General features: G+C 40.5%; 1 protein-coding gene across 2 annotated transcripts; it reads right to left on the reverse strand.

Moving 5' to 3' along the window:
- Positions 1 to 24,328: 24,328 nt before the first annotated feature.
- Positions 24,329 to 326,297, reverse strand: LOC136866616 (esterase FE4). Of its 2 annotated transcripts, none has more exons than XM_068226597.1 (11): positions 326,201 to 326,297; positions 294,155 to 294,347; positions 287,188 to 287,325; positions 284,144 to 284,297; positions 258,554 to 258,739; positions 225,653 to 225,852; positions 216,610 to 216,781; positions 194,432 to 194,625; positions 181,095 to 181,245; positions 29,832 to 29,949; positions 24,329 to 25,174 (listed from the first exon to the last, which is right to left on the reverse strand). In XM_068226597.1, the coding sequence occupies exons 1-11, from the start codon at positions 326,206 to 326,208 to the stop codon at positions 25,006 to 25,008; spliced, it is 1,683 nt and encodes a 560-aa protein (XP_068082698.1). In that variant the 5' UTR covers positions 326,209 to 326,297; the 3' UTR covers positions 24,329 to 25,005. The 2 variants fall into 2 exon arrangements, with proteins under 2 accessions (XP_068082698.1, XP_068082696.1); XM_068226595.1 differs by lacking the exons at positions 24,329 to 25,174; positions 29,832 to 29,949 and adding exons at positions 170,882 to 171,169; positions 175,489 to 175,606.
- Between the last annotated feature and the right edge of the window lie 155,309 nt (positions 326,298 to 481,606).

A 481,606-nucleotide genomic window follows, 5' to 3' on the forward strand; every position in this document is an offset into this window, starting at 1 on the left:
AACAGAAAGACGCTTCATTCCATGTTGAGCGAATAAAAACTGCTTAAGATGACTGTCATGCAAACGAAAGCAGAAATCCAACTACCGTGGTCAATAACCTTCTCCTTTTCTAAGTTTCTTGTGTGACAGAAAAATACACCAGCAGCATTTTTCTTCTGTAGGAAGCTTTGAGGTACAGAGTTACATACTTTAACGTTTTCCGTGGTTTCCCATTTTCACACCAGGCAAATGCTGGGGTTACCTTAATTAAGGCCACGGCCGCTTCCTTCTCAGTCCTAGCCCTGTCCTATCCCATCGTCGCCATAAGACCTATCTGTGTCGGTGCGACGTAAAGCCAATAACAAAAAAAGCATACTTTAACGCTCACAACAAGAAAGGAAGTCGAAGATTCCGGTTTTTCCGAGTAGCGTATTGTGAGCGACAATCAGCGTGATGAAAAGAACTGTCTTCTTTAAAAGACGTTGAACCGAAGATCTGTCATCCCGTTGATAATGAAAGGCCTCTTTTTCTTGCTTTCCACCAATGGCACATACTGAAAAACGTAAGGAATTCTTTACTCGAAAAATCTACGTTTGATAGCTCCCAATACATAAGTGGTAATTTTATCAAGAAACTGTATCAAATGTAGTCAAAATAAAGTATGAAACTGGTTCCTTTCTATACACGCAAACACATCTATGAAAAGATTAAGATATTTTCGCGACTGAAGTAATAACAGCCCTAGAATATTTAAAAGGTCATTCATGCCATAAAGATGCGCAGGAGTTCTTTTACGTGCTAGTAAATATATCGGCACGAGGCTGGCGTATTTGAGCACCTTCAAATACCACCGGACTGGGCCGGATCGAACCTGACACGTTGGGGTCAGAAGTCCAGCGCCTCTACCGCGTGAGCCACTCAACCTGGCACAGTTACTTTCGTCTCGCTTGAATTGAAAATTTGCCGTCCTGTTTTTCATTGAAGCAAGGTGGTAATATTGTGGGTGGTCTGGTATGGCTTGGGAAAGAAATCAGCCAGCAAGTTGGCCACGCAGTTACGGTCGCGTAGCTGTGAGCTTGAATTCTGGGGATAGTGGGTTCAAACACCACTGTCGGAAGCCCTGAAGATGGTTTTCCGCTGTTTCCATGTTCACACCAGGCTGTGCCTTAATTAAAGCCAGGGTCGCTTCCTTCCAACTCCTAGCCCCTTCCTATCCCATCGTCGCCGTAAAAGCTATCTGCGTCGGTGCAACGTAAAGCAAAAACTATAAATTAAAAAAAAAAATGGAAATGAAATTACCTTTGGGAGAGGAGAGAAAGTAGAAATGAAGTAATCTCCACAGAGTGGCGCAAGCTAACGGGGACATTTGGAACTGTTTCTCGATAGGGGACTTGCTAGTCTCGTGCAGCTCCCTGAGACCGATACTGCCTGATGCTACCTGATGAAATGAAATGGCGTATGGCTTTTAGTGCCGGGTGTGACCGAGGACAATGTTCGGCTCGCCAGGTGCAGGTCTTTCGATTTGACTCCCGTAGGCGACCTGCGCGTCATGATGAGGATGAAATGATGATGAAGACGACACATACACCCAGTTCCCGTGCCAGAGAAATTAACCAATGATGGTTAAAATTCCTGACTCTGCCGGGAATCAAACCCGGGACTCCTGTGACCAAAGGCCAGCACGCTAACCATTTAGCCACGGAGCCGGACATGCTAACTGATGCTATACAGGCTTAGGCTCGTCCCTGCTGAAGTAGGCCTCCATTGCGCCACGTTGTCCGCGAGGGAGTTGCTGTAGGAAAGCAAACCCCCTGAGTTTGATTCGAAACCAGCAGCGTTTATTGGTCCGTTACGAAGCATTAGCACAGCGAAAGACCAAAGATGGTTGGTTTTATCATGTTTTCGAATATATGTTAGGTTTATCAAACTAAAACATTAGAAGAAAAGACGACAAATGAAGTGCAAAATTATTGGGAGTTGTGCAACACTGCAACAATATCACGCACCGCCCCTGATACATGCTTAAAAATAGCCACCTGTTTTAGACCAATCTATGGTCAAATTTGTTTCTATTCAAGTCTCTTACAACATGATTCACACGTATTTTCAAGCACTCTGATGAAATTACGCTAATAAGGCGATAAACGTGCGTGTCCTTTGGGTTCAGATATAACGTATGTGAGCTTAAAAAGTTTCGTACAACTGAACTGAGACTTCATTAGGCATGTTCCCTTTCACGACTCAGCTTAAACCATTACATTTATTCTCTCTGAAATACATATCAGTAAGTTTGCACACATGAACATCTTTCGTTGGAACACCCAGATTACCGTACCTCTATTACTGAAAGAAATGAATGGTTAAGGATTTTCTTTTGTGTACAACTACTTTCTTACAAGTGTCACCTTGTAGAGAATTGACTAACATCTTCACCACAAATCCTGTCCGACTCGTTGCCTGAATGGTCAGCGTACTGGCCTTCGGTCCAGAGGGTCCCGGGTTCGACTCCCGCCCGGGTTGGGGATTTTAACCTTCTTTGGTTAATTCCAGTGGTTCGGTGTTTGTGCTTTCCCCAACATCCCTGTAACGCACATAATACTAACCTCCACCACAATAACACGCAGTTACCTACACATGGCATATGCCACCCACCATCATCGGAGGGTCTGCCTTACCAGGGCTCCACCCAGCTACAAATAGCCACACGAAATTATTATACCACAATTCCCTGAGATATATTTAATAACATTCTGTGGTAATCCTTCCACTCTAATTTTAACAGTAAGTTTGACATCCTTTCAATATTCTTTCTTACTCTGCTTACCCTGCAGGGTTGGTTTTTCCCTCGGGCTCAGCGAGGGATCCCACCTCTACCGCCTCAAGGGTAGTGTCCTGGAGCGTGAGACACTGTGTCGGGGGATACAACTGAGGAGAATGACCAGTATCTCGCCCAGGCGGCCTCACCTGCTATGCTGAACAGGGGCCTTCCTGGAGAATGGAAAGATTCGAAAGGATAGACAAGGAAGAGGGAACGAAGCGGCTGTGGCTTTAAGTTAGGTACCAACCCGGCCTTTGCCTGGAGGAGAAGTGGGAAACCACGGAAAACCACTTCCAGGATGGCTGAGGTGGGAATCGAATCCACCTCTACTCAGTTGACCTCCCGAGGCTGAGTGGACCCCGTTCCATCCCTCGTACCACTTTTTTCAAATTTCGTGGCAGAGCCGGGAATCGAACCCGGACCTCCGGGGATGGCAGCTAATCTCACTAACCACTACACCACGTAGGCGGATATCCTTTCAATATATCTTTAAAAATTAGAAGAGACCGAGGCCACTATTGTTCAATTGTTATTATTATTATTATTATTATTATTATTATTATTATTATTATTATTATTATTATTATTATTATTATTATTATTATTATTATTATCTTATTTCTTAATCTGTTTACCCTCCAGGGTTGACTTTTCTCCCGGACTCAGTGAGGTATCCCACCTGTACCACCTCAAAGGCAGTGTCCTGGAGCGTGAAACTTTGGATCGGGAGATACAACAGGGAAGGAGAACCAGTACCTCGCCCAGGCAGCCTCACCCACTATGCTAAACAGGGGCCAATGTTGGGGATGGGAAGATTGGAAGGATGGTCAAGGAAGCGGCTGTGGCCTTAACTTAGGTACAATCTCGGCATTTGCGTGGAGGAGAAGTGCGAAAACACGGAAAACCACTTCAAGGGTGGCTGAGGTGGGAATCGAATCCCCCTCTATTCAATTGACCTCTCGAGGCTGAGTGGACCCCATTCCAAACCTCGTACCACTTTTCAAATTTCTCAGAGCCGGGAATTGAATCCGGGCCTCCGGGTGTGGCAGCTAATCACACTAACCACTACACCACGGAGACGGACATTATTATTATTATTATTATTATTATTATTATTATTATTATTATTATTATTATTATTATTCCCTATGCCACACTCCATTCAAGGTCCGACTCGTTGGCTGAATGGTCAGCGTAGTGGCCTTCAGTTCAGAGGGTCCCGGGTTCGATTCCCGGCCGGGTCGGGGATTTTAACCTTAATTGGTTAATTCCAATGGCCCGGGGGCTGGGTGTTTGTGCTGTCCCCAACATCCCTGCAACTCACACACCACACATAACACTATCCTCCACTACAATAACACGCAGTTACCTGCACATGGCAGATGCCGCCCACCCTCATCGGAGGGTGCCTTACAAGGGCTGCACTCGGCTAGAAATAGCCACAGGAAATTTAAATTTACTCCATTCAAGGATGATAACGCCAACAAATATATATCGAAAGGAAGTGATCTCTGCCTCCTACATAATTCGGCATCTTTAATAGTGAATGTAATTGCATTAATAAGTAGACAAGAAGTGTACATGAGCACATGTAAGCGACTTACCAGTGTATTGAAAGTCTTATTCCTTCCTTCTTCTTTCATCGTGAATCGGAAAAACTACACCCAAACACTATACGGGTATTCACCATTCTGCCACATAGTAGTTAATGGAAAAATTAATGTGAAATGTAGCCTACATAAAAACAACATAAACCAAAACTGCACGTAGCACAGTAATATGTACAGGACTAGCAGAAGTACCCGTTCTTCGTACGGGTTATCAGAAACTGTCTTTAGTTACTCACACTATCGGTGTGACTGACTTCATTAGATATTTATATCACTGGTGTGTTTATTTAAGTACGTAGAAATTATTTGACATGTTTGGAATTATACCTTATACCTTCTTCTTCATTTTTTCTTCATGGAGGCCTCTAAATATTAGTTCCTAATTAGCGTCGACCTCTAAGATCTTTTACTACCATGTTTTTCCTTCATTCCCACCTAGATATACCTGCTCCCTTCACAAAGCTGCAGGTTTAGTGTAAGTATACTTCCGCTAGATAGTACCACAAATATAAACATTATTGAATGTATTTGTTTGATCCGACATTTCGTAACTATTTCAAATGATCAAGGATATATGCGATGCATAAAATAAACTACTATAATTATCGAGAATTATAATTCTCAGGGCTTGTCACTCATGTCGCACATCATATAATGAATCTGAGTATAAATTTTGAGAAGTTTTTTTCAGGTCATGGGCGCACCATCTTAATAATTGTATACAGTATATAGGTTGTTTTCATGGTTACAGTGATCGTAAAAGTGGACCAAAATATCGGCACTAATAACATCAGTGATCCTACTACTCCATGATTTGATAGAAAATAGTTTAAACTATAGGTAACAGACTCAACAAAATACTAAAACCTAAGCCAGTATGTAAAAACGGAGGCCCGTCGGCAACCGCTGGTCGCTGTACTACGGAGATCTCCGGGGCTATTATTTTTATACTTCACTCCTTTCCCATCCCCCTCCCCCCCAAAGGAGTGCTATGAGCGTCTTACACAACAGTTTATTTTTTCCAGATAGTAAGTCATATGTATATCAGTTTTGGTTGGCAGCTATGCCCAAACGTACATGCATAATATAGCTGCTGTAGAATCCTGGAACTGACGTTGCCACGGTTACGACCGTTCATTTCTTTATCCGATTCCTAGAGCAGGGGTAGTGTGGTTCCAATATCTCCATAATGGTTAGTTTAGGGCCTTAAAACATAGTTTTCGGGCCCGAAGGGTTTACCGAGTTTTGATCTTTGTGTCAAGGGGCTTAAAATGAGCTTTGTCTCGTCCTCGTACGATAAATTCGATTTCGCCTATATTAGCCTATTATTTTAATATTTTTATATCTCCCCCGCCCCGTTGCCCCCCTCGAATTGTTTTGAAAATAAAATACAGCCCATGTTACTCACTGGCAATGTAGCTTTCTATAGATGAAGTAATTTTTAAAATCGGTTCAGTAGTTTTTGGGTCTATCCGTTACAAACAAATATACAAATTTTTCCTCTTCACAATATTAGTATAGAAGTATAGATTACATCCCTACGCATGCGGTTGCCGCCAGGAAGGGCATCCAGCCGTAAAACGGTCAAATCCACATGTGCGACACAGTTCGCACCCGCAACCCCACAGGCGTGGGTAAAGCGATAGAAGAAGAAACTCATTTTAAAAATTCACCCGCTTTTTTATTCTTTTCACCCCCTTAAGTGGATTTTCCGAAAAGGGTGTGTTCATTTTTAAAGGAGATTTTAAGTACCAATTTTAAAGTCTGTAACATCTTCATTTTTTGAGATATATGTATCCTCGTGTAAATAATTCAACTGCTTCCTCACTTCTTCCACCCCCCCCCCCCCCCTTTCTGCGAGTTTTCTGAAAACGAATATCTGTGTTCTTTTATTTTTAAAGGGGATTCCAAATATCAATTTGTCTGTAACATGTTAAGTTTTTGTGATTTATTGTAGATAATTTCGCTGCTGTAGAATCCTGGAGCTGGCGTTGCCATGGTTACGGCAGTTCATTACTTTATCCGATTCCTAGAGCAGGGGTAGTGTGGTGCCAATATCTCCGTAACGGTTGGTTTTAGGACCTTAAAACATGGTTTTCGGGCCCGTAGGGCTTACCGAGTTTTGTTCTTTTCGTCAAGAGGATTAAATTGAGCTTTGTCTCGTCCTTATACGACAAATTCGATATTTTGCCTAAATTAGCCTATTATTTTTATATCTCCCCCCCCCGTGCCCCCCAACTCAAATTGTTTTGAAAATAAGATACAGCCCATGTTACTCACTTGCAATGTAGATTTCTATAGGTGAAGTAATTTTTAAAATCGGTTCATTAGATTTTTATTCTATGTATTCGTTACAAACAAACAAATTTTTCCTCTTTATAATATTAGTATAGATGAACCGAAATTAGCGCACTCGGGCGTCTCAGCGACTCCTCGCATGCCAGCAATAGAAAAATGTATCTCACAAAAGTACGTCCTGCGAGTATATCCGGCAGAAAAAGGACGTTGAAGAATGGCAATGTGACAACACTGTAACCACATGTAGGGTAAATACCTCTGTCAGCACATAGTAGCCGTGCTGTACAGTTGGTGCAGTGGATAGCGTTTTGGATTAGCATGCAGGAGGTCGAGGGGTCGATCATGGGTTGTAGTCCAGGTGGTAAGCTATGTTAATTGGTTATAGAGTCTGCTTCCTCTCTATGTAGCGGTTTGTTTCAAGGGCCCCGATAACCCGCCCTATATTTATACTTTAATTACTTTATAGCATAACCATATTCATGCAAGTCGCACTGAAAGACGCTATTTCCTGTTTTTAACGACTAATGGATATTTATTGCACAAAAGGCAGTTTTTAAATAGCATTAACTACCTCGTAATGGGTTCGAACCAGGCGAGTTGGCCGTGAGGTTAGGGGTGCGCAGCTGTGAGCTTGCATCCGGGAGATAGTGAGTTCAAACCCCACTGTCGGCAGCGCTGAAATACGGTTTACAGTTATTTCCCATTTTCACATCAGGCAAATGCTGGGGCTGTATCTTAATTAAGGCCACGGTCGTTTCCTTCCCACTCCTAGGCCTTTCCTATCCCATCGGCACCATAAGACCTACTCCAGTTGGTGCGACGTAAAACAAACTGGGAAAAAATCCCCATAAAATGAATGGAAGTTGGAGATTGCCTTACCCGATGCATGTTCATGCAATATTCGAAAGTTACTAATTAACTCTTTTACACTCACATATTCTTATTGCATCGATCAGTGTTATCAAAATCAGAAGAAGAGAAGCCCATTAATATGTGTAGGGCATTTCAACATTAGCAAATTTTAAGATAAATCAGGGGAAGGTAAAAAAAAAAGTGTTTGTGTGCATCATAATGTACATCGGATTTGTACACTAGTCTGAAATAGTAAATAAAGAGGGAAAAAGTCAATATTTTGGTAGGAATGATGTAGTCAAGGAAACTAGAAAGCATAAAGAGAAACCATATGGAAAACATGCGAAATTGTGTTTACCCTATTCCCTCTTGAAACTACGAAGCCTGGACTGAGAAGAAATATTTCTGATACAGTACTTTTATGGCTTCGATGTAATGTGTGTAATTCTCTCACAACAGGAGTTGAAATATTAACGAAAACAAAAATGAAGAGAGATGTCAAAAGTTATATGAATTTTTCCCTATTCCAATATTTTCGCCCCTTAGGGTATCAGTATTGAAAATACGATTATTAGTTCAGTCTTATTTTTAATAATCTCCTTAGCAGTAAATGTGTATTATTTTGCATAAAGACGTCATCCGATAAGAGGTGGCTATCATTTCACGTCCTACAGGCAATGGCTATTTGACGAACTTATCTTCTTTTGAACACGGAAATGTATGTACAATTGAGTACGATATATTATGTAAATACACACACAATCGTTCAAATATCATAACATTTGCATTGTTTTTATACGTTTGCTCTACACCTGTCCGTTACAAATATCACCTTTTGCCGTGGCCAATTATACTGGAGTGTCTTCCGCAATGCTCAGCCAGCCAGATTTGCCGACAACGTACTGTAGTTCCCTACCTCACGGTGGCTCCGAGCATAGAACTTGATCCAAATACAGTGGCGTATGCTGGTATCAAGACGTGGACTACCACTAGACTTAGGCTACCCCTTTTCGATAGCTGGTTTAGGGAACATCAAGCATTAAGCATTCCAAGCTGCAGCCAACAACCAACGGAGCTGCCTGCTGTGTTGGCAAGGCTGCTTCACAAGCTACTGCCCTGGCCTCTGCCACCGTCAATACTTAACACCTGATCGATCGAGTTGGTAGCCTAAGGTTTAGCAAACTGCCAGTTTTGAGGCTAAATGGATAGAATGCTTGCCTTTGGCCCGACGGCCCTGGTTCAATTTTCAGAATCAACCCCCCTCATATTGTTAATTATTCCCCTGGCTTGGGAACTGGGTGTTTATGACGTCGCCATTCATTTTATCCTTATTAGGTCACCACCAAGCCTATGTAGATGCCATGCACCATTAGTATTATTATTATTATTATTATTATTTTGCTAGGGGCTTTACGTCGCGCCGACACAGATAGGTCTTATGGCGACGATGCGATAGGAAAGGCCTAGGAGTTGGAAGGAAGCGGCCGTGGCCTTAATTAAGGTACAGCCCCAGCATTTGCCTGGTGTGAAAATGGGAAACCACGGAAAACCATTTTCAGGGCTGCCGATAGTGGGATTCGAACCTACTGTTCCGAGGTATCTGTGGAACAGCAGAGATGAAAGAAGGTGCGGGGGTGAACAGGTCTCAGGCTACGAAATTAAAGTTAATTTAAAATTTAACCAGGTTATATTTTCTTTGCAAAATCAAGAAATAACAAGCATGGCAGGTACAGAGTAGCAAGACAACAACGGTACAATCACAGTATTTACAGGATTTGGGCTTCGAGCCCCGAACTCACAATTCTTGAGCAATTAGCCCAGATTTACCCCAACACAAGTTTCAACAGAGGGGCAGAAAACCCCATTCATACCCAGGAGCACTTGCTCCAAATTTCACAGTAAAGCCTCCTTGAGGTGCACAGAAAACAAAATTTTCAAGAAAGAGCAACTCGCTCTCAAAATTCCGGCCTATAAAAGACCACACCAAATTCCACCTTCAAGTTGTCCTCCACGGACACGAAAACAGGGGTAAAATACCCAACCTACTGAGGCCTATTAAGAGAGAAAAGGTTAATTACATGGCCTCTAAAATACCAATTTGAGAGGAGGCGATCTGCACTCCTAATACATTTTGTTTAAAACCTAATCTGGCTCTAGGCCGCTAATGCAGGGGCTAATCCCATACTAAAGAGGTGACTTTAGAAAGAAACAATTTACATTACATTAAGGAAGAATCGGTTGAGAAACAATATGAGTGGGAGCTCGAGAGGGTTAAGCACTCTCTACCCCAATATGTAGCTTAAAAGAGAATAGATACTAAGAGTCTTTACATTTTAGGAAAAGTTACATGGTGGAAAAGCTTCGGACCCGCCCCGAGAGTTAAACTGCTGAGCTAGCAAGAAAAGAAGTTATTAAACGGCCATTACCTTGTGGTTGTACTGCTGCCCGAAGAAAGAGGCGCTTCCCGCCCCCTGCTATGTACTTTACACACTGAAAGATGGTACTGAAGTGGCCCGGAGACCCTAAAATCAGCAGTTTATATACTCTCGCGGAAAGTTCGAGGCGTTTGAGGAATGAGAACACCCTCCCACAAAAACTTTATTGGCTAGGGTTAAGCAACATATCCCCTTTGGGGAAGATACACCTGATTGGTTATAAATTAATTAAAGAAATTCGGGATTGGCTAAATTCAAAACAAGGGGAAAGAAAGGGTTATACAGCCAACTTAAACAATAACAGAAAGAAATTTAACAAGAAACAAACTTTTGAAATAAAAATTTCTCCAAAAAACAGTTCTTTCACTTCGCACTAGGGTGCACCATTGTAGTTTTTCAGTAGTGTCCTCTAGAAGAGAAAGTTCACACTTCTTACTACAGGTAAAACAAAAATACATCGAAAACGACCCAGTTCAGAAACTTCAAAATTTCCAAGTAGTGACATCTTCTGGGTAACTTGAAAATTAACACATAAGATAAAGTTCAGACTTCCTCCAGTAGGGGAGTTTCAACTGGCGCAAGGTTTGAATTAGCGGCGTGGAGGTGTACCACCCGGTACACCTACTATCTCCCGGATGCAAGCTCACAGCCGCGCGCCTCTACGCGCACGGCCAACTCGCCCGGTATTATTATTATTATTATTATTATTATTATTATTATTATTATTATTATTATTATTATTATTAACATCATAATCGTTAAATAACAATGTTGACTTTTACAGCAGTCGTACCCATCGTTCAATGGTTAATTATCTTCCTCGGAAGATCAGTGGTGGTGTCAGACCCATGATCACGGGTTCGATTCCAACCAACAAAAGAGAACATTAAGCCTGAAAGATTGCGTTTTATTTTACCAGATCTACCAATACAAAGAAAACTATATTACTCCTATAACAGCAGCCCTGCAGTGTCTTCCTACAAGGATGTAGAAGTAAACGGGAGTGAAATACCAGCACTTCGTCATCTATCTTATTTAAGGCAGAATGATGAGGTGAGGAAGTATATACGATGAGTAACGCATGGTGATAGCAGTGGCGATCTGACGGACCGAAGCCTAGCACAGCTATCCTCCGCCGGTCCCCGCACCTGTAGCCAGACAGGAGCAAGCCGCGTGAGGCGAGTCGATGGGAAGGGACGAGATGGTAACGCATGGTGATAGCAGTGGCGATCTGACGGACCGAAGCCTAGCACAGCTATCCTCCGCCGGTCCCCGCACCTGTAGCCAGACAGGAGCAAGCCGCGTGAGGCGAGTCGATGGGAAGGGACGAGAGTCTGGGCTGCAATATCAATCTCCGTAGCCTTGTTCTCAGAAATACGTGCGACGTGTTTTCTCATTCCTTTCAAGGTTTGCAAATGGAACAATGTGTCAGATGCTTACAATATAATGTGCTTTAGATTTCCATCGCTCGCATTTGAGGTTACTTCTACTATGGTGTCCACAAACATTTCTACCGCTCCGTCCGAAACGTTCATAATCTGAAATTGAACTACTTGAGATTCGATGGTCTTGGTTTAGGACAGAACAGAATGCGAGAACATATTCTTGAATAGGGAAGGGGCTAGAGAAAAGCTTGACACATCATTCAGTCTATTGCAGACCGTAACAGCGTTCATACCACTTACGAGCAATGTGCTAGCTGTAACCTTTTAGGATCAGTAGGAGAGAATTGGCAATGATGCTTCACACTGCTGCAAACCTTCCCTGCCAGATGTGTGTAAAACCATGGCCGACTGGATCCCTCGCTGCGGCTAGCTAGAGTGACGCATCAAGTAGGCCGTGGTCAAACATTTCGAGCAAGCTCAACCAAATACTGTATTTGGCTCAACCCCACCCGTTGCTAGGGATGGGTTGCCAACGGAGTCGCGAATAATCGAGACTGCTGCCTCTGGAAACATGTCTGGAACCGACACTCTCGACTCCAGTTTCAACTCCACAGATGCACTAACGCCATCTAACAACTATTTTAGGACCTGCTTGTAATCATAGTTCCACGTTCCTCCCTTGATAACTTGTGATGCGATTAATACAAGATTATTACTAGCCAGCAAACATTACATATTGTTTCGGGTTATTATCATCGTTAATGTTAAGGTTGTAGGTCTGTTTTGGCGACGACGATGATGATGACGATAATGATAGTGGTAATAATAATCTGACAGTATACTTTTAAATAATCGCCAATATTAACGTAAATGAAATGAAATGGCGTATAGCTTTTAGGGATCCTTCGCCGTTCGACTGTTTGCAACACCGAAAGCAGCCACGGAGGTCAATTGCTTCTTAAAAATTGTGGACTAGGCAGGTGGACGAACGCAAACCAGTGAGGTCTCACCTCAGGACGTGCCCATCGGTAGCACTGCACAATAGGAGAATCGTCAACAGCTTAGCCCTGATCTGTGTCTACCAAGGCTTGCTTATTTACGCCTCTCTGGGGTCTGAAGCAAATCACAACCCTGTACCCCTACAATACTGGTGGGCAAAACTCTCGTTCAAGATACTCGAGACTGACGTTACCACTCTCGATGTATCTTCGAGGTCTACGTAGGGATGGGCATAACTCTCGTATGAGATACTAGCTGATGTACCCGTGCTTCGCTACGGGATTCTCAGAAAGACTGACTTGGTGGTTTTCCTAACTGAATTAAACATAGGTCATTACAAAAACGTCAGTAGGAATGTAGCGATTGAAAGCAATGTTATCATATAAAATACTCGATCAAATGAAAAACCGCACTCTTTCTCACTTTCAACGAACAGTACAACGGTGCCGATCTAAGAGCCCAAAGTTCCAGAGCTGGAATAACCAGGTCGCAGACTGCCATGAACACTCCTCTGTGATTATTCTGTTAAATATGCACACTACTCATTCCAATCAGTGCCTCAGAGTAGGGATTGAATAGCGCGAATACTATGATGAACCAGTGTGTTACGTACCAGATATATCAGAAAATGTATGAACCAGAGGAATGGCATGCTAACGAAGAAAGTTATCTTACTCCCCAGCTACTTCCCGCCAATATACAGGCAGGCTGTTACAGTCGGTACGACCAGGCGAGTAGCCCGTGTGATTAGGGATGCGCAGCTGTGAGCTTGCATCCGGGAGATAGTGGATTCGAACCTCACTGCCGGCAACCCTGAAGATGGTATTCCGTGGTTTCCCATTTTCACACCAGTCACACCAGGCTGTACCTTAAAGCCAAGGCCGCTTCCTTCACACTACTATTGATTTCCTATCCCATCGTCGCCATAAGACCTACCTGAGTCGGTGCGACGTCAAGCAAATTTAAAAAAACCTCGGTACGCTGTAGTAATCCTATCTATCTGGGATGAGAGGAAATAGAAGACAAAAAGCACATCACAACAAACAATGGTCAATGTAATGTTATTGTTGATAAAGTTTATGAGCTTTCTATTTTGCAGGCCTTCACATTAGTTTTCTTTCGACTCTCTGATATTAGGGTGTCTTACAAAATTATTTATATCGTAGACTGTAGTTCCTTATTCTCAGACTTTACATACCTATTTTCACTAAATTCTGTTTACCCATTTTCCCGTGACACGGCGCTGATATGGACTTAGTAACAAAAATCCAAATTCATGAATATCTCTGATTATATGCGGCGCGGTAACAATGTATAAGACATAAGTGATCGGAAATTTAATAACTTCTTACATAACTACTACTACTAACTTACGACATAACTAAAGTTATGTTAGTTATGTTAATTACATTTCAGGCCTTCCCCTAAACTACCATTTCACTCAACGTGAATAAAATAATTTGTAGCCTAGATTGCGGTGGTTTATCACCCGACATTACATACCGATTTTCATTAAATTCTCTTCAGCCCTTTTCTATTGATGCGTGTACAGACAGACAGACAGACAGACAGACAGACAGACAGACAGACAGACATACAGACAGACAGACAGACAGACAGACAGACAGACAGACAGACAGACAGACAGACAGACAGACAGACAGACAGACAGACAGAAATTACGGAAAAGTAAAAATTGCATTTCCTTGTTACTGTGGACATGACAGATACAGAAATATCATTCATTTCTAATTCTGAGCAATGCACAGGCAAAACACTTATTTTATATATGGATTACATTTCAGGCCTTCCCATAAACTACCATTTCACTCAGTGTGAATATTATTATTGATAGCCTAGATTATAGCGACCTATTCGCCGACTTTGCATACCAATTTTCTTGAAGAAACGACCACTAATAAAATAAATATTTGAAAATTAAATTTTAGGCCTTCCCCTAAACTACCATTTTTCTCAGCGTCTATAGCCTATATTGTAGCGACTTATTTCCCATCTTTGTCTAGCGATTTTCATTAAGACACGACCACTAATAACATAAATATTTGGGAATTAAATTTCAGGCCTTCCCCTAAACTACCATTTCACTCAGCGTGATTAAAATAATTTATAGCCTAGATTGTAGCGGTTCATCACCCGACTTTACATTCCGATTTTCATAAAATTCTCTTCAGCCGTCTTCTCGTGATGCGTGTACAGACAGACAGACAGACAGACAGACAGACAGACATTACGGAAAAGTAAAAAATGCATTTTCTTGTTACTGTGGACATGACCGATACAGAAATACCATTCTTTTCAAATTCTGAGCAATGTACAGACAAAACTCTTATTTTATATATATAGATAGATTCGAGCCTGACGTCATTATCTCGATGCATCTCGAGGCACGCTCCAATTGGACCTCAGCCAAGACGAATATGGTAGAAACAGAAATGATTAGCAAACATTGACCTGGAGCTATTAGTATGGCTCAGTTGGCTAAATAGCATCGGTAGGTATTATACCCCGCTACGTTTTGTGGTGGTTCGAATCTTCTCTTCAAAGATTTTGGTTTTTTAAATATTTTGCAAACGGAGTTTCGGCTACCAAACACACGCCTGTTCGTGCAGAAACAACCAAATCGCTAATAGAAGTAATTGTAACGTCACGGTACTGAACATACAAAATAACCAATCTATATATATAAAATAAGAGTTTTGTCTGTACATTGCTCAGAATTTGAAAAGAATGGTATTTCTGTATCGGTCATGTCCACAGTAACAAGAAAATGCATTTTTTACTTTTCCGTAATTTCTGTCTGTCTGTCTGTCTGTCTGTCTGTCTGTCTGTCTGTCTGTCTGTCTGTCTGTCTGTCTGTATGTACACGCATCACGAGAAGACGGCTGAAGAGAATTTTATGAAAATCGGAATGTAAAGTCGGGTGATGAACCGCTACAATCTAGGCTATAAATTATTTTAATCACGCTGAGTGAAATGGTAGTTTAGGGGAAGGCCTGAAATTTAATTCCCAAATATTTATGTTATTAGTGGTCGTGTCTTAATGAAAATCGCTAGACAAAGATGGGAAATAAGTCGCTACAATATAGGCTATAGACGCTGAGAAAAATGGTAGTTTAGGGGAAGGCCTAAAATTTAATTTTCAAATATTTATTTTATTAGTGGTCGTTTCTTCAAGAAAATTGGTATGCAAAGTCGGCGAATAGGTCGCTATAATCTAGGCTATCAATAATAATATTCACACTGAGTGAAATGGTAGTTTATGGGAAGGCCTGAAATGTAATCCATATATAAAATAAGTGTTTTGCCTGTGCATTGCTCAGAATTAGAAATGAATGATATTTCTGTATCTGTCATGTCCACAGTAACAAGGAAATGCAATTTTTACTTTTCCGTAATGTCTGTCTGTCTGTCTGTCTGTCTGTCTGTCTGTCTGTCTGTCTGTCTGTCTGTCTGTCTGTCTGTCTGTCTGTCTGTCTGTCTGTCTGTCTGTCTGTCTGTCTGTCTGTCTGTCTGTCTGTCTGTCTGTCTGTCTGTCTGTCTGTCTGTCTGTCTGTCTGTCTGTCTGTCTGTACACGCATCAATAGAAAAGGGCTGAAGAGAATTTAATGAAAATCGGTATGTAATGTCGGGTGATGAACCACCGCAATCTAGGCTACAAATTATTTTATTCACGTTGAGTGAAATGGTAGTTTAGGGGAAGGCCTGAAATGTAATTAACATAACTAACATAACTTTAGTTATGTCGTAAGTTAGTAGTAGTAGTTATGTAAGAAGTTATTAAATTTCCGATCACTTATGTCTTATACATTGTTACCGCGCCGCATATAATCAGAGATATTCATGAATTTGGATTTTTGTTACTAAGTCCATATCAGCGCCGTGTCACGGGAAAATGGGTAAACAGAATTTAGTGAAAATAGGTATGTAAAGTCTGAGAATAAGGAACTACAGTCTACGATATAAATAATTTTGTAAGACACCCTAATATCAGAGAGTCGAAAGAAAACTAATGTGAAGGCCTGCAAAATAGAAAGCTCATAAACTTTATCAACAATAACATTACATTGACCATTGTTTGTTGTGATGTGCTTTTTGTCTTCTATTTCCTCTCATCCCAGATAGATAGGATTACTACAGCGTACCGAGGTTTTTTTAAATTTGCTTGACGTCGCACCGACTCAGGTAGGTCTTATGGCGACGATGGGATAGGAAATCAATAGTAGTGTGAAGGAAGCGGCCTTGGCTTTAAGGTACAGCCTGGTGTGACTGGTGTGAAAATGGGAAACCACGGAATACCATCTTCAGGGTTGCCGGCAGTGAGGTTCGAATCCACTATCTCCCGGATGCAAGCTCACAGCTGCGCATCCCTAATCACACGGGCTACTCGCCTGGTCGTACCGACTGTAACAGCCTGCCTGTATATTGGCGGGAAGTAGCTGGGGAGTAAGATAACTTTCTTCGTTAGCATGCCATTCCTCTGGTTCATACATTTTCTGATATATCTGGTACGTAACACACTGGTTCATCATAGTATTCGCGCTATTCAATCCCTACTCTGAGGCACTGATTGGAATGAGTAGTGTGCATATTTAACGGAATAATCACAGAGGAGTGTTCATGGCAGTCTGCGACCTGGTTATTCCAGCTCTGGAACTTTGGGCTCTTAGATCGGCACCGTTGTACTGTTCGTTGAAAGTGAGAAAGTGTGCGGTTTTTCATTTGATCGAGTATTTTATATGATAACATTGCTTTCAATCGCTACATTCCTACTGACGTTTTTGTAATGACCTATGTTTAATTCAGTTAGGAAAACCACCAAGTCAGTCTTTCTGAGAATCCCGTAGCGAAGCGCGGGTACATCAGCTAGTATATAATAAAATCTCTTCCACTTGAACACATGCAATATACACCAATCATAATGTAAACAAACCTGATTACCTCGTGGCCATGTCATCAGATCAGTTAGCTTTGTATCTGTATTGCACTGAAAATAGTACTCATAATAATGTTATTTGTTTTACGTCCGTCCTAAATGCTAGTTCTTGACAGATGCCGGTGTGTGGGAATTATGTCCCGCAGGAGTTCTTTAACGTGCTGGTAGCCAACGACATGGAATTGTTACCTTTAAAACAGTACACTGACAGAAAATATTGAACACACTGTGATAAAAGTGTACGTGTTTCTACAGAGGGTTATCCCATTACTGTGTTTTGTGTTGTGCGTTTTGGTTATTACATATTACAGGCTTTGTTACTCTAGGTTTTGTGTTGTACGTTTTGGTTATTGAATATTGCAGGCCTTTTCTCTGTTGTGAAGATATTTCCACAGAAATAAGGTTGTTTGCGGTAATAAAACCGAATAAATCATAATTTAATTACCGGTTCTACTCTATAACGAGCCACCGGAGACCACGGGTACCTTCTACCAATATACACAGAAGGTTTCCCTCAACAGTTTCCGAAAGTTTGTCGACGGAGTTCGGCTTCATCCTGTGTATGTGCCTTCAGGTTGGATAATATTGTGGCTGGTCTTGAATGATCCTTTTCATGGAAACGATCAATTTGTTAGCATACTTATATAAAAGTATCGATAATCCAAAATGAGACTTAACCCGAGAACGAGTCCCTTTTCAGATATATGCACACATACACCAGTATCTTTATGCCATTACCGGTATATTTTCCTTTCTGTTAAAATTATTACACAACTCGATGCGTCGTAAAAGAAATGGTTTCAATAAAATGTTAAAAATATGTCACACTCTTCATTACTATTTATTTCACATACCCAGTCCCCGAACCATAGGAACTAATCAATGAAGAATAAAATGTTTTACCTAGCCGAAAATTGAACCAGGAAGTACTTGGACCAAACGCCGGCACGCTAACCACTTCGCCGTGGAAGCGGACAGTGCATAAGTAAAATGCAGGAAGTACAGGTAGTAAGTTGACTGCGAGTAGATAAAAAAGAAGTGGGCGTATCGTCATTAATTGTTATAATGATGTTATTTGCTTTACGTCCCACTAACTACTTATTAAGATTTTCGGAGACGTCATTAGTTGATCAGCAGGCGTAGTATAGCGAGGAATAACATGCGTACGATGTCCCGATTCAAACTTCGAGATAGGATTACCGGTACGAGTCATGGACTGCATCACTTGCTCGAAATGCATCGAGAGCTCTCGATACGTTTCCCAGCACTGGCTCGAGACAAAGGACTCATGGGCCTGACGTCACTATACGGCATCGAGACAGCATCATGAGGCACGTACTGCATCGCTTGATCAGAATGCATCGGGAGCTTTGCATCACGCGACCCATCACTACCCTACAAGCCATATTCTCCTGCTACTACCACAGCTGCCACTTGCACCATCACTTCCACCTCCAGCTTCCGACAATTCGCCGTAGACACCGCTGCCGTAGCCTTCCACACGACTCTCCTGTCCAGCTATGCAACTCCAAATTACGACGCACGCTTTCTGCCAGCAAATCCAGCTACGCATCCGGACAACCCGCAAACTCAGTACCAGAGTATGACGCATCAACCGGCCCCCGAGGGAGCACGTGCTCAGCATTACCTGGCAGTGGACTCGGCACCTGCACCGCGGACGCCTACAGCAGCCGCTACAGCAGCCGCTACATCTCTTCCAATGGACACCACCATACAGCATATATCCCCATTCCCCATCTACTACCACCACTACACCCACCTCCCCTCTACTCGAATATTCTTCCACGTCTGGCACTAGACGACCCATCAACCATCTCCGATTTCTCCAGCAAACCCCTTCCGGCACACATGCATTTCTCCTCCTTAATCCTTCTCCAGAATTTCGGACACCGCAAGCCATCTTCTGCACGCTTCTTCGCTACAACATGCGCCGAGAGGACATCGCTGATATCAGGAAGACTTCAAAAGGAATCATCATTCAAATCAACGGGGAAATAGCAGCACACCAACTCGCCACCACGATAGGATCAACTCCGTTCGGATCAACTATCCCTCTTCAACCCCTCTCACCACCTCCCACTCCACCACCACCTTCACCATCACGTTATAATCTCCTAAGTTGCGTCATCCGTGGTGTGGATCCTTCCCTTTCAGAAGAGATGATTCTCGCCGAGCTCCGTGCGGAGGGAGTGCCTGCTCGGAAGGCCTTCCGCATCCGGAATGCGGAGGGTCCAACATTCCTGGTGTGGATTCTTCTGCCAACACCAGCCGATGTGGACAGATTGCTTGCCAGTGGTGTATCGATACATCGCTACCATCACAAAGTCGAACCTTCTCGTGCTCCACCTCCACAGTCAATCAGATGTGAAAGATGCCTCCTCTATAACAATCACACAACGGCCCAGTGCAAAGCAAATCATCCAATCTGAGGTCATTGCACTCAGCATCATGTCACCACCAAGTGCCCCAACACCCTACAACCCGCCCGCTGTAACACTTGCGGGGGCAGCCATCCAGTCTATTCTCGCCGCTGTCGAGGACGTCCGACACCTCGCTCAAATCACCCAGAATTCATAGCCCCAATTCGCACTATTGACCCACCAACCACGCCCACCCGTTCACTTTTTCCCCACCCTACAATTGAAGATCTTGTCAGATTTATTACAATCTCCTTGCTAAATATCCATCCATACAATAGACACCTGGTTCTCACACACCTTCAGGCTGCAGCTAATCAGACCCTCAATCTCCATTTTCTCACTACCCATTCAGGCTTAAATACTCATTTTAATTTCACACCCTTAGAAACTCTCGTATAAATTCCCTCAACCTCCTCTCAGCATCAAGAAATGGACAATAGCATCACACCTTAATGACGCATTGTAATGCACAAGATCCAGAATCACTTCAGAACGGCATGGTATTGGAACCACCGAATTCTTGTATTGCAAACGTCCTTATTCTTAGATGTATTTATAGCACAATATTTTGTATAGCATCAGGCGTAGGATGAAAAAGGAAAAAAAATATAAAATATAAAAATATAAAAAATAATAAAAAATTAAAAACACCCCTTATACTCTTTAAAATTATCTAATAATGAAAATACTGTTTATGTTTATAAATTCTTCTCTGTAACTTTTGGAAATGCACATTCAATAAAACTCAGTAAAGAGGCCCAACCCCCTACCATCTCCTCTATTTCTCACATCCTCCTACCCACCTCCCTCATCCATCAAACCTCCACAACCCGCCCGCAACTCTTGGGCAGAGCGAGGGCGTCACCCTCTAGGTGGCCCGCCCCACCCCTTCAGGGTGGGGAATGAAAACGAGTAAAGTAATAAGTAGCTTTTAGGGTCGGTAGATGCAGAGTGGGTTGTTGTCCCATATGCTCTGTACTCTGACCGGCCAACCGAGCAGAGGAAAGTTGGCCACGGCTCTACCGTGTCTCTACGCCTCTGCATTCGGGAGAGGGGTCTGGGGCACAGTGCCGGACTTCACGCCTGGCCCCACCCGTCGGCTGTCCTGAGAATGGTTTTCCGTGGTTTTCCATTCTCTTGCACTAAGGCGAATGCCGGGACAGTTCGTAGTATAGGCCACGGCCGCCCAACCCCTCACCTTCTCCGCACATCTCCTTCACCGTAACAAATCTCCCAGCCTGAGAGACGGCGTCACCGTCTAGGAGGCCCGCCTCCCCCTTCAGGGGAGGAATGAAAACGTTTAGTAGTAGTAGTAGTAGTAGTAGAAGGCTTTAGTGCCGGGATGTGTCCGAAGACTTCGGCTCGCCAGGTGCAGGTCTTTTGATTTGACTCCCGTAGGCGACCTGCGCTTCGTGATGAGGATGAATGATGATGAAGAAGACACATACACCCAGTCCCCGTGCCAGGGGAATTAACCAATTATGGTTAAAATTCCCGACCTGCCGGGAATCGAACCCGGGACGCCTGTGACCAAAGGCCAGGACGCTAACCATTTTGCCATGGAGCCGGACAATATTAACATAAGCGACGTGAAACGGAAAAATAAAGGCGAGTGCGTAGAGTATGTTTTTACAACAAATATTTTACCCATTATTGTGCATCATAATAGCCGCCTCCGCAGTCTAGGGAGGCCTCAGGGCCCTGTTTCATAAAACTAACTAATAATATTAGCCAATAATATTAGGACTCATAAAAAATATATTAGTTAACCAAATTCTGTTTCATAAAGGTTTACACATGACTAATAAAATATCTTCACTAATAATATTAGTTCATTAGTCAGCTGATGCAAATGGAGGTTAGAATCGGTCTGTTGCATATGTTCTTTGTTTGGATTTGTTCCTAGCAGTAAACTAATGTTTGACTACAACCGACTATTAATCCACGTGTTCAAAGGCTCACTTGAGATTTTCGTTGTTGTGACTTCAATACATATGAAAACGGATAAAAGAAGTGAAAATAATGTGAGAGAAGAAAATTTGTTTGCGGAAAGTGATTGAGATAAAGTGTCAACTATTCGCAGCCTTTTGCACACTATCTCTCTCCTTGTTCCTTTTACTTTTTATTTCATGTGCTCTTAAAAATCTCTGTTCAGATGGACTGGCAAAATCTTTGTTTACTACCCCTGTTGGTGGGGGCAGTAGAATAACAGCCACGGTATCCCCTGCTTGTCGTAAGAGGCGACTAAAATGGGTCCCAGGGCTCTCAACTTGGGAGTGTGTGTTGGTGAACATGGGGCACTGAGATGAGTCCTGTCATTGCTTCAACTTACTTCTGCCAGGCTCATTTTCATCTACCCTTCTGACCTCCCTTGTTCAACTCTTGTTCTTTTCCGACCCTGACAGTATTAGGTTGCGAGGCCGAGAGAGTCTTTCATTATCACGCCCTTCATGGCCCTTCTCTTTCTTTAGCCGATACCTTCATTTTCAAAATGTCGGATTCTTTCCATTTTTCTATCTGATTAGTGTTATTATAGATGATGGTTGCCTAGTTGTAGCCTACTTCCTCTTAAAACAATAATAATCACCAGCATCATCTTGGTTTACTGGTGATATAAGCCAAGATTTTAAAATATACTTGGAATGTCCTTCATTCCTTGCAGTGGAACGTTCTATTACCTACCAATCCTATCAAGCAAATATACAAAAGTTATGTAATGTAACCTAAATCTCCCATTGTATCGGTATTCATATGTTTGTTACATGTCAGTACAAGCTGTTTTTGACGTAACATTTATTGAACGGTGAATACCTACACTCGTTCCTTATCACTATTTGAATCAGAGTCGACCATTTCAGTGATCTTCATAATTTTATGCCAAAATATTAAAATACCGCTCACTTTGGTTTCACTAATATTATGAGTCAAAATACACTCATGGAAATAATCCTAATAATATGATAATATGAGTAACTTTTATTAGTCATGTTGTCTATGAAACAATTTACTAATATTATTAGGAACATCTACTAATAATTTTGACTCATAAACTAATAACTAATATTATTAACTAATGATTTTATGAAACATAATACAGTACTAATATTATTAGTTAATATTATTGGTTTCTTACTAATAATATTAGTGAAATATATTTTATGAAACAGGGCCCAGGATCGATTCCAGGCGTGTCAGGGATTTTTACCTTATCTCAGCTTTCGTGATGACGGTGCGGTAGAGGCTCTGGTCTAGAAAGCCAGGAATAACGGTCGAGTGGATTCGTCATTCTGACCACACGTCACCTCGTAATCTACTGGCCTTCGAGCTGGACAGAGGTCAATTGGTAGGCCAAGGCCCACCAGGGCTGTCGCGAAAAGGGTCTTTCGTAAATAATAATAATAATAATAATAATAATAATAATAATAATAATAATAATAATAATAATAATAATATATTCTGACAGAATAATCTTCAGTAATCTCCAACGTGGACTTGAACTACATAATATAAACAACTTTCATTTAATAATGGAATATTACAACACATTTTTCACCAATAATTGTTTATAACATTAATAATATATTTTAACAGAATCTTAAGTTATCGCCAATATGAACTTCAATTACATAATAACAAAACACCGGCGAGCGTATAATATAACAAGTTCTTATCAGTTATTGTTTCTAATAATAATAATAATAATAATAATAATAATAAATTATGAGAAAATACGCTTAAAAATCACGAATAGGAACTGTGGTTACATAAAAACAAAAAACTTGAGTGCAAAGAGTAGGCTATAATATCAGCTTTCGCGATGACGGTGAAATATGCGCGAATTATAACATGGGCATCATTGGTATAGTTCACTCGTGAAATGTCTTTTGTGAAAAGAATATTATTCAATGTTCATTGTCGCACTGTATAGCCATGAACGTGTACAGGCGACAGCATTAGCAGGTTTGGTTACGGTTTTATTCTCAGTGTTTATTGTTAATAGTTTCATCTATGTTCGAATTATGTTAGTGGCTTTACCCATATTACATTTTTCATCTTTCATGTGCAATTCATAATTATTTACCATCGATATATGTTTATCAATTTCCTGATCACGACAAATGAAGGCGAAATTAAATGCCCGCCTTCTACTCTGCCGATACTTTCTCACTTGACACGTCTTATTTTATTTCAACTACACATAACGTTCATCGTCTTCGTTAATGATGCCTTACTTCATTCTACAATACTCTTAATAATCCCAATGGGAAAATGAGCATAAACATGCATAATATTTCATGTTATTTTCCGCGCTTCGACATGCTAGCGGCCCCGCAACCAGAGTCAGGTTAGCTTGCAGTCGCGAGGCTTCATGCGAAGCGACCGTGCGGCCCCGTAATGCGCATCACGTTAAATTGGAGTCGCGAGGCTTCATGCGAAGCGACTGTGCGGCCCCGTAATGCGCATCACGTTAAATTGGAGTCGCGAGGCTTCATGCGAAGCGACCGTGCGGCCCCGTAATGCGCATCACGTTAAATTGGAGTCGCGAGGCTTCATGCGAAGCGAGCCCGGTGTTCGGAGTCGATGGAGTCGACACTCTCGATTCCATTCTTCAGTCGCGCCCATCCCTACCCGTTGCTTCAAGGACAAGTTGACAGTACACTTGCCAACATGAGAACGAAATATTACAACTAAGACTTTCTTAACTGAGGATGTCTGTGAAGTTTGCCTGTTGGTGGGAGAGTACGGTTTTCGGTTTCTGCGCGAAGCACAGTTATTTATATCAAGTTCTACAGTCAGAGCAGTTTTTGTGTACATTCCTGTTGTTTGATACAATAAATGACATGCAGCAGCAATTATGTCAATACTTCAACTGATCGGAGTGTCCAACATGAAATTCAAAAGATTAGAAGTTCAAATCCTTGTCTAAATGTTCTCATTTGTCTCTGTGCCCTCCTCGTTCGCCGTCATCGCAACATTTACATTCAATAGGTTTACATGTATTCTCTATAGGTAAGATACATATTCCTAGAATCCAATCCTTTTCCAGCATCTAAAGGTTGTTTTAAAAGTCACCTATTAGAAATAATGAACTGTCTGAAAATTCATATCGAAATGTTTAGTAAATTTAAGTGTATATTTTACTCTGTATTATATTTCTGCATACATGAATTTTATTTTGTGGATTAATATTCCTTTTTAATTACAGTACAAGGATCACGTATTTTCATCCAACGCTATTTGGACGGAGGGTTGTGGTAGAGCTGTTCCCAAAATTTCATATACTTCTCTCGATAATGTTGCTTGACCGACAATGTCTTGTCTATCTTCATGTAGTAGGCAGTGTCAGTCTTGTACTCCGGCCACTCGGGAAACTCAGAGCTGCTTAGACCTAACGTCGGATGCCTGCAACACACACGTACAGTCGCTCAAACAAAATGATCGCATCGTATTTCTCGTATTTTATGTTTTATCAGACTTCATTTTAATTATCAAAATATAATTTACCTCTCATGTAGATACATGCCTGTGAATATCAACTACAAACATTATATATAGGTCATATTTTACTTATTTATTTATTTATTTATTTATTTATTTATTTATTTATTTATTTATTTATTATTTATTTATTTATTTATTTATTTATTTATTTATTTATTTATTTATTTATTTATTTATTTATTTATTTATTTATTTATCGTATGGCTTTTGGTGCCGGGAGTGTCCGAGCACATATTCGGCTCGCCAGGTGCTGGTCTTTCTATTACACGTACATTTGATACCTTCACGTCTTGGTGTAAGATGATGATGATGATGATGATGATGTCGAGAGAGGGTGAAACCTGGTGCCGGCACATAGCCTACTCTTGTCGAATAACACCAAGGGATCTGCACAAAGCTTGACGTTCCCATCTGACGGACGAATCGCCATCAACAGCGCCATATGCCTCGCTGCATATGAACGCTATGGAGAGGTTTGGAATTGAATCCAGTATTTTGGGACGCGATATAGTGATTATAAATTATATGTCACCACCTCTCCTACCCAGCCAGCGAACGTCCCGATGTCGAAACTTTTTCCACCAACAGGACTCGAACCGGCTAGCCACAGTGTCAGACCATAATGCTCGAAGCGTTAAATATAATGGCCACCAAGCGATCTAATAGGTTCAATTGTTTATGATAAAAGTGTACCTATAAGCTATAAATTTCATCTTTGTTCCGTATTGAAGTGCAATTGTAAGAAATAAATTGATAATTTTTATCTACGTTTACGTTTAATAATAAACAAGTCTACCAAATTACAAATATATTTAAAAAGCATGACGTCAAAATAGCCTACACAACTTGTAACAGAAACACAGAAATTTTACACAATATCAATTTTATTATTCACAGCAGTAAGTTCACCAAGGCAAGTGTTTGTAGACTCAATTGTAATAATTGTAACACATCTTATGTCAGTCAGACAGGTAGGAGCTTCCATACAAAATACTTAGAGCATGTTAACGCCCTGAAATATAACAGATTTTCATCCATGGGACAGCACATGGGTGATACTAACCAAAAGTTCACTAATATCAACCAAGACATGAAAATTCTCAAAGTTATACAAAAAGGCCCCCTGCTCGATCTTACGGAAAATTGTTTTATCCATCTGGAACAGTTTTCCAATCCTAACTTCAATCTAAATGAAATTTCAGAGAAATCAAACATTTTATTTGACCTTTTTAATTCCCATCTTTGGTAATCATGTCTCAGATAAAAATAATTATTTCTTTTATAATCTCCTTAAATTCCCTTCTCAGCAGCAGTTTTTCTTTCCGCATCCTTCAGACCCACCTTAGACACCCCTTCTCTCCTTCACCTCTCCCTCCTCCCATCCTCCCCCTCCCCCTTAGCTATCCCCTCCCCTCAATACCCTATCTACTCATTTGTTTAGACTGCTTGCTTCCTACAAGAAGTCAGTGCTTGTTCCCTATCCACTCCTTTCTTTACATGCCCTGCCTGCTTCCTCCAGCTAGTCAGTGCTTGTTCTACATCAGCCATTAAGGGGCCCATAGATGTGCAATATTATTGCGCAATATCGGGGTTTGTGCAATAAAATTGATAGTGTGTATTTAATATTGAAGGGTTATGCAATATATTGTACGAAATCAAGAAAGTTTGAAAAATATTGCGCAAATCGCAAAATACTGTGCTGTGTGTTGGCAATATTGTGCAATATCCCGTCCTCCCGCCAGTTGGTATCAACAAGCGTTGGAGAAGGTATCATGATGGCAGGCAAAAAGGAGGAGTAAAAGTTTATTTTGGAGTTTATCGAAGTGTACCATGGCCTTCCGGCTCTGTGGGACGTTAAGAGCAAAGCGAGGAGTTCCTCATACAATTCACTATTCATGCGCAGAAAGTTTCGAAAATCATTTGGTTCCCATTTTCTCAGTTCATTGAGTAAATTTTCATGAGTGTACTTTTCTCTGTCTAGAAACCACTGTTTGGCCCTTGTGCTTCTTTTCCGTTTCTGCTTCCTTTTGGCACTTACACCCACGGCGATCAAAACGCAGCAAAGATCAGTGTCACTCAATGTAATCACCAAATAAAATACCGGCATGGACTGACTATATATTGCAACGCATATTGTACGTCTATGACCGCTTTGCACAATATATTGCACAACTATCAATATTATCTCCACACGATTCTACTTATTGCCCAAACTCTATTTTTGTGCAATAAGATTGTACGTCTATAGGCAGCTAAGAATATATTGTACAATCCATTTTGCGCAATAATATTGCACGTCTATGGGCCCCTTTAGAAGCGAGTCTCATAAATATTTGTTCTCCTTTTTAATTTCTTTTCTGTATGTTTATTCATTCCTAATTTGGGTTGACATTTCCAGATTTACTTCTTTGCCTGAGGTCCAAAGTAAAGTCAACTTAAAGACATCATATTATCACAAGAAGATCATAACCATAATTTTTGTCATTATTTGTATTTTAATGTTATAATTATTCCTGCAACATTGTCTTTGTCTGGTATACATAATATGTTTTAGTTATCACATAATATGTTTAATTTTTATTTGGCTGAAGAAGGCCAAAAAGTGGCTGAAACTAGTCCCAACACTGATGTAATATCACTTACTTCCTTATTTCTTATACAAATGTATCTGCGAGAAAATCTCACAATGCCAATCGCTCATACCTTTTTTGAGCGACTGTACATCGTTGGCCTTGATTATTACATGAAAATCAACTTAAATATCAAGTAAGTAATGCGTAGTCTCATGAAGTATATCACGTGTCGTGATGGGCTCATAATATGTGTGATAGGCCGTCTGCACATAAATCACTACTGCTAGCGGTAAACGGGACGACGTATCTAGGTTCTAAAAAGGGGATAATTACCGGGCCGAGAGTGGCACTATTTCTGAAAGAGCGCAGTTCGAGAACTGTTCGCGTGCTGATGTGAATAAAGTGTGTCATGAGTGGATAGCGGCATCATTGCAAATAACCGACGTGGAAACTGCAGGGCACCTGGTTCGTGCTATTGGTATAAGAGGGAAATTTCGGCTTACGACGCACGCTACAGTGGGTCAGCTCATCGTTAAAACAAACCAAGGGTTAACAGGTGTGTGCAAAATGACAGTTCACCAAATCCTGCCACGTATAATGCTCCATAGGAAATGGATGGTTATTGTACCCTTGCTAATGAAGGTGCTTCGGCGGAAAAGGCTTCAAAATTCACAGCAGTATCGGCATCTTTATTGTTTGGCGAAGGTTTGCTTCCAGCTATGAGTCCCGTTATTAGCTTAATCGAACTGATGCCGGGCTGATTGGCTCAGACGGTTCAGGCGCTGGCCTTCTGGCTCCAACTTGGCAGGTTCGATCCTGGCTCAGTATGGTGGTACTTGAAGGTGTTCAAATACGTCAGTCTCGTTCGGTAGAACTCCTATGGGAATAAATTCCGGAACCTACGCGTCCCCAAACGCCATAAAACTGGGACGAATCCACACAATCTTTCCGATCTCAAGAAATTAGGAAAGAGACCTGGATGAAGAAAGTAGTTATTTCGTACTTCACCATTGACGCGTCTTATACATACTTGTCAAGAATAAAGATTTTTTCTTTGAGCACTAAAACCGAATATGCATGGATGTCATCGCATAATGGTAATAAAATGATTACATTATCTTAAAATGTGAGCGTAATATTTCTTCAAGTACTGACTCGGCGAGTATTCATCAATATAAAGTATTTTCTAATAATGCTTGATGATTATGATGCTTGTTGTTTAAAGGGGCCTAACATCTAGGTCATCGGCGCTTTTTCTAACAATAGGTTGCTGAGAATCTGAGTGTAGAGGATGATTAGATGTTGAAACAGCGGTCTGTACATCCTATCCAATTAAACTGAAAATTACCATCTGGAGGACTTCTTCATGTTTATATAACAATACAACACTTCTGTGTGGAACGTGCCATTGTATGGAAGTGAAATAGTTAGTAGAGTAGGAAAAAAATGAATGAATGAAAGAAAAAAGAAACAAAGAAAGAAAGGAAGAAAGAAAGAAAGAAAGAAAGAAAGAAAGAAAGAAAGAAAGAAAGAAAAAGGAGAAGCCTGCATATAAATGCCGATGGTGAGATGAATAGATCAGGTCAAAAATGAAGAGACCATGAATCGAGTTGGTGAGAGGATAAGATTTTCCTAAATTTAACCGGAAGAAGGGATACATTGATAGCACACATTTTGAGACATCCAGGACTTGTTATCTTTTGAAGGGAGTATAAGGGAAATAAGGACAGGGTTAGACCAAGGCATGAATATGACACAGTAGAGTACATGTAGGATTCAGTAGCTCCATAGAAATGAAAAAACTGGAACCAAACTGATGGAGAGCAGCATCAAACTAATCTATGAGCTTATGACTCGACGGCGAGGACAACCACAATACAGCTGGTTTCTTTGATTACTGAAATACTGAGGATTAATTGGCTCGGCATCATACATTCAATCTGTATTAATTGTGTTAACAGAATTCCTTCACCAAACCTACTTACCCAGTCCTGGCAAAATTTGTCCACATCTTGACCATTTCGTAAACCACCATAGCAGACGTCGGATCAACTGGTACACCAAAATCAAAGAAATAGCCTAATTCATCAGCATGTCCCACTCCTGTGTGAACAGAAGAGAAGCACTGTGAAATACTTACTTTCTACAGAAATGAAACATTCGAATTATAGAATCTATGCATACATGCATACATACATACTGCACCCGTCCACCTCCCGAGTCCCAGACTAGCATTTATCTCAGGGGTGTCGGTTCATTATTTACGTCATCAAATATAAATATAGAGGCATCAGTGAACACGGGAATGAACAGAGCAATTAAAATTAAAATGGGGGAAGCTCAACTGCAAACATGAATTTAAGGACTCCGTGACAGGACTAGGAAGTGACATTTAAATTGAAAAAGGGCATAGCATCTAACTACAATAAAAAGATTATGAAAATGGTTTCCTTTGAAATAATTGCCAGAAGGAGCAGTTTATTGCGCCATCCAGCGCACGGAATTTTGGTACATTTGGCAACAACAATTAATTTTCTCATACGTTACATAAAACAAATCACTTGCTATACCGCAAGTGGTAACAATATGCTGCTGGGTTTATCTTGAAAGAAAATTACAATTTGGGGTATAATTTACGGATCGATTACGTTTGAATCGAACCGTCTTTCCAGGAAGAGCCTTCCTTATATCGAGAGCCCGAGCATAATTATGTTTATGGTCGGCTTCTTGATTTAACCTAGATGTAGTACCCCGGCTATCTACATTTTTCCGAGGCCGATACTCGGACTGAGTAATGTCCTCGTGATCATAAGGAAAGGTATTACACGGACAGGTCCTATCTTTCGATATCCAGCCGATACGATGCCACTGAATTAACATTTATATTTTATTTACACATGATCTGAAATATTTCAAAGTGGCCTCAGTAGACTACTGGCACAAATGAGATCACGAGGTGCGGTGGGAAATACCGTGCCAATGATCTCTCCTCGCATCGCAAGCGAAGTAAACAAACACACCAAGTATTACAGTAACTTGTCTCGTGCGGAAGCCGTACGATAACGAAGTAACCAAAATGACTATGATTATTATTATTATTATTATTATTATTATTATTCAAACTACACGATCAGAGGGATGTTGTCATCAATTATTTAATTCACTATCGTCAGCATATTCCTGCCTCCATGAAATTATCGTTATTATTATTATTATTATTATTATTATTATTATTATTATTATTATTATTATTATTATTATTATTATTATTATTATTATTATTATTATGCTTGACGATTCCTGGCACTGTCACGTTTGATTATTATCGTCATTATTACGCGGGACGCAAATACATAGGTTATTACTGTTATTATTATGGTTATCTCCCTCTTGTGATTATTATTATTTTGACGTCACTCAAGAGTATTATTATTAAATAATTGGTCACTTAATATTTTATTATTATTATTAATGTCACTCAAGATGTTATTATTATTATGACGTCACTCAAGATATTATTATTATTATTAATGAACCGGTCACTTCCGCCAAAAATGCATTAAGATATCGGTCGCGATTACAATTATTCAATGATCAACAAAAAGACGTCATTACTATTATTATTATGATAATTATTATTAATCTGATCGTGATGATTTATCATCGTCCTAACGTTGATGTTATTATCGGTTGCATATTATCAGTTAGATTCCTTTTTACCGGGCGAGTTGGCCGTGCGCGTAGAGGCGCGCGGCTGTGAGCTTGCATCCGGGAGATAGTATCGGCAGCCCTGAAAATGGTTTTCCGTGGTTTCCCATTTTCACACCAGGCAAATGCTGGGGCTGTACCTTAATTAAGGCCACGGCCGCTTCCTTCCAACTCCTAGGCCTTTCCTATCGCATCGTCGCCATAAGACCTATCTGTGTCGGCGCGGCGTAAAGCCCCTAGCAAACAAAAAAAGATTCCTTTTTAACATCTTTATCATCGCCTATTTAATTAACACGGTCCAACCTTTTATCTGCAATATTTATTATTATCATCACGGCATCATGATTGTCATCACTCGTCATTACAATGATTACAACATACGATCATTTATGTGGACTATGAACTCTCATTATCCTTGGATCCGTAGTATCTCGACGAATAGCTGCGCAGTCTATTTATTTCATACATGCTGTCACGGGTTCGAATTCTACCCGCTACGTAATTCAGTATTTCTCTGTGACACTGCCCGTATATTTTACACTCATTTCAATATGCTAAGTGTTTCTCATACGGAATTTATATCCCTTTCTATCTCAATATTCCTTTATTCATTTATTTCTCACAGAATTATCAACTGACTTATATATTCCACTTCTGACATCGTATGACATTTTATTATCTGACTGCAGGTTCTTTATCACCTTTCTATTCACATTCGATTTACGTCTTAGTTCATTCTCCACAAATAATCGTAACAGTCTGAAATTATATTTACCAAAATTTGACAATCATGGTTTCGTAATATTAGTCATATGTGTTCCGGCTAATGAACTGCAAATTTAAGACACGACATTTATTCGTAAAATTATTGGACCGTAATTTAAACAACACGTTTATTAGCATGTACGGATATTAGCACCGATATTATTATTCAATATTATTAATTGATCCAATTAAATTATCACACACTTTAATTCCGAATTAAAACGACATCCCGTCATTAAATGATTCTCGATAATCTCAACACATTATATCACTCAAATTTTATTATTGACCACTGTTCACGTAAAATTCCGATATCTCATGAATTATTATTATTAATCTCACTTCTCACAACTTGTACCACCTCATTTTGAGAATATGAATACACTGATAAAAACAACAACACAGCTGGCAGGACAAAGCTGAATTTTCCTTTAACATTATTATATAACTCGTCAACTGACTGACAGAAAAGCACACTTCGGGTCGATCTGAATATTACAACAAAATCAAATGTCAAACATAAACTCTTGACAACAAAGAAATATGAATGCATGCATAATTTAACTCACTACCCTATATCTACAAAATTTATATCTACAACAAACTGAAATATATAATCAGACCCGATATTTACTTTATCATTACCTAATCCTGTCCGTGCTACAATTTAGAATGGTGTCGTGAAAGATTACAGCCTTGTCTAACCCCTGTAAGTACCCTAAACCAATAACTCATTCTACCATCAATTCTCGCTGAAGCCCAATTGTCAACATAAATGCCTTTGATTGATTTTAATAATCTGCCTTTAATTCCATAGTCCCCCAGTATGGCGAACATCTTTTCCCTCGGTACCCTGTCGTATGCTTTCTCTAGATCTACGAAACATAAACACAACTGCCTATTCCTCTCGTAGCATTTTCAAATTACCTGGTGCATACTGAAAATCTGATCCTGACAGCCTCTCTGTGATCTGAAACCACACTGATTTTCATCCAACTTCCTCTCAACGACTGATCGCACCCTCCCTTCCAAGATGCCAGTGAATACTTTGCCTGGTATACTAATCAATGAGATACCTCGATAGTTGTTGCAATCCTTCCTGTTCCCTTGCTTATAGATAGGTGCAATTACTGCTTTTGTCCAATCTGAAGGTACCTTACCAACACTCCAAGCTAATTTTACTACTCTATGAAGCCATTTCATCCCGGCCTTCCCACTATACTTCAACATTTCAGATCTAATTTCATCTATTCCTGCTGCCTTATGACAATGTAGTTTACTTACTATCCTTTCCACTTCCTCAAGCATAATTTCATCAACATCATTTTCCTCCTCCCCATGAGCTTGGCTGTTTGCAACACCACCATGATGATTTCCTTTTACATTGAGAAGATGTTCAAAATATTCCCTCCACCTCTCCAGTGATTTCCTGGGATCTATTCTGAGTTCACCTGAATTACTCAAAACACTGTTCATTTCCTTTTTCCCTCCCTTCCTAAGATTCTTTATTACTGTCCAGAAAGGTTTCCCTGCTGCTTGACCTAGCCTTTCCAGGTTGTTACCAAATTCTTCCGATGACTTCTTTTTGGATTCAACAACTATTTGTTTCACACTGTTTCTTTCATCTACGTACAAATCCCTGTCTGCCTCAGCCCTTGTTTGGAGCCATCTCTGATAAGCCTTCTTTTTACATTTACAAGCTGCTCTCACTTCATCATTTCGCCAAGATGTTCGCCATTTTCCCATCTTTACACACAGTTGTTCCTAGGCATTCCCTTGCTGTTTCTACTACAGCATCCCTGTATGCCACCCATTTACTTTCTATATCCTGAACCTGCTTACTGTCTACTGTTTGAAACTTCTCACTAATCATATCCATGTACTTCTGTCTAATTTCCTCATCCTGGAGATTTTCTACGCTTATTCGTTTGCAGACAGATTTCACCTTCTCTAACCTAGGCCTACAGATACTAAGTTCACTACAGATCATATAGTGGTCTGTATCAACGAAAAATCCGCGGAAAACTCGTACATTCCTAACAGATTTCCTGAATTCGAAGTCTGTTAAGATATAGTCTATTATTGGTCTGGTGCCCCTAGCCCCCCATGTGTAGCGGTGAATAGCCTTATGTATTCGTAACAGCTAAAACCATACTAGCACAGAAGTCCAGCAAACGCTTCCCATTCCCATTAGCTTTCATATCATCGCCACATTTACCAATCACCCTTTCGCATCCTTCAGTTCTATTCCCACCTCTCGCATTGAAATCGCCCATTAGCACTATTCTATCCTTGCTGTTGACCCTGACCACGATGTCACTCAAAGCTTCATAAAATTTGTCAACTTCATCCTCATCTGCACCCTCACATGGTGAATGCACGGACACAATTCTTGTCCTAATTCCTCCAACTGCCAAATCTACCCGTATCATTCGCTCATTTACGTGCCTAACAGAAACTATATTGCGTGCAATGGTATTCCTGAAAAAAAAAAACCATCCCAGACTATGCCCTTCCCTTTCTAACACCCGGCAAGTACACTTTATAATCTCCTATCTCTTCCTCGTTATCTCCCCTTACCCGAATAACAGTTACTCCTAGCGCACATCCAGATGCATCCTCTTTGCTGACTCAGCCAGTTCTACCTTCTTTCTTCCATAAGCCCCATTAATATTGATAGCTCCCCATCGAATTCCATTTCGTTCGCCAAGTTGTTTCCAAGGAGTCCCTCGCCTGTCAAATGGGAGTGGGACTCCGTTACTCCCATAGGTCCGAGGCTTGCTTAAAATGTTCTGAGCTCGGTAAATTCATGAAGCAGGATGCTACCCTACTTACACAGAGTCGAAGTGAGGATCTCTCCTCTAACGGGTTATGGACCACCGGTGAATTGTATAGTCCTAGCCGCCTGAGCACAAGGAGGGCCATGACTCAGAATATGTCCGAGATGCCCACTCCCATTCCATAGCAACTGGTATCCCGACTCTCAGGACCACTTACTAGGCCACTCAGCCGTTGCCCATGGTTCATAGTGCTTTAAAACTCAGAGTGAAATACAGACGGAGGAAATGCAAAAACGCAGATGGTGTTCCGTGTAACGGACACGCCATAACTTAAGACACTCAATAGTCAATTACCGATATGCAAAGATTTAGATTACTATTGTATAAAAGCTTTGCCTTTAGTTTTGAGTCTGCAAGCTTCTGTGAATCAGCTAAGCACCTTCATAATTATATATTTGCTACCAGAACTGCAACTTCTTCTGCTGATACGTCCATTACCTGTAAATCAATAAACAATGAGGGTATCAATCGTCTCCTAAGTCACTATCAGTGTCATTACTCTCCGTGATCGTGTCTATGATCCTTCTAACTAATCAACTCTTTTCCAGTCGTCTCACATGACTCAAAGTCGAGCGATAACCAGTGATTCAGAAAATTTGGTCTCTATATGTTCATCACGAGAATCTTCTCGCCATTTTATACTTACTTGTAGTGATGGGCAGTCTGAGACGATCGAGATTTCTTGAGATTACTCGAGACTAGCGTAGGCACTATTTCTCGCGAGAAATGTCGAGAGATCTCGAGAGCGGTGCCCCGCATTGTGTGGCGTACTTGAAAAGATGGGATAAATACACTGAAGGGTGAAAGAATATTGAAAGGAGCGAGGGGGAAGTTTGGTTAAGGCTGTGCTCATACCCCACAAATCAGAAATTGCACTAATTGTTTTCTCCTTAGCAATTATCATTGAACAGAAAGAATAATAGTAAACATACGGTATTATTCTCGATGTTATTAACATAAATCACGCCAGGTTTACTTAAATGTACATGTGTTAATGAATAATCCTCTTACGATATCTGAAAATGTTAGAGGTGCAGTGCCCCAGCTGGAAGAGCTCCCGGGCTAACACGATCCGTGCTACATAACATACAGCGGTGAGCAAGACAGTCCATGTCGAGGCATTCTGTGTATCGTGCGTTATTTGGCTTCTCATTGAGAAATTAAAGCTTGTATTGTGGATTGTATATGTATAGGTTTTTATTTCACAATAGTGTTGTGTAGCGTAGGGGAGTGCAGTGCAGTGTGACCTTGTTTCATTTACAGTATACATTTTTTTTTTGCTAGTTGCTTGACGTCTTATGACGACGATGGGACAAGGAAGGGCTAGGGGTGGGAAGGAAGCGGCCTTGGCCTTAATTAAAGGACAGCCCCAGCATTTATCTGATGTGAAAATGGGAAACCACGGAAAACCATCTTCATGCTGCCGACAGTGGGGTTCGAACCTACTATCTCCCGCATACTGGATACTGGCAGATACATATTTAGCGCAATTATAAATCTGTAATAATTTTTATACAATGGCTGAGCCTGGGCCTTCTATAATTCAGCACAGGAAGGGAAAACCACTGACCAATGGTGAAAAGAAATGCGCTTTGAATATATTTACTAAGTTTGGCGAAGACTACCCAGAGCGTACTCTTGATGAAGTAACAGTTTTAGCTGCAAGTGATTCAGGTATTTCTAAGGCCAGCATCTATCGTGCAAGGAGTGAGGTAAATACAAGTGGAAAGGTGGTGACACCACAAAAAACTCGAAAAGTGAAACAACTTGACTGAAAAGTACGACAATTTCACAAAGGATGGCATTCGTAAAAGAATTCACGAGTTATTTTTTAATATGAAATTCCCACACTGAACAAATTTTTTTCAGTGAATAAGGACGATGATTTGCCTAATTTCTCTCGCACAACTCTGCATGGGCTTCTAAAAATAATTAAGTTCGTTGTACGAAATCGCCAGTGGACATTAATTGAGAAGGGCGAAATAGTGTTGTGGAGGCGCAAGTATTTACGGCAAATAAGGAAGTTTCGCGAGGATTCTAGGCCTATTTACTATATTGACGAGACGAGGGTAAATGCAGGTCACACTACGTCAAAAGTGTGGAAGGACCTTAATGTAAAGTCCGGTAAGCAGGTGTTTCTCGAGGGATTGTCGGGTGGTTTAAGAAATCCCTCCGGAAAGGGAAAGAGACTCATCGTTCTTCACTTTGGGAATGAAAATTGGTTCTTTGACGGAGGACTGCTCCTATTCGGATCAAAATCAACAAAGGATTACCAGGAGGAGATGGACGGTACTGTAATGGGTTCGAAAAGTTGTTTAAAAATGTTCTGCCTAAACTTGAAAATAATACCTTGATTGTATTAGATAATACACCTTATCACCCCGTTACAGTTGAGAGATTGCCTAATAAATCTTGAATTAAGGCAAACATACAAACGTGGCTAGAAACTAAAGGCATTCGGTATGAATTAAACAGCGTAAAATTAGAGCTTTTGTCTTTAATTCCGCCCCACATTCGCGCTGCTTGTAATGAGATAGAGCTGCTATAGAATCGGGAAGACAAGTTCTGAGATTGCCACTCTATCATAGCTCTTTAAATACTATAGAACTTTAACGTAGCCACACAGACGCACACGAGATGCCGTCAGTTGGTACAATACTTTTATTTACATATTCACAAATTAATGCGCACATAACCTTAATCACAGTATCACAAAACAAAACACTTCGCTTGTAGAATATCAACAAAGCCGCCATCTTTAAACAGTTGACAACTGACACCGAATACCACCGAGGTTACACTTGGAAACAAAGTTGAAAACAGATGACTACCGATCAATTTAACATGGAGACTGCCTTAACTCGGCATGTCAGCCACTCTCTTCCAATAACTTCCAAATCACAACTTCAATAACTCAACAGTAACTGACTTCACCGTCAAGATCGTCTTTTTATATAAATATCTGGCCAGATTTCCAGAAAGATACGTTACAAAAGAAACTATCTTCTTGAATATTCGAGAGTGTTCAATACATAGAAATAGTGTACAGAATATTCTCAATTGTTCTGGTGTCTATACCATTCTGGAAGTTACAGTGTGTTTCACAATTACGGATTACAATTTATATATACAGGTAAGAATAAATTGCATAATATTAATTTACAGGTATTTACATTAACGGAACTGATATCACTGTCTATGTACTACCCGCTCAAAGCCCGAGTCCAACCAGCATTTATCTCAGGGAGTGTTACGGTCCGAATCTATCGCAACTAATAAACAAACAAAAAATATATATTTTGAGATATAAGATCTCAAACTAAATGTAAGGGCGCCATCCAATCAGTACTACCGGGTTGAACGGGACACTCTAATCTTTAACTTTAAGGCTCATCATAAAACACACAAATTATATAGATATATATTCAGATCAAAGGAAACTTATGAAGGCTCCGTCCTAGGAATGGGGACGGATATTTAAACGGTCACCAAGGGTTTACTATTCTACAAGAACAAGAACCTGGAACTGTTTCCTTGCAAATGCTAAAGGAGCATTTTATTTAAGTAAACAAAATAATTTTTACACACAATCAAAATCTGTTGACCCTTGATTTGCCGATAATTCGGCAAATTATTCCTGAAAAATGATTACATAATATTTATCACTTTTGACCACCCTTCCATTTGGGTGGTGGAACCGTTGATATCTGAAGGTATCAGATTTACCTTTGTTAACACCATGACCATATTTGGTCGTGGACCAATTACCTGTTGGCTAAGTGGGCGCGATCACATGGACTATGTTATCGCCTCCACTTTGATTGAGATGAGACCAACGCGGGAAACTACAAACTCTCCCCGGGTTCCTAACCAAGATATGCTAATCGTTAGTTGAAGAAAACGACAAAGGGACTCTAACCTAATGGTCCAGATGTAGGGATTTGCCTTCATTTTACAACTATTAACTTAACTTATTATTCACAACAACTTGACATTATTACGTTAATTCGCCAGCTGACTTCCCTAGTATCATTCATCATCAGCATCCGAAATAATAAATTAAAATAAAAAATTAAAAAATATTATTATTATTATTATTATTATTATTATTATTATTATTATTATTATTATTATTACTAGTGGAGATCGTGATTATCGTAACCCGCAATCATCCTCGCTATAATACTTCAACTTCTCGCTTTTATTATTCTCATTAAAAAAAAGTAGCTTCCTTTTTATTCTTCTCCACCTTCTTCAATATTCTCATCATTATTATTATTATTAGTTAAAAATCTCAAATTTTTCATTTCAACTCCCAACATCATTGTTATGTCCAAAATATAAAAAAGTAAATTCTTCTTCTCTTTCAAATATTTATTATTATTATTATTAGTTAATAATTTCAAATTTTTCATTTCAACTCCCAACATCATTATTGTGTTCATAAATAAAAATAAAAAAGTTCTTCTTCTGGTTCTTCAAATATTATTATTATTATTATTATTATTATTATAAAAAAAATAATTTCGCTTGTTACACGGTAGTCCACTCTCAATAGGTTTAACGCATAACCCCTTTTACAATTCCGATTTATTTTGGCACTAATCAATCCAGATATGATTTACTTGGAATATTATTATTATTAATAGTATTATTATTCTTTCGAGAATCTTTATTTTTATTCCCCATCTTTATAATTTAGTCACATACGTTCTCTCCCAAACAGAAATCACCAAGATCCGAATTCACATCGGTCGGGACATAATAGTGTTCGAACCCGCAACCTTATTTTCGTACTGTCGTTAATTCATGGAGACCATATGCTTCTAAGACAATTCTCAAATCCCATAACACCTCGCAGTTGGGCAAATACCTCCAATCTCTGCAAGTGTTAAATTATTCCTTCCTTTTCCATTTTGAAGTCCATTTATCCATTGGAACTCTTCAAAACATTTTCACTAATTAACCCTCGGTGTGTGGACTCTATTCTGCCACTCAATACACTGGTATATAAATACAACCTCTATGTGGGCCTTAAGATCCATCTATTTCTTCATCAACATCAGTACAATTCACTTTCATTTCGGGCCGGATTTCTGTCCCACAAAACTCCAAATCTCAACTTTTGGCTCAAATCCCTCTGGATCTCAAACATAGCGTGACCATATTATAAAAGTGCCTATCTCGTTTCTACCAAAATTATTTATGATTATTATGGAACCCAAAAACGTTAAATCAACAATTAGTGTTAAAACCGGATTCACTGCACAAATTATATTTATTCACGGCACATGTGATCTCCACATTTAAATTACTTTAATTTGCAATCATTCTATCCAACTAGGCCCGTGCCTTTATTCTCAAAGATTATTATTAAACACGCCTTTACACATTACCAAATTTTAATGTACTACTTCGACACTTGTACAGATTATTATTATTTTGTCCACTGGCGAACTTCGCGATATTTACAAACAAATCAATGGACTTCATTCCGTCCCACAACAATTTATATCACTTGGCAAACCTACCTCTGGATTATCTTAACAACATGCCTTAATATCTATAAAAGTTCCGATACTGGAAAAACACTTTGGAAGCACTTCTCAATGAATATTAACATTATCTTTACGTGAAACGTGCTCCATATCATATCAAACAACTCAAGCACTTGAATGAACACCTCAACCCTACTATACTCTATTTAATAATCAAAATTATGATGAGTGCTTGATCTAATCATGTACATATTAATTTGTCCCTTTGTCTATCTATCTTTGAATTTATACGAGCCGGAAACGGCTAGTTTCACAATCAAGTTACCATGATAAAATAATATGATTTCCTCCCCCTAACGATAGCAATCTACAAATATTTGAAAAGGTTACTCATCTTTTTTTTGTAGTCTGCTAAGCCGGACGAAGAGCACAGGCCCCGTCCAGTCTTAGCCCTGCATCCTACTGGTTTATCTTGCCAGCTTGAAGAAGTAATCCAATGCACTTTTCAGATTTACACATATTAATTTTCAAGATTTAAATTTTGAACATTTTAACAAATTTACACACACTAATATTGAACTGAAACTTTACACTTCTGGCCTTTATCTGACCCGCCTAATTCATACACATATTCTTCATTCCTTCCCCGGCACTTAAGGAACTGGTGACACCTCGATATCACATTCAAACGGCCCGGCGCGCACTCGATTTTCCCGTCTCTTAATTGTGTAGCTGACCAGGTAACAGTTTATAATCGACTATTACTAGGTGAAATACCTCGAACACTCGTGACCGTTCTCACGTAACGTACTTCCTAATCTGTTGGTAGAATCTCACACTCCGTAAGTTATGCTTTACTGAGTTCTATAACTATTTGAAACACTTCAAACTAGTATACTGCTCAAGACTGTAGTATGAGCTACATCACGTCATGAATCACTGTACTATGTAACAATATAATACTTCGAACCCTACTCCACGAGTAAGTACACACACGCACCCCTGGCGTAATCACGGCTCGAACAAAATATCAGAAGTTGTCACGCACCCCAGGCGTGGTATCAGCCCGATCGCTTTGTCAAAAGTAGTTGTCAGTCCTTGTCCACGACCTCATATTTATACCTGTATCCCTTCTCTTCCGAGTTCACCGGAGTTCATCTTGGGACGCGCAGTCCCGATATCTTCATACGACAATTTGCGGTTCGGCCCGTGGCTTAAATATGATATCCAATGATGTAATTATGTTCTCAAAGGCTCTATACCAATTCTCAACTATTATTGTTCGCTGGTAATGGATATATTTGCGAATTTAGCTGCCGTATCCCGGTCTGGGATTTCGCACTCTATTGTGGCGTCCTTTGCCTCCAGCCAATCATCGGATAGCATTCATGAATTCTCAGAATTACACCATGCAATCTCCCGCAATTATTAACCTTTTATAAGTTTTACAATATAGTAAGGCTCCTAAATTCCACCTTATTCTAAATTGACATCTCACTTCCTTCTATCAATTTAATCCGCGGAGTTAGCCTCGCTAGTGCTTCTTACAATACGAAGTTGGCGTACCTGCCACTGGTCGATGAAATTTTCTATTGGTCCACATAAACCACGGGACCGGGAAGGCTCATATTTTTTCTTCCAGTGCCAACCTCGCGGTCAACTCCCGCTAGTACATGGAGATACCCTACCATCATTTCTCAGAAATCTGCACCCAGCTCTTTGCGCTGTTGCCACTACCTATTCTGCCCGGGGCTATGAAAACTTTCCGCAACTTGTTAACAACTCGTGCCTTTCTCTTTCCCCCTTCGTCACAATTTCTGAGAATTCTAATTCTGCCGTTCATTGTGTTTGTTAATCTCAGTGGAGACAATAGTCTGTGCATGTTTCACCATACCATCTCGGCCTGGCCTGCTCTTACTGTATGTACAGTAAGATATTCTTTATTCTGAAAATGAAATATATATTCCTCAATAATTCATCATAATTGCATGATGCTTATCACACCTCCACCAGGGCGCAGTACAACATATATTTCATAACCTCATACACAATACGATCACTCGACTACGTAAATAATAGTAATACTAACATTAAATGCATGTAACGCTTCACAGCTATACACTAAATACAAGAAATAATAATAATAATCACGATCGTAACATAATAATACTGATGATAATAACATAATAATAATAATAATAATAATAATAATAATAATAATAATAATAATAATAATAATAATAGAGCTCGATATCTGCATTAGTTACCCATGGGTAAGAGAAGATTGTTTTCAAGTTATACCTGTTATCGCACTTGCGTCAATTGTGTGAAGCCAGGTTAAAGGACAGGCGGCACAGAACAACGTAAAGTTTACGATTGGTGAAGTGAGAGCGCTGCTGATAGAAGGGCTGCAAAATATCATGGCAGATCGGTGGAAGTCGTGTGTCCAACATGCCATCGATGTTGAGAAAGCCAACATGTGGAAACTCGATGACCTTGCACAGGATGTCATGGAACGCTTTGTCGTCAAACCTGGGTGACGACACCGACAACAGGGCGAATGAAGTATAAAGACAGTGCTGGAACTCGTGTAGTACAGCGGTACCGCCGCAAGGCAGTGCTAGTATCAATTAGTCTTCAACGCGACTTCATAGCGTAATATGACACATTTGCACCTGGAGCTTGTCGGCGCTGTACTGCTAGACTTCCGTACATAAATTAAATACAGATTAATGCGCCTGTTATTGGGTGTTCTATATCAGCACTGCAGTACTTTTTGCAGAAAGGAATGGTAAAAAATATGCGATGCCGAATATACGCAGTTATTGAAAATAATCACCTACAGTTGGAAATAAAAATGCTTTTCTTCCCGCTTTAGAAGATGAGCTGGACTTCGCCTCTCTAGGTATTTCCTTCACCCGAGAATTAAATCTCGGATTAATGTAATGAAATAACATTTTGGGTAAATATAATACCAGATGATAGGGGCTGCCTGGCCGAGGCGGTAAAGGCGTGCTCGGTTCGCCCGGAAGGACATGGGTTCGAATCCCCGTCAGGAAGTCGTAAAATTTAAGAAACGAGATTTCCACTCCCGGAGGTGCATATGGCCCTGAGGTTCACTCAGCCTACACCAAAAATGAGTACCAGGTTAATTCCTGGGGGCAAAGGCGGCCGGGCGTAGAGCTAACCACTCTACCCCATCACGTGGCGAGGTTAACAATGGTGAAAGCCTTTACCTTCCACTCCTCCAAGGGCCTTCATGGCCTGTACGGAGGTGACTTTGCTATAATACCAGATGATCCTCTGAAGAGAAAAAATTTCGAAACACTTGAAGTTGATACGTCATATCCACACAGTCTGAAAATATATCGGGCCTTCCCCTTTTTAGCTTTTCTCCCATTATAACGTCTACACGTCATAGAAGACATTGAAACATTTAGAGTCACTGCCGCCAAAAACCCGTAATTTGGAAAGCCTACATCACTAAGGAGACAATGAGTATCAGAATCATATTCTAACGATTTCACACACACTCATCGCTCGGTATAATTTTATTTGTTGTTCTGTACATCAAGCAGCCACACAAATACACTTGATTATCGCCTGCTCTATCTGAACTGTTATCATTTACTGACAGATTCATGGGACCGAGCCTGGTTTGATATCTGTCAGTGAAATAGTGTCCTTTATCCGTTCATGAATATTTCTCTTTACCTCACTCCTTCACCGTCTTTCATCCCGTGCCATTGATCTTATCTTTTGCGTGAAGACATCCTGTGGTGAATAACAGCGAATGAGCGAATTCCTTCCATAGTACAGCCTTGAATACGGCCCATATAGGCCGAACATAAGGAGTGGCGTGCACCATCTTAGAGTAAATTACTCCGGAAGTAGCGTCTACTAAAGAAGTCCATACTACAGAAGTAAACTACTACGGTAGTTATTTACTCCGGAAGTAACGTCGGAGAGCTGAAGTACAATTTACTCTTTTAGTTACTACTACAGAAGTAGCGCTCGTTACTCGCGGAGTAGTGTTGCGTTCTTTAAAGAAATCAAAATGGATAAGGTTATGTGCGATAGGAAACGGGGGAAAAACGTAAGCGAAAAAGATAAATGCTTGTTAGTAGAGATAATGAGGATGTATGCGAAGGATGTAGAGTGTAAGAAACACGATGTAAAGATGCTGAATAAAAAAAGAAATGCATGGAAAGCCGTGACAGAAGAATTCATTGCTTCGAGTGACGGTAAACGCACTGAAGAACAAATTAAAATTCTGTGGAAGGACCTAAAAGCGAAGGCTAAGAAGCAGAAAGCCACGGAGACTCGGAAAAAAATTAAAACTGGTGGTGGTCCACAAACAACGCACGTTGATGATATATCAAAAATAATTATTGAAATAATGCCACAGGTTTTCGGTGGTATTAATTCAGTTCATGATGATGATGATGCGATAGCAGGTAATAACATGGAAGACGACAACAATAATAATAATAACAAGCCTATACACGGAGCTGATGACACGTACGCTGATAATATGTATAATGATAAAGAAGTGGGCCCAAGTCTAGACATTCCGGTGGATCATGACGTTGAAATTTCTATCACTGATACTGCTGGAAGTCCGAAAGTTGGTAAGTGTAAAATTAACTATTATTCGATAAGAAAATATTGTTGAAATTGTTCATAAACCTCTTAAGTGTACGTGCTGACTTTCTTATGGCTATGCTGTGGTAAAGACAAATACCATATTTTGTTGTATTGCAGATCTTGGAAGTACTGAGAGAATAAGAAGACGCCCTAGCAGACAGGACCACGGTTACTAGACTAGACGGTAGGGGTCACGCGCAGGCTTGCTTTGGCTGGTGACGTCATCTGATCCCCACTGCCGGTCTTGGAGTGAACACGACCCATTGTAATTGTGCGTTTCTATTAATGATTTGCTTGTTTTTATTTAACCACTTGCTAAATATTTTTCAGTTTTGTCAAATATAATTACCAGTTGTTATGTGTAGGTAATTATGTTGTAATTTATTTCAGTATTTTTCAGAATATTACAAGTAATATAATAACACTGTGCTTAACACGAATTATTCCAGTAGCTTTCTCACTAATAAATTATCTTTCGCCTCGCAAATAAAGTATTTACGGTTCGGTTTTCGTATTTTCTATCCATCCAGTGATTTTAGAACGATTTTATACGTAGTTTTATTTCTAAAACTAGTTACAAAAATTAAAGAAACATGACCAATCGCGCGGGATGCTTTTTACCGTTGTTGTGGTGGATTGTTGGTGTTAAGTAGTATTAAAAACATCTAATATTATATTTATGTATAAGTTACTATTTATAAATGTGTATTGGCCGGTGGAATGTTGGTAAAAATCCCCTGAAGAAACGTCAACCTCTTTCGCTATATTAGGGGTCACAATTTTTTGGTGGGGAAAGAGGTTTCCACAGGCTTAGGCCATACAGAAATGTGGTGCGGAGAAAACTCTCAGTCAGAATGCGATCAAATATTCAATATTTAAAAACACCTAATGAATATTCCTAATTATTATTATGGTAGTAAAACTGTATACATATTTACATTATATAGGTTCCACACAAAATATTTACACCAGATTTTTTCCTGGTTGTTCTATATTACTTCAAAATCAGTCTATCAAACAACTCTTAATTTTTTCACACTTCTTCTTTTTTCATTAGGAGTTCGTTTACACCACTTGCAAGAATTCATGTGCCTATGTTTGTTTATGTTTTTCATCCTTATGAACGTTCTGGTTCTAACGAAACACAAAACAACGAAATCTTCAAGGTCAGGATGTTTTTCTTTTTTATTTTTCCTTTAAAAACCTAAAATCTCCTGGACATTTCTTAATGTAGTTTCCATGGAAGGCACTATTTTTTTTTTCATTTCCTTCTTCTTAATCTGTTTACCCTCCAGGGTTGGTTTTTCCCTCGGACTCAGCAAGGGATCCCACTTCTACCAGCTGAACGGCAGTGTCCTGGAACGTGATAAATTGGGTCGGGGGATAAAATTGGGGAGAATGACCAGTACCTCGCCCAGGCGGCCTCACCTGCTATGCTGAACAGGGACCTTGTGGGGGGATGGGAAGATTGGTAGGGATAGACAAGGAAGAGGTAAGGAGGCGGCCGTGGCCTAAGTTAGATACCATCCCGGCATTTGCCTGGAGGAGAAGAGGGAAACCACGGAAAACCACTTTCAGGATGGCTGAGGTAGGAATCGGACCCACCTGTACTCAGTTGACCTCCAGAGGCTGAGTGGACCCCGTTCCAGCCCTCATACCACTTTTCAAATTTCGTGGCAGAGCTGGGAATCGAACCCGGGCCTCCGGGGGTGGCAGGTATTCACACTAACCACTACACCACAGAGGCGGACTGATGTTTACTTTTGTTATCTAATTCCTTCCTCAAGATTGCATTATTAACATTTTCTGCTTCAATTGGCGCCTGTGATTGTAAAACTTGTCATATCTCCTTACGATGATTTCGCGTTTGTGCCCCTATTTCACGATCTTTACAGAACTGACTCGCTAAATCATTACTACTCAGTGGCAAAATTAAATGTCAGGCCGTATATCACGTCAAATTTTAAAGTTTCACTGTTCTTTGGGAAACGATGCAATTTAATATTTAAGTCCTTCTGATGTCTATCGTGGTTAGAGCAACCAGCGGCAGCACAACACACCATGGCACAGCACAGCACAGCACAGAAAAATTAAACTCTTACACCGTTGAGAAGGTAAACACCATCACTAGACTAATGGTGTTCTGCTTCGTTTAGCGAACATGGGGAACGCGTGACGTCAGGAGGCGTGGCTTGCTATTGCGCACCCAACTGATGACCCCTACCGTCTAGTCTAGTAACCGTGGACAGGACAGTGAGATACATAAGCGGCATGAAGAGCTACATAAGATGCGTCTGGACTTCCTTCGCATAGAACACGAAGAGAAGATGTCAATAATGAAGAGAGAGAGAGAGAGAAATGCAAGTGGAAGTACACAAAATGAAAATAGACGTTTTAGAAGTATTAAAGAACAAAATATGCTCAATGCCCGCAGAAAACTCAGTCAACTTCGTGACTTACTTAGATCACGCGAGTGAAGTATGTGAAGTTGTATCTGAAACGGCGGATTGAAATTTCGAACAATGTGTAAATATTTTCACCCTATATTGTTTACCAGTTTTGTCAGTAATTTCATATAAAGTATGTTTATTTACAGTTTAAATATTATTATATTATTTAGTTCACATTTTATTTAGTTTAATTTAGAGCAAAATGTTCTCATAATACTGTCTTTATTTACAAGGGAACATGGAAAAATGCACTAGGCCTAACTGGTTTTCACATTCATGAAAAGTAATCATTTATAATAGCTCGCCGAATGGCATTTCCTGCTATATTTTCTTCGTGATTCACAAATTGAATGTTTTCGTTGTTATTGAACAAGTCTCTTTCTTCATACATATCGCCTACATCCAGAGCGAAATTGTGGAGGACTGCCGTAGCTACTATTGCGTTGCCGCATGCTGTAGGCGTGAAGCGCATTTCCTTTTCAAGGATTTGGAATCTTTTTTTCCACACTCCAAAAGTGCGTTCCACAACATTGCGGGTTTTTGCATGAGCAGTGTTGTACCGGTGTTCAGCGGGTGTATTTGGTTGTAGGAGTGGTGTCATGAGGAATTTCGTACAGGCATAACCCTTATCTCCCACTAACATTCCATTATATAAACCATTCTCAAAGTTCGCTGCAACAGCACTATTGTCCCATATTCGTGCATCGTGCGTAGAACCAGGCCATCGGCAAACAATATTCATGATCTTCATACTTGCATCACAAGTAACTTGTGTGTTCATAGAAAAATACCCCTTCCGATTTCTGAAAAGTTCGCCGTTGTCACCGGGAGGGCACAAAATGGGAACATGAGTACAATCAATTGCACCCACGATGTGTGGGAAACCTGCCAACGTGAAGAATTTCCTTTTATTTTCAGAACATTCATCGTCATTTGCAGGCATATGTATGTACCTCCCTCTTAACCTGACTATTGCTCTAACCACGCGATGAAAGATACGGCCAGCAGTCGTGCGGTGAACGTTTATTAGATCACCGGCAACTAACTGAAATGTTCCAGTACGAAACACTCGTAGGGCACACAACAACTGTTGGGAGATACAGCTGAATTTCTGTCTGAATTTTATTGAAAATTATCTACAAGTAGATTTAGAAGGAAGGTAAAGGATTCCTTCCTAAGGCCAAAACGTTCTTTAAACTCTCTCTCCGTGTACATATCATACGGATCTTGCCTTTCACGCACTGTACGCACTATTATATTCCCGTCGTTTTCTTCGTTGAGATCGTCAATATAATCCAAGTAATCCATAACCAAGTTTGAAACGTCTTCCTCTCGTATACGATACGGTATTCAATTAGTCAACAAGTCTGATCCTAGCTTACTCCACGCACGACGTGAGAGTAAATTCTAACCTATATTCGTACTTCTTTTGTAATATACTACAAGATGGTGCTCTTCAACATTTTCAACATTTTACTCTTGTAGTAATTTATTCCAGGAGTATCTGAAAAGACTAAAATACTTCGGAAGTAATTTACTCTCGTATGGTACCGGGCGAGTTGTAGAGGCGCGCGGCTGTGAGCTTGCATCCGGGAGATAGTAGGTTCGAATCACACTATCGGCAGCCCTGAAAATGGTTTTCCGTGGTTTCCCATTTTCACACCAGGCAAATGCTGGGGCTGTACCTTAATTAAGGCCACGGCCGCTTCCTTCCAACTCCTAGGCCTGTCCTATCCCATCGTCGCCATAAGACCTATCTGTGTCGGTGCGACGTAAAGCCCCTAGCAAAAAAAAAAAAAAAACTCTCGTATGGAAGTCGCCGAATGCTGACTTCAGGAGTACTTTACTACAGAAGTAGAACTTACTCTTGGTTGGTGCACGCCACCCAAGGAGATGAGAGAAACAAATAGCATCAGGTGTAAACATTTCAAGTACTTCTCTGTTTTTGAAGCCATGCACACTAAGTGCTCTTAATATGCCAGACCTATCGCAATTGGCCTCCTAAAAAGCTGCACCGCCGACTTGGTATTCACTTTTAGAAAAACCTTAGGATCGAAGTACTTGGGCGCCTGTAGGATCTTTTCCAGGGGTGGGGGCAAATTAACAATTTTCTTGAATATATAAACGTCAGCAACATTAAATTGTTTACAGAAATTTCCGGTTATGACAGATGCTAGATGACTGTCAGTAAGTTCAGTTTATGAAATAATATGGTATGATATTAAGCGACCGAACATCAACTTTTCAGAATTCCAGGGAGCAAGCGCCCCCCTTGCCTCCCCTTGCCGCAACTTGCCCACCCCTTGCGGGCGCCCATGTCGAAGTACCTTAAGATTTACATTCTGACAGAAAACAGCCTGGCATGGTGCTGACTACATTTAATAAGAATACTCAATTCTCACGCAAACAATATTATACAGTGCGCCGTGCCTAAACAATATTGCTTTCAACTGCTAATCGTTCAGACTAAACGATCTGTGCGGCGCGTGGTGTTGAAACATGGTACTAGTTTCTCTGGACTACGGAGCCTTATAGAAGTTCCAACACTTGATTATCTACTCGAGTAGTATAATTGGATGGTTCTGCGGCCTCCTCCTCCTCGCGCGGCGCGGGAAATTTGGATTTTGGCGGGAAATTTGAATTTTGGCGGGAGATTTGAATTTGTAAACAAAGCCACGTGCTTTTTGACAGCTGTCATCGACAACAACGCATCGCTAACCTCACTGCTGCCATCTTGACGGGCCTAAACCTCAGTAGTGCCAACTTAACCTAACTAGCGCGAGATAAACAAATCCACGTGCTTTTTGACAGCCACGTGCTTTTTGACAGACAACAACGCATCGCTAACCTCAGTACTGCCATCTTGACGGGCCTAAACCTCAGTAGTGCCAACTTAACCTAACTAGTGCGAGGTAAACAAAGCCACGTGTTTTTTTGACAGCCACGTGCTTTTTTTGACAGCTGTCATCCGCCATCTTTAAACCACAAAGCACTGTGCTGCCCTCTTTAGATGCAAAATTCGTCACCTGTCATCCGCAGTGCTGCCATCTTGACGGGTCTAAACCTTAGTGCTACCAACTTACCCTAACTAGCGCGAGGTAAACAAAGCCACGTGCAGCTGTCATCCGCCATCTTTAATCACAGTGCTGCCCTCTTTAGCTACTTACCTTTGAAATGTGGTGGCGGATAATTTGAAAAATGCTTTTTGACAGCAGCCATTTTTGTGCACCATGCTGCCCTCTTTAGCTAGATACCTGTGGTGGCAGGCAATTCCACATGACAGCAGCCATCTTTAATCAAGAGAGCACTGTGCTGCCATCTTTAGCTAGATACCTTTGAAATGTGGTGGCGGCAAATTGAAAAATTTCACGTGCTCTTGTTTGGAAACAAACTGACGTGCTTTTTTGACAGCTACCATCCGCCATCTTTAATCAACAGAGCATAGTGCTGCCCTCTTTAGTTTGAAATGTGGTGGCGGCAAATTCCACATGCTCTTGTTTGGAAACAAAGCCATGTTCTTTTTTGACAGCTGTCATCCGCCATATTTAATCAACAGAGCACCGTGCTGCGGGCAATTTCGTCAGCTGTCATCCGCCATCTTTAAACACCGTGCTGCCCTCTTTATGGCTACCACCTTAAGCACGTAGTAGCGGGCAATTTGAAAAGTTCTGTTAGCTATCATCCGCCATCTTTAATCAAGAGAGCACCGTGCTGCCATCTTTAGCTAGATACCTTTGAAATGTGGTGGCGGCAAATTGAAAAATTTCACGTGCTCTTGTTTGGAAACAAACTCACGTGCTTTTTGACAGCTACCATCCGCCATCTTTAATCAACAGAGCATAGTGCTGCCCTCTTTAGTTTGAAATGTGGTGGCGGCAAATTCCACGTGCTCTCGTTTGGAAACAAAGCCATGTGCTTTTTTGACAGCTGTCATCCGCCATCTTTAATCCAGAGAGCACCGTGCTGCCCTCTTTATCGTAGTAGATGTAAATTCGTCACCTGTCATCCGCAGTGCTGCCATCTTTAGCTAGATACCTTTGAAATGTGGAGGTGGATAATTTAAAAATAGAAATTCTACAGCAGCCCTCTCTCGACGCTAATTGCATAAGATGGCGGCTATACATGACTCCTTAAGGGTGCTTACGCAAAATGGCTGCTATACACAGGTTCTTATGAGACGCCCTTGGGATGCTTGCGCAAGATGGCAGTTATACATGGCTCCTTATGAGATGCCCTAGGGATGCTTGCTCAAGATAGCGACTGCTCTTATGGGACGGCTTAAGTGTCCTTGCACAAGATGGCTTGAGACGCCCTAAGGATGCTTGCGCAAGATGGCGGACACAAGATGGCGGCTATACACAACTCCTTATGAGACGCTTTAAGGGTGCTTGCGCAAGATGGTTGCTACTCTTAGCTTAGAGGCTAACGTGTCGTGCTAGTTCGATTCATTAAATTTAGGGCTTAAATGCAAAATGTTAAATATATCGAAAACGGTGCACCGCAGAGCAAAACGGACACAATTTTTCTGCCTAATACCTAGGTTCGCAGTATGAGGAACAAGAAAACTATAGTCTAATGATGGGATCAACGGTTCGGTTCCTACTTAGGCCCTTTGACATTTGCTCTGTTTTAGCTTGTATTGAAGCGAGTCTTCGTAACATGATCAGGTCTAGCTATGGTAGAGAGTATAACGTACCGTGCTGGTTCGATTCATTAAATTTGGAGGCTTAAATGCAAAATGTTAAATATCTCGAAAACGGTGCATCGTAGAGCAAAACGGACAAAATGTTTCCGCCTAATACGTAGGTTCGTAGTATCAGGAACAAGAAGAAACATAGTCTAATGATGAGATCAACGGTTCGATTCTTACTTAAGCCCTTTGGCATTGGCAGCTATCTATTTCTACAAGATGGTGGCTGCTCTTATGAGACACAAGATGGCTTGAGACGTCCTAGGGATGCTTACGCAAGATGGTGGACACAAAATGGTGACTATACATAGCTCCTTATGAGACAGCCTAGGGGTGCTCGCACAAGATGGCAGCTACTCTTATGAAGAAAGCTAGCTTAGAGGCTACTGCGCAAGATAACAGCTGCTGTTATGCGTGTGGTGGAGGGCAATTTGAAATTCTATGTGCTTAATCAACAGAGCACCCTGCTACCCTCTTTAGCTGAAATGTGGTGGTGGATAATTTGAAAAATTCTTTTGACAGCTATCATCTTTAAACAATGGCGACTATACATAGGCTGTTAAGGCCTTATCATTCTCCTCCTCCTCCTCCTCCTCCTCCTCCTCCTTCTCTACCTCCTCCTCCGCCTCTTATGTCAAGGTATAGCTTTATATCGAACAAGTTTAAACCTGCATCGCGAAGGCAAGCGTGTGCAGCGATAACATTATTATGCATGTTTAGACTTTCGAAACATAAGAAGAGTAGAATCAAACGCTGTACTCGATACATGTGATCAGAACATTGATTGATGCGTTCAGAAAACATAATAAGTGATCAAGACTAGAATCGAACACTGTACTCAATACATCATGTGTTTAGAATATGTCAGGGGATACCCTTGTTCTAAGAAGATAAGATTGAAACATAACAAGACTAGAATAGAACACTGTAATCGATGTTGCTAACTTCAACATGTGATCAGAACATTGTTTGATGTGTTCAGAACACAAAATAAGTGATCATGACTAGAATCGAACACTGTACTCGATACAACATGTGATCAGAACATTGATCGATGTGTTCAGAACACAAAATAAGTGATCAAGACTAGAATCGAACACTGTACTCAATACAAGATGTGTTTAGAACATGTTAGGGGGTACCCTTGTTCTAAGAAGATCAGAATGAAACATAACAAGACTAGAATCGAACACTGTAATCGATGTTGTTAACCTCAACATATGATCAGAACATTGTTTGATGTGTTCAGAGCAAAAGTACAATTTTGATGATTTGCTTAGTGTAAAATCAAAAACTATGGAAACACACTGTGCACATATCGCATAGCTAACTCGCTCAGTAAGCAATATTGCAAAACTACAACTTCAATGATTTGCCTAGTGTAAAAATAAAAAAAACACTGTACCCATACTGCGCAGGTAACTCGCTCGGTAAACGATATAGCCAAAGTATAACTTCAAATTATTTACCTTCCATCATTCGTCTTGTGTGAAAATCAGTCGAACAAGTTATCGCATAAACATGTAACATGAAATATCAGTCAATCTGTTGGCATGGGTTACAAGCATGTAGCTTATGCGGGAAGTAAAATTAAACAGAACGCTAGTGCTATAAGAAATACTCTGCTTACATTTAAGTCCCTAGCTGTTGAACAAGTTATTACATAAATATGTAACATGAAATATCGGTTCGGAAACATATTGTTTCAAGGATGAAAGGACTCTTCCTCCTCCTTACCGCACATTCCTTGTAGGGGTAAGAGGCTAATGGGCTAAAGGGCTAATGAGCAAAAGGGCTAAAAGGCTAATGGGCTAAAGGGCTAAAGGGCTGAAGGAGCAACAACCTCATCGATCGCTATCAGCAAGAACGCTTGTACTTTGTTAAGTGTAGAAAATTAATCTTTATTTGTAAATGGTTTCATGTTCAGAACAAGGAATGGAACCTAGGGGTTACGTCTTACCTAATAAAATCCCCGAGGTGCGATGAGTTACGTTTTTCGAACTAGTGTTTGGAACACTGAACTTTTCAAGATGATAGCAGAGAGTTTAGCAATGTTCTGTTGTTGGATTATAAATTCCGCGCTACAACATGCATAAGGTGGCAGCCTTGAGGTTTACTGCCGTAAAGATGACAAGAGTGAGGTTAACAATGTTCCGTTGTTGGATTTAAAATTCCGCGCTATAACATGCATAAGGTGGCAGCCTTGAGGTTTACCGCCGTAAAGATGGCAGCAGTGAGGTTAGCGACGCTCTATTGTCCTTCAAAGTGAGGTTAGGGTTCGTCAAGAAGACAGCTGTCAAAAAAGCACGTGGCTATGTTTACCAAACAAGAGCACGTGGTCGTGACGTCACGGTCACGTAATCAATCCTTAGCTCGACGTCGTTAAGAGCAGCATTAGGATTAGCTATGCTCAAAAGTCTTGGGGACAGAGCAGCAGTATGAATTGCCATGTTTCAAAGTGTGTACACATCACCTATCGATTTTACATGCATCGACCATCGAACTAAACTTCATCCGCTAGATCGTGCTGCTATCTTAGCATAACCTATACACATAAAATTAAAGTACAATGAATAGCCATGTTTCAAAGCGTGTACACATTACCTATCGATTTTGCACGCATCGACTCTCGTACTAAACTTCTTCCGCTAGATTGTGCTGCTACCTTAGCATAACCTATACGCGTGACCTTAAAGTACAATGAATAGCCATGTTTCAAAGCGTGTACACATTACCTATCGACTTTGCATGCAACAAATATCGTACTAAACTTCTTCCGCTGGGTTGTGCTGCTATCTTAGCATAACTTATACACATGAACTTAAAGTACAAAGAATAGCCATGTTTCAAAGCGTGTACACATTACTTATTGATTTTGCATGCATCGAATCTCGTACTGAACTTCTTCCGCTAGATTGTGCTGCTATCTTAGCATAACCTATACCCATGAACTTAAAGTACAATGAATAGTCATGTTTCAAAGCGTGTACACATCCACTATCGAATTTGCATGTATCAACTCTCGTACTAAACTTCTGCAGGTAGATTGTGCTGCTATCTTAGCATAACTAAGACGCATGAACTTAAAGTACAAAGAATAGCTATGTCTCAAAGCGTGTACACGTTACCTATCGATTTTGCAAGCATCGACCCTCGTACTAAACTTCTTCCGCTAGATTGTGCTGCTATCTTAGCATGTCCTTAAGGTACAAAGAATAGCCATGTTTCAAAGCGTGTACACATTACCTATCGATTTTGCATGCATCAAATATCGTACTAAATTTCTTCCGCTAGATTGTGCTGCTATCTTAGCATAACCTATACCCATGAACTTAAAGTACAATGAATAGTCATGTTTCAAAGCATGTACGCATCAACTATCGATTTTGCATATATCGACTCTCGTACAAAACTTCTTCAGGTAGATTGTGCTGCTATCTTAGCATAACTAAGACGCATGAACTTAAAGTACAAAGAATAGCTATGTTTCAAAGCGTGTACACATCACCTATCGATTTTGCATTCATCGACTCTCATACTAAACTTCTTACGCTAGACTGTGCTGCTATCTTAGCCTAACCTATACGCATGAACTTAAAGTACGAAGAATAACCATGTTTTAAAGCGTGTACACATTACTTATTGATTTTGCATGCATCAAATATCGTACTAAACTTCTTCCGCTAGGTTGTGCTGCTATCTTAGCATAACCTGTACGCATGAACTTAAAGTACAAAGAATAGCCTTGTTTCAAAGCGTGTACACATTACCTAATGATTTTGCACGAAACGACTATCATACTAAACTTTTTCCACTAGACTGTGCTAAAATCGTGTAAGTGTGCTGCTACCTTAGCAAAACCTATCGATTTTACATGCATCGACTATCGTACTAGACTTCCTCCGCTAGTATTGTAGCAATCGCTTTTGTGTATCCCTAACCCATGTGCACGAACTTAAAGCACAAAGAAGAGCTATGTTCTAAAGCGTGTACACATCACCCACCGATAATGAATCGAATATCGTACTAAACTTCTCCTGCCAGAGCGTACGACAATCGCTTGTGTGTGCACGAACTTAAAGCATAAAGAATAGCAATGTATAAAAATCTTGTAAACAAAGCAGCAGCATTAAGTATAGCCATGTTTAAATGCGTGCACACATCATGTATCTCTTGATGCACGCAGTACTAAACATATTCCATTAGAATGTACAAAGTTCGCATGTGTTTGTGCTGCTATCTTAGCATAGCCTATGTGCATGAACATAAAGCATAAAGAATAGTTATGTGTAAAAAATCTTGTGAACACAGCAGAATGTTTACTACGTAGGTGTAGACATTGAACTTTGCATGCTGAGGCAGCATACTACGTGACCGTGACGTCACGACCACGTGTTCTTGTTTGGTAAACATAGCCACGTGCTTTTTTGACAGCTGTCTTCTTGACGAACCCTAACCTCACTTTGAAGGACAATAGAGCGTCGCTAACCTCACTGCTGCCATCTTTACGGCGGTAAACCTCAAGGCTGCCACCTTATGCATGTTATAGCGCGGAATTTTAAATCCAACAACGGAACATTGTTAACCTCACTCTTGTCATCTTTACGGCAGTAAACCTCAAGGCTGCCACCTTATGCATGTTGTAGCGCGGAATTTATAATCCAACAACAGAACATTGCTAAACTCTCTGCTATCATCTTGAAAAGTTCAGTGTTCCAAACACTAGTTCGAAAAACGTAACTCATCGCACCTCGGGGATTTTATTAGGTAAGACGTAACCCCTAGGTTCCATTCCTTGTTCTGAACATGAAACCATTTACAAATAAAGATTAATTTTCTACACTTAACAAAGTACAAGCGTTCTTGCTGATAGCGATCGATGAGGTTGTTGCTCCTTCAGCCCTTTAGCCTTTAGCCCATTAGCCCTTTAGCCCTTTTGCTCATTAGCCCTTTAGCCCATTAGCCTCTTAGCCCTACAAGGAATGTGCGGTAAGGAGGAGGAAGAGTCCTTTCATCCTTGAAACAATATGATTCCGAACCGATATTTCATGTTACATATTTATGTAATAACTTGTTCAACAGCTAGGGACTTAAATGTAAGCAGAGTATTTCTTATAGCACTAGCGTTCTGTTTAATTTTACTTCCCGCATAAGCTACATGCTTGTAACCCATGCCAACAGATTGACTGATATTTCATGTTACATGTTTATGCGATAACTTGTTCGACTGATTTTCACACAAGACGAATGATGGAAGGTAAATAATTTGAAGTTATACTTTGGCTATATCGTTTACCGAGCGAGTTAGCTGCGCAGTATGGGTACAGTGTTTTTTTTTATTTTTACACTAGGCAAATCATTGAAGTTGTAGTTTTGCAATATTGCTTACTGAGCGAGTTGGCTATGCGATATGTGCACAGTGTGTTTCCATAGTTTTTGATTTTACACTAAGCAAATCATCAAAATTGTACTTTTGCTCTGAACACATCAAACAATGTTCTGATCATATATTGAGGTTAACAACATCGATTACAGTGTTCGATTCTAGTCTTGTTATGTTTCATTCTGATCTTCTTAGAACAAGGGTACCCCCTAACATGTTCTAAACACATCTTGTATTGAGTACAGTGTTCGATTCTAGTCTTGATCACTTATTTTGTGTTCTGAACACATCGATCAATGTTCTGATCACATGTTGTATCGAGTACAGTGTTCGATTCTAGTCATGATCACTTATTTTGTGTTCTGAACACATCAAACAATGTTCTGATCACATATTGAAGTTAGCAACATCGATTACAGTGTTCTATTCTAGTCTTGTTATGTTTCAATCTTATCTTCTTAGAACAAGGGTATCCCCTGACATATTCTAAACACATGATGTATTGAGTACAGTGTTCGAGTCTAGTCTTGATCACTTATTTTGTTTTCTGAACGCATCAATCAATGTTCTGATTACATGTCGTATCGAGTACAGCGTTAGATTCTACTCTTCTTATGTTTCGAAAGTCTAAACATGCATAATAATGTTATCGCTGCACACGCTTGCCTTCGCGATGCAGGTTTAAACTTGTTCGATATAAAGCTATACCTTGACATAAGAGGCGGAGGAAGAGGTAGAGAAGGAGGAGGAGGAGGAGGAGGAGGAGGAGGAGAATGATAAGGCCTTAACAGCCTATGTATAGTCGCCATTGTTTAAAGATGATAGCTGTCAAAAGAATTTTTCAAATTATCCACCACCACATTTCAGCTAAAGAGGGTAGCAGGGTGCTCTGTTGATTAAGCACATAGAATTTCAAATTGCCCTCCACCACACGCATAACAGCAGCTGTTATCTTGCGCAGTAGCCTCTAAGCTAGCTTTCTTCATAAGAGTAGCTGCCATCTTGTGCGAGCACCCCTAGGCTGTCTCATAAGGAGCTATGTATAGTCACCATTTTGTGTCCACCATCTTGCGTAAGCATCCCTAGGACGTCTCAAGCCATCTTGTGTCTCATAAGAGCAGCCACCATCTTGTAGAAATAGATAGCTGCCAATGCCAAAGGGCTTAAGTAAGAATCGAACCGTTGATCTCATCATTAGACTATGTTTCTTCTTGTTCCTGATACTACGAACCTACGTATTAGGCGGAAACATTTTGTCCGTTTTGCTCTACGATGCACCGTTTTCGAGATATTTAACATTTTGCATTTAAGCCTCCAAATTTAATGAATCGAACCAGCACGGTACGTTATACTCTCTACCATAGCTAGACCTGATCATGTTACGAAGACTCGCTTCAATACAAGCTAAAACAGAGCAAATGTCAAAGGGCCTAAGTAGGAACCGAACCGTTGATCCCATCATTAGACTATAGTTTTCTTGTTCCTCATACTGCGAACCTAGGTATTAGGCAGAAAAATTGTGTCCGTTTTGCTCTGCGGTGCACCGTTTTCGATATATTTAACATTTTGCATTTAAGCCCTAAATTTAATGAATCGAACTAGCACGACACGTTAGCCTCTAAGCTAAGAGTAGCAACCATCTTGCGCAAGCACCCTTAAAGCGTCTCATAAGGAGTTGTGTATAGCCGCCATCTTGTGTCCGCCATCTTGCGCAAGCATCCTTAGGGCGTCTCAAGCCACCTTGTGCAAGGACACTTAAGCCGTCCCATAAGAGCAGTCGCTATCTTGAGCAAGCATCCCTAGGGCATCTCATAAGGAGCCATGTATAACTGCCATCTTGCGCAAGCATCCCAAGGGCGTCTCATAAGAACCTGTGTATAGCAGCCATCTTGCGTAAGCACCCTTAAGGAGTCATGTATAGCCGCCATATTATGCAATTAGCGTCGAGAGAGGGCTGCTGTAGAATTTCTTTTTAAATTATCCACCACCACATTTCAAAGGTATCTAGCTAAAGATGGCAGCACTGCGGATGACAGGTGACGAATTTACATCTACTACGATAAAGAGGGCAGCACGGTGCTCTCTGGATTAAAGATGGCGGATGACAGCTGTCAAAAAAGCACATGGCTTTGTTTCCAAACGAGAGCACGTGGAATTTGCCGCCACCACATTTCAAACTAAAGAGGGCAGCACTATGCTCTGTTGATTAAAGATGGCGGATGGTAGCTGTCAAAAAGCACGTGAGTTTGTTTCCAAACAAGAGCACGTGAAATTTTTCAATTTGCCGCCACCACATTTCAAAGGTATCTAGCTAAAGATGGCAGCACGGTGCTCTCTTGATTAAAGATGGCGGATGATAGCTAACAGAACTTTTCAAATTGCCCGCTACTACGTGCTTAAGGTGGTAGCCATAAAGAGGGCAGCACGGTGTTTAAAGATGGCGGATGACAGCTGACGAAATTGCCCGCAGCACGGTGCTCTGTTGATTAAATATGGCGGATGACAGCTGTCAAAAAAGAACATGGCTTTGTTTCCAAACAAGAGCATGTGGAATTTGCCGCCACCACATTTCAAACTAAAGAGGGCAGCACTATGCTCTGTTGATTAAAGATGGCGGATGGTAGCTGTCAAAAAAGCACGTCAGTTTGTTTCCAAACAAGAGCACATGAAATTTTTCAATTTGCCGCCACCACATTTCAAAGGTATCTAGCTAAAGATGGCAGCACAGTGCTCTCTTGATTAAAGATGGCTGCTGTCATGTGGAATTGCCTGCCACCACAGGTATCTAGCTAAAGAGGGCAGCATGGTGCACGAAGATGGCTGCTGTCAAAAAGCATTTTTCAAATTATCCGCCACCACATTTCAAAGGTAAGTAGCTAAAGAGGGCAGCACTGTGATTAAAGATGGCGGATGACAGCTGCACGTGGCTTTGTTTACCTCGCGCTAGTTAGGTTAAGTTGGTAGCACCAAGGTTTAGACCCGTCAAGATGGCAGCACTGCGGATGACAGGTGACGAATTTTGCATCTAAAGAGGGCAGCACAGTGCTTTGTGGTTTAAAGATGGCGGATGACAGCTGTCAAAAAAAGCACGTGGCTGTCAAAAAAACACGTGGCTTTGTTTACCTCGCACTAGTTAGGTTAAGTTGGCACTACTGAGGTTTAGGCCCGTCAAGATGGCAGTACTGAGGTTAGCGATGCGTTGTTGTCTGTCAAAAAGCACGTGGCTGTCAAAAAGCACGTGGATTTGTTTATCTCGCGCTAGTTAGGTTAAGTTGGCACTACTGAGGTTTAGGCCCGTCAAGATGGCAGTACTGAGGTTAGCGATGCGTTGTTGTCTGTCAAAAAGCACGTGGCTGTCAAAAAACACGTGGCTTTGTTTACCTCACGCTAGTTAGGTTAAGTTGGCACTAGTGAGGTTTAGGCCCGTCAAGATGGCAGCAGTGAGGTTAGCGATGCGTTTTTGTCGATGACAGCTGTCAAAAAGCACGTGGCTTTGTTTACAAATTCAAATCTCCCGCCAAAATTCAAATTTCCCGCCAAAATTCAAATTTCCCGCCAGAATTCAAATTTCTCGCGCCGCGCGAGGAGGAGGAGGCCGCAGAACCATCCAATTATACTACTTACTCGCCCTGATAAAACGGATGACAAGGTCTCGTGATGGTACTCAGAAGTTTTGGACTGCGGCGCAGATCGGCCTGGTCCACGCACTCCGAAAAGTTGTGTATTACGGTCATAGAAATTAACTTACTGTATATGGCATGTTTTGTACGGCCAAATGCCCTTCCTAACGCCAACCTCAGTTGAGGAGCTGATGTATGTGATATGAATGACGGTGAATGAAATTGGCTGTGGCCTGTGAATAGAAACTGACCGACATTTCTCTGGAAGTAAAAATGGAAAACTGGTAAAAGACATTCTCTGGACAGTTGACGGTGCGGTTCGAACCCACTCATCTCCAGAATGCGGAGCTTGGCTCCATAGCCACTCCGCTCTCTGCTATGTGGATGGATGTATTCACCATTACATTTTTCAGTGATGGCTGGTTTTGTGTGTGTGTGTGTGTGTGTGTGTGTGAGAGAGAGAGAGAGAGAGAGAGAGAATTACGGGACAAACAAAACACCCAGTCTCTGAGTCAGGAAAATTAACCAGGCGCGATTAAAATCTTGAAACCTGTTGGGAACCGAACCAAAGGCTCTCTGAACAGATAACCACGATGCTGGCCAATCAGCCATGGAGCGAGAGAATCCTGACAGCTCCCCCTGTTGGTGAGGGCGGTAGAATAACACCCACGGTATCCCCTGCCTGACGTAAGGGGCGACTAAAAGGGGCTCCAGAGGCTCTGTACTTTGGAGCATGGGTTGGCGACTACGGTGCTCTTAGCTGAGTCCTCGCGTTGCTTCCACTTACTTGTGCCAGGCTCCTCACTTTCATCTATCCTATCCGACCTCCCTTGGTCAACTCTTCTTCCTTTCCGACCCCGACGGTAATACGGATGGAGGCCTAGGGAGTCTTTCATTTTCACGCCCTGCGTGGCCCTTGTCTTTTTTTGGCCAATACCTTCATTTTTCAAAGTGTCGGATCTCTTCCCTTTTTCTCTCAGATTAGCGTTATATAGAAGATAGTTACCTAGTTGTTCTTCCTCTTAAAGCAATAATCACCACCACCACCACCACCAATCCTGACAGCCCATCTGTGGGCTGAAATCGCATTGGTTGTCGTCCAGCTTATTGATGACACTCACTTTTGTAAGAAGCCTGTGAACACTTAATCATAGAATTACCTCGATAGCTGTTGCACACTTTTCTATTCTTTACTGCTTTCGTCCAATCAGAAGGCACCTTAGGCAAATTCCTTGCTAATCCTGTTACTCTCAGAAGCTATTTCATCCCTGCTTCCCCGCGCGGTCTATTCCTTCTGGTTTATGACAATGTATTTTATTTCCCATCCTTTCCATTTCCACGATTATAATTTCACTGGCATAATTGTTATCCTACCCCCACTCCGCCTGGCTTCTTGTCCAAATGGTTAGCATTGAGATTTTCGATTAAGAGATTCCCAGGTTCGATTTCCTACCAGGTTGAGGATTTTAATTGCGTTTGGATATTTTTTGTCTCGGATAGTGGGTGTTTGTGCTTGTATTAAAACAATATTCATTCGCAGGCATGTCCCACTGCCATCACAGAAATATGCAACAGTGAATACATTCCTCTATTAAAAGCCGGCGCGAGGAAGAGTGTAATCTGTGCTAGGTTCACATGTGCGATGCAGACAACACCCGCGACACACCCAAGAACTGGGAAAAGCAGAAGAAACAGAAGGGGGAAATATTATTTTCCTCCCACTGAACTCGGTGGTTCGGGATTTCAATACACGTATTTTGTTTTTTACGTTAAAAATATTTTTAAAACATTTTTTTCATCTTTCTAGCGATTCCTGAGGATCTACAGCAGAGTTGCTCAGCTGGACGCTCGTTGAGGATGGCCCAATGCGCCCGGCCTCGCATGTCTGAAATGCGGGCAGCCTACGTACCAGTCAAGCGAGAGAGCCAACACACTCGGTGCGGTACAGGAACAGTGAAGTTCGATGACATGGTTTTATTTTCCTGTATTTACACATTCAAGGAAAACTGTCACGTTTCAAGTTTTGTATTGAAATGTACAAATATTCGGGGTTGAAGCGTGCAAGCTACGATTTACAATTTCTTGGATGGGAGTGACAAAATGTATACTAAGAAAAGTAGAATTTCTATTATCCATTCAGTAAAAATATATTTACAAACTTCAATAAGTTTAAAGCTTAATTGGGCACAGTTTTGTCACGCTATGTGACTTTCATTGAGTTGAAACTAGTATTTAAAACTAATCAGACGTCCATTCATAATAGCTAACCTCTAAATAGTGAGCTAATTTCACCACTAGTGAAGATACGTGTATTATTACTATACAGGCACAAAAAGACTGTAAATACAATAACAAGTAGATACACTGACTGACAGAGCAAATGCAACACCAAGAAGGAGTGGTTCGAAAGGGATGAAAGTTGGGGAAAAAACAGAGACGGCACGGACGAATAATTGATGTTTATTTCAAACCGATATGCAGGTTACACAATGCGCACGGCATCGACTCAGTAGGATGTAGGACCACCGCGAGCGGCGATGCACGCAGAAACACGTCGAGGTACAGAGTCAATAAGAGTGCGGATGGTGTCCTGAGGGATGGTTCTCCATTCTCTGTCAACCATTTGCCACAGTTGGTCGTCCGTACGAGGCTGGGGCAGAGTTTGCAAACGGCGTCCAATGAGATCCCACTCGTGTTCGATTGGTGAGAGATCCGGAGAGTACGCTGGCCACGGAAGCATCTGTACACCTCGTAGAGCCTGTTGGGAGATGCGAGCAGTGTGTGGGCGGGCATTATCCTGCTGAAACAGAGCATTGGGCAGCCCCTGAAGGTACGGGAGTGCCACCGGCCGCAGCACATGCTGCACGTAGCGGTGGGCATTTAACGTGCCTTGAATACGCACTAGAGGTGACGTGGAATCATACGCAATAGCGCCCCAAACCATGATGCCGCGTTGTCTAGCGGTAGGGCGCTCCACAGTTACTGCCGGATTTGACCTTTCTCCACGCCGACGCCACACTCGTCTGCGGTGACTATCACTGACAAAACAGAAGCGTGACTCATCGGAGAACACGACGTTCCGCCATTCCCTCATCCAAGTCGCTCTAGCCCGGCACCATGCCAGGCGTGCACGTCTATGCTGTGGAGTCAATGGTAGTCTTCTGAGCGGACGCCGGGAGTGCAGGCCTCCTTCAACCAATCGACGGGAAATTGTTCTGGTCGATATTGGAACAGCCAGGGTGTCTTGCACATGTTGAAGAATGGCGGTTGACGTGGCGTGCGGGGCTGCCACCGCTTGGCGGCGGATGCGCCGCGCCGATCCTCGCGTGCTGACGTCACTCGGGCTGCGCCTGGACCCCTCGCACGTGCCACATGTCCCTGCGCCAACCATCTTCGCCACAGGCGCTGCACCGTGGACACATCCCTATGGGTATCGGCTGCGATTTGACGAAGCGACCAACCTGCCCTTCTCAGCCCGATCACCATACCCCTCGTAAAGTCGTCTGTCTGCTGGAAATGCCTCCGTTGACGGCGGCCTGGCATTCTTAGCTATACACGTGTCCTGTGGCACACGACAATACGTTCTACAATGACTGTCGGCTGAGAAATCACGGTACGAAGTGGGCCATTCGCCAACGCCGTGTCCCATTTATCGTTCGCTACGTGCGCAGCGTGTTTCTGTGGCCGTTGGTAGTGTATTACGTTCTCTGAATATGAAGAGGAAAGTGTTGATACAAACACAAACACCAAGTCCCCGAATCAGAAGAATTATTCAGATTCGATTAAAATCCCCGATCCAGCCGAGAATTGTACCTGGGACCCTCTGACCCGAAAGCCTGAACGCTGACCATTCAGCCAATGAGTCGCACAAAAAGTAGATATGCAATACTTATGTCTTGTAATATATAATTTAAGTAATGTGCATTATGCAGCAAGCCTATAATGGCAATAATTAAGACACGAGTAAATTTATAATTTCCATACGAGTGTCTTCATTACCATTATAGGCGAGTTGCGTACGACTGTTTATGCTGGAAAATAATTATAACTCTATTTTTTAAATATTCATAAATTTCTACCGAGATGTCGCTTGACAGTTGAGTTTACTGAACAGAGCGCAGAGCGCATGCGCTGGGTTATTGATTTTCCGTGAGAGAACCAGAGACCTTGACAATGTCATATGTTTTCAAAGCTTTGATAGCAGGTTAACATAACCTAGCTTTATTTCAAACACAAATTGTTTATTGTACAGTTGGTGAAGTGAATTTTAGGGAATGTGCCGTGTGGTTGTTGAATGTTAGAAGTAGAAGGTGCATTGATGTTAATATGTGTTTTTACAATTTGTTTTATGTCGCACCGACACAGATAGTCTTATGGCGACGATGGGATAGGAAAGGCCTAGGAGTGGGAAGGAAGTGACCATGGCCTTAATTAAGGGACAGCCCCAGCATTTGCCTGGTAATAAAATGGGAAACCACGGAAAACCATATTCAGGGTTACCGACAGTGGGACTCGAACCCACTATCTCCCGGATGCAAGTTCACAGCTGCGAGCCCCTAGCCGTACGACCAACTCGCCCGGTAGAAGAAGACTAGAGCAAGCAGATTTCCTTTGTATAGGGTTGTGGATTGTGTGTATTTTTGGAAGTAATCTAATCTAATCTATAACGAGGCAGCTCTGTAAGATTATGGGTAATAAATTCAAATTCAATTATTACTCTCAAAATATTTTTCGACGTATAGAATCTACTGAAAATCTAGTCCTAACAGCCCCTATTCTTCTTCTACCACTTTTCTAACTCCTTGGAGAGGTCGCGGGTGCGAACTATGTCGCCCATGAGGATTTGGCCCAGTTTTTGGATGTCCTTTCTGACGCCCGCCGTATGTGGGGGGATGTAGCTCTAATCCTTCGTTCCGGGATCGGGATGAGGTGAGATGAAAGATAAAGATGATGATGATTATTATCATTAATGCTTAAAGGGGCCTAGCATCTAAGTCTTCGGCCCCTATAGTCACCACGTAAGGGTGAAAAATAAAACGAAATGAAATAATAATTTAAAAACTAGCATACAAAAATTGAAATGAATCCAATATATAAGGCGTGATCAAAACGTTTTCGTCTGAGGGCGCAGCTGAAGCGGACATACAACGTAGCACGACTCCGATGCGGGTATGCAAGCATGGACATGTAGACAAAGGGACTCATGTGGCAGTCGTGTCGCGCCGAGGTGAACGCGTTAAATGTGGCCACGTGAATTATGGCAACGTTATTACCAAATGCGTCCAAACAGGACCAACGTGCTGTTAAAATGTTCTTGGCTGTCGAAAGACAGACACCGGTGGACATCCATCGGAGAATGAAGACTGTGTATGAGGCAGCATGTCTGTCGAAAATCACCGTTGTGGAATGGTGCACCAGTTCCGTGTGAGTCACGTTTCGACACAAGACGCCGGTCGATCTGGGAGGCCAGCCTCATCCATTACGCCAACTCAAGTGTGAGACACTCGAGCACCCGCCCTATAGTCCTGATCTCTGCCCATGCGATTGTCACGCCTTCGGTCCCCTCAAAAAGGCTTTGAAGAGTCGACGTTTACTGTCGGACAAGAATGTGCAGCGGGCGGTTACGGACTTCTTCACGCAGCAGGACGCAGTGTTTTACCACAAGGGGATCTTCAACCTGGTACGCCGGTGGGATGAGTGCCTAAATACTCGCGGCAATTTTACCTGATTGGAATAGCGATTCAGGACTGTACAGCCGTCGAAGGAAACATTTTGATCGCCCCTTATAGATTATTATTTGTCCAGTGCTTTATAAGAACCAAGCATCAGGTTAAGTTTCAAAAAGTACAGACAATAGGTCTAGTTTAGTTTCAGTTAATTACAAATGCTAGGGGCGTATAACTGGGTAACATCGTCTTAGGTACGTATCTCAGCAGGCAACCAGCAGTCAATTCTAAACAATATGTGTTGGATTTTCTTGAACCGAACCGTCACATCCCTGCTCTTTACATTCCGCTTGAAAGTACAAACACCGTATCAACGAAAACATAAGCTATAAATACAGGATAGCTTAAATAAAAATGTTAATGCATTGGGATGGAAATAGTTTTAGTTTCCACGGAAACAGTTCTTATTCCTTGAATAATATTGTTATTGATATCGTGTTTATTGTTCGACTATGAAGATTCTGAACAAATTAAATTTGCTTAGCCCTTCGTGGGACTTAATAATGTAGAATTTTATGACAAATATAATATGAGAAATAGTAACATAAAAAAAGGTACTTAACAGTAAAATGCAAATAAATGCCGATTAGATTTACATTCAGTTTCAATGAAAATCCACCATGTTCTGTATTTATTTATAGTATTTACTGCATAGTGGCATATAATTGTTCAGAAATAAAAACATGTCTCACACACAAAATGAAGGAACCCCTGAAAGACTTTCTTCTCGGGAACTAAACGTATTACTGCCGTGCGGTGTTGTTCACTGTACTGTCCGCACCTTGGCTATATGAGGAGTACGATCTTCAACAATGCATGCCAATAATGTCATATGAAATATTATACCTACATTAAGTGCTTTAGGGCCTTCTCCATATCGGAAGTTACACTGATGTTAGGAGAAGAGCCATGTCAGCGAGGTAGTTTCATTTCTATAACCGAACTTCTTCGGTAGCAGGAATGCTGTATGCATCCAACGTCTTCCCAAGTTGTTACCAAGATGGACGTGAAGTTGATTGACGATGGACATCACCAGAAGATTTTGAAGTCGCCGCCTGGCCATCAGGAGATTTTGGAGCCACCAGCTTATCAATAAGAAGATTTTGGAGTCGCTAGCTGACCATCAGAAGATTTTGAAGTTGCTAGCTTATCATCAGAAAGTATTGCAGTCACCAACCGATCATCAGTTGATTTTGGAGTCCCCAGCCGGCCATCAGAAGATTTTGGAGTCACTACCCGAACATCAGAAGATTTTGGAGTCGCCAGCCGAACATCAGAAGATTCTTCCGTTCATGCAAACATTTCCTGGGAACAGTCAGCTAACACGGTGTTAACTCTCACAAGAGTCACGATTAGTGAGAATGTATAAGGCAGTGGCAGAACCATACAGTTTGTGAGCGCGCTTCGATGTGCTTTTGTTTGAATACAGCTGTAAACCAAGGCGCGTAAAGTCAATATTTATTTGAAATTTTTGTCTTGACCTTGAATTTTTTGTTGCTCTATAGCACAGCATGAAAGAAAAGCAGAGAAGAGAATGTGTGGTTCAAATTTCTCCTAGAACCTTTTTAATAGGCGCACCGCCCTACCATTTTTACAGACCGCCCGTCTAGCATAACCTAGATATGTGTTAGTTCCATAGCATTAATACGTATTTGAGTCAAATTAAAACGTAAATACTGCAAAACTGTTTATTTAAGTGATAAATCTTCATTATTATCAGCACGATTGCATCAATTACATCCCGAGTTTAAATGTTCAACTTGACTAACACGTAGTATCGTGCGCGATCAGTGTCCGGATTAGCATGCGAGCACTAGATTCCGCCTGGCACTCCACAGCAACCGAGCGGTAAGGCCCGGTCTTACATGATGATGAACGAGCAGCAGAACACGAGAAGTTCAGAATACCGCACTCTTATGTCTTGTCCGTGATAACATTAAAACAGTTCAATTTTGCCGTTAATGTTTACCTGTCTGATATAATTGTTAATGGGCAGTTAAGTTACCTGAGAGTTTACCGGAATGTTAGTCTTAACCAATGTTGATTAAATGTAAATTTGCTTAAGTTCACTGTTACATTTTTTAAACAGGCAGTTAAATATTAACTGAGGTTGATTATCTACTCTCTTTGCGACACTATGCAAGGGAATGAAGCCATCGTAGACAGTGACTAACCGGTGAGCCAGTTTATGTTATGTTCAGTTTGATTGTCTTTCCTTATCGTTATTTTATTTCTTATTAACAAAGTTCATTTATTTATTCTATTATTCATTATTTTATAACTTAATATTTTTACTTGTTTGCGGATGTGTTTATTTCATAACAGAGCTTGCCTGAGCGAGCCATCGTATGTTTTCACGAATGTTACTAACGTTCCCAACACGTGTTTGCGGCAGTAGAGCGAGACAGCTGCTCATGTTTACTCCATCTCACAAGTACGCTGGGGCAAAGTATAGTACCAGGTAAGTGTACATCCTATTTGCAGTTATTCACAAATTATACAGGGTAATTCAGTTAAGATGTCCACCTCAAATAAGTTGTGAAGAGTTTAATATACTGACATTCTGTTTTCACTTTCATTAATGGTATTAAAGGGTTCATAGTTGAAAATGCAGTACTTTTCCAGGCTTTTGACGAAATTTATCGGCTCACACGTTTCCATATGAGAACGTTATTTCGCAATAACTGCTTATAATATACTATCAAGCTTACACTGTTAGTTCGTGTGACGTCGCACAGATCACAGCACGGGAGAATCGGTCTCGAGATTCTCGCGAGAGTGTCAAGATCTGTGACGTCAGGCTCGAGAGTCTCGAGCGAGAGCGTTGCCCATCACTACTTACTTGTTTGAGGTAGCAATAATTTGCGCTACCCCCAGCTTATACATAAGATTTTCAATGTGAACTCCAGTTCCACTTTACTATTATTATTATTATTATTATTATTATTATTATTATTATTATTATTATTATTATTATTATTATTATTATTATTGTACCGGTTGGTACACCTCTACGCCGCACATTTGAATTTTCCGCCTTAAAGTACTCCTCTACAGCTGAAACTCTGAACTTTGGAACTGAATTAATTCAACCGTTTATCAGAAAATGTCACAGTGTTAATTTCGAATTGTTTTTGTTTACTATTATCAAGAAGTGTGGACATTCTCTCACAGATGTCTCTACCAAAAACTATGATCATGCACCCTGGTGCGAAGTGAAAGAACTTTTCTTGAAGATATTTTGTATTCATAAATTTGTTCTTTACTAAATGTTCTTTCATTTGTGGGTTGGCAATATTAATCTTTCTTTCCGCCAGTTTTGAAATTAGCCAATCGTAAACTTCTGTCATTAATTTTCAGCCGATGGCGCCTTTCTTCCCCAATGTTGATGTGTAACTGTAAGCTACCCAATAAACGACTGTGGGTGTGTCTTAATCACTCATGAAAGGTCTCGAATCTTCCCCGAGAGTATAAAAACTGCTGATTTTCCTGGCTCTCCGCCACTCGTACAACATCTAGCTTAGTGTATGGAAGTATAGCAGGAGGCGGGAAGCGCCTCTTTCATCCGCCAGCAGCTCTTCTACGAGGTAATGGCCTTTCAACATCTTTGTTTCTTGCTAGCTCAGCAGTTTAGCCCTCGGGGAAGGTCCGAATCCTTTTCAATGTAACCTACCTTTCTAAAAATGTAACTTAATGCCGGCTTATCTAAAAGTTTCTTATTACTTTAACTATAAATCGGGGATAGAGAGTGCTTTACCCTCTCGAGCTCCCCTTCATTTTGAGTTGAGGTGACTACGTTATCATAACCGATTTTCTACTCTTAGGCCCGGTTTCACAGTATACGCTTAAGCCTTGGATCGGGCTTAAGCGGGAGCTTAAACTCTGGACGAGTTTCACAGTGGGGAGTGCAAGTGGTAAGCTGAGCTTATCTGTGACTGGCTTAAGCTGTATGAAACTGAGGTTTAAGCTAAGGATTCAGTTCAGATGGTAGAGCGCTGGCCTTCTTATAGCCCAACTTGGCAGGTTCGATCCTGTCTCAGTCCTGTGGTGAAGGTGCTCAAATTCATAGTTAGTGGGACGTAAAACCAATAACATTAGATTAAATAACTTATATTTCTGAATATATTTCGAGGCTCGTGAAATAATACAGTTTCCGTGTTCCGATATACAGTAAAAAGAGACAAAAATGTCGGTCGGTCACTTGCTTTCTTGGCTTACGCTGCGTGAACCATCAACGATAGACCCCAAGTGTAAGTGTACGAATTGTAGAGCACAGAAACCTCTACAAAAAAGTCCGTGATGGTATATACCTATTTCCAACCGTTCCCCCTCTAGAAGCGATTTTATGCTATACTCAGCGGTAAAAAATATAACTCCTTAACATTAAATAAATATTTCGATATTATCCTCGAATTCCTCATCGAAATAAATTGTTTGACCTCCTCCAGTATTTTATAAGGATTACAATAACCTTGTCAGGACATTATTTGCATGAATGGTTCAGAAGTTATGGTCATTTTAGACTGTAGTGGTAGTACGTGTCAGCAGGACGGGCGAGTGACCTTTTTTAAACTTTATTTTTGTTACTATTATTGGAATCACATTTTCTGTTCATTCTTCTAAATTATCTTGGCTGATAAACGATGTATAACCTACAAGTCAATCAATCATAGGCTACGGATGTCAAGGAACTTAGAATACTCTAGTACGGATGTAAACAAAGATGAGAACTGAATCATTGCGCATGCGCAAGCATTACCAACTTCGGAGATGTTCAGCTTAGTAAAGCTGCACATGGTCCCCCTACTGTGAAACTCGTAGTGTTTAAGCCAAAGAGTAAGCCTTGCTTAAGCGGCGTGCGTGGCTTACTAAAGCTTCGGCTTAAACTCAAACTGTGAAACCGGGCCTTAGTGTATTAAAGTTTTCTCATACGAGTCACCTCTCTAGTTTGGGAATAGCCCCTGTGTCATCGGTCTAGTGCCCCTTAGGTTTTTTAAGGTTTCATGTAGGAGTGCAAGCAACGCCTCCATTCATATTGGTATTTTGGGCCATTTAATTAACCTATTATTTTTTCTTTTAAGGCCCTGTAGGCTGGGTACAAGATACCCCTGTTTAATTCTTGTAAGTTGTGCCTCGATGGCAAGTGATTGTAAAGCATTGTATTGCCTTTAATGGGCTTGAAAGATTGAGAGCGGGTCAGCTCTTTATGGTGTTTTGAAAGGTGCCTCTAGGAGGCTTGACATTACTAGGTGGGAGCAAGTGCTCCATGTAATTAGGGGTTTTCTGCCCTTTGGTAAATTGTGGTTGTGAGCTGAGAGCTCAGGAATTATTGAACTTGGGGCTCGAAGCCCAAAATTTGTAAAGATCCCTTAACTTGTGCTTTCGTTTGTAAAGTTATAATTGTACCTGATTTTTCATTGTTATTTCACCTAGCGAAAATTTGTTAAATCTTGTCTGTTGAAAATATAACTTTTATTGAAATTTTAATTCATTTTTCGGACTTGTAGTTAGACCCATTTCAGCCCGCACCTTCTTTCACCTCTGCATTCCACGGATAACTCCGTAACAATTATTATTATTATTATTATTATTATTATTATTATTATTATTATTATTATTATTATTATTATTATTATTATTTACAAATGCATAGCAATCGGAGGATATCCCGGTGAAAATGTCTGCTTATAGGAGCATGACAACGAAATTAAAACATAAATCGTACACAACAATAACAAAATATAACCAAAAAAATACTGTATTACATGATAGCAGAATATTACAAGGAACTATATTAACATAAAAACTTCCATGATAATGTTAGCATGCTCGGGCATAAGAGTACAAGTCAAATATTTCCTAAGGGAGATCAGTCAAGATTATATGAGGCAGTTATCAGATCATCACACAGCTATGGTAAAAATGATATAAGACTAAGAACGTAACATTTTGAAACACTTATATCCTTTGAAGTACGAGTAGTACCTGAATAAAGAAAACATGGTTCCGAAAAGTTATATATTTTTTAAAAATTATACTCTTTTGTACCAGTATATAAGAATGGATAAAAGAAAAAGTTCTTTAGAACAAGAAACAAGAAATACATGACAGTTAAAAATGACTTATGAGTTGCTATTAAAAGAAATCACATAGAAATTCATAGGAAATGTACAGTAAATAACTTACATTTAACTTGTCATGCAGTCACTCAGAAATTCATTCAAAATTGTCAAAATGTTCCATTACAAGCAATGTAGCATAATAATTGCAATGCAATTGCGTAAACATTCACAAATAGCTTAAATATTCCTAATATCTAATCACTACGATTTATTGTAGATTGAGTGGTGCTATTACGTTCGTAGTTGCTGGAATCTTTGGCCGTGTCGAAAAGTAACCAACTGGTGACGAACATGCCTCATATTGTGGTACCAGGCCGTCTGTTCACTAGCAACACACCGTACAATACCTTCCGAACTGAGAGTAGCCTCACTGACACAAGCATGTAGACCGCAGATGGCAGATGGCAGCGAGCGCACGGTGCAGTAGACCACGAGGAGCGCGCTTGCTTTGTTTATACTTAGTTCAGTGACGCCAAGTCTGCTGATTGTAGTTCCACGGATGTACTGTGCTGTTTTATTGCAATCCCCCACACATTTACAAAAGAATTAAGATGAAATACGTCAGTGAAAAATCACTAGTTTAGATATTTCACTCACTGAATTGAAACCACATGTTACTTCTGCATGTTAGTAAAATATAAACAAACAAGGGAGCCATGCTTGTACTACTACGATTAACACAAATACGAATTCTTAAATGTAAATAATACAAATATATAATATATTTAAACTATCAAAGTATACATGTGTGGCTGCGGGTTTTACCCGGGGGGGGTCTCCGATTTATGCCTTGTCTTTGGCGCCTACATACCACGCGACGGCCCTGCCTGTATTCGTGACCCTTCTGGTATGTAACTACAAGTATTTGAAGTTGTGAGTCTGATTCCCCGCTGGCGTATGTAACTGTGTTTTGGAAGCTCTAGCTTCTTTCTTTCACATTTAAAAACATGTTTAAGGTTCGATTACCCCTCTGTAGGATAACTTTGGCTAGCAGAGGTTCTAGCCTCACTTCTCCTAACATACCAAAGATGTACAAAACTAAAAAGTCTTGCTTTGTAAAATGGGAGCTGCTTCTTTTTAATTTTCATTATTAAGCTCTAAAGCTTGTGTTGTTATATCATCTTATTAACATGTATTGTTCTCTATTGTTAATCACTACTAAAGTTTGTTAAATTCTTCTTATTGTTGTTGTCGTTGTGGCTTTTCAAAAGAGAAAAGAATCAACATTCTAAATTTATTTATTTATTTTCGGGTCTGGTTTTGGTCCAGATCCGTAGGCCCTGCCGTTTCTTCCCCTCTACTCCACGGTAGCCGCAGAACGACTATTATTATTATTATTATTATTATTATTATTATTATTATTATTATTATTATTATTATTATTTATGATTATTATTATTATTCGTTCACTCATACAAAATAATATAGATCTTTGTCATATACTGTTAGGCCTTTCGGCGTTCAATCTACAAGCCTCCGTGAATAAACTCTTCTCATCCACAATTCTCTATTTGTAAATTCCTCTGTGGCCTTCTTTAGTTCCATACCTCTAATCTTTAAATAATTAGAAACAGACTCTATCGTCGCCTTCGTCTCCATCTGCTTCTCTTACCATGCATGACCAAGTCATTATTCTTTTAGGTAATCTAACCTCCTCCATTCGCCTCACATGACCAATCACTGAAGCCGGTTCATACACACAACTTCATCTATCGAGTTAATTTCTAGCTTTTATCTCCTCATTCTGAGTACCCTCCGACCATTGTTATCACCTATTTGTACAAGCAATCAGTCTAACTGCTCCCAACTTAGAATAAGATATACTGAGTCTACTCAGTTTTCTTCCCGATTATATTATTATTATTATTATTATTATTATTATTATTATTATTATTATTATTATTATTATTATTATTTCCAACTAAATTTGTAGGTTTACCTCAAATCTTAGATTGGCGAGCGGGGGCTTGGCGTAGGGGATACCAAGGAAGCTATAGAATGTCTTCCCTGATTTTAGTGTCTCTTTCCTTCCTCTGAGAAGACCTTGCTGAGTAGAAACGATGGGATTCTCTTTTTCACATAGATGTCTTTGTGCAAACGACAGGAGAAACAGGAGAAGCAGCAAGAGTTTCCTACAAATAAAAATCAACAGAATTAAGTTGTGCACTTTGGCCATTCTAATCCGATATTCGTAAGAAAGAACATGACAGATTCTGGAGGGATGAATACAATGGCCGTTCGCTTGGTTCATATATACTTTATTACTATTCAAAAATTCGCACAAATGTACAAAGAATAAGTGTGACTTAAATATGATTTCTATTAACTTTTAGTTTTGGGCATTCACTTATGGTTCTCATTCAAAAGCGCTTTGTACAAAGTTAAATGTGATAACGTTCACGTGGCTTCTCAAATAGCTAGTACATGCACGTATTAATTGGATTGTGGTATGCCTTGTTTTTACAGAGATGATGGTAGGAGCCGTGCACATATAGTCTCATATCGAAGTTTGCTGACGTCCAGAGTCCGTCAAACCAGGCGAGTTGGCCGTGCTGTCAGGGCACGCAGCTGTGAGCTTGCATTCGGGAGATAGTGGGTTCGAATCCCACTGTCGGCAGCCCTGGCGACGGTTTTCCGTGGTTTCCCATTTTCACATCAGGCAAATGCTGGGGCTGTACCTTAATTAAGTTTCTTATGTTACCTAGTAGTAGTTCTACTGCCATTAGTGTCAAACTATTTTCTCTGACTTTATGTGTTCTCCAGTGCAATGCCTCTACAGTATACTGTAATTGTTGGGGGTCTTCTGGGTCTCCTTTACCGTAGAATATAATTTTGATTATGGAGTTTGTCCCAGTCTCTATGAATTTGTTGAACAACTTGATCCATATAGGTAGATATGATTTGATAGAGGTTTTTAAATGCTCACTGTAGATGTTGTCTGTTTCTGCAGTTTTATTGTTTTAATTGTTATCTTTCGGACTTCTTCCATTGTAAACGGTGCCCAGACATAGGTTTTGTTTTACTTTCTTCTTCCGTTCCATGGTCAGGAATGTCTTGTTTCCTCAGTATGCCATTGAAGTGATTTTCCCATACCACGGCCGACTTGATGCGTCGCTCTAGCTAGCTCCGACTTGATGCGTCGCTCTAGCTAGCTCCTTACCGGCCTTGACAATCGGGTCCACGTACTGTAATCGGAGTAGTTACAAAACTCGACACGTGGCGCTGGCGGCCGACCTATTTGCGGTAGAAATGCATACTTCTTTATGGAAAATATATTGACTTTGGTTGCCGATTTATCGTAATTTAGAGCTATGGAGAATATTACATGGGTTAATACTGTTAAAATGATTAATCTTAAAGGTTACTTTCGTTGATATTTGCCAAAATGATGTCGTGAAATGAAACTGCGGGGAGATGACTTAGTCCAGCTGACGTTCTGATATTGACTCTGATTGCCGATGTATCTTAATTTAGGGAATAAAATAGTATGTTACATTGACTAATATTGTTAAAATGATTAATCCTAAAGGCTACTTTCATTGATATGTGCCGAAACAACGTCGTGAAATGAAACTGCGGAGGATGGAGTAGTCCAACTTACGTTCCTTAATTGTGAGGAATAATAGTAATCGTTTTTATTATCATGGCATTTAGATACATAGCAGAACTTACCACAATGCTTTTGTCTTCTGATGTTAATATCGAGATTAAGAGTCATTGTTCAATTAGAGTTTTAAAATTCTTCAAGCGCTGCTCTCAGGAAGGGGGCTGGACATAACATAAGAGTCTTACTTTTTCCATATTCGTTGTATGCAGAACATAAATATTTTGACTCAAACGTGTTTAAATGTTAATTTCAACATATATAGTTTCAGATTATATTTCATTCATACCTTTCACTAGAATATTAAATACCGGGCAAGCTGGCCATGCTAAATTCAGAAAATAAATTTTACTTGAAATGCAGTAGGGTGGAACAAGTTGGCCACGCGGCGTGGAGCTGTGAGCTTGCATCCGGGAGATAGTGGGTTCGAACCCCACAGTCGGCAGTTCTGGAGACGGTTTTCCGTGGTTTCCCATTTTCACATCAGGCTGTACCTCAATTAAGGCCACGGCCGATTCCTTCCCACTGCTAGCTCTTTCCTATTCCACCGGTGTCATAAGACCTATCTGTGTCGGTGCGACGTAAAACAAATAGCGAAAGAAGAAGAATTTTAAATAAAAATTCAGTGAGAGAAAAGTATTTTGAGTAAATAAAATGTAAACTGTTCTCTGCTCGATGATGATGATGATGATGATGATGATGCTTGTTGTCTAAAGGGGCCTAACATCTAGGTCATCGGCCCCATTGCTCAGGTAACAACACTTCATACGCTGGCCTTACCGTCATAGCAGTAGTGATTCTTACTTGTCAATGTTTAAATGTTAAAGTTCAGATTATCTTGAACAAAAATGTGTTGTGTTGCTGTCATATGGCAAATACGACACCGCCTAAAGGATTATTCTATGAAAGAACATTCATGGGTAAAAATGATTAGCGGCCACTCACGGAGGCCCGGGTTCGATTCCTGGCCCTGCCACGAAATTTCAAAAGTGGTACGAAGGCTGGAACGGGGTCCATTCAGCCTTGGGAGGTCAACTGTGTAGAGGGTGGTATCCATTCCCACCTCAGACATCCTCGAAGTGGTTTCCCATAGTTTCCCAATTCTCCTCAAGGCAAATGCCGGGATGGTAACTAACTTAAGGCCACGGCTGATGGCTTTCCTCTTCCTTGGATATGCCTTCCAATCTTCCCATCCCCGACACAAGGCCCCTGTTCAGCATAGAAGTTGCGGCCGCCTGGGCGAGGTACTGGTCATCCTTCCCAGTTGTATCCCCCGACCCGCAGTCTCACGCTCCACGATACTACCCTTGAGGTGGTAGAGGTGGGATCCCTCACTGAGTCCGAGAGAAAAGCCAACGCTGGAGGGGTAAACAGAGTAAGAAAAGTGAAAGAAAGAACGAAGGTAAATACCCGACATAGAAACGGAAAACTAAGACGTTGTTTTGTCCTGGTCTACAGAGAATTCGTAAAATGATAGTGTCCCTTTGCTTTTATTTCCTGTTCGGAATACAAAAAAGGCACACAGCAATATATATTCGAATATTTCCTAACACAGTTAAAGAAAAGCAAATCAACACACCATTAAAAAACGAATTAGCACATAAATTAAAATCCTTGTTCAGGACGAAGTTACAGCGAGAAATCACTCTGTTCTTGTTTCCATAAAATTTCTGCTCGAAGTACGAAAAGGTGCACAAGAATGTCTCAAATTTCAAGATTTGTAAACATAATTTTAAAAAAATATATAATCACCACACTACACAATAAAAAATAAACTCACTAGTGCATAACTATCAGATTTCATTATCAAGCCAACAAGCACCTCATTGCGAACACATTGCTAACATTTACGACAGCAAAACCAAAAAAATAAAACTGGAAATGCGGCAATTTGCGGTATACAGCATCCTGTCAATGGGTAGTAGGCCAGCGCTCCAGCGGCATTATGGTGAAACTTTCCAATTACAGCTTTATGCTGGGCTTCACAAGCGATTGTCAAGGCCGGTATAAGGAGCGCAGCGAGGTATCCAGTCGGCCGTGCCCATACTCACATGTTTATGTATTTCACCGCTGGACGTAGTCTTGGACGGAGTGGATTGTATGGATCATTTCTTGCTTCATCAACCAGTTGATGCGCTTTCTCTTCACTGTAAGCTTTTTTTCTTTTCCTTCATCAACATTTTATCGTCTTCTTTTAATAGTATATATTTCTACCAGGGCAGTGTCTTGTTGAGCTTCACTTGGTGTAGTTTGGCTAACACGTTCTTTTTTTTTTTTCCTTTTGATGTAACATTCTTTCATAGGATATAAACTTCATGGTTTTGATACGTATTGAATTGTGATCACAATAATAACTAAACTTATGTCGTAATGGTCCACCTTTTCAATACTATATTATGCATTTTTACATTACATTTTCAATCTAGGAACTAGTTTCGGCCTTGGCTATCATCAGTCATAATACAAAACTGTACAAACACATCCAATGACTAAAACAAAAGTATAAACATACACAAATGACGTTAAAAGGTATTAAAAGCATCTGGGATGAATTATGTGCACAACAAATAAAATATATGATGAAATTAAAATAAAGCTCTAAAATCCTCAGATGCGTTGCATCGTGTTAAAATGTTTCATCAGTGCTTCCTGGTAAAACATCTTGAAAAACGCTGGAAAGTTCCTCCGTTGGACCAAAGATGGCACACGAAGATATGGTTAAATAGCTAGCACATTTTAAACTGCAGCTGGCAGAGGTTCGCAATTCATGGACACTGCATTAAATTCTTGTGTATGTTTATACATATCCTAGACACCGCATTGAAGTGCGAATCTCTACCAGCTGCAATCTAAGAAGGTGCCAGCTATTTAACCATATCTTCGTGTGCCATTTTTGATCCAACGGACAAACTTTTCAGCGTTTTTCTAGATATTTTAACAAGAAGCACATTTGTTTTAGTCATTAGATGTGTTTTTGCAGTTTTGTATTATGACTGATGATAGCCAAGGCCGAAACTAGTTCCTAGATTTAAAATGTGATGTAAACATTGCATAATATACTCGTAGTATTGAAAAGATGGACCATTACGACATATGTGTAGTAATTATTGTAACATTATTAGTCAAACCACTCTTTCTCCTCTCTAGTATTCATGTTGATTGGTTTTGTAGAGCTTAATATTAGATCTTCTATTCGATTTGCGGCTTCTGTCAGATCGTCATTCGCTATTAGTATTCCTATATTTTTGATTTTGCTAGATTTTTCTTTCAATATCTCTGCGTTTAGTATTCTAGATATCTTCGGTGTGTGTTATTTTGATTTTTGGTTCATGCTGGCTGTTATGTGACAGAGTTGCCAGTACCACACATGGTCACTGTAGGTAATTACGTACTGTCTAGGAGGAAAACTTGTTAAATTGTTTCATTTAAAGGCTGATGCTAAGTGGCACCGAAGGCTGGAGGTATCTAGAAAGATTTTCTGGGCACCGACCGCCAAAAATTTCTGACCTACACTGATGAACATTTTTATGGTACTAATAATATAGTCTAGATCAGGGCCTCTCAGGGTGCATGCGCTTGTTGCATGCACTGTGCACGGTGCAAAAGACGACTTCACTTGGTTGACCAGAGTGCGGACCCCGCACTCCTCGATTTGGAGCAATAGCGCTGTCTCTCTCTTTCCCCACGCCTGTCTCGCTCGCTTTCCCTGTCTCCCTCTTCCTCACTTGCTGCGTAGCGCTCCAAATCCGAGCCGAATTGAGCCGAGTTGAGCCGAGCTTAGCCGAGTAGCCCAGGGACGAAGCGTTGGTCCGAGCCGTGCCGAGCGGGAGCGATGCACAGTGCACGGAGCTCTTGCGCCTCGATTTGCACGCGTGAGATTTTGGGCGTTTGAGAGGCCCTGGTCTAGAAGGAAAGGCTAAATATATCTGGAGAACACTTTTTATTCAAGATATACTCACAGTACTAAATTACTTGGTCTGACATGAAACACACTCCCCTGAAAAGTATCTATACTATGTACCCATGACGAGTTAGCACACCAACAAGTACGGTCGTCGAAGTTACTTCGTTACAACTGAAGAATAATACCACGTCTGCGATGCTCGCCGTTGTTAGACATAGTGACAAAAATGATAGCTCGTGATGTGAAAATATATCGGATATAAATGACTGCGAATCAATTTTCTATCATCCTCGTGTACTCTTTTTAATAGAATTAATTTTTCGGGAGATAATTGTAATTTGGTGAAAATATATAATAAGCGTGATGTATCCGGTGTCATTCCTCGTGCATTTATCATGTGCCGTTTTTCGATATAGCGAGTATTTAGCATTTCCTGTTTTGGCCCCCTTGATATTGCTACACTGCTGTACACTAATCAAGCAATAAACGGCCCGGTACATAACCTGGCTCTCCCTGAACTTAAATTCCGATTTTCGAAGAATTCTGTTAAGTCTTTTCGCGTGATATCGTGACAAATAAACAAAGAAATAATTGGAATGACGGACGGACGGACAGACACACAGCACACAGCAGATGTTGAGGAAAGTAGAAGAGAGGGAGGAGGGGAAGGAGAAGGTGGTAGTGTTTCACGTTGGTACCAACAACGTAAGGCAAGCTGATGTAAGTACCAACATAGTTGGAGATGTGTGGGATCTGGTAAATGCAGCACGGGTGAAGTTTAAGAAAGCGGAGATTGTTATTAGTGGAATACTGTGTAGGAGGGATACTGACTGGAGGGTGATTGGGGATTTAAATGAGACTATGGAGTGGGTATGTGGGAAACTGGGAGTGAAATTTCTAGATCCTAATGGGTGGGTAGGAGAAAGGGATCTGCGCTCGGATGGCCTTCATTTAAACCGCAGTGGTACGTATAAGTTAGGAAATTTGTTTGGAAGGGTAATAGGGAGGTACATTCAGGGAAACGGGATGGCCTAGGGAGCGGTGATAAGGGAGCAGAAAACTGGAAATCAAGTAGGGATGACATAAAATTGTTAGTGTTGAACTGTAGAAGTATTGTAAAGAAAGGAATAGAATTAAGTAATTTAATAGATATATATTTACCAGATATTGTAATAGGAGTTGAATCATGGCTGAGAAATGATATAATGGATGCAGAAATTTTCTCACGGCACTGGAGTGTGTATCGTAGAGATAGGATAGGAAAGGTGGGAGGGGGAGTTTTCATTCTGGTGAAAGAAGAATTTGTAAGCTACGAAAAAATTAAAGATGAGACACATGAAATTCTAGGTGTAAGGCTCATTTCTAAAGATAATAGGCAACTTGATATATTTGGAGTGTACAGATCGGGAAAGGGTAGCACTGATGCGGATTCGGAATTATTTGATAGGATAGTCAGCTATGTGGGAAACGACATGGAAAGAAATGTGATTGTAGCGGGAGATCTGAATTTGCCAGATGTCAATTGGGAAGGAAATGCGAACGACAGGAAGCATGACCAACAAATGGCAAATAAGTTAATATGGGAAGGACAGCTGATTCAGAAAGTGATGGAACCAACCAGAGGGAAAAATATTTTGGATGTGGTGCTGATAAAACCAGATGAGCTCTATAGGGAAACTGAAGTAATAGATGGTATTAGTGATCATGAAGCTGTTTTTGTGGTAGTTAAAAATAAATGTGACAGAAAGCAAGGTCTTAAAAGTAGGACTGTTAGGCAGTACCATATGGCTGATAAAGCAGGTATGAGGCAGTTTCTAAAAAGTAACTATGATCGGTGGAAAACGGTAAATGAAAATGTAAACAGACTCTGGGATGGGTTTAAAGAAATTGTTGAGGAATGCGAAAACAGGTTTGTACCTTTAAGGGTGGTAAGGAATGGTAAAGACCCACCTTATTATAATAGAGAAATAAAGAGACTAAGAAGGAGGTGCAGACTGGAAAGAAATAGAGTTAGAAATGGCTGTGGAAGTAAGGAGAAATTGAAGGAACTTACTAGAAAATTGAATCTAGCAAAGAAGGCAGCTAAGGATAACATGATGGCAAGCATAATTGGCAGTCATACAAATTTTAGTGAAAAATGGAAGGGTATGTATAGGTATTTTAAGGCAGAAACAGGTTCCAAGAAGGACATTCCAGGAATAATTAATGAACAAGGGGAGTGTGTATGTGAGGATCTTCAAAAGGCAGAAGTATTCAGTCAGCAGTATGTAAAGATTGTTGGTTACAAGGATAATGTCAAGATAGAGGAAGAGACTAAGGCCAAAGAAGTAATAAAATTTACGTATGATAACAATGACATTTACAATAAGATACAAAAGTTGAAAACTAGAAAAGCGGCTGGAATTGATCAGATTTCTGGGGATATACTAAAGACAATGGGTTGGGATATAGTACCATATCTGAAGTACTTATTTGATTATTGTTTGGCCGAAGGAGCTATACCAGATGAATGGAGAGTTGCTATAGTAGCCCCTGTGTATAAAGGAAAGGGTGATAGACATAAAGCTGAAAATTACAGGCCAGTAAGTTTGACATGCATTGTATGTAAGCTTTGGGAAGGCATTCTTTCTGATTATATTAGACATGTTTGTGAAATTAATAACTGGTTTGATAGAAGGCAATTCGGTTTTAGGAAAGGTTATTCCACTGAAGCTCAACTTGTAGGATTCCAGCAAGATATAGCAGATATCTTGGATTCTGGAGGTCAAATGGACTGTATCGCGATTGACATGTCTAAAGCATTTGATAGGGTGGATCATGGGAGACTACTGGCAAAAATGAGTGCAATTGGACTAGACAAAAGAGTGACTGAATGGGTTGCTATATTTCTAGAAAATAGATCTCAGAGAGTTAGAGTAGGTGAAGCTTTGTCTGACCCTGTAATAGTTGAGAGGGGAGTTCCTCAGGGCAGTGTTATCGGACCTTTATGTTTTCTTATATATATAAATGATATGAGTAAAGGAGTGGAATCGGAGGTAAGGCTTTTTGCGGATGATGTTATTCTCTATAGAGTGATAAATAAGTTACAAGATTGTGAGCAACTGCAACGTGACCTCGAAAATATTGTGAGATGGACAGCAGGCAATGGTATGGTGTTAAACGGGGCTAAAAGTCAGGTTGTGAGTTTTACAAATAGGAAAAGTCCTCTCAGTTTTAATTACTGCGTTGATGGGGTGAAAGTTCCTTTTGGGGATCATTGTAAGTATCTAGGTGTTAATATAAGGAAAGATCTTCACTGGGGTAATCACATAAATGGGATTGTAAATAAAGGGTACCGATCTCTGCACATGGTTATGAGGGTGTTTAGGGGTTGTAGTAAGGATGTAAAGGAGAGTGCATATAAGTCTCTGGTAAGACCCCAACTAGAGTATGGTTCCAGTGTATGGGACCCTCACCAGGATTACCTGATTCAAGAACTGGAAAAAATCCAAAGAAAAGCAGCTCGATTTGTTCTGGGTGATTTCCGACAAAAGAGTAGCGTTACAAAAATGTTGCAATGTTTGGGTTGGGAAGAATTGAGAGAAAGAAGAAGAGCTGCTCGACTAAGTGGTATGTTCCGAGCTGTCAGTGGAGAGATGGCGTGGAATGACATTAGTAGACGAATAGGTTTGAATGGCGTCTATAAAAGTAGGAAAGATCACAATATGAAGATAAAGTTGGAATTCAAGAGAACAAACTGGGGCAAATATTCATTTATAGGAAGGGGAGTTAGGGACTGGAATAACTTACCAAGGGAGATGTTCAATAAATTTCCAATTTCTTTGAAATCATTTCGGAAAAGGCTAGGAAAGCAACAGATAGGGAATCTGCCACCTGGGCGACTGCCCTAAATGCAGATCAGTATTGATTGATATTGATTGATTGATATGACCTGTTATGCTGAACGGGGGCCTTGTTCACGGTTGGGAACATCGGAAGAGAGAGACAAAGAAGAGGAAATGAAGCGGCCGTGGCCTTAAGTTATGTACCATCCCGGTATTTGCCTGGAGGAGAAGTGTGAAACCACGGAAAACTACTTCGAGGATGATTGAGGTGGGAATCGAAACCCCCTCTACTCAGTTGACATCCCGAGCCTGAGTGGAGCCCGTTCCAGCCCTCGTATACATTTTCAAATTTCTTGGCAGAGCCGGGAATCGAACTCGGGGCTCTGGGGGTGGCAGTTAGAGGCTATGGCTGTATCAGCCGAAGGAGTTAGATATGCGGACACATTACGTGTTGCGAAGGAGCCCCCTCCATCTTCAAGTAATTTTCGGCCTCCACCTCGCCGAACCTTTACTGCGCGCAAATGCTATGCTTGTGGGTCGACCACTGATCTCTATACCTGGATGGCTGGTAGCTTGGGTAGCAGTAAGCCGAATAGAAGATGACTGGCGTAGTAAGATGGCAGCGAGCGCATGGTGCAACAGACCACGAGGAGCGCGCTTGCTTTGTTTATGCTTAGTTCAGTGACGCGAGGCCTCTTGATTGTAGTTCCACGGGTGTTCTGTGCTGTGTTATTGCAAAGTAAATAGTAGTGTATTTTACGAATTTAGGTTCGTTGCCTTGTAGTATACTTGTGGATTACAAGATTCAATTTAAATATGTATGTGTTTATCTGAAATATGAATGAAGAAACATTCTACGGGGTATTAACATACCGCAGTGTTCAGCTTATGGATGTACAAACAGAATCGATCAGCAGAAGGAGAAATCATTTCATCGGGGAGTTTTATACTGTACATAAGAATCTTCCTAGGGTAGTGTTTTGAGTTTTAGGTTTATTGTATCTTTCTTCGCATATTCCGGGAGCAAAATGGCAATTAATTTTTGCAGGTTTCCTTTCTCGAGACCCGAACTTCTAAGATCATGGATTATCAGGCGGGAGAATTGGGAGCCTTCTAAAACAGCTGTTCTCTGCTAGGATCACTTAGAGGAAGACTGTTTTGAGAGAAATGGACAAACTGTACACCTTAGAAGTGATGTACAGCCGACTGTTTTCAATTTTACTGAACATTAACTGCAAGTAAAGATTTTTTTATTTTTTTTATTTCTCATAATTAAACTAACGGTTTCGATGAAATAATTGACGTGACCTTATAACAATCTTAGAAAATGAAGTCTGGAGGAATTCTAGACCTTATTTACATCAGTAATAATTATGGGTTTCAGACACTGGAGTGGTGGGAGAAGGGAAAGTGTGGTGGGTGTTTGGGGCTATCCCATTATACTATTCGTGGTATTTGGGACTCTTAACTGGTGTTACATATTTCTGATGATGGCTATCAATTTCGCTTTGCTAGCTGAATTTAATTAAAGAGGTCTGTAATAGTAAATTAAGCTGCAGGTAATGTGATATATTGACAAGTTTTGAATATTTGCTGGTTTTATAAATGTGTACATTTGCTCCAATGATATTTTAATTTGATAATATGCAATTTATTTCATGGAAACAGGAAACAGAAATTCATTATCAAGCACCGATTACGATATGTCGAAACTAGGCCTGTATAGTGAGCTACGTTTATAGGTACATCATTTTAAGAATGCATAATTTCGTGGCATACATGTATACAATTTACAGCAATGTTTCCAGAAACTGGTTTTCACTCGTATTGTGTTACCGATCGCTAATTGCATGTATTCAGCACCTAAGTTAATATATGTAGGCCGTTATTATACACTCATGTTTGTTGCTATCCCGGAGATTTACTGACCTCGGAATGACGTGTCAGTGATCCCAATGTCCTTATGCTTTGAGTGAACATGTCTCTATATTTTTAATTACTCCAATGCGCCATTTATTGCGACTTAAAATTGACTATATTATCTTTGCTTCCCCATAAGGAGAGCTCTAGGTTGGGTACGCCAACATGGCGAACCGCGCGCTCAACTTGGCGTACTTTCTCCTGCAGCGGAGACCTGCCATCAGCGATCCATGTATAGAGATCAGTGGGGTCGACGGATCATCTCCGGAACAAGTGCCCGTTGATCAAACCCAATGGAACAAGGAATGGGGCAGGGTCATCCCAAGGCTGTTTTAAATGCGGCTCGTTTTCCCATATTGCCAAACATAGCCCGACTACTAATAGCACCCCCTCCTGCTCAACTTCTGGCGCAACTTCCACCAACGCCAATAAGCAAAAGTGACTAGTGGCATCGGCTGAGTCGGCATGCCCACCTTCTTCAGGCTCAGCCCCTGTTAAATCCGACCAGATCTCAGGGAAAAGTCAGTCTTCTCATTTGTCATTTGAAGGTCTCAAAGAATGTCTTAGGATTGCGGCGAATTACCCCGCACCTGTACCATTTCTCAAAATTGAATTGAATAATGAACCTGTTACAGCTCTATTAGATTCCGGGAGTGTGTGTTCTATTATTTCGGCTGAGTGGTAATCCAAATTAAAGTCTGCCTGTAAATTTTCTGACTATTGTTCGTCTTCGATACAATGCATTTCGGCCAATCTGTCTCCATTAGAAATTTTAGGTTTCCTATATGCCAAAATTCGCATTTTGAAATTCACTTGGAAAATTAAACTGTTTTTGGCTAAGCATTTGTCTTGCCCTATTATATTGGGAGCGGATTTCATGTCTCACACCGGTCTAGTGCTCGACATTCAGAGCAAGTCGTGCACTTTCAAATTTGCTAGTAATTTCAAAATCCCCTTACTTAAATATAGTATTGTGTCATGTTCATCTGTTTCGCCTACCCAGGATGAGATGTTGTTAGACCTTAGACATCTACTTGAGGAGCAGGCTGATAGTATTCGTAAGTTGTGTCAGTCATTTACAGATGTTTTCTCCGATACTCTTGGCGTTACTGACCTTATCGTATACAAGATCGAGGTTACGGATTCGATTCCAGTCCGATTTCCACCTTATAGGTTATCTTCACCTAAAATGAAGGCTCTGAAAGAGATCATAGATTAAATGTTAAAGGACGGTATAATTCGACCCTCTAAGTCGGCATATTCATCGGCTATTTTCTTAGTCCCGAAACCCCAAGGTGGCTTCAGGCCTGTGTTTGTCTATAGGGCTTTAAATCGGAAGGTGGTGTTAAATCTGTGCCCCTTCCCGACCTTCACTCTTGTTTTTCATGGTTTCGAAAAGCTAAGTTCTCACCATCTTAGACCTCAATCAGGCGTATAACCAGATCCCTCTGGCTGAAGAATCTAAACATCTTACAGCTTTTGCCACGGATTGGAGCTTGTATGAGTACAACCGCGTGCCTTTCGAGCTCCCCACGGGAGCAGCTGTCCTTACGCGATTGCTAGATAGGGTCTTCTCCGACATCAAATTTGAGTACTTATACCATTATCTTGATGATGTCGTCGTATTTTCTGAGACCTTTGAAGAACATCTTGATCATCTGAAAGAGATCCTTAATCGCCTTCGTAAGGCAGGGTTAACCGTGAAGTTATCCAAGGTTGCTTTCGCTAAGCCTTCTATGACATTTCTAGGGCATATTGTGTCGCCCGATGGTGTCGCAGTGGATCATTCTAGAACACAGGCTACCCGTGATTTTAAACCTCCCAAGGATATCAAAGGTATTGCCAGATTCATTGGCATGGTGAATTTCTTCAGGAAGTTTATTCCTAACTTCGCTAACAGAGTAGCGCCCTTGAACTTACTTCGTAGCAAAGGCGTCAAATTTGAGTGGGGGAATTCTCAACAAGCCGCTTTCGAAGATCTCAAATTAGCTCTTTGTAATGCCCCTGTCCTTTCTATGCCTGATTTCTCGAAGAAATTCATCGTCCAAACCGACGCGTCGTCGTCGGCGGTGGCTGCAGTCCTTCTTCAAGAGACTGAACTAGGGAGGCGACCCATCGCTTATGCATCTAGGACTTTATCGGCTCAAGAATCCAAGTATTCCATCTATGAACTTGAAGGTTTGGCAGTCTTATTTGCGCTAGAAAAGTTCCGCCTCTATCTGGAACATGTCAAGTTCGACTTGGAGACAGATAACCAAGCCTTAAGCTGGGTCTTAGCTAGGCCGCGTCGTACTGGTCGTATAGCCCGCTGGGCCATCATAATTTCTGCCTTCCAGTTTGATGTTAGGCATATAAGAGGGTCTGAAAATGTTGTGGTGGACGGACTAAGCCGTACGTTTTCTAACGACGTAGAGAACTCTGAACAGGAAGACTATTCTTCACTTCCAGAGTCCATACCTCCGGGGGTTAATGCCATTCTAACTAATGCCCCCATGCTGTTTAGGGATATTGAAAAATATCAAAGTGAAGATCCAGTGCTGGCTCCTATTATGGAAACCCTTTTTTCTGGGGAACATGTCGTCCCTTATGTATTGAGGAATGGTGTTTTATGTTGCCCGTCGAGGCATGATCAGAAGATGAAAGTTGTGGTTCCAGCTGTTCTTGTACGTATGATGTTCAAGTACTACCATGATACCCCATTTGTGGGGCATTTAGGCATCTTCAAAACTCGAGAAAAGATCCGAGAAATGTTCATTTGGATAGGTATGGACGGTGAAATTCGTGAATTGGTAAAAGCCTGTAAATCTTGTTGGCTTAGTAAACCTACCATGTCCACTAAGCAAGGGCTATTGTCTTCTCATCAAGCGTCGCACCCAATGGAACGCCTCTATATCGACTACGTAGGACCCTTCCCCCAATCAAAGGGGAATGCCAACAAATTCATCCTTGTGTGTGTAGATGGTTTCACAAGATTTTCCTGGCTATTTCCGACTAAGCTGGCTACCGCGCAGTCCACCATTTCTTGTGTAAATTCCATCTTTGCTTCTTTTGGTCCGTGTAAATATATTGTTTCTGATAATGCTAAAGCCGTTTACTCCAATCTCTTCCGTAAATTCTGTTTTGATCTATCCATCTCACATGTAACAACATCAGCGTACTATCCTCAACCATCTCTGGCTGAAAGGGTCAATCGTAATCTGAGGTCGGCTCTAATTGCCTATCATCATGATGATCATTCTAGGTGGGACACATCCGCGCATTGGTTAGCCTTCGCTTTGAATTCGGCGGTTCATGAATCTCATAAATTCACTCCATCTTCATTGATGTTTAAGTTTGTACCCAACACGCTGCTCTCTAACCTTTGGTCTCTTAGTGATATTCTACCTGAGACAATAGATCCCGATAATATTAGAGATCTATAGAAGAACGCTAAGGCCAATCTTAAAATTTCGCATGAGAAGGTTAGGGAAAGATATGATTGTGGACGGAGGCCCACCAATCTAAAAGTAGGAGTTCAAGTAATGATCAAAAATTTTGTTCCCGCGGGCAAGCTTGCCCCCAGATTTCATGGGCCGTGCACGGTTTTGGATTTCCTAACTCTAGTAACGTTATTAGTGAGCAATCCAGCCACCGAGAGAATCTTTAGGGTACATATATCACATATTAAACCTGTTTAATATCCTGGTTAACTTAGCCACTAAACCTTGCTGGAACTCTGGAGGTTATATTTTCTATTAAACTTAGGCTTTCTGCCCCTTGTTTTCTCATCTGCCTTGTATAAGTATGTAAAACCTTCCCCTAGGGTTACTCTGCTGTACTTTCCTTGCGGCCATTACCAAGCACCCGTCTCCTGCTAAACCATACCAGTGGCTTTGAAAATTTCCACGCCGCTGGACCCACAGCCTCACCAACAAGATCGTACCCTAAAGCACAAGTTACCAACAACAATTTTCTGTCGCCAAGATTTTACTGTTTCAGTGCCCCGCAGCCGTTCGTCGCCTTACCGCCACCGGGGTGGGATAAGGGCCCACTCCACTCCCGTGATGTCTTCCTGTGTACGGCGCGCCGGAGTCTATCTCCCGGCAAAGGCTGATGTGCGGCGCACCACCCGCCAGCTTATCCGGGGACTATAAATACATTTCGCATCTGCGGCGTCCTTCACCACGACTACCCCTCTCATAGTAGCGGTAGAGGCGTATCTCAGGGTACTTGAGGGGTCCGGGCGACCTCAACTGGATACCGGCAGCGGCGGCAGGACTTGCCGTCAAAGTTAGCAGCATGTAGTTGGCATTATACAACAACAAAGACACTCTCAAGCCGGAGTTCAACTAACTCCTCCCTATATACTTCAAATAAATTTCTTTTGTAATGTTCTTCAAAATTCCTGTACAAGACTTTGAAAATTCTTAATGTCTCATCCATACTCTCCTAGAAACCTATTTACAAGGAAGCAGAAATTTTCGTCAAGTCATGATTTATTTTTAAACAAATACTTGGAATTTTGCTATGTAAAATTATTGTCTTCAACTTTCTTCTGTGTCACCCCTTGGAAGGACATTTGCGGGGGGGGGGGGAGGTCTGTACCGGGCGGTATACCCCTACGCCGCAATTTTAAATATTGCGCCAATAAATCCTCCTCTACTGGAGAAAATCTGAACCTTAAAAACTGGACCAATTTATAAGTTTATTAGAAGATGTCACTACAGTAAAATTTTTTGTGATTACCAAGTTGTCAATACTGTGTGGATTTCAACGTGTTTTGTTTTCTATTGATCAAGAAGTGTGGACTTTCTCTTATGGATGTCCCTACTAAAAAACTATGATCATGCACCCTGGTGCGAAGTGAAGGAACTTTATTTGAAGGAATTTTGTATTCGTAAGTTTTTCTCTTTACTAAATTTCGTTCTTTCATTTGTGGGTTGGCAGTATTAATCTTTTCTTTCCGCCGGTTTTGATTTTAACCAATCAAGAATTTCTGTAATTAATTTTTGACTAATCATGTGTTTCTTCTTCGATTTTGTGTGTACCGTTTGGTTTCAACCAATAAAGAAAGAGGGTGTGGCGTGTTTATTCATGAAAGGTCTCGAATCTTCCCCGAGGGTTTAAAAACTGCTGATTTTCACGGCTCTTCGCTACTTCTTCTACATCTAGCTTTGTGTATGGACGTGTAGCAGGGGGCGGGTAGCGCCTCTTCCTTCGGGCAGCAGCTCTTCAACAAGGTAATGGCCGTTTAACATCTTTATTTCTTGCTAGTTCAGCAGTTTAACCCGCGGGGCAGGTCCGAAACCTTTAATATGCAACCTATCTCTTGAAACATGTAAATTTCTTTCTGTCTTTGTAAAACTTTATATATCTTTAACTGTAATTCGGGGATAGAGAGTGCTTTACCCTCTCGAGCTCCCCTTCATTTTGATTTGAGGTGACTACGTTTTCGTAACCGATTTTCTACTCTTCCTTAATGTGTTAAAAATTTTCTTATACGAGTCACCTCCCTAGTGTGGGAATAGCCCCTGTTTATTCGGCCTAGTGCCTCTTAGGTTTTAACAAGCTTTCATATAGGAGTGCAAATTCTCGCCTCCATTCATTTTGCATTTTGGGACCATTTAATTAATCTTTTCTTGTCTGATAAGGCCCAGTAGGTAGGGTACAAGATACCCCTGTTTCATTATGAGTTGTACCTTGATGACAATTAATTGTAAAGTATGGTATTGCCTTCAATAGGCTTGACAAATTGTGAGCGGGTCAGCTCTTTCTGATGTGGTAAAAGTGCCCGTAGGAGGCCCGATATGGTTTTAGGAGCCATCGCTCCTTGAATGAAGGGGTTTTTCTGCCCTTTGATCTAGTGTGTTCCTTGGTAGCTCAAGGATTGCGGAATTGGGGCTCGAAGCCCAGAACTTGTTAAGACTCCGAAACCGGTGCTTTCTTTGTAAAATTATACCTTGTTGTTGTCTTGTTGTACTTGTTAAGTTTTTCTATTAAAAAATAATTGTTAAATCTTGCTATGTTCGAAAATATAACCTTTATTGAAATTTTAATTCATCTTTCGGCCTCGTAGTTAGACCCATTCCAGCCCGCACCTTCTTTTACCTCTGCCTTCCACGGGTAACTCCGTAACAATAATGATAATGATAATAACAAATAGAATAATAAATAATAAAATAATAAAACATTAAACGGACACTAGTCGTGCTGCAGAAATATAGGCTGCACCACTGTGCGCAGGAGCATCATAGAAATGGGGGGGAAAAGTACAGTTTTAGCTTGTAACAGGACATAGGTAGAGAGAGAGTGAGGGGGGAAGCTAAGTGATGGGGGGGAGGAAAGAGATGAGAAATCTGGAGTGTGCGACGGTCGTTAAGAATGGCTTCAGCTAAAGGGGATAAGGGCAGGGCTTCGGTGATGATAGGATTGTAATTACAGGTACCTTTGGTGAGATAGTTGAGGCGTAGAGAGTGAAGGTGACCAAGGATAGTGGGAAAAGAATAAAGTGTTTGAAAGTTAGCAGAGGGAGTGTCAAGGGGGAGGCGATGTGCGATTCGTAGAGCATGTCTGTCAAGTTTCAAGAGCTGAATATACTGTCGAACATGAGCAGTCAACCAAGTCAGGGAGGCATAAGTGACGACAGGACGGATAAAGGATGTCTATATATGGATAATATGGGAGGGTCGAAGACCCCAGGTATGTTCAGTGAGCGAACGAAGGGCACGGCAGAGAGAAAATGCCTTTTTATAGATATTATCATGGTGATGGTTCCATTGGAGGTTATTTTGAAAGGTAATGCCTAAATATTTTAATAGATTAGTCTCCGCAAGGGGTGTATTGTACATAGTTAGTAGAACTCGATGACGGGGGCGGCAAAGACGGGATTTTTTACGGAAAACAATAAATTAACAGGATTAACGGACAAATGCCAGGATTGAAGCCAGGTTTCGAGGGTAGTGAGGTAGGCTTGGAGTTGAGTAGTTAATGTGTTAGTCGTGGTGGAAAGGGCAAGAATAGCTAGATCATCTGCATATTGATACAGGCGGAGGGGAGAATCAGGATGGGGAATATCATGAGTGAAAAGTATATACAGCAAAGGTGAAAGGGGAGAACCTTGTTGAACTCCGGAAGTCATAGGGAAAATATAAGAGGAGGTTCCATGAATTAAGATACGAGCTGTACGGGAGCGAAGATAGTGATAAATAAAACTAAGAGGACGCGGTAAATGGCGCAATTTAAACGGTAAGCCACACAGTACCAAAAGCTCTATGGACATCAAGACACACCAGTGCAGCATTTTCCGGGGGGCGTAGAAATGAATTTAGGGATGACGTAATATGAAATAAATGATCCTGGGTTGAGAAATTTGATCGGAATCAGGCTTGGGAGATAGGGAGGAGGTTGAGGGAAGATAACGAAAAATGCGACGTGATAAGAAAGCTTCTAAAATCTTAGATAAGACGGGTAAAAGACTAATAGGCCTATAGGAAGAAGTATCGGAAGGAGGTTTGCCAGGCTTGAGGAAGAGAAGTACGTTAGCTCGACCCCAATGAGAGGGATAAATACCAGTATAGAGCATAGTAGTATAGACTGAACTGAGGCGATCGAAGAGAATGGGTGGAGCTTCACGGATGTGACGGTAGGTTATGGAATCAGATACGGGGGCAGTATTTTTCCAATATTTAAGGAAAGTACGGATTTAATGAGGCGTAATAGGGGAATAGAGTGGATGAATATAATCAATATTAGGATACTGATGAAAGGAGGGTTGAAGTTCAGGACGATCTGGATGACTATAATGGTTAATTATGGGCTCATCAGGATGGTAGAGTGTAGGGGAGAAGACTTCGGAAAAATAGTCAGCAAACAAATCAGCTTTTTCCTTATCAGTAGTAGGGGGTGCTGAAGATGTTGAATGGGGTAGGTGGGGTGGGATTTTGTGTGCTGCGTCAAACGTTTGAATGTCTGCCAAAAACGTCGAGAGTTCTGTTCGTCGGAGAGTCCAGTACAAGCTGTAGTCCATTGCTTTCGCTTAATAGCTTTGATATAGGAACGGGCATGTCGTAAGGTTCGGCGATGTTGAGTCAAAGTGGTAGGGTGACGAGTTCGAAGATAGTGATGATACAGGTCATGTGCTAAATGCAGTAACTGTAGTCCTTTTTGAGGAATGGGGGCTTGTTAGGATGATAGGAACGGCGGGGAATGTGCAAGTTATCAGCTGTAGTGAGTGCATGTTCTAGGAGCGTTATGAGAGAGAGAAGATTCTGGGAAGAAGTAGGGGAGGGGGAGTTCTGAAGAAGGCCTGTAATAGTCTGTCGATATGCTGTCCAGTTAGTCTGATTGTAGCGTCTAGTAGGAGGGGGCGGGGCGGGGGAGAATGAGGGAGGGGAGGACACCGGGAATGGTAATGAGAGCAGGTGTATGATCACTACCGATTTCTAAACATTTAGCAATAATTGGAGATAGAGGAAAAGAAGGAGATAGGATAAGAACGTCTGGTGTGGTGTTAGATCGTGGTAGGGTAGGGAAGGGGAAAGGAATGTTATTACCCCGGATATTCGCGCAAAGAGTATTAGTTAGTAAGAGCCGTAAGGATATATGAGGTGATATTAATATCACAGACTATAATATAATCGCGGAAATGATTATCAATATACCGAATAAAATCAGAAGGAGGAGGGTTACCGGCAGTTAAATAAGTAGTAGACGAAAAAATTTCAATAATCAGATGTTCATGGAGAGTAATAGAGGGAGGAAGAAAGTGCCGTTTAGTAGTGAGATCCCACTTGACACCAATAGCTACGCTTCCACGAGCCTTACGTGGCCGGTCAGCGCGATACAAAGTGTAAGTAGAAAGGTCGTTGGCGCTGTGTCAGGAAGGTCTCATTAAGCACAAAAATATCCGGGGTTTTATTCCCCGTATAACCAACATCGACATGCGTATTCAGAACTAACCGTGCCGCTAATTGGATCTGGGTAAGGATGTGGGGACGCAGGAAAGGAAGGGTGTTTTGGAGGACCGTCGTCATAAAGCAGACAATGTTCTCCACACTAGGGGAGGGAAGAGGAAGAGGCGGGGGTTGGTAGATCCTGGGAAATGACGGGTACAACAGACTCGGGGTGAGAAGGTTCAGGAGCGGGTTTAACTTTACATATACAGGGTGTTAGGTGTATACGTGCAGATATTTATTGTAGCAATAGAGAACGATGTGACGAACCACTATATATCAAACTTTTAGTAATCCTCGGAAGTTATTTTCGAGAGCAAAGGGGTACGATGTTTTTAGAATAGGTAGTATGCCTTGTTCTTGTGAATGAATAGCTTTCCTTTGATAACAGGCAAGTCACGCGCCATCCCTGCCAAACTGGTTTCTGTTCTGTTTATGTTTAAGTGCAAATGTACTACTGTGACAGCTGAGCGCTCCCTATTCAATGCCACGAGATGTTACGTAATGTACTTGCCAAACTGGTTTTATGTTTACGAGCAACTGACCTACGGTAACAGCTGAAGGCTACCAGTCTACAACATGTTACGTTACATTACCGCCAGACTGGTTTGTTGTTGTTAGTATTTAGTTTCCGTCTTAGGGGTTTCAGACAACACTAGTTATCGGTTTCGGACCCTGGAGATGTATTGAATTCTCAGCGTTAATACTGGTTCATTTGCTGTTACGTCCTTTAGGGGATAGGGATATCTGTGGTCGTCAGCCCTGTGGTCTAGTGCGTATGGAAATGACCTGAAAACCTGTGTCGGTGCGCGACCTGTACGAGCGTGTGATATAAGTATTGGTTGGGATACGCACGCCGGGACGTGAAATGCGGTACGATCCCCGTTGTGCATTGCGTAAAGGTAGAAGAAGGAAGACAGTTCCTTGCGCCAACGAACAAATGCATGGCATAGGATATCCATATGAGTAGAATCAGAATTGAATTATCGAAGCACATCGAACGTTTTATTTCAAACGAAAAATGGACATATTATACAACTAAGTAAATTAAACGTACCTACATTTCGTGCTTCCTGCCTGGTTGAGTGGCTAAAACGGTTGAGGTGCCAGCCTTTTGACTCCATCTTCGCATGTTCGAACCTGGCCCCGTGCAGTGGTATTTGAAGGTGCTCAAATACGTCAGCCTCGTGTCGGTATATTTACTGGTACACCGAGCTCGATAGCTGCAGTCGCTTAAGTGCTACCAGTATCCAGTATTCGGGAGATAGTGGGTTCGTACCCCACTGTCGGTAGCCCTGAAGATGGTTTTCCGAGGTTTCCCATTTTCACACGAGGCAAATGCTGGGGCTGTACCTTAATTAAGGCCATGGTTGCTTCCTTCCCACTCCTAACCCTTACCTGCCCCGTCATCGCTATAATACCTATCTGTGCCGGTGCGACGTAAAGCAACTTGTCATTCGAGCCAAGACACCACTGTGGTTCAGAATATCCTCTGGTGCTTAAACATACGTTCACGGAGGTCATCCGAAGTGGTTACCTCAGTTCGGTATACTTTGTTTCTCATGTCCCCCCAGGCATAACAATCTACTGGAATAAGGGCTGGCCAATTGATAGTTCCACATCGTCCTGTCTACCGTTGAGGAAATGTCTGCGCCATCGTGTAAAATCTACGTGGTTCGGCGTAGTCTAAGCGACACGTCCTCTGAAAGCTCCAGTAACGTACTGTATCTACTGTACAGGAGCAAGATAACATTAATAAAAAGATGTAACCGACCTCCAACTACACCCATCCTGATATTAATTAGAACCGGTGCTGGAAACTGCCTTGTCCTATTGAATGGGGATATTCCACAGCTCATGAGTGGGATATAGTGGGTTCCAACCCCTCTGTCGGCAGCCCTAAAGGTGGTTTACCGTGGTTTTCCATGTTCACACCAGGCAAATGCTGGGGCTGTAACGTCATGAATGCCACGATCGCTTCCTTTCCGATACTAGCCCTTTCCCGTCCCATCGTCACCATAAGGAAAGCTACACCGATCAAATTTATGCAAGTAAAGTGATTGGTACCGGTCTGAGTGTCTGAGACCGTTGAGGTCCTTATCTTCCGACCTCCAACTTGGCAGGTTTAATCTTGGCTCAGTCTGATGATATTTGATGGGGCACACATACGTCAGTCTCGTGTCGTAGAAATACTGGCACGTAAATGAACTCCTGCGATATGAAATTTCGTCACCTCAGCGTCTCAGAAAACGGTATAAATAGTATGTGGGACGTAAAGCAAAATAACGCTAATAAAAAGACGATTGGTCAAAGAGACAGACTTCCCACTGCATCCATCCAGATATTAATTGAGAGCCGGTGCTAGAGGTTGCCTTGGTATACTAAATATTAAACACTCCTTCTATAAAAATTGCCTCATGTGTCACTAATACACTTGACAGAAATTCTGGATTGAGTGCTTGATCAATTAACCAGCGGCAGAAATCCACTCTTAAATCATCACCGAGCTTGATAGTAGCAGTCGCTAAAGTTCGAACAGTATCCAATATTCGGGATGTACTGGCTTCGAATCCCTCTGTCGGCAGCTTTAAAGATGATTTTCCGTGTTTTTTCATGTTCACACCAGGCAAATGCTAGGGCTGTACCTTAATTAAGACCACGGTTGCTTCCTTCCCGATCCTAGTCCTTAGTTATATCTGTCGCCATAAAACCTATCTGTGTCGGTGCGACGCACCGACACAGATAGGTCTTATAGGACGATGGGATAGCAAAGGCCTAGGAGTTGGAAGGAGGCGGCCGTGGCCTTAATTAAGGTACAGCCCTAGCATTTGCCTGGTGTGAAAATGGGAAACCACGGAAACCATCTTCTGGGCTGCCGACAATGGGATTCGAACCCATTATCTCCGGGATGCAAGCTCTCAGCCATGCGTCTCTAACCGCACGGCCAACTCGCCCGGTAATAATAATAATAATAATAATAATAATAATAATAATAATAATAATAATAATAATAATATTTTTCGCTGCCGGGCAGAGTGGCTCAGACGGTTGAGGCGCTAGCCTTCTGACCCCAACTTGGCAGGCTCGATCTTGGCTCAGTCCGATGGTATTCGAAGATGCTCAAATAAGTCAGCCTCGTGTCGGTAGATTTACTGGCGCGTAAAAAGAACTCCTGCGAGACTAAATTACAGCACCTCAGCGCCTCCAGAAACAGTAAGAGTAGTTAGTGGGACGTAAAGCAAATAACATTACCGGTATTATTATTAACAAGTCATTAGGAGCTGAAAGGCAGGGAAGAAAATAGTAAAATATGCGTGGTGTAGGAGGAAACAAGATGAAATGTACTTCACCCGTGCCTACATCGCTCGCAGTAGTTTACTACAGGATAGTATGCGTAAGACCAGAACCAGGTCTCTTTGCGATGAGTCAGGTGTATCTTCGTATTGTGGTTAGCACTAGAGGACAAAGTGTGACAAACAGGTTTTGTGTATAAACATCAAACATTCACATCAACAGACACACACACGCAATGTACCCAAACCAGTACAGTGTAGAATGAAGAACTGCCATGCTGTGTTCAAGGTCAATATCTAGCGTTTTAACAAGCACGTCTTCCGTGTGTTGTGTTCAGCTTGCGCCACGTACAAGGCAATCGCGAACTGAAACTCTAGATTTATAATTTTTGTTACCGGTACTTCAATTTTTCTGCTCGGATTTATGAGAATATCGAACTATCGAGATTCAAAATACTACATCGATTGAGAACTGAACTCCCAACTCAATACGCTGCAGAAATGGTGTAACATCTGACATACCAATGTGAAACACGTAGCAGTTGTTCAAGTGACCTCCCTGGACTACTCTGCAGGCTTCACTTCTCCGTACCCGGCGAGTTGGCCATGCGGTTAGGAGCGCACAGCTGTGAGCTCCCATCCGGGAGATTGGGGCTTCGAACCCCAATGTCGGCAGCCCTGAAGATGGTTTTCCGTGGTTTCCCAAGTTCACACCAGGCATTGCGGGGGTTGAACCTTAATTAAGGCCACGACCACTTTCTTACCATTCCTAGGCCTTTCTTGTCCGATTGTCGCCATAAGACCTCTCTGTGTTGGTGCGACGTAAAGCAATTAACAAAAGAAAATCACTTCTCCGAATCCAGTCTTCCGTAATATCCATTGGAGATCTGGCGGGCCAATTGATGGGTCCATGTGGTCCTATTCGCCATAGACCAAAGGACTGATCCAAATGATCACGCAGTAAGCGGCTTATATCAGGTGGTGGACCATCGTGTAAAAACCACATGTTTCGGCGTAGTCGAAACGGAGCGTCCTCTGAAAGCTCTAATAACGTACCTATGAGGAACTCCAGGTAAGATACCCCTATGAACTGTGCAGGTAAGATGATGATAATAATGTCATTGGCTTTACGTCCCACTAACTACTTTTCACGGTTTTCGGAGACGCGGATTTGCAGGAATTTAGTACCATAGGAGTTCTTCACGTACCAGTAAATCTACTGACACAAGGCTGACGTATTTGAGCACCTTGTCAAGACTGGACTCAGAAGGCCAGTGCCTCAACCGTCTGAGCCACTCAGCCCGGCAAGATGATTGGTGTAGCACTGCGTAAAGTGCTGGCCTTCTGAACCCAACTTGGGAGGCTTAGTCTTGGCTCAGTCCGGTGGTATTTGAAGGTGCTCAAATACGTCAGTCTCGTGTCTGTAGATTTATTTGCATTAAAAAATACTGCGATAAAAAAATTCTGGCATTTCAGCGCCTCCGAAAACCGTGAAAATTAGTTAGTGGAACGTAAAGATATTATTATTATTATTATTATTAGTAGTGGTAGTAGTACCGTAGTAGTAATATTATTTTTACGGAAGTTCTAATTAAACGGGTCCATTACAGTCATCATTTTACCTATCGGTACTTACTGTTCAGTAATAAGCCTTCCGTCCGCCTCTGTGGTGCAGTGGTTAGTGTGATTAGCTGCCACCCCCGAAGCTCGGGTTCGATTTCCAGCTCTGACAAGAAATTTGAAAAGTGGTACGAGGGCTGGAACGGGGTCCACTTAGCCTCGGGAGGTCAAATGAGTAGAGGTGGTCCGATTCCCACCTCAGCCATACTGAAAGTTGTTTCCCGTAGTTCCCCCCTTCTCCAGGCAAATGCCGGGATGGTACCTAACTTAAGGCCACGGCCGCTTCCTTCCCTCTTCCTTGTCTATCCTTTCCAATCTTCCCATACCCCCGCAAGGCCCCTGTTCAGCATAGCAGGTGAGGCCGCCTGGGTGAGGTACTGGTCATTCTCCCCAGTTGTATCCCCGATCCAATGTCTCACGCTCCAGGACACTACCCTTGAGGCGGTAGAGGTGGGATCCCTTGCTGAGTCCCATGAAAAACCAACCCTGGAGGGTAAACAGATTAGGAAAAAGAAGAATAAGCCTTCTATTAGAAATGCCCGGCGGCAATTCCACAGTAGGTCTTTTTCCTTCGAGCAATGTTCACGATGGATGCAACTACGGTTTTTGAAATTTGTCTCATTAATAACAATTTCACTGAATACTTATAGCCTTTTCTTTCAGTGTCCACCGTCCTTTCAATGACCTAAAAAGTTTATGAATAAGCATAGACAACCCGCATTGTCTATTGTCAGAAATTCATCGTAGACTGTCGCAATAACAGCACAGAAATGTTGCGCCCATATTTCATTTACTTATTAACCATTTCCTTTCATTTTGTCAGCTTGGATCACTGAGTAATGCCATTGACGTCTTAAAAATCGCACACAAATACACAACACTTGATTCGCACGTATGTGCTTGTACTGATCTTCGACGTCACTGTAAGGATTCTGTGTACTTTTCACACAGAGTACCCTACACCGGTTTTCGAGTACAGCAAGTGACCTGGCACGTGAGTCATCCTCTTCTACTTGCCAAGCCTTTATGGGAAGTGCACAACAACATGTGTTGGCCTGCGATAAGAAACAGGTTCAACAAGCCCTATACTCGGCTACTGTACTTCCGCTACGCGTGGACAGAATGACATCACCGGCGTATCCTGCTACGGCCGTTCAAAACACATTAGGTTCTGAAATAATTGGCTCAGTTATGGGCAAACTAATAGGACAAGGTAAAAAGTGCATAGCATATATTATGAGATGTATTTTTCTTAGCCGACTAGCTTAATATCTGCACGTATACACCTAACACCCTGTATAACTATAGGCAGGGTGAGGTTCGTTACAATTAACGCACTTCGGATTCTGACGATTAGGGCAAGAAAATGTAGGATGATCCTGCGCACATGTGGCACATACCTGATCTTGTTTGCAGGGTTCACTCGGCAGGTGGTCGTACAGCTGACAGCGGTCACAGCGAATCCTCCTGGGGGCGATGACCGGGATGGCTCGACGCGGTGGCGGCGGGCGCAGATTATGGCGCCATCGCGGAGCAGGCAGTCAAGGGTGTTAACATCCCGGGATAGAATGCGTACCAGAGTAGTTGGTCCCTCGGCGTTCCTGATGCGGAGGACGCGATATATTTGGTGGCCGTCTTGTTGGAGCTGGGCTGCACTTCGTCCTCCGTGTAGTCCCGTTCGACCCCATTAGCAACGACAGATAAGATGGGGCGGGACGAGAGGGAGCCTCAGGTCGACGGGCTGGTTACTGCTGAGAAAGATTACTCGCCCGGGCGTGTTTTCCCAGTTGGTGGGCTCCAATCGCCGAAGTGAAATGCGAGTAGAAGGGCTTGGATGTTTTCAGGTTGAAGCCTTCTCTTGTACGTTGAATCTCCAGATCGTATTAAGAGATGTTGGGGGTAAACCTGGAGGTAAGCTGGTAGAGAGAGCGGGTATTGGCCAGATGTGGTTCAATATTAATCATTTTGATGTAAAAAGTAGGTGGAAGCTGTGGTGTGGGAGAAATGATACTGCGCTGTCGGATATTAAAAGGAAGAGCCGGATTTTTCGCATAGCTACGAATATTAGGAGGCATATATAGAAGAGGTGAGGGAGCTTGATACTGAGGTGGTGAAGGTGGTAATCGTTGGATGCCCAGGACGACGTGCCTGCTCGGACTGGGAACTGGCTGGAGTATATGTAAAACCAGTGCAACTAGAAGCTAGACTGGCCTCATCACGGCGTTTCTTAATTTCACGTTCAGGGCCAGAGTGGTGATTATCGTCGCTATCCAATGGTCGGGCTGATTTAATAGATGCGTCGTCCATAACGCGAGGTCCACGATGTTCGCGATCCGTCTCCTGGAGCTCCGACATGACACCGGGCGAAGTTTTGAAAGAACGCTGGACTTCCTGGAGACTTGACTTCAGTAGAACGAAGAGTATGTAGGAGTGGCTGAGGAGGATTTTAGCCTGGATCAGAAGAATGAAGAGCTGTACTGTGCTAGTAGAGGAATATGCAAGTCCAGGGGTGAAACCCCACGAAACCACTCGGTCCATCTGTCCAATACACATTTTTAAGCGTCGATAAGACGTCGTGCTGGATTACGGAGTACGGGCTCGTCAGACTTGACACGTGCTCTGTGATTTGAGAATGTAATCATGTGAGGGTGTGTAGTGAAGTCAGTTTAGTGTCGCGATAACATGACGAGTTACAAACACAGTATACGAAATGAGGAAATTGAAGACATACTACTGAACGTGGATACAGTACTTTTGCATCCATCTCTTGGCACAGGCCAGAGTAAAGTGTTTGTTGCTAGGGGCTTTACGTCGCACTGACACAGATAGGTCTTATGGCGACGATGGGATAGGAAAGGCCTAGGAGCTGGAAGGAAGCGGCCGTGGCCTTAATTAAGGTACAGCCCCGGCATTTGCCTGGTGTGAAAATGGGAAACCAAGGAAAACCATTTTCAAGGCTGCCGATAGTGGGATTCGAACCTACTATCTCCCGGATGCAAGCTCACAGCCGTGCGCCTCTACGCGCACGGCCAACTCGCCCGGTGAGTAAAGTGTAGCTTCCACCAAAGTTCCAGTCAACATCCATGTCTGTGACAATATGGAAGTTGCTGGGGTATGGGTAGTGCTGAGTAATGACATTCGGAGCATGACTAGTGCATCTGAGTGTTATGAAAGGTGCTGCTCATAGGGTCAGTCGTGCTGCAATAGTACTTTCTGACCCAGTGAGGGAAGCAATGGCAAACTACCTCACTCCTCATCTTGCCTAGTACGCCTCATTTTGGTGTTGCCATTGGTTTTTGGGGTTTCCTTATAACCGCATAACCTTTGGGGGTGCTATTTGAGGGTGCAACCAGCCTCTGGGCTGATGACCTAACAGACAGACAGACTACTGAATGATGATTCTGGTGATGAACTCATCCCTGATTTCAGTGATTGCGAAAACAGTTCCGATGATGATACACCAGACTGTTGGCAAAGTGAAATTCAGCTCATTCAAATAACCAATACGCATCCGTCTTTTTGCTCGTGTGCAGTCAATTTCACTGGTCGGGTAGGATTAAATTTTGACGTCGAAAATAGGAACGAAATTATTTATTTCGTCAATTTATTTGTAAATGACGATTTCCTTTAATATGTATGCCATCAGACAAACCTTTACGCGGCACCGCGTCCACTCACTAAATAGGCCTATGGACACCGGTCGACGTATATGAGATGAAAAAGTTATTAGGACTAATGTTTGTAACCGGAATAATTCAAAAACTAGATCTGAAAATGTACTGGGCAGAGGACACTATTTTCGGCTCGCCAATTTTTTCGAAAACCATGGCACGAACCCGGTTCGAAAACATATTATCATTCTTTAACGACAGCAGTCATTATAAGGGGAGTCCTGATAGGCTATACAAAATTAGGCCGATACTCGAATGGCTCAGCGACCAGTTTTCGTAGTAACATTTAATGCAAAACCGTGCACTATAGAGATGGGGGGATTTAAAAAGGCTGAGCTGGAGGATGAAATCACCCGCTGAAAAGCTGGTAGTCAACGTGTTAAGACCAAGTCGTCAGCATATGCCAGATTGCTTACTACATTTCCACCTAACTGAATCCCTCCTTGTCACTTTATACCTTTCAGCAGATGATCAATGTAAACAACAAAGGTGTCTAACCCCTGTAGGAGCCCTGAACAAAGAACTCATTCTACCATCAATTCTCACTGCAGCCCAATCTATATGTTTAAAAATAGAGGTGTGTTCTATATATTTCACCTTGCAGTCACAAGTACCCATCACAAACCGCTGGTGTTTGCGTGTGGTGGTAGCCTCGAGTCTCCCGCCGTGCACTATCAGGGTTGCGTGTCTGTACCTGTGGTGGTGTGGGAGATGTGGGGGTTGAAATTGGACGACTATACATACAAATAGACGCGCGTGTTTGTGTGTGTGTCCGTATATTTCACCTTACAGCTCCAACTACCCACTAAAGACCACTGGTGTTTGTGTGTGGTATTGGCCTTGATTCTCCCATCGTACAGTATAGTGGTTACCTGTCTGTAGATGAGGTGATGTGAGAGATGTTGGGCTTGAAATTGGCTGACTTTTTCATTGCATGTATTAAAATGAGTGAGAATGTACTCTAGAAGGTTGTGATGTGTACTCCTTGGTTTTATATGCCATCATTGATTTACTTGGCAGGATTATGGTGATCTCAGAACCATAACAATTTTCTGCTTGAGTACATCTGTGAATATTTTCTGTAATTCTTGAATGTAAAGCAGATACTTACTGAAACAACTCCTTAACAATATCATTAAGGCAGTAATCCTAACCGGCTAGGAAATAGTAAAATCGATTTTCATACTAAGAATTCCATTGCTCTAAAATGATATGTCATTTTGTTTCAAACGATTACAATTTCCAGTAAGATTAGCTTAGAGTATAACTATCAATGTCTCAGGATCAAACGTTCCACAATTGCTGAGTTAATCTGAAGGGTTCGTGTGTCACACGTGGTCAGCTCTACGTTGCTTTCTTCCGTGTCGCCCAAGCATAAAATATGTTTGTGCATGTGCCAGACAACAAGACATCAAATGTAGTGTATAACAATGGTCTTTATGAAATGACTTCGTATGTAAGATATTTATGTACCCAGAAAAAAAGAATAAAATTAAAAGAAGATGCAGTTAAAGAGGGGTCTTTTAATGCACGTCTTCTGTATCACAGAGAAAACGGCCGTGGAATTAATTAAGGTACATCCACAGCATTTGCCTGGTGTAAAATTGGAAAACCACGTAAAAGCGTCTTCAGGGCTGACGACAGTGGGGTTCGAACACACTATCTCACGGATGCAAGCTCACAGCTGCACGCCCTAACGGCACGGCCAACTCGCCCGGTCGTGTTGTCTTCAGTTAGTTGTCAATATAAATGTCTTTGATCGATTGTAATAATCTACCCTTAATCCAATAGTCCGCCAGTATGGCGAACATATTTTCCCTCGGGACCCTGTCATATGTTTTATCTTGATCTACGAAACATAAACACAACTGTCTCTTCCCTCGTAGCATTTTTCAATTACCTGGCGCATACTGAAAATCTGATCCTGACAGCCCCTCTGTGGTCTGAAACCACACTGGTTTTCATCCAGCTTCCTCTCAACCACTTATCGCACCCTCCTTTCCAAGATGCCAGTGAATACCTTGCCTGGTATACTAATCAATGAGATACCTCGATAATTGTTACAATTTTTCCTGTCCCCTTGCTTATACTGTAGATTGATGCAATTACTGCTTTTGTCCAATCTCAATGTAACTTACTAACACCCCATGCTAATCTTATTACTCTATGAAGCCATTTCATCCCTCTCTTCCCACTACACTTCACCATTTCAGATCTCATTTCAGATGTTCCTGCAGTTTTATGACAATGGAATTTATTTACCATACTTTCCACTTCTTCAAACGTAATTTCACCAACATCATTTTCCTCCTCCCCATGAGCTCAGTTGATCCCGACACCACGAGTAACATTTCCCTTCACGTTGAGATTTTCAAAATATTCCCTCCACCTGTCCAGTGATTCCCTGCGATTTATTATGAGTTCACCTGGATTACACAAGGCACTGTTCATTTCCTTTTTCCCTCCCTTCATAAGATTCCTTATTACTGTCCAGAAAGGTTTTCCTGCAGTTAGACCTAGCCTTTCCAGGTTATTACCAAAATCTCCCCACGACTTCTTTTTGGATTCAACAACTATTTGTTTCACTCCGTTTCTTTCATCTACGTACAATTCCCCTTTCTGCATCAGCCCTTGTTTGCAACTACTTTTGGTAAGCCTTATTTTTGAGTTTGTAAGATGCTCTCACTTCATCATCCCACCAAGATGTTTGCTTTTTCCACCTTTACACATAGTTGTTCCCAGGCATTCCCTTGCTGTTTCTACTACAGCATCCCTGTATGCGAACCATTCTCTTCCTATATCTTGAACCTGCTTGCTGTCTACAGTTCGAAACTTCTCACTAATCATATCCATGTACTTCTGTCTAATGTCCTCGTCCTGGAGATTTTCTACCCTTATTCGCGTGCAGACAGATTTCACTTTCTCTATCCTAGGCCTAGAGATATTTAGTTCACTACAGATCAGATAGTGGCCCATATCGTTCAAGAATCCCCGGAAAAACCGTATATTCGTAATAGATTTCGTGAATTCGAAGTCGGTTAAGATACAGTATATAGTATATCACACACATACATACAATAAATACAGAATACAATGAATTGTATTGACAAGGTGGACCTTGACATAATTTATAACAATAAATGTAATAATAATTATACACATTGCTTTTTTGAATAAGCCCATGTTCTAGTACTACGAAATACAAGACTGGTAGGCTATAATAACACAACATATAAGTTACAAGAATATAATTAACTGTTTCGAAATACCATTCAATTTCATACTAGTTGTGTAACAGTCCAAAATGTATTATGATATTATTAATTTGTGCGTTTCAAGGTGTGGGTTACTGTAGTCACCTCCTAGTTCAAGAACCATGGGCAACGACTGAGTGGCCTATTAAGGGGTCTTGAGACTTGAGATACCAAGGAGTGGGTATCTCTAACATTTTCCAAGTCATGGCCTGCTTTGCGCTCAGGCGGCTAGGACTATACAATCCACCGATGATCCTCATTAGGAATATGTGTAAGTAGATTTGGCTGGGCAATGCACACACACACATATAATAAAATATAACATTCTCACTGATCAAATCCATGTACTTCAGTCTAATTTCTTCTTCTTCTTAATCTGTTTACCCTCCAGGGTTGGCTTTTCCCTCGGACTCAGCAAGGGATCCCACCTCTACCGCCTCAAGGGCGCTGTCCTGGAGCGTGAGACACTGGGTCGGGGTATACAACTGGGGAGGATGACCAGTGTCGCGAATTTACTTTGCATTTGCAACCAGTTACTGCAACCTTCTGAAGACAGCAACTGCGTCATGAATGCAAGTAAGTTTTTAGTTGTAAGATCTAATTTATAGATAGAAACTAAACCACTTGCTATTCAATCTTCAGTAATTAATCCAATACGGAAAGGAAGTGATGATATCCCTGAAAATATTATTTTCAGAAATGTGCAGATTCATATGTATGCCGTTGGATATGTGCGGAATTGCCTCATGAGGAATGTAGAAATAGATTGGTAGACTTAAACGGAAAGAGTGACAAACTAAATGCTGTGCATGTTGTTCTAATAATAAGAATAATAATAATAATGGCGTGTGGCCTCCGAAGAGGCCGGGTGCAGGTCTTTCGAGTTGACACCGTATAGGTGACCTGCGCGTCTATGAGAATGGGGCGCTACCTGTGATGAATTCGAATGCTGAAGACGGCACACACACCCAGCCCCCGAGCCATTTGAATTAACCAATTAAAGTTGAAATCCCCGACCCGGTCCTCTGGACCAAACGCACCATGTTGTTCTGAAGCAGTGTGACAAATTTCTTTTTTCACAATTAATCTGCAAATTGGATGTATAACAGAAATAATTTGTTTAAAGGAAAGTTAATTTACTATCTTTCTGAAAGTAGACTCAGTGTGAAGTTAAGATTAAAGAATTCTGTAAATTGTGATGTGTATGTGAAAATTGTAGAGATGCGTTTATTGTCAAAGAATTAAATGTTTTAATAAAATGTTATCTGAATGAAGAAAATGTAAAAAGGAACGGGAATTGAGGCGAAAACATTAAAGCAAAGAAGACCATGCATATGTGAATAATTGCATTGGAATATTCGGCACGACGAAAATGAATCAGTCGGGACATGTTATTTTATATAGAGAGTTATTCAGCTAAAATTACATATGTGAGAGAGTAACACACCGCAATTAACAGAATTATTTAAAGTACTTTCAATAATGTTACCAAGGAGTTCATAATCGCACTTACGGTACATTTTCATGGTGTCGGCATCTTCAAAGATAATGGTACAAACTTTGGTTTGCTTCCTTTCCTAATGATTTAACAATTTTAATATCAATGTAGGTGACAGGTGAATGAAAAACGGGTTTGCGACTAGTTTCCTTCCCTATCCGACTTCACTAAAACTATGTCCCGCGCACAGTCACCACTTGTATCGCATACATTTATGCGCGGAATGACGTTTCCCTCTCGTGGACGGCATTATCGGGTGGTGCACAAGGCTGCAAACTTGCCTACTTAGGAAATAAGATAAGCACTAAATTACGTTTTTCTTGGCGTGCAGACAGTATCCACCGCGGCCATAGAAAAAAGCCTCTCGAAGGGAGTGTAGCACCAAAGGGGCCGGTGTTCACATGACAGAGATTGGCCTGGATGTGAAAAAATAGATTCTTCTTCTTCTTTTCCTGCCGCTTTTTCCCACACCTGTGGGGTCGCGGGTGCGAACTGCGTCGCACATGTGGATTTGGCCCTGTTTTACGGCCGGATGCCCTTTCTGACGCCAACCCTCTATGGAGGGATGTAAGCACTATTGCGTGTTTCTGTGGTGCTTGGTAGTGTAGTGTGTTGTCTGAATATGATGAGGAGAGTGTTGGGACGGACATATACACCCAGTCCCCGAGCCAGAAGAATTAATCAGAAGCGATTACAATCCCCGACCCGGCCGGGAATCGAACCTGGGACCCTCTGAACCGAAGGCCAGTACGCTGACCATTCAGCCAACGAGTCGGACGATGTGCAAAAATAGGTTACAGCTACTAAATGAGGTTTCTTTCTTGCCGTGTGGACAGTATGCTCCTTTGAGCCGGGTATCGACTGCGCGCATCTGTTCGAGCGCGGCAAACTCTTTCGTTTGTCTTACGCGCAACACCATGTTTGTGATGCCAGAGTCGAACGCGGCATCCTCGCGACATTGGCTCCTCAGTTCTCGCGCGAACATTATTAGTACTGCACGTGCAGACGTGTTGTAATGAAAAAGATACGTACATCGCACAAAGTATCCACAGTATTGTTGGGTGTATTTTTGTCGGCCATGAAGTCGAATTCCTTGAAAGCAAGCCACTTGGATACGTAAACTGTACCTGCATCTGTAAATATACAAGACAGGATTAGTGAATTAGCATAACTGCATATAACATGAGTGGTATACTGTAAGTCAGTTTAATAAATATGTACGTACCAGAACCAGTTGTGAGAGACTTCTTAATCCGGGACTTTTCTCTTCTGTATGACGCCAGTAAAGTTGTCATTTTCTTCTTTAACTCTTCAACTGGCATTTTCATTTCCTCACATGTGTCCTTCCATGCGTCCTCGCGCATAGGCCTACTTTTGTTGTGATTAGTGATTACTAGCACTTTTAGGACTCCACAAGATCTCTTTACATTTATACAGCTGTGCCAGAGCTATACAAATTTCTTTCTCCATTTCACCGCGGTAGAACCACCCCAACACCCGTCTCAACCGAACGAACACAGCGCACTGAAATCTCTTTACCGCGGGACAAGAGACCGCTCCGATTTGGCTCGACCCGCGCCAAGTTCGAGCGCGGCAATGTTCGTCTTGCCGCGCGAGGCAACATGGTATCGACTTCGCGAGGTAAAGCATTGAACATTGCCACGCGCGGCAGTCGCGTGCAGTCGGTGCCCTGCTTAATGTGCTTTTATTCTGCGGGGCATGGTAACGGTATGTACTGTAATTCCCACCATTGCTGGGAATGACGTCACACCCCATTTTGCGTTGACCAATAGCAATGCTAGTAGCTGCCTGAGCAATGGAGAATGCCGTGTGCTGCTCTTTATTAGGTCATAAAAGTAAATGTACTTCTGGGGGTGGGCTGATGAACTCCTGGACATCGCGATTATCACATATCTCCTCTGAAAGGAATCCCATGTAAGATTTGCATTATTTCTACTTCCTTATAGTGTTATAAAGCTTGCAGTGCGCAGTGTGTATAGTCCGCGCACCTTTTAGCGATATTTCTTTGTACGAGGACGGAGGAGTAAGGAGGAAGTTCTCCCGGTTCCGGCAATACTGCCAGCTGAATGGAAATGAAATCTGAATTGAATCGATAATATGATCGATCGATATAAATTTTCTAAACCTTTATTATCTTAAGCCAACAACTGTGTCATACACACATTATATAACATTTCTCGATGCGAATCTTGTTCCGAGCATGAATTCTATAGTTTTAATTTGCTGTGTAAACAACAACAGTACTAGTACGTAAAGTATACGCCAGATGTCACACAGCGAAGCATAAGCGATTCATAGTTTGTGTTTCAAAGGTTGCCAATACGAATCTCAAAGATACCCGAAAATACCTACTTAGCACTAGGGTGTCTATGTATCGCTAAAAGGTGGGCGTATGGTACTTTTACCCTAACTCGTTCTTTTGTTCATTTCTCGAAGAATCAAACCACTTCTTTCTTTCCCTTCTGATTAGTGTCAAGAAAGGGTGATTGCTCAGTTGTACTACTTCTTAAAATAATATTTCCAAGAGTGAGTTGGCCGTACGGTTGGGAGCGCGCAGCTGTGAGCTCGCATCCGGAAGATAGTGGGTACGAAACCCAATGTCAGTAGCCCTGAAGATGGTTTTCCGTGGTTTCCCATTTTCACGTCAGGCAAATGCTGGGGCTGTACCTTAATTAACGCATCGAAGGGGGGGGGGAGCAGAAATCAACTGAAGGGAGTGTAAAAGGAGTTGAATCCTTTTTGTGAGGGTACAAATAAGTGATGAATGATGACAAAAATATGCATTTATATGAAACCGTTTGAATTACGAAGTTAAAATGTCAAATGATGTCCTAGATGTTAAATAACAGGAGGTTTGAAAGAAATGTAAACCCTCAGAGAGTTAAATGGGGGTTAAGATCCGAAAACCAATAAATCATTCCTTCCTCCGAAACGGTTTAACGTACGAAGACAAAATTCCAAATAGCAGTATATATTTTAAATCCTAGGTGTGAAACAGTAAATACTTTTAAACGTTCCACCCCTAAAGGATTAAATGAGGTTAGCTCCGTAAACGAAATTATTCATCCCTCCAAATCCGTTTGACATACAAAGTTGTAATTTTACGAGAAGGGCCTTCTTTTATGTCCTGGGTGCAAAATAGTTCTCCCCCAAGGGGTTTAGATGGTGGTTGACTCTCAAAAACACAATATTCTTTCTTCCGAAACCGGTTCAGGCACGAACTTATTTCTATATCCTAGATGTTAAGAAATATTTTAAAACATTCACCCCTTAAAAATGCATTCATTCCTCCATTACTGTTCGATATGCAGTAGAAAGTCAAAATTTCACGGGTTGGTGGCTTTTACATCCTAGATATTAAAAAAAGATAGAGTTTAAAACATTCAAATTCTTCTGTATGGTGTTCAAATTATGTTAGACCTGAAAATAATTAATCATTCCCCAAAAACCGTTTGACGTACACCCTGAGGCTCAGCTAACAGTGGACTCTTCAAAATGTAAACCTTTGAGTAATAAGTTTCATTTTAACACCGAAACACGGAGATCTTGCTAGTTTGCCTACATTCCTATAATTCGTATATTTATTGCTAAGTTGATTAAAATGTCTTTAATATATTCAGAGAAAATAAAATATTTGCTGACTCGTTTTCATTATTTTAAAAAATCTTTAAAAATCGGAAAGCTGTAAACCACACTCCCCGGAATGCCTTAAGAACCTCCCGCAGCGAACAATGCCGTAGTTTGTCACGAAGCAGAAGACAGTATCCAGTGACCTGCTGGAAAAATGAACTCCATTTCGTTTTGAGAACGTTTCGGTATTCTCGTTTGTTCAGTGTGTGAATTATAATGAAAGTGTAGGTTCCAAGTAATCTTTAATTAAAAAGTGGCTACAGGAGTTTCTCCATTTTACACCGGATGGTAAAATTATATTCTGTGACGTCTGCAGCAGAGAGATGATTAATACTTCTTTATTTCCCCCTAACAAGTTATTATCAATTTATCAAAATAAACATGGTATTTTAATAGATTCCAATTAAAATATGTAAAAAATTAATATTAAATGTAGTAATATATAAATTGCTGTATGGTCGTGTCATTATATTCTATTCATGATTCAGCCGTTAGATAAGGCATGTTGTTAGTGGTTAGCGGTAGGATACACAAAAGTAAGCATTAAATATCTAAGGAAAGCTAGACAATGTAGCATTGTTAACGCCTAGGAGAAAACAAATTATCTTTAGTGTAGTAATAGTCAAATAATTATAAGAGGAAAATGTAATACATGTATCGAACTTTTATGAATTGCAATAAGAGAATGCTGTCTCTTTAGTTTCAAGTGATCCGGAACTAGGGGATGGGAATACTCTATTCTATTCTAAAATACGTAGGCCAAGGCTCTTCAAGGGCTGTAGTACCATGGGGTTTGTTTGGTTTGTTTATTCTAAAATACGTAAAATTTATGGTGCCTAAAAGTATTTTAGAACCTATTTCATAGTCTGTTTTAGGCAGCAAAAATAATAACCTTTTAACACCTAAAGATCCGAGGTTTAGTAATCACACAAACACAAACACCCAGCCTCCGAGCCAGAAGATGTAATTACACGAGATTAAATTCCCCGACCCGGCCGAAAAACGAATGCTGGATCTTCTGAAACGAAGGCTTTAACACTGACCATTCAGCCAATGATTCGGAAAAAACGAAATCATTATTTAGTTTCGTTATAACTATCAGTATTAACATTCAACTGTCCTATTTATTCATTATTTATCGTATGGTTTACAATCACATCACAATAAAAGTATTTTAAAATTATTTTCACGTTTGAACACATTAAGTCAAAATGTCAGATTGGTATCTCTAATATAATTAACACCGTTTTGAGTAGCCATCAGGAACTCGGCTGAATCTCCTGAGAAGGCTGATAGAGGGCATTCTTGGATAATATGCTGAACAGTTTGTCTTTCAGCACCACAACTACACTCGGGAGATGGAATTTTCTTCCATTTATAAAGGGAGTCTGCACATTATCACAATTAGTTCTGATTCGGTTTAGAGTACACCAAATTTTTCTGGCGAGCTCAAAACCTGGTGGCTTAGATGTGATGTATTGCATTAAAAACGCGACGAGGAAGTCACCATATATTTTTTTCTCGAGTGAAGACTGGGTTAGGGAATTTTCATTGTAATGGCAAGGCCAACTTGTCTACTATCGGTCACAATCAATTTGAGAAGTTTTCGTTATATTATCAGACACTCACTCTCCACCTGCCTTTTTACATCCTGAGAAAGGACCAATAACATAGGTATTTAACAATTAAATTTTGGGCCCCTTCTCCTAAACTACCATTTAATCCAGGGTGAATAAAATTATGTACAGCCTAGACTGTAGTTCCTTATTCCCCTACCGATTTGCATTAAATTCTGTTTACCCATTTTCTTGTGGCTCCGCGTTGATGTGGATTAGCCGGTACGGTAAAAATGTGTAAGACATAAACGATTGGAAAATTAATTCTATATAACTTTAGTTATGTAGTATTTACCGATAAGGCCTCTAATAACATAAATATTTGAGAATTACATTTTAGGCCTTCCCATAAAATACCCTTTCTCTCAGCGTGAATAAATTTATTTATATGCTAGATTATAGTGGCTCATTTCTTGACTTTACACACCGATTTTCATTAAATTCTCTTTAGCCATTTTCTCGTGATGAGCGTACATATAGACAGACAGTCAGACAGAGATTACTGAACATTAAAAGTGCATGATCAATACAGAAATAACCTTCTTTTTAAATTCTGAGCAATGTACAGACAAAACTCTTATGTTTTATATATATTAATGTTATAACTGTAGTATGTCCTTACCCTGTCATGATGTCAGCCTAGGATACGATGTTCAAGAAGAACTAAAGCCTTGTTAATATATACTCCTCGGTTGCATGACTTATCAAGTATGTAGTCCTTCGTGGACTGATATGGACGTTACTTACCTCGTAAACATTTTAGGGAACCTTTATCTACTTCTCCAGAATCAGCTATCGTAAAAATAGTCGTTTAATGACTTCTTTTGCGAAAATTAACATGTTTTTTTAAGAAATACTCGTACGGGATGATGTATTAACACTGACGTATATTTTACAACTTAAGTAAAGGCGGATCTGTTTTATTGCTAACATACTGTATATGGCATGTTGCCTGTGCAATGGTGCAATGGTGCAGTTTAGCTCGTTTGATTATCAGGTTGTGCAAGTATTATGGGAGGGGGGGAGGGTATTTCTTCTTTAAATCGTCAGTAGTTGGTAGATGGAGACTACGTAGGCAGAAATTCGAAGCGTGGTTCACAAGAAAAAAGTCGGTTCACTTGTTCATCAGTAGGAGAAAGGAGTATGGTGCTTTATTATTAGTATTATTTAGCGTATGATGCTACAGCTGACAATCGACTATGTACAAGTTCTTAACAGGCACAAAAAATTGACTTTATATACATACAATATATATACAAAACTCCACATTAAAAAAAGTTTAATGTGGGGGGGGCCTTTCAGTCTCTTAGAGATGTATGTCCAGTCTTCCAGCCTAGAGAGTGCCTTAGGGGTCACTTGGAGAATGTCCTCGATGGTATCAGTAAAAGCTCGCAGAGGGCAGTCCCTCAGAATGTGCAGGATGGTTTGCACTTCAGCACCACAGTCACAAGCTGGAGAGTCCTTCCAGGCCCAATGATGCAGAGCAGAAGCACTTCTTCCTACTCCGCAACGTATCCTGTTGAGTGTGGTCCAGGTGGAGCGAGGAAGGTGAACCCAGGCAACACCCTGTTCAATTCAGTGTCGAGATCAATCATCAATGATCTGCATTAAGGGCTATCGCCAAGGTGGAAGATTCCCTAACAATTGTTTACCTAGCCTTTTCTTAAACGTGCCGTTCCCGTGGTGTAGGGGTAGCGTGCTTGCCTCTTACCCGGAGGACCCGGGTTCGATTGCCGGCCAGGTCAGGGATTTTTACCTGATGGGGTAGATCATGGGAGGTTACTGACGAAAATGAGGGCTATTTGACTAGAGAAGAAAAGAGTTGTTGAATGGATGGGGAATTTCTAGAAAATAGAACTCAGAGAATTTGAGAAGGTGAACTGTTATATAATTCTGTAATTACTAATAAGGGTGAGCACATGGCAGTGTTATTGGACCTTTATGTTTCCTTACAAATATAAATGATATAAGTAAAGAAGTGGAATCACAGGAAAAGGCTTGCTGATGATGTTACACTGTATGCAGTCTGATGGCTGGTTCGAGGTCCACTCAGCCTACGTGATTAAAATTGAGGAGCTACCTGACGGTCTAGAAAGCCAATAATAACGGCCGAGGGGATTCGTCGTGCTGACCACATGGCACCTCGTAATCTGCAGGCCTTGTAACGCTTGCTAGGCCAAGGCCCTTCAGGGCTATAGTGCCATGAGGTTAGGTTAGGTTAGGTTAGGTTAGGTTAGGTCAGGTTAGGTTAGATTAGGTTAGATTAGGTTAGGTTAGGTTAGGTTAGGTTAGGTTAGGTTAGGTTAGGTTAGGTTAGGTTAGGTTTTCTTAAACGATTTCAAAAAACTTGGAAATTTATCGAGCATTTATTTCGACAAATTATTCCAATCCCTTACTCCTCGTACAAATGAATATTTCTCACAAATTCCCTGCTCGAATTCCAGTGTTACCTTCATATTATGATCTTTCCTATCTTTAAAAGCTCCACCGAAGCGTATTCCTCTACTAATGTCATTCCATGCCATCGCACCTCGGAAGATACCGCACAGTCGAGCATCTCGTCTCCTTACTCCAAAGTCTTCCCAGCCCAAAGTTCACATTATCTTGGTGACACTACTCCTTTGTCGGAGATCACCCAGAACAAATCGTCCTGCTTTCCTTTCGATCGTTTCTCTCCTTCGTATCAAGTATTCCTGGTGTGCGTCCCATACACTGAAATCATACTCTAGTTGGGGTCTTACGCCCTCTCCTTTACATCATCACTACAACCCTTAAACACGCCCATAACCATGTGAACAATCTCGTTAAGATGACTACCCCAATGAAGATCGTTCCTTCTATTAACACCTAGGTACTCAGTGTCCCCCCATGAGGTACTATCACCCCATCAACACAGTAATTACAACTGAGAGGACTTTACATCCTGGTAAAAATTACAACCTGACTTGTCATCCCATTTAATATCATACCATTGTCCGCTGTCCATTTCACAACATTGTTTAGATCTCCCCGGCAGTCGCTCACTGTCCTGCAACTCATTTACTACTCTATACAATGTAACATCATCCGCAAATAGCCTTTTCTGTGATTCTTCTTTACTTATATCATTTATATTTGTAAGAAAACATTAAGGTCCAATAACACTGCCATCTGGTCTCCCCTATTAATAACTACAGAATCATATAGCAGTTCACCTTCTCAAATTCTCTGAGTTCTATTTTCTAGAAATTTCCCACGCATTCAACAACTCTTTTCTCTAGTCCAAAAGGCCTCATTTGCGTCAGTAACCTCCGAAAAAATTTAGAAACATCAACGCAAACAGACCGTAATTTTCCAAACACATTTCTCAAGGAAAAGCAACAAACAGGGCCAACAGAAAAGTTTATTTAAAATCTCACATCCACCAATCCAATGGTCTGTTTCATAAATATTTCTGTTGAAATAACGAACACACGACTTAAGTTGTGTAGTTACATTCGATGTTGGACACGGTTGTCCTTCATTTAAAATTCTGCTTTCTCCTTTTAAAAAATGCATACCAAATGTTTCTATTAATAATCGTTCGATTGCACAATTGTTAGAATAATTCAATTCGGATTGCGCGGTCGAAACGCGTGCTTCTACATCCATGCCTGTTGAACTACTCTCTGATCGGTTTCAAAATCGCATCATTCCCGCTTTATCTTTGATATTTACACTACAAGCACACGAAACTAAATTATTCAAATACTACAACACACATTTGCCATGTATCATCATTTATATCACAAGAAAAGAACCGCTGACAAGCAAGAACTCCAGTATTTCACGAAATGACAAATAAATCCCGGGCACGCGCGGTAACTTACAGGATTCTAGCTTGCACCGCCCTCTTGACGGATGTGGCTGCTCGTTCCACATTCCAACCCCACGGAAGAGATCAACAACCAACAACGGTTCAGTTCTCGTGCTGCCATCTCTGGAATAGTTTTGCAATAATTAGTAACAGTCACTAACCAGCCACGCTCGTTACTTTCATCGCTGAATATCGATAACTGTGCGTTTGAATTTTATATAAATAACTTCCATGAAAACATGAGCAATGAATATTTATTTTTCGTTGAAAATACAAGGGATGTAACACATCCATCGCATGTATAGAAAATTCGCCACTGCTTTGGACACTTCAATAGAGATACAGTCCATTTGATCTCCTGCATCTAAAACTCCAATGTCTGTTTTATCTTGATGGAATCCTTCAAGTTGAGCCTCACTGGAACAACCCTTCCTAAACCCGAACTGCCTTCTATCAAACCAGTTAGTAATTTCGCAAACGTGTCTAATGTAATCAGAAACTGCTTTCCCAGAGCTTACAAACAACACATCTCAAGCTGATTGGTCTGCGATTTTCCGATTTGAGACTTTGTTTGAGTAAAACCAATTATCATTTTCCATTTGTGACAAATATTACAGTGATATTTCGTGGATCAATATCATTCACATAACCGTGTAGTGAACTTCGTGTTGTGTTTATTTGTATTTTTCATGGATATGTTCGAGTATATGTAACAAGGTAGGTGGTGACTGAGTAACATACGTAGAACCTATCACCGAAATACATGAAGGCGTGCCTGAATTTGGGTTATTAATAACACGTTTCACGTACTTGCAGATGCCCAGAAAATGTTGTGTTCCTATGTGTCGTAATAACTATGACATCAAAAAGGATGGTTATGTTACCACATTTAGGTTTCCTTCAGATGAGGAATTAAAACAAAAATGGATTCGTCAAGTTAAGCGGGATAATAGGGAACCAGGGAAGGATTCAGTCGTGTGTAGCCTATAAAACATTTCACAGATGATAGTTTTTCCAAAGAGGAAAAATTTTGTGATAGTAAAATAATGTAAGTATACAACTACCTAAACCTAATGAGCTTCTTCCTAATGCATATCCAACTATTTTCCCAAATTTGCTCAAATATTTGTCTTCAAAGAGTGCGAAAAGGAAAGATCCTGAAGATAGGAGACTGGAAATTAAGAGTAGGGAAAACGAGAGGAAAAGGGATTTGGAGGAATCAAAGCTTCAAGATGACTTAATAGCTCACTTTAATCATTTCAAATCCCTTCTCCATACCAAAATTGACATGTCAGTATGGCAGATCAGTATCTGTAATGAATTTCTTTGCAAATACAGATTAAATCTGGATGATTTGCCAAATGTAAGTAATTTACTTAAAATTCACCAGAATGTGAATTTGACCGTGTATGTTAATAGTTATCAGGTGTCAATCAAAGAAATTAAATGTTTAGCTGATGGTAAAATCTCCAAGTGGTCTCAGCTAAGTGAATATTTATTAAATTATACAGGAGCCACTGTTAGTAGTGTTAGTGTTGAATGTGTAGAAAGTAATGTTTTTAAAATGCTGGACAAACCCATAGAGTTTTGTGAGGTTAGCAGTGAAAGCACAGACTTCTCATCTAACCTTATTTTTTAAGGGAATAATTCGAACTTTGTACTAAAAGGAAGAAGAGTTAATCAAAAAGTACATTGATTCTTGCGTTCATATTGAACTGTCAGTCTCATGCTGCTTATTGTTCTTTGCGTGACAGTGGTACACTGATACTACCACACCCTAAGTACCTTGAAAAATTATCAGCAAATTTACAAGTGTCACCTAATTTGGAAAAAAAAAAAAACTTTCTTTACCAGGTAACAAGGAATTTATCGGACATTGAGTAGTTTTAAGTCTTGATAAAATTTATGTGAATACCTCTCTTGATCATAAGAACAGAGTACTCATTGGTCAAGCCTAGAATAGCCCTTTACAGGAAGCAAGAACAATACAAGCTTTCATGGTGCATTCTGCATTTGGATCCTTTAAGGAAGTCGTCTCTCTCACCCCAGTGGAAGAACAGTCGGGAGATATTTTATTTAACCTGACAATGAATGCTCTGACACTTTTCAGAATACCGTACAGGACTAATTGTTATGTGCATAATATGTGACAACAATAGATTAATAAGAATATGTTTAGGAGTATGTTTTCATTGTTAGGAAGTGAAAGTCCATATTGTGTAACAAGTCCCCAACACAAGAATTTACAGATATTTCTCATGTTTGATCCGGTACATATATTTAAGAACATCAGGAATAACTGTCTGAATCAGAAAGACAGAAACAAAACTTTTATTTTCCCTGATTTTGAAGTAGATCAGATTATCCGTAAGGCGTGCTTTAATGATTTAAGAAACCTTTATGTGTACCACAGTCATGCATCCAACCCGATTGCTACAGCTTTTAAACTTTTTATAAAACGGTGTATCCCAACAATCTTGATAGGCAGAAAGTGTTACTAGTTGATAATCTGTTCCATGACACCATCATAGCTGCTTTAAAAACCAGTCAACTAGATTCTAATGCCAGAGCAATTTTTTTAGAAATTATTAGTAAGTGAGGGCGTATTGTAAACGTCAAAAGTGTAATTAAAGGAATTTGCAAGAGGGGCCACAATCAAATGCCTTTTACTGGACTAGATGATAACCGCATTCAATTTCTTCAACATTATTTCTGTGAGTGGGTAAGCAGTTATGGTGATTTAAATTTGGTTATTATTATTATTATTATTATTAAAGCGTCTTTATTGTGGCGAAGTTAGGGCTCCCGGCCCTTTCTTACACTTAACCACTTCATGTATATACAATGTATATTTTACATAAAATTTAAACATATGAAATCTTTACAACCTAAAGTATAACTAAAGCAACTAAAGTATCACTAACTAAACTAAGGTGAGTAAAGTATAACTAAATTATATACAGGAACACATTGCAATAAACAACCATATTCACTCTCATTCATGCATCCCATTCACACTCAAGAAAGACTGGAAGTGCTTAAAAGATGACGCTGGCAAAGGATTTTAAATTTTGTCTTAGATTGTCATTGGGGAGTTCATTCCACCAGCTCATAGCGGTGATAGTGAACGATCTGTTGTAGGTTGCGGTTCGATGCACAGGAATTTCTAGCGTACAGCCTGACCGGGTATTGAACAGGTGCAGGGAACTAAGGTAGCGAAATCTGGTGGATAGGTAAGGAGGAGTGTTTTCAGAAAGCACTTGATACACCAAAGTAGTTGCGTGGAGTCTACGTCTGTCATTCAGTCGTATCCAAGATAATTGTGTATAGAATGGGGATACATGGGCGTATGGTTGTATGTCGAATGCATACCTGATGCATGCATTTTGGGCACGTTGCAGTCTCATGCTTTGCTCGTTATTGATATCAATAAAAACTGTATCACAGTATTCGAGAATTGGAAACAAGAGTGATTGAATGAGCTTTATTTTCAAGGACCGAGGAAATATATTTTTAAACCGCTTCAGAGGATGCAGGCTTTGATATACCTTTTGGCACACTTTCATCACATGTTGCGACCAGTTCAATGTTTCGCTTATAGCCACACCAAGATTCATAACTGTTTCACAAAATGGAATAATGGTATTGTTTAGTGCTACAGGAGGAATTTCGTATTGTTTTAAGACGTGTAAGTTTTTTGAAGTACCAATGATTATTGCTTGCGTTTTAAGAGGATTAATTTTGAGATTGTTACTCAATGCAAAATTACTTATGAGACTTAAATCAGCATTAACTTTTTCTACAGCACTCTGAATTTTATCAGTTCTTGAGTGGTAGTAGATCTGCAGATCATCAGCATAAAGATGATACTTGCAATGTGTAATCGATTTGGCAACATCGTGTAAGTAAATTGCAAACAGCAATGGTCCAAGTACAGACCCTTGGGGGACACCGAGGGGTTTGTTAAGCCACTCAGATCTGCTATTATTTACTTTGACACACTGACGGCCATTTTTGAGGTACGAACTGAAAAAGTTTATTGCCGTCTTGCTGAAATTTAATGAATCCAATTTTGAAAGTAGCAGTTGAGGAACAACAGTATCAAAAGCACTAGAAAAATCAAGTAGAACCAGTACAGTCACTTGTCGAGTGTCCATTGCCTGTCGGATATCATCAGTTACTTTCAGTAGGGCAGTCGTTGTGCTGTGTCCTTTCTTGAAACCAGATTGGTAAGGGTCAAGCAGTGAGAAGTTAGTCAAGTAAGTGAGGACTTGTTCGTGTACCAAGCGTTCTAGTACTTTGGAAAGGGGTGGGAGAATGGATATAGGGCGATAATCTGATGGTAAACTAGGAGAATTCTTCTTAGGAATAGGAATGACGATACCGTGCTTCCACACAGTTGGGAATACTCCCTGTACAAGGCAATGATTAAATATATGCGTCAGAATAGGTAATATGGCAGATATGAAAGATAATGGTATGTCGTCATTACCTGGAGCATCAGACTTGAGGGAGTAAATTACACGCTTCACATCGTTCGCCCCAACTTTTTTGAAAGTGAATTTTACTTGATTTACTCGGGAATGAGCATTTAAGGCGTTAATATCATCATCAGTTAGGTCATCAACTGGTTGATGATGATTATTATTATTATCATTATTAGGATAGTTAGCATCATAGTCATTATTGTCAGTAATATCATTATTAGTGTATGCTGCTTTCGTAAAATGAGAATTTAGATCATCAAGTGGTATACTGGGTGTCTGCATGGTCAGGCTGCGACCTATACCCATCTGATGCAAATGTTTCCATATTAGTGCTGAATTTCGTCTTTTTGTTATCTCTTGAATATATTTATACTTGCTGTTACGAATTAAATTCTTAACTTGATTTCGGAGAATACGGTAATTTTCGAAATCACTAGTGCTTTCAGTTCGCCTAAATCGCCTATACCAAGCATCACGATTTGCCATGACCGACTTAATTTCATTTGTTAGCCAAGGAGACGAAGGGTGAGAAACTCGAATTTGCTTCTTCGGAGCGTGTTTGTCATACAGTCCTAATATTAAAGAGTTCAGTCTGTCAACCTTATCATCAATGTCATTAGTCAGTAGAATGTCATTCCACGGCAATTGATATGCTTCATTTCGTATTATCTCAGTATTAAAATGCTTGAAGTCTCTTCGCATTATGTACCTGGTTTTGTACTTTGGTGCCTTGAGAGAGTAACATAAGTATATGAGATCGTGGGTCGAAATACCTGGTACAGCAAGCTGTCCATGTTTTACCACTTTCTGCGGATTGTTTGTTATAATAAGGTCAATCAGTGTGTGAGACGTGTGGTTTATTCTGTGAACATGGTTAGTCGCGTCTAGTGTCAGTATATTGTAATCCATGCCATGGAATAAGTTTTGTAAGTATGTTGATTCGTTACTTGTAACTAGGAGATTAGTATTGAAGTCACCAAGAATGATTATGTTTTCGTACAGCGGAGTTAACTTCGATAATGCCACTTCTAGGTCAGATATATGTTGTATGTCCGGCGCCTTGTATACCACTCCGATCAGTAGTTTTTGATTATTAACCAAGAGTTCAACAAACATGAATTCAGGTCGAAATGGAGTCTTAGGATCTGAGGTCATAATTATTTTACTTTTTAAGTCGCTACGGCAATATATAGCGCAACCGCCCCCTACACGATTTAAACGATCTAGGCGATGTAACGTCATGTTATTCAGCTTTACGAGATCAGATTTGAGTGACTGCTGTAACCATGTCTCTGTTACACAAATACAATGCAAGTTACTGTTACTAAATACAGTAGAGCCTGTATTTCGTCAAAGTGACAAAGAAGCGATTGTGCATTGATATGACAACACTGAAAATATTGTTGGTGGGGAGCTAACATTTCCTTAAGAATGTCTCCTGCCACAGCTGGTGAAGGGGAAGGTAAGGGTGAAGGCGGACGACAATGAAGAGGGATAGGGTCAATGACATCACGGACATGCTGTTCGGTATAAATAATTGACTCATTTACGTTAGCCATTGTCAACAGAAAAATTCAAACTACTCACCCTAGTTGTTTCATAAGCACCTCCAGAAATATTTATACACTCACTCTCACACACACTATCACATTCACATACACAAACATTATACGCTATTATATCACTCATTGTTTTTCCTAGTCAATCTCGTCGCTCACATAAGGCTTATTAATTGTGCCATGCTGCTAACAAACATTTTCTGTCCATTGTCTTTCAAAACAACAATGCGGCCGTCCTGTGTCCACACCCGTCGGAGTACGAAGTGATCACGTGCCCTGTTTAGAATAGTTTTTCTGATACCTGTCAGGGATTCATTCAGTAGAAGGCCAGTTCCTTTTAACAGCCGCTTGGCCCTCCAAACTCTGTCCCGGTCATGGTAACGCACGAACTTTATAATTATAGGGCGCTTACCCGTAGCAACAACCTGAGCTGTGGTTCGTTTTAGCACTCCTAAACGATGGCAACGATCTATATCAGACATAGTTATATCTACATTTAACTTGCCCTTCATCGTGTTGATAACTTTATCGTAAACGTTCTCTGCCGGCTCCTCTGGAATACCATGCAGCACTAAGCAGTTCCGCCGGCTGTACTGTTCAGCTTCATCAAGCAGTTCGGCCTGTTGTTCGAGGCGCTGTTCAGTAAATTCCAGTTTTTTTTTTTATGTCTTTCAGCTCACTAGACACCTTTTCTTGGAACTGGGAGAACTCAGCCTTTAGCCGCTGCAGCTCATCCGCGCGGCAGGTGCAGCTTGCGACGTGTTCCAGGCGGCCTTGGAAGTCCTTCATAACATCTTCAATAGACGCTACACGACGAATAGCTTCTTTCGCGGACATACTGAATGATGCTTCAGGTCAATGACAGTTTAGTTACACTGAGAAAGTCACAAATGGCACTTGTTGGCTGTTAATCTTGCTAATTAACGAGATTACTGGAGAGGCGTTTCACACAACAGCAGCAGTTGGCGCCATGACAGACAGAATCACTGGTTCATAGTCACTTAACAACTGATACTTCAAGAGCTTTGGTACATACCATAACTGTCCAGTTAAAAAAATATCCGATTTTGATTTTAAACTGTGAAACCAAATTATTTACTGTTAGGGAAGTTTCAGAGTGATAATCTGGAAAGAAGGTTTGGTCAGTACAGACAGCTTAGTGATTGTAACTAAAATGCTAATGCACTTCAAGTTCTAGAACGTAAGAAGAAAATTAGGATTAAGGATGTTCTGGGCTTGCACTCATATAGGTATGGAAAAGTGCAGTTTGACTGCAGCCAGTTAGAAATGTCTGATTCCACGAAGACAGTTGGCAGTGATAAAAAGTTCGACTCACTTTTATCATGTGACATTTTTGATGGGCATTATAAGATTTCGGGGATAATATACATTTCTGGGTATGCAGTAAGGACAATATCCAAAAGGATAAACTGAGACACATGCAGTGTAAGATACAGATGACCCCTATTTTGAAGAACTTCAGAGAGGTGGGTTAGCGGTGCCATCAGATTGTGTTGTGTGTGTGTGTAACAATGACAGGAATGTTTACCTCGTTGGTATCTGAAGACTACAAGGAAGACTGCCTGGATTGTGGAAATGCCAAAGAAGTTATCTTCTCTCTATCCAGAGCTACTTTAGGGAGAGATGAAATTCAACGGTTCTGGTTTGAACATGGTAACTGTGGGCATGACAATAATAATCTGACAGATTGCTTATTGTCTGCATTTTCCAATGTCATGTTCAATAATTATAGAAAAGCAGATTAAGAATAAGAGTTATGCCAGCAGTGATGATGAAATCAGTAAACGGAGGAAGTGTCAACACTCCATAAATATTGAACTTGTGGGTAGGCTACTGTCCTTTAAGGGTTTTGTTTTTATGCATGTAAAATGTGTATTTCTAACTTTAGTGAATGCATTTCTTGATGTATCATTTTTCGCAACGTGTGCATTTATCATAACCATCATATTCGTCTAAGTGCGCTGAATATGGATGAAGTGAATTCAGAGTCGGACACATCTCCTTTACTCTCGGCCTCCGCTTGACAGATAGATACCGCGTTGCCAAGCGTAACTTCCGGCTTTAACTGTAGATGGCTCTGTGTGCAGGGCATTTCAACATTAGCAAATTTTAAGATGAGGCAGGGGAAGGTTAAAAAAGTGTCTGTGTGCATCATAATGTACATCGGGTTTGTACACTAGTCTGCAATCGTAAATAAAGAGGGGATAATCAATATTTGGGTAGATTAATGTAGTCAGGCAAACTAGTAATCATAAAGAGAAGCCCCATGGAAAACATGTGAAATTGTGTTTACCCTATTCCCTATTGAAACTACGAAGCCTGGACTGAGAAGAAACATTTCTGATATTTTGATGGCTTCGATATCATGTGTGTAATTCTCTCACACCAGGAGTTGAAACATTAACGAAAACAAAAATGAAGAGAGATGGTGAAATTTATCTGAAGTTTCCATAGTCCAACATTTTCGCCCCTTAGGGTATCAGTATTGAAAATACGATCATTAGTTCAGTCTTGTTTTTAATAATTTCGTTAGCAGTAAATGTGTAGAATTTTGCATAAAGACGCCATCCGATAAGAGGTGGCTATCACTTCACGTCCTACAGGCAATGTTATTTGACGAACTTATCTTCTTTACTTCTTAAATTGAACATGGGAATGTATGTACAATTGAGTACGATATATCATGTTAATATCTCCTTTTGCCGTGGCCAATTATACTGGAGTGCCTTCGGCAACGCTCAGCCAGCCAGATTTGCCGACAACGTACTGTAGTTTCCTACCTCGCGGTGGCTCCGAGCGTAGAACTCCATCCAATAAATGCCCAGCGTGATGTGCGGAAGGAGAAGTGTATACTGAACCATTCTGTTCATGGTCGAAGAACACTGATTTCCTGATAATTATAGTAATCATATGAGACCACAAAGAAAGGACATTCGATGGCATTTTATTGTGCAATAGTACCTAACATTGTGCGCTTTTCAAGAGAACTTAGACTCAGAAGCGAACTGAAGTTCCCAGGGTGATCATTAAAATGTATTATCCCAAGCGAACCACTCAACTTACTGCGCGGGATGCGAGCAACTTCATGAGAAAACGCGGGGAAGCTTATATTGGAGGGAAATGAATTTATTCGATATCTCCGCCCACAAGAGGAATATAGAACATTGGATGTAATAATTGCAATGAGCATATTTTTCTGGAAATATTGATATGCTACATGACACTAGTTGTAATCACAATGAAGAAATGAATAATTATTCTAAGTACCGTGGGAGAATTTTCATCTCCGCGGGCACGCTTACAAGGGCCCACACACGACGAGCTCCTTAGCGCGCGTTCACGATCGTTGATATATATACAGCCGGCGTGCGCGAGCGTCATTCACTGTGTGTATCGCTGTTAGGAAAATGTCTGTCGCACGGCGATTCAGCGAAGGGAAGATTACCTTTGTCTACGAGCATCACAGTTAGAGTCTACCTTGTCCTGTGACTTGTAAGTGACAACCATTTGTGATATAAATAAGAACTTTGTACAGCAAATATTGAACTGATTTTCTTTGAGAACATTTCTGTGCTAGTAATTTGTTCACGCGAAGTCGCATAGCATGATCTGATGCTAATATTGTTCTAAACTAATGTTACATGCTAGTGTAGGGTCGGAAGGTCGGTGTTAATTTAATTCGGTCAGAATCAATGTCAGTCAAGAACAAATTAAATTGCTTCTGAGGATTGTGTGACCGTTTCATAAAGAAAGGGCTAGGAGTAGTCAAGATATTACAAGATTAAAGTATAGGCAAGAGAGGAAACCTAGGCATCGAAGCAAGAACACATTATAATATGGTTTTTCCTTACAGTTTCTCTTACGTCACGTGTGTACTGGACGCTGCCCATCCATCACGCTGAGGCAGTAGTTTCGAGTGAAGCAACAGAACATTCTTCACGGCATCGAGGTACGAGCGTCGACCACCAGCAACGTCCAGTCAACACATCGACCACATCGAGGAGGCGGAAATCCACTCACCTGAACGAGTTGCAGATGAACGTCGCAGTAGACCAGGATGTCACCAGTCACCAAACCCCGACTGCTGTTGCCTGCCCATAACGTTAACATGATGGCTTAAATTAGCATGTTCGTAGGAGAACTGTTCAGATGCTATCACAAGACACAGGTCAGACCACTCCATTTCTTAGCATGCAACAGGTAGCACAATGATAGGATCGTAACAAACAAACTTTGGCCTTCCGCCAACATGTACGTAGGAAAGGTGTCCGAGGGCACATGTATATAGAATTTACGCCCAGGACTCAATGCTTGTAGGATAGTTAATGTTTGCATACTGTTGTTTCTCATTTTATTTTGTTAGTGTCACAACTTAATGTACATAATGTTTCAATCTCTGGAGATTAGGGTCGTGTACTTTCATTTACCCAAGACTTACACAGTCTCAAATGGTTATAGGCAGGACAAGCTGTTTAGAGACTAGCTAAATGCATGAAGCATGGTAGACTGTAGTGTTTAATGTGAGATGAGGAAAAGCATAAGATCTTCTATATTTCTTTAATGCACTCGGAATAGCGTACTAAATTGAGCTGGTCATGAATTTAGAAGCCCATAGGAAATGAGGAATATGTTTGATAGGCCAGGAGTCAAGAGATAAGGCCCGTAGTAGCATGATGAATGAAGGCCTAAGTTGTAATCTGATAGTTCTGTGTGCCAGTAAGAGCACCAGTGTGGATTTGAATAAATGTGTCAGTTGTATTTGAGTTATAAGTAGAATAAAGTGTTGAATATTGCACTACATGGAATGAATAGACATGTGGTAATTACATATGAATTATATAATTAAGACGGCACCACGAAGTGTAGATCAATAGGCTAGAATGCGAGTGAGAGTCTTCACTTGGGTCTGTTTACCAGTTGTCAGCCGCGCGAAATTTATGGCTGCAAAAACATGGCCGCTCAGTTTATATAAAAGCCTAGACGTGTTAAAAGAAAAAAGTGGGTCGTTCTGACATCACGACAGGGAAGTCTGCGTTTGTGAAACAATACGGTTTCTGTCAAGGGAAGGAAAGAGCGTTGACCTATTTGTACCGCTGTTTGGAAGATAAATTTATACACGACGGCGTGTGTCATTTAAAGGTGTACGTAACTATTCATAAAATGTCTGTACCGTGTAAATAATGTGTTTCTTATCATACTATTAGTTATGTTGTCGCAGGATTCGGTATAGTCTCGAGTTCAATTCCCAGACCGCAGATTGTGTAGTGCATGTTTAGTTTAGAGCATATATTAATCACGAGTTCTGTGGCATAGATTCACGGTATTCACGGTAGGAATATGTTGTGTTGTTTGTAGATATGGTTTGGCTATGCGCAAACTTACGGTTTGATTAATTTTTCTGTTTGAGGGAGCTATTATCCTGGCTGTTGCAGTATCAATGGGATACGATGCTAGGAATCTCTTACACCATGCCAGTCACTTCTGGCGATGTGCCTCTTTAGTTCAAAATTTTATTTTTTTATATGACAATATTGTCAATTGTATAAATTTCACATATTAAATTTGTTCATATCCGATTTTCAACTATTATTGTAATAAAATAGCATTATTTAAGCGAACTTGCAGCTCATCTATAATTTATTATATGGCTTGAGTTAGTTTATATCCTGATCGTTCTATTCCTCCTCATTTATATTTTTATTACGTTAACTCATATATACCCATCTTACCCGTTGCTGTCTGAGATATGCCGAGCTGGAGAAGAGGATAGACGAGTCAGGTAAGCTATGTGCAAAAGGGACTCATCATGTGGTGAGTGTATTGTCCACTACAATGTACTTGGTCATATTTCAGCATTCGCATGACGTTGACTAAGGCACTATAGGGCACAATACTTACTTCTACTATGGTGTCCACAAACATTCCTACCGTTCCGTCCGAAACGTTCATAATCTGAAATTGAACTACTTGAGTGTCGATGGTCTTGGTTTAGGACAGAGCAGAATGCGAGAACATATTCTTGAATAGGGACGGGGCTAGAGAAAAGCTTGACACATCATTCAGTCTATTGCAGACCTTAACAGCGTTCATACCACTTACGAGCAATGTACTAGCTGCACAGACATATAGTAAGTAGACTGGCAGCACTGTATCTCATAGCATGGTGCTAGTGAAGCCGGAGACTTGCGGCCACCGCCATCTTACGTCACTACAGATTCACTGTAAACATATGAGGGATTCGGGTGTAAAACATGGTAACTGACATTTTAGTGTTACCGGGGAGGCAAACATTTACAAAAATATAACTACCCATTTAGAACAGTCAAATATTTAATATTTGTCTTACTGTTTAATTGAACTTTGCATAAGACAATGCACAGTATTTTTTACTCTTCGAAATACACCAAAATCAACCAGTACAAAACACTGAAAATGGTAGATAACATGTTATACATGCTTGTGGTATACACATATCAGAACTACTATTTGCTTGCATCTATGAGATATGGTCTCTTGCGTAGAAATGAAAGAGTACATCTGAAAATCATAATTTCCCATATGCAAAAATTTCTGAAAAATCTCCCTTCTGCCGTTTTCACTGAATATCTGAAGGCATGCTTTCTTGCAGTTACAGCCAGGACCTGGTTGACGACTTTTCGTCTCTTGCTTTTTTCCTCGTTTCTGCTGGTAAGGTGGACCTTGGCTGCCATCTTCTCAACTTTTTTGTTGCTGATTCAAACCCGTTTCTTATTTCTCCCCATCTTACTCCTCTAGCATCCTTGTCATCAGTGACAGGATCATCACAGAAAAATAAATTAAACATTTATAAACAAAAATGTATAATTAAAATAAATGTTTTCGCAATAAAAACCATATGTTCAATCCTGCACAAAATGTTATGCAATCTATCCCCCTTTTTCGGAATGTAATATGGTCACACTGTGCAAGAATAACATGGTATCTACAGTTAATACCCCAATGCATGTACAACATGGTAACTGCAGTAGATACAAACCTATACTTGCAAGCGGAAAAAGTGAGGTTATATAATATTCTTACCTCGTTTTGAATATTAACAGTGTAGTGTTCATTTCCATTTTCCACTATTTGAAAGGCAGGGGCCTTATAAGAAACATCACAGTCTTATCACTCACTAGAAGCTGTTCAAGCATTGCAGCATTGCACACTTCCTTTTCCCTATCAAACTCCTACTTCCTCCTAGCAGCCATTTCGTCTCACATACCATGTTTTACATGCACTGGTTTGGAGTTACCAGAAAAAGTAAGTCTATATACTGCTACTATCTGTTGAGATACCAAAAAACTAACCGCTCTTTTCAAACCAGGTCAGATACCATGTTTTACGTTCAGTATCTCAATATTGCCAAAATTGTCACTTCGTGTTTTGCACCCGAACCCCTCATATATGTTACTGTGTTACGTGCGGTTTTGGTTTATGTTGTTTTTATGCTCATTTCACTTTTATTTTCGGTAAACTACTGTGTGGTAGAATGGTGAATAACTGCGTAGTGCCTGGTGTGGTTATTCGTATTCGCGAAGAAAGAAGAATGAAGGAACAGGAGTTTCAGTACACCGGTAATTGGCTCACATGTGCTCATGTACACTTGTCTACTTATTAATGCTATAAAATTTACTATTCTTCTTCTGCCGCTTTTCCCACACCTGTGGGGTCGCTGGTGCCAACTGTAGAGCAAATTTGGATTTGGCCCTGTTTTACGGCCGGATGCACTTCCTGACGCCAACCCTATATTGAGGGATGTAATCACTATTGCGTGTTTTTGTGGTGGTTGGTAGTTAAGTATGTTGTGTGAATGTGAAGCGGAAAGTCTTGGAACAAGCACAAACATCCAGTCCCCAAGCCATAAGAATTAATCAGACGCGATTAAAATCCCCGATCAGCCGGGAATCCAACCCAGGATCCTCTGAACCGACAGTATCAACGCTGACAATTCAGCAAAGGAGTCGGACATTAAATTTAAAATTTAAGATGGCTAATTATGTACGAGACAGAGATAAATTCCTTCCGATGTACATTTGTTGGCGTTAGCCTCCTTGTGATGGAATACGGAATAATAATAATAATAATAATAATAATAATAATAATAATAATAATAATAATAATAATAATAATAATAATAATAATGCAACACTTTTCTATAGGTTGAGTTTTTGTTTTCGTTATGTTATTAATTAAATAATAGTAGTCTTGGTCTCTTCTATTCTTTAAGGATATGTTGTAAGGATGTCAAAATTAATGTTAAAATTCGAGTGGAAGGATTAGTAAGCTTGCATGGGGGTTCATGTCTGAATTTAGTAAGAGCTAGACATAACCCTGCGTGAGGCACTGGGGTTGGGACCTTCAACCCCGACACGGCGCGTCCCAATGGCTGATAGGGGAAGCTCCTGTAGATATGCAGTACAGGTGTGAATAAGGCCTAGCCAAATCAGCACCCACGGATCAACTGAGGTGTCAAGAAAAATGGTCAACGGCTTCAACGGCAGAAGAGGACATATCCCAATGGCATAGAGGGCGGAAGAACCGACCCAAATCCACTTTGCGTCTGACTTGCAGCAAGCGGCAAAGTGATCATCGTCTGTCTCCAATGGAGCGGCTGAACATCACATCATCTGGCTGTAGGTTATAAAAAGCAAAAATCAACTCTGAAGAACTCTAAATCTGTGCCTCGGAAAATGCCGCTGCCTGGGGTACGCCAGGGTATCTCTGGAGCCACCGCTAGGGATGACATTATGCGAGCCGGTGGTGGTGGGAGCGTAAGCTGCTGGCCTCCCATCGGGTCACCCGAACAAGCTACAGTAGCTCAAGACGATCATGGTGAAACACAAGAACCTGATTATCATACCGCACCTGATGCGAGTGCTTTTATGCCAAGTACGACCTCTCATATCAGTAAACCCAAAAAACGCATTAAATGGAACAATGATATGAACGAATTCATTGTGCGGGCATATCTTCGAATAACTCGTCTTGAAACTGAAATTGCAGGATATAGGCAACAACTACACACAGCCTTTATAAATCAGTACCCAACAATGAAAGTTACTGAACAGCGCATTGCAGATCAACGAAGATCAATCATCGAGAACAATTTGATCCCGGGTCCTGTTCTTAGTAGAATCAGACATGAAGTAACACAAGAACTCTATCCACATCTTGAAAGTACCGAGTCCGACTCAACGGTTAACAGTCCACATGATACTGATATAACAGTGCATACAAGTACTCCCGAAGTAATACTTTCAGATAAGACAAGACACATGTTGAATTCTACAAGGCCCTTCTAGAACATTCTGGTACCGATCCTACACAGCGACCCATACTGCCAAGGCAGCAATCATCCAAAAAGTTTGGAAAAATCATTGAAGATTTTAATTCGAAAGTCTTTCCAGAATATCTGAAAGAGCATCAGACGTTCCCTGAAGTACATACTGCACCCGCTCACTTCCTGAGTCCCAGACTAGCATTTATCTCAGGGGTGATCAGTTCGAAAACGATAAAAAAAATTATATAAAGAAAATCAAATTATCTATCGGCGCATCAAATGAACACAGGGATGAACGGGGCATGCAAATTAAGGTTACGGGGGACGACTCATTCATGGATACAAATTTTTGACTCCACAATAGAACTGGGAAGTGACAACTTAAATTCCATGGGCATACTGGACTAACTACAATGAAAAGATATGGAAACTGTTTCCTATTGAAATTGCAATGAGGAGCAATTTATTCACTTATTTTGCATACTACACATGATAACAATTATTACATTGGGACACTTCCATCCTGAAAAATAAATGACATACTACTTGGATTTACCTCACTACTCTGGTAGTGTAAAACATCTGGTGAATTCGCCCCAATTAGTTACTGGGGATCGAATTCACATCCGTATGATTGGACGTTTCACCGCTGGAGATCTTCTTTCGGAGACTTCGTTCCGTTTGGACATGAGACACTTCCGGTATGTACATTCTGGTGAGCCGGACACCCACCGTGGAAAATGTTATCGCCTCGAAAAAACGGGAATTTATAATACGGACAAACTCTAGCCTATTATTTCCAGATTCACAAACACACCAGGTAGAGTTCATTAACTCAAAGCCTATTTCAAAATTTACACTTGTCAATACGACAAGACGTACGGAAAGGTTCATTACTATGCTCTGACCCTGAAGACATGTGCCGTCCGTGGGTTATTTACGTATCTACCGCTAACAATCTCCCCGTGAAAACCCAACATGTGGTTCGGAGCAGTTCGACACAGGATGACTGTCCCTATCCTATCCTCCTATGATTATTAAATAATATCATTACCATTCTTTATCTGATCATTATCATATTCTTTGACTACCATCAATTAAATTATTATTATCATTAATTTCAATTATAATCCTATTTTTTTATTATTATCATTTGTCATCCGGGATGATTATATGCCAACCCTTGCCCACGTTTCAAACGAAGGGTCGTTCTTCCTCGTAATTTATCCGCACAATATAATGATCAGCTTCCTCATAAATTATTATTATTATTATTATTATTATTATTATTATTATTATTATTATTATTATTATTATTATTATTATTATATTCTAACAATGAATCATCGCCCATTAAATATCTTAATTTCCTTTCATCATAATTATTATTCTCAAATTACTATTGCAAGTTCTTTATCTTCCACTTCTTCAACTTTTCATTATTATTATTATTATTATTATTATTATTATTATTATCATTATTATTAATAGCAGAAATCGTGATTATCGTAACCCGTAATCATCCTTGCTATAATACTTCAACTTCTCGCTCTTATTATTTCCATAAAAAAAAATAAAAATAAAAAAGTAGCTTCATTGGTTATTCTTCTTCTCCTTCTTCAAATATTTTATTTATTATTATTATTATTAGTTACAAATCTCAAATTTTTCATTTCAACTCCCAACATCATTATTATGTCCAAAATATTAAAAAAATTCTTCAAAAAAAGTAGTTTTTTATTTATTATTATTATTAATGTTAAAAAAATTAATTTCGCCTGTTACACGGTAGTCCATTCTTAATATGTTTAACGCATAACCCCTTTTACGATTCCGATTTATCTTGGCACTAAGCACTTGATTTAAGACAAGATTCACTTGGAGTATGATTATTGTTATTATTATTATTAAAAATGGAAAGATGATATTTTAATTTCCACTCTTTAGAATTTAGTCACATATGTTAAATCCCGTTATGAACCACTAAGATCTGCTTTATATTGGTCGGGACAACACGGTATTCGGGACCGTACCTTCACTTTCGTACTGCCGTTAATTTTATATGGGGACACCTGTCCTCCCAAGACACATCTCACAACCTATGGCACATCGCGGCTGGGCAAATACCTCCAATGCCGGCGATTGCTAAACTATTCCTTCCAATTTGAAGTCCATTTCCTTTCATCGGAACTCTTCAAACATTTAATTTATAAATTAATCCTCGGTGCGTGGATTCTACCACTAATAACACCGGCATCTGTCTTTTATATCATCTTAGGCCTTGAGATTCATCTATTTCATCATTACAAACAATACGGCTCAATTTATTTCACGCCGGATATTCGTCCCTCATGACTTCCAACTCTAAATATGGGCTCAAATCATTCTGGGCTTTTAACATATCGTGACCATTCTACTTCACGTGCCTATATCGCTTTTAAACAAATTTTAATGGTTAAAATAAAGTCCAAAAACGTAAAATCAAAAATTTACGTAAAATCAAACTGATTACGCGAATGAAAGTCTTTAACGCTACATGTCATCTCCACACTGATTATTATATTTGCACTAGCTAACTCACGAAGCACTGTCATTATTATTATTATACTTTAACTGGCAAACGCATAAATATTATTATTATTATTATTATTATTATTATTATTATTATTATTATTATTATTATTATTAATTTACTTTCCTTTGTCAACTCACAAACATTATTATTATTAGTATTTTAATGACCTTCCGTACGCAACACAAATCTTACATACTCTGGCTCTTTCATAATCTGGCTGTCTAATAGAAATTATTCCTAATTAAAATACAAATGATCACCGCAGTGAATGAAATCAAATAAATGGGTTAGCACAAAAAAGGGAATTTAACACTTGAAATGAACTTAAGTCAAAGTATTACGAACAGCATGCATTAATTGAAAGAAATATATCCCATATTTACATAATATACAACAAACAAATACCTACTCAAATTAATTAATCTAACCCATTATTACGTTAATATAAATTAGTTCGTCCGTCTAACAAAAAAATAAAATCATGGACTCGGGAGGCGGACCATGTTAATTAACCATAATTAATTTACACTGAACCCCTTTTAGTCGCGATAACATCCCCCAAATATCAAAATTGTGTACTCATTCCTATGTAGAATTCCATTGTCTCGTAGCGGATGAGATATAGGCCTTACGGCCCCATGGTGATCTACTCGTCCATCATGTCGCACAATACAAATTTAACACAATAAAACACTTCTGGGTGACTACCCATGATTAATACCTTATTACACTATTTTACACAAGAATACTAATAACAAAAAAAAACACTTATAGGTGCTCCTAGACCCCTGACACTCGCACAATATACTCTTCATATACGCCCGAAACACACGTCGTGACACATTACGACGAAATGTCGTTCATTTGAACCGGCGCGTATCGCGTCTTCAACCGGCACTTCCTGGTTTATTTCTAAGCCGTCTTGATAATCGCCTAGCTTCTATGGTTCCCTGCTCGGATAGTTATTCACCGTCTACTGTATCTTGAGGTGTTTACTTCAGGCTCCGCACACTGCCTTCCAAAGTTACTATCGGCGTTCCGTTAATTATTTATTATTCAATCACATGACATTTATTAAATTCAACATACAGTGTACTGATTATTTACACTCGGTACTATGGATAATTTCACTGGTCGTATTCATTCTCCTGATAACTCACGCACTTTCAGCTTTAACTGACTTCGAATGCGTCCCGAGGTACTGACTTACAGAGTCAACGTGTCAGAGTCTCAACTACTTCATACGACTGACACGACTGGTGACCGATAACGACTGGTGACTGGTAAGAACTCAGTGAGTGAGGTCCGACCGGTCACAACTGGTGACTTCAAACGACTGCGTGATGTGAGGTTCCACTACTGGACTTTTATAGACGATATGGTTTCCCGCCGGGGTCATCCGCGGTCATTTCCTGGGGAGGGTGGTTGGTTATCCTAAATCGGCATATGCAGGTGAATTTGGATCTCTTGCTTTATCCTACTTAATACACTGGCGATACACATTCATGTGTCGTATTCTGAACTCCTATCGTTCGGTGATCATGGAAATATCACTTTATTTCTGTCCTCCACCTTTCGCGCGCTAACTCGGCGTCCCTGATGGCGTGCTCATCTCGACCAATGGCGAGATAGCGTGGGTCATTTCCACGAATTCATTACTTTAATTTATTACGATTACAATTAATCAACATGGGAATGATATCACAACAATCCCCTCTATTCAATTATGTGGTTGGAATAATTTAATTATTGTTATCGGAGAAGCTAACTGGAGTTCACTCTGAATTTTTCTTATGTTGGTTTATCTGCGGGCCTATGATAAATTTTCTCATTGGTCAACACCGCTTCGGTTAGTTTGAAATCTCTTCCTTGTAACGTTGACAACACCAAATGCCTCGGGCGTGGAAAACTGGTACGTCATATTCCCGGTATTGGTGATACATCTGCTCGCCCTTGGTCCGAAATATATACTCTTTCACTTCCTCGAAGTCATTACTTCGTTGTTGTGAGCTCTAGCTTTAATCCTCTTATCTTCTGGCCAAGAAACATTTTCCCCATAATGACAAGCTTAAATGTGGCGACGGTTTGTCGCGATCCCGCCGGGCTATGTTGAAATTCTCCCGTCCACACAAAACTGACACTGTATTCAATTTAATATTCCTTTATATTGAACCCATGACCTTTGTGCCCTAAGAACATTATGCATAATGTAACAATTAAATTAAAAGTTGGATTCTTGATAGCATGGATTTGACACGTGACGAGGGGGTGATTACCTTCGGTCCCACGCTCTGGGGTATGTGACGTCAACCACACGTGTCGACGGCGGAAGAATCTCAAGTCATTTTTATGAACTATTTCAAAGCGCGTGTACACGGCGTGACCACGCCAAGTCAAAAAAATATAGTGCCTATCAAAGGAGGTCAATCATCTCACAAATCGAACCCGTAAAATTTTTAAATGTCCATGAACACTACCGTCAGAAATGTAGCAAGCATGTAGTCACTTTCAAAACTCTTGAAATTACAGTTTAGGTAAGTCAGAAAATTTATAAAAATTTTCTTGGCGGCAAAGGGAGAGATCCGAAGAGAGGGGGTAACTGCTATAAATATGAAGGGACGCCATGACGAAGCTTCCTTCTCCGGCATTTGTGATACAAAGCGGACGAAAAATTGTTGAGCTGCTCTGCGAAATCAAACCAACGAAAGTAGACTGAGTTCAACTGCAGATTTTAGCCATTGCGGCTAAGTCTTGACTCCATGAGGAGATAGTTTTCTTGAGTGAAATAACTGTACCAGATAGGACGGTCAAAGTACTGAAATATTCTAATGTGATTAAGTAATTCGTGTGCGGGAATAATTATAATCCATCGTGTGCGCTCCGCAAACAAGTGAAGGGTATTTCTTTTTTTATGCTTTATTCCAGGAAACCTGAAGAAACATAATGAGATGTACAGCCATGAATGTAAAGATGGCTAAATAAAATGCCAGGGTCACAGGTGAGCCCTAAGACGAATACTGGCGTGACGACATGAGGTAGGTGGCTTTCCATCTTACTACCTCTTATATCTCGTCTCGTGATTTCTAAAAGTGTATTTGCATGGGGATATACGACGCAGTGGTCGCCCTACTAAGTTTTGTAAATGTGAGAGTACGACTAAAAGAGTCATTTGTTTTATTTCCCACTTGGATAAAATTTTGAAGTCTTGCGAGTGTCGTATAATGTTCTAAAAGTTATTGAATAGGGTTCTGAAGTGATATCACGTCCAATGTAGATCGTCATCCGTGTGAGTGTACTGCCTGTATTTTGTGATGTCGAAGTAAGATGTTCATTCGATGTAATATTCTTCTGTCTGCAATTTGACGTTAATAATAATAATCCATGGTCACTCATTTTCAATCGAGTGGAAGCGCGCTGTCGGGTGAGAGCCAAGGGTGATGAATTTGGTCACGGAGAGAAACGTTCTTTTTTAATACCCATTTTAAACTGTGTCTGACTGACAATAAAAAAAGATCTAGTAGAATGTTTCAGTCATTTCTCGTAAAAATCAAGTTATTAAATACGATATCATTTATGCGAAGTTATTCATGAGTAATGCATTGTGCGATATTAGACGTTGGGATTTCTAGTGGGAATTTTATTCCAGTTCTTGGTCGAGGATAATTGTGGAGCTGGGAAACAGAGGTCAGTTTTGTGAATCAGGTTGGACCTGTCATTGAAGCCGGGTCACGGAAGCCCGAGGAATGTTTTATATGAGTTGAGATGAGATATGCGAATCAGGTTAGAGTCCTGTCATTTGAAGCCGGGATATGATAGCCCGAGGAATATTTTATAATGTTGAGAATGGAAAGGAATTCATAGAAATCCATAGCGGTATAATTGGCGACGCGTATAATTAGTGTGGGCACCTTGAAGCATATCTGTGCATTTTGTTGGTTAGAATATCGTATTTGTTTAATCATGTCGGCAGAGTTTAAAGGGAGCATTTTGAGAAGTCAGTCAGGTAGAACGAACCGGGTGGTTTATGTAACTGCCAAGCGAGCTTGGGGGGGATGAGAGAGCTCAGCTATGATAGCGGGAAAGGAGTGGACTTGAGATTGTACTGTAATTCTCGGCCAGGGGATACGTTAAAATGCTGGATTTTGTTGAAAATTCATAGCCGGTAATAGTCTAAGTATTGTGAAATACTGTAAATGGGGACGTAGTGAACATTTGAAATCACGAACTTTGAGTATAAGGAACAGAGTAACCCAATTTCAGGGTTGTCCAAAATATAGAGCGATGGTCGTGACGATCGGTTTGTCTGCGAGGGGTGTGCAAAATTCAGTGATGACGAGATATGACATCGTAATTATATGGCGAGTTGTTTGGTTTGTACGTAGATTATTAGGATATCCAAGTGTTAATAACGGTTAGGACTAGATTAGAATTTTTAAGTGTGATATCACGAGACGAGATATATAGCTGGACATGAATGATGTAATAAATTCTTTTCCAGCCAGATAAACATCGCAATATTGAATTCACATCACAGCTGCGTAGAAATTTGTGAAGAAACCAGAGTCCGCGGAGATAAAATTTACTGATCTTTAACATTTCGTTAAATCATTTAAATTTATTTAATTATTAAATTCAGTGAAACCGCATTTTGAAATAACTTTAATCAAGCGAATAACTTGGAGATGCATTCTGGAAATTTTAGTTTGTTTTTGGGAAATATAAAAATAAAGTAACGATTAAGGGGACATATCCGAAGAAAATGGATTTTTCTGCCACTAAGTTTGTGAGCATTGCTATTGTTGTAATTATTGAACTTTGATTGATTGAGCAGCGAATGTGCTGGGGATAGTAAAGTGGAACTTTGGTCATAAACCGATGTAACTTAATTGTGTTTAGCCTTCAGCCTAGAAACTTGGATGGTCAGGGGGTCATCAACCTCAGTGACTTAGATTAGGGCCATATGCCATCGTAGCATCATTTCCTTGCGGTCATCATCCACAATGACTTTAAAGTAACTTAAAAGATTAGATGTCGGTCCATGACATAGACGCAGGTCACATCGATTCGATTAAGGGTCCATGCCGTAGAACCACTGTGTGGCACACACCGATTGGACGGCCTTAATTATACTCAGAGTCCAGAGTTCGTGTTACGAGGGCTGGACCATAACGAATCACTATGATGGTACATGTGGTCTCACATGGAAGCCGAATTTAAGGATTTCCAGACCTTCCTTTCTTAAATGATTAATAATTGAGACAATGGTTTCTAGTAAGAATGCCCATCAGGCAATTACGTTAAAGTCTCACACCAGTGTTCTGACATTTATGTAAAAATGATTGTGGTGTCCAGTGGACACAATTGACTATGACACCGTTGACCTAGTAAATTACTTCAGAAATTTCCTGAATAAATAGGAATCTTTTAAATAGACCTTTCATTCCAGTAGATAGATTAGAATTAATGAACCCTACCTTTACCTCAGCAAGTGACGAAGAACCCGAAACGACCCAAGAGACAGATCTCATGAACTTTGCTGATAGGTAAGGAAGGTAGGTATCCCTCAATATGGACCTTAAAGGGTTCATTAAAATGGCTTCCAACGTGGTGGCTTCAGTCACTTAACGATGGGGCATAAGTCACGATAACGATGAGGGAACCTAAGTCACGATAACGATGAGGATATTTTGAAAAAATCGTGTACCAGAGGAAATGAGAAATAATGTTGAGGCTATGCCACATTATGGATGATAAAATCGTGCGCCAGAGTTGATAGTGAACTCGAAGAAATAGATAAACGCCCGATGAGTAAGGCTAGGAGATACCACTATGAGAATAATTTATCTACTGAATGAAAGGTATAATTTAAGTGTGTTAGTGTAATTTCCCAAATTTTTGAATACTGGTTTGAGTGTTTTGGCTGATCACTTTGATCGAGTGAACATTGCATTTCACGTTTTATTAAATAAAATTTTTAGAGAATGTTGCATTAACAGTGTGATGTGTTAGATAGGAGGATGTTGTGATGTTTATCGTTGTAGTCTTATTATACGCCGTTGAAGTCTCGGGCTCACCGATGACCTATCGTTTTCTGTTAAATACAGTATGTTTATGCAGGAGGGAGAATTGGCCCAAGGGCAGGTGGTCCAAATGATGAAGGACTTTATGGAGAGAATGGAGGCCGATAGGAAGGTTGCGGAAGCCGATAGGAAGGACTTGAGTGAGAGTATTAAATCTATGGGTGTAAGGTTGGATAATAAGCTGGAGACAGTGGACAATAAATTAGATAGTGCAGATGTAGAATTAAAAGGTATGAAGGAAGTTGTTCAAAATGTTGACATTAAAGTGCAGGACACTCAGGATAGTTGTAAGGAAGCTAGCGTTGGTATTAGGAAGGACATTGGTGACTTTAAACATGAAATAAATCAGCAGTTTATAGAAACTCGCGAGCTACATCGTGTTCTTAGTGAAAATCAGGACATGATTAGAGGAGACCTCGATAGGCACGTCAACGAAAGTAGGGAACTACATCAACAGTTGATGTCAGATCAAGCTGAGCTTAAGGCCGATCTGAAGACAGAGGTAGAGAAGTTCAACATCATGCGTGAAGACGATAAGTCAAAGGTCTTCACAGCAATGAATGAACATAAAGAAATGTTGTGTAAAGAGATAGCCGTCGTAAATGACAAAGTAGACCAGGTAGCCGAAGACGTCAAGGCAACTGTAGACCAGCGTATTGAGGCCATTGACTTTAAATTAATCCAGATGAATAAAGAGGATATGAGAAAATTAGGTACAACTCAGGAAGAAACGGCTAGGAGTATTGAGGAGGTACAAGCAGATATTGAGGAACTAGGAAAGGATCTAGGCGATACAAGGGTAGACCTATCGAAACAACTTAAAGATACCCAAGATAAGGTCATGACACTGAGCGACGAGTTGACATCTGTTCATGAGGCTCTTAAGGGGGAAGTTAGTGCCCGGAAATTGGAACTGGATGGGTTAGTGAACAATATCGTAGGAGTCCAGGCCAAGATAGAGGAAGTGGTTAGTAAAAATCGCCGCACCTCAGATATGTCGTTCAGTTGCCCTAGCAACGCTAGTAGTCCCATACATCCTGCAGGGAACGGACACTTTGACAATTCTACCCATTCTCAGGGGCAAAACGTCACTAATGTTATAAACATGATTCGTCTTAAGGAAGATCAGCCTAAGAAATTCGATGGCAGTGGTACCCAGACGCCAAAGGGTTTTCTTAGAGAACTTAGGGAGTATATTCGCGATAATAGGATACCTGAAGAGAGGCAACTAAGGACTGTGGAACGGTACCTAGACGGAGTTGCGTCGCTGTGGTTCAAAGGTTTCCGATATAGCTTTGACACGTTCGAGGAATTTCAGACCGCATTTTTGGGCAAATTTTGGAATTCTGAGATTCAGCAGAACCTAAGGCTAGAGTTATATAGTCGCCGGTATAACACAGCAGGACCGCCGAAATTTTCGCTATATTTTACCGAACAATTAGTTAAGTTCAAGGAACTGGAATCAGCCCCAAGTCAGCAAGAACTGGTTCAGGCTATCCAGAAACAGTTCCCACCGGATATCCAGAGAATATTAATTGCTGCGAAGGTCGAAACCCCGATGCAGGCAGAATTGATATTGCGACAGCTGGACCAGACCCATTCGCATCAATCAGCCCCGCGAATAGTCAGGCATTCAGAGCCCCAGGTGAATGTCGTAAATCACAGCCAGGAGAGCGCGCCAGATAGGGAAGTTTCACGAGCACCGAGATATGAGAATGAGGGGCGGCGGTTCGACACCAGGCCATACCAAGGTAGGAAGAACTGGGAACAGCCCAGATACCATCACGAAGAGTGGGACAGACGCCGAGAACAATGGAGAAGAAACCAGGGTCGATACCAGGGGAACTCAGATCTAAGACGAAGGAACCCACGCGGGAATGAAGGCAACAGAAGAGGGGACGGTTACGAAAATTCCAGACGTTCTGACCGCTGGCACGGGCCTGAAGAGAGAAGGAGAGAAGGGGACCAGTATTTGAGAGAGCTGAGGTCAGGTACCGGACAGGACAAATGGAAGGACAGCATCCAACGAAGGGAAGTCAACACTGACTGTGTAGGAGCTCAAGACATGTCCCATACTGGAGCTATCCGAAAGACCTACCACCAGGATAGGGAATTAAACCCTAACGCGCCTCATTTCGACGAAAGTCTGAATTCGTCAAATGAGCGGGGAAAAAAACGCCAAATTTCCAGTAGTGGTTACGAGACAGGATTCCCACACACAGCCTGAATATGTTTCTCGCGACGGCTGGATAGTAGCCCAGATTGACTCCTGGATTATACAACCAGATGAATTAGTGGAAGACCACCTCAGACAGGAGGTTAGGAAAATAAGAGAGCTACCAATCATTAATGTCAGGATATGCAACTTTAAGGTGAGCTGTTTATTGGATACAGGCGCCAGCATCAGCTTAATTTCACAAAATTTCTTTAACGAATTGTCTGCTCGGAAGAAATTGCCCGAAATTCCTGTAGCAAATATCAAAATTAGAGGAGTCATTCCCGACAAAACTGCCATTTGTAAAACGCAGACATTTTTGGATTTGCAGATAGGAGACATGACATTTTCGCATCCTTTTGTCATAATTTAAAAGCTGCACTATAATGTTATTCTTGGAGCAGACTTCATTTGTGAAAGTAATGCCGTCATCGATTTAGGAAGGAGAGAGGTGAAATTTAGGAAGGATGACGGACCGGAATTAGTAGCTCTAAACGAAGAATCATTGGGTCAGACTGGGAGAAGGATGTGTGAGGAAGAAGTCCATTTCACTACCGTTTCTAAGGAGGCAGAAGAGGAGATAGAACAGGGAACAGAAGAGGTCAACCAGGAAGAGTGGGATGTCCTCGAGACTGAATTGGGAAAGGCTGTAGAAGATTTGATAAATCAGAAAGTATCAGAATGCCCAGGGACGGCGGAAGAGAAGATGAAGTTGAGGGAACTACTTCTCAAATATCAGGATGTATTCGATTCAAAGCCAGGATGCATTCCAAATTTCAAATATGTGTTGGCTGTAAACAGTTGGGAGCCGTTCAAACGTAGGCCGTATCCCATTCCGGAGAAACATCGCCAGGAGGCTGGAAAAATTATTAAAGAGATGGAAGAAAGTGGGTTGATTTCCAAGGCAAATACACCTTTCGTTAATTCCTTAGTTACCGTTCAGAAACCCGACGGGTCCCTGAGGGTATGCTTGGATGCGAGGGTCGTAAATGACAGACTAATCCCTGAAAATGATAGAGCTCCTCCCATCAAAGAAGTTATTAGGAGGTTCAGGGGCAAGCGCCGCTTCACTAATATTGATCTGACCTCGTCGTATCATCATATAATGCTCGATGAGAAGTCAAGATTGTTTACTGGATTCCTGTATGACCAGCACACGAATGTTTTTAACCGTCTCGTGTTTGGAATAAAAAACGCCGGTGCAGCTCTCATACGCGCCCTAGATCGCAACCTCACCGAACAAGTTAAGGCCATAACTACGCGATATGTCGATGACATATTGCTTTCGTCGAAGGATTTCGAGGAAAATCTTCATCATCTCGAGTTGCTACTCGAAAATCTCAGGGTGGCTGGTTTTAAGATCAACTTGAAAAAATCAAATTTTGGACAGGAGGAAGTTCTCTTCTTAGGACACATCATTGATGGTGAAGGAGTACGCCCTAACCCAGTGAAAGTGCAGGCAATTGACAACTTTCCAAGGCCTATCAAGGTAAAGAACGTCCGACAGTTCTTGGGTATGAGTCAATTTTTCAGTGATCACTGTCCAAATTATACGGAGGTTGTGGCTCCATTGCAAGATTTGCTAGTAAAGAACAATCGATGGAAATGGTCTAGGGAACATGAGATTTCTTTTCGGGATACTAAGGAGATGTTAGCTAGAAGTGTGAAGCTAGGGTACCCGAATTTCGATAAGGCCTTTATCTTGCAAACTGATGCTTCCACCGTAGGGATTGGTGCAGTTTTATACCAAGAGGAAGGAGAGGAACCCAAGAAGAAGAACTACTTGGCATTCTTTAGCCGCAAACTTAGGAAACACGAGCTAAAATACAGTGTCACTGAATTAGAAATGCTTGCAATTGTTCAATCACTACAGCACTGGAGAAAGATGATTTTTGGATTCCCTATAACCATTAGGACGGATCACAAGGCCTTGACCTTTGTGATGAAGACGGTAGTTGCTAGCGAGAGAGTAGCTAGGTGGGCACTCTTTATCCAGCAGTTTGATCTGACCATCGAGCACTGTTCAGGAATGTCAAATGTCCTGGCGGATGCCCTAAGTCGAAACCCAAACGATAACGAACATGAGGTGAACTTCGTGGAGTTAACTGACGAAGATAGAACCTTTCTAAATGAGCTGACACGATTACCAGAATGTCAACGACAGGACCAGTTCTGTGGCAGGTTAATTTCGTTATTGAAGGGAGAACTTCCACATGACGACCCAGGACGTGGAGAAGTTGAGAAGATAGCTGAGAGCTATTTGTTTGTCGACAACACCTTGTTGAAATTCATAGACAAGGATCACACTAAATCTCGAATTGTGGTACCACCACCACTTAAGAAGGGTCTTATATGGCATGCCCATAGGATAACCGGTCATGGTGGGATTGACAAGGTCACCGCCACCCTTCAGGAAACGTTCACCTGGGTTCATCTACGAGAAGACGTGAGAAGCCTTGTAATTACATGTGACACATGCCAGAGGGTTAAGGCGAACCCTTACCTCATTCGACAGGCACCGATACCTCTCTTACCAGCTAAACCTCGTGAATTGTTCGCGATGGATATTTACGGAGTCCTTCCCAAGTCACGTAGAGGGAATAGATACGTCTTGGTAACCGTGGACGTATTCTCTAAGTTCACATCGTTATGTCCATTACAGAAAGCAAACACTAAATTGGTATTAAGAGCTATAAATAGGACCATAATTCCAACTATGGGGAAGCCCATGTTTTTATTAACGGACCACGGCACACAATTTACCTCAGCTCAATTTAAACAGGAGTTGCAAAGGCTTGAAATTCGACATATTCTTAGTTCAGTTCGCCATCCGGAGGGAAACCCGTCAGAGCGAATTATGCAGGTCATCGCGAAGTTCTGTCGGATCTTCTGTGCTCAAGAGCATTGGAGATGGATGGATGTGTTACCTATCATAGAATATTGCGTGAATAACACAATCCACGAATCTATAGGATGCGTCCCAAATGTGGTTCATTCCGATATTTATCCTTTGAGACCATGGCACGCAGTGGTGAAGTGTCCGAGCGACCCACGGCCGACTCAAGCGATGCGCATTGAAGAAACAGCTAGGCATCTTCGTCAGCAAGCTGACCGACGTTTGAGACGCGTCAAAAATAAAAGATTTCATCGGCCCTTGAAAGAAGGCGAATATGTGCTTGTTCGTAAACCCGCTTATTTCAAAACCTGAGGACAAGTATTACGCGAAGTTTGCACCGTTGTATATGGGTCCATTTAAAGTCATCCAGAGTTTCCGAAATAATTCCCATAAAATCCAGTCGTTAGATGGACGCTCTGAGGCTATTTTCAATGCAGCCAACTTGAAGGTTTATCGCAAACCTGAAGATATGGCGGACCAGGAAGTTAACCTCATTGAATCAGTGGTGGATCAAGATGTGGAACCGCTCGAAGAAAAGCAGGATGACCCACTGAAACGATGTAGGGAATGCAGGCAAGTCCCAGACTCTGTGATATTGAGAGCATTTGAGGAGTATTGGAATCTTACAGAGAAAATCTCGATAGAACAGGGAGAATTTGAGGAAGGTTCTGAGGAAGAAGACTTTGACAGCGAGGAAGACTTTGACGGCGAGGAAGGGATAAATAGCTCAGTCGAAAATTCAGTAGAGAACTACCAGGAAGCTGAAGGCATCAACCAGTATCCGTATACCAGAAGATGAACAACTGCATAAGAGAGAGGAAAGGAATTCACATTCAAAGGTCATGTTTCAACAGACATCAAAATTAGAAATTTTGCCATCTGGAGTATTTAAAGGAAATTCCTTGTCACTGTGCGAAAGGAATTCGTGTCTTGGGGGAAATATGAACCCATGACCTTTGTGCCCTAAGAACATTATGCATAATGTAACAATTAAATTAAAAGTTGGATTCTTGATAGCATGGATTTGACACGTGACGAGGGGGTGATTACCTTCGGTCCCACGCTCTGGGGTATGTGACGTCAACCACACGTGTCGACGGCGGAAGAATCTCAAGTCATTTTTATGAACTATTTCAAAGCGCGTGTACACGGCGTGACCACGCCAAGTCAAAAAAATATAGTGCCTATCAAAGGAGGTCAATCATCTCACAAATCGAACCCGTAAAATTTTTAAATGTCCATGAACACTACCGTCAGAAATGTAGCAAGCATGTAGTCACTTTCAAAACTCTTGAAATTACAGTTTAGGTAAGTCAGAAAATTTATAAAAATTTTCTTGGCGGCAAAGGGAGAGATCCGAAGAGAGGGGGTAACTGCTATAAATATGAAGGGACGCCATGACGAAGCTTCCTTCTCCGGCATTTGTGATACAAAGCGGACGAAAAATTGTTGAGCTGCTCTGCGAAATCAAACCAACGAAAGTAGACTGAGTTCAACTGCAGATTTTAGCCATTGCGGCTAAGTCTTGACTCCATGAGGAGATAGTTTTCTTGAGTGAAATAACTGTACCAGATAGGACGGTCAAAGTACTGAAATATTCTAATGTGATTAAGTAATTCGTGTGCGGGAATAATTATAATCCATCGTGTACGCTCCGCAAACAAGTGAAGGGTATTTCTTTTTTTTTATGCTTTATTCCAGGAAACCTGAAGAAACATAATGAGATGTACAGCCATGAATGTAAAGATGGCTAAATAAAATGCCAGGGTCACAGGTGAGCCCTAAGACGAATACTGGCGTGACGACATGAGGTAGGTGGCTTTCCATCTTACTACCTCTTATATCTCGTCTCGTGATTTCTAAAAGTGTATTTGCATGGGGATATACGACGCAGTGGTCGCCCTACTAAGTTTTGTAAATGTGAGAGTACGACTAAAAGAGTCATTTGTTTTATTTCCCACTTGGATAAAATTTTGAAGTCTTGCGAGTGTCGTATAATGTTCTAAAAGTTATTGAATAGGGTTCTGAAGTGATATCACGTCCAATGTAGATCGTCATCCGTGTGAGTGTACTGCCTGTATTTTGTGATGTCGAAGTAAGATGTTCATTCGATGTAATATTCTTCTGTCTGCAATTTGACGTTAATAATAATAATCCATGGTCACTCATTTTCAATCGAGTGGAAGCGCGCTGTCGGGTGAGAGCCAAGGGTGATGAATTTGGTCACGGAGAGAAACGTTCTTTTTAATACCCATTTTAAACTGTGTCTGACTGACAATAAAAAAAGATCTAGTAGAATGTTTCAGTCATTTCTCGTAAAAATCAAGTTATTAAATACGATATCATTTATGCGAAGTTATTCATGAGTAATGCATTGTGCGATATTAGACGTTGGGATTTCTAGTGGGGATTTTATTCCAGTTCTTGGTCGAGGATAATTGTGGAGCTGGGAAACAGAGGTCAGTTTTGTGAATCAGGTTGGACCTGTCATTGAAGCCGGGTCACGGAAGCCCGAGGAATGTTTTATATGAGTTGAGATGAGATATGCGAATCAGGTTAGAGTCCTGTCATTTGAAGCCGGGATATGATAGCCCGAGGAATATTTTATAATGTTGAGAATGGAAAGGAATTCATAGAAATCCATAGCGGTATAATTGGCGACGCGTATAATTAGTGTGGGCACCTTGAAGCATATCTGTGCATTTTGTTGGTTAGAATATCGTATTTGTTTAATCATGTCGGCAGAGTTTAAAGGGAGCATTTTGAGAAGTCAGTCAGGTAGAACGAACCGGGTGGTTTATGTAACTGCCAAGCGAGCTTGGGGGGGATGAGAGAGCTCAGCTATGATAGCGGGAAAGGAGTGGACTTGAGATTGTACTGTAATTCTCGGCCAGGGGATACGTTAAAATGCTGGATTTTGTTGAAAATTCATAGCCGGTAATGGTCTAAGTATTGTGAAATACTGTAAATGGGGACGTAGTGAACATTTGAAATCACGAACTTTGAGTATAAGGAACAGAGTAACCCAATTTCAGGGTTGTCCAAAATATAGAGCGATGGTCGTGACGATCGGTTTGTCTGCGAGGGGTGTGCAAAATTCAGTGATGACGAGATATGACATCGTAATTATATGGCGAGTTGTTTGGTTTGTACGTAGATTATTAGGATATCCAAGTGTTAATAACGGTTAGGACTAGATTAGAATTTTTAAGTGTGATATCACGAGACGAGATATATAGCTGGACATGAATGATGTAATAAATTCTTTTCCAGCCAGATAAACATCGCAATATTGAATTCACATCACAGCTGCGTAGAAATTTGTGAAGAAACCAGAGTCCGCGGAGATAAAATTTACTGATCTTTAACATTTCGTTAAATCATTTAAATTTATTTAATTATTAAATTCAGTGAAACCGCATTTTGAAATAACTTTAATCAAGCGAATAACTTGGAGATGCATTCTGGAAATTTTAGTTTGTTTCTGGGAAATATAAAAATAAAGTAACGATTAAGGGGACATATCCGAAGAAAATGGATTTTTCTGCCACTAAGTTTGTGAGCATTGCTATTGTTGTAATTATTGAACTTTGATTGATTGAGCAGCGAATGTGCTGGGGATAGTAAAGTGGAACTTTGGTCATAAACCGATGTAACTTAATTGTGTTTAGCCTTCAGCCTAGAAACTTGGATGGTCAGGGGGTCATCAACCTCAGTGACTTAGATTAGGGCCATATGCCATCGTAGCATCATTTCCTTGCGGTCATCATCCACAATGACTTTAAAGTAACTTAAAAGATTAGATGTCGGTCCATGACATAGACGCAGGTCACATCGATTCAATTAAGGGTCCATGCCGTAGAACCACTGTGTGGCACACACCGATTGGACGGCCTTAATTATACTCAGAGTCCAGAGTTCGTGTTACGAGGGCTGGACCATAACGAATCACTATGATGGTACATGTGGTCTCACATGGAAGCCGAATTTAAGGATTTCCAGACCTTCCTTTCTTAAATGATTAATAATTGAGACAATGGTTTCTAGTAAGAATGCCCATCAGGCAATTACGTTAAAGTCTCACACCAGTGTTCTGACATTTATGTAAAAATGATTGTGGTGTCCAGTGGACACAATTGACTATGACACCGTTGACCTAGTAAATTACTTCAGAAATTTCCTGAATAAATAGGAATCTTTTAAATAGACCTTTCATTCCAGTAGATAGATTAGAATTAATGAACCCTACCTTTACCTCAGCAAGTGACGAAGAACCCGAAACGACCCAAGAGACAGATCTCATGAACTTTGCTGATAGGTAAGGAAGGTAGGTATCCCTCAATATGGACCTTAAAGGGTTCAATATCTGTATTCATCTTCAAAAAAACCAAATCATGAAACTAGGGCCTATCTCATCAGGGTACAATACTGCTATATAATGTGCAGCACTTACCGCAGTACGATTGAACAATGGAAAGTCACTTTTGCCTAACCATAAGTCTGTCAAGAAAAAATTGAGAGAACCATCTTGGGCAAAACGCCTGAAAGAACGCATCATCCAAACCCGCCAGGACGTGAATCGCCTGCAGCAATACAAGAATGGAGTAAGAGGGAAACGCCTAAATAACAAAATTATTCGAATTCTGAAAATCAGCTCAAGGCAGACTCTGGAGGAACCTGGAAGCACAGTACTACAAGAAACCCTCGAAACAATGAAGCAAAAGTTGGCCGCATTATCCAAGCACCTTAAAAGATACCAAAACACCACAGAGAGAAAATCACAGAACGCAATATTCGAAAGAAATGAGAAACAGTTCTACAACAATCTGAACGAGAGAACACAAGATGCAGCACAAGATGGAAATACGCCCGGTGAAGAAAAAATTCACAGCTGTTGGTTGGGAGTATGGTCTAACCCAATAGAGCACAATGCTGAAGCCCATTGGATCAGTGAACTGAAAGATAGAACTAAGGAGGTGAAGCATATGGCAACCAAGGCTGTTCAGATCGGAGAAATACAACAGAGCATCAAGAAACTGCAGAACTGGAAGGCCCCAGGCATTGGTCGTATACACAATTATTACTACAAGAAATTCATATGTACTAATTTCCTCCTGACTCAACATTTACAGAAATTTTTAGACAACCCGGCAACATTCCCAGCTTTCCTGTGCACTGGCATCACATACCTGAAACCAAAAGATGAAAATCTGCCAAATCCACCAAAGTATCGTCCTATAATATGTCTATCTACTATATAAAAGATATTTACATCTATAACAGCCAACAGAATTCTGAAACACTGCGAGGAAAACCACATCATTGCCGAGGAGCAAAAGGGTTGCAAGAAGAATACCAAGGGGTGCAAGGAGCAACTGATTATCGACACTGTGGTCCTGGAACAAGCACACCATAAATCCAGGAACCTATATACGTGCTTCACCGACTATCAAAATGCCTTTGATTCAGTACCACACACTCGGCTCATACATGTTCTGGAACTATACAAAGTTGACCCCTCAATCATTCACTTCCTGAAGACGGCAATGGGAGACTGGAACACCTCACTTCACATTTCTCTACGAAACTGCAGTGTTGCAACAAGACCCATACCAATACGTCGAGGGATCTTACAAGGGGATTCTCTGAGTCCATTATGGTTCTGCATGGCATTAAATCCATTATCCTACCTACTTAACACAAGTGGGTATGGACTTAGCATTAAGAACAAGCGAGAAGAGCTATTCAAAATCAGCCGCCTACTCTATATGGATGACATTAAGCTCTATGCCTCTACAAAACCCCATCTCCAACATCTCTTCTCAATGACCAAGACGTTTTCTTCAGATATAGGCATGTGGTTTGGATTGGACAAATGCAGAACCCAAACAGTCATCAGAGGATCCTACTCAGCACGAGGAACACCTTCTAGTTTAAGCGACGAATCCATACAATAGCTGGAGAAAGAAGTACAAATATCTCGGTTTTCATCAGAGCACTCGTATGAAACATGCCGACATCAAGAGAAATGTCACGCAGCAATACATAACACGCCTCAACAAAGTACTATCATCAAAACAGACAGCTAAACATCTTACCAAAGCAGTCAATACGTTCGCCATACCACTGCTCACATACTCCTTTGGCGTCATAAAATGGACCCTAACAGAACTTCAGCAGTTACAAACGAAAACAGTAGTTTCACTCACCCGGTACCATATACACCACCCTAAATCTGCAACCGAACGTCTTACACTCCCGAGATCACAAGGTGATAGGGGCTTCTTATCCATTGTCAACTTACACAGCAATCTGATATCAATATTTCCACTCAAGAGCTGATACATCATGTTCTCATCAAGCTGTTTGCAGAGCTGATATAAACTATACACCTCTCAATCTGTCGTCGCCAGAAATGCCTGTTTCTACCCCACCTACAAAGGAGACGAATATGGCTACGTGGAACCAAAAAACCTCTTCACGGGAAATACCCCCATGAACTGGATCAGCCTCATATCGACAGACCTGCGTCGCACGCTTGGCTGACCTACCCTGGTCTTTTCTCAGAAACAGAAGGATTTGTTCTGGCCATCCAAGTAATTGCTCACGTAACTACCTTAGATTTATCGTGAATGATCCAACAAGTATCTCAAACAACTGCCGCCGCTGTTCCAGAACTACAGAGAACATACAGCACGTCATCTCAGGCTACCCACACTTGGCAACACCGATTATAAGTACCGACATGATCAGGTAAATCATACCCTTGAAACTTTCTGTAAAATGTGGATTTCTTCAGTCATCAACTGCATATTGGAAACATACACCTCCACCCGTTCTCGAAAACTCTTCATACAAACTTCTATAGGACCGAGAAGTCATAACCGATGTCACGCTCAGCAACAATAGGCCAGATATTATTCTAATCGATAAATCAAAAAGATCCGCATTCCTTATAGAAATCGTTTGTCCAAACACCTCCAATCTGCAAACAAGAGTAGCCACAAAGATATCAATATACACAGAACTGGTAATAGAAATACAACGCCTATGGAATCAGTCACCACAGTTTCAATAGTAATATCATGTACCAGTGTTATTCCAAAATGCTTGCTCAGCTCTCTGGCCGCATTAAACCTGCAACATCACACATATTACAAGTGATCAGCTTTAACAGCTTCATTTCAAGTAATACTAATCCCGTATTGACTATAATCAATCAATGAATATTCAAGATAAACTTAAATATTATAATTGAGCGGTCCGCCTATTCAATACAATATATAATTTATTAATATCTAGGACATGTTTCGTCCCCTAAGGGACATCATCAGCTAATAACAAATTAACATTAATATATAAGTAATAAATATTAAACTTAGGACACACTCTCCTACTTCCCCTCCACTCTCCCTGCTCAGCGTAGCAACTATCAGTACTTGTTTTAAAGCAGATGCACACTTACCTCGGTAGAAGTGAGTCCTCCGCACATCGGGACCAATAATGAGTAAGTAATACGATTTTATTACATTACATTGTTTTTATTTCATCTTCCATTTCACATTACTTACACTTATATTATTTTTTCATTTTATTTCAGATAAAGTTATATATCCATTACCACACAGAACTTTACCATCACGGCCCCGATCTGACTTTAAATTCTGAAGCACTTAAATTTTAGTATACCATCTAAGGAATGCTTATGAAGTTTTAACAAATCTTTCACCAAGGAATACAAATCAAGTGTGCTTTTTACAACAAATGATATTTTAAGATTTTATAAGCAAAACTGGTATTTTCCAAGAACATCAACAAGAGAAATATGGACAATTTGACTGTTTTACCTGTTTTATGACTTACAATTTTAACAAAATTTGAAGATCTTATTTTTAAATTTGTGACGTACCCACTTTGCCCACAGATGTATGACAAATTTATAGCGTGGCGGGTCACTTTAATATTAAATAAATAAATGATATGTCATTGTTTCTCCAGAAACAGTATCCCAAGGGCGCCAGTCTTCAAGCTTATGGCTTGAAAACAAAAGTAGATAATTAATAATAATAATAATAATAAATAAAATTACGTAATGAGACTCAAAAAACTCCCAGGGGTGGGGTGAACGGAACACAAATCATTAAGTACACTAACTTGGAATTTAAGGATCATTAATAATCATTTCATAAAATATAAATTAAAACAGCTATTTATTAAGATGAAAAACGTGACGTAACGGCGTATTAACGAAATCTGAACTTACGGAAGCAAAAGATAATGTGAATGAAATTAACTCTAAGAAAATGAACTGTTGCGCGAAGACTTGCAGTAACTTATGCCATAAGCTCACCAAATGTAGACTCTGTTGTCTTGAAGCTGAAGATGGGTGGATCTCTCGTACAGGCTGCCTCATCTGTTGTTGAATTCCAGTCCTACATCCACATTTCCTGTCCTTAGCACTTCCTACTGTACTCCTTACATAAAGTCGTAATGAGTCCTAATTTTAAGTGCAAAACCACCATGGGTTATGTTCATGGAGAGAATACACTTGTATTCTTCCTTATTACGGAAAAGTAGCGTAGCTAAACTCATAATAAAAGCTCTGCTCCCCTATACCAGTCAGAACCGGTCTCCCGTTGACTACCTCTCGTCATTGAGATAACAAGTCCCAATGAGAGTAACTTTTGAGTAGAATATACTCAGATGCGAAGTGAACTAAGTTAAAATCTTCTCCGATGTGTAGACGTAGAATGAATAAGTATATAAATGAGAAAGTCCGGCTGTCCGAATGAATGTCCTCTCCAGCCCTTGTCGGTGGTATTTATCGGTTCACAAGTCTCCTTCCTTCATCCATATCACATGGTCCAGTAAGATTCGAGGTCTCATCCCTTCTCCGATGTATAGCTGTCAATCCATCACGTTGCTTCATTACGTTCATTCGCATAGGCTGAACTTTCCCGCTGAAATAAAGCGTCCCCAAGCCGAGTTTGAAAAGTGGGTGTTAATAATGTATCAACTGTATCTTCATGAGGTGGAGAGGGTAATGTCTCTCGTAATCTCGATGACGTACTTTTCCTGGAACTGGGCTGAAATTAGCCTGCTGACTCTGGTCACCTCACAACGGCTATTGGAAAATTTACTGCAAGTTATAAATATGCGTGATGTTGAAATACTTTACCCAATAATTTGTTCGTTCAGAATACGTTATAGCCGCGATGAAATGATGATTGAAATGGATGATAAAAGCCCTATATATATACATTTTAAAATGACCTATCAGTGATTAAATATATACATATTATCAATTAAATATACAGGGTGTTAGGTGTATACGTGCAGATATTAAGCTAGTCGGCAAAGAAAAAGCCATCTCACAATATATGCTATGTACTTTTTATCTCGTCCTATTAGTTTGCCCGTAACTGAGCCAAATATTTCAGGACCTAATGTGTTTTGAACGGCCGTAGCAGGATGCGCCGGTTACGTCATTCTGTCCACGCGTAGTGGAAGTACAGTAGCAGAGTCTAGGGCTTGTTGAACCTGTTTCTTATCGCAGGCCAACACCTGTTGTTGTGCACTTCCCCTAAAGGCTTGGCAAGTAGAAGAGGATGACTCACGTGCCAGGCCACTTGCTGTACTCGAAAACCGGTCTAGGGTACTCTGTGTGAAATGTACACAGGATCCTTACAGTGACCTCGAAGATACGCAACAGCACATACGTGCGAATAAAGTATTGTGTAGTTGTGTGTGATTTATAAGACGTCAATGGCATTACTCAGTGATCAAAGCTGACAAAATGAAAGGAAATTGTTAATAAGTAAATGAAAAATGAGCGCAACATTTCTGTGCTCTTATTGCGACAGTCTACGATGAATTTCTGACAATAGACAATGCGAGTTGTCTATGCTTATTCACAAACTTTTCAGGTCAATGAAAGGACGGTGGACACTGAAAGAAAAGGCTGTAAGTATTCAGTCATATTGTTATTAATGAGACAGATTTCAAAAACCGCAGTTGCAACCATGGGTGAACATTGCTCGAAGGAAAAATAGCTACTGTGGATTTCTTTTGCTAAATGCTTTACGTCGCACCGACACAATTAGGTCTTATGGCGACGATGGGAGAGGAAAGGGCTAGGAGTGGGAAGGAAGCGGCCGTGGCCTTAATTAAGGTACAGCCCCAGCATTTGCCTGGTGTGAAAATGGGAAACCACGGAAAATCATCCTCAGGGCCGCCAACAGTGGGGTTCGAACCTGGATACTGGATACTGGCCGCAGTTAAGCGACTGCAGCTATCGAGCTCGGTCTACTGTGGAATTGCCGCCGGGCATTTCTAATAGAAGGCTTATTCTTCTTTTTCCTAATCTGCTTACCTTCCAGGGTTGGTTTTCCCTCGGACTCAGCGAGGGATCCCACCTCTACCGCCTGAAGGGCAGTGTCCTGGAGCGTGAGACATTGGGTCGGGGGATACAACTGGGGAGAATGACCAGTACCTCACCAAGGCGGCCTCACCTTCTATGCTGAACAGGGGTCTTGTGTAGGCCTTGCGGGGGAATGGGGAGATCGGAAGGGATAGACAAGGAAGAGGGAAGGAAGCGGCCGTGGCCTTAAGTTAGGTACCATCCCGGCATTTGCCTGGAGAAGTGCGAAACTACGGGAAACCACTTTCAGGATGGCTGAGGTGGGAATCGAACCACCTCTACCCATTTGACCTCCCGAGTCTTAGTGCACCCCGTTCCAGCCCTCGTACCACTTTTCAAATTTCGTGGCGGAGCTGGGAATGGAACACGGGCCTCCGGGGGTTGGCAGCTAATCACACTAACCACTATACCACAGAGGTGGACAGAAGACTAATTACTGGACAGTAAGTGCCGATAGGTAATGTAACGGACCCGTTTAATTAAAACGTCCGTAATAATAATGTTACTACTACTACTACTAATATCTTTACGATCCACTAACTAATTTTCACGGTTTTCGAAGACGCTGAAGTGCCAGATTTTTTTAAAGCAGTACTTTTTTAAATTCAAGTAAATCCATAGATACGAGACTGGCGTATTTCAGCACCTTCAAATACCACCGAACTGAGCCGCCATCGAACCTGCCAAGGTGGGATCAGAAGACCAGCGCTCTATCGTCCGAGCTACGCAGACCGGCATGGGAGCTTAGAGTAAGTTGATCGTGCGGTTAGGGGCGCGCAGCTGTATGCTTGTATTCTGGTGATAGTGGGTTCGAACTCCACTGTCGGTAGCCGGGAAGATGGTTTTCCGTAGTTTCCCATTTTCACATCAGGGAAATGCTGGAACTGTACCTTTATTAGACTTCGAACGCTTCCTTCCCACTTGTATCCCTTTTCTCTCCCATCGTCGCCGTAAGACCTATTTGTGTCGGTGCGACGTAAAACAATTTGTAAGTACATGCTTCGGTAATTTCGGAGACATGTCTGCAATTATAATATTAATAATAATTCGGACCTGTTAAAACTTCACTATTTCTTTAGTGTTTTCTGACAGATTACGAGCTACGAAGTTTGAGTGGGGGGATTATCTTTTATTTTCATAATAGTCAGTAATAATAGACTAACACAGTTTTTATAATAATATTGTTAGTGGCTTTTCGACGGATGCAAGCTAATCGCACGGCCAACTCGCCCAATAATAATAATAATAATAATAATAATAATAATAATAAATCTTCACGTGCCAATGGAGACGCGCGATGTCGGAATTTTGCCCACAGGTATTCTTTAACGTGCCCGTAAATCTACCGATCAGAAGCGGTCGTATTTGAGCACCTTCAGATACCAGCGGACTGAGCCAGGATCCAGCCTGGTAAGTTCATGAAACCAGTGCTTGAAACGTCTGAGCCACTCAGCCTGGCAACGTTTGTTTTGATACGTTGAATAGGCACTGCAAAATCAGCAGTAAGCTAGAAGGTTCTCATTTACATTTAAACATGTTCTCTTCGGTTGGAAGCACGAAAGGAAGGTACGTTTAATTAATTTATGTTTATAACATGTCCCTTACTGGTATGAAGTAAAACGTTCAATGTGTTTTGACATTTCAATTCCGATACCACTCACTTTGAAATTCTAACCCATGCATTCTTTCGTTGACGCAATAAACTTTATTTACGTACACGTCAACACGGGTTGTTTCTGCATACGGCGAGATGTACTCCCAAAAGACCATGATATTGAAATCGCACTGTGGGAGAATATTCCACGTAAGCAGTTCGACAAAAGCACTAGACCTGTCACATGCCCGTTGTCTGCGGTTCCTAGCGACGGAAATGTGGCTGGACGGGTTCCCCACCCCTACATGAAACCGGTCTGTCTGACCTTGACCTGAATAACAGCTGTCAGAGATGCGAATTATCGTCCGAACTAGTTCGCGAGTTACTTCGTAGTAGTAGCATCAGTAGTAGTATTTGAATAATGCCAGTGTATGAATACCACGAATACCATTATATGCTGCTACTGTATCGTGTGGCAGAACAGAACACGGGTCGCCCTTCATGAATCTATTGGGAAAGGCTTCCAGCAGTTTATATTTTGTTTCTTATTCCCTACGAGTTAAAACATAGGACACTTTGCGTTTTTCAGGGCCGATGACATTAAGACAGCAATCATCATCATCATCATCGTCGTCGTCGTCGTCGTCGTCGTCGTCACGTATAAATATTCAATAAAATAATCGTTTTATATTCATCATTACTGAAATAGGAACTATAAGTTAACATTTAACTTAAGAAGATTGCCTAGAGTGTTTTGTTAATTTACAAAAGAAAGTTTAACATTTCTTTTAATGCAATCTGTATGTTTTTGTTTTCTAAACTGTTGTACTGTAATGTTTAACATAGGTACATTATGTTGTTCACAAGCGTTTTCGTGTACGTTCGTAAATCCGTACTTTTCTATTCGAGATATTCTTGTTACCGTCCACCTGGAATTACGGAGCCCGTACTGTATGTTAGTTCATTATTTTTCTACAACAGAGGGTTACGAATGCGACTGTAGTTCCCGCGACCACGCCACTCTTATGTCTGTGTCACTAATGTGCACTTTGTTCAGCTGTGTGCTGCTTGACTATGTGGCTCTCGTTACCTTCTTCTTCCTCTTCTTCTACTGCAGCCTTATGTTTTAACAGGTATACTGTATTCTACCGACATCATCTCAACACGCAGTAGCGTAATCTGCTGCGATTTACCGAGCTCGAAAGCTGCAGTCGCTTAAGTCTGGCTCCATGGCTAAATGGTTAGCGTGCTGGCCTTTGGTCACAGGGGTACCGTGTTCGATTCCCGGGAAGGTCGGAAATTTAACCTTAATTGGTTAAATTTGCTGGCACGGGAACTGGGTGTATGTGCCATCTTCATCATCATTTCATCCTCATCACGACGCGCAGGTCGTCTACGGGAGTCAAATCAAAAGACCTGCATCTGGCGAGCCGAACTTGTCCTCGGACACTCCCGGCACTAAAAGCCACACGACATTTCATTTCAGTGTGGCCAGTATCCATTATTCGGGAGATAGTGGTTTCGAACCCCACTCTCGGCAGCCCAGAAGATGGTTTTCCGTGGTTTCCCATTCTCACATCAGGCAAATGCTGGTGCTGTACCTTAATTAAGGCCACGGCCGCTTCCTTCCCTGTCCTAGCCCGTTCCAGTCCCATCGTCGCCATAAGGCCTATCTGTGTAGGTGCGACGTAAAGCCAATAGCTGCTGCGATTTGTTATTAGCACCATCATAGTAAAATGTAATATAGTTGTGGCGGAATCTTCTTAGATATGTTCGATATCTGTGGATTGTGTATAATTTGATAACTCATCTGTACTCATGAAAGCGACCGTCGGCCTGGCGTTCAGGTTAATAGCTACATGTCTCTAACGTGTAACCTTGTTTATGTTTCTTATATTTGTTGATGTGTATGTTTGATGTTTATGCACAATACGAGATTACAGCTGACTCATCCCCACGAGCTTGACCTGGTTCTCGTTTTACGCATAGTAATCTGTAGGTAACTACTGCGACCGATGCTAACTCACGTGACATACATTTCATCTTGTTTCCTCTTAAACCACGCATATTTTACTATTTTCTTCCACGTATTTCAGCTTTTAATGACCTAATAATAATAATAATAATAATAATAATAATAATAATAATAATAATAATAATAATAACGTTAAGTGCTTTAGTCCCACTAACTACTTGTACTGTTTTCTGAGACGCTGAGTTGCCCGAATTTAGTCCCGCACGAGTTCTTTTTATGTACCAGACAATCTGCCGACACGAGGCTGACCTACAGTATTTGAGCACCTTCAAATACCACCGGACTGGGCCAGGTTCGAACCTGTAAAGTTGGAGTCAAAAGGCCTGCACCTCAACCGCCTGAGCCACTCAGCCCGGAAGGAGGCACGAAATGTAGGTACGTTTAATTTATTTAGTTGTATAACATGTCCAATATTCCTTTGAAACTAAACGTTCGATGTGTTTCGATAATTCAATTCCGATGCTACTCATATGGGCATCCCATGACTGCTTTCGTTGGCCTAAGGACCTGCCATCTTTCTTCTACCTTTAAGCAATGCACAACGGGGATCTACTGTATTTCACGTCCCGGTGCGCCTATCCCAACCAATAATTATATCACACGCTCGTACAGGTCCCGCACCGATTCAGGTTTTCAGGTCATTTCCATACTCACTAGACCACGGGGCTGATGACCACACATATCCCAATCCCTTAAAGGACATAACAGCAAATGAACCAGTATTAACGCTGAGAATTCGGTACATCTCCAGGGTCCGAAACCGATGACCAGGGTTGTCTGAAGCCCCTAAGACGGAAACTGAATACTGACAACTACGAAACCAGTCTGGCGAGAATGTAACGTAACAAGGCATACGCTACTGTAGTAGCTACTTTCAGCTGTTATCGTAGCTCTGTTGCTCTTAAACATAAAACCAGTTTGACAAGTATGTTACGTAACATCTCGTGCATTGCATAGGTAGCGTTCAGTGTTGCACGTAAACATAAACAGAAACCAGTTTGGCACGCATGGCGCGTGACTCGCCTGTTCTCAAAGGGAAGCTATTCATTCACAAGAACAAGGCATACTACCTATTCTAAAAACATCGTATCTCTTTGCTCTCGAAAATAACTTCCGAGAATTATTAAAAGTTTGATATATAGTGGTTCGTCACATCGTTCTCTATTGCTAGAAGAAATATCTGCAGGTATACACCTAACACCCTGTATAGTTCAATAATTAAAAACATTCAGTGATGTCCCAAACATCACAAATTGTCAAACATTTTAATGTGTCTTTCCAGTTTTAATATTTATTACTGATATATTAATGCTAATTTGTTATTAGCTGATGATGTCCCTTAGGGGACGAAACATGTCCTAGATATTAATAAATTATATATTGTATTGAATAGGCGGACCGCTCAATTATAATATTTAAGTTTATCTTGAATATTCATTGATTGATTTATTTACATCACACATATGTTGAAGTACAGAAAGCCAACCTCCTGAGCACCTGCCACATTGTGAGAAAGTTCCTAGGAACGACTTTTCCTCTGACTTACTCATGAAGTTCCAGACCCCAGTTCCAGTAATACTGAAGAACAGATTCCCGAAACAGGGATATAACAAGTTGTTTGAAGTTGTTTGTATTTATTGTATAAATATATATGTTGTAATTATTTCTGTTGTCACCGAGCCTTCCTAAATTGATATAATAATAATAATAATAATAATAATAATAATAATAATAATAATAATAATAATAATAATAATCTGCTGTAATAATTTGTATATATCTGTTTAGTTTCATAATCAAGAGGGGGACTCCTTGCTTAGGCCGAATCAGTCCATTATGTTACCGACATAAGCCGAGCCTTCCTAAATGGATAAAACATCAATAATAATAATAATAATAATAATGTTACTGCAACATAAAAAAATGTTGAGTTTTTGTTTTGGTTATATTATTAATTAAATAATAGTGGTCTCGGTCTCTTGTATTCTTTAAGGATATGTTGTAAGGAAAAAAATTACTGTTTAAATTAGAGTGGAAGGATTAGTAAGCTTGCATAAATCGAGACGTCTTAGCTTTATTATCACAGAATACTATTGAATATATCTCAGGATTTGTGGTAAAGATGTCAGTTCTCTACAATGCGATACTTGTAAGGAAGCAGCTGTACAAAAAGAAAATCCTTATCCATTCGTTTCATTGAAGAATACGGGTAATCTCTATGTTCCTAGGAAATATGTTGATCATGTGTGAAAACTAATTGAGATCTATTGTAGAGAGAATACATGTAATGTTTTAAGCTCAGTCATGAAAGGGAATATACCTAATGAAGCCAGACCTCATTTGTATGAAAAAAATTGTTTTCAAGGTTAAGCTCACATGCTTTAGATCTAAAGCCAATGAACACGCATGTTTATCGCGTTATTACCATAATTTCATCACTGTTCTTGAAAATACGTGTGAATCATACTGTAAGAGAGTTGAATGGAAACAGTTCTGACCATAGATCAGTCTTAAGAGGATGGCGATTTTTAAGCACTTTTAAATTGATATACCAATGTTTCTTTTTTTTAAACAGTAAAATAAAGGAGCCAATAAGTCTAATTAATCAGTATGATTGTTATTATCTCGATGTGCTTTTAATTATTTTAATTTTCTTCTGTGCAATATTCCACTTTCGGCTACTACTTTACATTAATGGATCGGGATAGTTGTGATAGTACATATATCACACACCCGAATTATATGTAGAAGGTAGAGATATTATTGTCAGTATTCGATTTATTATTATCATTATTATTATTATTATTATTATTATTATTTCATTTGTATACTTTGCCATTTATATTGGTAAGCTGGAAGATATCCACATATGTAGGTATGAGTAATTTGTTTTGCATGAGTGGGAAAACATTGCTTTAATAACTCTGGTAATTTGAATGAGTCATATGGCTACCCCAGTGTCTGTTGTGATGTACTTGTGTCGGGAAATTCATGAGTCATGTATATATCCCAGCCTGATGAGATGAGCTTGTTGTTGTATTAGGAAAGTTTGGTGATTCATGTAAAACTCCCGAGTGTTTGTTTATCTCTTGGGAGAAAGGAGAAGTTCAGGGCTTGGTCTTGACAAGAGGTTCACTCATGATTGGTGGGCAAGCACCAATCAAGACGTCTCATCTGAGAGGAGGGGGATGTTGATGTCTACAAAGGTTGATGATACGGCGGCAACCGGGGACATTGTAAGGAACATTGTAAGGGTGATTGTAGAGGTGCTTGTAAAGGAACGAGAAGGAAGATAACTACAACTACAACTACAACTGAGGTACTGTACGGGAAGGAAGTGGTGCTGATACACGGTACTGGAGTGACACGGCTGCAATGGACTGGACTTCAAACGTTCGTGGAGCGTAGTCTAGTTACGTTCGTGGAAAGTGGCTGATTGTGGAGAGTGCTTGCGCATTAAGTATTGTAGCACTTGTGGCGGCCTAGCATTATATGTTGGTGAAAGCTATCTCAGACTTTCCATAAATTTATGTTGAGGATCGACAGACGTGTGTATATATCTTTACAACAAGTGTTAAAATATGTGAACACAGTAGTACAAGGTACAGTATCTGTGTGATGTGATAACTGCCGATTATGAGAATCGGTAAGTCGAATTGATAGAGACAGTGAAGGGTATTTATCTTCATACATGTACATTGTTCATCGGACTATTTACAAATGGTAACTTAGTTCTCGCTTTCGTTTTCCCACGAGTTTCATTATTATTGTTGTTGTTGTAAATATGGAGTCTTCCAGCAATATTTTATGTGTGCATTATATGTATAATGTTGTATGTTGATGAGGTGCTCATGCACGGAATTTGTTCAGAATATAGTTAGCTATTTTAGAATCAGTGTTATTGATAAACCTAGGTGCAGTTCCTACCTAATTAGTCGTTTTCAGGAGGTTAGGTAAGGCCTGCAGCAGATGTACCAGTACGCAGCATTATGTACACGCCCTGGGATATAAATTTTATCATGCTCTTATCTAAATTCGAGGGATCCATTCTGGTGAACTCTGGCGCCCATACTACGGACATTTCGGTTAATTATTCTTATTAATTTTATTAAGTTTTTGAGTAATTTTATTTATATATTTTTATTCATGATTTTATTTATTATTATCATCAAAATAAGTTACAATTGGCTTCCCAACGTGTGGCTGAATGATTGGTACATCTGTTAGGCTTATAAGCGTAGGTGCACTTGTCAGGTGTGGTTGGAATTCTGCGAACTATGTCAGTGAAGTGTTTTATATGTTTCATGTGTATTTTGGAGTATGAAGAAATGTTGTAGCGAGTCCAGTATTATAAAATTGAGAAGTAGAGAGGTTTTTAAAGTTGCTGGTACTAAGAATCAGGAGAAGAGAAGGCAAAAGAATTCCACCACATTGAGTTTATCTAGTTTAAGTAAGAGTAGCAAAATGGCTGATAGTGGGAAGGATCTATTGGCAACGATGGGTGAGGAACCGAGTAACCCGTCTCAAACTCAGCACGTAGGGGTTGTTAAAGAAACGGTTCAAGGGGAGGCTTTAACTTTTAGTATGATTAAATCGCTATTTAATGAAATGTCCAGTAAGATTGATAATAATAATAATGTTGAACTGTCCAGTAAAATCGATAATAATAATAATGTTGAATTGTCCAGTAAAATCGATAATAATAATGTTGAATTGTCCAGTAAAATCGATAATAATAATGTTGAGTTGTCTAGCAAGATTGATAGTCAGAGTAAAGAGTTGAAGAGTGAATTGAGTTTTTTAAGCAATGAAATATACAGTATTAATAGTGAATTAAATTCAGTTAGTACGGAACTGTCTAGTAAGATTGAGAATCAGAGTAAGGAATTAAATTTAGTGAGTGCTGAATTGTCTAGCAAAATTGATAGTTTAAGCAGTGCTGTGAATGGCAGAATAGATAAATTAAACCAGAAGTTTGACCATCAAAGCAGGGAAATTCAGGAAGTCAATAATAAGGTAGAAGCTCAATGCTTGGAATTGACTGAGAAAATTGAATGTCGATTTAATGTAGTTAGGAAGGAATTTGTGGAAAACAGCAGGGAATGTGATAAGAGAATAAAAATAGTGGAAGATAAAGTCGAAGAAATAGATAGAATTAAATCCAATCAGAACGTTTTAGCGAAGCGTATAGATGAAAAGAATGAGAAATTGGAGAAAGACCTTAAGTCGGTAAAAGATGACCTCAAGTCAATAGAAGGAAATGCCAGAATGGTAGTGGAAGAAGGAATTAAATCATGTCATGTGAAGTTAAGACAGGAGATCAGTCAAATCCAAGTAGGTAGCAGTATATGTAATAGGTACGTATCTTGTACGAAGGACTCTGAATTACCCAAGTTTAATGGTCGGCAGTTTAATCCGATGGAATTCTTGAAAACGGTGGAGAAACGGTTTTCCAAGAATCTTGACGATGGTTTGATTGATTGGAGTATGGTTGATGAGCTGTTGGATGTTGCATTTGTTGGAGAAGCGAGATCTTGGTTTCAAGTTTACAGACAGGGTATTTCGAGTTTGGAGGAATTTAGGGAGAAATTTAGTTCTAAATTTTGGAGTGAAGCTTTTCAGGGAAGGGAAAGAGATCGCGTGCTATTTGGCAAATATAGACCTCAGGAAGGTGTATCTATGACGGAGTATTTCTTGGCGCATGTTCTGATCAGCCAGAATATTGAAGGTCTAGCATCGGAGAGAGATACAGTCCGCCAGATGTTGAGGCATTTTCCTGAGAAGGTCGGATTAGCTGCATGTATGCAGAATATTGTTACGATCAAGGAATTAGAGCAGCTGTTAGAGAGGTTTGATGCTTTGGAAGGGCAGGGGAGGACTAGGCAAAGTGAAGGTAGGAATTGCGGGGATAATGGGAGCCAAGGTAATCAGGTAGCAGGAGATAGGAATAATCAGAATTTCAGTCATTCTAGGCAAGGGAATCAGGGTGGTAATTCCGGGAGGGGAAACAGACACTCTAACCGAGGAGGTAATCACCAGGAATATTATGGCAGAAGACCTAATCAAGGGGAATCAGAAAGTAGGGGGCGTACGGATCAAAGACCTACAGATCAAGTGCAGAGACATGCTAACAGTGAACAAGCTACGTCAAGTAATTTAAACCGGAATCGGACTTCTTAGTTGGGTCAGATAGGCAGTCCGATACCGAAATTCCTATTCACGTGATGAAACAGGTAAGTTACGAGGTAGACGTGAAAGAGGAATTATTATATGACCATGTGTTTTGTGTTCAGGGAGATTTTGAGAATAGGGGGCGTGATGAAGGTAAGAAAGCTGTGTCGGATGACTTACTTTGTGCTAGTGGTGATGGTAATAGCGGTGTTGCGATCGATAATCTTGTGGAAGTTTCTGAAATTGAAGGTGAAGTTTTTTGTGAAGTTGATAAAGGTTGTTTTGTGAGTGAAGAGTGTTCACGGAGTTCACATCATGAGGATGTTTTTGTTGATTTAAGTGTACGTGAGGAGAGTAAAGTTAGGTCCATTATGTGTGAAAATGGTGACTTTGAGATTAATGAAACTTCTGATAAGAGAGTCGAAAGTAGCAGTGTTGTTGGCATGAAAGTGGTGCAAGTAGGAGCTGATATGGAAGGTGATGAAGATGGATTAATTGTTGGGTCATTAAGTAGTAATGACAGCAATTTCAAAGTGTATTATGGTAAGAATTTCAATAATAGTGTGAGCGTGTTTGAGAATGGAAGTGTGCGTGAGATGAAAGAAAGTCTATCCAAGCGAGTGTGTAATGTTTTATTTAATGCTGAGAGTTGTGTGAATGATTTGAATGACGTGCTGAGTGATAGCGATGTGGAATGTGTGAAAAAGTATGTGATCTGTTTGCTTGCATTAATTATGGTTTTGTGGAAGAGTAAACGTAGTGAGATTCCCGCGCATTTCAGAAAGAGGGATTTCTTTTTTATGAATGTTCCGAATGAAAGTTTGTATAATTCTTGTGTGACCAAATGGGATGAATGTTTGTGTGTGAGATAGATTGTATTAGAGATGTGTTCGGATTTTATTACGGTACGCATTCCTCGCTTATCGATGCTGATGTTAAGTTTATGTACAGTTTTTTCATTGTATCAGGGTCCATATACTGTGGACAGTAGAATAGGCAAGTGTGCTTATCAGCTTCTAACTTCTGACGACTAAGTCATTGGGACATTTAATATCTATAGCCTTCGCAGATATAAGAGATAGGATCTGCACCTTGGATGTATATATTATCAATTTTAATGTATGTGTACAGTAGCAAGAAGGGATTGTGTTCAATGGTATGTGAAACAATCAGAGTTGTGTGTATATAGCCATATTATTATTATTATTATTATTATTATTATTATTATTATTATTATTATTATTATTATTATTATTATTATTATTATTATTGTCTGGACAAATTGTATTTCGTGTGTGCGAATACAATGCAGTAGACGCAATGTATATATCATTATTACAGTAAATTATGTGTTTAGTTATGTCATTATAAGGTTATGTATGAAGTTCTGTTTCATGGTGAATCATAATATGTGATATCATCGATTCACCAAGGGGGCGTTATGTGATAGTACATATATCACACCCCCGAATTATATGTAGAAGGTAGAGATATTATTGTCAGTATTCGATTTATTATTATTATTATTATTATTATTATTATTATTATTATTTCATTTGTATACTTTGCCATTTATATTGGTAAGCTGGAAGATATCCACATATGTAGGTATGAGTAATTTGTTTTGCATGAGTGGGAAAACATTGCTTTAATAACTCTGGTAATTTGAATGCGTCATATGGCTACCCCAGTGTCTGTTGTGATGTACTTGTGTCGGGAAATTCATGAGTCATGTATATATCCCAGCCTGATGAGATGAGCTTGTTGTTGTATTAGGAAAGTTTGGTGATTCATGTAAAACTCCCGAGTGTTTGTTTATCTCTTGGGAGAAAGGAGAAGTTCAGGGCTTGGTCTTGACAAGAGGTTCACTCATGATTGGTGGGCAAGCACCAATCAAGACGTCTCATCTGAGAGGAGGGGGATGTTGATGTCTACAAAGGTTGATGATACGGCGGCAACCGGGGACATTGTAAGGAACATTGTAAGGGTGATTGTAGAGGTGCTTGTAAAGGAACGAGAAGGAAGATAACTACAACTACAACTACAACTGAGGTACTGTACGGGAAGGAAGTGGTGCTGATACACGGTACTGGAGTGACACGGCTGCAATGGACTGGACTTCAAACGTTCGTGGAGCGTAGTCTAGTTACGTTCGTGGAAAGTGGCTGATTGTGGAGAGTGCTTGCGCATTAAGTATTGTAGCACTTGTGGCGGCCTAGCATTATATGTTGGTGAAAGCTATCTCAGACTTTCCATAAATTTATGTTGAGGATCGACAGACGTGTGTATATATCTTTACAACAAGTGTTAAAATATGTGAACACAGTAGTACAAGGTACAGTATCTGTGTGATGTGATAACTGCCGATTATGAGAATCGGTAAGTCGAATTGATAGAGACAGTGAAGGGTATTTATCTTCATACATGTACATTGTTCATCGGACTATTTACAAATGGTAACTTAGTTCTCGCTTTCGTTTTCCCACGAGTTTCATTATTATTGTTGTTGTTGTAAATATGGAGTCTTCCAGCAATATTTTATGTGTGCATTATATGTATAATGTTGTATGTTGATGAGGTGCTCATGCACGGAATTTGTTCAGAATATAGTTAGCTATTTTAGAATCAGTGTTATTGATAAACCTAGGTGCAGTTCCTACCTAATTAGTCGTTTTCAGGAGGTTAGGTAAGGCCTGCAGCAGATGTACCAGTACGCAGCATTATGTACACGCCCTGGGATATAAATTTTATCATGCTCTTATCTAAATTCGAGGGATCCATTCTGGTGAACTCTGGCGCCCATACTACGGACATTTCGGTTAATTATGCTTATTAATTTTATTAAGTTTTTGAGTAATTTTATTTATATATTTTTATTCATGATTTTATTTATTATTATCATCAAAATAAGTTACATAGTGCAGTGACGTAAGATGACGCCGGCCGCTCGCTCCCGGCTTCAGAATCCTACTGCTCATTGCCAGTCTATATCTACATGTCCGTGGCTAGCTGTAACCTATTAGGATCAGCAGCAGAGAATTGGAAATGATGCTTCACACTGCTGCAAACCTTCCCTGTGTGTCAAACCACAAACATTCGAGCAAGATCAAACCCACCCGTTGCTCCAAGGACATGTTGACAGTATACTTGCCACCATGAGAATGAAATATTACAACTAAGACTTGATTAACTGAGAATATCTGTGAAGTTTGCCTGTTGGTGGAAGAGTACGACTTTTGGTTTCTGTGCGAAGCACAGTTATTTATATCAAAGTCTACACTCAGAACAATTTTTGTGTATATTCCTGATGTTTGATACAATAAATGACATGCAGTAGCAACTATGTCAGTTCTTCAACTGATCGGAGTGTCCAACACAATATTTAAAAGAATTTCAAATCCTTGCCTAAATATTCTCATTTGTCGCTGTGCGGTCCTCCTTCGCGGTCATCACAACATTTACATTCAATAGGTTTACATGTGTTCTATCGAGGTTAGATACATATTCCTAGAATCCAATATGAAAATAATACTTTCTTTTCCAACATATAAAGGTTGATTTAAAAGTCACCTGGTAGGAAGAATGAACTGTCTGAAAATTCATATCGAAATGTTTAGTAAATTTAAGTATATATTTTTTTCTGTATTATATTTCTGCATACATGAATTTTATTTTGTGGATTAATATTCCTTATTAATTACAGTACAAGGACCACGTATTTTCATCCAATGCTATTTTGACGGAGGGTTGTGGTAGAGCTGTTCCCAAAATTTCATATACTTCTCTCGATAATGTTGCTTGACCGACAATGTCTTGTCTATCTTCATGTAGTAGGCGGTGTCAGTCTTGTACGCTGGCCACTCGGGAAACTCAGAGCTGCTTAGACCTAACGTCGGATGCCTGCAACATACACGTACAGTCGCTCAAACAAAATGATCGCATCGTATTCCTCGTATTTTATATTTTATCAGACTTCATTTTAATTATTAACAAAATAATTCACCTCTCATGTAGATACAAACCTGTGAATATCAACTACAAACATTATATATAGGTCAAATTTACTTATTTATTTATTTATTTGTTTATTTGTTTATTTATTTATTTGTTTATTTATTCATTCATTCATTTATTTATTTATTTATTTATTTATTTATTTATTTATTTATTTATTTATTTATTTACTTATTTATTTATTTATTTATCATATGGCTTTTAGTGCGGGGACGCCGAGTGTTAGGCGGCGAGAAATAACCTGACACCCTCAGGGAGCCAACGGCTTCGGGCGGATGAGCTCCTTGAGGAAGGGCGGTGGTCCCTCAGTGGAGGAAATGCCACTGGAATCCACTGAAAACCTAATGTCGGGCAGTAGCGCCATCAGTATCGACTTGATGCACAGAGCAATTCATGCTCGAGATGGGTCAAGAGTGGAGAGCCTCAAGCGTCACCAGAATGACTGGATTTTTGGTTGTGGTACTGCGGTGTGGAAGAGAGAGGGACCTCACTGCACTATTATTCCCATGAACACTATCATGATAGCTGCTTTAAATGGATCTAATTCGTCATGCCACCCGGCTGACAACAGGCGCTTTTGCGGTTCCTGTCTGCAAAGAGTGAAATGTGCTACTGGGCATGTGCATGTAGGCAGCCAGGCTGCATATGCGAAATTTGAGTATGGTTCATCGGCTAGAGGGCTGAATATTACGATAGTCACGACGCCTCAGTCATGAGGCAAAACGAAGAAGAAGAAGAGGAAGAAGAAGAATTTAGTGTCGGGAGTGTCCGAGGACATGTTCGGCTCGCCAGGGGCTGGTCTTTCTAATACACGTGCATGGGATACCTTCACGTCTGGATGAATGATTATGATAATGATGTAAGGAGAGGATGAAACCCGGTGCCGGCACGTAGCCTACTCTTGTCGAATAAGACCAATGAATCTTGTTCCCATCTGACGGACGAATCACTATCAACACCGCCATATGTCCTCGCTGCATATGAACGCTATGGAGTAGTTTGGAATTGAATCCAGGCTTTTGGGACACGATATAGTGATTATACATTCTATATCACGACCTCTCCTACCCAGCCGGCGAACGTCCGATGTCGAAACTTTTTCCACCAACAGGACACGAACCGACTAATCACAGTGTCAGACCATCATACTCGATGCATTAAATATAATGGCCACCAAGCGATCTAATAGGTTCAATTGTTTGTGATAAAAGTGTACATGTATGCTATAAATTTAATTTTTGTTCCGTATTGAAGCGCAATCATAAGAAATAAATTAATATTGTTTTATATTTACGTTTAATAATAAACAAGTCTACCAAATTAAAAATATATTTAAAAACAGCCTTCAAAACTTGTAACAGAAACACAGCTATTTTACACAATACCAATTCTATTAATCATAGCAATAAGTTCACCAAGTCAGGTGTTTATAGACTCAATTGTAATAATTGTAACGCATCTTATGTCAGTCAGACAGGTAGGAGCTTCCATACAAGATAATTAGAGCATGTTAACGCCCTGAAATATAACAGATTTTCGGCCATGGGACAGCACATGGGTGATACTAACCAAAAGTTCACTAATATCAACCAAGACATGAAAATTCTCAAAGTTATACAAAAAAGATCCCTGCTCAGTATTACGGAAAAATCGTTTTATCGATTTGGAACAGTTTTTCAACCCTAACTTCAATCTAAATAAAATTTCATAGAAATCAAACATTTTATTTGACATTTTAATTCCTATCTTTAGTAATCATGTCTCAGTTAAAAATAATTCTTTCTTTTATAATCTCTTTAAATTCCACGTTCAGCAGCAGTCTTTCTTTCCGCATCCTTAAGCCCTACATTAGGCACCCCTTCTCTCCTTCTCCCTCCCCTCCCCTCCCCCTACCGCATTTTTAACACCTTCCCTTCATCTCCGTATCTACTCATTTGTTTAGACTGCTTGCTTCCTACAACAAGTCAGTGTTTGTTCCCTATCCTCTCCTCTCTTTACATGGCCTGCCTGCTTCCTCCAGCAAGTCAGTGCTTGTTCTACATGAGATATTAGAGGTGAGTCTCATAAATCATTTTTCTCCTTTTAAATTTATTTTCTGTATGTTTATTCATTCCTAATTCTGGTTATCATTTCCAGATTTACTTTTCCTGAGGTCCAAAGTCAACTTAAAGACATCATATTGTCACAAGAAGATCATAACCATATTTTTCTCGTTATATGTATTTTAATGTTACCTATAATTATTCCTGCAACACTATCTGTGTCTGTTATACATATGTTTTAGTTATCACATAATCTGTTTAATTTTTATTTGGCTGAAGATGGCCACAAAGTGGCTGAAACTAGTCCCAACACTGATGTAATATCATTTGCTTCTTTATTTCTTATAAAAGTGTACCTGCGAGGAACTCTCACAATGCCAATCGCTCATTCCTTTCTTGAGTGACTGTGCATCGTTGGCCTTGATTATTACATGAAAATCAACTTTAATGTCAAGTAAGTAATGCGTAGTCTCATGAAGTATATCACGTGTCGTGATGGGCTCATAATATGTGTGATAGGCCGTCTGCACATAAATCACTACTGCTAGCGGTAAACGGGACGACGTATCTAGGTTCCAAAACGGGGATAATTCCAGGGCGAAGTGCGACACTATTTCTGAAAGAGCGCAGTTCGTGAACTGTTCGCGTGCTGATGTGAATAAAGTGAATCATGAGTGGATAGCGGCATCATTGCAAGTAACTGAAGTGGAAACTGCAGGGCACCTGTTCGTGCTATTGGTGTAAGAGGGGAATTTCGGCTTGCGACGCACGCTACAGTGGATCAGCTCATCGTTAAAACAAACCTGGGGCTAACAGATATGTTTAAAAGGACAGTTCACCAAATCCTGCCACGTATAATGCTCCATTGGAAATGAATGGTTACTGTACCCTTGCTATTGAAGGTGCTTCGGCGAAAAAGGCTTCAAAATTCACAGCAGTATCGGCATCTTTATTGATTGGCGAAGGTTTGCTTCCAGCTATGAGTCCCGTTATCAGCCCAGACAGTTCAGGCGCTGGCCTTCTGGCTCCAACTTGGCAGGTTCGATCCTGGCTCAGTATGGTGGTACTTGAAGGTGCTCAAATACGTCAGTCTCGTTCGGTAGAACTCCTACGGGAATAAACTCCGGAACCTACGCGTCTCAAAACTCCATAAAACTGGGACGAAACCACACAATATTTCCGATCTAAAAAAATTAGGAAAGAGACCTGGATGAAGAAAGTAGTTCTTTTCGTACTTCACCATTGACGCGTCTTATACATAGTTGTCAAGAATCAAGATTTTTTCTTTGAGCACTAAAACCGAATATGCATGGATGTCATCGCATAATGGTAATAAAATGATTACATTATCTCAAAATGTGAGCGTAATATTTCTTCAAGTACTGACTCGGCGAGTATTCATCAATATAAAGTATTTTCTAATAATGCTTTATGATTATGATGCTTCTTGGTTAAAGGGGCCTAACATCTAGGTCATCGGCGCTTTTTCTAATAATAGGTTGCTGAGAGTCTGAGCGTAGAGGATGATTAGATGTTGAAACAGCGGTCTGTACATCCTATCCAATTAAACTGAAAATGACCATCTGGAGGACTTCTTCATGTTTATATAACTATACAACACTTCTGTGTGAAACGGCCATTGTATGGAAGTGAATTCGTTAGTAGAGTAGGAAAAAAATTAATGAATGACTGAAAGAAAGAAAGAAAGAAAAAGGAGAAGTCTGCATAGAAATGCCGATGATGAGATGAATAGATCAGGTCAAAAATGAAGAGACCATGAATCGAGTTGGTGAGAGGATAATGATTTTCCTAAATTTAACCGGAAGAAGGGATACATTGATAGCACACATTTTGAGACACCCGAGACTTGTTAGCTTTTGAAGGGAGTATAAGGGAAATAAGGACAGGGTTAGACCAAAGCTTGAATATGACAGAGCAGAGTATATGTAGGATGCAGTAGCTCCGCAGAAATGAAAAGGCCTGAACAAAACTGATGGAGAGCAGCATCAAACTAATCGATAAGCGGATGACTCGACGACGAGCATGACAACAACAATACAGCTGGTTTCTTTCATTACTGAAATACTGAGGATTAATTGGCTTGGCGTCATACATTCAATCTGTATTACTTGTACTAACAGAATTCCTTCAAAACCTACTTACCCAGTCCTGGCAAAATTTGTCCACATCTTGACCATTTCGTAAACTACCATAGCAGACGTCGGATCAACTGCCACACCAAAATCAAAGATATAGCCTAATTCATCAGCATGTGCCACTCCTGTGGGAACAGAAAAGAAGCACTGTAAAATAATTACGTTTAACAGAAACGAAATATTCGAATTATCGAATCTATAGTGTTTTAAAATAGGATGATGATATGAACTCAGAGTGAAATACAGACGGAAATGCAAAAATACAGATGGTGTTCCGTGTAACGGACACGCCATAACTCAAGACACGCAATAGTCAATTACCGATATGCGGAGATTTCGATTAGCAATGTATAAAAACTTTTCCTTTGATTTTTGAGTCTGCAAGCTCCTGTGAATCAACTTAAGCATCTTCATAATCATATATTTGCTACCAGAACTGCAACTTCTTCTGCTCATACGTCCATTACCTGTAAATCAATAAACAATGAGGGTATCAATCGTCTCCTAAGTCATTATCAGTGTCATTACCCTCCGTGATCGAGTCTATGATCCTTCTAACCAATCAACTCTTTTCCATTCGTCTCACATGACTCAAAGTCGAGCGATAACCAGAGCTTCAGAAAATTTGGCCTCTATCTCTTCATCACGAGAATCTTCTCGCCATTTTATACTTACTTGTAGTGATGGGCAGTCCGAGACGAAGTTTTGAAATTTCTTGAGATTTCTCGAGACTAGCGTAGGCACTATTTCTCGCGAGAAATTCCGAGAGATCTCGAGAGCGGTGCCCCGCATTGTGTGGCGTACTTGAGAGATGGGATAAATACACTGAAGGGAGGAAGAACATTGGAAAAAGCAAGAGGGAACTTTGGCTAAGTCTGATGTTCATACCCCACAAATCAGAAATTGCACTAATTGTTTTCTCCTTAGCAATTATCATTGAACAGAAAGAATAATAGTAAACATACGGTATTATTCTCGATGTTATTAATATAAATCACGCCAGGTTTACTTAAATGTATACATGTTAATGAAGAATCCTCTTACGATATCTGGAAAAGTTAGAGGTGCAGTGCCGCAGCTGGAAGAACTCCCGGGCTAACACGATCCGAGCTACATAACATACAGCGGTGAGCAAGACAGTCCATGTCGAGATATTCTCTGTATCGTGCGTTATCTGTCTTCTCATTGAGAAATTAAAGCTTGTGTTGTGGATTGTATAAGTATAGGTTTTTATTTCATAATAGTGCTGTGTAGCGTAGTGGAGTGCTGTGCAGTGTGACCTTGTTTCATTTATAGTATACATGTTCTTTTTCTTTTTTTTTTTTTGCTTGTCTCTTTACGTCGCACCGATACAGGTAGGTCTTATGGCGACGATGGGACAAGGAAGAGCTAGGAGTGGGAAGGAAGCGGCCTTGGCCTTAATTAAGGTACAGCCCCAGCATTTGCCTGGTCTGAAAATGGGAAACCACGGAAAACCATCTTCAGGGTTGCTGACAGTGGGGTTCGAACCTACTATCTCCCGAATTCTAGATACTGGCAGTATGCATATTTAGCGTAATTATAAATCTGTAATAATTCTTACGCAATGGCTGAGCCTGTGCCTTCTATAATTAAGCACAGGAAGGGAAAACCACCGACCAATGGTGAAAAGAAATGCGCTTTGAATATATTTACTAAGTTTCGCGAAGACTACCTAGAGCGTACTCTTGATGAAGTAACAACTTTAGCTGCAAGTGATTCAGGTATTTCTAAGGCCAGCATCTATTGTGCAAGTAGTGAGGTAAATACTAGTGGAAAGGTGGTGACACCACAAAAAAACTCGAAAAGTGAAACAACTTGACTGAAAAGTACGACAATTTCACAAAGGATTGCATTCGTAAAAAAATTCACGAATTCTTTTTTAATATGAAATTCCCACACTGAACGAAATTTTTTCTTCAGTGAATAGGAACGATGATTTGCCTATTTTCTCTCGCTCAACGCTGCGTAGGCTTCTAAAAATAATTAAGTTCGTTGTACGAAATCGCCAGTGGGCATTAATTGAGGACGAAGTAGTGTTGTGGAGGCGCAAGTATTGACGGCAAATAAGGAAGTTTCGCGAGGATTCTAGGCCTATTTACTATATTGACGAGACGTGGGTAAATGCAGGTCACACTACGTCAAAAGTGTGGAAGGACCTTAATATAAAGTCCGGTAAGCAGGCGTTTCTCGAGGGGTTGTCGGGTGGTTTAAGAAATCCCTCCGGAAAGGGAAAGAGACTCATCGTTTTTCACTTTGGGAATGAAAATTGGTTCTTTGACGGAGGACTGCTCCTATTCGAATCAAAATCAACAAAGGATTACCAGGAGGATATGGACGGTACTGTAATGGGTTCGAAAAGTGGTTTAAAAATGTTCTGCCTAAACTTGAAAATAATACCTTGATTGTATTAGATAATACCCCTTATCACCCCGTTAAAGTTGAGAGATTGCCTAATAAATCTTGGACTAAGGCATACAAACGTGGCTAGAAATTAAAGGCATTCGGTATGAATTAAACAGCGTAAAATTAGAGCTTTTGTCTTTAATTCCGCCCCACATTCGCGCTGCTTGTAATGAGATAGAGCTGCTATAGAATCGGGAAGACAAGTTCTGAGATTGCCACCCTATCATTGCTCTTTAAATCCTATAGAACTTTAACGTAGCCACACAGACGCACACGAGATGCTGTCAGTTGGTACAATACGTTTATTTACATATTCACAAATTAATGCGCACATAACCTTAATCACAGTATCACAAAACAAAAACACTTCACTTGTAGAATATCAACAAAGCCGCCATCTTTAAACAGTTGACAACTGACACCGAAAACCACCGAGGTTACACTTGGAAACAAAGTTGAAAACAGATGACTACCGATCAATTCAACATGGAGACTGCCTTAACTCGGCATGTCAGCCACTCTCTTCCAGTAACTTCCAAACCACAACTTCAGTAACTCAACAGTAACTGACTTCACCGTCAAGATCGTCTCTTTATATAAATATCTGGCCAGACTTCCAGAAAGATACGCTCATACATATAACTTAAATAACACAATAATTTACACTCGGGGTCTATTGACACTGCAATCGAGGCACTTTCAACACATTTTGCCCTTGTGACGAGCTCGCTCCTCAAATGGCGACTGAGACAATTTTCTCCAGAGTCTGCTCTCGTTCACCCTACAAAGGGCCAGGTGTTCCAAACAGATAAGAAACCAGACCCCGCGGACAACTCCCAGACTTCTCGTTGACAAATATTAGACGCACACACTGAATACAGAGAGAAACTCAACTACTTATTCACCCAAATCTCTAAACTTTCAAACTTTCCATCAACGGCAGCTCAGACATTTTCTATCATCTTCTACTTTAACATTATATTTGAACCATAGACACGAACATGTAATAAGGTACTTGGAGAACAAATCTCCGCACTTTCCTGCTGACGAGTAACGTGAGCTTCGCCGTTCCAACAACCAGACAGAGAGTGTGAAATACACGGGGTGGGAGATTCCTTTTATACTCTATGGGAGGACGCCACCCACACTATGAAGCTTGGTTGTGTAATATGCTAATTCCGCACCCAATAGACCAATTTTTCTGACATTTGCTCCATAACTTCGGAAAGAGTTACGATTTATTACGGTGTTAATTTCATATTTTTCTCATACTCGCAACAGGTACCCGGGCGTTTCGCGGGTTTTTCTTAATCCATCGGCCTTGGCACGTGTCGCTGATCCGCGGGCCGGATGCAGATTCTTCTCTAGGCTTAACTGCATTTATATTTACCCTGGGGGTTCTGTCGTCTTCACATAGGGTTTAAGAATAATTTAGATTCTTTATTTCTGGATTTACTATGTCGCCAAAATCTCTCGTTATGAAGAATTTCTTGAAATTTGATAAATTGTTCAATATTCGATATCCACCGAAGTGTCCCGGCGTTTCACGATCTTGCGGCTGGCTCGACACGGGGAGCTCGTTCCCACGAGACAGCCAGACTCTTGAAATAGAAACATGGCTGCTCTCGAAAAGTAGTTTGTAGCTGAAATAAATTTTGGAATAAAAAAATAATTTTCTCATCGTAGAATTATGGGTTCAGTACAATATTATACAATTTACGCTAACATTTTTTCTATTAAACGCACAACTTATCCTTAATAAATTTATAATGTTTACAAAATTCTACTTATAATATCTCCTGTACTACTTACAAATATAGTCAACTGATATACAGTATGTGGAATTACTTCAAATGATACTTTTCATCACAACGTTAAACAGTTCTCTACAATCAGGTTGAAATCCCGAAAACAAGCTTGCAAAAGAGCTATGGATCCTACGTCCACCCAGTTCAATCTCCGAAATAACCTGGAGAGACGAATGGTTAAACTCATCTCCTCGTGGCCTCATTCAAATCTGTGACCCTACCACAAGACCAGCTGGTTTCAGTTTGTCACGTACAGTCTGGTCAAGACTGAACAGAATTCGGCGTGGCACTGCTCGAACTGGCGCAGCCCTACATCAGTGGGAATGGAAAGTCTCTCCTCCATGTGACTCTGATTTTTAAACCGACCATGTCGTGCAAGAATGCCTTCTATACTCGTGTCCCGATTCCTCGGATGATATCCACTCAGCTACGCTGAAGCAATCCCATGGATTACAAATTTTTCAATTCAAATATGAAAATATGGTCCTAATGTTGTAAATGCATTTCTTATTGTCTTGCATGCATCATGTGCTAAATAATAAGCATTAACACTTTTCGAAATGCACTGCAATTTTCCACGATACGGCATAACCATCTGTCTCCAAAAGAAACGCTTTCTGGCTCGCCTGCTTGCTCCTTGGCTCCACGGCCTCCTGAGATCCTTGAATTCTTAAAGAATAGTTACCTTCATGTCTCAATGTGTCGATGCTCTTTATTCTCTCTTTACGTCCAAAAGTTTCAAATCACTTCTTTACCTTCACAATTTAAGTTGTCCTACGATTCGCCATCCTCCAGATTTGGCATCTGATCACCCCTTTGTCTTCATTATGTGCCCCAGCTACTATAACTTCTCCAAAATAAGTTGTTATGAATAATGTTTCACCCTTGATAATGTTTCCGGACTGGCGGGAGTACGGTGATTATATGACTGTACATAGAAACGGCATAAAAGACATGTTTGTTTTTTGTTTTGTTTTTTGTTTTTTTGTTTTTTGCAAGTTGCTTTACGTCGCACTGACTGACACAGAATAGGTCTTATGGCGACGATGGGACAGGAAGGGGCTAGGAGTGGGAAAGAAGCGGCCGTGTCCTATAACAAGGTACAGCCCCAGCACTTGCCTGGTGTGAAAATGGGAAACCACAGAAAACCATCTTCAAGGCTGCCAACGGTGGGGTTCGAACCGACTATCTCCCGAATACTGGAGACTGACCGCACTTAAGCGACTGCAGGTATCGATCTCGGTTAAAAGACATGTAAAAATATTCATAATTCATATATAATATCATAAGTAGAATTTTCGTACTTATACTAGAAAATGCACATATTATTTATTCTCCGTGAATTCTATTTAGAAAAAAAAATATTTAATAACTGAAATACCTGGGAAGTCTGTTTTTACATTATCCCGTTTGTTCCATCCGAGTTTACCGTCGTAAGAAAACTCGTAAAAATATATCGGCGTAGAAGTTCTTACAGACATGTTCTGCGCCGTATGTACAGCTCCTTCACGGAACTTTGCATCACTTATCATCTGGAAGAAATAGTAAATACGTTAGTTAGAACAAATAAAGGTAGGTAAAATCTATTTCCCTAGCATAATTTCTTCATTTTGAAAATTAGGAAGATGATTCACATGCCTTATGAAGTGGGATTAGTGTGAGGATTCCCCCCTTACTTAATAAGGTAAGAAAATGTTAATTAATAATGCTGGCCATTAAAATTGAATTACGGGACTGAGTGGCTCGGACGGTTGAGGCGCTGGCCTTCTGATATCAACCTGGCTGGTTCGATCCTGGCTCAGTCCGGTGATATTTGAAGGTGCTCAAATAACGTCAGCCTTGTGTCAGAAGATTTACTAGCACGTAAAAGAACTCCTGTGGGACTAAATTCAGGCATCTCGGCGTCTCCAAAACCGTAAAAGAAGTTAGCGCGACGTAAAATAAAATTATTATTATTATTATTATTATTATTATTATTATTATTATTATTATTATTATTATTATTATTATTATTATTAAGAATGACGCGCCTGATGGACCTCACAGTGGGAGAATGCGTATAGGAGGATATAACAATGACGTGATTAGTTGTTCAGCCGAGTGGAGCAGAACGTGCCTAAGTCAGTGCAATACGACAGCTATACGAACAGCTTTCCGCCTTTGACCGCAGGAGAATCGTGTCCTATCCAGATTGTGGATTATCCCATCTCGAACTTGGTCCCCGCGTTGTAAGATATCCATTCACAGAGAAGTGGATATGGGATCAGCGGACATCCCAAAACCTCTTCCTCTCAATGCCGTTTCGCGTAGTAGCGGCTATTGTCACCCGTGGTCCGCATGCCCCCGTCGTACCGAGCTGTAACAGTAAACATTTCACCTGTGTATGATGGGTATTCCGTCCAATAAATCGCCTTGTGAGGCTCACGTCCTTCTTGGACTTGCAATTTTGATGACCAGCAACGTAAATAATAATAATAATAATAATAATAATAATAATAATAATAATAATAATAATAATAATAATATGTGTGTGCATATAATGTGTGTGTCGTCCTTAAGCTTTGAGACTTCATGCATGCGACATAACGCTCATGTCACACCATATTTCAAAACATTGGGATGGCTACGCATAAATGAACGAAGGAATTTTCACCAAATGACACTTGTTTACTAAGTGCTCTCTACGAACACTCCTACTTACCGATCTTCTAATTTTCGTTTTCTTTCCTCATTCCACGAAATTAGAACCCGTTCTGGTTCCCTACTTGAAATTCCACTAAGTCGAACGAATTCCTACAATCATTCCTTTTTAGTTACTGCATCGAGACTCTGGAATACACTCCCAGTAGACATTAGACACCTTACTTCCTCTCATAAATTCAAATCTGCCTGCCGAAAGTTTTGGGAACATAATACCGAGTTGTGTGAATCATTGTGTGTTTGTTGTGTGAATGGGTTTTCTTCATTTATTATTATTATTATTATTATTATTATTATTATTATTATTATTGTACCGGGCGGTACACCTCTACACCGTTTATTTAAAAGTTGCGCCAGTCGAAACTCCTCTTCTGGAGGAAGGTTGAACTTTATCTATTCTATTAATTCTCTACTTTCTCAGAAGATGTCACCACGTGGAAAATTTTGAGTTTTTGAACTGTGTCACTTTGATGTGTTTTTGTTTCGCTTGAAGTAAGAAGTGTGAACTTTCTCTTCTAGAGGACACTACTGAAGATCAACAATAGTGCGACCTAGTGCGGAGTCAAAGAACTATTTTGTTGGAGAAATTTTTATTTCAAGAGTTTGTTCTTTGTTAAATTTCTTTCTGTCATTGTTTAAGTTGGCTGTATACCCCTCTTTTTCCCCTTAGTTTGGATCTAGCCAATCCCGAATTTCTTTAATTAATTTTCCACCAATAATGTGTTTCTTTTTCCTCTATGTAGGGGTTTCTTTTCCCGAACCAATAAAGATTTTGTGGGAGGGTGTTTTCTTTCCCCTAACGCCTAGAATCTTCCGCGAGAGGATATAAACTGCTGATTTTGGGGTCTCCGGGCCACTTCTGTTCCATCTTTCAGTGTATTAAGTACATAGCAGGAGGCGGGAAGCGCCTCTTTCCTCGGCAGCGATCTACTACCAGGTAATGGCCTATTAATATCTTCTTTTCTTGCTAGGTCGGCAGTTTAACTCTCGCGGCGGGTTCGAAGCGTTTTCCATCATGTAACCTTTTCCTAAAATGTAACTACTCTTTTCTTCTTTTCTTGTAAAGTTACATATTGGGATAGAGAGTGCTAACCCTCTCGAGCTCCCACTCACATTCGTTTTGAGGTGAACTTATTTTCTCAAACTTTTCTTCGTTTATGTAATGTAAAGTGTTCTTCTCTAAGTCACCTCTGTAGTATGGGATTAGCCCTTGCGTTAGTGGCCCAGAGCCAGATTAGGTTTTAAAAGCAAAGTGTATTAGGAGTGCAAGTTCGCCTCCTCTCAAGTTGTATTTTAGAGGTCATGTATTAATCTTTTCTCACCTAATAGACCTCAGTAGGTTGGGTATTTTACCCCTGTGTATATGTCCTTTGAGGACAACTTGAAAGTTGAGTTTGGTGTGGCCTGGGAGAGGCTTAACTTTAAGAGCGAGTGGCTCTTTTCTAAAACTGAGAGTTGTATGCCTCGAGGAGGCTTTGCTGTGTAATTTGGAGCAAGGGCTCCAGGGTTTGATTGGGGTCTTCTGCCCCTTTTGTTGAAATTGGTATATCGTAAAGTTGAGCTAGTTGCTCAAGAATTGTGTTTTCAGGGCTCGAAGCCCAAATTCTTTAATCCCTGTAATTGTACATTTCAAGTTGTATTTCGGCTACTAAGTACCTGTTCTATTTGTTGTTACCTAATTTTGAAAAGAAAATATAACCTTGTTAAAATTTTAAATTTAATTTCTCTTTAGTAGCTTGAGACCTATTCACCACCCAGCACCTTCTTTCATGCTTAACTACCACAAAAACACGGTAACAAGTGGTAGCAGAGCGTGGTTGAATGGGTCTCAATTTAGCCCCTTTTGACGGCTAAACATTGCTTTGATTCGAATTCTAACAATTTTCTCAGTTGCTGGAATTTTTTGAGTTTTTCAAAATTGTTCTGTCATCATGCCCGGCCCTCGCGATGTTCTCCTCCTTAACTACTTGCGCAAAGAGGAGTTGATATATGAGTTAACTATCAGAAACGTTCAATCTGGAGGCACGGTTGCAATAGACACTAACAAGCTTAGAGAGTCCCTTGATTTGCCCATTTCCATCCCCAATTTGGGAGAGAAAGAAATTGACGACTCTCTTTCCACGATTGTCGAGAATATTACTGGGCTAGCATCGGTAGTCAGCTTTTTTGATGAAAACGATCCATCTCCTAATCAAATTAAGCGTGTGCAAGGCAGGCTGTATCACTTTGCAAATAGAGTTAATGATCTATTGTCTCTAAAGGTGAATGACGTTCAGAGGAAGCAAGCTAATACGCTCCTTGAAACTATTTCTGAATTGTCTAATAAGGTCACTCAATTGCTAACCGGCGAAGCTCCTCCCAAAACTGATCAACCCGCCACGGTGAATGTAGGTAACGAGGAAGAGCCTCCTCAGGGAGAAGTCAATAGGATAACAGTTGCTGCTCAAACTATCTCTGCCCCATCGAACAACGAATCTGAACGCCGTGCGTCATTGAGTAACATCCGCTCTGAATTAACTTCCTTGCCCTTGAAACCTTTAACGACTATGTCACCTGGGTTCAGCAGCTTGCCTCATCCATTGGCAATGTTGCTTAGAGGTATCTCTAAGTTTTCCGTCAACACCACCAGTGACGTAATTTCATTTTTAAGATTTCTAGTGGAATTTCAGGATCATGCCCTTGTGTTTTCTCTTTCCCCATGTCAAATTTTGCAAATTATCTATCCTTATGCTATTGGTGTTCTATCTGACAAAATAGTTAGAGCCATTGCCGAGCAATCTTCTATTGAGGATTTCCACGCCCATTTGCTAGCTAACTTCATCCCGGCTAGGGCCAGGTCCTCCCTTATTCAGAAATACTATTATCGGGTACAGCGCTTGGATGAAAACCTGGCAGACTTCATCCAAGATATTAAGTTTTATACTAGGGTGTTTGCTCTCCACTTCCCTGAGGATCAGATCGTGCAAGCTATTGTTGAAGGGATTTCACCACCCTACAGGTCATATTTGTGTTTCGCGGCGTGCCCGCAAACTTTCTCTGAACTTGAAGCATTGGCCGTTTCAGCGGAAGGAGTTAGATACGCCGATTCTTTGCGTGTCGCGAAAGAACCCCCGCCTTCCTTTTGTAACACTCGGCCTCCACCTCGCCGACCAGTCAATCCCCGTAAATGTTATGCTTGCGGGTCGCCTGACCATCTGCGGAATAAGTGTCCTCTGATCAAGTCTAGTAGGGCAAATAATGGAGCTGGTTCATCACAAGGCTGTTTTAAATGTGGGGCCTTCTCACATATCGCTAAGAATTGTCCCAATTCGAATAGCACCCCCTCCTGCTCAACTTCTGGTGTAACTTCCAACAACAATCAAAAGTGACTAGTGGCGTCGGCTGAGCCGACTAATCCATCTTCCCGAGACTTAGCCCCTAGTAAACAGGTTGTAAATGCAGAGAACGACCAGTCTTCGAATACATCTTTTGAATGCCCCAAAGAGTGTCTTAGGATTGCGGCGGATACACCCGCACCTGTTCCTTTTCTTAAGGTTGAGTTAAATAACGAGCCTATAACAGCTCTATTAGATTCAGGCAGTGTTTGTTCCATTATTTCGGCTGTATGGTACTCGAAATTGAAATCTGTTTGTAAACTACCTGTCTATGACTCTCCTCGTATTCAATATGTTTCGGCTAATTCATCTCCATTAGAAATTCTAGGTTCCGTACTGGTCAAAATTCGTATTTTTAAATTTACCTGGAAAATTAAACTGTTTGTGGCTAAGCACTTGTCTTGCCCCATCATACTGGGAGCGGACTTTATTTCTCACACTGGTCTTGTGCTCGATCTCCAGTCTAGGTCGTGCACATTCAAATTTGCTTCTAGTTGTAAAATACCACTATTAAAGTGTAATTCTGTGTCATGTTCTTCTATTTCGCCTACCCAGGATGAGATGTTGTTAGACCTTAGACATCTACCTGAGGAGCAGGCTGATAGTATTCGCAAACTGTGTCAGTCGTTTCCCGAGGTGTTCTCTGATTCTCTTGGTGTTACTGACCTTATTGAATACAAAATTGAGGTTACGGATTCGATTCCTGTCCGTTTTCCACCGTATAGGCTATCTCCACCTAAAATGAAGGCTCTGAAAGAAATCATCGATCAGATGTTGAAGGATGGTATTATTAGGCCCTCTAAGTCGGCGTATTCATCGCCTATTTTTCTAGTCCCGAAACCCCAAGGAGGCTTCAGGCCTGTCATTGATTACAGGGCTCTCAATCGGAAGGTGGTGTTGCAATCTGTGCCCCTTCCCGACCTTCATTCTTGCTTTTCATGGTTTCGTAAGGCCAAGTTCTTCACTATCTTGGACTTGAATCAGGCCTATAATCAAATTCCCCTTGCCGAAGAGTCTAAACACCTTACAGCGTTTGCCACGGACTGGAATTTATATGAATACAACCGCGTGCCTTTCGGGCTCCCCACGGGAGCAGCTGTACTCACTAGGCTACTAGATAGGGTCTTCTCCGACATCAAATTTGAGTACTTATATCACTACTTGGATGATGTCGTCGTATTTTCAGAGACTTTTGAAGAGCATCTAGATCATCTGCGAGAAGTTCTCGATCGCCTTCGTAAGGCTGGGTTAACTGTTAAGTTGTCCAAGGTTGCCTTTGCTAAGCCCTCTATGTCATTCCTAGGGCATATTGTGTCACCTGATGGTGTAGCAGTCGATCATTCTAGAACACAGGCCATCCGTGATTTTAAACCTCCTAAGGACATCAAAGGTATCGCTAGATTCATTGGTATGGTGAATTTCTTCAGGAAGTTTATTCCTAACTTCGCTAATAGAGCGGCGCCCTTAAACCTTCTTCGTAGGAAAGGCATCAAATTCGAGTGGGGACCTTCTCAACAAGCCGCTTTCGAAGATCTTAAATTAGCTCTCTGTAATGCCCCTGTACTTGCTATGCCTGATTTCTCGAAGAAATTCATCGTCCAAACGGACGCGTCGTCGTCAGCTGTAGCTGCAGTCCTTCTTCAAGAGACTGAACTAGGGAGGCGTCCCATCGCCTATGCATCTAGGACTCTATCGGTTCAAGAAGCCAAGTATTCCATCTATGAGCTCGAAGGGTTGGCAGTCTTATTCGCCTTAGAAAAGTTCCGTCTCTATCTGGAACATGTCAAATTCGACCTGGAGACAGATAATCAAGCCTTAAGCTGGGTCTTAGGTAGGCCGCGTCGTACTGGTCGTATAGCCCGTTGGGCCATCCGTATTTCTGCCTTCCAATTTGATGTACGACATATCAGAGGTACCGAAAATGTTGTTGCTGATGGACTCAGCCGTATGTTTCATAACGACGTCGAGACCCACGAACAGGTCGATAGTTCATCACCTTCCGAGTCCATACTATCTGGTGTTAATGCCATCTTAACAGGTGCTCCCATGCTTTTTAGGGATATTGAGAAATACCAACGTGAAGATCCGACGCTGGCTCCTATAATGGAAACCCTTTCTTCTGGGGAACATGTTGTCCCTTATGTTCTGAGGAATGGTGTTCTATGTTGCCCTTCGAGGCATGATAAGTTGATGAAAGTTGTTGTTCCAGCGGTTCTTGTACCTATGATCTTCAAATACTATCATGAGACCCCATTGGGGGGGCATCTTGGAATCTTTAAAACTCGTGAAAAGATTCGTGAAATGTTCATATGGAAAGGTATGGACGGTGAAATTCGAGAACTTGTAAAAGCTTGTAAATCTTGTTTGATCAGTAAACCCACCATGTCCACTAAAGTAGGCCTTTTGTCTTCTCATCAAGCGTCGCGCCCCATGGAACGCCTGTATATCGATTATGTGGGACCCTTCCCCCAGTCAAAGGGTAATGCCAACAAGTTCATCTTTGTGTGTGTAGATGGTTTTACAAGATTTTCCTGGTTATTTCCGACTAAGCTGGCTACCGCTCAGTCCACCATTACTTGCCTAAATTCTATTTTTGCTTCTTTTGGTCCGTGCCAATACATTGTATCTGATAATGCTAAAGCTTTTACATCAAATCTATTTCGTAAATTCTGTTTTGACTTGTCCATCTCTCATGTAACTACTTCTGCTTATTACCCGCAACCATCTCTGGCTGAACGAGTTAACCGTAATCTCAGGTCCGCTCTCATTGCTTATCATCATGAAGACCCTTCCAGGTGGGACACGTCCCTGCATTGGTTAGCTTTTGCTTTGAATTCGGCGGTTCATGAATCTCACAAGTTTACTCCAGCTTCTTTGATGTTCAAGTTTGTTCCCAACTCGCCGCTCTCTAACCTCTGGTCTCTGAGTGACATTCTGCCCGAGACAATAGATCCGGACAACATTAAAGATCTTTGGAAGAAGGCTAAAGCTAATCTTAAAGTATCTCATGAAAAGGTTAGGGAAAGGTATGATCGTGGACGGAGACCCACCACCTTGAAGGTAGGTGACCAGGTTATGGTCAAAAATTTTGTTCCCGCGGGCAAGCTTGCCCCCAGATTTCATGGGCCTTGTATCATTCTCGATTTTCTTACGCCGGTTACCTTATTGCTAAGTAATCCAGCCACCGAGAGGATATTTAGGGTTCACCTGTCCCAGGTGAAACCGGTGTAATTTCTGTGTTAACTTGCTTCATATTATTTTGAAAGGATATGAAGGTTATATTTTTTTTTGAGTTTCACTTTTAAGGCATTCTGCCCCTTCTATAGGATTTTGTTTCTTATGTAAGCATGTTTGTGAAACCTGCCCCGACCCATTAAACTGCCATCCTGTCTTTGCCACGGCCATTACCACGCTCCCGTCTCCTGCTCCACTCTACACAGTGGCTTAATGAATACCATGAATATCTGCACGCCGCTGGCCCCTCACTCTCACTACAAGCCTGTACCCTCAAAGGAAATGATTGTCCAACACAATTCTGCCGCCTAGCTTTAATGTTTCAGCGCCCCCGCAGCCGCGCAGCGCCGTGCAGCGACTGGGGAGGGGGATGGGCCCCCTCCTCTCCAGCGAGGACGACATGTGCACGGCGAGCCGGAGCTCACCTCCCGGCCAAGGCTGATGTGCGGCGCACGACCTGCTACATGCCCGCAGCCTGTATCTGTTCACCGCGGGCGCGGCGTACTTCAACACCTCTGCTCCCCTCATAGTGCGGGCGAGCGGTATCTCAGGGTACTTGAGGGGTCCGAGCGGCCTCCGTTGGACGCAAGCTGCAACGGCCGGTCTGGCCATCCGACTCAATCTACATCAACTACATGGACAGTCACCATAAGCAATAATTACATTTGGGAATTTAACAACAATATTTGGCGGACATTGCAAAATTTTTCTTCACCTTTAAGTAGTAAAAGTTTATATTCAGAAATACAAATTCTACAAACATAAAAACCTTACTGCACCGGCAACAACAAAATTTTGAAATTGCAACCAACCAAATTACTAAAATCTTATAAATGCTTCTGCTATCTATCTTCGTATCAACATCATTACTTGGACTTTGTTTCAAACTGATTTCATGTGTCACCCCTGGAGGAACTTTTGGGGGGGGAGGTCTGTACCGGGCGGTACACCTCTACACCGTTTATTTAAAAGTTGCGCCAGTCGAAACTCCTCTTCTGGAGGAAGGTTGAACTTTATCTATTCTATTAATTCTCTACTTTCTCAGAAGATGTCACCACGTGGAAAATTTTGAGTTTTTGAACTGTGTCACTTTGATGTGTTTTTGTTTCGCTTGAAGTAAGAAGTGTGAACTTTCTCTTCTAGAGGACACTACTGAAGATCAACAATAGTGCGACCTAGTGCGGAGTCAAAGAACTATTTTGTTGGAGAAATTTTTATTTCAAGAGTTTGTTCTTTGTTAAATTTCTTTCTGTCATTGTTTAAGTTGGCTGTATACCCCTCTTTTTCCCCTTAGTTTGGATCTAGCCAATCCCGAATTTCTTTAATTAATTTTCCACCAATAATGTGTTTCTTTTTCCTCTATGTAGGGGTTTCTTTTCCCGAACCAATAAAGATTTTGTGGGAGGGTGTTTTCTTTCCCCTAACGCCTAGAATCTTCCGCGAGAGGATATAAACTGCTGATTTTGGGGTCTCCGGGCCACTTCTGTTCCATCTTTCAGTGTATTAAGTACATAGCAGGAGGCGGGAAGCGCCTCTTTCCTCGGCAGCGATCTACTACCAGGTAATGGCCTATTAATATCTTCTTTTCTTGCTAGGTCGGCAGTTTAACTCTCGCGGCGGGTTCGAAGCGTTTTCCATCATGTAACCTTTTCCTAAAATGTAACTACTCTTTTCTTCTTTTCTTGTAAAGTTACATATTGGGATAGAGAGTGCTAACCCTCTCGAGCTCCCACTCACATTCGTTTTGAGGTGAACTTATTTTCTCAAACTTTTCTTCGTTTATGTAATGTAAAGTGTTCTTCTCTAAGTCACCTCTGTAGTATGGGATTAGCCCTTGCGTTAGTGGCCCAGAGCCAGATTAGGTTTTAAAAGCAAAGTGTATTAGGAGTGCAAGTTCGCCTCCTCTCAAGTTGTATTTTAGAGGTCATGTATTAATCTTTTCTCACCTAATAGACCTCAGTAGGTTGGGTATTTTACCCCTGTGTATATGTCCTTTGAGGACAACTTGAAAGTTGAGTTTGGTGTGGCCTGGGAGAGGCTTAACTTTAAGAGCGAGTGGCTCTTTTCTAAAACTGAGAGTTGTATGCCTCGAGGAGGCTTTGCTGTGTAATTTGGAGCAAGGGCTCCAGGGTTTGATTGGGGTCTTCTGCCCCTTTTGTTGAAATTGGTATATCGTAAAGTTGAGCTAGTTGCTCAAGAATTGTGTTTTCAGGGCTCGAAGCCCAAATTCTTTAATCCCTGTAATTGTACATTTCAAGTTGTATTTCGGCTACTAAGTACCTGTTCTATTTGTTGTTACCTAATTTTGAAAAGAAAATATAACCTTGTTAAAATTTTAAATTTAATTTCTCTTTAGTAGCTTGAGACCTATTCACCACCCAGCACCTTCTTTCATGCTTAACTACCACAAAAACACGGTAACAATTATTATTATTATTATTATTATTATTATTATTATTAGAAGTAGTAGTAGTAGTAGTAGTAGTAGTATTGTATTAGTATTAAGCCGAGTTTACACGAGGACAGTATGCAAGACAGGACAATATTTTATTGTCCTGGTATTGTCCTGTGCTCCGTGAACAGTTCCCTTGCGCAGGACAAGACAATATCAAGTCGTCCGCTTTCCATCATCAAAATGGATCCACGACGCCGTGCTCTTCAAGGAAAATTAAGGAAAGTGATTCATATCTTATACAAAGATGTGTTAGATATAGTTGAAGACGTTAAAACTAAAAATAAGAAGAGATTGTGGTTACGGAAATGGTTGTCACGCAGATCTTCATTAGGATCGTCTGTTTTATTATTAAAAGAATTAGAAGATCCTCAAGAATATAAAATGTGCATCAATATTTTGAAGACCTTCTGAGGAAGGTCTCACCGATGATTCAACGTAACGATACATTAATGAGAGAAGCAATACCCGCCAGAGAAAAACTACAAATTACTCTTAACATACTTATCAACAGGACAATAAGAGCGATGGTGGGGGGGAAGGCATTGTCCCGATAGATAGGAAGCGAGGCTAACTCGTAAGACAGTAGCTTATTCATTGTCCTGCCCTCGGCTAGTTCGTTCACATGAGGACAATATTGTCTTGGCTCACTGTATTGTCCAGTCTACTGTCCTCGTGTAAACTCTGTGTTAGTATTAGTATTAGTAATGCCACACAAATTGCCGTACTGATATGTAGGCATAAATTATCTGTCCGTAGTATTATGTCCTTTTAGAATTTCTATGTCTTACTTTTATGTTTACATTTTTTTAAATTACAGAGCTCGATAGCTGCAGTCGCTTAAGTGCGGTCAGTATCCAGTATTCGGGAGATAGTAGGTTCGAACCCCACTGTCGGCAGCCCTGAAAATGGTTTTCCATGGTTTCCCATTTTCACACCAGGCAAATCCTGGGGCTGTACCGTAATTAAGGCCACGGCCGCTTCCTTCCCACTCCTAGCCCTTCAATGTCTCATCGTCGCCATAAGACCTATCTGTGTCGGTGCGACGTAAAGCAACTAGCATTTTTTAATTTTTGTTTATAGTGGTTAAGTGTGAGAGAGGGCCGTGAGCCCTAACTTCGCCACAAATGTAAGTCAGGAATAAATAAATAAAATAATAATAATAATAATAATAATAATAATAATAATAATAATAATAATAATAATAATAATAATAATAATAACAATAATAATAATGTCCCTCATTTATAATTACCTGGTTTTACAGCCACTACATAAAGCATGTGATTTACAAATTACAGTACAAGCTGATGAATTTCTTTAACAGACACGGAAGAAGACGGACGTAGTATAATACTGTAGGATGAGTCACTCTTCTGTAACAAAGTTGTGACTGAAGCGATGATAAGGAGAACAGTAAAGCAAAAAGTATGGTCCAGTTCCGGCTCCATGGCAAAATGGTTAGCATGCTGGTCTTTGGTTCAAGGGGCCCCGGGTTCGATTCCCGGCCGGATCGGGGATTTTAAACTTAATTGGTTATTTCCACTGGCTCGGTGACTGGGTGTGTGTGTCGTCCTTAAATACAAAATACAAGACAAATAAACAGAGAATTAGAAAAAAGAAAAAATATCAGTAAAAATTCTAAAATATATATGAAAAAGAAAGTACGCTACTGCTGTTTGTTAATTATAGTTTATCAAAGTTGGAGGAGAACACTCATCATGTTGCGTTGCCTCTACCGAGCCGACGCAAGTCACTTCAAGCAACTAATGTTGTGGCGTTGTTTCTGGCTCGGCCCAGCGTAAACTCCTCTACACGAGACACACTTATCAACATGCTATCCACAGACTGCAGTGCGAAAACATCTCCTGTGGGGTTCGTTGGCGATCACTGTTCCCCTAGCTGATACTTTTACTTGTGTCAGAGTCTTCACTTTCATCTTCCTTATCCGATCTCCTCTTGCCAACTCGCGTTCTCCTCCTACCCCAACAGCATTAAGCTTGCGAGGCCTACGGAGTCTTTCATTTTCACGCACTCTTCGTGGATATTCCCTTTCTTTTGCTTATATCTTCACTCTTCGAAGTGTCAGACCGCTTACTTTTTCCCCTCTGATTAACGTACAGAGAGGATGATTGCCCAGTTGTACTTCCTCTTAAAATTACGGGCCAATGACCTAGCCATTAGACCCCTTTAAATAACAAACATAATCATCATCACTTCCCCTTGAAATAGTAATCACCACCACGACTCGTACACACCCACTGTCCACACTTACGCTTAAATTACACATGTTACGAGCGTTACTCAGCACTGACTTACTCTAGCGTCATGAAATACAGACCGGGTCTTAGCAGCATACAACTGTAGCGCAAAAATACCGGTAGTAAACTGGACCACACATCTTGGCTTTGTTATCTTTGTCACCTCCCAAATCACCTCCTTGATTTCTGCGATAGACGAGAGACTCTTTTCTGTAGTTATGAGAATAGTTGCATGTTTGCAAATGTGTTTGTACTATTCACCCTCTGATACATAGAAGGTGATTGAATGCTAAGTCCCTTAGTACAAGCACGACCGAAAGGAATCATTTCTTGGTTAATTAATACACAGACGACTATCTACGCTTAGCCACTCTGCTCTTAGAACTACAATACTTTATATGATATCATTCCCTACAACTTGTCCTAAACGCTGCTTGTGACTTTTCTAATACTAACAAATTTAATTATAACGTATGTAGTGGACAAAATGTATATTAAAGACTAAGATATATTTTATTGCAGAAAACCATAGAAAGGGACGAGGAACCTAACTTCTAGCCTTGAATTTCTTGCCTGTCCCCTTGTTTTCGTGTCAAAATTCCATGACATGTCACCACATGAACAGGAAATACATTCAAGTATCCAACATTAGAACATTATAATTCTAGAACTGATGATTCTTTCAATCAGTACGTACCTGTACCAAGTCGTTGATAGTATTGTTATCATCAATAGATTTGTTGCCAAAGTAGAAATTCTTCACCTCATTCGCCATCTGAATACCACACGGTTCATTGTTGCAAAACCGCAACTCGCTTTGAATAAACTTAGGGAGGTTATCACTGACAAACTTTCTGTCCTTTTTATCTTTAAGAACATCATAAGTAGAACCTGCAACATAATACATGATAGTGAAAATATACATGTAGGTAGATTTATCAATCAAAGTAAGTTATAGTCACTTTACTCTTGTGAGATCGAATGTGTTGAATATCTCACAAATGTACTCTGTAAAAGTTCATTTAGAAATTTTGTTTCTCAAACATTCAAAATAGAAATATATTATGTGTTATTGCAATATTCTGAGGACTTGGTCACGAAGTTTTATAAAATGGACTGTCATGATGCTTTACTTTATTATTTTTGACATATTCGTAGGTCATGGTTCATTAGGTCGGGTTATTGGGCTACTTAGATAACTTAAACTGGCTTGGCGCTCGTGTTCTGAACACAAAGTTGTGATGGCGAATCTTTCAGCAGTCCGTTTTATTTAAGAGTACCGAGCTCGATAGCTGCAGTCGCTTAAGTGCGGCCAGTATCCAGTAATCGGGAGATAGTGGGTTCGAGCCCCACTGTCGGCAGCCCTGAAGATGGTTTTCCGTGGTTTCCCATTTTCACACCAGGCAAATGCCGGGGCTGTACCTTAATTAAGGCCACGGCCGCTTCCTTCCATTTCCTAGGCCTTTCCTATCCCATCGTCGCCAAAAGACCTATCTGTGTCGGTGCGACGTAAAACAAATAGCAAAAATATTTAAGAGTATTTACGTATCACTCTCCGATGTGCGTTAAGGAATCTCTTTCCAGGGTGAAATCCCGGCAGTCCAGCGTCTTTTAAACCAATTGAAAGGGCATTAAACACATTATTATTAATAATGTTATTTGCTTTACGCCCCACTAACTACTTTTACGGTTTTCGGAGACGCCGAGGTGCTGGAATTTAGTCCCGCAGGTGTTCTTTTACGTACCGATACGAGGCTAACGTATTTGAGCACCTTCAAATACCACCGGGATGAGCCAGGATAGAACCTGCTAAGTTGGGGTCAGAAGGCCTGAGCCTCAATGCCCAGACATATTATTTTTATTATTGTTATTATTATTATTATTATTATTAGTAGTAGTAGTAGTAGTAGTAGTAGTAGTAGTACGAAGGACGTACTTTATTGTTGTACACTTTATTTTTTCTACCCAAATGAAGTACAATACACATCAGTTGTTACGTCCACCTTCTCAACACAATCTCCTTGTAACTGTATGCACTTTTGCCATCGATGTGTCTGTCTCTCCAGATCTTCCTGAAACCATTCTTTCGGAGTGATGCGTCCCCATGCCTTGACAGCTCTGTCAAGGTCTGCAAAATCCGCAAAGCGGCGACCACGAAGAGGTTTCTTCATGTTCCCGAACAGCTGATAATCACTTGGTGCCAAGTCGGGAGAGTATGGTGGGTGTGGCAGTACCGTGAATTTCATCTGATCAATGGCAGCGGTGGCAGCCATATCTTTTCACCAGTCACAAGCCTAGCCATGAAGTCGGCTGGATTTTGATCAAGGCGTTGCAAAAGTTCTCTGCACAAGTCCACACGCCTCTGCTTTTCGTCTGCAGACAAGAGTCTAGGCACCCACGTTGATGACACCTTCCCCAACTATAAGCGGCCGTGCACGATCCGCTGCAGGGTGTTTCGGCTAATTCCCGTGGCTTCGTAATCTATAATCTTCATCTCCGTATTGACGAACTACACAATTACAAATAGGAAATTACTTCCACCTATCAATACTAAAGTATTGCACTTATTATGCTACAGTACCGGTTTCGACACCCTACATAGGGTCATCTTCAGTTGAACAATACATTCACATCTACAGTGAGTCAAAGTGAAACTCATACATCACTGTAACTAGTACGTGTTTATGAATAGATATATGGACAATAATTTAATGTTCGCATTTTATGTGTGGAACAATCAAGGTATGTCTTGAATTATTAAGTCACCACACGATATATAGCGTATCCCTTAACTTAGCAAGATAAAAGAGATTCTTTGTCTATATGCTGCTGGGGCACGTCAAAATGAAACTCATACAGTCCTACAGGGGCAGATTAGAGGGCAGTACAAATGCTGTATGTTTGTGTTTCGTCATCACATTCAGTTTGTTGTGGAGAGTTGTGAAGTACAGACACGTTCCGGTACTATCATGGGGCGACAAAGAGGACAATCTTCGAAAGAAGAAAGAACTGACAATTTTTCACCATAAGAGAGGAAAATCCTTCGAGAAAGTTGTAAACTTGTAAGCAGGAACATGCAACTTTACAGTGCATTATAAATAGGTATAAAAGTACACGCAGCATTGAAAAAATAAATACGAAGTGAGAGGAAGAAAATGTTCAATCTCGGGGAGGAACGTTGGATAGTAAGACAAGTTAAGAAAAATCCAGCGATTAATGCTCCAAGACTGGCTATGATGGCTGAGGAACATGGCAAAAAGAGAGCACATCCAGAAATTATTCGACTTACCGTAAGGAAAAGTAACAGGCATGGACGAATAGTTAGGAAAAATATTTGTTAGCAATATTAATAGGAAGAAAAGTTTGAGCTTCGTTAAGGAGTATATAGAAAAATATTTTGACTTGTGAAAGACCATTACTTTTGCAGATGAAAGTAAATATAATCCCTTCGGATCAGATGAAAATTTTAATGTCTGGTGGAAACCAAATGAGGAGTTGAAACCTAGCAATCTACGTTCAAGTGTCGAACATGGTGGAGGTAGTGTAACTGTCTGGGGGTGCATGTCAGCTAGTGTGGAATACTTGATCGATTTAAGTATTACCAAGATAACGACCCGAAGCACAAAGCTCATAAAGTACGGATGTGGCTGCTGTAAATTGCCCAAAAGTATTCGAGACACCTCCTCAGTCACCAGACTTAAATGTGATATCAAATCTATGGCATTACTTGGAAGTAGCGATAAGAAAACACCAGATGTTGAACAAGATGGTCTGAAAATGGCTTTATGTGAAGAATGGAAGAAAATAGATCCATCTTCTTGCGAAAAGTTGGTACAATCTATGCCTAACCGTTTAAGAGCCGTGAAAAGTGCTAAAGGGTACCGAACAAAGTATTGACTGTTAAAAATAGTGCGTTATTAGAGATCGCTCAGGAACTACTTGAAGGTGTATGAGTTTTACTTTGACCTGTTTCATGTATGTTTAATAATAATGCATTAATTTTCTTTGTAAGTATAGGAAATAGGAGCTGATTTACTTTGTACCTTAGTAGATAAATATGTATTTGTTAAACCAGAACCAAGACTAAAATAAAGTAATGGTTATATTTTTTGTTGACTCCAAATAAACAAACTTTCCTCTAGTGTATGAGTTTCATTTTGACTCACTGTATATCATGAGGCTATGATTAAGATTACATTGTCTAGGGAATGTCATATGATTATAAACATTTGGTCACATCCAAATGGGGCGTGTCGAAACGGGAACTGGCTTGTATGTCACTATATGCGACAATGCAATTGTATGTCTATAATGATATGCCTTAGGTCTTAAAATTAGTTTATAAAACACATCTCTACTTAAAACTAACTTATATAAAAAAAAGATAAATAGAATATATATGTAGGAACACTTCATGCACATGAACGTTCGTGTCTTGTGTGTTGTTCAGTTCATCGGTTGACTTCTGTTCAAATCTTCTTTACATATTTGTACACTTGATTGCTGTTTCTGGAGTTTAAATGATATCATTTGCTTGTAAAATTGTAAAATGCAAGCTCGCATATCAAACAATGCGCAGCCACATCAATAACAATAATATAACATCACTGCACAGCTACAAATGGGAAAGGAGCCACTACTTTGAGCCCAATGCCACTCAAATTTTACGGACGTCATAGGACATGATTCGATTTTAACAAAGCTACAAGATTCAACACACAGCAGAGCTGAATATACATATTTTAGCCTAATTCTATCCATACGTCTGGCACCCTTTTAAAATTGGAAAGTGTTTTATTCTATGTATATACATGAAGACAAAATCTTTTATACATACAACATGACAATTTTACAAGCAAATCATATCATTTAAACTCCAGAAACAGCAACCAAATGTACAAATATGTTAATAAGACTTGAACACAGAAGTCAACCGATGAACTGAACAACACACAAGACACGAACGTTCATGTGCATGAAGTGTTCCTACATATATATATATATGTATATATAAGTTAGTTTTAAGTAGGGATGTGTTTTATAAACTCATTTTAAGACCTAAAGCATATCATTATAGACATATAATTGCATTGTCGCACATAGTGACATACACGCCAGTTGCCGTTTCGATACGCCCCATTTGGATGTGACCAAATGTTTATTATCATATGGCATTCCCTAGACAATGTAATCATAGCCTCATGACATAGATGTGAATGTATTGTTCAGCTGAAGATGGCCCTATGTAGGGTGTCGAAACCAGTACTGTATCATAATAAGTGCAATAAATTAGTATTGATAGGTGGAAATCCTTCCTATTTCTAATTCCCGTGGCTGCCTCCATTTCTGTAAATGTGATGTATTTGTTTCCTTGGATGGCCTGTTTGACCCGGGCAATGTTGCCTGGTGTTGACACTGTCACATTCCTTCCAGAACTGGTTCCCTTTTCAACCGGTGTGCGCCCTGTTTTCCAACATTCACCCAGTTGTAAACTGTTTGCCGTGACAGCGCATATTCTCCACAGACTGCCACCAAGACGTATAGAGCTGTCCCTGACGGTTGCTTTCCATGTTGTCTGCTCCTACACTGACAGTGTTGTTATGAAATGGCTATGCCGAGTGCATTCGTTGGCCGCTGTGCGTGAGCTGCTACCAAACGGTGGAACAAGACACTAGTTACACGTCACCACCTTTAAAAGTGATATGTGAACTATACCCGGACGTACAAGAAATAAAGTGTAAAACAATATAATGCGCCCCTCGTGTTTTTATTATTATTGTTACCGTGTTTTCGTGGAACACAGAGAGGTGAAAGAAGGTGCTGCTTTGAATGGATCTATCTACGATAGTCAAAGATTAATTTAAAACTTTAAAGTAAAGGTTATATTTCTTTTCAAATGTCAAATGTTAACCAACAACAAGATTTCAGGTACAGAGGTAGTTTGGTACAAAATAGAAAAACAGAAAAACCAAGAAATGGTAAGTTACAATTTGAGCTTCAAGCTCATAATTTACAAAGGTCCCAACATTACTAATATTCCGTTTAGGCAGATAGTCAAGGAGACGAATCTCCCAATTCCTTGTACAGGATATTTAAAACACAATTTTCAAGAGCCCTTTGCTCCAACGATTACAGGCTACGGCCTTCCAAAGGCACCACACAATATTTACACAAATATATATTACATTACAAGAAGAGCCTCTATACTCTATAATTCAACCAAAGGGACTGCGCTACCAAACCCTTACAGCCTTTAACTTGTGATAGTACATATATCACACCCTCGCACTATATGTGGAAGTTAGAGATATTATTGTTAGTATTTGATTTTTATTATTATTATTATTATCAGTATTTCATTTGTATATTTTGTCATTAATCTTTGTAAGTTGGAAAGTATCCATATATGTAGTATGAGTAATTTGTTTTGCACGAGTGGGAAAACATTGCTATATTGGACCCTGGTAATTTGTATGACTCATGCGGGCATCCCAGTGTCTGATGAGATGTGTTTGTTGATGTTGTTGTACTAAGAAAGTTCTATGAGTCATGTGATATACCCCAGCGTTTGTTTATGTCTTGGGAGCATGAAGAAGTTCAGGGCAACCCTGAACGGTGGATCACACATGATTGGCTGGCAAGGACCAATCCAGACGTATTATGTGAGAGGAAGGGGAATGCTGATGCCTATAAAGGTTGATCAAACGGCGGGAACCAGGGACACTCGGTACGGACAAGAAGACAACTGACACACGGTACGAGAAGGAAGTAGTGCTGGATATAAGGTATTCGAGTGACACGGCTACAAGTGACTGGACTTCAAACGTTCGTGAAGGTAGTCTTGTTATGTTCGTGGAAAGTGGTTGATCAACAAATTGTGGAGGGCGTACGCACTAAGTGTTGTAGTATTTGTGGAGGTCTGGCATTATATTTTGTTGAAAGGTATCGCAGACTTTTCATAATATATGTTGAGGATCGACAGGCGTGTGTTGTTCAAATGTATATATAGCTTTACAACAAGTGTTAAAATCTGTGAACACAGTATTACGAGGTAGGCCTACAGTATCTGTGTGATGTTATAAATGCCGATTGTGAGAATTGGCAAGTCGTATTGATGCAGAGACAGTGAAGGGTATTTATCTACATGTATATTGTTCATCGGACTATCTACAAATGGTAGCTTAGTTCTCGCTTTCGTTTTCCCACTGTTTTCATTTTTGTTGTAAATATGGAGTCTTCCAGCAATATTTTGTGTGTATTATATGTATAATTTTGTGTGTTGATGTGGTGCTCATGCACGGATTTTGTTAAGAATAGAATCAGCTATTTTAGAATCAGTGGAGTTATTGATGAACCTAGGTGCAGTTCCTACCTATTTAGTCGTTTTCAGGAGGTTAGGTAAGGCCTGCAGCAGATGTACCAGTATGCAGCATGATTTACACGCCCTGGGATATAAAGTTTATCATGCTCTATCAAAATTCGAGGGATCCATTCTGGTGAACTCTGGCGCCCATATTACGGACATTTTGATTAAATACACTGACTGACAGAGCAAATGCAACACCAAGAAGGAGTGGTCAGAACTTTATGCCAATTGCAGGGTAGACTGACGTCACTGAGGTATGCTCATGATGTGAAATGCGCCGCTGTGCTGCGCACGTAGCGAACGATAAATGGGACACGGCGTTGGCGAATGGCCCACTCCGTACCGTGATTTCTCAGCCGACAGTCATTGTAGAACGTGTTGTCGTGTGCCACAGGACACGTGTATAGCTAAGAATGCCAGGCCGCCGTCAACGGAGGCATTTCCAGCAGACAGACGACTTTACGAGGGGTATGGTGATCGGGCTGAGAAGGGCAGGTTGGTCGCTTCGTCAAATCGCAGCCGATACCCATAGAGATGTGTCCACGGTGCAGCGCCTGTGGCGAAGATGGTTGGCGCAGGGACATGTGGCACGTGCGAGGGGTCCAGGCGCAGCCCGAGTGACGTCAGCACGCGAGGATCGGCGCATCCGCCGCCAAGCGGTGGCAGCCCCACACGCCACGTCAACCGCCATTCTTCAGCATGTGCAAGACACCCTGGCTGTTCCAATATCGACCAGAACAATTTCCCGTCGATTGGTTGAAGGAGGCCTGCACTCCCGGCGTCCGCCCGCTCAGAAGACTACCATTGACTCCACAGCATAGACGTGCACGCCTGGCATGGTGCCGGGCTAGAGCGACTTGGATGAGGGAATGGCGGAACGTCGTGTTCTCCGATGAGTCACGCTTCTGTTCTGTCAGTGATAGTCACCGCAGACGAGTGTGGCGTCGGCGTGGAGAAAGGTCAAATCCGGTAGTAACTGTGGAGCGCCCTACCGCTGGACAACGCGGCATCGTGGTTTGGGGCGCTATTGCGTATGATTCCACGTCACCTCTAGTGCGTATTCAAGGCACGTTAAATGCCCACCGCTACGTGCAGCGTGCAGCATGTGCTGCGGCCGGTGGCACTCCCGTACCTTCAGGGGCTGCCCAATGCTCTGTTTAAGCAGGATAATGCCCGCCCACACACTGCTCGCATCTCCCAACAGGCTCTACGAGGTGTACAGATGCTTCCGTGGCCAACGTACTCTCCGGATCTCTCACCAATCGAACACGTGTGGGATCTCATTGGACGCCGTTTGCAAACTCTGCCCCAGCCTCGTACGGACGACCAACTGTGGCAAATGGTTGACAGAGAATGGAGAACCATCCCTCAGGACACCATCCGCACTCTTATTGACTCCGTACCTCGACGTGTTTCTGCGTGCATCGCCACTCGCGGTGGTCCTACATCCTACTGAGTCGATGCCGTGCGCATTGTGTAACCTGCATAACGGTTTGAAATAAACATCAATTATTCGTCCGTGCCGTCTCTGTTTTTTCCACAACTTTCATCCCTTTCGAACCACTCCTTCTTGGTGTTGCATTTGCTCTGTCAGTCAGTGTATTTCTATTAATTTAATTCATTTCAAGTATTTTATTAAGTTATTCTGATGTTTTTATTTATGATATATTTTATGATATTTAATTATCGTTTATTGATGTTCATCATAAAAGTTACAAACTTTTACACTTGTGATTAGAGCGTCTTGCTCAATAAAATTTACACTTTCTGGCCACCCTAGGCACAACCTACATTTAATAAGACTGTAGCAGTTGTATTTTAAGAAATAGTACAGGGGTATCGAGTATCCATTCTACCGGGCTTTCGTGAAAAAGTACAGGTTAAGGTTACTGGCCCAAAAATCAAAATGTATGGAGCCTGAAACTTGCGCTCCTTGAAATCAAATATTAAAACCCTACTTGGGCTAGTTACCCGATGATGCAGAGGCTAATCCCACACTACTGAGGTAACTAGTAACTAGTAACTTAAGTTACAAGGCTACAGGTAGAAAACGGGTGCAAAAATAGGCACCTCAAATACAAGTTGATAGGGAACTCAAGAGGGTGTTGCACTCTCTATTCTCGAATTTCAGTTAACTGTTCTTGATTTACTCGAACTTTTACACGAGAAGAAAGAAAAGTTTACATTTTAGGAGATGGACTGTTGCATAAGTTAAAGATTGGAACCCTCCCCTCGAGTCAGCTTGCGGAGATAACTACTGAGATAGAAAAATGTTGGCCATTACCTTAGCTGATGTTCTGCCTGACGATGGATGAGGCACCCACCTCCTCTCTTAGCACACACACTCAATAGCACGACGATCAATAAGACAAGTTAACTCGAAAAAGCGTCAGCTTTTATACCCGAGAGGAAGGTTCGAGAAGGCTGTGAACTAAAATCAGACACACCCTCTCATTTTTATTGGACAGTCGAAAAGTTACAAGAAGACTATGATTGGGAGAAAAATAAATACACAAAATTTTTGATTGGCCAGAATCCAAACTTGGCGGAATAAGTAAGTAGTGTTGCAAACCTTGAAGTATCAAAACCAAAGAAAGTCAATTCACTTCAGAAAACCTCTGAACATAAAATTTCTTTAAATTTCTAGTTATTCCACTTTGCACCAGAGTGCATGGCATCAGTTCTTAAATAGAGACATCTATGGAAAAGAGTCCTTACTTCTTGAAATAGCTGTTGTAAACTTTAAGTGTTAGATGGCGTTCTTCCAGGCGCTTCATTTAAATGCACGGGGTTGAGGTGTACCTCCCGGTACAATTATTATTATTATTATTATTATTATTATTATTATTATTATTATTATTATTATTATTATTATTATTATTGTGCCATTTCACAGTTCTATATATGCACTAGTAGGAACAAAAATGGAGTTCGAGCCATTAAAATGTCAATGTGAAAACAACTAACGTCAATACGATGATAATCTTTTCAACAGGTAGTCACCGAAAGAACCATACGTAGAAGGCGGTGAAAAAAGAATGACAGATGGAGATGGTTCAAACCAATTATTAAGAAAAAAATTCACATTGGAACATTCATTCTTCATTCTGAACTACCGCAAGCAAGGCAGAGTCGAGTAAAAGAAAGAAACCAGTTTATCGGATTTAGAGATTTAATATTGACGGAGAATATAATTCGCGACAGCACGCTCAACATCAGCTGCAGAAATCAGATTACTGCGCGAAATTAAAAGACCAGCGAAAGGAGTTAGTAAGATTGGTGCAGCGATACGTCACGACTTGACTTAGAAGTCATATATTTGTCCGATACTGCTTATTGTAAACGGCAGAGTCCAACCAGCTGTCAAGTGCGTTTCTAATAAAAACACAGAGATATCACATTTGCTCTCCAAGCAAGATAGTTATTACCAATACTAGCATATTTGGAACTACTATATTGAAACTAATCGTCCCAGAGTAGAACTTTTATATAATAGCATTCCAAAACTAAGATAAACTGTAAGATGACGACATTAAGTAACATATTGTATTATTCTGTTCCAAACGTACGAGCTACTACCACTATGATGCTGTAAAGGACCAAGGCGATACTACTCCGGCTATGGCGGCGCTATACGATGTTGTTGACCCAGGATGATTAAAAGTCAGCTGAGAGGAGACGAGATGGACCCAATCACCTGAAGCAGAACAATGGAGCGAGGCCTACCTTCCGATGACCAGATGCGAGATGGCAAACATGGTCCAATAAGTAAAGTTAAGTCCTCTATGAGTCGTTTTCATAAGTAGAAATTTTTATTTTATTGGCTATGTGATGATATGTTTTGTGACATTGTGTGTGCGTATAAATATAACGAAATGAGGTTACGTGGATGTAGGTATTCATCTGCTATTAATGTCAAATCCACATGTAGTCGTAATTAACCAGTGAAAGCCGTTCGTAACATTATCAATGTGGTGCGAGAGAAAGTAATAGGTATTCTTTAATCATTATCAGTGAAGTGCTAAAGTGCAATGTGGATGTTAATACGCATTTGTGATGACCTTATCAGAATAGTAAGTTAAGAGATCGTATTTAGGGAATGTCTACGATGAAATGTGAAGTAGTACAGCTTAGAATTATGATACACTTTTCTTTGACACTATGACGGTAGGAGTAATGTTATAATATGAGAAGGTTATGGCACATATGCATCGTATTTAATGAATTGAAGTGCTTATAATGTGTTGAGATGATTATTACGTGAAATATGGAATGATAAATGGTGAATAAGAATAATGATGTAGGCTAATGTTAATTAGTGATGGTGATATTTACTTTTATATGAGAGATTGGTCATAGTAGTCTTCTGTGAGATGATGTCAGGTGCAAGTTACGCATTCTGAGACATATATTGAAACGTACTGCTTTAAATTGCTAATTTTATTCGTAGATACACTCAAAGTAGCTTAGGATACGATCTCAATGCCATCAACACGGTGTTATTTTGAGTATTAAGGGTCATCAAATGAGCCATGAGGCTAGTAATGATAATAATTAGGCCTTCACTGAATTATTTATGACAATTTTCGAGAACTTTCACACATGATAACCTAATTTCTGATTTTATGTGAGCAAATTGACATATCACTGGTGACTTAGTCATTCATATAAGGATTTTAGCTGAAGGTAGAGTCTTCTAACATGCCAGTTTTTCTACTTGTGGTGTGATTTGTTAAAAATTTAGCGAAATACACTTGGTAATGCTACATTCAGCCAGATACGCACTTAAATTGATTTTTAACCTTGGATTAAGGTAATAAATTTTTGGATTAACCACATAAGCCATATGATAATGTTATTTTGAGATCAATTACGACTTAGAGCGGACCTGATTTTGCTTATACTGAGACTGGACACTATGAAACATGATGATGAAAAGAGCATTCAAGCATATTAATTAACTGAAGTTCTTAGAAGACAGAAAATACTTTCCCATGTGATTTTCTATTGTGTATGGACACATATTAAGTACAGCACAGAGTGATATTCGTTTTACTATTCATGTATGAGTTGGATATCAACTGACAGGATTTTAAAATTATTTTAAGAAGCAATTTAGCTCAGCAAGAAGAGATTCCAAGTCTCAGTGAATTGTTTATTTGGCATTTTACACTGCGTTATACATTCTTTCAAAAGACTGTAATCTGGAATTTTCAACTAGTTAGATGCATATAACACTTTCAATGTTATTTACTATGTTTTAATTAATCAATACTTTTAATTTTTCAATTTATTCCCTGAACATTATTTTACATATTGCTTAGATTTCCGATAGGCCAAGATGTTAATGAATTGATAATTATGGCCTAGATTTCAGTTACCTGCTACAAGCTTTCCAAGCTTAATTTCTATTTTATTCCAATTTAATGGTGACAGACAGAAATTCTTTCAACACCACGAGGCTACTTACGTAGTATGAGACATTTCAACGAGATTTTAGGGAAACATTTTCTCATTATTTAGGTTGAATAGTCAATAAATGTTAAATGGTGAAACTTCACAATTCCTTTAATGTCTACTTAGGATAAGAACTAGATGTAAGACTATGATAACTTTTTTTTTACTTGCGATTTCTTTGGCGACACATATGAACTAGTGGCAATACTATATTAACGTCGTTTAGCTGCGATTAATTTGGCGACATGTATGTATGGTTTCCGACTGATAGCGTGTAGGAGACGTCCTTCTACGTAGGTTGAGATTTACCATAGTCCATCGGCGCACTTTCTCAAGCGGAACTCATAGACCAGAAACATTAATCAGTGAGAATCATTTATATTAAGATCTAGTCTGGATCTCATGTGTCCTCACCTGGACGCGGGAATGGTGCATTATTATTGGAAAGAAACGGCATTAAACGGAATTAAACAAAATATCACCAAGGCAAAACTGATATACCGTCAAATGGGGTGAAGTTGACTGATTTTACATTTCACATTTAAATATTTCTAGAATGAAAAAATGATAGAAACCTCATTTTACTTTTAAAATTTTTGTCTATGCCACTACTAAGAAATCTTCGGGGTCTTTGAAAATATCACATGTTACAGATGAAGAGGAAACAGTCGTAAGTGTCCCGGTCAAGTTAATCCCACTATTGGGTGAGGTTGACCGGTTATTTGCAATGCATTAAATTTAGTTTTAGAGTTACGTTGTGTGAAAGTGTCTAGTCTAAATCTATGATAATCAAAATGAAGAACATGATATAAACTTACAACAAAGTTTTATTATGCTTAAACAACCAATAAATATTGCAAATAATTTTCACACAAGTTTTCAGAAATAAAGCCTCTTCTTCTTTCACATTAACAGTCTGACCACCTTGATTTTTACCATGGTGGCCGTGAATTCGGTTCAAGAGGGTTCCTTTAGGGATATTATACGCATTGTTTCCTTTATTGATACGTACTTTTCCTTCTTACACTTCTTTTAAACACCTTCCTAAAATATTATTATACTTCTTTTCACTGTAGAGTTCGTTCATAAACACGTGGCATTTTCACACTCTGAATAGCTATGAACTGAAAATGAAATGGCGTATGGCTTTTAGTGCCGGTAGTGTCCGAGGACAAGTTCGGCTCGCCAGGTGCAGGACTTTCTATTTGACACCCGTAGGCGACCTGCGCGTCGTGATGAGGATGAAATGAATGATGAAGACGACACATACACCCAGTCTCCGTGCCAGCGAAATTAACCAATGATGGTTAAAATTCCCAACGCTGTCGGGAATCGAACCCGGGACCCCTGTGGCCAAACGCCAGCACACTAACCATTTAGCCAAGGAGCCGAACAGCTATGAACTAAACTGCACGAAAGAACAAGAACAAATGCGACACTGACAGAAAATCACAGCAGGTGCCAACTGAACCCCGGTTTCCCGCTTCCTGCAGTGGATCCATTGTTGTGTTGAGAGATTACTCGTGAAAATAATCGCATTATTCTTGTTAAAATCAATCGTACCGTTAAAACAATGTTTGTATTGTTAAAATCAAAATTTTAAATTCGTATCTCATTCATTTACTAGCCAAAATCGCCAACTTCACCTCAATTTCACGTGAATTTGACAGAATTGTACATACTCTCTAGAAATGTCAGTAAATACAAATAAATTCATTTTCCAGTTCCACTGACCGTTGTTTTAATGAATCAAGGTACAGCATACTGAACATTGAGAAATATATATTTTACCTCGGCTGTCCATATGAAAGTTTAAACATATTTTATAAATTGAAAAATTCAAGGTTTAAATTTTAAAGAAATGTATTTAAATAGTGCATTAAAGGCTGGAAAAGTAATTGTCATTATGACTTCAGTAAACTTTAAATAATTGATTCCCTATATTATCATGAAAATATTTAATGGATGACACAGTTAAGAAACATTTTCCAATTTTTCGGTCAACTTTACCCTGGTGGTCAAGTTTACTCCCATCTGACGGTATTTTTCCTCACTCCTTCTATTTTCCTCTTTTTCAAATAGCCACAATAGATTAGTAAATATTAACAATAAATAACAATAGATAAAGTTTTATAATTGTTAACAAGCTCACTGCTCTTGGAGCATTATACTATTCAAGGAACAATGCAAGTTCCCATTTTACAACAACAAAACGAGGTCTTGATGTTTTCAGGTACACCTAGAAACAGTTTCAACCTTCGGTTCCTCTTCAACAATCAAAGACAGGTCATGGCATCATGACATTTAAAAGGGGAGGAAGAATACCATGGAATCAGAAGCATAGCTCATACTACCAAGGGGCCGTGAACAAGGTCCACAAAAATAGAAAAGGGGCACCCAAAAGAAGGTAAAAGGGATACCGAACGTATAAGTTACAATTCCAATCATTATGTATTAAAGCTTAATGGAGCACAAGAGCCCAGAGCCACAGACGTTAAGCCCATGCTACGCTGTGACTAGGAAACAGAGGGAAAACTACAGTCGAAAATATTAGGTTATCTTTAAAAAATCTAGCCATAGAAAAGGAAGCACGCAAAAGGGAAACGACGGTCCAAACTCATGCTCTCTTAGAAGATTACAGCCTACACCTACATTATCTCTAGGAGGAAGGAAACCAACTCTGGAGAAAACCTTACATATCTAGAATAAATAAGTTAACAAAAGTAGACTATATTATTAACATAAGAAAGTAGCAATCCTTAATATTACATACTGAGACACTATGGATCTCCGTCAGCAACGAGGAGTGAGATCCTATCAGTTTACCTTGCCATTGCCCGAGCGGCCAGTCGCATGACTATGGTAAGGTCCGTCCTGCAGGAGACGATGATAAGAAAACGTATTTGAAGGCGATTTCAGTGTCCTTATACTTAGTGTGAGCTAGATGCAGATTGGGCACAGATAGGCAACCTCATTTAGGAAAAATTGTAAGCCAACTCCTAAAAGTTACAGTTCGTTCTAAAAGATTCAAAGCTAAGATCCTAGGTGGCCACACTAGCCGATGAAGCGGTGCCTATGGGCAACCTAAGGTAACTAAAACAATAGCAATATGACAATTAGGCTGCAGTGAGAATTGATGGTAGAATGAGTTCTACCGAGCTCGTTAGCTGCAGTCGCTTAAGTGCGGCCAGTATCCAGTATTCTGGAGATAGTGGGTTAGAACCCCACTGTCGGCAGCCCTGAAGATAGTTTTCCGTGGTATCCCATGTTCACACCAGGGAAAGGCTGGGGCTGTACCTTAATTAAGGCCACGACCGCTACCTTCGTACTCTTAACCCTTTCCTGTCCCATCGTCGCCATAAAACCTGTCTGTGTCGGTGCGACGTAAAACAACTTGTAAAGAAAAGAAAGAATGAGTTCGTGGTTCAAGGTACTTACAGGGGTTAGACAAGACTGTCATCTTTCACCTTTATTATTCACAGTGTATATGAAGGGTATAAAGTATTCAGGTGGGAAAATGTGATAAGCAGTTCGGCTTACGCCAACGACTTTGTCTTCACGGCAAACCGTGCTGAAAGTCTATCTAATGTTTTGGAATTTGAAAAATAGGTGCAATGAGTATGATATGAAAATTAGTATTTCCAAGACTAAAGTGACGTCAGGATGGAAGAAACTTAAGAGAACTGAATGTCAGGTTGGAAATACAAACATGGAACAGGTAGATCATTTCAAGTATTTAGCATGGTAGTATAGTAAGTGAATTTGCACCAAGATGCACCAAAGCTAATGCAGTGGATTCACAGTTGCGATCAGCTGTATTCTTTAAGACAGAAGTCAGATCCCTGACGAAACTGTTTTACACTGGTCTGTTTTCAGACCAACTTTGTTGTATGGGAGTGAAATCTGGGTGACTCAGAATATCTTGCTCGTAAATTAGAAGTAACAAACATGAAAGTAGCGAGAATGATCGCTGGTACAAACAGGTGGGAACAATGGCAGAAGGATACTTGGAATTAGGAGACAACAGCAAATTTAGGAATGAATACGATGGATGAAGCAGTGCGCACAAACCGGCTTCGGTGTTGGGGTCATGTGATGCGAATGGAGGAGGATAAGTTACCTAGGAGAATATTGGACTCGATCATGAAGGTAGAAGAAATAGAGGGAAACCAAGACGACAATCGATGGACTCAGTTTCTAATTATTTAAAAATAAGAGTTTTGGAACTAAATGAGTCCACAGAACAAGGTACATATAGAGGATTGTAGAAGCGTTTAGTAAGTTCACTTGCGGTCGCTGAAAGGCATAACAGTCTATAATATATATGTACTGTATACATATTATATAAGTAGCCTACTATCATGTACCTGCGGCTTCGCCAGCGCTTATTCAACCATTAGGTGTCTTTAAAATATTTATTTAAAAACAATAAAAATATTATATTAATTAATACACGCCGTTTTTATATTATGTTTAACTATTGAAACCAATTGGTTCATATCATTGTCATATAACTGTAAAAATTGAATTGAAGTAATATTATTTGAGGCAAGTCTGCACGGGAAGCAGAATGTATGTTGCAATCCCGCTTGCTAAATTTATAATTCCAATAGCGCACGTGTCGAGGTCAGGGAATATTGTATAAGGAAGAAGGCAATGAAATCTTCCACTCTAGAGAGAGAAACGTGAGACTTATGCGACAGAGATAACATAATTTAAGTTGGCAGAACTTTCGTACCAGCGAATCACAAGAGAGCGCGCGAGAAAAATAAGTGAAGCAGTGACATGGAAACCAACATGAGAGCGCTGCGATATTAGCCTAAATCCACAAGAAGATTATTATAAAAAATAAATAGGACCTTTACATGGATAGAAAAATTAAATTGATATTGTGGCAAACCTCTTAACTTAAATATGTGGCTACTGGATGTAGGATATGAGGAAACTGGCCAGGGGATTCCTCACCCGCGGTGCCACGAGGAACGCGGGTGGAAGGATGCCAAGTGGTGAAGAAGAGACTCACTACTCTCTTAATTTCGGAACGGTACAGAAGTGTATGGTGATCGCCGTCAGAGAAACGTGGACCTGAGCATTTCTTGACTTACTGAATAATAACTTGCAACTTAATCCGCAGGGATTTTTTTCCATAAGGGAATTGGATATTCAAATTGCCATAGAATTGAAATATTAAGTATCGAGTGCTGATAAACTTGCTCGCCGAGTAGTAGCAAACGCGATTATAAATGAAGTTGCGGGACGCGGTGGAGTGCAGTTCATTATGGAATCGTGGATTTTTGCCGAGATGTAATTCTAATTAAACTGTTTCGGGAAGCGCACGCGAGTGCAAAGATTGTATTTTATTTTGTGTACAATTTGTATTATAATTCACTTGTGTTTTTCTTTCTATGCTCACTGTATGAAACGTGTGCGGACAAGACTGTACGATTGTGCCGTACGCCGTGTCGAGAACATGGACATCAAGAGGAGAAATTTTATAGACGGTAAAGTCACCGTCATGATGGTTTGAGCACAACATCGGGATGGTGTGTGGCTGAACATGGAACGAAACCGGACTAAGATGAGTACATTCTGATTTTATATAATACCATATGCACGATCACCTAATGTAAATTTGTAAATAGTAATTTCTTGCATGTGATGGTTAAATTTCATTTTGATTTTGAACGTAGCAAGAGTCAGTTAGAGCTAGGTAGTTCATTTATAGTACTAATGCCTTGGGGCGAGTGAGTATTTTGTATATATGATTTGCGTGTGTTAATGGTATTGTGATCTTAGAAATATATTTTTTATAAGCGTGTGTTATATGATCTTCTCAGAAAATATAAGCGTGTGGTATTGATATTCTGAATAATAATCGTGTGTGTGAATATTGTGATAAGGATACATGGCATTTAGTACATTTTTAGTAGTTCTTGTGGCATACTAATTGTAGTAAGTGGCGTGCTGCCTGAATATTCATAATCTTCGAGAAATTTCATTGATATGAACCAGTGACCATCCAAGGACACTGCAGTGAATATATAGAGTTTTGTTCATTGATAAGTAACTTGGTTTGGTCAGGCTAATGATATGTGCTGTGAGTTATTTTATATTTTATATACTTCGTCATGTAGTTCGTTTCGAGCTTAATTTCGGATAAGACACTTTAACACTCAAAACGCTAGTAGTAGGCAGTGAACCAATGATAATATAGAACGAGACACCATTAAGAATATTGAAGGCAAGGAAATGTGTATGTGTTCTCGATTAAATTTAATGTGAATCCTGGTGAGATTTGAGCCAGTGGATATGTAGATTATAGGTTAGATATTGTGCATTTGAAATGCAGAATGCAAAGGAACAATTGAGATTATAAGCCCAGTGAAGGCTACGTTATGTGGAGTACGATTTGAGAAGAATTATATTAGTTGCCGAAGACACGGAGATATTGGTGTGTTGACAGATACACAGCTGAAGACGCGATGGAAATAAATGTGCTCAAGTTCCAAGACGAGATTTCTCCGCTGTTCTGCGTTTCGTGTTAAAGAACAAACCCCATTGAAATAGGGCCATTTATTATTTCATTCAGATTGACCAGTTAGGTAACAGCACATAGAGATTTAAAGATTTAATATTATTGGCAATATTCCAATTAAAGGTAGGGATTTTCAGATCACTATAATGTCACATCCTGACCGTCGTTACTTCGATTCTCGACGAGGTCAAAGGACTTGGGATTTCCTGATGGTTATTGTTGATGGATGAATTTATTCTGTTGGTATATGTGAGTTGTGTTTATTGTACATTTTGGCAATGCAATTTCTGATTAGTGGTTGTAATGCTTTTGATTTGTGGATCTAATTTCATGTGGTTGTATGTTTGAAGCAGAGGTTCTGTCCTACTGCAGTAGACTCACTGTATATATAAGCAGTGTTGCCAATCCATAGATCTTTTCTCCGCTAAATTTTAGTTGAAAATCCGCTAAATTCCGCTAAATTTCGAACTGAAGCAAAATAGCATATATTAGCTGTTTTAATAAAAGAGATAAACTCAACACTCACTAGTTGCAGAACAGGAGTTCGTCATCTTCTTCTCCGCGCACTATATACTCTGAAGCAGATGTGCTGAGTTGAGGTCCTATGGTTGCACATGAAGCCATAATATACTATACTTTTTCAAAGAATATGCTGGCAGTTCACAGCAGTCAAGACCATACGGAAATTTTCAAATCTATTTCGAAAATTATTTTTATTTTCATCACTGTTTTCATTGTTTTTGGTAAGTGCGGAAAGAATTAATGTCGAGCAATTTCGCATTTATATTGCACTGCCAATAGACGCACCGTCCGTATTTGACATCACTTGGAAGCTCAACCAACTAGTCTTTTAAAGTTTAATTATTTAACTACTCTTTACGAAATATCTGACTAGTTTTTAACCTTTTCTTTCGACGTACCAAAAAGAACCTGATGTCAAAAGAAACACGTTATCAAACACGACATTTTCCGGTTCATCAAGAGTACAGTAACGATTGTAACAAATACTGTGCTGACTGAGGCTGTGGGCCAGAGCTGCTCTACAGAACGAGTAGCAGTATGCAGCATAAGTTCAATACAACAGGAATAAGTAGACTATTATGCCGTACTAAGTTCTATTATTTTTCTCTCCTGGTGATGAAAGATGATATTGTTACCGCTGAAAATCGCTAAAAGAAGTTTGAAAATCCGTCAAAAAATCCGCTGTCCGCTAAATGGAAAATGTATCCGTTCTCCGCTAAATGGAAAATGTATCCGCTGTCCGCTAAATGGAAAATGTATCCGCTTGTTCCATTTAAAAATCCGCCAAATTTGGCGGGAAATCCGCTAAGTTGGCAACACTGGACATAACCTTCTGGGAGACTTTGTGTTTGTCGTAGGGCCTTTTGCTACAATTTTGTGTTCATTTAGTGTGAAATATAAACAGCTGATTATGCATGTGTGGAGTTAATATTTTTAGTCAAAATCAGATGTTATTCCATAGCAGTCGTGTCCGATGTTCTCGTCAGTCCGGAGTCGTTTCATGTTAGTTGTTTGTAGACGGAAGTATGAAGCCACGAAAGAAAGATAATGATTTAATATCGAGTAAACAATACATGTATAAAATAAATGTAGTTATTTTTTTGGATTGAAATGTCACTCAAATGAAGTTGATGTAGATAACATTGATCAATTATATTTTTGGAAGAATGTTAATAAGTAAATAATAACGAAACCCGATAGGTGGTAATTAAATGAATGAATTAATTAAATTGCCGTTGGCAGCATTTTTTGTAACGAAGTTGTTAAAATGAGTTTTTTTAAGTGATGTAATAATATTTCAACCACTCAGTATGCATTTATTTAGAGTTTACGAAAGAAGTTTTTTAATGTTAATAATTTTATGAGTGAAAGTGGATGAATTTGAAATTAGGCCGCCTTGTTAAATTCGATAAATGAAACATTGGTGATTAATTGAAATAAATATCAAGTGGTTTAGATCGATTTGTAATATGAATCAATTATTAAAGGTTTCAGTTGACCTACTGCGTGAATGACAAATGTTTATAGTGAAGTGTATTCATTTTTACTTTATTTTTCATATTTTACTGCGGCAATTTCTTCTTTTCTTTTTCAATAAATTTGTTTGCAACAAAGGTTCTCATTCATATCGTTTTATTTTTTTATCTTCTCTCTGATCCTTCCTGCTTAGTAATTTAAGATTAGTTATTATACTCGAAGTTATCTCTGGTGATTACCCGTATAGCGACCCTGGGATTTTTACCGGTGCCATATTTCAAGGGCAGGTAGGGTAGAGGGTTGATTATTTTTAATACTTGTGATACCGGGTTGCTGGATGCTACAAATAACATTAAAACAATATAAAAAACATATTTTATAACAACAAACTAATTTTTCCTTATAGAGCGTCCGGATAAACTATATTAAGTGTCTTTCCACTTGGAGCTAAGATGCATAGTGTGTCTGCCTTTCCAGCGCATTAACAACCCAGGTACAGTTCACCATGGGAGAAGCACCGTTTCCGAAGATCGAGTCCTACAACTTTAAGCGATTGTCCTTGTGCCTTGTTGATGCACATAGTAAAACTCAACCGAACGGGGAACTGCAGACGTCTAACTTGAAACGGTATATCCGAAGAGATTATTTGAATCCGAGGAATTAATACTACTTGGCCTGAGGCATGTCCGGTCATCAGTTTCTTGACTGAGAGTCGTGTTCGTTGCAGAGGGAAGGAAGATTCATATTCCTGAGAAGGATAATCGGTGCCACTATCGTCCAATCCAAGATGTTCGAGGGTACTGCAAGTTGTTCGAAAGCTTTGTCGTGTAGTTGACTGCCTCATCTGCATTACATGTCGTGTCGATAGACTTGTAAATTCGTAGAACACCGGGTAATTCTTGTAAAAGTTGCTTGTTGACGACGTTCACAGCTTCATTTCCTGGAGCAAGAATTTCTCTTTGTCACAGCCATGCGTGATCGGTGAAACGTTGTACCTACGTAAGTTTAAAATATTTTAGATCACTGCGTGCCCTAGATTTGGATGGCCATCGCACACATACACACAGCCAAACACTTCCGGATATCACGTTCTGAACGAGAAATGTCTTCCTTTGCCATGGACTTAAAGTGGCACCTTGACTGATATATGTTTACTACTGAATACACTCCAGCCAATAACATTAAACATTGTACCGTACATTACTTATATTAATCTTTGTACCGCATTTCCATTACTTATATGTGTTACAATATCAGTAGTAAATATTGTGTCCAGTACATGAAACAGATTTTAAAGTGTTCTTTTTACAAAGATCATAAAAGATAACCCTGAGATCATGAGCCAGGTCAAGTCGGGCTTAAAATACCTAGCCTGGTTGCAGACGTCGATTAAAATGCATATATACAAGCAAACAAACAATCATATATAGTCGTACATACATACGAACGGACGGACAGCGGTAAAAGTACCCTATTGCCTAGCACCATTCAGACTAACGATGTGTACAGTATACCTTACCTCCAACCATCAAGAGAGCTTCTGCAGATGTTATCCCGGTGATAAACGGCACTTTGTGGTACGTTCCCTGACGAATAATGGTAGAAGGGAGTTCAAAGAGGAAGGTTTCTTTACCCTTCACCTTCGGCTCCAGACAAGGTGCGAAGTAGCTGTTACTGAGCTGGTACTGAGACTGAAAATAAATTGAAAATTTAAAAGTTCTACATTTAAAACCTTAAAAACGGAAAACAGCAAACTAAAGTGACCTAAGCTGTTATACACAGGATTGTAAATAGAATATATTTTAAGTGAAATATTAGACAAAATGAACTGAAATCGAAGTGACGTCCTGTATATATGGTCTTACTATGGTTAGTTTTTCCTTTCTAATCATTTTATAATTTCTAAGGTTTCAATTTTATGTACGGTAGTTCAATTTGTTCACAATATTGGACTTAAAACGCTCTGGACTTAACGTACCAGAAAGAATAATAGTTCAATTATTCACAAACATGATGTGTTTTTTTTGCTAGGGGCTTTACGTCGCACCGACACAGATAGGTCTTATGGCGACGATGGGATAGGAAAGGCCTAGGAGTTGGAAGGAAGCGGCCGTGGCCTTAATTAAGGTACAGCCCCAGCATTTGCCTGGTGTGAAAATGGGAAACCACGGAAAACCATCTTCAGGGCTGCCGATAGTGGGATTCGAACCTACTATCTCCCGGATGCAAGCTCACAGCCGCGCGCCTCTACGCGCACGGCCAACTCGCCCGGTCATGATGTGTTTAGCTCTGTGTGAAGTAAGAAAATCGCTGAAGACCACATAGTAATGATGTGTTGCATTTAAATATTATAGTTGTATAAGTGAACCATCAAACAGTTTCATTGACAACATAGCAAAACAATAATTAATACAAACCCCCAAACTCCCCTTATATTAGATTGTTTATATAAAGTATGAAAATGAAAACCTACAACCTGTTTTCCAGTCATTGACCGGGTCAGCGATGTAATGAATGAAGCAGATATAGGCTGTTAGTACGATGGGGTCGCCACTCCCGAAGTGATTTATTAATGAATGATAGATGCTATGAAATGAGGAGGGAGAGTGTTGCTGGAATGAAAGATGACAGGGAAAACCGGAGTGCCCGGAGAAAAACCTGTCCCGCCTCCGCTTTGTCCAGCACAAATCCCACATGGAGTGACCAGGATTTGAACCACGGTATCCAGCGGTGAGAGGCCGACGCGCTGCCGTCTGAGCCACGGAGGCTTATATAAAGTATATATGAATAAATTTGTAGGGGGGTCCGCTGTCTATAATTTCGTATATTTTGCCAAGTTTTCAGATATTTATCCATTTTATGTCAACTCAAGACCGTATCAGAGGTTTTTAGCTTTCGTGTCTATTTGTCTGTTCCATCATCATGGCGAAACGGCTGGATAGACCTCAAACAAAAATTCTTATTTAGAGTATACTCATCAAGGAGCAGGTCTTGAAATTCATATTATTTAAAAATCACGAAACGTACTGGGGGTTTATAGGGAGATCAAACGAATTATTTGATATTCTCTCATATACGATTGATTTTCTGTCAAATCCGTAGACTATGTGTGATACGTCCCTTCATTTTAAATAACGTTTGTTATCTACATGATTTCGATTACTCTTCAAATTACGGAGAAAATCACTATTTAATGCAGGTTTCGTGCTCTGCGTTGGATGAAGGACACCCTCGCAGACCATCAACGAACCTACCGGTTATCCGGCAAAGTCTTTAGCTGCTTGCCAGCAGGGAAGTAACGTAATGCCGTTTTCGTCATCATTCCCGCAAATTCGTGGTTGTTCCTTGAGTGGAAAGCGAGAGAGACGTCAAGCTGCCATTCTGAAGGATATTTGCAGAAAACAGTTAGAGGTTACAATGCTCTTCGATTAGCACTAAGGATGGCTGTTAAAATTTCAACAGTACCGCCCATTATTTAACACCGTATGATGTTTTCTAGCAATTGCTATAATTTTTACTGTATTTATCTGCTACTTCCGCCTTCTGCTTTCACTTCATGCCTCTGCCTTGCCTCATTAGGCCTTAAGTCATCTTCTTATCTGATTACGTAAGAATCCCTGCGCCTAGATTTCTTCTCTGTTACTGCTTTCTATAATCTGTAACTCATGTCATCACAATTTAATCAGGGACATTTCATTTTCCAATACATCTACTTGGTATCTACATGTTTGTCCTGTTCGCCTGTCTTCAGTTATTATCCTATCTCCAAATAATATCAACTTTCTTAACTGTATTCCTTTAATAATAATGTTATTTTGCTTTATGTCCCACTAACTACCTTTACGGTTTTCGGAGACGCCGAGGTGCCAGAATTTAGTCTCGTAGGAGTCCTTTACGTGCCAGTAAATCTACTGACACGAGTGTGACGTATTTGAGCACCTTCAAATACCACCGGACTGAGCCAGGATCGAACCTGCCAGGTTGGGGTCAAAGGGCCAGCACCTCAACCGTCTCAGCCAATTAGTCCGATTATATTCCTTCCTTTCTTAATTTTTCCGTATGTATGAGAGAGCTAATCCCGAAATTCGGACACTTTCCTTTGAGGAAATATTCCAAGATGTTAAAAAAAGGTGTAACATTTTGGTTCCGGAAAATATCGAAATATAGAGGCATTTAATGACGGGGTGCAGACCTTCGTTTCGGGGTAATTGGTGGCTAAATGGTAAGTCGTATCACAACACAGATAGCACAATCGTCGCTCAATTTCTAGAGATCCACAACTTTGGTCTTACGACTTTTAGTCGTATCTCGATCCCTTAATGTTAGATCGAACTGCATTTCTCGATTATAATCAAATCTTCTAATCTCGATTGTGACTGGCATTAGGAAGAGGGGCCTGTCTTTATAATGAAAACTCCCCATCTCAGTTGTGAATAGCAGTAGGCAAATGAGCCTACCATTATCATCAAAACGTCCCAACGTGTACCTTGCATCGGAAACAACATAGTCTATGGGGACCCCCCTGTGGTGTTTCTCGTATAACTCTAACAGACATGCAATTTAATATAATTTTACTCATTGCGTGTACAGTAATATACGTAGAAGTCCGTGCGTAATGCAAAATACCGTAGCGAAGCACGGCTACATTTGCTAGTATTTAAATAATTATAGACATATTAAAAAATTTCTACCTTGTAATATGGTATAAATGTAAAATCGTGTCGTCATCGCGAGGTGGTGCAGCCCCTTTTGGGAAGAACCCCAATGGAGGTGAGCTGCATGTAACTTTATAACCACGTATCAGCCCTTCTGTCAATCTTAAGAATTCGGCTGCACTAGGAATGAAACCCGGACCTCTGAGAACGGCATCTGCTACGCTACGGAGGCGGACTGTTATAAGGTAGTACCCAAAGGAATGTAACATTATTATGAGAACACTAAATGTATGTTCTTGGGACTCACGTTCATATCTCACATAGGCAACGTTAAAACGTACTGCTATTGCTCAAATTTTCTCATACAAATAGACCTGAATAGATCTATTATGCCACAGTCGTTTCTGTAAAGTGCATTTAGACTAAGGATGAACGAAAAATTGCCTCCAATAGTAGCAGGGGTCCAAGACAATTAATGTGAAGAAAAGAAACAACCTCCTAACTCTAGATGTTAATTCCTTATTAAAATGGAGCAAGTAACGTAGTGTCGTTTCAGACGAGGTCTGCGGCCCAAATGCTTTGAAATGAGCCTCCACAGCATTTTAAATTACGAACATGTTGCGAAACTCACTTTCGGATCTGTACGATATTCATGCGATGAAGTGTTTAGAATCTGTCTATAGTGCATCTGATAGCATCAGCACATTAACATAATATCTCGTAAAACGTTAAAGACCGTCAAAAACCAGATACCGAATGTTTTCAGGAATACAAAAATCCATCCTATCACACTGTCGTCCAAATGAAAAATCGAACCTAGACCAGTCAGAATGATCACGGACCCATCCGATAAATTATGGTTTCAAAACCTCATTATCTTACTTTCCTCCAGCTGACTCTGGATGAAAATTGCAAGTTAAAGGGTTTGGTTCCCGTCCTCCTCTGTAAATGTTGTGCTGATCCCCTGCAGCACGACATTTTTCCTACACCCAAGAGTGACTTCTGGCTATCTCGACCACACTGTGTAACCAGAAATCTCTTGCTAGACATAAAGCGACCGTCTTCTACATCTCTTGTTATGTCACCGTGCGAATTTCTCATCTTTATCCGGTTTAGGAGAAAGTTGAAAAGAAGCTGTGTAGCTATACAGACAGCTATGGTGGATAAGCTGAAAAGTACCTATATAGTCGGAAAGCACCTTTCTTAGGCTGCTTCAAAAACTCCCGAACGTTGCTAGCAGTGTGAAAAGGACTTTGAAGGAAAAATGGACCATTAGTCAGTAAGTTTAATATTTTATTTCTTAATGTGGAGGCCCTGGGGATGTTTGTGATGAATGTGGTAGAACTAGAGAAGGCCAAAACGTAAGTTTCCTCTTTTATTGCGCGGAAACAATGGAACGGAGTTCGCTCCATTTTATGATGGTTGTCAATCTAACATTAATTTGTAAGATTAACTAGCGGACCCGTGCTTCTCTGCAATAGGTCAGATAACTCGTCTTGATATGCCTGTCGTAGTTATAGTCTATTGTTTTGCCAGCCCTTTTCAATAGTGTTATGAACATCAATGGCGGCTCGTGTCCAAATTTTCCGGGGGTTCACAACAAAATTTGTGTTCACGTCTCAAATATACCAAAGTAGAATGCAAATCAATACAAAATCACTTACTTAAATCATTTCACTAAATGTTCCTTGTATGATTGCTTCTCTTCTCATAATATGGTAGAACCCTTAAAACCGAGCCAACGGCCGTAGCCGTGTTGAAACACCGGATCCCGTGAGATCTCCGAAGTTAAGCAACATTGGGCGTGGTCAAGATTTGGGTGGGTAGCCACGCGCTGTTGGTGGGGGGTAAGGGAATGGAGGAGCGGAAAGGAACTGGCCACCCTACCGTACGTAAACTCCGGCTCAGGCACACCTCTGCGGAGGTTCGGACCTGCCTTCGGGCAGAATACACCCTTACCTTTTACCTTATAACCGAGGATGCATTTTTCCGAGACAAATCTGTGAGTGTACAAGAAAACTAAACCTACGACTGCCGGGCCGAGTCGCTCAGGCTTTGGCTGAGGCTCTGGCTTTCTGTTCCCGTGATTACGAACACCTGTTCCGTATTAGCTACTAGCGAAATCTTCCGGCGATATAATGCAATAACTTCTGCGATCCGTGGCCAACAGTAACAGGGGAATTGGCGGGCTCTTGCGGTCAACAGTAATACTATATCTGGTTTGAGGGTGGTTGTAGACGGAAAGGCACATTCCGTACCGTGCTCCTCGCTTATGGAGATATACGTGCATAAATCATGACGTATCTCCATGCGCATGCGTGTAGTCTTAAGGCTCGTAGCAATATCTCCAGTGTGCTCCCTGGTATTGTCAGTCGAAACGAACAACTGTCAGTGTAACAGAGCTTCGATATAAGTCGAAAGCTTTCGATCGATTTACTAAATCAGATCGAAGAAAAGGAAACAGTTTTGAATTACAGGCATCCATGAATGCGTGAATATGCTGGGTGTTCACGTGCTCATGTGCTCCTGAGAGCCCACCGCCACTGATGAACATTTAATACCGGTACATAATAATTTATTCATTCGTAATGTAGTTTATAACACTTCTTTCCATGCTGTGCTTCGACCATTCGTGCGTATCGGAAACCTTCCAAGATTTTAAAAAATGTGTAACATTTTGGCCCTGAAAAATGTCAAAATATGGAAGCAACTTTAATGACGGTGCAGACCTTCGTTTCGTGATAATTGGTGGCTAAGCGGTAAGTCGTATCATAAAACAGATAGCACAATCGTGGCTCAACGATCTTGCCGGAGATAGTGCAACATACAATTGGCCGTGACTGAAGACTGGTTCGGGTAAGGAGACACCCACTTGTTGAAGAGTTTGTCCCTGCGCTTTATTGATGATCATACAAAAGGCTAGTTGACTTGATACCTTCCTGTCTGTACGTACGTCGACCGTTTTCTGTTAGCAGCATGTTAGTTATTAAGAACGTTCTGCCATCTGTTGAGTATATTCAGAAGCTGGAGAAGGTCAGAGAATCAAAGAGTATCTAGCAGAGAATAGTATTCTTCCATGATCATTCTTCATTCTTTGGCATGACAGGTAGAAATTAAACATGTCTGCATGCAATCCCATTACTAAGGATGAAAATCACTATATCAGAATATTAATGAAAGTATTAGTCGCTTAGCAACCCGCTAAATACAGAATGTATTGCGGGCTAGGGTAAGCCTTCGCCTGCAATATTGTTGGTGTAGCCATTTAATGAGTTGATTTTAGGATTACTCAACGTTGACTGATCTTAGAGACCTGTCAATGTCCGATTCACCGGCAGGTAATTCTGGAGAGATTAAATCAAGAATGAAGTAAATCGGTCCAGTAGAACGGCCGGACGGACTGGACAAAGCTGTTTTAGTAAACGGTTTTAATATAATAGATGAGGATATCATAATTGTATTAATGTGTGCATACTACTATGTTGACTTCACATCCCCAGAAAACTAAAATTTTCAGGAAGGATATAAATATTAATAGAACATAACTTCTCGATGGGAATCAGAAAATAAATTAATAAACGCTAAGTTAAGGTACACATGGCATTCTATTGTGTTGCGAATAATTAAACACCGAAAATGGTAAAATAGAAAATGGATATACGTCGTATCTGTATTAACTGATTGTCAGGTCATTTACAGATATCAGCTTTTGTGGCTAATTTCATGTCCAAGTTATAATTTAAGAGGTTTTGTATTAACGCTTTAAGACATCAAAACCGTGTGTATGCAGTTCACGAGGTTTTGGGTTAACGCTTTAAAATAACAAAACTTTACATGCGCAGACAAGGTTTTGTATTAGCAGAAATATGAGGATTACAATATTCGTGGTTTTAGCACGAAAATCGATATTTATTGCATCATGAGGTTCCATTGGCATTATTGAGGATCTATATATTTATTCAGTATATTCAAAACATCGATTTCGATGGTCGCTACAGTCAAATACAGTAGAGACAACACGCAACACTCTGCGAGATATCGAGGGACAGCGATTAGAGCTCTATCTAGCGGAGTGACGTGGAGTTACTGATTCTGTCATAAGAGTACGTGTACTTGTTTGTGAAGTTTTGGCGTTATTTATTTTGCATTAAATTGACATAAGTAAATAATAGCGTGTGTCATTTCTTCATATCTCCAGCAATATGAGTGGAAAGATATGTGCTGTGTTTGCCTGCAATAACTATGAAGTGCAGAAGGATTCGCGGTCTTCCGTTCCCTCGTGACAAGAAAATGTAAGTAAATATTGTGTTTGGATATATTCTTCCAGTTACAAAGAGATTTGTATAGTACTTCCTAAACTTCTGACCTGCGCGACGCTTATTTTACCTGGCTTGAAATATAATTTTATTTTCTCGTATAGTGCAGCAGTTAACCTTCAATACCAATGTGTTGTTGTAGGTGTGATCTGTGGGTTTGATTTAATTCAGGAAAATGCATACGGTATACATATGTGTGTGGCTGGTTGTGTTAAAAGTTACCTCATTTGGAATGCCGTAATGCGTTGATAAGCACTCAAGAAAATATCGGTGATTTAAGAAATGTACATACCGTATTTTGTTGAAACAATATGATGATGCAAATTTGCTTTACCCTAATGTAATGGCAAGTATTGCTTATAGAGAAGGTTTGAATGTTTTTGAGGCTAAATTTATAGATTTTCTTTCTGTTAGTAGGCTTCAAGTTAAAAGGAAAATTGTCCAGCTCTTAAATGTAAATTCATTGAATCATGTGTGTAAGGAATGTTCCGATATTTTTATTGACAAGTGTTTAAATGTGAAGATACAATACTTTCAAATGAGAAGAAAGACAAATCTAGCCGTGAAAGTTCCAGCAGGAATGCTAAAGCTAAAAAAGGTAATGCATAAATGAAAGATAAAGCCCTTTTACAGCAGTTCATTTCACATCTTGATTATATGTCTAATGTCAGTCTTTAAATAAATAAATAAATTAATTAATTAATTAATTAATAATAAATAATTCTTCGTTTATTTATCAAGAATTGCTTTAGCAACTTTGAAGTTAATATCTTAGTAACATTTTCTTTCTAGACGTAATTTATTTATCCATTTCCGTATATACATTTCCATTGATATTTGGATTTAGCGCGAATTTTCAGGTCACGCCACTAGGAGCGCCACTTGCGAAATGTCTCTCATTTTAACAAGGCTAAATTCGAAAGTGTTGCATATTGTCTCTACTGTATTTGCTACAAGTTGAAAGGTTTTGGAGCTACAACGATGTGATGTATCGAATTGTTTGCAGTCATGTCGATAGAATGTATACAAGTTAGCAACCTGATAGTTTGTCGTCACGCAAAGAGACTGCGCACAGATGCAGAAGCCGATAAACCGGAGCCCTGGTACAGAGACAGTTCCAAATCGGGAAGTTAATGAACGGTCACTGTAGGAAATCTGGATAATGATTCGATTTCTGTGGACAAAAACACAGAACTTGCCAACATTCACAATAGGACATTTTCTGTAATTTATAGGAAGAGAGCGTGATGTCTGCATAACAAGTGCGGAAATGGTGCAGTGAAATTACAGAGGGTCTGTGAAAGACGAACAGGAAGTCCATTAACATCAGACGCGACCGTTTATGCCATTTATGAAATAGAACGGGAGAACAGACTTGTTATAAGTATTCAACGACCAGGACGGCATTTTCTAGTCAAGGAAAGGAGACATGTATTTTGCGCTACGGCATAAATGCTTGAATAACGTTTCTTGATTACTACGATAAATATACAAGAGGTGCCGAAATAGAGCAGTTTTATTGATCCTGATTTGTATTTACCTGTTCACTTACAAAACATTAGGAAAACTCACCTTTTACTTTCGTAATTACCTTGTATGGTGGTATCTTCAATGCAACTTTCAGTAGATCCTGAGTATCACATTTCCGTAAGAAGTGTACCAACTCCTGACTGCTGTTACCATTGTAGCCAAGCTCTCGGCCGATGTAGAATGCGTGTCTCCTGGGCTGCTTATAGACTCCCCAAGGATCTGTCGCCAGACCGCTTAGAGAGATGGCTCCACGAAATAAACCTTGAAATCACAAATAGTATGTTAATATTTGAAAACAAAATGTATATGGTATTTTTGTATGGCTGCTATGAAGAGTCTAAAGAAAGAAAATAAATGTAATTGTGAAAATGTGTATGAGACTCCGTCAATCAGATTTCAAAAGCCGTCTGGAAACAAAATTCTTTTGTTCAGCCCAGCCTGACTAAAGCCAAAAGTTAAATTAGTCCATAATTCATCCCAAACCTGCCGTACAAACTTTTAGATAAGTCCGTTTCTCCGATAAAATCATGTAAACGATTTCAATAACATTAATAATGTGGAATTACACTACAGATGATACACAATAGAAGAGTGTTCAGAAGGGGAATTGAAGGTCTAAAATAATTTGAAAAAACTACTAAAACGGAGGACCGAAAGGATCAATTACGAAGAGGAGAGAAAGATGAGAAGCGAAAGAATGAAGAGGTATTGGGAAAAGAAAAGAACAAAGGACAAAAAGTTCTGTGCGGTCCATAATTGACCAAATTCGGAAACAAAACAAAAATCATCATTATCATATCATTGTGTGTCATGACTCATGATAGAAAGAGTGCATCTTGATGTGACTGAATATATCTGTTTTGTAGTGAATAAAAATAAAGAAAATATATTAATAACGATACCCTTCATTAGAGTACTTTCTGCCCATTGGTGACTCAAATTGTTCTAAATGAAAAGTAATTTAGTCCACATTCTGACCTCTAAAACTAGTTTGATGCCATTCAACCACAAATCTTGATGCACTGAGAATGTATTCCATTGCTCACGCTGAATGCTGGTCAAATCACCAATGTGTTACTAGTCTTGACAGATAAGCAATGCCATGGTTGGTGCAGTATGGACCGGTACCCCGTACTGGTACCAATAAAAATACTGTTAGCGTACCGGCAAAAAGTTATAGAATTGAAAATACACCTTTCATCTATAATCTATACTTCTATACTAATATTATAAAGAGGAAAAATTTGTTTGTTTGTAACGAATAGACTCAAAACTACTGAACCGATTTTAAAAAATTCTTCACCTATAGAAAGCTACATTGCGAGTGAGTAACATGGGCTGTATTTTATTTTCAAAACAATTCGAGGTGGTGGGCACGGGGGGGGGGGTAGCAGATATCAAAATAATAGGCTAATATAGGCAAAATATCGAATTTGTCGTATAAGGACGAGACAAAGCTCAATTTAAACCTCTTGGCGCAAAGAACAAAACTCTGTGAGCCCTACGGGCCCTAAAACCAACCGTTCCGGAGATATTGGCACCACTCTACCCCTGCTCTAGGAATTGGATAAGGCGTAACCATGGCAACGTCAGCTCCAGGATTCTACAACAGCGAAATTATCTACAATAAATCACAAAAACTTAACATGTTACAGACATGAAAATTGATATTTGGAATCCCCTTTAAAAATAAAAGAACACAAATATTCGTTTTCATAAAATCCACTTAAGGTGGGGGGGGGCGGGGTGAAAGAAAGCGAGGAAGGAGTTGAATTATTTATATGAGGTGTAACATTCTTGATGATAATAATAAATAAAATCATGAATAAAAATATATAAATAAAATTACTCAAAAACTTAATGAAATTAATAAGCATAATTAACCGAAATGTCCGTAGTATGGGCGCCAGAGTTCACCAGAATGGATCCCTCGAATTTAGATAAGAGCATGGTAAACTTTATATCCCAGGGCGTGTACATGATGCTGCGTACTGGTACATCTGCTGCAGGCCTTACCTAACCTCCTGAAAACGACTAATTAGGTAGGAACTGCACCTAGGTTTATCAATAACACTGATTCTAAAATAGCTAACTATATTCTGAACAAATTCCGTGCATGAGCACCTCATCAACATACAACATTAGACATATAATACACATAAAATATTGCTGGAAGACTCCATATTTACAACAACAACAACAATAATAATGAAAATCGTGGGAAAACGAAAGTGAGAACTAAGCTACCATTTGTAGATAGTCCGATGAACACTGTACATGTATGACGATAAATACCCTTCACTGTCTCTATATCAATTCGATTTACCGATTCTCATAATCGGCAGTTATCACATCACACAGATACTGTACCTTGTACTACTGTGTTCACATATTTTAACACTTGTTGTAAAGATAGATACACACGTCTGTCGATCCTCAACATATAAATTTATGGAAAGTCTGAGATAGCTTTCACCAACATATAATGCTAGGCCGCCACAAGTGCTACAATACTTAATGCGCAAGCACTCTCCACAATCAACCACTTTCCACAAACATAACACGACTACGCTCCACGAACGTTTGAAGTCCAGTCCATTGCAGCCATGTCAATCCAGTACCGTGTCTCAGCACCACTTCCTTCCCGTACAGTCCGTCAGTTGTAGTTGTAGTTATCTTCCTTCTCGTTCCTATACAATCACCTTCACAATCACCCTTACAATGTTTCTCATACAATCTCCTGGTTGCCGCCGTATGACCAACCTTTATAGACATCAACATCCCCCTCCTCTCAGATGAGACGTCTGGATTGGTGCTTGCCCACCAATCATGGGTGGTCCTCTTCTCAAGCCCAAGCCCTGAACTACTTCTTCCTCCCAAGACAATAACAAACTCTGGGGAGTTTTCATGAATCACCAAACTTTCCTGGTACAACAACAAGCTTATCTCATCAGGCTGGGATATATACATGAGTAAATGGAATTTCCTGACACAAGTACATCACAACAGACACTGGGGTAGCCAGATGACTCATTCAAATTACCAGAGTTATTACAGCAATGTTTTCCCACTGGTGCAAAACAAATTACTCATACCTACATATGTGGATATCTTCCAGCTTACCAATATAAATGGCAAAATATACAAATGAAATAATAATAATAATAATAATAATAGTGTTGTATGTCCGGCGCTCCCTTCTCGCTCCGCCAGCCAGCTGCACGCGCGCCTGTGTATCATTCTGCTAGCTTCGACGCGCAGCCCTCAGTGCGCGTGCCTGACCATCGAGTGTACTATAAATAGGAGCTCCCTGCCTGCTCAATTGCCCACTTGCCCCGGTGTCCAGCTCCAGAATACACCCTACGTCGAGCACGGAGGCTACTCCTCTTGAAAATGTGCTTCGACCAGGTGGACTGAATTTCTGGCAGTACGAGGTTTCACCTCTGGTCACCGCTCCCTTACCTGTTTCCGCTGCCTAAGTCCAGTAATTCTTTTACAAGCCATTTTCATTCCCTAATGTATGCAAGCTCCCTTAGTTTCGCTAGGTGGAATTTCTTCAATCAATTGAACTTGCTTTTTAAGAATTCAGGCACTTCAACAAACAAGGACTCTCATAAACATTTATGTTAGTGTGCCAGATAGTTCTCGACTATCAACGTGTCAATTCACAAAGACTATCTTTTCAAGATAGAAGTGTATATAAAGACTGCAAACCTGTACATATTGTATAAAGACAGACTTTTCTCAAGATTCAATATTCCTTTTTGCTTCAAAATAAATTTCAGTTATTTATGTAAATATCATAAAGTGAAGCAATAAAAGTTGTGTTTTGTAAACTTCAACCTTGGTTACAACAAATACAAATCGAATACTGACAATAATATCTCTAACTTCTACATATAATTCGGGGGTGTGATATATGTACTATCACATAACGCCCCCTTGGTGAATCGATGATATCATATATTATGATTCACCATAAAACAGAACTTCATAAATTATATAACTGAACTCTTAATTTACTGTAATAATGATATATACATTGCGTCTACTGCATTGTATTCGCACACACGAAATACAATTTGTCCAAACAATAATAATAATAATAATATGGCTATATACACACAACTCCGATTGTTTCATATACCATTGAATACAATCCCTTCTTACTACTGTACACATAACTCATAATTGATAATATATACATCCAAGGTGCAGATCCTATCTCTTATATCTGCGAAGGCTATAGATATTAAATGTCCCAAGGACCTTATTTTCAGCGGTTAGGAGCCTATAAGCACACTTGCCTATTCTACTTTCCACAATATATGGACCCTGATTCAATTGAAAAAACTATACATAAACTTAACATCAGCATCGATAAGCGAAGAATGCGTACCACAATAAAATCTAATTACGTCTAGAATACACTCTATCTCACACACAAGCATTCATCCCATCCAGTCACACAAGAATCATACAAACTTTCATTCGGAACATTCATAACAAAGAAATCCCTATTTCTGAAATGCGCGGGAATCTCACAATGTTTACTCTTCCACAAGACCATAATTAATGCAAGCAAACAGATCACATACTTTTTCACACATTCCACATCGCTATCATTCAACACGTCATTCAAATCATTCTCACAAGTCTCAGACTTAAATAAAACATAACACACTCGCTTGGATAGACTTTCCTTCATCTCACGCACACTTCCATTCTCACCCACGCTCACTCTATCACAGAAATTCTTACCATAATACACTTTGAAATTGCTGTCATTACTACTTAATGACCCAACAATCAAGTCATCTTCACCACCTTCCATATCAGCTCCTACTTGCACCACCTTCATGCCAACAACACTGCTACTTTCGACTCTCTTATCAGAAGTTTCATTAATCTCAAAGTCACCATTTTCACACAAAATGGACCTAACTTTACTCTCCTCACGTACACTTAAATCAACAAAAACATCCTCATGATGTATACTCCGTAAATACTCTTCACTCACAAAACAACCTTCCTCAACTTCACATAAAACTTCACTTTCAATTTCAGAAACTTCCACAAGATTATCGATCGCAACACCGCTATTACCATCACCACTAGCACAAAGTAAGACATCCGACACAGCTTTCTTACCTTCATCACGCCCCCTATTCTCAAAATCTCCCTGAACACAAAACACATGGTCATACAATAATTCCTCTTTCACGTCTACCTCGTAACTTACCTGTTTCATCACGTGAATAGGAATTTCGATATCGGACTGCCTATCTGACCCAACTAAGAAGTCCGATTCCGGTTTAAATTACTTGACGTGGACTGTTCACTGTTATCATTTCTTTGCACTTGATCTGGAGGTCTTTGATCCGTACGCCCCCTACTTTCTGATTCCCCTTGATTAGGTCTTCTGCCATAATATTCCTGGTGATTATCTCCCTGATTAGACTGTCTGTTTCCCCTTCCGGAATTACCACCCTGATTCCCTTGCCTAGAATGACTGAAATTCTGATTATTCCTATCTCCCGCTATCTGATTACCTTGTCTCCCATTATCCCCGTAATTTCTACCTTCACTTTGCCTAGTCCTCCCCTGCCCTTCCAAAGCATCAAACCTCTCTAACAGCTGCTCTAATTCCTTAATCGTAACAATATTCTGCATACATGCAGCTAATCCGACCTTCTCAGGAAAATGCCTCAACATCTGGCGGACTGTATCTCTTTCCGATGCTAGACCTTCAATATTCTGGCTGATCAGAACATGCGCCAAGAAATACTCCGTCATAGATACACCTTCCTGAGGTTTATACTTGCCAAATAGCACGCGATCTCTTTCCCTTCCCTGAATAGCTTCACTCCAAAATTTAGAACTAAATTTCTCCCTAAATTCCTCCAAACTCGAAATACCCTGTCTGTAAACTTGAAACCAAGATCTCGCTTCTCCAACAAATGCAACATCCAACATCTCATCAACCATACTCCATTCGATCAAACCATCGTCAAGATTCTTGGAAAACCGTTTCTCCACCGTTTTCAAGAATTCCATCGGATTAAACTGCCGACCATTAAACTTGGGTAATTCAGAGTCCTTCGTACAAGATACGTACCTATTACATATACTGCTACCTAATTGGATTTGACTGATCTCCTGCCTTAATTTCACATGACATGATTTAATTCCTTCTTCCACTACCATTTTGGCATTTCCTTCTACTGACTTGAGGTCTTTCTCCAATTTCTCAGTCTTTTCATCTATTCGCTTCACTAAAACATTCTGGCTGGTTTTAATTCTATCTATTTCTTCGACTTTGTCTTCCACTATTTTTATTCTCTTGTCGCATTCCTTGCTGTTTTCAACAAATTCCTTCCTAACTACATTAAATCGGCATTCGATTTTCTCGGTCAGTTCCAAGCGTTGAGTTTCTACCTTATTATTGACTTCCTGAATTTCCCTGCTTTGATGGTCAAACTTCTGGTTCAATTCATCTATTCTGCCATTCACAGCACTGCTTAAACTATCAATTTTACTAGACAAATCAACACTCACTGAATTTAATTCCTTACTCTGATTCTCAATCTTACTAGACAGTTCCGTACTAACTGAATTTAATTCACTATTAATACTGTATATTTCATTACTTAAAAAACTCAATTCACTCTTCAACTCTTTACTCTGACTATCAATCTTATTGGACAATTCAACATTATTATTGTCGATTTTACTGGACAGCTCAACACTCACTGAATTTAATTCAACACTCTGATTGTCGATTTTACTAGACAGTTCAACATTATTATTATCGATTTTACTGGACAGTTCATTAAATAGCGATTTAATCATACTAAAAGTTAAAGCCTCCCCTTCAACCGTTTCTTTAACAACCCCTACATTCTGAGTTTGAGACGGATTACTAGATTCCTCACATATCGTTGCCGATTGATCTTTCTTACTATCAGCCATTTCGCTACTCTCACTTAAATTCGATAAACTCAATGTGGTGGAATTCTTTTGACTTCTCTTATCCTGATTCATAGTACCCACAACTTTAACAACCTCTCTACTTCTCAATTTTATAATACTCGACTCACTACAACATTTCTTCATACTCCAAAATACACATGAAACATATAAAACACTTCACTGACATAGTTTGTAGAATTCCATCCACACCTGACAAGTGCACCTACGCTTATCAGCCTAACAGATGTACCAATCATTCAGCCACACGTTGGGAAGCCAATTGTAACATTCTTGATGATAATAATAAATAAAATCATGAATAAAAATATATAAATAAAATTACTCAAAAACTTAATGAAATTAATAAGCATAATTAACCGAAATGTCCGTAGTATGGGCGCCAGAGTTCACCAGAATGGATCCCTCGAATTTAGATAAGAGCATGGTAAACTTTATATCCCAGGGCGTGTACATAATGCTGCGTACTGGTACATCTGCTGCAGGCCTTACCTAACCTCCTGAAAACGACTAATTAGGTAGGAACTGCACCTAGGTTTATCAATAACACTGATTCTAAAATAGCTAACTATATTCTGAACAAATTCCGTGCATGAGCACCTCATCAACATACAACATTAGACATATAATACACATAAAATATTGCTGGAAGACTCCATATTTACAACAACAACAACAATAATAATGAAAATCGTGGGAAAACGAAAGTGAGAACTAAGCTACCATTTGTAGATAGTCCGATGAACACTGTACATGTATGACGATAAATACCCTTCACTGTCTCTATATCAATTCGATTTACCGATTCTCATAATCGGCAGTTATCACATCACACAGATACTGTACCTTGTACTACTGTGTTCACATATTTTAACACTTGTTGTAAAGATAGATACACACGTCTGTCGATCCTCAACATATAAATTTATGGAAAGTCTGAGATAGCTTTCACCAACATATAATGCTAGGCCGCCACAAGTGCTACAATACTTAATGCGCAAGCACTCTCCACAATCAACCACTTTCCACAAACATAACACGACTACGCTCCACGAACGTTTGAAGTCCAGTCCATTGCAGCCATGTCAATCCAGTACCGTGTCTCAGCACCACTTCCTTCCCGTACAGTCCGTCAGTTGTAGTTGTAGTTATCTTCCTTCTCGTTCCTATACAATCACCTTCACAATCACCCTTACAATGTTTCTCATACAATCTCCTGGTTGCCGCCGTATGACCAACCTTTATAGACATCAACATCCCCCTCCTCTCAGATGAGACGTCTGGATTGGTGCTTGCCCACCAATCATGGGTGGTCCTCTTCTCAAGCCCAAGCCCTGAACTACTTCTTCCTCCCAAGACAATAACAAACTCTGGGGAGTTTTCATGAATCACCAAACTTTCCTGGTACAACAACAAGCTTATCTCATCAGGCTGGGATATATACATGAGTAAATGGAATTTCCTGACACAAGTACATCACAACAGACACTGGGGTAGCCAGATGACTCATTCAAATTACCAGAGTTATTACAGCAATGTTTTCCCACTGGTGCAAAACAAATTACTCATACCTACATATGTGGATATCTTCCAGCTTACCAATATAAATGGCAAAATATACAAATGAAATAATAATAATAATAATACAAATCGAATACTGACAATAATATCTCTAACTTCTACATATAATTCGGGGGTGTGATATATGTACTATCACAGAGGATACATATATCTCAAAAAATGAAGATGCTACAGACTTTAAAATTGGTACTTGCAATCTCCTTTAAAAATGAACACTCTCTTTTCGGAAAATCCACTTAAGGGGGCGAAAAGAATAAAAAAGCGGGTGAATTTTTAAAAATGAGTATCTTCTTCTTCTATTGCTTTACCCACACCTGTGAGGTTGCGGGTGCGAAAGGTGTCGCACATGTGGATTAAACCCAGTTTTACGGCTGTATGCCCTTCCTGACGGCAACAGTACGTGTAGGGATGTAATCTATACTTCTATACTAATATTATAAAGAGGAAAAATTTGTATATTTTTTTGTAACGGATAAACTCAAACACTACTGAATCGATTTTAATAATCGATTTTAATAATAATAATAACCTATAGAAAGCTACATTGCCAGTGAGTAACATGGGCTGTATTTTATTTTCAAAACAATTCGAGGAGGGGGGCGACGGGGGGAGATATAAAAATATTAAAATAATAGGCTAATATAGGCAAAATCGAATTTGTCGTACAAGGACGAGACAAAGCTCATTTTAAGCCCCTTGACGCATAGAACAAAACTCGGTAAACCCTTTGGGCCCGAAAACCATGTTTTAAGGCCCTGAAACCAACCGTTGTGGAGATATTGGAACCACACTACCCCTGCTGTAGGAATCGGATAAAGAAACGAACGGTCGTTTGCAACGTCAGCTCCAGGATTCTACAGCAGCGAGATTATGCATGTACGTTTGGGCATAGCTGCCAACGAAAATTGATACACATGTGACTTACTATCTGGAAAAAATAAACTGTTGTGTAAGACGCTCATAGCACTCCCTTGGGCGGGGATGGAAAGGGAGTGAGGTATAAAAACAATAGCTCCGGAGATCTCCGTAGTACAGCGACCAGCGGTTGCCGACGGGCCTCCGTTTTTACGTACTGGCTTAGGTTTCGGCATTTTGCGGAATCTGTTACCTATGGTTTAAACTATTTCCTATCAAATAATGCAGTAGTAGAATCATTGATGTTATTAGTGCCGATATTTTGGTCCACTTTTACGATCATTGTAACCATGAAAACAACCTATATACTGTACACAACTGTCAAGATGGTGCGCGCATGACTTGAAAAAATTTCTCAACATTTATACTCAGATTCCTTATATGATGTGCGACATGAGTGACAAGCCCTGAGAATTATAATTCTCGATAATCATAGTAGTTTCTTTTATGCATCGCGTCTTTCCTTGATCATTTGTGACAGTTACGAAATGTCGGATCAAACAAATACATTCAATAATATTTATATTTGTGCTACTATCTGGCGAAAGTAAACTTACACTAAACCGGCAGCTTTGTGAAGGGAGCAGGTATATCTAGGTTGGAATGAAGGAAAAGCATGGTAGCAAGAGATCTTAGAGGTCGACGCTAATTGGGAACTAATATTTAGAGGCCCCCATGAAGAAAAGTAGAAGAAGATAGACTATAATTCCAAACATGACAAATAATTTCTACGTACTTAAGTAAATACACCAGTCATATAAATATCTAATGAAGTCAGTCACACCGATGGTATGAGTAACTAAAGCCAGTTTCTGATAACCCGTACGAAGAACGGGTACTTCTGCTAGTAAAAATTGAAGTTACTTGTTAACTGTTCGAAACCTTTATAATTAGACTAGGCCTAGAGTAATTATAACTACTATTTGATTTTAGAAAGTTATATTTTATTCGTTTTGCTGAAACATGACCACATTATTATAACTACTACTGTATTTTATTCACTTTGCTGAAACACTTGTACTTTGTTTGCTTTTCTTGGAAACTATGGGCAAGCGCCTCAAGATATTTGTGAAGTGATTTACAGTCGAGGCTTTCACGGCCGGCGTTACAAATCGTGTCTGTACTTTCCGGGCTTGTAGGAGTATGTGATGGTCCCTATGTTCCACCAAAGACTGCGTTCGGCATTATCAAGGTTTCCGACTGACTTCGATAGCTGCGAAGCACACAGTGGAATGGAGTTGTGTACAGACCCGAACCCACTGAGGGATTTTAGCCCTCCAACCCACTGGGGTCCTGAGTGCACTTCTGAACATGGTAAAGTTGGACAGCATAGATGGCAAACGGTGGAACTGTTACTTAGAATGGAATCGAGCTGACCAGAATATGGTCTACGTCCAGAAGGTGATTTACTCTAGTATGACTTTGGGCCTTTTACAGCGTAGACCTTCAGTTTCATAGTTGCCCAAAGATTATATTAGGGCATTTGGGTTATCTGGCAAGCCAGCACAGAATGTACGGGCATTCTTTTTGATTCTGGTGTAGATACCTTCTATTTTGAGATCATTTTGTATGTCTCTATTCCGTTCGAACCTTTGTGCTCCTGAAATAAGGTGCAGCGCGCGGTTCTGTACGTGGGTCTTAGCTCCAATTCCCCAGACGGGGCTCTCATACACGAGGGTTGGTCTTAATGAGGTCTTGTACAGGGTGAGCCTGTTTTCTGTGTTTAACACAATGTCGGCTATCATAAGTAGAATAACTTCAGATAGAAGACCATTCGCTTGGGCCGAAATGCGGTTGACTTGATCTTTGAACGTCAGTCCCCTGTCCAGAGTAACTCTTAGGTATTTAGTAGAATTTAACCACCGGATCACGACGCCAAAAGGAGATCAGGGGCTGGGGATCTTAACAACTTCTCTTAGAAAACAGAGTTGCGCTGCTTTTACTGACATTGGTTTTAATTTTCCACTTTTGAAGCCAAGGTTCAAAGGTGAAGAGTGTTTCCTGAAGATAATTTTGAACTCTGAGGTTTGCCATGGGACAGAGGAAATTGCTGTCATCAGCGTACGTTGGACGGGGTATATCTGATATGTATAGATTGAATAGTGTTGGTGAGATAACTCCACCCGGAGGGACTCCCGCTGCAACTGGGCGTAGGTCGGACAGGGTCTTGTTGACTTCAACTTGGAACTTCTTATCTGATAAGTAATTTGAGAGAAGCCTGATCTTATAAAGATCTACTCTTAATAAGTTTGTAAATACGGCCTTGGTGCCATACCCTGTTAAACGCGCGCGAAATGTGCAGAAAACAGGCTACCGTGTGCTCCGATCGTTGAATTCTTTGTTATTTTCTCAGTGAGACTGGTGAGTTGGTGGACTGTACTGTGCTCACTGCGGAAGCCAAATTGCTCTTTATTGAGGAGATTGTTGTTGTCTATCATGACGTTGAGTCTAGAGAGGAGCAGAGACTCAAAGAGATTAGAGATGATAGAGAGAAGGGATATCGGTCTGTAGTTTTGGAGACAGGTGGGATCCGAGAGGGTTTTGAGGATCATGATAACGTTTGCTGTTTTCCATGTAAGAGGAAAGTGTAAGTACCGAAAGATATCATTGAATAATTTGGTGATGAACGTTAGGAATTTCCTAGGGACGCAGGAACGTCGAGGTCGTTTCTGCATTTAACATCTTGTTAGCAGCAAATTGTTCTTTGCGGGAGGTCAGTTTCAAATCAGGTGGGAGATTGACTTCAGGTAGGTTGTCTACTTCGTTTTCAACCATGTCTATGAAGTCGTCATCCGATGATTCTAGATTAGGGGTACAAGTAGACTCATATGTGTCTGCTCAGTTGATAGCCTTATCATAATATGTATAGGTCAATCCTCGCTGTCCATGGAGGGATGGTATACCAGTCATTTTCCTAGTGAATTTGCGAGCCATCCTGTGGAGTGAGTTATCAGCCAAGTTTAGTCAGCCAGCCTGGATTTCCAAGCTCTAATCCTGTGAAGCCGAATTAGTATTGCCAAATTACGTCGTTTTCTGTTCCATAATAATTTCAGATAAGGATCTCTGGTGAGTTACCATAACTCGCAGGTGCTGTTCCTTATCTTGCTTTGTGTTTTAAATTTCCGAAGGCAGTGTGTCCTTTCTGGAGTGTACAACTTCAAGTCTCATGGTGGCAAATTTAGAAGCCGCCCCCAAGGGCGCAGGTCATACTCTGACCAGCTATGAATAAGTAACACTGGCCGCCTAAACAAGAAGTCAAGCTTCGGGAAGAAGATCTACATCGCCCTGCATTACCACTCAAAGCCCAAAACGAGGCTGATAGGCTAAAAACTCACGGTACTGGCCCCGCCTGTACCAATGAGACGATTATGCTGCTGATTCGGTCAGCGGTTGCAGAGTGGGTTTCAGCATACAGGTGGCCACGACTCGTCCGTGGTTCGACGGCTCTGCACACTGACCGGCCAACCGAGCAGACGAGGGGTGACTCTGCCGTGGATCTACACCTCTGCATTCGGTAGACAGAGAGGGGCTGTTCTGAGAATGGTTTTCCGTAGTTTCCTATTTACCTGCACTAAGGTGAATACCGGGACAAATCCTAGTATAGACCACGGCCACCAACCCCCTCACCTTCTCCGAACATCCCCTTCACCGTATCACATCTCCTTCACCTGAGAGATGGCCCTTCACGGATAGAATGAAAACGCTTTAGTAGTAGTAACACAACTCAATTCCGCTGTGAGCTTCGGAGCTATCGAAGTCAGTAGGGACCATGACAATGCCGAACGCAGTCCTCGGTGAAACGTTGGGACAATCACATGCTTCTGGACACGGCCTGTAAGCCCAGAAAGTACATACATGATTTATGATTAATTTATTTCAAAATTTCGCTGCTTGCCCTAAAATTGGCTAGCTCACAGTAAAATAATGGGCTGGCGCCTCATGAATTCCGCTACAGTGATTCGCGTATTTTAAATATCAGAAAGACACATGTTCTCAGGTTGCTAGTGGAGGGATGAACTAACCACTGGTGACACTACACCAAGTGTGGCTAAATTCAACCCTTCTAAGTAATTACTTAGCATCAAAATTGTTTTAGCATTGGATTGCTGGTGGATTTACGTCGCGCTGACACAGATAGGTCTTATGGCGACGATAGGATAGGAAAAGGCTAGGAGAGGGAATGAAGCGGCCGTGGCCTTAATTAAGGTACAGCCCCAGCATTTGCTTGGTGTGAAAATGGGAAACCACGGAAAACACTCCTCAGGGCTGCCGACAGTGGGGTTATAACCCACTATCTCCCGGATGCAAGCACAAAGCTGCACGCCCCTAACCGCACGGCCAACTTACCCGGTAGCATTGGATTGTACATATTGCTTTAATCATATTCCGAAGTTCATTTAATCACTATAATAAGAAATTTTATCATTGTTAATAAGGGATTCCGATCGTTTCAATTTCGTGGTGGTGATTTTTAATCTGAAAATATTGCCTAGTTGGCATGAGAATAATAACAGTAATTGACTCAGAAAAGACGTATATGCACGAGTCTACTTTGAAATACTTCCGAGAAAAAATCAACTCGAGACCATGACTCTCATTGGTTTAATTATGCACTGCCTGACAAAAAGAAATTGAAGCGCCCAGAATAAATGATCGGATTTCAATGTAACTTCGTACACGTACACATCATCGAAGGGTAGAGTTATAGTTCTCTGTGACAGATAGAACGGCCACCAGAGTGCATTGGTGTTGTTCGTTTTCAGCAAGGTCTGTCTAGGGAGGTCTGGTCACGCTACCACAATCCTTTGCGGTGGTGGCCATATTGGGTCTCAAATATCGTTGTTACGTGGGCGTGCCCGATGTAATGATGTGAGTTAATACTTGTATTTTGAAGGAAAACGGGATACTAGTAGTATAATGGGAGAGTTCGGCCGCCTCCTCCTCCTCCCGCCGCCTCCTCCGCCTCCTCCTCCGCCGCCGCCTCCGCCTCCGCCGCCCGCGGGAAATTTGAGTTTTGGCGGGAAATTTGAATTTTGGCGCGAGATTTGAATTTGTAAACAAAGCCACGTGCTTTTTGACAGCTGTCATCGACAACAACGCAACGCTAACCTCACTGCTGCCATCTTGACGGACCTAAACCTCACTAGTACCAACCTAACCTAACTAGCGTGAGGTAAACAAACCCACGTGTTTTTTGACAGCCACGTGCTTTTTGACAGACAACAACGCATCGCTAACCTCAGTACTGCCATCTTGACGGGTCTAACCTTAGTGGTACCAACTTAACCTAACTAGCATGAGGTAAACAAAGCCATGTGCTTTTTTGACAGCCACGTGCTTTTTGACAGATTTGTAAACAAAGCCACGTGCTTTTTGACAGACAACAACGCATCGCTAACCTCAGTACTGCCATCTTGACGGGTCTAACCTTAGTGGTACCAACTTAACCTCACTAGCATGAGGTAAACAAAGCCATGTGCTTTTTGACAGCCACGTGCTTTTTGACAGATTTGTAAACAAAGCCACGTGCTTTTTGACAGACAACAACACATCGCTAACCTCAGTACTGCCATCTTGACGGGCCTAAACCTTAGTGGTACCAACTTAACCTAACTAGCATGAGGTAAACAAAGCCACGTGCTTTTTGACAGCCACGTGCTTTTTGACAGATTTGTAAACAAAGCCACGTGCTTTTTGACAGACAACAACACATCGCTAACCTCAGTACTGCCATCTTGACGGGCCTAAACCTTAGTGGTACCAACTTAACCTAACTAGCATGAGGTAAACAAAGCCACGTGCTTTTTGACAGCCACGTGCTTTTTGACAGCTACCATCCGCCATCTTTAAACTACAGAGCGCTGTGCTGCCCTCTTGCGTCACCTGTCATCGGCAGTGCTGCCATCTTGGCGGGCCTAAACCTTAGTGCTACCAACTTAACCTCACTAGCTCGAGATAAACAAATCCACGTGCTTTTTGACAGCCACGTGCTTTTTTTTGACAGCTGTCATCAGCCATCTTTGAGCACCGTGCTGCCCTCATGCGGGGCAATTTCGTCAGCTGTCATCCGCCATCTTTAATCCAGAGAGAACAGTGCTGCACTCTATGTGGTGGCGGCAATTTGAAAAATTCTATGTGCTCTTGTTGGGAAACAAAGCCACGTGCAGCTGTCATCGACCATCTTTGAGCGCTGTGCTGCGGGCAATTTCGTCAGCTGTCATCCGCCATCTTTAATCCAGAGAGAACAGTGCTGCACTCTATGTGGTGGCGGCAATTTGAAAAATTCTATGTGCTCTCGTTGGGAAACAAAGCCACGTGCAGCTGTCATTCGCCATCTTTGAGCGCTGTGCTGCGGGCAATTTCGTCGGCTGTTATCCGCCATCTTTAATCCAGAGAGAACAGTGCTGCACTCTATGTGGTGGCGGTAAATTCCACGTGCTTTACAAACCTATGCGCTTTTCTGACAGCTGTCATCCGCCATCTTTGAGAACAGTGCTGCACTCTATGTGGCGGTAGCAAATTCCACGTGCTCTACAAAGCCATATGCTCTTTTGACAGCTGTCACCCACCATCTTTGAGCACTATGCTGCGGGCAATTTCGTTAGCCGTCATCCACCATCTTTAATGAACAGAGCACCGTGCTGCCCTCATGCGGGGCAATTTCGTTAGCTGTCATCCGCCATCTTTTAATGAACAGAGCACTATGCTGCTCTCTGTAGTAGCGGGTAATTTGAAAAGTTCTGTTAGCTGTCATCCGCCATCTTTAATCACCGTGCTGCCCCGGTGACGGCAAATTCCACGTGCTCTTGTTTGGAAACAAAGCCATGTGCAGCTGTCATCCACCATCTTTAATCACCGTGCTGCCCGGTGACGGCAAAATCCACGTGCTCTTGTTTGGAAACAAAGCTATGTGCAGCTGTCATCCGCCATCTTTAATCACCGTGCTGCCCTCTATGTGGTGGCGGTTAATTCTATGTGCTTTACAAACCTATATGCTTTTCTGACAGCTGTCATCCGCCATCTTTAAGCTGTAAATCCCCGATTCTCGTGTTAGAAGTTGTAAAACAGATTCTTAATCCGAGTTGTCAGGAAGGGCAACCGGTCGAAACAATAGTGTATGACGTGAGAGGCTAGATACTGCCAGTTTTGCATCAGGAAGGGCGACTAGTCTTAAAACAAATTCTTGTGATTTAAAAATCTTAGTTTTGCGTCAGGAAGGGCATCCGGCCGTAAAACAATAGTTCGTGATTTAAAATCTAAGAAGTGCATCTAGCTGTAAATCCCCGATTCCCCGTGTTAGACGTTGTAAAACAGATTTTTAATCCGAGTTGTCAGGAAGGGCAACCGGTCGTAAAACTATAGTGTATGAGGTTAGATACTGCTAGTTTTGCATCAGGAAGGACAACTCAACAAATTCATGCGATTTAAACACATTTTTGTTCCCAAGAGAATCGAACCCGAGACTACCAGGTGAGAGGCATGCATACTGTAGGCTATAGATTTGTTCTACAGTCCTCGAAGTATCGGCACAGTCATTCTGAGCGAGTTGTGTGGAATGCGTGTGTTAGCTGAAATTGTACACGTATCTTCCGGCTCAACCTTGAACGAGGACACTACATGCTGATAAGCGGCTTGTAACTCGCGAAGGTCTTTTTAGCTGAGTACCATTCAAGCTCTTAAAACACAGTACCAATTAAGGTTGTAAAATATTCTGAAATAGTCCTCCTCTGTGGTGTAGTAGTTAGCTGCTACCCTCGGAGGTCCGAGTTCGATTCCTGGCTCTGCTACGGAATGTGTAGCATTTAGCCTATGTAAGTTCCTAACGTAAAATATCATGATTGTACGGAGAGGTTAAAACACACACAGTGCCTACTCCTATCGAAAGAGCCTGCACGGTACCGGCATGTAGGCTTCTCCTGGTGAAGGAGCTTGCACATGGTTTAACGCCTCCTATCAACAGCCCTTACTTAATGCTGGCTTTCTTGCACACCCCGCCTCACACCATAGTTTTACGACCGGCTGCCCTTCCTGACTAGAATTTTAAATCGCAGTATACGCGATAAATTTGTTGTAGTGGGTTTTATAACTAGATATCCCGGTACCGACACATAGCCTACTCCCGCTGAAGAAGCCTGCACAAGGCTTATTGCTTCCATCCGACAAATGAATCACCGTCAAGTCTTGTACTCAAAAAATCATTTTCGAAGGAGTCTGCACAAGGTTTAACGTCCCCATCAACAGCCCTTACTTAATGCTGGCTTTCTTGCACACCCCGCCTCACACCATAGTTTTATACGACCGGTTGCCCCTCCTGACTAGGATTTTAAATCGATATCCCGACATAGCCTACTCCTACCGAAGAAGCCAGCTTAACACCTCCATCCAACAAATGAATCACCCTCAACACTCTTCAATCATTCTCGCTACTTCGGATGATAGCGGGTTCGAACTGGAAGCCGTAAATGTTAGGCGAGGGACCTGCGCGATCGTCATTGCATGATCTAGCCGGATGCCCTTCCCGATGGTATACGTTGCCAGGATTTGAATCGCGTACCCCGACTAGAAGAAGCCTGCACATAGCTTAACGCCTCCATCCGACGAATGAATCACCCTCAACATTCTTCAATCATTCTCGCTACTTCGGTAGATAGCGGGTTCGAACTAGAAGCCGTAAATGTTAGGCGAGGGGCCTGCGCGATCGTCATTACATGATCTAGCTTTAGCTCGATACCTACAGGTAAGGAATACCGCGGATGTACCCTCGAGAAGTCGAGGATCACACGCTAACTTTCCAAGGCTCGAACTCTTAAATTCTGACACCTCGGCATCAACAGGAGGTTCGAATACGTCAGCCTGCAGGTGGGAGCTCTTGTTGCATTCGTTCCGACTGTACCCGCAGTTGCCAGCTCAGCGATTTTTCCACATCCGCTTGGTAACAAGCAGAATATTTAGCCGCTGCAGTCTGCGCGAAGGGCTCACAGTTCTCTGTATGCGTTTATTACGTACACACACACACATCTCCCGTCTGCAGTGAATATTATTCTTCAGCCTTTATCTTAAGGTAAGGTAGAACTGTTAGTTACTTTTTTATTTGCAAAGCAACTTCTACGCTGGACATCTACATTCATATATGTTTATTCTTTTTTTAGGTACCGTTCGAAAGTACGCAATTTTATTCATCCCAGTAACAGCCTGCAGCACGTGCATTTTTTTAAAAGGTATGTTTTCGAACTTTGAGTTGTAAAGATAATTAGGTTAGATGATGCACCCTACACTACATTCACATATGTTTCTTCTTTTTTTTAGGTACGAGCAGAATATTATTATTCGAGTTTCAGGCTTGAACGCACGCATTTTATACATCCGAGTAACAGTTTGCAGCGCGAAGATTTTAAGGTATGTCTGACCTCTATTCGTTGAAACTTGGTTTCTTCTAAAACATCATAACTTTAGTCTATTGATAAATAGTTGTTCTCTTTTATCCTCACGCGAGGTACGTACATAGCTATGTCCGCCCTCAACAGGCTGAAACTTGGTTTCTTCTAAAGCATCATAACTTTAAGCAATTGATAAATAGTTGTTCTTGCGTACTATAGACGTGGTATAATTTCAAACACGTACACATAGCTATGTCTGACCTCAACGGGTTGAAACTTGGTTTCTTCTAAAACATCATAACTTTAGTCTATTGATAAATAGTTGTTCTCTTTAATCCTCACGCTATAGACGGGGTATAATTTCAAACAGGCACACATGGCTATGTCTGACCTCAACGGGTTGAAACTTGGTTTCTTCTAAAACATTGTAACTTTAAGCTATTCATAAACAGTTGTTCTCTTCAACCTGCATACTATAGACGAGGAATAATTTTAAACACGCGCACATAGCTATGTCTGCCCTCAACAGGTTGAAACTTGGTTTCTTCTAAAACATCATAACTTTAAGCAATTGATAAATAGTTGTTCTCTTCAACCCGCATACTATAGACGTGGTATAATTTCAAACACGCGCACACATAGCTGTGTCTGCCCTCAACAGGCTGAAACTTGGTTTCTTCTGTAACTTTAGAGTATTGATAAATAGTTGTTCTCTTCAACCCGCATACTGTAGACGTGGTATAATTTCAAACATGCGCACATAGCTATGTCTGCCCTCAACAGGCTGAAAATTGGTTTCTTCTAAAACATTGTAACTTTAATCTATTGATAAATAGTTGTTCTTGCATACTATAGACGAGGTATAGCTATGTCTGACCTCAACGGGTTGAAAGCTGGTTTCTTCCGAACATCGTAACTTTAGTCTATTGATAAATAGTTGTTCTCTTCAATCATCATGCTATAGACGTGGTATAATTTCAAACACGTACACATAGCTATGTCTGACCTCAACGGGTTGATACTTGGTTTCTTCTAAAACATCATAACTTTAGTCTATTGATAAATAGTTGTTCTCTTTAATCCTCGTGCTATAGACGTGGTATAATTTCAAACACGCGCACACATAGCTATGTCTGCCCTCAACAGGCTGAAACTTGGTTTCTTCTAAAACATCGTAACTTTAGAGTATTGATAAATAGTTGTTCTCTTTAATCCTCACGCTATAGACGTGGTATAATTTCAAACACGTGTACATAGCTATGTCTACCCTCAACGGGCTGAAACTTGGTTTCTTCCGAACATCGTAACTTTAGTCTATTGATAAATAGTTGTTCTTGCATACTATAGACGAGGTATAGCTATGTCTGCCCTCAACGGGCTGAAACTTGGTTTCTTCCGTAACTTTAGAGTATTGATAAATAGTTGTTCTCTTTAATCCTCACGCTATAGACGTGGTATAATTTCAAACACGTGTACATAGCTATGTCTACCCTCAACGGGCTGAAACTTGGTTTCTTCTGTAACTTTAGAGTATTGATAAATAGTTGTTCTCTTCAATCCTCATACTATAGACGTGGTATAATTTCAAGCACGTATACATAGCCATGTCTAGTCTCAACGGGCTGAAACTTGGTTTCTTCCGAACATCGTAACTTTAGTTGTTCTCTTCAATCCTCATGCTATAGGCCTAACTCACAGCCATGTCCAACCTCTATACGCTGAAACTTGGTTTCTTCCGTAACTTTCACCTAATCTCTATCGGTCGTTCTCTTTTCAGATGTTCCCCTGCTGCGAGGAATGTAATGTAACGTTTGCAAGGCGTGATAACTTCATGCGCCATATGAAATCAAAACACCCTAGCATAACATCTGCTTTATGTAAAGTTTGTAGTGTGTATTTCGCTAACGTAGAGCGATATGAGGATCACTTAGCAGAGGTACATCAAATATCTACTCGCCCTCAGGTAGTAGTAGGGAAAAAGCGTGCAGCTACTGATGTAGCTGTAGAAAGTACTAGTAGTAAAAAACCTAGAAAAAATCATGAACAGATGTCCCCCTGCTGCGAGGAATGTAATGTAACGTTTTCAAGGCGTGATAACTTCATGCGCCATATGAAATCAAAACACCCTAGCATAACATCTGCTTTATGTAAAGTTTGTAGTGTGTATTTCGCTAACGTAGAGCGATATGAGGACCACTTAGCAGAGGTACATCAAATATCTACTTGCCCTCAGGTAGTAGTAGGGAAAAAGCGTGCAGCTACTGATGTAGCTGTAGAAAGTACTAGTAGTAAAAAACCTAGAAAAAATCATGAACTTCAAACTATTCACTGCGAGCACTGTAACACTGATGTACCATCTTCGCATTTTCAGGGGCACTTACGGAGTAATGCGCATAAAAATAATGCGTGTAGAAGTGGTAGTAACGCAAACATCGAGGAAATTAATACAGCATTTAAAATTAGGATTGCTAGTTACCGAATTCGCACCAGTCAAAAGTTTCAGAGCACTTCAAACTTTTTAAATTGCGTTCAACCGGATGTACAACAGCTTCTTGCTAAATCTTTGTCCAATCATAGTTTATTTAAAGTTAATTTTGAACTTTTCGCCTTGTACATTAAAAGCACGGATGAATCCGAAATAACGGACATTAAATCATTTAATACGAAGAATTTTATCATAAGTCAGTCGACTAATTTTGGTGATGTACTTAGGGATGTCTCTAACATTATTTCAACTAAGAGCGAGGAATTTCAGGAAAAGGAATCAGGGTGGGCTTTAGTTGAAATAATGTATCTAGAAGTTAACATCAATAAGTACAATCCTATGCGTGGATCTTCGCACATTGAGCTGCCGACATGGATTCAGCGAAAAGAAGCTGTTGTAAACATCCAAAACAATGACGAAGCATGTTTTGCTTGGGCGGTGATGTCAGCTTTAAATCCTGCTAAATCGAATGTAGCGTATAGAACATCATCGTATCCACACTATTCAACGCAGCTAAATTTCGATAGTATAGAATTTCCCGTACAGTTAAAGGATATTAAGCGCTTTGAGGAACTAAATAACATTAGTATTAATGTATATGGTGTAGAGAAAAAGTCTGTAGTAGGTCCTCTGTATTATACATGTCATAAGAAGAGTACTCACGTTAATTTACTCTATATTGAAAACAGTGAGAATAGCCACTTTTGCTGGATTAAAAATCTGAGTAGACTTGTTGGCAGTCAGTTGTCAAAACGTAATGGTAAAAAGTGGCTATGTGATGGATGCTTGCAGTATTTTAAAACTGAAGATCAGTTAACGAAGCACTCCAAGAATGACTGCAATCATGTACGTACAGAGATACCTACTACAGGCAATAATGTTTTAAAATTTACAAATTTTCACAAGCAGATGTGGGTACCGTTCGTGATTTATGCAGACTTTGAAGCCATCCTCACGCCATGCAACACATGCTCACCTAATCCTGACAACTCTTTCACTAATACTACGCACATGCATGTCCCGTATAGCTTCGCGTATTACATCAAGTGTAGTTACGATAGTACGCTTAACAAGTTAGAGCTGTATCGAGGACATGATGCTGCTAAAGTATTTTTAGAAAGACTTGAAAGTGATGCAGTTCGTCTCGGTCGTATTCTGAATAGTAATATTCCTATGAAGCCACTCACCGACATTCAGTTAAATGATCATGAACGTGCTACAAAGTGTAGCATTTGTGATGGGGAATTTTCCGAAAATGACCCTAAAGTTTTTGATCATGATCATTTAACTGGTTTCTACAGATGTGCCGCTCATTATAGCTGTAATCTTAAGTATAGAGTTCCTAAATTCATCCCTGTAATTTTTCATAACTTATCTGGTTACGACTCTCATTTCATCATTTCACAATTTGGAGCTTCAGATGAAAAAGTAGATATAATCCCTCAGAATAAAGAGCGGTACATTGCGTTTGCAAAGTCTGTAAAAGTAGATGCTGAGCATTCTATAAAACTGAGATTCCTTGACTCGTTTCGCTTTATGGCGAGTAGCCTCGATAAACTTTCTAGTCATTTACAGCCTGACCAATTTACGGAAATTCGACGCGTTTTCCCCGAAGAAGCGCAGTTTAATTTACTTCGGCGTAAGGGTGTTTTTTGTTACGAATATCTCGACTGCTTAGACCGCCTCGAAGAACGTGCCTTACCATCGAAACAATCCTTTTACAGCTCGCTGAATTCAGCAGATATTAGTGATGATGACTATTTACATGCACAACATATCTGGGAGCAGTTCCACATTCAAACGCTGGGTGAATACTCTGATTTATATTTAAAGACAGATGTACTTTTGTTAGCTGATGTTTTTGAAAATTTTCGCTGTGTTTGCATGAACACCTACAGCCTTGACCCATGTCAGTATTTTACTGCACCTGGGTTAAGTTGGGACGCGATGTTAAAATACACGCGTGTGAATTTGGAACTGCTGTCCGATATCGATATGGTGCACTTTATAAAAGCATCCATTCGAGGCGGTCTGAGTCAGTGCAGCGGCCGGTATTCGAGTGCTAATAATAAGTACATGCCGAGTTTCGATTCCAGTCAGGAATCTCGGTATATCGTTTACCTCGATGCTAATAATCAGTATGGGTGGGCGATGAGTCAGCATCTACCGGTGAGTGGTTTCCGCTGGCTGACGCAGTGCGAAATTGATGCTTTACAGCTACACGCCCTAGGTGATGAAGCTGATAAAGGTTATTTCCTCGAAGTTGACTTACAGTATCCTAAAGAGTTACACACTTCTCATAATGACCTACCGTTCTGCCCTGAAAATATGAAGTCCCCGTACATTGCATCAACGACGAAAATGCTCATTGCTAATTTATGCGATAAATCTAAGTATATCATTCATTACCGAAATTTAAAACAGTGTTTGCAGCATGGTTTGAAGTTATCCAAAATTCATCGCGTACTAGAATTTAATCAGTCACCGTGGCTAAAGCCATATATCGATCTGAACAATAATTTAAGAACGAATGCGGTTAACGAGTTTGAAAAAGATTTCTACAAGCTCATGAATAACAGTGTGTTTGGTAAGACTATGGAGAATGTTGACAAACGCGTTGATGTAAAATTGATTACAAACTGGGATAATATTAAGAAAAGGTATGGTGCTAACTATTTAATAAGTAAACCAAATTTCCACAGCTGCACCATCATACATGAGAATTTAGTTATTATACAGATGAATCGTGTCAAGGTTAAGTATGACAAACCTACCTACGTCGGCTTCACAGTACTTGAATTGGCTAAAACACTCATGTATGAATTCCATTACGATTATATGATGAAGAAGTACGCGCATAATGCGCAATTGCTCTACACAGATACCGATTCGTTTATTTATCAAATCAAAACTGATGACTATTACAATGATATAAAGCCTGACTTGGGTAGGTTTGATACGAGTAACTATCCTGCAGATAATCAATATCATCTGCCGCTAGTGAACAAAAAGGTTCTAGGTAAAATGAAAGATGAATGTGCTGGGAATATTATCGATTCATTTGTAGGTACTAAATCCAAGTCATATTGCATAAAACTCTTAAATGAATTACAAATAAAGAGATTGAAGGGGGTTAAAAAGAATGTCGTTCAGAATCAGCTAAGTTTTGAAAACTATAACAATTGCATTAAAAGTAATCCACCTGTTTTGCATAAGCAAATGTCTGTCATTAGAAGCAAGAAGCACCAGTTGTACACACATTTAATTAGTAAGGTAGCCCTTAATAGCGATGATTGTAAACGGTTTGTCATCCCAAATTCTACCAACACGCTAGCCTGGGGGCATAGTAGTATTGATAAGTACTACTTTACATAAACATTATGCTAGAGGTGTGTGTGTACTTACGTTACGCTGTCTTACATCACAAAGAGGTACGCTGAGAGTGTAGTACGGCAAGTTTAAACTTGTACATTCAAGAATTGCAACGAGAAGTACGCAAACATCACTGGGGTAAAATGATTCAAGATAAAACTTGTACATACAAGATGTAAATAAATAATGTAGAATTAGCATATTCTTTTATTTTAGGTTAGGTATCACCTTCCTCCCGCTCCTTATTTGCAAGATAGAGTTTTTGTTTATTACTCATAGAAGAAGAAAGAAGGTGATGAGCAGTTTCGTAAGTATAGTTCGGTAAGTATCTCGAGAGCAGAATTTTTTTTTTTTTTTGTCATAAAAGCACATAGCTTTGTAAAGCACGTAGAATTTGCTACCACCGGGGCAGCACTGTTCTCTCTGGATTAAAAGCTTTGTTTCCAAACAAGAGCACGTGGAATTTGCCGTCACCGGGGCAGCACGGTGATTAAAGATGGCGGATGACAGCTAACAGAACTTTTCAAATTACCCGCTACTACAGAGAGCAGCATAGTGCTCTGTTCATTAAAAGATGGCGGATGACAGCTAACGAAATTGCCCCGCATGAGGGCAGCACGGTGCTCTGTTCATTAAAGATGGTGGATGACGGCTAACGAAATTGCCCGCAGCATAGTGCTCAAAGATGGCGGGTGACAGCTGTCAAAAGAGCATGTGGCTTTGTAGAGCACGTGGAATTTGCTACCGCCACATAGAGTGCAGCACTGTTCTCAAAGATAGCGGATGACAGCTGTCAGAAAAGCGCATAGGTTTGTAAAGCACGTGGAATTTACCGCCACCACATAGAGTGCAGCACTGTTCTCTCTGGATTAAAGATGGCGGATAACAGCCGACGAAATTGCCCGCAGCACAGCGCTCAAAGATGGCGAATGACAGCTGCACGTGGCTTTGTTTCCCAACGAGAGCACATAGAATTTTTCAAATTGCCGCCACCACATAGAGTGCAGCACTGTTCTCTCTGGATTAAAGATGGCGGATGACAGCTGACGAAATTGCCCGCAGCACAGCGCTCAAAGATGGCCGATGACAGCTGCACGTGGCTTTGTTTCCCAACAAGAGCACATAGAATTTTTCAAATTGCCGCCACCACATAGAGTGCAGCACTGTTCTCTCTGGATTAAAGATGGCGGATGACAGCTGACGAAATTGCCCCGCATGAGGGCAGCACGGTGCTCAAAGATGGCTGATGACAGCTGTCAAAAAAAAGCACGTGGCTGTCAAAAAGCATGTGGATTTGTTTATCTCGAGCTAGTGAGGTTAAGTTGGTAGCACTAAGGTTTAGGCCCGCCAAGATGGCAGCACTGCCGATGACAGGTGACGCAAGAGGGCAGCACAGCGCTCTGTAGTTTAAAGATGGCGGATGGTAGCTGTCAAAAAGCACGTGGCTGTCAAAAAGCACGTGGCTTTGTTTACCTCATGCTAGTTAGGTTAAGTTGGTACCACTAAGGTTTAGGCCCGTCAAGATGGCAGTACTGAGGTTAGCGATGTGTTGTTGCCTGTCAAAAAGCACGTGGCTTTGTTTACAAATCTGTCAAAAAGCACGTGGCTGTCAAAAAGCACGTGGCTTTGTTTACCTCATGCTAGTTAGGTTAAGTTGGTACCACTAAGGTTTAGGCCCGTCAAGATGGCAGTACTGAGGTTAGCGATGTGTTGTTGTCTGTCAAAAAGCACGTGGCTTTGTTTACAAATCTGTCAAAAAGCACGTGGCTGTCAAAAAGCACATGGCTTTGTTTACCTCATGCTAGTGAGGTTAAGTTGGTACCACTAAGGTTAGACCCGTCAAGATGGCAGTACTGAGGTTAGCGATGCGTTGTTGTCTGTCAAAAAGCACGTGGCTTTGTTTACAAATCTGTCAAAAAGCACGTGGCTGTCAAAAAAGCACATGGCTTTGTTTACCTCATGCTAGTTAGGTTAAGTTGGTACCACTAAGGTTAGACCCGTCAAGATGGCAGTACTGAGGTTAGCGATGCGTTGTTGTCTGTCAAAAAGCACGTGGCTGTCAAAAAACACGTGGGTTTGTTTACCTCACGCTAGTTAGGTTAGGTTGGTACTAGTGAGGTTTAGGTCCGTCAAGATGGCAGCAGTGAGGTTAGCGTTGCGTTGTTGTCGATGACAGCTGTCAAAAAGCACGTGGCTTTGTTTACAAATTCAAATCTCGCGCCAAAATTCAAATTTCCCGCCAAAATTCAAATTTCCCGCGGGCGGCGGCGGAGGAGGAGGCGGTGGAGGCGGCGGGAGGAGGAGGAGGCGGCCGAACTCTCCCATTATACTACTGATACTGCGCCGCACCAAATTGTCAAAATAAGACAACTGACGGAATTAGAGTGTTTCGCTTCCCGAGAGATCAGCAATGGAGAGCTCAGTGACAGTGGGTACAAAACTGTTGGCGTGACAAATGGCAACCTACAGATAATTGCTTCTTGCGCGAGGTTAGTTAAGTTATACATTCGTATTATTCCTGAATAACAGTATGTTTATATGAACGATGTTTTATATTTGTAGGTCTTATTATGTTTTTTTTTTTTTTGCTAGTGGCTTTACGTCGCACCGACACAGATAGGTCTTATGGCGACGATAGGAGAGGAAAGGCATAGGAGTTGGAAGGAAGCGGCCGTGGCCTTAATTAAAGTACAGCCCCAGCATTTGCCTGGTGTGAAAATGGGAAACCACGGAAAACCATCTTCAGGGCTGCCGACAGTGGGGTTCGAACCCACTATTTCCCGGATGCAAGCTCACAGCCGCGTGCCTCTAACAGCACGGCCAACTCGCCCGGTGTATTTTCTTCTAGCATCATTTTGAAGAATGGCAATTTGAACTAAAGAGGGCAGATGGACGGAAACTACTCAAGTGGAATTCCATCACAACAATTTTCAAAGTCCCTAATCCACCTAGGAAACCTCCCAAAGAAAGGGAATTGTCTTTCAAAACAAGCAAGAAAAGTAAGAGGAAATGTGTAATACTAGTATTGATGTTTATGAAAATTTCCTTTTCATGTTTCAGGCTCCATGGCTAAATGGTTAGTATGCTGGCCTTTGGTCACAGGGGTCCCTGGTTCGATTCTCGGCAGGTTCAGGAATTATAACCATAATTGGTCAATTTCGCTGGCACGGAAGCTGGGTGTATGTGTCGTCTTAATCCTCATTTCATCCTCTTCACGACGCGCAGGTCGCCTGCGGGAGTCAGATCAAAAGACCTGCACCTGGCGAGCCGAACTTGTCCTCAGACGCTCCTGACACTAAAAGCCAAACGCCATTTCATTCCATTCCTTTTCATGTAAACTACAAACAGTATCATTCTAACCCTACATGCAACGTAGAAATGTTTCACAGATATTTGAAATGCTTGTTCCTGTTCAGTTACCAATTATAATCACAACAAACAATAGGCCTCTCACTTCAAACCAACAATTTATGTCCAGCTGGCCATCATTACAACAATTGTATTGATAATAGCAGTCTTATACTGTACCGGTACTGTAGTTATTTTTTACAGCTAAATTTCATTCATCTTAAATGCTCTATAGAGTACATTATATGGCTGGACAAATACTTCAAGATCACAATACTCGCTTCACTCGCACTAACCAACTACTGTAATTTAATGTACCGTAGCCTAACATAATATCCTAATGTAATCCCCTCGTCGCCATAAGACCTATCTGAGTCGGTGCGACGTAAAGCAACTAGCAAAAAAAAAAAAATAATAATAATCCCTAAAATAGTCTAACCTAGGTTAACTCAACTTAATAATGACTGAATTTCTATTTCATATGAGATCGTGTCTACCAATGGCTTTAATTTTCTTAACCATTATTATTATTATTATTATTATTATTATTATTATTATTATTATTATTATTATTATTATTATTATTATTTGCACGAATATTGGGACTCAGCTAAGAGCCCCGTGGTTGCCAACTCACGCTCCCTGGTTAGGAGAGCCTGACGCCCCTTTCAGTCGCCTCTTATGACAGGCAGGGGATACCGTGGTTGTTGTTGTTCCATTGCCCCTCTTAATAAAGAAAACACTGAAGGTAATTCATTACAACCGTCGTTTAGTACTTTAAATACCGGTACAGTACTTCAAGTTCAGTATTTCATGTACCGGTAATCATAATATGACACAGGTGCTGTACAGATTTCTATGTTTCTGGCAATAAGATTACGTTTTGACAGATGATATTAATAAGAAACACAGTATGACCAAGTTGTAAGGAAGTAAAAGAGAAGAGCATGAGCTTTTCTGTTGATTCTTGTTTCTCAAAAAAGAAAAAGAATAGAATTTCAGGCTCTGTTAATTATCTTCCTATTCAAATACCTGTGAATGTATTCATATCATTTAAGTGTTATACAGTTATATATACATGGCCAGGAGATGCCCAATTAAATTCTTTATCAAAATTGGTTGGTATTTTGTTTTTATTTCAATGTACGGTACTGAAATCCTCTAAATTTGAATACACTTGCCTTTGGTTACGCTCGCTTAAAGACCCAACATGGCGGCTCCATAAGTAACATTCGTGACTTGATCTCCCTAGACAGACCTTGGTTTTCAGTGTTGTTACTAGGCTTGGTAGGGTATGTAAGGGGCGTGAACAGTGTCAAATGTTGAGTGACCACTGTGAAGGACACGGAGATACCGCGTACTGGCGTGAGACAGCATTACCAGCACATGATAGATTGTGGGTACCCATTTGGCCAGCTGGGCGAATCGTGCAATATCCAGATCTGTGGGGCATTCGGATGTGACAGTGGCCACGTGTTGGACTGCATGTGAACGTAAGGGCAGGCATACTTGTCAAGGTTCCGATCAACCACGTCTGACCACCACATGGGAGGATCATCGTATTGTGCACCAAGCACATCGCAACCTCTTCACATCTGCGCCTGCCATCCAAGAAGAAGGAATGGACTCCCTGCAACATTCTGTGACATCCTGCACCATTGGTCGGACACTAGGAGCAGCCGGATGAGGGAATTATCTTCCCATGTGTAGGTTGCCGTTAACACCACAACACAAACGAGTGCATTTCGCAACATGAACTGCTGAGGAATAGCGTCGCATTGTGTTCAGCGATGAATCGCGGTTCTGCTCTACCCCGGATGACCATTATCTGTGAGTATGGTGGCGACCTGGGGAGAGGTCCCATTCTCCCTATGTTTTGGAGTCAGGTCACGGCTGGTAGTGACTGAGGGAACTCCGGCGGCGCAACGGTTCCGACACGAACATACTGCGTCCTCATGTGTTACCTCCCATGCGACAGTATCTTGGTGCCAGTTTTCAACAGGACTATGCTCGTCCACACACGCCACGTATCTCTATGAACTGTCTCCGCGATGGTGAGATACTCACGTGGCCAGCAAGAGCCCCAGATCTGTCGCCGATAGAACATGTGTGGGACTAGCTCGGACGTCAACTCCGTTCCAGTGCCAGTATCCACGATATCAAGGATCGGTTACAACAGTTGTGGGCCAGCTTGTCCCAGGAGAGGTTACAACAGCTTTACAACACCTTTCCAACCGAATCAGTGAGTGCATCTAGTCGGAGGGGGCGGGGGTTGCAACTTCATACTGACAAGAGCGCTCGCACTGCCAAGTTCTTTGCAAATTTGACTCGAATTCGTAATCACTGAAATAACATCACATCCCCTTTCAACACGTGGATTTTTTTTTTACTATTTGTTTTGCGTCGCACAGACACAGATAGGTATTATGGCGACGATGGGATAGGAATGGGAAGGAGGCGGCCGTGGCATTAATTAAGGTCCACCCCCGGCATTTGCCTGGTGTGAAAATGGGAAACCACGGAAAACCATTTTCAGGGCTGCCGACAGTGGGGCTCGAACCCACTATCTCCCGGATGCAAGCTCACAGCTGTGCGCCTCTAACCACACGGCCATCTCGCCTGGTATGTGAAGTTTCATTTCGTTTCCACCTTCCATTCTGAATGTTTCAATGACTTTGTTAGGCAATGTAGTTGTGAGACTGACTATCCTTAAATTCTTTGTTGATTTCTCCAAACGATTCGGCCCAACCAATGACTTTATTATATGACTTACTTGACTTTTAATTCCAGGTGGAACATAGGGCCTCGACGAAATTTCTCCAGCTTACTCTACCTGCCGCCAATGCTTTCACCTCCCTAAATGTCTTGTTAACTTCAGCAATCTCCTTGTCTATGGTTAATCCGATTCGTATCCTGTATTTCATTGCAAAAGTCGTCTCCATAAAATCCGACCGGCATCAGTTTCGTCTAGTTTCTGTAATGAATTTAATTCAGGTGTGCGAGTTATTAGCCCACAGCACCCTAAGTCCAGTGGAGGGGCTGCCTCTTGTCAGCGCTAGACCGCAGGATTTTTCTGTAGGGGTTCCCTCCCTTAGCCTTTAAAAATCCCTCGTTACTAAAGGCAGTGGTTTCTTCTTTGTTTATCCCTAAGAAGAAGGGCTGCCTCCTCCGCCAGCTTCGCCGTACCAAAGGACTCCTCCGACGTTGGTGCCGTTGAGGTCTTCACCAGAGCACCGATAGCCGTCACTTTCCAGGGTTCTTGTAGGGCCTTCACAGCTACCGTAGCGGTCATGGGTAAAGCCCGGATTTTTATGCAGTAACAGGTTAGATTGCAAACTAATTTGGTAAATAGGAAGTGTCGGCCATCCGCTTTTCCACAATGTAGCAAGAGTAACATAAATTATAGGGGTTCTGATAGGCCGTACCCCTAACGTTTATGCAAACCCCATAGCACAATCGTTGTGAAGGTAGACTATACTTGCTACTCGCTTCAGTAAGTTTGCATTCTAACCTATTAATGCATAAAAATCCGGGCTCTAGTCATGGGGCACACACAGTCACCACTGTATATCACCTCTACAGGCAATCCCCTACTTCATGCTGTTGGCCACCTCCCACGACGTGGACGAGGGGTTGGACTTGTGGGAGGCACTTTATTTTATAAATTGCTTTAATTGTACTCTGAAGTTCTATTTACATACTTAGAAATCATCCTTATGGAACTTAAGTAGCATTGCTCCTAAATGGCATGGTAACATACTTACTAGCCTATGAATTTACTTCACTATAATTTTGTCTTGTATTCGGCACCCTTTGTCATTGTAGCAACCTGTAAATGCTGTAGGTGAATTGTGAAATTTAGGAAAATGCATCTCGAGCCTCCTTTGGCGTATTGGTAAGTAATATTAACCGTACTCCCTAAAAAAGTCAAACTACAGCATTCCAGATAAGGAACCCCCAGCATGTGACCGTTCCAAAAGACCTTTTCATGCCCACTGCTTCCCTAGCTTCGTGTTTCAGGATTCTCTTTTCGAAAACTCACTTCAAGGTCCTCAATATTTTATACAGTGTGTTCTAAACGTGGCGATTTTAGTTCACACGTTCAGGAACACTTCTCACTTTGTTGCTTATCTTCATCCATAGCCTAACATATTTGGTCAGTTATATACTGTATGAACAAATTGTATGAAGAAATTACTATTATACTAAAGAGAAAAGCCCAGATAATTCCTGACAAGGAATTGTGTTTACAATGCTCTGTTCTTCTGGTATGGGCTAAAATTTTGTTTCTTCCATCGAGCTATCTCAATCTGATCTTTGACAATAAGAAAGGTGACTGTTTTATGAACGATATTAGTGGCGTCATTCTTTATCCAGCCCATAGCTGTGATGATTGGCGTAAAAATGTGTCATCTAGGATAACCTGGAGTATTTGTATACATTTTGGATATGATACGCACTGCCGTCTTCCGGCTCAATGAGGAAAGCATGGCAAAACTACCTCACTCGACACTTTCCTAGTACCTACACTTCTTCAACAACACCTTGGCCATGTATTATAGCAAGTGGTTAAACTATTCACGAATCAATCAATCTTCGGATCCAACGTATGTATACATGTAAGTAAGGTTATATTTGGAAGAAATTCAAGTAATGCACCCAGAATGCTGTTCAGTGAGTGAAGAATTATATTATATTAAGTTACAAAAATAACAGCAATAGACTGGGTTATTTGACCATGCATGTGTGGCGCTTCCCACAGTCGTGCCGTTTGGGACGATCTACTACCGTTACGTAGCGTCTTAGAAAGGCATGCCCGTCCACCTGGAATAGCACAACGGTACATACACATGGCCTAATAACCCAGTCTATTGCTGTTAGAGGGCACTCTTACCTTTGGTCATAGGAGATAGCATGAGGAAGTGAACTGAAGCCCCTCCAGAACTGTGGCCGACGATTGTCACTTTCTTAGGGTCACCGCCGAATGCCGCTATGTTCTGGTTGACCCATCGGAGAACTTGAACGTGATCCTTCATTCCTGCGTTGCCCGGGGAAGCATCGTCCTCCGTGCTTAAGAAACCTAGAATAAGCATCACTGATGTAGCTCCTAACGAAGGTTTAAATAGGAATTAACATATCGTGTCCCATAGATTATATTTCTGCTGCAGGTACAGAATACCTTTCCACCTGCATGGTTGCTTTACGTCCGTATTTTGTTAAAACCTCGTATTCGTGTCTGTACTGTACTTGTGAAGAAATCTGGAAATGCCCATAGTTTTGTTTTGAGTAGTATGTTTTATATCATTTATGCTACCGGTATATTACTTTGTGCAGCAGAACACGCAAAGTGTTATCTGCGTACCAACAAGCATTTAATTTTTATCAGGCAGCTGAAAGCTCGTCTGTTTCAAATAAAATATTCAGCGACCGTTGTGTGCAATGGCTGTCACTTGAATTAGACACTTTTTTGCAAGTTGTTTTACGTCGCATTGACACAAATAGGTCTTGATGGAAGAGGAAAGAGCTAGGAGTGCGAAGGACGCAGCCGTGGCCTTAATTAAGGTACAGCCGCAGCACTTGCCTAGTGTGAAAATTGGAAACCACGGAAAACCATTTTCAGGGCTGCCGGCAGTGGGGTTCGAATTCACTATCTCTCGAATACTGGATACTGACCGCACTTAAACGACTGCAGCTATCAAGCTCGGTCATCGTCATAAGTAAGTAAAACTTCAACATATAGTGATCTCGGGTGGTAAAATATATCCGCGGTACTCCTGCCTGTCGTAAAATGAGATTAAAAGGGGCCCAGGGGCTTTTATCTTGGTAGCATGGGTTGGTGACTAGTTGCGTGTGGAGTTGCTTCCACTTATTTGAGTCAGGCTCCTAACTCTCACCTGTCATATGCGACCTCGTGATGTGGTAACATATTTTATTCACTCAAAGGAAACAATAGCTTTATGAGAGAGGCAGTGTTTTCTTTTAAATATAGTTGACATTAAGAGTCGAAAGGGGGATTAAATACACAAAAGTCGGGAATAGGATCCGTTCACCTTGATTGTTTGATTGTTTGCTTGCTTGCTTGCTTGTTTGTTTGTTTGTTTGTTTGTTTGTTTGTTTGTCTCTGTGTGCTTGTTTATTTGTTTTGTTTGTTCGTTTGTTTGTTTTGTGATAGCATCACAGGAAAATAGCTGAACAGAATCGTTCGAAACTCGGTATATAGGTTCAGAGATAGCTCGAGTATATAGTACCAGGCTATTATTATACAGTGGCAAAACGATATTAAGAGAGCCAAAACAAGGAATGCCAAATTTCTCCATTAATATTAGCTGTATCGAAAGAATGTATATAATAAAAGTTGTTCAGTCGCCATGGTAACGAACTGGCGATAGTGGTTGTTTCTATAATTACAAAACCGTGTGGTCAATAGCCCCTATTGGCACTTGCATATGGCCCGTTTTTCCGTCCATGTGAGCCTCCACATAGTAGACTTTGTGTATTTTTATTTTGTATTTTTTATTGTAACGGGAACAAGGTAGTTATAAGGGTGGCGCTTGCATGTGGCCCGGTTTTCCGCCCATGTGAGCGTCCGCGTGGTAGATTTCGTTTTTTCTTTTTTTTTTTTACATTTTTCCTTGTAACGGAGACATGTATTTGGGCCGAAAGCCTGTAATGTTCTTCATCAAAAAATACATAAATACAATAGCCCCTATTGATCAGGAAGATAATGACGACTACAGAAAACATAAAGGAACGACAGCCCGAAGAACAACGGACAAAGGAATTATAAAAGAGGCGGTTTAAAGCCTAGGTCTCGAATGGCCTGATAATATCACCGAGCTGGCAGTAAACAAGTCCCTTATCAACTGACTGACAGTTGTTCATAGATTGTGGTCTGTCTCTTCTATTGCCACTCACCTCCGCACGATGGCATCACTGCTGCAACTCGTCAACGACGTGCACCATGCTAAACACAGTCGTGATTGGCCCTGCCTCATCGCAGAGTACAGATATATTTTATTAGTTTCAATTTACTAAGCTGTGCTCTTCATTTGCCACTGAAATAGATGTATTCAACAAATGCAGCAGGTAAGTATGTGATATGATAAATTGACTATAATTATAATTTCTTACAGTAGCCTCCGTGGCTCAGGCGACAGTGCGCCGGCCTCTCATCACTGGGTTCCGTGGATCAAATCCCGGTCACTCCGTGTGAGAATTGTGCTGAATAAAGTGGAGGTGGGACAGGATTTTTTCCGGGTACTCCACTTTTCCCTGTCATCTTTCATTCCAGCAACACTCTCCAATTATATTTCCCTTCTTCTGTCAGTCATTAATCATTGCCCCAGAAGAGTGCGACAGGCTTCGGCAAACGCTTAATTTCTATCCTCTCCGCTAGATGGGGCTTCATTCATTCCATTCCTGACCCGGTTGAAACGTCCGGCTCCATGGCTAAATGGTTAGCGTGCTGGACTTTAGCCACAGGGGTCCCGGGTTCGATTCCCGGCAGGGTGGGGAATTTAAACCCTGACTGGTAAATTCACCTGGCACGGGGACTGAGTGTATGTGCTGTCTTCATAATTTCATCCTCATCACGACGCGCAAGTCGCCTACGGGAGTCAAATCAAAAACCGAAACAGACTGTGGATTTTTAAATTATATTTCTTACTGTGAAATAATCTAAAAGAGGGACTCATAAACTGGAAACAGTTTTTGCCATAACGTTTCCATTAAATGCATAATACGAATGTTGTTTTCATTGTTTTGACGCCCTCTCAAGCGGGTGTCCAGTGTCGCGACCCAACTGGCAATCCCCTTGTACTGGGCCAGGTCAAGTCCTCATAGGATAGCGCTGATTGTAGACGTGATTGTCTTTGTAAAGTGCATAACCGCATCACCTACCTCTTTTAATCAGAAAGATCATGAGAAACACCTCCAGGAAAGAACACTCGAAGAATGGAGGGAAAACGAATCATAAAAGAAGCGACTTCCTACTCCTCGGATACTGTAATATCTACGTATAACATACCTGGACACGTTTTACTGGTTCACGAAATCATGCGTGGTTCTTGATCCACGTAAACAGCACTATGAGAGGTCGGCGTTCATTCTTCTGTAACCCTTTCGAATCGTAAACCTGGTCCGTGGCAGTAGGGTTGGGCACTATGTCCCTGTTTCGGGACTCTGTGCCGGTGCACAGTTATGTTCCGCTGTTCTGGAACACGGAGTGTCAATTGCTCCGAAACATTCTCAAGCGAGACCGAGATATTGACTTGCTATCTCGTCAGAAGCGCCACTACGCACTGCCCTTCCCCTTCGGCTACTAGCTGACTGTCGATACCGGCAGTGTGCACTTTGTTCTAGCGCCTGACACTCAGGAGCCGTCATCGGCTAAGTTAGCGTGCTGGCCTTTGGTCACAGGGGTCCCGGGTTCGATTCCCGGCAGGGTCGGGAATTTTAACCATCATTGGTTAATTTCTCTGGCACGGGGGCTGGGTGTACGTATTGTCTTCATCATCATTTCATCCTCATCACGACGCGCAGGTCGCCTACGGGAGTCAAATCAAAAGACCCGCACCTGGCGAGCCGAACCCGTCCTGAAATCTCCCGGCACTAAAAGCCATACGCCATTTCATTTTTATCGGTTAAGTTCGTGCATGATCGTCGTAGCAGGATATTTAGCCACCACACTCTCCCTGTGCTTGAGCTTTTCAGAACTTATGATTTTCACTTTCCTCGAGTTCAGAGTGTATTGTGAACAGAATTACAGGCTCAGTGATATAATTGAACGCTCACAATGCTATCGCGTGCTCAATTTGTAATCGGTTCTAATGCTACATGATACACATTCATTATTTCTAACACCTTAAAGAGAAACTAAGTCGTTAATATTATTATGAAACACATCTACATGACTTGTAAATATCACTTCTTCACCTGAATTTTTCGTCTTAAAATGACGATTCAAGTTTCCCTATAATTAAAGGATGTAGAACATTCTGACATACTGAGCCCACCAAGTTATTCGCAACTACTTGATAATTAAATAATACACTAGCTTAAGTAATAATTTCACTGAAAATTCTGAAAGAAAGAAACTCAAGTTCACGTTTTAACAAACTTCACCTCATTACCGCAAGCTACAGATTACTTATTGAAAGCATCTTTTCACGCGGGATCTTCGAGAATGCGTACACTATAAGAAAGAAAAGAAAGCCTTGTGTATAATAAAAGGAAGTACGGGTAGAACATACTGGGCACACGAAGTTATTCTTGGCTATTTTACAATTAAATAATACACTAGTTTAATTGGTTTCACTTCAAGATTCGCAAGTGATCAAAGGTAAGCGGGACCTGTGACGACACGATGCGTTCGGTACCATGAGTCAAGTGACAGCGGATATAGCCGATGACGGCTCATGACGGCTCCTGAGTGTCAGGCGCTAGACGGAAGTGCAGTGTGCCCGTGCCGCCGCCAGTCCCGCCACGTGCTGCTCGTGTTGGAGTGTTCTGTGTTCTGTCATATCCTCTTTGTTCTGTGAGTTCCGTGAGTGTCAGGCGCTAGACGGAAGTGCAGTGTGCCCGTGCCGCCGCCAGTCCCGCCACGTGCTGCTCGTGTTGGAGTGTTCTGTGTTCTGTCATATCCTCTTTGTTCTGTGAGTTCCGTTGCAGCCTGCCACTGGCCTTCGGTAGTAAATCGGTACATGCGAATAACTTAATGTGTTCTGTTTTGTGTTTAACTGTTCTATAAGTGTGTTTTTATTGAAGTCTAGGAATATATACCGTACAAAAGACGGTAAAGTTTCCATGATGTCGCACAGAAGTCCTGTTTGGGACTTTTTTACTAGAATAAAACCCGACAGAGTGAAATGCAATGTTCCCGCTTTGGATGAACCGGGTTCGGGAGATGAACTTGAGAATGATCCGGACGATGAAGAACGTCGTATTAAAAACTTTTTATCGTCGACATCGTCCTGTAATTCGTCTGCTTTCCACTAATCTCTTTCATTTTTCTTTACTTCCTTCACGTAATTTGCCCAGTTGTCTTATGTTTTTATGGCATAAAAATGTTAGTTCAGCATTTGGAACAAAACCATGTTCATTACCCGCGTGGACTAAGGCAAATCACGGTCCTCGGCTTTTCGGTGGCCTAAGTCCCGAACTCACCCCTTCAATGGCGTCCTGCCGTGCACTTTTCACTGTCGTATCCTTTCATTCTTTTGTCACTGTCTGCCCAATATTTACCCACGATTCATCTGTGTAAATTATAACTTTATTTTGTGCCCTCAAACGTTTTATCTCCCTGAGATATCTGTGCCTCCAATTAATAATTTCATCGGTTTCAATGAAAGCTGCTTTATTACCCCGTCTTAAATAACGGAAGCCTATATCATGTAAGAAGCGATACAACGTAGTTTTGGAAAATCATGGCAAAGAATCTTCTCCATTTACCCGACTCAAAATCACGTTCAATGTCGGTGGTATGTTAGCAAATAAAAGAGAGTGAACCACCCGACGCACTCCACTTCGCAAAATTTCATCGTATTTAATTTTCTATGCATTTTTCTGCCGTCCTTCTGTTTTTTGCTTTTTTTTGTTGTTGTTGCGGGATAGACTATAAAAAATAATCCAGGACACTCATTAAAATATTGCGTTCTTTTCCCCTGAGTTTACCTACGGAACGTTTCTTTTTAATTTGGCGATCCATTGTACATCCTTCTGCACTTTTTCTTCGAACTAAGAACCCCCCCCCCCCGCACGAGCACGAGCACGAACTGACAACTACACAGACTATACAAACACAACAAACACAATCCACTTGTCCTCAAGAACTATACATTTATCACTGATCTTGTCCGGTTCCATAGCTAAATGGTTAGCGTGCTGGCATTTGGTCCAGAGGGCCCCGGGTTCGATTCCCGGCCGGGTCGGGGATTTTAACCTTCATTGGTTAATTCCAATGGCTCGGGGGCTGGGTGTGTGTGCCGTCTTCAGCATTAGAATTCATCACAGGTAGGGCGCGATTCTTATAGACGCGCAGGTCGCCTATGCGGCGTCAACTCGAAAGACCTGCACTCGTCCTCTTCGGAGGCCACACGCCATTAAATATTATATATATATATATATCACTGACCTTTATTTAATCAATCTTATAATACTGATTAAATGAACACCACTGCACACGACTGTCAGTATATTTAAAAGCTCAGCCAGCCGAGTCACTCGTGAAACGTAAACAAACGAGACGTTCTCCCTGTCATAAATTAAGAGATAACGAGATAAGGACTTGAGGTATGAATGGTATGATTTAATAATAACTTCCATATCCGACGACCGTTTGCTTTGCTTTAACCACGCCATGATCCTTCTGCACTTTTTCTTCGAAATTAGATCCTCAAGCACGAGCACGAACTCACGAACTACACAAACGAAATACACTTTCCCTCAAGAATTGTACATATGTCACTGATATGTATTTAATCACTATTATACATACTACTGACGAAATGAGCACTGCACTGCATGCTGCTGTCTGGAAATGTTTAAAGCGCATGTTTCGAAGATCACTACCGGTACTTCAGCCAGACAGACAGCCAGCCAGCCGAGCCACGCGCGAAACCAAAATTCAAGGAGATATTTTTCCTGTCACAAATTAAGAACTAAGCAAGATAAGAACTTCGGGATTGTTTTAAAAATAACTTCCATATCTGAAGACCATTTGCCTCGCTTTGACCCCCCATGCAAATTCAATAGGAAAGACGCTGGCCAGCGACTGACTTTTTCGTGCCTGCACATAAAATTCCTTGAACATGACTGAAAATAAACGCATATACTGCATTTTGTTATTATTTAAATTTAAAAATAAACTTATCTACATCGAGCTGAAATGTTTCTTTACCAGTAGTGAAAAAATTAGGAAAGTAATGAATATAAAATAGGAGTTATGACATGATAAGTTCTATGCAATGAAGATTTTGCATTTGGCGAAACTTTCCATTATATTTCCATTTTCACACTAAAGTATTTTTTTACATTTTGTTTGTTAACGGCATCGAATGCGCCTTGAAATTCTATACATAACACGATATTTACCCATTTTAACCGATAACATTCTGATTTACGGATATTTGGCAAACCCGCTGCATTAGATTAGGACAGCGCTATCCGCAAAACATGAGAGAAGGAAAGAGACGGAATTATCCCATTACTGCTGTACTGCAATTTAAGGTTGGAACGCTCTATACTGCGCAGTTACGCCCCGTGTCCCAAGTGCCCACTGCACACAGCCAAGGCCAACTAGCTTATCTAGTGCGGCCTTCAACACAGCACGTTCGGTACAGGCACATTCCAGCTGACGCGGAGGATGTCATGTTGCCTCTCTCTCTCTCTCTCTCTCTACTATGCAGTTACAGTCCCGCGTCCCGTGTGGCGGCACTCTGTACCGAAACGCTCCGCCTCCAAGCTCCTAATGTTGCGGAACAACTGAATGTTCCGGTATGCCCAACCCTACGTGGCAGGCAGTGGCAGACGGAACATTCAGAGCCAACGACATCCGCGCTTAACGCAACACTTCGTGATGAATGGGAAGATTAATTGACCGATTTCAAAATTCTAGATGATTTTTTTAAGTTTTTTTGTACATCACATGCATAATAATGGTGTGTGGTCTCCGGAGAGGCCTGTTGCAGGTCTTTCGAGTTGACTCCGTGTGGGCGACTTGCACGTCTATGAGGTTGGGGCCCTATCTGAGATTAAATCTAACGATGAGGACGTCACAAACACACGGCCCTTGAGTCATAAAAATTAACTAATGAAAGTTTAAAACCCCAACCCGAACTGAATCGAACTCGGGGCCACTTGGACCAGAGGTTAGCATGATAACCATTTAGCCATGGAGACGGACATCGCATGCATGAGCAGAGTGTAAAGGTAAGACAAGAAATGCAGTTCGAATTCATGTCCGTGAAAAAGAATATATTTTCTAAAAAAATAAAAATATCATTCTCATGGTAAAAAGTCCGCCTCTGTGGTGTAGTGGTTAGTGTGATTAGCTGTCACCCCCGGAGGCCCAGGTTGGATTCCCGGCTCTGCCACGAAATTTAAAAGGTGGTACGAGGGATGGAACGTGATCTACTCATTGTCAGCCTCGGGAGGTCAAATGAGTAGAGGTGGGTTCGATTCCCACCTCAGCCATCCTGCAAGTGGTTTTTCCGTGGTTTCCCACTTCCCCTCCAGGCAAATGCCGGGATGGTACCAAACTTAAGACCACGGCAGCTTTCTTCCCTCTTCCTTGTCTATCTCTTGCAATCTTCCCATCCCCCCGCCCCCCCTACCCGCAAGGCCTCTGTTCAGCCTAGCAGGTGAGGCCGCCTGGGCGAGGTACTGATCATTCTTCCCAGTCGTATCCCTCGACCCAATGTCTCACGCTCCAGGACACTGTCCTTGTGGCGGTAGAGGTGGGATCCCTCTCTGAGTCCGAGGGAAAAAGCACATCTGGAGGGTAAGCAGATTAAGAAAGAAAGAATGTCATGGTAAAGTTGGTGTTGATGTATTTAAACATTTTTCAGTTGTTAAGCACGTGAAATTAAGATGTTTTGGAGCTACTGTAAACCTAGGGTGCGAAATCGTTGGGGGAGGGAGGGTTCCCCCCACCGATGATTTTATCTCAAAGGTTCCCCCACCAAAACTGCCCAGGGGGATTCTTTCAAAATAAAATGAGGGAAATGTAACACATATATTCATAAAAACATCAACAATAATACACTTAATATATATCATTATTAATTAAGTGGTGTCCGCCTCTGTGGTGTAGTGATTAGTGTGATTAGCTGCCACCCCCGGAGGCCCGGGTTCGATTCCCAGCTCTGCCACGAAATTTTAAAAGTGGTGCGAGGGCTGGAACGGGGTCCACTCAGCCTCGGGAGGTCAACTGAGTAGAGGTGGGTTCGATTCCCACCTCAGCCATCCTCGAAGTGGTTTTCCGTGGTTTCCCACTTCTCCTCCAGGCAAATGCCGGGATGGAACCTAAGTTAAGGCCACGGCCGCTTCCTTCCCTCTTCCTTGTCTATCCCTTCCAGTCTTCCCATCCCCCAGAAAGGCCCTTGTTCAGCATAGCAGGTGAGGCCGCCTTTGCGAGGCACTGGTCATCCTCCCCAGTTGTATCCCCCAACCCAGAGTCTGAAGCTCCAGGACACTGCCCTTGAGGCGGTAAAGGTGGGATCCCTCGCTGAGTCCGGGGGAAAAGCCAACCCTGGAGGGTAAACAGATTAAGAAAGAAAGAAAGATTAACTGGTAATCGGACTTTGTCTTGGTGTTTAGGGTTCAGTTAACTGTTTTAATGTAATTTAATTAAGCTGTGTGGAGTGAAGATGGGTGAGTGCGCCAGGGTGCGAAATCGCGGTGGGGAAGTGAGGGTCTCCCCCCCCCCCCCGATGATTTTATCTCAAAGGTTCCAACGACTAAAATTGCCCAGGGGGGATTCTTTCATTATAAAATTAGAAAAATGGAACATATATATTACTGAAATCAATATATTTTACTGTGCATATTTTCATTTTAAAAAACATCAACAATAATACGCACAAGACAGAAATAGTAGGATGACTGCCAAATCTTGAGCAACAAAACAACGGAGCGGTAGCAACTCAGCACATGCAGCCTATTGTTCACGTTTCACTCTGGCAAGTCCATCTGAAACCCGGGAATAATTCTGTGGCTTGGTTCTAAAAGGGCCAATGTCAAAAAACATGTTTTTGAGCTATGAGCATTTGAAGTTTTGCTTATAGTTTTCCAATTTTTTTTTTCAACAATAAATAACTTTATACTTTCTTTGTGGAAGTCACCTTATTAAACGCTAAATTTTTTCTATCGTATTCTTTAAAAATTGCCAGGTCTCTAATCTTTATTGGTAATCTAACATTATTAGCAAGGGCTTATTTAATTAAACGTTAACTGTTCGTTTAGTACTTAACAGAGACATTGGCCCTTTTAACATGTTGCCAGCCAGGATAAAACGCGTTTGTATCAATTAATATCTAAATTTCGATAAAAAGTGACATTGGCCCTTTTAGAACCAAGCCACAGAATTTTCCATTGAACATAATTCTTGTTATAACAACGGAATTCAAACACAAACATTTTAAATTTACGTTTTTGAAGGGAGGGGGTAATTTACTTAGAAGGAAATTATATACCCCTATATACTGTTTGAAATAAACACTAGTAGTTAAGCCCTACGATCCTTCTCCCCCCCCCCCAACCCCATTTTTTTTCATTTCGCACCCTAGAGCGCGCCCTTCTCACGTAAAGCATAAGAAGGGAAAAGGATATAGAAGTGGAGACAAACAGTGTGTTCTCAAACTTTTTAAGAAGTTAGTGATGCAAATCCTGCTAGTACTCTCAAAAATGTGACGAAGTTAGTAGCCGCTATGTCTTAATGTCATCCCACAGCATATTAAGGACTCGCATGTCATTCCACGGCATATTAAGGAGTCGCATGTCATCCCACAGCATATTAAGGACTTGCATTGCTATCGGGAAGGCAAGTTTTAAGGTTACCTCCGTACCACAGTTCTTTAAATCCAATTGAGAGTGCGTGGAACCAAGTTAAGGGCTAGGAACAACAAAACTTTCACCCTTGCTGCTGGAAGAGATTGAAAAAGTGATCCCTCAACGTTGGGAAATGTGCGTAAAACACGTCATCGAGACGGAAGAAAAACGGATTTGGGATATAGACCAGTTAGTAGACGATGCCATTAAACGGATTGTGATAAATCCGATAGTGATGACGACAAGACGGCGACGATGTGAAGGAAATTGAGTAGCCTATCTTTCATCCGCAGGCGATATTGGTGAGTACAGCAACCTTGAGAATTGTATTGAATATCATCTTGATTCATTCCGGTGGTTGTATAAATGTTGTATTCTTCTTTTAACATGTCGGTTACAGATTACCTGAACTAGTTATCGATCTCGCGGTTTCTTGGCTGATGTTTTTATGCGACTAGCACTGCAACGCGCACGTGGCCTGGCTTGATATTCTTATCTCCCAGGTAATTTGAGATAGGGTTTAGAATGTTGTCTACTCTATATGTTTGCTTCTACTTATTTGTGTGAGCAATTCTTTTTTATAAATGATCCCGGTTGACGAACATCTATTGACGCAGCTGAAAGTACCTTTAACTAAAATAAATCCATGTACTAGTGAAATAAAGCCAATTTTGTCCGCCTCTGTGGTGTGGTCGTTAGCGTGATTAGCTGCCACCCCTGGAGGCCCGGGTTCGAATCCCGGCTCTGCCACGAAATTTGAAAGTGGTACGAGGGCTGGAACGGGGTCGACTCAGCCTCGGGACGTCAACTGAGTAGAGGTAGGTTCGATTCTCACCTCAGCCATCCTCGAAGTGGTTTTCCGTGGTTTCCCACTCCTTCTCCAGGCAAATGCCGGGATGGTACCTAACTTTAGGCCACGGCCACTTCCTTCCCTCTTCCTTGCTTGTCCTTTCCAATCTTCCCATCCCTCCACAAGATCCCTGTTCAGCATAGCAGGTGGGGCAGCCTGGGGGTGGCACTGGCCCTCCTTCCCAGTTGTATCCCGACCCAAAGTCACGCACTCCAAAACACTGCGCTTGAGGCGGTAGAGGTGGGATCCCTCGCTGAGTCTGAAAGAAAAACCGACCCTGGAGGGTAAACAGATTAAGAAAGAAAGAAAGAAAGAAAGAAAGAAAGAAAGAAAGAAAATAATTTTAATTACATGCAAAAATGTTCTAATTTATTATTAAGTTACAGTAGTACGAAGTTCACATAAACTACAATCGGTGTCTACCTAAGAATCAGCAACAGCCACTGCAGTTATTGTCCGTTTGTGCCTCCAAATACTTATACACCGGGCGAGTTGGCCGTGCGCGTAGAGGCGCGCGGCTATGAGCTTGCATCCGGGAGATAGTAGGTTCGAATCCCACTATCGGCAGCCCTGAAAATGGTTTTCCGTGGTTTCCCATGCTGGGGCTGTACCTTAATTAAGACCACGGCCGCTTCCTTCCAACTCCTAGGCCTTTCCTATCCCATCGTCGCCATAAGACCTATCCGTGTCGGCGCGACGTAAAGCCCCTAGCAAAAAAAAAAAAAAATACTTATTCATTCCGAACTACCGTAAATGGTATTTGTTACCTTTTCATGTTGCTTATCAAGTGATTCGCGATTTGCCCATACATAGCCTACAATGTCTGAAATTCGTAACACTGATCAACTGTTAGTTCAGTTGTTCTCTGTCTCTTGTGCTGCCACTCATCTCCGCTAGATGGCACATTACTGCTGCAGATTTGTAGAAAACCCAATCCGGCAACGACGAGTACAATAATTAGACTAATTAGAATATAATACCCCACCCCATAGTTCCGGATCACTTGAAACTGGGGAGAGAGAGCATTCATTTGCATTTGATTTTCCTTACTACATTTTTTAAATCTATTACTTATACGCAAGAGCATTTATGCTTCTTTTTTAATTTTTAATGAAATTAATAGTTAATATACATTTAAGTTAATTTTTATATTAATTTTTAATTTAATTTCTAATGTTTAATTTTTAAATAACCTATTTGTCCTAGATGGTGTGCCATTTCATTGCCCTGATTACTAAAATACAGAATTTAAAAGTCATCATTTGCCGTGAGTAACGTTATAAAGTTCGTATATTAAACGGCAGAAAAATACAAGTCAAACGATACGAGCAGTTGGAATCATAGTGGCCGTGATCGAAATAAAATCTACCATTGGAAATTGTTAGAGTCAACAGAGAGAACAATCGAAAAACTGATTTAAAATAAGCAACCTTAGAGATCGGTAGAGCAATTCTGTTAAAAATTAACATATATCCAAGACAAAATATAAAGTTTGCCGGTAAAATCTGAAGATATTACGAGAAGTTATTTCCGTACATGTCATATTTACGAAGTTCGAAACAAAATACGAAGAAGAAGATATAAATACGATACGATTCACCTTGGCATTGCATGGAAGAAAAGCGAAGGAACAGATCGCGAGAGTGGCAACATTTAAATACCTGGGATGTCACATCAATGATGACTGGGACCTTACTCACGAGATCCGATGCAGAATTGAGCAGGCCAGAACTTATTTTCAGAGACTTAAGAAACTTTTGACAAGCCGTGACCTTTCCATTTCACTACGGACACGACTGCTCCGGTGCTACGTTTTAGCATTCTGTTGTACGGCGTTGAGGCATAGACACTAACTGAGACCATGTGCAAGAGATTGCAAGCATTTGAAATGTGGACGTACCGAAGGATGCTGAAGATACCTTGGACAGCTAAAATGACCAATATAAGTAATACTCCAAGGGAAAATTAATGGGAAACGTGGTCCGGCGAGAAGTAGGACATCATGGCTCGGCAACTTGAGCCAGTGGTTTGGGGTGACAAAGCTTACTCTGTTCAGAACAGCTATGAACAAACAACAGATCATGCTACTGATCGCCAACGTTCTGCGAGGACATGGCACATGAAGAAGAAGAATTAAAAACGATAGCATTTTAAAATAAACTACCATTGAATTAGACGATCATAATCTACTACAGACATATTGGTTATCTGTATATAGCATACAAACTGACGTCACATTTGTGATTAGAAAGCAAAATAATAGTACAAGAAGGCTTTGCAACTAAGATGAAGATTCTATTAATATTATCTTTGAATGTGTTTTTCATGCAAGCGCACGAGATCGACGTAATGGCTTGCTAAATCAAGCATGGGATTGGCGACTGATGGACAGCAGCCGACATCACCCGCAGAGACGAGCTCACTTACCGAGATTCTCAGATGACCGAGCCGTTGACCATGGGAAAACCTGCCTAAACAACGATGTAGCAGAAGAAACAACAACCCCGGCAACTGACAGGCACAGAATAAGATAAGTTTCACAATTGATTTTAAGATCAATTATGTATTTCTTTGTTGAAGATGGTTATTGATTGATATTGTTCTGAAGGAATAGGCCGTTATATCTTCGTAAAGTGTTTAATAACGTGCAGTTTCGACGCGAATGATTCAATAGTGATGCATTAAGGAAGGTTATAGGTAGTCTTCCGTATGATCTAAGTTCATCCTAAGGTAGAAAAGTGGATATATGTCAGTGAAATGTTTCGTTATCAATATTTCGATTAATTCTCAATAAGTCATGTCAAAGGTAGGGATTTTTTATGAAAATGAAGTGTGATATGTGTTTATATCAAGTCGTAGGTTACCGAGTTCGTAAATATTGACGACTTATTGCCAAGTTCAAGCCAGTTTAGATTAAATGTAAAGGTATATGGATAAGTGAGTTGCGTATTGCTATGCATATGATTAGTTGTTGATCCACGAAGTGTTATTTTAAATAGTTGAAGTGAATTAGTATGTGCGTTACGTAGAACCAGATGAGTAATACTGGAATATGATGCAGTATAAATATATGAAGAAAGCGTGAGAAGAGGAATATGAGATTATGGAATAAGAGAAAGTAGTTATTAAATTATGATAAATGTGAAAACGTATGAGGTAGGATTTTCATGTAAGGAAATAATGATTGGTTAAGTAACGCAAATATGGATCAAGGTTAGATTGAATGGTAGTAATGATGTTTAATTATGGAATAATCCATATTACGTAATAAGTGGCAACCTGGTAATAAACTTACGAGTAAAGAACAGATATTGATCATCAAAAATAATTTCAATGATCTATAATTAACATTCGTACAGCAATTTCGAAGAGAATTACATAATATGTACATGGTTTAAACTTATTTAAGTTGAAATAAGAGAATGTTAACAGGATATACGATCTTAGTGTCTTCTTTATGACAGTCTATCACTAATGAGGAATTCGAAATTTCATCCATGGTATTCCTTATCAACTTGCAGTGAAATTATTGAGTTTTATGTGGTGATAAGACATAATTACAACCTGACAACAAAGCTATTGAAACTATTTAAGGCAATTTCACATATTTTCAGGGAAGATATTTCGAAAATAATTGTTTATGATTAGTTATATATTTTAATATCATGGTAGGTAGCCATTGGAGGCCACATACTTGAAACTGATCTTATTCTGTGTGTGTGTTTATCTATGTATGTCTAACTCAACAATACTTAATTAAAGACGAATGGTGAAAGATAGAAATTACAATGATCGTTCTTAGTCAGATTGAAAATCGAATATATTTTTATTTTCAGATATTTTTAAATATATCAAACATGACATTGAAATAATGTACTTTTGACATGACAAGCTCTTCATTGTTCAGTTCTTTGATAAGAAACCTAGGTCTAGGAGATGTGAGAAGCAATTTGTGTTAACAGAGGGTAATTTTACTTAAAGAATTCCAGTCTACGAAGATTTACGTGAGATGAATTAGACATTCATTTATAAAATCAAGAGTTTAGAGAGAAGCTAATAGTATTATTTTTTATTGAAGACTATGACAATTAAAATGAAAGAGACGATATTAGACCAGTGCTTTAAGAGAAATGTTACAGTAAAACTTGATGAATATTTGAGTCTTAAATTTAATTTATCCATCGAATTCTATATTTTAAATAAATAATAGCTATTAAAATTTAATTCATTATTATCATTTATAGATTATGATTAGGGAGCGGATTTTTATGTAATTACATATTTTTTGCGTAAGTTTTAACGCAAGTTACGAAGTTCATTATTCCTATTGTGCATCCCCAAGTGTAAAAACTGAATCTTATTTCACACAAAACACATATTTTCACAATTTTTAAATGTAAATACATATTTTAAGAAAATCTATAATAAGCACATAAATCGGCAATATTTGTTGATCAATAAAATTTAAAATGCTTCTGTGTTATAAAACAATGCTCATATTTTCATTTTACGATTACGGTATTGTTTTTAACAGTGTATTTAACATAATGTATCTGAATATTTCGGATATTTATGGACTTCCCTCCATAAGTTCTAAAACTTGCTGGTCACTGGCTACGTCGTTACATTTAGACAGCGATTTGATTTGCTGCACAAGATGTTTCCTTGCAAGATGTCATTCCAACTCTTTATGAGTCAGCCCTCTCGAGTTTTGTTTATAGAATATCAGCGAAAGGCAATCACGGTGAGATAAGGTGACGTAATTCCGTTACAACATGGGAGACTCGGAAGAATATTGCCCCACCATTAGGTAGTGGAATTTCATCACTCCTAAGAGTAAGGTTAGCTGTTCGGGTCCATATATCATTCCCGTGGTCGTGTGATTATGTATGGATTTATAAGAAATATTTCCTTCAGTGTCCGCTGCTATTCTTTTTATTGAAACAGTGATTCACCGTAAATGCGTGTGTCGTAACCTGCAAAATAATGCCAAAAGAGAAGTCGAGCACGAGGTAGCGTCTTCAACAATATGTAGTAGAATTTAAAAGCATTTTCACTACCGATGGAAAAGTATTATTTTGCCAACCGTGTGGTAAAACAGTACCTGCAGATCAACGTTCTCAAGTAATCCAGCATTTGTCTGGAAATAAGCATACTGCGGCTGTTTCGCGTGTGCTTTCACTACAATTACTCATAGCTGAACCAGCTACTTCAAATGCAGGCCCATCTAAATACTCCCAGTATTATTTAGATGTGTGCAGAGCATTTGTTTGCGCCGACATTCCTCTTGGTAAAATTAATAATCCGGGACTGAGAAATTTCCTAACAAAGTACATTAATTTTGAGCCTCCAGACGAATCCACATTAAGTAAAAAATATCTCCCAAAATGTTACGAAGAAACTTTACAGAGAATTCGGGCAGTATGTGATAGCGAAAAAATGTGGGTGAGCATTGAATAAACCACTGATTCAAGTGGCAAAAAAGTAGGAAATGTTGTAGTTGGTGTGTTGAAGAATGACAAAACTGCTTGCGAACATTCTTATTTGCTAGCGTGTTAAGAAATGCTTGCTGCAAACCATGTCACTGTAGCTAGGTTATTCAATGAAACCGTGCACTTACTTTGGCCAAAAGGTATAAAATACGACCATGTATTGCTTTTCCTTACTGACAGTGCAGCTTACATGGAAAAGGCAGCCGAAGGCCTTTCTGTGAACTTTCCGAAAATGATACACGTAACTTGCGTTGTTCATGCTCTACACAGGTTATGTGAAACTGTGCGGGCTCAGTATCCTCAAGTGGATAAATTAGTGTCTAATGGCAAAAGAGTCTTCGTAAAAGCACCCTCAAGAATCGATCTCTTTAAAGAGAAAAACCCGGATCTTGCGCTTCCTCCTCTGCCTATTGTTACGCGGTGGGGTACCTGGCTTAGCGCTGTGGTATACTACGTAGACAATTTCGAAAGTTTGGCATCCGTTGTGAACGTGCTAGATAAAAACGACGCGTCGTCAATTGAGATTCTTGAAGAGATACTAAAAGACAGCTCTTTGAAAAATGATTTGGCGTTTATATCTGGCAATCTAAGCTTCTTGTGTAAAACTATAGACATACTTGAAAAATCCATTAACCTGCTGTCCGAAACAGTGAAGGAAGTGCGCGCTGTTGAAAATAAATTAGATTCACTCCCGGCTTCGCAGGTACAGGGACGTTAAAGGTCAAATATCAAAATTTGTTGTCCGACTCGTTGGCTGAACGGTCAGCGTACTGGCCTTCGGTTCAGAGGGTCCCGGGTTCGATTCCCGGCCGGGTCGTGGATTTTAACCTTAATTGGTTAATTCCAATGGCATGGGGGCTGGGTGTATGTGTTGTCTTCATCATCATTTCATCCTCATCAAGACGCGCAGGTCGCCTACGGGCATCAAATAGAAAGACATGCACCTGGCGAGCCGAACCCGTCCTGGGATATCCCGGCACTAAGTCATACGACATTTCATGTCATCAAAATTTGTTCAGGAAAAACAGAGGATTTCAAACAATGTGCCAAATATCTAATGGATTAGAGGGTGCTCATGTTGGCGAAATTGATGGCGATGTTGTTGGTGACATTCCTCTCTTTAACTATGCTCGACTGACTTCCTGTGATGTGGAGCGATCGTTTTCGCAGTATAAGGCGTTCTTTAGAGATAATCGGCATGCACTTGTGATGGACAATTTGGAGATGACCTTTGCTGTTCACTACAATTCTGAGACTACTTCTAGAAACTAATATTCCAGCGTGTGATGGGTGAGTACGAACTGGTACTATCTTTTCAAAGATGATAGGTTGCTTTTGCCATATTTAAACAAAACATTACCTTTAAAAAGTAACCATTCATAATATCTACTCTGGCATATCAAAAATTAATATATACCATACAGCACATTTCCATACACAGACACCATTTTGCCTTAAGGAGCACGTTTGGTAGCAACATACTCTAATACAAAACATTATACTTATTTACTTCTTGAGCGCGAGTAGTTATGTGATATTTAAAGGAAAATAATTTCAATTTTTATCACATATTTTAAAGTTTTCAGCACATAAAAAATAAATATTTTTCACATTTTTAGCACATAAAAATCCGCTCCCTAATTATGATATTAGTATATGAAATAATATGATAACATAGCTGATAAGAACTTGCTGATTCTGCGGTCGATTTTAAGCTGAAACATCCGTAAAACTTATCCGACGTGAATGGAAGCGTTGTATTGAATAACTCTCGATCGAATTCACGTAAACATTTGTATATTTGATATAATCCCTGAGATGTTCACCTACACTAGCTGTGGATTTTTTTTTGGACGCTGCGAGATTTGGACTCGGAATGGCGCAATGGTATACAGTGTTATATATTCCAAAAAAAGCAAGTATCTTATCCTTCAATAGTTAAATTAATGGTCTTTTGTTTTCTCTAAATTTTTTGCCACATTCATTTTCCCCGTGCAATCCATTCTTTATTTAATAATTTTACAATTTTGTGGAATTCTTCCTCTCTTTCTAATTTTGCTTTATATTTGCTGCCCAAGTACTTAGCCCTAAGTGAGTCAGTCACCCTACATGCTTTCAATAAATTAAATGTGCCTCTTCCATTCATTCTCCACAGAATAGACTCTTAAGATAGTGTAATGGTGCAATGTGTAAATATATCTTATCGGACTGGTCATTCAAAGGTCATTCAAAAAGAAACGAGCCGGACGTTATAAAATCAAAACCTGTACCGTTATTACAAAAGTATTGCCCAGCCCTCTTGAAGCACTTGTCCCACTGCGACACAAGGTGGTGAATGTCCGTCTTGTAAAATTCCTGGGGCTGCGATATGAACCAGTTCCGAACGTACTGCTTGACGTCGGTGTCCAAGGTAAATCGTTTGCCTCTCAGAGCCCTCTTTAACTCACATTAGATATTTTGGGTGGCGGCGACCCCGTATGCTTCCACTGCAGACTTCGTCGTTTTGGCTCGGCTTCGAAGTGATGGCACCATGTTTCGTCTCCAGTGACCACTCGTGTCAGAAACTCATTCCCTTCCTTGGCACAGCGCAGGGATCAATTCGATATGGTTCCTGTGCTGGTTGAATACTGTGAAGTACCCCTCGGCACACTTCTAGCGAAATTTCAATCTGTCCGTGATGATGTCATGAACACTTCCGAACTCTGCGTCAATGGCTTCTGCTGTAACTCCGCGGTTTTGGATAATGAGGGCATCCACCGGCTAGACAAAGGCATCGTTAATGCGGGGTGGTGTTCCAGACCGTGCACCATCGGCCAACGACATCCGTCCTCTGCTCTCCGTATATTTGTGCCTTTCTCGATGAATTTCATTGGCGTATGCTGGGGTCAAGACGTGGGCTACCACTAGACTTAGATTACCACTTTTCGATGGTTGGTTTAATGGACGTCATACCTTCACCATTTTGAGCTGCAGCCAATGGCTAACGGAGAAGCCTGCTGTGTTGTCAAGGCTGCTTCACAAGCTACTGTCCTGGCCTCTGCTACTGCCAATACTCAACACCTGATCAGTGTAGATGGAAGCCTAAGGTTTAGCAAATGAAAGTCCGGCCTTGTGGCTAAATGGATAGAATGCTTGCCTTTGGTCCGATGGCCCCGGTTCAGTTTCCAGAATCAAGCCTCTCATACTGTTAATTCCCCTGGCTTGGGGATTGGATACTTATGACGTCTTCGCCATTCATTTTATTCTCATTGGGTCAGCACCAAACCTTTACAGATGCAATTCACCATTTTTATTATTAAACTAGCGAATGTACCCGTGCTTCGCTACGGTATTCTACATTGTATTCGAATATCGAAGTAAATAGTGTACATGCAGTAAATAAGATAGTTTTAAAATTGCATGTCTCTTAGCGTTATCCGAGAAAGAGCATGGGGAGGTCCCCGTACGTTTCCAATGTAAAGTGTTTGTTACGGATTTGTGATATAACGGCAGGCTCACTTGCCTACTGGCATTCACAATCAGGTTGGGAAGTTTACATTATAATTGCAGGCCCCATTGCCTACTATGCGGACAGAATCGATTTGGGGAGTTTTCGTTAAAATGGCAGCCCCCCTTTCCTACCTCCAGACAGATTACAGTTTTTATTATAATGGCAGGCAATTACCCTACTATCACTCGAAATTGAGTTGTGCAGTTATCATTATAATGACAGGCCCCTTTTCCTACTGCCAGCCAGCGTACTGCCAGTCACACCAAGTTGGTGAGTTTCCATCAAAATAGCAGGCCACTATGCCTAATGCCAGTCACATTTTAGATGAGTACATTTCTTTATAATGGCGGGCACCCTTGCCTACTGCCAAACACAATCGGGTAGGGGAGTTTTAAACAAAACTGCATGCTCACTTACCTTCTGCAAGTCAAATCGAGAAGGGAACTATTCATTACAATTGTAGGCCTTCCTTACTAATGACAGTTACACAGGAGTTGGAGAAGGAACCCTTTCCTACTGCCAGTCAAAGTCGGTGTGGGGAGTACTGATTACAATAGCAGACCGACCCTTTCTCGATCGCTAAATCGACATCAGTGAATATATATAGATCGACATACGAAAGTATATGCGTGTTTACAATATTGAAGACCTTCATTTACAGATTAACTGCTACTAAACGTACGTCATATCGACAAAGGATTATACCATAAGACACGCCGGATTTAGTGGCCTAAATGGCTGGTCCAATGATATGTCATCTATTCTTGGGTCAGATTTAGAAACGTGGAACAGGGTAAAGGTTTTGTAAGATCATCTCACATTACATTACTTTTCGGATAATAATGTGACAGCTACATACGTAGCATTTGGCTCACATATGGCTACTGAGTGGGCCAATTTTCGTGAAGAGTTTGATGATTCTGTATTTCATATAAGTAATTGAAAGTATGAATAATGCATGTGAAAATTCCAAATTGACTTAACATCGATTAATAGAGAAAAATCAAACGTAAAAGGGATACAGATACGGCATAAAGTCATAAGACCAAGGTTGTAGATCATTCCAAATTGAACGGAGATTGTGCAATCCGTTACGTGATAGGAATTTCCGAAGGTCTGCACCATCATTAAAATTGCCTGCATATTTCGATATTCTTCGGGGATAAAAAATGAAAAATTTAATGATATAGGATTTTTCATTCGTTACAGGCTAAAACGTATAATTTTGTCAAATTTCAATTATCTTCTTATTCTTCTGGCAGATTATGCCACAATGTGGATTTTGGGCGAGGCGGGTAAAAATTAGGACTTTCAGGAAATCAAAAATTATGGAGATTGTTATTATTACCCCTTAAACGGAAAGCTGTACGAAAATTTCGCCAAAATAGTCAGTGTAGAGGTACACAGTCGTTACGATTTGATTTATATAGATAAGGAATCTGCTCCATGTAAAACACCTTTTGAGCTATGTCCGCTGGACTTAACCTGCAAAAGTGACCATTCATGATATCTCCCTTATTAATCCTCCTGACGAAAAAATGCACATGAAAAAAAAGGATTAGAGGTGGAATTCCATCAGGTTTGGTCGATTTCCAGTCAGGTTGGTCTTGTTCTGTATATATTGTGGAAGAGTAAAATCACCATTTCGGTTCCTTATAAACCGCCAGTCCATTCCGGAACATGAAATGTTATTTACGTTTAAAACCTACCTTTGGACAGGTGGATGCTAAATATAAATTTTGTTTCGAATGTCTTCAGTAGTTTTCAAGTTGTAAGGAATACGCTTTACACGCACCCGCTCGTGAGTTAAGTCCGATGGGACTTGTACAGAAAAACGGTCCTTTAATGATATCTCCCTTATTGATCCTCGTATCGAAATGATGCACATGAGAAAAAAAGGTTTAGACATTAATTTCTACCAAGGTAGGTAGACTTCCATAAACTTTTGTTGTGTATATTTTTGGGAAGTGCAAAATCACTGTTTCGGTTTCGTATAAACCCCCAGTTAGTTCAGGGATTTAGAAACAATATTTGCCCTGAAACCTATCAAGGACAGGTGTATTCTAAATACGAATCTTGGTGGAAATGCATCCAGTAGTTTCTAGCATTCACGTACATACGGCGTAATTAAGGAAGAAAATAATACAGTTAAGAATGTTGAAACTAATAGAAAATGGATTATAACTGAGGACAGCCGGATAACGACAAATAAATAAATGCCGTGAGTTATGGATATAATAAAGCGCTAACAGAGGAGAAATTTAGGTTCAGTGATTCTTAGGTAAACAAATATGAAGATGACTAATGGTGTTATTACTTAATCTATTCGAGGGCGGTTATAACCTCCAACGATATTCCGCCAATATCCCGCAGATGAGCCGATTGATGCCTCTCTTGCCATCTACCCAAGGAACAACCACGAATTTAAAAGCATGATGAGGAAAATGGCAATACGTTACTTCCCTACTGGCATGCAGTCAGAGACGTTGCCATGGTAACCTGTAGGTTCGTTGTCGGTCTGTCGGTCACTAAATGCAGAGCATGATACCAGCAGAAAATTGCAAATTTCTCCGTCATGTGAAGAGTAAGGTAAATTATGAACATAACGAAAGTTGTTTATAATGAAGAGACGTTTCACGTACGGTAAACGAAGTTTACAGAAAATCAATAGTATAAGAGAAAATAGAGGAAAACCACTGTGGTTTTCCTATAAACACCCCGTCTATTCAAAGATTTTAAAATTATATGCATATCGGAACCTTTCCTGGGATGAGTATACTCTAAATATGAAGTTTGGCTGAGATCTATCCAGCCGTTTCGACGTGATGGTGGGAAAACCACTCTGGTTTTCCTATAAACCCCCCGTCTATTCAAGGATTTTAAAATGATATGCATATCTAAACCTTCCCCGGGATTAGTATACTCTAAATACAATGTTTGGTTGAGATCCATCCAGCCGTTTCGACGTGATGGTGGAAAAACCACTCTGATTTTCCTATAAACCCCCCATATATTCAAATATTTTAAAATGATATGCATATGGAAAACTTCCCCGCGATGAGTATCCTCTAAATATGAAGTTTGGTTGAGATCTATCCAGCCGTTTCGACGTGATGGTGGAAAAACCATTCTGGTTTTCCTATAAACCCCCTGTCTATTCAAGGATTTTAAAATGATATGCATATCAAAACCTTCTCCGGGATGAGTATACCCTAAATATGAAGTTTGGTTGAGATCTATCCAGCCGTTTCGACGTGATGGTGGAACAGACAAACAGACAGACAAACAGAAACAATTTTATTTATATAGATTTTTACACTCGTTCTTCACCCCCTTTCCATCCCCGCCCAAAGGAGTCCTATGAGTGCCTTACACAACAGTATATTTTTTTCCCAGATATTAAGTCTTATTTGTACCTATTTTGGTTGACAGCTATGCCCAAACGTACATGCATAATCTCACTGCTCTAGAATCCTGGAGCTGACGTTGCCATGGTTACGGCAGTTCATTTCTTTATCCGATTCCTAGAGCAGGGGTATTGTGGTGCCAATATCTCCGTAACGGTTGGTTTTAGGGCCTTAAAACATGGTTTTCGGGCCCGTAGGGCTTACCGAGTTTTGTTCTTTGCGTCAAGAGGATTAAATTGAGCTTTGTCTCGTCCTTATACGACAAATTCGATATTTTGCCTATAATAGTATAAGAGAAAATGGAGGAAAACCGTTTTTCCTATAAAACCCCCGTCTTTTCAAAGATTTTAAAATGATATGCATATCGAAACCTTCCCCGGGGTCAGTATACTCTAAATATGAAGTTTGGTTGAGATCTATCCAGCCGTTTCGACGTGATGGTGGAACAGACAAACAGACAGACAAACAGACAAACAGACAAACAGAAACAATTTTATTTATATAGATAAAATGATGAATTTTACAGCGGTCGTACCCATCGTTCACTGGTTAATTAGCTTCCTCGGGAGGTCAGTCGTGGTGTCCCACCCTTGATCACGAGTTCGATTCCAACCAACAAAAGAGAACACTAAACCTGAAAGATTGCATTTCATTTCAGATCTACCAATAAAAGAAAACTATATTGTTCCAATAGCAGCAGCTCTGCAGTGTCTTCCTTGAAAGATGTAGAAGTAAACGGGAGATAAATACCAGTACTCTGGTATCTATATAATTATTTAAAGTTAAAAACTTCATAACTGATCCGTATTGAACAAATAGTAATAATAATTAAGTCAGAGGTATGATGTATGGAAGTATATATGATGAGTAACGCACGGTTGATAGTTAGCAGTGGCGATCTGATGAACCGAAGCCTAGCACACCTATTCCCCCGCCGGTCCACGCTCCTGGCGGATATACAGCAACAAGCCGCGCGGGGCGAGTCGAGGGGAGAGGGACGAGAGTCCGGGCTGCAATATCAGTCTCTGATGCCTTGCTCTCAGAAATACGTGCGACGTTATTTCTCACCGCTTTCATGTTTTGTAAATGGAACAATATGTCAGATGCTTACATTAGAGTGTGCTTTAGACTTCCATCATTCTCAGTTGAGGTTTGGGCTTCACTGATAGCCTTGGTAGCGCTCAGTATACGCCACTGATGAATTTCCGTTTCCCTCACTCCTTCTGTTGTCAGGAAACGCTCTACACTCCTTTGCTCGTCTTTTGAAGCCTTCATTTCACTGTTTGAAGCACGACTGGGTGCAGTGCGCGTGTTCACTCTGTCGTCAGCTGGGGCTGTGCCTTAATTAAGGCCACGGCCGCTTCCTTCCCACTCGTAGCCCTTCCCTGTCCAATCGTCGCCGTAAGACCTATCTGTGTCGGTGCGACGTAAAGCAACTAGCAAAAAAAAAAAAAAAAAAAAAAACTCTGTCGTCGCGTGTTGTGCACCCATGTCCCTGCAGCGGCGAGTTTAGGACCTCATTGTTCTTATCGGGACCTCACCTTCTTTCATAGACAATTGCATTACAATCCTTTCAACGGTTTTCATTTTATAGCATCTGGCTCGTTTTTTTTTGTTTTTTTTTTGAATGGCCCTCATAACTTATCAATATCTACACTTGTGAAGAAGTGAACATTTCATTGAGCCACCAAAATCTTACCAAAGATGTTCATACGGTAGTTGAAAATGACAAATACTATTTCCTCTTCAAGTAAAAAGGACGGGTTCCATTCCTTCCTACTACCAGATCCGTCAATGAAACGACCGCCATAGACGTAGACTATGACGGGCAATAAGGATGAGCTCCCGGCCAGCTGAAAGCAAACAGTACACAATAGAAAATGAATTTGTGCATTGAATATGGCCTATTCTCCACACACATACACCTACCACTTCGTTTCTTTGGAATACGTATAACCAAAATACGTACTAATTTATACAGTGCATGCCGCTTATTATGATCACTTTGCGATCTAGAGAACCTCATAATATTAAGGGATGTATAACCCTGACGAAATACATCGAATTGAAAGCTACTTATTCACACATATCTAATACACATCAATCAATCAATCAATCAATCAATCAATCAATCAATCAATCAATCAATCAATCAATCAATCAATCAATCAATCAATCAATCAAATAAATAAATAAATAAATAAATAAATAAATAAATAAATAAATAAATAAATAAAAAATAAATAAATTAATTAATTAATTAATTAATTAATATGTCAATAAATAAATAAATAAATAAATAAATAAATCAACCAATCAATAAATCAATCAATCAATCAATCATTGATCTGCATTTAGAACTGTAGCCCAGCTGGCAGATTCCTATTAACTCTTCACCTATTGTTTTCTTAAATGATCTCAAAAACTCGGAAATTTTTCGAACCTTTCTCTTGATAGATTATCCCTAATTCCTCCTCCTATAAATGAATATTTAACCCAGCTTTATCTTCATATTATGACATTTGAAAATAAAAATCCACAGCCTGTTTCCAGTCATTCGACCGGGTCAGGAATGGAATGAATGAAGCTCCATCTAGCAGTGAAGATAGGAATTGTGCCAGCTGCCGAAGCCTGTCTGGGGCAATGATTAATGAATGACAGATGAAATGAAATGGTATTGAAGAGTGTTGCCGGAATGGAATATGACAGGGAAAACTGGAATACCCAGAAAAAAAAACTGTCCCGCTTCCGCTTTGTCCAGCACAAATCTCACATGGAGAGACCGAGATTTGAACCACGGAACGCAGCGGTGAGAGGCCGGCGCGCTGCCGCCTGAGCCACGGAGGCTATGCTATGATATTTCCTCTTTAAAAGATCCACTCAAGCTTATTCGTCGTGCCGGGAGTGTCCGAGGACATGTTCGGCTCACGAGGTGCAGGTCTTTTGATATGACTCCCGTAGGCGACCTGCGGGTCGTGATGAGGATGAAATGATGATGAAGACGACACATACACCCACCCCTGTGTCAGGAAAATTAACCAATGACGGTTAAAATTCCCGATCCTGCCGGGAATCGAACCCAGGACCCCTGTGACCAAAGGCCAGCACGCTAACCTTTCAGCCATGGAGCCGGACATCTCTCCGCTAGCAGCTCGGAACATACCGCTTAGTCAAGTAGCTCGTCCCCTTATTCTCAAGTCTTCTCATATCAAGGTTTTCAAACATGATCGAAACACTACTCTTTTGTCGGAAATCGCCCAGAACAAAAATCGTTCTGCTTTCCTTTGGATCTTCTCCAGTTCTCGTACCAAATAATCCTTGTGTGGGTCCCATATACTGGTACCAGACACCAATTGAGAGACTTATACGCTCTCTCTTCCGCATCCTTAATAAAAACCAAACCAAACCCCATAGTGCAACAGCTCCGAAGGGCCGTGGACTACCAAACGACCGCTGCTCAGCCGGAAGGCCTGCAGATTATAATGTCTCGTGTGGTCAGCATGCCGAATCTTCTCGGCCGTTATTGTTGACTTTCTAGGCCGGGTCCGCTACCTCACCGTCAGATAGCACCTCAATTGTAATCATGTAGGCTGAGTAGACCTCGAACCAGCCCTAGGATCCAGTTAAAGATGCCTGATCTGGCCGGGAATCGAACCCGTGGCCTCCGGGTAAGAGGCAGGCACGCTACCCCTACACCGGAGCGGGGGGGGGGGGCTTCGCATCCTTACTACAAACCCTAAACACTCTCATAACCATATGAAGAGATCTGTAATCTTTATTTACCAACATCGTTATGTGATAATCCCAATGAACTTTCCTTAAATTAACATTTGAGTACTTACAGTGATCCCCGAGAAATACTTTCGCTGCATCAACGTAGTAATTAAAACTGGGAGGACTTTTCCTCTTACAATCTGACTTGTCATCCCGTGCACCATTATACCAAGTGGCAAGTGGCCGCGCGGTTTGGGTCACGTAGCTATCAGCTTGCATTCGAAAAGATAGTGGGTTCGAACCCAATTGTCGGCAACCTTAAAGATCTTTTTCCGTGATTTCCCATTTTCACACCAGGCAATAGCCGGAAGTGTACCTTAATTAAAACCACGGTCGCTTCCTTCGCATTCCTATCCCACCGTCGCCATAAGACCTATCTGTGTCGGTGCGACGTAAAGCAAATTATAGAAATAAACCGCATAGAATATATTGTTTATGTCTTGTTGTCTGAATAAAACATATTGACATATCTCATCCCATACGTTTGTTCTCCCCGAACACAGTTTATGTCCATCATCATCAAATGATAGTTAAAACGTAAAACTGAAGTCATAAAATGTTTTGCCGTAATGAATAAACTGCACACATGCGGTCATGTACCACAAACATATGCCTATACCTCATCAATTTCTTATAATTTAATTAAATCAATTTGTGAACTTTTCATTTCTAAGAATAAAACCTACTGCTGTAAATGACTTGTTTTTTTTTTTTTTTTTTTTTACAGAAATACCACCAAATCGAATTTGGGTAGGCTATTTTTAAAATTTTGGAAACAGGGGCGTCGCGTGGAAAATGTGACGTGTGAAGGGCGGTGTGGTTCGAAAATGTCTGGGAATCTCTGGTCTATTCTGTTCTGTCTGTGTTCATACAAAGAGCTGATGAGATCACACGGTCTTAACGAAGTCCCCGAACACTTGTAGTTTATAGTTTTTCTGTCAAAAAGCCGTAAGGAAGAATAATACTCACCTGGCGTGTGTACACGTTAAGATATAGACAATCCTCGGATCCCTCGGACTGCTTACTATGATCGTTGTACTGCACACAAGCACTACCTTCCCGAAGAGCATCTCTTGTTCCCTTCCAGGAAGCCGGAGGTTCTGGAACCTGTGAACAAACACTGCATGCAAAGAGTGTCTCAAGCGTACAGTGAATGGACCGATATCACAATGTCAACGTGCGGTAACGCTGTGTGCATGCCCATGTGAATAGAGATACATCTCGAGAAGCGCCGAGTAGCGTTGGACACACGGAGCGGAAGTTGGTTAGTATGTTGCAAGGTACGTAGAATACAAGGTAGGGATCACGAGAGAGGTGCGCAGTGGCAAAGCAGAGCTGTGACGTCACGCAGCACCCTCGAGTTGAATCTGCTCTGAGTGAGGTAGAGGTAGTTTGAGTAAGAATCGCTGTGCACGCAGAAGCTAGGTGCTAATAGTACACGATAGTAACATATCTATGGTGTATAAGAAACCGTGTGTGTTTATTTTATGAGATAAAACGTAAAAAGCAGTAACAGTGTACACTTTTCAGTATGCTTTGTCATGTCATTGCAGGCTGCACAAATCATAGCAGGCACGCGAAGGAACGAAACATACACTTTCATGTATTCCCTAAAACCACTGACGTAAATAAATGGTGACAGAAGTAATCAAGACATTATCGAAAGTTATCTTTCTCAGCTTCGAGGGTTCGGAAGGCTTTATGACGATCCTCTTCCGACAGCTGTGACGCGAAAGGTGAAATCGTTGCTTTTATCCTCAATGCTTCCCAGGCGATAAGAAATTCCAACTGTTCTCCGGAAGATTATGAAATATTACGCCCAAATATGTACTGATGAACTCGATCAAAACTCGGATATCGTGTGCCAGTCTAAGGCCAGCGTTGAGCCCACAACATCCTATTTTATATCGGAGGATGAGCAAGGGTTCGTTAAAGCCCTTGAAGATCTAGTAAAACAGCTCGAGGGGAGTCGTGAAATCAAGGAGCTGCTTGAAGACTTCACTGGCTATATAGCTTTTAGGATAAAGAAGAAGAACCTCGATATAGAAAGTAATTACGGAGAGAAAACAGGTCAAACTACAAGGGGTGGAAATTAAATTTCAAAAAGAGTCTTTTTTTTTGCAAGTTGCTTTACGTCGCACCGACACAGATAGGTCTTACAGCGACGATGGGACAGGAAAGGGCTAGGAGTGGGAAGGAAGCGCCCGTGGCCTTAATTAAGTTACAGCCCCAGCATTTGCTTGGTGTGAAAATGGGAAACCACGGAAAACCATCTTCAGGGCTGCCGACAGTGGGGTTCGAAGCCAATCTCCCGAATACCGGATACTGGCCGCACTTAAGCGACTACAGCTATCGAGCTCGGTAGTTTCAATTTTACCACGGGAAGGAACTGAAAGAGGGTTCTAACATCATCACAAACCTTACGGATATCCTGAAAAAGAAATTCTCCGAAATTTATGAGCTTGCAAGTTGCTTCGTGAGAAGCCGTTCTTTTATTCGAATGGACGCTTTAAAAAAAGTAAGACATTGAAGAGACCGGGTTTCTGTTAATACAACACCGATAAAGAAAGAAGAAAAGCAAAGAAATTCCACTGATGCTATGGATAAGTGTGTTTGATATTCTTTTTTTTAAATATCAGCATTATTCTTTGTGTATAACATACCCGTTATTTTTTTTTTATAAAAGGCAATTTATTATGTTGTATATGAAAGCAGTGCTAAGAATGTTTATATACAGACTCCTTAATATGGACTATGTAATATTAACGTGGAATTTGTCATTTCTTGGCACTTGCAGGAAATCATTTACTGTACTGTTTGTATTGTGGACAGTTTCCTAACATTTGCTGTTTGTGTTGTTGACAGTGTATATAGTTTCCCAATACTGCTTGTAACAACGGACGTATTTCTTTCAGTCATCAAGCTTTATGTTCGAGTCTGTTATTGTTGTCATAGGTGTTGAGAACATGAACATATGGAATGGCCATTCCACTGCTATCACAGTCTTAGCATTCTTACATCCTTTTATACAGATCGAAATACTTCAGAAACGCTGCTGGATTCACACTGTATTTCCTATTATTACTCTACTGTAATAGTGAAGTGGAATGCATTGTCTTAGGTGATGTTAAAATATCAATGAAGTTATCTCTAACTTGTGGCTAAAACAGAATAGCTTACAGCTGTGTATTAGTCTACCTCATATAGAGGACAAGGCGCTGAGGGTTCACGTGACGTCATCGACGGCCAAGCGTGGTGGGGAGACCTGCGCGTGATCCCTACCTCTTACTCTAACTACCTTGAGTATGTTGTGGCCAGTTGAAGTCTTGCGTGTCATAGTGCAATGGAGCAATGCATAAACATCAAGTATTGTTACAGTTTTATAAAAACGGCGATGTTGTGCAAGTGTACGGAACAGCAGAACATGTGTTTACGACTGGTTCAAACACTTTCAGAATGGACAGCAAACTCTTGATGACTCGCCAAGTCCGGATCGATCATCAACAATCAGAAGCGCAGAAAACATCGAGCAAGTGCGACAAATGCTGGCAAAAAATCGGTGACTGCCTCTAAAACAGGATATCAGAGGAATTACGAATTAGCCAAAAGAGTGTGAACACCATCATTCACAACACTTTGGGTAATTGGAAGATCAGTGCTGCATTTTTGCCGCGCAAATTGACTGAAGAGCAGAAAGTAACGCGGATACAAATTGGCGGAGGTCTCATTGACACGTGTGACAGAGATCCATCTTTCCTGAAAACCATGGCACAGAGTATGAGAGACTAGTGCTACCAGTCCGATTCGGAGACAATACGATAATCAATGGCATTGTGTTCAGTGCGTCCTCATGAGTCCCCTTCAAAATTCCATGATCAAGACAGCAATGTCATGTTCTACGAGTAATTCGTACCGAAAGGTCAAACTGTCCAGGCCGCATTCTACGAGAACGTTTTGGAACGGTTGCTGCCACGAATCCGGCGTGTTCGGCCAGAGTTGTACAGGACCTGGAAGTGAAGTCTCCTCCATGACAACAAAGCAAAGTCATCCCCGTACAGGCCATGAAGGCCCTTGGAGGGGTGGAAGGTAAAGGCTTCCACTATCCGTAACCTCGGCACTTATGGGGTAGAGTGGTTAGCTCTACGCCCGGCCGCCTTTGCCCCCAGGAATTTACCTGGTACTCATTTTTGGTGTAGGCTGAGTGAACCTCATGGCACCTCCGGAAGTGGAAATCTCGTTTCTTAAATTTTACGACTTCCTAACGGGGATTCGAACCCACGTCCTTCCGGGCGAACCGAGCACGCCTTTACTGCCTCGGCAAGGCAGCCCCTTCTCCTCCATGACAACGCTCATCCATATACTGCGATCCGTGTGAGCAACTTCTTGGCTAAGCGGCGCGTAACTGTTCTCGAACATCCATCGTATTCCCTGATCTGGCGCTTGCAGATTTATTTTTATTTTTCCACCTTAAGGAAATCCTGAAAGGCAAACATTGTGTGGTACCATTCACCGTACATTTTAGACGCACCTTGTATAACACAGCATTTCATTATTCACTGGCATTTCAATAATAATCATGATTATCATACCCACCATCCCATATTCTCGGAAACCATAGATACGGGAGAGGGTATTGTTTATTGTAATCTTAATTTTTGATACATGAATATTAAAAAACTGAATATTCTATAGTATAATTGGAAAACATACAGTAAAAACACAAATAAAGCGTAAGGTATCCGGAAGATATCACAAATCAAAGCTTAACATTTGTGATCTAGAAATTGAACAGAGAAAGAATGGCTGAAAGGAGTGTTAGAAGCATTAGTGTAAGAAATGAAACTTCTCGGGCATGCTGTCGAGATTCATCAGATACCCCGGAAACACACCCCTCTCCCCCAAAGTGGTCACCACTGTAGTCATCCCCAGTCCCTCCATATTATGTGCTGGCATTGTATTGGACTAAACTTCCATTGCTCCATTTCAGGAGTTTATGGAATATGTTAACAAGAGGCACCGTTCTAATCCATCTACATGAAATATAGCCATTCTCCTAAATGTATCAGAAGATTTGTACGCATTAAGTTCATTGAACACAAAGCTTCAGCATTAAGTTCCATATATTACAAATTACTTCATAATAGCTTTCATTACACAGTAAACCGACTACAGGACGTTTTTCAGATTATTCTTCTAGTGTCGTATACTTCGTAGAGGCACCGTTCTTTATTGACTGGCATTCTATCGGACGCTTAATAGTTCATCCCCTTGTATGTAATTTTGAAATGGGAAGTTACGATTCGACAATTTTTGACACATTAGTAGTAAATTCAGTGTCACCTAAAGTTGTCCATTAATTCTTAAGTTCAATTCCAAAGATAAGTAAAGAGAAACATCTTTCGATATTGTACAATTGAAAGTCAGAGATTGATGGTGCTGCAACATCTGAATAACCGTGTCAAAACTGACGCAGGCAGCTACTATCATTCATCTACTGATGAATGTCTTCTGCAAGGTTGTCGTGCCGTTGCTGCACTCATCAGCATCGAGAGTAGAGCAACAGCTTATTAACTGCTATAAATTTTATCTCTCCGCATGTCACATTTTACGGAGATTATTATTATTATTATTATTATTATTATTATTATTATTATTATTATTATTATTATTATTATTATTATTGTAACAGTAGTATGGCCCATTCCTAGTGGTAGAAAACCCTTCTAACGCCTGAAAATAGTGCCGCTTCACGGAGACAAGCTGAACTCAGTGAAATGTGCTGTTCTTAATTCTAAGTTCATTAAAAGCTGTCTCTACTTTTGATTGGATTTTGTACAAAGTTGAGAATTAATTCTCTTTTGGGGTTGGACAAAAGATGGTTTAAGTAATTTGTTTCTGAGTTACCACTACTGGCTCTTAATTTCAAGCTATCCAATCAGCGTCCAGTTCGTCCGCATAAAGATTATAAACTTGAAACTTATGTATCTATCTGGATGTTGTACGGTGCGACGATAACTGAGATTCTCCTCCCAGGAGAGGACGGACTGGCTGCGGCAGCATTAAGGCAGGCAGTTATATTGACCTAATATGTGAATTATTCTGCGTGTGGCGACGGGAAGGTACCAGCGTTCCCCTCTAGTATGTAACAGTTACGGTGCGCTGCGATTACCTTAATTTTAATGTAAGGCTTCTTAAATTTCAGTTAGTTTGTATCATGTTGGCTTCTAGGCTGTCTGCAGACGGAGTGCAATTCCCCTTGTGGGTACCATCTAATTTAAGGATGTACAAGTGTGTACCCTCGATCTCGTTATTCACTTTGCTTTCTGGTGACCAAGATTTTCCAAATTCTGAATTTCTATCTTCGTTTCACTTTAACATTATTTCTTGTCTTAGTCATCAACGTAGTATACTGTAGCTTATCCTCTGTGACACCGGGCCTTCTGCCCAATTAGGTTTTATCACAAGTCATGTCACGGGATTGCTTGAGGGGCTCAGCATTCCTTTCTATTTCCTCTCGGGCTTTCTATTAACCTTTTGATTTTTTCCCTTTCTTGTCCGTCTAGTATGAGCTTCTGGCTCCTGTTTTCCTGAATCCTTCCGATCCATATGTTGTGTTGTGGCTTCGCTATTAAGTAAGGGCAGTGAGTGTCACGTGGTGTAAAAGCTTCTAAGCTTTTAATTGTGATAGGAAGTACATGGATTCGTGACCCTTCTGGTATCTAACTACAAGTATTTGAAGTTGTGGGTTTTGAAAGCTCTAGCTTCTTTCTTTCACATTTAAAAAATGTTTAAGGTTTGATTACCCCTCTGTAGGATAACTTTGTTAGTATAGGTTCTAGCCTCACTTTTCCCTAACATATCAAAGATATACAAAACTAAAAAGTCTTCCTTGTAAAATGGGAGCTGCTCCTTTTTAATTATTTTAATTATTAAGCTCCAAAACTTGTGTTGTTATATCACCTTATTAATATTTTTTATTGTTCTCTATTGTTACTCATTACTAAAGTTTGTTAAATTCTTCTTCTTGTTATCGATGTTGTGGCTTTTCAGAAGAGAAAAGAATCAAACAAAAGAAAAATAATTTTGAGAATACATTCTAAATTTAAAGTTTTTCAAGTGTGGTTTTTGTCCAGATGCCTAGGGCCTTCCGCTTCTTCCCCTCTACTCCACGGTAGCCCCGTAATGATGATGATGATGATGATGATGATTATTATTATTATTATTATTATTATTATTATTATTATTATTATTATTATTATTATTATTATTATTAATTTGAAAACCACACGTAACCAATATATCTAGTAACTTCTAACATCATCCATTCATGACTCAAAGTGGCGAGATTATTATTATTATATTAATATTATTATTATTATTATTATTATTATTATTATTATTATTATTATTCGTTCACTTATACAAATATAGATCTTTGTCATATACTGTTAGGCCTTTCGGCGTTCAATCTACAAGCCTCCGTGAATAAACTCTTCTCATCCACAATTTTCTATTTGTAACTAGCTTTGTGGCCTTGTTTAGTCCCATACCTCTCATCTTTAAATAATTAAAAACAGACTCTATCGTCGCCTTCGTCTCCATCTGCTTCTCTTACCATCCATGGCCAAGTAATTATTCTTTTATATAATCTAACCTTCTCCATTCGCCTCACATGACCAATCACTGAAACAGATTTATACACAAAACTTCATATACCGAGTCCATTCCTAGCTTTTATCTCCTCATTCTGAGTACCCTCCGACCATTGTTATCACCTATTTGTACAAGCAATCAGTCTAACTACTCCCAACTTAGAATAAGGTATCCTGAGTCTACTCAGGTTTTGCTCACGAATTATTATTATTATTATTATTATTATTATTATTATTATTATTATTATTATTATTATTATTTCCACCTAAATTTGTAGGTTTACCTCAAATCTAAGATTGGCGAGTGGTGGCTTGGCGTAGGGGATACCAAGGAAGCTATAGAATGTCTTCCCTGATTTTAGTGTCTCTTTCCTTCCTCTGAGAAGACCTTGCTGAGTAGAAACGATGGGATTCTCTTCTGAATATAGCTGCCTTTGTGCAAACGGCAGGAGAAACAGGGGAAGCAGCATAAGTTTCCTACAAATAAAAATTAACAGAATTAAGTTGTGCACTTTGGCCATTCTAATCCGATATTCGTAAGAAAGAACATAACAGATTCTGGAGGAATGAATAAAAATGGCCGTTCGCTTGGTTCATATATATTTTATTACTATTCACAAATACACACAAATGTACAAAGAATAAGTGTGACTTAAATATGATTTCTATTAACTCTTAGTTTTGCGCATTCACTTATGGTTCTCATTCAAAAGCGCTTTGTACCAAGTTAAATGTAATAATGTTCACATGACTTCTCAAATAGCTAGTATATGCACGTATTAAATGGATAATTGGATTGCGGTATGTCTTGTCTTTACAGAGATGATGGTAGGAGCCGTGCATAGATAGTCTCATATCGAAGTTTGCTGACGTCCACATTCCGTCAAACCGGGCGAGTTGGCCGTGCGGTCAGGGCACGCGCCTGTGAGCTTGCATTCGGGAGATAGTGGGTTCGAATCCCACTGTCGGCAGCCCTGAAGATGGTTTTCCGTGGCTCCCCATTTTCACACCAGGCAAATGCTGGGGCTGTGCCTTAATTAAGGCCACAGCCGCTTCCTTCCCACTCCTAGGCCTTTCCTATCCCATCTCCGCCATAAGACCTACCGGTATCTGTGTCGGCACGACGATGGGATAGGAAAGGTCTAGGAGTAGGAAGGAAGCAGCCGTGGCCTTAATTAAGGTACAGCCCCAGCGTTTGCCCGGTGTGAAAATGGGAAACCACGGAAAACCATCTTCAGGGCTGCCGACAGTGGTGTTCGAACCCACTATCTCCCGGATGCAAACTCACAGCTACGCGGCCCTTACCGCACGGCCAACTCGCCCGGTATTTTTGTTATGTTACCTAGTATTAGTTCTACTGCCATTAGTGTCGAACTATTTTCTCTGAATCCCAACTGAACTTCAAGAAGTAGCTTATAAATAGGTTTCTTTATGTGTTCTCCAATGCAATGCCTCTACAGTATACTGTAATTGTTGGGGGTCTTCTGGGTCTCTTTTACCATTGAATATACTTTTGATTTGTCCCAGTCTCTATGAATTTGTTGAACAACTTGATCCATATAGGTAGCAATGATTTGATAGAGGTTTTTATATGCTCACTGTAGATGTTGTCTGTTCCTGCAGTTTTCGTGTTCCTTGTTTTAATTGTTATCTTTCGGTCTTCTTCCGTTGTAAACGGTACCCAGACATTAGATTTTGTTTCTTTCTTCTTCCGTTCCATGGTCAGGAATGTCTTGTTTGCTCAGTATGCTAATGAAGTGGTTTTTCCAAACACACATGTTTATGTGTTTTACCGCTGGACGTTGCCTTGGACGGAGTGGAGTGTATGGATCATTTCTTGCTTCTTCAACCAGTTGCTGCGCTTTCTCTTCACTGCAAGCTTTCTTCTTTTCCTTCATCAATAATTTTTATCGTCTTCTTTCAATAGTACGCATTTCTACCAGGGCGGTGTCTTGTTGATCTTCACTTGGTGTAATTTGGCAAACACTTTTTTTTTTCTTTTTGATGTAACATTCTTTCATCTGTATACCAGGTGGCTCACGGACGCCGTACTTTCTACTTATAAATGCCCTCATGCATAAGTGATGTGTGGGGTGTCTACCAACTGATTTTAACAGGGGAACTACTGCCAGCGGGCAGGTTACGTCAGAATATGAAGAGATAAGAAACAGAGTCACACTCGCAGCATGTTACTCAGCATTGCTGGTCGAATGCACCCCTTGCATTAGTAAACATCGTTTTCGACCCCATAATTCTAGGCTGGTGTATGCTACAGCCGCACTATATTTGCTGTCTGCATATCGGCAATAGCTAGTGTGATCAGCAGCGGTGAATACACAGACATTATTTTAATCTGGACAATCTGGTCGGAATGCAACAGAAGCTCCAAACAGGCGTATGCCTTCTACATACGTACTTCACCGAACTCTTCCATCGAGTGGAATGTCTACACGTGTATAAATAAATAAGTTATTAGATTTCCTTTTCTACACCTTTGGCGTGTCTACAAACAGTAGCGGCGATTAGGGGGTGCGGCGAGGAGGGACAGTCGCTCCCCCCCCCCTCCTCCACTTTGTGGAGTACACATTGCATTTTCATTCCACTTTAGCCAGCTGGAACTAGGAATTATTTTAAAAAGCTGTTTGTACAAAAATTGTTATCTTATCTGCTAATTCCTTCGTTTATTTTCTTTAATTATTAACATAATTATTGACGGAAATACGCACAAAATGCTGTTCGTCGCCGCTAACCAATTTGTATAGCACTACGGCAAGTAATGGAGACTTTGCCTATGCTGTGAGGAAGGGTAGTAGGGGTATATATTATTTGCCGAGGTCGTGGCTACTGAGTTATAATTCACCCACTTGTCGCGCGCATTCATCAGTCTGGCAGTCTCTTTAGTATCTGTTAGTTTCTTAGTGAGTATTCAAATACTAAATTATTTTAATTGCATAATCATGCCGTACTTCTATGTAATTATACCGGGCGAGGTGGCGGTGGGGTTACGGGCGTGCAGCTCTGAGTTTGTACTCGGGAGATAGTAGTTTCGAATCCCACTGTCAGCAGCCCTGAAGATGGTTGTCCGTGGTTTCCCATTTTCACACCAGGCAAGTGCTGGGGCTGTACCTTATTTAAGGCCATGGCCGCTTCCTTTCCACGCGTAGCCCTTCCCTGTCTCATCGTAGCCATAATTCCTATCTGTGTCGGTGCGACGTAAAACCAATTGTAAAAAAATATTCTACTATTCTGCTTTACGTCGCACCGACACAGATAGGTTTTATGGCGACAATGGGAGGGGAAAGGCCTAGGAATGAGATGGAAGCGGCCGTGGCCTTAATTAAGGTACAGCCCCAGCAATTGCCTGGTGTGAAAATGGGAAACCACGGAAAACCGTCTTCAGGGCTGCCGACAGTGGGATTCGAAACCACTATCTCCCGGGTTATTTCGTATTTTAATACACAGTAAGAAACTAACAGACACAGAAGAGGCTGCAAGACTGACGAATGCATGCGGCATACGGGTGAATTATAACTCAGTGTCCACGACCTTGGCAAAAACATTATACCCCTACTACCCTTCCCCACAGCACATGCAAAGTCTCCACACTTGCCGTAGCGCTATACAAATCGGTTAGCCGCGACGAACGGCATTTGGTGCTTATTGCCGCTAAAAGTTATGTTAATAATTAAAGAAAATAAAGGAAAGAATTAGCAGATAAGACACAAAGGCTTGTACAGATAACATTTCTTTCAAAAATAATTCGCGTGATCTTGCATCCGGGAGATCGTGGGTTCGAATCGCACTGTCGGCAGCCCTAAAGATGGTTTTCCGTGGTTTCCTATTTTCACACCACGCAAATGCTGGTGCTGTATCTTAATTAAGGCCACGGCCGCTTCCTTCCAACTCCTAGGCCTTTCCTATCCCATCGTCGCCATAAAACCTATCTGTGTCGGTGCGACGTAAAGCAATTAGCAAATAATAATAATAATAATAATAATAATAATAATAATAATAATAATAATAATAATAATAATAATTCCTAGTTCCAGGTGGCTAAAGTGAATATGTAATGTTTACTCCACAAAGTGGCGAGGGCCGGGCTGAGTGGCTCAGACGGTTAAGGCGCTGGCCTTCTGACCCCAACTTGGTAGGTTCGATCCTGGCTCAGTCCGGTGGTATTTGAAGGTGCTCAAATACGTCAGCCTCGTGTCGGTAGATTTACTGGCACGTAAAAGAACTCCTGCGGGACTAAATTCCGGCACCTCGGCGTCTCCGAAAACCGTAAAAGAGTAGTTAGTGGGACGTTAAACAAATAACATTATTATTATTATTATTATTATTATTATTATTATTATTATTATTATTATTATTATTAAAGTGGCGAGGGGCGGGGGCGACTTTCCCTTCTCGTCCCACCCCCTAATCGCCGCTACTGTTTGTTAACACGCCAAAGATGCAGAAAAGGAAATTTAATAACTTGTTAATTTATACATGTGTAGACATTCCCCTCGATAAAAGAGTTGCTTGTATGAAACAAAAACGATACTGTTCGGTGAAATACTTGTGTAGAAGGCATACGTCTGTTTGGAGCTTCGGCTGCATTCCGACCGCGTTGTCCAGTTTAAAATAATGTCTATGTATTCGTCGCTGCTAAACACACTAGCCATTGTCGATAAGAAGACAGTAAATATAGTGCGGCTGTACCACACACCAGCCTAGAACTAAGCGGCTGGAAACCGATGTTTAGGGTGCATTTGACCAGTAGCGCTGAGTAACATGCTGCGAGCGACAATCTAGTTCTTATCTCTTCATATTTTGACGTAAACTGCCCGCTGGAACTAGGAATTATTTTTAAAAAAAGCTATTTGTACAAGCCTTGTTGTCTTATATGCTAAATCTTTCCTTTACTGTATAGCGCTACGGCAAGTAGTGGGGACGCTGCATGTGCTGTGAGGAAGGGTAGTAGGGGTAAAATTTTTTGCCGAGGTCGTGGCCACGGAGTTATAATTCACCCGCTTGCCGCGCGCATTCGTCAGTCTGGCAGTCTCTTTATTGTCTGTTAGTTTCTTAGTGTGTATTCAAATCCTAAATGATTATTACTTGCATAATCATGCCGTACATCTATGTAATTGTACAGGGCGATCTGGCCGTGAGGTTACGGGCGCGCAGTTGTGAGCTTGCACTCGAGAGATAATGGTTTCCAATCCCATTGTCAACACCACTGAAGATGGTTTTCCGTGGTATCCCATTTTCATACCAGGCAAACGCTGAGGCTGTACCTTAATTAACACTTGCCTGGTGTGAAAATGAGAAACCACGGACAACCATCTTCAGGGCTGCTGACAGTGGGATTCGAAACTACTATCTCCCGAGTGCAAACTCAGAGCTGCACGCCCGTAACCACACCGCCACCTCGCCCGGTATAATTACATAGAAGTTCGGCATGATTATGCAATTAAAATAATTTAGTATTTGAATACTCACTAAGAAACTAACAGACACTAAAGGACCTACCTTTGAAATATTCCTTGAATTCTGTGCTAAGGTCTTATCTCCATATATATTTTGTCACTGACCTCCCTTTAATATTACTTAGTGAATATTTAAATGAATTATCACAATTCTTGGAAAGTATCACTGTAATGAATATCCAGCGTAAGATACCTCCTTGGGTTGAAAACATTTCAGCATTGAAATGATTGTGGCAGGAGATCAAATCTCAATAAGTTTTCAGATATTAACTTACACGCAAACTCACTCAAGATTGGTTGGAAAATTTGTTTACTGTTGTAAGAAGTAAGGGTGGAAAAAATGTAACCCCTGATTGCTCAAAATTGTTATGAATTGTCATTCCAAACCAGTTACTGTCCGTCTTCGTAGCGGAACGGTTAGTGTTATTAGCTGCCGTCCTCGTGGGTGCGGTTTCGATTCCCGGTACAACCAGAAATTTAAGTATGGCAGGAGGGCTGGTATATAGTTAAAATACTACATGCAGCCCACCTTCATTGGGGGCGTATCTGAAAAGATACGGGATGAGGAAGCGAATTTACTTTGCATTTGCAACCAGTTACTGCAACCTTCTGAAGACAGCAACTGCGTCATGGATGCAAGTAAGTTTTTAGTTGTAAGATCTCATTTATAGAAATAAATTAAACCATTTGCTATTCAATCTTCAGTAATTAATCCAGTACAGGTAAGTGATGATATCCCTGTAAATATTATTTTCAGAAATGTCCAGATGCATATACATGCAGCTGGATATGTGCGGAATTGCCTCACGAGGAATGTAGAAATAGATTGGTAGACTTAAATGGAAAGAGTGACAAACTAAATGCTGTGCATGTTGTTCTGAAGCAGTATGACTACATTCCTTTTTTACAATTAATCTGCACATTGGATGTACACTGACTGACAGAGCAAATGCAACACCAAGAAGGAGTGGTTCGAAAGGGATGAAATTTGGGGAAAAAACAGAGACGGCACGGACGAATAATTGATGTTTATTTCAAACCGATATGCAGGTTACACAATGCGCACGGCATCGACTCAGTAGGATGTAGGACCACCGCGAGCGGCGATGCATGCAGAAACACGTCGAGGTACAGAGTCAATAAGAGTGCGGATGGTGTCCTGAGGGATGGTTCTCCATTCTCTGTCAACCATTTGCCACAGTTGGTCGTCCGTACGAGGCTGGGGCAGAGTTTGCAAACGGCGTCCAATGAGATCCCACACGTGTTCGATTGGTGAGAGATCCGGAGAGTACGCTGGCCACGGAAGCATCTGTACACCTCGTAGAGCCTGTTGGGAGATGCGAGCAGTGTGTGGGCGGGCATTATCCTGCTGAAACAGAGCATTGGGCAGCCCCTGAAGGTACGGGAGTGCCACCGGCCGCAGCACATGCTGCACGTAGCGGTGGGCATTTAACGTGCCTTGAATACGCACTAGAGGTGACGTGGAATCATACGCAATAGCGCCCCAAACCATGATGCCGCGTTGTCTAGCGGTAGGGCGCTCCACAGTTACTGCCGGATTTGACCTTTCTCCACGCCGACGCCACACTCGTCTGCGGTGACTATCACTGACAGAACAGAAGCGTGACTCATCGGAGAACACGACGTTCCGCCATTCCCTCATCCAAGTCGCTCTAGCCCGGCACCATGCCAGGCGTGCACGTCTATGCTGTGGAGTCAATGGTAGTCTTCTGAGCGGGCGCCGGGAGTGCAGGCCTCCTTCAACCAATCGACAGGAAATTGTTCTGGTCGATATTGGAACAGCCAGGGTGTCTTGCACATGCTGAAGAATGGCGGTTGACGTGGCGTGCGGGGCTGCCACCGCTTGGCGGCGGATGCGCCGATCCTCGCGTGCTGACGTCACTCGGGCTGCGCCTGGACCCCTCGCACGTGCCACATGTCCCTGCGCCAACCATCTTCGCCACAGGCGCTGCACCGTGGACACATCCCTATGGGTATCGGCTGCGATTTGACGAAGCGACCAACCTGCCCTTCTCAGCCCGATCACCATACCCCTCGTAAAGTCGTCTGTCTGCTGGAAATGCCTCCGTTGACGGCGGCCTGGCATTCTTAGCTATACACGTGTCCTGTGGCACACGACAACACGTTCTACAATGACTGTCGGCTGAGAAATCACGGTACGAAGTGGGCCATTCGCCAACGCCGTGTCCCATTTATCGTTCGCTACGTGCGCAGCACAGCGGCGCATTTCACGTCATGAGCATACCTCAGTGACGTCAGTCTACCCTGCAATTGGCATAAAGTTCTGACCACTCCTTCTTGGTGTTGCATTTGCTCTGTCAGTCAGTGTATAGGCCTAACAGAATTAATCATTTGTGTGAAGAAAATTTTATTTACTATCTTTCTGAAAGTAGACTCAATGTGGAGTTAAGATTAAAGAATTCTGTAAATTGTGATGTGTTACTCTCTCTCGTATGTGAAAATTGTAGAGATGTGTTTGTTGTCAAAGAATTAAATGTTTTAATAAAATGTTATCTGAATGAAGAAAATGTAAAAAGGAACGGGAATTGAGATGGAAACATTAAAACAAAGAAGATCATGCATATGTAAATAATTGCATTGGAATATTCGACTCGACGAAGATGAATCAGTAAGGACATGTTATTTCATACAGAGAGTTATTCAGCTAAAGTACATGTGCAAGAGAGTAACACACCGCAATTTACAGAATTATTTAAAGTACTTTCAGTAATGGTACCAAGGAGTTCGTAATCGGACTTACGGTACATTTTCATGGTGTCAGCATGTTCTAAGATAATGGTATAAACTTTGGTTTGTTTCCTTTTTTTAACGATTTAACACTTTTAATATCACCGTAGGTAACAGGTAAATGAAAACCGGATTTGCGACTAGTTTTCTTCTCTATCCGACTTTACTAAAACTCTATCCCGCGCACCTCAACATACATTTATGCGCGGAATGACGGTCGTTCGCTTCCCTTTCGTGGACGGCATGATCGGGTGGTGCACAAGGCTGCAAACTTGTCTAATAGGGATGTACTGAAACACTACCGATAGATGTCTCACGTGTAGTACCCGGTATGCGCTTGTCGATCGTCATTTGTTTTCATGTGTTTTTAATGGAAGGTACCTAGTTAAATGCTGAAGTTAAAGATTTAATATATCGTTACGACAACAAAGACGACAAGAAAATTGTGATGCCTGACTATTGCTGTGTCCCAATGTCCGAAAATCAAGGTCGACCGTATTCATACCATCAATTTCCTAAGCAAGATGCTTTCCGTAAAAAGTGGTTGCATGCGATTCGTAGGCAGGACCTATGGAATAAAAATATGACTCCTAATATCAAAGTCTGCTCGAAACATTTTGCAGATGGAGATTGTCATTACTGAAACTGGTAAGTTAAGCTAATTAGTACTAATTAAGAAATACATTTATAATAAAGTAGTACATTCTGAAAAGTTAACATGACCTATTTCAATAATTTTAGGCGAAAGACTTAAGGAGAACACTGTACCTTCGATATTGTCATGGTATGGCACCGGTACCTTGGAAATAACTCCGAGAGCAAGAACATATAGAAGTAGGAAAACAGCCCTAACACCGTGTGCGGTACGGTACCCTGAATCACACAGTGACCTATAATTTGACACTGGAGCACCATCAGTTTCAGACTTCCTGAACATTACTTCCAAATTTTAAATTTTTATACCGGTATTTGTCTTATGGTCCGAAACAAGATCCTGAAACTCGTGCGCTACACGGAAATGAAGTTCAGTCGTACTGGATATAGCCCCAGGCACTGCTGTCACACCAATGTCGTGCCTTATGTACGCCTATAACCGACAAAGAAAAGAAAAAATACCGTATTAGGAATTTTTCAAAATGCTATTTGTACTTTAAGAATTCAACCTTAACAAAAACGCTAAAAGAAGGAGTTGCTGCATTTATTCCTTACTGGTACCTTTCAATCAACTCTCGCATTTTTCCGGATATTTTTCGCCCCTTTTCTTCACTTCTGCTTCCAAATCCGCAATCGTCATTGTACCTATACCATTTCCCGTCTTGTTGAAAACATTAGCAGAATATGGTAACTCCATTTTAATGTATTTAAAGGAAAAGTTTCGTTTCGATGATCGCAAATGTAGGAATACTCCATATAAGTCTCATGTAAAACAATCGAGCAGCGGAAAGCGCATACTGGGTACTACCGTTACGCTGCCTAGCGGACAACTTTTGCGTGATACATCCCTATTAGGAACTAAGATAAGCACTAAATTACGTTTTTCTTGCCGTGCAGACAGTATCCACCGCGGCCATAGAGAAAGCCTCTCGAAGGGAATGTAGCACCAAAGTGGCCGGTGTTCTCATGACAGAGATTGACCTGGATGTGCAAAAATTGGCTACAGCTACTAAATGACGTCTCTTTCTTGCCGCGCGGACAGTATACTCCTTCACAGGGTTAATTTACTTGTGCTTTTATTCCGCGGGGGATGGTAACGGTATGTAATTCCCATCATTGCTGCGACACCCCATTTTAAGTTGACCAATAGCAATGCTAGTAGCTACTTCAGCAATAGAGAATGCCTTGTGCTGCTCTTTATTAGGTTATAAAAGTAAATGTACTTCTGGGGGTGGGCTGATGAGTACCTGGACATCGCAATTATCACATTTCTCTGAAAGGAATTCCACGTAAAATTTGCATTATTTCTACTTCCTTATTGTCTTATAAATCTTAATGAAACCTCATTATTTTGTTCATTTCTCGAAGAGTCAAACCACTTCTTTCTTTCCCTTCCGATTAGTGTCCAGAAAGGGTGATTGCCCAGTTGCACTTGTTGTACTACTTCTTAAAATAATATTTCCAAGAGTGAGTTTGCCATGCGGTTAGGGGCGCGCAGCTGTGAGCTTGCATTCAGGAGATAGTGGGTTCGAACTCCACTGTCAGCAGCCCTGGCCATAGTTTTACGTGGTTTCCTATTGTCACACTAGGCAAATCCTGGATCTGTACCTTAGTTATGGCGACGGCCGTTTCCTTCCCACTCTTAGGCCTTTTCTATCCCATCATCGCCATAAGATATATCTGTGTCAGTGCGACGTAAAGTAACTTGTATAAAATAATAATTCCTTCACAACCCCTATTCGTGGTCTACATGGAAGAGTCTGAACAGGCTGCGGTCTGGGGTCGGTAGATCTAAGAACAATATGAAGAAGTGGGGTCTATCGGAATAGTCAACCCTCTGTGCCTGCGGAGAAGAACAAACCATGGCGCACCTCCTTAATTCCAACTCCTGCCCTCTCGTTTGCACCATGCAAGATTTGGTGAAGGCCACACCAAATGGTCGAGATCTCGCCAAATTCTGGTCCGATATGATATAATTGTTACTTGAATGTACCTCTAGTATGTATTCACCAGTTAGGCCTATCTAATTATTTCTCATTCTTAATTAATATTTTATACGATGTATTGCTTCTGATACGAATAAATAAAAACCACCCCTATTACTTTAAAACATTCATACTGGGCTTTTCTCTCTTTTTGTTTACTGCTACTTTTCCTACAACCTGGTGGGGATGTGTTGCGACCCATGTCACTCATGTCTATTTCGCCCTGTTTTATGGATAGATATCCTTCCTGACATCAATCATGTATGGTTTTCCTTTTTCCTAGTGTTAGCACTAACTCAGATGGGTTTTTCGGTGACGATGGGGTAGGAAAATACTAGCGGTAGGACTGGGAATGCAGCGGTGGCCTTAATTAAAGTGAAAATGCTATGAAAATGACAAACAGTGGAAAGATCTTCAGGGTTGCCGATGGTGTTGTCCTGAATGCAAGTTAACAGCTAAACGGCCCACAATGCACAGTTAGCTCATTCGGTCTTGTGTGGTTTAATGTCTCATAGAACCCGTCGCATATCCGCTTTTCCTTTACCTGTTATCTACGGCGATATTAAAGTTGGTAAGTCATACTGTACATTTCATCATAGTGTATTTACGAGCACAGTAGAGTGAATATCTTAGCTGTCAGAAACAACTCTACATGTCAACAGCTATCTCACGTTTCATACTAGGCAGGGCTGAGTGGCTCAAACGGTTGAGGCCTTCTGTCCCTAACTTGGCAGGTTCGATGTTAGCTCAGTTCGGTGGTATTTGAAGGTGCTGAAATAAGTCAGCCTCGTGTCTATTGGCACGTAAAAACTCTTGAGGGACAGAATTCCAGCACCTCGGCGTCTCCAAAAACCATAAAAGTAGTTAGTGGGACGTTTATTTCATAGGTAGTGCGAATCGAACAGGGTAGTCCCCACCTGGCAAATGAAGCACGTTTGAATACATTACATTTTCTCAAGAAGTACTGGTACAGTTTTCAAAATAATCACAGTGCTGAATTAGTATTGTTTGTAGGTTTAATTTTAGGTATAGAAAACAGTGTAGTTCGATTTTAAAGAAACAAAGTTAATACCATTATCTCAGAGGCTGTTTTGACACGATGAAAAAGTACTGCAAATCCCATTATACCCCTTGGTACCATAACAGAAAGTGAAAACGGAATGTCCAGTCTTTAACTGTTCACTAGTTACTTGATGCGGACAACTTAGCTCAGTAATCCTGTATATAGATTGTTAAGAGATGTCTTCATTGACAAAGCATAGTGTTTATGGATTTCATATTCTTATTGTTCCACACTGACTGTATATATTACATATTATAAAAATTCACCATAGTCAACATCAAATCTATTAAACTTTACAAGATTTTGATGATAAAATGGTACGTGTTTCGTCCTTCGTTAGGTCTTCTTCAGTCACAAATTAAAATACAATGAACATATAAAATAGTGAAAAAACAATTATGTAAAGAAAATTGTTTAACTTTTCATAAAAATGACCATGAAGGAAACTTGATAATCTTGATGTGGAAAAATCCATTAAAAATTGTAGAATCAATCTCGTAAAAAACATATGACTGAAAGCATTTATTTTCAGAAATATATCACACAGTAAGTTACGTTTTCTTGAATAATGAAGAATATAAAGTTTGACTTGAAAAATGTGCCTTGCATCTGAATTGAAGAATCTTTGGTAATGAACACACTTGGTTGAAATACAATTAGTTTGATAAGTTTACGCTAGGCGTCAACACAGAACAATGATTGTTTGATGGGTGGAAATGACCTGTAAGATACTCCAATTAAAAATCTATGTAAAAGAAAGAAAAATAAGTATTGGGTAAAAAGTAATGTGAATAGAAACATGGGAGAGTAAGCAATGCTAAGGACAAATATGTGATTTAGTGTTGACTTGTTGAACTAGAGGAACATCAAAATAAGTGTGCACTACAGTGGTAACTGCCTGCCTGCTGAACCAGGTCAGCTATTAACTTAGGAGAGCAGTGGGAGGGGGCGGGGATAGAGATACGGAGGGAAGGGAGGAGAGGATTTTACGGGGAGAATTATGAGTTACAGAATAAGTTTTAGCAAATACAGTAGAGATAATACAGGACAGTCTGCGAGATATCGAGGGACAGCGTTTGGAGTTCTGCCTAGCGGTGTGACCTGGAGTTACTGATTCCGTCATAAGAATATGTGTATTAGTTTGTGAAGATTTTGGTGTTATTTAATGCGTTCTTAGTAAGTTAACATAAATAGGAGCGATCTCCTCTCAACATGAGTGGAAGGATATGTGCTGTGTTTTGGTTGCAATAATTATGAAGTTCAGAAGGATTCGCGGTCTTTCATCCGTTCCCGTCGCGACAAGAAAGTGTAAGTAAATATTGTGTTTACATACATATTCCTCCAGTGACAAAGAGACTTTTATAGTAATTCCTAAAGTTCTGACCTGCGCGACTCATATTTTAACCGTCTTAAAATATAATAAGTTTATTTTATTGTATAGTGCAGCAGTTAATCTTCAATACCGATGTATTATATTGTATGTATGATCTGTGAGTTTGGAAATGTCAGATAAGTGGTTTGGATGTGTACAGGAAAGAAGGGACGTTACCCTTGATTAATTATTATAAGATCTGTTCAGGTCATTTCCGGGCCAGAGACTTTAGAAATCCCCCACCATACAGCCAAAGGTATGTTATATTATTACTCTAATTCTACGTAAATATTAATCAAAACATAACTATCGACAACATTTTCATGGTTTTCTATACTTTATCCCTCTTCTCAGATTAAAGCCGGGATCTGTAGTGCGTCTTTCCTGCGTCCTGGGCGGGTCGCGAAGAAATCCAGACTATCTTACTCAGGGTCCATTTCCTATCAAAGTATGTTAACGTGGATTCCGAAAGCTTTCCAAGCCATCCGCCGCATATTCTGGTGGACGTCTCCATCCTACCATTTTGCAAGAGAGATCGAGAAATATTTCCTGATTTTACCTCAAATTAACACTAAATATATATATAATGCTTGTGCTAGTATAAAAATACCAATATATCTTACTCACTATTACGGTATATATTCAAATTCTGAGAAAATCAAGAAAAATAAAGTATAATTAAAGAAAAATTATCATCTCATTCAAAAAATTATTTCATTATTTACGTTTCATCATAGTATTTGGATCCTTGGTTTAATTGTGATAATAATTACAGTATGTATAAGAGAAAAATAAATAATCATGTAAAATTCAAATTGTTGAACTGAAGTCACATATATCGTATTCTCGCCCGTATTAGGCGTAACTATATACAAAAGAAAATGTTCCTAGGCTCTAACTAAAGTTTCTAAGATTATTTAAAAGTTGTCTTGGAAAATATTACATTTCAGCATCATCTATAACTCTCCTTATAACCATTTATTTATTTATTTATTTATTTTATTTTTTTATTTATTTATTTATTTATTTATTTAGGATGCATTTCTTTATTTATTTGTTTATTTATTTAGGATGAGAATTAGATTTTAGTTATTCTGGTATTTCAGTCTTGGGACGCATCAGGAAAAAGATAGGTACCAAGTCAACCATCATATGTGCTAATATCCATATCAATATCTAACATCACTTGTCAACTCAAATATATCATTCATCTTATTAATCTTACAAATCAACATAATCATGTAAATGTATCTGATGAGACATTTTGTCAGATAATTAGTCGAATTCCAACACATTACTTAGTGTCATCTACTAAAATTGTTATAAAATATTATTCATGAAGACTATCAATTATTTTAGCTTCTCTCGAATTATTTATAAAGTAATTATAATACTCTTGCATAGGATTCAGTGAGTGCCTCTTCAATTAAAACTCATCATTACGGTAGATATACTGTATAGGTTAATGTTTAATCAACGTAGTACTTAACATTCCCTATACTGAATTATTTCAATAATTTACTAGTACCTTAACTTATTACAAGCCTCACCATATGTTTTCACTAATATTGGATATGGAATACCTGTCAGCGATTACACACCATGGTATTAAGAATATTATCAATCCTGGATTCACGTCAATACTCTCCTATTCATCTTCACAATCAATCATTCTCTTCCTAATTGACGAAACAATACTTATCACACTCATTTATTCTTCCTCATATTTATTTCATATTCCAATATCAATTTCTCCATATGTTACTATCATAGCTCTTCTTTCCCTTCATAACTATTCTCAAATATACCTTAATTCGACGCTTGGAATCCTCTAACTATCGTTTAATCACTTGATTAATCCATCTCTTCCTAATGAATCTCATTATCACTTCAAGTTACTCTCATATCCATACATAATTCTATTCTGATTTTATATGAAACTGTTCAATCTTTATACTACAGGATATTAACCATTACTTACTGATAACCTAATCTACCGATACTGATCACGTAATTCATATCTGATAACCCCTTCACATGTTTAAATATCACTGCAATGACACTAACATATATTTCTCTTCACATTTCCTACCTAAGGATTGGTTACATATTTCAGATGACAACCTATTATCCTTGTATTCTGACACAAGCATAACATTAATTCGCGAGAAATTAACATATATGAGCTAATTTGAAGATCATAACGATTATCCATCTATTTACTGACAAATATGAATGATTATATTAACATCTGTAAGATTTATTTAACATACAGCGCTAAGAAAGAATACTTCTCTTTTTCCGTTTGCTCCATCGGGATTGAATTAGATGTTGCAGGACATCTGTACTTTAGGCTTGGCGACTACTGTACATCCCCTCGCTTGTCATCAGGATACTCTGGGATAGGTAAGGTTCCTTTGCCGTGCCCTCAGCTCAATATCGTCCAGACATCTCGCCATCGTCTTCTTAGATCATCTTGAAAGCCATGTCTTGCGCAAATAATATAGAAATAAACATATATGAAGTTAGTTGAGTCATAATACGGAATCCATAGCCTTCTAATATGATAACTTCAATGTATATTCTCCCGTTTTAACATTATTCTAATAGCGTGTGTAGACTACCGAAACGTCTACCCGTGTTTCAGATATATGTAATCCAGTTGTTATTTATATGGACTAATTGAGCTATCTCTCCGTATCTTCGAGGTTTTCTTCCTTGTATCTGTGCCAAAGGTTATCCCTTGCCGTCTTGTTAATACCACGTATGCAATTCTTTCTGAATTTCTTCTAGTTTCGCAGATTTATTTACGGCTTTCGTAATTCTGCGTTCTGCAATAAATATGTATATACTGTTAACCTTCTTCATTCAATGAATGTCTTCTTAATTCTTGAAATATCGTCTGCGTGAAGTATTTCCAGATCAACACGTATGTTTCACAAGCTTGCTCTTTCAATTTTCAATAGTGCAGTGTCTTAACAATTCCGAATCCCTTCTTTTTCCTTTTTCGAACATTGCCACCTTGATCTTTTCTACTTCGATTTCATGATATAGTGTATCTCATTGATATAGATGACTGAGTCCATGCATTATATTTTAGTTCTTGACAACTGCGTCCATCTTACCTTCATTAAATCATTTTAAGACAGTGAAATAGCACAGCACCAACACAGAATCTCCCAGAAAATAAGACATCAAATGCTACCACCACTTTCAAAAGAAAAAGACAGGAATGTGCCGATATGTTTATTGACAAGTGTCTTAATGTGGTAATACAATGTTTTTTTAAAAGGGAATAGACAAATATAACCGTAAACGTTCAGGCAGGTATGCTTAAAAGCAAAAAAGTAATGCATTGCATTTCATATCTTGAATATATATCTAATTTCAGTCTTTTTAATAATAACCTGTTAAATAATTCTTCTTTCATTTATCCAGATTTGCTTTAGCAAATTTGAAGTTAATATTTTAATAACACTAAATTTCCATTGATATTAGAATTTAGCGAGAATTTCCAGGTCACGCCACTACGAATGCCACTTGCGAATTTTCTCCCATTTTAACTAGTGTCCTGGAAGTGTCCTGTATAGTCTATACCGTATTTGGTTTTAGCTTTCTTGCGTTTGTTGGAAATAAATGTTAAAGCCTCCAAAAGAATGTTGGACTCACCAGAAATATCATTCAGATTATAAATAGGATTGTTTCTTCGATCCAGATATATGAAAATATTTTGTAAACATTAAGTAGGTTGTCCTTTTTATCTCTTGCATAACGTCAATTGATCTCTTTCAATAGTCGTATATTGATTATTAAAATCTGCCTTGTGCTCGCCATGACTGAAAAGCTATTATGCTTCTTGGGATTGATGTTCTCTTTATAACATATTTGGTAATTTCTGCCGGTTTGGTGTATGTAGCTGGAATCACATTTATGACATTTAAGCTTATAAATACCTGAATTTATTTTTTGCTAGCGTATTGTAGAAAATGTTAGAATTATTGTTATCAGTTCTAAACGCTATATTCAAATTTTGTTTTTCAAATAAGTTTATCTGAAAAATATTACTGTTGTATGGGGAGGTAGATATTTATTTTTGTTTGTGGATCCTGTAGCTAGGGTTGTGGAAGATTTTTAAATTTATGAATTATTTTGTCACTAAATTGCTTGTTATAGCCATTAATGAATGCGATATTCTAAATGTCATTTTTTTTTAATTAGCAGTCGAAAGAAGGATGTTGAAGGCTCTGTAAATTTAACTATAAAATGCAGGGGTGTTTTTTTCTGGTTACCTGGATGTTGGGAATCCTGTCTTTAGGTTTACCGTCATTTCACATTTTCACACAAGGCAAATGCTGGGGCTGTACCTTAATTAAGGCCACGGCCGCTTCCTTCACGCTCCTAGCCCTTTCCTGTGTCAACGACGCCATAAGACCTATCTGCGCCGGGCTGAGAGGTCCAGATGATTGAGGCACTGCCCTTCTGACCCCAACTTGGCAGGTTCGATCCTGGCTCAGACCGGTGGTATTTGAAGGTTCTCAAAAACGTCAGCCTCGTGTCGGTAGATTTACTAGCACGTAAAAGAACTCCTGCGGGACAAAATTCCGGCACCTCGGCGTCTCCGAAAACCGTAAAAGTAGTTAGTGGGACGTAAAGCAAATAACATTACTATTAGACCTATCTGTATCGGTGCGACGTAAAGCAACTTGTAAAGAAAAATTGTCTTTTTATGTTGCAAGTTTGTGTGGGCTTTCTATACCAATGTTTCTAGTGATTATGGGATCCAAAATATTTAACGAATTCATTAATTGCTTACCCTCTCACGACCAACTGATCTTGAGCTGTTTCTCACTCCCTCTTATGGGATCCAAAATATTTAACGAATTCATTAATTGCTTACCCTCTCACGACCAACTGATCTTGAGCTGTTTCTCACTCCCTCTTATGGGATCCAAAATATTTAACGAATTCATTAATTGCTTACCCTCTCACGACCAACTGACCTTGAGCTGTTTCTCACTCCCTCTTATGGGATCCAAAATATTTAACGAATTCATTAATTGCTTACCCTCTCACGACCAACTGATCTTGAGCTGTTTCTCACTCCCTCTTATGGGATCCAAAATATTTAACGAATTCATTAATTGCTTACCCTCTCACGACCAACTGATCTTGAGCTGTTTCTCACTCCCTCTTATGGGATCCAAAATATTTAACGAATTCATTAATTGCTTACCCTCTCACGACCAACTGATCTTGAGCTGTTTCTCACTCCCTCTTATGGGATCCAAAATATTTAACGAATTCATTAATTGCTTACCCTCTCACGACCAACTGATCTTGAGCTGTTTCTCACTCCCTCTTATGGGATCCAAAATATTTAACGAATTCATTAATTGCTTACCCTCTCACGACCAACTGATCTTGAGCTGTTTCTCACTCCCTCTTATGGGATCCAAAATATTTAACGAATTCATTAATTGCTTACCCTCTCACGACCAACTGATCTTGAGCTGTTTCTCACTCCCTCTTATGGGATCCAAAATATTTAACGAATTCATTAATTGCTTACCCTCTCACGACCAACTGATCTTGAGCTGTTTCTCACTCCCTCTTATATAGCAGCGGGAGGATCGCGTGTGAGACAGCACAGGCGTTAGCCGCGAGAGGACAGCAAAGGGTGCGCACCCACCACCCCCGTGCTATATTTATTATATTAAAATTACATGGGTAAAACAAAACAAGAAATATATAAGAAAAACAGAAAAAACATCATAATTATATATATTTGACTGTAATCAACGCCCAGCCAAAACTATTCGACACAAAGAAATGACATTTTGGGGATACATTTATATTACAGTGTAGGTGGTGCTCACTAAGGGAGGATTCTTGGATCGCTAAGGGGGTGAAAGGGAGGTGAATTGTTTATTTATTTATTTATTTTTTTTTTGCTATTTGTTTAACGTCGCACTAACACATCGAAGGTTTTCGGCGACGGAAGGGTGGAAGATTGGGAAGGTAGCGGCCGTGGCTTTCATCAAGGTACAGCCTTGAAAGAAGGATGTTGAAGGCTCTGTAAATTTAACTATAAAATGCAGGGGTGGTTTTTTTTCTGGTTACCTGGATGTTGAGAATCCTGTCTTTAGGTTTACCGTCATTTCCCATTTTCACACCAGGCAAATGCTGGGGCTGTACCTTAATTAAGGCCACGGCCGCTTCCTTCACGCTCCTAGCCCTTTCCTGTGTCAACGACGCCATAAGACCTATCTGCGCCGGGCTGAGAGGTCCAGATGGTTGAGGCATTTGCCTGGTGTGAAAATCGGAAACCACGGAAAACCATCCTCAGGGCTGCCGACAGTGGGGTTCGAACCCACTATCTCCCGAATGCAAGCTCACAGCCGCGCGACCCTAACCGCACGGCCACTTGCTCGGTGGTGAATTGTTTAATGAGTACATCTTTATCTCAAAAACGTAACAATTTCTAGACGTAAAAGTTGGTATTTGGAATCTCCTTTAAAAATAAAGAAACACGTATTTTTTTATTTTCGGAAAATCCACTTAACTGGGGGTGAACAGGAGTGAAAAGTGGGTGAATCTTTAAAATGAGTATAGCAAGGGTAGGTATATCTAAAAAATGTAACATTTTACAGACGTGAAAATTGGTATTTGGAATCTCCTGTAAAAACACGCATATTTTTTCCGCAAAATCTACATAAAGGGGTGCTTGAAAGGAAGTGAAATAGGGGTTGACGTATTTTTATTATGATACTTATCTATATAAATAAAATCGCAACGACCGTGTGTCCGTACATTTACTATTTTGGCGACATTTTCGTACATTTTTCCGTTTCAGGTGTAATAATGACCATCTGCATATATTTTTGCTTTCATTTGCTGAAAGTCCTCATTTTTATCCCTCTCTCCAAAACGAAGACGGCATAAAAATCTGCTATAAAATTTAAATTTGGCAAAATTATAGGTTTTAGCTTTAACAGACGGAAAATTTCTAAGATGTTTACATTTTTCCCTTTTTACCCCCGGAAAATATTGAGATATGGAGGCAATTTTAATGACGGTGCAGACCTTCGTTTCGATTTATTTCGTGGCTAACTGGTAAGTCGTGTCACAAAACGGATGGCACAATCTCTGTTCATTTGGAGTGGTCTGTAACTTTGGTCCTTTGACTTTTTGTCGAATTTCTATCCGTTATGCGTTAGAATTGGCTATGCCTTTCGATTGTACGTAAATTTTGCAATTTTTACACGTATAATTCGTGGTTTGACAAACTTGTAGGAAAGACAGAACCATCAAATCCGGCACGAATATTGGCCCTCCCAGTAGCCATACGTGAGTTCAATTCTACGTTTCTTACTGTCACATAAGTATCCGAAAAGTAATGCAGTGTTTGAAAACCTTACCTAAATTTCTCCCTATTCAAAGTATCTAAATCTAACTCATAAATAGAAGAGATAAGATAAAATGGCATAGGATCAACCATTTAGACCGCTAAAAGATGCGTCTTATAGTACAATCCGTTTGTCGATATAAAGTACCGTTTAGCAGCTGTTAATCTGTAAATGAAGGTCTGCAATATTCTAAACATGTATATACTTTCGTAAGACGAACTATATGTATTCATGGAAGTCGACTTGTAGTGATCTAGAAGGGGTGTGTGTGCCATTACAATTAATGCTTTACAAAGACGTGAAAATTGGTCTTTGAAGTCTCTTTTTTAAAAAGGGAAACACGAATATTTTTGTTTTTCGGAAAATCCTCTTAAGGGGTGAAAAAGGGGTTAAATACCTTTCATGAGGATGCTTATATCTCAAAAATCCAATTAGGCGGGAGAGTAAATGAATTGAAAACGGGGTGAATTTCTGAAAATGAGTATATCTACAGTATATCTCAAAAACGAAACATGTTACAGACGTGAAAATTGGTCTGCTATTGTAATAAATACTCCCCACATTGACTTTGACTGGCAGTAGGAATGCGTTCCTTCTCCAACTCCTTGGTAACTGGCATTAGTAAAGAGGGCTTACCTACCATTGTAATGAATAATTCCCTTCGCGATCTGACTCTCAGAAGGCAAAGGAGCATGCAATTTTCTTCTAAACTCCCCTACCCGATTGTGTCTGGAAGTAGGAAATGGGGCCTACCATTGTAACGAAAACTCCTCAAATCTATTATGAATGGCAGTAGGCAATTGATCCTGTCGTTATTGTCACAACTCCGCAACATGCACTTTACATTATAATGAAAACTTCCCAACTCGATTGTGAATGGCAGTAGGCAAGTGAACCTGCCGTTATCATCACAACTCCGCGACTCTCACTTTACATTGGAAACTACGTATGGGGACCTCCCCATGCTGTTTCTTGGATAACACTAAGAGACACGCAATTCAAACAATCTTATTCACTCCGTGTACAGTAATTTACTTCGATATCCGTGTACAGTGTAGAATACCGTAGCGAAGCACGGTTACATTTGCTAGTAAAATAAAATAACGTGTCCTGACTGACTGACTGACTGACTGACTGACTGACTGACTGACTGACTGACTGACTGACTGACTGACTGACTGACTGACTGACTGACTGACTGGTTCATCATCGCCGAGCCGTCCGACTCGTTCGCTGAACGGTCAGCGTACTGGCCTTCGGTTCAGAGGGTCCCGGGTTCGATTCCCGGCCGGGTCGGGGATTTTAACTTTAATTGGTTAATTCCAATGGCACGGGGGCTGGGTGTATGTGTTGTCTTCATCATCATTTCATCCTCATCACGACGTGCAGGTCACCTACGGGTGTCAAATAGAAAGACCTGCACCTGGCGAGCCGAACCTGTCTTGGGATATCCCGGCACTAAAAGCCATACGACATTTCATCGCCGAGCCAAAACTACTGGACATAAAGAAATGAAATTTTAAGGATACATTTATATTACAATGTAGGTGCTCACTAGGGGAGGACTTTTGGGTATTCCGCCGCTAAGGGGTGAAAAGTAAGGGTGAATTTTTAAAATTTTTACATTTTAAAAATTTAACAGTTTATTTTTATTTTTTAGTTTATTTTTTATTTTTTGCTAGTTGCTTTACGTCGCACCGACACAGATAGGTCTTATGGCGACGATGGGACAGGAAAGGTCTAGGAGTGAGAAGGAAGCGGCCGTGGCCTTAATTAAGGTACAGCCCCAGTATTTGCCTGGTGTGAAAATGGAAAACCACGGAAAACCATTTTCAGAGCTGCCGACAGTGGGGTTTGAACCTACTATCTCCCGAATACTGGATACTGGCCGCACTTAAGCGACTGCAGCTATCGAGCTCGGTTTTATCAGTTTAAAGACGTGAAAATTGGAATTTGGAATCTCCTTTTAAAAAGGAGGAAACACGTTTCTTCTTGTTTTCGGAAAATCCTCTCAAGGGAGTGCAAAACGGTGAAAAAGGGGTTGAATACCTTTTATGAGGATACTTATATCTCAAAAACTGAAGATGTTACAGTCATGTAAATTGGTAATTGGAATCTCGTTTAAAAATAAAGGAACACGGTTTTTTTTTTTGTTTTGGGAAAAGCTACTTAAGGTGCGGTGAACAGGAGTGACAAATGGGTGAATTTCTGAAAATGAGTAGATCTGCAGCAAATCTCAAAAACGAAACATGTTACAGGCGTAAAAATTGGTATTTAAAATCTCCTGTAAGAGTAAAGGGACACGCATAATTTGTTTTCTGAAAATCCGCTTAAGGCGAAGTGTTAAAAGTGAGGGTGAATTTTTTAAATGAGCATATCTACAGTATGCCTCAAAAACTTAACATATTACAGACGTGAAAATTGGTATTTTTAATATTTTAACACGAATTTTTAAGGAAAATATTTAGGGATGGTAAAAAGTAACTAAAAGGGATCGAATCATTTTTATTAGAGTACTGGTATCACCAAAACTGAAGCTATTACAGACGTGAAAATTGGTATTTGGAATATCCTTTAAAAATAAACTCGTATTTTTCTTCTTTTTTTTTGTTTTCGGAAAATTCACTTAAGGAGGGGAGTTGCAAAAGGGACTGAAAAAGGGGTTGAATTCCTTTTACGAGGATACTTATATCTCAAAAACTGACGGTGTTACAGATATGAAAATTTTTATTTGGAATCTTCTTTAAACATAAAGAAACACGTATATTTCTTTTCGTAAAATCCACATCAGGAGTTGAGGTGGGTCAAAAGAAGTGAAGAAAGTGTTGATTTCCTTTTATGAGGATATTTATATATCAAATATTGAAGATGTGACAGTCGTGAAAATTGGTATTTGGAATCTTCTGTAAAAGTAAAGCAACACACATAATTTGTTTTCTGAAAATCCGCTTAAGGAGAAGTGTTAAATGGGGTGAATTTTTAAAATGAGGATATCTATAGTATATCTCAAAAACTTAACATATTAAAGACGTGAAAATTGGTATTTTTTGTTTTTGGAAAAATCACATACGGGCGTGTAAAAAGAACTGAGGGCCGATGACCTTCGATGTTAGGTCCCTTAAAACAACAAGCAAGCATCAAAAAGAACTGAAAAGGGGTTGATTTTTGTTATGAGGATATATCTCGAAAACTGAAGATGTTACAGGCATGAAAATGTGTACTTGGAATATCCTTTAAAATTAATGAAACACGTATTCTTCTGTTTTCAGAAAATCCAATTACCGGGCGAGTTGGCCGTGCGGTTAGGAGCGCGCAGCTGTGAGCTCGCATCCGGGAGATAGTGGGTTCGAACCCCACTGTCAGCATCCCTGAAGATGGTTTTCCGTGGTTTCCTATTTTCACACCAGGCAAATGCTGGGGCTGTACCTTAATTAACGCCATGAGGAGGGGAGAAATCAACTGAAGGGAGTTAAAAGGAGTTGAATCTTTTATACGAGGGTACAAATAAGAAGTGGACATAAAACAATTCATCCCTAACGGGTTTTGACTGGGGAGGTGATGAATGATGACAAAAATATGCATTTATATGAAACCGTTTGAATTACGAAGTTAAAATGTCAAATGATGTCCTAAATGTTGAATAACAGAAAGTTTGAAGTAAATGTAAACCCTCAGAGAGTTAAACGGGGGTTACGATCCGAAAACCAATAAATCATTCCTTCCTCCGAAACGGTTTAACGTACGAAGACAAAATTCCAAATAGCGGTATATATTTTAAATCCTAGGTGTGAAACAGGAAATACTTTTAAACGTTCCACCCCTAAAGGATTAAATGAGGTTAGCTCCGTAAACGAAATTATTCATCCTTCCCTCCAAATCCGTTTGACGTACAAAGTTGTAATTTTACGAGAAGGGCCTTCTTTTATGTCCTGGGTGCAAAATAGTTCTTCCCTACGGGGTTTAGATGGTGGTTGACTCTCAAAAGCACAATATTCATTCTTCCGAAACCGGTTCAGGCACGAACTTGTGGGTGGTCTTCTATATCCTAGATGTTAAGAAATATTTTAAAACATTCACCCCTTAAAAATGTATTCATTACTCCATTGCTGTTCGATATGCAGTAGAAAGTCAAAATTTCACAGGTTGGTGGCTTTTACATCCTAGATATTAAAAAAAGATAGGGTTTAAAACATTTAAATTTTCCGAATGGTGTTCAAATGATGCTACACCAGAAAATATTGAATCATTCCCCCAAAACCGTTTGACGTACACACTGAGGGCGTATTTTACAGGCTCAGCTGACAGTGGACTATCCAAAATGTAAACTTTTGAGTAATAAGTTTCATTTTAACACCGAAGCACGAAGATCTTGCTAGTGTGCCTATATACCTATAATTCGTATTTTTATTGCTAAGTTGATTAAAAATGTCTTTAATATATTCAGAGAAAATAAAATATTTGCTGACTCGTTTTCATTATCTTAAAAAAATCTTAAAATCGGAAAGCTGTAAACACACCCCCCGGAATGCCTTAAGAACCTCCCGCAGCGAACAATACCGTAGTTTGTCCCGAAGCAGGAGACAGTATCCATTGACCTGCTGGAAAAATGAACTCCATTTCGTTTTGAGAACGTTTCGGTATTCCCGTTTATTCAGTGTGTGAATTATACCGAAAGTGTAGGTTCCAAGTAATCTTTAATTAAAAAGTGGCTACAGGGTTTTCTCCATTTTACATCGGATGGTAAAACTATATTCTGTGACGTCTGCAGCAGAGAGATGATTAATACTTCTTTATTTCTCCCTGACAAGTTATCATCAATTTATCAAAATAAACATGGTATTTCAATAGATGCCAATTAAAATATGTAAAAAATTAATATTAAATGTAGTAATATATAAATTGCTGTATGGTCGTGTCATTATTTTCTATTCATGATTCAGCCGTTTCTTTTCCTCCGCTTAATAATATGCTTAAATTCAGCGGGTAGTCTCGCCTGCTCGGAGGTCGTGTTTGGTTTGTGCGTGTCGCACAAAATGTTCGGTCGCTGCACACACAGCACACACCCAATTTTCAAAGCTTCGTATACCAATTCTAAACCCCAAATAAATTCAAAATTCTACCTTAAAAATTTACATTCAAGTAAGGCTCCGGCCCCGCTCAGCTGTTGGTTTGGGGATGCCTCGGACAGAAGAATCTTGTAGACTCCCGTCAGCGGCGCAAAAGCTTGCGTAGCCCTGCCTATCTTATTGTGGCCAGGCGCGGCAAACTTAACAAACTTTTCACTTGGTGAACTAATAAAGTGACAGGTACAAATAGCCATCTTGAAACAATAACTGGAAAACCCCAGATTAGGGAATTTTTCAAGCTCTTAGTTTACAAATTCTGAGATACCAGATCCTGTATACAAAATTTTGCAAAATCTCTTATGTTTAGACAATTTTCATACAAGCTAATCATCCTCTTGCTATAACCCTCATCATTATTGTACAAACATGTATTATCTCCATAACTGTTGGATTGATATCCTCCTCCTTTTGATTTTCCTACATCCTGTTCGGGTTTCCTAAATTAGCATTTTTTCATCTTTTAACACATGCGTTATTTAAGGCTCTTTTATTTATATGTGCTGGTTCGTTAATTCATAATATGAAGGATTCTCAAGATATTCGGTTTATAGGAAATATTTGTAGTCAAATACCGTTGACGGCTGTTTGTTTTAATATTTCTAATCTTGCGCTTTGTGGTATACCTTTTTTGGCTGGATTTTACTCGAAGGATTTAATTTTAGAAATTGTTAGATTATCTTATATTAATATATTTAGTTTTTTTTATATTTTTTTCTACAGGGTGGGAACATATCCTGTAGCATCAAATTATTTAATATACTATTTCTCTCCTGTTTTTAGATTATTTTTGGCTTTGGTGACTTGAATAATCTATCCTTTTTTAACCCAATATCAATTTACTTTCCTAAAAATTTATTTTCAACTTTTTCAATTTCCCTTCACAGTATACTAATTTTATCATTATTACATTTATATTACATAAATCACTTCAATATTCAACTTAATATTATTATAAAATCATATTATAATAAAATAACTTATAACATTATTCAACTGATGGCTAATTCTACTTATTGTAAGAATTTGATGCTACAGGATATGTTCCCTCCTTAGAAAATAACTTAATTGCATCAGCAAAAGGCTGCGGCAACCCAATAAACCCTATAAAGAATTTGGCGGTGTTTTAGTCTTTTCAGAGGAGTAAAATTATCAGGATCTCCTAGTATGTAAGGTTCGAGAAGAGTTAATAATAGTAGAATGGCAACTATAATGATGAATCCAAAAATGTCCTTAAAGGGGAAATAAGGATGAAATGGAATTTTATCCGAGTTTTTATTTAAACCTAAAGGGTTATTTGACCCTGTCTGGTGTAGAAATAAGAGATGAATTATAACTATTATAGCAACAATGAATGGTAGAACAAAATGGAAGGTGAAGAATCGAGTGAGGGTAGCATTATCAACTGGTTAGCGGTAGGATACACAAAAGTAAGCATTAAATATCTAAGGAAAGCTAGACAATGTAGCATTGTTAACGCCTAGGAGAAAACAAATTATATTTAGTGTAGTAATAGTCAAATAATTATAAGAGGAAAATGTAATACATGTATCGAACTTTTATGAATTTCAATAAGAGACTGCTGTCTCCCTAGTTTCAAGCGATCCGGAAATAGGGGATGGGAGTACTCTATTCTGTGAATATTGAATTTTCACGGCCGCATTGTAATAGAAACAGACTTTCAACATATTAGGTCGTGTTACGTACATTTAGTACGTGTTGAAGAGATGTTAAGTACAGAACAAAAATGGCCAACCGGACACCAGTGGGATCCGAACCCACAACCTCCCGATTTCGCGTCGGTTGCTCTACCAATGTCCGCCTCTGTGGTGTAGTGGTTAGCGTGATTAGCTGCCACCCCCGGCGGTCCGGGTTCGATTCCCGGCTCTGCCACGAAATTTGAAAAGTGGTACGAGGGCTGGAACGGGGTCCACTCAGCCTCGGGAGGTCAACTGAGTAGAGGTGGGTTCGATTCCCACCTCAGCCATCCTCGAAGTGGTTTTCCGTGGTTTCCCACTTCACCTCCAGGCGAATGCCGGGATGATCCCTAACTTAAGGCCACGGCCGCTTCCTTCCCTCATCCTTGCCTGTCCCTTCCAATCTTCCCATCCCTCCACAAGGCCCCTGTTCACCATAGCAGGTGAGGCGGCCTGGGCGAGGTACTGGTCATACTCCCCAGTTTTATCCCCAGACCAAGAGTCTGAAGCTCTAGGACACTGCCCTTGAGGCGGTAGAGGTGGGATCCCTCGCTGAGTCCGAGGGAAAAGCCGAACCTGGAGGGTAAACAGATGATGATGATGATGATGATGATGATGATGATGATGATGATGATGATGATGATGATGATGATGATGATGATGCTCTACCAGTGGTGTCCGGTTGGCCATTTTTGTTCTGTACTTAACATCTCTTCAACACGTACTAAATGTACGTAACACGACATAATACGTTGAAAGTCTGTTTCTATTACTCTATTCTATTCTAAAATACGTAAAATTTAAGGTGTCTAAAAGTATTGTAGAACCTATTTCATAGTCTGTTTTAGGCAGCTAAAATAATAACCTTTTAACACCTAAAGATCCGAGGTCTAGTAATCAGTATTGCATGTTTCTGTCGTGGTTGGAAGTGTAGTGTGCTGCCTGAATATTAAGAGAAAAGTGGTGGAACAAACACAAACACCCAGCCTCCGAGCCAGAAGAAGTAATTACACGGGATTAAAATCCCCGACCCAGCCGGAAAACGAATGCTGGACCTCCTGAAGCGAAGGCTTTAACGCTGACCATTCAGCCAATGATTCGGGAAAAACGAAATCATTATTCAGTTTCGTTATTACTATCAGTATTAACATTCAACTGTCCTAGTAGAACAAAACAAAAATCATTATTTAGTGTCATTATTTCTATCAATTTTAACATATAACTTTTGTAGTTTCACTCTTGCCGTCTTACGTTTAAGGTCGGGCCGCCACATGTGTCTCTCGGTTTAGTACGGAAAAATACGGAAGTGCCCAGTATTGTCCACAGTGTATCTGGACATACTGCGCCAAGTTGCCAGTGAAAGAACATCTGTTTAAGTTAATATAGTTCGTTATGCCTAAGAGTGCGCTTATACAGTTTCCAGAGATGACTTTTGATGGCAAGATTGTTTTCTATCAGTACTACAATAAACAGGTATGTGCGTATGTCTTAAATTCCACATTAATATAACAATAAGGTTTTGATATTGACTCCTCTAATTTTAGAGACCTCGTCCATGCGGCCTGGGTTCGATTTCCAATACCGGAAGTAATTTAGAAAGCTATGAGGTCTGGAACGGCGTTGACCCAGCGTCGCAGTTGGGAAGCTACAGTAATCAGTGGTCACGGAGGCAAGGCAAACCGGCTAAGGGATGCGCCGTGCTGAACACAGGGCCATCCAATATCTGTAAGCCATGAGCTGGGTAGCTCCCGTTATTGAAAGCCAAGGCCCTTCAAGGCGGGTAGTGTTCTTGTTCTTAATTAACTTCAGAGTAATAGCGGCTTAAATGAAATCCTTCAAAATTACAAAATTAGCCATCTTAATCTCGAACTTTCATCACTTTATTATGTTTTAGATTTCACAAGAGAAAAATGCCACCTTCAGCAGCATGCAGACAGTGCCAGGTACAAAGCGAAAGCAGCCATGAAAAGTAACATTAGACAGCCTCTGCTCACACAAACTATATCTCCCACAACCCATAATGCTGATCTATGCTGATATGTGTAGAGCCCTAGTTGCAGCAAATATATCTTGGGAAGCTGTGCATAATCCGGTTTCCAGAGATATTTTTACAGAAGTACACCAATCAGCGCGTACAATCAGTACACTAAATAAAATCTACTTAGATATGTGTTACAATGAGCTAATTTTGTCATTCAAGGAGGATATTGGGGCGTCTTGCATATGGTTGTGTGTGGATGAACCCACCGACTCTGTGGGCAGGTACATTGCTTATAGTAGGAAAACTAGTCAAAGCATTGCGTTCTTCATCAACAAGGGGTTGAAATTGTTGTATCCTGGGAGTGTCGATGATTCTGAAGTATTTAAACTTTTTCTTCGATGCTGCTTCCTACATGATTGCTACTGCACCTCTCCTCAAAACTTTCTACCCTACTTTAATTCATGTTACTTGCATGGCCCATGCCCTACAGTGACAGAGTTTCCTACAGTAAATACTCTCATTTCAACAATGAAGAAAGTGTTCTATAAGGCTCCATCAAGAATAGCCATCTTTCGAGAGAAACTCCCTTCTATTCCCTTTCCATCACAGCCAAACATCACCCGTTGGGGTTTCAGGATGGAAGCTGCCTTGTATTCTTCAGGTAATCATGACTGTGATAGAAAATGTGTCTTTAATGGACAACTCTGCAGGTGTGTCGTCTGTCAAAAAGCTGATAAAGGATTATTCTAGTGTTCAGAGAGACATTGTTTATATTCAGGCAATTTTTTCTCCTTTCTCCCAGTCATCTTTACAAAAATATAGAAAAAAGGAAACAGTCTCAAGCAGCAATTCTTTGTAATTTTTATTAATATTATTATTAATATGAGCACCTTCAAATACCACCGGACTGAGCCAGAACCGAACCAGCCAAGTGGGCTAGTGCACTGCAGAAGAATTCAGGTTATTCAATGCTGAAAGGGTTACATCAGGTAATGGATGGGGAAAAGGTAGACTTACCTAGTGAAATTGAATGTAAAAATGTAGGTAAATGTTCCTATACCCCTACAACATATGTGAATGTGGATCTCTCTTTTTCTGCTTTGAAAATAAGTTGAACAGAGAGTAGACACAGCCTGACTGTGTAAAATTTGGAGAAGATTATTGTTAAGTACTGTAAAGTAAACTACGAACGAAAGCGTTGTAGGAATTCCTCGCAAATAAATAAGCACATACTCCGCGTTTACACAGGTATGGGATGCTTACAGTGTTGCAATTGTGTTCAATTATGTTTTAGTATTAAGGTTTTAATTCAGTACCGATCATGATTTTTCATATAATCCCGAACAGTTTTTGATGTCTTTTTTTAATCCGTCTTAATTTTTCAGTTATTTAATAGCTACACCACTTTTTTTAAAGTAAGAGTACATCACATTACAGTTCAAGTGTATATTGTGATATTTTAAAGTCTATTTCCTGCCTATTTACACATTTTTATAGCTTACTTTATGGGCCTATTTGCTCTTTTAAAATCGTGTTTGCTTGGCTTATATGAGGTGCCTAAAACTATTTTTATGGCCTAAAATCCCGGGTCTAGTGATAACCTACGTGACCCAAACAGCGCAGTCACTTGCTCTATTCAACAACGATAAACGAGGTATATTACTAGATTCCCGGAGAACAAGTGAAAAATGAGTGACGTTCAGTATATTGTTAGAATATATTTATTTATTTATTTATTTATTTATTTATTTATTTATTTATTTATTTATTTATTTATTTATTTATTTATTTATTTATTTATTTATTTATTTATTTATTTATTTATTTATTTATTTATTTATAGCTAAGGTATATTGCTAAATTAAATTAGAACAGGAGAACAGGTTATTACTGAGGCATAGTGTTATATTACATACTAGCTGATGTACCCGCGCTTCGCTACGGAATTCCATATTGTATACAGAATTCTAGGTAAAGTAGTGCATTGTTGTGAGTAAGACTGCATTAAATTGTATAGCAATTAACGTTACCCCAGAAACGCGACGAGGAAGTCACCATACATTTTTCTCATGTGAAGACTGGGTTGGGGAATTTTCATTGTAATGGCAAGGCCCTCTTGTCTACTATCGGTCAATTTGGGAAGTTTTCATTATAATGTCAGACACTCACTCTCCACCTGTCTTTTTACATCCTGAGAAAGGACCAATAACATGGGTATTTAAAAATTAAATTTCAGGCGCCTTCCCCTAAACTACCATTTAATGCAGGGTGAATAAAATTAGGTATAGCCTAGACTGTAGTTCCTTATTCCTCTACCGATTTTCATTAAATTCTGTTTACCCATTTTCTTGTGGCTCCGCATTGATGTGGATGAATATCTCTGTTATCTTAACCGGAAGGTAAAAATGTATATGACATACACGATTGGAAAATTAATTCTGTATAACTTTAGTTATGTAGTATTTATCGATAAGGCCTCTAATAGCATAAATATTTGAGAATTACATTTTAGGCCTTCCCATAAAATACCCTTTTCCTCAGCGTGAATAAATTTATTTATATCCTAGATTATAGTGGCTCATTTCTTGACTTTACACACCGATTTTCATTAAATTCTCTTCAGCCATTTTCTCGTGATGGGCGTACATATAGACAGACAGACATACATACAGACAGACAGATAGACAAAGATTACTGAACATTAAAAAGTGCATGATCAATACAGAAATGACCTTCTTTTTAAATTCTGAGCAATGTACAAACAAAACTCTTATTATATATAAATGTTATAACTGTAGTATGTCCTTACCCTGCCATGATGTCAGCCTAGGATACGATGATCAGGAAGAACTAAAGCCTTGTTAATATATACTCCTCGGTTGCATGACTTATCTAGTGTGTAGTCCTTTGTGCACTGATATGGACGTTACTTAACCTCGTAAACCTTTTAGGGGACGTTTATCTACTTCTCCACAATCAGCTATTGTAAAAATAGTCGTTTAATGACTTCTTTTGCGAAAATTAACATGTTTCTTTTAAGAAATACTCCTACGGGATGATGTATTAACACTGACGTGCGTTTTAGAACTTAAGTAAAGGCGGATCTGTTTTATTGCACTGTGTTCTAATATATCTGGCGCGTTGCCTGACAATGGTGCAGTTTAGCTCATTTGATTATCAGGTTGTGCAAGTATTATGGGAATGGGAAGGGTATTTCTTCTTTAAATCGTCAATAATAAATAGATGGAAACTACGTAGCCGAGGCAGAAAATCGAAGCGTGGTTCACAAGAAGAAAGTCGGTTCTCTTGTTCGTCAGTAGGAGGAAGGAGTATGGGGCTTCATTATTATTATTTAGCGTATGATGCTACAGTTGACATTCGACTATGTACAAGTTCTTAACAGGCACAAAAAATTGACATTATATACCTACAATATACATATAAACTCCACATTAAAAAAGTTTAATGTGGGGGGGTCTTTCAGTCTCTTAGAGATGTATGTCCAGTCTTCCAGCCAAGAGAGTGCCTTAGGGGTCACTCGGAGAATGTCCTCGATGGTATCAGTAAAAGCTCGCAGAGGCCAGTCCCTCAGAATGTGCAGGATGGTTTGCACTGCAGCACCACAGTCACAAGCTGGAGAGTCTTTCCAGGCCCAATGATGCAGAGCAGAAGCACTTCTTCCTACTCCGCAACGTATCCTGTTGAGTGTGGTCCAGGTGGAGCGAGGAAGGTGAACCCAGGCAACACCCTGTTCAATTCAGTGTCGAGATCAATCATCAATGATCTGCATTAAGGGCTATCGCCAAGGTGGAAGATTCCCTAACAATTGTTTACCTAGCCTTTTCTTAAACGTGCCGTTCCCGTGGTGTAGGGGTAGCGTGCTTGCCTCTTACCCGGAGGACCCGGGTTCGATTGCCGGCCAGGTCAGGGATTTTTACCTGATGGGGTAGATCATGGGAGGTTACTGACGAAAATGAGGGCTATTTGACTAGAGAAGAAAAGAGTTGTTGAATGGATGGGGAATTTCTAGAAAATAGAACTCAGAGAATTTGAGAAGGTGAACTGTTATATAATTCTGTAATTATTAATAGGGGTGATCAAATGGCAGTGTTATTGGACCTTTATGTTTTCTTAGAAATATATATGATATAAGTAAAGAAGTGGAATCACAGGAAAAGGTTGCGGATGATGTTACACTGTATGCAGTCTGAGGGCTGGTTCGAGGTCCACTCAGGCTACGTGATTAAAATTGAGGAGCTACCTGACGGTGAAATAGCGGCCCCGGTCTAGAAAGCCAATAATAACGGCCGAGGGGATTCGTCGTGCTGACCACATGGCACCTCGTAATCTGCAGGCCTTCTAACGCTTGCTAGGCCAAGGCCCTTCAGGGCTGTAGTGCCATGGGGTTAGGTTAGGTTAGGTTAGGTTAGGTTAGGTTAGTTTTTCTTAACCGTTTTCAAAGAACTTGGAAATTTATCGAGCATTTATTTCGACAAATTATTCCAATCCCTTACTCCTCGTATAAATGAATATTTCTCCCAAATTGTCCTCTCGAATTTCAGTGTTACCTTCATATTGTGATCTTTCTTGCTTTTAAAAGCTCCACTCAAGCTTATTCCTCTACTACTAATGTCATTCCACGCCATCGCACCTCGGAAGATACCGCACAGTCGAGCATCTCGTCTCCTTATTCCAAAGTCTTCCCAGCCCAAAGTTCACAACATCTTGGTGACACTACACCCGGAACAAAACGTCCCGCTTTCCTTTCAATCGTTTCCAGTCTTCGTATCAAGTATTCCTGGTGTGCGTCCCATACACTGAAATCATACTCTAGTTGGGGTCTTACGCCCTCTCCTTTACATCATCACTACAACCCTTAAATACGCCCATAACCATGTGAACAATCTCGTTAAGATGACTACCCCAATGAAGATCGTTCCTTCTATTAACACCTAGGTACTCAGTGTCCCCCCATGAGGTACTATCACCCCATCAACACAGTAATTACAACTGAGAGGACTTTACATCCTGGTAAAAATTACAACCTGACTTTTCATCCCATTTAATATCATACCATTGTCCGCTGTCCATTTCACAACATTGTTTAGATCCCCGTGCAGTCGCTTACAATCCTGTAACTCATGTACTACTCTATACAGTATAACATCATCCGCAAATAGCCTTATCTGTGATTCCAGTTCTTTACTTATATCATTTATATTTGTAAGAAAACATTAAGGTCCAATAACACTGCCATCTGGTCACTCCTATTAATAACTACAGAATCATATAGCAGTTCACCTTCTCAAATTCTCTGAGTTCTATTTTCTAGAAATTTCCCACCCATTCAAAAACTCTTTTCTCTAGTCCAATAGGCCTCATTTTCGTGAGTAACCTCCCATGATCTACCCCATCAAAAGCCTTGGATACATCAATAGAGATACGCTCCATTTGACCTCCTACATCTAAAACTACAATGGAATCCTACGAATTGAGCATCACTGGAATAACCCTTCCTAAACCCGAACTGCCTTCTATCAAACCAGTTAGCAATGTTGCAAACGTGTCTCATATAATCAGAAACAATATTTTCCCAGAGCTTACAAACAACACATCTCACGCTGATTGGTCTGTAATTATCCGCTTTATGTCCATCAACCTTTCTTGTGTACACTAGGACTGCTATTGTAATTCTCCATTCGTTTGGTTTTGCTTCTTCATGCAAACAGTAATCAAATAAGTATTTCTGTTATGGATTTTAATATATCCCCCCAAAATCGTACCAATCCCAGCTGCTTTTCTAGCTTCCAACGTTTTGTAAATGTATTTATTATCATAATTCTCAAAAAATATCACCCGCAATATATTCAAAACAGTGCTGATGGTTGTATTATTATCATCATCATCATCATCATCATCTGTTTACCCTCCAGGTTCGGCTTTTCCCTCGGACTCAGCGAGGGATCCCACCTCTACCGCCTCAAGGGCAGTGTCCTGGAGCTTCAGACTCTTGGTCGGGGGATACAACTGGGGAGTATGACCAGTACTTCGCCCAGACGGCCTCACCTGCTATGGTGAACAGGGGCCTTGTAGGGGGATGGGAAGATTGGAAGGGATAGGCAAGGATGAGGGAAGGAAGCGGCCGTGGCCTTAAGTTAGGTACCATCCCGGCATTCGCCTGGAGGTGAAGTGGGAAACCACGGAAAACCACTTCGAGGATGGCTGAGGTGGGAATCGAACCCACCTCTACTCAGTTGACCTCCCGAGGCTGAGTGGACCCCGTTCCAGCCCTCGTACCACTGTTCAAATTTCGTGGCAGAGCCGGGAATCGAACCCGGACCTCCGGGGGTGGCAGCTAATCACGCTAACCACTACACCACAGAGGTGGCTGTATTATTATTATTATTATTATTATTATTATTATTATTATTATTATTATTATTATTATTATTATTTATTATTATTAAAATCAAACAGTCGTATCAGCACACAACTGTTCAGTTCAAAACACTAAGGTCCATTATCAGAGATTAAAAATGATTTAAAACATACTAATCCACATAGTTGTGTCGCCAAAATAAAATGGAGCCCAAATGAAATAAACTGTAAAAATAAAGAAGAATCGAACGACAGTGTGTGAACCTAAACGCTGGACCTTAATTTTTTGTTGTATGATGTAACATACTGTTAGAAGGGCTAGCTGGATGTTCTGTTAATGTTATTAGGCAGGTACCTAACAGGCGTTCAGCTTTGTTCACCCGAGTGTGCTAGTGGCACGTACCATAGCGTCATCTCATAGTTGTAAACAGTATGCTACTAATAGCGGTATCACTTACAATTTTATTAGGTTCTTTTTTCTGTGTCATAAATATTTCAATATGATCACGAGTATTTATCTTCATGTTTTTCTCAATGCGTTGAAAATGATAGTTATTGTTATCAACATGTTCTGCAAAAACTCAATATCTGTTGTACTTTACAGCCTTAAAATATTCTTGGTATAGCTGAGTTAATGTCCGTCCAGTCCTTCCTATGTAAATCATTTTACAGTCATTGCAAGTGAGCCTATATAATAACGAATTGGTATAAGCATCATTTTAGTTGAGAGTATTTGCATTATAGAATTGTTCTGATATCCTGTTTTTAGTTCTAAAAGATGTTTTAACTTACATTTCTTGAACATACTTGCAAATTTTAAAAATTCACTTCCGATATATGTAAATGTTACATAAGGATTACTGTACCGGAGGTACACCCGCCCCGCGCATTTAAATTAAGCGCCTTGGAGAATGTCATCTGAAATACAAAGCTTGCAACAACTAGTGCAAGAAGTTTGAACATTTCTCAACAGATGCCGCTACTATAAATTTATGTTGTTGTGCCCTCTAGTGTGAAGACGAACTATTAAAATTCAAGAGTAGTTTTGTATGTGAAGGTTTCCTAAACTGGAATGTTTACTGCTTGTTTTTGTTGTTCAAAAAGTATCAACACTTCGGTCTCTTCCCGCCAACTTAAGATGTTGTCCAATAAAAAAAATGTACATTTCTTTTTCTGGCAATCAAAACTTTCTGGTATTTATTTGATTATCCAATGAAAATTGGGGGTGTGTCAGGGCCTTAGCCCACAGTTTTCTGGAACCCTCCCCACGACTATAAAAGCTGGCACTTTTCGAACCAGGTTGACTTTGTGATCGGTCCAGTCTACAGTCTAGTGTGTGTTCGTAACGGAGTTGGAGGCGCCTCATCCACTTTCGGGAGGTCCACCAGCTCAAGGTAATGCCAGATACAGTTTAAAGTCTGATAGTCTTTCAAAGCTAGCTCTAGGGGAAGGTTTCAAATATTTAGTAATGTAACTTCATTGTCTAAAATGTAAATTTCAAACTCTAAGTGTAAATTTCAAACAAGCCGAAAGAACTTAACCGAAATCAGGGAATAAAGAGTAATGTACCCTCTTGTATTCCCTCTCAACTTGATTTTGAAGTGACTATGATTTTGTGTCATTTTCTGTCTTGTAATTTCGGTAACTTAAATATTTTCTCCATCTAGTCACCTCAGTAGTAACGTCGGACTATAAGCCCAAATAGGGTTTTTAATATAAATATTCTAGGAGTGCAAGAATTCGCCTCCTTACCATTTTGGTTTCCGGGCCAGTAATTTAACCTTTTGCTTTTACCAAAGGCCATGTAGAATGGGTAATTGTTACCCCTGTTTAACTCCATTTATTTCATGTTAAAGGTAACAAACTGTTGAGCAGTTAAAACGGTGAATACGGTTTGATTTTGTTAAATATAGGCTGTGTCTTTGATAGACCTGAAAAAAGTGAATTTTCGAAAATAGTTTCCTAAGTGTAAATTGATAGAGCCAAGATGCTGTTATTGTTGATGTAAAAGGAATTAGAAGATCCGTCTCCTTGACTATTGATTTAAAGGAACAGTAGTGCTCAGGTAAAAATTGTAATTGGGAGATTCAAGCTCAGCTTGTAAAATTGTTATCTGATTATTACAGATTGTATTTCTAGCCCCAGAGCTAAAATTGTACCTGTTTTTATCATTTTATTGGCAAAGTAGAAAATTTGAAAAGAAAAAAAGAGGGGAAAGGTTAAGAAAAGAAATAAAACTGCCAATTTTAAAGTTTTAATTCAATCTTTCGATTTTCGTATATCGTATATCGATATAAAGCCAAATTGCGAATGACTTTTGCAATTTGTTTTATTTTATTTATTTTTCTATTGTTTTCTTTACTCATAAGAATTTTTAGTCCCGACTCGTTGGTTGAATGGTCAGCGCACTGGCCTTCAGTTCAGAGGATCCCGGGTTCGATTCCCGGCCAGGACAGGGATTTTAATCGCTCCCGAGTAATTCTTCTGGCTCGTTGACTGGGTGTTGTTGTCTGTCCCACAATCTCCTCTTCATATTCAGGCAAAATACCACACTACCAACCACCACAGACACACGCAATAGTGATAACTTCCCTCCAAATAGGGTTGGCGCCAGGAAGGGTATCCGGCCATGAAACAGGGCCATGTCCACATGTGCAACGCCCGCACGGCCCTTTCGACATTAACAAACACGTTTTGATCTATAGTTTCGATTTCTCTTTGAGGTGGAAATAATAGGAATTAAGGGTCCAATCTCCAAAATGGACTTCAATATATATATTTTATTGAAATCGCCGCTAGATTTATTCCATCCCTGATTCGGTCAAATGACCGGAAACAGGCTATGGATTTTTTTATTCAGAATGAATGTTTTTACGTAATTTTATTAATATAATTGTTGGAGTTATTACATCCTGATCCTCGTTATTTTAGTCACTTTTCTTAGGTGTACCAGTGTGTCACCGATGTTAGCATGCATTTTTATTACAATGTTTATATTTTTTGTTCGTTAGAACTACAATTACAAGAATTGTTTTGTTTTTAATTAGTCTTTATGCAAGTGTATCGAGTTTTACACTATAACATGTAATGAAAATTCAAAAAAAAAAATACAGTTTCACAATTGCATTTTCTTCAAATCCTGAAGAATATCATATATTTCGTAGCAGGGCTAAAGAGTATAATTCAGGACTTCCCAAAACATAAGTCAGAAGTTCTAAATACAAAGATAGTATTAATTCTTGTAGAGGGTTTGAAATGAATAGACCTACATCGAAATATTTCAGGAAATGGTATTTTCATTTTTAATAATCGTTTTTTCTGCCAACTGCTGAAAATTAGATAAGTGACTTGTACTGAGAGGACCCGATATAACATGACTTATACTCAATTCCTGACACGAAAGATAAAGTACTGTAATTAGTAACTAAGATGGAAATAAATAAATAAATCAGCCTTCTCTTCTTGTTCTGTTGCCACGCTGTTATGAAACTCCCATGGCTCAACATCCCCGAAGGGCCTTGGCCTACCAAGCAACCGCTCTTCGTCTCGAAGGCCTGTAAATTACAAGGTGTCGTGTGGTCGGCATGACGAATCTCCTCGGCTGTTATTCATGGCTTTCTAGACCGGATGAAACTCGTAATAAACACTCAGAATTACGCACTTATCACACAATGGAAATTGAAACATCTTTCTTTTCTCTATCGATTTCGGAAATTTTGGCATAAACTTTCTTCAGCTCTATCACTGTGTTATGTGTCTCTGGAAAGTCTTATATGAATGGCATTGTAAGTCCACATCGAAATATTGTACCAGTAAAAGAGACCGACTTTAAGATTTAACTTTAACGTAAGCATGAAGTAGTCCTCAGGGCAATACTGGGTGGTTACTAGCTAGGGCTTGGTACAGGAGGCAGGGTCCTATCTACAAGAAAAATTTTAATCAGATTGAATAATAGTTTTATTCAGGAAATGCATATCAAAGTGCACATCACCTTACTGTTGATAGTCGCTGTCTTCAACATCGCCTTTTAATGGTCCGTGTTCCCAGTTCACCAGGCTGAACGGGGCTGGAACACGTTCTGGAAGTTACCAATACTTCGTTGAGATGAGGCCGGAACACCCAGGTTGGTTGGATATGAGTGAGTCTCGAACTTTCGATGTTCTGGACGATCTCCGACGTTCTACGACGTTCTCAGACGATCTCCGACGATGTTGCGGGGTAATCACTCGTCACATAACTTATACGAGTGTCCAGAATTACACAGTCCCCCGACACTTTGGATTAACAGCACTATTTAATATGGTTGGGATATGCGGTCGAATTCACTCTTAATCTCGTAGATAGAATTTAAAAGTTCACTGAAGATGTAGATGCGATTAGCATCGAAATTGGAAGAAAATAAAGCACAGTTCATGAATAAAATAAGGAAACTGAAAATTGTTCACGCACTTGGCACAGCTCGTGGCGATTTTCCACTAAATAAATTAAAAGAAATGTATGACTGCTCTAGAGTTTATCAGAGACACTGCTGTCAGTCACGCAATAATACTAAACACTTGGACGAAGAAATAAGGTTGAAATGAAAAGCACAGTTCGTTGTTAGGCGCACTTGACATTTAATAAAATAGGTGACTGTTCGAGAGTTTATCACAGATACTGCTGTCAGTCACACACAAATAATTTCCACAATGTTCAGAAGAATAATGCACAGTTCTATTTGAATTGGATAAAAAACACAGTTTGAATTCGCAATGAAACACTTGTGTCGCAGCACACGATTATACTTTTATCATAAGAATCATTAGCAGTAATATTCATGGGAAAGTTCGAACACTCCATAAATACTCATGTCTGTTAAAGAAATCATGCTGACTGCAATGTAAAGAGAAAAAAAATATCACAGTTCCTAAAAATATTGCAGTAGTGTCACCTTTAAATTAAATATTGGTTCGGAGATTAAGTTTCACACAAGCAACGTGGTAATAACTCAGTTCTACAAGAACGAAAGTGAGTTATATCGAGAAGTTTCTATAAGCGCACAGAACATAAGTTCAACTGAACTGTTGTCACTTAAGTCCAATACATGACTTGTCATAATCAGAGTTACCACACACACAAAATTTCAAATAAAGACTGAATAATTTGTTCTTCATCACTCGCAAAAATCACAAGTCCAAATTGGCTGATAGACTCAATGTCCATAAAGACTTTGAATAACATTAGAGTTCACACGCACACAATTGATAAGTTCAACACGACCGTCAGAGTTAAGTCCCACATGAAGCCTTTAAACATTCGAAGATAGCATCGTACGAACACGGCAGCGTGGAGAGTCAGGCTGAACACTTAGCTATGACTATCTGATCTGGGTAAAGTGAGCTCTCCTTATATTCGTTTTGGGGACTTCCACGTCATCATATAGCGTGATCCCTTGAGGCTGGTTATCTCACGAATCCCTCGACGGATTTCCTTGAGATTCACAATTTGAGACGTTTATGTTATTCTCTTCAAAATGACGTATCGCTCAAGTTGCTGCGATAATTAGTAGAGAAGTTTTGACAATTTTTCAATCGAATGTTCGCGAAGGTGTGACGTTCATATCCAGAACATACCAGGTCAGGCCAGCTACACGTAGCGCGTCAGGCGGGTAGTCTATCTTGCCCCTGCAGCTACGTCACACACGCAGCTGTCCTTGACTCGCCTGGTCTTTCCTCCGAACGTAAACAAACCAAGTTCGCTCTGAATATCTTGCGTGATGATTGAATGCAATTAATTATCAAAAAATACGCATGTGCTGGTCGTAAACGGTACAGTATGTTATTCTGCAAAACATTTTGAACGGATTTTTTTTTTATCAAAATGCATAGCTCTGTTATCATTCCAAACAAATTTCTCCCGTGATTCATTAATGGTGTAGTTTTATTCCCTAGAATCTGCTACGTCTTTGAAATACAAAATTTCATCTGTAGGCATTTTAATCAATTTGTACGGAGTTTTACTTTTCTTTGCGACTTGTATCACTGTTATCCATTGCGACGGATGGGAAAATCATTCACCTCTTCATGGCCCTCTTCTTTTCTCAACGCATACAAATAATCGATTTCATTTTGCAAATTTCTCGTTGTCATCTTTCTAGATTAAATGATAATAGGATAATAAAACAACTATTTAATTACTTTTGGAAAAGTAAAACAAAAAATAATTGGTTTAAAGAAGTTCAGAATGATTTAGAAGAGCTGAATATTACAATGAAGCAAATTGAAAATAGAGGAGAAAAAAGGATTCTCAAGAACAAACAAGTAAGATTGTCATTAAAAACTGTACAACATAAACAGTCCGCCTCTGTGGTGTAGTGGTTAGTGTGATTAGCTGCCACCCCCGGAGGCCCGGGTTCGATTCCCGGCTCTGCCACGAAATTTGAAAAGTGGCATGAGGGCTGGAACGGGGTCCACTCAGCCTCGGGAGGTCAACTGAGTAGAGGAGGGTTCGATTCCCACCTCAGCCATCCTGGAAGTGGTTTTCCGTGGTTTCCCACTTCTTCTCCAGGCAAATGCCGGGATGGTACCTAACATAAGGCCACGGCCGCTTCCTTCCCTCATCCTTGCCTATCCCTTCCAATCTTCCCATCCCTCCACAAGGCCCCTGTTCAGCATAGCAGGTGAGGCCGCCTGGGCGAGGTACTGGTCATTCTCCCCAGTTGTATCCCCGACCAAGAGTCTGAAGCTCCAGGACACTGCCCTTGAGGCGGTAGAGGTGGGATCCCTCGCTGTGTCCGAGGGAAAAGCCGACCCTGGAGGGTAAACAGATGATGATGATGATGATGACAACACAAACAATATGTCACATCTGATGAAGAAATGATAGCCAGGTCAGCCAGAATGAAAAGGTTTTGGAAAGGAAGAAGATGATGCAAGCTAAATCTTCAGTTAATTCTTTGTTAACGTAAATGTATTCGGATTTGATTTAAGTGCTCCAGTGTGGGCGTAAACTGCGTAAATAAATAATAAAATAAATGTGTGTCATGGATTCAACTCGAGTGAAAATAAATGCATATACAAAGGGCATCTCAATATTTTTGTTTTTATTTTGGCCAATGCAATTATCAGCGTAAAGTACAAAATTATCCGTGCCTTTTTCGACATTCATTTTAAGACATTTAAACAGTCAAGAAGTTTTTCATTGGATCCCCTTTTAGTCATTCCTTCGTGCCAACAGGAACAAGATCCTTACATGGTTAAAATATCAAATACACCGAAATCATAGCACGTGAGCTTCGTTTTGGTAGTAAAGTGATGAACATTCCCCACATGGTAAACGAAGCGCTGCTTCAAGTTCAAAACAGCTAACTGCAGTTTTGTTGTCACCATTGTTTCCTGCAGAGTTGTTTCTCTTCTAGATTATTTTCATATTCATCTTGTTTTTTTTTTTTTTTTTTTTTTTTTTTTTTTTGCTATTCCTTGTGAATTACTCTGTTCATAATTTGTACAAATATTACACTAATATTTATTTTATTATTCCTGTTTGTTTGTGAAAAGAAGTGTTGATATTATTATCAAACATAAAAGTATAGTGATTATTTTCATAGGTTCTTGGGAACCCTCAGCCATCCTCAAAGTGGTTTTACTGTGGTTTCCCACTTCTCCTCCAGGCAAATGCCGGGATGGTACCTAACTTAAGGCCAGAGGCCGCTTCCTTCCCTCTTCCTTGCCTATCCCTTCACTTCTTCCTATCCCCCGCTCCACAAGGCCTCTGTTCAGCATAGTAGGTGAGGCCACCTGGGTGAGGTACTGTCTCTCCTCTACAGTTGTATCCCCCGACCCGAAGTCTCACGCTCCAAGAACCTGACCTTGAGGCGGTAAAGGTGGAATCCCTCGCTGAATCCAAGGGGAAAAACCAACCCTAGAGGATAAACGGATTAAGAAAGACAGAAAGAAAGGAAGGAACAGAGGTTCTTGGGAACACTTTCATTGTATAAATCATATTTTCGTGTGATATTTAGAGATCCCTCGAGGTATTCCTTACTTGTACTGGTTCTGCAATAATGAGATTCTATTCTTTCAAATGAGTTAATGATCCATTATTTCACTTCTTTTGTGTTCTTCCAGTACAATTAATTATTATGAAGTTCAATTAACCTTAATTTGTATACATTCACTTTGTTTATTAACTTCTCGACTCCTTCCTTCCATTAACGATATATTTTATCGCAACACAAACAAATGACTTTTTGCATATGATAATAAAACCCTGCTATATTGACTGTTAAAATGCAGTGGATTATCGCTTCCTTTGCTATGTGGGGAATGTTCATCACTGTACTACCAAATCGAAGCTAACATGCTATGATTCCATGTATCACTTCCTGCAGGGACATATTTTGATTAGAAAAATGCAAAGAAAGACAATGATGATTGAAAGTCTGAGGTGAAAACATAAGCAGGAAGGTTTGTTTAAACTTTATCTAGGAGTGAAAATTTTGCGTGCAACTTATCACGACTTGTGAGCACCATGTTTTCAAGGACTAATTATTTATCTGCACGTGCACAGCTTTTTCTATTGTTCTAGAGAATATATATCTATGGTGTTGTTTGTTTGTTTGTTTTTTCTTTTTGTTATCGTTCATGTAAGTTTGAGACATCGTGAACGAAAGCTACCCGTTTACATGCGCCAGTATGATGCCTGTATTGATGTAGTATTTGCATTTGTAATTAGGAAAACGATGGTGACATTTAAGAGACTGTGCGACTCGAAACCAGTAATGTACCGACACATTAAACAGCATTTCCTGAAGACAAAATTCTGGCACTTCAGTGACTCTAAAACCCAATAAATAAAATCCCCTACGCATGATGACATTAGAAGGGGCTGTCTGGCCGAGGCGGTAAAGGCGTGCTCGATTCGCCCGGAAGGACGTGGGTTCGAATCCCTGCCAGGAAGTCGTAAAATTTAAGAAACGAGATTTCCACTTCCGGAAGTGCACATGGCCCTGAGGTTCACTCAGCCTACACCAGAAATGAGTACCAGGTTAATTCCTGGGGGCAAAGGCGGCCGGGCGTAGAGCTAACCACTCCACCCCATCACGTGCCGAGGTTACGAATGGTGGAAGGCTTTACCTTCCTCCCCCCCCCCCCGTTTTGCTTTGCTTATTTGATTAGATTAGAATGATGTCCGATATATTCCTAGTTCTTTAACTAACAGAAAGTGTGTAATAATAGTATGTTGACTGAAATAGTTATTTCTGTAACTAATGCTTAAAGTGAGCTTAATTTGCATGAGTAATGTAACATTTAAATTAAACGAGTGTAAAAAAATTCACGCCGCACAATTTGCATAGGGCCTACCTATTTTATCTATTTCTTACTTTCTTAATCTGTTTACCCTCCAGGTTTAGTTTTTCCCTCGGACTCATCGAGGGATCCCACCTCTGCCGCCAAAAGGACAGTGTCCTGGATCCTGAGACTTTTGGGTCAGGGATACAACTGGGGAAGAGGACCAGTATCTCGCCTATGCAGTCTCACCTGCTATGTTGAACAGGGGCCTTGTGGGGAGACGGGAATGTCGAAAGGAATAGACAAAGAACAGAGAATGAAGTGGCCGTGGCCTTAAGTTAGGTACCATCCCGGCATTTGCCCGAAGGAGAAGTGGAAAACCACGGAAAACCACTTTAAGGATGGCTGAGGTGGGAATCGAACCCCCCCCCCCCTCTACTTTTTTGCCCCTACTGGCAAAATATGCTATGAACCTGCGCGTATTTGGAATTTGCGGAAGTGTAAAATGTTGAATGTGAGGAAAGGAATGTTCAGGGATATTAATCATTACAATTAAAAACCACTCACCCGGCCGGGAATCGAACCCAGGGCCGTCGGATGACAGGCGGACGCGTTGCCCCCTACACCGCGGGGCCGGACCCCCTATACTTAGTCGACCTTCCGAGCTTGAGTTCCAGTCCTCGTACCACTTTTCAAAGTCCGTGGCAGAGCCAGGAATCGAACCCGGGCTTCAGCAGGTGGCAGGCAGCTAATCATACTAACCACTACACCACAGAGTCGGACTATTTTATCTTAATCTGTTTACTCTCCAGGGTTGGTTTCTCCCCCGGACTCAGCGAGGGATCCCGCCTCTACCGCCTCAACGGCAGTGTCCTGGAGCGTGACACATTGAGTCGGGTGATACAACTGGGGAGGATGACCAGTACCTCGCCCAGGCGGCCGCACCTGCTATGCTGAACAGGGGCCTTGGTGGGGGATGGGAAGATTGGAAGGGATAGACAAGGTAGAGGGAAGGAAGCGGCCGTAGCCTTAAGTTAGGTACCATCCCGGCATTTCCCTGGAGGAGAAATGGGAAACCACGGAAAACTACTTCCAGGATGGCTGAGGTGGGAACCGAACCCACCTCTACTCAGTTGACCTCCCGAGGCTGGGTGGACCCCGTTCCAGCCCTCGTACCATTTTTCAAATTTCGTGGCAGAGCCGGGAATCGAACCCGGGCCTCCGGGGGTGGCAGCTAATCACACTAACCACTACACCACAGAGGTGGCTATTTTATCTATTACCATAACACATATATCAGTTGTAGGGAATGAAACATTACAAGAACACAGGTTGTGCCCTACTGTCTACACGACCGAGCGAGTTGGCCGTGCGGTGAGGGGCGCGCAGCTGTGGGTTTGCATTCGGGAGATAGTGGATTCGAACCCCACTGTCGGAAGCCCTTAAGAGGGTTTTCCGTGGTTTCTCCATTTTCACACCAGGCAGATGCTGCCGTTGTAGCCTACCTTAATTAACTGCACGGCCGCTCCCTTCGCACTCCTAGCCCTTTCCTATCCCATCATCGCCGTAAGACCTATCTGTGTCGCTGCGAGGTAAAGCCAATTGTAGAAAAACAAACTGTCTACACGGCCTCATGTGTTCGTGCATGACAACGTTTAGGTGACTTCTCGCCTAGCAACGTGGATGGCTACTTATCAAAATACGAATACGTTCCGTGTCATTCCATATCAGTAGACCAGTGTGCTTATGTAAGTCGAAAACCATGTAACTTCTGCCCCAATTGTCCTAAGTCAACCATAGCGGTAGTATTATGCCTGACGAAAGAATTTATATTCATTGATAGACACATCTTTGGTTGAATTTAGGCCTACATTCGGAAGTCGATAAGAAGCAAAGAAATTCTTACATTTCCTAGCCAGCACAACTTTGTCCCTAGTTGTTAGGGTGTAACTGTAGCTCCCTCTGTGGATCAGTGGTAAAGTCTCGGCCTTCGGATCCCAAGGTAGCGGTTACAAACCCGGCAGAGGTAGTCGGATATTTGAAGAACGGATAAAGGTCAATTCGACACTCCATGTCGTACGATGTCGCATGTAAAATATCTCTGGTAACATATTTGGTGTTTACCCGACAAAATTAACTAAAACTCAGCCATAGACGCCCAAGAGAGATTCGGTATACTTCGCCATCTAGTAGGCCTAAAGTAAAACGGAATGTTGAATTTGACGAGCAAGCAGCCGATGCGTCAAATTAAAATGCTTGAACTTTATGCCTGTGTTCATACGATTATTATTGTTGCTATTCTTCCTTCGTTTCGGCCAACTAGGGACCACGTCAGTTCAACTGTCTTGTTTTTCGAGCTTTAACTACCACCCAATACTCCTGCATTCGTCTCCGGTGTTGTTCTTTTCTCTCTTAGGTCCACGCCTTCCCTGCCTTCAGCTTCGGCTTGTCCTGGAAACTTTAGTGCGACATAGTTTTTCTCTTAAGCGGAACACTCTTCTGGATATCTTTAGGAGAAATTTCCATTTCTCGTAGATCTTTCTCAACTTCTGTGAACCATGCCCCTTCGGTTTTCTTGTCTTGAAAGTACGTTAATATCTGTTTAGATGTCTTGCCTGGGCTCATTCGCGTCACATGGCTATAAAAGGCATTTCTTCTTTTTCAAGTCGTGTCACTTATCTTCTCCACGTGCTTGTGTCCGACTCGTTGGCTGAACGGTCAGCGTACTGGCCTTCGGTTCAGAGGGTCCCGGGTTCGGGGATTTTAACCTTAATTGGTTCATCCCAATGGCACGGGGGCTGGGTGTATGTGCCGTCTTCATCATCATTTCATCCTCATCACGACGCGCAGGTCGCCTACGGGTGTAAAATAGAAAGACCTGTACCTGGCGAGCCGAACCCGTTCTGGGATATCCCGGCACTAAAAGCCATACGACATTTCATTTCATTCTACGTGCTTGTATAATTCGTTCCCCCTGTGGGTGGGGGCGGTAGAATAACACCCACGGTATCCCCTGCCTGTCGTAAGAGGCGACTAAAAGGGGCCCCAGGGGCTCTGAACTTTGGAGCGTGGGTTGGCGACCACGGGGCCCTTAGCTGAGTCCTGGCATTGCTTCCACTTACTTGTGCCAGGCTCCTCACTTTCATCTATCCTATCCGACCTCTCTTGGTCAACTCTTGTTCTTTTCAGACCCCGACGCTATTAGGTTTGCGAGGGCTAGGGAGTCTTTCATTTTCATGCCCTTCGTGGCCCTTGTCTTCCTTTGGCCGATATCTTCATTTTTCGAAGCGTCGGATCCCTTCCATATTTTCACTCTGATTAGTGTTATATAGAGGATGGTTACCTAGTTGTACTTCCTCTTAAAACAATAATCATCACCACCACTGTATAATTCGTGGTTGTGACGCCTTCTGTACTCGTATTATTATTAGTAGTATTACTAGCCTACATACACTTCTCCACAGGAAATATGGGTAGTAAAGGGGCCACGGGATGCACCAAGTGCCTTACAATAATTAAAGTATTTACACATTATAATACAAACATTGATGTACAGGTATATACAAAACTGTAGATCACGGGATCTTCATTTTGTGAGAGGAACGATCGCACAATATTGCATGTTGACAGGAGGACAGCTTTTTTTTTTTTTTTTTTTTTTTTTTTTTGCTAGAGGCTTTACGTCGCACCGACACAGATAGGTCTTATAGCGACGATGGGATAGGAAAGGCCTAGGAGTTGGAAGGAAGCGGCCGTGGCCTTAATTAAGGTACAGCCCCAGCATTTGCCTGGTGTGAAAATGGGAAACCACGGAAAACCATCTTCAGGGCTGCCGACAGTGGGATTCGAACCTACTGTCTCCCGGATGCAAGCTCACAGCCGCGCGCCTCTATAGTCCAGTCAAGATGTACATCCGTGCTTGCAAAAGGTCCAGTCGTTCTGAATTTTTTATATGTTGTTAGGACCTAAACCAATAATAAAAAAACAGATTTGCAATTTCCACAGTGCTGTGCGAGCGGCGGTGTACCCAAAAAACCATGAAATTTTCGGACTTTTTTCAGGTTTTGCTCAATACCTTAGTGATGGAAGGGTCTGACTGGAATAGTCACTCTATGTGCTTTTAAAGTAAACTAAATTTTCTACAATTTGAGACCAGGGCGAGCTCTATGCAGCCATTGGTTCCCAAGATACAGTTCTTTGAAAATAGGTCATTTTTTCAAAAAAGTGAAATTTGTTTGAATTGGTCATTTATTTTGTGAAATATCTTCTAAAATATGTATCCCACCCCAAATATTACATAGAATGAAGTTGTAGTAAATTTAATTAGCTTTCATTTGAGACCAGATTGGTACCTGTAGGCCCAGCGGTTCTCTCAAAAACGGCAGATAACAAAAGACAATCGTAAGTGGGTTTTGGGGGAAATGCAAATAAACTGTTCTCACGTCTTTTTATGGTTTCATTTATCAAACAGTTAAAATTTATTTATTTTTGTTATTGTTAGAAAAAAATTGATTAAAAAATAAAAAGATAATATACTTATCGGGAATTACGTCATCATCAAACATTGTTTTATATACATACATACTAAAATGCTTGTACAAACATCATGGTACCTACTATAAGGACAAGTTACATGTACACAAAAAAGCAAACTAATATAAATCATGTAGGTATAGTGTTTTGGTTGCCAAAACATGTCTTTTTGTCTTAGATGGCCCTAGCATGTGCTCGCACGAAGACGGTGTCTCGATGGCTGTGATGGACGCTAAGAGAAGCGCCCAGTCTGTAGTCGGGTCATCTTCATCGTCAGAACATTTCAGCTCCACATCCGGGACGTTAATGCACAATTTGCCACCGCATGTCTGGCAGAGGACTGAACAGTGGAGCCCAGCCTTTCTGCACGAGCAGCTCCCAGAGCACCCTTTCTTGCATTTACATGAAATTTTACGCAGAAGGGCAGGAGGTGCGGGATCCATGGTGGTGGGAATGGGGGTGAGTCCCTGAGAAGACAGCTTCTACCCCCAATCAGTGGGATTCAAATTGACTCCCCGCCACTTCTGCACTTGGAGGTAGCACCTTGCTGCATGGTGGCCTGCGGCATCTTCCGTCGATGGCAAACGGGCGAGGTTTATTCTCGTTGAAGTGACAAACACCTTATACCTCAGGAAATCCAAAGTATCCCTCGTGATGTCACCCCCATATAGAGCCACAAAGCACTTGAAGCCTGCTTCTCTCACGGCTTGTGGGGTGGAGTCTGGCCGAAGGAAGACCTCCACTTGCTCAGCAAGGTGTTCACTCTTGCTCAGGAGTATGGTCATTTTGGTCTTTCCTTGGCTAAACGGTGCTGAGGTGGTATCGCACCCGGTAAACGCGTGGATGAATAGTACCGTCCCTGGCGATCTCTGGGAGCCCTGGTGGTTGTAGGAGGTCGTAGAGTAGTGACAGCAACCAGCTTCGCCCTTCGTGCTCTTCTGAAGGTAGACGTTTGTCTCTTCAGCGCCTAAACCATTGAGAAGAACGAGCAGGTCGACGTCTTCTCCCACTATGACGACCCGATCGGCTACTGCTTTTCTTGAAAGCGCTGTCATGACGATCTCTCGATCCGCATCTTCTTCCGCAACAGCCACTTCTACTCCCTCCTTCTTCCATGCTTCAAGGAGGCCATGCTTGTTTTTGAGAACAACAGTCTCAAAAAATAGCTGTACTGACTCAGGGATGACAGAATCAACATTGTTGAAGAAATCGTCCGAGGGGGGATACTGACTGGTGTCACACACTTGCGTGCGGATATCTTCCACGATGATTTCTGCCGCTGCCTTCACAACTCTCAACCGCTCTTGCTGCGCATCGCCTTTTTGTTCCTTGTACCAATGATCATACAAAATTTTGTGGCCGGTGTTTTTGAAGCAGACGAGTGTCCCTTTGTTGGAACCCATCTCCACTATGACTATGTCATCGCCAAAACGTTCTTGGAGGTGAGTTTTCGCTGTTCTGACATCAGGGATACAATCACCCTTAATTTGCTGCAGAAGGTGTGATAAAGAAAACTGGCATTCATCACTGTTTTCCAATAGGTAATCGTACACACACTCCATCGCTTCTTCAGTATTACTGGCTGGACGATACCCTCTCTTATTCCCAGAAGCAGGTAGTATTATAAACAGTCTCCTATAGCACAATCTGTGGTACGTCCCGTCTGCAGCAACCAGGTCGTCAATGGCGAGGAGGCGCTCCTCAATGGCTCTTCCCCAGTCGTCACCTCGGCGTTTAGCAGCATCTAAAATAGTTTGCCTCGTGCCCAACTTTGAACTGTATAGACCACATTCCTTCTTGCCAAGGGCAGTTTGCTTTGTTGCTGGAGAAATGCTTCAGTGATTGCATAACCACACAAAAAGCAAATCCCTCTCAAGGTAGGAGACAGTTTACTTGATAATCTTGTCGATGGAGTCTTCGGTTGGGAAGCAGAATCCCCTCCTCTACGAACTGAGGCTTCAACGTTACACACAGCTGTATATCTCTTCCTGCATGCATCATGAACGCTGACTTGGTTGCAATTTTGGAGGTAATTTTTATTTTCCGTGAGACCACGTTTTTTACTCACTTCAATTAGTGTTCGAATTCCTCGTTCTTTGATTATCACAATAGGACCTGTGTCGAGGTCCTCACGACACAAGAAACACACGCCCGGACGGATAGACATGTCGCAACACACTGAGAGCTGCCCTGGAAGGGCCGGGTGCGGGTAAGGCGGTCAAGGGAGGGGACAACGAAAACACTTGGGGAATTCCCTTTGAGGCGGGAACACCTGCGAGGGCTATTTCCTCTCTCTGTCGCCTGTCTGTCTTTCTCACACCAGTACGAAAGATTAGGACTGGTTCTACTACGCGTCCTAAAATAGCCTTCCTTGCAAGATTAGCAGATCTTCACGATCCAAAAAGAATGTTATCGCCACGGGGTCCTTCATTTGTCTGAAACGGTTCCCAATTGGTTCTGTAAAAAAAAAACTCCTAAAATTATGAAGTTATTAGTCACATGGATTGTACAGTCTACCCGACAGGTCTCAAATGCATTTTTAACAATAACAAAAATAAATTTTAACTGTTTGATAAAAAACATAAAAAGACGTGAGGACAGTTTATTTGCATTTTCCCCCCAAACCCACTTATGACTGTTTCTGATGTTTTGGAGAGAACCACTGCGCCTACAGGTACCAGTCTGGTCTCAAATGAAAGCTAATTAAATTTACTACAACTTCATTCTATGTAATATTTGGGGTGGGATACATATTTTAGAAGATATTTCACAAAATAAATGACCAATTCAAACAAATTTCACTTTTTTGAAAATATGACCTATTTTCAAAGAACTGTATCTTGGGAATCAATGGCTGTATAGAGCTTGCCCTGGCCTCAAATTGTAGCAAATTTAGTCTACTTTAAAAGCATATAGAGTGACTATTCCAGTCAGACCCTTCCTTCACTAAGATATTGAGCAAAACCTGAAAAAAGTCCGAAACTTTCATGGTTTTTTGGGTACACCGCCGCTCGCACAGCACTTTGGAAATTGCAAATCTGGTTTTTTAATATTTGTTTAGGTCCTAACAACATATAAAAAAATCAGAACGACTGGACCTTTTGCAAGCACGACCCTCTTTTCATGCTTAACTTGACTGGACTACTACGCGCACGGCCAAGACAGGAGGACAGAATGTTGCATAATTTTGTAGATATTCGGTGGAAGACCCAGTTCTTGCGCACTCTTATGAAGTGTGTGGAATGAAGCCGTTGACTGACAGAATCACAGGGACTATCAGTACCCTTTTTTATCTTCCAGATCCTCTTGACCTCTTCTGCAAGTTCTTTGTACTTGCAAATGTTTTCATGGTACTTCCTGTTGATGTTGGTGTTACTGGGTAATTGCGATGTCAATAATGAAAGCTCTCTCAGTTTTCTTGTTTACCAGTATGTTGTCTGGTCTGATGACGGTTTTGTCTGTCACTACAGCAGTGTCCCAATAAAGCTTAATCGACTCGTTCTTCAGGAGTGGTGTTGGATAGTACTTTTAATAAGGGATACGCTCCTGAGTTAATTGGTTTCCCTGAGCAAGTGCCTGGTGTATAATTCCCGAGACATGATTGTGCCGTCTCGTGTAATCTACGGAGGCAAGTACTGCGCAGCCTGCAGTGATAGGCTATGGTTGATGGTCTTGAAATGAACGGAGCATCGCCTGATTTGTCGGAGAGTACGCCGGTGTCTTTGATGATGTACTTTTTGTAATTAATTGTAGCTATTACTTGGTCTTGTATAGCAACTGCAAATCCCTCTGTCTTCCCAAATAAGCGCCCACTTTGTAACCGCATGCACGACGCATTCTTGTCTATGCTCTGTTGGTTTAGATTGCTGTATTATTTTCCATGGAGGATCTTCTCTCCCCAGGTCCTTTCTTTCTCCTGCAAGCAGTAGCGATGATTGGAGGGGAGGCGAGGGGGGCATTTCTTCCCCCCCCCCCCCCACTTTGTGGAAAAAAACATTACATTTCTGTTCCGCTTCATCCGGCTGAAACTAGGAATTAAATGAATGACTAAAACAAGAAATTTGTACAAGCTTTGTTGTCTTATCAGCTAATTATTTCCTTCATTTTCTTTCATTATTAACAAAATTATTAACGGAAATAGTACAGCTCCCCCCGCGTGACCAACGACTCAATCTACATGGCCTCCGACATGCTATTATTTCTAAGAAGAAGAAAGAGATAGCAGGGAGGAGTGGGAAGTGATACAAGGAGTATCTGCCTGTTTCCATGTCAGACACGCTACCAGGCGATATTGTGTTAGGTATATGGTATTGAAGTATGGTATTGAAGGGTCAGGGAAAAACCACATAGGCAGAAAGAAGAAAGAGCCTACATGTAAAACCTGACATCTTTTGATAGCACATGCAAGGATGTGGGCTGGAGAAAGACCAGAGTTTGTGTTAGTAAGGAACAGGTAACATGCACAAAACATAAACCAATTCCTTGCCATTCCATCGTCTGGGGATCAGTCCGTCTGGGCACTGCTGTGACTAGCGCGGTCCTTGCCGGCTGCGGAGCCATGCGTCGAGTACCACTAGGGCCCGTCGCACGACTCCACCTCCTTGGGGTACCTCGTACCCAGTCTCCGATCCCGGAGAATGAGGCCAAGCCCGCCGAGGCGGGGGCCTCCTGGAAGGGGGTGGGTCATGGCGCCGGGCCTTCTTCCTCTCTGCCCGCGCCATGGCCCGGTAGACTGGGCAACTGCGATGGGAGGCCGGGTGGCCCCCCGAGCAGTTGGCGCACACCGGCGCGTCTCTAAGTGCTGCGCAGGCCGTGTAGTGGTGATCACCACCACAGCGGTTGCACCTCACCTCAAGCCCACAGCTGAGCTGACGGTGGCCCCACCTCAGACAGCGGAAACACTGCAAGAGCTGCTGAGGGGGACGTATTACTCTCACCTGACTGCCGCTGACCGCTGAGGTCCTCTCCTGATTGGCTCCTCGGTCGACTGCGGTCCTGGGAGCAGTCCTGGGTTGCCGCTTGGCGGTCCTCTCCTGGTGAGCCAGCGTCGCCTTCTGCTTCCTGGTGCGGCGTCGTCTTCTTCTTCTTCCCGGGGGATGCTTCTCGGCGGGGGAAGAGGCCTCGTCCTGGTGGCCCTCCTCCCGGCCTGATGACCCCAGGGTAGTTGGTGGCTCCGCTGCGTCGCCATCTTCTTCTTTCTCCTGGCTGGCGGCGGCGGCGTCGGTCGGTCCCAGGGGTTGCTTCTCGGCTGAGGAAGAGGCCTCGTCCTGGTGGCCATCTTCCCGGCCTGATGGCCCCGGGGTAGCTGGTGGCTCCGCTGCGTCGCCTTCTTCTTCTTTCTCCTGGCTGGCGGCGGCGGTGGCGTCGGTCGGTGCTGACACTCGACTGCGTTCCCTGTCCTGGGGGGGCGCACATCGAGGTCTGCAACTCGACAGACGTGCAGGCAGGCTGGACCTGGGCAGCAGACTCGGTACGCCAGGGGGCGTCCTTCTCCACCGCTGTGCTGTTCTCCACCATCACAGGCGCGTTCCTGGTTTGCGCCCGTGTAACAGGCCCTTCCTGTTAGGCCTGCGTCTGCGACCACTTCGCCCTGGTTGACGCCTTGTTGGTCTGCGTGTACTTCGTAGAGTACCGCTTTCCAACTGAAGTCGTGCCGTCGCGGCGCTCGGAAGCGCCGTCGTCGTCCTCGGTCATTGGCTCCGTCTGCAAGGCTGCCTCCTGGTAGCCCGAGACGTCCAGGTGCTCCCTGATTCCTGGTAGCCGGGCAACCTGGAACTGCTGGGACGCCCGCTCCTCGTAGGTCCGGAAGCAGGCTGCGTCCCTGGGGCGTAGGATGACCGCCCAGCCAAGTATTACATCGCTGATGGTCTCGTAGAACGCCTCTTCGATGGACGAAGCGATGCTCTCGATGGTAAAGGTCACGTAAATCGTCTCCTGGTAGGCGGGCTCTCCCCACCGGTTGAACACCACCAGCGCCGGAAGTCTGACGTCGGGGGCAGTCTCTGGACTGAGCACCGCTTGAAAGGACTCAACAGCTGCCTTGTAGTCGAAGTTGTCCGGTAGCTCTTTGCCGATCAGTTCCTCCATCCTCGTCCTCCTGTAACAGATGGTAAGAAAGAGCGAGCACTGAGAAGTACTACAGCTCAGACAATGCTCTTTCGAAAATGTACTAATAAGTACAAGTGCCTGGCTGATACTTGAAAAGTACAGAGCGCCTGGCAAGGAGAGAGAGAGAGCAGAGCGAGAGGCACACGTCCTTCCGCTACGGCTGTCAGCTGCTCCTTTGTTGTGATGAAGCGTAGCAGGAGTATATACGGTACATTTTACCACGGCCGACTGGATCCCTCGCTGCGACGCATCAAGTCGTGACTTTACCAAGATCATGGACACTGAGATATGATTCATGTTTTTGCCGCGCGCATTCGTCAGTCTGGCAGTCTTTTTAATGCCTGTTAGTTTCTTAGTCTCAAGTCAAATGCTAAAATATTTTAAATCGTATAATCACACCGTATGTCTACTTCATTGTAATATGAGTGTAATATTGTTCCTTTGGTGAAAGTTTTATCGTAGAGAATAGAATCAAAATCTCAAAAAATGATTACCGTCTTAAGTTGGTAGGCTGTCAACCTTTATCACTCTGTAGAAATTCGCTCAGAGAGCATAAACAAACGTACCATTATGTAGGTTTGTTTTTCAGTTTTGATATTAACCCTCCCCCCGCGACATTTTTGCCCCTCCCCCCTCCCCATCACTTCTAATTCCCTATCGCCGCTACTGCCTGCAAGGATATTTGGTGATTAGTATGCTGGTAATTTGCATGAGGGTCAGAGGCATTATGTGGATACAATACAGTGTACTTGTCAGCAAGTACTTCAGCTTTATGGAGAAGGCTGTTTTCTTGCTTTTTATGGAAGTATCTTCTGTGATACAAATAGTGCAATACATATTGTGTGTTTGATGTTTGCTGAAAGTAACCAACATAGTTGATACTTTTACATTTTATTTTGAATAATTCTCTTGGTGTTAAGAGCCTCTGTGGCTCAGGCGGCAGCGCACTGGCCTCTCACCGCTGGGTTCCGTGGTTCAAATCCCGGTCACTCCATGTGAGATTTGTGCTGGAAAAAAGCAGAGGCGGTACAGGTTTTTCTTCGGTTACTCCGGTTTTCCCTGTCATATTTCATTCCAGCAACATTCTCCAATATAATTTCATTTCATCTGTCATTCATTAATCATTGCCCCAGAGGAGTGTGACAGACTTCGGCAGCCGGCACAATTCCTATCCTCGCCGCTAGATGGGGGCTTCATTCATTCCATTCCTGATCCGGTAGAATGACTGGAAACAGGCTGTGGTTTTTCATTTTCTCTTGGTGTTTGGTAGATTACGTACTCTATACTAGACTTAACTAAAGTTGGCGTCTGACAGGTAAGGTTGGAGGGAGGAGCACTGCACGTGCCATTTCACTATGTTGCCACATTCCAGCATTCCTTTCTGCATGCTCTTACCCCTCGCTTCCGGCTCACTTGTTCCCTCCTTCATTCTGACCGCTGTGATCTGTTGTAGACTACCTGGCCAGGCGGTGTCGTCCTATTTGCGATCACTCTTATACAATCAGGTTCTTATCAGTGACAGTGACAGGTTTGGCAACTCCCAGCAAGACGAGCCGCCCTGAAGTTTTATCTCCATGGCAACCGCAGTCGCCCCACCCTCGTTTCCATGGCAACCACACAGCCACTCCCTTTATCCCGTCTCGGCAGGCAGTAAACGGACCTCCCTCTAAGAAATGTCACACACCAACTCTTATTAGCAGTATAGGGAGCGTGTACGGCCACTCTTAGCGCCTCTAGCGGAAGAAATCGGTAACATATTGGTGATCTTGTCTTGAGCGGTCAGACCAGGCTGTGTAACTGTGGGTGTGAAATTGTAGTAGTAGTAGTAGTAGTAGTAGTAGTAGTTTTTTTGCTAGGGGCTTTACGTCGCACCGATACAGATAGGTCTTATGGCGACGATGGGATGGGAAAGGCCTAGGAGTTGGAAGGAAGCGGCCGTGGCCTTAATTAAGGTACAGCCCCAGCATTTGCCTGGTGTGAAAATGGGAAACCACGGAAAACCATCTTCAGGGCTGCCGATAGTGGGATTCGAACCTACTATCTCCCGGATGCAAGCTCACAGTCGCGCGCCTCTACACGCACGGCCAACTCGCCCGGTAGTAGTAGTAGTACTAGTAGTAGTAGTAGTAGTAGTATATCAAAATGCCTAAATCAAATAGAAACTGTTGTGCAGTGAACTGCCACAACACACAAAGAAACATGCATGGAAAGGATTTACATTTCACACATTTCCTGGTCGTCCATAGGAATCGGACAGATGCAAGAAGTGGATTTCGGCTATTGGAAGTATAAAGTAAGTACAGTAGGCTACCTTATTTCATTTGTGACGTAAATCACACATTTCATATCACACTTTTCAAACATATCAGGTATGCCAAGTCAAGAACATGATCATTTAAGTACACTTTGAAATACCGTAGTACATTTCAATTATGCAGTGCAGCAGGTTAGTATGTTTACATTCATGTCCTTCCATGCACATGTGTCTTGACTACGCCGAATAATAATAATAATAATAATAATAATAATAATAATAATAATAATAATAATAATACCTAATAAATGTTTTCCTGCATTTCAGTGCAGGCGGAACTCCATCGGAACCCACCAAATGCTCCGTCATTTGCAGTGAACATTTTGTTGGAGAAAAGCCTAGTAATATTGAAAATCATCCATCATATATACCATCTGTGTTTCATGAGAGCTATAAGAAGAAAATGAAAAGAGAATGTGGTGTATCCCGGTTTTAAGAGCGAGTAAACGAATGAAATGTTCAAATATACATACGTCTTCTAATCAGGAAACTCATGAATTTATTGTGAAAAATGAGTGTGAAAAACTACATAAGTCGATGCAAGCAGCAGTTGAGATTGAAGCAACGACTTTCGAATTCACTTGTGTTTTTAGTGGGAATGATGTAGGCACACAGTGCTAGTCAATCACAGTACCGGTACCTCCAAATTTTTCGGAAAAGGTGGATAAAAGTTGTGGTCCCAACACCCCCTTGGACATATGCAGAGGATTTTATGGATACCAGAGCATAAAAAATTAGGCATAGTTTAATTTGAAACATTCAGTTTTTACTTTCTTTCTTTGTTTCTAAAGTGTCTGTAAATATAAGTAATAACGATGTTTGTTTACTCTTTTTAATTAAAATGAAATTGGGTATAACCTATGCTGCCTTGGCAGTCATATTTGGTGTACATCGGACTACTGCTGCGCGAATATTTTTTACTGCTCTCGGAGTAGTCAAGAAACGCACTACTAATTTTATATTGTGGTCTAGCAAACTATCCCTGCATCATGCTTTGCCTAGCGCTTTTAAAACATTTTATCCTGATGCACGGGTTATAATAGATTGCACAGATATGAAATTAGAAACGCCAGCAAGAACAGATGAGAGATGTTACATGTATTCTTCGTACAAGTCATGTTATACATTTAAATTTTTATTAGCTGTGGCCCCAAACGGAACTATTGTTTTTGTTTCCCCTGGTTATGGTGGAAGAACTAATGATACTTTTATTGTTAACAATTCAGGCTTCCCAAATCTTTTGAGTGTAGGGGACGTCATATTAGCCGACAAGGAATTCCCGGGTTTTAAAACACGGTCACCTCATTCTTTACTTGTTATGCCGCCTTTTCTTCACAATGGGAGATTTACAGAAGATGATATGTTACAAACTCAGATTGTAGCAAGCGTGCGAATTCATGTTGACAGATGCATACACAGGGTGACCGTTTTCAAAATCTTGAAAAATATTCCTCAAGATCTGTTTCCGTATATCAGCGACATTGTTTACGTAGCTTGTGTGCTAGCAAATTTCTTGCCACCAATAATAAAGAACGTAGAACTGTAACCCCTGCACATAATCCACTCGTATAAATCTTTCTTATCAGAACTTCGCTTAGCAACATGGCGTGTTATCTACTTATTCCAAATGAATTCCTGTTTATTTGCTTACCGGATGCTGCCTGTCAATAGTTTGTCAAAAGCACAGTCAATTTCGCCGGAAATCTCATTCGCGAAATTTGACTTTTCACAGATTTATAGATATGAGGTAGTTATAATATCGTTCATTTCGTACTGTGACAACAATATCAGGTTTAAATGTATTTTTATATGTACAGCATTACAACTTCCATAGAATTACTTCAAATTTATCTTGACAAGATGCAACGATATTTTTTGCCGTAACTATGAAGCAGGTCTTCCAGCGGAACGCACTCTCACCGTATTAATTCTCGGAACTCCGCCAGAGCGCTCTGTTATTAGTACCGTTCACGCTCCCTATAGGTTGCGCAGGTTAGATTCACTTTGCTTCGTATTTGGGCTGGGGGGGAAAAGGAAATATTGTTCCATTTTAGTTTAAATATCTATAGTTAGTTTGGTAGAAGACATATAAAGACAGGTTTTTATACGGAGTTTTACCTTCCACAGATGTTTACATTCATGTCGGTACTGGACACGGTGTTTCATATAGCACTTGAAGATCCTTTCCATGGAAAGGAGCAGACCATAGTTTTTCACGTTGGTACCAACAACGTAAGGCAACCAGGGATAAGTACCAACATAGTAGGGGGATGTGTGGGATCTGGTAAATGCAGCACGAGTGAAGTTTAAGGAAGCGGAGATTGTTGTTATCAGTGGAATACAGTGTAGGAGGGATTCTGACTGAAAGATGATTGGGGATTTAAATGAGACTATGGAGTGGGTATGTGGGAAACTGGGAGTGAGATTTCTAGATCCTAATGGATGGGTAGGAGATAGGTATGTGCTCTAGATGACCTTCACTTCAATCGCAGTGGTCCATATGTTAGGAAATTTGTTGGCTTATAGAGAGGTACATTCAGTTAAACGGGGTGGTCTAGGGAGCGGTGATAAGGGTACAGGGATCTGGAAGTCAAGTAGGGATAATAAAATTGTCAGTGTTGAACTGTAGAAGTTTGGGTAAGAAAGGAATACAATTATATAATTATACGTCGTACTATAAAATTATCATTATAAATATACTGTAAAAGGAGCTGAATCATGGCTGAGTTATGTGGTTATGGGCGCGCAGCTGTGAGCTTTCATCCGGGAGGTAGTGGGTTCGAACCCCACTGTCGGCAGCCCTGAAGATGGTTTTCCGTGATTTCCCTTTTTCACATCAGGCAAATTCTAGGGCTGTACCTTAATTAAGGCCACGACTACTTCCTTCCCACTCCTTAACTTTCATATTCCATCGTCGCCGTAAGACCTAACTGTATCGGTGCGACGTAAAGCTAATAATAATAATAATAATAATAATAATAATAATAATAATAATAATAATGGCTGAGAAATTATATAATGGATGCAGAAATTTTGTCACGGAACTGGAGTGTGTATCGTAGTGACAGGATAGGAATCGTAGGAAGGGGAGTATTCGTTCTGGTGAAAGAGGAATTTTCAAGCTACGAAAATGTTAAAAATAACAAACATGAAATTCTAGGTGTAAGGCTCATCTCTAAAGATAATGGCTAACTTAATGTTTATGGAGTGTACAGACCTGGAAAGGGTGGCGCAAACGCTAACTCAGAATTATTTCATAACTTCATAAGATAACCAGCTATGTGGGAAACTGTGCGGAAAGGTACGTGATTGTAGCGGGTGATCTCAATTTACCAAATGTGACTGACAGGAAACATGGCGAACAAAAGGCAAATAAGTTAATCTGGGAAGGACAGCTGAATCAGAAACTGATGGAACCAACTAGAGGGAAGATTTTTCTCGGCGTGTCGCTTGTAAAACCAGATGAGTTCTATAGAGAAACTGAGTAGTAGATGGTATTAGTGATCACGAAGCTACTTTTTCGTAGTTAAAAATAAATGTGATAGAAAGGAAGGTCGTAAAAATAGGACTATAAAGCAGTACCATATGGTTAATAAGACAGGCATGAGGAAGTTTTGAAAAAGTCATTATGATCGGTAGAAACCTGTAAATAAAAATATAAACACGCTATGGAATGGGTTTAAAACAATTGTTGAGGAATGTGAAAACAGGGATGTACATTTAATGGCGATAAGTAATGGTAAAAACTCGCTATATTATAACAGAGAAGTAAAGAGACAAACAAGAAGGAGCAAGTTGGAAGGAAATAGAGTTATAAATGGTTGGTGAAGTAAGGAGAAATTGAAGGAACTTATAGGAAATTGAATCTAGCGAAGAAGTCAGCTAAAGATAACATGGTGGAAAACATAATCTGCAGCCATACAAATTTTAGTGAAAAATGGAAGGGTATGTACAGGTTACCTTAAGGAGGAAAAGGAGGTTCAAGAAGAACATTTCAGGAATCATTAATAAACAAGCGGAGTGCGTATGTGAGGATCAACAGGAGGCAGAAGTATTCATTCTGCAGTATGTAAAGATTGTTGATTACAAGGATAATGTCCATGACGAAGTATTGAAATTTACCTACGATAACAAAGACATTTACAATAAGGTACCAAAGTAGAACGAGAAAAGCAGTTCGAATTGATGACATTTCTAGATATATTCTAAAGGCAATGGGTTGGGATATGGTATCATATCTGAAGTATTTATTTGATTACTGTTTTCATGAATGAGCTATGCCACATAAATGGAGAGTTGGTATAGTAGCACCTGTGTATAAAGGAAAGGGTAAAAAACATAAAGCCAAAAATCACAGACCAGTCAGTTTGGCATGTGTTGAATGTAAGCTTTGGGAAAGCATTTTTTCTGATTATATTAGACATGTTTGCGAAATAAATAACTGTTACGATAGATGGCAGTTCCGGTTTAGGAAAGGTTATTCCACAGAAGATCAACTTGTAGGATTCCAGCAAGATATACTGTAACAGGAGGTCAAATGGACTGTATCGCAAATGACCTAACTACGGCATTTGACAGGGTAGATCACGGAAGACTACTGTCACAAATAAGTAAATTGGACTAGAAAAAATATTAACTGAATAGGTGACTGTATTTCTAGAAAAAAGAACTAGAGTAGAATTAGAGTAGGTGAAGCATTAACTGATCCTATAATCATTAAGAGGGGAATTCCTCAAGGCGGTATTACTGGACCTTTATGTTATCTTTATATATTTATATAAGAATGAATGATATGAGTAAAGAACTGTGATAAGGCTTTTTGAGGATGGTGTTATATTGTAGAGTGTAATAAATAAATTGTCCGCCTCTGTGGTGTAGTGGTTAGTGTGATTAGCTGCCACCCTCGGAGGCCCGGGGGCGATTCCCGGCTCTGCCACGAAATTAAAAAAGTGGTACGAGGGCCGGAACGGGGTTCACTCAGCCTCAGGAGGTCAACTGAGCATAGGTGGGTTCGATTCCCACCTCAGCCATCCTGGAAGTGGTTTTCCGTGGTTTCCCACTTCTCCTCTAGGCAAATGCCGAGATGGTACCTAACTTAAGGCCACGACCGCTTCCTTCTCTCTTCCTTGTCTATCCCTTCCCATCCCCCGCCAGGGCCCCTGTTCAGCATAGCAGGTGAGGCTGCCTGGGTGAGGTACTGGTCATCCTTCCCGGTTGTATCCCACGACCCAGAATCTGAAGCTCCAGGACCCTGCCGTTGAGGCGGTAGAGGTGGGATCCCTCGCTGAGTCCGAGGGGAAAACCAACTCTGGAGGGTAAACAGATTAAGAAAGAAAGTAATAAATAAATTACCAGATTGTGAGCAACTACAAACTGACTTCGACAATATTGTGAAATGGTCAGCAGGCAATGGTATGATGATAAACGGGGTTTCAAGTCAGGTTGTGAGATTCACTAATAGGAAAATTCCTCTCAGTTTTAATTACTGCGTTGATGGGGTTAAATGTCCTTATTGGGATTATTGTAACTACCTAGATGTTAATATAAAGAAAGATCGCCATTGGGGTAATCACATAAACGGGATGAATATGAGGGTATTTATGGATTGCAGTAAGGATATCTCTGGTAAGACCCCAACTAGGGTATGGTTCCAATGTATGGGACTCTCACCAGGATTACTTGATTCGAGAACTGGAAAGAATCGAAGGAAAAGCAGCTCGATTTCTTCTGAGTGATTTCTGACAAAAGGGTAGCGTTACGAAAAGTTGTAAAGTTTGAGCTGGGAAGAATTGGGAGAAAGGTAACGAGCTAGTTGACTAAGTTGCATGATCCGAGCTGTCAGTGGAGAGATGGCATGGAATGGCATTAGTAGACGAATACTTTTGAGTGTTGTTTTTAAAAGTAGGGAATATAACAATATCTAGATAAAGTTGGAATTCAAGAGGACAAATCGGGGCAAATATTCGTTTATAAGAAGAGCAGTTAGGGATTGGAATAACTTACCAAGGGAGATGTTCAATAAATTTCCAAATTCTTTGCAATTATTTAACAGAAGTCTACGTAAACAACAGTTAGGGAATCTGCCACCTGGGCGACTGCCCTAAATGCAGATCACCGGGCGAGTTGGCCGTGCGGTTGAGGCGCGCGGCTGTAAGCTTGCATCCGGGAGATAGTAGGTTCGAATCCCACTATCGGCAGCCGTGGTTTCCCATTTTAACACCAGGAAAATGCTGGGGCTGTACCTTAATTAAGGCCACAGCCGCTTCCTTCCATCGTCGCCATAACATCTATCTGTGTCGGTGCGACGTAAAGCCCCTTGCAAAAAAAATGCAGATCAGTGGTGATTGATTGATTGATTGATTGATTTATTTATTTATTTATTTATTTATTTATTTATTTATTTATTTATTTATTTATTTATTTATTTATTTATTTATTGATTCATTCATTCATTCATTCATCCATTCATTCATTAGGTTCGTTATTTGGTTCAGGAGCATGACTTGAAGATTCAGTACTCCTCGGCCTCCCGATTTTCGTGGAAGAGTGACTCTTTCCATGCATGAATTTGGATGATGTAATCTATAGGTGGTGAGCAAAGTTCTCGGTTTTTTATTTTTATTTTTTTATGTATGCTGTCTATTCCTGTAGCAAACCATTTCAGAATTTCGAACGAATGAACAAGATTTGGAATAGCGTACGTGTTTATTGCTTTAATTTTGTTCTTGGCATTTAGGTAGCTACGCAAAATCTGATGCAACCTCGTTGTATATTTGTCAATGAGTTCCCGTTCGATTTTCTTGTGCTCCAGAGTTGTATTCTGAGCAAAATCCAAGGTACTTGCAAGTCTCTATTTGTGTCATTCCCTCATTTAAAGAACCGGTATGAAGCTCATATGGTTGGGAGTTTGCGTACCGACCACGTTCAATTGTTAGCAGCTTACACTTCACTCCCAACGTTATTCCCACATCAGATGAGTAGGAGTCTATTATATTCAGCAGGGCGTTCATTTGTGTTTCATTGTGGGCATAAACTTTCAGATCATCCATATTAAACAAATGGAATATTCTGTGTTTCCTATTGTTATATTTAATATCAAATCCAAAACCAGTAGCTTTTAGAAGATTGGATAGAGGATTCACTGCAAGGCAAAACCACAGAAAACTTAACGAATCTCCTTGAAATATACCACGTTCAACTTTAATTGTGTCGGATATGATACATTTATTTTCTGTCTTAGTGCAGAGCACTGTCTTCTCAATTGTTCACAGTAACCTCAAGAAAATTAATTATGGCAGGATTGATCTTGTATAAATGAAGTGCTTCTTTTAACCATGAGTGGGGGAACTGAGTCAAATGCTTTCTGATAATCTATATATACTGTGTACAGGTTCCTTTGTGAGTGTATTGCCTGTTGCGTTGTAATAGAGTCAATGATTATACTCGTATGTTCTTTACACCCTAGTGATGGCTTTTAGCATCCTTTCTGCTACTCAGTCACAATGTTATGTTTGATGATATGTTTAAACATTTCTTTTGTGAGTATAGACGCAAATAGTTTGTAAATCATTTGTAGACAAGTTGATGGATCTTTAGCATTCCCACCTCCCTTAGGTAGGAGGTATGTAATTTCTGACGTAAGAAATTCAGGACACTCTTGAGGATGATGCACGAGGTAAGTGAATTGTTAGGCTATATTCTTGTGCACGCAAGTGAAATGTTTGTACCAAAAACTTTGTATTTTGTCTGTACCTGGTGGTTTCCAACTTTGAGTTCTCCTGGCAGCATTACTCACATGGCTTTCTTCTATGGTATCAAAACTCATTTCGGCATAAGCATTGTTGTTTTGCTCTTCCTTAATCCATGTTTTGTTTGTATTGTGGGCTGTGTTGGTACACAAGTACTTTTCCAAAAGCTTTCCATGTCCTGCATACTTGGAGGCTATTCTGCCATAGTTTGCCGGGTTTTCACGAGCGTTCTGTAGAATTGGCTCTCATTCTTGGAGAAAATTTGTTTTGCAGTTTCCTAGCTCGAAACTCTATGTACCTCCTGAGCCTCGCTGCTTTTGCACACAACTTTTGTTTTTGAATGTCAATGTATTATTTGACCTTTTCCCTGTGCTCAGGTTCCTTTGTGTGTGTGTTAATTTTCTTGAACACATTCCTCAAGTTTCTGTTCGTTTTTGTTTTAGTTTTTTTTACAGAGGTACGCGGAAAATTGACCTATGGTTTTTCTTAGCTCTTGAATATCACTTTATAATTAATGTTGCCATGGTGGAATGTATTCTGCGTTCTTACAAGAGTTTCTGGAGAGGGGTATTAGATTTTGGTAGTTCAGCCTAACCACAGTTACTGTTGCGCAATAAACGAGCGCATTTGTTTCCCCTGTGTTACTGTATGTTTCTATATACTGCTTTAGGATATCATTTACAGTACTTACAAGGGTTCTGTTCATTGGTGTTTCTCGAATTTTAGGCAGTTTCGGTCTATAGTTCAATTTGAGACCCACGAACTCCGCCATTGCCTCTTTAAACATGTCTTCAGCACGATGAGTTTCATCAGCACCTGACATATCACCAGTTTCTCTTATTTCCACAGATTTGTCCTCCTGGGGTTCTTTTCTTCCAGGATCGTCTTGCCCAATTTGAGACATTGAGATGGAGTTGCCTTCACTGTTCGGCCTCGTAGCTAGAATTTTAGCAGCTTCTTCCTTAAGATTTTGAATTATTGTGGCAGGAAGTTCTGTTGTTGGTTACTATTGCAAGTCTTCGGTCTGCAACTCTTTGTTCTGTGACAAAGTAGTACTGGGGAAATTTCTCCACAAACAACCTGTGCATAGGCTATATTTCCTGTACGTTGTAAGGTCTTTCTCTAAGTTCGTAGTTGTCCGGCCCCGCAGTGCAGGGGGCAACACGTTCGCCTGTCACCCGGCGGCCCCGGGTTCGATTGTCGGCCGGGTCAGGGGCTTTTACTTGTAAATGGTTAATATACCTGACCTGGGAACTGGGTGTCGTCCTTAACGTTCCTTTCCTCGCATTCAACACTCTACACTTCCGCAATTACACTTAGACACAGGTTCCTATCATATGGTGAAAGTAGCGGCAAATGATCTGCAGAGGTCGACGGCACGAAGAAATATTATTTTTTAAGTTCGTAATTTTAAAGTAGGAGCACATTATGAATGTATTCATTTCATCCGTCCATTTCAAGCGCTGCCTCCGTTTACCTGCCTTGGTGGTCAGCTGAACTTCTGAAAGACCTTTGGCAGGAGGAGAAGGTAGCTGTTGAGTTCTTCTAACTGAATTGTGGGCTGTAGAATTTTCGGGTGACCCGACATGTGCCCACCTGATCAGCATCATGTCACTGGTGACTTGCCTGCTGTCACGCTCAGCAACAACTCCAAGCGTGTCTCGACGAACATCGGGTAGCGTCCTTTTCCGAGGCTCATTTTTATTATTAATTTCCTCCACCAATGATGGGTTGCATTTTATACCTACTGCCAGGATTTTAATGAGACCGCCCCTAACATGGAGTACAGACGCCTTTCACACGTTGCTAGATCAGAGGATAGTTGTCCCGTTGTATTTCCTTTTAAAACAATAATCACTACCACCCCCAGAATGAAGGGATCGGCAAAAGAAAAGTAAGAGCCACGAAGGGCATGGAAATGAAAGACTCCCCAGGCCTCAAAAACCCTCACGGTCGGACAGGAACATGAGTTGATCAAGGCAAGCAGGATAGGATAGATGAAAGTAAAGGAGTCTGGCATCGGTAAGTCGAAACAGTACCAGACTCAACTAAGGCCCCATGATCGTCAACCCTCGTTAGGACCCCTTTTCAGTCACCTTCTAGGACAGGCAGGGGATACCGTGGTTATATTATACCGCCCCACCCACATGGGGTGTGTAATCAACTGCTCCTACAGCATTATGAGTGACTTTCTTGCCACTTGATCGTACTAATGCTTAGTGTAGTTGTTATAAATTGCATTTTGGCTTCTACTTCTGCCCAAACTGCTGTAGCTACCTGCCAAAGCATTCTGGTCGAAACTTCTTCGGTAACCCCACACCCCTTTGAAACCCGGGGTTACCTCCGTTACCGTTACGTCAAGAAATATATGTTTCTCCCCGTTTGTAAGACTTTCACCTCCGCGCGGTAGAAAGGGGGCAACGACTGCATATAACAATAATAATTTTACATGCAGGCGGCTAAAGATTGAAGGGACCGATTAACTCCCGGTATAAAGAGATCCCCTAAACCAAGTGCCAACAGTCTCTGAGAGTGAATGAGCGGGTATGGGTAAGGGCACTCTATTGTCCTGGGGACAAGAAATTGTTCCCAAAGGCGGAGGAACCAGCTTGGTCAACGGCATTAATGCTGTAGGAGCAGTTGATTACACACCCCATGTGGGTGGGGGAGTATAATATAACCACGGTATCCCCTGCCTGTCCTAGAAGGTGACTGAAAAGGGGTCCTAACGAGGGTTGACGATCATGGGGCCTTAGTTGAGTCTGGTACTGTTTCGACTTACCGATGCCAGACTCCTTTACTTTCATCTATCCTATCCTGCTTTCTCTTTTCTTCTGTACTGGCTCCAGAATGTTGCGATAATCCACATTTTCTTTACGAAACCTATAGAGATCTTTATAATTATATTAAAGAGATTACGTGCTTTCTTCTCCATTGTAAAACCATTATAAAGTCCGCCATCACGTTTTCAGCATGATCTCAAACACTCTTGAGTCATCTTACAGGCCATTCTCAAGAAATACTGAGATACATCTGCATTCAATGAGAAGAAGCTCCAGTTTATGTACCCACATTTGAAGATGTATCTCCGAGAGAATCCTCTAACGAGATGTATCTCAAGGTGCAAAGGTCACTGCTGAGACGTAACGTTTTCATTCATCTACATTTGAGACGTATCTCAATATTTATGAGAATGTCACGTTTATTCATATCACCCACGCACAAACAAACGGTTTCTCTAAGCTCGCCGAAAGTTCCTCGAGGGGTTAAAAAAAATTCTGGAGAGCACTGGAATGAGGTATAGGAACACGAAACAAAGAACCTTAAATAGGTTCTTTTTTTTTTGCTAGGGGCTTTACGTCGCGCCGACACAGATAGGTCTTATGGCGACGATGGGATAGGAAAGGCCTAGGAGTTGGAAGGAAGCGGCCGTGGCCTTAATTAAGGTACAGCCCCAGCATTTGCCTGGTGTGAAAATGGGAAACCACGGAAAACCATTTTCAGGGCTGCCGATAGTGGGATTCGAACCTACTATCTCCCGGATGCAAGCTCACAGCCGCGCGCCTCTACGCGCACGGCCAACTCGCCCGGTAAATAGGTTCTCCCAGTTTACATAGCAATAAAAATATCTGACCATTAACCTTCAGACGTCAGCTCAGAAAAGTTCTTCTTCTTCTTTCTTAAGAAAGGTGTTGAATTTCACGCACTCTTCGAACTACCATAGAACTCGGGAAAGTGCCGTATTGCAAGCACGATTGTAATATGTTCGTCAATTATATTGCCTTTACAATACAGTCTTTTGTTTCAAAATATCACATTCTTTGAATGGACAATAATTAGAAGCTGGGATTAGATTACGTAAAAAAATCACAATATTTAATATTGTCTACTTTGAGACAATTGGGATTTTTAACAGTCTCGACCGGCTTTAACCGGAAGTCGGGTGTTTACCAGGGAAGTCGGAGTATCTGGCATTCCTGCCAGCTGCTCATCATGATTCATAATATTCCGTTTAACTGAACTTGACATCTGTAAACTTACTATCACAAGAAACACTTCCTCTGATTCTCTAATGTTTTTGATCTCGCTACTACATCAGATCTCCCCTCCTACTCCGTTACAGTGAGCCACCTTTACATGCATTCAGTGTATCTTTCCTCACATCGTTGATGATATTAATTCTTTGCTCTTTAATAAGCTCTACAAATGGCAGCTGACTCGTTACATTTACAACGACCTATGTTTAATCAGCTGTATCTCGATAAGGCTTCTGAAGCAAAATTATTATCAACTCTCCAGTCACTTACATAAACAACTCAGAAAATCTAATTGATTCATACTTGGCTTTGGCGAAGATAGAACGAGTTTATGGTAATCAAATAAGAATGGACCCTGGCGCCTCCCATCAAACAAATAACGTCGTATTGACGCCTTAGGAACGGCTATGACAATGTTTAATAAATTATTTACAGCTAAATTAGTTTTTTTTAGAATTTGCTTAAAGTCGCACATACACAGATAGGTCTTATAGCGACGGTGGGATAGCAAAGGATTAGGAGTGGGAAGGAAGCAACAGTGGCCTTAATTAAGGTACAGCCCTAGCATTTGCCTGGTGTGAAAATGGGAAACCACAGAAAACTATCTTCAGGGCTGCTCAAAGTAGGGTTCGAACCCACAATCTCCCGAATGCAAGCTCACAACTGCGCGCCTCTAACAGTAGGCAACTCGCTCGGTAGAGACCAGATTTTACCTATGTATAACACAACACGTCACTATCAGACCATGCCCGACTCGTTGGCTGAATGGTCAGCGTACTGGCCTTAGGTTCAGAGGGTCCCGGGTTCGATTCCCGGCCGGGTCGGGGATTTTAACCTTGATTGGTTAATTCCAATAACCCGGGGGCTGGGTGTTTGTACTGTCCCCAACATCCCTGCAACTCACACACCACACATAACACTATCCACCACCACAATAACACGCAGTTACCTACACATGGCAGATGCCGCCCACCCTCATCGGAGGGTCTGCCTTACAAGGGCTGCACTCGGCTAGAAATAGCCACACGAAATTATTATTATTATTATCAGACCATCTCCCACAATGTGCTTCATTTTAGTAGTCACTCCTGAATGTCTGCCGGTAAGACAGGCTGCACTACGCATTCCAACGCAGCTTTCCCATCACATATCCCTCTTTTCAGTACAAGCATTCAAAACTGAAAATTTCAGAGTTAGTAGCCGAGTGCGTGTGGGCAATTCAGACTCGTCAAACACAATCATCTTTACGTCACCACTAACTAGTCAATATAACGCACATAAATCAGTAAAATGCTGCTCTTTTGGCTCTTTCACCTACAATGCAAACCGTTTAGATTGCTTTTCTTTTTTTCCCTTTGTTTTAGAATTTGTTTTATGTCGCACCAACACAGATAGGTCTTATAGCGGCTATGGGATAAGAAAGGCGTATGAGTGGGAAGGAAGCGGCCGTGGCCTTAATTAAGGCACGGTCCCATCATTTTCCCGGTGTGAAAATGGGAAACCACGGAAAACCATCTTCAGTGCTACCGACAGTCGGATTCGAATCCACTATCTCCCGGATGCAAACTCGCAGCTGTGCGCCCCTAACCGCACGGCCAACTCACCCGGTTTTAGATTGCTTAATTGTATATATAAGTTGGTTATCCGTGTCTTTTACCATGTCTACTATTCGTCTTTGAAGTATGTCATTAAACAAAGGTATGTTTTTATTTTGCTTGGTGCAGACGGGCATGCAGCAATACTGTAAATGACGGCTTAATTATATCTTCCCCGACAAAGTATGGTTTCTTACATTTAGCGATTTGCAGCGCTACTAAACAGGAGTATTTTATAAGAGCGCAGTGTCTGGGCCTGCAGCTTGTATTTTATTTTATTTTTCTATTTTGAATGTATCTCTTTCACGCGTAAGGAACTTAGTGGGTTCATTCACAAACTCGAAATGTTTGGCGGTCAAATGTCGGGTTAGTCGTGATTTTATCGCCGAGAACAGTAGCACAAATTACGCACTGAGGCTATGATAATTGTTTAGAGTCAGGACATTTCATGAAAGCTAATTTTAAACAGCTGTCGTTGTACGTGCGAAGAAGTGATGACTTGTTCTTCAATGTGTCATTGCATTTTCTCCTGCCCTGTGCATCCTGGAGATCACTCCTACATTTAGTCTGGTGTGAAGAGAGAAAGAAGCACTCGATGCTCTATCACTATCACCTTCGGTCAAGCATAACACAATAATTTAACAAACGATCCTTGTCTCTTATTCTGATTTTAAAACTGAGCGTTATGGGATAACTATAAACAGTAACAAAATAGTGCAGCCACGTCACAAAGTCGCATCACATGCACACACGCTGCTAGTGACGATCTGTTTGGTGAGCGCATACGAAATGCAAGAATTTCTGATGTGTTCATTGACCTTCCGCAGTCATTAGGAAATGTTTTAAAGCCTGTTCCTTTCTACCCCTCACCTGTTGATATCAAATATCCATCCTCTCAGCAGGTACATAAGTAATTCCTGATTTGTGTACTTAGCAAATTTGGCCTAGCAAGTCCTAAGTGCGCCGCAAGTCTTTCTACCCGCGCTCTGTGAAGTTAAACCGCTAAATACTGAGAAATTTAAGACGTAGGGGAGGCTGGTGACGACTGTCTTGAATCTCGACTGTCGTAATAAAAGCTTTGCAACCGAGCTTCAATTAAGTTCAGTATGTTACTGAAATTTCTGAATTTCTACAAGAGATGTTTTTAATTTTTAGAAAATGGTCAATGTCCGCTTCTGTGGTGTAGTGGTTAGTGTAATTAGCTGCCACCCCCGGAGGCCCGGGTTCGATTCCCGGCTCTGCCACTAAATTTGAAAATTGGTACGAGGGCTGGAACGAGGTCCACTCAGCCTCGGGAGGTCAACTAAGTAGAGGTGGGTTCAATTCCCACCTCAGATATTCTGGAAGTGGTTTTCCGTGGTTTCCCACTTCTCCTCCAGGCAAATGCCGGGATGGTACCTAACTTGGTCATTGGTCATTTTCTTTTCTTTCTTTTTTAATCTGTTTACCCTCCAGGGTTGGTTTTTCCCTCGGACTCAGCGAGGGATGCAACCTCTACCGCCTCAAGGGCAGTGTCCTGGAGCGTCACACATTGGGTCGGGGATACAACTGGGGAGAATGACCAGTACCTCGCCCAGACGGCTGAACAGGGGCCTTGGTGAAGGATGGAAAGATTGGAAAGGATAGGCAAGGATGAGGGAAGGAAGCGGCCGTGACTTAAGTTAGGTACTATCCCGGCATTTGCCTGAAGGAGAAGTGGGAAAACACGGAAAACCACTTCCAGGATGGCTGAGGTGGGAATCGAACACACCTCTACTCAGTTGACCTGCCGAGGCTGAGTGGACCCCGTTCCAGCCCTCGTACCACTTTTTCAAATTTCATGGTAGAGCCGGGAATCGAACCCGGGCCTCCGGGAGGGGGGTGGCAGCCAATTACACTAACCACTACACCACAGAGGCGGACCTAAATGATTTGTAATTGTACACTGACTGACAGAGCAAATGCAACACCAAGAAGGAGTGGTCAGAACTTTATGCCAATTGCAGGGTAGACTGACGTCACTGAGGTATGCTCATGATGTGAAATGCGCCGCTGTGCTGCGCACGTAGCGAACGATAAATGGGACACGGCGTTGGCGAATGGCCCACTTCGTACCGTGATTTCTCAGCCGACAGTCATTGTAGAACGTGTTGTCGTGTGCCACAGGACACGTGTATAGCTAAGAATGCCAGGCCGCCGTCAACGGAGGCATTTCCAGCAGACAGACGACTTTACGAGGGGTATGGTGATCGGGCTGAGAAGGGCAGGTTGGTCGCTTCGTCAAATCGCAGCCGATACCCATAGGGATGTGTCCACGGTGCAGCGCCTGTGGCGAAGATGGTTGGCGCAGGGACATGTGGCACGTGCGAGGGGTCCAGGCGCAGCACGAGTGACGTCAGCACGCGAGGATCGGCGCATCCGCCGCCAAGCGGTGGCAGCCCCGCACGCCACGTCAACCGCCATTCTTCAGCATGTGCAAGACACCCTGGCTGTTCCAGTATCGACCAGAACAATTTCCCGTCGATTGGTTGAAGGAGGCCTGCACTCCCGGCGTCCGCTCAGAAGACTACCATTGACTGCACAGCATAGACGTGCACGCCTGGCATGGTGCCGGGCTAGAGCGACTTGGATGAGGGAATGGCGGAACGTCGTGTTCTCCGATGAGTCACGCTTCTGTTCTGTCAGTGATAGTCACCGCAGACGAGTGTGGCGTCGGCGTGGAGAAAGGTCAAATCCGGCAGTAACTGTGGAGCGCCCTACCGCTAGACAACGCGGCATCATGGTTTGGGGCGCTATTGCGTATGATTCCACGTTACCTCTAGTGCGTATTCAAGGCACGTTAAATGCCCACCGCTACGTGCAGCATGTGCTGCGGCCGGTGGCACTCCCGTACCTTCAGGGGCTGCCCAATGCTCTGTTTCAGCAGGATAATGCCCGCCCACACACTGCTCGCATCTCCCAACAGGCTCTACGAGGTGTACAGATGCTTCCGTGGCCAGCGTACTCTCCGGATCTCTCACCAATCGAACACGTGTGGGATCTCATTGGATCCCGTTTGCAAACTCTGCCCCAGCCTCGTACGGACGACCAACTGTGGCAAATGGTTGACAGAGAATGGAGAACCATCCCTCAGGACACCATCCGCACTCTTATTGACTCTGTACCTCGACGTGTTTCTGCGTGCATCGCCGCTCGCGGTGGTCCTACATCCTACTGAGTTGATGCCGTGCGCATTGTGTAACCTGCATATCGGTTTGAAATAAACATCAATTATTCGTCCGTGCCCTCTCTGTTTTTTCCCCAACTTTCATCCCTTTCGAACCACTCCTTCTTGGTGTTGCATTTGCTCTGTCAGTCAGTGTATAATCACGCCGGACTTCTATTTAATTGTAATACATGTGTAATATTGTTCCTTTGGTGAAAGTTTTATTGTATAGTATTGAATGAACAACTCAAAAACTATTATTACCGAGCTCGATAGCTGCAGTCGCTTAAGTGCGGCCAGTATCCAGTATTCGGGAGATAGTAGGCAGCCCTGAAAATGGTTTTCCGTGGTTTCCCATTTTCACACCAGGAAAATGCTGGGGTTGTACCTTAATTAGGGCCACGGCCGCTTCCTTCCTACTTCTAGCCCTTTCCTGTCCCATCGTCGCCGTAAGACATATCTGTGTCGGTGCGACGTAAAACAACTAGCAAAATAAATTATTATTACCGCATTTTTAAGTTGGTAACTGTCAACCTCTGTCGAAATTCGCTGAAAGAGCTTCAAGAAACTTACCATTTTGTAACTTTTATATCAGTTTTGATTTATTTATTTGATTTATATAACCCACTCCCCCTTCCTCCGATGTATGCCGCAAACTCAAATACTTTTTAAATACTTTTTGTTGTCTGTATATATTTTGCCTCCCCGCCACTTGTAATTCCCAGTCGCCGCTACTGAATGCATAAACTGAAAGTGTTATCATACAGTAACTCTGTCAGTTTGCATTATTTATCTGTCTGCTGTATTATCACTAATCACTTTTTGGTTCTTAAGACGTTTAATGTTATTTAAAAATCTCGTATTTGCTACCTATCACTAAATTCTGTAAGTCATTTTTTATTTTTTTTGTCATATTTAACTTAGCTTGTGTTTAGGTCATGTTTGCTTACTTTTTTTTTTTTTTTTTACTTACCGAGCTCGATAGCTGCAGTCGCTTAAGTGCGGCCAGTATCCAGTATTCGGAAGATAGTAGGTTCGAACCCCAATGTCGGCAGCCCTGAAAATGGTTTTCCGTGATTTCCCAATTTCACACCAGGCAAATCCTGGGTCTGTACCTTAATTAAGGCCACGGCCGCTTCCTTCCCAATCCTAGCCCTTCCCTATCTCATCGTCGCCATAAGACCTATCTGTGTCGGTGCGACGTAAAGCAGCTAGCAAAAAAAAACTGTTTTTTACTTCTTCATGTCACAAACTTCCGAACTCAGACTGCTTCCCTTACTGAATCACACCTCATGATGATCCATGAAACCCATATACAGTTAAAGATTTAGCCTTACCTGTTATCTGTAACTTTAAGGCAAATTTTACATTGAAATATCGTCAAGTCCATGCTGGTGCAGCGTAGGAATGTGAAAAATGTTAGGTCATTAACCCTGTGTGCTTTCAGTCAGTCAATCACCACGTATTTATTTATAGGTGTGGCTTTTAGTGCCGGGAGTTTCCGAGGACATGTTCTGGTGCAGATCTTCCTATTTGACACCTATGGGCAATCTGATCTGCACGTTTGGACGTGTGGTAATGGTGGGGGAGTGGTGCTGGTGGTGATAATGTGGTAGGGAGCAGTGGCGGTTCGTGATATTTTACTCTGGCAGGGCTGTGCCGCCATCTCTTTCCCCTCCCCAATCGGTCCAGTTTTCACTGACCAGCACCACAATACTTTTACATGATTAATAATATTAATAATAATAATAATAATCCGATGTCACTAGCTGAATAGAAATCTGCTTGCATTACAATATTAATTAATGAATTAACTATACTACAATGGCATTTATGCACACACATTAACAGGCTAACAGCTAATGCAATCCCGACTATTATGGAACTGCACTGTTTCACTGATCACAATCACAAGTGATAATAACAACATCCATGAAAACAAATAAGCAGTGCACTCCCGAATTTCTCTCTCCTTGTTCAAATTTCAAAGCATGGCAACGTATTTAACAATTTGATCACACTACAAATAGTGCCGTCGCGTTATGGTTTCATTTTGAATCTTTATTTTAGGTTTTTTACAGAACTAATTTTTTTTAAATAGTAACTATAATGGAATTCATTGTTTTGTAAAATGTTTTGGAATTAATCTCTAACGACAGTTAATATAAGACGGGGGGGGGGAGCCTAGGTACATTGCAGTATTGGCGATGTGCTGAAGACTCCGCCGTTTAGCACTTACACCCGCCTGCGCTCTTCCTTCCCCTGAAAAGCCGATATCATTCGTTCAGGCTCCTCCCGCATCCCACAACCTGCACCCTTGCTAAACTCTAGGAACCTACTTGAGGGCTCTGCCGGACAGACCATACTAACCTTGCAGACCATACACCCGCCTGCAACCTTCTTTCCCGTGACAAACCCACGTCGTTCTTCCAGGCTCCTCCCGCATCCTGCACCCTGCGCCCTTGCTAAACTCTAGGAACCTACTTGAGGGCTCTGCCGGACAGACCATACACCCGCCTGCACCCTTCTTTCCCGTGACAAACCCACGTCGTTCTTCCAGGCTCCTCCCGCACCCCGCAAACTTGCAAAGTGTGGGATCTGCTGCCACAGTCCGAACGCCTCACGACTAATAAAAGAGAAAACATCGAGCGTGCTAGACAGCGGCCACGGTCTGAAAGCCGTTGCCATTTTCTTCAAAATAGAAAAGCAAAATATTTACAGCCGAAATCATAAAGATAACATTGTATAACTGACTAGCACATCACTATAAGTTCGACTTCATTACATTTGCCCATCTCTTTATGTAATGAATTACAGAGTGAAATAACGATAAATGTTTTTGAAAAGGCGGTGGGGCGGCGACCAAAAGCCCTTCATGCACGAACCGCCACTGGTAGGGAGAGGATAAAATCCGGTGTAAGCACGTAGACTACTCCCGTCGAATAACACCAGGGGGTCGGCCCGAGGCTTAACGTCTCCATCCGACGGACGAATCACTGTTAACATTATCATGTGCCTTCACTCCATATGAACATTATGGGGAGGTTTGGAATTGAATCCAGGCTTTTGGCACGCAATCTAGTCATTAGAAATTGTATACCACCACCTCTCCTGCCCTGCCGTCAACATTCTGATGGTGAAAAGTTTTTCGACGAAGATCAGAAACTCTAAATTTGTAATCACTTTTGTAGACCTTAAAAAGGCCTATGATTCAATTCATATAAATACTCTATTTGATATTTTAAAGGAATTTGGACTTGATAATAAAACAATTGACATAATTAAAGCAAAATTAACAAACACAACATCCAGAGTAAATTTTTTGGGTTAACCCTCAAAACCATTTGAAATAAGATCAGGTGTACGACAGGGAGATGGTTTGTCACCTCTATTCTTCAAGTGTGCATTATAGAAGGTAGTTCGAGAATGGTGGAAAGCCATCATACTAAAGCTAGGAAGAAATCCAAATAAAATCATTATAGACTGTTTAGCTTTCGCAGATGACATGGCGTTAATTACAGACTCAACAGATAATGCTCAAGAACAAATACGAGAATTACAGAAACAAAATAGGATTGCAAATATTATTTGAAAAGACCAAGTTCATGACAAACATCATGAATGCCCCTCAAAATATCACAATTAACAATAACATAATATTTCGGACAGGCTGCTTTAAATACCTGGGAGAATGGATAACAAACAACACAAAAGAAAAGGACGAAAGGAAAGGTAGCTATAGATATAAGAGTAAACAAAATGGAAAGGATGTTTCATATGACAAAAAATATATACAATAAGAAATCTCTATCCTGGAACTTGAAACTAAGGCATTATCAAACAATGGCCCGGCCAGAATTTTTATATGCAGCAGAAACTCTTAAACTTACAAGAATTGGGGATCTTGAAAAAATAGACAAAGTTGAAAGAAGAATTTTGAGAAAAATACTGGGACCTATAAGAAACAACAATGCCGAATTTAGACTACGATCAAACATAGAGCTATGCGGTATTTAAAAGTTGAAAAGGTGACAACTGTAATGCGGAAAAGAAGACTCCAGTTTTTTGGACACATTTATAGAATGAGTTCCGGGGTATCTGTGGAACGCAGAGAGGTGAAAGAAGGTGTGGGCTTGAATGGGTCTAACTACAATATCCAAAAATTGAATTAAAACTTTAAAGGTTATATTTCTTTTAGAATATCAAAACAATTTTTTCACTGAGTGAACATAACATGACAGGTACAATTAGCAATCTTGAAACAAGACTTGGAAAATCCCAGATTAGTGAATTTTTACAGCTTTGGAGCTTCAAACCCTTAGTTTACAAATTCTTAGGTACCGGATCCAGTTTACAAAATTTTACGAACTCTCTATGGTTAGACAGGGACGGAAATATCACGATTTAAGAGCACTTGCTCCCGAAGTTACAATATTTAGCCTTCCAGAGGCACCCCTCACAAATACAAAATTTTGAAAAGAGCTTACATGCTCTTCATTTATTACAGCCCACTCAAGGCATCATTACATCAAAATCTTACACTCTCTGGCTTCACAAGGCACGACTTACAAATGGAAATAGTTTTACACAGGGGTATCTAGTACCCAACCTACTGGGCCTTTGCGGAAAAAGAACAGGTTAAATAAATGGCCCGAATACAAACTGAATGGAGGCGTACACTTGCGCTCCTAGATAATGAAATATTAAAACTATAACAGGGCTCTGGGCCCAATGAAACAGGGGCTAGTCCCAAACTATTGAGGTGACTCGCATGGAAATAAATTTAATACATTACAGTAAGAAAACAGTTACGAAATCGTAGTCACTTCAAACCAAGATGAAGGGGAGCTCGAGAGGGTAACTCACTCTCTATCCCCGATTTACTGTTAAAGACTTTATGAAGTTTTACATTAGCCGAAAGAAAATTTCTATTTTAGAAAAGTTTTGCTACATAGTTAAAATTTCGGACCTTCCCCTCGGATAAGTCTGCGGAGGTAGCTACAGAAAAGAGAATTTAGGTGGCCATTACCTGGCTGATGTACTGCCTGCCGAAGAATGAGGCGTCCCGCCTCCTGCCTTAACACACACACTCAAAAAGACGACGATCAAATGAGACAAGGAAACTTGAAAAGCCGCAACTTATATACCCTCATGGAAGGTTCAAGAAGATTCTGGCTAATCTGGACACACACTCTCATTTTTATTGGTTGAACCCAAAATTTACACTCAAAACCGAACAAGAAGCCTGTGATAGGCTGAAAATTAATTACAGAAAATTTTCATTGGCCAGATTCAAAACTGGCGGAATGGGACACAAGTGTTGCAAACCTAGAATTATATAAAGAAAACAAATGAAAGTTGAGAAAACCTATAAACACAAAATTTCATTCAATAACAACTCCCTTTACCTTGCACCAGAGTGCATTACTATAGTTTTTTGGGAGTGACATCTGTGAAAAAACGTCCAAACTTCCTGATGTACAGCAAACACAAAGAAATCCAATCAGTTTAGGAAACTTCACAATAACACAATTACTTAATGTTTCAGTAGTGACATTTTCTGATTAAAGTCTCAACTTTATGTAGTAACAATTTCACATTTTGGTCAATAGAGGAGTTCATTAAGGCGCTTATTTTGAAAGTGCGGAGTTGAGGTGTACCTCAATTGTACAGAATGAATAACAATAGACTAAATAAACAAATCTTCAACTTATTGAACAGTTAGAAATTCAAGCCAACATGGATCATTGAAATTGAATGCTCACTAGCGTTCAATATATTATGTTCCATTCCATCATTTTCAAATTATGTTATCATATACAAAAGTAATATCAATTATCAAGTCTTTCATTTTTATGAAATGACATCTGTACTGCTCATAAAAATGCTGCGGTGCGAGAGACAATATACCTTCAGAAGGAGTGTGGTCAGGCCCCGATTTCAAGTAGTTAGCGCCCTGGGCAAACAATATTTAGCCGCCGCCCCCCCCCCCTGCTCGTTTTCCTGTTCTTCTAAAAAATAATTGTTTACAAATTAAATATTACAGTTTTCAAGATTATGAGTTTTAAAACAGCACATTATGCAAATACGGTTAATTCTCATAATTGAACATCAAGCCAAATACAGGTAACAGCCAAATAAGAATCAGGCTGATTTTATTTTTGTGTAAAAAGCCGTTGGTTCAGTTCGATAGTTTGTATGTAACTAAATAATTTTGGAAATAAGACACATTTTCTTCATAAAATTTAAATATATAGATTAAATTCAGGTTTTAAAGTTAGAATAGTTTAAAGGTTTTATATAGGCTAATAAAATAATTGGAATAATTTGTGGAATGTAAAAGTAATTTGAGTGGAATTAATTTAAGACGTAATTCACGCAGGCCATAATTACTCGATCCGTCGGCCGCCGCCCCTCAAAACCTGGCGCCCTGGGCAAATGCCCAGTCCGCCCATTTGTAAATCGGGGCCTGAGTGTGGTAACACTTTCCAAAACGTCACGCGTCGCCACTTTCGATTCCTTGAATCAATTTTTAAGAGAAGGCGTAGGTCTACCTTTTTCAATTATGTTTTTTCTTCTCTTCGAAAGTTCTTAACGAAAATGGCGTGTTCATTAGGCTTTCTATTATACATGAACATTCTGGGCCCGCCAACTCATTTTCGAGGTGGAAGCGACAGCACTTTTTTCTAATGTTTAATGCGTTGTGCAGTCCTATAGGCTATCCTTACCTAACATAAATTAAATATATATTCACACTTTAACAAGAGAAGTCACATCGTATTATAATAGAAACCAATAACACAATAATATAACAAGGCGCTGTTGAGCGCGGCGGAACGATCGATAGGAACAGCTCAGCACCGACAAGCTTTTTTTTTCCACTTTCCACAGTGGCAACACGACCGGAGAACGTAGCGGGATACATCTCAGTGTCGAGGAGAAAGGGGTCTTCCTTGGCGCAGGCGCAGTAATACTCGCCTAGCTGCTAGAAGAGATTCAAAGCGTAATCACTACATGGAGTGGTAACAGCCTCTCGTTCATCTTTGACGGTGGCAAACTGCTGCAATAGAGTTCTCGCGACATGTCCCGGCGAAGAAACAAAAATATTAAATATTATTATTGAAGAATATTCTATCTTTATATTTTCAAACTGTTATGGTAACAGTGGATACTAGCACGCTTCGCCACTGCGTATAAACAATGCGTAAGTATGGTTACCGCATTGTGAAGACGTTATTTATCACTTAGACACTGTGTAAGGCCGCTGTTTAAGCACTGCTCAGAACACTGTTTAACTCAAATTTTAGGAGCGAGTCAATGAGAGGTTACGTAGCATTAAACATATAATGTGTATTATTATGCTGAGACGATTCCGGGAAGAAAGAGTAGTCAGACGGTCTGCTGTAGGTCGTCTGCTGCGAGATCGCAGTAATTCAACTGAAATATAGGAGTTTAAATTGCCATTTCGTTTTTCAAGAGGTAATATGTTTATTTCTTCTTTCTTTCTTAATCCGTTTACACTCCAGGGTCGGACTCAGCGAGGGATCCCACCTCTACTACCTCAAGGGCAGTGTCCTGGAGCGTCAGACATTGGGTCGGGGGATACAACTGGGGAGAATGACCAGTACCTCGCCCAGGCGGCCTCACCTGCTACACTGAACAGGGGCCTTGGTAGAGGATGGGAAGATTGGAAAGGATAGGCAAGGAAGAGGGAAGGAAGCGGCCGTGGCCTTAAGTCAGGTACCATCCCGGCATTTGCCTGGAGGAGAAGTGGGAAACCACGGAAAACCAGTTCCAGGATGGCTGATGTGAGAATCGAACACACCTCTACTCAGTTGACCTCCCGAGGCTGAGTGGACCCCGTTCCAGCCCTTGTACCACTTTTCAAATTTCGTGGCAGACCTAGGAATCGAAACCGGGCCTCCGGGGGTGGTAGCTAATCATGCTAACCACTACGCCACAGAAGCGGACGTATTATTATTATTATTATTATTATTATTATTATTATTATTATTATTATTATTATTATTATTATTATTATTATTATTATTATTATATAATTTGCTATCATCTTTATAGTTTAATGATTTTGCATTTATGCTTGGAGGTTCCCCGGTCTCAAGAAGCCAGGCAATACGGCTGGGGATGTCTCGCTTACCACGTTGGCATTGCAATATTTGCAGGACATCTGGCTGCGCAACAGTCGTCAAGGCCCTTATTCTCTTTATCGACTGCATGTGCCAAGGTCTTTTTTTTTTTTTTCGTTAACACGTGACTAATGGTCTGCATAGTAACAGCATGACGAATAGAAGAACCCAAATCCGTTAAAAAAAATCGTTGTCTAGATGAGTATGTAAACGATTACACTATTGTCACCAGTAGACAGATAAAGAAAAGCGAAGTAATCGGTTAGGGTCGACAACTTCGGTGTTTGGACCATTAAAACATTACCATGGAAGCTGCCGTAAGTCCTCTTACCCTGAAGAAAACATTGCCTTCCGAGCTCACACATATAACTTGAAGTAACAAGTGAATCTACGTACTGTACATAGAGAGTAGAGTTGTTAATAGAGTTGTTGTAGAGTTACGATACTGACTGTACCTCTTTTGCTGATATCGTCTTCATAAATTACCGTACTTGCGACTCATCATAACATGCTTTAATTACACTGTGGACTCCCACTCACGAGCGATATATCTCCCAAAAGTGAGCTTCATTAGTTGACGTTCACAGCACTGAAGAGTACGTTGAGTTAGTCTTGACCACCTCAATCATGTTAGCTAGAGACGCGAGTTGTACTGTAAGTGAGCTGAGAATGTAATTCTGTCGCAGAAAATTGTCAACGACATCATCTGTAAGTTCATAGTAAGTATCAACCCTGTATGACCAACTTCTGTATCTAGTACAATGGTTCCCAATCTGGTGGAGGGGGTGGGGGAGGTCATGAGCGATCCATCAGGGGCCCAGACAGACTCTGAAGTAAACAGACATGTTACTGGATAAATAGAGAAGTTAATATCCGTCTTTTTATCGGATGTCCAAAAGATCTTTACCCAGTGGGCACATGTTGTAGAGTTTGTTCTGGTATCCATCTGTCCATTCTCCCAACATGCCTTTTCCAGTTTTGTCTCTCAGTGTCTATGTACTGAAGCACAGCTTGAATTCTGTAAGGCAAAATGTTGTTTTAAAAAACAATTAGGTAAATGAATGTGAGTGAAAATAAATTAATTGAATTACATGTTTATTTAAACTTCTCTTCAGGCCAACACTTTGGATTTAAAGCAACGGCTTGATATTAACACTTTGTTGACGTATGCTTACTCTGACATATTTCACTTTGCATTCGTGTTTCAGCCACATATCCTAGTTTTTGTTAAAATTAGTTACTATTCAATTGTAATTGTTTTAATTATCTAATTTATTCTTTATTATTCTCAAATATAACTGTTTCTGAGAGGTAGTGATAGTGGTGATTACTATTACTATTAACACTAATCTGAGGGGGAAAATTGAAGAGTTCCGAACACTACAAAAAATGAAGGTTTTGGCCAAAGAAAGACAGGGGCCACGGAGGGCATGAAGATGAAAGGCTCCCTAACTCGCAAACTCGGAAAAGAATAAGAGGTGACCAAGGGAGATTAGAAAAGATGATAGTGAGGAGCCTCGCACAAGTAAGTGGAAACAATGCCAGGACTCGGTTAAGGGCTCTGTGTTCGCGAACCCACGTTCCCAAGTTAAGTGCCCCTGGGGCCTATTGTTGATAAGTTTTAGGGACTAAGACTTTTACTTCCGACTCACTGATATTAGAATACTTGAGACCTAGGCTTACAACCCCCACTCCCCTTTTGAGTGGTCGTTCCTTCAGGCTTTTCTTTTCATTTCGATGGTCTTGTTCGCCGGGCTGAGTGGCTCAGACGATTAACGCTCTGGCCTTCTGACCCAAACTTGGCAGGTTCGATCCTGACTCAGTCCGGTGGTATTTGAAGATGCTCAAATGCCGTACATCAGCCTCGTGTCGGTAGATTTACTGGCACGTAAACGAACTCCTGTGGAACTAAATTTTGGCACCTCGGCGTCTCCGAAAACCGTAATAGTAGTTAGTGGGACGTAAAGCAAATAACATTATTATTATTATTATTATTATTATTATTATTATTATTATTATTATTATTATTATTATTATTATTATTATTGTCATGTTTAATATATTCCTGTCAATGTGGGCTTATGACCATGCGGTTTTACAATTACAACTACCACCGTCACCATCACCACCGCCATCGCCTGTTCGTTATCAAGAACATAGGTTATCAACACGTTGCTCAAGGAGGCATGCACTACTTGCTCCTCTCGCGACTGCTGGCTGCCGGTGCACACGGGGTAAACGGCGCAGTAGTGGTGGTACTTAAACATGGAGTTTATGCTGCCAGACGAATTCAGTTTTTGCATATTATTATTATTATTACTAGCTGATGTACCCATGCTTCGCTACGGGATTCTCAGAAAGACTGAATTTGTGGGTTTCCTAACTGAATTGAACATAGGTCATTACAAAAACGTCAGTAGGAATGTAGCGATTGAAAGCGATGTTATCATATAAAATACTCGATCAAATGAAAAACCGCACACTTTCTCACTTTCAACGAACAGTACTACGGTGCCGATCTAGGAGTCCAAATTTCCAGAGCTGGAATAACCAGGTCGCAGACTGCCGTCAACACTCCTCTGTCATTATTCCGTTAAATATGCACACTACTCATTCGAATCAGTGCCTCAGAATAGGGATTGAATAGCTCGAATACTATGATGAACTAGTATGTTACGTACCAGATATATCAGAAAATGTATGAACCAGAGGAATGCCATGCTAAAGAAGAAAGTTATCTTACTCCCCAGCTACTTCCCGCCAATATACAGGTAGGCTGTTACAGTCGGTACGACCAGGCGAGTTGTCCGTGTGGTTAGGGGCGCGCAGCTGTGAGCTTGCATCCGGGAGATAGTGGATTCGAACCCCACTGCCGGCAACCCTGAAGATGGTGTTCCGTGGTTTCCCATTTTCACACCAGTCACACCAGGCTGTACCTTAAAGCCAGGGCCGCTTCCTTCACACCACTATTCTTTTCCTATCCCATCGTCGCCATAAGACCTACCTATGTCGGTGCGACGTCAAGTAAATTAAAAAACCCTCGGTACGCTGCAGTAATCCTATCTATCGGGGATGAGAGGAAACAGAAGACAAAAAGCACATCACATCAAACAATGGTCAATGTAATGTTATTGTTGATAAAGTTTATGAGCTTTCTATATTGCAGGCCTTCACATTAGTTTTCTTTCGACTCTCTGATATTAGGGTGTCTTACAAAATTATTTATATCGTAGACTGTAGTTCCTTATTCTCAGACTTTACATACCTATTTTCACTAAATTCTGTTTACCCATTTTCCCGTGACACGGCGCTGATATGGACTTAGTAACAAAAATCCAAATTCATGAATATCTCTGATTATATGCGGCGCGGTAACAATGTATAAGACATAAGTGATCGGAAATTTAATAACTTCTTACATAACTACTACTACTAACTTACGACATAACTAAAGTTATGTTAGTTATGTAGTATTTATCGATACGACCACTAATAACATAAATAACTTATTTATTGAGAATTACATTTCAGGCCTTCCCCTAAACTACCATTTCACTCAACGTGAATAAAATAATTTGTAGCCTAGATTGCGGTGGTTCATCACCCGGCATTACATACCGATTTTCATTAAATTCTCTTCAGCCCTCTTCTATTGATGCGTGTACAGACAGACAGACAGACAGACAGACAGACAGAAATTACGGAAAAGTAAAAATTGCATTTCCTTGTTACTGTGGACATGACAGATACAGAAATATCATTAATTTCAAATTCTGAGCAATGCACTTATTTTATATATAGATTACATTTCAGGCCTTCCCCTAAACCACCATTTCACTCAGTGTGAATAACATTATTGATAGCCTAGATTATAGCGACCTATTCCCCGACTTTGCATACCAACTTTCGTGAAGATACGACCACTAATAAAATAAATATTTGACAATTAAATTTTAGGCCTTCCCCTAAATTATCATTTTTCTCAGAGTGTATAGCCTATATTGTAGCGACTTATTTCCAATCTTTGTCTAGCGATTTTCATTAAGACACGACCACTAATAACATAAATATTTGAGAATTAAATTTCAGGCCTTCCCCTAAACTACCATTTCACTCAGCGTGATTAAAATAATTTATAGCCTAGATTGTAGCGGTTCATCACCCGACTTTACATTCCGATTTTCATAATTATTTTATATATATAGATTACATTTCAGGCCTTCCCCTAAACCACCATTTCACTCAGTGTGAATAACATTAATGATAGCCTAGATTATAGCGACCTATTCCCCGACTTTGCATACCAACTTTCGTGAAGATACGACCACTAATAAAATAAATATTTGACAATTAAATTTTAGGCCTTCCCCTAAACTACCATTTCACTCAGCGTGATTAAAATAATTTATAGCCTAGATTGTAGCGGTTCATCACCCGACTTTACATTCCGATTTTCATAAAATTCTCTTCAGCCGTTTTCTCGTGATGCGTGTACACACAGACAGACAGACAGACAGACAGACAGACAGACAGACAGACAGACAGACAGACAGACAGACAGAAATTACGGAAAAGTAAAAAATGCATTTTCTTGTTACTGTGGACATGACCGATACAGAAATACCATTCTTTTCAAATTCTGAGCAATGTACAGACAAAACTCTTATTTTATATATATATAGATTTGATTCGTTGTGCCCAACTGTGGAGAGCGTTTGAACTTATTTTGCACAATGTTTCTTCTTCTTTTCTTCCCAATATCTCTTCATTTTTTCACTGTGTTCCTTTCTGCGTGTTTCTGTCCAGCCTGTATTTTTTCTTGTTGGTTTCTCTGCAAATTTATGTTTGTTTACTAAGCTTCTAAATTTCATTCTATCTTGAATGGTTTCGTCCTCAATACCCATTTCTTGTAGATCTTCATGAATTTCTGCTAACCAATTGTTGCGGATTTTCAGGGTTAGAGCTAGATTTAGAATTTTCTTTGTCAGCCTATTGTTATCCATTCTGTGTAGGTGTCCGTAGAATTTTAGTCGTTTCTTTCTGATGGTATCTGTGATTTTTTCTGTGAATTGAAAAATTTCGTGTGGTTTCTTTTTCATCCAAATTATTATTATTATTATTATTATTATTATTATTATTATTATTATTATTATTATTATTATTATTATTATTATTTGTCCACCTCTGTGGTGAAGTTGTTAGCGTGATTAGCTGCCATCCCCGGAGGCCCGGGTTCGATTCCTGGGTCTACTATAAAATTTGAAAAGTGGTACGAGGGCTGGAACGGGGTCCACTCTGTCTCGGGAGGTCAACTGAATAGAGGTGGGTTCGATTCTCACCTCAGCTATCCTCGAGTGGTTTTCCGTGGTTTCCCACTTCACCTCCAGGCAAATGCCGGGATGGTACCTAACTTACGGCCACGGCCGCTTCCTTCCCTCTTACTTGCAGGTGAGGCCTCCTGGGCGAGGTACTGGTCCTACTTCCCCGTTGTATCCCCCGACCCAATGTCTCACGCTCCAGGGCACTGGCCTTGAGGCGGTAGAGGTGAGAACCCTCGCCGAGTCCGAGGGAAAAACCAACCCTGGAGTGTAAACGGATTAAGAAGGAAAGAATGTTATTATTTGTAGTATAGATTATATGGAAGGAACAGGATACCATACAGAATAAAAAGCAAGGGAATTATTCATAGACTAAGGGAAAATATAATATTATACATTAACTCATCGTATTTATTTGATGAAAATTTGATTTCTTAATTTGTTTACATAGGAGCATGCATTTCAGTATCTTGCTTGCTGTGTTGCTACAATCCCATAATGCATGAAAGTTTATGAACCGACTGGGCTGGTTTGAACGTAGCGTGGTGTGAGATCATAGCCGTGTACTGTAGATGGTTCTGTGTAAAAATAAACGTGGATCACTACTGAGCCTCGGTACGCAAGAAATCGCGAACTTCCCCTCCATTCCTCACTGAGCAGCTCGCTCCATTTCAAAGCGCCAGTCAGGCTGGCTCCGAAGGTATTTCGCTCTGAGTTGACCATACCTTATTAAAACAGACTGAATAATATTTGGACGTCAGCGACGTTGGCCGTTGATGGAATTTGCAATATCTAAATATTGAATAGTTAATGTTATTTTAACTCGTACAATAAAAATGTTTGGGGCATAAAAGGACTAAAAGTTATAATTTCTACAACGTTCGTAGTACAACTTAGGTAGAACGATTATTTATGGAGATATTTGGGAAAATATAGGCCCACAAATAAACGTGACTATCGCCGTTATGATTCCTTGCAGGGTATAAACAGAGCCTAAAAGACTGAATATTATATTTTGCACATTTTTTCTTATGCATTTTTTTCGATAGGGATGATATTAACTAAAAATTACCTTCCTGTTTTGTCCCCTTAATAGTGCATGGTCAGTTACAGATTATGTCTTTGCTTATATATTTGTGATTTTATGGCTGATGACGACATTATATAATATGTCGAAACCGGTCCCCAAGTTGAATAAAAGGTATTTGTAACATAAACACGTCCGTAATTAGTATTGAAAAGGTTGAACCTAATAGATATCCTATCGTTGATCTCAGTTCAATACGGAAACATTAATGAAGTTCATATCTTTAAACACTATATACTTGTCAAGTAACAGGATAGCCTAGTAACAACGCGGCTACCCCTAAACTTATACACAGAGTGCTGAGAAATTCTGTCAAGCCGTTTTTCCGTTTCAAATAAACGGGCAAAGGTTGAACTGAACCTGACATACGGTACGAGTAAAAAATGTGAAGAGTACAGGCAAGATTACAATTGTGCGTGTATAGTATCTAATGCTGTACCTGCATTGTAAATGCAGAGGGCCTAAAGCCCAAATTTCGCCATAAACACGACGCTATTTATCTATTTTAAGGTTAAACTCCGGCATAACAAGTATGATTCTGAAAAATAAGAGGTCCGAGAGATGTTTGCAGTCTGAAGTTTTATGTACCATGCAGGAAAACAACATAATGCAGCGGACTGAGTAGCACTTCCGGTGCTCAACGTAGCTGGATCACGTTCAAGATCTCTCTCTCTCTCTTAATAGAATTATTTTCACGTCAAAGAACTGTATCACTTCTCGCTCTTCGCGGCCCTTATTTTTTTTATCAACACCTTTACTCTTCGAAGTGTCGAAACTCTACCTTTTCTTTCTGATTAATATTAACAGACCAGACGATGGTTGCCCTGTTGTATTTCTCTGAAAACGATAATCACCACGAACACCAGCTTTTCAGTTCCAGATCCCACTCTACCATTCAGGTCTCAGTCTAGAATTAAAATCGCTGGACTGACCGGGAATCGAATCCAACGTCTCAGGGTAAGAGGCAGTCACGTTACCCCTACACTACATGGCTGGCAAAACCTTTGTAAGGTCCCTTCAGTAAGCGACAACGTTTACCTTAACCCCATTTTAATCCTTTCATGTGACTGTTCCGTCATATTTACACAGCAGATATACGTTTTTGTGGTGTAGTGGTTAGTGTGATTAGCTGCCAACCCCGGAGGCCCGGGTTCGATTCCCGGCTCTGCCACGAAATTATAAAAGTGGTACGAGGGCTGGAAGGGATTCCACTCGGCTTCGAGAGGTCAGTACCTTCAAATGCCATCGGACTGAGCAGAGATCGAACCTAATTGTCAAGTTGAGCTCAGGAGGTCAGCGCTCTACTGTCTAAGCTGCTGAGATATGAACCTGATGTGCAGCAGCTATCCTCGAAGTGGTTTTCCGTGGTTTCCCACTTCTCCAGGCAAATGCCTGGATGGTACCTAACTTAAGGCCACGGCCGCTTCCTTCCCTCTTCCTTATCTATTCTTACCGATCTTCCCATACCACCGCAAGGCCCCTGTTCAGCATAGCAGGTGAGATCGCCCAGGCGAGGTACTGTCCTCCTCCCCAGTTGTATACTCCCGACCCAAAGTCTTGCTCTCCGGTAGAAGTAGGATCCCTCTCTAAGTACAATGGAGAAACCAACCCTGGAGAGTAAACGAATTTGTCATAATGTAAAAAGGTTTGTTGGCCAACAAAATGTCTTATTCAGAGGTGTAAATAGCTATTCCGCAGGAGTAAACGCATGGGAACGATGCTCACGAGTCGAAAAGAGTCGGAGAATGATAGCTCAATGACATTGCCATTGGTTTCTCATCAAGGGACTTATGGGATTTTAGAAATGAGAAGTAGGCCGACTACGAAATTTACGTAAATTTGAGGAACTGTGGTTATGATTACTATATAATTATCGACAGTTACGTAAAACTACAAGCTTGACTTGCATTTCTTTCTTTTCTTATTTTCGAAATTCACATCTGAAAATTAATTTTTTGAATACTGTTATAACATTCATATGGTTTGCCATCGGCTCTCGCTGCTGCACATCAGGTTCATATCTCAGCAGCTTAGACAGTAGAGCGCTGACCTCCTGAGCTCAACTTGACAATTAGGTTCGATCTCTACTCAGTCCGATGGCATTTGAAGGTACTCATTTACGTCAGCCTCGTGTCCATAGATTCACTGGCACATAAAAGGACTGATGCGGGACGAATTTCAGGCATCTCGGCACCTCCGGAAACAGTAAAAGTTGTTAGTGGGACGTAAAAACCAATAACATAATGTCCATATCTAGAAGACAACATGTTAAAATTGCGCTGGTAAAAATGGAGATGTGACAGATTTTCTCCAAGATTCCTGAAGCCTGTTTCAGCTATACATTCATATTTCTTTCTCTTGCCACTTTTTTCACACTCTGGCGAGCACCAAGGTGTGATCTGTGTCACACGTAGACTTTTTCCCAGTCTTACGACCGGATGACCTTCTTAATAATAATAATAATAATAATAATAATAATAATAATAATAATAATAATAATAATAATAATAATGGTTTCACGTCCCACTAACTAGTTTTATGGTTTCGCAGACGCCGATCTGCCAGAATTTTGTCTCGCAGGAGTTCTTTTGGAGTCGGTAAATCTATTAACATGGGGTGGTGGTGGTGGTGATTACTGTTTTAAGAGGAAGTACAACTAGGCAACCATCCTCTATATAACACTAATCAGAGAGAAAAAAAGGGAAGGGATCCGACACTTCGAAAAATGAAGGTATCGGCCAAAGAAAGACAAAGGCCACGAAGGGCATGAAAATGTAAGACTCCCTAGACCTCGCAAACATAAAAACTTAATAGCGTCGGGGTCGGAAAAGAACAAGAGTTGACCAAAGAAGATCGGATAGGATAGATGAAAGTGAGGAGCCTGGCACAAGTAAGTGGAAGCAATGCCAGGATTCAGCTAAGGGCCCCGTGGTCGCCGACCGACGCTCCAAAGTTCAGAGCCCCTGGGGCCCCTTTGAGTTGCCTTTTACGACAGGCAGGGGATACCGTGAGTGTTATTCTACTGCCCCCATCCACAGGGGTATAAACATGGGGGCTGACATATTTGAGCACCTTCCAATACCACCGGACCGAGTCAGGATTGAACTTGAAACCTTGGGCTCAGAAAACCAGTGGCTTAACCGTCTGATCCACTCAGCACGGCAATGTCCTTCCTGACGCCAATCCTATGTGAAGGGATGTATTCGACTATTACCCTGTCCTGTTTATGTGTTGATTGGCAGTGTGGTGCATTGGATGTAAAGTAAAATGTGTATATTAAGACAAACCCTTAGTCCCCGAGCCAGAGGAATTAACCGGACATGAAAGTGAGGAGCCTGGCACAAGTAAGTGGAAGCAATGCCAGGATTCAGCTAAGGGCCCCGTGGTCGCCAACCGACGCTCCAAAGTTCAGAGCCAGGAGTTGAACCCGGGACCCTCTGAAGGCTACTAAGCTTTAACCAAGAAGCTAGTCGCGCGTGCACACACACACACACACGAATGCGCACACACATACATATGTGCACACACACGCACACATGCGCACACAGACTGGAAGAATTTCACTTAGTTTAATATTATTTAGTCCATTATTTTAGTATTCCCATATTTGCTTTATTTGGTGCTCCTTTAATAATAATAATAGGCCTAATACAATTTTCTTTACGTCGCATCAACACAGATAGATCTTATGGCGACAATGGCAAAGGAAAGGCTAGGAATGGGAAGGAACCTACCATAACCTTGATTAAGGTACAGCTCCTGCATTTGCCTGGGGTAAAAATGGGAAATCGCGGAAAACCATTTTCAGGGCTCGTGATAGTGGGGTTCAAACCCACTATCTCCTGAATGCAAGCTGACAGCTATATGAACCATACCGTGCAGCCGTTCACTCAGTAATAATGATAAGGAGAAGAAGAATAGTTTTATGTATCCTGAGTTACACCAGCATTCTGATAAAATATCAGACACTACTGGTATTAGAAAAAATATTATTGAAATTTTATGGCCATATTCAAAGAATGGACAATAAAAGACCTACTAAAAGGATATTTAATTATCTCTTCTCACTAAAAGTATAATGGATAAACAAAATTGAAAAAAGACCTTCAAGAAAACAGTATAACAAAAGAAATTATATGGGGCAGGCCTAGCTTTAGAATGTTGGTGAACAAACATCTGTTCACTAAACAACCCATAATAAAATGGAAGAAATTCATAGCGAGGGGATGAAGAGGCTCTGGGAAGATAAAGCAAATTCATCTGCTAAATAAGTTCAAGCGTGTTCCTTAGTTGGGCACAACATTGTGAAAAAAATTGCTCCATGTCCCACTAACAATTTTGACTGTTTTAGAGAAGCTAAGGTGTCAGAATTTTGTCCCAGCGGAGTTCTTTTATGCAACCACAAGCGTTCTACATAAACGTTGTTGACTTTCCAATCTATGAGATTCAGTTCTCAGTAGCAGCAAGGATCTAAGTATTACTCCCATAGCTCAATGGATCTGTGTTTTTTTAACATATCCAAAGTCAAATGAGCAACTTTGAAAATAAAATGTTATGCAGTGATCCATTTGCAAGTCCAGTTCCTTGGCTGAATGGCCTTCAGTTCATAGCAATGCGCATTTGATTTTCTACTTGGTCGGGGATTTTATTCGGGTCCAGTTAATTCCTTTGACTCGGGAATTAGGCATTTGTGTTTGTCCCAACACATAGGCTATTGGCACACAACACATTACACTACCAATCACCACAGAAACATGCAATAGTGGATACATTCCTCCACATAGTGCTGGCATCAGGAAGGGCATCCAGCCGTAAAATGGGCTAAGTTGACATGTTCGTAATATTTCACACCCACGACTCCATCAAAGTGTGGGAAAAGTTAAAGAATAAGAAGATTCATTCACAAAATTTCAGTTCCATTCCTCCTAGACTTGTGAAAATAAGTCTGTATTTGTTTGACATGTGTGGTAACTTACTGCTTTACTGGCTCCTCAACTACTACAACTTCTACTGCTGCTAGTTTTAATACAGATATTATCATAGTAAATGTTTATGGTCCACAGAGGGTAAGAAATGGCAGGGCCTTAGGGCTGGTTGAAGCAAATGAGAAAAAGAGCATCAAGGCAATAGAAAATAGTATATTTGTATCCTTTGGGTGATTTTATTTTGTTTTCAACAATTTAACAATTTTTTAAAAAAATTTATAATTTGATTACTGTACTAAAGTATGAATAAAAATAGTCATAAATCTTTACACAAAATAACAAGCTTAATGCTCACAGAACACTAGAAACATCAAATAGACAATTCTAATTGCCACTTTTATAAGAAACAAGGCCTTGATGCCTTCAGGTACAGAGTGAGTTCAGGTCATGGTTCATCACCTTTTTCACAACTTAATTCACCTCAACTTACTAAAGGGTGAGAAACCCAGAAAATAAACAGAAGCAGAGCTCGTACTTCAACAGGCCTTAATTCATTACAGCCAAGAATCAAGCAAAATTTCAATTTAAGTAAATGGCCAGCAATACAAAGAGAATATTGGAATCAAACAGATAAATGATCATCCCTGAGAAATTACAAACTAAGGGAGCACCAGAGCCCAGTCACACAGAGTACAGGCCCATACTACATTGCAACTAGAAAGGAGGGAGCAAACTACAACTGAAAACTGTTAAAAAAAAAATAAGTTTAGAAAACTACTAGTCACACTAAGGAAAACTTGAAAAAGGGAACACTTGTGCTTCCTTTAAAAGTTAATAGGTATAATTTGGCACCTGCATTTGTTTTGAGGAAGGAAATTATAGGAGAAGTAGTCTACATGATTAAATATAATTAGTGAAAGTCGAAATTTCTCCTCTAAACTTTATATTATAACGGAGTTACCGTAGAGAACTCTTCATCTGCCAACAGATTATAGAGATCACATGGTGTTATAAGAGCCTAACAATTTACCTGTCATTGCCCCCAAACAAAGGTCCATAGTAGACAATGATCAGTCAGACCTCAGGAGAGAACTGCGGACTCCTTTTATTTGTAGTAAGTTGGATGCTGATTGGGTACAGGTAGTGAGTCTAACTCGTTGGCTGAACGGTCAGCATACTGGCCTTCGGTTCAGAGGGTCCCAGGTTCGATTCCCGGGTGAGTCGGGGATTTTAACCCTAATTGGTTAATTCCAATGGCACGAGGGCTGGGTGTATGTGTTGTCTTCATCATCATTTCATCCTCACCATGATGGGCAGGTCGCCTACGGGGGTCAAATAGAAAGACCTGCACCTGGCGAGCAGAACCCGTCGTGGGATATCCTGGCACTAAAAGCCATACGATATTTGACAGGTAGTGAAAACTTAATATGAATAATATAAGATGAAGCAACTTGTAGAAAGACATTACTCTCTTGGTTAATTCCAATGGCACGGGGGCTGGGTGTATGTGTTGTCTTCATCATCATTTCATCCTCACCATGATGCGCAGGTCGCCTACGGGTGTCGAATAGAAAGACCTGCACCTGGCAAGCCAAACCCGTCCTATGGGATAATTTTTTATTAAAAGTGCTTGTATAATAAGAGCCTATCAATTTACCTGTCATTGCCCCCAAACAAAGGTCCATAATAGATGATGATCAGTCAGACCTCAGGAGGGAACTACAGTCTCCTTTTATTTGTTGTAAGTTGGATGCTGATTGAGTACAGGTAGTGAAAACTTAATATGAATAATATAAGATAGAGCAACTTGTAGAAAGACATTACTCTCTTGAAAGTTCAAACACAACATCATTCGATAAAGCAATGCCTATGGGATAATTTTTTATTAAAAGTGCTTGTGGGAACCCTGAAATGCACCACTGTAATGTACATAGTTCTTCAAAATGTTCAATAACCCAAGGCGGTCCTAATGAAGCACAATGAGCTACGAGATAAATTACTATTGGGTAGCTAATTCCATTTCCCCCTTCACTGATGATGGTGATAAGACAGGGGCAGCTCTAGGGATAGTGACACGGTGACATGTGACAGATATGCATACCTGACTCAAGCTGTTCATTGCTTACTGCACGTTATTTACATTACGATCAGTCTACGGCTGTATGGGGGTTCCACATTTGAAATGAGAAACATAGTTCCTGTTTACATCTTAAGAATTTATTTATATGTTTCCACCTCATAGGCCTTAGATATAGAAGAATTCCACCATACCCAAATTTTATTCAGCTGTTTATATTCACGATTATTTTAAGATGGCTCCGTAGTTTATGAACCGTAGTTGAATTAAGGTGTAAAAATGTTTTAAAACACAAGGCATTTTATTATTGTGAATCGCTCACCAAATTTCTTGAGTTTACTACTGTATGTCCACAAGGAACTGTTGAGAACTGTTATTCAACATTCAGTATATTTTTGACTCGCAAGTCTTTAACTTGTTCAATAAGGTTTTATTATGTGTCATTGTTTTAATGTAGATTTCATAGGGTTTTTATATCACGTACAATTTAATATTTATCGTGAGTTTTATATAATTTGCCTGCTTTCCGATTTCTTTGTACAACTGAGGATGATGCAAAAATGCGTCAAAACTAGTACTGAATATAATTAGAATGTTGTAATTATATCTATAAACAAAACTTTTATTGTATTGAATAGGTGGACAAAAAGAAGTTTATTCATTGCAATGTCATTCCCTATACTAGATCCATTTCCCCCTCCACTACTGGTGGTGATTAGGCAGGGGCAGCTCTAGGGACAGTGACATGGTGACAAGTCACTCCCTAGATGGCCTGGAAAGAAAGTGTTGGCACACGTATGCCCTTGCCTGTAGAGCCTGGACCTGGAAAGTCGAATGTGGGACAGAGCCTCCTTGTGACAGTAGCGTGAATCATATGCTTTTCTAATGTGTTTTACATTACAAATATTGTTGGGGGAATAGAAGAACAGAAAAGAACAGAAGAATGCACATGCCCGGTGAGGCACGTGGCAAAGGGGTTTTCACCAGCAGAGCCAGTGACGCAATGGTTACCATAGCAACTCTGCTACTACCCAGATGACTTTATTATTATATTATCTTCTACTGGCAGCTCTTCGCTCTTGTCAGTTGTAATCCAGCAAACTGCAAAGTGTGAGTCAATCTTTTCGTGTAGTAGAGAAGAGCAGATAAGAGCCAATCTGTCTGGGCAGGTCAGGAAGTTAGTGCTTGCAGGCCACATTCCTCATTCTTGCATTCTTCTCATCTCTACACAGTACAGTAGGTGCTCTTCTCAGGAGTCTGTTTTCTATATTTTCATATGATGATTAACTGAAAATGAAGCAGTTAGGTAGGACCATACCAAAATTAAACATTATGTACAAACAACAAAGTGCTAAGTTGATAATTAATCAGGCCATCAAAAATTTTCACCTGGTAGGCTAATACACAGTAGCGGCAATTGGGAATCAGAAGTGTTGGGGGGGGGATGTACAGACAACAAAAAGTGCCCGGGTTTGAGGGATATAGCGGGTGGGCGTATACATATCAAAACTGGAAAAAAAAAAAAAAAAAAAAGCTACAGAATGGTAAGTTTTTGATGCTCTTTGAGCAAATTTTGACAGAGAGGTAAAGGTTGGCAGTTTACCAACTTAATTGAGGAATAATTTTTTTAATATTTTGATTCAATGCTATACAATAAAGCTGTCATCAAAGAAACAATATTACAGATGTATTACAATTAAATATAAGTACAGCATGATTATACAATTAAAAATAATTTAGTATTTGACTACACACTAAGAATCTAACAGACACTAAAGAGAGTGCCAAACTGACGAATGCGTGCGGCAAGTAGATGAATCATACCTCAGTGTCCACGAACTTGGCAAAAAAATATAGCCTTGCTACGCTTCCTCACAGTATTTGCAAAGTCTCCACTACTTGGTACAGTGCTATACAAATCAGTTAACCATGACGAACGACATTTTGTGCATATTTCTGCTAATCTATACTAATAAAGAGGTAAAGTTTATTTGTATGTAATGGCTAATCTCAGGAACTACTGGACCGATTCTAAAAATTATTTTACTAATGTAAATATTCGTTATATCTGAGGGACAAGGGCCATATTTTATTTTCGAAACAATTCGAGGGAAGGGCACGGGGGGTAGGGGGAGATATAAAAATAATAGGCTAATATAGGCAAAATATCGAATTTGTCATACAAGTATGAGACAAAGCTCGATTTAAGCCCCTTGATGCAAAGAACAAAACTCGGTGAGCCCTATGGGCTCAAAAACCATGTTTTAAGGCCCTAAAACCAACCATCACGGAGATATTGGCACCACACTACCCCTGCTCTAGGAATATAAAGAAATGAGCTGCCGTAATCATGGCAACATTAGCTCCAGGATTCTACAGCAGCAAAATTTTCTACAATATACACAAAAACCTAACATGTTACAGACATGAAAATTGGTATTTGGAATTTCCTTTAAAAATAACAGAACACAAATTGTTTTCAGAAAATGCACTTAAGGGGTGAAAAGAAGTGAGGAAGGAGTTGAATTCTTTATATGAGGATACATAAATCTCAGAAACAGAAGATGTTACAGATATTAAAACTGGTACTTCGAATCTCCTTTAAAAATAAATGAACACACTTTTTTTTGGAAAACCCACTTAAGAGGGTGAAAAGAATAAAAAAAGCTGGTGAATTTTTAAAATGAGTATCTTCTTCTTCTACCGCTTTTCCCACACCTGTGGGGTTGCGGGTGCAACTGTGTCGCACATGTGGATTTGACCCTGTTTTACGGCTGGATGCCTTTCCTGACATAACCCTATGTGTAGGGATGTAATTACTATTGTGTGTTCCTGTTGTGGGTTGTAATGTGGTGTTTTGAGTGAATTTGAAGAGGAGAGTATTGGGATAAACATAAACAACATGTCCCCGAGCCAGAAGAATTAATCACATGCGATTAAAAACCTCGACCCAGCTGGAATCAAAGATGGAACCCTGTGAACCGAAGACCATGCTGACCACTCAGCCAAGAAGTGGGGCAGTTTTTAATATGAGTATATCTACAGTATATCTCATAAACTTAACATGTTACAGAAGTAAAAATTGATATTTGTAGTCTCATTTAAAAATAAAGAAACACATACTTTTTGTTTTCGGAAAATCAACTTAAGCTGGAGATTGAAAATAAGTGAAGAAGGAGTTGAATTCTCTTTATGAGGATACTTATATGTCAAAACTAAGATGTATCAGATGTGAAAACTGATATTTGGAATCTCCTTTAGAAATAAAGAAAACTTTTTTTTTTCAACATAAAAGAGGACTGTTTCTCACATATAGAGTTCCATGTCGCATGTTCTAGATTTAGGTCTGCCAGTAGCCTGGTCATCTTAACCCCAAAAAGGGGATTCCACAAACGTGGTTTACAAAGAGGTTCTGGGTAAACGAAATGCAATTTTTCAGTGAGTTTTTATACTTTAGGGATTTACAGATAATGTCTTAGTGCAGTACCGAGGAACAAGTAATTTTTATCAAATTACAAAATCCCCTCGAGCGAAGCCGTGGGTAACAGGTAGTAATCTATATATATAAAATAAGAGTTTTGTTAGTACATTGCTCAGAATTAGAAAAGAATGGTATTCCTGTATCGGTCATGTCCATAGAAACAAGGAAATGCAGTTTTTACTTTTCCGTAATTTCTGTCTGTCTGTCTGTCTGTCTGTCTGTCTGTCTGTCTGTCTGTCTGTCTGTCTGTCTGTCTGTCTGTCTGTCTGTCTGTCTGTCTGCACATGCATCACGAGAAAACCGCTGAGGAGAATTTAATGAAAATCGGTATGTGAAGTAGGCTATTTCATGCTGAGTGAAATAGTAGTTATGGGGAAGGCCTAAAATTGAATTCTCAAATTAATTATATTATTAGTGGTCCTATCGATAAATACTACACAACTAAAGCTATATAGAATTAAATTTCTGATTATTTATGTCATACATTGTTACCGTACCGGCTTTGATAACACAGATATTCATGAATTTGTATTTTAGTTGCTAAGTCCATATCAATGCCGAACCATAAGAAAATGGTTTAACAGAATTTAATGAAAGTCGGGGAAAAATAAACTACAGTCTAAGTTACACACAATTTTATTCACCCTGTATGAAATTGTAGTTTAGGGGAAGGTGCCTAAAATTTAATTTTTAAATACCTTTGTTATTGGTTCTATCGAAAAGTACTACATATCAAAAGTTATAGAGAATACAATTTCCGACCTTTTATGTTTCATTTAATTTTACCACATTGACTATGATAAGAGTGCTATTGGTGGTATTTCCGAGTCAGAAGAAAACTAAATGTGAAGGCCTATAATATTGAAAGCACATAACATTCTTCAACAATAACATTACATTGACAATTGTTTGTGGTGATGTTCTTTGTCTCTTATGCTACCGGTCAACTCCGATAGATGGGATTACTGCTGCGTACCAAGTATAACAGACTGACTGAATAATAGCGGAAAATAGGTGGGAAGTTAGAAAACTTTCTTCTTTAGTATGTCATTCCTCCGGTTCAAACATTTTCTGAAACCGTCCTACTGGTACGTAACTCACTGGTTCATCACAGTATTCCAGCTATTCGATCCCTACTCTGACGCACTGTTTTGAATGAGCAGTGTGGACTCTTAAGGCAGAGGCTCACTTACAACGTGCGTTCCATAAGTAATGCAACCAATTTTTTTCTGACGCAACTGTACACCGCAGCGTGTTCTAACCTGCTGGGCTAGGTGGAGGGGGGTGTTAGCATCAAACGTTCTTTGTCTCATTCGGCAGCGAGCTGCGGGAGAGTCAGGATTCCATCAAGCCCGTTTTGAGTTCATGTAACACGGCACAATGGATCGTTCTGTAGAGCAATGGTACGCTGTCAAATTTTGCGTTAAACTTGGGAAGTCCGCCACCGAAACATTTCCATTACTTCAACAGGCCTTTGGGACTGATTGCTTGTCCATATCACAAGTTTTACGATGGCACAAGTCGTTCATGGAGGGCCAAGAGGAGATCACTGATGAACCTCGCAGTGGGCGGCCATCAACCTCCTGAGTCGACAAAAATGTGATGCGTGAGCGCGATTGTTTGAACTCTGACAGACGGCTGAGCCTTCAATTGATAGCACAAACTCTAAACATGGCAAAAACAACCGTTTTCCGCATTGTGACCGAAGATTTTAACATGAGAAAGGTGTGTGCCAAACTGGTCCCAAAAATGTTGACCGACGAACAAAAGGACATGCGAGTGCTTCGGTGCCGAGAAATGTTGGAAATGTGTGAAAATGATCCTAATTTTTTTTAACTCAGTTATCACTGGTGATGAGACATGGATTTTTGAGTACGACCCTGAGACAAAAAGGCAGAGTTCAGAGTGGCACACCCCATCGTCGCCCCATCCCAAGAAGGCACGCATGAGCAAGTCCAGGATCAAAACCATGCTCATTGTCTTCTTTGACGTCAGAGGCATTGTCCACCACAAATTTGTACCTACCAGGACTACAGTGAACTCAGCTTTCTACTTGGAAGTGCTCAAAAGACTGAAAAAGAGGGTCTCGCGCTGCTGAAGCGACATCAAGGACACGTGGAAAGTTCATCACGACCATGCACCGAGTCACAGCGCCATCATTGTCAACAACTTCCTGGCCAGGACCAACACTCCAGTGGTTCCCCAGCCTCCGTACAGTCCTGACCTGGCTCCCGCTGACATTTTTTTGTTTCCTCGGTTAAAAGGAGTCATGAAACGAAAACATTAGGACATGATTGAAAGAATCCAGGCGCATGTTACATCAGCTCTAAAGGACATTACGGAAAAGGCTTTCCAGGATACCTTCCAGGCATGAAAACACTGCCTCCAGAAGTGTATCGATGCAAGAGGGTGCTATTTTGATGATTTTTTATTATTTGTACGAATATATTCAATAAATGATTTTTTATGAATTTGGTCGCATTATTTATGGAACGCACGTTGTAGTAGTAGTATGACCTGGTCTAGAATTACAATTTAAGCCTATTCCAAATTATAGCATCACAATTCACTAAATAACTCAAAATTCAACCTGAAAAGAGTCGTTTCTTAAAAAGAGCTTCTTACTCTTCACTTTTATTAAATTGTACATTCATTTTTTTCAAAATTAGCAGTGAAGAAAGGGTTTCTCCTCTGGCTTGGAGGAAAAAATTGCCTCCAAGTAAGATAGATTTTTGCGCCACCAGTGTAGTGAACTGAGATTTTTCGACTCATCGGATACTACTAGGAAACAGATTAGTAAAAGGGCATAGTTTTTGCCCTGGGACTCTCCACTATTCGACCCCCACCCTCCGAAAAATGACTAAGAGTGTTCATGGATCACGGCTGTCTGCGGCCTGGTCGTTCCAGCTCTGGAACTTTGGACTGTTAGATTGGCAGCGTAGTACTTTTCGTTAAAAGTGAGAAAATGTGTGGTTTTTCATTTAATTGAGAATTTAATGTGAAATCATTGCTTTTAACCATGCCATTCATACTGACGTCATTATAATGAGCTATGTTCATTTCAGTTGGGAAAACGACTAAGACAATCTTTCTGAGGATGTAAAAACACAGGTGGAGAGTGAGTGTCTGCCATTATAATGCAATTCCCCAACCTGATTGTGACTGATGGTAGGCAAGCGGGCCTACCATTACAATGAAAATTCCCTAACACAGTCTTCATATGAGAAAAGACGTTTGGTGATTTACTCCGTCGGGTTTCCACGGTAACGTTAAGAGCTACCGATATGCAATTTAATACAGTCTTGCTCACAATGTCTACTCTACCTAACCTACAATTCTGTATACAATGTATAATTTTATAGCGAGGCACGTGTACATCGCTATTTGCTATACGTCGCACCGACACAGATAGGTCTTATGGCGGACATGTACATCAGCTAGTCTTCTATATAAATAAAAATGTAATGACGTGTGTCTGTACATTGACTATTTTGGCTAAATTTCCGTAGTTATCCATTTCAGGTGTAATAATGATCATCTGCATATTTTTTAGCTTTGGTGTCTGTTTGTCTGTTTGTCTGTTTGTCTATACTTGAAAACTACTGGATATATTTCTGCCAAACTTCATATTTAGAATCCACTTATCCTTGGGTAGGTTTTAGGGCCAATATTGTTTCTAAATCCCTGAAATGACTGGGGGTTTATACGAAACCGAAACCATGATTTTAAACTCCCACAAAATATACACAACCAATCTACTTGCCTTAATGGTAATCAATTTCTAAACTTTTTTTGCTTGGGCATCATTTTGATACAAGGATTAATAAGGGAAATATCATTAACAGACCATTTTATGGTACAAGTCCCACCGGACTTACAGGAACTCAAGAGCGGGTGTGTGTAAAGCGTATTTCTTTTTTGCTAGTGGCTTTACATCGCACCGACACAGATAGGCCTTATGGCGACGATGGGATAGGAAAGGCCTAGCAGTTGGAAGGAAGTGGCCGTCGCCTTAATTAAGGTACATACCGTTTCAAATTCCCGGAATGGACTGGGGATTTATAGGGAACCGAAACAGTGATTTTACTCTCACACAATATATACAAGATAAACCTGACTGGAAATCAACCAACCTTGATGGAAATCCATTAACTTTTTTTACTATTTTGGCCAAATTTTCATACATCTATACCTTTAAGGAGTAATAGCTTATTTTAATTTTATAGCTATGGTTTCCTGAACGTCCTTAATTTTATAAATTTAACCCCCTCGCCCCAAAATCAAGTTTGCGGCACAATCTGCCAGACGAGCTAGAAAATTGAAATTAGGCAAAATTATATGTTCTAGCCTGTAACCGATGGAAAATTTCCAAGATCTTTAAAATTTTCACCTTTTATCCCCAAAGAAAATGGAAATATGGAGGCAATTTTAATGATGGGTCAGGCCTTCATTTCGAGGTATTTCGTGGCTAAACTGTAAGTCCTATCACAAAATGGATGGCACACTCTCAGTTCAATTTGGAGTGATCTACAACTTTGGTCCTATGACTTTTTGTCATCTACCTCTCCCTTATACATTACATTTGGCTGTATTTCTTGATTGTTTGTAAACGTTGTGCTTTTACAAGTATATTACATATTTTGACACACTTATAGAGTTATCGAATTTGGCACGCATATTGACACGACCAATGGCTATATGAGAACCAAATTTGATGATTCTAGCTTCCACATAAGTATGTGAAAAATAATGTAAAATGTTAAAAATGTACCCAAATTTCACCACATTCGAACATCGTAACTCAATCGAACCCATAAATATGGGAGATACGAGAAAATGTTTTCAGACCAGACATGTAGAGTGATAAAATGTGCGTCTGATGGTGTAAACCATTTGTTGATATGACATACCATTTGGGAGCAGTAAATCTCAAAATGAAGGTCTGCACTTACAAATCTGTCTATGCGTATCTGTCAACTATATACAGTAAGTTAAATAAAATCGTAATGAACGTGTGTCTGTACATTGTCTATTATGGCAAAATTTCCATACAGTTATCCATTTCAGGTGTAATAATGACCACCTGCATATTTTTTAGCTTTGGTGTCTGTTTGTCTATAACTTGAAAACTACTGGATATATTTCTACCAAACTTCATATTTAGAATCTCGCAAGTAAAGGCAACCCATGGTGTTCCGCACATGATGGTACTAATCAGAAGAAATTTCATGGTTCTAATACAATCATCCCTTGGTCCACTGGCATAGCCAGGGGGGGAGGGCCAGCCCCCTCCCCCCCAAATGTTTCCTGAAACTAGAGCAAGGATCAGCCGTTGTTTTACGTACGGTATGAACAACTTAAGAACTTACGCCAAAATATTAAATTAACGTAGCGACAAAGAATTTACTAGCAAAGCTCAATAAGGCCATACATCATTCTCCATATTTGTACTGCTTGAATGAAAGAAAAACACTTAGGATTGTGATACGCTGGGGTGTTTCCCTGTAGAAGCCTCAGTATTGGGAATGTAACCGTGTGTTGACAAATGTCAAGATATGAGGAAAAGGGCAATTAGCAAGGGATTACTCAGTAGGGAGCCAGATCATGACCACCGAGATAACGGGGGCCATGGCCAAGAACAGTTGCAAGCTCACAACATCGTGTCAGCATTTGCATATCGGTTCCCGGAAACAACAATGTCCTAGGGATCCCCGAGTTGTACCCGGGTTGAGAGATGTGCTGTGTTTAAGTTGCAGCGTTGGGAAGACTGTGACAGGATTGTGAGCTGCTCGTTAGTTCCTCATTTTGTGCCATATAAGTAACTTTTTTTGTTGCTGAGAAGCCAAAACTATGTGCATCCTCTGTTAGTTATGAAAAAGTATTTTTTTAAATTCTAACAGTAGCAAGACAATCGCGGATGCATGCCTAAGTTTGATAGGTAGGCCTATATATTTTGTCAAATCCCCAGGGACTGATTGGAACCTTAAATGGCACCATCAAATGTGCGGGTAACTATTTTGTAATTGCCGGGCGTGATAACTCAGTTGCAATGGTTCTATCTTCTCATCAGTATGGCCCAGGCTTAATTGCAGTCAATGCATGAAACATTTTTAAAATGGGAAATCACGGTCTATTGATACAGATTCTACTTAAAACACTAGATCCCGTCCCATACCTTTCTTTATACTTTTGAGCCATAACCGCCACATTTATGGTGGTGTATTTTGAGTACCCAAACATTCTTCGCGCTTACCTTGTACCTTAAATGGTGAATGGATGCAGTGGCGTACCCACAAAATAATTTTAGTGGGTGGGGTGTAAGTCCAGGCCAGTAGCGTGGATACAACTTTTCCTTGGAAGGGATTGTGAAAATAATTTTTAATTTTTATTTAGAATTTGCTTTACGTCGCACTGTAGGTCTTATGGCAACGATGGGAAAGGAAAGGGCTAAGAGTGGGAAGGAAGCGGCCGTGGCCTTAATTATAGTACAGCTCCAGCATTTGCTTGGTGTGAAAATGGGAATCCACTGGAAACTATTTCCAGGGCTGCCGACAGTGGGGTTCGAATCCACTATCTCCCAGATGCAAGCTCACAGCTGCGTGGCCCTAACCGCCAGGGAAACTAATAGGACAAAGTAAACCCTACCTAGCATATGTTGTGACATGTATATTTCTTTACCAAAACTAACAAAATATCTACACCCATACACTTTATATTCTATATTCATGTATTTATTTTTTATTTATTTGTTTATTAGTGCCTTCTGTACAGTGGCAAAGTTAGGGCTCCAGGCCCTCTCATACACTTAACCACATATTAATCAGAATATTAAATAAAGTACTGAGATGCTTAAAATAGTTAAAATTACATAAAATTAATAGAATTGAGAATAAATTTAAAGAAATTACTAACCAAATTAATATTAAAAATAATTAATATTAAAAACTCCTAAAAATGACTAATCTTCAGGCATGCACACATTCATACTTCAACCATTCAGTCAGCTGTCCTCAGCAGGTAGTCTCGGCAGGTGACCTTAAGTCATGATTTTAAAAAAAATCTAGTTTCTCTGACCTGAGCTGGCAGGGAATTCCATAATCTGGCTACAGTCACCACAAATGATCTTTTAATTTTATTTTTGCTGTACAGCGGAATAGAAAGAATGAATCTAGAATGTGTATTTAAGTTGTGAAACGGGAGATAGTAGGTTCGAACCCCACTGTCGGCAGCCCTGAAAATGGTTTTCTGTGGTTTCCCATATTCACACCAGGCAAATGCTGGGGCTGTACCTTAATTAAGGACACGGCCACTTCCTTCTCACTCCTAGCCCTTCCCTGTCCCATTGTCGCCATAAGACCTATCTGTGTCGGTGCAACATAAAGCAACTAGCAAAAATAAGTTGTGAAATGATGATAAAAAGATGAATTTAGAAGAAATGCACAGTGGCTGACTTTCAGCTACCACTCTAAACACCATCGTTAAAGTGTGTATCTGCCGACGTTTATCAGACATCAGCCATGAGACAGCCTGGTAGTATGGGGTGATATGAACATCGTACCTGATATTGTAATTAAATTGCAGACAGGAATTCAGTGTTCGTTGAAGTTTAAGTGTTTCTTCTCTCATCATGTCAACTAAAACAACGTCACAATAATCAGGAATAGGGAGAATGAGTGTCTGTATTCATTTGACCTGTAGCTCAAACGGAAATACATCCCTCTGCCATTTAAGAGGGTGAAGAACTCAAAAATCTTTTTACATATTTCTTTCGTGTGATGAGACCAATCAACCGTTTTATTCATCATTACGCCGAGATTTTTAACTGTTTTACTGTAGGGAATAATGTTACCATTCAGAAGGATAGGCGGGATTGCAACATTGTTTGAGCTGCTCAGTAATTTTCGCGATCCAATTATGATTGCCTGAGATTTCGAGCAGTTTCGTATAAGAGAGTTTCGTTGTGCATATACACTGAGTCGTCGGAGGTCATTGTTAATATCTTATCTTGCAGTGTCGATATATTTGAAGATCGTCAGCATAGAGGTGGTGTGTGTTATTTCCTGTCACAGATGGTATGTCACTGATATACATACAGAAAATTAGGGGCGTTGGAATACTGCCCTGTGGGGCACCACTAAGTTTCATTTTCCATTTAGAGGCCTTGTCGTTTACTGTTACACGCTGTTGATGGTTTCTCAAATAAGAACTAAAAACCTTAAGCGCAGCCAGGTCGAAATTTAGCAGTTCCATTTTCTTTATCATAGTTGGAATTACTATAGTGTCAAAGGTGCTACTGAAGTCAAGAAGAATAAGTATAGTGAGCAGTAGTTTGTCCATAGCATTTCTAATGTCTTCAGTAACCTTTAAAAGCAAAAGTGCTGTCGCAGGACCCTTCTTAAATCCAGATTGCAAAGGGTCCAAAAGAGCATTTTTACACTGACTGACAGAGCAAATGCAACACCAAGAAGGAGTGGTCAGAACTTTATGCCAATTGCAGGGTAGACTGACGTCACTGAGGTATGCTCATGATGTGAAATGCGCTGCTGTGCTGCGCACGTAGCGAACGATAAATGGGACACGGCGTTGGCGAATGGCCCACTTCGTACCGTGATTTCTCAGCCGACAGTCATTGTAGAACGTGTTGTCGTGTGCCACAGGACACGTGTATAGCTAAGAATGCCAGGCCGCCGTCAACGGAGGCATTTCCAGCAGACAGACGACTTTACGAGGGGTATGGTGATCGGGCTGAGAAGGGCAGGTTGGTCGCTTGGTCAAATCGCAGCCGATACCCATAGGGATGTGTCCACGGTGCAGCGCCTGTGGCGAAGATGGTTGGCGCAGGGACATGTGGTACGTGCAAGGGGTCCAGGCGCAGCCCGAGTGACGTCAGCACGCGAGGATCGGCGCATCCGCCGCCAAGCGGTGGCAGCCCCGCATGCCACATCAACCGCCATTCTTCAGCATGTGCAAGACACCCTGGCTGTTCCAATATCGACCAGAACAATTTCTCGTCGATTGGTTGAAGGAGGCCTGCACTCCCGGCGTCCGCTCAGAAGACTACCATTGACTCCACAGCATAGACGTGCACGCCTGGCATGGTACCGGGCTAGAGCGACTTGGATGAGGGAATGGCGGAACGTCGTGTTCTCCGAAGAGTCACGCTTCTGTTCTGTCAGTGATAGTCACCGCAGACGAGTGTGGCGTCGGCGTGGAGAAAGGTCAAATCCGGCAGTAACTGTGGAGCGCCCTACCGCTAGACAACGCGGCATCATGGTTTGGGGCGCTATTGCATATGATTCCACGTCACCTCTAGTGCGTATTCAAGGCACGTTAAATGCCAACGCTACGTGCAGCATGTACTGCAGCCGGTGGCACTCCCGTACCTTCAGGGGCTGCCCAATGCTCTGTTTCAGCAGGATAATGCCCGCCCACACACTGCTCGCATCTCCCAACAGGCTCTACGAGGTGTACAGATGCTTCTGTGGCCAGCGTACTCTCCGGATCTCTCACCAATCGAACACGTGTGGGATCTCATTGGACGCCATTTGCAAACTCTGCCCCAGCCTCGTACGGACGACCAACTGTGGCAAATGATTGACAGAGAATGGAGAACCATCCCTCAGGACACCATCCGCACTCTTATTGACTCTGTACCTCGACGTGTTTCTGCGTGCATCGCCGCTCGCGGTGGTCCTACATCCTACTGAGTCGATGCCATGCGCATTGTGTAACCTGCATATCGGTTTGAAATAAACATCAATTATTTGTCCGTGCCATCTCTGTTTTTTCCCCAACTTTCATCCCTTTCGAACCACTCCTCCTTGGTGTTGCATTGTCACTGTCAGTCAGTGTATTTAGGTATTCCAGAACTTGCTCATATACTAAACGTTCAAAGGCTTTAGAAAGCGCAGGGAGTATGGACACAGGACAATAGTCAGAGGGTGATTGTGGGTCTAAACTCTTAGGTACCGATATAATATTGGCTGTTTTCCAGACAGTAGGGAAAGTTCCGTTTAGTAAACAGTAGTTCAGTATGTGCATCAGTATAGGCAGGGCAGCACCCATAATGTTATGTAGAGGAGTAATAGGAATATCATCTACACCGGTAGTCTTTTATTTGCTTTTTTTTCCTAGTAGCTTTACATTGCACCTGCACAGATAGGTCTTATGGTGATGATGGGATAGGAAAGGCCTAGGAATGGGAAGGAAGCGGCTGTGGCCTTAATTTAGGTACAGCCCCAGCATTTGCCTGGTGTGAATATGGGAAACCACGGAAAACCATCTTTAGGGCTGCCGACAGTGGGGTCCGAACCCACTATCTCCCGGATGCGAGCTCACAGCTGCGCGCTCCTAACCGCACGGCCAACTCAGCCGGTAGTCTTTTATTTAATCGAGTACAAAGCCTTTTTAACTTGATTTTCTGTGGCACTGTGAGATGTGAATAGTGGATTGACTGGAGGGGAGGGCGGTGAGTCGGTGCAGTTAATTGGGGTAGGTTGAATATTTATTCTTCTAAAGTAATCATTCAGTTCGTCAAGTGGATTGTCAGGAGTTGTCTGTCTCTGTTGATGTTTTCCTATTCCCAGAGCTCTAAGTTGGTCTCATGCGCGATTAGAATTTACGTTGTTAGCTAAATTCCGGAAATATATATATTTTTTTAAATTTTTGATTAATTGCTTTGCGCGATTCCTTATGATGCGGTAAGATTCGAAGTCTGTGTCATCTAGGGTTTGTTTATAATGTCAAAATAACAAGTCATGGTGGGCCATCGTTCTCTTGGCTTCATCATCTAGCCATGTACAAGAAGGGTGAGAAACCTGCATTCGACGTGTGTGTATATTTCTTTGCCGCATTATTTGTATAAAATGTCGCTTCTTTATTGCTTATCACATGACCATTATTATAATAACATTCCCATACTTTTTCTAAACCAGAATATTGCATCTTTTCTCAAACTGTTTATTCTTGCATTCATTTCACTTTTACTCGGAATACATGAAATGCTGCAGTTATGTTGGGATGGGAGTAACAACAGTGATAGCTGTGGGGGGTGTTGTCGAAGGAGTCCAGACACCCCAGAAGTTTTAACGGATGTACTTTTATTAAGCATTTTATATATAATGTATATTAATATTAGCTTCCGGAGTCCGACTCATTGGCTGAATGATCAGTGTTGAGGCCTTCAGTTCAGAGGGTCCCGGGCTCAATTCCCGGCCGGGTCGGGGATTTTAATCACGTCTGATTAACTCGGACTGGGTGTTTGTCCCAACACACTCCTCTTCATATTCACACAACATACTACTCTACCAACCACCAAAGAAACACACAACAGTGATTACATCCCTCCACATAGGGTTGGCGTCGGGAAGGACATCCGGCTGTAAAACAGGGCCAAATCCACAGGTGCGACACAGTTAGCACCCGCGACCCCACAGATGTGGAAAAGCAGGGGGAAGAATAAGAAGAAGATTTTTTTAAAATTTCTTTTTTGCTAGTTGCTTTACGTCACACCGGCACAGATAGATCTTATGGTGACGATGGGACAGGGAAGGTGTAGGAGTGGGAAGGAAGTGGCCATGGCCTTAATTAAGGTACAGCCCCAGCATTTGCCTGGTGTGAATATGGGAAACCACGGAAAACCATCTTCAGGGCTGCCGACAGTGGGATTCGAACCTACTATCTCCCGAATACTGGCCGCACTTAAGCGACTGCAGCTATCGAGCTCAGACAGAAGAAGATTACTATTAGCTTCCGGAATCAGCACGAATCCACCACTCTTACTTGGGATCCAAGGACACTCATTTCCTTTTTAGGTATTCTACACCACCTAAATACGGGAAGTTTGGACAACTATCAAAATAAAATTCTGGATGAATGCCCCCCCCCCCCAAACTGAAATCCTGGCTATGCTACTGCTTTGGTCGCTCCTTTTAGTTGCCTCTTACGACAGGCAGGGGATACCATGGGTGTATTCTTCGTCTGTGTCCCCCACCCACAGGGGGTAAATCATACTTTTATAAAATATAACCATAATTTGAAGATCGCTAATTTAAACTACCCTTACCTTAGTTTATTTGATGTCACAAAATAAGGTGATAAAGGATGATTTTGTAATTTTAATCTCTGAGTAGAAACACATTTGCTTACAGGAAACTGCCATATCTTGCAGTGTTTCATTAATCATCCGTTAGAGATCATGCTTATTTGTACACATGTTCAAAGCGCTGTCATTCAAATTTAACTGGTGGCAGAATTGCCCATGGTGACAGAATCCCCCAACCTTCCCCTACCATTTTGCATTGATCATAATTGCTTTTCAAAAATATCCCCATGCCTCTCTTATCAACCATATGGTATTGCCTAATAGTCCTACTTTTACGGCATTCCTTTCTATTACATTTATTTTTAACTAGGACAAACACAGCTTCATGATCACTTTTACAATCTATTACTTTAGTTTCTCTATAAAGCTCATCTGGTTTTATCAGCACCATGTCTAGAATATTTTCCCTTCTATTTGATTCCATCACTTTTGGATTCAGCTGTCCTTCCCATATTAACTTATTCACCATTTGTTGGTCATGCTTTCTGTCATTTGCATTCCCTTCCCAGTTATCATTGGTAAGTTCAGATCACCCACTACAATAACGTTCCTTTCTGTGTTGTTCCTCATATAACTGATTATCTTATCAAATAAGCTTGCATTCATTAGATAATGAATTCAAACTGTCGGCAACCCTGAAGTTTAAAGTTAAAAACTTCATGATAGTTCCGTATTGAATAGAGAAAATAAGATGTACAATATTATAGGGAAGGATCCACCTTTCAATACTCCATAGTAAAAAGTAGTTACAACCTGTTTAATGGGACCGGTTTCAACACATTTAGAGTGTCATCATCAGCCAATTAGCGAAGATCTTAAAATAACTAACATATTGAACACAGGCAAAATATTAACATTGTATCACATCGTGGGAATTCAGTTAATGTTCAAAACACAATAATCACAGTCAAGAGAGTAAACAGAACATCACTATCTTGCGCCGAAAACAAATATATTTGAAGTTCATAAGCAGATCAAGTATGCACTTATGTAAAGTCGTTGCTAGGCAGGTCTTGTAGGCATTTGGCGACCACGGGGCCCTTAGCTGAGTCCTGGCATTGCTTCCACTTACTTGTGCCAGGCTCCTCACTTTCATCTATCCTGTCCGACCTCCCTTGGTCAACTCTTGTTCCTTTCCGACCCCGACGCTATTAGGTTTCCGAGGGCTAGGGAGTCTTTCATTTTCATGCCCTTCGTGGCCCTTGTCTTCCTTTGGCTGATATCTTCATTTTTCGAAGTATCGGATCCCTTCCATTTTTCTTTCCTTCCCACCCTCCATCCCCCAGGGGCTCTGAACTTCGGAGCGTGGGTTGGCGACCACGGGGCCCTTAGCTGAGTCCTGGCATTGCTTCCACTTACTTGTGCCAGGCTCCTCACTTTCATCTATCCTGTCCGACCTCCCTTGGTCAACTCTTGTTCTTTTCCGACCCCGATGCTATTAGGTTTGCGAGGGCTAGGGAGTCTTTCATTTTCACGCCCTTCGTGGCCCTTGTCTTCCTTTAACCGATATCTTCATTTTTCGAAGTGTCGGTTCTCTTCCTCTTTTTCCTCGAATTAGTGTTATATAAAGGATTGTTGCCCAATTGTATTTCCTCTAATAACAATAACCACCATCACCACCCTCTAATAAACGTCCCCCACCCCCTTTCTCTATTTATCATTTCTTTATCAATTACTACGGCAAGTTGTTTCGAGTTGAACCTCGTATTTCTTTCATTATTTCTTCCCATTTTTAATATATTTTTATCTGGCTTTATTCTTTTTTAACGTTTTAAATTATTTTAAAACCTATATATCCACTTTGATTTTGACGAAATTAAATCCTACACTGTTTCCCTAAGACTTCATTCACGTCACCTTTTACTCTTCGGCCGGAGAAACAAATGCCTACAAGACCTGCCTAGCAACGACTTTACATAAGTGCATACTTGATCTGCTTATGAACTTCAAATATATTTGTTTTCGGCGCAAGATAGTGATGTTCTGTTTACTCTCTTGACTGTGATTATTGTGTTTTGAACATTAACTGAATTCCCACGATGTGATACAATGTTAATATTTTGCCTGTGTTCAATATGTTAGTTATTTTAAGATCTTCGCTAATTGGCTGATGATGACACTCTAAATGTGTTGAAACCGGTCCCATTAAACAGGTTGTAACTACTTTTTACTACGGGGTATTGAAAGGTGGATCCTTCCCTATAACCCTGAAGTTGGTTTTCCATGGTTTTCCATTTTCACACTGGGCAAACACTGGGGCTACACCTTACGAGGTTTGTCCGGAAAATACGTATAAAAGTTGAATAATAACTTTATTTGACAATTATTTAGGTATTACAATATGGTCTCCTTCAAAGTACTCTCCCTGAGACAAGATGCACTTCTGCCAACGCCGTTTCCACTGTTGATAACATTGTTGAAAGTCTTCAGTTGTGATGCTGTTCAGTTGCCGTGTCGTTTCTCCCTTGATGGCTTCCACATCACCCAAGTGCCGCCCCCGAAGCACCATTTTGGATTTCGGGAACAGGAAGAAGTCACAAGGGGCTAAATCGGGTGAATAAGGTGGGTGGTCTGTCACGGTGATTGAGCTTCGGGCCAAAGACTCACGCACAACGAGCAACGTGTGAACGGGCGCATTGTCGTGATGAAGGTTCCACCTGCCACCTTGTGCCAAATCTGGTCGAACTCGGGCCACACGAGCTCTGAGACTTGATGCTGATGCGCTGTTCCTCAATCAGAGAGAGCTCCATACCGATGGCAGGTGAAAACGGGTAACTTTCAACAAGCAGCCGCACACTGCTACTGACACGCAGAGCTCTCCGACTCGAACTGAGCGTTGAGAAGATTGGCGACAACAGCAGTGCCACCTGGCGGTGCCTCCACGATACGTGATACGTCACCCCGACGGATTTATAAGTATTTTCCGGACAAACCTCGTAATAAAGACCACGGCCACATCTTTCATGTTCGTACCCCTGTCCTATCCTACATTTAGGGATTTTAGTAAGGATGTAAAGGAGAGGGTAAGTCACTGGTAAGAGACCAATTCATGTATGGCTCCAGTTTATGGAGCCCTCACCAGGATTACTTGATTCAAAATTGGAAAAAAATCCAAAGAAAAGCAGCACAATTTGTTCTGGGTGATTTCTGACAAAATATTAGTGTTTCAAACTGTTGTACAAACTTTGGGCTGGAGAGACATGAGAGTTGGGAGATGAGCTGTTCAACTCACTCTGAGCTTTTAGTGAAGATTGATATTTTTAAATTAATTAATGAATTAATGAATTTATTTATTTATTTATTTATTTTATTTATTTATTTATTTATTTATTTATTTATTTATTTATTTATTTATTTATTTATTTATTTATTTATTTATTTGTTCATTCATTCATTCATTCATTCATTCATTCATTCATTCATTCATTCATTCATTCATCACATGGATTTTTGTACCAGGAGTGTCCAAGGACATTTTGGCTCATCTGATCCAGCCTTTGTAAGGCAGACCCTACAACAAGGGTGGGCAGCATCTGCCGTGTATGGAAACTGCGTATTTTTGTAGAAGAGGATAGTGTTGTGTGTGGTGTGTGAGTTGCAGAAATGTTGGGGACAATACAAACACCAAGTCCCTGAGCCAGGGGTAGTAACAATTTAAGGTTAAAATCTCCAACCCGGCCAGGAGTTTAATCTGGGGTCCTCTGAATCATAGGCAACTACGCTGACCATTCAGCCAAGGAGCTGGACTTTAATGGACAGATTGCATGGAATGACAATAGCTGGCGAATAAGCTTGAATGAAGTTTTTAAATGTAAGGAAGATGATAATATGAAGATATCGTTGCAATTCAAAGGGGGAAAATTTTAGGTAAATATTTGTCTCTAGGAAAAAGAACAGGGATTTTAATAATTTACAAAGGGAAAGGTTTTATAAATTCCTAACTTCCTTGAAATTGTTTAGGAAGAAACTAGGTAATTGATAAGATACCTGCCACCTAGGAAACAGCCCTAAATGCAAATCAGTGGTGATTGATTGATTGATTGATTGATTGATTGATTGATTGATTGATTGATTGATTGATTGATTGATTGATTGATTGATTGATTGATTGATTGATTGATTGTCTCCCAACAGACTGGACCAACTATCTGTTCACCTTCTGACCAAATAAGAAAGTCATTGCTACCTGACTGATGGAGACAAAGTAGGACATAGAAGAACTGGGGCCAATAGACTTACAAAACAGACAGGCTGTAAAACAGAACCTGAAGAAAGTCTGATTTTCCTGAAAACCTCAGAAGAAGAACAGTACATCCCACTCCCACCCCCCTCCATGGTCAGAGGAAGGAATAACATTTCTTCTGAATAGAGACCTCTGCTGTGGACCAATTGCCAATTTTTTAATGAATTTGTTGTGTAAACATCAAAAGAATCACATTTGCATACTGACATCATGTGACATGGAGTTTCCTCTGTCCTTTAAAAAGTCTATCTCTGCTTGCTTTGAACCTACAATCTTGGGATACAATGATCAATGCACTAACCCTAAGCCACAGAGAGAGCTAATACTGCACTTCAATATACTATACACGAACTTTTTCTTGAGCCCGATTTTTACGGGGTGAGGGGTAAGGAGGGAGCACTGACGGTTCCAGTTATACTGCCAACTGGATGGAAATGAAATCTGAGTTGAATCGATAATATGATCGATCGATATGAATTTTCTAAACATTTATTATCTTACGTCAACAACTCTGTCACACATACATTATTTAACATTATATAACATTTCTCGATGCGAATCTTGTTCCTAGCATGAATTATATAGTTTGGCTTTGCTGTGTAAACAACATCAGTACTAGTTAATGAACGTAAGTTTTCGTGGTTCATTGTATTAACATAAAGAAATAAATGAATTGGATTAAAGCCACTATATATATATTTATTAATAATAAAGCCAAGCTTTCAGCCAAAACTTCACATGCCCTGATGAAGGCCAATGCAATTTGGCTGAAAGCTTGGCTTTATTATTAATAAATATATATATAGTGGCTTTAATCCAGTTCATTTATTTCTTTATGTTAATCAGTACTAGTTTGTAAAGTGTACGCCAGATGTCGCACAGCGATGCATAGTTTGTGTTTCAAAGGTTGCCAATATGGATGACGAAGATAACCGAGGTCCACCGATTCAGTACTAGGGAGCTCGGGGCTCAAGAAAAGGTTCGCGTATAGTACTTTTTTAGTCATTGGCTTCCTGCCCAATGGATGTTACTTTCCAGAATCAGGACTAGATATGTGGTCAGTTAATAAGGTTCAGTTTATCAGATCTAGAGAAAAAGAGTACCAGTACACTCTTAGTATTTAATGCTGTTTCTGTCACAATTATTTTACAAAATAAATACAGTATGGTAATAATAATGTACTCTAAGGGATACAGTGTAGCATTAAGGTAGGTGACGGGGTAGTACGTGGCCACATAGAATCTAAATAGGGTTGAAAACACGAGTGTAAGCTATCTCCTATTTTATTTTTGTTATTCATCAATGATACATTAACTGGGCATAGTGGAGATAAGTGAGCGTGTCCAGTTTTAGTAAATCATGAAATACCAGGCCTAATTTTTGCAGATGATATCCAGCTGATGTCATTAATGGCTGGAGACATGCAAAAGTGTATCAGTGCTGTGGCAGAGTTTTCTAAAAATTTGTCATAAAAAATTAACATATCCAAGACAAAAGTTTGCATTCATAAAAAGGGCAGTAAATGAGCAAAAAATGAACAATGGGTATAAAATAGAGTAATACCAATATAATGGTCCGTTATTGGACATTATAAATTTTCCAGCTAACTCATTCTTGGTTGCCTGTGTTTTGCCCTCGTGTGCTAAGTTAGGCTCATCAGTTGGGACTTAGCACACCACCCAAGACGCAAGGCTAGTGCATACCGTGGAGGCCACTGCATAGGCTACTTGAAGCCACCAGCAGTGCCAATGCACTATGAGAGCTATGTCTCATTTCCAAAAAATTGATGCCTGCCTGGCCATCAGATAATACAGATGTTGATTCCCATAGGGAATTTAAAATATTTGTCCCGAATGAGTAAATTTATAATACCAATATAATGGTCCATTATTGGACATTATAAATTTTCCAGCTAACTCATTCTTGGTTGCCTGCGTTTCGCCCTCGTGTGCTAAGTTAGGCTCATCAGTTGGGACTTAGCACACCACCCAAGACGCAAGGCTAGTGCATACCGTGGAGGCTATCTATCTATCTATCAAATGCTTTCATTCCCCACCCTGAAGGGGTGGGGCGGGCCACCTAGAGGGTGTCGCCCTCTCTCTGGCCAAGAGATGCGGGCAGGTTGGGGAGATGTGAGGGAAGAAGGAGGTGGATAAGGACTTGAAGAAGTAGGAGATGGGAGGGGAATTGTACCTATGCCTAAGTATTTATTCTTTATTGAAATTGCAGTGGCCTCCACGGCGATCGCCGATCAACATATCCTTCACATGTCCACACTTTTTTCGGCTGGGTGGCCCTCTTCTCTGCGCACACTCAGTCGGCCCAAGCATAACTAAACGGGCAGACGCCTCGTTGGCTGTCGCCTTCCCTATTCACCATGACTTTTCATCTTATTCTTGGTGTGGACACCGCTATCGACGAAAATCAGCTTTTCGACGTTCTTCCCATCCAAGCAGTCAGGCGGCTACATGATCGCACCACTAATGATATGTCAATGCAGATCGTGGTGCAATTCTTTGATCACGTCGACACGACAGCCCTCCAAACCAGTGGAGTAAACATCAACGGACAGCTTTATAAGGTGGTTCCTACTCCTGAGTTCATCCTTCAACAGTTGCGCTCTGACCCCGGCGAACCTCCCAGCGTTTATCTATGTCCCCCTCGCACACTTCAGCATTTCCCACCGCTCCCCACCTCTGTAACGACCACCCTCACTACTACTACTACCACCTCCACCCATTCTGTACTTACCCTCCCGAGTACTTCCACTCTTCCTCCTACAATTAGCCACCCCTCTCCCATCATGTCCACCCCTGCCCTCACCCCATCCGTCACATTGCCCAGTCCCCAACAGCCCCCTACCACCACCACCACCACCACCACAGCTGCCACCGTCACTGCTCAGCCAGCTTCCCAAGGAGAGTCCACCGCTGCCGCAGTTCTTCACCGGCTTCCTTCTTCGAGCTGCGTCCTTCGTGGCATCGACCCTACCATCACGGAACAGGACATATTGGGGGAACTCCACATGGTAGGCGTTCCGGCACTTCGAGTGTTCCATATCTACAACAATGCTGGCCCAACGTTTATGGTACGCCTCCAACTCCCGTCCTATGAAGACGTCCACAAACTGATCACCTCTGGGGTCCGCATCGGTCGTCGGCACTACCGCGTGGAACATTCTCGCTCCCCACCCCGAACTGTGTGCTCACCTCCCATCAATTCTCCTCGTCTTCCTCGACCGGACCCGCCACCCACCCCACCCCCGCAATCGGTTTACCTACCTGCTCCCCAACCCCCAACTTTCCTGTCGCCCCTCCCGATCCTAGACCTTCTTCGTCTTCTCGCTACCTCCATTACTAACATCACAACCACCCTCTACTACCTCCTATTACAACATTACCCTCCTGCTCCTTACTAAACCTTTCAACCGAACCGCAAACTGTCCACTCATGTTTTGTTTCCCGATGCTCCTGGGTGCGGTACTGCTCCTCTTGTCCACTTCGACGATCCGGCGCCACAAGCGCCCTCAATGATTGTTTTTACCAAGTGCAATAAAGTGTCTTTCACGTGCATTACTATTCGCTACATCTCTATGGTTTCTTTTGTGTGATTTTATCGCACTTGCTACCGACGTACTCCGAAGGACAACTGAACACTCTCTTCCAATTTCCTCCTTTTTCGTTATGTCTAGAGTTAACATTGCAGCGTAAGAAGAGCTGCATGCCAATTCTGTTTATTTTACGTTATAGTAGTGCAATGTAAGCAATGCTGCAGGACTTTCACAATTTTCTGTTTCAATTGTACCCTTCTGCGGTGGGACATTCTACATATTATTTTACGTATGTGCATAACATACCCGCTAGATCTTGTTAATCTCACTCTCCCTTTCTCATTCGCAAGGCCCAAGAGCCGCTAGTTCGGCTGATGGCCCGCCTGCCGCACTCGCGGCGGGAATGAAATAACTTACGTTTCCTTTCCTTCCTTCCTCCACGGTATGCACTAGCCTTGCGTCTTGGGTGGTGTGCTAAGTCCCAACTGATGAGCCTAACTTAGCACACGAGGGCGAAACGCAGGCAACCAAGAATGAGTTAGCTGGAAAATTTATAATGTCCAATAACGGACCATTATATTGGTATTATAAATTTACTCATTCGGGACAAATATTTTAAATTCCCTATGGGAATCAACATCTGTATTATCTGATGGCCAGGCAGGCATCAATTTTTTGGAAATGAGACATAGCTCTCATAGTGCATTGGCACTGCTGGTGGCTTCAAGTAGCCTATGCAGTGGCCTCCACGGTATGCACTAGCCTTGCGTCTTGGGTGGTGTGCTAAGTCCCAACTGATGAGCCTAACTTAGCACACGAGGGCGAAACGCAGGCAACCAAGAATGAGTTAGCTGGAAAATTTATAATGTCCAATAACGGACTATTATATTGGTATTATAAATGTACTCATTCGGGACAAATATTTTAAATTCCCTATGGGAATCAACATCTGTATTATAAAATAGAGGTCATGAATAGATTACAGAATTTGGGAATATATATAGCAAATAATGGGAAATGAGATACCCAGATAAAACAAGCAAAATGGAAAGGTTTTGCACCATTATAACTAATTAAAATTCTTGAAAATAAATTCCCAAATATAGATTGTAAGATTCAAAAACATGTTATACAAGCTTTAGTGAAAAGTCGAATGTTATATGGAGCTGAACTATGGGGAGTAGAGAAAGAGCGTGAGTTCTGTTCTGTATAATTATAATAGGGTTACCAAACTGTGCAGGAAATTGTGGAGTAGGATTAATATGTAAAGGAAAGTATTCAAGTTGATATTCTTAAGAAAATTTTGAAATATTGATTAAGACTGAAAAGAAGAGAAATTGCATATCAACATCAGAGAGACAAGGAAGAGAGAGAGAGAGAGAGAGACAGGAAAACTTGGGAGAAAGGAGACGAGCTGCTCGATTAAGTGGTATGTTGATATAGATGTTGATTCCCTTAGGGAATCTGAAATATTTGTCCCGAATGAGCAAATTTATAATACCAATATAAATGGTCTGTTATTGGACACTACAAATTTTCCAGCTAACTCATTCCTGGTTGCCAGCACTTCGCCCTCGTGTGCTAGGTTGGGCTCATCAGTTGGTACCTAGCACACCTACCAAGACCCAACCTAGCACACGAGGGCGAAACGGTGGCAACCAGGAATGAGTTAGCTGGAAAATTTATAATGTCCAATAACGGACCATTTATATTGGTATTATAAGTGGCATGTTCTGAGCTGTCAGTGGAGAGATGGCGTGGGAGGACATCAGTAGACGAATAAGTTTGAGTGGAGTCTTTAAAAGTAAGAAAGATCACAATATGAAGATAAAGTTGAAATTCAAGAGGACAAATTGGGGCAAATATTCGTTTATAGGGAGGGGAGTTAGGGATTGGAATAACTTACCATGGGAGATGTTCAGTAATTTTCCAATTTCTTTGCGATCATTTAAGAAAAGGCTAGGAAAACAACAGATAGGGAATCTGCAACCTGGGTGACTGCCCTAAATGCAGATCATTAGTGATTGATTGATTGATTGATTGATTGATTGATTGATTGATTGATTGATTGATTGATTGATTGATTGATTGATTGATTGATTGATTGATTGATTGATTGATTGATTGATTGATTGATTGATTGAATATTCAAGGAGAGTATTGGTTAACTAAAATTAAAAGTATCCTAGAGAGGTTAGGATTTGGAAATAAATGGGAGAAGGACCTCAAGAGGGTTGAGGTATCGATGAGTAAACAAATTATTATATGACTTAGGGATATTCAAAGACAGTGGTTGGTGTCTGAATGTAGGAGCAGGGTAATCCTCTCAGAATTCAATTGGATAAGTCAGAAGAGTTTTCATTTTTTTTCTTGCATGCATGAGTTCAATCCATTCATTCATCCATAATGGAATATTCTTCCCTTAGCTGCTGGGGTTCCATAGCTGTAGGCCGAGAGCTTTCAATTAATTGATTAATTAATTCACATAAAAATTGTGAATATAAATGAGAAACATGAGTTTTGATCTGGTGGATAATGGGAATTTATAAAAATAAGGGATGGATTAGAGAAAACGATACAATAGGTACCTTCCCTGTAGTGCGAATAGGGAAGTATTTCACTTGTTAAACTCTTGTAAAGAAATTCTAGTGGTTAGAAGGAAATGTATGAATAGTAATGAATGACATGTGTTAAGTCAGGATGAAAATGGCTATGGAATCATCACAATGATAAGCAAAAAGTGAAACAAGCCTAGTAAGTTACTAATTGTAATTAGAAATATATTACACAGGAAATTTGCAAGATCTTGAAGTACATGCAGGGCAGACTACAGCTAGATAGCTAAGTCTGGGCTATGAACCTGGTATTACAAGAAAGAATGTGTTAATAGTGGTAATTAGAATAGTGATTATTAGTATTATTATTATTATACTGTTGTAGTAGTTATTTTTCCTTAATGTAATTATTTGTTCAGTTGCATGTGAATTTGTTGAGGTTCCAATAGATGGAATGTTCCTTCCTCAGCTACTGCAGTTCCATTGCTGTAGGCTGAGAACATTCATTCATTCATTCATTCATTCATTCATTCATTCATTCATTAAGGCTCTCTCCACAGTTAGTGGTTATCCATGACTGGGAGTGAAGAGTTTTCATTTTTTTTCTTGCATGCATGAGTTCAATCCATTCATTCATCCATAATGGAATATTCTCCCCTTAGCTGCTGGGGTTCCATAGCTGTAGGCCGAGACCTTTCAATTAATTGATTAATTAATTCATTCATTAAATAATGAATGCTCTCTCCTCAGTTGGTGGTTATCCGTGACTGGGAGAGATGAGATTTTATTCATTCATGCATGCATGAATACAGTTATAATTCAGTCATGCAGTCATTTGGTCAATTCATTCATTCATATAGTCATTCATTTATACAGTTCATTCATAATGTCTGTTTTAAATGGAGGATAACTCTGTACAGACTTGTTATTGGTACACAGTCCGGCTTCATGGCTAAATGGTTAGCGTGCTGGCCTTTGGTCACAGGGGTCCCAGGTTCGATTCCTAGCAGGGTCGGAAATTTTAACCATCATTGGTTAATTTCGTTGGCACTGGGGCTGGGTGTATGTGTCGTCTTCATCATCATTTCATCCCCATCATGACACGCAGATCGCCTATGGGCATCAAATCAAAAGACCTACACCTGGCAAGCCGAACATGTCCTCGGACACTCCCAGCACTAAAAGCCATACGCCATTTCTTTTTTTTTTTTTACTAGTACATAAATAAAGTACTGTATGTTGCCTCTTATACTGTTGATTTATAAAATATAACTTACTAAGAGTTCCTCCTCCTTTCTTAGGGTAGCATACCTGAAGGGAAAAGCATTGCTTGGTCACTGTGGAGATCACCGAATGAGCTGCAGAAAAGCAAAGAACAGAAAAGAAATTTGTAGTCAACTTCAAGAAGCTATACACTAGCCAACCTTCAAACACTTGCTTACCAACTGTGAAATATGGCTGGACAGCTAGGTGTTACAAAAGGAGTTAATGGAGAAAAGAAAATCCCAAACAGTGTCCTGAAAAGTGGGACTAGAATGAAGCAAAAGGAAGGCAGGTTGAAATTTCCTAAAATACTCTAGTCAGGGATTTTCAATGGATTTCTGCAGAAAATGCTTTCATGAAACTCTAAATATTGTTACAGCAACTCTTAGTCACAAGATTAACTAAAATGAAAGAGGCATGAATGAACAATGTAGAGAAAAGAATTGAAGTTTTGCATACAACTGAAACACGTTACCACTTCAGTCAGTTTCATGAATAAAGAAGCTGCCTGATGAATTATATGTAAACTCTGAAAACAGCTTCTGAGATCATAAAGTTCCTAACAACCTAATGCCAAGGGTCAGAAGAGAATAGTGAAGAAGTAGTTCCTTGCAAAGGATCATAAAAGTATGGAAAAGAAAAGGAGGAAGCATTCTAGTTTTCAGTTCTACACTACACTACAATTCTACTATTACAATACTACACTGCAAGTAGCAAGAACTTAAGTTCAACAACTATTATCAGAGGATTGGATAGCTGTCAATTGTATGGCATCTAGTAACACAGAAATATCAGTCCCAAATAGCAATAACTGCAGACAGGGAGGAAAGATTCTGACAGCAGTTATCAGGCTGCTGCATTACCGTACTCAGACTGGCTTAAATACATGATGGACATTCAAGAAGATATTGGAGAAAGAGTGATTAAAACTGAAGCTAGTGAACCTGTCAGAACCCTAGGATCAACTGAATCAGCTGCTGCAAACCACAGAAGACAACTCTTAAAATACTTGGCCAGGTTGAGAAATATGAAAGTTCAGCCAATATGGAGAAGTCCAGTGAAACCTACCAGTGAAGGTAAATACTACCTTCATGGTAAAATACGTCGTTTTCATGGGAATATTTCAGTTCATGATTGTGGAAATATGGACTTGATTTGTAGTTATTGTGGTGCAAGACATTTCCGTGGAGAGAGTACCGTCCTTCAAAATCATACTTTCCAGTCATGCTGTGGACAAGGTAAGATTATTTTAAAACCTCTGGGGAAATATCCTAGGTATATGAAACATCTTCTCAGTGGTTCCAGCTCAGATTCAGTCCATTTTAAGAACAATATCTGCACATACAATGATGCCTTCTCATTTTCATCTGGTCATTACAAGCGTGTTCAAACAGGAAGAGGAACCATGTGCTGGAAAATTATTGACACGGTCAAGCATAGGGTACCACCAATTCATCCTGAGAAAGGGAAAAAGCCTAAGTACTCACAACTTTATGCAATAAACAAAGATATCGCACTGAATCTGAGATGTCAACGGTACAAGAAACTAAAGCCCAAGATTTTACAACGCATTGATAGAATTCTGAGGAGGAAGAATGCATATGCTAAGAGTTTTAAAATGTGGAAAAGAGTTGAAAAAGATCAAAAGAGACGATCATTAGGAGCTGCAGAAATATTTCCAAAACTAAAGCTGCAGTTTGTAAATTATAATGTAGAGTTCAATAGTTATAATGTTTTAGCAGCTGGTGAAGTAGCTGTTGTCCTCCATGATGTCAAAGATGAAACTCCACCGAATAGGGATCTTACAATTTCAGCAACGGGAAAGAAATGGATTACATTACATCCCAGAGATCCACACAGTGATCCTATGGCCTATCCTCTGCTTTTACCACATGGAGATCAAGGGTGGTCTGTTGGACTCTGCTCCATGTTCACCAGAATCTCTCTTTCTCAGTTCTATAAGTACCACCTGGCTGTGAGGGGAGATTTCAACCCATTCCTCAGTGGAGGTAACTTGTTTCAGAAATATATTGTTGATGCCTATCGCAGAGTAGAAGATAGAAGACTTCAGTTCTATAAATATAATCAAGATAAACTCCAAATAGAAAGATATTCCAGCTTAATGGATTATCTTAAAAATTTATCACTTTCCAGAGGTGTAGCTCCAAACAGAACAACTGTATTACCATCATCCTTCACTGGTGGGCCACGTAATATACATAAAAGGTTACTCAATGCCTTAACAGTAGTACATACTTTTGGTATGCCAGACTTATTCATAACTTTTGTATGCAATCCGAAGTGGGATGAAATTTTGAGAAACATAGAACCTAATCAGAAACCTCACGAGAGACCAGATATTATGGTTCGGGTGTTCAAGGTTAAGTTACAGGCTTTCATGAAGGACCTCAACAAGAACCATGTGTTGGGTGTACCTGTTGCTATGTTGGTGGCAGTAGAGTTTCAACAGAAAGGAATTCCTCATGCTCATATTCTTCTTACTCTTCGTAACAAGGACAAGCTGAAGAATAATCATCTTATTGATAAATTCATTAGTGCAGAGATACCAGACCGTGACCAGGATCCAAGACTGTATGAAATGATGCAGCATTCAGTAATGGTTTATGAACCTTGCCACATTGATACCGAGTGCGATGGAAGTAGGCATTGTAAACAACGATACCCTAAAACTTTCCGTTCAGAAACTGTGAGAGCACGGAATAACTATCCTCTCTATAGAAGGCGAGATAATGGACAGATGCTTGACATTTTGTCCCCTAGTGGGTCTGTGAAATACCGCATAGATAACAGATGGATCATTCCACACAATCCATATTTGGTTGTGAAGTATAACACTAATATTAATGTTGAACTGTGTGCTTCTCAAAGTTGTGTCAAGTATCTTTACAAATATAACAATGATAAAAGTTCCAATATAATAAATGGCTGCGGAAATAGTTACGAGTGGGATGAGGTACAAGCTTATGTTAAAGAACGCACTCTTACTGCCCCCGAAGCCATGTGGAGACTCATGGGATATAAAATGTTCTATCAATCACATTCAGTGCTCTGTCTCGCTATACATCTACCTCACACTGTAGAAGAAACTACTCCTCCCAGAACAACTCTCATAGCTTACTTCAACCTCAATGCTCGAGACAGAAATGCCAGAAAATATCTGTATTCTGAGATACCTGTGCACTATAGTTTCAGAGATGGAAATTTTTGGCTACGTAAAACCAAAAGAAAAACCTTAGTGAGACTGTGGAGTGCTGATCCTTGGCAAACTGAATTGTACCACCTCCGAATTCTACTACTGCACATCAAAGGAGTGACAAGTTTTGATGATTTAAAGACTGTTCGTGGTGTTACTTATGACTCATTTCAGGAAGCAGCACTTCAGAGAAATCTAATTCTTAAGTCCTCAGAATGGGAATGTATCTTAGAAGAAGCTATGGATCATAACATGTCTAAACAACTAAGACAGCTGTTTGCTATACTGCTTGTCTTTTATCAACCTACCAATGCTGAAGAATTATGGGAGAAATACAAAGAATTTATGGTGAAAGATTTTACAATCCATTTTACAGATGAAGAATCTGAATATCTTAGTTTGTACAGAATACGATCTTCTGTTTTGTCTCATGGAAGAAAATGGGAGTGCACAGGACTTAAACAAATAACTGATGATGTATCTAAAGGCAAAGAGTATGACGAAGAGGAAGAACATCGTGAAGGAATGAAGAAAGTAGCAGAGCTCAATTCAGACCAGAGAAGGGTGTTCAACAACATCATGAAGACTCTTTCCAGTGATTCTAGTCAAAAGCGATGCTTCTTTATTGATGGTCCAGCAGGCAGTGGAAAGACATTCCTTCTTTCCACATTGCTTAACGTGATGCGAAGTGAATTTAAATCAGTAGTAGCTGTTGCTTCTACTGGCTTAGCAGCAGCACATTTGCAAGGAGGAACCACAGTGCATGCTGCATTCAAACTCCCAAATTCATCACCAAAATTCATTCATTGTGGTCTCAAGTTGAGTTCACCTGAAGCTCAAGTATTCAAGCACGCCACACTCATCGTTTGGGATGAAATATCACTAGCAGCAAAAGAGGAACTAGATGCTGTAGACTTGTTCCTGCAATATCTCATGAATTCCACCGAACCCTTTGGTGGAAAGTCCATTGTACTGAGTGGAGACTTTCGCCAAAGTTTCCCTCCTAGCAAATTCAGATCTGTCAAGAATCTTCTCAAACACTTTGTAAAACGCAGTGCTGTTTGGAGTCATCTTAAGCACCTTAAACTCACCACTAATATGCGAATAGCAGCAGAAGATGCTGAGTTCTCACAGTGGCTACTTAATTTAGACAATGGTGATTTGGCGATCCACAGCTTGAGCTATGACTCTGTAGTAATCCCAGGAATATTGAGGGATTGTAAATCCCTTGTAGATGATATTTATAGTCATGATATTTCAAACTATCATGACAAAGCAATCCTCACTCCAACAAATGAATCTGTGAATATAATAAATAGGGAAGCACTGAAACTTCTGCAGACTGAAGAAAGAAATTATTTCAGCATTAATTCAGTTTTAGGGAACAGTAATGATTTCTCTATGGAACACCTCAACTCATTGTCTTTCCCTGGAATGCCATCCCATCATTTAGTTCTAAAAGTGGGAGCTCCCATAACACTTCTACGAAATTTGGATGTAAAATATGGATTATGCAATGGTTCTAGATTAGTTGTGAAAGCTATGGGAGAAAATGTACTACTATGTGAAATACTCCATGGCAGCTACAAAGGTAAAGATGTGCTCATTCCTAGATTACCACACCGAGCAGTATGGCCCAAATATCCTTCTGTTTTTGTAAGGCTTCAGTTTCCTCTCCAATTGGCCTTTGCTATGACAGTAGATCGTGCCCGAGGTCTAACGCTGAACCGAGTGGGCATCTTCCTGCCTAAACCAGTTTTTGCTCATGGAATGCTATATTTGGCTTTCTCTAGGTGCAGGTACAAACATGAAGTATTTATTGCCATTCTCCAAGATGGAGATAATGATCATGTGACTCAAGGAATATCAATTTTTGGGGAGATATTTACCAGAAACATTGTTTGTAAGGATGTCCTACGTTGATAGTTGTGAGATAGAGATAAGAGTCAAGATGATACGTTGTCAAATGGGAAAACTATCCAAAAAATAAAATTCAAGTTAACTGATTGACCTGTGACAACACAGCCTTTGAAGAACTTTGATCTGTTGAAAAAGCTTCTTCCCAGCCAGAACATCTGAAGATACTGGTCAGCATGAAGATTCCTCAACGGTACTGCTTCTTGTATTGGGGGCTGAGAGACATGGATGTGGAAGAGCTGGAACTGACGAGTAGAGAGCCCATCTTTATGGTGGCAGTGAATGAAAATGTAGAAACATTAGAGGCTTTTTTCATGTTTGTCCTTGTCTCCTCTTTCTGTTGCTCACTCTTCTTACACTGACCTGTCATTTTGTTTATCTCATTATGGGATCCTTCCCGGTCCAATGGTTTTTCTACACCGTAACTCAGGCACGCAAGGCATTCCCTATTAAGAAAGTGTTCTGACCAGGTGGACAGAAGAAATTCCGAGAGGTATCACCTCAGGGTGAGCCCATCGTCAGTCGTACTGTACTACCTCAGACGACCGTAACATCACTCTTAGTTATGTATCTCTATTCACCTTATTGTCCAGTTACCATTACAGCAACGAACACCACAGCCACCACCACTACCATCACCGCCATTGACTTCAGTCAAACAGCAGCAGCAGCTTACCACTCAGCTGTAACATCTAGTTTTGCCACTCCTGACTACCAGGCCAGATTTCTCCCAACGATACCAGCTTTGCTGGAGGACAACACTACAGTTCACTTCCAGTTTAAGAGGTTTCCTCCACAGTCTGCTCCGCAGGAAGAACAAGTTCCACGACGCCTTGCTCTGGACCCGAAACCTGTACCATCGACAGACATTACAAGTGCACCTCTGCCATCCACGGACGCCATCAATCAGCCCATTTCTGCCAATTCTCCACCCACCACCACTACCCCCTCTCCACTTGGACTTTCATCCTCATCTGGCACAAGACACCCCATCATTTATTCCCGTTTGCTCCAACCTACCCCCTCAGGAACGCATTCATTTCTACTCTCCAACCCTGCCTCCGAGTTCCAGTCTACCAAAGCCATTTTCTCCACCCTGCTCAGATATAATATGCGCCGTGAGGATATAGCGGACATCCGACGAACAACAACTGGAGTCATCATTCAAGTTAATGGGGACACCACGTCCACTCAACTCACCACTGCAATAGGAGCTCACCAACTTGGATCAAATTCCCCTTTTCAACTCCTCTCTCCTCAACCCATCAAAACTCCCCCGTCCCCACCAAGCTACCGCCTTCTCAGCTGTGTAATAAGAGGTGTTGACCCCTCTATTACAGAAGAAACAATAATCTCCTAACTTCACGCGGAAGGCATCCCAGTCAAAAAGGCATTCAGAATCAAGAACTCCATGGGTGCCACCTATATGGTGAGAATTCTTCTGCCATCGCCCGAAGATGTAGACCGTGTTTTGGCCAGCGGAGTGCCCACCACCACAAGCCATCCGGTGTGAGCACTGTCTCATCTACAATAATCATACCACCATTCAGTGTACTGCCAAGACTCTTAAATGTGGACATTGCAATAAAAATCCCTCTACACCCTATGTAGGTAATCACGCAGTGTATTCTTGCCGCTGCCATTGCTGCCTTGCACCACCTCGAAATCAACCAGAACTCATAGCCCCTATTAGAACCATTGATCCACCTACATCACCTAGCCGTTCCCTTTTTCAAATACCTACAGTCAATGATCTAATTCGTTTTGTCACCGTTTCATTACTAAATATCCATCCCTACAACCGTCCCTTGGTTCTCACTCATTTACAAGCCGCAGGAAACCAAACATTCAATCTTCATTTTCTCACCACCTATTCTGGCCTAAATTCGCACTTCAACTTTACTCCATTAGAAACGCTTGTCTGAACACATTCCCAGCCCCCTCAGCTCAAGCAACCACATCATAGCCTCGCATCCTCTCCACTATTTTTAATCAGTGAATGGACTTCCATCCTGTTAAATGTAGGCTTGTGCGTGCACCACGGATATAATGTCACTCTTCACATATTCCCCCCATCTTCAGAAGTGATCACCATGGCGAAGAAACCAATGGAAAAATTTCTAATCAGTACTATGTTAAACTTTAGACCTTCATACATGACTGGAAAAATAAAACTCATTCATTTATGTTAATATACCATGTACTGTCAAACTATAGACCGTATTTATATATCAATATACATATCAAGAAACATAGATGCCCTTCCCCATATACTGTAATAAAATTATCCAGCTATCACTACCCCGGAAATTACAATACCATTCCCTCCACCTCATCTATCCATCACTCCTTCCATACCACACCATCTCTCATGGCCAGAGAGAGGGTGTTGCCCTCTCGGTGGCCTGCCCCACCCCTTCAGGGTGGGGAATGGAAGCATTTGATGATGATGATGATCTCATTATGTGTTATTTTTCATGTACTTGTCCCTTGTTTCCTTTCCATTGATTTCTCATGTAACTGGGATCAATGATGAAGGTAACAAAAAGAAAATGATAAACCAATTTGTTTTTGCATTTTTGTAGAGGGTTACTTTCTCATGTGTAAAGGCTAAATTCCTGGGGGCGGGATTATTTCAAGTAAAACTGCAAACTAAAAATGTTTATTCATAATCATGAAAAGTTACATAGCATTGCATAGAAATAAAAAGAGATTGTACAGGGAGAGTCCTGTAAGGGTTGCCATCCTTCCCGCAGGCTGCATGTTGGTAAATGAGAGCATGGTCGCCAGCATGCCGTTTCTGAATACCTGTAGGAAACTTCAATGAATGGATAATCAGCCTGAGAAAACAGACAGAAAAACAATCAAACTTACCCCATTCCAGTAAAGCCTATTTCACACTTACCCAGCTCTTGGGTAGCCGATACCAGGTATACGATTGTCAGGAGGAGAAGTGTACGAGACATTTCATACTTGCATGGTAAAAGTTGTCGTATAACTTCAATGAATGGATAATCAGCCTGAGAAAATAGATAGAAAAACAATCAAACTTACTCCATTACAGTAAGGCCTATTTCACACTTACCCAGCTCTTGGGTAACCGATGCCAGGTACAGCATAGCTGTGCTATTGAAGTAGGAATCCGGCAGCTCCCACTGTGTGAACCAGCTGTCTGGCAAAACCAGACTGTGAGGGAAATGAGGACTGTGAATCAGTGGAGAATTACATATCTAGCCAGCACGGCAGCTGTCTGCGGTCTATGAGTGTTGTGTTTCCTTGTTTCTTTTTCCATGTTCTTCAGTAGCATCATTTCAATATTTGTTCTTATGGTAGATATTGATTTGAAATACTGATTATGTTAGAGCCTGTATGACCAACCCATATTATGGGACAAAACTCAAGAAGCTTAATAAGGACAGAATCCTATTGAAAAAAGGTTAGGTAGAAGTTTTTAAGAATCGAATGCTGGATTTGAAGAAATGCAAGAAAAAGAAAGAAACAAATAGGGTAAGTTCACTGCTACTCGTCTATATTGTTTTATTTTATAATTTATTTATGTTTGTGTCTTCATTTAAGAGTAGGCCTACAAATACTCCATAAACACAACAAGTCAATAAGTACACCATATTTTTAATGCTTTGTGGACACATTAAATCTTAGATAGTTGCCATTTTACTGAGCCTAATGGCATTAAAAAATAGTCCATCATCATTTTTCTGATATTGTTTGCTGGGATTCCCCATGCACACATTCAATTGCCTGTATACTTTGAAGTCAAACTATCAAAAGAGTATCCTCTATTTGGTAACCGTCTCTTTCAAGAATTAAATTGTGCACAGTAAGGATCCATGTTTACAGCTCTTTTTAAAATTCTCCATTTATTGTTCATTATTCCAAATGAACATGCTACTAATCTTCCAGTTCTTGAGAGACGGTAGTTAAAAACTCTTTTTGCAATTGTCAACTGACGTGCTGCAAATGGTCACAGAAGGTGTCTGTGTTGCCCAAACTCTTCATCAGCCACAAAAAAAAATATGGTACATTGGGACTTATTGTACCAGGAAGACATTTCTCTTCTGGAAGTCCAAGTTCATTTTTCAGCAGTGATTTCCTCACAGAACACTCTTGAAACATGGTTGAATCACTGTCCTTACTATAATTGCCGACATCAACATAAATAAATCTATAACATGAGTCAGTTACAGCCATCAACACTACTAACGAATATCCGGATGAACGGTACAAATATGTTTCCCATCAACAGCTCCCAATGCAATGAGAGAAATTAGCTATTTTCAGCAATTTCTTCCCAATGCTGTGAGATGGGTATAGGATACATTCTTGTCATAGAGACCAAACTGCGTGACATACGCTTCTCACAATTTTACTGATAGTAGAAATGCTGAGTCTGTAATTGTAGTGAAGGTCAGTGAATGTACAACCGCTGGCCAGATATCTAAAAACAAATGTTCCAAATCATTGTCATTTAGTTTGTGTATTATATAGTACATTTATTATTATTTACTTCATCGTTAAGGTCATCTATGGACCACATTTACACAATCCACCAGATCTTCTATCTCTCAGACTTAGTGCCTTTTATTTGCAATCCTTCCAGATGTTCTTTGACTTCTGCTTTGGTGCTCTTCAACTGAGATGTTGCATGACTTGACGAGTTTCTCCTGTGCATCCCTCATTTCTGCAATTTTCTTCATAAACGTTGTTCTTTCCTGTATATCTCCCTCCTGGATCCCACTTCTTCCAAGTCCTTGTGAACCTCCTTAAGCCATAAAGGTTGTGCATTCTACTTTTCTAGTAGACTAATTATCCTGTGTGCCAGTCTCTTTGGATTCATCCTCTTAATGTGCCCATAAAATGATAGTCTTCTTTACCTCAGAGTAGTTGTCATCTTCTCAACCTTTTCATAAAGTTCTCAATTTGACCTCAATCAGTACATGGGTTATGAATCTAGTGATTTTTCTAAGGAATCTCCTTACTCTTTCTTCAATGACTGGGTCCGTTACATTTGTCATGGTTTCTACTGCATATAGACACTGTGCTCTGACCACCGTACTATAATGTTTTTCCAAATACATCTTCCGGTGAAGGTAATAATTCTGCAGATATGAAATCCTTTTCTGAAGCTTTATTGTTTCTTAGCTCTTGTATTATCTCCTTAATTTCTCTCTTATTTGGTGGCAGAGAATTCTTTAATTTATTCTTAGGTTCTTCAAATACTAACCCATCCTCTGGAAGATCACAATTAAGAAGTTCCTGAAAATAGCTGGCCAAATTTTCACAGTTCTTATTATTATGAATAAGCTTCCCTTCTTCATCTTTGAAACATATACCCCTAGGGATGAATCCCTTGATCTTGTTCTTGAACGTTCGATAGAAATCTGTCATGTTATTTTTCCCAAATTCTTCCTCAATTTTATCCAGCTGTTCATTTTCATACCTGTGCTTAACATTCTTGATGATTTTGGCCATGCATTTTCTCTGTTCCTCGAATTCTTCACAAAGTGTTCTTTATTTGAACACCATTTATTCGAGACTTTGGAATGTTTCTGTAAGACCTCTTCACACTCACTATTCCACTATGGGTGTTCCTTCTTCTTGGCCAGTAATATTGTGTGCTCAGCAACTTCGTTGATCATCCTGGCCATTTCACCCCATTCAGAGGATTCTAGGGCCTCAAGCTTGCATTGGTACCTCTGAACAATCTCTCTATTTAATTTGAGCTCATCAACCCTTTATCCCTTTTTCCTAGTAGTGGGTTTCTTTTTGGAATTAGGAATCAACATTACTTTGACTCTAGTCAGGTAATGGTCCAAATCTATTTAGCCCTTCTCTGTACACTTATTCAAAATCTCTGCCAGGCTTGAAGTGGCTACATGATCTATTTGAAATTCTCCCAAATTAGGATTCAGTGAACTCCACGTCATCAACATCTTTCTCTCTTTTTAAAATCGAGTACAGATAAGTTTGAGATTGAATGCTTCACATACTTCAATCAACCTCTTCCCATTCTTGTTGGTTCTCTTGTGTCCAGGGAAGTTGCCAACTATTTTCTTATATTTCCTTTCCTTCCTAACTTGTGCATTGAAGTCACCCATTATTATTTTAAAAATATGATCAGGTGTTTCTAACAACTCTTTTTCGAGCAAAATCCAGAATTCATCGACCTTGTCAGAGTTCTTTTTGTTGTCTTCATTTATCGGGGCATTATTATTATTGTTATTGTTGTTATTATTTTGTTTACATCGTTATGCCCTACTTAGGAGCTTGATTGAACCAGCTTAGCTGACGTGTTGGCCTTCTCCTCCCAAGTCTCTTCACCCTCTCGCTGAGCTACTTCCTTCGTTCTTCTATCAAAGTAATAGTGGCTCTGGTGTTGGATTTGTCTTCAAACTCGTGAATGTCGATTTTGGTTCTGAATTTACATCTGTCCTGTATAATGTCTTCTGAGATATTGATTTCCTGGAGATCTGTTTCTTGGTTTTAGATGAAAGGGCCAGGTTGAGAATTCTTTTAGTTAGTCTCTTACTGCTCATTCTGATAATGTGTCCATAAAATTTCAGTCATCTTTTCCGAAGAGTGTGAGATTTTTTTCAGAATGACAATATATTTCCTGGGATGACTATTTCCTCCATATTCCCCATATACAAACTGGCCGAAAATTTTTCGTAAAATTTTCCTTTCCTGTTCTTCTATGTCTTTAGTTAGAGACCCGCCACCAATGATTAAGGTTTCTGAAGCATATAACGCTTCAGGTTTGATTACTGTATTATAGTGTCTAAGTTTTGCTTTCCGAGATATTGATTTTTTATTGTACCTGTTCCAAGTGATCCTGTAAACTTTTTTTAACTTGGAAATTCTTTCTTTATTTGCTTCGTGGTTTAAACCAGAGGGCTGAACAATTTCTCCCAAATATCTGAATTGGTTCACCTGAAAGATTTTGCTGAATTATCATAAGTTGTCCACCTAAATATCGTGAAGCTCTTTCCATGTATTGAGAATTCTCATATGAGATTTGAAGTCCCATTTTGATGGCAAAATCATGTAATTTTTTAATGGAATGAATCGCTTCTTGCCTGTTATTGGAAAAGACTGCTATGTCATCCGCAAAGGCCGGACAGTGCAAGTAAATTCTATCTTTAAGTAGTCTGCCAAGGGTTATTACTTTAATTTCCCTTTCCCAAGTCCCAATTACTTTCTCAAGTATGAGATTGAAGAGTAACGGAGATAATCCATCTCCTTGATGGACCCTGGTGTTAATAGTAAAAGGATCAGATATTCGCCTAGGAATTTAACTTTTGAAGTAGTGCCAGTTAATGCTTGTCTGATTAATGCCTTTGTTTTCTTATCCAATTAAAATTCTTCTAGAGTATTTTAAGTGTTTGACGGTCTATAAAGTCATGTGCTTATTTGAAATCTACGTCTGGTTTTGTGTATTTGTAGGATAGTTTTAAGATTAAGGATTTGTTCTGTACAAGATTTTCCTTTTTGGAAACCTGCCTGGTATTCACCAATTAGATGGTCTGCTTGTTTCTCAAGTGAGCAGGGCTTTGGAAAAATTTTGTAAGCAATTGGTATCAAGCTAATTCCTCTATAATTATTATGGTGGTTTTATCCCCTTTCTTGTGTAGTGGATGGATTAGTGCACATTTTCAATCTTCAGGGATTTCCTATGCCATCTTCCCCTTGGGCTTTGTTATTTTTGAGACCATGGATTATTTCTTTGACTTCTTCCAATGTTGGGAGTTCTGAATCTTGATTAGATGAGTGTGTTTCAAAGGTGAGTTGTTCTTTAGGAGATTCACAGTTTAAAAGATCCTTGAAATACACTGCTAGAAGTATGCAATTTTCTTGATTATTCATTTCTAATGTTCCATTTGGGCATTTGAAGCAAAGACCAGGTGCATGATAATTTGATAATTGTTCTCGGAAAGTTTTGTAGAAGTTACATGTATTGTTTTTTGTAAAATCCTGTTCAATTTTGCCAATCTGTAGCGATCATATTTGCATTTCTCAGACCTGATGATTTTTTATGTTTGTTTCTGTATTTTGGTGAATTCCTGCCAGGTTAGTTCGGTTTTATGAGAATTCCATTTCTGCCAGGATTTAATTCTAAAGTTTATGGCCTTGTCACAGGTTTCATTCCACCACCTATGTTTGTGTTTCCTGGATGGTGTGCCAACATTTTGAAAAGCCTTAAAAGTATGTCTTTGAGTTCTACCCAGTTTGAAGGATTGTGAGTAGGGATACTTTCAATAAAAGTACTGGTGTTCTGTTTAAGAAATTCTGGATTGACACTCAGGGTTTTTGTTGTTCTTGTTTGGACCTGTTTGGTTTAAATTTTACCTTGATTAAGGATAGATAGTGGTCAGAGTCAATGATTCCTTTTTTAACTTTAACATTCTTCGAAATAGCCACATGATCTATTTGTAACTCTCTCAAGTGAAAATTTGAGGATCTCCAGGTTTTTCCTTGTGTGGAAGTGCCCGGAAATATGTTGAGGTTAATTTGAGATCAAAATGTTTGCAAAAGTCAATCTTTCTCCATTTTTACTAGTCCTATTGTGCACTGGGTTTAGTCCTTCAATGGTCCTGAATTTCTTTTCTCTACCAGTTTGAGCATTAAAATCTCCCAATAGAATTTTTATGTGATGTTTTGGAATTGTGACTGTAGTTTCTTCCAGCAGTTCCCAGAAGTCTTCCATCATTTGTGGATCTTTTCAATTGTAGTTATTGGTGGGAGCATGCACATTAATCAGTGTATAAGCTTTATTTCCTGATGTAATGGATAATGCTGAAATTCTTTCAGATAGTGAAAAATTAAGTATTGAGTTAATAATGTTTCTTCTTACAGCGAATTCAGTGCCAAATCGTAATGGCTTCTTATAAAGGGAGATTGCTGGCTTGCCTTTGGAAATTCTATAATTCTATAATTTTCTGAGTCAAATTGATTTTTATCAGTGTATCTGGTTTCCTGAAGTGCTAAAATTTGGATGTTTAAATTATCTAACATGTCCATTAATTGCTTTAATTTCCTAGTTTTCCAAAGTGTGTTGATGTTTAGTCTTACATTTTGGGCGAAGAGATTTGAGAAGCTCCGATACATTCCCGCATGATGTTCTCAGTCCCCCAGAATCCAATGACCAAGAAAAACTAGTATGTCCACTGGTGCCTGGGGTAGGTACATCACTGAAAAATGACATCATGCTAATAGGTTGAAGGTATTGGGGAGATTGATTGTGATCAACCTCAGTGTTACAATTAAGGTAGTGAGCCTTAGAGGTTGCCTCAAGATGTTCTCTGGCTGTCCTTTCTCCATGCTAGGGACCGGCAACAGCAACTACTGAGCTACTCAATCCACCCAGGTGGTTGTTGTTGTTGGTATTATTACAATAGTAAATGAGTATGTTTATATATTTTTTAAGCTAAAACAGTAATGAAGAAGTGGGCAAATATTTTTGACTCTTTCCAAAGGAATGAGAAAAAGTGCAAAGATTTCATTAAATAAAACAGGGAGTGAGAGGTAACCTCCCAGAACTTACATTTACATCAAACATCTGCAATTTCTGAAAAAAAAAAAAAAATTCAGAAGGCTGGCCTACAGATAACAGCCTCTCAAATGATACCCAAGCCACATAGCCCTCTGAAAATTCTGGTGATAAAACAAGTAATAATACAAGTGAGACATTTTTAGAGTAAGTTGGTACATTCAGAAAACAGGCTTCGACAAAAAAGAGGAAACTAGACCCTGACAAGGTAAGGCTGATTAGCACCATCACTCAAAAGCCAGTTCGACATACTTCATTTATGCACGGAATTATTCCCTCGCTCAAAACATTTCAAGACAATGAAATAGTAGAGTTTTAGCTCAGAGTATTGCAAGCAGTTTCATACATTAAGAAATGCAAAAGCGGGTGAGCAAATGTGAATCCAGTTTCCTTACCAAGCACTATTCCAACCTTCACACCTAGTACATCATATTACTGCCATTCACCTTATGGTTCTCAGTACCATATTCTACAGCCTCTAACAGCACAACTACAACCCCACTCTACTAACGTACAGTGCTATGAACATGAGGCACAAAACTTTTTAGAGACAGCTTCCACCTCCCCCCCAGTATGTCAGACATTTTAGAAGCTTCTTCAGTGGACTCATTTAAGTTTTGAATAATATTATATTCTTGTTAAATTAGTTGTAATCATAAACTTGTGCAACTAGTAATAAAGAAAAAAAGCTTTATATTGTTCCAATCAACTAACTGTTACTGCCAGCACCTGAATAGGCTGGATACATTCTCTGATGGATGTGTTGCGGTTCTCAATGGAATTTTTGATTCTTACATGTAGTTCGTCAAAAGATTGCACACTCATACTAAAATAGTTGAAAAACTTGTCCCCATCATTTCTTAAATCTTCAAAAAGTACAAAGAATGTCCCAACCTCATCTCTTTTCATACTGATTGGATGAACCCATTGCAGTCTATTTCATCTCCTTTTCTTCAAATGCCTATACAAGACCATTGCAACCAATTTTAACTTGTGACGTATACTTTTTGAGCATATGTGAAAAGGATTCATATTCTAGTCAGAGCCGGCTAGATGTCAGTTACCTGACAGCCAGGCAAGTGTGAAACAGGCCTAAGTGTTGAAAATATTCTTCCTCAGCCTATAGACAAGCGTTCTAGCATGTGACGATATTCCGGTTCACTTTCTGCAATTCAGCCTCATGAATTTTCAAAATTTTGGTGCGAGTTGCATTTAAAAATCTAAAGCACATGAAGATAAGCTCTTCAACACTTAATTCAGTAGCCATGATATGAAAGGAATTAAACCGATCAATTACTGCTGTATAAGAAGCAATCACGCTATACGCTGTATGGAAGCATATCACAGACTAGCCAAGACTATGACATCACTGGGAGAGATGTATGGGTCAGGCAACTATTGCATCATCCACTCTCTCGCACATGGCAAGCAATAACTGGCAAACTCGACTGAGGATCACACTGTATGTAATATAGTTTGTATTAATCAATAGGGTTTACCAAAACTTACTCAACAATATTGTAATATAATTTTATTGTTCAACATTTGATTCTTTGTAATGGAAATCAAACAAGTGCTGGAATACAAATTATAAAAAATGGGCAGCTACAAAGGACAAAGGAGAAAACAATGACCAGCTACTGTAGGCAGGGGAAGTTTTTGTCTTTGTGTGTGTTTCTATCATCTTTCCTAGTTTGATGATTTGAGTACAGTGATGATAACAAAGAGTTAAATAAAGATGATCTTGAAGTATGAATTATTTATTTCTAAATCTGGTTTATAACTTGTATATTTTTGGAAGGAGTATTAGAAGAATCTCTTGTGATCCACTGTATATGAGAAACATGCTCATGTGTAAAGAAATTTGGCATGATTTCTAGTTGTTCACTGTGAACAGAATTTAATATTCTTTGTTAAATATAATATGAATTGTTTGAAATTAATCAATATTTCTGTTTTCTTTTAGCCCAAGTTTGTAATGTCTGAAGCCATCTCTTTTCATTCCAACACAGTTAATTTATAACTGTTAGTTTCTTCAGTCTGCCGAAATAAATTTTGAGTAATAAATTTATGAATTACCGTTACCTGAAAAAGAAAATATATGGCAACAGTATTATATGTGAAAAAGAAACAAATTAATTAAAAATAGAATGGCATGTTTTGTTCTTAAAAGAATATCACCTGATTCTATCAGATTCTCTCCACTCCAGCATAGAAAACAGGACTTCATTAAGATACATTCCAGATTCTCAAGTTCATAAGTACTTAAACAGAAATAAGCATAAATATTTATACTTTTCTAAACAGAAATAAACATGAATGTCTATTCTTTTCTGAATATTTGAGTGCAATTTGATAGAATCTGACGATGTTCTTTTAGGAATTAAACATGTCATTCTATTTTAATTAAGTTCTTTATCTTTCTAGTACTGTATAATACTGTTACCATATGCTTTCTTTTCCAGGTAGTCTATAAATTTATTACTCAAAATTAGTTTTGGCAGACTGAAGAACCTAACAGTTATACATTTAGCCTAAGTGCCATTTACGTTAGTAACTGAAACCTGTAGTATTCACATTATGTGTGGTTTTTTGTCCTTGTCTCCTCTTTTCTATTCCTTACTCTCCCCATACCAACCTGTCATTGTGTTTATCCTATTATTTGTTCTTTTTCATGTTCTTATCCTTCTTAACATAACTATCTGTCCCAAGTTTCCTTTCCATTACTTCTATTGCTCTCTCATACAATTGTGAATAACAGTGGAGGAAATAAAAAGAAAATGATAAAAGACTTCTAATTTGCTTTTGCATCTTTGTTAAGGGTTGCTTTTGTATTCATCTTCCAGTGATTGCATCATACCCGCTCTGGTTCCTCCCTTTCTATTCCTGTTCACCGATCCTCTATGTTCAACAATTCTGTTGTTGTGGCTGGTTCTAGACTTTGGAATTCCCTGCCTGTCAGTGTCAGATATTCCACCTCATTACTTAAATTTAAGACTGCTTGCCGAGACTACCTGCTGAATGCAGCTGACTAACTTGTATGACTGGAAGATCGAATGAATGCGAGTTAGAAGAATGTAATGTTTTTTGTGTAGGTTATTATTTACTATATAATACTATGTACTCAAACTCTGCTCCCAATGATGTATCGCTACAGTGGTTAAGTATAAGAGAGGGCCAAGAGCCCTAATTTTGCCACCTACAAAGGCATAATAAATAAAATAAATAAATTATTATCGAACTGGCCAATTAGTGCAGAGTGCCCTCCTCCAATAACACTGCAGAATAAGGCAAGCACATAGAGAAGATATTAAGATAAAATTGATGTCTTATCCAATACCACTGAAATTTTGTCAGCTAACCTAAGTGTAGACTTGTCCAAGGATTCTCAATACATCTCAAATCTTAGCATACAATGAGTAGAGCCCTGCGCGGATATACAAAATATTATCCGCATTCACACTTGCGAGAACCACTCCTATATGAGATGATGTGGGACAGTTTCTTGAAAAATGTATTTACTTTTGCCAAGTCACATTCCAAGGTGCATTCACCTGCTTTGTTATGCACACCAAACCCAAATAAAACATGCACTCCATCGAATCCATCCCTTGAGTAACGAGCATAGCCGTTGTGGTCTCCACCAATTAACAGATGTTTGCTGGTGTCAATAGAGTAGATATACAACTCCAGTTCTGTCCAAAATCCATCTTGATCTCCTACCAGGCATCCTACTTGTGATACATAACAAGAGATGATGCATACTGTTGTTATCTGGTGACAACTTGGACGCCAATCAAACGATCGGGTATATGGTCTACATAGGTGATTATACGTTGCAAGTCTGTCTGAAATGGCAATTGCCATATCATTTTGGCATAATGTAATATAAGAGCTTGTATCCTTCACCAACGTCACCAGCTTTCACTCCTTCCCACTTTTTCTACTGGATATAGGAAGTCTACCCATCGTAGCTTGAGCAATACGGCCAAAATGCAGCTGCGTACAGTCATTCAATTCTTGATCATCGCAAATTGGGTAATTTGGCCTCACTTCTTTAACCTGCTCTGGCTAAACCAAATTAAAATAATAAGTGAGTTATTCCATCTTTTCAATTTGGTTTAATTTGGTTTAATCAAAGTTCGATACAGACCCATAAAATGAAATTCATTTCTCTGCTCTGGCCAGGTAGGCCCTTGCACATTTCTCACACCAATTGGGTGACATTGGATTTCTGAAGGCAAAAAAAAAAAAAAAGAGGGAAAATCCTCAGCACTCCATCTTGTACCATGTTGGCATGTTAAAGATCTCTGGTGGCACATTTGGTGCCTACCTAACAAAATTAATTAAATAATGAGCCATAGGTCACACAATTGATAGCTGCAGACACTTAAGTGTGGCCAGTATCCAGTATTTGGGAGACAGTGGGTTCGAACCCCACTGTCGGCAGCCCTGTACCTTAATTAAGGCCACAGCTGCTTCCTTCCCACTCCTAGCCCTTTACTATCCCATCATCACCATGAGAACTATCTGTGTCAGTGCGATGTAAAGCAACTAGCAAAAAAAACAATTATAATCTATTGAAAATGACCTTGTCAAGAAGAAATGGAGTAAAAACAGATGTAGTTTGCACAGTTATTGGTCATCCCTTAAAATAGGATATGTTTTGTGGTCAGAGTACATAATATTATTATTACTAGCAAGATACCCGTGCTTCGCTACGGTATTATACTGAAATTTATAATTGAATGCTTATTGTTTTATATATAATCTGCCAAAATTCGCGATCTGAATCTTTTCCTGAGAGAATCCGCCAAATTTCGAGTTCTGAGTCGTTTTCTAATAGATTACGGCCAGTTTCCTCCCATTTTTCAATCTTTCTTTCCAACAATCGATTTCGTACTTCTAGGTATTCCACCCGGTCACTTGAGCCCCTAAATCTGTACCATCTTAACCTATAAGCATTTTTAATATGGTTCAAATCCTTCAGGAGATCCGGCGTTTTGTCCTCTTGGGTGCCTTGGCGGTACTGAATCCACAGCCGGACTGCATTCTCAGTCATTACCTGTCCAGGACCCGTTTCCAGTGCGGTCCGCACATTTGACGACGGTCCAGAACATTATTATTATTATTATTATTATTATTATTATTATTATTATTATTATTATTATTATTATTATTATTATTATTATTATTATTATTATCGATGTTCTGGACTCCACAGCAAGATGCAAGACCGCTACTTGGCGGTAAATTACATCTGCTGCAATTGTCATTGTTGACAATGTGACCAGCACCATTGTCGCGCGATGGCAAGTGTGCGGTATTTCTGGCGATACGAATGACATACTTCCGTACATTATTGACCTTATTATAGAGGTGAACAATTTGACAGTCAATCTCATTCCTATCGTTTATTTCAAATGTGTTTAAATTTTTATTTATATGCCAGGAGAATCTACTGTAATCTAAGAACGTTCTCTGAAGGAAAATATGGCTGTTGAAAACGAACCCCAGGAAAGATTAAAAATAATCGGTTTATGATCAGAATAAGTACATCGAAAATCTACAGCCTGTTTCCAGTCATTCGACACGGTCAGGAATTGAATGAATAAAGCCCCATCTAGTGGCAACAATAGGCATTATGCCGGCTGCCAAAGTACTCCTCTGGGGCAATGATCGATGAATGACAAATGAAATGAAATATTGGACAGTGTTGCTGGAATGAATGATGACAGGGAAAACCGGAGTATCCGGAGAAAACCCTGTCCCACCTACGTTTTGTCCAACACGAATGTCACATGGAGTGATCGGGATTTGAACCACGCAACCCAACTGTGAGAGGCCAGCGCACTGCCGCCTGGGCAACGGAGGCTCCTTATAAATACATAATGAACAGCAAAATCACTTGGTCTCACCTCCTTTTACATCCCACTGCCGTTAAGTTGATTCCCCCCGCCCCCCAAAAAAAAGAAAATTAAAAGAAGGCATGTTTCTTTATGTTTAAAGGAGATTCCAAACACCAATGTTCACGTCTATTATCTTCAGTTTTGAGATATAAGTATCCCCATTTAAAAAATCACTTTTTTCACTTCCTTTCACACTCCTCCCCCCTAAGTGAATTTACCGGCAAAAAATACGTGTTTCTTTAATAGTAAAGGATCTTCTAAATACCAATTATCATGACTCTAACTTATTTGGTTTTTTATTTATGTGACCTCATGAAAGGAATTCAACTCCTTTTCACTCCCGCCCCCCAAGATGGTTCCCCCCCAAAACGCGTTTTCCTTTGTTTTTAAAGGAGATCCAAATACCAATTTTCACGTCTGTAACAAGTTTAGTTTTTATTAGATGTATGTATTCTCATACAATTAAGTCAATTAATTTTTCAATTCTTTCACCCCCACCCTTCACTGGATTTTCCGAGAATACGTCTTTCTTTACTATTAAAGCAGATTCCCTATATCAAATATCACGTTTGTAACATCTTCATTTTTGAGATATCAGTAGCCTAATTAAAAGAATTCAACACCATTTTTAGTCACTTTTACCGCCCCCCCTTCCACCCAAGTGGTATTTCCGAAAACTAAAAATACACGTTTCTTTACTTTTAATAGAGATAAAAAATACCATTTTTCACTTCTGTAACTTGTTAAGTTTTTTGAGATATACTGTAGAAATTCTCATTTTGAAATTTCACCCCTTTTTAGTTCCCCTTACGTGGAGTTTCCAAAAACAAATCACCAATGTTCCTTTACATTTACAGGAGATTTCCAAACACCCACTTTTTACGTCTGTAATATTTTACGTTTCTCAGATATTCTGTAGTTGTAGTCTTTCAAAAAATTCACCCCACTTTGTCACTCCTGTTTAACCGCCATTAATTGGATTTTCCAAAAACAAAAAATACGTGCTTCTTTATTTTTAAAGGAGATTCTAAATACCCATTTCTACACCTATAAACTTTAAAAGTTTTGAGATATAGATACACTCATTTTAAAAGTTCACCCCCTTTTCACCCCATTTAATTGGATTTTCCAAAAACGAAAACTACGTGTTTCTTTATTTGTAAAGGAGATCCCAAACACCAATTTTCAGGTCTGTAATATCTTCAGTTTCTGAGATATAAGTAGCATCATTAAAGGCATTCAACCCATTTTTCACCGTTTTCCACCCTTCCTATTGGGATTTTCCGAAAAAAAAATACGTGTTCCTTTATTTTTAAAGGAGATTCTAAATACCAATTAATTGGATTTTCCAAAAACAAAAAAATATGTGTTCCTTTATTTTTAAAGTAGATCCCAAATACCAATTTTCAGGTCTGTAATATCTTCAGGTTCTGAAATATAAGTAGCATCATTAAAGGCATTCAACCCCTTTTTCACCCTTTTCCACCATTCCTATTGGGATTTTCCAAAAACAAAAAAAATACGTGTTTCTTTATTTTTAAAGGAAATCCCAAACATCAATTTTCAGGTCTGTAATATTTTCAGGTTCTGACATATAAGTAGCCTCATTAAAGACATTCAACCCATTTTTCACCCTTTTCCACCCTTCCTATTGGGATTTTCCGAAAATAAAAAAATACGTGTTTCTTTATTTTTAAAGGAGATTCTAATCCACTCATTTTAAAATTTCACCTCCTTTTCACCCCCATTAATTGGATTTTCCAAAAACGAAAAATAACGTGTTTCTTTATTTGTAAAGGAGATCCCAAACACCAATTTTCAGGTCTGTAATATCTTCAGTTTCTGGGATATAAGTATCCTCAACAAAGGTATTCAACAATTTTTTCACCCTTTTTCACCCCTCCTATTGGGATTTTCCGAAAACAAAAAAATACGTGTTTCTTTATTTTTAATGAAGATTCTGAATACCAATTTTTACATCTGTAAACTTTAAAAATTTTGAGATATAGATGCACTCATTTTAAAAATTCACCCCCCTTTTCAGACTTCCATTAATTGGATTTTCCAAAAACAAAAAAAATACGTGTTTCTTTATTTTTTAAAGTACCAATTTTCAGGTCTGTAATATCTTCAGTTTCTGAGATATAAGTACCGGTATCCTGATTAAAGGCATTAAACCCTTCCTTCACCCTTTTTCACCCCAGCTATTGGGATTTTCTGAAAACAAAAAAATACGCGTTTCCTTATTTTTAAAGAAGATTCTAAATACCAATTTTTACATCTGTAAACTTTTAAAGTTTTGAGATATAGATACATTCATTTTAAAATTTCACCCCCCTTTTCCCCCCCTTAGCGACGGAATATCCAAAAATCCTCTCTTAGCGAGCACCTACATCTCAATATGAACATATCCCCAAAATTTCATTTCTTTATGTCCAGTAGTTTTAGCTCGGCGATGATGAATCAGTCAGTCAGTCAGTCAGTCAGTCAGTCAGTCAGTCAGTCAGTCAGTCAGTCAGTCAGGACAAGTTATTTTATATATATAGATTATTATTCATACACTTCTCCACAAGAAATATGGGTAGTAACGGGGCACGGGATGCACCAAGTGCCTTAAAATAATTTAAGTATTTACACATTATAATACAAACACTGATGTACAGGTATATACAAAACTCTAGATCACAGGATCTTCATTCTTGTGAAAGGAACGATCGCACGATGTTGCATGTTGACAGGAGGACAGAATGTTCCATAATTTTGTAGATGTTTGGCGGAAGACCCAGTTCTTGCAGACTCTTGTGAAGTGTGTGTGTGAAATGAGGCTGTTGACTGACAGAATCACAGGGACTATCCACACCAGTTTCATCTTCCAGTCCTCTTGATCTCTTCTGCAAGTTCTTTGTACTTACAGATTTTTTCATGGTACTTCCTGTCAATGTTGGTGTCATTGGTGATTGCAATGTAATAATGAAAGTTGTTCCAGTTTTCTTGTTTACCAGTATGATGTCTGGTCTGTTATGGTTGACTGTTTTGTCTGTCACTACAGCAGTGTCCCAATAAAATTTAATCGACTCATTCCGTGGTGTTGGATGGTACTTGTAATAAGGGATATGCTCATGAGTTAATTGGTTTTCCTGAGCAAGTGCCTGGCATGTAATTCCTGAGACATGATTGTGCCATCTCGTGTATTCTATGGAGGCAAGTACTGGACAGCCCACAGCGATATGGTTGATGGTCGCAAGATGAACAGAGCATTGTCTGCATTTGTCGGAGAGTACGCTGGTGTCTTTGATGATTTACTTTTTGTACTTGTTTGTAGCTATTACTTGGTCTTGCATAGCAACTGCAAATCCCTCTGTCTCCCCAAATAAACTCCCACTTTGTAACCACATGTATGACGCATTTTTGTCTATGCTCTGTTGGTTTAAATTGCTGTAGTATTTTCCAAGGAGGGTCTTTCATCCCCAGGTCCTTTCTCTCTCCTGCAGGGATGCTTGGTGATTTGTATTCTGGTGATTTGTTTGAGGGTCAGAGGCATTATGTGAATACAGTACAGTGTACTTGTCAGTAAGTACTACAGCTTCATGGAGAAGGCTGTTTTCTTACTTTTTATGGAAGTATATTCTTAAATTCCTTATCTGATTCAGGAGCGTGACTTGAAGATCCAATACTCCTCGGCCTCCCAATTTTCGTGGAAGAGTGACCATTTGCATGCATAAAATTGGATGATGTAATCTATAGGTGGTGAGCAAAGTTCTCGTTTTTCTATGTATGCTCTCTATTTCTGTAGCAGACCATTTCAGAAATCCAAGTGAATAAACAAGTGTTGGAATAGCATAGGTGTTTATTGTTTTAATTTTGTTCTTGGCATTTAGGTAGCTACGCAAAATCTGATGCAACCTTGGTGTATATTTTTCAATGAGTTCCTGTTTGTTTTTTTTGTGCTCCAGCGTTGTATTCTGAGTAAATCCAAGGTACCTTCTTGTAAGCCTCTGTTTCTGTCATTCCCTTAATTAAAGATCTGGTATGAAGCTCATATGGTTGGGAGTTTGCTTACCAACCACATTCAATTGTTAGCGGCTTACACTTCTTTACTCCCAATGTCATTCCCACATCAGATGAGTAGGAGTCTATTATATTCAGCAGGGCGTTCATTTGTGTTTCATTGTAGGCATAGACTTTCAGATCATCCATATGAAACAAATGGAATATTCTGTGTTTCCTATTGTTATATTTAATATCAAATCCAAAACCAGTAACTTTTAGAAGATTGGATAGGGGATTCATTGCAAAGCAAACCCACAGAGGACTTAACGAATCTCCTTGAAATATACCATGTTCTATTTTAATTGTGTCAGATATGATACATTTATTTTCTGTCTTAGTGCAGAGCACTGTCTTCCAATTGTTCATAGTAACCTCAAGAAAATGAATTATGGCAGGATTGATCTTGTACAAATGAAGTACTTCTTTTAACCATGAGTGGGGAACTGAGTCAAATGCTTTTTGATAATCTATATACACTGTGTGCAGGTTCCTTTGTGAGTGAATTGCCTGTTGTGTTACAACGGAGTCTATGATTATCTGTTCTTTGCACCCTAGTGATGACTTTTTGCACCCTCTCTGCTCCTCGGTCAGAATGTTATGGTTGCTGATATGTTTATACATTTCTTGTGTAAGTATGGATGTAAATAGTTTGTAGATCATTTGTAAACAAGTGATTGGCCTGTAAGATGATGGATCTTTAGTATTTCCACCTTCCTTAGGAAGGAGGTATGTAATTCCTGATGTAAGAAATCCAGGACACTCTTGAGGATGATGCACGAGGTAAGTCAAGTGTTGGGCCATTTTCTTGTGCAAGCAAGTGAAATGTTTGTACCAAAAATGTTGTATTTTGTCTGTATCTGGTGCTTTCCAACTTTGAGTTCTCTTGGCAGTATTACTCACATGGCTTTTTCTATGGTACCAAACTCATTTCTGCATAAGCATTGTTGTTTTGCTCTTCCTTAATCCATATTTTGTTTGCATTGTGGACTGTGTTGGAACATCAAATACGATTCCAAAAGCCTTCCGTGTCCTGCATACTTGGAGGTTCTTCTGCCATAGTTTGCTGGTTTTGCTTGAGCGTTCTGTAGAATTGGCCCTCATTCTTGGAGAAAAGGTTGTTTTGCAATTTCCTAGCTTGAGACTCTTTGTACCTCCTGAGCCTTGCTGCTTTTGCATACAACTTTTGTTTTTGGGTGTCAATCTATTCTTTGACCTTTTCTCTGTGCTCAGGTTCCTTTATGTGGGTGTTTATTTTCCTGAGCACATTCCTCAAGTTTTTGTTAGTTTTTGTTTTAGTTTTGTTACAGAGGTATGCAGAAAGTTAACCTATGGTTTTTCTTAGCTCTTGGATATCACTTTGTAATTGACATTGCCATGGTGGAACGTATTCTGAATCTGCGTTCTTACAAGAGCTTCTGGAGAGGGGTATTAGATTTTGGTTGTTCAGCCTAACCACAGTTACTGCTGCACAATAAATGAGGACATTTGTTTCCTCTGTGTTACTGGATGTTTCTATATACTGCTTTAGGATGTCATTTACAGTACTTACAAGGGTTTTTCTCATTGGTGATTCTTGAATTTTGGGCAGTTTCAGTCTATAGTTCACTTTGAGACCCACAAACTCCGGCATTACCTCTTCAATCATGTCTTCAGCACGATGAGTTTCATCAGCGCCTGACATATCACCAGTTTCTCTTATTTCCACAGATTTGTCTTCCTGTGGTTCCATTCTTCTAGTATCGTCTTGCCCAATTTGAGACACTGAGATGGAGTTGCCTTCACTGTTCAGCCACGTAGCTAGAATTTTAGCAGCTTCTTCTTTAAGATCTTGAATTATTGTGGCAGGAAGTCTGTTGTTGGTTACTATTTTTCACATCTTTGGTCTGCAACTCTTTGTTCTGTGACAAAGGAGTAGGCCTACTGGGGGAATTTCTCCACAAACAACCTGTGCATATCTTTCCTGTACATTGTAAGGTCTTTCTCCAAGTTCGTAGTTATAAAGTAGGAGCGCATTTTGAATTTGTTCATTTCATCCATCAATTTGCCTCGGTTTACCTGCCTTGGTGGTCAGCTGAACTTCTGAAACACCTTCAGCAGGAGTAGGTAGTTGTTGAGTTCTTCTAGCTGAACTGTCGGCTGTAGAATTATCGAGTGACCCGACATGTGCCCGCCTGATCAGCATTATGTCACTGGTGGCTTTCTGGCTGTCATGTTCAGCACCAGCTCCAAGCGTGCCCCGACGAACCTTGGTTAGTGTCCTTTCCCGAGGCTCAAATCTGTTATTCATTTCTTCCATCAATGATAGGTTGCATTTTACCTACTGCCAGGATTTTAATGAAGCCACCCCTAACATGGGGTACAGATGCCTTTCATAGCCATCTCTAACTTGAGGTACAGATGCTACTAGATGGTTTGTGTTCAGTAGGTTCATTCGCCCTCTCCGCCATTGGGATATATCCTCTTCTGCCGTTGAGGCCGTTGATCATATTCTCATTCCCTCAGTTGATCTGCGGGTGCTTATTTGGCTAGGCCTTATTGACACCTGTCCTGCATATTTGCAGGAACTTCCCCTATCAGCCATTGGGATGCGCTATGTTTATTGAAGTGATATTATCATTATTTAACTGAGCAGAGTTAACATGTTAACACTGTAAGGCTATGGAGCCAAGCTCTGCATTCAGGAGAGGAGCAGGTTTGAAACCCACCATTGGCTATCCTGAGAATGGTTTTCTGTGGTTTCCTATTTTCATTGCCATGGAAATGCTGGAACAGTTCCTATCCATAGGCTACAGCCAATTCCTTCCACCTCCTTTCCCAACTTTATTCACCATAAGTCATCTCATCTTCATTAGCGATAGGAAGAGCATCCAAACGTAAAAGCATGCCATATAATTTAATCTCTCCTCATCCCTGACCCATTTCAGGAAACAGGACTAAATGGTAGGCATACACACACATACATCATCACAATTTATCCAAGTTTGATATAGAATATGATTAATTCAGGTAATTAGAAAATTAATATGCCAAACTAAGATTTTGATGTATAAATTATTGTCATCTTCTTCTGCTTCTGAGGCTCTACAGTTCATTGAAAACTTTGGCATCTTCAACAAAATCCTGCCATTCATCTCCATCCAACACTAAAGTTTTCCAATTTCTATAGTGCATTTCCTGAAGATCTTCAATGACTCCATCCATCTATCTGGTTCTCGGTTGACCTCTTTCTCTCTGCCCCTGTGGACTTCCATTTAATATCTTCTTAGGTACTTAGGTACTCATCCATGCTATGTGCCTGGCCACCTCAATCTGGCTGATTTCACTATTCTTCTAATAGGTGGATCTTTATAAATGGTGTTCAGTTCATTATTGTACTTTCTCCTCCATATTCCTCTTTCACAGATTGGGCTGATGATTCTTCAAAGTATTTTTCTTTCAAAAGCATCTAGCATTCCAGCACCTTTTGCTGTTAATGGCCAAATTTTCCAAGGCATATGTAAGCACAGGTCTTATAACTGTTTTGTAGATGGTTAATTTGGTGGTACGAGTGAAGAGTATCTCTGTTTAATTTGATAGGATGTATCATTTGAGTAGGTGACTGTCCATCCCAAATATTTAAACTGCTCAATTCTCTCAAATGTAATTGTCCACAGTTACTGAGGCTGGCATGTTCTTCTTGTTTTTTTTTTTTTTTTTTTGCTAGTTGCTTTACGTCGCGCTGACACAGATAGGTCTTATGGCGACGATGGGACAGGAAAGGCCTAGGAAGGGGAAGGAAGCGGCCGTGGCCTTAATTAAGGTACAACCCCAGCATTTGCCTGGTGTGAAAATGGGAAACCACGGAAAACCATTTTCAGGGCTGCCGACAGTGGGGTTCGAACCTACTATCTCCCGAATACTGGATACTGGCCGCACTTAAGCGACTGCAGCTATCGAGCTCAGTGCATGTTCTTCTTGCATGCTTTCTCAGCAGCCATATATTTAGTTCTCTGCTGGTTGATGTTCAGTCCCATTTTCCTACTGGCCTGTTCAAGGGCAATGAATGTGTCTTCCAATGCCTCTTGAATTCTTGCCTCTATATTTACTGTATATCATCAGCATAGGCAAGATAGTATCTGCACTGATTCATAGAAAATTGTTACACTAAGGAGGTTTGCATCTCTCATCACCTTCTCCAAGGCAACATTAAAAAGGAGACATGCCAGTGTGTCTGCATGCTGTACCCCATTTTAAATATCTAATGACTCAGACATCATTCCTCTCATTCTTATATTGCTTCGTGTATCACTCATTGTCATTCTCACCAGCCCTACCAATTTTCCAGGAATTCCCAGTTCCATTGGTAGATGCAGAGTGGGTCTTGGCCCGCAAGTGGCTATGGTTGATTTGTAGTCCCACAGCTCTGCACTCCGACCGGCCAACAGAGGAGACGAGGGGTGGCCAAGGCTCTACGCCTCTGTATTCGGAAGACAGGACAGGGCTGGACCTCACGGCTGGCCCCAATCGTCAGCTGTCCTGAGAATGGTGTTCCGTGGTTTTCCATTCTCCTGCACTAAGGAAAATGCCGTGACAGTTCCTAGTATAGGACACGGTCGCCAACCCCCTTGTCTTCTCCGTGCATCACCGTAACCAATCTCCCGGCCTGAGAGACAGCGTCACCGTCTAAGAGGCCCGCCTCCCCCTTCAGGGAAGGAATGAAAACATTTTAGTAGTAGTAGTAGTTTCCAGTTCAATCATAGCATGATACGATTTCTCTCTGCATATACTATCATATGCTGAAGAGGTGATGCGTGCCAGTCCCAAATTCGATTGTCTTTAAAATTTGCCTTAAGGTGAAGAACTGAGCAATAGTTAATTTTCCTGGGATAAATCTGTATTGAACAATTGGGAGAAGACAGTCAAATAGTATGTTGGAGAATACTTTGTATCCCAAGTTAAGTAATGTAATTCCTCTATAGCTATCACACTCAAGCTGATCTCCTTTCTTTTATATATAGGACATATTGCTGGGGCATTTTTTCCTCATCCCAAACTGAAGTAACTATTTTTAGGAAAGTCCGTTCTAATTCACTGCCACCTTGCTTCAGCAGTTCTACTGGAATATAATCTGTTCCTTTTGCCTTGTTGATCTTCAATTCCTTCATGATAGTTCTCATTTCTCCTAGAGATGGTGGGCCATATTTTCATCAGGGTCATTTTCTCCTTGCGCATTTATTGAATCGCTTGGTATCATTCTGAAATTGAGTTAATCAAAACGTCGCCATCATCTTTCACATATCGTTTTGCCCTCACTAATGATTCTTCCTGTTTCATCCTTTAACAAGCTAGTTTTTCCACAGAAGGGTTTCTGAGCAGAATTTACCTGTCTATAGAATTTTCTCCTCACTCTGATTCATCAAAAGCTCCATTTCTTCAATATTTCAAACCTCCATTTTTCTTTATAGACTTCCATCCTTCTTCTTGTACAATTTGATTGTGACGTCCTTCTGTATGCCTTGTTCTTCTCTTCTCTTACTATTTCACACTCAATGTCAAACCATGGAGATCTTGTATACCTTGCTTAATTCCCAGCATTTCATTTGCTGACATTTCTACTGCATGTTTAATCATTTCCCACTAATATTCAATGTCGTTGTACTATTCAGCATTTTCAAGAATCTGTGTTATCCTCTCCTGGTACTGATTTTTAATTTCAGGTGATTCTAGAGCTGTTATACAGTATTGTATTTAGGTATATTGGGTCGGGTACCTTTGAATGCATTGGAGATCCTAGCCCTCACTCATGCCCGTACCAAGAAGTGGTCTGAATCTATATTTGGGCATCTGAGCCTTCTCACATCCAAGAGATCTGACTTGTGCCTTACGTCTATCAAAACATAATCAATCTGGTTAACTATGTTTCCATCTGGCGATGTCCATGTTCCTTTATGTATGGCTTTGTGTGGGAACAATGAGGAGCCCACAACCATATTTCTAGATGCTACAAATAGTACAAGTCTCGTCCATTATCATTGCTTACAGTATGCTTGCTGCAGGGTCCAGTTAATGGTTTATATATCTGTTCCCTTCCCACTGAGCATTTAGGTCACCAGAAAAATGACAAGGCCTGGGCAGCTATTATATGTTCTTTCCATAAATTCACAGAACAATTCTTTCTCTTCTTCCTCAGATTCCTCAGTTGATGCATGGGCATTGATTATAGAGTAATTAAAGAATTTCCCCTTTATCCTGAGTATTGATAGTCTTTGCCTATTAGGTGTAAACCTAATACAATGTGTTTTAGCTGGTGGCATACCACAAATCCTGTGCTGAACTCATACCTCTCCTCACTACAGTGTAGAATATACTAGCTTCTTGCTTTTGTAGAATTCCACTTCTGGTCCACCTTACTTCTTGTAAAGCTATGATACTCCACTTCAGTTTCTTTCTTTGGTTCAACAGCGCCTTTAGTGCTCCTGGGCAATACCTCTCCTTACTTTTCATGTTGGTCGCCATGAATTCACCTAATAAATAGGTTTGAAAATTCTTAGTGGAGGGCCAACCAACTTAATGAACATAAGATTTGCTACTGTATCCAGATGCAATGATGCTCTTGTTGTAGTTACGTTCAAGTTCATTTGTGAGAATCCTCTTTCACATTCACTTGTTGAACGTGGAATGATGCTCGTAGTGTTAATAAGGGGCAGGAGAGACATTGAGTATTTCTTCTCAGCAAGATATTCATGAAAACCACTTAAGGTTTCTTATTTCTGCTTCTCCATAAATTACATCAGGATTTTCCGGCCAAACGGTAGCGTGCTAAGCTGTAGCTACCTTTGGTACTTTTACTGGAGGAGTTGGCCTTGCAGTTAGGAGCGCGCAGCTTTGAGCTTGCATCTGGGAGATAGTGGGTTCGAACCTCACAGTCAGCAGCCCTGATAATGGTTTTCCGTGGTTTCCCACTTTCACACCAGGCAAATGCTGGGCTGTACCTTAATTAAGGCCACAGCCACTTCCTTTCCTCTCCTAGGCTTTTCCTATCCCAACGCCACCATAAGGCCTATCTGTGTTGGTGTGACATAAAGCAAATAGTAAAATAAAAAGAATTCTGGATTTCAGTGTCTTCTGATGTTAAAATGCGGTTCTCCATATGCCTGCCCAGGCCCTCATAGAACTTCACAGCATCAATATGATTCCCTTTATTTCTTGCTCATTTTTTGAAATTCACACCTTTAAGCATTAACTGTGCTTCTGCTTCCAAGGCTTCAGTGTAGTAGGGGCCATGTTTTGTCTGTCTTTCAGAAAACACCTTAATTTGCTGGCATATCTTCCTATGGGCCGAATAAATTTTAATTTCGTGAGCTTGCAAGTCAACACTAAGTTCTTCCAACTCCACAAGAGCATCACACATGCGCCACTAAAACTTCGGCTGCTAGTGGATTTACATCGCACCAACGCAGATAGGGGTTTTTTTTTTTTTTTTTTTTTGCTAGGGGCTTTACGTCGCACCGACACAGATAGGTCTTATGGCGACGATGGGATAGGGAAGGCCTAGGAGTTTTGAAGGAAGCGGCCGTGGCCTTAATTAAGGTACAGCCCCAGCATCTGCCTGGTGTGAAAATGGGAAACCACGGAAAACCATCTTCAGGGCTGCCGATAGTGGGATTCGAATCTACTATCTCCCGGATGCAAGCTCACAGCCGCGCGCCTCTACGCGCATGGCGAACTCGCCCAGTTCAGATAGGTCTTACGGCGATGATGGGATAAGAAAGGCCTAGGAGTTGAAAGGAAGCAGCCATAGCCTTAATTAAGGTACAGCCCCAGCATTTGCCTGGTGTGAAAATGGGAAAACACAGAAAACCATCTTCAGGGCTGCCGACAGTGGGATTCGAACCCACTCTCTTCCGGATGCAAGCTCACAGCTGCACGCCCCTAACCGCATGGCCAACTTGCCCAGTCCACACAGCTGAGACTGTTCTAAAGCTAGAGGCAACCCACCTTGTATATAAACCTTCCAATTTTTAGGAGTATGGTTTCATGTTCCTTTGCATGAGCTTTCAATTCCCTGGCATACATACTATATACAGTTTATCAAGGAGGGGAAATCTTGACTCACATCATCGCCCACAGAAAGCTCTAGTCTGTGATTGGCACAATGCCAGAACAAAACATTGGGAAACTGTTGTTTTACTACAGTATTTACACCCTTCTTCTTTCCCACCATTACTGCATCCTCATCAGTTGAGACTGCAACAAAATTCTGTTTCAGAAACTCATCATCGGACCCCAGTGCTCCCAAAGAAATTCATCAATTCACTAAATATACCTTCAGCAGTGTCATCTCGCAATTCGATAATTCACAAAAAATGTTGGAAGTGTTATTCTCAGGTACACTATCAGTGATGACAGCTGACTGAGTGCAGTACTTTCATCTATCAGGAGGGCAATTTTACTATTCCCATGCACTATCATGTTTGCTGCCTTATTTCTCATTTCTGTTGTGATATGAGAAACAATGTTTATGCAAGCATTAGTTGAACGAAAAACATGTCCTATATTAATGCCATTCAACTCCTGCACATCAATTTCAGTTTCAAAATCTTCGAAGGTTTGATTTTTCTTAACCACTTTATATGCTGTTCAAAATACATTGGCAGTTTTTTTCTTTTATGAAAGCTTTAGTGCATGCAGTTTAGAAATTTTTCAGTTTTACTGCTTTTAGTATTTTAAGTGCAGCCTGATGAGCTGAACTCTCTTTATGTTTAAATATTTGCTTGTAGAGAGAAAGCATTTGCTGACATTTATTTTCAGTTCCACCAGTTGCACAAATAGAAACTGAAACCCATTGCCGTGAAATGTTCATCTCTCGTGATGTGCTTTCAGTTCACAAGTCGCCAACTTCTTTACAAATTTTGCAACCAAGTTTCTTATTTTTTACCACCAACCATTTGTACGTACTGCAAAATTCCTAATTTTTCTCCAAATCCCAGCATTTGAGTGAGAATGTCTTCCACCCCACTGTTACATGTGGCTGAAAGCTCTTTGTTGTGATCTTGTTTTGCTTCACCACATGACACTGTTGGCATTTCCCCATCATTGTTTACATTCAAATCATTAACTTTCAGCTCTTTCAATGTCTACGTGGATGTAAAATAGTTTGTTATTTTCTTCATCCTTTAAAACTAACTACACATATAAAGTACAGTAACAACCTAACTCTCCACCTAACACTAGCTTACGTGCTTATAAGAACAACTCTTCCTTCTTCACGATTGTTAGAGTATATACCGTCAAATCATTTCTGTTCAGGTGTTCAGATTACCAACACAGTCTAATGCTTTCTTTGCCTTCTTTAAAGTTACACACACCCTTAAGAAATTAAAAATCTAATCACAAAAGACATACCACTTTTCAATGCACACCACACAACAAATCACATACTCAAGAAAATTGAAAGGCATTGGTATCACATCAGAACAAAAGCCAATGATTGTAAGGAAATACAGTAGAGAGAATATGCGACACTCAGCGAGATATCGAGGGACAGCTATTAGAGCTCTCTCTAGCGGATGGACCTGAGAACTACTGATTCTGTCATAAGAGCACATGTATTTGTGTGTGAAGATTTTGGTGTTATTTATGCGTTTTCAGTGAGTTGACATAATTAAATAGTAGCGTGTGTCATTCCTTGATATCTCCTCTCATCATGAGGGGAAAGGTATGTGCTGTGTTTGGCTGCAGTAACTATGAAGTAGAGAAGAATGTGCAGTCTTTCTTTCGCCTCCCTCATGACAAGAAAATGTAAGTAATGTTGTGTTTGCATATATATTCTTCCAGTGACAAAGAGATTTTTATAGTACTTCATAATCTTCTGACCTGCTCGACCCATATTTTAACTGGCTTAAAATATAATACGCATATTTTATTGTATAATACCGATGTGTTGTTGTAGGTGTGATCTGTGGGTTTTGAAATGTCACAGAAGTGATTTGGATAAGGTGTACAAGAAAGAAGGACGTTACACTTATATAAGAATTATAAGATCTGTTCAGATCATTTCCAGGCCAGCGACTTTAGAAATCCTCGACTGTACAGCCAAGGGTAGGTTACATTTTTACTCTAATTGTATGTCAATATTCCTCAAAGCATCACTATCGACAACATTTTCATACTTTTCTTTCTTTTATCCCTCTTCTCAGATTAAAGCCAGGATTTTATAGATTTTCTTTCTGTTAATAGGCTTATGTTAAGATGAAAATTGTCCAGCTTTCAAATGTTAATTCATTGCATCATGTGTGTAAGGAATGTGCCAATATTTTTATTGACAAGTGTCTTCATATGATGATACAATGTTTTTTAAATTAGAAAAAAGACAAATCTAATCGTAAAAGTTCAAGTAGGAATACTAAAGCAAAAATAGTAATGCATAAATGAAAGATCAAGCCATTTCACAGCAGTCCATTTCACATCTTGTTTATATGTCTAATTTAAGTCCTTAAATAATAACCTTTTAAATAATTTTTCATTCATTTATCCAGAATTACTTTAGCAACTTCGAAGTTAATATCTCTATATTACTTTCTTTCTAGACGTAATTTATTTATCCATTTTCGTATATTCATTTCCATTGATATTTGAATTTAGCGCGACTTTTCAGGTCAAGTCACTAGGAGTGCCACCGTCGAATCGTCTCCCACAAGGTCTGCCTAGGGAGGTCAAGTCACGAATGCTTCTTATAGAGCCGCCATATTGGGTCTGTAAACAAGCGTAACCAAAGGCAAGTGTATTCGAATTTAGAGGATTTCGGTGCCGTACATTGACATAAAAACCAAATACCAACTATTTTTCATAAAGAATTTAATTGGGCATCTCCTGGCCATGTATATATAACCGTATAACACTCACATGATATGAATACATTCACAACTATTTGAATAGGAAGATAATTAACAGAGCCTGAATTTTTTTTTTTTTTTTTAAGAAACAAGAATCAACAGAAAAGCTCATGTCCTACTGTTTTACTTCCTTACAACTTTGTCTTACTGTGTTTCTTATTAATATCATCTGTCAAATACGTTATCTTATTGACAGAAACATAGAAATCTGTACAGTACCTCTGTCATATTATGATTACCGGTACAGGAAATACTGAACTTGAAGGAGGCCTACTGTATTTAAAGTACTAAAAGACAGTTGTAATAAATTACCTTCAGGGTTTTCTTTATTAAGAAAGTAATTACCGATACTGCGTTTCTAAAAGGTTATTCCAGTATGTTGACAAACACTGAATCCCTCTTGAGTTGAGTGCATTAAATTATGTACCGTACGGTAACTGTTTTTATCCAGTCTTGTGGTATTTCTTTAGGTTCTAAGACAAAAATACTCTGCACATGTGCAACAAGAGTGATGTTCGTAGCTACTCTTAACTAGTTTATTGATAACCCATGCAGCTATATAGTACAAAGTGGTGGTGGTGATTATGGTTTTAAGAGGAAATACAACTGGGCAACCATCCTCTAAACACTAATTAGAAGAAAACAAATGGAAGGGGTCCAACACTTCGAAAAATGAAGGTATCGGAAGAAAGATGAAGGCCACAGTGTGCCTGGAAATGAAAAACTTCCTAGGCCTCGAATGCACTAATGCCGTCGCGGTCTGAAAAGAACAAGTGTTGACCAGCGGAGGTCGTATAGGTTAGAATAGGTAAGAGCCTGGCACAAGTAATTGAAAGAAATGTAAAGACTCAGCTGAGGGTCTCGTAGTCACAACCCAAATTGATTTCCCCCTGTGAGTGGGGGCAATAGAATAACACCCACGGTATCCCCTGCCTGTCATAAGATGTGACTGAAAGGGGCGTCAGGAGCTCCTAACTAGGGAGCGTGGGTTGGCGACCACGGGGCTCTTAACTGAGTCCTAACATTCATGCATATAATAATAATAATAATAATAATAATAATAATAATAATAATAATAATAATAATAATAATAATAATAATAATAATAATAATAATAATGAAAATGAAAACCTACAACCTGTTTTCCAGTCATTGACCGGGTCAGGGATGGAATGAATGAAGCAGATATAGGCTATTAGTACGTTGGGGTCGCCTCTCCCAAAGTGATTTATTAATGACTGATAGATGCTATGAAATGAGAATGGAGAGTGTTGCTGGAATGAAAGATGACAGGGAAAACCGGAGTACCCGGACAAAAACCTGTCCCACCTCCGCTTTGTCCAGCACAAATCTTACATGGAACGACAAGGATTTGAACCACGGTATCCAGCGGTGAAAGTCGACGCACTGCCGTCTGAGCCACGGAGGCTAATAATAATAATAATAATAATAATAATAATAATAATAATAATAATAATAATAATAGTTAAGAAAATTAAAGCCATTAGTAAACAAGATTCCATAAAAAATAGAAATTCAGTCACTATTAAGTTAACCTAGGTTAGGCTATTTTAGGGATTACATTAGGATATTATGTTAGGCTACGGTATGTTAAATTACAGTAGTTGGTTAGTGCGAGTGTTGTGATCTTTAAGTATTTGTCCAGCCATATAATGTACTCCATAGAGCATTTAATATGAATGGAATATAGCTGTAAATAGTAACTACAGTACCGTATAAGACTGCTATTAACAACTGTTGTTGTAATGATGGCAAGCTGGACACAAATTGTTGTTTTGAAGTGATAGGCCAGCGAAATTAACCAATTACGGTCAAAATTCCTGACCTTTCCGGGAATCGAACCCGGGACCCCTGTGCCAGCACGCTAACCATTTAGCTATGGAACCGGACACATGAAAAGGACATTTTCATAAACATCAATACTACTATTACACATTCCCTGATACTTTTCTTGCTTGTTTTGAAAGACAGTTCTCTTTCTTTGGGAGGTTTCCTATTATATGTCAAAGACTCGGGTGGATTAGGGACGTTGAAAATTGTTGGGATGGAATTTCACTTGAGTAATTTACGTCCATATGCCCTCTTTAGTTCAAACTGCAATTCTTAAAAATTATGCTAGAAGAAAGTACATAATAAGACCTATAAATATAAAACATCGTTCATATAAACATATTATTATTCAGGAATACTGTAATACGAATGTATAACTTCACTAACCGCGCACAAGACGGAATTATCTGTAGATTGCCATTTGTCACGCCTACAGTTTTGTACCCACTGAGCTCTCCTTTGCTTATCTATAGGGAAGCGAAAAACACTAATTCCGTCAGTTGTCTTATTTTGACAATTTGGTGCGGCGCAGTATCCGGTTTTCCTTCAAAATACAAGTAATAACTCACGTCATTACATCGGGCACGCCCACACAAAGACTCAATATGGCCGCTACCGCAAAGGATTGTGGTAGCGTGACCAGACCTCCCTAGACAGACCTTGGTCTCCCATTTTAACAAGACTAAATCTGTAAGTGTCGCGTATTGTCTCTATTGTTGTTGGTGATGAGTTATGGGCTTTTACCGAGGTAATTTCACCCATTCTAAAATCCATTACTTGCTGAATAACACTAATACAAGCGAAAACGTTAGTCCATAACAAGTCGTCATTTTGAAGGGACGCACACCACTATATTCCACCAAATCACTATCACTAAATACTCCAAGAATGTGATGAACCACCCCAATGGAATCAGTAGTGTCTGAATACGATCCACCATACACCACATAGAAACTTATAACGCAATATTTGCATCATCCAAAAACGTATTTAGAATTTTGATGATCTTCGCAGAAGGGTTGCATAGCAAACAAGAAACACTGGTTGGAAAAACCTGCTTGAGTCGCATGAGGCTACTAATGAACTTCCTACGCGGATTGACATATAGAGGACACTGAAAAAGTAGATGATTCGCATCTTCATCACTTGCACCACACGAACAGTTTGGTTCCTGCGTTAGATGGAACCGAAATTTATATAGGGGCGTAAGGGAATGATTAAAACGCAACCTAATGATGTTCGTGATATGTCTTCTGAAATATGATCCTCTCATAAACCATGGTTTTACCGGTATAGATGTTTGTAGATGATAATAAAAGGTACCTTTGACTTGTGCAGTACCGGTACGTCTACATTCATCTTGCCATTCATTACGCGCAGATTGTCTAATTACATCTGCATAATCGGATGAAGGAACAATACAATTAGAATTCGGAACAGGGAGGCGAGAAGCTTGTTTTGCAAGGACATCCGCTTGTTCATTACCCCCAAATACCCACATGTCCGGGTAACCAGACTAATGTTATATAAATACCGGAATTATCAAGCATATAGAGAAGCCTTTTAACGTTATATACATACCAGTTATAAGATAGGCCTAGCACATAGGAGATCAGGGACTGCAAAGCGCTCGGCGCATCCGTATATATCGTAACTCGCTTATAGTCATGCCACTGAACAAAGAGTAAAGCTTGTTGGATAGCGAATAATTCCGCAGTAAAGATCGAACAATCACTAGGTAAACCATATTGTTTCTTGACATTTATTGAAGGTATACAGAAAGCGGCTCCAACTCCAGTGGTATTCTTGGCCCCGTCTGTGTATACTGTATGTCTATGCTTGGAGAGATACAGGAAAGTTTCAATCTTTTAGCGGGCAAATGATCTGGCTCCTGTGCACGAATAACAGCAGTATAGCTACTGCGGGTAGGCCAGATTATCTGTGTCCGATAATGGGGAACAGAATACGGTAAAGTATAGGGAATTAAATTTTCACTTTGCAGTACTGTACCTTGGAATGATTTTAACGCATCGAAAGCATGATATAAGGCAGGCAGTCTTCGCAAACCTTGACGCCGTATGGAATAATACTCATGGAGGAGCTGCAATTTCGGGATTAAAGGGTGCCTCGTAAGAGAACATTTTTTGAGTAAATATTGCATAGCAAGCATTTTTCTACGAACATGTAAGGGAGGTTCGCAGGATTCTACCAAAAGTGCATTTGTAGGTGTTGATTTCAGAGCTCCTATACACGTGCGCAGTGCTTGATATTGACATACCGTATATTAAGAGTATTCAAATTCGTGCTCGCTGCCAAGTCAAAGATATGTGCACCATAGTCCAGGATCGATCTTATAGTGGACTTGTACAAGGATATTGCTACACACGGGTCAGCTCCCCAGTGTTTACGGGTGATAGCTTTTATTATCTGTATGTACTGATCACTTTTCGAGCGTAAATAGTGAAAATGCTGCTTCCATGTAAGCTTATGATCTATAAATAATCCTAGATATTTATGTTGACTAACTATGGGGATTTCATAAGCATCAAAAGAAATCGGTGAGCGATGGTGTGTGAAGATCATCGCTCGACATTTAGCGATAGAAAGATGCAGTCCATGAGCATTCAACCATGTCATGGCCTCTCTAAGCGTGTATATGATATGCTGTCTACAAAACTGTAAATTCTCGTGCGTATAATAAACCAAAAAGTCATCTGCGAACGCTTGTATACGAGCATAGCGGAGATTGATTGTTTCAAAGTCCTTCATAAATATAGCAAAAAGAATGCCGCTCAGTATATTTCCCTGAGGCAAACCTGTACTCACCTGAAGTGGCTGTATTGTATATTGCGATGTTTTAAAGTACAATGTTCGATATGTAAGTAAGTGTCTCTAAGAATGGTAATAATCCACACTGGTATTTTAAGAGATGCCAGTTTATCCTATAGGATTTTCAGTGGTACAGAGTCGTAGGCCCGTTGGATATCTAAAAAAACCGCAATCGTGCTGTGTTTCCTGTGACGAGTTAGTAACAATTCGATAACGAACATATTACACGCATCATATGAACTTCGTCCCTTGAAAAAGGCATATTGATATTGCGGCGTTAGACTATAACACTCCAATGCCCATACAATTCTCCGAAGTAAAATTTTTAAAAAGACTTTGCGGATACAAGAACCTAACACTATACCTCAGTAATTGTTCGGTTCAGAGGGTAATTGCCTATTTTTAAAAATAGGAATAAGAAAAATTCATTCCACGTAGGTGGTGTAATAAAATTTCGAAGGATGTCATTATACATCTCAAATAATATTTTCTTAGCTCTAAGCGGTAATAATTTAAGCATCTGATACGATACATTATCGGGGCCGGGAGATGAATTCGAACAAGATCGAAAAACCGCTTCTAATTCCTGGTGGTCGTACGGCTGTAATAACACGGAAAAGCGTGTATCGTGCATGTCTTGTAAGTGGACATAATGAGGTATTACATAATCTGGAGTCTCACGGTCAAGAAAATTTGATAACACCTATCGTGGAATTGTCATGGGAGGGGAATGTTGCGTAACTCTTGTTATCGCCCGGATAGCATTCCACAAAGTTGTGATAGAAACTTGACGAGTAAGGGAAAAGATGAACTCTCGCCAAGCTAAACGACGTTTTTTGTGCAAAACTTTTCGAGTCTGTGAGGTGTGGAGTGTTGCCTATATTGGCGGAACAAAAGCTTACGAGTTTGTATCAAATGGCATTCCTCGTACCACCATTTAACTTTCGGGGGCACCTATAAGTTGGAGGGGTAGGGTTGCTGTTATGGGATGATGCAAATTAATATACTCTTGTAAAATCTGAAGTAACGATTGATAAGAAAAAGGTTATCAGGTATTCGTCGTAAACTATCCTCAAGGTATGCGGTATGTAACTGCGGTTTAAATCTCCGTAACGAACGGACAGCGTTTTCGGCAAGTAAATGCGAAAGTGAAGAACTAGGTCGGCCTAAGCCATATGAAATAACAATGGGTAAATTATCACTTGAGTAAGTGTCAGCTAAGGTGTGCCATGTGGTAATAGACAACATACTTCGCTTACATAGCGTTAGATCCACTGCGCTGGGAGGAGCGGAGGGCGCAGTAAGACGTGTAGGGGGACCGTCGTTCAATATTGAAAGAGAATTCTTGTTAACTGCATTGAGGAAATATTTACCTTGAGGTGTGTCCGTACTTCCTCCTCACACCGTATGGTGAATATTATAGGCCCCAAAAATAAAGAGATATGGTTCTGCGGGAAATTGCTGAAAAAATTGATCCCATTGCCTTCCAGTGATGTAAACGTCTGGTGGACAATAAATATTCACAACAGGATGTGCTTATAATATATTCCTATAACATACGTAGGGAGTATTGTTGGAATATTCGAATTAAGTCTATATGTCAGGGAAGAGTGAACCAAAAAGGCAACTCCTCCATATCCTGGTCCGTCGTGACGAACAACATTATAATTAGGATACGCTATGCGCTTGGACGGGTCACACCAGGTTTCTTGTATTGCTAAAAAATGCGGTACAGTTTCCTGAATCAGATTAAAGAGCTCATGGCGTTTATTCATGATACTCCTAGAGTTCCATTGTGTGATTCTGTTCTTAGAACTGTATAAAATTGTAAACCTTGCCCCTTAACTGATAAATATTATGAGCTATTGTTGGGTTATCACCCAATAATTGCACCAATTGTTTGATGGATTGATAGATTCCACTTTGAAGGTGGTCTCTTTGCCTTTGAAGAGAAGATATCGGTTGCGTCATCGAGGCGCTACTAGTGGAGGCAGGCACGTCTATTGAAGCCTCGATCCTCTGGCTGGGAATATTAGAAAAAGTTGATACTCGTGAATTATACATCTCCATGCTAGGTGTTGCTCGAATCAAATTGTAGTAACCATCCCGATCATATCCCGGGGCAGGCACAGGTCGCGGTGATTGCAAAATTACTTGCGTGAATTTTCTCTTTCGCAGATTCTCCGGTGTAGGAGGTGGCATTTCCCTAGCTAATGGGGGAAAATGTTGGGAATTGGCAGCAGTATTGTATTCAACAGGCTGGACTTTCTTCACAGCGTCCTTGAACGGTATGTTATCAGTATTTATGATCTTTTAATACGTACTTGCTGCTGGTGTGCCGGGCATTCGGGTGCCCCGGTTAAATGGGTTCCCTGGCAATGAACACATTGAAGAAATGTTTCTGTACAGTTCGTCGTGATGTGGTGTAGAGCGCAACGCCCATGCCTTGGACTTGTCGCCCTACAATGTTTATCCACATGTCCATATTTTTGGCATTTTTTGCAAATGATAGGGGCAAAAACATATGGTTCAACTTCTAAATGTACCTGATACAGTGAAACATACTGAGGAAGTCTCTGTGCCCTAAAGACAACTTACTGCTTACCCTCTTGGCTAACGATCCTACGATTCAGACGTTGAACTGATTTTATAGTTGCCGCAGACTTTAAATGTTGTAATATGGTAGCTTCACTTAGAATTTTTTCTACTCCCCTTATAATACCCACGCGCAATACATTAGAGCTGGGTATATACGCCCTGAGTTTAAGTTCAGATAATAAAGGATGCTTAAGGAATGAATTCGCTTGTACGGCGTATACAAATTCAAGTTGCACTCTGTTTCTGCCCTTTCGTGCCACAGATTTGATCCCCGGGATTTTATGTTCATGAAAAATTCTACCCAAGGTCATGGGATGCATATGACCTACATTTTGGGCTGCGGTAGACTCCACGAAAATGATAAATGGGCCATAATGTGTACTAGGGTAAACTTCTTGTGGCTCAGCCTTCGGAACCTGATCACCAAGTTCTTTATCCTCACACCTATCTTGCCTTTCAGTATTATTCACTTTATCACTATTTTCACTTGAGCTATCTTCTGTATCTTGCTCCATTTGAACCGTTTCTTCACGCTCGACTATTAACTTCGAGGGGTCAGGAGCCTCCTCACCCCCACTGTTCGCTGCCATAGCCTACGTCACACTCGTACTAATACACGTCAAAGACGTCCACGGCACCTTGTCACAGCGATTATCCACTCGACCACACGCTATCACTGCTGAGAGGGAACTATCACGGTATTGTCCCTACTGTATTCGTTGTAAGTACCTACATTAACTGTACAGCCAACATAGAGCAATAAAATACTTCGTTTTTGCCTAAGCGAGTAAAATTTCTTCCAATAAGGCAGCAATTACAAAGCTTTAGTCTATCAGATAATAATATGATCTAATGTTTCAATTCTGCTGCTTAGTGCCGAGTTGCCAACCAAGAGAAACTGATTCGATAGGTCGATTTAAATTGAAGATTACTTGAAATCTTCCCCAGCTGTTGTGAACAGCACACTGATACCAGCTGATCGATGAACTTTCAAGTCGGAAGTTATATTTGCCAGACTAGATAGAAATGAACCAATATTTTTTTCTTAAACAGCCTTCAAATATTTAAGAGGTATGCGAACCCCCGCGTTCCCTCTGAAAAACCCTAATTATAACTGTTTAGGGCATAATTACTTCTTTAAAAATAAGTGGAAATAAAATTTACTTCTTGAACAATAAGAAAATAAATCTGAAATTTACTATTATTTTATCCTAAAATATACAACAACACTGCTATTATTACAACATCTCAACATAAATAATTATAATACAATTTAACAAATATTTACAGAAATGTCTTATAATCGAAAATATAACCCATCACATTTAACAAATATTTACAGAAATGTCTTATAATCGAAAATATAATCCATCACATTTTTTTAGAAAATGCATAAATAAAATTAACGCACAGTAAAATAAATACATAATGCACTGTCCATAGTTACATAATCTCATAAAATGTTAACAAACAGAAGATGGAAACTAACAAAAACCGAATTGTGAAATAGGTATTAAATAAATAAACAGTTGTGTCAAATTCTAACTTAACAACAAGTGTAAGTGACGTGTTCCGCCTCTCTTCCAGAACAGTATTAATCAGTCCATGCCTCATTCCTCTTTATGACTTCCTCTAGCCACTTGGGAATGCCATTTATGAGATGCTGGAAAAAGTCTAGTTCATTCCTCAGATTCGCCCAAACTCGATGGCAATGCATTAATAGAGACGCTCCCCTTGTCCCCCCCTGACCCTGACTTGGGACTTAACCATTCTTGCCCAGACATGTTCTATTAAGTTTAAGTCAGCCAACTTGGGACGCCAGTAAAACACGTGAACAGTAGCAGTGATTAGGAATTACGTATTTGGAATTAAACAACAAGTGCAATGGCCTTTGTCATTATACATTAGTCTATACATACACAGATATCCTCCATATAAACTAAACGAACTTACTCCAAAAGTAAATGCACCTCAAATATCTTACATGTCAATGGATATACTTCTGTATTAATATAAATTTATGCTCTGTAAAAACTACACTATTATAATCAAGTAATTGACAGATATGCAGGTAACAACAAATTAATTATAATATTATTCAAAAAGGTCCATCACCGGTGCAATGATGCTGTTGTCCATCCACGCACTCAGTCAGTCCATCTCGGCTTTGAATACTGGCAACATCTGGCAGATAAATCTCATCCAATTCAATGCGTAGTGGCCATTCAAATGAAATCGAACCACAACAATAACTGTTAAAGATATTGTAGATGAATCCAGTTATACATAGAGCATTTAAATAACTAGACGTACATTAAATTGAAGCAAATACAGTGGAAAACCATGCCCCTTCTCAAGATATAGAAGCCTAGGAATTTAACACTCACATTTAGTGTAGACCGCTCCAGTCCTCTTCAATGCACTCGGCAATGGAGTACCATGGCTTTACCAACAACCAGTTATAAAGACGTCGTTTGAAAATGTTCAATGGGAGCTGATGGAATTCTTGACTGAATTTATCATAGGCCTACATCTAGTTATTATCCTATTACGGTATCAGGTTATTATCCTAAATTAACAAAAATTACTGAACAAACTTTAACCAACACAATTTCAAAAATAAAGTTCAAGGGTGAAATGTCAAATGTTTTTACAATAAATACAGGCCTCAGACAAGGTGACCGATTATCTCCACTGATTTTCAATGTGGCTCTAGATTATATCATGAAAATTTGGCAAAAGGAAAACAACTCGAAAAATATAAAAAATTGGAACCCAGATGGATAACATACGATGGAACTGTCCAGGATTTGCTGATAATATAGCTCTTCTGGCCAATGATATTCAAGAAACAAAACAAGAAATAAAATCTTTACAGGAAATAGCTAAAAATATTGGTTTGAAAATTTCATTAAAAACCTAAATTATGCTAACTCAAATTCCGCTTGCAAATAAAATTAAGCTGGGAGACCAAGAAATAAAAAATGTAGAAAAATTTAAATATTTAGGTGAAATAATCACATATAACCTGAACGAGAAACAAGCATGGCAAAATAGAATAGATAAACTAGTTACATCACAGCATGTTACCAAAAAACATATAATAAAAAGTGTCTCTCAATAGCAACCGAATTGAAACACTATAAAACAGACACCCAGCCACAAATTACATATGCAAGTGAAACATTATTCAAAACAACAAACACTGTTGCAATAGATAGAGTACTCAAGTTAGAAAGGAGAATAGTGAGGACCTGTTTAAATAAAAATTATCAAGTAAACAGAATCTGGAGACTAGCGTCCAATGAGACAGTTTATAAAGAAATAGAACCCGTGACTAGCACAATGAAAAAGAAACAAATATCATTCTTAGGCCATCTAATATTGTCACCAGAAAATAGAATCAGTAGAACAATAATAGAAAAATTATGTAAGAGTAAGAATAATATTAGATAGATCACAGAACTTAAAGAAGACATGAGAGAGTTGCATATTAGAATAGAAGATTTAAAATACAAAACCAATACACTCAAACACACTAGACTACAGACAAAAATTAACAAGCAGAAAATAGGAAGAGTGATTCCAGAAGCAGAAACAAAATTACGTTCAGAAAGGGTGAAACAGTATTGGGCTGACAAAAATAAGAAAAACCTCCATAAACTTGACTAAGTAGTCCTATGTTGGATAAAAATTATAAATAAATAAATAAATAAATAAATAAATAAATAAATAAATAAATAAATAAATAAATAAATAAATAAATAAATAAATAAATAAAAGGAAAACCCACCTAAAATCAAAATTGGAGCAAAACCCTCAATAAGGACAAACTGTCTAGGGTTTGCAGATGATTTAGCTCTCTTAGCCCTTGACATGGAAGAAGTCCATGCTCAGATCACCAGTATCCAGAAAATTGCATTAATATAGGATTACAAATATCCTTTGAGAAAACTGAGATCATGGCAAAGTCCCTTGACCTAAACAAATACATCGTAAATGATCAAAAAATTAACATAGTCGTACAATTTAAATACCTCGCAGAAATCATTGTGCACAACTTAAGTGAGAAAGCAACATGGATAAATAGAACCAACAAAATAAAAAATAAAAGCACAATTTCTAACCTGGTCAACTTATAACAAAATATGCTTGTCAATAGACACTAAGATCCAACACTACAAAACTGTAACGCTTGCAAAACCTTGTTCCAATTTAAAAATGAAAGAAGAACTGATCAGCTCCTCAAAACTAAAAGAAGAATTGTCAGAACTTGTACAAAAAAAGTACGAGGTTGAAGGATTCTGGTGAATCCTCCCCAGTGAAACTGTCTGTCGAGAGATTGACCCAGTTACCAGCACGATGAAGAAGAAAACAATCTTTTATTTCTTTCACATCTTGTGATTACCAGAAAACAGGATTTTACGACAACTAGTGGTGAGAAATATGGGAAAGAAGACAGGAGGGCATTGGATCAAATAAATTGAAGAGGATCTCAAAACAGTTGGACTCAAAATTACAGATGCAGAGAACAAGAATAAATTTACCACCATTATAAAGAACCACAAATTTTCAACTGAAATGATGCACAGAAGGTCTGTAGAGATTTCATACGAATTAAGTACACGGTGATAAGAACAAATTAAGTACTGGGCAGATAAGAAGAATCAAACAATACAACCGTCAAAGAAAAAGTGTACATGGAAGACTCAAGTGGTCCAATGTGGTCAATAAAGTAAATAATAATAATAATAATAATAATAATAATAATAATAATAATAATAATAATAATAATAATAATAATAATAATAATAATAATAATAATAATAAATAGGGTTAGACTGAACACCGTTCATTTTGAGCTTTATTTAGTCTACATCACAGCATATCGAGATGATAAGATGACCTGGCATCATAGGAGTGTATGGTGTTCCGATATCCTCTTCATATGTATCAGAAGATTATGTATTTGTATAAATTTATTATTCTAAGACAGCTCAATGAATAGTGGTTTACAGTGAGAGTTAGCTGGAACGCCGGCAACAGCTTTCTTTTGCAACTTTAAATACGGTATCACATGTATTACAATTAAATAGAAGTACAGTGTAATAATACAGTAAATAAAAAGCCATGTAGTAATTGCCTACACACTAACAAAATGAGAGAGACTGGACAGATTTACACAGACACATTGACTGAGTGAGTCTTGTGCTTCCTCGTAAAACAACAATCACCACCACCACCACCTGCCAGATCTGACGAATGCGCGTGGCAAGCAGGTGAATCATACCTCAGTATCCACGACCTTGGAAAAACTATACCCCTGCTACCCTTTCTCACAGCATATGTTATACATGCTGCTGTGCGAATCTCCCTTGCTGTGGTGCTGTACGAATTGCTTAGTCGCGAAGAATGACATTTTGTACCAATGCGTATTTCCGCTAAGTATTTTTCTTATGGAAATGAAAGGAAAGACTTAACTGATAGGACAACAGGGTTTGTGCAAATCGCTTTTTATTTTTTATTACTCCTGTAATTCCTAGTGTCAGGTGGCTAAAATGGAATAAAATGTACCGGTAATGTTTCCTTCAACACAGATTGAAGTACGTTGAAAGTCTCAAATTACATAATATATTAATAGCAATATTAATAATAATAATAATAATAATAATAATAATAATAATAATAATAATAATAATAATAATAATAATAATAATAATAATAATAATACACTCAACTCTCGATTTACCGTAATCAGATCAACCGCGCTGTGGCTTAACCGCGATATAAAAACACTAAAAATGCATGAGTGTTAGGAGTTACAGTAATACAGAATTGCAAATGGTCGGGATAATATTGCCAGAATGATGCTGTCATCACCGAAAAACTTGTTTTGAGAAACTTGAGGAGAAAAATAAAGAAAAAGTGTTTCTCAGTACAAAAGCAGAAAACCATGACATTATATTTAGAAAAAGTAAAGTTAGGTAGTCTGAAAAATTTCGTTTGCATTATTAGTTTCAAGAAAAGGTGCTGTTTATTTTCCCATTCATTAACTGCGCTAAGTGCTACTTTTACTGCAATGTATTGGGTAAGTTAATAAAAAACGATACAGTAGCGTCATTTATTATAATTTTAACAGTACTTTCAGTGCGTCTGTTCTTTTTTAACTATTTTACGGTTAACCACGATTTTACTTATCTGGGAAGCTTTAACCCTACATTATCCCGGTTAATGGAGAGTTGAGTGCAATAATAATAATAATAATAATAATAATAATAATAATAATAATAATAATAATAATAATAATAATAATAATAATAATAATAATAATAATAATAATAATAATAATAATATGTTCCATTTAACCATGAAGTATATTTTAAAGTCAGCGGTCTTACACGAAAGACTGGATGAACTAAATCCTGAAATGACTACGTTTAAGGGGAACTGAATGGGTGAATGAAAGAACAACTTAAACCATAGGTGTCTACATTTACAAGCCGGATTCATGTGAGTTCGGCAACGTGCAGCGGAGGCAAAGGCGAAAGCGCGGGTGCTATCTTGTGTAGGCCTGTATTTTTAGCAAATACAGTAGAGAGATTACGCGACACTTACGGATTTAGGCTTGTTAAAATGGGAGACAATTCGCAAGTGGCGTGACCTGAAAATTCGCGCTAAATTCAAATATCAATGGAAATGCATATACGAAAATGGATAAATAAATTACGTCTAGAAAGAAAGTGTTATTGAGATATTAACTTCGAAGTTGCTAAAGCAATTCTGGATAAATGAACGAATAATTATTTAAAAGGTTATTATTTAAAGACTGAAATTAGACATTGTAACTGTAAAAGTTTGTTTCGATGGCTAGCTGAACACAAGACTCGGCACAGGGGTGACCGGTCCTTATCTGACTTGTTACAGAGGAAAGGGAAGTAAGATAAGTATAATGGAATGCTAATATTTGTAAAAAGTTTATTCATAAAATAAAGTCAAAATTTAACATCATCTCAGCACAGCAGTTACAATGAGTACTTCTGGAGTTGAACTGGTCCTGATACATTGCGGGGTCGCAATGTTTGCTCACGGTACCACCATCTTCCGAGTCGGTCTCGAATATCTAGAAGGTCTCGAATATCTCGGAGGTCTTGATGGTCTAGGAGCACTGGAGTATGAAATGGATTCAAAGTAATTGATCTGCACAAATGAGATTATGGTTAGTAGCGATCTTTAACGAGTCACAAGCTGCACTCAATTGTCTTCACAGTGGGATTTCACTAATTAATTAGAAGATGTTATATCCCAGTAGAATGCGCGCATGTCGACCACAGCATTTATATAGAAACTGTGTTATTTTTTTGTAGAGGTTGCTTTATGTCAGTGTATCACGAGACACTTTTCAATACAGTGTTCTGTAAGCAAGATGTTCATGTTTAATGATAAATGTCATTCGTGTATGGTCATAACAATTGGCGACGAGGAAAACTTTCAAAACGTCAGAGGTAAATGATAATATTGTGTCTGAATACAAATATGTTCTGTGATTAGTGACTCAACGGGAATACGTATACGTGTTACGTATTTAACCTCAACTACGTAAATGTCATATTCCTAACCTTCAATTATTTTTCTGGGAGACATATCTCACACATTTCTCCATGGATGCAGACCAGTTTAAGCAATTTTTGGCAGCAATGCATGCCAATCAACAGGCACTCTTAGATCAACTGAGAACTCAAGCACCATTTCAATCTACTCAACCAATTATTAATTCCAATACATTTCTAATTCCACTCTTTGAATGTTTCAACCCACAAGCAGAGAACTTTCGAAATTACCGGCAACGTTTCGAAAACTATCCACAATTGAAAAATGTGTTCACCAACAAGAAATACGCCGCTCAGATGCTGCTTAATTCGATTGGATCTACGAGTTATAACACATTATCTGCATTAGTGGCACCAAAAACGCCTAGTGATTTCGATTACGACAATTTAATTGAAACCCTAGAAAAACATCTTTGTCCTAAGAAGAATGTTCTGGTAGCCCAACATAGGTTTTTATCCACTTACCAGCTTGAAAATCAACCTATTGCTGACTATGTTGCTACATTAAGGCGTGCTACAATTGACTGCGACTTCAGTTCTACATGTGAATGTAAGGTGAGCATTGCAGATGTATTTCTAAGAGCACAGTTCATTAGGGGAATTTATGACAGTTCAATTCGTGAGCAATTACTCCAGGCAAATGTTCAAGAATTTATCGAAATTGTAACGAAAGCTATCGCTCTTGAAACATGTAAGTTAGACAGCAAGGAACTATCACCATCAGCTGTATACAAGGCTACTTATAATGATTATGTTCAAAAAATCAATCACAAATCAAGACAGGACGTATCTCACGATGATCAAGGCCGAGCAACACCTGTAAGCAAGGCCAGATCAAAAATTGACTGCAAGGAATTGGGAATTCAAAATATGTGTTTACGTTGTGGTAGAAACAATCATCTAGCGAAGGATTGTAGGACTGATTTTAACAATCTGCAATGCAGTTCATGTGGGAAATTCGGCCACATTAAGAAAGTGTGTATACGTACTTTGTTAGCAACAAGAAGGAATTCCAATATCGATTCAAATTTTCTTCAGGAAGAAGATATAACTCAAACATTCGGTGTTAGCCATATAATAGACATTTTTCAATATCACGAATATCCACATGCGAAGAAATTTTATGCTACAGTTCTTATAAAAGGAATACCCCAGAGATTTGAAGTAGATTCTGGAGCCGGTTTTACCTTGCTCTCACGTTCTAGTTTCAAAGCGCTTGACTTACGTGTACAACTCCAAAAAGAGATGTTGCATTTCGTTCTTATACTAAGAATGTGTTTTTACCTGATCGCAAAGTTAATGTTACTGTTTCATATCAGAATAGAACTTCATCTGAAGAGTTATATGTATTACCGGACGACTTCGAACCGCTTCTGGGGCGTGTCTGGATCCGTCACCTTGGTATTAATCTTCAAGAAATTGACCGTGAAGCAGAATCAAATACTAGTCATATCGATATACAGTCAGTCGGTAGTATTACTGAGATAATCAAGAGATTTCCAGAAATTTTCGAAGAAAATATAGGGTGTGTGCCAAATTTGAAAGTGTCTCTTCAGCTCCGAAAGGATGCCAAGCCAGTCTTTCATAAAGAACGTGATGTTCCATATGCCTTACGGGAGAAAGTAGAAAAAGAATTAGACGATTTAGAAGCAGGTGGGATAATCTCAAAAATCAATTACAGTGATTGGGTTTCGCCACTAGTAGTGATTCCAAAGTCCGATGGCGGAGTTCGACTTTGCGTTGATTACAAGATAGGCGTCAATGACAAATTAGTAGCAGCAAACTACCCAATTCGGAAAGTGGATGACATCCTAAATAGCTTGAAGAACTCGAGGTACTTTTGCCGTCCTGGACATATATAAAGGATATCTTCATCTCCAGGTTGATGATGAGAGCAGCAAGATCCAAACCACATCAACACATCGAGGTACATATCACATGCATCGTCTTTCCTTTGGTATAAAAACAGCTCCTGGACATCCCGCAACTAATGGAATGGCTGAACGAAACATCCAGACGCTAAAACGTCGACTAAAAGCCATGTCGAATGAGCCCTTGTCTATATCCAGAAAAGTGCAAGAGATCCTTCTGAAATATCGTGCCACCCCTCTAGAATGTGGAAAATCACCAGCTGAACTGTACCTGAACAGACCATTACGGATCAAACTAGACGTTATTCGCCCAATCAAACAGGAAGGCAATCAAGAGGAGACTCATGGACATCGCAATCTAAGCGTGGGAGACAGAGTCCAAGTAAAATTCTATGAAGGGAATAAAATGTCATGGAAGTATGGAGTAGTCATTGGAAAGTTCGGTCATTTACATTACCAGATTCAGCTAGACGATGGTTACAGCCTCAAAAGACATATTGACCAAATACTTAGAACGGAGGTTCCGAAGAAGACAGGTAAAATCGCTGATCAGCAATTAGACCCAAGTCAACAAGAACAACATCCTGAATATAAACAACCTTTCATCTTCACTGACTGGATGAATGAGCCAATCCCTGGGAGTAATCAAGGACTCGAGGCAAAAGAAGACATGCAAAATAGAAGACTTGAAGCAGAAGAAAACGGACCTCCACCCCCAAACCTAACCTGCCGACCAGATAGGGCACGCCGTCCGCCGCAGTACCTTAAGGACTATGTTACTTAAATGATCACCGAATTCTCTTCTCAAAATTAAGCGTGGGAGACTGTTATATCCCAGTAGAATGCGCGCATGTCGACCACAGCATTTATATAGAAACTGTGTTTTTTTGTAGAGGTTGCTTTATGTCAGTGTATCACGAGACACTTTTCAATACAGCGTTATGTAAGCAAGGTGTTCATGTTTAATTATAAATGTCATTCGTGTATGGGCATAACAGAAGAACACAGTCATTATTGATGGATTAAATTGAACTCAAAATTAAACTTTGTGGTGTATTAACCACGTAAAATAAAAGCCACCTTATGAAAGTTAAGTGTGAGAACATAGTCCGATAAGGATGTAGAAAACAAGGTATCCCGTTTTAATACTTCACACAACATCAAAGGAAAAAAGAATAAGTTCCGTGAATTGAGTCCCGTTCACTATCGAAAATGGCAAAAGAAAACACTGTCCTTCCTGGAACCGTCCTGGGTTCGATACAAATCTTCTTGGGATAATTAAGGAATATTAAATGCACTAGATCGTTTAAATACAGTACTGAGTTTATGCTCACTTAAAAATCTGGACACTTGTAAAATAGAATCAAAGTTCGACGACACTGTTAAATACGATTAATTATACCAGTCGTTCGTAACATAGACGTACAATTTGAAAAATGTTCCAACACCTTTGGTAGAACAACTATGCACTGTGGTGCTTCACTATCGTAAATTCAATAACATTAACAGTCTGAAAATATTAGATTACGTTCCACTATTAGCACAGTTTATTATTTGTCAAAATTAAATATAAAATCATGGACAATTTTGACATTTCAATGACGATCACGTTTCAACACCTTCAATGTTAAATAACTCTGTGAGGTTAATCTCTGTCGTTCAAATACGAACATCAAATTATCTTAGCGTAACATCGTATTGGTAAGAAAATGTAAGTTTCAGATACACTGTTCCCGTAAATGGTAACACTCCTCAACTGTTCACATTCCAACTAAGGCGCAGTTTTTATCACCACACACCGGCACTGAAAATATTCTAAGTCTTGTAGTGCGTCGAAATACGCGGACTTAAACTTTCGCAGAGGGTCGAACTGACGACTTACATTATGACAGCGGAATACCCATCAGCCGGACGTCCGATCTCCGCTATGGTACAAAGTGAACTGGCTTGACAATTATTTCTTTTTACGGGGGGCCTCCGTAGCCCGCTCTCCCGTCGTGGCAATCGACTCAATCTACATTGACTCCGACATGCTATTAGCTCTAAGTAGAAAGTGATAACTGGGAAGAGTGGGAAATGATACAAGGAGTATCTGCCTGTTTCCATGTTAGACACGTTACCAGGCGAGTTTGTATTGTTTGGGTGGTGTTAAGGTGTGGTATTGAAGGGTCAGGGAAAAACCACATAGGCAGAAAAAGAGGAAGAACCTACATGTAAAACCTGACATCTTTGGATAGCACATGCAAGGATGTGGGCTGAAAAAGTCCAGAGGTTGTGTTAGTTAGGAGTATGTTTCATGCAATCATAACCATTTTCCTACCTTTTGTCAGTTATTATGGGGAATCAGTCCTTCTTGTCACTGCCTGGTGCGGCTCGGGTCCGCTGGCATCTGGGCTTTGGGCCACAGGTTAGTCCCTTGGTCCAGCAGCCAGCGGTCCCTGGTGCCAAGTCTCCTTTAAGGAGAAGGGGAGTATAGCCAAGCCTTACTTGGGGTAAGGGGCTTTTTCTTCTCGCCTGATGACGTCCCTTCTTTGCGGTGTTGGTGGCACACACTTGTCTCTGCAACAATATATACACATACATATATACACACATACAGACATCGTTATCATATATGCATTTACACGTTTCTCGGTAGAGTGAGGGCCGCTCTTCCGCTCTCATGTCCTGTAAATTTAGTAAATTAAATCATTAAGTAATAGCTGCAGGGTGGTTTTCTGTCCACTCCCTTGTCACTGGCGGGAGGCTGGGGTGGATTGGGTCGTCTCTTATTATGGCTGTGTTGCCTTCTTCGTTGTATTTCTTCTCTCAATCCTCCCTCGCTTGATTCCCTGTAACATAAGATAAGAGACATAGATAGACATGTACATATATACAGGTGTTTTCAGTGTGGTGTGTGTGCGTAATATTAAGTGGAGCGGTGTAGTGGGTTTGTGTCAGCTTAGGAGAGGGGGCGTTTTTGGACTCCCGGCCTCCTTACCCTGTGGCTCAACAGAATGTGCTTCGGCGTGGGGGTATTTGGTGTATAGATCGACGTCGTAGCGTCCTATTCTACTGACTAGTGGGTTGATCTTATTACCTCATGACTTCGTGTACATTCGGAGTGTTTGCTTTCGTATGTAGAATGGTATTTTATTTTTAGCTTTTACACTTTCTGTATTGATGTCTCTACTTTTACTGTTTAAGTCACCTGATTATATAATTGTAAGTATTCAGGGTTTGTAGATCCGCCATTCATTGTACAGTTCCTCTGTATGAGCCTTTGGCTCGTTGCAATTAATTATTGAAATAAGTATCTATCTATCTATGTATTGGCTTATCGAGCTGACTTTCGCAATTGCGCGTAGGTGGCGTACTGGTGTGTCATACGGGAGTCTAGCCGCTGCTCGAATGCATTTGTTTTGTATTAGTTCCAGCTTATCCAGGTTCGTCATAGCAGTGTAGCCCCAGGCGGGGCTGCTTACGTTATTATTGGCCTAATTAGGGCCTTGTACATGTTGATTGCTACTGTCTTGTTAATACTGGATCTTTTATTCAGTTTAGGATAAAGCTGTGACAGTCGTACATGTGTTTTCCGCTGGATGTCTTTCATGTGATGTAGCATTGTTAGTTTTCTATCTAGGATTACTCCTAGATATTTGACCTTGTCGTGCCATGCTATATCTTGATTAAATAGTTTGAACGGTTTGATATTGACTGGCCTATGTGTGCGTCTGTTCTTCCTAGTGAACATCACAGCTTGGCATTTGTCAACGTTGACCTTGATACGCGATTTGGTTAGCCAGGGCTCGAGGGTTTGCAGTGCTACTTGTAGTCTCTTTTGGGTGCATGCTAGCTGAGGGTGTTGTACTGTGATAGCAGTGTCATCCGCGTAGAGGTGCGTGGTGGTGAGTTCCGCTGTCGGCATGTCATTAGTAAATAGGATGAACATGATTGGGCCTATTAGTGACCCCTGGGCTACGCCCAACCTGATCGGTCGCGTGCTTGACAGTGTGTTGTGAACATCTACTTGGAACTCTCGGACTTCCAGGTATGAATTAATTAATCTTATGTACCCTGGGTGGAATTCGAGGTCTATTAATTTCGCTAAAAGTCCTTCGTGCCAGACTTTATCAAATGCCTTCTGGATATCAAGGAATACCGTGCCTGTGTCCCTCCGCTTGTTTAGTCCGATGGTCGTTTGTTCTATGACCCGGGTAAGCAGTTGCGGGCGGAGTGGCCGTTCCTAAAACCGAATTGTTCATTTTCGAATGATTCATTTTTCCTTAATATGTGCTATTAGCCTTTTTAGCAGTATTTTCTCGAATATTTTGCTGAGGGCGTCCACGAGGCTGATGGGCCTGTAATTATTAGGGTTAGATTTGTCCTTGCCTGGTTTGCCAAATACAAGGATTCTCGCCTTTTTCCACTGTTCCGGGTAATACTGCAATTGAAACATTACATTGGATATTTTAGTGAGTAGTGCGAGGGCTTTCGGAGTTAGCTTTTTGAGTATTATGTTCTGAATCTCATCTGGGCCGGGTGCCTTCTTCGGGTTAAGGTGATCTATTATCCACTTAATTTCCTTGATATTAGTCTTCTTAATCTCGGGCTTAGGTGCGTTTGCTAGGAATTCCGCTACCTTGGCCTCTGTTTGTCTAATGAAGGCGGGATCTGATGGTTCGTCATTGGGCGTAAAGGCCGCTTCCAGTGAGTCAGCTATCACCTCGGCTTTATCTTGGTTTTCGTATACCGGTCCGTTAGGTCCCTTAATTGTTGGGATCACGTGTGGTTCTCGCGTGAAATATCTCGCTAAGTTCCACACCGGTCTGGTATTTGTGTCGAACGTACTCAGTTTGTTATTCCAGATCCGCGACCTGTATTCTATTAGTTCGGTTTCGATTTCAGTTCTGAGTTCATTTTTACGTATTCGGTCTTCATCGCGGTGGTATCGGGCCCAGTTGCGCTTGTGCTGGTTGCTTCTGCGTATTAGATCTTTAATGTGGGCCGGTATTTCGATGTTAGTGTGTTGTTTCGGTTTGTGTACCGGGATGCTCGCTGTTGTGGCTACCTGGATCGCATTTATGAGTGTTTTTAAGGTTTCATCCGTTTGGGCTGGGTTTACTATTTGTATGTCCTCGGTCCCCTGTAGGAGTGCATGGAGTTTTCTTCCGAATTTACCCCATTTGGCTGCTTTGTAGTTGAGTCGGCGCTTAGGGTTATTCTCATATTCCTCTAGGTTCGCTTATAGTGTGAATATCACTGGTTGATACCTCGACCCTAGGTCGTTGATGACTTTCATGCTGTGTCTTAGAGGAATATGTCGCAATAGGGCTACGTCTAGTACATCGTCGATTTGTTCGTTTGGCGCTAGGAACGTGCGTTCACTGGGGGCTGTTACCACATAGTCCTAGGATAGCATGTGGTTGTACAGCTTTGTGCCTTCTGAGTTAGGTCTCAGCAGCCCCTGCGGGCGTGTTTCGAATTTAGGTCTTCTCCTAGGACCGTGTTTCGATTTAGCCTTAGTACTGTTTCGATGTCTTGTGTGTTAAGGCTTTTAGGTCTGGCGTATGCCGATATGACATTGATGAGTGTTCCTCGCACTGGCATGGCAATTCCGCATGCCTCCAGCTCGACCAGTTCTGGTAAGTCTAGTTCCATGTGTTTAATGTCCTTCCTTACCAGAACTGCCACCCCTCCGACTCTATTAGCCTTGTCGCTTCTGTGTAATTTGTAGCCTCTTATGGTGAACTTCTTCCCCGGTGGGAGGAACGTTTCTGTTAGGAGAGCTACGTGTATGGTATTTGCGGCTAGGAAGACGTCGAGTTCACATTTTCTTGACCTGGCGCCCTGTCAGTTCCATATTAGAACTCGAAGCTCTTGTGTGTTGTTGTTTTTGTTGTTGTTGTTATTATTATTATTATCTTCCTCGTTGGGTTGTTCAGCCATCTGGGGTTAGGAGCTCGGAGATCGCGTCCGCCAAGTCCCCTAGCCTTGGGATTGATAGGGTCGTAGCCAGTAGTTTGGGCATCATAACTCCATTGGTTATGATTTCGGTTAGGTTCAGGTTCGGGAAGACGTTTTTCAGAATTTCGTCTATTTTTCGCCTGAACACCCTTCCTGCCATGTTCCCTTCTGGCTGTTGCACCTGCGTTAGAGTTTCAGGTGTGAGTGGCGAGATGGTAGTGACTGGTGTGGTGTTGGGGGTGGCCGTTGGGGGCGGCCGTTGGGGGCGGTGCTGCTGATGCCTGTTTACTAGCGGCAGGTTCTCTGCAGGGGTGGAGCTAGCATGGGGCGGGCCCTGTAGCAGCTCGGGATGTGGTTGCGTGGATTGACCTGTCTTTGGTTCCTGGCATGGGGCTGGGCCTTCTTTTTCTTATGGTTGGAGGTCTTGCTTTGGACGATGGTGGGGCTGTTTGGGCTGAGGGCCCGCGGTTGTGTTTACCCTCCGTCCGTGTAGGTTTAAAATTCAAGAGACCTCCGCCTGAAGAGCCTTGTTTTTGGCCCTTTGTGCCTGAAGGGCCTGCAAGACCTGAAGGGTCCTTTTTGCCTGAGGGGCCTGTTTTCTCCTTGCGTGAAGCGCTTATGACTCAAGGGCCAGCTTGGGCTTTAGGTTCGCCACGCTTGTCACCCTTTAGCCCTTTGCCTTGATGGGCGGCTTCGAAGTCCCTGCAGCTGGGACAATCTTTGAAATTAGCCGCGTGTTTCCCCCCGCAGTTGGCGCACTTTGAGAGTACGCGGGGTCACTGCCGTGGGGGCAGTCGCGGGACAAGTGGGAGGCGGCGCATCTGCGGCATCTGGGCTCCAGTCTGTACGTCGTCCCTGAATGGCCATGCCTCTGACACACTCCACATAGGGGGCCAGTGGCTGGGGAGCGGTACGGCTCGACCGACACCAGCTTGTTCGCAAGATCCGCATTTTCCGCAGATTGCCCGCTCCTGGGGGTGTCCGCCACGGCAACTAGGAATAGGTTCCCCTTGGCTGGCCTATTCCCAGTTCGCATCCGCACCTCGGAGAATGCGGGGATATCCTGTGCTTTCAATGCAAGCTGGATTTCGTCCGCATTGCTTCCGTTAATGGGGGTCCTTACTACGAACCTCCTCATGGTGCTGTTGGGCAACACTTTTACAAAATCATTGTTTAGCCCTTTTAGCACCTCGATAGCGATTTCGTAGCTCTCAAAGCTTGACGTGTGCAGCCGGATCGCTTCATGCGCGTATATTCTCGGCCGAGAGAAGAAATAATTTCTCTGTTTATTTGTTAGCTTTTTGAGGAGCTCCATTTCGAATTTCTTCGTGTCCTTGGTGTATACCGTAAGGGGAAGGGGGGGGGGGTTGACCAATTACGGGTGACTGGTTTTGTTTGTGGAGGTGGAGGTGAGCCGAGTCTGCCTCTTGTGTGTGTTGTACTGAGGCTGGGTTGAGCCGATAAAAATTTCTGAGCTGCTAACGGTTGGGTACGGTACTTGGCTTGCGTGTCCCGCCTTTCTGGGCCTTGCGGCTCAGGGGCTGGGCTACTTTGCCTTTCCCCTTCCCCCTCTTCCTCCCTTTTGCCTCCCTGAAGCCGTGACCCTGGTTTCCCGGCTGGGTGGCTGGGACCTCGGGTTCGGTCACCCCGTGCTCGCTGATCCCTCTCCTTCGGAGCTTTCGGCCTCGGCCTCCCGGGGTGTACCTGAAAGGTCAATCACCAGTGGAGCCTCGTCCGAGTCCGAGTCCGAGTCCGAGTCCGAGTCTGAGTTTCTCGTTTGCACGGGTGGGGGTTGGACTTAATTTGGTGCCATCCGCCGAGTCCGTTTCTTCTTCTGTTTCCTCCCCTTGTGCGCTGTTGCCTCTGCGCTCGGGTTGGCGGAACTGGGTCCCGGTTTCCCGGCGTCCGGCTGGCTGACCACTGGATCGCGTTTGAGGGTTCGGTTCGTGTTGGGGGGAGAGGTAGCCTCTAGTTTATGTTGCTGTTGCTCCTCAGTCACTGGCTCAGCGGAGCCATGTGACTGCTCCTTCCCGTGCTTGGGTTCCGACACTTCGGGGCCTAGCCCCGATTCCCGGTCGCCTGAACACAGCGTCACGCACTCCAGCTCGGTCTCCAGGCGCCGCCTGCTCTTACTTCGGGGCTCAGCCTTGTGGCTGTCCGGCCGAGTGGGCAGCGGCTGCACCGGTATGTGCGAGCTGACCTGTCCTGACGGGGTGGTGATCGGAGATGTCGTGGTGGTGGTGGTGGTGGTGGTGCACGCATAGTTGTGCATAGCTTGCCCCGTCAGGTAAACGTTTCCCGTCAGGTTTATTTGCTGTGAGGCAGGGGGTAAAGTCTGCTCTCAGCTCCTGCACTTTTCGCTTCCTACTCTAGGAGCACGTTAGGCACTGTCACCCCCAGCTATCGCTCGGCCGGGTCATTGACCGGAGCGAGGGCCGGTAGCGAGACGCTATGCGCGCTTGTAGCGTTAAACCCTAAAGACATATTCAATACATTATTACTAAAAAATAATATATTGCCGGTGGGGGTTATTGGCGGGGGACAGCGCTGTGAGAACTGCGCTTTGCCCTTCGCTGATGAATTGACGGCCGTTGAGTGGTCAGAGTGCCGTGATAACTAGGGAGCGGATTTTTATGTGCTAAAAATGTGAAAAATATTTATTTTTTATGTGCTGAAAAACTTTAAAATATGTGATAAAAAATCGAAATTATTTTCCTTTAAATAACACATAACTACTCGCGCTCAAGAAGTAAATAAGTATAATGTTTTGTATTAGAATATGGTGCTACCAAACGTGCTCCTTAAGGCAAAATGGTCTCTGTGTATGGAAACGTACTGTATGGTATATTAATTTTTGATATGCCAGAGTAGATATTATGAATGGTTATTTTTTAAAGGTAATGTTTTGTTTAAATATCATCTTTGAAAAAATAGTACCAGTTCATACTCACCCATCACACGCTGGAATATTAGTTGCTAGAAGTAGTCTCAAAATTGCAGTGAACAACAAAGGTCATCTCCAAATTGTCCATCACAAATGCATGCCGATTATCTCTAAAGAACGTCTTATACTGCGAAAACGATCGCTCCACATCACAGGAAGTCAGACGAGCATAGTTAAAGAGAGGAATGTCACCAACAATAACGCCATCAATTTCGCCAACATGAGCCCCCTCTAATACATTAGAAATTTGGCACATTGTTTGAAATCCTTTGCTTTTCCTGAACAAATTTTGATATTTGACCTTTAACAGTCCCTGTACCTGCGAAGCCGGGAGTGAATCTAATTTATTTTCAACAGCGCGCACTTCCTTCACTGTTTCGGACAACAGGTTAGTGGATTTTTCAAGTATGTCTATAGTTTTACACAAGAAGCTTAGATTGACAGATATAAACGCCAAATCATTTTTCAAAGAGCTGTCTTTTAGTATCTCTTGAAGAATCTCAATTGACGACGCGTCGTTTTAATCTAGCACGTTCACAACGGATGCAAAACTTTCGAAACTGTCTGCGTAGTATACCACAGCGCTAAGCCAAGTACCCCACCGCGTAACCATAGGCAGAGGAGGAAGCGCAAGATCCGGGTTTTTCTCTTTAAAGGGATCGATTCTTGAGGGTGCTTTTAAGAAGACTATTTTGCCATTAGACACTAATTTATCCACTTGAGGATACTGAGCCCGCACAGTTTCACATAACCTGTATAGAGCATGAACAACGCAAGTTACGTGTATCATTTTCGGAAAGCTCACAGAAAAGCCTTCGGGTGCCTTTTTCATGTAAGCTGCACTGTCAGTAAGGAAAAGCAATACATGGTCGTATTTTATACCTTTTGGCCAAAGTAAGTGCATGGCTTCATTGAATAACCTAGCTACAGTGACATGGTTTGCAGCAAGCATTTCTTTACACGCTAGCAAATGAGAATGTTCGCAAGCAGTTTTGTCATTCTTCAACACACCAACTACAACATTTCCTACTTTTCTGCCACTTGAATCAGTGGTTTCGTCAATGCTCACCCACAGTTTTTCGCTATCACATACTGCCCGAATTATCTGTAAAGTTTCTTCGTAACATTTTGGGAGATAGTTTTTCCTTAATGTGGATTCGTCTGGAGGCTCAAAATTAATGTACTTTGTTAGGAAATTTCTCAGTTCCGGATTATTTATTTTACCAAGAGGAATGTCGGCGCAAACAAATGCTCTGCACACATCTAAATAATACTGGGAATATTTAGATGGGCCTGCATTTGAAGTAGCTGGTTCAGCTATGAGTAATTGTCGCGAACGCACACGCGAAGCAGCCGCGGTATACTTATTTCCAGACAAATGCTGGGTTACTTGAGAACGTTGATCTGCACGTACTGTTTTACCACACGGTTGGCAAAATAATACTTTTCCATCGGTAGTGAAAATGCTTTTAAATCCCACTACATATTGTTGAAGACGCGATCTTGTACTCGACTTCTCTTTTGGCATTATTTTGCAGTTTACGACACACGCATTTACGGTGAATCACTGTTTCAATGAAAAGAATAGCAGCGGACACTGAAGGAAATATTTCTTATAAATCCACACAAAATCACACGACCACGGGAATGATATATGGACCCGAACAGCTAACCTTACTCTTAGGAGTGATGAAATTCCACTACCTAATGGTGGGGCAATATTCTTCCGAGTCTCCCATGTCGTAACGGAATTACGTCACCTTATCTCTCCGTGATTGCCTTTCGCTGATATTCTATAAACAAAACCCGAGAGGGCTGACTCATAAAGAGTTGGAATGACATCATGCAAGGAAACATCTTGTGCAGCAAATCAAATCGCTGTCTAAATGTAACGACGTAGCCAGTGACCAGCAAGTTTTAGAACTTATGGAGAGAAGTCCATAAATAGCCGAAACATTCAGATACATGATGTTAAATACACTTAAAACAATACCGTAATCTTAAAATGAAAATATGAGCATTATTTTATAACACAGAAGCATTTTAAATTTTATTGATCAACAAATATTGCCGATTTATGTGCTTATTATATATTTTCTTAAAATATGTATTTAAATTTTAAAAATGTGAAAATATGTGTTTTTATGTGAAATAAGATTCAGTTTTTACACTTGGGGATGCACAATAGGAATAATGAACTTCGTAACTTGCGTTAAAACTTACGCAAGAAAAATATGTAATTACATAAAAATCCGCTCCCTAGTGATAACGACAACTCCTCACTCTCCGTCAGTTCTTGAAGATCGCTGTTGGTTGTCTGTATGGTTCCAGGCTTGCCGACAATTTGCTCTTTCCTAAGCGTATTATTGCTCTTTCTGAAGATGTAAGCCTGGTCGCGCGTGTGTTCGTGTAGGGACATTCTAATACGAGCTAGTGGACGCGGGATGATCCGTTGTTAAGCGGGTCCCTGGGCCACAGATTCCCTATCCAAACCTAGGTACCGAGAAGCGGTAACCGGTTGGGGCAGGTAGTGTATCCACTCGATGTTCTTTTAAGGTCTCGGTGAGAGGAGAGGAACAGAGGAGCGATAGGCACATACGGCCTCTTGCTAGCACAGTCTAACTCGTCCTCTGGCTTGACAAGCCAAATGCCTGCCTTTTTATTCCATGAAAATGAAAACCTGCAACCTGTTTTCCAGTCAATGACCGGGTCAGGGATGTAATGAATGAAGCAGATATAGGCTATTAGTACAATGGGGTCGCCACTCCCAAAGTGATTTATTAATGACTGATAGATGCTATGAAATGAGAATGGAGAGTGTTGCTGGAATGAAAGATGACAGGGAAAACCGGAGTACCCGGAGAAAAACCTGTCCCGCCTCCGCTTTGTCCAGCACAAATCTCACATGGAGTGACCGGGATTTGAACCACGGTATCCAGCGGTGAGAGGCCGACGCGCTGCCGTCTGAGCCACGGAGGCACTTTTTTATTCCATATCCCCAAGAAATTGAAACTGCTAATATCTTCCGTAATTTTTAACAGATCTCTTTGAAACTTGGGAGTCATGATTATAAAAAGTTAGGCTAAACGGTGATGTAGTTCATTTCTTCAGATCTTAATTCACTC

This window comes from Anabrus simplex, chromosome 1 (genome assembly GCF_040414725.1).
Source record: "Anabrus simplex isolate iqAnaSimp1 chromosome 1, ASM4041472v1, whole genome shotgun sequence".
Taxonomy (NCBI): Eukaryota; Metazoa; Arthropoda; class Insecta; order Orthoptera; family Tettigoniidae; genus Anabrus; species Anabrus simplex.

Bases quoted from the DNA above. Each gene is read 5' to 3' on its own strand.
- LOC136866616 (XM_068226597.1), bottom strand. The intron at 258,740-284,143 runs GTAAGATTTTGG...TGCTTATTCTAG, and splicing joins CTACCGTATGAACATCTTTG to GTTTCTTAAGCACGGAGGAC. The intron at 225,853-258,553 runs GTAAGAGTGCCC...TGTGATTTCAAG, and splicing joins GCTATCTCCTATGACCAAAG to GTTTATTTCGTGGAGCCATC.